At 41.4% G+C, this 557375-nt stretch overlaps 2 protein-coding genes, 1 non-coding gene and 1 pseudogene across 19 annotated transcripts; 1 reads left to right on the top strand and 3 right to left on the bottom strand.

Moving 5' to 3' along the window:
- Nucleotides 1-47697: 47697 nt before the first annotated feature.
- LOC118662382 lies at nt 47698-47886 on the bottom strand. Its single transcript, XR_004969740.1, has one exon. It is a non-coding gene; the product is annotated as a U2 spliceosomal RNA (small nuclear RNA).
- Nucleotides 47887-77609: 29723 nt separating this feature from the next.
- Nucleotides 77610-323764, top strand: TANC1 (tetratricopeptide repeat, ankyrin repeat and coiled-coil containing 1). Of its 13 annotated transcripts, none has more exons than XM_036318720.1 (29): nt 77621-77787; nt 113420-113505; nt 119826-120010; nt 140974-141112; nt 159280-159359; nt 185413-185613; nt 232551-232655; nt 246744-246871; nt 247904-248090; nt 261541-261804; nt 268662-268763; nt 269599-269880; nt 271588-271745; nt 272695-272926; nt 274436-274602; nt 276855-277462; nt 282257-282365; nt 283469-283591; nt 291662-291898; nt 293964-294149; nt 296625-296703; nt 310878-311011; nt 312688-312811; nt 313089-313264; nt 316201-316333; nt 316964-317055; nt 318924-319070; nt 319955-320055; nt 320724-323764. In XM_036318720.1, the coding sequence occupies exons 5-29, from the start codon at nt 159299-159301 to the stop codon at nt 322144-322146; spliced, it is 5559 nt and encodes a 1852-aa protein (XP_036174613.1). In that variant the 5' UTR covers nt 77621-77787; nt 113420-113505; nt 119826-120010; nt 140974-141112; nt 159280-159298; the 3' UTR covers nt 322147-323764. The 13 variants fall into 13 exon arrangements, with proteins under 13 accessions (XP_036174610.1, XP_036174613.1, XP_036174611.1 ...); XM_036318718.1 differs by having other exon boundaries at nt 268662-268784; XM_036318719.1 differs by having other exon boundaries at nt 246741-246871.
- LOC118661124 lies at nt 183368-183765 on the bottom strand (annotated as a pseudogene).
- Nucleotides 323765-329125: 5361 nt separating the features above from the next.
- On the bottom strand, nt 329126-509973 carry BAZ2B (bromodomain adjacent to zinc finger domain 2B). 5 transcript variants are annotated; one of them, XM_036318584.1, is made up of 47 exons: nt 509891-509909; nt 507213-507359; nt 493868-494056; nt 489271-489438; nt 488187-488380; nt 474521-474724; nt 473648-474043; nt 468653-469259; nt 466754-467047; nt 465410-465470; nt 464510-464618; nt 464143-464244; nt 455810-456020; nt 448430-448522; nt 448253-448314; nt 443696-443761; nt 442016-442081; nt 440613-440657; nt 440336-440368; nt 439025-439090; nt 429692-429832; nt 424168-424422; nt 422999-423213; nt 422133-422207; nt 421059-421302; nt 413878-413940; nt 412591-412735; nt 407731-408386; nt 406788-407061; nt 406457-406612; nt 405928-406088; nt 400182-400492; nt 399636-399771; nt 395990-396136; nt 390342-390610; nt 389942-390085; nt 387187-387331; nt 371580-372001; nt 369460-369644; nt 368339-368431; nt 363518-363611; nt 361450-361483; nt 360378-360418; nt 360191-360297; nt 359297-359476; nt 347119-347259; nt 329126-329313 (listed from the first exon to the last, which is right to left on the bottom strand). In XM_036318584.1, exons 1-47 carry the CDS (start codon nt 509901-509903, stop codon nt 329156-329158), a joined length of 8118 nt encoding a protein of 2705 aa, XP_036174477.1. In that variant the 5' UTR covers nt 509904-509909; the 3' UTR covers nt 329126-329155. The 5 variants fall into 5 exon arrangements, with proteins under 5 accessions (XP_036174477.1, XP_036174479.1, XP_036174480.1 ...); XM_036318585.1 differs by lacking the exons at nt 329126-329313; nt 347119-347259; nt 359297-359476; ... (6 more) ...; nt 371580-372001; nt 493868-494056 and having other exon boundaries at nt 385872-387331; nt 440342-440368; nt 509891-509973; XM_036318586.1 differs by lacking the exons at nt 387187-387331; nt 389942-390085; nt 390342-390610; ... (32 more) ...; nt 507213-507359; nt 509891-509909 and adding an exon at nt 374921-375076.
- Between the last annotated feature and the right edge of the window lie 47402 nt (nt 509974-557375).

The raw sequence follows: 557375 nt of genomic DNA, 5'->3' as shown, positions 1-557375 counted from the left end.
CAGGAGGTCATGGTTCAATTCCTGATCAGAGCACATGCCTGGGTGACAGGCTGGATCCCCAGTAGGGGGCATGCAGGAGGCAGCCGATCAATGATTCTCTCTCATCAATGATACTTCACACACTCTCTCTCCCCATTTTCCTTCTTCTCTGAAATCAATAAAAAATATACATATATTTTTAAAAAATGATAAAAATGGTACACCTGTATAGGGCACTTGCCATGAATGGAACCTACAGGACTAGAAATTGATCTGGGTGAGTCAGTGAGTGGTGAGTGAATGTGAAGGCCTAGGGCAGCGATTTCCAACTAGCGTGCTGCAAGAATTGCTAAAACATGCAATACATGACTGTTTAGTTAAGGGCACCAAACTCTTTTCCTTAGATCAGCGGTTCTCAACCTGTGGGTCGCGACCCCTTTAGGGGTCGAACGACCCTTTCTCAGGGGTCACCTAAGACCATCGGAAAACACATATATAATTACATATTGTTTTTGTGATTGATCACTATGCTTTAATTATGTTGGTATACTAGTAAAAGATAAAAATTTGTAACAATGAAAATACATCCTGCATATCAGATATTTACATTACGATTCATAACAGTAGCAAAATTACAGTTATGAAGTAGCAACGAAAATAATTTTATGATTGGGGGTCACCACAACATGAGGAACTGTATTAAAGGGTCGCGGCATTAGGAAGGTTGAGAACCACTGCTTTAGATTATCAAATAAAAAAATGGCAACAGCTGAACACAACAATAGCCATCCAGTGTGAATGAATCAAAATTATGCCTATTTTTTGTCAGATGGGAAAAATACATGTTTTTTGGTGTGCCCCAGAATTAGTATATGTGTGCCATGAGATGAAAAAGGTTGAATATTGCTGGCCTATGGAATTACTGTACACAACTATAGACTTTATAAGCAATGCACACTTAGGCTCAATAAATTTATAAACAATAAAGTCAAGCACAAGAGAAGACCATGCAATCAGGAGACATGGAGGTTGCCAGTTTGATTCCTGGTTAGAGCACATGCCCCGGTTGTGGGCTTGATCCCTGGTAGGGAGTGTGCAAGAGGCAGCTAATCGATGTTTTACTCTCACACCAATGTTTCGCTCTCTCTCCCTCTACCTTCCTCTCTCTCTAAAATAAAAAAAATCAATAGGCTATTGAAAGAAGGAAAGAGCCCACAGAGGGGAGAGGCTAAAAATTTGTGGAGGAGAGGGAATACCTAATAGAACTAGGTACCCAAATAGGCTGATGGATGTGAATTTCAGGAGCAAAGATAAACAAAATTTGAAATAGGCCCATCCTTTGATCCTGCTTCTAGGAACTTATCTTATATACTAGAGGCCGGTGCACAAAAATTTGTGCACTCGGGGGTAGAGGGTCCCTCAGCCCAGCCTGTGCCCTCTCGCAGTCTGGGACCCCTTGGGGGTGACCACTTGCTGGTTTAGGCCTGCTCCCTTGGGGGATGTCCACTTGCCAGTGGGGAGCAGACCTAAACTGCAGTCAGACATCCTTAGTGCTGCTGAGGAGGCAGGAGAGGCTCCCACCACCAATGCTGTACTGGCAGCCATCAGCCTGGCTTGTGGCTGAGCAGAGCTCCTCCATGTGGGAGCTCACTGACCACCAGGGGGCAGCTTCTGCATTGATCGTCTGCCCCCTGGTGGTCAGTGTGTGTCATAGTGACCAGTCATTCCCAGTCATTCTGCTGTTAGGGTCAGTTTGCATATTACCCTTTTACTATATAGGATAGAGACCTGGTGCACAGGTGGGGGCCGGCTGGTTTGTCCTGAATGGTGTCCCGGATCAGGGTGGGGATCCCGCTTGGGTGCCTGGCCAGCCTGGATGACAGGCTGATGGGTGTTTGCAGCTGGTCACACCCCCTTCAGGGTGGGGGTCCCCACTGGGGTGCCTGGCCAGTCTGGGTGAGGGGCTGAGGGCTGTTTTCAGGCTGGCGGGCGACTGAAGCTCCCAGCCTCTCCTTTTTTTCTGTTTTTTTTTGTTTTGTTTTGTTTTGTTTTTTAATTCTGGGATTTATTTACCTTCTATAGCTGTCACTGGAGCTGAGAGCCGGCTCCAGCTCTGAGGCCTGGTTCCAGCTCTGAGGCTGCGGCTGGCTGAAAGCAGGTATCTGGAGCTTGTTTAGCTTCTATAATTGCAACTTTGTTGCTTAGAGTGTAGCTTAGAGCAGGGCGAGGCAGGCGGGGTACGTTGGCTTCCTCCGTCACTGGAGCAAGCAAACCTCATGTTCGCTTCAGCTGCGTGGCTACCGGCCGCCATCTTTGTTGGCAGTTAATTTGCATATCCTGCTGATTAACCAATGGGAAGCATAGTGGAGGTATGGTTAATTACCATGTTTGTCTATTATTAGATAGGATATATATATAAAAAATCTTACTCCCCCCCCAATCTTTAAAAATGCTCACATAAGAGAAAAATGTACAAGATTCTTGAAAGGCAACGAGATATGTACAAGAATGTTCAAGGCAGTGTTGCTTATAATAGGGTAAATTTGAAACAGCTTACATGTATATCAGCAAAGAATTAATTAAACTCTGGAGTTGAGAAAGCTTTTAAATCTTGGAGTGGAAAGGTTTCCCTATATATATGATTTCCAGACATCATAAAAGAAGGTGTTACAGAATTGATAAAAAGCAGACAGCTTCTGAAGACCCCATAAACAAGTAAAGACTGAAAAACACATTTCGAGTATGATATATAAAGAATTACTTCAAATCTATTTTTAAATGACAATCAAACAGAAAAATGGACAAAATCTATAAAATCAAGCCATTCATAGGAGACAAAAATCATATACCATAGCTAATAAAAATATTTTAATGATCAATCTCATTAGGGATGAGAGATATGCAATAAAATACCATTATTTTACCTATAAAATCAACAAAAATTAGAAAGATTGATATCTGTTGGTAAGATTATGAAGAAAAAGATACTCTCAAACATGGTTGGTAGAATTTAAGTATATATAACAGTTTTAGAGAGCAATTTGAAAGTATCTATCAACATTTTAAATGTACCTGTCTTTTGACTCTGTAATTCCACTTCTAAGAATCTTTCTGTACATATACAAAAATATGAATAAATGTTACTTTTACCTGAATGTCCATTAAGAGAAGAATAGTTAGATACCTTATGTAGCAAGTATATAATGGAATGCTGGGGAGCTATTAAAAAGAATTAGATCTAGATATAATAAATTATATACTGTAGGTTTATAATATTTACGTAAACAAAAAACACATACAGTTAAATTCTGGGTATAGCATAATCCCATTTTGGGAAACAAAAACTATTTCTACGAACTAGACAAAAGAGGGAATCAGTAAAACACACATCAACGTGGATGAATGTCAGAGGCATTGTATTCAGTGAAAGGAGCCACACTCAATAGGCTGCATACTGTGTGGTTCCATTTATCTGACCCCCCGGAAAAAGCGAAGCTAGAGGAACAGAAAACAGGTGGCCAGGGCTGGGTCAGAAAAAGGTCACTATAATAAAAGCGCAAATGAGGTGTTTCGTGACAATAGAAATGTTACAAATCTCAATTGTGATGTTGGTTCCACTATATGCATTTGTGCATTACAAGGGGTGAGTTTGTGAATTTTACTTCAATATATCTGACTCTTTGAAAAGTTCATAACGATTCCTAGTTAACGGTTGATAATAGTTACCCTTGGAGAATGGGAGAGAGGGAGTATGGGAAGGGAAGAATGTTTCACTCTTTATACTTCTATATAATTTGGGTTCTTTTTAGTGAGCATATACTACTTTTGTAATTTTAAGAAGGTTTGATAAGTATGACATGCTCAAACAATGTTGGACGGTAGATAAAAGAGTCAGTTGTTGGGGCCTCAATTTTCTCAATAAAATAGGTCAACTGGTGAGAGTGCAGGGGAATGGGTGTTGGGGCGGCAGGGAGTTTAAGGAAGGGGCAGAAGTCTGGAATAACTTCTAAGAGGTATGACGAGGAAGGACACCGAGGTTCACTGGAAAGTGCTGTCAAGGACGGGGGTTACACATGCCCTCAGGAGCTGGGCCATGAGGCGAATGTGGGAAGGGGAGGAGGGGGCTTCAGCAAATTGGGGCAGGCAGTATTATCCATCGTGGGTCTGGTGACTACCACAGCCCAGTGTCAACATGATGCCCAGAGAAGGCAAAAGTACCGCTCTTTAGATGAAATCATCCCATTGGAAGTAGTGGCAACTAATTAAATGTTTCCAGTGCCGTCCAGGCCAAAACAAAACCTAACAGCCCATTGCTTAGCTGGGGTGCGGGGGTGGGGTGAGGAGTCAGGGTGGGTTGTCCATACGTTTTTCTAATATTACTCTAGGTATTTTTTAGTCCCCTGTTTACAGCCCAATACCTTTTGAAAAAGAATGTTTTTAATGTTGACATTATTGCTGGTGTCCACCTTTTTCCCCACTTTGCCCAACTCTATCCACCCTCACCTCCCTCTCCCTTGGCCTTAACCACACTATTGTCCGTGTCCATCGGATATGCATATATGTTCTTTAGCTAATCCCTTTAGCTCAACACCTTTTAACTCACTAAAGCTTGTTGTGCTTAGAGGGAGGTGAGATACATTTCAGAATAACAATCAAAATCATTGCTCAGTTATAATGTTCAAAACATACCTTTTTAAAACAATAGTTTTGAAATTAATGCTTTCAATGCCCAGAGTCAGGTCCTTGAGAGAGAAGGGGGCTCTTTGTGCTCTAAAAACCCTCTGAGATCTCTAGCACAGGAGCCTGGCTCCCTTTGAGACTTAGGGGAAGGAATTCTGCAAGATGGAGGAAAGAGAGTTTGACTACTTGGTGGATGGGGTGAGGAGGTGTAGCTTCAGACACTTAGGACCTGTTTTCCTCCTGAATCCTTGGGAGGAGGCTGCCTCTTCCAAGCCCCTTGCCAGCATTCGTGTAGCGACCTCAGTAAGACAAATGTAGACAGAAAGAGGGCCCGAGCTAGTCTCTCCTTTGATCAGCCTCTCTGACTCCCAGAGACCTGGGTGATACCAGCATTTCCCCAGGCCTCACAGCAGATGGAGAAGATGAGCCGAAAAGGTGGCCTGCAAGGCAGCGGGTCACCATGGTGAGCAATGAAACAACCCCGCAGGGCCTCAGAGTGTACCGTCCAGAGCCTGGTAGACCTCAGGTTGCCCATGTAACCTGTTAGCCAACTGTTTCCACAACTGGACGTTCATCTAACGCAGCCCCACAGGCATGTTATATTGAGTGATATGTTTACACGGAGTACTAACATAATTACACATTGATTAATAGCATTGGTTATTTTCTCATGTTTGTCAGATTTTAACAAAATTAGGATCCATGCCCAATATTAACTCTGTACGGTACTGCTTACTTTGTTTCCTATTAAACACGCATATAAACTTCTTCCCAATTTTTTAGTTGCTGAAAAGAAACATCTTATCTTTTTAAAAAATTTGTCTTTAAACAGTTAAAGATGGACCCAAGCTACCAGGGTAACCCATTCTGTGCATTTTTACTTGACATTCAAAATGAGGTCACAGAGAAAACTGTTTATTCAACATGAACACCTCTTTTCTTTTTTAAGTCTCCAGAGAAAATTACTACCCAGGAATGATTTTTTTACACTTGTTTTCATTTTCCCTGTGCCAGACTAAGTATTCCTGAGAGAAAGCAGACCTTGTCAGGGAATACAGACTCAGTGCTGTAATTTGCAATTCTGAGTAAATTCACATTTTTCCTACGGAGAGGAGTGGAAAACAGGCTACAAGAGAATCTGAGTTGACTCCTAGTTAATCTTTAGTTTTTACAACACATTAGCCGGCCTTTTCTCTTTAATGATTTAAGTGTATGATACCAAGCTTTCTTGTCAAATAAACTAAAAGTCTGGCTTAATTCTATCTTCAAGTTTGTAGCTAATATTTACCTGCGGCCTGGAGGAAGAGGTCACATGGGTCGTGGTGGGATGCATTTCTACACATACCATCTGACGCTGTGGGAAATGGTGATATGGTTACTGCCACTTTAAATGGTCAGGTCTGCCTACCAGAGGAGGTTCTTTGTGTTTTTCCAGCAATGTCCACTTCTTTTCTCTCATTTTTCTTTTCCTTTGCTGTTGGAGACTTCTGCAAGATCTGAGGCTGCATAGGGCCTAGTCTGGGAATTGACAGACTGAGGGAAATCCTGTGTAAATGACTTTGATATCCTTGATGCAATGGAGGAAGTGCTCAGTTATCCCTGTAGAGAGGGGAGAGATTTAGTGAGGGAAACCACAGGCGATATAGAAATCCTTCATGTTCTCCTTGGATTCCTGTCGTGATGTGCGTACATTTATGTCACACAGTAGGGTGCTGACTGCACACGCCCCGGGTCTGATAGGAGAGACAGCCAGGCTTGCTGTCCTAGCTCCTTGGAGCCTTCAAAACTGGGAAGGCTCTTCAGGAAAAATTCTGAGACCCACCAAGTCTCCTGACTAGGCAGGTTTGTATTATACTTTAAACCAGGGATATTACTTTTGTGTTTTTGTTGTATCCAATTACCACAAATTTCGTGTCTTTAAAAAACGCAATCAGCTATCTTTTTCAAAAAATATATTTTTATTGCCCTAGCTCAGTGATGGCGAACCTTTTGAGCTCGGCGTGTCAGCATTTTGAAAAACCCTAACTTAACTCTGATGCCGTGTCACATATAGAAATTTTTTTATATTTGCAACCATAGTAAAACAAAGATTCATATTTTTGGTATTTATTTTATATATTTAAATGCCGTTTAACAAAGAAAAATCAACCAAAAAAATAAATGAGTTCCCGTGTCACCTCTGACACGCGTGTCATAGGTTCGCCATCACTGGGGCCTAGCTAGTTTGGCTCGGTGGATAGCGTGTCGGCCTACAGACTGAAGGGTCCAGGGTTTGATTGCAGTCAAGGGCACATGCTCTGACTGGGAATCAAACTGTGACCTCCTGGTTCATAGATCAATGCTCAAACACCGGGCCACACCGGCCAGGCACAGCCGGCTGTCTGACAGCCTTGGAGAGCAGAGGTCCAAATGGGTCTCAGGCCAACAATCAAGGTGGCGCGGGGCTGTGCTTCTCTCTGGAGGCTCTCGAGGAGGATCCATCGTCTTGCGACTTCCAGCTTCTAGAGGTCACTTAAATCCTCCGTCTTGAAAGCGCGTCACTCCAACTTTTCCACTTCGGTCGTCACATCTCCTCTTTCTGACTTTGATCCAGTTGCCTCCCTTTTCTAGGAACTTTGTGAATGCATTGGCCCAATAATCCTAATTAACCTTTGCATCACACACTGTTAAATGAATCGCATCAGCAAGGTCCCCTTTCCCTTGGAAAGTGGCACAGTCACAGGATTCGGGGGTGAGGACATGGACATGGACACTGTTCAGCCTGCACACCAGGGCCGGCCATGCTGCCTCAAACCTGGGACTGACCTTGGCCTCCTGTCACCATAGCGGGTCTGCAGCAGCCCCTCAGTGCACCTTCCGCCTGACCCTTGACCCCCTCCACAGCTTGCTCCTGCTCTAATTCGTCCCAGCAGCCAGGACATAACTGAACAGCCACAGAGAAGAGCTGTCAGTCCCAGCGAAGAACCCACAGAATCGTTTTAACCCACATGAAATGATATGGTGAATAAGCATGAATTATGATACAACCAAAATATTATGTTTGTTTTCTACTGTCCTGGAAAACTGCGTTCAGAGAAGGGGCAATCCTGTCCTCGCCGTGTCCCAAAGGGGGCACTATTAGCATTTCAAGCAGGACAATTTTTAGGATATTTAGCATCCTCTAAAGGCCAGTAGCACCTTCCCCACTGATCACTGTGACAGTCGAAACCCTCCCACACATTTCCTGATGCTCCCTGGGGAGATGTCAGGCAGCCCCTGGCTTCTCTGTCCTCTCTCAGGCCCTCTGGGAATAGTTGTTTTCTGGTCCCTTTGGGTCACACACAGTCTCTGTCAGTAATCAGGAGGCCTGATACGATGCAAGAACCAGAACTCGATGGATTTCAAGCTGCTGCTGGGAAATCCTTCGATGCCGTCAACTCCCCCGGATCCCACTCAGGGCCCCAGCTTGCTCACTGCTTCAGCCTGTGGTGATGGCAGCCTTCTTTTGGGAGTGACACCCAGGGCACCGTGGTGCCTAGTTGAAGCTTCCACTTTAACACCTGATTGTGATCAGGAATTAAGAGGAAAATTTCAAAACAAACAATTTAGAGCTGCATTCTCCGTGGTGGAGCACCTCGGAGTGTTCACAGCATTGTAAAGTGCATACAATTCATTTTATAATCGAAACCTTTTCAGCTGAGTTTTGAAGACAGTACTTTTGTCTGGAAGAATGTTTAGGAAGGTGTTTTTTTTCCCCCCTCCCCCTCCCATTAAAACTCTTTTCTTGTATTTTCTTCTAATTATTAAAATTTTTAACCCTGCTGCTTTATATTCCAGTCCCTGTCAGGTGGAGGTGTAGGGACTCACAGATAACTACCTTCTCACCCATGTTCTTTAAGGAATATCTGGAACACAGAGGAATGGCTTTCTCAAATATGATGAAAATACAAAGACCTGCCCTAGCTGGTTTGGCTCAGTGGATAGAGCATCAACCTATGGACTGAAAGGTCCCGGGTTCAATTCCAGTCAAGGGCACATGCTCAGGTTGTGGGCTCGATCCCCAGTAGGGGCCGTGCAGGAGGCAGCCGGTCAATGATTCTCTCTCATCATTGATATTTCTCTCTCCCTCTCTGAAATCAATAAAAATATATATATTTTTAAAATCCAGTATAAATTTTAAAAAAAGTAAAGACCTATTTCACAATAACAACTACCACATGCAGCGCTTCCCAGCTTACGAAGTGTCTGCACACAGTTTTCTCCTTTGATCCTTATGAGATGAGGATAAAGCCAGTCCCATTTCACAGATGATGTAAATGAAGCCCACATGGAGAAGGAAGAGGCACTAACATGTAGTGAGTGCAGTTATGTGCTGGGTGGGTTTTTATACATTTATAATTTCATTTAATGTCCATAGGGAATATACAAGGTAGGTATTATTATCACCCCAGGAAACCTCAGAAAGGTGAAATAATTAACCCGAAGTCACACAGCCAGTATGTATGCCTTTTTGCTGTACCATTCAATTAGTCTCCTCTCTTGAATTCGAATTTGATCAGTTACCCATAAAATGCTTTGATCTTCACCTCATACCAGAAAAAAAGCGGGGGAGAGGTTTAGGCATGTTTTGTTGGATTTTAATGCCAGCAGAAAGCCAGATGGCCAGAAAGAGTAGACTTTAATTGTTCACAATTTTGGCATTTAAGAGTGAGTGAAAAGGAACATGGATTTGAGGAAACGGTGCAAGGCATCACACATCTTTGTGAAGTGATTACGTTGAGACCACAGTCAAGCCAAGATAAACACCGAATCATTTCAAGTGAGGCAAACACAACCCAGTCTCTATCTTGCTCATTAGGAGCCCAGAGCCCAGAGCCTAGAGCTCAGGGGGCTGGGGGCGGAGAGGGGGAGGTAGGGTAGATCCCCAGCACTCCTGTAAACATTTCCAGGACCTCCTTCACCCTTTGTCAGATGCACATTAAACAGCCTCCTCAGGGCAAGGGGCGCCTTCTTTTGCAGACCTCCCGCCTGGCAGGGCCTTCTACCCAGATTTCTCTCTTTACCTGTCATTTCAGAAAAGCCCTGTGCCTCCTTCATTGCAGAGTTCTGTTTGGCCCTGAGTACTCAGGTTTTCCTGAGCCCCTTGACCCTGAGGTGCTGTAGCTCTGGCCCACTCTTCCATCCGGTGTGACACTTCATCATGGACGGTATTCCTGGTTATCATTATACGCATCCAAGAATGCTACAATCAAGCCTTTATAAGTAATCGAATTGTAGCAGTGAGTTGTGGAATGCACCTCAGATGATGATGTTTTACTAGACACAAGAGATTCTTAAGAGAACAAAAAGCACAAACACTCAGCAGTGGTGACAGGGCTACCCTACAATAGCAAGCAGAGTGCGAGAGGCTGGTCAGCAGTGTGCAGAGGACCCTCTCCAATAAGATGATGTGGTTATTATACGTAATTAATGGGGGAGAATTAGGAAGAGGACAAGGCCAGTCTGAAATCTGAACAGCTCCCCAGAAGGAAACCTCGCTTTGCTGAACTCTGCAGCCTCACTTCAAAGCGTTTTATGGTGCCGATAAGTCTATACGCACATAGTGAACTTCTTGCCTTCAGAACAGTCAACGATGGAGTCGAACACTGAGAGTCATGGTAAGAACTCATGCCCAGCAGCTGTTTCCCATCAAAGTGGTTAAAGCACTGATCGGAGGTTTATGGCAGCAGTTCTGCACTGCCCAGGCGTGGAGTTCACTGTTACCTCACATGAGGCTCTTTGGGGTTGTCAGGAAAAAGGGCTCAGATGTCCCGCCTTCAATGGTGGGGGGTTATGATTAACACAGAAAAGTAAAATCCCAAAGTGTAGTATGTAGCTAAAACCTCAGGCTCTGAAGTCAGGCTAACTGATTCAATACTGACTCTCCCATCCCTATGTTGGTGTGTAAGTTATTTAACTTCACTCAGCCTTCATTTTCTCATCTGTAAAATGGGAAGATTAATATCTAACTTATTTAATTTTTGAAATTAAGTGAAATAATGCTAGTAAAGCACTAAAAAAGGTGTCTCATACTCAAAACAATGTTAGTTTTTTCTCAAAATTCACCATTAAGAAAATGAATCAGTAAGCCACAGACTAGGAAAAATATGTACAGCATATTTAGCTGGAAAACTATCCATATTTAGAATGTATAAAGAACTGTTACACATCAACAACAAACAGATAAACCACTCAATATTTTTTAATGGGCAAAAAACTTGAAAAGATATTTTACAAAAAAAAAGATACACAAAAGGGGTGTGGGGTGGAGGGGGTCCATGAGGGAAAAGGGGGACATCTGCAATACTTTCAACAATAAAGGTAAATTCAAAAGAAAGATACACAAGTGAATATTAGCACTAAAAAGGTGCTCAACCTCATTAATCCTCAGAAAAATGCATATTTGAGATACAATAAGCTGGCATTTCACACCCAATAGAATGGCTGAAATAAAAAAGACTGACCACTGAATGTTGGCAATGGTGTGGAGCAGCTAGAACTCTTGTGCACGGCTGGTAGGAGTGTAAAAAGTTAGTCACTGGGAAACAGCCTGCAATTTCTCAGACATTTAAGCATACATTACCCTGATGACCCAGAAATTATACTCCTTGGTATTTATCCAAGAAAAATCCAAACATATCCTCAGGAAGACTTAACATGAATGTTTTTAGCAGCCTTATTCTTAATAGCCCCAAAGTAGAAACAGTTCAAATGCCCATCATCAGGAGAAAAGATAAATTACAGAATATCCCCTGACAATGGAATGCTACTCAGCCAAAGAAAGGAAATAACAACAACATGGATGATTCTCTAAACCAGTGGTCGGCAACCCGCGGCTCGAGAGCCACATGCGGCTCTTTGGCCCCGTGGCATGGGCCACGAAGTTTCAATCGCACTGTACGTGTGTGCCTGCACGTGGTATTTTGTGGAAGAGCCACACTGCTCTAAACTATCACGCTAAGCAAAAGAAGCTAGACCCCAGAGGCACATTGCATACGAAGCACCAGAGCAGGCACATTTCACTATAGTGCTTATGGCACAAGAAGGATCGACTAGAAAGGAGCACAACAGGATTGTCTGGGGTCATGAAAATGTTCTATCCAGTTTTGGGTGGTGGTTACATGAGCATATGCATTTTTCAAAATTCATTGAACGGAACATTTAAGATCTTTGGATATTGTGTTAAATTGTCCATCAACCAAAAATAAAGGAATGCTATCTATTTCATCATTGTTACAACAAATCTTCTCCTCCTCAGCAGCACCACAGGACTTGTGGAGAACTGGAACGTGACTTGCAGATGTACAAAACTCCAACCTTTTGTGGTCCCATCAGAACCGAGCATCTGTGATTTCCTAGTGAATCCGCACTCTTAGGACTCGGATTCTCTCTCTGAGAGACTTCTACTGCTGCCTCTGTCTTTACTTACTCTTGGGAATAAGATTTGGAGAGTTAGTTAGCGCTCTGTTGTGTCCATATTGCTTTGATTTCTCATACCCAGCCACCTCGGAAGCCTCTGCTGTCCTTGCTGGTGACATATAAAGTTGCCTTTGTCAGAACTCTATTTCTTTCCAGCTTTATTGAGATATAATTGACAGTAAGTGTAGTTAACATCCATCATCTCATATAGATACAAAAAGGGGGGGGGGTTCTCCTTGTGATGAGCACTCTTAGGATCCACTCTCTTAACAGCTTTCAAATATACCATACAGCAATGCTGACTAGAGTCATCTTATTGTACATTACATCCCCAGTACTTATTTATCTCTTAACTAGAAGCTTATACCTTTTGACCACCTTCATCCAATTCCTCCACCCCCACCACCTGCTTCTAGGCCCCACAAATCTGATCTCTTTCCTGAGTTTGGTTTTTAAGTAGGTGTGTTTTTTTTTTAATTGATTTTTTTAGAGAGAGAGGAAGGGGAGCAAGATAGAAACATCGATGAGAAAGAAACATCAACATCAATTGGCTGCTTCCTGTATGCCTGCTACAGGGGATTGAGTGGCAACCCGGGCATGTGCCCTGACCAGGAATTGAAACGGTGACTTCTTGGTGCATGAGTCAACGCTCAATGACTGAGCCACAACAGCTGGGCAGTTTTATTTTGTTTTTTAATTCCATGTATAAGTGAGATCATACAGTATTTGTCTTTTTCTGTTTAACCTATTTCACTTCACATAATGTCCTCAAGTTCCACCCATATTGTTGCAAATGATAGGATTTCCTTCATTTTGCTGGCTGAATAATATTCCATGGTATGGGTGTGTGTGTGTGTGTGAGCTTTACTATTTTAAATAATGCAGCTATGAACATGGGGGTGCATATATACCTTCAACATAGTATTTTCATTGGTCAAAACCTATTTCAGGTCCAGTCTGAATGGCCAGGTTGGCAGGGTGTCATGACACACTTCATGGCTACTTGGTCAGAGGCAGGAACTCAAGAGGCTGTGGGTGGAGGGTAATGGGAGGTCCCTGAGCCAGTCCTTGCAATGACCATGCCTATCACAGGGAAGCAGAGCCCCTATGCCCCCAGTTTTTACATCTTGGGCTCTAGTTTTGGAACACATGTCACTGCAGCAGGAAATGACTGTGTTTTACACCCATCTGACTGCTCCAAGACCTGGTGGTCTAAGCAATAAAGTCACAATGTTACCAGAGCTATGTCACTAACTGTACGCTGCTGGCAAGTGTTAACTCCTCAGTGATGACCAGAAAAACCTGTTGTAGGGACAGGATATTTTCGGGTTTTTAGGACCTGAACTGAGTACTTTTTTAAAAATTTATTGTCTAAAGTTTTACATATGTCTCCTTTTTCTCCCAATTGACCCCTCCCCGCCCCCAAGCCATTCCCACCCCGGGCAAGCCCCCACCTCCCCAGTGTCTGTGTCCATTGGTTATGTTAATATGCATGCATACAAGTCCTTTGGTTGCTCTCTATGCCCCCCCCCCTTCCATTTGTCTCTGGATCTATTCTTGTTCATCATTATGTTGATCATTATATCCCACATATGGATGAGATTGTGTGATGTTTAGCTTTCTCCGACTGGCTTATTTCGCTTAGCATAATGTTCTCCAGCTTCATCCATGCTGTTGCAAATGGTAAAAGTTCCTTCTTTTTTATAACGGTGTAGTATTCCATTGTGTAGATGTGCCACAGTTTTTTAATCCACTCATCTGCTGATGGGCATTAAGGCTGTTTCCAAATCTTAGCTATGGTGAATTGTGCTGCTATGAACATAGGGGTGCATATATCCTTTCTGATTGGAGTTTCTGGTTTCTTGGGATATATGGACTGAGTACTATTTTTTAAAAATAGAACTTGCATGGTGAGGAATTGGTTGAAATTAAGCAGAGTTTATGATACAATGCCTTTGCATTTGTGGGCTCAGTGAGGTGAGGGTATTGAGGGGCATCTTGATGAGCAAGTTGTTGCTATTGATTGGAGAGCTGTTTAGTTGGTTCGTACTCATCTCTCAGGAGTAAGAGCTTCCTGGAGCAAGCAACTCTATCCCAGCATTGATTAACCCAGGACAGAGAACTGTTATTCAGTTCTCACTGATTTACCTATAAAAATTTTAAAAACAATTTCTCACCTATTCTACTGTAATCTCCTGCCTTCAAGTCCAGCAATTGCAAAACAAAGTTTTGGTGTGAGTCGCAGGTATGGGGAGCCCCTGGACCATGAGAGCAGGTTGTGATAAGTATCTATTGTTTCTTAAACTCCTATGAGACAGTCGACACTTTTGATATTATATCCGCTGTTTTCATTTTATTAAGTTTATGATCCAGTGCACTCTTGAATTTCCTCATTTGCAAAATAGGGATAACAAATGTATCTACCTTGTGGAATTGTTATGAGAATTAAAAGAGTTGCATAAGTGTGAAGAGCTTGGAGACAGCTATTATTACAGTACTAGAGGCCCAGTGCACAAAATTTATGCAGGGAGGGAGGCATCCGTCAGTCCAGCCTGCACCCTCTTGCAGTCCAGGACCCCTCAGGGGATGTCCACCTGCTGGCTTAGGCCCGATCCCCGGGACCTGCTCACTCCTTACCACTCATCTCGCTGCTCCTTAGCAACAGGCTCCTTACAGCTCAGCTGCTCCTTAGTGCTGCCGTGGAGGCTGGAGAGGCTCCTGCCTCCGCTGCTGTGCTCACCAGCCATGAGCCCGGCTTCTGGCTGAGTGGCACTCCCCCTGTAGGAGCACACTGACCACCAGGGGGCAGCTCCTGTTTGAGCATCTGCCCCCTCGTAGTCAGTGTGTGGCATAGCAACTGGTTGTTCTGCTGTTTGGTCAATTTGCATATTAGCCTTTTATTATATAGGATTATTGCTTCCTCTTTTCTCCAAGCCTGGACTCCAAAGCAATCTTTTAGGCCAAGAACAAACATGTCTTGACAAGTTTTGCTGTGACACTCACACCTTACTTCTCACCCTCATAACCAGAAACACCAGTATGGCCAGAGTAGTAATTTGAATGACTGAGAAACTTCCATCCAGTTGTTCCAAGTTCCTCAAGTGTCTTCCCCCACCACCACCACCACCACCGCCAGGACCTCTGTTTTCTCTCTTGGGCAACCCCTTTCCTGGGCTTCCAGAAAGGGCTCCAAGGCCCTGCTCACCTCAGGTCTGGCTCCACTCTCCACCTCTGCTCCTGGTTCTAGCCCCCAGCACCCTTTTGCTCCTTCCTCTCCTGATACTAACCTGTCCAGATATAATGTGCAGGTTTTTTAATGTTGCTGCGAGCCCAGGGCTATATTCAGGTGCACACAATTATAAGTAAAGGGTCTCCGGAGGTTAATCACCTCAGTTTAATTTCATTTAAGAATTACTTACTGGCCAAGACCGGTTTGGCTCAGTGGATAGAGCGTCGGCCTGCGGACTGAAAGGTCCCAGGTTCGATTCCGGTCAAGGGCATGTACCTGGGTTGCGGGCGCATCCCCAGTGGGAGATGTGCAGGAGGCAGCTGATCGATGTTTCTCTCTCATCGATGTTTCTAACTCTCTATCTCTCTCCCTTCCTCTCTGTAAAAAATCAATAAAAAATATATTTAAAAAAAAAAAAAAAAAAGAATTACTTACTGAATTGGGCATTATGTTGAGCTGAGGGTTATCAAACAAGGAACTCTTCTCAAATCCTCAGCTGGAGAGTGTCCTGGGCTGGTAAGTCTATGCTACAGGGCTCACCTCAGCCTCGGGGCTCAGCCAACTCCCTTGTCCCTGCCTATTCCTGGCGACAGCCATGGGACTCAGGCTAACATGTTCTCCTCGTGTCCAGCCACTTCCAGATTTAAGCCTTGTCTACTAGCAACCTTCCCTGCTGCACCCAGATGGCCGGTTTCTCCTGCTTTTGTCAGAATTAGATGCAGTTTATCTCCCCGAAAGGGATAAACACACATTCCTGTTTCCCTACTTACTGCTCGGCACATGTCCTGAATGCAGAAGCCGTAATCACATCATATTATCAGACCCATCCACAAGGTGGGAGTTGGTGGGGGACGGACATTCACCACAGGCCTCCCTTTCCTCAGCCTCCCCACTGTCTCAATGTCAGCAGCAGCAGTGCTGTTGGCTCAGGAGTGGGAGGAGGCACAGCCTGTGTGAAGGAGCAGATGGCTGCAGAGGGGTGGAGGCTGGGCCGCTCCCCACCCCCTGCCTGGCTGGTCCTGGCAAGTTCACTGACACAGCACAGCCAGGGCATGGCAGCAGCCGCCTCCCTGGTCTCCCACCTCCCCTCACACCCACTGCCATTTGTCTTCCACTGAGCCTGCCTCTCCTTGTCAGCAAGGAGCCCTGTCACACTCTGTGCAGCAGCCTTTGTTGACTCTGTAGCTACAGGAGAAAATGCCAGCTCCTTGGCTTGGCCCAGGCCACTTCCCACACTCTACAGAGTGCTCCTGTCACACGACCCTCCAATCATTCCTAAAGTCATTCTACCTATAGCTACTCTCTAGCTCTGCCCCAGGGCACAGGCTATTCCTTCCACCCAGAATTCCTGGGACCTCCCCTCACATCCTTCCCACCTGCCAAACTCCTATTCGCCCTTCAAGACCCACTCCAATAGCCCTTCCTCTGGAAAGCTTTCCCAAAGGCCTTTGTGGGAAGATAGCTGTTCCCTCCTAGAGGTCCCCTTAGCACTGGACTCATACATCTAATAACACACATTTCCAGGTTTCTTATAATTTATCTGTTTACATATTTCTCTCCTCCACTAGATGGTATGATCCTCGGGTACATAATTCTTGTCATAAGTTGATGTTCAATATATTTAGTGGATGTATATATCTAAAAGCCTAAGCAACCGAACAACCGGTCGCTATGATGCGCACTGACCGCCAGGGGAGACACTCAATGCAGGAGCTGTCCCCTGGTGGTCAGTGTGCTCCCACAGCCAACCTCCCCTGGCCAGCTGGCCCCAATTGGCCCTGATCAGGACTGGGTGAGACGACCCCTGATCTGGCCCGATCGCCAGCCAGGCCAAGGGACCCAACCCATGCATGAATTTGTGCACTGGGCCTCTAGTAAGTTAATAAAAAGTCTAATACACACCACTTACAGTTTCTTCTTAAATTTTCTTATGCTTCTCAGTACTATCAATATTTTCACACTTCTCCTTTTTCTTCCCCATTCACTCTTCCTGGGGCTTAGGGTTTTGAGGAAAAGGGAATTGTAATGACTGTGAAGTGAGGCACCCAGGTCTCTAGAATCTTCTACCTGCCCTTTTCTGATGCTCTTTCCCCACTTTGAAGTCCAGAGGGAGAACACAGCCAAACCCCAACTGCCAGTGGGTGACCGTGGGTGAGTCACTTAACATTCCAGGCTCATCTGAGAAATGAGAGATTTGCACACAGTGGTGTCTAAGGTTATTTGTAGTTCTGTTCATCTATCAGTTATAAAGAAAGCCGCTAGAATTCTAGGCAGTCCCAACTCACTGGAAAATCACTTCTACGCAGAGGCCTCTTCAATATCTACCTGTGAGTAAGAGCCACCTGGGGACAACGCCCTCCTGTCCTGGCACAACCCTCCCACCTGCTGACCCGAAGCTGCCTCCTAGCTTCCGGCTCAGCACCTGGAGGACTTCACTTTGACTCACTGTGACACAGCAGCCTTTCAACCACTGCAACTGGAATAGTCCAGATTTCTCCATTCACAGATGTCTGTGTGTCCTCATCTCCTGGGGTTTTAAACACCACCACTTACACCTGGACTATTTGCAGAGCCTCTCAGAGATGAAGCTCTCCATCGGGGCCTGGGAACGTCAGGCAGGTAGCACATTACACAACTCTAGGGGCATCCTCCATGCTGACATCACCTGGAGCTGTACATGCATGGGAATAATTTTCCAGCCAATAGCAGCAAGGTATCTGGGGAAAAGGTGCCTTTTCTAACTCACACAAAGATGCATTGAGGTTTGCTGCCATGGTGCCCTTCCCTTTTTTAAACTATACTAAAATGGGATTGTGCAAATTGTGGTGAACTATTAATGTTTCCACATAAAAAATAATATATATTTTAAATTATGCTAAAATACGCATCACATAAAATTTACCATCTTAATCATTTTTAAATGTAGAGCTCAATAATTTCAAATATGTTAATGTACAACAAATCTCCGGAACTCTTTTCATCTGGCAAAGCTGAAATTCCATACCCATGAAATAAGTCCCACTTCTCTCTCCCCCTGGCCTTGAGCAACATCCTTCTGCTTTCTGTCTCTATGGATGTGACTACCCTGGGCTCATCTCAGTGGAGTCATACAGGACTTGTCTTTTTGTGACGGACTTGTTTCCCTTAGTATACTGTCCTCTAGGGTCATGCCTGTTGCAGCATGTGACAGAGTCTTCTTCCTTCTTACGGCTGAATCATATTCCGTTGTATGGATATACCACGTTTTGTTTATCCATTCATGTCATTGGATATTTGGGTTGCTTCTACCTGTTGGCCATTGCGAACAAAGCTATGAGCGTGGCTGTACAAATTAATAATTTTAACACACCCAAGAAGTTGGATGATGAATAGCTCCTCTGGGATTACTTGTTTAACCTCATTTCCTTTTGTGGCTATGAAGCCAGGACTCCATTGCCCCCAGCCCACACCACTGTACGCTCCTTGATACGGTCCTTTCAGCAGACCTCCCTTGCATAATTGGCAACCACGGTCAATAATTTTTAACATCCCTCCCCGATACAATGAAATTATTTTCAGAAATAATCATGAATGAAATGAGTAATGAGATAGCCAGAAAAGAAATGCAGACAGTATTAATTTTATTTCATTGAACTTTGCAGATATTGAGACCTGAAACTGTCTACAGCCATACAGTTTACTGTCTGCACTAACATGATTTTACTCTTCAAGAAAATGCTTGATCAGGAAGATAAAGTTGAAGTTCCCGAAAAATTGATCTATCCAAACAATAGACTATCAGTTTGCCCTTAGCGAGTATCTTAGTTCAGGCTGCTATAACAAAATACTACAGACTGGGTGGCTTAAACAACAGGCATTCCTTTTCTCAGTTCCAGAGTCTGGGAAAGTCCAAGGTAAAATGCCAACAGGTTAGGTTCTTGGTGAGGGCCCTCTTCCTGGCTTGTAGACAGCCACCTTCTCGCTGTGTCCTTATGTGGCCTTCCCTCATTGTGTGCCTGGAAGCTCTGGCCTGTGTTCCTCTTATAAGGACACTAATCTCATTCATGAGGGCTCCACTCTCATGGCCACTTTTAAACCTAATTACTTCCTGAAGGCCCTGCCTCCAAATACCATCACATTGGGGGTTAGGACTTTAACATATGAACTGGGCAGGGCGGGGGACACAAACATTCATTCCACAACACTGGATAAACAGCTCCTTCTCAAAGCAATCGTTAGCTCAGCTGAGCTTGTCAAATAATTGTTTACTTTTTGAAGACTCACTCCAAAGTCCTAACTTCACTATTAACCAATACTAAGCTATTATATCATGAAGTTTGTCCAATCCCAATTCCGCCTGACATTGAAAGACCCACCTTAAACTATACCCCAGAAACCTCAGAAATAGCCCACCTCTGAACACCTAACACAAGATCCCAAGCCCTCTTCTTACTCTATGCCCAAATCATGTCCGTTATCCTGAGATGGGGGTGAGTGGACGCTGGATGCACAGTGGGGCTCTGAGGGGCCTCCGCCTGCCCAGGGCCTCACCTTGGGGAACCTAGCCCTCACTGGCATGCCCAGGTCACCAGCAGTAGCAGTGGCACCTGCCTCTGGCCCTGGCCCTGGGTGAGGGGAGAAGTGAGCAGCCCTACACCAAGGCCCCTCACGCTTACTTTGTTGAAGAAACAAAGCCCTCAAGATTCATGTACTGTATGACGTAGAGAAAAACGTACCTAATGTTCCCCCCAAAAAGACAGTATATTTTGTACTTTGTAAAGTGTTAATCCACATGGAGACAACAACGAAAAAAATATCCCACCCCTGACCTTCTTCTGAGATGCTACTGAGACTTCACCAAGGTAGTGATCTCCACACAGATCAGCGGTCATCAACATAATTCAGTAAAAATTTTAATAAAAATGTAAAATAAATATTTTAGGACACAAAAGGAAACATGTAATGGGTTGGTACTTTTAAAAACATTAATTTTATTGAAAAGAAGCAGAGCCTTATACCTACAGATGGTGTGTTGTGGTAATGAAAGGCAGGCACTGCAGTTTCTGTTTTCAAGCCTTCACTTCTGCACCTTTGTCAAGGGCTGTCAAAATCAACATTCGTTACCTGTTTATAGAGAACATAGCTGTCTCCACCCATATGAAACAAGGCACACTTTAAATACTTTAATTTTGAAAATCTTCCAAAAGAAACAACATATACACAAATAGTTAAAAAGGATGGGATTGGCAGAGATTCATAATAATCCCACTTCACAGTAAATCCCACAGCTTAGAATTATAGCAGTTTTCAAATGTCTCTGCAGTTAAAAAAAAAAAAAAAAATCCCCTAAATTTTCTTCACCAAAAAGTCATCACATTTCCACTGTGTTTGGTTAAAAACTTCCCCAATTTTTCTTTTGCAAAAATCAGAGAACGCAGCTGAGTGACAATAAACATTGATTGTATTTGACCCTTTTTGCCTTAGAAAGAGGATTCAGTTCTTGGTGAAAATGATTGAGGCATTCAAACATTGTCCTTTTGTTTTCTCCTGCAATGTAAGACCAGCATCTTCTGAGGTTTCTCCTGACAGTCTTCTTTAAAATGTCCATTTCCTCATGCTTTGGTGTTGCAGGGTTCATGGTATTCTCCACCACTTCTGTGGGCCAGTCTTTGGTGAACAATCCTAAAGCTTAGCATTTCACTGGGTGTTGTTCTAGGTTGATTCTGGCTATTTCCAAGTGTGTGTGTAGGGTCACAGAGAATGACAGAATTAAAGTTACTGTTGGTTTTTATAATCGCTGTTACTGATCATTTCAGATCTACAGTTTAGACTCAGGAATATATGACTCAGCTGTTCCCAAGTTGAGGTCTAATGGTTCCAGTTTATCATGAACCTCCCCCTGAGACAAATGCTTCCCGCTGAGTCTGCATGTGCCCTAGGCCAGCTGTATACTGGAAGTTCTCCAAATCAACGCCCATGACATTGAACACAATGCTTACGAAAGGATAAGAAATAAAATAGTGTTAAATGGAGACATGCATATTACTTACCTAAGCAGAAACCAAAGTAGTTGTTTAGAATTTAGACCAGAAAAAGATTTTCATGAAGAACTATTTTATCACTGTCATTGTTTAGACTTGCGGGCTGATGGTGCTTGTAAAAAGCAGGCCACTTTTTAGATGGCTTTATTGTTGTTTTTAAATTCCTGGTAGACAATGCGCCCCTTACCGCCTGCAAGAACAGGGCTGTTCCCATTGCCCTGCCATCTGCAGCCACTGCCCCCTGAGTCAGCCAGGGATGGAGACTGGGGGACAGGAGAGACGCCGGTGAGACTGCTCTGCACAGCAGTGGGACTTCTTCCTTGTAAACAGAATTTTCTTCAGGTCTCTGCCCCTCGGGGAAGAGGGCCCATTCAGGAGAATATACTGATTCATCTAAGACTTTGTGTGAATTCTGTTCCCTTGCCTGTGATTGGTTTAGGTGTGGGTATTTATTGAAGTTCTAGCCAAGGAGCCTAGAAGAAAAATCTGTTGTAAGGGCTTTCAAACCCATCAATGTGCCCCAAGCATTGCTTATAGCTAAGACTTATAAATAAATTACATACACACATGTGTATGTATGTATATGTACATGTACATGTACGTATATATTGGAGGCAAGATGATACATACTTATATAAATATGCATATTAGAAAAATGTAATACATAGATATCATCTTGTTTTCGATGTATCTGTATGTTTCGAGATTAATAAAAATACATTCACATAAAAGAGGTACTAAGTTCACGGTAGCTCTTTGTCTTTAAGTATTTTTCAATCAAAGGATACTAAAAGTATAAATACTACCAATACAGGTTCATGACTTATCTTTATGTTTAAAAGGTGTCCTCTTAAGGGACACCATTCTCTTCCTCAGCTAGCCATAGCATCAGAATTTTCTACCAACCACTAGAGGGCAATGTAAACCAGCAAAAGGCCCAACCGGCCAGTTCGCTGCCACAGCCCTAAGAACACCTACGCCTGGTAACAACCACTTCATCACAAGGGCCCATTTAGGCAAAACAATTCAGGTCCCTTTTTCTTTTTTCTTTTTTTAAAATACCTTTACTAATTCCCAAGAAAAATGTGTGTAGTCTCAAACTTAGACATTGAGTGCTCAGAGTCTAAGGTCAGAGTGACTGGGTTTAAATCTCGCCTCCATCTGTGATAGCAGTGTGACTTCGGGACAGTGTTTCTACCTCTGTTGCTTTATTTGTAAAATAATAGTAATAATGTAGTTAGAACAGTACCCACCTAGCACAGAGTGAGTATGCTCCATTAAGTGTCAGCTCTCATTACAGGTTAAGCATTCAGGCTCTGGAGTTACACTGCCCAGATTCAAATACTGTCTCTACCAAACTACTTTCTTTTTAAAAAAAAAAAAAAATATATATATATATATATATATATATATATATATTTCAAAGAAGGGGAGAGAGAAACATCAGTGATGAGGTGATGAGAAAGAATCATTGATTAGCTGCCTCCTGCATGCCCTGGGCATGTGCCCTTACCAGGAATTGAACCGTGACCTCCTGGTTCATTGACCTCCTGGTTCGTTGGTCGATGCTCAACCGTAGAGCCACACCGGCTGGGCTTGATACTTTCTACCTCAGTGTCCTCACCTATTAAATGAGGCCAATAACATCAACCCTGTGGCAATGGCTTCAAGATGAAATGTCCTTAGCAGAGTCCCTGGCACATAGTGAAATGTAATTTATGTTTATTGTTACTATTAATTTTAATATTCTTTTTATAACTACTAATGGTATCATTAGACGTGTAACAAAAAACTTGGCACTGATATCTGTGCCATTTCTTTTCTACCTTGAGGCCACGTGAGCAATAGCAACAGGGAGTGTGTTTTCTGCTCAGCGCTGTCAGATCGGGAGCTTTGCCTCTGCCAGAAAACCAAAGGGAAAGCCCGTGCTTCCATGGAGCATTGCGCCTTTGTCAACAAGACATACGATGCGTGCCCCCGTAGGACTTCCTTTCTCTTCCGAAGGGGATACTTTATTTGGATCCTTCTGAGTTTCTGCTCTAAGACTGTGCAGAGGTGTTTTCCTTTGTTTATTTCTGGATGGTTTAGGGATCAACGTGTCTGCTTTCTCCTCAAGCTGGTGCCTGCCTGGGTCTTCCTTGTCATTGAGCATGGATGGCTTGGCGTTGGCAGCCCAGTCTACGCCCTCCTATTGCCACAGAGAAGCTGTCTTTAAAAAAAAAAATAATTGAACTGCAAAATGATTTTTTAAAAATCACCAGTTATTTTAAGTGTCTTATTATATCTTTCAGATGAGCTTGATGGGACTGGGCTGTTGCTTAGCATGTAATCTCTTTTAGGAAACACGCACACCCCAATTTTTTATTTTATTTTAATGCTGGCAACAAAAAAATGAATTGGTTTCATGAGTTTACCAATCGTATTGGAGGACACATAGTTTGCCAAAATGAACCGAGAGGGCTACCTGCTTTGGCCGGCCTATACATCCCACAGTTGCCAGCCAGACTGGTCCATTCTGAGCAGTGGATTGACTTGCCTGTTAGTTTTGCTCATTTCGCCTCTAACTTCCTCTTCCTCGGACACCACCGCTGCTCAAATCAACCCCAGAGTGGCCAGAGCTCCCATGGTGGCGTCAGGAAAAGACAGAGAAAGGGGCTGGGTCAGACGGCCACAAGGCCTGGATTCCTTCCAGGAGACAACGTCCCCGCGTTAGCCCAGTGGATCTATTTTTACCAGGTTAAGAGTTCAAAAGACTTGTCCAACACGTCAGAGCTTCTGGAACTGGACAGTCGGTGTTCCGGTGTGGTCATGTCTGCCCTTTCAATGTGACAACTGAAGTACTTTGTAAAACCTGAAAACAGTTTAAGACATTAAAAAGACACATACATCCCCTCAACAAAAGAGGAATTTTCATGCACTGTAGAAACCATTCAGAGGCAGAACATCACATCCCGGTGAATATAATAGGGTCTTGCATCCCCCTCTCATTTGAACACATCTCTCATTGACTTAAAAGTGACATTTTCCAAACGGGCTGCAGGAATGATTTGTCCTCTGAACAAAGCCAGCCCCGTTTGTTCTGGTGGAATGGCTTCTCTTCTTTGTCTCCGGATAATTTGATACAGCATTCATTCATTCAAGTGCGACTCTCATTTGGAAAATTTCTCAATGAGACCATTTAAGAAATATTTTTTAATCTGGAGCTTTTATGACTTTCTCTAAGGCTTCTTTCAGCCTTCAGCCTTGCCCCTGGTAGCTAAATAGGATGGGCAAAAATTTATCTTTTGCAATAAATTTTTTTTCCACAATAAATTTCAACTGAAAAGGGATCCTCCCCCCGCCCCCCCTTCCCCCCCCCCACCCGGCACCGGAAACTTTGTTTGGTTTATGCATGTGCAGTTTGTGTCTACCATATAGAGAGTAGGGACTTCCTAAATGCTTCAAGATCTTTTTTCCAGGTAAAATGATAGCTTATCCGCCTTAAGACTTGGAAAGGAAAGGGAAGTCGCTTAAATGAATTCTGTGTCTTCCACATGCCTTAGGCTATTTCTGGAGGAGTAAATCTCTCAAGTATTTAGAAACGGTGCTGTGGAAACCAGAGCTGCAGGTAACATTATTTTCTCTGCTGGGAAATGTGCCTTATCGCCCTAACCGGCAAGGGCGGTCTCCTTGCTACCCACCTCCTCCGGTTTCCTGTGCTTCTTGGGCCCCCGAGGTCAGAATTCCCATAAATTTCAGTCCTTGCCATGTTCTCAGGGCAGAGGTGAGACGGCGAGAGGAGACCCCAAAGTCACATCTTCATTAACTCAAACAAAGTAGACTTGCAGGGTTTACATTTTAAGCCTGTGCGTCTTCTTGATGGTTCCCATGGCTCTTGAAATAAACAATGTGAGGAGAGAAATATTATTGCCTCTGTTTGCAGCATTTCATTCTGAAAAATCACTTGTGCAGGAGAAGCGAGCCTAGTGGCGCATGCCCGGGCGAAGCTCCTGAAGCTTTCGCCATCCCCTCTTCCTAACAAACCACCGGCTCACCGGTTACCACGATACCTGCATGCACGTAGGAAAGCCAAAATTAAAAGGTCTCTTTAACACGAAAGCTAAAATGAGACTAATCAGAAGGCAGTCTGGGTAGCTGTACAGTGTTTTGCCTTCAACTTCTGTTTTTAGCATATGAATAGGGTTTAAAAGAATTATCAGTATTTATAGTCCAAGTAGTTCTTTAACATATAAACGACTGAGACAATCAATGAGATTGTTAAATATCAAAGAGGTTATATTACTACATCCTAAACATCCTAAATTCCCCCTTGAGTGAGAAGTGAATGATCACATTCAGAAACACCTCATTTGATAAAGCTAAATGGGATCCTTGTCGTTGCTAATCTCCTCCCGAGATTTTGCTCTTCGTTTGAGCAAATTAACTGAGGATGAACGATGATCAAAAGGAAAACTTAAGAAGCGCAAACTCCATAAATTGCTGGTGAGACTGAAACACAGATCAGAAAAAAAGTCTCCCTTTAGTCAGATTGAGATCAGAAGCAAAAGATGTAAATATAAGCAGGAAATAGCCATTACAAAATAAATCGAGAGGAACAGAAGCTGGAAGGTTTGGAGTGGGGTGAGGCCGCCCTCCTCCTGCACCTTCCTTGGCAGGTAGAGCCTGGATTACGAGGAGCTGCCGATGTGTAGCCTCCCACGCTGACCCCATTCACACACACACACACACACACACACACACACACACACGCACACACACACACACACGCCCACCAACTTTCTTTTTTATGAACAAGGTTTACACAAGGTCCTCGAGCTGAGTTGAAATGAAGAAAGGAAATATGCATAGAAGTTAAGAAAGGCTATGCTTTAAAAAAAATAGTAATGTGAAAAATCACTTCTGGGATGCGTCCTACAGCTGAATACTACCTGCATATAAGGTTGTTCATTGTAGTATTGCTTGTAGAGAAATAATTGGAAACAACTCAAACATCCTTTACTAGGGGACTGGCTAAACAAGCCTCCTCCCCGCAATGGAATTACATGTAACTGAAAAAATTCTAAGTCTGAGGATACTCTCAGGAGAGACTGTTGCTGAGCAATGTACAAAGTGTGTCATTTCTGGTGTAAGGATGGAAAGGAGGTGGGAATTTATATTCGTATTTACAGAAAGCAGCTCTGGAGGCAAACCTCAATTAATGAGCTTGTTCTCTGAGGCAGGGCTTCATAGGGACAGAGATGGGTACGTCTCAACAAATCAATTTATAAAATAACTTTTGTTTGTTCAATCATGTAAATGTCTTATCTATTCAGAATTTTTTATTTAAAATAATAATACAACTCAATAATAAAACAACCCAATTTTTTAAATGGGTAACAAATTGGGACGCATCACCAAAGAAAAGATACGGGTAGTAACTAAGCACATGTGCTCAATACCATTCGCATTGCAGAAATGCAGAATGGCTCAGATTTAAAAATCCGGTCAGAGCCAGTTCTCAGGAGGATGTGGAGCAACTGGAATTCAAAATGATGCAGCCACTTTGGAAGACAGAGGATCCGTTTCCTACATACTTTTACCATATTATCCAGCTATCCCACTCCTACATATTGAACCAAGAGAAATGGATACATATATTCCCCCCACTCCCAAGTAAAATTCCAACAGACTCATACACAAATATTTATGATAGTTTAATGATAGTCACCAAAAACTAGAAACAAGAAAAATGTCTGCCAACTGGTGGATAGATAAACCGTTCTATTGTGGAATAACTATTTCTCAGTAAAAGGAACGAACTACGGATACATGCAACAACCTGAATACTTTTCCAGTGCATTCTGAAAGAAACCAGACTCAAAAGGCTGCATAATGTATGATTCCATTTATGTGACCTTGTGGAAAAGGTAATACAATAGAGACAGAAAACAGATCAGTGGCCAGGGGCTGTAGGTGGAGAAAGATTGTCTACAAAGAGACGCAAGTAAATTTTGGGGGGTAGTGAAACTGTTCTATATCTTGATTGTGGTGGGGGTTAACACAGTATGTATTTGTTAAAATTCATGGAATCGTATAACTTTTTAAAAGGGTGACTTTCACTGTATGTAAATCATATCTCAACAAACCTGACATTTAAAAAATTATAATAGTAATAGGAAGGAGATAGGTTCACACTTCTGTTTTGGAAAGACCACTCTGGTTGCTATGTGGTAGGAAGACTGGGTTGAGCAAGAGTGAAAACCAGTGTTCAGCTATTACAATGGTCCAGGTCAGACATCTCCCCTGACCTCCAGGACCTGGTGGTGGCAGGAGGATCAGAGACATTTTGGAGTGAGAATTGGAAGACTTGCTAATGGACTGGACATGGGTCAGGAGAGACCTAAAGTTATCAAAGCAGATTTTTGTATCCTATGTGTCTTAGTCCATCCAGGTGCTATAACAAGAATACTGCTGACTGGGTGGCTTAAACAACACACATTTATTCCTCATGATTCTGGAAGAGAGGAAGCCCAAGATCAAGGCACTGGGAGATTCAGTGTCTGGTGGGGGCCCACTTTCTTCTTCATGGGCAGTCATTTTCTTGCTCCGTCTTCACAGGGGAGAAGGGGCGAGGAGCTCTTTGGGGTCTCTTTTCAAAGGGGACAAGTCCAAATCTTGAGGGCTCTACCCTCATGACCTAATCATCTCCCAAAGGCCCCACCTCTAACACTACCACATTGGGGATAAGGTTTCAACATATGTATTGTGTGTATGTGTTGGGGGGTGGGGGGAGGCTCAAATATTTTGCCTATAGCACTATGCCATTTGAAGCAGGTATAAAGCAAAGACTATCCAACAGTTCTGTAGCTAATTCTACCATGAATTACCTGCAGAATCTCCAGCAGAGTCTCTCAATGTATGTTAAGACTGGAATTATAATACACAAACTGGAGAACTGGAGATCAGGCATCGTTTTGTTGTCCTGTCTGGTGTGGCTCCATTGGTTGGGTGTTGTCCCATGCACCTGAAGGTTGCCGGTTTAATTCCTAGTCGGGGCACATACCCAGGTTGACAGGAAAAATAAAGAATCACTTTGTCGTTTGTCCAAGAAATTAGAGAAACAATCCAATCGTCAAGGTCTTCTCATGTAAGAAGGGCCTGTCTAGAGGAAGATGCTTCCCACCCCAGAGAGGCACCAGCAAAAAGATGAAATTCTGTTACCTGTATTTTCTGGTCAGCAAAAAATTGCCTAACAAAGAAAGAGGAGGGAAATGACTGAAAAGAATTCCATTTATTATTAATACTAACCATTATCACTTATTTGTATTATGTTTTTCTCTACAAAGTTTATTTCCTTTGCTTGTATGTATATTTACTTTGGCTACTTTTCTTCCCACCATCTAAGTTCTTCTAGATGGGCTAATAATGAACAGAGACAGAGTAACAGGAGAAAATCAAGTGTTTAATACATGCGCATGGGGAATTCACATAAACATGATTTTCAAAAGACAGTGAGGCAACATTGGGAAATATGACATTTTGAACAAAGGAGAAAAGGCGGGGTACAAGATATTAGATTTCAGAAGTAAGAATGGGCTGTGTACAGGTAGTTGAGAGAGAGTGTGGAACATATGTCGCAGGAAGAGTGTTGCTAGGTGACTCAGAAACAATGGGACTCAGGATATGTAGCTCACAGGCCCCTGCATGAAGCCCTCTTAGTTACCAGACTTAATTCAAATGCGGCTAAGGTGAATCTCCTTCCTAAAGCAGGTTTTTCTCTCTGAATCTTGGGCAGAAAAGGGAGGAGAGTCAAAGATTCTTTCGGAGTCTTCTGTTCCTAAATAAATTGCTTAAAATCAGTATCCCCCAAAGGCAGCTTCGGGGTGGCAAAACTTCGGTTCCCCTCAGGATGGACTGACAAGTGACTGCCTGTTAACCTAGCTTCCCATTAACATGCCAACTCCAACTGGATCTCACAGTCCAGAGCAGGGTGATTGCCTTTGGGAACCTCAGTTCAGACTCATTTGGACAAAGTGGGTAAACCAGATGTTTTTTTATTTTTTGTCAATTACAGTTTACATTCAATATTATTTTATACTAGAGGTCTGGTGCACGAATTCGTGCACCAGTGGAGTCCCTCAGCCTGGCCTGAGGGATTGGGCCGAAATCGATATTCTGACATCCCCTGAGGGATCCTAGATTGTGAGAGGGCACAGGCCAGGCCGAGGGACCCCACTGGTACACTATCGGGGCCAGGGAGGGACGCGAGAGGTTGGCTAGCCAGGGAGAGATCGCGGGAGGGCTCCAGGGCATATCCAGCCCATCTTGCTCAGTCCTGATCAGCCAAACCCCCACAGCAAGCTAATCTACCAATTGGAGCATCTGCCCCCTGTGGTCAGTGCATGTCATAGCGAGTGGTTGAGCGGCCTTAGCATATCATTAGCATATTATGCTTTGATTGGTTGAACGGCCGACTGGTCGACCAGACACTTAGCATATTAGGCTTTTATTATATAGTATTAGCTTCAGGTGTACAACATAGTGGTAAGACATTTATATAATTTACAAAGTAATCCCCCTGAGAAGTCCAGTACCCACCTAGCATCATACATACCGATTACATTATTATATACTACTAGAGGCCCGGTGCAAAAATTCATGCACTGATAGGGTCCAGCCAGCCCGCCCCGATAGGGGCCATCGGGGTGGGCCAGCTGGAGTGGGGGGCTGATCGGGGGAAGAGCTGGCCGGGGTGAGGGGCCATGGGCAGTTTGCCAGCTGGCTCTGCCCCTGATCATGGGGGGTCCACTGGGGGATGGGGCCAGGCAAGGCAAGGGGTCACAGGCATTCTGGTCATTCTGCTGTTTGGCCTATTTGCATATTACCCTTTTATTGTATAGGACTAGAGGTCCGGTGCACAAATTCGTGCACTGGTGGTCCCTCGGCCTGGCCTGCAGGGATTAGGCCGAAACCAGCTCTCCAACATTCCCTGAGGGTCCCAGATTGTGAGAGGGTGCAGGCCAGGCCAAGGGACCTCACTGGTGCGCAATCGGGGCTGGGGAGGGACTGAGGGAGAGCTCCAAGGCATGTCCGGCCCATCTCGTCCAGTCCTGATTGGCCGGACCCCAGCAGCAAGCTAACCTGCCAATTGGAGCGTCTTCCCCTGGTGGTCAGTACACATCTTACCTACCGGTCGAACAGTTGAATGGTCACTTAGGCTTTTATATATAGAGATGCTCCATATGCTGTACTTGACATCCCTATGACTATATTGTAACTACCAATTAGTACTTCTTAATCCCTTCACCTTTTTCACTCAGCCCCTACCACCTTCCCATCTGGCAACCATCAGTTCGTTCTCTGTATCTATTAGTCTGTTTCTGTTTTGTTTGTTTATTTTGTTCTTTAGATTCCACATATAAGTGAAGTCATATGGTATCTGTCCTTCTCTAACTTACTTCATTTAGCATAATACCCCCAAAGACCATGCATGTTGTTACAAATGGTAAGATTTTATTCTTTTTTATGCCTGAGTAATATTCCATTGTGCCACTTCTTCTTTACCCAATTGTCAATTGATGAGCACTTAGGTTGCTTCCATATCTTGGCTATTGTAAATAATGCTGCAATGAATATAGGGGTGCATATATATTTTTGAATTAATGTTTTGGGTTTTTTCAGATATATTCCCAGAAGTGGAATTGCTGGGTCATATGGTAGTTCCATTTTTATGTTTTTGAAGAACTTCCACATTATTTTCTATACTGGCTGCACCAATTTGTAGTCCCACCTACAATACATGAGAGTTCCCTTTTCTCCACATTCTTTACAACACTTGTTTGTTGATTTATTAATAATAGCCACTCTGACAGGTGAGAGATGATATCTCCTTGTGGTTTTGATTTGCATTTCTCTGATGATTAGTGACATTGAGCATCTTTTCTTATGTCTATTGGCCATCTGCATGTCCTCTTTGGATAAATGTCTACTTAGGTCCTCTGCCCATTTTTCAATTGGATTGTTTGTTTTTTTGGTGTTGTGTTATATAAGTTCTTTATAAATTTTTAATATTAATCCTTTATTGGGTGTATTATTGGCAAATATCTTCTCCCAATTAGTAAGTAGCCTTTGCATTTTGTTAATGATTTCCTTTGCTGTGCAAAACTTTTCAGTTTGATGAAGTCTCATTTATTTTTCTTTTGTTTCCCTTTCCCCAGGAGATACATCAGAAAAAATATTACTAAGAGCAATGTCAGAGAGTTTACTGCCTATGTTTTCTTCTGGGAGTTTTATAGTTTTGTGTCTTACATTTAAGTCTTTAATCAAGTTTGGATTTATTCTTGTATATGGTATAAGTAGGTGGTTTAATTTCATTTATTTGCATGTATCTTGTCCAATGTTCCCAACACCATTTATTAAATAGACTGTTTTACCCCATTATATGGTCTTCCCTCTTTTGTCATGTAGATTGATTCACCATGTAGGCATGGGTTTAATTCTAGGCTCTCTATTCTGTTCTATTGATCTATATGTCAGCTGCTTATATGCCAGTGCCATTCCATTTTTATTACAATGGCCTTATAGTTTAATATTAGGTAATACGATATCTCCAACTTTGTTCTTCTTTCTCAAATTGCTGTGGCTATTTTAGAATTATTTGTTCTAGTTCTGTGAAAAATGTCATTGGTGTTTTGATAAGCATTGCAACAAATGTATAGATTGCTTTGGGTTGTGTGGAAAAACAGATTTTGAAATGTCATGTGAATTTCAACAGAAAATCCTTTCAGGTTTGTGCTAGTGAAAAAACTTCACAATGAAAGGTGAAGACCGTAACAAACTGTAGTAATAGATCTCAAACTTACAATGTAAAACCTCATATGTTATTTTTCATATGCACATACATATGCATATATATATATATATACACAAATATATTCTGATTATACAAATAATACTCAAAGGTTCCCTCAACTCACTTCCCAGATATCTACTGTTAGCTTTGGTTATTTATTCCTCTAGATTGTTTTCTACACAATACGTGTTTGAGAGCATTACTTATGTGAAGATAATTTAAAGTCAAGCCAAGATATAGACACTGGACATTAATACTTCTGTGCTGATTAGGAGGAGGAAATTATGTAAGGGATATATCTATATTTCTCTAAAGGATATGTCTAAATAATTTACTGACTTTTAAAGTATTAGAGTTGTTTCCTTTGATGGTTATAGACAATTCATGTAAAAGAGTAAAATAAAATACAGAATCATCTGATTCTATATAAAGATTCTTAGCAACAATATTTCAAAAAGAGCTAGTACATGTAATTTATGATCATGACAGAGTTCAGAATATGCTACTTCAAATTATGGCCCCTTAGCATACTGAATATTTTAAGCTGACAGGATTTGAGAAACAGCAGCTGCAGGAAGGACTCTCTGATCTTTCCTTCTCTCTGAAAGGTCATAAGACCCTTAGGTAAGAAATGCTCTCCCTACACCCAGAGAAAAGGAGCATTCTTGTCTTCAAAGATAGAGAGATACTAAGAGGAATCTGCACAAGCAGGTCTTGCTAAGTTGCCCCCAGTTTGCTACCCTTAGCTTATACACTTTTGTCAGATGACATTTGTCCATTACTTTTCACTCTTAATCAAACCTAGTATAAAAAACACTCAGGTTTAACCATTTCTTGGGGTGTTCACTTTCTCATGAAGGCTCATAGAAAACTTATGTTAAATACATTTGTATATTTTTCTTTCCCTAATATGTCTTTTGTTATGAGCTCTAACCAAGAACCTAGAAGTGTAGGAGGAAAAGATTTTTTCCCCCTCAATATTAGAAAATATTTTATTTTTATAGAAACACTTTCTAAATAATATAATAAATTATATGCCATCATGTATTTCACCATTCGAATTAAGTATTGGAATTTTTAAAATCATGATTAATATCTAGTAGGTAAATAATATCAAGATATCTTGTTTGTCTAGACCCAAACTTATTCCAGAAAGATTTAAAAAATGTTTAGCCCTGGCTGGTGTGGCTCAGTTGGTTGGGTGTCATCCCATAACACTGAAAGGTTGCTGGTTCAATTCCCTGCCAGGGCATACGCTTGGGTTGCAGGCTCAATTCCCAGTAGGGGTTGTGCTGGAGGCAGCCAATCAATGTCACCTTCTCACATTGATGTTTCTTTCTTTTTCTCTCTCTTTCTTTTCCTATCCCTCTCTCTCTAAAAATCAATAAGAATCTTTTTTTAAAAACCCACAACCTTTAACACAAATGTGTTTCATATCACCTTATGCACAATTTCTTTTAGTTATAAAATTTTGGGGGCAATAAAAAAATACCCAGATATGGTTTAAAAAGTCAGCTAATATTACAAACTTTACCATTACAAATAGCATTGAAAACAACCACAAAACAGCCCAGAATTAGATTCTCTAAAAGCAACTTCAATGCCAGTTAGCTGTTTCTTCCCTTATATTTAACTCCTTGTTTTCACTAATAGCTTTATTCTGCCTTACATTGAGTAAACAGTGTTAGTCATCATCTACTCACTTCCTACTATGCAAGATAACGACTTAATACCCTTTCACCACACACACACACACACACACACACACACACACACACACACACACACGTATATATCCTAAAATAAAAGGCCAAAGTGAGAGGCAACAAGTGTTTATTTGAAATCCAAAAGAAGTTATTCTGGAAGCACTGATTCAGGCAGAAACCCAAACTGTATGCAGATAAGGAGGTTAAGGCAAGTGGTATTTTTGAAAAAGAGAAGGGAAATAATTAAATGAATGGGAGGAAGGATTTGTGTGTTAATACCCAAAGAAGGAATGTCTGTAGGTGCAGACAAGCTAACATAGTGATCCTAATTCTAAAGAATGCCTTTAATTTTCAAACTGGTAGTCATAACAAACAGTTGCTTGGAATACAATGCTGTTTCAGGCCCAGTCCAATGGTTATTTTGTCCAATTTTAACATTCCATAGGTTTGAGGAATTAGACGTGCAAGGCAATTCCTCTGGAATGTCAGCTCTGACTACATTTTAAAGTGGCTGTGTTTATGGTATTTATGTATTGACTTTAAAAATGATATCGCGAGGTCTTTAGGTAGCCAAAACGAGATTATTTGAAAATAACACAAGAATTGCAATTCAGGACCAGCAACTATTTTGAACCATTGGAAAGCCTGGGGAGACAAAGGGAAGGTCAGCTTTTATGAGGCTTAAGGAGGAAATTGGGAAGGGCTGTGGTGGGGTATTTTATTGGCTGTAAGCAGTGGGCAGCTTGTTGTTGGGTCAGAAGGAAATCTGCTTTCCTCCCACTGGGGTCTTCACGCCACAATGAGTGATATGTGTGAGAGCCCTCCCTTCATGGCTACCCATCTCCATTTTTTTACTTAAGTTTCCTACGTTCATTTTCACAATATATACATCTCCTATTGCTCCATTTCTCTGGAGAACCCAGACTAATACAGTGTATTTGACAATTTCTGCCTCTCTCTTTTGTTTCCTCTCTGAAATCCCTATTAATCAGATATTGAACCTCTTGAATTTGCCCTCATTGTATCTTTTCTCTCTTTTTCTAGCTTTTTGGTTTCACTTTTAAGGGATTCTTCACTTTTACTTTTCAACCCTTCTCTTGAATTTTATTTTTTTACTTAAATCAACATATTTTAATTTCTAAATCTCTTTCTTGTCCTTTGGTTTTTCCACTGCCTCAGTATCCTGTTTTTATTTCACAAATGCAATATCATCACTGTCTTTCTGAGGATATTAATAGTTTGTTCAAAGTTTTCTTGTGCTCTGGGCGCTGCCTTTGATTCTTCTGAGTTCCTTTTTTTGTTTGTTTGTTTTCTTGCTATTTTTTCATGTCAGAGGCTTCCTCAAAAGTCTGCCCCATCCTATTAAAAGGAAGGTGCTAAAAGGCTGATTAGAAGCTCTGAATACATGAATAGGGCTTGTTGACTGGTGAGTTCACTGAGGAGTAATCAACTGGAACATGGACAGTTTACTGGACAGCCCTAAATGTCAATAGGTCTTTTTTCTTGGAACTTCTCCAAGGAATTGTCCAGTCTGCTGAGCGAAGGGTACAATACGCCTTCCTGCCAGCATTCTGGGGGCTGAGGGTGGGAAAGGCCAGGGCTGCCTTTGGTTCAATCCCACCTTCAGCTGTGCTTGTCATGGTCCTTCAGCCCAGCGTCTCCTGGGCATCCTTTCCCCATGGACCAAACCTCCCATCTCCTGCTGGGTTTGGAGGCATGTAATCCCTGGACTTCAGGAAGTGAGGCCGAAGTTCAAGGGGTCTAATTCCTTCTTATACAAACTCTCAACTAACTTTCCTGCGAGTATCTCACATATTATCCCTCCTTGAAAGGTACGTGTAAAAGGAGTAATCTGAATGTCCAAGGGAAAATTGGGTGCTAAAAAGAATCAAAAGAAAATTCCAAGTGAGGAAACAAAGAAGAAATGAAAAATTAGTTCTAATTGGGCAAAATATTTTTCAAAAAGCAGTTCGATGTGCCTAGCAAAGTGACTACGTGATTACCCACCGTAGGGGGGTAGGGGGGCTGCAGCCGCCGCCGATTTTTGTGTACTGTGCTGTGAAGACAGAATGATTATGCCTTGGCCCAGTTCTAAAACAGGAAGAATGAAGGTTTTAAATCACTGTTTTATTGAAGGGGAAACGCAGGCTGCACCAGAGGACTCAAAAAGCCCAGGAAGTGAAGCGTAGCCAACTGCTGCCTGGGGCGGTGGGGGGCACCAGTCTGTACCTGGATCCAGACCAAGTCTGTTTCAAGTTTATTTGATTGACAACTTCACTCTGAAAGGAGTGTTTCACAGGACCTTTGGGAGCTGTCAAACTCTGCCCCGGGGCAGAAGATTAACTGCTCTGCGGACCAGGACCAGCGGGGAGAAGCCTAGTAAATCAGAGGCCCCTTGTGTGTGGGGCTGTGGGCTTACAGGTGGCAATGTAGCAGGCTGTGCCTCTCTGCAGGCGCCTCGGGGACTTCACAGTTTATGGGTCAGAACTAGTCATGTGGATGGGGAGGAGCATCTTAATTCATTCTCCAAACTGCTGACTGAAAGATGGTCTTGAATGAGCCTACAAAAGAAACATTTTCTTGAATTATCTATCTTCTGGAAGGAGCCCCAAGAAGCTGGTAACAGTGGTGGCTTCTGGGGAGGGGAACAGACCTTTTGTGTCTTTTCACAAGGGGTGGTCAAGTGTAGCAGTTAAGAGCATGACCCTGGAAGCTTTAGTCTGTCCTGCACTGGATTTCAACCTTCAATGGTCTCAGCTTTGGAACAGAGATTATAATGAGGATTAAATTAGTTAATTATAAGGAAGCAGAACAGTGAATGTAGCAAGTGCTATATAACTATTGGCTTTTATTATTACACTAGAGGCCCAGTGCACAAATTCATGCACAGGTGGGGTCTGGCCAACCTGCCCTGATTGGGGGGGAGGGGGCTGATTGGGGGCGGGGCTGGCCAGGGGGAGGGGCCAAGGCGGTTGGCTGGCAAGCCCCTTGCCCTGGTTGAACTCCCAGTGGAACTCCCGGTTGAGGGGACAATTTGCATTTTATTATATAGGATGTATTTGCATGCATTACTTATTGAAAATTTAATTTTAAGTTTTTGTAAATCAAAAATATTTTTATAAAGCAAATAATTATCTCATAATCTTTTTTTGGATTTTATTTTTATAAATAAAATGTTTTACAGTTAGACATATGGGGAAGTGTCAAACTTCCCTCTACCCTCAATGTTCTTTTGGCTGCTCTGATAATGAAATAGACATAAGACAGATTAGCAAGAGAAAGAAACCAAATTTAGTACATACATATGTGTGGGAACCCCACATACAAGGGAGAGTCAGAGACTCCATATACATGAGAGGTTCCAAGATAGAAAGTGGGATGGAGGAATATAAGACTTTCTGAGCTAGGGATGATCTAATGCATCTAGGGGGCTTCAAAGAGTCATTGTAGGATGAGAAGTAAACAGAAGTCTGTCCTGCCCTAGAATATAAGTCAGAAGAAGTTCTCTCTGATAATCTCTTATTATGGGCAAGGCCCCTAATTCAAGTTCTTCTAGGTAGTTAATGGAGAGGCAGAAGTTTCACATGAGCCTGAAATTAAAGCTGTGTTTAGCTCAGAGTAACCTGCATACCACTGAGGCACATCTTGGGGGGCTTGTTTTAAACCCCCACAGACACAACTGTAATGCTTTTTCTTCCCTTCCACTATCTGCCTTCTTTGCATTTTTTTCCCTTATGATGCTGCCCTTCAGCTATAGTGGCCTGGATGGGTGAGGGTCCTTTTCATTAGTGGCTCCCACTGCCCACTCTCCAGTTAATAGCTGACTGCTCCCCAGTAGCAGAGGACATGAAGTAATATCTGCTACCTTTCAGACAGTCCCCTATATTATAGGCACCCTCAAAAGCGAAGAGGGTGCTCTCTATTTCCTTTTAGTTTGCAGTTAGTAAGAGCAAGGGAATACCTTTCAAATTTAAGCATGCAGGCATAGATGTTAAACTAGAACCACCACCCTGCTTTTTTTATTTAAAAATAATTTAAATATACAAAGAGGTAGAGAAAATAGTATAACAAACCCCACATATCCATCACCTAGATTTAATAATATTAACTTATCTATATTTGCTTCTTTTTTCTTAATCGTTTCAAACAAAATTACAGAGCATGACTTTTTTTTACTCTTTTTAAAAACATCTTTATTGAGGTATAATTCACACACCATACAATCTACCTATTTAAAGCATACAATTCAGTGTTTTTTAGTATATTCACAGGTATATGCAACCATCACCACAATTTTAAAACATTTTCATCACCCTCAACAGAACCTTGAACCCTTTAGCTGTTGACCTCACTTCCCCTCACATGCCCAGCCCTAGGCAATCACTAATCTAGTTTATGTCTTTATTATACATTTGCCTATTTTAGACATTTCATATAAGTGGAATCATACAATATGGCCTTTGTGACTGGTTTCTTTCATTTAGCATAATATTTTCAAGGTTCATCCACGTTGTGGCAAGAGTTAACACTTTATGTTTAAATAATATCTCATTGTTTATATATACCATATTTTTATTTTTCCTTCATCAGTTGATGGATATTTGGGTTGTTTCCATTTTTTTTACTACTATGAATAAGGCTGTTATGAACATATTTTACCCCTAATTTTTTCTATTCACCTCTGAAAGATAAGGATACTTCCCCACAAATTAGCAATTCATCCAAATTAGCAATCCATCTAATAACCCAACCAAAATACAAATTTCTCCAATTTCCTCAAAATATCTTTTGTGTTTTATTTTTTCAAATTAGAATCCAATCAATGGTTTTTACGTCTCTTGGGTTTCTTTTAGGTAGAAGCGAGCCATTCCTTCCCCCTTTTTTCTGACATCAAATGGCAGCCTCTGAGAAAACAGCAGATGGGGCTTACAATAGCCTCAATTCTAGTCACGTTCACTCATTCTTTTTGTTGTGAGTTTGAATCTCAATCCACAAAATAAGTGTAATTGTCTTTTTCTATACAGAACACTTTGAGCCCTGCCCTTATCTACTAAATGGTGGAAACTTCATCATGATCAGTTGCCGGAAGCCAGTTCCAGCATGTCATAATTGCAAGAGTTTCATCAAAAGGTTGATGGAACTTGGGGACTCAACAAGGGCTGAGTCACATATGTTGGCACCTGTTGGGAATGGCTGATGGCATTTCCCCAAACCTGAATAGGATACATTAAATTGATTGTTTGCTGCCAGACAGCTCAGGGCATCTTAATCTATGTTATTGCCTCCTATTGGCCAAACACCTGAACAGCCATAGGCTAATTCCCCCATTCTGACAATGCCTCTGTATATGAAACCCTGACCCTTTGATGTGTATATCTCTGCCTCGCCTCAGGAAAATTTGTGTTAATAAAAAGCAGGAGGTCCTGAGACAGGAGATCTTAGTTTCCTTTAAACTAGGCTCCTCTGACCCCCCAAATGCCTTTCAAAATTATCTTTCGTCTCTGGACCCCTATTTAATCTACGCACAGCCTTCTCCAGATTTCCTGAACCCTTCTTAATGCTGGAACAAGAACCTCAGCAATCAGCTTCATCTTCCCCCAGGGAGGTGTCCAAGTTCCCGCGTGTTTACAGAGTGTGGACTTGTGTAGAAGGGTGGGTCTCCATGGCATCCACTGAGACATCCTGATTGCCTGCCCCCTGTCTACTCAGCCCATACAGGCCAAGTGCTATTGATCAGTTTCCCTTGAGCCTGGAACAAGATCTCCTTCAGTCATCTGTATGTTTGGCCTTGTCCGTGATATTCTTGAGCACACAAGAGACATTCTGTGGCTCCAGTTCTCAGCAGTGCAGTTAGGCATTTCATGAGTCTGTTTTAGGTCTGACTATGTAGACCTGTGCGGGCCTCCAGCCATAGGTGGCTTCTGAACACTTAATTAAAATATGGCTAATCCAAATTGGGACGTGCTGTACATACCAGGTTTCAAAAACAGTATAAAGAAGTCAAAAAATCTCATTAATAATGCTTATATTGATTACATCTTGAAATGCTAATATTTGGATATATTAGGTTAAATAAAATATTTTCATAAAATTTATTTCACCTGTTTCTTTTTATTTTCTTTAATGTGGCTACTTACTAGAATATGGAAAATTACATATGTGGCTCAAATTCTATTTCTGTTGGACAGTGTGCTGGTCTAGATTTTCCACATGGCCATTTCTTCCCTGCTCTTCCATGCCACATTGACACGGGGGGGGGGGGGGGGGCGGGGCAGGGGGGAATTCTGGTGTTGCTTCAACTCCACAAGCTCTGCTCTGGAATGGGGTTCAGTAGGGTGGGAGGTAGCACCTAGGTTCCTGTCTCAGGAACACACACCTGTGTCTCGCTGGTTTTCTTTTCCTCAATTACCCTTTCTCCTCCCAATTAGACTATATTTAGTCAGGATGTAGATAAAATAGCTTTTCAGCCGGTCTTCTCAATCTGTTGTTCATATCTCACCTGAGCTTTTGAAAGTCCAAAGCTAAGAATTGCCCTAGCCGGTTTGACTCAGTGGATAGAGCATCGGCCTGCGGACTGAAGGGTCCCAGGTTCAATTCCAAGGGCACATGCCCAGGTTTCGGGCTATATTCCCAGTAGGGGGCATGCAGGAGGCAGCGAATCAATGATTCTCTCTCATCATTGATGTTTCTCTCTCTCCTTCTCCCTCTCCCTCTCCCTTCCTTCTGAAATCATATATATATATTTTAAAGACTTAGACTCTGGGTCTACTGTGTTAATCTTATCGTGAGGCAGTCTGTGCATAGAACCCCCTACCTGCTTCTGGAATGAAGAAGATATGACGAAAAAGTGGGAAATACTGACAATGAATACTGCATCAGTTACTATAGCAAAACATCATTCCAGAAACATGTGCTATGCAATGATTTTGTGACAAATGCTGTGTTAGAAGCTGGGAATGCCATAGTGAATGGGACCCACATCCTACCATCAAAGAGTACAGGTCTAATGGGTGGTTTAAGTATGTAAATCCATAGGTGCAATGAAATGTCAGAGCTGCTGCAGGTGAAATCTGTTCAGGACACATTGGAGCACAAGGAAAGGGCTAGCTAGACTGTTGTGGACAGAGCAACCAGAAAATGCAAGTCAAAGTGCTTCCGAAACTGCAAAGAACTATGGAAACCAAATACTTCATTGTGGACTGTTTTAGTGCCTCAGGGAAGTCACTTTCTCAGCCTTAATTTCCTCAACTGAGAATAATATGGATGGTTTTGTCTGGTTCTCTCTACTGTTGTGAAGAAACAATTCATTCAACAAATATACCAAACTGTTCGCCTGGGTGGCATTGACTGGTGGGATTATGAGTGACTACTATTTTGTTCTCTATTGCCCAATTTTTATATAATGAATAAGTATTACTTTTATAATCAGTTAAAAATGAGAGGACAATTTTATTTTAAATTATGCCTTTGCTGCCAAACTCCTTGAACTAGTGGTCTATACTGGCTCCCTCCACTTCCTCCCCATGCACTGAATCCAACCATTGTAATCTGGTTTCCACCCCCTCATCCAAAGGTCTCCCGTGGCCTCCCACTTTCCGAGCCAATGACCTCTTTCAACCCTCATCCAACTTGACTTCTCCATAGCATTGACACAGCTCCTTAAACTTTCTGAAAAGCACTGTTTAAGTTAATGTACTTATATTACAAAAATAAAAAACCATCAGCTACAATGTCACTATCATAATACAACCAAGGCCATTTTGGACTATATCCTGCAATTTTTTCCCCTCCTGCTATTTTTTTCTTAACTTAAGCGTATTTTTACATTATCACAGTTTGCATGTATACCCAATTTTGAAGTCACACCTCCTTATTGAAACTCTCCTTATTTCCACAAAACAATCCTTTCCTGGCTTTGCCACAATTCACCCATCTCTCAACCTTGCACACAAATGTGCAAATGGTTGAGCGTCGACTTATGAACCAAGAGGTCATAGTTCAATTCCTGGTCAGGGCACATGCCTGGGCTGTGGGCTCAATCCCCAGTGTGGGGCATGCAGAAGGCAGCCCATCAATGATTCTTTCTCATCATTGATGTTTCTATCTCTCTCTCCCTCTCCTTCCCTCTCTGAAATCAATAGAAATATATATTTTTAAAAATTCAGATGCCCAGACCCTACTCTGCTCCATCACAAAGATCCTGTTGCATTAGAGTTGGTTTCCACTTGAGAGCCTATGTTTTCTGATTTCTGTAGCATGCAGTCCAAAGACACTCCTGAGAAACACTGTTGTAGACATATCCTTCCATTGCACCCAGCTAGCCAACCAACTAAAAGCCAAAAGCAACTTAGGAAACCTATACTAATGTTTCCTACTCACCAGATTCTCTAGGAGTGAGGTCTGAGTATCTGTATTGAGATATTTTTAATCTCTCCGAATGATCTAATGAATCACTGCCTCAATGATGAACACACTTTTCTACCTGCATTCCCTGTACACATGGCTCACTTTCAAGTTTCAGAGCCTTTGTGCTGTTCATTGGCCTGGACTTTCATTCCTCCTCACGTTCCTTCCTGAAGCCCAGCACACAGGTGGCCTCCTCCATTAAACTTCACAGACGCTTCTCCTTTAGCTCCTCCACCTTCCTTTCGAACTCACCAATTAGAACCAGTCTATTAAATGTTTTTGTCCTTAGGTTGGGCAGTGAGCTACTAGACAGCAAGTGCAGTGGATGTATTAGTTATTTATTCCTGAGTAACAAATTATCCCAACATGTATTGGCTTAAAACAAACAATAAACTCATTTATTTCATAGCTTCTTTAGTTCAGGAATTTAGAAGCAGCTTAGCTGGGTAGTTTAGGCTCGAGTCTCTCATGAAGTTGCAGTCAAGTTGTAGGTGAGGGCGGCAGTCAACTGAAGGCTTGACTGGGGCTGGAATATTCACTTTAAACATGGCACACTCAAGTGGCTAGCAAGCTGGGACCCACTGGCAGAAGGCCTTAGTTCCTTTTCAGGTGGACATTTCATAGGCTGCTTGAGCATCCTCACTGTATGGTGGCTGGCTTCCTTCAGCAAAGGTAATTCAAGAGAGAGCAAGAGGAAGGCTGCAGTATCTCTTATGACTTAGCCTTGCAGCTCTCACATCATCACTTCTACAGGATTCTATTGGTCATACAGGCCAGCTGTGATACAGTGTAAGAGCAGATTATGCAAAGATGTAAATACCAGAAGCAAGGTTCATTTGGGGTCATCTTTGAGGCTGGCAACCACAGTGAATATCTGCTTTGTTTTTTGTCTATTCACTGACCCTTTCTTTGTGTGGGGAATACCTTCTTCATCTGAGGGGGAGGTGCGTAACCTAGGCCTGGCAAATTGGAATATTCCACACCCATGGGTAAAGTGGCCAAAGGGATATGTGATCAACTAGGGCCAATTAGAATCTTCTTTGATTTTTGATATATGAAGTCTGAGGGAGAGAGGGGCTCTATTCCTTGCTATTTTGAGCTCTGAGAATGATCTAAGTGCATCTTCTTACAGCCATTTTTCAGGTCATATTGGAGGAAGCTATCTTTAGTAAGAGGAAATGAGGCCGGCATACCAAGAGAGGCAACGAAGAGCAGAAATGAAAAAAGAAAAGGGGATCTTGATGAAGTAATTTGAGTGCACATGATGCAGCCATGCCTGAAACCTACATCAGACTTTTCAGTTACATGAGTCAATAACTTTCCTTTTTCGTTTGAGCTGCATTCCTATCACCTGCAACCAAAACAGCTCCAGCAAATCAACAGTCTTATTCATCTTGAATTTCCAACACTGGGTCCAATTCCTAGTCCTAGTACTCAATTCAGGTTTGATGAATACATTAATTAATCCTTATGTTTTTACATAAAAGCATGCGATATATGCACACATTGGAGTTTTTGTTTTGTTTTTTAAAGAATTGGCGATTTGCCAAGTAGTAACAGTCATAAGAACAATCCTTGCCGAAGCCGGTTTGGCTCGGTGGATAGAGCGTCGGCCTGCGGACTGAAGGGTCCCAGGTTCGATTCCGGTCAGGGGCATGTGCCTGAGTTGCGGGCACGTCCCCGGTGGGAGATGTGCAGGAGGCAGCTGATCGATGTTTCTCTCTCATCGATGTTTCTGGCTTTCTATCTCTCTCCCTTCCTCTCTGTGAAAAATCAATAAAATATATTTAAAAAAAAAAAAAAAAAAAAAAAGAACAATCCTTCAACCTTGTAAAGTCTGGTGATCCCACAGCCCGTGGAGTCACTGTATTAGTCTGCTGCTAATGTAGCTGCTCAAGGTCAGTTTCCAGCAGTCCTGTGTGATGTGGTTGAGTGAATGGGTCGCCAGAAACCTGAGTGCACACAGAGCTATGTGGAGAAAGGAGGACTGCTGGAGATGTGCGCCGCGTTGCCTGGGTGACAGGGAGACGGGAAGGGCCCTGGGTGGACCTCTGAGCACTGGCTTATACAATATGTGGGTGACATTATGTTGCAGGGATGAAAGTGAGGAAATGGGTAAAGGACATCCATAGAATGTCGGCTGTGGGTTGGTGGATTCTTGCCCCTCTAAGAACCATGCCCAGAGAGGAACATGCCAAAGAAAGACACAAGATCAGATGTATAGCAACAGATAGAGTTTACTGTGCTAGTAATCAGATTCTCCCACTCTTGCCCCGGCTGAAGGATTAAAGGAACAGAGGAAAATATGGTTTCATGAAGGCATGTTTTGCTGTGGCTTAGATCAGTCAGTCGCCTCACACATGTGAACAATTGTTCTCACATAGGAAGATAGAGGGAGATATAAGAGGAAGGAAGTCAAGTATGGAAAAGAGAGAAGCAGCTTGGCTGCCGCCTGCGTTTCTCTTTAAAGTCTTCTGATGCTCGGCAGCTTTGTTGTGTCTAGGAAAACTGCTATACACACCATCAACCAAGTGACAGGTCTTTATATTTTTAATTCATCACAGAAGCCCTAATGCCCAAATGATGCCTGACAGAAAAAAAAAAAATCTCTGGTTGGTAAGGGCCTTTTCTCAAGCCAAGGAAAACCTCAGAATTCCTTAGTGTTCCCCTGGGCTCTTATAGCACATTCAGTTTTCTTTAACTCTATAAACTCCTGTGGCTCCTGCCACATATCGACTTTACAGAGAGGAGACAGTGGCGTCTGTGACAGTCAGAGCCTGGATTCTGGAGTCAGGCCGCCTGGTTTCAAGTCACTGCTTCCCCACTTACTCGATCCAGATGATCTAGGACAAGTCACACTTTGTGCCTCGTTTCCTCATCAGTAAATAGGCAATAGCATCTCTTTATACAGTTGTGGCAAGTATTAAATGGAGAGAGAGAGAGAGAGAGAGAGAGAGAGAGAGAGAGAGAGAGATCGCTTAGAGCAGTTCCTAACACACAGTAAGCCCTATTTAATTTGGATAATGGCATTACATAGACAAAACCCCATTTCACTATGAGTCTTCCTCGACTCTTTGTCATTGTATGTAGATGTGTGTTTTTTTTCTATTTCTATGTGGCCCTCAATTATTCTTTTCATTTAATACATCTCATCGTAACTATTTGTGGGCCAAATGTTGTTAATAGGCTTAAACCAGTTTGATAGTGCACGACTGTCCGTGTCTGGGGGCCTCTGCCAATTTGTGTCCTTAGAGCCTGGGCCTCTTCAAGTGCAAACACAGATTAGCACATAAGCATGAGTCAGGCCAGTCATCCATGACTTCCAGGCTCCCAACTAGAACCTTCGTGAAATGTTCGCATGAGCTGGGCACCATGCTTTTCAGCCAAGCTCCCCACTGAACCAGGTTACAGAATCCTGCAGTGAGTGGAGGGCACAGGACTAAACCAACACCCAGGCCTAGATCACTGTTCTGGGCTCCCCCAACTGTATGGTACCCATTCCTCAAAAAACACATGTTTCACCAATAAGAAGTTATTTCTAACACCTTGTATGCCCCAAAATAAACCCTCTGGTGGAGCTGCAGAAACAAGTGGTTGATGAAGCTGTAGGAGGCACAGATTCCAAGTCCAAGGTCCCAATTAGGCCCCTTCAGTTCTCATCAACCAGCCCCTGGAGTATGTACTTCCCATTAGAGCTTCAGAGTTGATTAACAACTCCTAGGATGAATGTTAAAGCTAACTTCTAAAGCACACACATATATCTTGCTCTCTAAGCTGAACTATTTAAGTTACAACAGTGATCACCCACGGTGGGTGGAATCCTCAGCCCATAACTTGATGTTGTTTAGGTGACAGCCTCCTATTGACTCCAGTTTGTGGAGATATTCATAGATTCCTCATCAAAAATGAATAATTAAAATAGCATCAACTGATAAAATGCTTCCTCTGCAAGGAAGCTCTTGATTTTACAGCCGCCATAAAAGGTGATTTCGGATGTGGGTGGGTTGGAAGTGCTTCTGCAAGTGACTCGGCATATCAGAGCGCTTTAACACCAGGATTATCAGGGGGAGACAGCCCTTAGAGAAATAGATTTTTGATGGGGCAAGTGGAAATTCGGAACCTATTGTCAATGTATGTACACAAATCTTTTTCACTTTCGCTGTCTGTAGAGAATAACTTTGGTTTATGGTATAACAGCCGTGCAGCAGACACGGTAGGACAGAGTTCACTGGTGTGTTTCTTTAGAACACACATCATCCCCTTGTTTTTGAAATTAAATGCAAAGTAGGTCACAGTAGGCAAAACATTAAAAGGAAATATAGACATTTATTTTTAGTGTCCTTGATGGTACAAAAGTGTGGCTCCAGTTAATTGCATACAGGGCAGCAAGATAAAGGAGAGGAGGCAGAAAGAAAGAAAGATGATGACAGGCAATTGCCAAAGATGGGCTTTGTCTAGTTTGAAACCTGAAGTTTTTTTGGGTTTTTGTTGTGCTGTTAGGGGAAATGAAGGAACCCTATGATTATTGAGGTGTAGCAGTTCACTGGAGTGTAAGCATGAAATTGCTTAACTGCTCCCAGCCTCCGAGGGTGAAAACCCTGGTCGTTGGGCTCCCTTAATATCTTTTTTTAAAAAATATATTTTTATTAATTTCAGAGAAGAAGAGAGGAGAGATAGAAACATCAATGATGAGAGAGAATCATTGATCCACTGCCTCTTGCATGCCCCACGTAGTGGGTCAAACCCACAACTCGGGCACCTGGTAGGGAATCGAACCATGACCTCCTGGTTCATAGGTCAACGCTCAACCACTGGGCCATAAGGGCTCCCTTAATATCTTAATGATGTCTCCATCCAGTTCCATAACTTTCCAATCCCATAATGCTCAGTCCTATTTTTAAATTTCAATCTCAAAAACAAAACAACACTGAACTTTGATGTCTATCTGGTGGGAGTGTGAGATGTGTCTGCTCTCACACGCCCATCTTCTCCCTGTTTCCCAGGGAGGACTACCCTAGGTTTGGAGGATGGAATGAGAAAGAGCATCTCCTTACTTGACTCCTGCAGATAGGGGGGCAGTGGGTGCTGCCACCAAAGTTGCTGCCGCCTCTCTAACACCATGACTCTGGGTCATATGTCCTGAGGCACACAGTCTCTTGCCTCTGGCTCAGGCTCAGGCTCAGTCTCTTCTCTCTCTCAGCCCAGGCCTCCCCCAACTCAAGTGGTCCGCTTGTCCAACACCCTGCTGGGTGTGGTACCAGCAAGATCTAGCTCAGCCACTGCTCCCTGCCACTGACAGGAAATTCTGTCCTTGCAGTGGGAATGCAGCCTGGAGCCTCATTAAGAGTGAGTCAGAGCACTTTGTAGGAGACCAGGGGAACAATAGAAAACAATCCGTCATTAACTCAAAAGGAATTCACCAGTCCTCAAGTAAAGCTGTTGCAGGCTGAGGCAGGGAGTAGACAGAGCAAGCTTCCGATTCATCTCCTAATTGCAATCATTAATTTAATGCCCAGTGCACAAATGGAGAATACAACAGATGCTTTCACTGGTAAGGAGATACCCCATTTGAGTTTAGCCAACAGGCAGAGAAGGGATCATGATCCCACTTATGCCACACAGCTTCCCTTTCACACTTGATGTGGAGATTGACACCCCCATGCTCCCTACACCCACCTCTCCAGTGCCCACAATCTCTCCCTGATACTGCCCTGGCCTGAGGTCATATTCCTGAGGAAACATCTTTCTCACTGGAAGTAATCAGTTTTGATGCATTCTTTTTTGTTAATCCTCATTAGAGGATATTTTCCCATTGATTTTTAAGGAGAGTGGAAGAGAGAGGGAAAGACAGAGAGAAACATCAATGTGAGAGAAACACATAGATTTGTTGCCTCCTGCATGAGCCCTGACCAGGGCCCAACCTGAGGAGGAGCCTGTAACCAAGGTACATGCCCTTGACCGGAACCAAACCTGGGACCCTTTGGTCCATAGGCCAATGCTCTATCCACTGAGCCAAACAGGCTAGGACTTGATGCGTTCTTTTTGAGGCCTGACCCAAACACCTCTTTTGTGTACTCATGCTTACTAAACTTAATCGGTCAGCTCCTTTCTCCCAGCTCCCATATTTCCTGTACCCTTTTGGGAGTCAGAAACAACTCTAGGACTCATGTCAGCATACTATTTTAAAAAATTTTTCAAATCTAAGCAAAAGTGGAAAGAATAGTATGATAACCTGGCATCTATTCATCACCCAACTCAATAATTATCAACTCATGACCAATTTTTATCCTCACCTAGTCTCCCCCCTGGACCATGTATCTAAAATATTTGAACTCTTTTTGTTGTTTTAAACATAACTGCGATATCATTAACACACCTAAAAATAAAGAACAATTCTTAACTATTATTAAATATCCAGTCTGTATTCAGATTTCTACAATGGCTTCATAAATTGGGATCCTAACAAGATTTATCTGCTGTATTTGATTGGAACATTTCTTGCATGAATCCGATTACACTAGGTGATACTGTAGCAGCAGGCAACTCTAAAATCACAGTGGCTTACAACAGCTGGGGTTTAATTTCTGCTCATGTGAATTTCCATTGTGAGTCAGCCCCCCAGCCTCTTCACTCCTGGCCATGGACTGAAGCAGCAGTCCCTGTTTGGGATGCACCCACTTCCTGGCAGATGGCAATAAGGAATGGTTGAAACGTACAATGACTTTTAAAACTTCTGCTCAGAAGTAGCAATCATCACATATGCTCACATTTCATTGGTCAAAGCAAATCACATGGCTAAAGCTGATGTTAGTGGGGAAAAGGGAAGTATAATTTTCCCACAGGAGAGGGCATCAAATATTGGGAATCTATTATACCTTTTGATCTATAGATTCCTCACCTCATCTTCACCCATCTTCCCTAATTTTGTTGAAGAAATTGGGCAATTTGAGCTGTAGAACTGTCTGTATTCTGAATTTTGCTAATTGCATCCCTGTGGTGCACTTATTTAACATGTTCCTCTGTCACCTCTATTTCTTCTAAACCTGTAGTTAAATATAGAGGCATTATCAGATTCGGGTTCAAATTTTTGGCAAGGATACTTCCTAGGTGGTCATATTATATTATTTTAGCTATCTTCTGCTCTATAACAAATCATCCCAAACCTTGGTGGCTTAAAACAATAGTAATCACGTATTATCTTATGGTGTCTCTGGGCCAGGAATTCAGACAGGGGCACAGAGGGATGGTTTGTCTGTACTTTATGATTTCTGGGGTCTTAGAAGGAAAACCTAGAGGCTGGAGAACTGAAATCATCTGAAGGCTTGACTGAAGCTGAAGGTTCCTTGGTTAGCAAGTTGGTGTTGGTAAGTTGCCTCTTTTCTAAGTAGGCCTGTCCACAGGGCTGCTTGAGCATCCTCACACCATGGTGGCTGACTTCCCCCAGAGTGATTGATCCAAAAGACCAGTGTTGGAGTAGCAATCTCTGCTATGACCTAGCTTGTGAACTCAGACATTGACACTTCTATTGGTCACAAAATCAGCCTTTATTCAGTGTGGGAAGTCTCCACAAAGGCCTAAATACCAAGAGAGGAGTTTCATTGGGGGCCATCTTGGAGGCTGGCTACCATATTATCAAGTAGCTTTTGAAGTTAAAAAAGGCAAGTAGAGATTATCTATACCATGTAGTGTGGGATAATAGTTGTAAGCATTTGAGATGTCATAGTCCAGTAAAATTTCAGTGGGAAAAAAATAAGAACTAACTGGAACTACTAGATCTTTATTTTGTCATGCAAAGTCATTTTTATAAAAAGCCACCTGTTGCCCTAGCCAGTTTGGCTCACTGGATAGAGCATCAGCCTGCAGACTGAAGGGTCCTGGGTTTGATTCTGGTCAAGGGCACATGCTCAGGTTGTGGGCTTGATCCCCAGTAGGGAGTGTGCAGAAGGCAGGCGATCAATGATTCTCACTCATCATTGATGTTTCTATATCTCTCTCCCTCTCCCTTCCTCTCTGAAATCAGTAAATATATATTTTTTTAAAAAACACCTGTTAATTCTACTACTATTATTGTTTCACTTCTTTTTTTTATTTTATTTTTTGAGAGAGAAACATCAGTTGGCTGCCTCTCATATGTTCCCCAACCAGGGATCAAACCCGAAACCTAGATATGTGTCCTGACTGGGAATTGAACCATCAATCTTTTGGTACATGGAACAACACTCCAACCAACTGAAAAACAACCTGTTAAATCTACTATCATTATTTTTTCTTCTTCTTTTTTAAAGACCTTTTTCATTCAGAATACATGATCTCTGAATGAAGACATCATTCTAGATGAGGAGCAATGAGAACTCTCCTCAACTGCTGGTGGGGATGTACATTGGGAATCCACTTGGAAAACATTCTGTAGTCAAGTTGAGGAGTCACATGTTCTATCACCCAACAATTCCACTCCTAGGTATGCACCCTAAAGAAATGTGTACACACACACACACCAGGAATCATGTCCATAGCAGCATGTTAGTAGTAGCCCTGAACTAGAAACAAACCAAATGCCCGTTAATAGTAGAATAGACAGACAAATTGATGCCTTTTCATACTGTATGATTCCATATAGATAAAATCCCCAAACAAGCAATGCTAATGTATAGTGTTTGGGGATTTATGCTTAGATGAAAAACTTTCTTTAAACAAAAGAGCAAGAATGTGATTATTATAAAGGTCTGGTGTGGTTACCTTTGGAGAGAGGGAGGTTTTCTGACAATAAAGAGACACAAGGTGGAGATGGTTGGGATGATGGCAATGTTTCATTTATTGACCTTAACGGTAGTTACACAGATATTGCTTAAAAACTCATTAAGCTTCACATTTTATGTTTTTTTTCCTACCTGTTCACTATGTTTTACCATAAAAAGGAATTTTTGAAAAGGAAAAAAAAAATCAGTCCTTTTAATAAAAAATTTTAGCTTTAGGGAAACTTAAAAAAAAAAAAAAAGGCCATCTGTTGTTTTTCAGCTCCGTCATCCCTCTCCCGCCCCTTTCTCTATACGGGGTGTCAGCAGGATCTCTGGTAGTTCCAGCACTGGCAGCTTTACACTTAGACTCTCGCATGCCCCTGACTCAGAGCAGGAGGGGATGTGGCACACACAAATGCCACCCCCCCCCGCACCCCAACACACACACACACTCACTCACTCACTCTCATGGGGCTTTCCTCTTTGTGCTTCAGAAGGAAGAACCTTTGTTCCTCTGCCCAGGTTGGTCAGAAGATGGAATAGTCTCTCCCTGACAAAATGTCCCCCCACTTCTTGCTCCCAGGCAAGAATGACAGTAAAGTTGATGGCTCTTCTGAAAGGTATTGTCAGGAGGCCCTGCTGGCAGCCCCAGCTCCTGGCAGTGCCCGGGACGGAGGCTGTGGTGCTTACTGTGGCAGCTCTCAGCACTGGGCCTGAATCGCCCATTTTGGTACTGAGCACCTTATCCATCCTGTTATACCACTGCTGATGGCACAGCTATTCTATGCCAGGAATTGCGCTATTGTTTTACATCGTGGAATGCTTTATAATTTACAACGTTTTATTTCATTTTCCTAACAAGCCTATGAAATTGAAGATATCTAATTATTTCCACTTTTTATAGAGGCCAATGAAGCTCCTGAGGTTTGTGTCTAAAGTCACGGTGAAGGGCTACCCATCCCTCTGAAAACTTGCCATACCCACAGCCTTTCGGCAGAAAAGTACCTCCTGGTGTTTCCTCAGACAGGTTTGCTTAATGGTGTCTCCTGACCCATCACCCACAGCTGGTTTGTCAGGGTGGTCATCTGACCCCAGGGCAGCCAAGTGACAGAGCAAAGATATATATGGGGTGGCTTGGGGAACATACCTGCCTAAACAGGAATGATAGTGATTAGGTATATGATTTAATTATCTTGGGAACATCGTGTGAAAAATACCAGGAAACTGTCGTTATAACAGGAAAAGCTAAAAGACACCAGAAATGAGAAAGTTGTACAAAGATACCCTAAGGCAGTCCGGGTCATCAATAAACAGGGAGTAAGAGTAAGGTAACTGTGAACAGAAGACACATCTCTGATATAAATAGAAGGTGAGTTATCTAAATGGCATTGGCAGGAGCACTGAAAGCAAAGACCCAGAGACTAAGGTCCCATAATGACAGCGAAGCAACACTCCTGGCTTAATCCAGCCTCTGCAGTTCAGTTCCCTCTCCCCGTCCCTCTCCCCCCCTCCCCCTCTCCCCGTCCCCCTCGCCCTCTCCCTCCCCGTGCCCCTCCCCCTCTCCCTACCCATCCCCTTCTCCCTCCAGTGTTCTCCCCCTTCCCTTCTCCCTCTCCCCTCCCCTCCCCCCTCCCCCTCCTCCTCCTCCTCCTCCTCGCCTAAATTTGAGCAGATGACCAGATTATAAAAATATTGATCAAGAAAGACTGAGCCTACAGACAATGAATATTATATCTTATCTGATGACAACCACTGACAGAAAAGTGGTAGAGAGAAAATAAAGAAATGAGATAATCAATCTAGGAAGTTTGTCATCTGATTAACAGGCCAGAGAGATTAAAAAGAAAAAAAATGAAAGGAAGAAATTATCAGAGAAATCATAGAAGAAAAGTCCTGACAACTAGCTGATGTGACTCTTCATAGGGTCAGGTCCCACTGAGTGCCCAGTGAACCAAATGACACCAACATACAAAAAGCCGTGGCATATCTTCGCATAATCTCAGAACACCAGGGAGAGAGAGACGAGTCCAAAAGCTGCAAGAAAGAGAAAACAAGTGATATACCTAGAGAAATGGATAGAAAAATGACACTAGACTTCTTCACAGCAACACTGGATGCCAGAAGACAGTTTTTTTTTGGGGGGGGGGGGGGGATGGGCAGGAAGTTTATCGATTAATACCCAGCTAAATTGTCAATCAAGCTCGAAGGAGGAATAAAAATATCTTTAGTCATGCAAGACCTCAAAATATTTACCTTCCAGGTACCCTTTCTCAGAAAGCCACTAAAGGTTGGGCTCCAGCAAAATGATTGAATAAACCAAGAAATAAGATAAGAACAACAACAAAATAGGAAAGCACCCTGGCTGGTGCAGTTCAGTTGGATGCCCTTCATCCTGTGCACTGAAAGGTCACTAGTTAATCAGGACACGTACCAGGTTGTGGGTTTGATCCCCAGTCGAGATGAGTGTGGGAGGCAACTGATCAATGTTTCTCTTACATCAATGTCTCTCTCTCTCTCTCTCTCTCTCTCCTCCTCCTCCTCCTCCTCCTCCTCCTCCTCCTCCTCACTCTCCCTCTGTCTCTAAAATCAATAAAACATATTTTTTTAAAAAATAAGAAAGCCACAAAGGGAAACCTTAGGCAGTACAGAAAGCCTAGAGAGCAACCACTCCCCATTGAAACAGCACGATGATGGGCTTGGAGAGGGTGGTCTCCAAGAAAAAATGATGGTTACATTTGAGAGTCTGGCAGAATTTCTGTTTTTATGATAATGTCTCATTGATTTATTCCTTTTGAAAAGAAATCATCTTTCTTTTCAAAATTTGATCATTTGGATAAGTTAAAAACAACTTAAGTTGCAAAACAAAAATCTATTTTGAGTCCATGAAAAATATTATTGGGATTTTGATTCTAAATTTTTCATGCAAGTATAGTAGGATTAATATTTAGTTGGTATAGCCCTAGCCGGTTTGGCTCAGTGGATAGAGTGTTGGCCTGTGGACCAAAGCGTCCTGGGTTCGATTCTAGTCAGGAGAACGTACCTTGGCCCAGACCCTGGTCGGGGCTCATGCAGGAGGCAACCAATGGATGTGTTTCTTTAACATCTATGTTTCTCTCTGTCTTTCCCTCTCTCCTCTACTCTTCCTAAAAATCAATGGAAAAATATCCTTGGGTAAGGATTAACAAAAAAACAAACAAACAAAAAATCAGTAAGTATATATTGCTTAGCTCTTCCAGTTGTCTGCAATTAGCATCTATTTTGATTGCGTGATATCCATGATGTAGCAATTTTAAATATTCTTAAATCCCTGTGGCAGAAAAAGCTAGCTGGACATATAGTTACCTAACTTTATCATGTTTCCCAGCATCCTTTGCAATTCTATCAATGAAATGAGTGGAGCAATGAATAACACTTCCAGGCCTAGACCAATAAAAATTCCCAAGCTTGTCCCTTCATGCCCTTTCCTCCTTCTCCATTGCTTAGAATGGTGAAGGTAACATCCAGAGTCATAACGATGGCATGAAGACGGCAGAGACACTACAATCCGGGATCCCTGAAGGACTGTGTAGATAAGAGCTGCGTGTACAAACACCTCCCATACTCCAGGCCCACTGCTACTGTTGGGGAAATTTGCTTTGAACTATTACAGAAGAGAAAAATAAACTTATCTTTAAGCCATGGAAAAAAATTATCTCTCTTTAATACTGCAGCTTAGTCTAACTCTAACCAATACAATGACTAAATGAATATTGTTACACTTTTGGAGGGAAACTGGATAGTAACTACCAAACCAGTAAAAGCAGAAATGTTTTGATACAGCAATTCCATTTATAAGAATGTATCATACAGAAATACCTAGACAAGCAGGTAAGGTTTTATGTACCAGGATGTCCACTGCAATATCATCATAGTTAACAAAAGACTGTAGACAACCAGAATGTACATCTTTAGGGAAATGATTAAATACATTTTAAGTTCTAATGAAATGCTATGCAGCTATTAAAAAGAACAAGGCATGTATTATGAGGAGAAATTATGTCCTTAAATTATCTAATGAATAAAAATTTGCATGTTTGTAAGTTTTATAAAACAACCATATATGTATATAAAGCATGTAACAATATATGAATACATATGAACATAACTATATTTGTATGTGCATAGAAAAAAGCCTGGGAAGACTTTTTGGTATAATTTACATACCAATATATTAATAATAGTAACTGCTGAAGAATAGGAGCACTGTTGTGACTTTAAAGATGTTCATAGTCATGCTCCTTCCTCCAAAGGTAGGGTCCATTTTCCCTTCCCTTGAGCGTGGGCTGGAGTGTGCATGTGTGTGGTGTGTGTGAGTGAGTGTGAGTGACATTCCCGAGATTAGGTTATAAAAGACATTTGACCTTGCTCTGTATGTTGTACCATGCACCCTGGGCACAGCCAGCTTCCATCTTGTGAAAACAGTGTTATGGTGAGGTCCATTGGGCAAAGAACCGAGGCCTGCTCCCAACAACCAGCACTGGTTTGCCAGGTGTGTGAGCGTATCTCCTTGGTCGTGGATCCTTCAGCCCCAGCCAAGCTTTCAGATGCTACGGTCCTGCTGGCACCATGGCTGCCACGTGTGGGAGACTCTGAGCCGAGAACCACCCGCTAATCCACTCTGGATTTCTCACCCACAGAAAGCATGTGGACAATAACACTGCGGGGGAAATTAACAGTCCCCCCCCCTTTTTTTAGTTAATCCTCGCCTGAAGATATTTTTTCCATTGATTTTTAGAAAGTGTGGAAGGGAAGGAGAGAGATAGAGAGAGGGAGAGAAACATCGATGTGAGAGAGACCCTTCAATTGGTTGCCTCCTGCTCATGCCTCCACTGTGGCCAGGTATGAAACCTGAAACCCAGGTACCTGCCCTTGACGAGGAATAGAACTTGTGACCTTTCAGTACACAGGCCAACTCTCTAACCACTGAGCACACCGGCCAGGGAAACAGTCCCCTTTAAAGAAAAAGAAAAGAAAAAAAAAGAAACCGTGTGAGATCATATATTGTTTTAAGCCAGTAAGTTCGGAGGGTACTTTGTTCTGCAGCAATAGGTAACTAAAATGAGTATGAATAGAAGAGTAGGAGAGAACATTTTACTTTAAAAACTTTTAATATTCCTCTTCATTGTTTATATTTTTACAATTAGCATTCATAATTTTTACAAAAACATTTTAAGTTAAAATGAAAAGGGAATCTTTAAGGAAAAGCACTAGTTCATCATTAGCTGGACCTAGAAAGAACAATACATATTTCAAGAACCATGTAAGAAACTCTCTTTCAATGACTGGTAGTGATGACTGCATATTCTACAGAGAAACAGGCCAAAATCATATAAAATATCTCCTCCTAGTGACATAAAACACAAGACATAGCCAGTCATCAATCATAATTGTTTTTCTGAATGGATATTACCCAGCCATCCCTGCCTTGCAAAGGAGAAAAACCCCAGAGGGCCTTTCTTTCTGTTGTACAAATGTTTATGTTTGTGTTAACAAAGGACAAAGAACCCTTTTCTGATTTTTTCCCTTAAGCGAACCAGCACTTACACGTGCGGTATTGATGAATGGTAGTGCCACCAGTCAAGACACAGTTAAAAAGTGTAGCTTTAACATCTGCATCTTTCCCTTCACCTCCATAACCTTCCTCTGAGATGCACCCATTAAAACTTCAGCATTTGTCTCTTGCTCACATCATTTCTTCTCTTCTACCCAACAAATCAGTCTAGCGGTTTGTTCTCAACCTGTGGGTGGCGACCCCTTTGGTGGTCAAATGACCCTTTCACAGGGGTCGCCTAAGACCATCCTGCATATCAGATATTTACATTACGATTCATAACAGTAGCAACATTACAGTTATGAAGTAGCAACGAAAATAATTTTATGGTTGGGGGTCACAACATGAGGAACTGTATTTAAAGGGCCAGAAGGTTGAGAACCACTGGTCTAGCAGTTTGCAGAGTAAGGACTTCTAAAAAAACACCACTGACTTCATGACCTCCCCTGTTCATAGTCACATTTAATTCCTGTTGAGCTCATGGCACCAGGGGACTGACGTCCGCATCCTGTAGCAAATATTCCCATTATTTCTTGCTCTCCACTTTAAAACATTCTTTAGCTCTTACTAAAGCTAAGGGCCCCAGAGTTCTTTGTGTGAGTATTGAATGTGCTGGTATATGGGTTTTACCCATGTACTAGATTTTTTAAAAAGTGAATATTAATCTTGCCTGTTATATAAACTAAACATCTGCGATTTCCCATATGAATGATACCATCAAGGGAGGAAAGAGTGTAAGAGAAGAAGGGGAAAGCCATTAAAAAGAGAGTGTTAGGCTAAGACAAAGGAAGCTAGACCTAGACCGGCTGTCTGAAAAGTTAAAGTAACCGTTCAGCTTGAATTACATCATCACCCACATGGGGGGTGTTCAGAGGCATTCCAGTCATGGCCATTCCAGCCCACCACCCAAGCAGTATAAAACCTGCTCTCGACCTGTGCCTGTGCTTTTTAGTGTCCAGATTTAACTGTGTTCAGACAGGAATTTCACACTTCTTCGACACCTATATGTCAGTAAAACCACTGTCCCCACCTCTGCCCTCAGTCCCCTCTGCTAACAGAGTTAAAGCATCTACAATAACAATCCCAGAAGAGAGCCAGGATCTACGCTGTTTTGACTATGGAAAGCAGGTCTTTCGGGTCCTGACTGCTTTACGTCTCATTTGGATTGTGGTGGGCAAATGAGAGTGAGATAAAGTCTAAATAAACTGGCTCTGAAATTCCCATGCTTGTGTAGATTTATTTGGTCCTTTGATGTCTTCTCCCCCAACCCCCCGTTGGAATGTTTCAAATGTGCACTTAAGTCACCCATAGAAAGGCTGCTAACATAAATGAACATGTGTTTAGAATAGGCCGTCATCTTAACCCTCCCAGAGATGCAAAGCCCGTGAGACACACAGGGTCAATTGGTGTTACCTCTGCTGTTTCTTCTTTTAGATATGAGGGGCTGCAGAGTTCAGGCTGCCCCTTTCTTCCCGTCTCTCTGTTTATTCAGGTGACTTACATTTGGGCTGTTATAAGGAGGGGTGACCCTCAAGTCTAGGACATTCCTCTTAAAATTGAGTTTTGACTTCCATGCCATACTGATTATTTTAAGAGTACTGTTTGAGTCTCTGATACTCTATCTTCACTGTGATTTCTATTTTTTTAAAATCTGTGGAAATATAGAAGTGTGTAATGTGAAGTGCTTGACCTCATACAGTAAATGCTCTTCAAGTTTAAAAGCGATTTTTATCATAAAAGTAATGCTAAGGAAACATTGAGAAACAGGGAAGAAAATCCTCTGTAATCTATAACTCAAATATCAGAGGGGGGGGGCATCGACCCTTCAAAGCATATCCAGGTTGGTATATACATATATATTTTATACATTTTATTTATTAAATATGTTTTTATTGATTTCAGAGATGGAGGGAGATAGAGGGGGAGAGAGAGATAGAAACATCAATGATGAGAGAGAATCATTGACCAGATGCCTCCTGCACAACCCCCACAACCCGGGCATGTGTCCTTGACTGGAGTCAAACCTGGGACCCTTGAGACCGCAGACCATGGTCTATCCACTGAGCCAAACCAGGTAGGGCTATTTATACCTTTTAATTGATGTCAGAGAGGAAGCAAGAGAGAGAGAGACAGAAACATCAACGATGAGGGAGACTCATAGATCGGCTGCCTCCTGTATGCCCCACACTGAGGATTGAGCCTGCAACCCAGGCGTATGCCCTGACCGGGAATCGAATTGGTTCGTAAGTCGACGCTCAACCACTGAGCCACGCCGGTTGGGCCGGGTTGTATATGAAGGCCGGTGAGTACTGCTGCCTAGCAGGTCCGGAACTGAGGGTGCTGTAAAAGTATGCAGACTGCCTTTTACATGTAACATTGTATGACAAGCATTTTTCGGCAGCCTTCATAAGAGAAGGAATTCTATTTCTCCAGATTTACATATTTTTTAAGAGTGTACTTAGAGAAATCGAAATCTAGCTGTATTAATCAACATCTTCAACTGTGGTTGGATACGTAAGGTCGTACTGTTACCTTTGTAGTAGACATGAGACACAATGTAAAAGCCATGTTAAAAGCTTAAAGGACCAGCCTTTCCTTACGGAACATTTGCATCCCCGGTGCAAGCAGGGCCCGGGTGCGCTGCCACATTCTGCCTGAGACGTCCAGGTAGAAGCAGGCTCTCCGGCATTCTTGAGTGTGCACTTCACTTCGAAATGTAAACCCCGCTCAGAATTAGTATATTCAGAGCAGTAATAAAAAATACCGACATCATGCTTTTAGGGAACTTTTCAAAATCTCAAACACTCTTTAGGGATTAAAGGGGAGAATTACATAATAGCAAGAGAGCTCCTTAAAGCCACTGGGGTCACCCTAGGTAATAGGAGACCTTCCGAAGTGACCACTTGAAGGTTTTGAGGAACAGAAATAGCACGTTGCTGCCTCTCGATTTGAGGGCCCTGCCTGTCTGACCCACTTGGCATCCTCAGCGTCTCCTTCTCCACATCACGTTTTAATCACTTTTGTTCCTGGTCTTATAGGGTTCTGTTTCAGCTCCTTGGTTAGGTTAGTTCAGTTGGTCACCTCATTATACTAATGAGGCCAAGGAAGTATGGGCTGTTAGGCTTTCTGGAGAGAAATAACAATAAGCTCTTTTCTCCCCCTTTTTATCCCTCCACCCCTATCCCCCTGGCGCCTCAAGGTTGTGAGCAGTTAAGCATGTTATACTAGGAGGCTTGGGGAGGGACTTAGGAATCAGATGAAATTAAAATAAAATCTATATATTAGCCCTAGCCTGTTTGGCTCAGTGGATAGAGCACCAGCCTGTGGACTGAAGGGTCCCAGGTTTGATTCTGGTCAAGGGCATGTCTCTTGGTTGCAGGCTCCTCCCTGGCCCAGGCCCTGGTCAGGGCTCCTGCAGGAGGCAACCAATCGATGTGTTTCTCTCACATTGATGTTTCTCTCTGTCTTTCCCTCTCTCTTCCACTCTCCCTAAAAAACAATGGAAAAATATCCTCAGGTGAGGATTAAAATAAATAAATTAATATATATATATATATATTGGTGGGGGGTCCCTCAGCCTGACCTGCACTCTCTCCAATCTGGGAGCCCACAAGAGAACCCTCTCCAATCCGGGAGCCCTGACGGCTTAGGCCCACTCCCCGTGGTCCTCTGCTCTCTGTGGGGCTGGCCGCTCTGTGCCTGCTGTCCAGAGGCTCTCCATGGCCTGGGTGGGATGCTTGCCTCGTCACCACGGCGATGAAGGAAGCATTCCGCCAGGCCACTCACGCTGCCCGCTCTCAACGGCCACCCCCCCAGGACTGGATGCTACCATCTTGTGGCTATGGGCACTGCCGTCTTTGTGATGGAGTTATGGTTAATTTGCATATTACCCTTTTATTAGATAGACTATTAGGTGGGATTCTTAAAAAAATTACTTGACCTACCTAAATCTCAGATTTCTTGTCTGAAAATTAAAGTTAAACTATCAAAATTAGTTACAGTGGGGCCTTGACTTACGAGTTTAATTCATTCCGAGACCAAGCTCGTTAAGGAGCTCGTTAACTCAAATTACTCTATCAACTCAATGCAAAAAATCGGCCAAGAGACAGCTGGTATCTCAAAAAACTCAGTCAGGACACTCGTAAGTCAAGGCCCCAGTGTCTAAGAATTAGCTAATGTGATATGACCCACAGCTGGGATAGATAGAACAGGCACTCGCTGATGCTATCTTTCTAATGTCTTTAGAGCGATTGGCTAGCTCCTTCTGGTGCTCCCTTTCCCCGAACATGGTAGGCTTGCACTTCTTGGCCCGCGTGTGGTTGGGTGGGGCTGTGGGACTGGTCCTAGCTGAAGAATCGTAAGCAAACATATTTGAAACGGCCAGTGCAAGGTCTTTTCGTTTGACATGTGACTGGCCACATTCAGGATGGTGGCTGCTCTCTCTGCTTGGGGTCAATGGCTGTAATGAGGAGATTCTCCCTGCTGACCCAGGAAGGGTGAATGGAATGAGTAAGAAACAATTTTTATATTTTCAGCCACTGAGATTTTATTTACTACAAGTGGCCCGGTGCACAGATTTGTGCACATTGAAAGGAAATTAATTAGAAGAAATATTTTAATATCGCTATTTGCCCTTTCTCTATAGTAGAAGTGTCAACCAAATTCACGATCAACAATGACAGATTGAAACATACGCGTGCGATTGGCGTCAGCAAGAGCTTTATATGTATTGTGTATGCGAGAGTCAACTTAGCCTTTTATCTATAACTAGAGGCCTGGTGCATGAAATTTGTGTATGGGGGGGGGGTTGTCCCTCAGCCTGACCTGCACCCTCTCACAATCTAGGACCCCTCAGGTAGGGTCCCTAGGCCTGGTTGGTGATTAAGGCCTATTGGGGCTTTCCTTCCCCTGGCTGCCAGCAGCTGGCCCAGCCCCTGCTGCTGCCACTGCTTGCCATCTGTGTGGTGCTATCCCCCCTCCCTCGCCACTGGTCACTTCCCTCTGTGGGCAACAGGCATGGGGTGCAATCGGTTGGCTGGCCTGGGCCTCCCTCTGTGGGGTGATCACTAGCCGGCCCTGCACACCCACCGCACCATCACTGGCTGGTGGCCTGGGCCTCCCTCTTTGAGGCGATCGATCAAGGGGCTCCACAATTGATCACCCAGCAGAGGGAAGCCCCGCCCACCCACTGCAGTGCTGCCGGCTGGTTAGCCTGGGCCTCCCTCTTTGGGGCAATCGCAGAACCCCCCTCCCCAATCGATCACTCTGCTGGCTGGTGGCTTGGGCCTCCCTCTTTGGAGAGATCAATTGTGGAGCCTCCCCATTGATCACCCTGCAGAGGGTGGCCTGGGCCTCCCTCTGCGGGGCGATTGTGGGGCAATGGCAGGGCCCCCTGACCATCGCATTGCACCCGCCTTGGCTGGCCTGGTGCCAGTGCATATCATAGCATGGTCGTCCAGAAGGTCATCCAGACGGTCATTCTGTTGTTCGGTCATTTGGCTTATTTGCATATTATGCTTTTATTATTATAGATAATAATATACTCCAGTACATATAGAATAAACTTGCTTAATTGGACTTGCTTTCTGATGTAGCTAAACTTTTTCCAGCCCAGTGAAGCACCCCTACTTCTCTTTCAGGTAATTGTCAGCAACACAGCAGTAAACATCAACACGAAGCAGATTATTATTGTAGATCATGCAGGGAGAACAAAGGGTAAAATATTTAACTGTAGCAGTGTTTGACTATATTCTGAACAGTGAGAAAACCTGAAGTCATTTTCAAGGTCCACCATTTCTTCTTTTCAGTCAGGTCAAATTTCTAAACTTTCTAAATCTCCATTTTCTAGCTAATAAAAAGTGAATAGGATTTTACCGAGTCTCCTATCTACCTAACTCCAAGACTTCTGTGAGGATCAAATGAGATGAGGCATGGGAAAATGCTTCACAAACATTTGGTTAAAGTGTAAAATGTTTGCACCTGGCTATAAAGCAAGTCATGTTCTTGGGCAGAAGAAACTCCAAGGAGGCTAGTTGCTAGGGAGAGGAAGCCAGACGTTGCTATGTGACGTCATTACCTGGTGCCCATAGCCACTGTTTCCAGGCTGGGCTAGGCTGTGGGGGGCTGCATTTTGTGCCATGGGGTCTTGGCAGCATTGGCTGCAATTTGGTGGGCTGTCGCTCTGGGGTGGTGGCGGGGTCTATGTCCCACTTGGGGGAAGCCAAGTGTTGATTTGTTGGCACCAGGTCTGTGGTGCTGTTTCTTTTTAAATGGCCAATGCACGTTATGGCAGCTCCTCTGTTAAGTGTTTGCCCCCTGGTGGTCAGTGCACATCATTGCTACTGGCCAGATGATCAAACAGACACTTAGGCTTTTATACACATAGATTACTGCAGCCTAATCCAACCTATCCTGTTGCTTCCTTCAACAACACAGTATAAAGACTGAGAGAAGAGGAACACTTTAATTAGTGGACTGGGAGGCATCAGATAGGTTTTCTGATAATCTGGTCCCATAGTAAAGTTATATTTCCAGAATGAAGCTTTTCTGGTGTTGGGGATGGATCCATATTTCAATCCAAGGAGAGGAACTTGGAGAAACAAAGAGGTGAGGGCAGGCTATTCATGGTGTCATATACTAACCCTTGGGAAAATCTTGAGACATCTCCTAGGGCCTTTTAAGTATTTCAGATTTACTCTTGTGTGAATCAACAACATTCTGTTTCCCTACTTCCCCATCCCCCTTCTTACTTAGAAAGCATTACAATAGTCTTGAATTCCAATGAAACTAATCTATTATGTTTATAATTAAAAATAAAGAAAGCATTCCTTGGAAATGAACATTCTGTTCACCAAATGAAATTTGATTTTGGAAAAAAAAAACTTAAAATATTTAAATGTCCTATTCCTTTCCCTCTAAAAAAATGTATTAGATTTAGCAATAAAATCATCTCCTTTGATAGAGAGCTGGTCGAATATAACCTAGCAGCAGCAACAAAACAACAAAACTACAATAGAATATAAAATTCTATTTTTGAAAGTGTTATTACAGCCAGGTCTCTGAATAATGAGAATGCTTACCAGCCCTAGTTGGTAATGGAGAACTGTATGCATTATTTTCCATAACAAAATTTCAGAACAATAATTGTGAACCTCTCTTAATGCTCAGTGCAGTGAATCTGACTTATCATCATGTTACTTTGTAGAAGCATAAAAGGTAACCTTATTAAGGTATCACTATAGGCAGGCAGTATGCTGAGTGCTTAAATCAGGATTGTATTCAGCCCCATATGACAGAACCCTGACCACAGTGGCTGAACCAAATGGAGTTAATTTTTCTCATGCCACAAGAAGCCTGGGGGTAGGTAGTCCTCTCCTGGCACAGCGGCTTGAGAGAGACATCGAGCACCCAGGTTATTCCGAGCTTCCTGACCCACCATCCTTAGCATGCAGCTTCTGTTCTTAGTTGCAAGATGGCTGTTTTTCTTCCAGGTATCCCCATTCTCTTCAGACTGAAAAAGGGTGAAGGGCAAGATACACATCCAGAATCTGTCTCTTTCCCGGAAGCCCCTCCTTATAGAACAAAATTCTATGGTCCCCATAGCTACAAGGCAGTCTGGGGGGGGGGGGGGAGTATTTTAGCGGAGCACATTGCCATCCCAAACAAAATCGTGTTTCGGTCCAACAAAAAGAAACATAGACTAGATCTTGGGTAGACAACTAACGATATTCTCAGGCTTTCCGAGCGTTATCCCAGATCTTTGCAGCAAAACTAAGAAGCAGTTACTGTTATTTCCCCACTTTATGCTGTAGGAAACCAAGGCATTCTATTCTATGTATTTTAGACATTTTATACATTAGGAACCCTAAGGTTACACAGTTGGTAGGTGGTTTAGCTGGACTAGGAAGCTAGGCATCCTTTGGAAGATGATTCTCAAGTAATCACAAAAGGCAAACATAGAAAGTTGATCAAGTTGGAAACTTGCTTCTGTAAGTCCTCTAACTGCTCATCAGTCACACAGAGAGCCAGCCCAGGAAGGTCTCTTGGGCAATCTGCCAGCAGGTCCCTGTGGGAGGCAGTTATGCTGTCATACTTTCCCTGCTGTGACCACATAGGAATAGTCCCCAGGCAGCTGTGACAAACATCTGCATGAGCCTGCTAATGAGGCAGAGATCATGAGTCCGAAAAACTTGGCAGGTCATGATTTGGGGAAGCACCAGGGGTTGCGGGAGGGGTGAATCAAAGGCGTGGCCTTTCTGCCCCCTGGGTTTAGGGAGTTTTGTTTCAGGCAAGCTGTAAGGCACTTTGGGGGCAGGGAAAGAAGAAATTGTTTCGAAACAACAGATATTTACAAAAATTCAGATACTCATTAAAATACTGTAGGTTTTTGTTTTGTTTTGTTTTTTTGTATTCACCCTGTTATCTTCATTCATTGCTGTAGTTAACTTTAACAGCCCCTGGCCTAGAGTAAGATACATGAAGTATAGCAACAAGAAGAAAGGCTGAGCTCACTTGTAGTGCTGGAGAGCAGAGGCTGGGGAGCCAGCCAGTGTTCTCAGGTTGTAAAATAAAATCTCTAGGCCAATGGGACACTGGCCTCGGGCCATGGCAGTGATTAATGCCAGAGCTGTAAAAAGTGCTATGGTGGGAATGGTTAGAGGGTTGTAGTGTGTGAGTGTGTGTGGGGGGGGGGTGTTTTTTTTTTCCCTTTAAAGCAGCTTAACATGAAACACATACTTTTTAGTTGGTGTGGAATCTAAAAATAAAATTAAAGACTCCTTTACTTTTCTTTTCTATTTAAGGACTTAGGCAAATGTAAAGATGAAAAAAGCCTAAAAGGTTTTAAGTTCTAAACTAGTTACATCACTCCAAGTCTCCCCGATCTTTGTTCATATACTTTCATACATTTTTACACAATTGTAATTATTGTAGTAGACACCCTGGGTTCTACATGTTTCACGTAAATTTATTTCACGTGAACATTTCCATACTTATTTGAAATATGTATTTATTTTTTTAAGCTTTTGAGTATTTTACTACATTAATTTGCCATAATTTGCTTAACCATCTCCCTACTGTGGAGCAAAGGGGCTGTTTTCATGGTTTTGTTATTATACATGATGCCCCTTCCAACATCTTTGTATAAATTCTGTATTTCTTCGTTGCCTTTACGTCACTTCTTTCACTATGTTCCCCAAGTGACATTATTTGGTCAGTGGGGATGAAGAGTTACTTATCTCGGTGTTCCAACTTACAGTGTCATCAACAATAAAAATATAGCTGCTTTTTTACGTCACTGGGCGTGTTGATGATTTACCTGCTGTCTCTTAGCTCCACATCAACCTTCTATAATCTGCTTAGAAATGCTGGCTGGGGCTAGGAGCCTGCAACCACCGTTCCCAGGCTTCATCCTCGCTGCTTCCTGTTGGATTCTGCCAATAGAAGGTGCCAGCAGGAAATTTGAAGGCATTTGAAGGAAAGATGGGAGAAGTCATAATTTGCTTTCTTTCTGTTTCCTGGCAGTATCTCTAGCACTGACTTCATTTCCGGATGCCCTCTTCCCCACGTTCCCGGCATCCTGCTTAGCACTCCCAGCAACACAGTAAGAAGTGCAGGTCTGTCCTATTCCAGGGTTTCCTCCCCCTTTATCTTCCCTCAGCTGCTTTCTGTCCTTCTGTCTACTAACCTCGGGGTACCTACCTTTCCCTTTTGGACCTTTCAGCTCTCCCAACAATATAGTTTCCTGTAGTAAAGACTCTCTCTTTGAAATACCTAGTTTGGTTTCTATTTTCTCGACGAGACTCTGACTTATAAGCTGGGTCTTATCATTCTAATATAATATTTTACCAGGACAATATGTGTAAAATGTCTCCCCAAAGTCCAGTTTTGCATTTTTAGAAATTACTAGTGGAAACAGATTTTCTTAAACTGTAAACATTTTGTCCATTTCTCACTTAATTGCATGTGTTTTAAGGGTAACGATAAAAAATCTCTAGAGGACTATGTTTAAGTGCATTATTTCAGTACATCAAATTACTTGTATTAAACAGAAAAAATAAAAATAGAACTGTAAAGGTTTCATTAGCAAATATAATTGATTTGTAAACTTAGAGTTAAGATCTTTGTTCAATTTTGTTAGCTTATTTTTCTGTTTTAACAAATACTGTAGTGGTTGAGTGGTGGCCCCCCAAAAGATATGCCCATGTCTAAATACTTTGAATTGTGAATGTTAAGTTGCTTAGAAAAAGGGTCTCTGTAGATGTAATTAAACTAAGAGTGTTGGGATTAGACTATCTTAAATTATTTGGGTAGGGGTCCTAAATCCAACATTGAATGTCCTTATAAGCGACAGGCAGAGAGAGATTGGAGACAGAAGAGGGAAAGATGCAGACACAGGGGCAGAGAAAACCGCGTGAAGATGGAGCCAGAATCAGGAAATCTGCAGCCAGGAACCAGGAAGTGCTTAGAGCCATCTGAAGCTGAAAGAGGTGAGGAAGGTTCTCGCTCTGAGCCAGTGATGGCGAACCTTTTGAGCTCGGCGTGTCAGCATTTTGAAAAACCCTAACTTAACTCTGGTGCCGTGTCACATATAGAAACTTTCTGATATTTGCAACCATAGTAAAACAAAGATTTATATTTTTGATATTTACTTTATATATTTAAATGCCATTTAACAGAAAAATCAACCAAAAAAATGAGTTCCTGTGTCACCTCTGACACGCGTGTCATAGGTTCGCCATCACTCAGAGTCTGAGCCTTCAGAGGAAGCAGAGAGCGCCGCCCTGCTGGCACCTTGCCTCCACAATTGTGAGAAAATAGATTTCTGTGGCTGTAAGCCAGCAAGTTTGGGCCACGGGCGGCAGCAGTCATGAAAAACTAATACAAATACTATGTAATTTCAATATGTACTTATAAACACTATTTTTTCTTTATTTCATTTGTAAAAATTGAAGTATTTATACATTAAGAGGAAAAAGAATCACATAAATATTGCCACTAGATAGTTGGGTTTCAGCTACTTCTTTATTTGTATCCATCTCTTATTTAGGATTTGTTCCCACCTTTTTTAGGTGAGATTTATTACACGTTGTTTTTGTTCTGTTCTTTTCCATTTTGCTGATGATTCTAATAAGCCTTATAATTAGGCCTCTGTGTCATTTATGTTCAAGGGGGAAAAAAGCCCATTAGTTTCTTATTGAGCCAGAACTCTTGCAATTAATTTATCTTTGCCTATCGTTGTTTTTCTCCCTTCCAATCCTTCTTATTTCATTTTCAACCTATTATCCTGTCCTCTTCCCTTTATTTTGCTTTTATTATATCTGTGATTTCCAACCTGTTTTTTTTTTTTCTATTTGCGGTAAAACTCACCAAAGATGCCCTAAATTATTCCTATAATACTTGTAACCATTTATTATCTACTATGCCATTGTATTGAAAGGTTGTTACAGCCTTAGCTGGTGTGGCTCAGTTGGTTGGGCATTGTCTCCTGCACTGAAAGGTTGCTGATTTGATTTCCTGTCAGGGCACATACCCAGGTTTCCACTTGATCGTTGGTGAGGGCATGCAGGAGGCAGCCAATTGATGTTTCGTGCACACATCAATGTTTCTCCCTCTCTCCCTCTCCCTTTTTCTCTCTCTAAAAAAACCAATTTAAAAAAAACGTAGTTATAATCATCTAGTTCAGTGGTTCTCAGCCTTCTGGCTCTTTAAATACAGTTCCTCATGTTGTGACCTCCAACCATAAAATTATTTTTATTGCTACTTCATAACTGTAATTTTGCTACTGTTATGAATCGTAATGTAAATATCTGATATGCAGGATGGTCTCAGGCGACCCCTGTGAAAGGGTTGTTCGACCCCCAATGCCCCCCCCCCCCCATTGTCTCAACCTGTGGTTTGGTTCCCACAGGTTGAGAACCGCTGAACTAGATACATAAAAGCCAAACAACTGGAACGACTGAATGACTGGAACGACCAGAACGACTAGTTGCTATGATGCCAACCAGCCTGACTGGGGCCCTGATCGGCCCCTCCCAGCCTCCCACAGCCCCTCCCCATGGCCAGCCCCACTCCCAATGGCCCTCTCCCAACCCAATCAGGGGCGGAGTCGGCTGGCCAACCACCTGCAACCCCTCCCTCTAGCCCTCCCAGCCTGATCAGCCCCCATTGGGACGGGCTGGCCAGACCCCACCTGTGCACGAATTCGTGCACCGGGCCTCCAGTTGTCACTAAAAGTATAATTCATGTGTCAACTACAGAGGGAGGGAGAATGGCACAGAATCAACACATTACTTACAAACAACTTTAAATTTAATAAAAGGCACACTCCCTCATTCTTAAAATGTCTTTTAGCCACCCATTGCAGGGAATTTCTGGGGTAGGGATGGTCCCTCAAAAACATTGCTCTGTGACTTTTGCTGTCTTACAGTTTCCTCCTACCCCCTCCTCAGAAGCAAACACAAATTCCTCTCCTGTCTCACTCAGAGGCATCTGGCACTTGTCTGTCATGCCTTGACCCCTAACTCACACTCAGGACCAAGTTCTCACCTCTGACTCAATGGATAGTTTCCCCGTAAAGAACTTCTAAAGGGAAATTCTGATGCCAGTTATTAAGATAACAGTTTCACCTTGGGTTGCAAAGAGTTTAGATCACTTTGCTCAGGGATCATAGCTAAGAACTGGGCTATGGATGCGGGTCTGCCTGCCTCTAATGCCCAAGGTCTTTTTATTACAACATAGAAACTCCCAATAAGCACATTAAAGGTTGCTGTGTGACTTCTGAGTCTAGGTTAGACAAGGCCGCACAGCTTCTGCCGTTGCCCTTGGAAACTCACTTGGGGAACCCTCAGCTGCCGTGTGAGAGGAATTGGCTATGCTGGGGCTGCCATGTGGAGAAACCACCTGGAGACAGAGAGATAGATGCCTAAGGAGCCCCAGGTTTTCTGTGTCTCCCCAGTCCGGGTGCCAGACCCCACCAGAGCTGCAGTCTGACTGCACCTGCACAAGGGTTCCTGAGTGAGAATTGCCCAGCTGAGCCCAGTCAAACCCTAGATCATTTTTCTATAAAGAGATTGAGTGTGGGTGGTTTGGTGCACAGCAATAGATAACTGGGGAAAACTGCACAATTTGTATTCATCCAGTCATGCAGCATGTTCCTTGTCCTTATGGAGCTCCATTCTAGCAGAACAACCTGTCAGACTCACTCCACCAGCTTTTAAGCCGCTCTGCCATTTGGTATCAGCATTACTTATTGAACAGAGCACTCATCTCAAGGGCCTCTGGATGTTATGTTTTAATATCTGGAGACGGTTTTTTGCTTTTGATTCATTTGGAAGGGATGATACACAGGGCCTTTTTTTTTTTTTAAATGGCAGTTTTATCTATTATTATTTTGGTTTTCAGGTTCCTGATTTTTAAATATTAAACTTTTTGTTTTGAGATCATTGTTAATAACACATGCAGTTGTAAAAAAATAATAATACAGAGCTCTCTTATGCTCTTTACCTACTGATCAGCAAGTGGTAATATCTTGCAAAACCTGAGTACACCACAAGGTGTGTACATTGACACGGGAAAGAAACAAAACATTTCAATCGTGATAAGGACCTCTTCCATTGTCCTTTTATAGCCACACTACCCTCTCCCCAACACACACACCATCCCTGACCCCTGGCAAATACTAACCTGTCCTCCATTTCTATAATTTTGTCATTTCAAGGCTATATATATAAAAGCCTAAGTGACCATTACGACCAGACAACCGGATGACCAGCCAGTAGCTATGATGCATACTGACCACCAAAGTGTAGACTCTCAATGCAGGAGCTGCCCCCTGGTGGTCAGTGTGCTCCCACAGCCAACCTCCCACAGCTGGCCAACCTCCTGTTGTTCCTCCCCGTGGCCGGCAGGCCCCAATCAGCCCCGATCAGGACTGGGTGAGATGACCCTGTTCGGCCCTGATCACCGGCCAGGCCAAGGGACCCCACTCGTGCACGAATTCGTGCACCGTGCCTCTAGTAGTATATTAATATGTTAATGAGTATGTAACATTTCAGAACTGGCTTTTTTCATTTCGCATAATTCCCTGGAGATTCTACCAAGTCCTCTGCAACAACAGTTCATTCCCTTTTTTTTGCTGACTAGTATTCCATGACATGGCTGACCTGTGGTTTGTTTGACCATCCATCTATTGAAGGACCATGTGGGTTGTTTCCTCTTTTTGGCCATTACCAATGAAGCTGCTATAAATATTTGTGTATAAGGTTCTGTGTGAACACAAGTCTTCATTCCTCTGGGATAAATGTCCAGGAGTGCAAATGTTGGGACCTCTGGGAGTTGTGTACTTTGTTGTTGTTTTTCAAACTGCCCAGCCATTTTCCAGAACGGCTGTATCATTTTGTATTTCCACCAGAAATGTGTGAGTGATCCAGTTTCTCTGACTGTCAACTGATTCTGAATAAGATAATGTAGCTTCTCAGATAAATATTAGGACTTCCCTCCCCACCCCCCAATTGCATATACCAATTCTTTGTCCTCAGATTTAGACCTCTAACATTCTAGTTGGCTCCTAGGGGTAGGATGAGGGCCTGGGGAATTAGAAACCAAGAGGACAGCATCTAATTTAAACCTCAGTGATTGCTGTTTTATTTTGGGTTCCTGACATCTTGTTTTAACCTGTTTCTATTGTAATTGTATCTGTAATCTCTTTCCCTTCAGGTGGTCTTTTCAAAGGCACTGAAAACCTTGAAGAGTGAGAAGCAATAGATTAGCTGTAAAAGCAAAAGGAGGTTTAGGAAGAGCTTTGCATTCACTGAAAGGTAACAGGGCTTTCGCTACAGCTCACTAGGTAGTCAAATCAATCTTGACTAAGTAGCTGGTTTTTAGAGCAAATGCTCTAGATAAGGAGTGACTTCTCTAATGAAGCCAGTACTTTAATTTCTCCTGATGATTACATAGTGCCCTATTTTCTCTTAGGCAGACATGGCTCCTGTTAAAACCATTAGAACATTTAGACATGACATCCATGAAAGAGAGAACAAAAGTTTATATTTAAACATTTCTGCCCCAAATCTAAAATGTGCAGATCTTTAATAGATTTAGATAAGACTTGTATTTAATTATTGTATTAAAATCCCAAAACTAGTTTTAAAATGTAGTCTTCTAGATGCCGGAATCTTGCTTTATACACATTTTGGCTTGAAAGTTGCTTCTATCTATTCTCCATTGTTCTTTAGTGGGGAAACCTCTCTCCCTTCTAGGAAATGATTATTATCATCAGCATCCATGATCTCAGTATTCTTCAGACTTTTCTGGATTGGGTGGATCATTAAAGGGGGAACAGCAAACTGACTTTTAAATGAAACCAGTTTCTGTTTGGCTAGGCTCTCCATATTTATGCCCCCTCACCCTCTTAAACCAAAACACTTGGTAGGTGCTGTTCTCTGACATATAGTTCTTCAAATAAGTATGCAGCTGCAAAAGAGTTTTGACTAGTGCTTGATCTTACAGAAAATATCTGTATGAATTCAAGCTTGTTCATTTTTATCAGTAGTACTTCACAGAATTGAAAGGATGGTTAGTAATTAAACATGTGAATAAGTTGTAGTGGCAATTGCAAAGAATCTCAGCAAGAATTTTTAAAAGATTTCCTTTAAATTAGTATGCCATGTAATTGTTTTTGTATGTCTATTTGCATAAAATGAGGCACACCTGCATTGTTTATATACTACCAAGTTGCCTCTTTAACACTAACACAGGAGAAAAATATAACTCTGTAAATGACTCCTGACTGCTATTGTTTGAATAAGAGTTGCCAATTCACCCCCAGATGAGCCTCTGAGAGCTTAAATGGAGTTATTATCTACTACTAAGTCATCTCTAAGGCTCTTCCTTTCACATTTAGCAAACGTGGCATTCTGGACTGCTCCAACCAAGCTTTCAGGTTGTTATTGTAAAGGGCTCCCGGGTAACAGGGAGGGAAAACATAGCTTATTATCTATTGAATAAAAGTTAGCTCCTGTAGAGTATTTTCTAATTTATTAAGTGCTTTCCACCTTACTGTATTTAATCTTCCCCACAAACTTGCAAGGCAGATATTCTATGCTCTCCTCCTTATTTCATAGATGAGGGACCGGAGGCTCAAGATATCTAAATGAATTGCCAGGAATTGCAAGCAACTGCCAAAGTCAGAACTGGAGTCTAGTTATTATGACTCCTATGTCAGTGCCTTGTTGTACAATTTGCCGAGAATAGGGAAAGAGCCACTCCCAGGAGGAGATATTAAAACGCATTTGTAATACTCAAAGTTAAACAGCATATTTCTTTAAAAAAAACCCCACATATTTTTTATTGATTTCAGAGGTGAAGGGAGAGGGAGAGAGAGATAGAAACATCAATGATGAGAGAGAATCATTGACTGGCTGCCTCCTGCACACCCCACACTGGGGATTGAGCCTGCATCCTGGGTAGGTGCCCTGACAGGGGAATCAAACTGTGACCTCCTGGTTCATAGGTCGATGTTCAACCACTGAGCCACACCAGCTGGGCAAATGGCACATTTCTTTGTAAGCCACCTTAGCCAAACTCAACATTTATTGGAGGGATTAGCACCTGATTGAATTTTCTCACCCTTCCTGAACATTAGAAATTTCTATTTCCCCTTATAAACCATTTCACCATCAGAAGATTGGATTAAATCTATATTTAAATTGCTAGTCAGACGGTATGCCATCTTTGATTGGTTGCCTCCCACATGTGCTGAGGATCAAGGTATGTGCCCTTGCCAAAACCGGTTTGGCTCAGTGGATAGAGCGACGGCCTGCGGACTGAAAGGTCCCAGGTTCGATTCCGGTCCGGGGGCGTGTACCTTGGTTGCGGGCACATCTCCAGTGGGGAGTGTGTGGGAGGCAGCTGATCGATGTTTCTCTCTCATCGATGTTTCTGACTCTCTCTCTCCCTTCCTCTCTGTAAAAAATCTATTAAAAAAAAAAAAAAAGGTATGTGCCTTTGACTAGGATCAAACCCGGGACCCTTTAGTCCACGAGCGGATGCTCTATCCACTAAGCCAAACCAGCTAGAGCTACTCTTCCATTCTTATAAGGAAATACGAACTCCTGAATCTATCTCCCTGCTTGCTTCCCTCAGTGGAGTCCTTATCGGTTTAAATAATTCACTACCCAACCCCTATTGGATGAGTTCTACAATATTGGCAGGCCATATGCTAGGCCTGCAGAGAGGGGTTTAGATGTCTCATTAGATGACTCTTTTAATTTAACTTCCTGGCTAACAATGCACAATGGTGGCTTTCAATATTTCTGGAGGAATGTCTGCCATTAGTACACTTTTGACCATGGCATTGGTATACATGTGTGACCATGGATCGTTACACATGCAGGAACTGTGTAGTGGTACGTAATTTCATTGCCTTTCCCAACTGATTTCTGACTATAATCCCGTGTCTTTAAAACTTCTTTTCCTCTCCAAAATGTTAAAAGGGAAAGGGAGATTGAATAGACCAAAACAGAATGGATTCTGTAAACATTAAAAGATGCTCTGAAGTAGGTGAGAAGTGTTTGTGGGCTGGATTATTTTGAGTCTGGATTTCCTACCTTGCCTGGATTTTTTTTTTTAAGTCCCGTCTCAGGTTTTGTATTTAGTTACTACACTGTTTAAAACATTTCACTTCTCACTATGTATTCTATACTACATATTCCATAATAAACACTGGCTCTGATCCTAACTTAGGCTTGATTTAAAATAGAAGTACTTGGGAATCTGAGCAAGGGAAAAAGCATTTTAACACTCACAAGCCACATTCTTTTCTCACGCCTTCCTCAGCCTATTGCCCGGGGCAGTAAATTGTAAGTAAAATAACAGTTTATTATTTGTAGTTTTCTTTCACTGTGCTAAGAAACGGTACATTGTTGGCAAACTGACAGAAAATTAAAAATAGAATCCAGTATATTGTATGTATGTTTGGTGAATGTGTTCAACATGTAATATTATGTGCTCTCTAATTTATTTATTTATATTTATTTTTTCAGATGGAATCAACAGGAATGTAATGAGTGAACTTTTTAAACTGAATGACATGAGCAGAAACACCCTAAGAAAAGAGGTAACTCTTGCTTTCCCCTCTCCCTAAAAATACAAACAAAGCATCACCTAATAACTAACTAAAAGCATCTTATATTTTTAAAGGGAAAAGCAGATTTTTGAAAAGCATTAAAATTCTTTTTAAAAAATATTTTGATTGATTTCAGAGAGGAAGGGAGAGGGAGAGATAGAAACATCAATGATGAGAGAGAATCATTGATCAGCTGCCTCCTGCACGCCTCCTACTGGGGATCGAACCTGCAACCTGGCATGTGCCCTTGACCGGAATCAAACCTGGGACCCTTCAGTCCGCTGGCCGATACTCTATCCACTGAGTCAAACCAGGTAGGGCTAAAATTCATTTTTTGAACCTGTGCTTAGCTAATACTTTCACACGCAGGGTGGGGCAAAAGTAGGTTTACAGTTGTGAGGATTCAAAACAAAGTTTATTCTTGTATTATTATTTTGCAATCATTGTATTATTTCCCATATGAACAACTGTAAGCCTACTTTTGCCCCATCCTGTGTGTAGATGCTTAGAAAATATTCAAATATTTTCTTACAGACTTGATTTTAATGTATCCCCCTTTTTCCCTTACCCATGAATTTTTATTCCTCGTTTTTGGCCTTGTTTCCTATTAAAATGTACCATTTTCACTTAGAGCTTCAGACAGCTTTGATGTTCTGAGTATGACATACTGTATGTAATGTTAGCCGCTTAAAGCTGGGAATCAGATTGTGCATACCAACATATGTAGTTTGGATTATATAAGCACTACAGGAAGAAAGGGAGACAGGACCCTCCTGTGTACAAATTTCATATTGCTAGCTGCACGCCTGTTTTGAATGTTAAACACTCCTAACTACGCAGTGATGAAGTTACTTCTTTAGTGACTGTGACTTCTGAAACTATAAAGACAACATTTTTTTCAACTAATCTAAAGATGATGCCAGTAATTAACATAATTACTTTATGTATTTTTCTACTTGCTACTTAGGGAGTTCTGAGGATGGGGGTGGGGGTGGGGGATGAATTTCATTGTCTTCAAAGCCCAATTCAACTAAGCAATTTCAAAAAACACTTGGAGAATATAGCTTAGAAGAGCCAAAGACAGAACATGATACAAATTATAAATTTCATCCACTATACATTTCACCCATTATAAAGAATGCTGAGGTAGAGAATTATAGTAGTTTATTTCTCTAGGGTTGTTTCTTTTATATCTTAATATTTCAGATTAAACAAAGGGGAGTTTTTTTGTTGTTGTGTCATTCTTTTACCATGAAGGTTGCTCTCAAGCGTTTTCATCTGTTGTTGAAAGATCGGTAACTTTTATGCATTTCATTTCAAGAGAAATTAGATAAAACCTATTACCATGTTTTTCAGCAGCGAGACATTTCAGAATGAAGGAATAAGTCAATAGCTGTTCTGGTTTAATAAGTTTATATTTTATTTTAAATATTCATATTCTGCTCTGCTGTAGGAAGAGTTTGAGGCTGCTGATAATGTCCTGCTCAAATATCAGCCCAGCAATCATCAGGCCTTTGAAACTCCGGGTGAAAAATCCAGCAAATTTTAATCATCTTTTATTTATGCAGAGCAATTGTGTGGCATTTTGCTTTCTTTCCCTTTTCCTAAGAATTTTAAATTTGGACACTCCCCTCCCCGGATATCTTTATACTGGAAAGCTCTGCGTGATGTTGAAGTTTTTATGGGTGAACTTGTTTAAAACAGTTGTCTTTAAAGGCAGTTTTGCCACAGCAGGGTTAGAGGTTGCCAATATATCCATTTACAGCAACTTCTGTATTCCTTGCTCCAGACACACCATTGGGGTGACCCGTGCACCATTCCCGCAGGCCACACCGGGAGCAGGAGTCCCGGTTGATCTTCCTGGCCAAGGCCGGCCTAAAGGGTTTGGGGTATAGAGTGGGCTGAGCATACACCCTTTCCTGGCCTGAAATGGCTGCTGGAGACTCCCGAATCCGTAGGCTCCATCCCAGCTCTCGCTGTGCTGGGGAATAACAAAACAGTTTGGGAATTTAATTTGCTGCTCCCAACTGAAACAATAATAGCATCTTTGTGTTGCTCCTGCTGCATACCTCCTCCCGCCCATGGAAGCCCTCCGGGGATGGAGCCCAGACAGCACAGGGCCGGCCTGGAGCGGTCAGAGGAGGCTGCAGGCACCGGGCCCCCTGGACGCCCAGGCAATCTCCGCTCCTTGAGCATCACTAATGCGCTTTCAGGAAAGAAAAAGACACAGCAGGAGAGATGTCCCCTTTCACCGTCCACCTCCAGAAGCTCTATCTTGCCCCAGAAAGTGTGGAGAGGGAGGGAAAGGGAGAGGGAAAGAGAGAGGGAAAAGGAGAGGAGAGGAGAAGGGAGAGAGAGAGAGAGAGAGAGAGAGAGAGAGAGAGAGAGAGAGAGAGAGAGAGAGAGAGAGAAGAATGAATTCAGGACAGCCACACAAGTCACCTACAGCATTCAAGAAAACTTCAGCTTGGCTAATTGCTCCCATATGTCCTCCTCGGTTGTTTTCAAAAAGCAGCAAGGAGGGGAGGCCATGTCACTTCACTGATTTTAGAGAGATGGGGGAAAATAAACAAAACAAGACTATCGCTCATTTTCACCCAGTCCCAGAGGGGCCCAGGCTCAGCCCTTAGGGACCGGCCCCCTGGGGAAAGCTAGGGACCCGGCCCGGAGAAGTGGGCGGGGAGCGCTGCGCCCGCGTCCGGCAGAAAGTTCTCGCGCCGCGTCCCGGCGGGTCCTGGGAGCCGCCGCAGCGCCGGGCGGGGAGGGGCGGGGAGGCGCGGCCGGGCGGGCGGGCGGGCGGGCGCGCGAGAGGAAGGTGCCTTCGGGAACACGCGCGGGGGCGGGGACTCGGGCTGCCAATGAGGCCCCGGAGTGGGCCGTGCGAGGCGGGGGGACGGGCCGGAGCGCAGCCTTCGCAGTGGCAGCTGCGGGAGCAGCGGTAGCCTCGGAAGCCGGAGGAGAGGCAGCCGCCGAGCGCCGAGCCGACCGCGCCCCGAGGCCCGGCCCTGGGGGTGGGGAATCGCGCCGAAGGCTGGAAACTTTCCCGGCAGGTAACTCCCGCCGCCCGGCCGCCGCCGCGGGCCTCCGGGCGCCCCGGGCTGGGCCACATGCCGCGGTGCCGAGGAGGGAGAGGGTCCCGGGAGGGAGAGAGGGTGATGGGGAGAGTGGAAAGGCATGTGGGAAAGTTTCTGGAGCCTGCCCGCCCCCCCTTCCCTGGGCACACCGGGAGCTTTCCGGGGATAGGCACGGACATGTTGTGCACCCCCGGCCTCGGCGCTGGCGGCTCTGGAGAGTCTGCGCCTCCCCTTCGCCATCCCCTCCGCGCCGGACACAAGTGCCTCCGGCGGAGCTGGGGTTCGGGGGGCTCCGGAAACGCGAGGCGGCACGCTCGGCTTTCGGGACCACCCCTGCTCCTCGACCCCTTTCTCGCCTCCTCTGTAGCCCTCGGGCTGGGCAAAGGCCTGGGCTGCGCCTGGTACCTGGGGCGGAGGCGGCGGCGGGGAGGCGCGCCGGGCACCGCGGGGTCCAGGGTGCCCCCAGAGTGTAGGGGAGCGCGGGTCGCGAAGTTGCCGGGCGAACTTAAACCGGAGGGGAGGGTCGTAACGCCCCAGACTGGGCTGAAAGTCTATTGCTCAGCTTCCAAGAACACAGCGAATAGCATATCCACGGTGTTGGGGGGGTGGGGGGGGAGTAGCTAGGTAGGATTAAACATTGAGGAGCTGAGAAGGACGAGAATTATGTCAAGATTGTGAATACCCATGTTCTTTGGAGAGTGGCAAGTGGTCACTTTGGGGGTACCTATGTCAGGGCGCACCTTCTTCCTGAAGGACTTTGGGGTGCAGGCACACCATGCTGGGGGTGTGCGGAGCTGCCCGCTTTGGCGCGGCGGCTTTCCGGAACGGCGGGCTGGGAAGGAAGCCCTAGCATTGTGTGTTGTGTTTGCGGATTGAGCGTCTGTAACATGTACCGGACTCATTGTACAAGGCTCCGGGGGGAAATGCGGCGGTGCCCAGGTAGGAATGCGGCGCCGCGGCCAGGGGGCCTGAAGTTGCGGGGTTCAGGCACAGTCTTCCCCTCCAGCTCACTCCTGGCAGCCCAGCTCCCCGTGCCGCAGCGATGGGAGTCTTTTCGGTGAGAGGCAGGAAGGTTAGGAGGGCACCTTCATCTTGAACTTGACCCGAGTCGCAAGAGCTGTCTGGGCGGATTACAAGGTAAAGAGAAGCCGAATCTTCCCGTGGGATGGGCCTCGAGCTCGGTCGCAGAACGGAAGTGCCTGGTTCAGAACCCTCGAGGTCGGGGCTCAGGACTGCTGGGGTCGCTGACTCTGGAAATACCAGCCCACCAGGCTGCAGAAGTTACTCATGTGTTTGCAGGAAGGATACAGAAAGTTGGTGTTTCTCTGTAGAGGAAATGAAGCGAGTCTGCATCTCTGCTTTCACCAGATCGACTGCTCTCTCTCTTTCCTTCCTGGGTCGTCTTTATTCCTGCCAGGCTGGCACTCCCGTGATTTGGCACGGGGAGGGGGTAGGGGGGAGTGTAGCAGAAGAAAGAAGTTGTGAAGCCTCTCTGGCCAGCTTGGAGGCATTTCAGATCTGCTACTAGGAAAATTCCTGGATTTTAACAGCTGCTTCTTGATTGCTGGGAATGAAAGAATTTATGAGCCACCGAGACATGCTCATTATAGTAGTCGTCTGAATGTTTTACTCATCTAAGCAGCTTAAGGCTCTCACAGGGACCTCCGCTAGAGCCAGCCAGTTTCTGCAAAGTTTGTGTCAGTCAGAACACACGGTAAATATATCCCGGCGGTATGAAGATGAAAAGTGTGCGGGAGAAAAGGAAATATGGTATCTGACATCCTTCAGGACTTCCTCCTAGGGTTGTTCCTGTTACCTGCCAAGTGAACTCCGTCCAGGCTTCCGGACTGTTGGGATTTGACAATAAGGGATGGGAAATAGTGTCATTGATGTTAGTGGAGTCAGGAAGGTCCAGAAATAAGTTTAAGGTCACTTTCTATGGCCCTGCCTTTCAGTTGAGTTGCCACAAACTTAACTTTTGCAGGGACTTGGAAACGATGGTTTTCCTGCTGTTTTGGTTTAACCGCCAGAATGTCCAAATTATCATAATTTATGTCCACCGTGGAACTAAAACATTAACTGATTCATAGTCAGCCTTTTTCTGCTTCCCATAACAGCTTGTAGAAAAAAAAGAACATTTTGCCTCTTAACCACACAAAATTTCTTTGTTGCCATACTGGGTTTTTGATACTGGGTTATTGAGGGCACAATTTTAAAAACAATGGAATTGTCTCCATTAAATTTTCCACTTTTAGGCAACATCCCCTTCTAAGTTGCTGATTAATTCTTGATCTCCCAGGGAACATTAAAACCAGTATCCCTGGGCTGATAGCACTGTAATCCATATTATAATGATGCCTGCCAGTGTAGCTGGAGGTTAATGTTATGTTGATATTTCCATTTGATGTTTCTAACCCAATTGTAAAGGTTTTGTCTGGGTTGGATTGAAAATAGGCTGTGAATCTCATAGCCTGAGAACTGGCTTTATTTTTATCTTTCTGATGAAAAGTTTAGTTTAACTTTTAAGTTATAGGAGTAAAGTTTACAAAAGCAAAAAGCAGAGGATTTATACAGATAAATAGATGCTTCCAGGCTTATGATAGGTTATATACTGATAAATCTATCATAAGCTGAAAATATCAAAAGTCTAAAATGTATTTAATACTCCTAACCTACTGAACCATGAGTATCATAGCTTAGCCTGGCCTGCCTTAAACACACTCAGAACACTTACGTTGGCCCACAATTGGGTAAAATCATCTAACATAAAGCCTATTATATAATAAAGTGCTGAATAACTCATGTTATTTATTTTGTGTATCACTTTCACACTGTCCTAAAGTAAAAAAAAAAAAAAGGTGAACCATCATAAGGTGGGGATTGTGTGTGTGTGTGTGTACGTGTGTGTGTGTCTGTGTACACGTATACTATATTGGGGGGGGGGGTACCTTTAGTCCTCAGGTAGTTTTGTCTTGAGCTGTCTAAATTTGTATTTTAGTGGTATAAAACTAGACCTTCCCCCCAACACCCACCAGTTTACAAAAGTGTTTTCTGTACAAGACTTTTTTTAAAAAATCCTCACCTGATGATATGTCTTTATTGGTTTTAGAGAGAGAGGAAGGGGAGAGAGAGAGAGAGAGAAGGGAACATCAATATGAGAAACACTGATGGATTGTCTCCCATATGACTCTGACTGGGGGATCGAACCCAAAACCTGGGTATGTGCCCTGACCAAGGCTGTATAAGTAAGATTTAAACTTTTCTGGGCTGGAAGTTCAATGACCTTTCAGCATAAAGTTCTGTGACTCTCCAAGAGTTTGAGAAATGCAGGCATTCTGGAATTAGTGCTGTAATATTAGAACATTGCTTTTGGGTTTATCAAGGGATTAATTTACATGTTTTATCCCTGAACCCTGTTAAGTAAACTGAGATGGGCAAGTTAGATCAGTTTGTTCAATCCTCCTATATAATAAAAGGCTAATTTGCAAATCAACCCAATGGCAGAACGACCGGTCGCTATGACATGCACTGACCACCAGGGGGCAGACGCTCAATGCAGGAGCTGCCCCATGGTGGTCAGTGCGCTCCCACAGGAGGAGCGCCACTCAGCCAGAAGCTAGGCTCACGGCTGGCAAGCGCCAGTGGCAGTGGTTGGAGCCTCTTCCGCCTCCGCAGCAGTGCTAAGGACCCCCTGGGGGATGTCCACCTGTCTCCCAGGGAGGTCTTGGACTGCAAGAGGGTGCAGGCCGGGCTGAGGGGACCCCCCCCACACCCCACAGTGCACGAATGTCATGCTGGGGCCTCTAGTATTATTTATAGGTGGTGAAATTAAACTTGAACCTTGGTCTTCTGATTCTCCCCTTTTCCTCTCCCATACCTCTCTTTATTCATGGAGTCACCTGTGAATTGGCTAAAAACTGACAAACAGACTAAAGTTAATCTGTGGCAGTTTCTCACAGTATTTTATTTATGGGTTATTCTGGTTTCAGAACCCCAGGGTTAACATCTATGCTTTGATGTCAGAGATTAAAAACAGTTCCTTAATAATGGTAATAAAACTTTCTCCCTTAAGAGAGTTCAGAAATTCACATGCCTCAAACTAATCATTTGTTTATTCTCAACTTCTTTTTTATTAAGTAGGCTTCAGGGTATAGTGTGATTTATTATCTGGACTAGTAACCCAGACAGCATTCTTAAGGAAATCACTTCTCAAATTTGTACGTCTTTTTAAAAATAAGAAATGAATATGTCATTTGCCTTTTATCTCGGTATCTCTCAGCTTAATTTACAAAGCCTGGATGAATGTCCCTTTAAAAAAATTTTTAAAATTTTTTTTATTGATTTCAGAGAAAGAGGAAAAGGAAGAGAGAAACATCAATGATGAGAGAGAATCATTGATTGGCTGCCTCCTGCACGCCCCCCACTGGGGATCGAGCTCACAACTCAGGCATATGTCCTTGACTGGAATTGAACCCGGGACCCTTACCTCGCAGGCCAATCCTCTATCCACTGAGCCAAACGTGCTAGGTCTGAATGTCCCTTTTTTGGTGTCATCCTTCTTGGGCTCTTTTACTGATGTCTGGGTAAATCTAGTTGTGCAGTCCTTCTGTTCTAAATAAATTCTTCCCTTACAATGCTATTGATTTAATGGTAAAGAAGTAGAAGGTTGCAGGTGACCCATTTCACTGTGACTCCAAATGTTTGTCCTGTCTACTTAAGAGCACTGAGTGCAACTTGACACTCACCTGAAAGCTGGTACAGATTTTCTTTAAAAGGTTCCAAAATAAAATTATGCGCTGAACTATAGGCTCTTTTATGTCTGAGCAGACCATCCATCTTCAGCTTTTTAAACTTACTCTAAGAAGAATATCTCTTCAAGATATTAAGCATTGGTGTTTCAACCACAAAAAAGAGGATGTATCCATCAGTACCGACTGACTGACTGTAAAGGCTGCCATTTATTTCCTTGTGTGTGAGGAAAGAGAGTACATATTATGAAGCAGGATTTGCTAATGAAGTTGGGAGACATTGTAACCTGTGTACTGGAAGGGGTGAGAGCAGCAAAGCCAAAGATAGGCTTCTGGTTGTTATTATCAGGAGAATGGATTTTGAATGACGGGAGGACTATTGATAAAGGTTATCGAGGAAACATTATGTTAGGGAGAATGACAGAGATTCTGGTTGGTTTGTCTAGGTCACTGCTGAGGGTTGCCCTTCTGGGGTAGATACTGTATTTAAGGGCTCCTGCAGGAGTGTGTGATCAAGGAGAATATCCTGGATGAAGAGTCCATAGGCAAGAATGTCAAAGACAAGAAAAGTCTTGCAGGGAGATGGCAAGTCCCTGGATTTTAGCACAGATTTTGCCACTACTATGGGGGAATTTTAGTAAAAGTCTTCCAGCCACAGTTATATGTACTAGTAGATGTGAACCCAAGATATTCAGCCATATAGCCCAGAGCCACAGTGACTCACCGCCGCCCCTGTCCCGCCCCAGCATACCTAGGGTTACTTGTCCATCATGAACAGTCCATTATTATCTCTGAGAGTCGGGGTGTGGTGGGGCAGTCTCTAAGAAACATTTGGCTATGACCTTTCCATGCATATATAATCTTGCAAAAACAGGATCCTATATTTTGTGTGCTTCTGAAGAAATGTGAAAAAAATTCAATATACAAGGGTTCAAATAATGATTTGCATAGTTTAGACACAAGTATATAACTGTGTCTTGTGTAATGTGCTTTCCCCCCTGTCATATCAGTGCATTCTTCTTTAGCACTGTTTTAATGGCTAGTGTAGTAAATCTATTACATACCACAATTTATATAACCAGTCCTTTAAAAAAATGTTTTTATTGATTTTAGTGAGAGGGATAGAAACACCAATGATGAGAGAGAATCATTGGTCGACTGCCTCCTGCACACCCCCTACTGGGGATTGAGCCAACAACCCAAGCATGTGACCTGACCTGGAATTGGACTGTGGTTCATGGGTCGGCGCTCTGAGCCACACTGGCCAGGCTTAACCAGTCCTTTCTTGACATTTAGGTATGTTAGAAAGAAATATCTCTTAGGCTATCAGAACCCTTTGGCTCAGATGTGATTCACTCATTAAATCTCAGGGCCTAACGCAGTGCCCAGCACATAGAGGTACCTGGCTGTTGGTGGCTTCATAACCTCACAGCATCAAGAAACTGTTTTCTCTTAGTTTCAATTTGGGAAAACCCTGAAGAGAACCTGATTGGCCTGATGCCAGCCAAAGGAGAGTTATGGTTGGCTGTTCCCATTCGACCCACAAGATGGGACTGTGGGGAGGCAAAGTGTCCCACAAAGGAGGGGGCTATTGTTAATGGAAGAGGGAGGGAGCTGGGTAAACAAAAAGAGCTAGCTGTCCTAATTCAGGATATGTTTCCAAAAGTGGTATTGCTGGTCATAACAACATACCAATATGCCAAAGGGTGCTCCTGTGATGTATACCCTATGGCAGTGGTTCTCAACCTTCCTAATGCCGCGACCCTTTAATACAGTTCCTCATGTTGTGGTGACCCCCAATTTCATTGTTACAAATTGAACATAATTAAAGCATAGTGATTAATCACAAAAACAATATGGAATTATATATGTGTTTTCCGATGGTCTTAGGCGACCCCTGTGAAAAAGCTGTTCCGATCCCCAAAGGGGTCGCGACCCACAGGTTGAGAACCGCTGCCCTATGGTCTTGAGAGTAGTAGACTTTTCCACATTCTGTGGGGGTTTAAATTGATGCATACACTGAGTGGCCAGATTATTATGACCACTTGACCTTTGTAGGCAAATTAGCTATCATTTCGTGCTTCTCTATTTATAATGGTCTGGCCCTCTAGCAACTTCAGCACGAAATGATAGCTAATTTGCCTACAAACATCAGGTGGTCATAATAATCTGGCCACTCAGTGTATATTGGAACTTGTGCATTGAATTACTGCAAAAAAAACTTGGGGGTTCATCATTATTCTCATGTAACCCATTATATGCCTCTCTCTCTGCCATGTTTTATTCTGAATCACTTGGGATTAGTAACATCAATTATTAATGTTTTTTGAGTGCTTGCTGACTCTGAACTGAATTTAAAAACAAACATCTGAGGAAATTAAATGTTATAGTGTTTTTTCCTTCCCCCATTGTCCTACATACATAGAGTGCTATGGCAGGGTGGTTTGTTGCCCATACCACAGTGTTCCTTCTTGTGGCTTAAACCATCAGCCATTTATTTGTGTGAGATCAGAAATTGGAGCGGGGCTCAGCTGGATGGTTCTTCTACCTGTGCTTAGGCTCACTCATGCACTGGTGGTTACATGATTCATTGCAGGGGCCATTGCTGTAATAATTTACCACACTCCTTGACAACATAACCCTGCTTTCGATTAGTTTTCCATTGGCCATGACTTCAGGGTAAATTGTGTGTGTCTCTTGCCCCAGGCAGTGTATCTTGATTAATCCAAGTCAACTTGAGTAATATCATACCTGTTGCCAGTGACTGGTTAATGAATAGGGATGTGGCACCCATTAGGTCCTACCATATTGGGAACCTAAGGTTGTCAGCAAAACAAGAGGTTGTCATTCTGACGCTCACAGAGTACAAAGATGGAAGGTGCCTAAGACCAGTGACTTTTTTAGCTGCCGAATTAACCAACTCTAGAACCACTGTGACTTAGAACTTCTTTTGTGAGAAAAAATGTATTTTTTGAGATAGCAACCTCCAAAGAGGAGTGTGCTAGGTAATTCAGTAGAGGAGAAAAGGTTAAAGTCTTATCTAGAAAAAATAATTAAGTTTTTCAAATATTTAATATGTGGTTAACACCAGTTGGTATATATGAAAGTCTCCTGTCACTTAGGTGATCTGAGGTCACCCGAGGGAAGAGTGGGCATTGTACAACCTGGTGAAACTGATGATGGTACCCTCATTCTTATTCTTGGCCTCTGGTGAATGCTATCCATGTAATTCTATCTGTATAATGGATTTATGGATTATATTACCTAGTATTACACCAAACGGGCAAGTGGCTTAAGAGTCTTGCAAAGAAAGTGTAATGATATTGATGTAAGTATACAGGAACAAGAAAATGTCTAATTAGGAGATTAGGAAATGGCTTAAGTTAAATTTACTATGCAGTTGGCCCAAAATTATGTATGGATTTGTATTAATAAATAAAAAAAACACATAAGACTACCATTTGAGTCATTCTCGTCCTTTAAAAAGTGTTTATGTTTTATGTGCATACTGCATTAGTATATACATGTAATTCATAACTATAGTGTTTTAATTATGTATAAATTACAGAATATACACCTTAAAACATATTGGGGGTACATGTTTAATTTTTTTACTGTTAGGGCTGAATGATCAAAAAATTTGAGACCACAGTTGACATGTCTGATAACCACTCATTTTTTGTTGCTTGCAGCCGCAAGTAGCAGAGCTGATATAAGGACAAGCAAGAACTGTGGCTGTTCCCCTTACAGTCGTAGCTTCCAACGCTCTCTGTGATCTGGGTCATAGCCTTCTTCTCCAGACCCCTTTGTCCTCTCTATGTCTCTGCAGATGCACTGAGCTCCTGCCCATTCTATGCCTGTCTCATACTGGGTCTCGTACTGGGTCAATTTTGCCGTTGAGGAGGCTGTTCTCTCCCCCACCAATGAAATTTTCATTGTCCTTCAAGGCCTTGCTCAAATAAACTTTGCTTTCTCGTTAACATTTTTCTGTGATTTCCCCCTTGTGCATTTAAATGGTTCTTGCTATTTAAACCCCCTAATGCATTGCTGGTACATTCTTTATGGTATTTTTCCTGTTTTGCCTTTTATTATTAAGTTGTTCCCCTGTTTGCTTTGCCTATGGGTTGTAGGCTTCTTGATGGTAGGGGCCTGCCTTGCCTGAGTCATATTTTTTTAATTGCTTGTTTTCCCTTCTCAGAGAAATGGAGGCAGACAGGAAACCCACAGTTGTTAATTACACACAGCTCATGCCAGTTACTGTGGGGAGGTGCTCTGGCCTCCAGCCCTCAACAACCTTAGGAGGTGGAGTGCTTCATGTAGATATGAGGGCAGGGAGTGCACGTGGCCAAGACAGGAGGATTCAGGAAGCAAACCTGGGTCATGTTTTGTCTGCCTTCATACCTGTTGCCTGTAGTGACACCTTGTCCTTCTTTCACCTTGGATCACTGACATGGGTGAAAGTGGGAAATGCCCTGGGATGATGGTGCAAGAACCTCACTGGGCAATCTAGGCAGATGCAGGGAGTTCAAAGCAGATTTCTCTCCTTGTGAAGTGACCGGAAAGTTCTGGCGGATGAGATGTATGAAGACCTAAATGCCTGTGGACGGCCGTCTGCAAGGACCACCAAGCGAAATCCTGGGAGATGGGCCCTGTGGTGGGATCAGCTGGAGCCCTTGGACTCTACACCGCTCAGCTGAATCGAATATTTATGCCGATACTCTCTCCATAGTAAGGATAATTGAGGGTTGACAAGTTGTCGGCTTTCAAGTTGAGCCATGTTAAATATATGTTATCATGATGGAAAACAGACATCTCTCCAGGGTTTTGAGGGTCAAATGACAGAATGTATATGAAAGGGTTTTGAACGTTGTAAATTGCTTCCCAGATGCAAAGGAGACATCAAATTTGATAGTTTCCTTGTAGCAGTGACTTTTAGCTCAGATTTCTTAGTTATTTTGTTTTCTTTTAAGAGTGTTTCCAAAGTTTTAAAGTTCTGAGGCTCTTAAATGGAATAGGATGCAGTTTTTCTCAAAAGAAAAAAAAAATGCAAAGAAAACCCAAAGACAAAAAACCCACAAAAAAATCCCCAACCAGATATTAATTGAAATCTTGCCATAGAACTTTTAACCATGAAGCTCTGGCAGTTTTGAATACTCAGTGGCTAGAGCATTGGCCTGTGGACCTAAGGGTTGTGGGATTGATTCCTGGTCAAGGCATGTACCTGAGTTGCAGGTTTGATCCCAGCCCTGTGGCAGGTACTGGAGGCAACCAATCGATGTGTCTCTCTCACATTCATGTTTCTCTCTCTCCCTCACTCCCTCCCTTCCTCCTTCCCTTCCAGTCTCTCTAAAAATTAATGGGAAAAATATCCTTGGGTGAGGATAAAAAAAAAAGTAAATAAAAATAAAACTATAAAAAACAAAACAAAACTTTTAGCCAGGAAGTAAGTAGAATTTGTGGTAAGGTGAATCTGTCTTGGGATCTAGTTCAACTACCCAAAGGATGTGTTTATAACAATGAGACCACTTCTCGTGCATAAAGAGGGAAATCTGGCGGACTTTGAGGTAAATTACTGGAAACCCTTAAGTACCACCTGAAAGACCGTCTGAAGAGTTTTGATTTTAGGTTTTGTGGTATGTTTTGTTACTGTGAAGCCAGTAACTTATTTCCAGGAGTCATTGGAGAGAGTTGGGGAAACCTTTGAAAAATCTTAAGGTAGTTTTGAAAGTGAAAACTATATGTGGTTTGACAGCTTGGGTAAACTTGAAATCTATTCCATTAGAGATTTCCAAGTAAAATTTAACTGCATTTGAGGGAAATTTTACAGTGGTAATTTCATATTATAGAGCAAGCATGTCAAACTCAAAGGCTAGCACGGGCCAAATAAACAAGGTTTAAGTTTATGTGGGCTGCAAAAAACACAAAAGCTTCAATTTTCATAGAAATGTAGGTTTATTTCAATAGAGATATACTGAATACAAAGGGCTTAAATAAATGAGTAATTGTTAACATGAAATAATAGAACATTTTAATAAAAATTAATATTTTTTCTTGAACATTAACTTACCAGACACAGAATAACTGCGTAAATTAATAAGCATAACCCAAATAAACCTATTTTTCTTATTCTCCAAAAGCAAAATATTTCCTGTTGCACACACCAAACAAGTCAGTTCAAGACTAATGATGTGGCGATCAGCTGCTAAAATATTCGCTGCTGGTATTAGTGGGGAGCAATGGTGCTCCTGCGCGTAAGGCACTCGAGTGAGGGAAATGACGAACGTTGTAGTTTGTTATTAATGATTATGTATGACAGGATATTGTAAAAATTAAGTTCTGAAATTTTTATTGAAATGTTTTGTACATACCGTTATATTGGCTGGGCTACAAAAATATTTGTTGTGGGCCTCATGTGGCCTACGGGCTGCGAGTTTGACATGCTTGTTATAGAGAGTGAATTAAAATGAAAACGTGTTAACTTACAGAGTAGACATCTACTTATTTTTATAGATGCAAAAGACAGAAAAAGTGAGTGGCACCTAAGTTGCAAATAGATGAAATAGTGAATTTTTTATTATTCAGAGTTCTTGAAACATGTGTGTGATTTAGAGAGCTTACCTTTGGGAATTCCCAAATTGGATTCCATAGGAAACTGATTCTCAAGAAATTCTCAAGAAATGAATAGATGTTATGTAGGGAAAAAAGTTTCTGTGTTCAAATAACTGGGAATATCTGGGCTAACCGAAGTAAAACAGGTATTTCTGTTTTTAACTGCAGGGATTTTGAGCACCTTTACAAATAATGTTCACTCTGAAGCTCCTTGAAAGGGAACAGAGTACAGTAGGTCCTCGGTTACGTTGGAGCTCTGTTCCTACGGCGCCAGTAGCCACGTAGCGCTTTGCCGTAGTCGGAACCCACTCACATAAGCGCCTACGTCACTCACAGGGAGCACATACACAGCAGTGAAGTGAAACAGTAAAAAAAATATAAAAGAAAGATAACAATTCCTGACCTGTACTTGTGGTAAATAAATAATAAAAAACAGAAAGCACATATGTACATACATTGAAATGACGGAACTGTTTTTTTTAATAAATGGGAGATGGCAACGTAACCATGACGTTATGTTGAGTCCGATGCAACCCGAGGACTGCCTGTATTTAGTGCTTCCCAAATGCGATGAGCTGTAGAAACTTTTGTGCAAAGCATCTTTTGGCCAGAGAACAGTGTTGGGTTGTTTATTTTGCGGAAATATTATAAAGGTAATTTCAGACATTATATAATTTCACCTGACAAACTTTCATATGTATTTGTAAAAAATACCACCACCTATTATCACTTTTAATAAAATTCACAGTAATTTCTTAATGTCATTTAATTGTCCCCCATATGTCACCATTTGGTTTTTTGAAACCAGGATTCAGCCAAAGTTCACATATTGCATTGTGTGTGTTATTATTTTTGTTTCTTCAGTCTTTTTATTTTTAAAATATATTTTATTGATTTTTTACAGAGAGGAAGGGAGAGGGATAGAGAGTTAGAAACATCGATGATGAGAGAGAAACATCAATCAGCTGCCTCCTGCACGCCCCCAACTGGGGATGTGCCCGCAACCAAGGTACATGCCCTTGACCAGAATCAAACCTGGGACCCTTCAGTCCAGATGCTCCATCCACTAAGCCAAACTGGTCAGGGCCATTCAGTCTTTTTAAATGTAGATGAATACTACCTCACTCCCCTCCCTCTCCCTCCTGACTTTTAGAAGAGACTGGTGGGTTGTCTCATCTTCTGCAATTGTTTCCTGTGGTGGTGTTTGCCTTGTCCCTTTGTCTCCTGTATTTTTTATAAAGCAGAGGTTAGATCTAAAGGCATATTTAGATTCAGGTTAAATTTTTTGACAAGAATAGTTCCTAGACTATGCTTTTTACTCCTATGACTTGTGAATAGACATTAATTTAGCAATACATAAGTAGTCTTTTTTTTAACTATAAAGAAGTAAAGGCTGTGTTAGCCAATTTGGCTCAGTGGATAGAGCAGTAGCCTGTGGACGAAAGGGTCCCGGGTTTGATTCCAGTCCAGGGCACATACCTCGTTTGCAGGCTCCTCCCTGGCCCGGACCCTGGTTGGGCTTGTGCAGGAGGCAACCAATTGATGTGTTTCTCTCACATCAATGTTTCTCTCTTTCCCTCTCTCTTCCACTCTCCCTAAAAATCAATGGAAAAATATCCTTGGGTGAGGATTAACAACAACAACAACAAAAAAGTAAAGGCTTAGAGTATGTTGGAAATTAATTTTATTAATATATCAAAGAGGTTCTAGTTTAATTTATTCCAGTATTCCAGTTGTGGTTGGAACATGATGGTATTCTGAATAGTTGGCCTGGTTAAATGGGTATAAGTTTTCAGTATATTTTAAGACAAGAAACCATGTGCCTCTTGGGTAAAATGGCTTGGGTGTTAAACTTTTTTTGGTGGTTAAATTTGATTCAGAATGACAGGGTATCTGAATTGCAGTGTTAAAACACTATTCCATAAAGATTTATTTCTAAGCCCATTGATTTAGGAATATGCATGAATTCTTCTACTTGATAAATTTTAACACAATGTTTTTTTTTTTATAAATGCTTTTGCAATTTGAAGCATAGCTATAAATCTAAGTATACCCTCAGGGTGATAATTTTGCTTTTTAAAAACAATTTCTTTATTTTTTAATTATATCTGACGTATGGATGATGTTTATAATTAGTTTCAGGTGTACAGCATAGTGATCCGACCTTTTTGTAACAAAGTGACTCAGAGTGATAATTTCATGTGTACATTGTCTTGGAAACACAAGACATGTAAATAAAAGTTCTTATCGTAGCTGACTTTGCTAACTTAATTTGCTGTTTAAGGTTTTTTTCCCTTTGATATCCTTCCAAGTGCTTGTTGTATGTCTGGGAAAAATTAAACATAAAGGAATTTTGTGAGTCTTAATAAAGAATAGCGTAGTATACATAAAGTTGCTTTGTGTGATAAATGGTAGCTATCACAGGCAGTTCCCAGCACATTCTTATGTTTAATCCCTTAGCAAGCAAGAATACTGTTTTATACATTAAAATGTGCCTCTTTTGAATAATAAGGTGCCTTGGATAGAACAGGTACTTTGCAACTAGAACAATACATTAAACTCACTCTTTCTCTCTCTCTCTCTCTCTCTCTCTCTCTCTCTCTCTCTCTCTCTCCCTCTCTCTCCCTCTCTCCCCCTCTTTCTCGCCCCCTCCCTCTCTCTCTTCCCCTTTTAAAAATGCAAATATATAGGGTATAGTGGAAATTTATGATCTTTGAAGCCAGATGCACCATGGTTTTGTGTGTAGCTCCAGGCAGCTTACTTGACCTCTGTTTCTTTGTCTGTAAAATGGGGTAGAAATTCCTGTTCCATAGGGTTCATGCCAAAACTAAAGTTGGAAACCTACATAAAACACGTAGCATGAGGCTTGGCTCATAGGTGCCCAAAACAGGTTCTTTTCTTTTCCTTCTCTTCACCATATTTTAAAATTCAGCTTTCTGGATCAGCAGTTGAATGGAAGTTTTTGTTTGTTCTGAGTGTTGTTGAAGCTGCTAATTTTAAGGTGCTTGTTACGGAAGTCCAGGTAAGACCTTGGTTTCAAGATGATTTGTATAGTTAGTTGGTTGCTTATGTTAAAAGTTAGATGTTTATATGAAATGTTTTCAACAAACAAGTGGGACAGTTTCAGATGGAAATTTATAGAGAAAGAGGAATCAAAGAAAAAAAAGGGTATTTTATTATTGGCATAAGGATATTGTTAGCAAGCTGTCTGGTTTTAATGAAAATCAGTATTTTCAAAATCCACTTATTTAATAAGACTGAGAGAACATGAGCTGCTCCTTGACTTCAGTAGAGTTTTTTTTTAGTGTGGTTTAGAGCATTAGCCTTTGTTTTATTTCTGTGGAGTCTGTAGCACCACACTTAAGTCCTAGGTGTGTGTTTCTGAAGAGGGCAATCGCCAACCAGGAGAGGGTCAGTGTGTCCCTAAAAGGGCCAGGTCCTCACGGGGCGGGGGGGGGGGGGGGGTTGGGGTGGGGGTGGAGGTGGTGGAGGGGAGAACACGCCTCACTGTCCTTGTGCCCTGTTAAAGACTCATGTAAAGGGAGAATTAAGTTTTGAACAGAAGTCAAGGAATACTTTGGAGGCTGCTTAAATAGACATTTATGGACCTGGCCTTCTTGGCATTTATGGGTAAACCAAGAAGTGTTCCCCCTGCCAGCTGCCTCCATGTGTGGGGCATTTGGTCTGGTTGTGGCTACAAGAAAAGGCCTCAGGGACAAGGGCTCCTAGGCTTCCTGCGAATGCGGTGTCACTTCTCTGAGAATGAACTTGGTGCCCTAAGGACATGCAAGTCCAGCTGCTTGAGAGCTTCTTACACCTTTCCCATACCATTAGCAACCGTTTATTTATCCCTTCCTTTTGGAAATGTTTTGTTTAAGCAAGAGGGACTCTTTAAGCTGTCCAGCTCCACATACCAAAAGTCAAGTTAGGAGGAATCAAAGAGCGTGATTTCCCTCTCCCATCATGGAAAAAGTGAGGAGATGCCATTTCTAGAGGGGTAGTGATTGCCTTCTAAGCCAAGGGAATTTTTAAGACATTTCACCTTCACAGGGCTTTTTTTTTTTTTTTTGCTTCCTTCATAAAGAGCAGCCTTTGCTTGCTCAACAAATATAATATCCTTATGAGTTTCAGAAGTAAAAAGTTACCATGAAGGTGTTAACTGTTTGACAAATTAGAAACTGTTTTCATTTGTGGAAGGAAGGGTGGTGGAAGTCTTGCATTCATTTCCCCAACAAATACTTCCTGAGGGCTGTCACTGTGCCCTTCTGAGTGTGAGGCCCAGCTCTGTGTCAGAGGAGACAAGTGCATGCATAGGTCACATACGAGATGTGTGCAGCAGGAGAGTACAGAGGAAGGGAGGAAGAAGAGGAGGAGGAGGAGGAGGAAGTGAAGGACGAGTGGGTGACTGGGGGAGCTTCAGGGAGGAGGTGAGGGATGCTAGGTGGGGAGAGGTGAGGGGCTTTCCATGAAGGAAGCTCCATGAGCAGAGGCCGGAGGCATGAAAATACAAGTCATGTTTGGGGTGTTGTTACTAGAGCAGATGGTGCTTGGCATTTGGGGTACAGTGGAAGGGAGGAGAGAGCCAGATTGCAAAAGGCCCTGCCTGCCAGACTAAGAAGTACGGACTTGATCCTGTAAAGTAAGCGATAGCTGTCGAAGGTTTGGAAGCAGAGAGATGATGTAATCAGAGCGGGTTGGAGGAGAGCTTTGGCAGCAGTGGTGTGGAGGAGACCCGCGTGGGGACAGATGGGCGGCAGGGCTCTGTGATGAGGCTTTTGAAGTAGGTCAGGTGAGAGATGATGTTTGAGCCAGAGTTAATGGGAGGAAGAGAGCTCCTGTCAGTCGAATACCTTTTATTGTGCATTTAGGGAGCATTAGCTCATGTCATCTAAGCAAGAAAACTTTTCATGGAGTGCTGTTGTCATCCTCCTCATTTTGCAGAGAAGGAAACGGGCTCTAAGTCACCTGGCTCAGCCGAGATTTGAACTCAGATGGACAGTCCTGTGCTTTTACAACAGAGGGAGTGAGAACACAAAGAAGGCTGTGCATGGGAGGTGATTTTCGGGGTGGCAGGGAAGCTGCTTCCAGAACAGAAAAGGAATACAAGCAGGTCCTTGAATGACATTGTGTGGTTCAAGGTCATTTCTCTATCACGCTGCTCTGATGCAAGGAGATGCTGTAGGAACTTAACCTCTTGTTTATAGCAGTCTATGGTAACATTGATTTCCTGACTCGTTTCACTTAAAGTCACAGAACCTGTGGATGATAAGTGAGGGCTTACACTACTTGGCAGCTGACTGAAGGTAGAGAGGAGAAAGCTGTTTCCAGGCAGGACAGCAAGGTTGGACAGTGAATGAACAAGTAACTGAGAACTCTCTCAGGAGGGGAGAGGCAGGGTTTGGGCCCCTCTGGGATACCCACTTGGAAATGCCAGTAGGCAGGTGGAAATTTGGTTCTTAGAGTGGCATCCCAGCCTCCCTGTAGACACTCCTTGCAGTCCTCTGGGTAGAGTTGGGATAGAACTTCTGTAGGAGGGTTAGGTAAGTAGCCCTACTCCTGCAGCCCCTAGCCCTAACCAGCATTGCACATGGGAATCACCTGGGGCACTTACTGTGAACACACGTTTCCCGGGCCTGCCCACAGGTGTTGGTTCCGGGGGTCTGCAGTGGGGTTTAGCGATCTGCATTTATATCAAGACCCTGGGTTGAGGGAGGCAGGTTGTGACAGGATCATACTTTTAAGAATGGTTCCGTTCACTTCTTTCAGGGAGCTTTTGATGGCTCCTTAAACAATATGATGTTGATCTCTGATAAAAAGCAACATGTAGGGAAATTGCTTGTTTTTAGGAACTTAGGTACATTAATATTTAATTCTGCCAAGGATGCTTTTTAGTTATTTGGATTAATACTCAAAAGTACCAAGCCCCAAGAATTAGGTTTGTTTTTGCCTTTTAAGTGGACCTTTGGCAAGAGATTCTAGTGAAATTAGATTCTGAGTGTTTTTCTTGCTTCTGGGAAAGAGGTTGGAGGAGGGAGCCTGGCACATGGAGGGTGAGGAGCCTGGGTTCTTGGTTTGCTTGGGATTGGCCTATGTTGTCACAGGTTAAAGGTCACTGAACAGGCATCTACATGGTGACTGTATTTAGCAAAACTGTATTATATATTTGTAAGTTGTTAAGACAATAGATCTTAAGAGTTGTCAACACACACACACGGTGATTATGTGATGTGGTGGTGGTAAGTAATCTAATTGTGGTAATCCTTTTGTGAAATGTGTATTAAATCATCACATAGACCTTAAACTTACATATGTTCTATGTCAATAATCCTATATAATAAAGAGATAATATGCAAATTAACCCTTACACCCTTACAAGATGGCTACCTACGACCAGGCTGGCAGCAGGGTTAGTGAGGGACGACCAAATGACTGAACAGCAGGCTGCGTGGGGCGACCAGGCAGGCGGGGGGAGGGGGGCAGTTAGGGGCGACCAGGCCGGCAGAGGGGGGCAGTTGAGGGCAACCAGGCCGGCAGGGGGGGCAGTAAGAGACAACCAGGCTGGTGGCGGGGGGGCAGTTAGGGGTGACCAGGCCAGCAGGGGGCGCAGTAAGAGGTGACCAGGCCGGCAGTGGGGGGCAGTTAGGGGTGACCAGGCCGGCAGGGGGGGCAGTTAGTGGCAGTCAGGCCGGCACACAGACACAGTGAGAGATGATCAGGCTGGCAGGGGGGCAGTTAGGGGCAGACAGGTGAGCGATTAGGAGCCAGTGGTCCAGGATTGTGAGAGGGATGTCCGACTGCCAGTTTAGGCCGGATCCTGGCAGTCAGACATCCCTCAAGGGATCCTGGATTGGAGAGGGTGCAGGCTGGGCTGAGGAAACACCCCCCCCAGCCCCCCGTGCATGAATTTTGTGTACTAGGCCTCTAGTCTATCCTATATAATAAAAGGCTAATATGCAAATCGACCAAACAGTGGAACAACCAGTCGCTATGATGCACACTGACCACTGGGGGGGGCAGATGCTTAATTCAGGAGCTGCCCCCTGGTGTCAGTGCACTCCCACAGGAGAGTGCCACTCAGCCAGAAGCCCTTAGCTGGGCTCATGGCTGGTGAGTGCAGCAGAGGTGGTGGAGCCTCTCTTGCCTCTGCAGCAGCACTAAGGATGCCTGACTGCCGGCTTAGGCCTGCTTCCCCCGAAGAGCAGGCCTAAGCTGGCAGTTGGACATCCCCCAAGGGCTCTTGGAGTGCAAGAGGGCACAGGCTGGGCTGAGGGACCCTGTGAGTGCACAAATTTTGTGCACTGGGCCTCTAGTCCTATCTAATAAAAGAGAAACATGATAATTAGCTGTAACTTCGCTACCCTTCCCATTGGCTAATCAGTGAGATATGCAAATTAACTGCCAACCAAGATGGCGGCCGGCAGCCAGGCAGCTGACGTGAACATGGAGGCTTGCTTGCTAATTAGACCAGGCATCCTTCTGGATGTCCTTCTGGACGACCTTCCTGATGAAGCTGGGGCTGTGAGGGAAGCCTGGGTCTCAGGTGCCTGCCAGCGGCTGGAGGGAAGCCCGGGTCCTGGGTGCTGGAGGGAAGCAGGTGCCCGCAGTCAGGGGAAGGAAGGCCTACTCTTGCATGAATTTCATGCATCGGGCCTCAAGTTTATTTTATAACTGGAAATTTGTGCCATCTGCCCCCCTTCACCCATTTTGTCACAAGTGGTGCTTTTTTGGATGAGTGGAGGCTTTGAAGCCAGATAAACTGGGTTCAGGTCCCAATTTAGCCCCTTAGTCTCAACGTGACCTGGGCAGGTAACCCAGTCTCTCTGAGCTTGTTTTCTGTGACTTTGGAAGGTGGTGGTTATTTTTTTAAATATATTTTTATTGATTTCGGAGAGAAAGGGAGAGGGAGAGAGAGACAGAAACATCAATGATGAGAGAGAACCATTGATCTCCTGCACACCCGTACTGGGGATCGAGCCTGCAACCCGGGCATGTGCCCTTGACTGGAATCAAACCCGGGACCCCCCAGTCCACAGGCCAGCGCTCCATCCACTGAGCCAAACCAGCCAGGGTGGTGATGGGTATTTTTGAAGGTTGTTTTGGGAATTGAGTGACATAAAGTCAAACCATGTAGACCTGAACCCAGCCATACTCCCTTCATCTTAGGGAGGGAGGCTGAGCCTGGAAGGCTGCCTCACTCAGCCACCTGAGCGCCTCCTCACGCCAGTTGGCAGTGCATTTCTTCATAAGCATTACCTGCCTTATTCTACCTTCCTTCTAGAATTAAGAGGCATTCTTATTTGGCTGAAAATAGGAAAGAAAGTTTTGTTGTTGTTGTTCTGTTTTGGTGTTCAGTCTGTCTTTTTTGTTGGTGCGTGGTTACCTTTGGAATAATTTTCGTTTCTTTGTCTCCCCTAATGAACAAGGTTTGGGTTCATTAACTGCTTGCTGCTGATTAGTTTATTTTTTCTCATGTGTGGGAAGGAGGATCAGCTTCCTCTGTTTTCCCACCTTTGCTGAATGTCATCTCTGCTTCCTGTGTCAATCACAGGGCTTCCTAGCGCGCTGCCCTGTTGGAGGGGACAGGAGGCGGTCGGCTTGCTCTCTGGTTGATTTGTTCAGTCACTGAAGAAAAGCCAACGAGCCCCCAACGTGGCGCCTGCCTTTGTGCTAGTTCTTTTCCTTAAATCATCTAATTTCATTCCCTTAAAGGCTACGAGAGAAAGCAGGCACTCTTACTGAACCCGGTTTTCAGGTGAGGGTCCGTGCCCGCCCCCGCCCTCACAGCCGGGAAACAGGATCCGGCCACCTGCGCCAGCAGGGCGGCCGTTTTGTCCAACCCCTTGCCCACTGTAGGCATTCTGGGTGTAGAATTGGTCAAATTTGAAGTCTTTTAAGGGTGTTTTCTGCCATTTTAGTCCTATATTGTAAATTGTTTATGTCTGAATATTTTGGGGACCACAGTGCTCTTAGATCATCCAAAAATAATTTTGAAGAAGTTTTGTCTTTCAGGACTGTGTATGTGACCTCTTCCCTTGACTTTTAGCATCAAAACATGTAAGCGAGCCCTTGCCGGTGTGGCTCCCTATGTCCTTGGACAAGTTTCTTAATTTCAGGGCCTCGGTTTCCTCATCTGTAAAATGGGTATCCATTGCACTCAGTGGTTAGAACATCAGCCTGCATACCAAAAGGTCTTGGGTTTGATTCCCAGTCAAGGACATGTACCTATGTACCTAAGGGTTACAGGTTCGATCCCCAACCCAGTTGGGTTGCATATGGTAGGCACCTGATCAATGTGTTTCACATTGATATTTCTCTCTCTCTCTCTTCCCTCTCTCCTCCCCCCCCTTTCACTCTCTTAAAAAAAAAATCAATGGAAAAAATATATTTGGGTGAGGATTAACAACAACAACAACAAAAACATGTAGGCAAGACCCTGGCCAGGTAGCTCAATTGGTTAGTGTTGTCCCAATATGCCAAGATTGTGGATTCAATCTCCAGTTAGGGAATATGCAAGAATCAACCAATGAATGCAAAAATAGGCAGAACAGCAAATAAATATTTCTCAAATCAATAAATAAAATTTTAAAAAGAAACACATAAGCAAACAGCAAATGGAAATAGCAATGAATGATTCTGGAATACACTTGGTTTCAGATTTCAGCGCTCCCTATGTCTGTGGACAAGTTTCTTCAGGGCCTTGGTTTCTTCATCTGTAAAATGGGGATCATTGTACTCAGTGAGAAATAATGTTTGTACAGTACACCTAGAATAGGGCTTGGCACCTAATAGGTGTTTAGAAGTTTCCTTATTCATTTCATCTTAATTCAATGGGTGTTAACTATATTTAGTGTGCCCGACTTGGTACCAAACTCTGGCCCTCCAAAAGATAAGATGAGGTCGGAGGAACTTGAAATTTGGTGGTCAGGGCTGACATACACTTTCACGATGAGGAGGTTAGGTGCCGAGACCTAGGGTGTAACTGGAGCTGATACTGGAGCAGTTCCTGTGCCCCAAGGGTTGGGAGATCTCAGCTTCCAGGAGGAGGTTATACCTGAACCCTTTCTGGAAATACTGAGTAAGAATTAACCAAGCAAAGGAAGGTGGGGTGGGTTTCAGCCAAAGCAACAGCATGAGCAGTGGATGGAGTATTTCGGAGCACTGTACTCGGCTTGGGTTTGGCTGGGAGCAGGGAGTACTGGGAAGTGAGCCCAGAGAGCCTGGTGTCTGTGAAGGTTCTGGTGTCTGGCTAGGTTGGAAAATCAAAATGTAAGGAAAAATAATTATATAGATAGTGTTTAATGGCATTGTCAGACATTTTTGTAGTGCATAGTCTGATTAAATAAATGGTGTGTCCATACAATAAAGTGATCTGCAGATGTTAAAAGAATGGTTTATATGTGACCTTAAGAAGGAACTTCCAAGAATATTATTGTATTCTTGCCTTTGGGAGGGAGATGACAGTCTGGGATAGACGACAGTCTCGGATTTTGTACTGTTTGGCTGTTTTTCCCATGCATGAGTTTCTTTTAAAAAGGAAAATACTGTAAAGAAATGACTAATGTTGTGCATTATCAGGTGAGCCAGAAACCAAGCAGCAGGGTGTAAAAATAACTTGTGCGACTGCACTGCAATGCTATTATTCAGAATGCTAGATTAGTTCATGCTCTGACGATAATGCCATTCATGGGGGGTTTTAGAGTTTCCCACTTTCACATAGATTATTTCAGTCAGAATTAATCACTTCCATCTGTGCTCTCATAGCAATTAAAATATTTTAGGAATTATAAATGCTGAATGATATCCTGTATAGTTTGGAAAAGGAGAATGATATTATTTGTTTGGTACAATATCCATGTTCTTATTCCCTTCCATTCCTTGCATATGCCTTTGTAAAAAATACGACTGTAACTAAAATATACATTTGCTTATATGGACTTTTCTGTTTCATGTGGTTTTATGCGTTTCCCCCAGTGTTGTGTGGTGGTTCTCCTTACCTTTTTGAATAGCTGCTGTTTTGTAGAACACCGTGGTTCCTTTATCATTGGCCCCGGAGGCACTCTCCCTCAGAACTCTCCATTATAGCTGTCTGGTTTTCTGGGTTGAGGTTTATTTCTTCCTAGATTCTTGGGGCAGGGTAGCCTCTTTGTCACCACAGTGCAGGGCACAGGAAAACGGCTCAGCAAGTATTTTTGAAGGAGTGGATGTTCCTTTTGGACTTTACAAGAGCACTTTATGGTAAAGATGGTAGATATGGTTGTTTTGAGCCAAGGGAAGAAATTTAGGCTAAGAAATCTTCCCAAAGTCACACGCAGCTACCTGTAAGGGGCTGAACTCAACCACAAGTTCAGTTCTCCTAAGACCCTGTTCCTCTTTTCTTTTTTTAAACCCTCGCCCCAACAAGGGTTAGAACCTGAAACCTAGTTATGTACCCTGACCAGGAATCGGAACCTTTTGATGTACGTGACAACACTCCAACCAACTAAGCCACCCACCAGCCAGGGCTTCCCCTGTTCTTAAAATCAGAATTTTCAGTTGGTTTTGCTGGGAGAAGAGACGACTAGGTTTCATTTAGAATGAGTGAAGAGGACTTTGACTTTTTCATAGAATTTAATTGCTCTGGTGTGTAGGATCTGGTGGTAAATGAACTGGGGTCAAACCCAAGCAACATCTTTAGCGAGCTGTATGACCTTGGGCAAACCACTTAACATATCTGGGTGTTAGTTTCCCATCGGTTGAACAGGTCTAAAGTGCAGGTGGACACCTGCTGACCTCCACAGAGCTGTCATAATACATACGAGGTTTTAGGATGGCACCATGATAAGTGTTCACTGAATATAACTTTTTTCCTGATGGTTTGATGAAAAGAATAATGCCAGTGTGGGTAAGGATGATGGGTGGGTGAGTACTGTCACATAGTGTTGGGGTGATAAATGGGGACAGCTGTTATGGAGGGCAACCGTCAATGTGCTCATTTAAAACATGCCAACTCATTGACCCAGAAATTCCAGCTCTAGAAATTTATGCTCAGGTAACAATTATACAAACACATAAAGTTATATACATGGATATTCACTGCAGGATTGCTTAATAACACGCAAAAGTGGGGAAATCAAATGTTTACCTCAAAAGGAGCTTAGGGGAAAACCTTGCCACCCATACAGTGGAAAATAAGGAACTTTGTACAAGGCAAGGGGAGCTGAGTGGAGTGATATGGAAAGATGTCTTCTAATTACTGTTGTTGAAAATAACAGCAGGTTACAGAATAGTACGCACGCTGTAATCACATTTATGCCCTTCCCCCCCTTCAAAGCATGTATTAAGTAATTATTTGACACATTTAAGGGTCTGCCATGTGCAGGTTCTAGGCTAGGCCCCTTTAAATGTATTTGTGTACATAGAAAAAAACTCTGCAAGCTATTTGGATGGTAAGATTGGACATTTTTTCCTAGTTAAAAGTTACTTGTATACTATTTTTTCATTACTTACATATTTTGTTAATGTAAGAAAACATTCAAACTTGTGAGGAATTTTTGTGGGTTTGAGCCAAACTGTCGATAGTTACCAGGATAGTTACCAGGAAGCAGAATCTCAATGTATTGGGATGATGCTCCAGAAAGGGCGGTTTTTCACCTTGTTTTATACATTACAATCAAAGAGGAGACGTTAAGTGGGTTACATGAAATCCATTGGTGATAGATTAGGGAGGCAGGAAAAAGCAAAATGGGGAAACCTCTGGGATTGGATAAAAAGTAAAATGATAGACACATACTTCTTTTACACAGGTAGGTACAGGATAATTGACAGTCAACAATGAACAAGATAACTAACAATGAGGGAGTTTGTGGTTTGTACCCATTTGTAGTCCCTGAGGGGTCCAGAAAAGTTGCCCTGACATCCCACAGATACATTATCTTAGATGCAAAAAGACAATAGGCTTAGTAAAGATCCACGTTGATCTTTGTCCAGGAAGATACTGGCCTAGGACATGACTACCCATTATAAACTGCTTTTTAATTAAAAGGTTTTAATTTCAGACCATCCTGTGTGGTTGCTTTAGGTTTCTTAAGTTTGCAAGGCCATCACGCAGGCCTTCCCTGAGTTAGTCAGGTTAGCATGTGGTCCTTTTCTGTCCACACTTTTATAATCCACATTAAAACACACACACACACACATTTTCCTCTCCTCTTAACAATATAGGTATTTCCTTTCTCCCCACCTCCAAATTTCAACCCTCAAACTTTCTTCTTAAAATTTTAAAAGGTTAATTACTAAAGTTCTCTAGTGTTTTTTTTTCCCCTCTACATATAATCTGTTGTCTTTTATCCTGAGTTGTTTTTACTCCATAGCAAGTAGCACTTGAGTGCCTCCTGTGTGAATGAATATGCTGAGGTTTGGCGTTAATACTGCAGACATCTGTGGAGTGGATTTGACAGTATCACTAACTCGCCTACAGAGTGCTGGAGAAGTTAGCTCATTTTAATAAGAGAAACTCTTCAGGCGGTTTAGACAGTGTAACTGGTGTCCTTGACATATCTAGTTTTAACTTTCCAGGGGGGGTTCTACCTCAGGACAATGGAGATTAAACTATCAGTGAGTCCTAACCTTTTTTTTCTTTCATGGTTTATACATCACAGAATAGAACTGTTGCGTTGTTTTGCAATTAATGGTAGAAGGAGAACCTCTTTTGGGGGAAGGGTGGAATGAGTGGAAGAGGAGGAAAAAAATAGAGAGAGGAAGAGGATAATACAGTTTAGAATACAAACTAAATTAGTTCTCATTGAGAATGAAAAAAATCAATCTTGATGTTTATGTCTCAATTTGAGATCTTCATATAGCCCAAAAGTTTTTATTATTTTAGATTTGCAATCTTTTATTTTTTTTTAACTTACAAATTATAATTTAGTTTATTTATTTGTGGGCTTTTATAATATTACTAGAGGCCCGGTGCACAAAAATTTGTGCACTCTGGGGGGAACGGGGGGTCCCTCAGCCTGGCCTGTGCCCTCTCGCAGTCTGGGACACCTCGGGAGATAACGCCCTGCTGGCTTAGGCCTGCTCCCGGGTGGCAGAGGGCAGGCCCAATCCCTAGGTGCAGCCCCTGGTTGGGCTCAGAGCAGGGCCGATTGGGGAGTTGGGGCGCCGCCCCCTGTCATGCACAGAGTAGGGCAGATTGGGAGGTTGCCATGCCACCCTCAGTCACGCTCAGGGTAGGGCCGATTGGGGGGTTGGGGCACCGTCCCCTGTCACACTCAAGGCAGGGTCGATGGGAGGTTGCGGCGCCACCCCCTGTCACGCACAGAGCAGGGCCAATCAGGGGGTTGGGGCGCTGCCCCCTGTCACGCACAGAGCAGGACCCATCAGGGGGTTGAGGAGCTCCCCCCTGTCACTCACAGAGTAGGGCCGATAGGAGAGTTGGGGCACCGCCCCCTGTCACCCACAGAGCAGGGCCGATCAGGGGGTTGGGGTGCTGCCACTCTCACACTCAGGGCAGGGCCGATGGGGAGGTTATGGCTCTACCCTGTCACACACAGAGCAGGGCCCGTGGGGCGGGGGGGGGGGGGGTTGGGGCGCCGCACCCTGTCACACAGAGCAGGGCCGATCAGGGGGTTGGGGCGCCGCACCCTGTCACACACAGAGCCGCAGGGCAATCGGGATTGGGTAGCTCCCCCGTATCAGGCACAGAGCAGGGCTGATCAGGAGGTTGGGGCGTCTTCCCCTGTCACAAACAGAGCAGGGTGGATAGGGAGGTTGTGGCCCCGCCCCCTGTCACACACAGAGCCACAGGGCAATCAGTTGTGGGCACTGCCCCCATCACGCTGATCCCGGTGCCAGGAGGCATATTACCCTTTTACTATATAGGATAGAGGCCTGGTGCATGGGTGGGGCTGGCTGGTTTGCCCTGAAGGGTGTCCTGGATCAGGGTGGGGGTCCCCACTGGGGTGCCTGGCCAGTCTGGGTGAGGGGCTGAGGGCTATTTTCAGTTTGGCAGGTGACTGAAGCTCCCAACTGCTCCTTTTTTTCCTTTTTTTTTTTTTTATTCTGGGCCAGCTTTAGCTCTGGCTCCAGCTCTGAGGCCTCCGCTGCTGAAAGCAGGTATCTGGTTTGTTTCGGTTCTATAATTGAAACAATGTATAACTCCAGCTCTGAGATCCCGGCTCCCTGAAAGCAGGTTTCTGGGGTTTTGTTTAGCTTCTATATTTATTACAATGTTTCAAACTGCAGGCTCAGAGGCCGGCAAGGCAGGTGGGAACGTTGGTTTCCTCCATCACTGAAGCAAGCAAGCCTCATGTTAGTTTCAAGCTGCTTGGCTGCCAGCCGCCATCTTGGCTGGCAGTTAATTTGCATATCGCCCTGATTAGCCAATGGGAAGGGTAGCGGATGTACGGCTAATTACCATGTTTCTTTTTTATTAGATAGGATTTTACTAAATTGAAAGGGGTTAAACTGTTGCATAGGGCCTTGAATATGCTTTTAGATTTTTTTTTTTTTATATTTTTTATTGATTTTTTACAGAGAGGAAAGGAGAGAGATAGAGAGTTAGAAACATCGATGAGAGAGAAACATCGATCAGCTGCCTCCTGCACATCTCACACTGGGGATGTGCCCGCAACCCAGGTACATACCCTTGACCGGAATCGAACCCGGGACCTTTCAGTCCGCAGGCCAACGCTCTATCCACTGAGCCAAACCGGCTTCGGCTGCTTTTAGATTTTTAACTTGAATTCTTGGCATCATATCAATTATATTGTAAAAGAACTATTTTGAGAAAACTGATTAGATTTTTTAGAAGAGATACTGAAGGTATATTTAAGTCTGCTTTTGAGTTTGTTGACACATAGGGCACCACTCTGAGTGGAAAAATACATGCTTGGAGCTCGACAGAGCTGAGCACGTATACATTTTGCTAGTTTAGAATTGAGTGGCCATTTATGGGGCTAATCCTCCCTTCTCTTGCTGGCTGTGAAGACTAAGAGAGAATGTGCGTAAATCACCTGATGCCTCCTATAGTTAAATGTTCAGCAAATACTAGTTCCTCCTAAACTTTCACTGTTGGTATGGAGGTTCCCAGGGCGTGTTGCCAGTGTGTTTGTATAAGGTTGTCCTGTAGCTCTCTCTGTGTTTGCACCTGTATGGGATCTTTTCTGGAGGTGGCTAGCTGGTGGGCACAGGGCTGTACATGAGAAGCTGGGAGTTGGTCATTATTGCCGTTGAACTGTTTCAGTGTAATGGATGGTTACCATCTCTCTTATGAAGCACTTTTTAAAATAGGGATGGGAGTGTAAATTCCAATGTAAAATGTTAAACTTTGAAAGCCCAGAGTTAGGCTCCTGTTATCAGCCACTTGAGTGTTTTTCAAATCTGCTAGAGGCTAACCACATCCTATTAGGTAATCCACCCCATCCTTACCCCCTGAGCCCCTTGCCAGAGGGCGGATTGCCAGAGGGCAGGGCACTTTCAATTGAAGCTGACTTGTGGCTGTCATTGCTTAAGGTCTTCCTTGGATTTTTATAGAAAGGGATAATGAGAAGACTTCTAAGTGAATGTGTGTGGGGGAGGGCTTTCATACCGGCTCCATTGACACTGCTTCCCTCCCCGAATTTACATCTTCCTGCCCTTTATCCATCCATGACCTACATTTCTCAGGATGCTTCCTGGACAGCTCTCAGTTCCACTCTTACACTTCTGTCTGTATAAGCGTATTAGACAGGAACCACGCTGTCTTTGCCTTTTATATGTTAGTTTCAGGTTATAGCTGACCCAAGACATCCACCAGCCATGCTTTTTGATCACATTTCTGTGCATCTTCTACCTGGATGTGATGTGGAACTTGGTACATAGCCGCTGACGTTGTTTCTTCCTGTTTGTCTGGTCCAACACCTGTCTTAGGAGAATCCTCTGTAAAGTTACCCACACAACAGTCAGTCCGTCTTCTTTCCTTTAATTTTAATTAAAAAGCAAGGCAAAAAGGAATGCAGAAAATAATTTTTTGGCATGTGTTCTTCCTTCAGTGCTTTCTTTTTATAGACATACACATATATTACATATGTTCAGTGATAAGCTGTACTTTTTTTTAAATATATTTTTTATTGATTAAGATATTACATATGTGTCCTTGTCCCCACGTTACCCTCTACCCCCCCCCCCCCCCCCCGTTGTCCGTGTCCATTGGTTAAGCCTATATGCCTGCATGTAAGTCCTTTGGTTGATCTTTCCCCCTTACCCCCACCCTCCCCTACCCTCCCTCCAAAGCCCGACAGTCCAATCAATGCCTCTCCTTCTCTGGATCAGTCCTTGTTCATCAGTTTATGTTGTTCATTATATTCCACAAATGAGTGAGATCATGTGGTATTTATCCGCTCTCCAGTTCCATCCATGCTGTGGATGGAACTTTTTCTTTTTTTCTTCCTCTTCTTAAAGAATACCTTTCAGGATTTCATATAATGCTGGTTTGGTGGTGATGACCTCCTTTAGCTTTTTCTTATCCGTGAAGCTCTTTCTCTGACCTTCTATTCTGAATGATAGCTTTGCTGGATAAAGTAATCTTGGTTGCAGGTTCATGCTATTCATCACTTTGAATATTTCTTGCCACTCTCTTCTGGCCTGCATGGTTTCTGTTGAGAAATCAGCTGACAGTTGTATGGGTACTCCCTTGTAGGTAACTGAGTTTCTTTCTCTTGCTGCTTTTAAGATTCTCTCTTTGTCTTTTGCTCTTGGCATTTTAATTATGATGTGTCTTGGTGTGGTCCTCTTTGGATTCCTTTTGTTTGGGGTTCTCTGCGCTTCCTGGACTTGTAAGTCTATTTCTTTCACCAGGTGTAGGGGAAGTTTTCTGTCATTATTTCTTCAAATAAATTTTCAATATCTTGCCCTCTCTCTTCTTCTGGTACCCATATAATTCTGATGTTGGTATGCTTGAAGTTGTCCTAGAGGCTCCTTACACTATCTTCATATTTTTGGAATCTCTTTTCTTTTTTCTTTTTCGGTTGGGTATTTTTTGTTTCTTTGTATTTCAAATCTTTGACTTGATTCTTGGGATCCTCTTGTCTGCTGTTGGATCTCTGTAAATTATTCTTTATTTCAGTCAGTGTATGCTTAATTTCTAGTTGGTCCTTTTTCATGTCCTCCATGGTCTCACTATACTTATTGAGGGACTCATTAAATTTATCGGCGGTTTCCATAAAATTCTTGAAAAACCTTATAAACGTGGCCTTGAACTCTATATCCAGTCGTTTGCTTTCCTCCATTTCTGCCATTTGTGACCTGTTTCTTTGTCTCCACATTTTGGCTGCTTCCCTATGTTTATAGAGTGGCTTTGTGTGGTAGGTATCCTGTAGGGCCCAGTGGCTCAGCCTCCCCAGTTACCTGAGGTAGCTATGCCTTGGTTGTCGTAGGATCACTGGGAGGAATTGACCTCCAGGCCAATTGGCAGTGAGAATCAGCTGTGTCTGCAGTGGGAGAACTTCTGTGCTGGAGACACCCTTCTGGGGCAAGACTTGCTTCAGTGGGGCTTTGGTGCTCACTGAGACTGCGCCCTGAGTGTGTCCTTTACGGATCTGAGGAGTTGTGATCTGGATGGTCCCCCTCTGACCACTGGGTACAGTGGCTCTTGGATCTAAGGAGGTGCTAATTTAGCCTCTGCCTGAGGTTACACAGCAGGAGCTATGAAGAGAACTGCAGAGTCCCCTTCCTTTTTTTGGCCCTGATGAGGCTCAGCTGTGAAGCAATGCAAGCCGCTGTGGGGCCTTGGGCCTTCTCTTGGAAGTTCTGGGTCTGTCTGGCCAGGCTGCAGTTAGGTATTTACAGTTTACAAAGGGCCGGGACATTCATATTCAAAAGCCTCTGCCGCAGCCTGGGTGGGGTGGGGGCTCAAGGAATCAAAGGGCAGAGCAAGCAGCTATGGCGGAGCCTCAGCCTTGCCCTAAGGAGTCGCGAGTCTCAGTGTCCCGGTAACGGCTGCAAGCACCTCTGACAGAAAGCCGCCCTCAAGTTCGCCCGCTGCCAAACAGTCCAGTTTCTCCCCGTATGAGTCCTGGGTCCCCAGAGACTTCCCGGAACCAGAGTTCAGAGCCGTCGGGAGCTTGTGACTCCCTCCGGATTCAAAAAGACAGCCGCGTCCTCAGGTGCCAGCCCTTTTCCGTGTGCGCGAGCCCCCTACCTCTGCACTTTACTTCCGCAGCTCCTCTGGCTCTCAGTGTGCTTTTCTTTCCTTCTAGTTGTAGAATTTACACTCAGCCAGCCTTCCTGTAGTTCTGGATGATGTCCGTTTTGTGTTTTTGACATGTTTTTCAATTGTTGTGGGAGGCAGCAATTTCCCGGTGTTTATCTATGCCGCCATCTTAGTTTTTCCCCTGCTGTACTTTTTATTGTATAGTTTGCTATTTTTACATACACACACCTATGATGCATATTAACTCATATGTATTTTATAAATGATTTCTAATGATTGCATGTATTTCATATTCCAGCCTATAGGTGTAACATAGTTTTTTTTTAACTATTATTGAATATTATTTTTTAAAATAAAATAAAAAATTTTATTGATTTCAGAGAGGAAGGGAGAGGGAGAGAGAGATAGAAACAGCGATGATGAGAGAGAATCATTGATCGGCTGCCTCCTGCATGCCCCCGACTGGGGATGGAGCCTGTAACCTAGGCATGTGCCCTGACCGGGAATTGAACCATGACCTCTTGTTTCGTAGGTAGATGCTTAACCACTGAGCCAAGCCGGCCTGGGGGGTTAAATTTTAAATAACACTGGAATGAGCATTCACTTTCCACAGTTATATTGAAAGAACTCTAGCAATTAGACTGTGTTAAAATCAACTTACCATAGTAATTTAAAAAAATGAGTTTGGAGCCCTATCCGGTTTGGCTCAGAGCATCAGCCTGTGGACTGAAGGGTCTCAGGTTCGATTCCGGTCAAGGGCACATGCCTGGATTGTGGGCTTGGTCCCCAGTAGGGGGCCTGCAGGAGGCAGCTGATCAATAATTCTCTCTCATCACTGATGTTTCTATCTCTCTCTCCCTCTCTGTTCCTCTCTGAAATCAATAAAAACATATTTAAAAAATTAAATAAATAAATTTGGAGAATCTGTCCATTTTATTAGTATCTGAGTTATCACGTTGTGGGGTACACTCAGAAATAAGTTTTAAAGTACGAAGGATAAAATAAAACATGTAGACCATTTGAGAGCAATGCCAGGTATTTAAATAGACTACTTCTTTAGATAAAACAGGCACTAGAGAACTTAAGCAGACAAACTACACATCCATCAGCACATGAATGAGTAAAGAAACTGTGGTATATATAAACAATGGAATAACATTTAGCCTTAATAAAGAAGGAAATCCTGTCATTTGTGACAACATGGATGAAACTAAAGGGCATTATGCTAAATGAAAAGAGTCAGACAAAGACGAACACTGCGTGTTATCATTTATATGTGGAATCATTAAAAAAAAAGTCGAATTCATAGAGACAGTGGAAAAGTGGTTGCCAGGGGCTGTGGGAAGGGGAGATAGTTTGGTAGAAGGTTACAATTATAAGATGAATAAGGTCTGAGGATCTAATGCATAACATGGTGACTATAGTTCATAACACTGTATTGTATAACTTAGAAGTGCGAGGAGAGTGAAATTTAAATGTTCTCACCAAAAAAGTAAATATATGAGCTGGATTTGTTCATTAACTCGGTAGGAATCCTTCTATAATGTCTACATATTATCAAAACATCACATTGTTCGCTGTAAATATCTTCCAATTTTAATTCTCAGTTATATCCCAGTAAAGCTAGAAGAGAACTTTATGCGTGAACTGTATACAAATTAAAAACAAAAAGCCAGAGAGGGGTGTGTATGTGGGGGTGTGTCCCAGGGTGAATGCAGACTGTGACAAAAGAGTCTACCTGATTGACAGGTACGACGTAACCTCAGCCCTGGGGGTGAGGACAAAAGGCATGAGCCTGAGTCACTGGAAAATGGTGTTTTGACCAGACACTGGGAGGCGGAAGACAACAGGAACTGTACTTTTACACTGCACCCTAGTTGGTAAGGTTGTTTCTCGTGGATGTAAAGGTTAACGATTCTGAAACCACTTTACATGTATTCAGGAGTCGAACATTATAAATAAGTAAATGGATGGTGGATGGTGAGCTGGATTTCCACTGTCGGAGAGGGAAGTTACAGATAAGCAAGGGCAAAGGCCGCAGTGAGTCAGGTGGTGCTAGGTTAGAGTGGAGACATCAGTATGCGATTATGTTTACTGGTAGCTTAGGATAGATACAGAAACCATTATAGATGTGTGGTGCAGACATGGGTTAGTATACATCTGCATTTCCTGGGTCTGTCCGCTGAGAGGGCTTGGAAGCAATGACACCTAGAAGCAACAACATACCCAGATTGTGGTTTCTAAATACCATTCTCCAGTAAGAGTAACCAGGGCTCCTTGGAGAAATGGGTAATTATAGGCCTAGAGCATCTTGTATTGCCAGAATATAAGGAGGTGCTCAAAAAACAAACACAAAAACAAAGGATGTGGGCATGTGAAGAGGAATAGGAGCCAACCTCAGAGAGCTCCTAATAGCCAAAGCAAGAGTGATTTCAACAACAAAATAAACAGTGTAGTCCTGCATTATAACCCAAAAGTGTGAAATCAATATATATAAGTTTATGTAGAGAGGAGAGCCATCTTCCTTGTAGAAGAATCCCCTTGCCCCTAAAAAACAAAAAGACAAAAGCCTGTTTCAAATGGAACTTCTGCCTCAGCTGCCGTCCAGCGCCTACCAGGCGCTCAGAGTTGACACTGTCCGCCCTGCCCTGCTGATCACAGAGGAGGAAGAAAAGTCGGAGAAGATGTAGGCTTTGGAGGCACTTTCAGAGGTGACCACAGATGTGTGTGATTAGGGGACCATGCTTGACTGACGTGGATCTGTGCTTGGGGGCATGGGGCCATGGTGGAGTCCCAGGAGATAGCAGCTGTTTTCCTGCCACGTGTTTCCAATACCTGCTTTGGCATTAACCTAGGTGGGCAGCTTTCAAGACAGCGGGAAGGAATGGTGGGTCTGGACAGGGATGGTGCTGAGCGCTCGTGCTGTCAGGTATAACGCCCAAGCCTCCCTCCCCACACCATTCTTCCCTCACCCCTGCTCCTCTGGGAAGATAAATAGAGCCGGAAGGGAGAGGCTTTAGCTCCTGATGGGGGTAGGAGGACTGATCAGCTCATCAATCAGGAGAGTGTAATTATACGGGAAGGACAGAAATCACTCCCCGAAGGCCACAGACTTGGGGATCTGCCCAGAAGAGGACCTTACAGCTGCGAACAGTAGCCCTATTCAGCTTGGGCGCATAATGATTTTAAAACTAATCAGGAACCAAAGCCGGAGGCCGGGGACAAACACAAATATCTTGTTGACAGAGCACACATCTAGATTTTGTCGGATAGGAAGTTGCTGAGGAAGGCCAGAGTGATGTCATGGTGTACACCAAGCTTTCATCCTTAAACCGATGGGCCCCCGGGGTGCCATCTGCAGTTCCCCGGGGCCCTTCGAAATGACTTCCTATAAAATAAATCGTAAGTTAGTTTCGAGATATCAGTATGGAAGCCATACATGAAGTAAAACTAAACAAAGCAAGGAAATTTCCACCGGAGTTACCCACTTCCTCTTCCTCCCTTGCCTTATAAATAGACCTGAGACTTATAATGATGGTCAGTTTTCTTATTTAGGACTTGAGTATCGTTGCCTCCCTCAGTAGCCGTCCAAAGTAAACTTCCCTTTGTGCTCTTCAGCTTGGACAACAGCGCTTATTCCTACCTAAGCCAGTGTCAGCTGGATATTTTTCATAAACTGCTATTTTAGGTTTTCTGTTTTGGTTGAGGAGGAAGGAGTGTTGTGTTTTGTTTTTTTCTTTCATCAAAGGAATACTTGTTCTGGGAAGGCAGGGGGAGGGATGTTTCTCAATCTAGATCAGAGGAAGAAAATGTATGTCATCATGTGCAAGTGGCTGATTCTGAATCTTAATCGGTCATGCTTTTAATAAAACATTCTAATAAAACACTGCAGGGCTGCTGTGCTCACCCCTTTGATTTATTCAATAGTTACTACCTCTACTGTGCTGGGCCCTGAGGGTTCACAGTGGACCCTGAAGCCTCTGTTTTCAGGGAGAGACACAATCAGAGGAAGTGGCACAGTGAGGTTTGCAGAAGTTAAAGGAATCTGAGGAGGCGTGAGGGGAGACTTCCTGGAGGAGGTGGTTCTTGAGCTTCATCTCAAGGGCGTAGCTAGGTGAGGCCATGTGGGTGGGGCAGAGAGGACAGCTGAAGCATGGAGGGTAAGCAGTGTGTGTGTGTGTGTGTGTGTGTGTGTGTGTGTGTATGTATGTATAAGGTGGGTGAGTGTGGAGGCAGCGTGGAGGCAGGAGGGAGCTGCGGGAGGAGCCCATGGGAAGGTTGATGGGAAGAGCAGTGGACGGGAGAGGTTGGGCTGTGCATGTGGATGCGTGGTGGGTCAGGAACAGGGGCCGGAAGTTAGTGTTGGCATGCCACGCTGGCTGGGCTGGTTTTCTGGTTAAAGGGAGGAGAGGGCCTTTGTACAGCAGGGTTGAGGGGAATGATGGTGGCAGTTTGAGATGGTTGCTGAGGGGGATGGAAAGGGCCTTTTTTTAAGGATACGGAGGGCCTTTCTGGGTCAGAGACATTCAAATGTAGTGAGTGGTGTGACTTCCCTGTGGGAACTTCGGGTCCAGGGTTCAGTGTGGGGACGCTGAGGTGTGGTGTTGATTCCAACGGGTGAGAGAGAAGAAGAGGGTTGAAGAGAATGGAGGGTGTGACAAAGGCCCGAGTCAGATGATCAGTGATGGGGTCCACACTGCTAGGGAATGAAGACGGGGACACACTCCAGGGAGTGGGGGGCTGAGAGCACTACACGGACAGGAGGTTAAGAGTGTGTGGCCCTGGGAATGGCAGACTAGAATCAGGAGCAAGGGTTAGAGGCTCGCAGCAGTGAGGGTGACAGGAGCTGGGGTCCCTCTATGCTGTGTGCTGCGCTCTGCTCTCAGTGCTTCGAATTGTTCATTCAACAGCAACTCTGTGAATAGGTGCTGTCATTACCCCCATTTCTAGGTGAGGAAACTTAACCTCCCAAGAGCCTAAGTTATTGCCCAAGTCACACAGTTAATAAATAACAGGATTCTAATCCGGGTGTCCAGGCCCCTCCGACCACCCCCTTCTCACCCCTGTGCTCTTGTGGCTTTAGGAGCTGACCTCTGGCTGAAGAGAAAATTGAGAACGAAGTCTCTCCCCATTTCTTTCCCAGTGAACGGGAGAAGCTACCAAAAATAGGTAGGTGCCAGTGAGAGCTCTGAGAGCCGCCAAAGAGGCTGAATTTTTACATGAGGTTGGAAGAGAAATGGGCTCAGCCAGCACCTCCCGTGGAGAGAGGCCCTGTCAGGGTAGAGAGGGGATGGCAATTTAGTAGGTAAAGGGCACAGTTTCCGTTTAGGAAGCTAAGAAAGTGCTAGAGGCAGATGGTGGTGATGGTTGCACAACAGTGTGAATGTTCTTAATGCCCCTGGAGTGTGCACTTGCTAAAGTGGATACATTTAATGTTGTGTGTATTTTACCACAATAAAAAATTAAAAGGTGAAGGAGGGAGACAATGATAATTGCTACCATTTATGAAACCTTTTTCTGTTCCGAAATGGGAACTTATTAAATATATGCATGTCTGTTGGGGGTTTTGCTAAATGCTTTATGTGTATTTTTCATTTAAAACCCTGCTGGATAGATGTGGGCGGCATCTCAGGTTTGAAGAGATTTGTCTACTGGCCCAAGGTCGTGCATCCAGAAAATGGTAGAGACTGGTGCTGCCAGATCCCTCTGACTCCAAAGCCTTTAGTAGTAGCCCCAGGAATTTAGCAATAAAAAGAAGGTTCCAGAGTCTGTAGTGGAGAAGGGAGAGGGAGGAATTGTTGGCACAGGGCTGGATGAGGAGGGGAAGGGGAGGGCGAGGGAGCAGCAGGACCACAGGGTTGAGAGGTCGGATGCAAGGACAGTCCTCTGGTGTCCAGGCTGTGTGTGGGCTGTGAGGGGGCTGGTGGGAAGTCCAGGTAACACTAACCTGGTCTTAGAAAGAGGTTGGGGTTCCAGAGAAGCATAAGGCCTGGTATTGGAGGGATATGTCTGCTGTCTTCACAGTCTTGTTGGTAGAAGATTCTTCCCAGTTTGGGACCCGTAGTGGGAGGTGTGGACAGCTCAGAGAAAGGGCTAGCTAGCCTGTACCTACTTTCTCCTTCCTTCCCCCCTCCCACCTTCCCTCCCTTCCTTCTTTCCTTCCTTCCTCCCATTACATCTGAAATCAGCAACCTGAAGCTGAATTTAGGGGCATGAATGTGGGGAGGAGGCAGTGGTGCGGAGGACTGGCTGTTTTTCTAACGCCGACAGCAGATTCCAAGGGTGAGGTCAGACCATGGCCAACTCCCTGGCTTCGTAGCCGATCAGCAAACTGCTGCAGATTTTCTTTCTTTTTAGCAGAACGGTATAAAACACATATATTAGGAAATAGACTTGACCTGGCTCCTTCGGAAGTTTTTGAAGTTGTAACCTAAAACTCCTAAGGTGTATCCTGTCTTCAGGGGTGGCCAACGGCATTTGTGACCCCTGGCTGGAAGATGCGGGCCTGTTGAGATATTTGAGTTTGGTGAGGTGTTTGTGAAGTGATCTTAGCTGTTTATGAGGGAAGTGCTCCTTTGAGAGTTCCTGTTATCATTTTACTTCTCGTGTTTACTTTGGATCCGGCAGAATCCCTTCAGTCTCCTGCTGGTGGTTTTAGATTCTCCACTGAAAGGCAGGCTGCTTGAGCAATGCTTGCTGTGTCAGTGGTGGCCGTGGAGAGCGAGGCCTGTGATCGTGATTACATAATGAGGTTGAATAAATAAAGAGATGTTCTCCTGGCCGGTCCTGGAAGGTCAGCCTGGGAGCCAGCATCACTAGGGATTCGGTTGCTCTGCAGTTAAATTTTGCAGCTGTCAGATGCGCAGCAGCAGCTCAGCCGTAACCTCCAGGTGTAAATGGACCTTCATCAGCATCATCAGAAAGTGAGTCCTGGGAGGATCCAGTGCAGCAGGATGCTGCTGTCTACCAAAAGTCGTTTGCAGAAACTTGTTCCTGGATGTAATATGTTTTACCCCAGTAGCTGGCTGGATCTATAGAGATTTGCAACAGTTCTTTTCAAGAAAAGGTGGAGAGTCAATAGGCTTGCTGGCCCTAATTCTGATGAGTCATTTAACTGTCCCCTTCTCTGCCCTTTTTCTCCAGGGCCTAGGTAGAATAAGGCAAATTGGATTTCCCTTGAAATGAAACTAGGACTAAGATAATGATGACGAAGGTAGCCCTTAGTTTAGTGAAATAATAATGGCTAACATCATAATGAGAGGTCATCTTCTGGGCCAATGCCTTCCTGGTGTTATCTCAGGCTCCTTGAGAACAGGATCTTGTCTTTTGTTCACTGCTGTAGGCCAGTGAACAAGGTAGGGACCCAATGGACGGCCTGAATGCCGATAAGGCTTCTGAAGCACAGAGGGGTTAAATTGCCAGCCCAAGGCCACACAGTAATAACAGATTCCTGGACAGTAGGTAGAAGGAGAAAGTGGAAGGCGCAGAGCATCATGTCCTCAGAAACCGCTTCTTGAAAACATTACTTACTGTGATTTTAAAGTTGTCTTAAGTTTCACAAAGTAAATTTCTCCACTGACTAAAAACATGAATTTTTAAAAACTTTATTGTTGAAAGTATTACAAATGCCCCCCCCCCCCCATTTTTTCCCCTTTGATCCTCTCCACCCTGCTCCCCAGGCCTTCCCCACACTAATGTTTGTCCATGGGCTATGTGTATATGCATATAAGTTCTTTGTTTAATCTCTCCCCAAGTTTTTATAATTAATTTTATTAAAATGAATATTATATGATACAGTGTTATAATTATACTGTTATGAGGACTCAATGAGAAACAAGTTAGAATAGTGCCTGTACTTTGTAGGTGCTATATTTGTTTGAACATTTTCCTTGAGTGCCATTTATTTTTAAAAGGATGTTTGTTTCCTTGGTTTTCTTTTTGAAGTAAAGACTAAAACTTTTTTAAGCTATGAAGACTATCTGTAAGAACAGACTTCAGTGAGAAAGTATAAGTCAAAGATATAGGAAAGCTAAGAGTGAGGTCTGATTTTAGTAATAAGAATATTATGTTACCATCTTAACATTGCATGAATACAAAATATTTTATTAGCCAACAACTAGAATAAATATTTTAGAAAGAGTTGTCTATAGAACACCAAAATTACGTATTATAAGAGGGTATTAGTGTTTACCCCAGTAGCCTAAACATTTAAAAAAATTTTTTTTAATTAATTAAGTTATTACATATGTGTCCTTATCCCCACATTACCCCCCATCTGCCCCAATCATGCCTTCACCCCCGTGTTGCCTGTGTCCATTGGTTAGGCCTATATGCTTGCATATAAGTCCTTTGGTTGATCTCTCCCCCTTACCCCCACCCTCGCCTACCTTCCCTCTGAGGTTTGACGGTCTGATTGATGCTTCTCTGTCTCTGGATCTGTTTTTGTTCATCAGTTTATGTTGTTCATTATATTCCACAAATGAGTGAGATCATGTGATATTTATCTTTCTATGACTTAGCCTAAACATTTTTGACATAGCAATCCTATCACTAAAATACTTTTTGCTTATACCTGCAACATTTACATATTTATGAATTATAATCACAAATTGTTTACAATTAAGCTATTTGCACTATAAAATACACAAAAATAGAAATAAAAGAATTAAGTAACCACGATTAGACATTCTAATATTTCTTTCTTATCCAGGAGATCACCTGTGCCTTCCTCTTTTTATCTGTTTTAGAAGGACTGAAAGTAATCTAGAGAAGAAAGCACATGGCAATTTTTGAGGAAGGGTTTGCTAGTTTTTTGGACTGATTTGTGGATGAGAAGTTGACAGAGAGGTAGACCATCAGGCAGACTGAGGGTAGGATGTTTTGGGGCGTAAACTAGAAGGCTCTTCCTAGCCATCTGCTTGAAAATGTTGGTGAAGTGGTCACACTCCTACAGATTAAAGTGTCCCTGTTAGAATGGTCTAAATCAGTGATTCTCAACCTTCCTAATGCCGCGACCCTCATGTTGTGGTGACCCCCAACCATAAAATTATTTTCGTTGCTACTTCATAACTGTAATTTTGCTACTGTTATGAATCGTAATGTAAATATCTGATATGCAGGATGTATTTTTATTGTTACAAATTGAACATAATTAAAGCATAGTGATTAATCACAAAAACAATATGTAATTATATATGTGTTTTCCAATGGTCTTAGGTGACCCCTGTGAAAGAGTCATTCGACCCTCAAAGGGGTTGAGACCCACAGGTTGGCAACCCACAGGTTGAGAACCGCTGGTCTAAACGCTTTCTCCTAACTATGCTGGACATGCTGGTGGGAAAAAATATAGTTCCTATGTGAAGTATGCAAAATTGCTTTTAAATTTGAAAGGTATTCCAGCTATTTGAAAGGAATAGACCTGAATGGAGTGGCAGGGAAGTCAGGTTAATCATTTGGAAGCGAGAAAATGGAAATAGGGTGAAGTCACTGGACTTGACTTTGGCAAGAGCTGTGGGTGGGTAGAGGGGCAGGGAGGCGGCCACTCTGATTGCAGCCCCAGGAGAGATTGGGGTAAAGGCTGCTGAAGTCCCGGAAGGGCAGGAGCAGAGGGGCTGGAGTGGGGCACTTACTGTCGTTACTTTGGGATATTTGGCGGGAAACTAGTCTTAGTTTCTCCCCAAATTAACGTTTTCTGAGATTGTCAGATAGTTTACCTGCTTGTGGATTAAAAGCTCACACAAAGGGATCAAGTTAACAAACCATTGTTTGGGTACCTGGGAGAGTCCTGTGGCAGCACCCAAAGTCGAGGCCATCAGCCTGGCGGCCTCGGTGCCCACCTCAGGCCAGCGGGTGGTAATGAATATGAATGGATTTGGGAGGATGGTTGGGGTAGACCGTCATCTCCAGTTTTCTGTTCTCTCTGTGACTGGGTTGAACTGCTATGAAAAGTTGGGAATTCCAGACGGATTTAGAATCCAAATGATAGTTTCTGGAGGAACTAAGAGCAGACTGGAGAGAGAAATGATAGATTGGGCAAAGTTTCATTTGAAATTGCGCAAAACTGTGTACTTAGTACTGAACAGAAAGTGGAATCTGACAGCATCTCAACAGTAATGGCAATTTATTGATTATCCATAAATTAAATACTTAAGTGCTATTGGAGTATATTCTGCAGAGCATTTCACAATAAGAGAGGAAAAAAAACCTTTCCTGAAACTAGGCGGGCTGGATAGTAAAGAACCAGTAGAAATAGCAAATAAGGACCTTTATGGGTACCTTTCATTCCCTTAGGAACCTCCTTAAAAGATGGGATACGTTTTCTTAAATGACAGTTATAATATCATTCAGAGAACACCCGTAGTAAATATTTCTGTCCTTAATTCTGTGTAAAAGAGGCTTAGTCACCCTCATAACCGGTTGATGAGTTTGTGGCTTTCATGGTCGACCTGAGAAACTGGGATAGCTGGCAAATACTTAGATGTGACTGGGATAGAATTAGAAACTGATAAAAAGAAAGATTTGGGGTTGCCAGGAGTCCTTGAGAAAAGTGACCTCACTAAGAGTGACTCAAGGAAAAGTTATGCTGACTTCAGAAACATGACTCATTAGGGGAATGTCGCTGCCCTCCCTCACCCTTTGAATGAGAAGCCGTGGGAGCGAGAGTGGAGGGCCTGGCCTAAGGCGGGCGTGCCCGTAAACCCTGCAAGTCCTCCTCCCCATTGTTGGTACTCGCGGCTCCAGTGTACAGATTATAACCTGTCAGTTCTATTTCAAGGATGTGAGGAGGAAACAACATTCAGAAGTATGTGTTAGTAGAAGTGAATGAAAGCTTTAAAATGTTTTCTCCTGTGTGACCTTTGGCAGGTCACTGACTCACATTGGGTCTCAATTTCCTTATCTCAAGGTAAAAGAAAGGTTTACTGGAATAATCTCCTAGAGCTCCTTTGGGTTCTAAATGAGTGTCCACTTGGAATAGATGAAGGTGGGAGGTGGCATTATATAGCACTACCTATGTGTGTGTTCCAGGTACATTATGTGCAATAGTTAATCCACATTATTTCATTCACTGTAAGCCATACATACGAGGTAGGGATATCACTATTTCCATTTTACAAACGAGGATGAAGAGCATAGACAGGCTCATTCAGTGGCCACTAGTTGAGTAGCAGAGCTGGAATACCCTGAGAAAGGTCATAACAACAGCAGTGATCATCTGTGCTTTGAATGAAATGAAAAAAAGTCAGCGTTTTGGGTATTATTGTTCTATTTTCCCAGAGTTTACTTAGAAATAAAACTTTTAAAGATACCAAGATATCAATTATACCTCTCAAAGAGGAAAACTTCATTTTGGGGGGATTCCTGGGATTTGAGGGGGGCAATAAATGACACGCCCAGGTTATCCTGCCAGTCTGAGTTCTGAACTGGTTCTGATAGAGACAGAAAAAAGAAGACATCAGGAATTTAAATTGTATTTTTTTTTTAAATGACAGAACTAATATTGGAGAATATGACTTAAATACGTGTCAACAGTGGGCTTCCTAATACTGAATTCCATGATCGTCGGGCTTGCTGGGCTGCTCACAGGTAGTGCTGGGCATGGAGGCCTGCGTCCGTGTAGCCTGGCTGTAGAAGACTGAAATGTGTGCATCCAGGCTAGCCTGGCACCCAAAAAGTGGTGAGTGGCTGGGCCCCTGTCCCCAGTTTCAGTTCCCAAGCAGCAAGGGCTTCTAGGAAAGGGTGAGTGAGGGACCCGGAGAGAGACCCAGAGGTAAACCAGAGGCCTGCCCTCCACACAAAAGGAAACAGGAGCCAGGCAGACCCCCCTCCCTCCCCTCTGCCTCCCCACCAGGAATAAATGCTGTTTTGCTCCCCAAAGCCAACAACCTTTTGGATGCATTGATTTTCTTCTATTTGAGATCCTGGTTTTGTAAGAGTGAGGTTGGATTTAAAAACAAAAACAAAACACAAAACCCACTAACCATATTGTTGCTGAGGCTGGTGTGGCTGTTGTGTCCATTTTAGTGGAAGGCAAATGTCCCGGCCTTGGAGTAGATTCCTCACTCCAAGTTCTAAGAAAGGCACTGTAATTGAGTGTGCTGATAGCAATGTCTTTCAGAAACTGAATTCAAACACGTTTGGAACTTTAAAATACCTTGGTATGTCTAGGTTTTTTTAAATCCTCACTCGATATTTTTTCATTTGAGTTTTAGAGAGAGTGGAAGGGAGAGGGAGAGACAGAGATAAACACCCATGTGAGAGAGGCACATCAATTGGTTGCCTCCCAAATGCCCTGGGCCAGGGCTGGGAGCCTGCAACCGAAGTACATGCCTTGACCAGAGTCGAACCCGGGACCCTTCTGTCCGCAGGCCAATGCTCTATCCACTGAGCCAAATTGGCTGGGGCTAGGTTTTTATTGTTGAGAGATGGTGAGTAGATGGGAAATTTCAGGTAAACAACACTGCCCCTTCCCATCTGGCTGTTGAACCTCTCCCCTGCAGGAGACCCAGTTTTTAAAGATGTTTTCTCCCCTCATGCGCCATTTTCCCCCGAAGAGTAATGGAATCTATTCAGACTGAACATTATTCTGGGCAACTGGCTTGTCATTTTCTAAAGGAACATTTTTATTCAACAAGTAGAACAAATTTGCCCAACTAAATTATTCATAGGAATTGCAAGACTCGTCATTTAGAGTGGATGTTGGGATATTCAGGTCATTTAGAAGGCTGTGGTTAAAAATAAAATGACCTAAATATATAGCTCTACTTTTTTTTTTTTTTTTTTTTTTTGGGGAAATTTAAGCTTTTAATTTTTGTTTGACGTTGGTCCTAATTCTGTTTCTACTGGGAGTGCGAGTAGCTATGCTTTCAGCGTTCTGAAGAAAGACATTTTTTTTTTCCTTTGTGGTCATTTCTCATCCTATACGTGGCACTGTTCCCAGCCAGGCTGGTTAGGTTCTGTGTCTTCTCTCCTACATGACGGGTATATATGTGAGCGACAGAGAAACTGGAGAAGGTGGTAAGCAAACAACTCCTCCAAGAAAAAGGTGAAGACAGATTGTTACTTGTTCTCATCATTGCTTTTATACTTTAGAGGAAAGAGCATTTGAAATGTGAACTTGTCCCAGTCGGCTTTGGGGCAGTAACTGGAGCATAAAATGTTGAAAATCAATTATGTATTGAGGGAGATGAAACAGGCTGACATATTGAAGGTGTACGTACTGTATTCTGTTTGGTGGACAAAGCGGGGCAGCTAGGCCATATCGCTGCAGTAACATTGTGTCCCAAGGGGGTGAGGCACGGAGGATAACACATTCCGATGTACCCAAACTTCACCGAACCCGAGACCATTTATGATGTACTTGCCATTTGTCCTGGGAAAAAGTCCTATCTTAAAAGTTGGCTCTGCTCTTTTGCTGGTTGGATGATAAGTAAGGAATCTGATTTAAAATAAAATACATTCTTGGCCCTGGTTTATGGCCGCGTGGCCAATCTGCAATGCACTATACAGCCTCTGTGCCAGCCAGGTGGGAAGATCCTTCGGGAGAGGTTAGAGAGGGTTTTAGATTTCTTCTGTCACCCGCGGTGCCTGGCACCGTGCTGGCAGGCTATGCGAACTGTATCGGTTTGGGTGTTGCCTTATATCCGCTGGATTGGAGAGGCCCTTGAGGTCTGGGTTGTGTCGAGTCTGAGGCCTCAAGGCTGGTGAATTGCTGTATTAGTCTGCTAAGGCGGCCATAGCAAAGTACCACAGACGGGGGGCCTAAGCAGCAGAAGTGTGCTGTCTCCCAGTTCCAGCGGCTGGAAGTCCCAGACCAAGTTGTTGAGGGAAGGAAGGATGTGTTCTCGGCCTCCCTCCTTGGCTTGTAGATGACTGACTTCTCCCTTGTCACATCACCTTTCCTCTGGCCACATCTGTCCCTGTGTTCAAATTTCCCTTTTTAAAAAATTATTATTTTTTTTTTACTGATTTCAGAGAAGAAGGGAGAGGGAGAGAGGGATAGAAACATCTATGATGAGAGAGAGTCATTGATCGGCTGCCTCCTGCTCGCCCTGAACTGGGGATTGAGCCCACAACCCGGCCATGTGCCCTGACGGAGAATTGAATGGTGACCTCCTGGTTCATATAGGTCAATGCTCAACCATTGAGCCACATTGGCCGGGCACATTTTCCCTTTTTATAAGGACACCAGTCATACTGTGTTAGGGCCCACCCTGATGACCTCATTTTAACATGATTACTCTGTTTAAAGACCCTATCTGCAAATAAAATCGCATCCTGAGTCCTGGGAGATAGGATTTCAACATGAATTTGAGGGGTAGGGGAAGCGCACACAATTCAGCCTTAACAGCAGCAGATCCGGGGTTATCCTCTCTTCTCAGTCTCCTAATGCAGTAACTGTCCCAGCCCTGTTGAGTATTTGCTGTCTGGTTTGTATGCAGCTTGGACCTGGAAGCCCAGTTTCCTGCTCACAACAGAAGCAGCCATGCTCCCCAGGCCTGCCATGCTGGCTGGTGGACTGAAGCCATTTCTCAGATGGGGAGAGTTTTGCCCCAGGCTGTTTTTCCAGGTTTAAAAACATTTATCTTCTCCCGCTTTGATCCCTGGAGTATAAAAATACTTGCCGTTTGATGTACACGTTGGTTTTAAAGAGATGTAAACTGTGCGCTTTGCCTGTGGTCTTTTCCCTGTCAGCCTTTTGGAGTCCTTTTTTTTTGGTCCTAGCAGGGGAAAAGGATCCCCAGAGTTTGAGGGTTTAAATATAGGCCGCACAGCCACCGGGGCAGCTGGTCGGTCTCTTAATTATCTGGCAGCGGTGGAAATCAAGGCACCAGGTAGTTCTCCCACTCAGCAAGTGTGGGTTGGTACTCAGAAGGTAATTATTTAAAGGATAAAACATATTGCTATATGTTGGATTTTGAATTTTCAGTAATACTTAAAGGGATCTTTCCTGCCCCCAAATCATCAGTTTATTTAAGAAATTTCCAAGTGTAGTGCAGTTTCCTCTGAGAGAGAACTAGGTGCAGTTTGTCTGACTCAAGGTTGTAAACTCATAGGGGAGGGTCCTGTACATGTTCAGAAAGAAATACTGACAGTGGTTCTGGGTTGGAAGACTGCAAACATATACTGGTCATACCTTTGGGTTGTGTGTGTTTCTCAGGTTAAATGCAGTTTTCAAAATCGCTTTAAAACTGCTTGTATTTTACATACAGAAATATACAATTTAATGAAGGACAGGTACCATAGAAAGTCGCAGTATGCAGAAATTTAAAAACAAGACCCTGGTTGAAATGGTTTGGGGCATGCTCTTGTGCGTGGTCATTTATAGCCTGGCAGGACTCGGTGTGTGTGGGATGCTGTTCTAGAACAGGCGTGGAGATCCACATCTCTTGTCATGGCTCCCAGCATCCCACCGTTCACAGGTAGCCATTTATACAGAGCTTGGCAGGAAGCCTCCCATTCTGTATATTTGTTGAGAGAAAAGAGAGAACGAGGTGTGTGTGTGTGGAGCATTTCATCGTGAAGGAAGGACAGCCCGACTGCTGGAGGCAGGTATGAAAGTCCATCCCACCGTCCTCACAGTGTGTTTGCTACAGATGCATTCCCACGAGGCCCAGGTTGAGAAGAAAGCCCACTGTTGTGCTGCACAGCTGTTAAGATCATTAATATTGTTTTTTCCTAAACTGTTATGGGAAATGCAGTACATAGTTGGCTTTTGAGCACATGAACTTATAGTGCATTTGGGGTCTTTGCGATAATTAACGACTTAATTCTAGCAAATAGCAGCAGGCCAAATTATGTTGGCGCTAGTACTTCATTAAAAAAAAATTGTGCTAAAAGATACATAGCAAATAAAAATGTTTATTATTATAAAAATCTGTCTGAAACTTCAGTTATTAACCAGTCCACCCCAGTCCATTGAATTAATAAAGAGAAACAACAGGCATGTCATGCACTCAAACATTAAAAGGATAAAATATACATAACCAAATTTACATTTTAACCATTTTTTAAAATCCTTACCTGAGGATATAGTTCTGTTGATTTTTAGAGGGAGAGAAAGAGAAACATTGACGTGAGAGAGAGAAACATTGATCGGTTACCTCCTTTTGTATGCACCCCCACTGGGGATTGAACCCACAATCCCGGCATGTGCCCTGACTTGGAATTGAACCAGCAACCTTTCAGTGTGTGGGACGACACACACCGGCCAGAGCTATTTTAACCATTTTTAAGTGACTAATTCAATGGTATTAAGTACATTTAAATTATTGCACAGTCATCACCATCATCCATCTATCTGCACACCTTCTTCATCATCCCCAGGAGAGACTCTGTACCATTAAACACTGACTCCCCTCCCCCTCTTCCCCTGCCCTTCTAACCTCTGTTCTACATTCTATCTCTATGACTTTGCCTCTTCTAAGTACCTCATGTAAGTGAAATCTGTAGTATTTGACCTTTGTGCCCAGTGGGTCTAGTAATTCTCAAGTTGTATTTGAATAGCTTTTGCCATATGCCATTTTCTTTTTGATCATAACAAATTTCAGTACATCATGTTAGAGTGTCGAAGTTCTAGGACAGAAGCTCCAAATGCATGTGCCTTTAGGGACCAGAAAGTCGTCACATCTAATATTTATAGAGCAGTTGCCGTGCATCAGGCCCAGCTCTAAGCACAGTTCCCCTCCCACAAGCCCTAGGAGGTAAATGCTGTTACTACCCCAGTTTTACAGATGGGAAACTGAGAGGGGAATTACTTGCTGAAGACAATAACATGACTAGTATGTGGCAGAGCAGAGATGCTCGTCTGCTCCAGAGCCCGAGCCTGAGCAGCTCCTTGATTATGTGCAGGAGGAGTGGGCAAAGGAACATGGTCAGAGCAGCCCACTGAGCCCCAGGGTCGGGTTTAAATAAGGGAGCACTGGAGGTAAAGGTGCCACTCAGCTCCTGTAGGCTGCTGCTGAGTGGGAATGCGGGCTCAATACCGCTGGCACTTCCACATTTCCAAGAGAAGTTAGAGCTCCTTGTTTATGTATGACCTGTCGATTTCTAAGTGCTGGCAACCTAACTCCATCACAAACACCCAGCCTGTGAGCCACTAGTTGGAGACCTTTGCTCCGGAGGTTTCAAGATAACCTTTCACGTATCCAGGCCGCTCCACAGTTTGTGCCCTGGGGACACTCTTCACTTAGATTGTTTGGACCTGGAGGCAGGGCCTTGCAGATCTTTGCTTCCCCAGCTGCAGCTTCCATCTAGCAGTTTTGTGTAACGTGTACTGAGCGTGCGCTGAGCGTGCTGGGCAGGCGAGTCTTCCCAGCACTCCTGCTTTCTTCCACCTGTTGCCAAGAGTTCACTGAGAGCCAATTTGAAACAAAACAAAGCCAGTCGATTTTGAGAGGCTTATATCCTTTCATGTAGAGCTTCATAATTTATTGTTTCATTTTGGGCTCCTTCGACTTAACAGTGCTGATTAAAATAGGACTTTAAAGTGTGTGTGTTTTTTTCCTTTTGAAAATCCCACAAAGAAATGCAAATATATGCTCTGTATAACACACACAGACCTGAATCTCCGTGTTTTAATAATGGCTGCTGGCATTTATGACATGCTTACGGCATGCTGGCCACTGTGCTAAGGATTTTACATACCTTATTTCTTTTAATTCATATTCAATCAATTAAGAATATGTGGACTTAGATGGAATTTTAGAATTGGAAGAGCTTGAACACATCTCAACCAATTTGCTGCCTTTGCTTATGAAGCTGGTCAGGGACAATGAATTTAAGAGACTAGTCCAAGGTCATACATCTGTTTTATGGTACAGCCAGAGCCCTTTGGACACACACATCTGTTGAGCGGTATAGAAAAAACCCTCTTGCATTCACACATCTGTTGCGTGGTGTAGCCATTGTCTCCTTTTTCTCTGGCTTCCTGTCTAAGAGTCTTTTTCCAGACACCATAGTGCTTCTACTTTTATCTTTCCGTCATCTGTGGGAAAACAGGCTTGTTAAGTTAACATGTAGTAATGTGTTATCACTCACATGTACCGCGTCTGACCAGTGGATCATTTCCAGGTACTGGAAATGGTTAGGTAGCACTGATGTGGTTTTGGACCGTCTGCTGTGCTTCGTGAGATGCTACCAGAGGCTAAGGAAAGAGACTCAAGTTCTTACCCATTAGCAGAGGACCCTAAATGAAACGATCTGATCATCTTACAGATAATACTGTCTCTGAGGGTGTTAGGAGAAAGTTTGACAGGTTGTTTATATATTGAGCGATGTGGTGGTCATCACATTTGTTTGGTATTTGATCCCTTGCCCACAGTTCTGTAGGTGTCAGTGGTTCAAATCCATGTTTGAAGCTGGAGGGCAGGGTTTGGACCCTTTTCTCATTCAACTGAAAATTATTAAGGCTTTCCTTTTTACAAGTTATTTTTCCAAGGACAAAAGTAACCTATGCTTCTGGTTCAAAAATTTTTCAAAATACATGGAAATGTAATTTTGCCATTCAGAAATTTACTGCAGGTGTTTAAAATAAAATAGTAGATTTAATTTTATTTAAATTGAACAGAGTACAACTGAACTTAAAACAGAAGGAATTGCTGAACTTAAGATATGTGGCTTTTTTTTTTTTTTTCAAATTTAATGTCTCCCACACACACTCAAGAAAGATGGCTCTAAAGTTTAAAAAAAGGTATATGAAAAATACTGACAAGCCAGCCCAAGAATCCAGCTTATCGTGACTTCAGAGTTCCTGTCTTTTCTACTTTACCATATTGTCCACATGCAAGAGAAGGATAAACAGTAGAGTGGGGTATAATTAAAGGCTAGAGTGTGTGATACAGACCATCAAGTCACATTTGGAAGACTGGTGAGGGGACTTGTAAACTCCCATTAATAAAATTTAAAACTGAAGATAGTTGAAAATTTTCCCTAGGGAAATTAATAGAGAGATCAACATCTTTTCATCATTTCAAAATTGTACCAGAAAAGAATTCTACTTAAAAATAGGTTTAAAAACCCTGGATTTGCTACATTATTTTACTTGTTTTACAACAGCCTTTGGAGGCACTCTTACTCTGATCATTGAGGACTTGAAGGCCAATCCATGTTTCTCACATCGATTCTTCCTCCCTCCCTCCCTCCTCTCCTTCTTTCCTCCCTCCCTAGAAGAAGAAGAAGAAAAAAAAAAGACTTGAAGGCAGTGGAGGGGAAGTGCTGTCACGCCCTGGAGGTGGCACTACTTGTCAGGGGAGTGGCCAGAATGCCACTCTTTTTCCATTGGAGCTCTCAGTGGTCTGTTATCAGGAAGGAGATGGAGATAATGCACAGGTATAGCTATCACCCAGCAATCTTGTCATTTCCAGCACAGTCGCGGTTTGGGCATTAAGCAGAAATGCCTGTGTCCAGAATAGCTCATTCATGTGTCTTATATGCACCTTTCTCCTCAGTGTGTTCCCCGTGGTCTCTTCTTTTATCTGGAGGCCACTGGAACTGTGAACATGGATGTGTGTTGAGGTTCTGCCCATAAGAAATGACAGCCTGGAAATGAGAAGTGGAGGCAGGCTGCAGAGTCGGTAGACTTGACTGTGTCAGGACACATGCTGTGCAGCCTGGCAGGCCTTCCTAAGACCCCGGGGCGGCACGGTGACTGGGTTTTTGTGATCATCCCAGATGAGGCCTTGTTTAATTTTCAAATATTTATCTGGCGCATACCATGTCCTGGGTCTCAGGCATATTTCTTACAGAATAGGGGGAGTACATGGATTCATATGCAGATAAACGGTCATGTAATATGGGGTACATCATAGAGAAGAATGGGGTACAGTGAGAGCCCAGGGGAAATTGAGAGTTCTGCTCTGGAGTGAACAGAGGAAGCTGGTAGGGTCTTGGGAGTGAATAGGAGTTGTCTGGATGGAGTAAAGGACATTCCAGGTAGAGAGATATTTTTGTATGCTAATAAGATAGCTGGAATCTGGGTAGTAAATGTTAGGGACAGATTTACTCCAAATGGCTCACTGGGGGCTTTTAAAAGTCATCATAGAAATCCTCAAAAACATTCAACTTGTGAGGCACATATGACCTACCAGCTTCACAAATACTAAGTTTGACAATCTTGTTTTGCTGACCCTGTGTTGTTTTTTCACTACTATAGAGTTCGGTTTGCATCTCTAATTGATAAGGGAAGATGCCCACCTCCTCCATGCCATTATCACACAATAAAATGAAGATAATTTCCTAATACCCAGCCGATATTAGTCATTATGCAGGTATCCCCTATTACAGCAGTTCTCAACCTGTGGGTCGTGACCCCTTTGGGGGTCGAATGACCCTTTCGCAGGGGTTGCCTAAAACCATTGGAAAACACATATATCTACACTAATATATGTGATGCAGACCATCAAGTCACATTTGGAAGACTGGTGCGGGGACTTGTAAACTCTGTATCTTTGCCTTTACAAAGATGCTAATTGACCGTACCTTCGCTACGCCCAAGCCATGCCCACCAGCCAATCAGAGTGACTATATGCAAATTAACCCAACCAAGATGGTGGCCGGCAGCCATGGAGCTGGAGCAAGCAGGAGGCTTGGTTGCCCTGGCGATGGAGGAAGCCAAGCTTCCCACCTGCTCTGGCCGGCTGTGGCCTCCACAAAAGGCAACAAAGTTTCAATTATAGAAGCTAAATAAATCCCAGATACCTGCTTCCAGCCAGCCTCCACTGGGAGCTTGGGTGGCTGGGAGCTGTGGCCAGCCTGCAAACAGCCATTAGCCCCTCACCCAGGATGACCACGCCCTCATGGGGTGAGGGTCCCTGCTGGGGGACTTGGCCAGCCTACAAACAGCCATCAGCCCCTCACCCAGGCTGGCCAGGCACCCCAGGGGTGACCCCACTCTGAAGGGGCTGTAGCCAACCTGAAAACAGCCATCAGCTCCTCACCCAGGCTGGCCAGGCACCCCAGGGGTGACCCCACTCTGAAGGAGCTGTAGCCAACCTGCAAACAGCCATCAGCCCCTCACCCAGGCTGGCCAGGCACCCCAGCGGGGACCCCCACCCTGAAGGGGCTGTGGCCAGCCTGCAAACAGCCATCAGCCCCTCACCCAGGCTGGCCAGGCACCCCAGTGGGGACCCCCACCCTAAAGGGGCTGCAGCCAGCCTGCAAACAGCCATCAGCCCCTCACCCAGGCTGGCCAGGCACCCCAGCAGGATCCCCCCTCCCTGAAGGGGGTGTGGCCAGCCTGAAAACAGCCATCAGCCCCTCATCCAGGCTGGCCAGGCACCCCAGCGGGACCCCCACCCTGATCTGGGAAACCCTTCAGGGCAAACCAGCCGGCCCCCACCCATGCACCAGGCCTCTATCCTATATAATAAAAGGGTAATATGCAAATTGACCCTAACAGCAGAGCGACTGGGAATCACTGGTCACTATGACACACACTGACCACCAGGGGGCAGACGCTCAATGCAGGAGCTGCCCCCTGGTGGTCAGTGTGCTCCCACAGGGGGAGCTCTGCTCAGCCACAAGCCAGGTTGACGGCTGCTAGTACAGTGGTGGTGGTGGGAGCCTCTCCCGCCTCCTCAGCAGCGCTAAGGATGTTTGACTGTAGCTAGGCCTGCTCCCCACTGGCAAGTGGACATCCCCCAAGGGCTCCCGGGCTGCCAGGGGGATGTCTGACTGCCAGCTTAGGCCCAATCCCCTGGGAAGCGGGCCTAAGCCAGCACGTGGTCATTCCCTGAGGGGTCCCAGACTGTGAGAGGGCACAGGCTGGGCTGAGGGACCCTCCCAAGTGCACAAATTTTTGTGCACTGGGCCTCTAGTAATTACATATTGTTTTTGTGATTAATCACTATGCTTTAATTATGTTCAATTTGTAACAATGAAATTGGGGGTCACCACAACATGAGGAACTGTATTAAAGGGTTGCAGCATTAGGAAGGTTGAGAACCACTGCCCTATTAACACAGGTTTTACTTAAAGCGAACAGTTTCATTATCTAAAAGATTCACTTATTTAGCATTCCTAATGATTCAGGAATGTTAGGTAAGTGGGGCATCACTCTATTATTTTTATTCCTTTCTTTAGAAATGGTTTATAGTTTCTCTGGTCTTATTTCTGATCATTTAGGTCAGACTCCCCCTGAGGGAGGGCTGTGCCTTAGGACTTTTTATATTACTTATTTGTCTGATAGCAAGGCCATTTCTGGGGTTCGGAAAACACTCACCTCTGAAGACTAGTTATAAGTGGCGTAGGGGACTCTGAGCAGTTCCTTTGGTTTTGCTTCAGTTTTTAGTTGTCAGTGTTTTACCTGTGGCCTTTGAAAGCTCTTTCCTCGCAGGCCTTTTTGGCTTGTGTCTGCACTCAGTCAGGTGCCAGGCTTGTTGCAGTCCCCACAGGCTCAGCTTGACCCTGCAGGGATCAGCCTCCCTTCTGGAGCTTCCCCAGCCACTCCATCCTTCTTTGGTTTCCTGTCCCCTCTCCATTCCCCCCACCCCCCCTCCCCAGCACTCTAGCCCTTAATCATATGCTAATCTGCATTGCTTGTGTTTCTTTGGCATGGAGGCAGTGTTAAGTGGTTGAAGGGATCGGAGCTTGGAAACTAGCATAATCTCAAATCCTGAGCCTGTTTCCTCCTTTTAAAAATAATTGTGGTAGCTGAACCGGTTTGGCTCAGTGGATAGAGCGTCGGCCTGTGGACTCAAGGGTCCCTGGTTCGATTCCAGTCAAGGGCATGTACCTTGGTTGCAGGCACATCCCCACTGGGGGGCATGCAGGAGGCAGCTGATCGATCTCTCTCATCGATGTTTCTGACTTTCTGTCCCTCTCCCTTCTTCTCTATAAATAATCAATAAAATATATTATTTAAAAAACAATAATTGTGGTAAAAGAAACACACGCCATGAGATCTGCCCTCTTCACAAAATTTTAAGAGTACAGTATTATTAACTATAAGCATAATGTTGTCTTGCAGATCTCTAGAACTTTTGCATTTTGGCATCACTTTATAGCCATTGAACAACCTTTCCCACTCGCCCCCTCCCCTCAACCCCTGGCAGCTGCCGTTCTACTCTCTGCTTCTATGAGTTTGACTGCCTTTGATATCTCATCTGAGTTGGGATTATCTAGTATTTGACCTTCATGATCCATCTGTGTTGTAGCATGGGATAGGGTTTCCTTCCTTTTAAAGGAATAATATCCCATTGTATTTGTATATGACATATTCTTTACCCATTCACCTGCCAATGGACATTTAGGTTGCGTCTACATCTTGGCTACTATGAATGGTGCTGCAGTGAGCATGGGTGTGCTGATATCTCTTTGGGATCCCGATTTCAGTTCTTTCAGGTAAATACCCAGAAGTGGGATTGCTGACTCATATGCCTAATTTTTCTTTTCTTTTTTTAGGTTTGTAATAGGCAATGTGTGTTCCATGTAACGCACGGCATACAGACTGGGTCTCCTTCTGTCTGGAGTCACAGGGCAACCCCTCTTGTGCATGTGTATTTGCTGTGTTTGGTCATAGGTAGCTAGTGCCTCCTTCTTCACGAAGGCCTTACTGTCGTTGACCATGTTCAGTAACTTTGAGAATTATTTTAAAGAGATGTCCTCATTTTCCAAGGAAAGAAAAACAAACTTTTATTCACTGGTCACTCAGAGCAGCTGTGTCATTGAGGAAGTGTTGACACTGCTTTTGGTTTTAAAATGACTGGTATTATTCCTTCCCAGGACTGAAAAAGATTGCAAGGTTGGGTTTTTCAGGATTGTTCAGATCAAAAAGCAAAGATACAAAGCCAAGGGGGGAGTGTCTTTCTGTAAAATAGTGGTAGAAAGTAGAAAAGGCTAGAATTCTGTAGAAAATTATGGGTACTACAAAAATGTGCTTTGACCAGAAAATGAAGGTTTCTGCTTTGCATGTTATTTTGAAGTGGCAGACAGTGTTGCCAGCTAGTTTTTAATGTCTGATTTTTAAGGATCTTGATAAAAATGTACATATAAATCTAGCTTTGTTAACAGGGCTTTAGAAGATGACTTGATTTCCTTGGGGAGGAGTATCTATATGGTTATTTTCATATTTGTAGTTTCAGGAGTCATAGGTGTTAGCTTGGAAATGGTTTATAAGAATCCTTGTGATTCCCCTCCACCCAGGGAAGACACAGTTGTAGTCATTTATCTGATAGTCCTCAGGTTTTACCTTAGAGCCTGTGAATGAGGCTGCCATGGCTTCAGCATACCCTGTCAATATGGGGGTGTTGTTCTTAGGGAGAAGATATATCCTATTTTCTCTTGCTTTGTCAATGTTTTGTTGCTGGAGTTTAAATTTTCGATAGCGTAGGATCCAGATCTTGTGACTTACTTGTTCTGGCCAGGGGATCCCCAGCTTCTTGTGATCTGAGTCATTTCCTAGTGAGGCCCAATTTGGACCTGGAACTCCCTGCCCAGGGGTGAGAGACATATGGTAGGGGCAGCAGACCTGGTATTTGCGGCTGGGAGGAAGTCCAGTGTGCCAGGAGGAAAGAGCGGGGGTTTAGTGCTAGTGCACTGGCACATGGGACTCTGGGGTGACCCAGGGCATTGGAGTGGTCTGGCATGGGCACCCATGTGCCCTGACCTTTGGTGGCCATGTGGGTGCAGGCTAGACCTCCAGTCCCCTGCAGGATTGCCAAGAGAAGGCAGCACCTCAGCCCACAGGGACTTGCAGATTATCAAGAGAGGGACTCAGGCACAGTTATCATAACTGAGTAAGAGGGTGAGTTAGCCTGTGGAATGCAGGAGAAAGAAATCAAGTTATTAGACAGAAGGTCAGGGCCTGTTAAGCAACCAGAGCAACTTGGCCCGAGTTGTTAAGTCTCTCTTCTAGAATTTCTCGCTGGCTTGAGCCAGTGAGGGGAAGGTGGGGGCAAGGGTCAAGAGGCTTCAGCTGTAGGAGAGGAAGGGCTGCAGAGGCAGAACACAGCAGGCCAGGCAGTCCTGGACAGCCTGCTCCTAACTGTAGAGAGCTTTCCAGCGCCCGAGTGGGTCACTGCACCTGTTTGTAAATGACTGGATCTTGGAGTGTAAGTGGCATAGTCACCAATGAGCTTAAAACAAGACAGAATTTCCTTTGGGAATCAGGAAATAGATTTCGTTTTTAGTTCAGTTTAGATTTTAAAAATCCAAGTATAAATCATAACCTCATATTATAGAACCACGAATTAAATTCATTAAAGTACTGTCTTTACTAAACCCAGAGCAAATCAAAACTTTTGCATGCTATTACTTATCAAGACATAAATATGAAGTTACCCAATATCATTTCTGAAGGATTGAAGTTATTTGAGGTTAGGTTGCTTTAGATCAGGGGTCCTCAAACTTTTTAAACAGGGGGCCAGTTCACTGTCCCTCAGACCATTGGAGGGCCGGACTATAGTTTAAAAAAAAAACTATGAACAAATTCCTATGCACACTGCACATATCTTATTTTGAAGTAAAAAAACAAAATGGGAACAAATACAATATTTGTATTTGCATGTGGCCCGCGGGCCGTAGTTTGAGGACCCTGCTTTAGATCAAGGAAAAACTCATCCTAAACTTTGAGATTCAGATAGGCACACACAGAATTCATTCCTTAGTTCTATAACCCATAGAGATTAGATTTTAAGATAAACAGAAGCTTGCCCTATTAATCACAGTATCTAACATTTAAACTGTTTTTTTAGAAGTGGGTCTCTCGTTTTTAAATTTTATTGATATATTTTGAGAGAGAGAGAAAGAAATATTGATTTGTTGTTCCACTTATTTATGCATTCATTAATGATTCTTGTATGTGCCCTGCCCGGGGATTGAACCTCTGCAACCTTGGTGTATCAGGATGATGCTCTAACCATCTGAGCTACTGGTTCTGGGCTGAAACCTATTTAAAAATAATTTTTGAGTTTATAATAAAAGGGTAATATGCAAATCGACCAAACAGTGGAACGACCGGTTGCTATGATGCACACTGACTGCCAGGGGGAAGATGCTCAATGCAGGAGCTGCCCCCTGGTGGTCAGTGCACTCCCACGGGGGAGTGCCACTCAGCCACAAGCTGGCCTGACAGGTGACAAGCACAGCAGCCCGCCTCCACGGCAGTGCTAAGGATGTCCCCTGAGGACTCCCTAAATGCAAAAGGGCGCAGGCTGGGCTGAGGGACACCGCCCCCCGCCCCCCCCCCCCCCCAGTGCATGAGTGTCGTGCACCAGGCCTCTAGTTGGTTAATAAAATGATACAGTTTTTAAGGGCATAGTTCTATAATACATCACCTGCACATGGTATTGTGTGTTTACCACCCCAAGTCAAGTCTCCCTCCGTCACCATTTATCCCCCTTTACTCTCCACTTACTCCCTCCACCCCCGCTCTGGTAATCACCATACTGTTGTCTGGTTCACACAGCCCCCTTATCCTCTCCCCTCTGACAGCTGTCAGTCTTTGTATCTATGAGTCTGTTTCTGTTTTGTTTGTTAGCTTATTTTGTTCCTATATAATAAAATGGAATTTTATTTAGATCCCACATATAAGTGAAATTATATATATGGTACTTATCTTTCTCTGACTGGCTTATTTCACTTAGCATTGTTGCAAAGGGTGAGATTCCCCCTCCCTTTTTTTTGCAGCCAAGTTGTATTCCCTTGTGTAAATGTACTCCACCTTTTTTATCCACTCATCTACTGATGGGCACTTGCTGCTTCCATATCTTGGCCATTGCAAATAACGCTGCAAGAACACAGGGATTCGTATATTCTTTTGAATCAGTGTTTCGGGTTTCTTTGGATATATTCTCAGAAGTGGAATTGCTGGGTCATAAGGCAGTTCCATTTTTAATGTTTTGAGGTAATTCTATGCTGCTTTCCACAGTGGCTTTCCAATCTGCATTCCCACCAACAGTGCACATTGAGGGCTCTCCACATTCTCACCAACACTTGGTGTTTGTTTAAACCTTTTTTTTTTTAACTCCGTAAGAAAGCAGGAAAACCAATACCTTTGGAGATTACAGAAATGCTCGGACTATTTTAAAACACAGTCATTTAAATACCTCCCTCCCTAGGATCATCTGGCCTTAGGGGTTCTGGACAGATTGCACTGGCCCAGGGACAAGCCCATCAGTTGTGAGGTGCGGCAATGGGGGCGTGGTGTCCATACAAAGCTGCAGTCCCTCTGCTCAAGGAAGTTTCTAATCTGGTGAGGAGTTTTACTCACAAATCCCACAAGAAAGGGTGGATGAGAAGTGAGGAGTGTGTGTGAGGTTGGGAGTAGCTAGATGGTAGGTTCCAGATCAAAATGGCAGTGTTGAGGGTTCTGTGACTCCTTTTGAAAGTCTGTCCCTGTGTTCAGGGCTACTTGAGACCACATAGAGATAGTGCATTGCAGTGCCCCCCCCCCCCCCCCGCCTTTTTTTAGAACACTTGGGTCTTAGGGACTGAGGTTGGCCTTGTGGGCATATTCTCCCCATGGATATAGTGGCTGGGGACCCAGTAAAAGTGAAATAACCTTTCTTCGTGCCTGGGGTAATCTCAGAGCCACTAATTGTACTGTTTCGAAATGCTTTGTTTTTGGTGTCCCTGGACACTTTTGGGGATTGAAAGGCTATTTCAGCTCTAACAGCCTGTAATCTATGGTTTCGGATTTATAAATTGCCTCCTGTCAGTCATAGCTTCTCAGGGCTGTCATTGTGTCTTGATCTAGCACTTGCTCTCCACCCTCTTAATTTACGGTGACCTGGGAAACCAAATATTTCGCTCCTGCTAGAATTGTGTCTAAAGGCGGAGTGAAATAGCTCTGGGGAGAGTCTGGGAAAGAGCTGTTGGATGAAGCTTGCAAGAGATTGGGAAGCTCTCTTCTGAACGGTGCGTGCGTTTTGTCGCAGATTTTGGCAGCTGGAAAGACTAACTCTTGGTTCCCAGCTGTTTTCTGGATAGCTGAGGTTGCTAGCTTATGACTGCTTTCTTCTCTCCTCCACTGATAGGCAGATCTTCTCTCCCACCCTTGCCAATTTTGGAATCGAAAGGAGAGGATGAAAGTTTTCTCAGGGAAAGTGAGAAGAAGGTGAATGAAAGAAAAAGCTGTGACTGAGGCAGGGGCTTCAATGATCTGTCAACCACTGTTCTTGAAACCTAAGATGTACCTGAGCCCTGTGGAAGATACGGGAGGGGGGAGGGGAAGGGGATGATGATGGCGATCCTGCCTTCATGAAGCTTCATGTTCTGTTGGGAGAGAGAACTAATAGACCTGAAACCCTCAGTTGAAAGTGGTAGAGACTTTCTGCGTTGGGCTTGAGTTCAGAGAAAGTGACTTGAGTCAGGAACGTGGAGCCAGCAGTGTGGGGCTCCAAGTGGTAGGTGGCCGTGCAGTCCAGTGTACATGGGAGAGACCAGATACATTGGGAGGCCAAGGGGGACGGTGAGTTGATGAGACCCCAGTTAAGAAGTGGCAGCGGCGATGGAGAGATTTAGCAGGACATCTGGTAAGTCCGTTTCGAAGGCAGAATTGACGAGGGGCCCAGACTGTGTATCGTGTCTGTGTGCTTGGTTAAAATGCAGACTCTTGGGCTTTTCCTTAGTTTGGGGTGGTGTCCGGGAATAGTCCAGGCCTTTCTGGTACAGGTGGCAAAGGATGAGTAAGGCAAAGCTGATTAATTCCCCCAGGAAAGACAGAAATCGGAAGGAGGCATCCAAGGTGGACAGCCTGGTTTTTGTCACTGTATTACAGAGCAAATAGAGAGCAGGTGACTAAGAATTACGGAACATGGAAGCGAGAGCGAACGTAGCTCCTCAGCTGGAGATAGTGTTCCTGCAGGCAGTCTTCACCCTTCACCCAGGGACGCAGGCTCTCTTTCTAACCCGGTCACTGTCACATCGGAGAACATCATGATGCTAATAGAAATCAGGTTCCGGTTCAACCCTCCGATGAGCCAGCGGTTTTATACCTAGGAGAGCTCTGTGCGTTGGGCATTGTAACACCAGGCAGAAAGCCTATAATGAGTGTGTACTTTGTCACATTTGGTGAACAAGAAAATACGGATTGCCAGTAAAGAACACACAGAAGCTGCTAGTGCTGTTATTAGACGAACCAAGAGAAATCATAGTGGTAAATAGCTTAGTAGTTTCTTTGCATGTGAAAGCCATCATGTTACATCACTTCTCACGTAGTAAACACTCGACAAAGGAATGTTCCTTACAGATGAGTTTTGATACCTCTTGCCAACTCCGTGATAGGAGCCAGCCAGCGCTTACTTAGGTAACGAACAAGCCTGTCTGTCCCCACTCCTGTCTTCTCCCTCAGCGGCGTGGGGGGGGGGGGGGTGCACCTCCAGGCCTCACTTTGCCCCAGAGATCTCACCGGCAGGTTGTTTCTTCAGTTTCTTCCAGCTCTTCTCTCAATCCATTTGTGTTTCTCCCATCCTCCCAAGAGAAAAAGGAAACCCCCTAGGAATAGGTCAGGGGCTATGCATCAGAATCAGCGGGTCAGCCTTAAAAAGTACCAGCACCTGGGCCCCATGCCCAGAGATTCTGTTTCATCTCTTCTGGGCATCAGAATTCTTAAAGCTCCCCAGGAGATTCTGATGGGTGGTGAGGACCGAAGAAACACCTCAGATAGTTGACAGAGGTAACAGTACAAGGTACTAGCAGTACACCCGTCTCAAGGAAAGTGAAAGCCTCAGGATTTGAAATGGACGTTGATATTTTTAAATAATGCCTTTGGCCACTCTTGCCTCAAGTGTGAGCCAGATCCCCACAGAGTTCTCCTTCGCGCTACCTTCCTTCTCTATTGGAGCCTGCTTCCTGTATACAAGCACCAGCATTCCAGTAAAACAAAACAAAAACAAGAGGGTTCTTTTATTTGCTCTAGGATTTCTGGGATATTGTTTTCCACCCTGTCTGCACAGTTGAGGGTGACGGGAGCCCCCTGACGAACTCGGAGATGCAGCAGGTTGTGGCGGAGTGCCTCCTGCACGCCAGTCTAACCTCTCCAGGCCTCACTTTCTGGCACAGCAGCATCAGTGCTGGGGAGCCCTGTCCACCGGAGGACAGACGGTCACAGGGAATCGGTCACATGCTGCGGACCATGAATGCCTAGTCTTTGTTTTGTGGTCTGAGGAGGCTCAGCGTTACATTTTTAGGAGGATACTTGAGAGAGAAAAAAAATTTTACTTCTATTGGATAAACAACTTTGAAGTCTCTCTGTTCGTCCTTGAAAGAGAGGGATGACCAGGAGGTAAACCCTAATAATTCTTCTCAAAAACATTTTAAGGTTGGTTTTTTTTTTTTTTCTTCTTGAGCTAGTTGGAAATTAGATCTGAAAACAAAAAGCCCTTGAAGGTCTTCATTCAGTTAGTCTCTAAACTATTGTGTTTAGTTCCATAAAAATTCCTTCAGCAAGTGTATTTTGTCATCTTTTGCGTTTTACCTGAGACTGTTCTGTGGCTTAATGCTTCTTTGTCAGAACTTTCTTGGGCCCACGCTTTGGATTGTGTACTGAAAAGGCCTTGAACAGAGACATGTCAAAACCAAACGAGTAAAAAGTTCCATCTTTTTGCTAATTTAAAATAGATTCTGAAGGACAAAAAAAGGAAAACGCAAGGCAGTTTCTCCCCTGCGTCCGGTCAGTGAGTGATGTCACCGTAGTTATAAGTAACTTCTCAAACACCACCCAGAGTTCCTCCGTCCCGTTGACCTCCCTTTCTCCTTTCTGTAATTGCCGAATACAGCCCTTAAAACCCATGTAGGACCAAACACAGAATGTAAGCTCTGTGATCTCATCCCCACAAAAACAGGCTGCAGGGACCGTCCTTGCAGGAAGCCGCCTCGCCTTGGGACCTCTGCAAGCCCGTAATTTACAGTGGTGCCTTTGCGGTCTTAAAATCAGAAAGCACGCATCCCCTGCCCTACATGCGCTGCTGTAGGTGGAGAAGGGGCCAGAGAGAAAGGATGTGTGAACATGACCTGTGTCACCTGCTGTGAAGGGCACCCTCGTCTGTGGGTCCTCTGGGCAGAGGGTCTGTCTGGCAGCGGGCATGTTGCTGCTGCGATGGATACCTTTTCCTAGTCTGCCCCTTGTGCTGGAACAAATGAGGAGCCCGCCTTCTCTGCTGAGGTGTGCTTTGTGGAAGGAGCTTGGCTGAGTGCTGGCAGCAGCTGGGAGACGATGATTCCCTCCCTGGCTGCCAGGGCCCTCAGCACAGCGGCAGGTGATCCTTTTTATCAGCATAAGAGGACGCCTGGGATATCTGAGCTGCTATTCAGCAGGTGGTGCTGTCCTGCAGTGAAAGCTTCCACGCTGCCCGCGAGGTCAGCAAGCTGGCGAGGAAGGAGCCCGGGTGTGTGGAAGCCTAGGCAGCATGAGATGAGGCCTCTCGGAGGAAACTTCACACCTTGGACTCGGGGGACCACCTGGTTCGTGGCGGGGTCTCCTCTGCATCCTGCTTGAATGAGAGCTCCGCTGACTCTGAACTGGGGGGGAGACGGAACCCATCCCAGGCATCACCTGGTCTCCTCCCAGAGCAAAGTGCCCCGCGTTCCTTCTCATCTTTGAAACCCTGGTGGGTAAGGGGGCGTGGCATTGGGAGCTCCTCATTAAACAGACTTAAAAGGGAGGAAAGGCCTCAGCCAGCCTCTGCATGCCAGAAACCTGTTAGTGCTCAGGTGCCCTGCCAAGGGGGTTTGGTTGGCCCAAACCTGACCGCCCACTTTTTTTTGTCCTTTTTGGCAACGGAGCCCAGCCACGGACTTGGGTGAGGGCTGGGTTGTCCGTGTGTCTGAGCATGGACAGCTCCCTTGCAAAGGGGCTTTTCCCAGGCTTGGTGTGGCAGTATGTTTCTCAGGGAAAGACTGAGTCAGTCATGGGAAACCTCTGGTTGGAATTCTTTAGTCAACACACGCGATGGGGCATCCGCCTCTCCCTGGGATCAGAGCAGGAGGAAGGTGTAGGGGACGGCAGGTGAGACCAGCGCTTGAGAAACGGGTAGGAGGGGAGGTCAAGGCAGAAGGAAGCAAACGATGGAACACAGGCCCCAGCCAGGTGCTCTGAGTGCAGGGGAGGGACTGGTGACACCTGAGCTGAGTGTGGGGGAGGATAGTCTCCAGGGTGGGAGGGAGGTGTTCAGGATGAGGGGCAGGGAGAGCTAAAGCGTGAAATTGGCGGGGGAGGTGGGGGACGGTGCTCGGAAGTGGCCAGTGTAGAGAGCTGGGACCTGTGAGGAGGGAGGCAGGAGGTATGGGAAGGAGGCATTCTGGAGAACCTCAGAAACCCAAGAGTCAGAGGGGTTCTTGGCTCTATCTTGAACCTGAAACATCTCATTGTGTGCTGGGCTGTGAACCCACCGGCACGGCACCCCTTAAGGAGGAAAACCTGAGATGGTGGCGGAGGTGAGTGGGACCCTTCGGTGCCTTGCTCCAGGCCAGGGGCTTTCAGTGAAGGCCCCAGGCCACCTTGAACAGAAGGTTTCAGGAGTTTTCTCGGGTTTGCCGGCCCGTCACCCTGCTCTTCCCTTGGTGAGCAGTCCGTGGATAAGCGGCTGTCTCTCCTCTCCACCGCGGCTTCGTGGGGACCGTCAGGAGGTTGTAGCTGGTGTTGCACACTCTGTGCCCTGTGTCTCACAGTGTGAGTGTGCTGACAGGCTTTCTGTTTCCCAGTTTCCCAGCTCTCCGTGGCCGGCTTGTCCGGAGCAACTTGGCCGGTGCCCCAAGGAGACAGCGCCTCTCTGTTTCGAGCCAGCGGAGCCTGGGGTGAGGTGAGGTGAGGGGCCTGTACCGACAGACCAGCCTTTCCCAGGTACGCTATTTTCTGAAAACTTTGAGGGCTTTGAAGGTAAACCTGGTTTTTATTCATACGAATTGAAGGATAATTTAAACACTGTCTGAGTTACTATGTTAAAGTCCTCTTGATAATACGGGTGCTTCATTCTTTTAAGACCTTTTTAGTTGTACTTAGCTGTGCCCACTTCAGGGCTTTTTGGTCTCTGTAGAGTGTCTAGCACAGCCCTTTCCCACTGAAAACATTTAATGTGTGTTGAGTGAATGATTTACTATCTTTGGCTTACAGTTGGCATACATAGAAACACAACTGATCAGCGCTGTTCAGATTTTTAATACCGTCAGACTGGCTGTCCTTTTTTAATCATTATCGTTCCCCCTTCCCCATGAGGAACTCTGTGAAGTTTAATTACAAGCCCCTCTTTGGCTACCTGGACTCAAACAAGGGGACATTGACAACCCACCTTACCTCCCTGCGCTTCCCTGGTTGGCTTTTCAGGGTCACACCAGTTACAACGGGCACAGGTTCTGCCTCCCTCCTGTTTTGCAGGCCGTCCGGTAACTCATTCCGAGCTGTGTGGTCCCCTTCCCCCAGGTTTCAGGGAGGATTTCTGTTTGTGTGGCATTAGAAATGTCAGGGCAGTTGCTGGCCTTCTGGCCTGTGGTTTTCCTGTACTGCAGCCCTACCTGTATGTTGCGAAACAGAAGTGCCTACTTCAAGGGATCTGGTCAGACTGGAGGTTCCTGGTGGGTCATTTTTGTTGTATTCATCTTTTATTTCCCTGTCTCCAATGTGTAGCATGTAGTGGAGCTCAAATATTTCCTCCTTCCCCTAAGCCAGTGGTTCTCAACCTTGGCTGCACATTAGAATCACCTGGGAATCTTTTTAAAATCCTGATTTCTGGGCCTCATCCTCCGGAAATTCTGTTTCTTTGTTACTAATGTTGTGGCCCCCACCCCATAACAAAGAAACAGAATTTCCGGAGGATGAGGCCCAGAAATCAGGATTTTAAAAAGATTCCCAGGTGATTCTAATGTGCAGCCAAGGTTGAGAACCACTCGGCCTAAGCAGAGAGAGAATTGGCTGAGAGCAGTCTCCAGCCCCATCTTAAGTGAGCACAGCTTGGAGGACCGTCCGCCTGTATGCGCAGCTGCTTGCAGTCCAGGCAATGGTGTAGGAATCCGAGGACAGAATGGGGGGGTGGGCGGCACTGAAAACCTCACCGGTCCTTCCTCTGTGCGTGTTGGAAATGCTCCTCCACAGGATGTGGGGGTCAAGGTTAAAGCTGCTTCCAAACCTCTGAATTCTTGAGATGCCCATGTGATACGCAGGTGCACTCTGCCATATGTCTGGTGTGGCTTGCTAGCAGGATTTCCTATTCTGCACTCACCCCTCCTGCCATGCCCTCTTCATCCATGAAGAACAGAGCAGCCACATTGCTCCCCAAAACTTTGGGGGTGGTCCTTCTAAAGGCAAAGCTTCTCCACAGGAGCCTGGCAAGGGCGTACATACCAGAATCTCCCCTGAAGCTTTAGAACGGGGGATACTGAGACGCGCCCAGGTGTGCCAAGTTGGAGTTTCAGGCGTGGAGAGGGAGTCCTTGCTGGGTAGGTTTGTTTCTTTTTAAAGCTCCTCAGAAGACGATGTGTGTAACTACTTGAAAAATATTTGTATGTGGAATAGACTTAAAAACAAAAACCCCTTTCTTAGCCTGAGCAGATGTTTGGGGGGGAATTATTTTTGAACTCTCCTAACTAGTTTCACCAGTTTAGACTGCCAACCCAAACATTCCCTTGTTGTGCCATAATTTGCATCGCAGAACCATTTTATAACTTTAATTTAAAATTGCCTGTGACAACACTTTCTACGGTTGTAAGTATACAAGGACATTGAAGAACAATTTACTATATTTAACAAGAGCTTAGGTTTATTTAGAAATCCAGGTGGGAATCTGCTCTCATGGAATTTTACCAAAGTATGCATTGATTTGCATATTGAAGCCAAAGCCTTTTGACCGGTGGTAACACAGTTCTGAAAGTAACATTGAAATAGCAATTTAAGTGTATTGCCCTTAGAGATTTTTTTGGACTTATTTAGTAAGTTATACTTTTTTTTTTTTCCTTCTCCAGTTTTTTGGGTGGCAGAGAATTACCTAATTTTTCTTTTCTCCTTCCCTGAGACCAACTTTAAGTAGGTAGGAGCTTACTAGGAAAGATAACTTTAAATGTTTTTTGTGGTTTTTAACTAGGTCCCTTTCTATGAAAGAAAATCTTACAACACATTCTTGGGTGAGGTTTTAACAATATGATGGGTTTAATGGAAAATGGGAAGTTTGTATTTTGAAATCACAGAATTTTGCCATTGAGGAGGCACCTTACAGAAGACCTATCATCTGGTTTCTATGGCCGAACGTCATGGAAACTGCTCTTGTGAAGGTCACAGTTGGCCTCTGATAGAACTTTTAACATGCCTTTCCTGCAGTACTCCTCATTTGCAACTTTCTCCTCTGGGTTCCTGTGCACCATTCTTGACTACTTTTCTTTTCCTTTCATTTCTTCCTAGGTTCTGCTGTGTCTGCCTTTATATATTCCCGTTGCCTGGGCTTTCATCCTTGGTGGTTTTCTTTAGTCTGCTCAGCCTCTTTGGGGGACCTCAGGGCTCCCATGACTTCAACTACCACCCACATGTTAATGGCCCTCAAGTCTCTCTCTAATTCACCCTCATCTCAAGCAGTCTTTTAGGCATTTCTACTTGGATGACTCATATGTTCTCTTAACTTGTGATATCCAAGCTGAATAATTTATCGTATAATTATTGCCTGTCTCCTGACCTATAACCCCCACCCCTCCGCCCCCAATCCCCTCATCCCCATGCTTCTGTCTGCTTTCCCACTTGGGTCATTGGCACTATTCAAGCCAGAAGTGTGACTCATCCTTCACCCTCCCCAAGTCAGCCCCATATTTTAATTGGCGATTCAGGCCTATCATTTTAATGTCCCAAATAAGAGAGGGAAAGGCCATTCCACTGACATTTTATTATTATGGGCTTTAGAGGTTGTACTTGGGCCTATAGCAGCAGCTCTAACAACATGAGACAATTTTGACTATGTAGTTTATATTTCATGCTAAGCATAGTCCCAGGCACTTCTCACGAGTTTATCTCTAATATTCACAATGATTCTGTGGTATATTATCTCTGTTATAAATGAAGAATCGAAGCTTCACAGAGATTAAGTTATAGCCCAGGATCGAAGGGCATGTAAAGCACAGTGGAGGATTTGTGATTTTAAACCTATGGGCTGGTCTGCCTGACTCCAAAGCCTTCGCCATCAGGAACTGCACTGTTTTAGACTGGTGAGTAGGTTGACTTTGTTGAGGGCAGGAGCTGAGTCTTATTCATATTGGTAGCGTGTCACTATATTTTTTTTTATCACATAGGAGGTGCTAACGACAAGACTCTTAATGGCAAAGCCATGATCCATGTCTTCATCCCGGTTCCATCTCTGGCTCTTAGCTGAGTGTTAGCTGTGCTGCTTGAGATCAGGGTGGTGGGATCATGCTCCTCAGAGGGGTTTTTATGAGAATCAGAAGGGATGGCATAAGGCAGTGGTCGGCAAACTGCGGCTCGCGAGCCACATGCGGCTCTTTGGCCCCTTGAGTGTGGCTCTTCCACAAAATACCACGTGCGGGTGCGCACGTACAGTGCGATTGAAACTTCGTGGTCCATGTGCAGAAGTCGGTTTTTGGAAAGGAGATAGACGAAACAAGTATACAAGACGAGTGTGGGTGAGAGAGTTGGAAGGGGTCGACCTCAGCGAACGTACCTCAATCAGATTGAGGACGTTTTTAGCAAAGGCCAGCTTAGGAGCACCCTAACTAAGTTAATAACAATGTAACTACCTATATAGCTTAAGTTTAAAAAATGTGGTTCTCAAAAGAAATTTCAATCATTGTACTGTTGATATTTGGCTCTGTTGACTAATGAGTTTGCTGACCACTGGCATAAGGGAAAGTGCTTTAAAATTCAGGGATATCTTTGGGAAGTTCTTTTTCGTTGTGGAAGTCAGTCATTGGCCCAGTCAGGTGCGCCTCTCTGAAAGGTGGCCCAGAGTATTCGTGTTTTGTTTTCTCATAGATCTCTTCTTGTGTCCCATCCTGAGAAGAAAACGCTGTTTGCTTTCCTTCATAGCTCTCCCCTTCCATCATATTGTGGTAACAAAGTTTGTCTGAGGAGAGGGTCCCCTTTAATGAATACATAAAACCAATTTGTCATTGTGGAATTTAGAAATCATTTAACCATTCTGCATCTTGATTTTTATTTTATTTTATTTTTTTACAGAATTGCCCTATAAAATTTGGGGTAATGTGTATTTTATAGGGTTGTTTTAACTGCAAAGTGACAGAGATAACGTACCTGATGATGGCAGGTCCTTAGTGAGGAGTAGCTTTTACTGCCCACATTTAGTTATCGCAGGCCTACACTTTCAGATCTGAAAAGGCTTAAGCCAGCCTCTGAAGACAGGATTCAGGAAGAACTCCTGTGTGATGCGAAGGGAGGGAGGAGGGTCTCAAGCAGGAGCGGCATCATCATCAGCTGGGATTTGTGGGAAATATAAAGTCTCCGTCTCACACCTGAAACTCAGAGACTCTTTAAAAGCCCCACAGAAGGCTCTGATGCACTGTATCTGGGCTGACGTTAGAGAAACCAGGCTGCGGGCTTTAGAGCAGTCCTATGGGATAGTGAGGGCCTCCCCAGGATGTGGGAGGGGGTGGAGAGGAGATGGATTTGGTGGGACTTAGTAATTCGATTGATGTTTACCAGACAAGGATGGAGGCCGTGAGGATATAGAGAGAGGCCTTGAGTCTGGTGGGGCACAGGCTGGTGAGTGGTTTTGGAGGTTGGGGGACGAGGAAGATGAGCTGAGTTTTGGATGTTGAGTTTGTTGCTGGGGCTGATGCCAGCAAGCCGGGAGTAAGTGCTGTCACGGTAGCACAGGTGAAACAATGGGGAAGCAGATCTTGGAGCGGCCTCATAGAGCTGGCAGTTGAAAACATGGTGTTAAGATCTTTTTTTGTTTTGTTTGTTTGTTTTTTCAAGGAAAGTGGTAGAGAGAAGAGAGCCAAGATCAGTTGGTTTGGAATTGGGTATTTGAGCTTATGGCATCCAGTTTCTCTTTCAGAAGGCTAGGAATAAATGTTAGGAATATATGGTGATACAGTTTTAAATAAAACCAAATGATCGCAATAACGTTGGAGTTTTGTCATAATGCTGTCCGTAGGCCCCATGCTTGCGCAGTAGAAACTGGTCTTACGCATCGTTTCATCTTGGGAGCCAAGGTCTGTGTGCCAAGGTTGGAGTTCTAGTGTCTTTCTCCAAGAGAGGAAGTGGAGTGCAGTGGTCAGGGTACAGGTGGCCAGGGCAGGCTGCTGGGTTTCTCTAAGTCTCAATTTCTTGACCTCTGTCCGTGAGAACAACTATAGTTCCTACCCCCTTCTTGTTGTGAGGACTAAACAAGCTACTTCGTAGGGAAAAACTTGGCAGTGCCTGCCACAGGATCATTTGTCTCCACCTCTATTGGTACTTTCGTGATGGTTTGTTGGACTGGTGGGGTAAATTTAGGCCTTCAATTTGTAGCAGATTTACAGTATTAAGAGGAGGTAATTTTCAGAAGTCATAATATAACTCTGAGTTGGAGATGCAATGTCTTTGTGGTTTTCAGTGAATTATCAGTCCGTTGCACTATGGGCTTCATTCGGTGTGTGAGAAGGCAGAAAGGAGTTGGCTTGGGAAGTTTGAGTGCATAAAAACAAGGACCAGATCTTTAAAAACTTTTATTTTATATCCAGCTTTGTTACAAACTCACATATCCTGTTGTACTAGAAAGACGTTTCACTGAGACCATGAAAACAGTACATCTGTGCGACATCTTCATTAGACCTCGAACAACTTTGCATCCATTGTTTCTGATTCAAAGCCATTCAAGAAACATGTGTTCCTATTTTCCACTGGGTTTTAATTGGGTCCCCCCCTCCCCCCCCCCCCGCCTTTAAACGGAGGCATTTGGACCACACACTCATATTTAGGAAATAACTTGGTAACTGTGCTACATGTATGTGTACTAGGACCCTTCTCCGTTTGGAGACTGTAGCTTCTGAAACTCGCCACCCCACCACCCCACCCCCGACCTGGAAGAAAAGTGGCCTGTGTGCACTTGTCCGTGCACGTGAGGTTGCTGTGCCGTTTCACAATGCCCATGCTGTTCCTCAGGGCTGAGCCCTGTCTCATGCCGTCTGTGTGTGTGAAGAGAAGTGGTGACAGAGTCCATGATCAAAGGTTTCACTGCAGACTTACCAAGGACTTTAATTGAGCCTTTCACTGGGTTTTACGGAACAGACATCTGATGTTCATACGTGGCCTGTCACATAACTTCTGGTGTAAAGCTTGAATGTCATAGGTTTGATTAAAATTCTATGGGACTCCTAAAAAAAAAAATCTGTAACCCCAATACCTAGGAATTAGCCTGTAATGTAACATTTAGCACAAGTGCTTTTTGCTGTTGGGCCGGGCTTGGATGCCTTCAGGTGAGTACAGAGCGGTCTTCCTGGCTTTTCTAGACCCACACAAGGCTCACATCTTTCTGGGAAGTTTGGCTGCTGCCACAGCTGAGACAATGAGCCAGACTTAGGTCATTTTATGAGTCTAGAAAAAGTCTTACGCTCTTGCAGCTGTTGTTGTAGGCCCTAACCATGAAAACAAAACCCGTCTTGGTTACCCAGGATCCATGGGAAATTGGCAGTGGCCCAATGTAAGTTCATGTATTTTGGACTCTGAATTATATTTATAAATCAGGGCATCCCCGGATTTAGGGCAGGCAGCTGGGAAACGGCCTGACTGTACGAGAGGCCGTGGGGGTGGGAGAGGCCAAGCCTTGGGTACCACCCTCGTTAGGGAAGTCCGATCCAAGTAATTGCTCGATCTTAAATGTTTTTAAAATAGATAAGGAGAGCATCCCAGAAAGCAGAAAAACCAACATAAAATATACCTGTCCCAAATATTCAGCCTGGCTATCCTGTTTTTATATATTGTCTCCCTGTAAATTTCCACAGGTCTTTCTCCTTCAAAACCAGGCTCATTACTGTCGGTGAGTTTGTAATTGGCGGTGATGGACTTTCTGGTTAAATAGAGCTTTTACAGACTATTCTGAAAACTAATCATAGGGCTTGGCATGGGCTTGCTAGGAGTGGTGCATATGTGGAATACTCAATCCTGCTAATGTTTGCCAATCAGTAGATTACTGTTTAGTGCTCTGAATGTCAGTGGTTCCGTGAAGGGGATAAAACTGAGCTACTGTTTCTTTAAAAGCACGAATTATTAGCCGAGCTCTTGGCAGGTCTGAGTAATTGTTCCAGTGAGTCTGACTCTGATTCTCTGGGTCAGGGACCCTCCCCCTGGAGACCATTGATGGACCTCATTGGATGGATGTGAATTTGGATGGGTGGAAAAGATTTTACATCTTCCTTTTCACGAACCTCTCACCAAAATTTGGCCTTTCCTTCAGTCCTGAAAGTGGGCAGCAAACCATGTACTATCAGTAGCACTCGGGGCTTTGGCACACAGAAATGAGATTTATGTATCACATTATTGGAAGTAGTTCAAACTATCACTTATGCCTATCAAAGCCTAGAAAACTACAGTAGCTATTAGACCTGCAGCTGCATCTTGTATTTTGTGCATTAAGAAGCACACATTACTATTATCACAGATTTGCTTTTTAAGTAGTATTTTGATATCTGTGTTTCAATGTAATTGATTTTTTTTTTTTGGTATTCATATTTTTAATGTCAAAATCATTTCTAAGCATTCTGACTAGAGGGTCTAGGTTGCTGAAGCAGTTAAAAGGCTGCAAACTCTTGCCTTGAATGGCACTCTTGTATCTTTGTCATCATGCTCTGAGACTGGATTTGTTAACTTAAAAAATAAGTAAAGTCTTAGCATACTTAGCTTTTGTTTCCTGGCATAACTTGTCTTTGACTTTTATCATCTGGAGCTCTGGTATTCCCCACTTTGGGGATTAGAGCGAATGAAAAAATAAAGCCATTGTCCATTTCCATGCAACCTTTCTCACAGGCCCTGGTGGCAGTCCCCTTTAACTCTGCTTACTGCCACCAAATGTGTCTGCCCGGGAATTGTTTCCCTTACAAACTTCAGATAAAGACACAGTGAGGTGTGCGTTATTTGCTGTAGCCATGTGAAGAGAGGATGTGTGTGGCATGTATAAATTTGATTCAGCTCTTCACAGCAGGCATACCCTAATTTAGATGTAAAATTCGATGTCTAAGGTTAAAACGTTATTACATCTATTGATTGTGTGAAACTGCCCAGGGAAAGAAAGTTTGGGCACCAGGCCATTCCTTGCCCCATCCCATCACCTTTTAACAAGCTTCATGCAACTCATTCAGTAAGAAACGGGCAGAAGAGGGCAGTTCTTTTGAGCTCCTCTTGAATAACAGAGTTCCTACCTTCTGGGTAAATGTTAGGATTAGGGGAAGCATTGCTCATTCGAGACAAAGGTCTCTGCCCCAAATGATCTTCCCCATGGGCACACCTCCCAGTGTTCTGGCGGTGAGCTCAGGAAGGGCTTGCTCATTCTAGAATGCATTTTGTTGCATGGTGCCTTCAGGCCACACACTGACAACTGTGTAGTTTGAAAGCACTCTGATGAGTTGTATGCTAGGAGAACTTAAGAAACTGAACAGCAGGTGTCTCTCAATAGAGGTAAATTCTCTTTTTAAGGATAGATTTGAGGCGTGGGATGCTGTTCAGGGATAGTGTCTGTGTGTCCAAAGATGATTTTTTCCCCTACATGGAGGTTTTGTCTGTGATCACCTCACCAGGCCCCTGGGAGTTAGTCTCTTTCATGTTTATCCAAAAGAAAGGAGGCATGGGATAGGGATTGCATGGTTAGGCTCTGGAGCCAGACTGCCTTGATGGGCACCCCGGGCTCTGCCCCTATGAGCTGTGCTGTGTGACCCTGGGCATGTCACTAGCCTCTCTGTGACTTTGTAGAATGGAGATATTTATAGTACTGTACCTTCTGCAGAGGATTACATGACTGTATATACATATAATGCTTAGAGTAGAGCCTGGAATATAGTTAGTAAGTAGTAAGTTAAGTGATGGTGGCCACACATTAGAATCACCTGGGGAGTTAAGAAACAAAACAAAAAGCCTGCATGGGTATGGAGAACTCCCATCCTAATGAAATTAGCGCCCGGGAGGCTGTAACCTGTTCAGAGCATTGTGGGGAGTCGCTGACAGCAGTGGAGGAGGGGTTTGATGTCTTGTATTCGGGCTTTAAGTGAAAGATCCGTCTGTCAGCTACAGAAGCAGGAGATCTCTCAGTAATGAATAGCTGCCTTTCACCGGGCATCTTTGAAGTTGTCTGACCTTTTTCACTTTGAGGCCAGATGCAGTGCAATTTTAAAAATTTAATTTCTTTAGATTTATAATACCAGACGTCATTCGGCTGGCATTGATTGACCGAGGGCCTTTTAATGCTTTGTGAAAAATGGACTTTCTGACATGTCCTCAAGGTCTCTTCTCCTCTCAGTCGAAAGGCGTCTCGCCTGGCCATAGATTCCTCCAGGGGCTCTTTTTTTCCAACTGTGGCGATGGTTTACCTGCTCCTGTAATTACAGTGGTTTTATGAGCAAGAAATAGTTTCTTCCTTAAAATATAACACCTACAGGGGGAAGAGATCTGAAATTGTCCAGTCAAGTAGCAAAGGGAGCAGTGTTCCCATTAGAAGTGTCTGTGGAAGGCAAAGCCACTTACCCAAAGCCTTTTTTTTTTTTTTTTTTTTTAGTAAAGCCTCCTCCTACCTCCATTCGGGGAGTTATAATTGATACACAGCAAGAAAGTGGTCAGTGTGAGTTAGAAATCAGAGCTCTATTGTATGATACAATCGGAAAATTCAGCAGGAAGGAGAAGGGAAAAGAGAAGAGCATATCAAGTGTGGTGGTTATGGAGCTCAGAGCCATAATGAAGGTTGGGACTTGGGTCTCCAGTTGTTGTGAACTTGACGCTGAGGAGCACCCTGTGGCCCTAGTCATGCCCTCCACAGAGCTATGTGGGAGAGGATGGGACGACATTCAGAGATGGTGGTTCATCTTCAAACCGGAGGTGGCTCTCCATGAGCTTTTGGCCTTACGGCCCCCAGGGCCCAGAGTTGATGTTGGCTTTCAGCTTTCCTGGACTGGATCCATAACAACTACACTGTCACCCCCAAGCAAAAGCCACCTTGTCTTTGAGGCTAGTATTCTGTGCTCTCCTGATCATCTCTCTGTTCCCCTCTCCCCAGGTTCATCAAGGGCTTTCAAGCCAGCCTGGGGTTCAAGTCCCAGCTCCTCCTCTGTTCATTGTGTGACCTTGGGAGAGTTGTCAATCTTTCTAAACTTTTCTTATTTATGAAAAGAAAAGAGTTTTTATAGGTGACATTTTGAGGATAAAATGAGATTATATATGTATGTAAAACTCTTCATCTTACCTGACACTAGTAAACAAACACTAGTTAAGAGGATAGTGGTTGATATCCCAAATCCTGCCTCCTGCATTAGCATCTGAACGATCCCTCCCCAATCAAGAATAAAGTTTCTTGACTTCTTTGCTTCCAACAACCCTCACTTGAGGACGTTCTACTTTACCAAACCATGGTATTAGCTATCGTGTGGACTTTGTCATTTTCCGGAATTGTTCCACATCCAAAATTCTAAAGTTCATTAAAAAGGACCAGAGTTTTCCATCCACTACCCGGACTGTGTTTGCTCTTTGATGTCTTTAGGATACCATCTCTGTTCTCTCTGACTGTCATACCTCTGAAGGGCCCCGCTCTCTTCCTGTTCAGCTTTGATTCCTTGTGCTGTTCATCATGTATAAGCCACGTAATTTTGACCATAAACTTGAAAATTAGTACTTGGTACCAGAAGAATTCTTAAACTATTAGCCCAACCCATTGTAGGAGAGAATTGCCGTTGGTTTTGATTTACCCTTCATAACAACCCTGCTACTCATTCATTTAAAGTTTGTTTGTTTATTTATTTACTTATTTCTTTCTTTTAGTGTTTGTTGTATCTTATAAGGTGCTTTGCTAGGTGCTATAGGGATTTACAGAGTTCAGCATTTTTCTCTGTGATTCTAATTGGTAACCATGTATCAGTACGAAGTGGAATGTGGTGTTAAAGACATCTTTTGACCACCATGGCCTGTGAAGGCTTTATGGAGAAGGCAGTATTAGAGGTTGGTTTGCCAAATTCCTTCACAATATACAAAAAGGGCTATTGTAGCCAGAAGGAAGTATATTCTTCATATTTTCCTCCAAAAGTGAAATTTCTTTTTTGCCAGGTAGTATTTCAAAATGAGAACGTCTCTATACAAACTTGGGTATAGTCATTTTCCAGGAACTTGAAAGACCAGCTTAGGGGAGTCAGATATTTCTTTTAACCCTAATCTGAGGATATGTTTTAATTGACTTTTAGAGAGAGAGTGAGAGAGGAAGGAAGAGAGAAAGAGTGAGAAACATTGATGTGAGAGAGAAACATCAGTTATCTCCCATACGTGCTTCGACCGGGGGATTGAACCTGGAATGTAGGTATATGCCCTGACTGGGAATCAAACCCTCGACATTTGGTGTACAGGGCGATGTTCCAACAAACTGAACTACCTGGCCAGGGCACGAGTCGGATATTTTAAAACACTTTTCCTAAAAGAATTTGTGTATCTTCCTAGAGAATATCTTAAATATAGGTTGAAAGTGGTTTTAATCTAACAGGAAGTTTCCACTTAATTTTGTACATCAGAACTTAAACATTTAAGTTCAGTCTTCCTGCCCCAAATAGTGTTAAATTTACATCACTTGTGACTGTCAATTGACTATGCTTTTAATAACTCACATTCACATCTGAAGTCGTTTTGCCTAAGGCAAACCTAACTATAAAGAAAAGAACAGTAGAATGAGAGGTACAATTTGTAGAATGGGTTTGGATAAAGACCAAATGGTTGGGCCTATGTGTCTTAGGGAATAAATTATAGCCTAATGATACCATACTTCCCAGCTACACAAATTAAGCAAAACTAAAGGCTGATTCTTTACTTATTATCACGATTGCTTGATCAATAGTCCACTCTCCTCTCCCACAGCTTTTCGAGACAAAGCAGCTGAATCCTAGAGAATTTCAATGACCAGTTCCCAGTCACAGTGCTAAGGCCAGGACTATTGGACTAGGTTTGTTGATTCCTAGACTTTTTCCACCATAGGGGAAAAAATGTGAGCAAGACCTCCTGGAATTTCAAGTATTCATCAAGAGTTGGTTTTTCCCAGCCTCTTGGGATCTCTAAAAGAATGTTGAGATATGGCTCTTGCTTTCAGGAAGCTTCTAGAATGCAGTTTCCCGTGAATTTCCACCCACCAGCCAGTGCCCCCTTTGACAGCCTCCCTCCTCCACTTTCCAATGTGATCTCTATTCTGCTTTGTTTTCTATTATTTGCTCTTTTCTGTATTATTTATCTTGTAGGTTGTTTCAACCCCCACTGCCACAACCTATTTCCTTTCTTTTGAGAAACACTAAAGGTTGCTAATGCAAAGAATAGTTCTGAAGGTAGATACAGAAGACAAGACTATTTAGATGTCTCATACTTTACTTACTGTGTTGAGAAAAAGAAGTCAAGTCCCTAAAATTGAGGATGTTTTTGATGCCTCTTCCTTCTCTGGAAAAAAAAAATTCTTTAAAATTATGTACATCTTGCCCTAGCCAGTTTGGCTCAGTGGATAGAGTGTCAACCCGTGGACTGAGGGGTCCCAGGTTTGATCCCGGTCAAGGGCACGTACCTGGTCTGTAGGTTCAATCCCCTGTCCTGGTAGAGCTGACTTCAGGAGATAACCAATTGATGTGTCTCTCTCACATAGATGTCTGCTTCTCTCTCTCTCTCTCTCTCTCTCTCTCTCTCTCTCTCTCTCTCTCTCTCTCTCTCTCTCTTTCTCTCCCTCTCTCCCTCTCCTCCTCCTCCCTTTCCACTCTCTCTAAAAAGAAGAAAAATATTTGGATGATGAATAACAACAAAAAAACTATGTACATCTTAGTTCCCAATGTTTTCACTTGTAAATATTGCTACTCTGGCTTTGATTTATGTAGACAAAACAAGAGAGACCCTTCAGAGACAGCTTTGCTCTGAGGTCAGATGGATAGTTTGGTGGGAGAAGCTCTTTCAACTGGAGTGTGCATAAGGGAAGTGTTTATTCAGGATAACTGGGTAAGAAGATCTAATCTTACCGTGAGATATTAAGGTTGATTCAGGTGTGGACATGAAGGGATTTTACAAAAGGCAGCATGTTCCTCCTTCATATCCCACTGCCTGATGTCACAAGGATTTAACTGAGGTTCCTTACATTCCTTGTGAATGAGAATATATAGGAATGTTCTTCATAACTTATAAACTCCGATAAGTGTTGCTTAATTGCTTGATTTGGAAGAAATCTCTCATCTGTGTTCATTGCAGCCTCATTAAATCTGTCAACAAATATTGAGAACAGAGTGGGTGCAAAGCCTGTGTTCTGCCTTCCGTTTATATCTATTAACCAATAAACATAGTCCCTACCCTCAGCTCAGAGGTTCAACTTGGAATTGTATAAACAGGCAGGATGGCAGTCCAGAGGAGGAAAATTGTTAATGCTTTTGCTAGTCTGTGATTTCAGACAAGTTGGTCATGGTAACACTAACTGCCATTATGATTACTTATAGAATAGAGTTTGGCTTGCATTGAATTCATCCCACTGATTTATTGAGGCTAATTTTTATTATATTTTATAGTAGAGGCCTGATGCATGAAAAATCGTGCAAGAGTAGGCCTTCCTTCCCCCGGCTGCCGGCACCGGCTTCCCTCTGACACCCGGGACCCGAGCTTCCCTCCTCTGGCTATCGGCAGGCACCCGGGGCCTGAGCTGGCTTCCCTCGGGCCACCCGCAGGCACCTGGGACCTGGGCTGGCTTCCCTCCTGCCCTGGTTTCGTCAGGAAGGATGTCTGGAAGATGTCTGGTCTAATTAGCATGTTATCCTTTTATTATTATAGATATCATGGTAATCACTGTGTAGAATGCTAACACATAGGCACATGGGACATTGTGCCTATCCCCAAAGACTTTATGCGTTAAAGAAGAAATCTAAGAAGGGAAAGTAAGCTTGATAGTAGATTTAACTTCTGGGGCTTTTAAAAGGAAGACTGTGGCATTTGGGAAAGTTAGATGTTGCATGATAGTAGAGAAATAAGGAAATAGGGTGACTTCAGATCATTGGTCTTCAAAGGGTAATGGCATGTCCTCACATTTTACTTTATTTTAAATGAATATTATAGGAAATTCTCTCCCATTGGTTAATTTCAGTTGTTGGGACCTAGAGGCTGGCCGTTCCTGTCTTTATCAAAAGTGTATAACTTACAGAAATGATAGCTGAAGTTCTGTTTTTTTCAAATATTTTAAGTATTCAAATCCAATCATATATTTATATTACTTGCTGTCCTAGAAACTAAGGTTTTATGGGGAGAAACGGAGGGATTCTATTTGGCCAGCATTTATTTGAGGTAAGCCTGTGTATTTTGGTCCATACTGTAGTTAAAGTGAAAAAGGACACTATTTTTTATGTTTTATCCTATAATGCTTGTCTGTAAGTACTTTCTGACCCCATGTATTGTCCTCAAGCAGCAACTCGATAGCTTCTGGCCACTCCTTTTCAATGTGTTGGGCTTGTCATTTAATCAGTTGGGTCTGAATTACTGTGGCAGGAAGGCTGGTTTGCATCATTTCTATTTGACTGACTTCTATGGCAGGACATCGTTCTCCCTTTTTAGGGGAAAATGATAGTAGTTGACGCTGCTGTGGAAGGGATGTGTGTGATGATGCAGAAGATGTCATTCAGGGAGAGCCTGCCGGTTGCCTTCATGACTGCTTCATGGTGGCATTTCCATTCAAGAATCTACCACTGCCTTCCTGTTGGTATTCATACTGGGGCCAGAAACTCAATATTCTCCAATAGTTGGTACTTTGCAAAGCGACTTGCTTTAACAGAACTCATGAGAGCTTTTGTTTAAAGTCAGGATATCCATTTAGTTATTCCCAGAATGTCTGTCATCAGGCCAGGCAGTTGTATGGGGTTGACTGGACCAGCACACTCCCCACTGTTGTTAGGCTGACAAAGGAGCCAAATTATGAGGCGCTTCTCAGTGAACAGTATCAGGACAAGGGAAAGTAGCTGTGTGATGCCAGTGTTTAATAGCACTGGGCTCTGCAAGCCTGATGGGTCCCCTTCCAGAATCTGATGTGGGGTGTGAGTTTGTAAGTACATAGTGTGTGTTTATAAGTGTCAGAGGGGCTTCTCTGGACTCTATACCGCCATTGTTGGCCCTTCCAGCCCATTACTATAGTTGCTCTCTCTGACCCCACACCCCCTTCAGGTGGGCACAGTCTTTAGGTAAGTTGATGGAATCAAGTTTCAGTTATGTCATTGGGACTCCTAGTGACTTTGCATAGCTCCACTCTGATCTGTGTCAATTTTAGAATTTAACTGACTGGGAATAGTCTTATTTTTCCCCTTCCAGGCGTGTGTGTGTGTGTGTGTGTGTGTGTGTGTGTGTGTAGGAGTTGCTTACTTTTGTACTCAAGTTTAATCAATTGGTGTCTCCAGGTCATAGTTTGAATAGCTTTTGAGTATACATTTAAGTTCTTTTCCTTGACTTGATATTTATGGAGGAAAGCAGAAAAAAAATTGTAGCAAATATTTGATAGCCTCGTTCACTTTACTCAACTTAAGACCACTGATATGGAAGATGATTATGCTAAAAACAGCTGAGCTCCCCCACAATAGGCATACATGGTGTCTAGGATGAGCTGCCCAAGCCAGTGTCTACCAGTCATTGTCCTGTGGGATCTATTTCCAAGTGGCACGATGGATGGGCTGTGGATTGGTGCCAACTGGGTGATTAATCAGGATTATTCTGGAAGAGTTCAAAAGGGGACTTGGATGAGCTCTTCAAGATTTTTCTTTGTTTTATTTGTAAAGTGTATAGTCTTTGCTAAATGGCAAACCCTGAATGTTGATTGACTTATTTGGAGAAAAAAAATGTCTGTGCTTACTAGGCATCTCTTTACTTGATTTTGCCTACTCTTCTTTTACACCACATGTTGCACTGTTTCTTTTAAGTGTGACCGTCAGGAGAAATCTGCGTCTCCACAGTGTCCCTGTGGAACACACTCAGTCCTCTTCCAGATTCAGTGTTGGCCCTTTAGGTGGAATCTTTTTTCCTCTGGGTTCATTCAAAGTAGCATTAAAAAAACAAACATTTTTTATTGATTTCAGAGAGGAAGAGAGAAGGAGAGAAAGATAGAAACATCAATGATGAGAGAGAATCATTGATTGGGTGCCTCCTGCACGCCCCCTACTAGGGGTTGAGCCCCCAACCTGAGCATGTGACCTGGCCAGGAATTGAACTGTGACCTTCTTGGCTCATAGGTCAAAGCTCAACCACTGAGCCATGCCTGGCTGGGCTCAAAGTAGCATTTTTAAAAAGAATTAGGCTCTAAGCCATGCCCCCTTTATGTGTCAAGACTTGTTGGGAAGATGATATAACTCCAATACATTTTAGTATCGCTTTCTCCAAATTCTGCTGATTATCTCCCTAGTATTTCTGAGGTTTGTTTGTTTGTTTGATTGCTGTTGCCCAAAGCTTTCATTGCTCGGAGGAGAGAAGTGGGGTCCACAGGAAGAATGGAGGACCCTTGCTCTCTGGGAGTCTGCAGTTTGGATTCTGGCCCTGTGCTCATTAGCTGCCTGACCCCTGGGCAAGTCAGCCTCCCAGGTTCTGTGTCTTCATCAGGAAAACAAAGGGCTTGGAAAAATAAATACCGGCCTGGACCCAAATGATAAGGACGGTCACCCCGCACACTCGCTGTGGTGGGATTCTGTGAATGGCGGGCAGCACACCCTCCAAGCCCCTCAGCGATCCCCTCAGCACCTGTGCTCGACTCGGGGGCTGAGAGGTCATGAGGGTGTTCCCAGAGGCCGCTTGAACCACTCAGCAAACCAGGCAGGTTTGCAACTGTGCTCTACCTATGTCGACTCTGCTCTACCTATGTTGGAGTTTCTCCCCCCCTTCCCTGCTCTCTCCTCTTTCTTCCTTCGTTTTCATTCAGCAGCAGCCTGCTTGCCTTCTACCTTCTTCTCTTTAGCGGTGATGTGCTGGGTAACACAAGCCACTCAGGTTTGTCCCTGTTTGGAGTTGTCCAGCCATCTCATCTCCGTAGTGGAGGGAAGAGAGCTAAAGGAGACGATGGGTGAAAGAATGAAATAATGGTCCTTTTGTCTGTCTCTTTGCTGTCGGATGGTTTCATGTTTCATCTTAGGCCTGGGCCATTGTGCTGTTTTTTTAAACATGCTCAGTACAACCCTGTTTAAAACTACAGCTGTTTTATTGAAAGGATTCAGCCCTAATGCTACTGGCCCGTGCTGCTTTCCTTCCCACCCCCCAAGAGACTCATAACTGCTTGTGGTAAAAGCCCATGCTGGCGTGTGCTGTTTGATCACATCCCCTGACATCAGTTTTAAAATGTGTTCCCACTGTATTTATTTTGCAATTGCTTATAAGGTATGTTTCATTCTGATAGCCTTCCCAAATGTTTTCCTTGTGGTTATATAATCAGTAGCATCTGTAAAACATGCCTTGGACCATGTAACTTCCTTCTTAATCATTATCTTTTTGATTCTGTTTTAATGTTTTCTTTTGATGAACTAGGGTTGGGAGGACCCGCATGCCTGTGCCAGACACCAGACTGTGATGTGCCCAGATCTACCCTCAGAACCTTAATTAGCTGTGGAATGCTGAGAATGCACTGTTGTGGGTTTTGTTTGTTTTTACTTTTATAGTAAGACAGTGAACTTCATTAAGAGTGATGAAACACGTCTTGTGTCTTTAGCATTTAGTTCCCCATCTTTATTCATAGAAAGCTAATGTAAAACTCAAGGTACCTTTATCTTATCCTGCATGATCTGTTTATTTGAACTCAAGTTACCGCTAGTGTCAATATGCAGGTTATATTCTAACTTACAGCCGTTAATTCCTCTTCCCAACCCCTCCTTTTCCCTTAGAAACAAAGGAGTGTCGAAAATGTTAAAGGCGGTGCTGAAGAAGAGCCGAGAGGGAGGAAAGGGAAGCAAGAAGGAACCAGGTATGTGTTCAGGAAGGAACTGGGGTGAGCAAGCCTGGTGGGTGTGGCAGCAGGACCCCAGCTCAGGCTGGGCCTATGTCCCTGTCTTGGGCACGGGTCAGAGAAGTGATATGTGTTAGAACAGACAGCATATTGGAGCTGTGAGAAACTAAATACATGGCTAGGTTTTTTATGAGAAGTGACTTTGAAATGAGTTTGGGTTATGAACTGAATCCTTCCCTAGAAGACTTGTTCCTAATTTTAAAAGGTCATTCAGATCCAGAGTTCCAGTTTGAGACATTGTGGGACAGCCGGTGTGTCCAGGAATTTGGTTTCTAGGAAGTTTTTACCCTTTTCCCACAAGTGATTGCATTTTCTGTTTGACCAACTGCTGGCTGCCTAGTCGTCCTCTTTTGAGTATCATATTATCCCCTTAACAAGTGTAGCCCACTCAGTGCCCATTTTATTTTGATGGGAGCTACTTAATTTGGGTTGGATTTCATTTCTGTGTGTAGAGTCTGTACATTTGTGGTCATTGTGACTCCATTCTAGTCCACGTGAGGAACTGTTCTAAGGTCATTTTAGTGAGCACTCAGTATTACACCCTCTTTCTCTTGCTAGAAAAACTACACATTGTCTACCTGTATTGTGCAATAAAATTTTGTTAGCATGGATTAATTTCCCTGAAATGGTGTCAATTCACTGTAAATTCATGTTAACCCAGCGTTGGAGAAATACTGGTTTTCCAAGTTATTGAGTGATTAATATTTTAGTTCTAATTTCTCTTAAAATATAAAAAAAATTCACTTATTTCCAAAACACCACTGAATTATAGTTAATTCCTTCGTTCAAAAGATCTTGTAATACCATGTGATAATGTTAATATCTGTTGTTTCTGTACTTACAGATAAAGTAGACTTTAAAACTTTTTTGATTCTGGAACCAAGACACGTTTTCTATTAGTTATCCCTTAAATAAAGCCTGCAAAATGGCACACTTAACCTTGAAAGTGGGGTCTTTGTGATAAAGTTGCTTTTAAGATCCCATGAGAAGCTTCTCATTGATGCCTAAGTAAGCAGATATAAAGAAGAAACCAGTTTTTAATGATAGAAACAGGAGACCATAGTTAGCTCTTAACCTTAGAAAATCAAACCCTAGCTTTGAATAATTAATTAGATTGGTTACTATGGAGAATTTTCAGTTCACGTAATTTCTGTCCAGAGGGACATTCATCCCCTGTTGGATCATGGCCAAAACATCCTTCTCTTTATTTCTCTGAAAGCAATTAAAAAATAATTAATTCTTTTTTTTTTAGTTTTGGCTCTTCTGACACTCATCCTAAGACCTAGGACCTTTGTTGTTTGATTCTTTGTAATTTTCAGCATAAAGTTAGGTCCTAAGCTATCTGGCTAGAGCTGCCAACCAGTGGCCAGGGTCTCCAAGCCAGAACTACCCCCTTAGTAACAGAGTCTTTCACAGCAGTCCCAATGCATCTATATATATAAAAGCCTAATACAGTGGTTCTCAACCTTCCTAATGCCACGACCCTTTAATATAGTTCCTCATGTTGTGGTGACCCCCAACCATAAAATTATTTTCGTTGCTACTTCATAACTGTAATTTTGCTACTGTTATGAATCATAATGTAAATATCTGATATGCAGGATGTATTTTCATTGTTACAGATTGAACATAATTAAAGCATAGTGATTAATCACAAAAACAATTTGTAATTATATATGTGTTTTCCGATGGTCTTAGGTGACCCCTGTGAAAGGGTCTTTCAACCCCCAAAGGGGTCGCGACCCACAGGTTGAGAAACGCTGGCCTAATATGTAAATTGTCCCCTTGGGAGTTCAACCAGGAGACTGGGAGTTCCATCTCCAGCTATGACATACGCTGACCACCAGGGGGCGGCGCAGAACTAAGGAAGGCCCTGGCTGGCAGCCAGAAGGAAGGCCTGGGCCAGCAGCTGGAAGGCCCTGATCGGCCCTGATTGCCGGCTGGGCCTAGGTACTTTACCCATGCACGAATTTTGTGCACTGGACCTCTAGTGTGAAATAACAGTATATGAATGATTTTGACAACCTGCCTTTCAGTTGGACCAGATAATGAACATAGTTTACATTTGAAACTTTTTTATTTGTAGACCATGTGATTTTGGGTTTAATTCGTCTGAGCAACTACTATTGTGTTTTTTGTTGTTGTTGTTTTCTGAATAATTTTTTAATAAGTCCCACACTATGGCTTTTCACTAATGCAAACCAACTTGAAAAAAGCAATGAGAACATTCCTCATAAAACATCTGCATGGTATGTGCCTTTTTCCTCGTAACTAGAACCTGGTTATATTAGTTGGGGAACAAAGCAGATGGAATTTTAAATCTTGAAGATATGTCACAGATGATTGGGGAAAATACTTGGAATGTGACCATTTATATGCTCAGCTCTGTGCCAACTCTCATTATGTACGTAAATCAGATCTAAGTTTCTCTGTAAATTGAAGCTGGCTAATCTACTGAGACGGCTCTGAAACTTGGGTAATAATATCTCCTGCATATGGAAAAATTTTGCTCTACTGTTTCCAATTAACCAATCTTTGTTGTAAACACAAAGGGAAATTCATTTTTATATACTTGAACTTACAATCATAGAAATTTAGGAAATATTTGTCTAAAATACTGAGCTCTGCTTTTCCTATCCTTTGTAGATTGTTTTTTACAGACAACCATGAAGTACACTTTTATGTTGAACCTATTTTAGGAATTTGGAAAATAATCACTGAGTTAAATTTATTCTTCAAATGAAAATAAGTATTAGTAAGATGTATTGAAAAGTTGTTTTATCGTCAGCTCCTATCCCTAGAAGAAGATATCACATGTATCTACTCTAAACTATTGGTAAATGTTAGCAGGGAGTGAAATTCAAGTTATATATATATATCAGCCTGGGCCCGTGGTCAGCAAACCATGGCTCGCGAGCCACATGCGGCTCTTTGGCCCCTTGAGTGTGGCTCTTCCACAAAATACCACATGCGGGTGCACACGGACAGTGTGATTGAAACTTCGTAACCCATGTGCAGAAGTTGGTATTTTATGGAAGAGTCAGTATTTTGTGGAAGAGCCACACTCAAGGGGCCAGAGAGCCGCATGTGGCTTGTGAGTCGTGGTTTGCTGAGCCGCAGTTTGCCAACCACTGGCCTAGGCAACTAGTTACGACGGAATGACTGGTTTCAATGACACGCACTGACCACCAGGGGGCAGACGCTCAACGCAGGAGCTGCCCCCAGCCTGCAGGAGAACTGGGGGTGGGTGGTAGTGGACGCAGCCCCTTTCCCATGGGGGCCAAGGGCCAGCTCCCTCCTCGGGGCAAGCGGCCAACCTCCTGGGGCCCATCCCCTGTCCCTCCCCTGGCCATCAGGCCCCGATTGGCCTGCTGTCTGCCCGCCGTGGTGGCGGTTGGCCCCTCCTCCCAGCCAGCAGGCCCCAATTGCCTGATAGGGGACTGCCGGCCAATCTCCCGGTCCCTCCCCCTGGCCATAGGTCCTGATTGGGCTGGGCCCCAGGCTGGGCTGGGACAGGGTACTGGGGGTGGTGGCAGCGCGCAGGGAAGGAGGAGGCGGGGAACCACGTGGTGGTGGTGTGTGGGTGGTGAGGGAAGGAGGAGGCAGGAAACCTGATCAGCTCTGATCACTGGTCAGGCCTAGGGACCCCACCTGTGCACAAATTTCATGCACTGGGCCTCTAGTTTGTATATAAAGTTCTTTGAAATATTATGTGCAGTGAGATTAAACTATTGAATGCCGTTGCATGAACTCTAAAAATAGCAAAAGTCTTTTTTATGATTATGCTTTTTTACCGAGGAAGTGCCTATAGCTGAGTAAAAAATGTTTTCTGGAGGTTATAGAATCAAATCAGAGAATGCAATATTAAAAACTTCAGTATGTATTTTGGGAAAGTAAATTTACTTTGTCTCCACCACTCTATCAGGGCAAATGAGCACTGTCTTTCTCTTGACCTTGAGTTAGGCCCAAGGGAACAAAAATTGATATTAAACCATAATGTGGTGAGCGCCAGACGAGGGCATCTATTTTTTTTCTTCTGTGCTTTTATATTAGGACATTGATGTCAAAAAATAAGGTCTTACTCTTTTTTAAGCTCTCCAGAGAAGTCTACAACCTTCTACCATGCCTCTTTATTTGAAATGACTTTTATTATCAGAAAACTTTCATGTTACTATTATTAAAGTTATTTAAATTTGAAAATGAAATAATTACTGCATTCTACGAGTGGGCATATTCTGACATCAAATCTGGACCCAATAAGAGTTTAGAGTGACTATAAGAGTAACATAAGACATTAATATATTTTCTGTACAGCAGCACTGTTTAGAAAATGAATAGGAAAAATAGTCCCATTTGATAATAAACAGAAATTTAAATACCGACCCAAGAAGAAATGTACAAGCCTTATATTGAAGAAAATACTAAAACATTACTGAAGGACTTGAAGGAAGACATGGATAAATGGAGAGAAATATCATATTCCTGAATGGACAGATTTTTTTTAAAAAACCACTAGATCTTACAAAATTATCTGTACATTCCATTTAATGATATCCCTCTTTCTTTAGGCTTTATTTTCTCAGAGCAGTTGTAGGTTCATAGCAACATTGAGAAGGAAGCTACAGAGATTTTCTGTATACTCCCTGACTGCACTCATGCTTAGCCTTCCCCCTTGTCAATGTTCCCCATGAGAATAGTACATTTGTTACCACTGATGAACCTGCGTGGACACATCATTATCGCCCCAGTCCAGGGTTTACAGTAAGGTTCACTCTTGGTGTGGTATATTCTGTTGGTTTGGACAAATGTATAATGACATCTACTGACTGTTATAGCAAGATACATATTTTTGCTGCTTCTAAAATCCTGTCCCTTAACACAGCATAACCATTGGGTTAAGAGTTATCTGAAAGAGAAAATGCTCAAGAATAGCCAAGGGGAAATTGAATGTGTGGGGCAAATGCATCTAAATGGCTGAGCCTGGGTCCTATGCCTGGGTTCTAGCTGCAAGAGAGGCTGGACAAGTGTGTATTTGGACTTCTTAGCTCCTATAGGGCAAGGTGGACTTTACCTCCCAGCAAGACTTGCATTGCAGAGGATTCTTCCCTTATACACATTGGCTAGATCCCTTGTACTTCAAAAAGAGACCAAGCATAGAGATCTAGTGTCGCTCGTTCTAATAACGGCTTCCAAGTAGTAGGTATATGGCTTAGCTGGTGTTTTGGACCTTTCTCCTTACTGGTCTCCAAGAAATGAAATGTAATTTTGCCCAGCCAGTGTGGCTCAGTGGTTGAGCATTGACCTATGAACCAGGAGGTCACGATTCCATTCCCTGTTAGGGCACCTGCCAGGGGTTGTGGGCTCAAGCCCCAGTAGGGGCGTGCAGGAGGCAGCTGATCAGTGTTTCTCTCCATCATTGATGTTTCTCTCTCTCTCTCTCTCTCTCCCTTCCTCTCTGAAATCAATAAAAATACATTTTAAAAAATGTAATTTTTATCTAACATCTATGTTATAATCTAAGCTCACAGTTGATAGTGGTTTTGTTTTTGTTTTAATCCGGGAGATAGTGACAGCATTTTGAAAGCATTTGACAGGCAAGGCCTCTTGCACTCCTAGAGAGAGTTGGTCCCTCCCCCTCTGTACAGCCCTTCTCCTGCCCTCTGTCAGGCTTGGATCCATAGTCCTGTGCCCTAGCCAACGTTCCCAGTTATTCCGTATTGGTGTGGAAGTAGCTTCAAGTTGAGGCAGAAGAGCAAAGTTCAGTGAAATTTTAATTGCGGTCCTTGCCTTAATTAAAATACAGACTGATTAAGGAGAGGTTGCTTAATATACCAAAATAATTGTTTATTAGTCTTTTCCTCTCAGTTTAATTATCTCTGTGTGTTTTTTTCAGCAGGGGGGCTTAGTTTGCAGCAATTTATTTTTTTAAAATAAAATTGACCTTCACCTTTTTGTTGTTAAAACCCAGCTGGTTGGCTAAATACACTTGTAATGGTGTTAATTAAGGCATTGGATAGTCTCTAAGCTTGAGTATGAACTGAATTAATCTGTTAGTTTTGCATCTGATCCTTCACTTTGAATCTGTAGTAAAAGGAAGCTGTTTGCCTCTAAAGTTTAAAAGCCATTGATGTGACTTTTGAATGTGGTATTTTAAGCCATTCCAGGCTGCAGTCTGGTTTTCGGTGGTACCTTCTAAAAATGCCTCAACACAAACGATGCTTTGTTTTATCTGGAAAATATGAGGCTGCTTTTGATTATTCTGTGATGCATTGCCCATTTTCTGTGGTTGTGGTCTATTATTTAGGAATTTAGTGCAGGGGCTGTCTTGCTGAGCTCTGGATATTTGGTTAACTGACCCCAAAAATGTTTCCCAAGCAACGGAACAAGCAGAAGTAATTCAATGAAAAGCTATTGTGTTTCTCTTTACCAGGGCATTTGAACAGATTCTGTAAAATATTTGGATATGCTTTAAACATAGAATGGAACCTGGCTGGATTTTACGAGGAGCAGTAGTAATACTGCTTCCTTTGGTTTGATTGTTTCCTCGATCAGTTTTCTCTTTGTTGTCCCTCATACATGCCACAAACTCTAGGTAAAGCACAGCTTTTAGAATTAGAAGGTACAGATTCTAATCCCGGCTTGACAACGTCCCAGTGTATTTGAACGTACACAAATCTCTTAATTTAGCCAAGCTATTTTACAGGGATGCTGTTGGGTTAAATAAGAGAACATCTTTGTAACATTGTCTCCCTTGACGTCTGGCTTCCTCTATACTCAGTACAGCTTAGCTTTCTTGAGGAAATACCATGGCTCCTTAAAGAACAAACAAAACCCTCCTAAAACTTTTTGTTCCTTCTCTGTTGAAGAGAAAGTGGGAGTTATGCAGGCAAAAGAGTGATGTTCTAGAAGCTTCTTTCCATGACTTCCCACTTCATAATACCGATTCTGCCGTCAACTTTGGATACTAAAGGCTCTTCTGCTATAGGTACCCTTTCCCTCAAAACAAAAGTGGGAAATCGCTGAACTGTTTGTTGTATGGAGGTTTATACTTTGAAAACCATTCATTTTACCTTTTAGTCTATATCAGGTACTTACTTGTATTTTGTCCTTTTTCTTTGTGAAGTTAAATGAAAAGCCCTGTTTTTCCCTTGCTCAAGGGATTTCAGGAGCCAGAGAGCAGCTTTAACAATAGATTTCAACGACAGTTTATAAAGTTTCTGGGGTGTTTCATCTCAACACATTTTTAGTTAATAAAGGTCTTTATATGTGGAAGCACCTGTCCCCCATTCTCTTTGTAGCTTCCCCACAGGCTTGAGGGAAATCGAAAGGATGAAAGAGAGAAGGAAGGGAGCCAATACTTCCTGAGCATTTATAGAGTATCAGACACCTACATATAATGGCCCAAACTGCTCCTTCCTGCGCTGCCTGTCTCCTAGGAGAGACATAATTAGAGAAAGTTCTGGACCGAGAAGAAGGTGAAACCAAGGCTCACCCTGGATCTTCCACCTTTATGGCCAAGAAGACCTCAAGCAAGTCGCAGCCTATCCGAATCTTCATAGAGGATGTGGCAAAACTCTGAAACAACCCTTACTTACTTGGATATGGTTTTGTATGTATATTTGTAAATGCAATAGGAAATGCAACTTAACAGGGAAATATAAACAAACAATTCAGAGTTCATTTTTCAGTCAAATCTAATTTTCACCAATAATTTTTTTCATTAAAGCTGTTTTTCTGTAAAACAAACCAACAAAAAACAATGGTCGTATTTTGTATAGATCTAGTTTTCAAAAAGCTTTGTCATGGGTAGCTTCTTAATTCCCATAAAAAAAAACCAAACACCTCGCAATTTGAATTTTCATGTGACCTATTTTCATTTCCTTAAAGGAGAATTCCATGGTTTTATTTCTATTTTACAGAAATGTAAAGAAACTTGATTTTATAGAATCCACAGGCAAGTATAGTTTCTGTGAGGGGAGGTGGTCTACTGAAGATTTTTACCTGGATTGACTTCTTTTCTCCATGGAGAATGTTCTGTATTTATTATTCCTCTGAAGGGTCATTGATGAGGGCATTAGCCTTGCTTGTCCGGTAGGATGGCCATTGTGGGTAACGAGTTGGGTTGCCCTACCATTAGGTTGAGCATTAAATTGAGAGACCCTTTTCCACATCTGAAACCATGGAGTTAGAATGTGGGATCTGCGTCTCTCTGCTCTCTTTACCCCACATTCTCTCCCCTTTGGTGGCAGGCCAGTTATGACACATCCGCCATCAAAGCTACCAACGTGGACTCAGATTCTTGTCCTATGTTCTGGGACCACAGCACTATCTTAGGAGTAAAAATAAAACAGGGCCCGAGTAGCCGGTTTTTAATTCTTTACTCCCTTATAGTTTATTTGTGTCAGAGAGTTGACCATTTTTCAGAAAGTTTGGGGACATCAAACTGCTAGATTTGGTACATGATGAGACTCTTTGTGCCCTGAGACAGTCCCAAAGCACCGGTGATGGAGCGAGTATGGTTCTGATACAGGACGTGCATGTAGGTGGCTGCAATGGTTTGGGCACTTGTCTAGAGTTTTTATAGACCGTGGACTGGCTTGTAGCAGAGGCTGAGAGCCCGGATGCAAACTCCAGGTTAAGGATGGGAGGGAGCCACCTGAACACTGCCGGCATGCTGAGGATTGCGTTTTTACTCCAGATCTTAACACTTAAAGTTGATATGTTTTTTAATGCTTTATGTTTTTGTAAGGGTTGGTGTGTTCCCACCCAACTGTAAGCAAACTTTCTAAGTAACTTCAGAGTTAATGTTGAAAATGTTTTTTTTCAAATACCAGATATTAAAAGTATTTTTATTTTTGTTTTAGTTCATGCTGCCATGAAAAGTACCATAGAGTGAGTGCCTTACACACAGGGATTTATTTTCTCGCAGTCGTGGAGCATGCAGGTTTGAAAAGGCGTCAGCACGGTTAGCTTCTGATGAAGGTCCTTTCTGGCTTGCAGAAAGCTTCCTTCTCCCTGTGTCCTCACGGGCAGAGAGAGACAGCAAGCTCTCTGGTGTTTCTCATAATCTCACCCTCATGACTTCATTCCACCTATTCCCTCCCAAAGGCCCTATGCCTAATACCATCGCATTGAGGGGTAGGGCTTCAGTATAGGATTTGGGCGTTGGGGGGGGGGGGGGAGACACACAATTCAGCCCATAGCACTTGTCTTTATTATTCTGATTATAAATGTAATACCTTATTTCATTGATTATAAAACACACTATTTTATGTACTACTAAGGAAGATATAACTGTCAAACTGACAATACTTGATTACTTAAAATGTTTTGTATACTATTGAAGATTTCCTTTTTTAGACTTATTCTTACATATTTCAATTTTTTTCATAAAACAGAGGGCAAATGTAAATGAAATAAGTTGGTTGAGATATTTTAAATTTATATGCAGAAACCTATTCTTCTAAACCCTTTTTATATCAATATCCATCCATTCCCCACACTGCACCATCTGCCGGTGAGCGCACTGGCGCTGCCGTGTTTCCTGAGGTCTTCCCTGTTTTCTGCTGGATGCTATTCTAAGCTGCAGACATCCATTCTGCCAGTTTGATGCCATCCTTTGATGATTTCAAAAGGAGGCTTTAATGGAAGGCTTTCAGATAACATCCAGGTTCTTATTCTTTCCGAGTGGACCTTAAGTGGTTTGTTGACTGAAACCTGAAAGGGGTTACAGTTGTCTAGTTATTCTACCAGAGGTAATACCCGGCTTCGCACAGTCAGTGACCGCCCCATGCAGCTGCTGCCTGGCCGATAGCGATTCTCACCTGCCATCAACTATTAGATACATTTTGGTTTGGGAAAAGTTAAAGTGAGAATATATATGGATCTTTGAATCAATGCCCGATGTAGTCCGTGCACACTGGAGAAAATTTGGGAAATACTGCTACGAGTAAAACAAAAACAAAACAGAAACCCAAGATAGTTTTTTACTTTTGCTTATCCTTTTTAATGTCTTTGAAAAATACCTAATACGTTATTGTACCAATATACCGTGATTTTGTTTGGGTGCACTTTAATTGTTTCCATGTTTTTCTCATTCATTAAAAAATATGTAACATAAATATCTTTGTGCAAATCTGATTATTTTAGTACAATATTTCTAGGCAAGGAATTAATAGTGAAAGGAAACAAACTTTTCAAAAGCTCATCATACCTCTTGCCAAATTGTTTCCTGGGATTGTATTGGTCGCCGCCTGTGTAAGCAGTGTGTGAGCATGCCTACTTGCATGGCTCTTGCTTGCATGGCTCCTGCTAGTACTGGGCGTTTGTGGATTGTAATCTTGCTAATTTTATAGATTAAAACGTGTTTGTTGCCGAAACCGGTTTGGCTCAGTGGATAGAGCATCGGCCTGGGGACTGGAAGGTCCCAGGTTCGATTCCGGTTAAGGGCATGTACCTGGGTTGCAGGCACATCCCCAGTAGGAGATGTGCAGGAGGCAGCTGATCGATGTTTCTCTCTCATCGATGTTTCTAACTCTCTATCTCTCTCCCTTCCTCTCTGTAAAAAATCAATAAAATATGTTTCAAAGAAACAAAAACAAAAAAAAAGTGTTTGTTTTCAGTTCACATTGTATTTGTTTTTCATTCACATTTCTTTGAGATGGATAGACCTCTTTTCTTTGATTATCGAATGCCCATTTACATGTTCTCTTCAATGATTGTCTTATGTCTTTGTATGTTTTTTCCTGACGGGAACCTATGAGGCTCTTGCCTTTTCCTAGTGTTGCTCCTGGTGTTGTGTGGTCATGGGGTTTTCTTATAAAGTCACACACGCAGGAATTTTCGTTAAGTTGTTCAGAGTGAAACTGCCTGGCTTCAATGGGTAGAAGTGTGTCCTGCATTTTTGAAATTGTGCTTGTGCTGAGAGTTGAGATCTCCTAGTCTGCCTGCTTATATTGAGACATTTATTTTTATAGAGAAACCAGGATAAAAGCGTAAAACACATCCAAACGAGTTGTCTGGTTCTCCACAGCATTTGAGAGCATCCTGCCTCTGAGCACCGCCAGAAGGACTCAGTGCTCCCTGCTCCCTGGCTGTGCTGGAAGTAGCTCCTGGCAAGTTCCTGACTGAAGGCAGGGCTAGTTCCAGACAGTGAAGCATCTCAATTACATGTATTTCTTAAAAAGAGAAAATTTTTTAAAAGATGTTTTTATTGACTTAGAGAGAGAGAGAGAGAGAGAAGGAAAACATTGATCAGCTGTCTCGGCACAACCCCTACTGGGGAAGGAGCCCATCATCTGGGCATGTGCCCTAACTAGGACTCGAACTGGCAACCTTTTGGTGCATAGGATGACCGCCAACCAACTGAGCCACACCAGCCAAGGCCTTAGTTACTGTATTTTTCAGTGTACAGATTTTTTTATCCACAGCTTATATTTTCATATTATTATGGGTAGAAATTATTTTAAACTAAGATAAAGTAATAAGGTTTTATATTTAGAAGGATTTTAGAAATTGAGTTCAGTATCTTCATCTTTTTGAGGAATATTTGGAAAAGAGACATTGAGCCACTGCCTCAGGTCATGTAGCTCAAGCAAAGATGGGATCGAAGCGTAGTTTTTGATTCTAGACTAGTTCAGTTTCTGCTGTGTCTCTGGTTGGCTTCCTGATTTTTATCTCTCGCACTGAGTGAATATAAAGGAAAACATCCTTGGAATAGGAGACACTAGATTTCCTTTATATTTATAATTTCTCTCTCCAGGGATATTTATTTTGATGCTTTGTTGTTGTTGTTCTCCCCCCCCCCCCCCCCCCCAGCCCCCAAGAATTATTTCGGAAATGCTTACAAGGAAGGTCTTAATCTAGATTCAGCCACTTTGAGTAATAGCTCTAGTTCCATTTCTGTATCTTAAAGCCCATTTTTGTTGGGTGTCCTTGACACCATTATAAATTCATCCTATTTTTTGGTAGAGCCATTCAAACACTGTACCTGTAATAGTTAAATTAAAAAGAGCAATGCAGCTGTGGCCGGTTTGGCTTAGTGGATAGAGCATCAGCCTGTGGACTGAAGGGACCTAGATTTGATTCTGGTGAAGGGCACATGCCTGGGATGTGGGTCGATCCCCAGTTGGGGGCATGCAGGAAGCAGCCGATCAGTGATTCTCTCTCATTATTGATGTTTCTATCTCTCCCTCTCCCTTCCTTTCTGAAATCAATATATATATTGATTTCTATATATATATATATAGATATATATATATATATATATAGAGAGAGAGAGAGAGAGAGAGAGAGAGAGAGAGAGCGCGATGCAGTAGTATTAAAAGTAAAGACACCATCCCCATTTCTTTTCTGCTTTCCCTTTCACTTCCCAAAGGCAATTCATGTTAATGTTTTCTTATTTGATCTTTCAGGGTGGGGCAAAAGCAGGTTCACAGTTGTATCCACTTTCAAATACAGTAATTAATAAATAAAACAAGAATAAATGGTTTTGTAAGTAGGTTTACACTTGTGAGTACGTGAAACAGTTTATTCTTGAATTTTTACTTACTAGAGGCCCGATGCACGAAATTTGCACAAGGGGCTCGGCCCCTGCCACTGCGGCTTTGTCCAGAAGGTCGTCTGGAAGGACGTCTGGTCTAATTAGCATATTACATTTTTATTACTATAGATTATTGTATTTGAAACTGGATACTACTATGAACCTACTTTTGCCCCACCCTGTATGTGTACACAGACACACATATACACAAGTATAGATCCTTAAGAAAACCCACATAGACCATACAGTGTGTTTTATTTTGCAAATTACTGTGTTGATTGAATGCATGTTTATACATTTTTTTATGTTAGCACATACTAATATATAGGTTTTTAAAAAGTTGCTCAGTATTATATTGGACAAATATTTTATAATTTATTATCTCCCTGTTGATGATTGTATCATTTTTGTTGTCATCATTGCAATCAATACTACAGTGAATCCCTTTGTATATACACTGCCTTTGCTTTCATGAGAATAGTTGTAAGAGGAACTGTTGGTTAACACATGTGTTCATTTATAATTTTCCTAGATTTTTTCCAATTGCCCTTTAAAAAGGGGGCATTAAATTTACAATTCCATCTTTTGCATGTGAGAATGTTTGTTTATTCACATGTTTACCATAGTTATAATCAAACTATTTCATCGTTGCCAGTGTGATAGGGGAAAATTCTATCTTATTGTTTTAATTAAGCAGTTCTTTAGAATGAATTCAAACACATTTTTTTAATGTTTATTGGTCATTTGAAACCATCCTGCCTGGACCTGTAGATGGGCTCCACAGCTCACCAGCTGTGTCAACCTGAGTAAATTACTCATGGGTCACTTCTGAGGATTAGATGAGTTAATATTTATCAAGTTCTCCAATCCATGCTTGGCAGCAGTGTTTGATATATAAGTATTTGTCAAAAGTAAAGATTTGAATTTCTCTGTCCTGCCTGTTCATTTAACCTATTTTTCTCTCAGGTTTGACAGCTGTTTTAATATTTTGGTAAGGTTAACCTTTGATCGTCTACTAGCTAGAGTTCTAAGCAAGTCAAGCATGTCATGTTTAATTTTGAGTTATCAAACCTTAAAAAAGTCATTGAAGGGATCCTTGATTTTTGACAGAATTAGTGAAGGATTCTGTTTTTATTCTGTAAGTTTAATGTTGAAAACTGACTGAGGGGTTACAGATCATTATTTCAGGGGGGTCAGCTTTCTGTCCCTGCTGTGTGAGAGTTTCTGTGCTGCTAATCTGATTAAACCTCTTAGAGCTCCGAGTCCTTAGCTCTAAGATTCTGAAGATTAGGAATTCTGGAGTTTCTCTCCCTCCATCCATGAAATTGTTACCATGGTTACTGGACTCCCCAAGTCATACCCCAAATCCCTCTGGTTTATGGAAACAGCATCTTAAACATGAATAAGCACTCTGCTGGTTTGCCTTCAGAAAACTTAGTAAAAGTCCAGTTTGAACATACCCACTTGCTCTCTTTAAACAAGCTGTTTCATTTTCTGAACTTCAGTTTTCTTGCCTTATAAAATGACGGTAATAATCTCTGTGTAAGTTAGTAATCATATAGGTCAAATGAAATGAAGGCTTTTGTTTTTTAGGCTTCAGGCATGATAATGTAGGGAATTTGTTTGTTTTGCCTTTACCACATGGTATCCTTGGTTTTGGGAAATGCCCATTAATCAAGGAAATAAAATATACAAATATTTCAATTTCTTTTGGGAGTTTTTTTATAGTTAAAAGTTGGATTCACCGGGAAGTGGATCCCCTGGGAGAAAATATGGCAGTACTAGTAAAAGGTTGCTCTTGGAGTGTATACTGTACATCAAATATCATGCTAAATGCTTATGAACAGTTACCTCACACAATCAATAGCTTATCAGTAGAGGTTAAAGAACTAGCTTAAGACTACACAGTTACCAAGTGGCAGAGCCAGGATTTCACCCGTTTGTCTCTCTGTCTCCAAAGCCTGTGTGCAGGACAGTACAGCAGCCAGGTTGCTTAGGTTCAAGTCCTAGGTCAGGTTGCTTCATCTCACTGTTTCAGTTTTTGCATCTGTAAAATGGGGATGCTAACAGTACCGACTTCCTAGGATTGTTGGCTGTCTTGAGGATTCAGTGGGACACAAAGTACTTAGAACAGTACCCGGATTATAGTAAACGTTTTATAAATGTTTGCTATTATTATAATTTATGGCAATTTCTGTACCATTTTGGCTTCTTTGCTTTTCTACCCCTTGACCCTCCTTCCTAGGCGTTAGTAAATGGTGGCGTCTTAACTTTGTTTCGTTGGCCACTTCAGCTGCTGTAGATGGCGCAGAGGCTGCGGGACAGCCAGCGGGTCTTAGCGGAGTGCTGAGGGACAGTGGCTGTACACAGTCCAGGAGGGCACGTGTGTACTGGGTGGGGAGGGGGCGGGGGGCGGGGTGCGAGAGGAGGAATGTGAGCCCTGAGTGCAGGACTCCTTAGCAGAGTTCTGCACAGAGTGTGTGTGCATGACAGGTGTGGTGTTCTTTGCCTCGGCTTTGCGAGCACTGGCTCTAGTAGTTTCTGGTGATTCCGAAACCTGGCTGGTTTACTGGAGGTACTGTGACTCAGATTCCCATCAGGCCTCCTGACTCACTCACCAGCAGTGGGGCCCACTCTTCTGTATTGTTTAAAATGGTTTTTGAGAGAAACATCGATCAGGCTGTCAATCCCCAGAAGGAAAGTAGGGGAGGGAGGGGGTAAGGGGAAGAGATCAACCGAAGGACTTGCATACATGTATATAAGCCAAACCAATGGTCATGGACAACAGGAGGATGGGAGCATGAGTGTGCGGGGGTGGGGGTGGGGGGGAGGTTGGGGTTAATGGGGGGGATGAGGACACATTTGTAATACCTTAACTAATAAAAAAAAATGGTTTTTGAACGAGTAGCCAGTATTGGGAGCCTCTGGCGTGCTCTTTGTTCCTGTGTGCATGCAGGGCCAGCCCCAGCCAGCCATGGCAGAGGAGTGTGTATGTGTGACTTTGAAAACACTCAGGGAAAAGAGCTCCCCGCTTTACCCAGTAAACCCTGTTCTTGGCAGCCCGGAAAGATGAATTTTAAATATAGATGTCCAAGCAGATGAGTGAAAGGATTCCATTACCGCAATGACAAGGGACGCTATTTGATCTAAGTCGTTTGTCAGTCTGTTTTATTCGGTTCTTGTGTTTGTGCCGGTTCCTCGTCAACATTTGCTGATTGTCACACTCGCAAGTTAGACACACAAAAACTAATAGCTATTGGATACAATTCTGATGTTTGCTTTCCATGCAACTGCATGGAAAATGTTAGAGGGCGATTTTCCCAGAGTGAAACTCAGAGAATGAATGAAGTGAGTAGCTCGCATTCCGCTTTATATTTGAGAAATCACAATTAGAGTGGAATGTTAATACGGTCAGCTGTGGTGAGACAATATTGACATTGTTGCTAAGATATCTTACCCGGCATGTCATTGAGGCTGCTGTTTCAGCAACTGAGCAGTGGTTTATTTTTATTTTTATTTGTGGTGGTGATGCTGGAGGAGAAATACAGCAAATAAAATGACAGAGGCAGAAAGTGTAGTCATCTCATTCTCTCCCCACTCCCTGCCTCCGCAATGCAGGCCTGAAAAGGATCTTGTGAAATAGCCACATGTACACAATGGATTTAGGCTGCTTCTTTCTGGAATTGGTTGTATTGCATTTTTAATGTGTTTTTCTGGGGAAGAAACTTTAAATGCTGCCTAGAAGCTTTGAGGCGTTTTCCCCCAAATGTTTATAGATCCCATTTTCCTTGTAAGGAGTTGAAATACGATAAATGGCAGCAGCTCCCTTTTATTCTCTCTTTCTCTTGTAAGGAGGCCTGTTGGCAGCCAGCTTTGCTGACGGGACTGCCAGAGTGTGGATTTGAGTAGTTAGTGAGGGGGTGGTGTACTGGTTACGGTATTGTTCTAAAAGCCATTTCCCTCCACTTATTTTTCCACCCCCAAAATGTCAGCGTGTCCAATATGACAGAATGTTCCTGATGAGTATCATTCAGAGAAACATGACTTGCTAAATTATCTGTAGATGATAGTCAAAAATTCTTAAGCACCAAGCAGTACTCTGTGCTTGGTCTACACCGTGGTTAAGGGATCCACATGGCATGGGGAGGCAGACCAATGTGATTCCATGATGAGAAATTCTGACGGCCTGGGTTCAAACATGGATTTTTCACTTAAAGGCTGTGAAAAACCTTAGCCATTGTTAAAACAAGTTCTGGCACTGGGCGCTATTGTTTGAAGAGGTCACCAGATAAAGTAAGAGGCCCTTTCTGCGCTGTGGGGTGAAGGCTATTGTTCGGAAAACACACTTCCCGCAGGAGGAGGGAGTGGAGGCCGAAGGGGACAGTTGAGTGAAGCATTTGAAGGCTGGGCTTGGGTTATAGTTTACTCGTCTTTTTAAAATCATAATGTCCCCACTGTTGAGTAATTAAATTAGCTTCTTAGGTAACATTTTTCTCCAGAAGGATTAAATAGAGCATGTATTTTCTGAGCCTTTGAGCATCTGAGAATGTTTTTCAGTTGATATTGCAGTTAATAGAAAGCTTGGTTCGGTTTTACCTGGCTGGATCATGCTGTTTGCCCCCTCAAGTTTCGTAGGTGTTGTTTTTTTGACTTGTGACTTTTGGTGTTGGAGAAATGTTGTGGGTGGAACTGTGTCCTCCAAAAACAGATAACTTTGAGGTCCCAACCCTCAGCACCTGTGAAAGTGACCTTATTTGGAAGTGGGGTCTTTGTAGATGTAGATGAGCTCCTGCCTGGTGAGGGTGAGCCCTAATCCATTATGACTGACACCCTTAGCAGAGAAGAATTCCCGTGATGGTGGAGGCAGAGACTGACCACCAGAAACTAAGATAAAGGCATGGGCCAGATTCTCCCCCAGAGCCTTCACAGAGAGCATGAACCCTGCCAACAACTTGGTTTTGGACATCGAGTCTTCAGAAGTGTGAGGGTACATTCCTGTCATTTCAGACACCCAGTTTATGGTTACATCAGCCCTGGGAACTAATACAAGAAGTCTGAGGGTGGTTAGGTGGGTGATTCCTTTGGGAGTGTCTGTGGTTTCGTAGCCCATTAATTTTTTAAAAACGATATACTTACCTGGATGCTGGTGATAATTTTTTCTTAAGCCATCAGGTTTTGCCAGGGTGAGTCCAGGTGTGGGTCTCCTTCAGGGAAACTGCCTAGAGCTGTGGTCGGCAAACTGCGGCTAGTGAGCCACATGCGGCTCTTTGGCCCCTTGAGTGTGGCTCTTCCTAAGCCTTAGAAGTACCCTAATTAAGTTAATAACAATGTACCTACCTATATCGTTTAAGTTTAAAAAATTTGGCTCTCAAAAGAAATTTCAATCGTTGTACTGTTGATATTTGGCTCTGTTGACTAATGAGTTTGCCAACCACTGGCCTAGAGCATGGTGGGTCCTTTTACATCTGCAAAACCCAATTCAAAAAAGATTTCTTTGAGTTTTAAAAATTAACTTATATCCTTATTTCTTCTCAGAAACACCTTGTGTTTTCCATATTTATAATAGTTTCTCACATTATAAAACTGTTTGACCCCTTTTCTGCATCCTGGGGAGACTGCCTCAAGCTTGAAGACATATATATATGTATATGTATATGTATATGTATATGTATATGTATATGTATATGTATATGTATATATGTATGTATATATGTAATGTATATATTTATTTCTTTATTGAGTTCAGAGAGGAAGGGAGAGGGAAATAGAAACATCAACAATGAGAGAGAATCATTGATTGGCTGCCTCCTGCACACCCCCTACTGGGGATCGAGCCTGCAATCCAGGCATGTGCCCTTGACCAGAAACTATAACCGGGGACCCTTCAGTCCGCTGATGCTCTTTCCACTGAGCCAAACCAGCTAGGGCACTGAGGACTTTTTGTAGTGTTAATTCTACTCTTTATGTCTGAAATGTGGATCCTAATTTAGCTATTGCCTTTTCTTTGCTTCTCTTTAATTGTAGTGTAACCTCTAGATCAGTGGTTCTCAACCTTCTGGCCCTTTAAATACAGTTCCTCATGTTGTGACCCAACCATAAAATTATTTTCATTGCTACTTCATAACTGTAATGTTGCTACTGTTATGAATCGTAATGTAAATATCTGATATGCAGGATGGTTTTAGGCGACCCCTGTGAAAGGGTCGTTCGACCGCCAAAGGGGTCGCGACCCACAGGTTGAGAACCGCTGCTCTAGATAAAGTAATCCAAAAGGAAACACCGTAGGGAAGATATGGAGGCCATGTTGCCCTACAAGCTACTGCGGGTGCCACGCAGTCTACCGAGTTTTTCTCTCAATCTTCTTTCTTTGAGTTTTGAAGAAGACATTTCCGTTCCCTTCGCTAATAAGCTAAGTTGCCTCAGTCTCCCACCACTTACTGTTTTTGGGGAGGGGTTTTGGCTTTTCATTGAAAGAGCATAGGTCTCATCAGATCACAGTCTGTGTGGAATAGAACTTCATTTACCCACTTGCCAAGTCAGGCCATAGCAGGTGGCCCGTTTAGGCTTAACATCTTCACATCTACACATGGCTCAGTCCCATGTAAATCTAAAATATTCATAGGCAGTGTGTGCACATAGAAAAGATGTCAACCACAGAAAAGCACATACCTTCATGCACACTCCTGTTCCCAGAGGCAGCCCCTGGTTCCCCTGTGTGCCCTTCTAGAACCCTTCCTGCATGTGCCTGTGTGAATGTTTACGTATATTTATATATAAACACAGCATGTGTGCTTGTGCATGCATACATGTACCCACAGGAATACTTCCATACACTCAAGGAATGTGCCGTTCGAATAATGGAAGCTTTTATTTTAATTGTCGGATGGTTGAGGATTCCCTCAAGTTCCTTTCCTTGTGCACCTCTCCCACCTCTTTGTGTTGTGATAGGAGCACACACCTTTCTGACCACCTTCTTGAGTCCATGGTTATCACCCCAGCTGCACATGAGAATCCCCCGGGGAGCTTTGAGGACCAGGCCTGAGCCGTACCCCAGACCAGTCGGGACAGCCTCCCTGGAAGGGCACGGGCTTCCTTCTGTGCCCTCGGGGAGCCCCTCATGTGTGGGAGCAGCGGGCCTGGCAGGTCTCAGAATCTGAGTGTGGTGGGTCCCACAGGACCCGGGTATCGAACACCTCTGATGAGGAAACAGAATAATGAGTTCCACGCCCGTTCAGGATGAACCCTGCAGGTTGCTGCCTCACTGCTTCCTTCACCCGGGCCGGGCAGAGTGGCAGGATGCTTTGTTCTGTGTGTCTGGAGTGGCATTCGCTGCCTTCACCCGGGCAGAGGGGGCAGGCCCCAAAGATGGCAAGAGTTAAGGAATTACAGTACACAGTGAAAAGAGAAGAAACTATTTAGGGTGCCCGATGACTAAACATCTATCTCGGATCCACTTCGCTTGTATGGTAACAGCATAAGGTGTGACTGAAAGGAAATTAACGATCGCGGGGCCTGGGCGCCTCCCAAATGGAGTGTTCCAGGAGCGCCGTGGGGCTAATTAACCAGCCAGCACGAGAAGTGAGAACAGATGAGGGAACAGCTTCTTCCCTGCGTGGCCCAGTACTGCGTGTAGACAGACCTACATATACTATTTTTGGTTTTCCCTATTAAATACACAAACGGCGTCACGGTGAAAGGCCTATGTCAGTAGCCTTTTCGCAGGGCAGCGTTACCGAGAGAGAGAATGGACTCCGGATGGGACTGCCTGGGTTCAAGTTCAACTCTGCCATGCGCCAGGGTCCTCGGGCAAGGTACTGGATGCTTTCTGGGCCTCAGTGTCCTTACTGAAGGAGGGGCATAAGGTTAGCACCTACTGCATGGGGTGGTTGGGAGGATAGGAGAGCATAGATATGAAGAGCCTGAAACCCTGTCCCAACACATAGTATGTCTAAAGAAACCATGTTTTTTATTTTTAAGGGTACCCCTCCAGGGCTTGGGAGTGGGGGTTTTTCTGCGTTCCTGTATTCTTAAAACTCAGCAACTCTAAATGATGACACGCCTTCAGGGGAAAACTTCGGCAATCAGAGGAAAGAAAAGCCAGTCTGTTTCCTCATCCTCTGTTTCAGGATAATATAAAGTACATTTGGTTCTGTAACATTGAGTATTAAGAATGAACGGTGAAGAAAGTGTGTACTAATTTCTATTTAGAACCCACTTGGTCAAGTTTTGAAGACAAAAGGCTAAATTTGTCCTATTGACCAGGTCTTTCTGTGTTCTGGGGGGTTTCTGCTTTGTTGCCTGTTAGCAGTATTGTTTGGGAATTAGTCACAACTGTGTGAATAATATTTTGGAAAATTGCTTTCTCAGAAACATTAATCGTTCTTTTTTGAAAATGCGCATGAACAAAATCAGTCTGGCTGGATACTTGGGGAGATCCTATAAGATGTAAAATGGTTTAAAGTGCTTTCCGTCTCAGAGAGTGCCTTCCGAAGTCTCTGAAAATGATATTGGATCTTGTGGGAGGAAATCTTTTCCAATTTTCTGGGTTTCTGTAAATAAATGTGAGTTATATGGTTATAAAACCTTATGTTGGAAAATATGTTTTTTTTTTTTTTTTTTTTTTTTTTTTTTTTTTTTTTTTTTTTTTTTTTTTTTTTAAATATATTTCATTGATTTTTCACAGAGAGGAAGGGAAAGAGACAGAGAGTCAGAAACATCGATGAGAGAGAAACATCGACCAGCCGCCTCCTGCACATTCCCCCACCGGGGACGTGCCCGCAACCCAGGTACATGCCCTTGACCGGAATCGAACCTGGGACCCTTCAGTCCGCAGGCCGACGCTCTATCCACTGAGCCAAACCGGCCTCGGCGGAAAATATGTTTAAGAAACATTAGTGCACTCCCGGGCAGAGACGGTGTAAGAGATGCCTAACACATTTAATGCCCCAGTTAAGCGTATCGCCCAAGCCCCGATTTCTGGAACTGGCGACACAGACATCTTTTCTCTTTCTATTCAGAGCCTCCATTTCCCCTCCTCCACCTGGCCACTTCAACAGCACAATAAATGGAAACCTTATTTCCTGCATCTGCAGACCTATTTACCTGAACGTCTGAGCTCACCCTTGGCTTTCTTGGGTCTTTCTGAAATGTGCTTTTGCTTTCATCTCTCTGGCTCCATTGCTCTCGTTCTTTAAAGCCTCCTCTAATCCCGCACTCCGTGTACTTTAATCTGTAGGGCTGGACACGGCATTCTGCATAGCCGCCTTTAAGCATGCATTATCTCCCAGATTCCCATTCCTTCTCATTGTGCATTTAAATCCCTTTTCACAGTCTGTAAAAGTGTGTGTGTGTTGGGGGGGGGGGGGGAAGGGGTAAAATGAACTATTATCAAAACCCACTTTTGCCAATTTAAAACGCCTAATTGGATGGCTTTCTCCCCTTTGATAGTTCCATTATCTTTGCAAACTGTGACTTGGATTTGCAGGTCTTTGTGTGTATGTTTGTGAGTATTTACTTATGTTTATTACAAATAGGAAGAACCTAATGCCCTGTGCCCTTTCTAGCCTTTTATTTTTGGAAATCAGAGAATTTTGATGATTTTAAAATAAGAAAAGGGGTGTGTGTGTGTAAATGACAGACTGTATGTGACCTGTATAGCAAAAATGTGCCGACCCCTTATAGCAGGGGTGGGGAATGTCCGGTCTGCAGGCCCTAAAAATCATTTGGTCTGGCCCTGCCAAGGCATTAGGGGTGAGTTAATTAAATGTTTGACCAAATATAGCAGGCTAATTTTTAAGTTGATAATTGTGAATGGCCCACGAATGATGTTATAAATATCCAGATGGCCCTTGGCAGAAAAAAGGTTCCCCACCCCTGCCTTACAGCTTTAACTCACTTAAAAGCATATCTGTTTAGGAGAATTTCCTGTCCCCCCCGCCCCCCGCCCCCCAAGTAAAGTTCTTAATCGTGTAGGGTAGTGAGTACATCACAGCCTGAGCTGGCTGGTTGGGGAAACTGGGGGGGAAGCCCTAACCTTCTCGTCATGGTTAACCCCCATGCTCCAGCTTCCTGCCTGTGAAACAATGACTGGACCAGTGCTCTCTGGGATTACCAGCATCTCGGGCCGAGGGTGTAAATGTTCCACGGGAAACACCTGCCGGTGGAACGGGAGGAGGCCTGGCACATCCTCTGTGGTGGACATCGTGGTTTTCATACGCGGGAGAGGATGCACCATCCTCCCTGGCTGGGCCTTTCTGCAGCAGCGACATGAAGTGTGCTTCCCATCACTTTATTTAGGAGGGAATGACACAGATCACAGCTACAACAAAAACATGGATGCCAGCCTCAAAGAAATGTGCCAGCCCTGCTGGTCGTTGCCGTGACATGCTTTTAATTTCTCCTAAACTGCTTTAATAAGCATCTGCTGAGGAATGTTAAATCAGCAGAGAAATGCTGGTTTCTATTGCGCAGACCATATCGTATAGTTCTCACGGATGCCCCTGAGAGAGCCTCGCCATCTGCCTGGCGTCGGCTGCCTCCTTGCGATGCGCTTGCCAGGCTGACTTTGACCTGAACCCCTTTGCTCTCGTGCAGTTAAAGCACCAGGCTCAACAGCTTCTGTCTTTAGCTTCTCAGCCACTGGATCACCCCGCATGCTTTGTGCCACCTGTTCATACGTAAAACGTCTCTCCCTTTCTTATAAAAGGAAGCTGGAAGCTAGGGATCTCTCATTGTGTCTGCAAAACAGACCAACTGAACAACATATTTGGGACTGATCTTACAGTGCGATTTCAAACTAAACTTGAAATGAAAACCCGTCCTTCCCAAACGTCATCTCTGAGTCACGTGTTATTGCCGACCGCATGAAACCAAAGTGCCCGAGCGCAGCTGTGCGAAGGCTGAAGGGCCTGGTGGCTGCAGCATGCCTTGGAAACTCCCCACCAGACTTGCAGTTAATGAAAATATTTGTACTGCTTGATACAAACAGGGTTCTAGGGCAGTTTTTCTAATTAGGAAACGCCAATTCTCTTTTAGCCTCGAATCCCCAATTTTTCTTGTAGCCCCTTAGAGCAGCGGTTCTCAACCTGTGGGTCGCAACCCCTTTGGCGGTCAAACGACCCTTTCACAGGGGTCACCTAAGACCATCCTGCATATCAGATATTTACATTACGATTCATAACAGTAGCAACATTACAGTTAGGAAGTAGCAACGAAAATAATTTTATGGTTGGGTTACAACATGAGGAACTGTATTTAAAGGGCCAGAAGGTTGAGAACTACTACCTTAGAGAATACTAAGTATTTAAGAAAATAAACCCTGTCTCAGCAGTGAGCTTTCCTTTTGATTTCTGGTATTGTCATAGTAGATGCATTTCTCCCTACTTTTGTGTTCCCATTCAAATTCAGGGAGTTGAAATCTGGGCTGTTTTTTTTTTTGAAGTGAACATACCATGATTTTATTGTCATATAATCAAACAAAATATGAAGCTTAGAACTGGATCACTTGACCCTTTCTCTTCTTATCTCCTCCCAATTCAAAATGCTTGCATCTCTTAATAGCCAGCATTCTCTTAGATCTGCAGTTAGGCTCAACGCATTCAAGCCTCAGCACAATCTTCTTTGTAGTTTTAGCTTTTTTCGGAAAATCGGCTTAGTCTGCCCACCATAGCCACTTTGCTTCCTGTCATAACGCCGCTTTCCCTGTGCACACAGAGAATCCTTGCCCTTCTTGTACTGTGTTACTTTGTGGGTTTGATGCTTGCCACACTTCTTACAGAAAGTTTGGCGGGTTTTAGGAACGTTCACCATGTCCGCGAGAGCTATCAGCAGGGAAAGGAAGCTCTGGGCTGTTTTTATAAATACATATATTTTTACTGATTTGGGAGAGGGGGGGGGAGAGAGAGAGAAACATTGATGAGAGAGAATCATTGATGGGCTGCCTCCTTCACGCCCCACTCTGGGGATCAAGCCCACAACCCAGGCATGTGCCCTGACCGGGAATGGAACTGTGACCTCCAGGTCGACACACAACTGCTGAGCTACTGGGCTGTTGTTTTTATAGGTCAGAAATACTCGTGTGTGAGTGGGAAAGACAGTGCCTGTCACCATGCCTGCTCCTGTCAGGCACCCCCCAGCCATTGACTGCCCAGAACGGGGCTATAGGGGCATAAGGGCAGCCACGGGCAGGGTGGTTCTCTTCTCACCACATGGAGACCCAGGGCCACCACTTCAGGGCCCCACCTCACATCCTTTGTGTGTAAACCCCCTGGGGTTGTGGGCTGTGGCCTCAGTGCTTTCCAAGTTCTCTGTCTCCCGGAGTTTCTTGCTAAACATCCAGGAATCAGGTGACCAGGCGCCATTCTTGCAGGCACAGCACCTGTTTGCATTCCTGAGATGACACCCATGAGCTGGCAGGGACTGGTCATGAGAGCCACTTGGATAGCATTTGTTAGCCTAGTTTGCTTGTGGAAAACTGTCTAAAGCTTTCCAGTTCTCTGTATATTATTTAAAGATTGAAGATGTTTTTAATCATCAGGATAATGACTTACCTCCTCCTCTGCCTGCATTTCCTCAGTTGCTTCTCAGCGGGGGACAGGGAGGAGTTGATGGGGCAAGAGGGACAGTAGGAGAAGCATCTGTGTCTGAGTGCTGGAGGCCTGGATTGGGGCGGGGGTGGGGACGGTTTCTGGTGAGGCTGGTCCCGGCCTATATATTCTCTTCTCAGTTACATATGCAGTCCCTTCACTGTCATTGCATCCTCAGTATTTTTTCTTTGCATCTCCTTACTCTAGAATGTTTAATGTCATAACAGTAAGCTTGTTTGTCCTTAAGTTCATTTAGGGACTGAATGCCAAGGAGAACCTGCTTTAATAAGTGAGCCATGGTTCTGGTCTCGGGACGAAGGGTTTGGGCTGGTTGAGTTATAGGAGGGTCCACCCTATGCCATGGGGCGTGTGACCTGGGTCAGATGAGAGAACTGGGGAGGAATGTTGAAGTAGGCCAGACTCTCTTGGACTTCTTTTTTTTTTTTTTTTTAGAGAACTGGTAGGAGGCCAGAGAATTGTGGAGTGGATCTTGTTTGAATCTATTCTATTGATACCTATCTACCCCCCTCCCTTTCTTTAGGCTGAAATTAAATCTTCTTGTGGGTCATTCATACTTGACCTTGATCTAATCTGAGATCAGTGGCTTTCTGAACCCATCGTTATGAATGAAACCAGACCAGTTGGTATGGTGCAGAAAAGGGTATGGGGCAGTTTATTGATGCTTGAGGGGTGAAATCTGAAGTTTCTCTCACCGTGTTAAAAGTCCTTAAGAGTGGTAGAGAGGGGAAAAAAGTTGTTAAAAAAAATTCAGTGCACACACATATGCTCTATGGGAATTACATTCTAAGAATGTAGTTCCTAGGAATTAAATTTGCTTCCACCTGTGATGGCTGGTCTAACCTAAGGTTTTCTTTCTCCACTCCAGGAGGTGACTTTGGTCCAGAGACCTCCCCTCCAGGCCTGCCCTCTGGCCTTGGTGGCGACTTTTCTGTGAGCAGCCTTCCTATGGCTGAGGACACCTATAGGGTGAGCTTGGCCAAGGGTGTCTCCATGTCACTGCCTTCATCACCTCTGCTGCCGAGACAGTCTCACTCGGTGCAATCAAGATCAAACAAAAAATCCCCAGGTAAGCAAGCAACAGAACAGCACCCAGACCAAGGTCTTGGTTATATACGCAATACACACATTGAAATTAAGCAAAACTAGTGCCTATAAGAAATCTGGGAGCAGGTTTTTTCTTTGTACAATGACTTCTGAAAAAAAGGAAATCTTAAGAATTATGAATAGATTCATTTTCTTAGTTCAACTTGTATATAAAATATATTGATTACCCAGGCTAGACTTTTATAAAGATTCCAGATCTTGTTATCAATATTAATGTTAGCCATCGATTTTGTTGCTTTCTTGCTCATGAATTAGGGAACACTTTAATATAAACACACTGGTACATTTAAAGGTTTTGGACTTGGGCAAGTGTAATCTGATAACAGCTATTACTACCGAGTGTCATACACCGATGTATTTTCTTTGATTACATCATCTGGCATTTGAACAGCTATAAAATTTAATTGTTTGTGAAAATTCAGACTTGTAAAGTGGCAGGGACGGGATGGATGGATTATTTGGTTAAAGTCTTTTTCGCTTTCCTCACACTTACCAACTTTTTATAGTTAACATTGCCAATACAAACCCAACGTTACTTAGCTTGGATTGGTTATGAATCAGATGTGAGGAAAGCCTTTCCAAAATGCTGATACCTGGGGTCATAAAAGTCCGTTGACCTTCTTTCAGGCTCGCTGAGTACTTGTTTGCTGAGGGTGGGACGGTTGGGCCTTCCTGATTATGGGGCCAGTGCAGAATGCTCTCATCTACACGTCACGTGTTTGGAGTTAGTCTAAAATGTGCCCGGGACTGTAAAAATTGTGTTTGTTTTTCTGGCTTCCTCAATATTTGTGTTTCTTGATTTCCTATGCATTATTTCAGAATTCTTTAGTGGCTATTTGCAGTTTGTGGGGAGGTAAAATTAAGAAGGCAGCTTTTAAGGCTTTGACTGTTAGAAATGGCGCTATGAGTTGGTGAGTGTCCCAAATAGTTGATGATTCTAGAACTTTCTTATTTTGGACAACATTGTTTACAACCCAGTCATTCGCTGGAACTTGGAGACCTTTTTGGTATGAAGCGATTTCCTGTGCCAAGGAATTTGACCTGTTTATCAGTATTTGGGGAAATTCCCGGAATGTCTTTTCTTCCTTCTCTTTGTCCTCCCCCAACCGCTGTATCTCTGGCAGATTTCTTTTAATCACAGTTTCCATCCTGCCTTTCTATAAACTCTGCACAGTGCTTTACTTTTCCTCTTATCAGCCGCATCGCTTGTCCTTTGCCCCTGAAGTCGTGTGCTTATGCACTTCCCACGTCTGATGGTTAGGGACCGGGCAGGTGTCTTCTGTAAGCATCCCTCATCTGTATAAAATAGATAATAGAATCCGAGCCCATCTGGACTCTTGAGGGACCTTGGTGGAGGGTAACGGCGAGTGCGGAGAGTGGATTGTTAGGACAGTTTCCCCGTGGTCTGTGCTACTGCAGATGACTTGTTGCTTGAGTCTTGGGACAAGCACACACTTGAGAGACAGGGAATACTGCATTTCAGATATAATTTCATTATTTTTTTTTTAAATATATTTTATTGATTTTTTACAGAGAGGAAGGGAGAGAGATAGAGAGTTAGAAACATAGATGGGAGAGAAACATCGATCAGCCGCCTCCTGCACATCTCCCACTGGGGATGTGCCTGCAACCCAGGTACACGCCCTTGACCGGAATCGAACCCGGGACCCCTCAGTCCGCAGGCCGACGCTCTATCCACTGAGCCAAACCGGTTTCGGCTATAATTTCATTATTAATAACAAATTCACTCTTTGTTTTAGTAGGACTTCAACCTGCTTTTAAAATATATTTTTATTGATTTTAGAGAGAGGAAGGGAGAGGGTGCCTCCGGCACACCCCCCACCGGAGATTAAACCTGCAGCCCTGGTGAGTGCCCTGACTGGGAATCGACACTTCTGGTTTATGGGCGACACTCAATCACTGAACCACACTGGCGAGGCTTAAATCTTCTTTTTAACTGCATTTGTTTTTTCCAGCTTCATTGAGATACAACTGACACATATCCATACAACTTTATATCTGTATGTATTGGAAAATGATTACATACAGGTTAGTGAATGCATCCATCACCTCACACAGTTACAATTTATTTTTTTGGTTAGTTAGTGGCACTTCAATGGGACATTAGGTAGCAGCAGAAGTCCCTGACAGGCCTTGGTCCTGTGTCCTGACCACATGACATGTCTTTGGTTTTGAGAAAATATTCAAGAGTTTGTTTTTCTCCGTAGGGACAACATTTACTTCTGCTAAAATCTTTGCAAGGCCTTATGAATAGAAGGAAGTAGTTCTGCAACATTCAGCCTTTTCATGGAGTGAAGGAAATATTCTCCATATTAGAAAAAGTGGGCCCAAATGCTAACTAAACACCCTCAGCAGGTTCTTCTCCAGCGGAGCCGTGCGTGTGTCGTGCCCAGACCTGTCTCCCAGTGGTACCTCGGCTTTATTTTCTTCACCATTTTTATTCGAAAAGGAAAGGTAAGGGCAGAGAAGCTTGCTTAACAATGGCAGTGACTCAGACTCCATCAGACAAAGAAACAGCATTTTCCCCACAGCGCCTTACACACAGATTTCTGTCTAAGCCATATTGTTGGAAAGCTATCCAGAGCCCTGATGGTCTACCTGCCTGTAAAAATAGCTGGCATATGGTCGTGCACGTGCACTGGATGTAAAAACGGCCATCTATTTAAAAAGGTAGCCCGTGGTTGCTAACCCTACAGCAATCAGGTGTGGAGCCCTCCACCTGAGCGGGATCCTGTCATCTTTCAGATCCAGCTCTGAAACTACCTTGATGACTGTTGTTCTTATTTTTAAGACAAAACCCCTTTCTTTCTCTTTTAAGAAGGTGCCTAAACACACACACACACCACCAAACCTGTTTTACTTGTTTGGATAGAAACTCTTCACTAATTGATGCTAATCAAGAAACTGTCAAGGACCAAAACTATTTATTCTGGCAAAGGTCAAATTCCATAAACCCCTGTAATAGGCACTCACACGGCCCGTATTAATGAAAGTTTGTGTACGGGTACAGTTGGTGGTTAGCTCCTGGGCCATGGGAACTCTGGGCCAGACACAGTTTCATTAACCTTGCAGTACTGTGACCCTGCATTTTACGTGACTGAGCTTCTTACATTCCACTTAGATTCCTAATTATTATTTTTATTTCCTGTCCTCCTATCTTGCTCCATTTGTTTATATATTTTTTACTGCTAGTTGGAAGATGCAGTTTTCTGAGTATTTCAAATTCGGGTTGTTGTTTTTTTTTTCTAAATGGAAAAATACATTTTCTGGTCATGAAAACAAGGACCAGGGTCCATTAAAGTAATTCTGTGGCTAGTGCAAGCCTTTCTGGATTAAGAATTCATTAATGTTTGTAATGTATCCTTTTGTCTTCCAGAGAAGAGCAAAGCCCATTTCCTGTGGTTTGTTTATTAGTACCATCATTAGTTACTTTCTATCTGGATTACATTTCCCAGGTCACTTCAGGCCCATTATGAAACAATCCAAAGGTACTGCATGAAGGAGAAGCAGCCTTTTAAAACGCTGGTGGTGGGGACAGCAGATGGTGACAAGTGGGTGCTGCTGCTTTTCTCTCGTCATTGCCTGTACGGGGGGACTGGGGCCTGCCGGCTGTTTGCACCTTTGCTGCTTCCAGTTCCAGGTCTGTCTCTGTTGACAGAGCTAATGTGTAGCAGTTTTGAAAACCCCTCTGGCTGTCTGTTTCTTTAAGGCGGAAAACCTCAAAGTGGACAGGCTGTAAAGTGGAAGTCATTCTGCCCTTTGATTCTTGGACCTTGAGTTCATGTCTGCCAGGCCCCGCCCTCCCTCACCCGCTAGAGCAGCGGTTCTCAACCTGTGGGTTGCGACCCCTTTGGGGGTCGAACAACCCTTTCACAGGGGTCGCCTAAGACCATCGGAAAACACATATATAATTACATATTGTTTTTGTGATTAATCACTGTGCTTTAATTATGTTCAGTTTGTAACAATGAAAATACATCCTGAAATCAGATATTTACATTACGATTCATAACAGTAGCAAAATTACAGTTATGAAGTAGCAAGGAAAATAATTTTATGGTTGGGGGTCACCACAACATGAGGAACTGTATTAAAGGGTCGCGGCATTAGGGAGGTTGAGAACCACTGCGCTAGACGGTTTCTTGTAGAAAACTGGAGATCCCAGCTTAGAGGCAGAACTACTCTTAGTGTTTTGATTTTTCTAGTTTTTTTATTTTTTGATCGACTCCACCTAAACCTGAGACCACATGTGCTCTGCCTTTTTTCATTTAATAGTATATCGTGAGTAGTTTGCAATTTGCTTGAAGAACTTGATATTTAATGTCCATTGTTTCCATTTCCCATTCCTGATTTTTAACGAATTTTAATGTACGGGTCAGTAGTGTTCATTACATTCACAGAGTTGTGCAGCCAGTCTCCAGAACTCCCGATGTGAATGTTTTTGTCCAGTCATCTCAGTAATTTGTAATACACAGCTGGTATCTCAACAGTGGCGGTTCCCAGCAGTGGAATTATTGAACTAAGTGGACTGCGTATTTAAAGATTCTGGATACATACTGTCCAGCCACTTTCCAGAAAAGCCGCATTGATTTCGCATGCCCTCTGGCATTCTCAAAGACGCTTCTTTTGGAGCGAACCTCTTCCGGGAACAGTGTTAAGTGGATGGTGCTGGTAGGTGCTTTGTCCGGCTGAGTTGAGAACTCCCAAGAATTAGAATGAGGAGGCTGAGGAAGTCATTCTGGAACCTTCCTGGTTTGAACTTCTTTTGTCTACACCTCTCCGACAATTTCCATTTTCTTTCTTTCTACGATACTGTCGGGAATTATCACAGCTGAGTCAGGTCAAGTTCAAGGTCAGAACAACACTCAGCTGGCTTCCACTTTTAGCTGCCACCCCAGATGTGTGCTTTGTGGTGAGGATCCTGGAGGATCATAGACAAGTTAGCGTTGGCAAGGCCTCTATCGCACATCCATCAGGCCTATTTGCAGATACGGAACCAAAGACGGCTCATCTGTACGGAACTTGCCCCAATGTCCAAGTATTGGCGGATCTTGGCCTAAGCCCAGGTACCCCCCTCTGTCTCCAGCACATTCTCCTATGCCGTCTGCACTTTTCTGTCTGTCCATTGTTGGCCCATTGGCTGTTCATGACGTGGCTTTGTGTTCTGGCTGCATGTACATGGGGAGGTCATAGGCTTACAGTTGTCCACACGTGTGTCTGTGAGGCTCCTTCTCGGGGCGGTGGAGCATAACACAGAGAGCGCGCAGCCCAGCAAGCTAGTTCTGGGCTCTGCCTTCACCTCTGAGTGGTCAGGGATCTGGCCTGCAGGAAGGACAGTTTTGCCTGCTGTGGTCAACAGGACAACATTCTGTTTTTCTCCTGGAGGCTCGTTAGAGCAGCGGTTCTCAACCTGTGGGTCGCGACATCTTTAGCGGTCGAACGACCCTTTCACAGGGGTTGCCTAAGACCATCCTGCATATCAGATATTTACATTACGATTCATAACAGTAGCAACATTACAGTTATGAAGTAGCAACGAAAATAATTTTATGGTTTGGTCACAACATGAGGAACCATATTTAAAGGGCCAGAAGGTTGAGAACCACTGCGTTAGAGGGTAGCCTTCTCCGAGGAGTTGATGGCCCTGCCTGTGCGTACTGCCATGTTGTAACCATGACAGGACACACACACTTTCTGTTCTGTGTTCACACCTAGAACCGGGTGCCTGCGTTTGCCCCACTGTGAAGCTAGGACCTCTGCGTGTCATGTATTCCCCTGCCCCTGAGTCCTGGTTCACCCAAATAGGATTTGGCTGTTCCCTGAAACCACCCCAGAGTTTTAAAGAGTCCTGATGCCTGGGTTGTACCTTCAGAGATTCTGATTGGATGCATATGAGGCATGGCCTGAGCAAGGGGGTTTCTTAAAAGCTTCCCAGGCGATTCACACATGTACCACTGATGAAGAATGTGATTATCTCATTTCTTTTCAGGTAAATACATAGGTATTTGTTATCTTTATTTTCTAAATTTTAGAAGTGATATTGGAGTAGGAAAATACATTACAAAAATATACAGAATAAAGATACAGTAAATCTTGGTTCCCTTCATACCCCAGAAAACAACTACTTCTGACGCTTGGTTGAATGTCTTTCCTGCCCTGTTTCTGTAGTGACGTATTTGCCCATTCCCCCAACCACTGGACAAGTAAGAGGTTCCCAGTTTTCCACTAAATAAAGAACAGCAGAACATTCTTGAATATTAATTTAAAGGCATCTTTCATTAAGCAGACCAACAATTTTCAACCTTTTTCGTCTCATGTCACACATAAACTAATTACTACAATTCTGCAGCACACCAGAAAATATATTTTTTGCCGATCTGACAAAAAAATAAGTATCATTTTGATTCATTCACACCAGATGGCTATTGTTGTGTTGGCTGTTGTCATTTTTTAAATTTGATAGACTAAGTAAAAAGAGGTCAGTGCCCCTGACTAAATCGTCAGGTATTGCAAGTTTTAAAAATTCTTATGGCACACCAGCTGAAAATCACTGGAATAGACTATAAAAGTGGGATTATTGGGTAAAAACTTATTAATGTCCAGAATGAGTTTTTGTATACTTGCCAGAGGCCTGATACACAAAATTCGTGCAAGAGTAGGCCTTCCTTCCCACGGCTGCCGGCACCGGCACCGGCTTCCTTCTGGCACCCGGGACCCAGGCTTCCCTAGCAGCCCCAGCTTTGTCCAGAAGGTCATCCGGAAGGATGTCCGGTCTAATTAGCATATTAGACTTTTATTATTATAGATTGGTTATGTGTGCTTTTTTCTTTGGGGAATGTTTGTAATAGTTGGCCTCTGTTCTGGGGTAATATCTGTGTCTTACTGAATTATCACAGCTTTCTTGTTTGTTTTAAGGCTATCAGTCATGTAGGTTATTAAAAATTTTTTCCCAGTTCATCATTTTCCTCTTAATTAGGTTTACAGTGTTTTATGACTCACAGAAGTTTTTTATTTTCTCAAATTAAATTTTTTTCACTGTGATTTATCCCATTGTATTTTTTAAAAAACAGCTTTATTGAGATATTTTACATAACATATAATTCATTCATTTAAAGTTTACAGTTCAGTGAGTTGTGTTTTTTTTTTTTTTTTTTTGAGTATTCTTACAGGGTTACGAAACCATCGTTACAATCTAATTATAGAACATTTTTATCTCTTTAAAAAATTCTCATCAGCACTCACTCCACATCCCTTCCAACCCACCTCCCATCTCAAACCCCTATCCCCTGCTTTAAGCAACCACTAATCTGCTTCCTGCTTCTACATGTGGCCTATTCTGGGCATTTCCTATAAATAGAATCATATTATATGTAGTCTCTTGTGACTTGGCTTTTTGCAGGTAACTGTGTCTTCTAGGTTCATCCATGTTGTAGCATGTGTCACTACTTCATTCTCTTTCATTGCCAAATATTTTCGTCTATGTGCGTACCACACTTTAAAAATCCATTCTTCAGTTTATGACATATGGGTTGTTTCCTCTTTTGTATAATGAACCATGCTGCTGTGAGCATGTATGTATGTATGTATTGTTTTTGTGTGGATGTATCCTCGGGTAGTACCTGGCAGTGGGATTGTGCCATCATATGGCAGCTCTGTTGGGGATCGAGCCTGCAACCCTGACCTGGAATTGAACCGGCAACCTCCTGGTACATGGGATGACCCTCAACCAACTTAGACATACCAGCCAGGTTCTTTTTCATACTTTTGATACTATGTTTCAGTCACAGAATTTTTCATTTTGATGTAGTCCAATTTATTTTTTGTTGCTGTCCTTTGATGTCATATATCTAAGACACCGTTGCCTAATCCATGGTCACAGAGACGTGCCCCTTCGTTTTCTCCTAAGGGGCTTTCTGGTTTTAACTCTTACATGTAGGCCCGCCATCCCTTTGGTGAGTCCATACTTTTGTGTATGGTGTGAGGTCGGAGCCAACTTCACTCTTTTCCATGTGGATATCCAGTTGTCCCAGCAGCATTTATGGAAAAGATCATTCTTTGCCCACTGAGTGGTCTTAGATTGATCCAGGCATTGCTGTGCCCTGAACCAGCCTTGTTGTTCCATGTACCCCTTTGCGAATTCTCTTCCCTGTGCCTAGGCCAGAACTTTCCCTGTCAGAGTTGGCATGGCTTGCATCTCTGCTTCATCCAGCCTTCCTTTGTGTCTCTCCTTTTCCCTATGTGAGAAATCACTTCTTACTGTACACCTTCCGTAGCATGGTACGCCAACTCCGTGTGCCCTGGTGCGCTGGGAGCTCCTGGTCTTTGTTTGTTACCCTTGGAGCCTGGAACACAGGGTCTGAGCCCCTCCTTCAGTCACCCTTGTGAGGGGCACAGGTATGCACCTGTTAAGTGAATGAGATTTCAGTAGTGGGTATTCGTCAACGGCGTATGGTTGGTTGAAATACTAATGGACACGGCAATGTAAGCATAATGCTCCGTTACATTTATAAAGCTAGGAACACACCTTCCCTCATCTAGAGAGAGCTGACACTTTAATTAAGGTCCTAGCTCTCTCTCAGGGCCTTGCTCTCATCAGGCAGTGAGCAAAGGGGAGTATGTTTTAAATATATTTTTATTGATTTCAGAGAGGGAGAGGGAGGGAGAGAGAGATGAATGATGAGAGAATCATCAATCGGTTGCCTCCTGCAGGCCCCACACTGGGGACTGAGCCTGCAACCTGGGCATGTGCCCTTGACCGGGAATTGAACCGTGACCTCTTGGTTCATAGGTCGATGCTCAACCACTGAGCCACGCCGGCAGAGCAAGAGGAGTATGTGTTAAACAGGGTTTGCTGGCAGCCTTCTATGCCCTCCTTCTCTGTGTTCCTGCCCCTCTCCGTGTTCTCAGGCTTGGGCATGTTTGCTGCATGCCCCCCCGCCCCCCAAGGTGAATGGTGACTGCAGGTTTTATCCCTCACACTATACAGCAGTGTCAGCTGCACCTGTGGTGGTGTCAGATGGCTCCGATGGCGGCTGGAATCAGCCCAACCCCATGCTTAGAAACGAGCCTTTTTATCTCAAGAAAATTGATGGGGGCAGGGGCAAGTGGCGGGGGAATCTTCTTTCTGGTCGTATCTGACTCACGGAGAAGCAGAAGCCCAGGGAAGCCATGGCATCTCCGTCGCACAGGAATGAACGTTAGTGTCGAGTAGGAAGAGGCAGAAGGGGAGACCGATGTTGCAGCTTGAAGCCTCCCGTTGGCTGGGGAACAAGTCTGTGTGGACGCGGTGGCTGGCTGTGCTCCGGGCGAGGGGCAGGGTGTGCAGAGGCCGAGTGGGGAAGTAAAGTGAGCGCCGGGTGGTGGTGTAGGAGAGAGGCCGGGAGGATAAGGTGCCTCACCCAAGGGAACATGGGACCAGCGGGAAAGTCTCAGTAGTGGGGCCTAGAGCCTTGTAACCTGCGAGCTTTGCCTTGCTCAGAGATACATAGAGTAATAGCTAACTGTGCTCCACAGGGAACCCTTTCTCTGCACTAAGGTTCTGAGAAATACAACTGAGGAAACTCTTCCGAGGAGATGTAGCTTTCTTGTTACTTCCATTACCAACGAAATCCTCTTTTATTGGTCATGGGTCCTAATTGGCCGATGATGAGTTCACTTAAAAAAAAAAAAAAAAGATTTTGTCCTAACCGGTTTGGCTCAGTGGATAGAGTGTCGGCCTGTGGACTCAAGGGTCCCGGGTTCAATTCCGGTCAAGGGCATGTACCTTGGTTGTGGGCATATACCCAGTAGGGAGTGTGCAGGAGGCAGCTGATTGATGTTTCTCTCTCATCGATGTTTCTAACTCTCTATCCCTCTCCCTTCCTCTCTGTAAAAATTCAATAAAATATGTTTTTAAAAAAGATTTTATTTATTTTTATTTATTATTTTTTAATCCTCACCCGAGGATATTTTTCCATTGATTTTTAGAGAGTGGAAGAGAGAGGGAAAGACAGAAATATCAATGTGAGATAAATACATCGATTGGTTGCCTCCTGTATGCGCTCTGGCCAGGGCCTGGGCTGGGGAGAGCCTACAACCAAGGTACGTGCCCTTGACCAGAATCGAACCCGGGACCCTTCAGTCCGCAGGCCAATGCTCTATCCACTGAGCCAAACTGGCTAGGGCAGATTTTAGTTTTTAGAGCAGTTTTGGGTTCACAGCGAAATGGAGTGGAAGGTACAGAGATTCTTATAGGCTCTCAGCCCCCACACAGGCACAGCCTCCACCATTATCAACATACCCCACCAGCAAGGTGCATTTGTTAAATCAGTGCACCTACCCTGATAACATCATTATCACCTAGAGCGCCCATAACTTACCTTAGGGTTCACTGTGCAGATTGGACATTCTGTGAATTTGGACAAAGGTGTAATGACATGTATCCATCATTAGGTGTCACACTGAATATTGTCACTGCCCTGTTTATCTCTCGCTCTCTCTCCACCCCACCTTGAACCTCCGGCAACCGCTGATCTTTTTGCTGTTTCCACAGTTTTGCCTTTTCCAGAATATTGCATCGTTGGTTTCTTTCACTTAGTAATAGGCATTAAAAGCTCCTCCATGTCATTTCATGGCTTGTTAGCTCATTCTTTGTAGCACTGGATAATATTCAGTTGTCTGAATGTAGTACAGTGTTTTTATTCATTGACTTACCTAAGGGACATCTTGGTTGCTTCCAAGTTTTGAACAAAGCTGCTGTCAACACCTGGTGCAACGTTTTGTGTGGACATAAACCCTTGTACACCCCAAGGAGCACGGCGACTGGATTGTGTGCAAGGAAACTGCCAAACTGTCCTCCGAAGTGGCTGTGCCATTTTGCATGCCCTCCAGCCACGAGTGAGAACCCCTGTTGCTCCGCATGCTCACCCGTGTTCGGTGGTGTCAGTGTTCTGAGAGATCCCCCATCTGGGAGCCGGGGGTAATGGCAACAGTGCTGCTCTCACAGGGGAGGTGAGATTGAAAAGGAATGTGGCCTGTGAAGCCCAGGGCTGGCCCACCGGTTCCCCTGTGGGGCTGCTGTTTCAGGGGGACCATCTGCCTCAGAGCCCAGCTTCAGCTCCCTTCATCTGCCTCGGTGGCCCAGCATGGACTCCCACAGTCTCCATCCTCTGAGCTCCTTATCCTCAGCCAGATGCCCTCCGGCGGGAGCTCATCCTCAGCTCTGTGTGTTTTCTGGCCAGCACGTGTCTCCTGGTGTGCGCAGGCTTTCTTCCCTGTGAGCGGGACGTGCGAGCAGCAGTAACGCCCGGCTGCCTGCCGTCTGGGTTCTCGCTCCTGCTCTGCCACCGACTACGCGTGTTACCCGTCTTCCTTCGGTTTGCACGGGATTTGCGATGAGCATGTTATGTCTATAAAATTGCCCTGTGAGGGAAGCCAGCTCTTAGAACTGGTGTCATAAGTGCAGAAATTTAAGAAAGCAGTAGTGCTCAGCAGAAATAAGAAATGAGGCGGAAAGCCCCTGGTGGGGCCCCGCCTCAATAATTTGTGATGCTCCCATGAGCTCTCTATGAAATGAGAGACAGTGACTCCTGAAGCTGATGGAGGGAGGACGTGCTCCAAATGGTCCAGATTTGCTCACCAGGCAGGGTGAGCAGCACTCCCGTGGGAGTCGAGCAGTTATTGCCTGAAACTGTGCATGAGGGCCGTTACAGGGTGGTTCCTTATGCAGGGAAGTGAGGAAGCCAGCAGGTCAGGCAGAGACCTGTGGGTCGGGGTTCCCTGGAACATCCCTTACATGGCTCATAAGTGCCATGTGCAGACACACTGTCTCCAGATGGCACAGCTGCTTTTCTTCTGCCTTGAACACAGACTAGACTGCGCCTGTTATTTGGACAAGCCCCAGACAAAGGAGATGGCATGTGCTTAGGCCTGCATTGTACCGGAAATACGTACCTCAGGCACCAGAAGCCCATTATGTGAGGGACCAGTGGGGGCCAAGACTGGCGGAGGGAGCAACAGGTGCGTCTCATCCTCCAGAACCGGCCCCGCCTTGTGGAGCAGATGCAGTTGAATGCATGTCAGGTCACTGTGCCCAGGCCATCACTCCATGCTGGGCCACCGAGGCAGATGAAGGGAGCTGAAGCTGGGCTCTGAGGCAGATGGTCCCCCTGAAACAGCAGCCCCACAGGGGAACCGGTGGGCCAGCCCTGGGCTTCACAGGCCACGCCGCACAGAAGTGTCATTCCAGAATGCAGGCACGTTACTGACCCTTCGGTCTCGGACATTCGGGTGTTTCACAAGCCCTCTGGATGTGGAGGGTCTTCAGGAATCACAAGAGAATATGTGCCAGTTGAACACATCCTGGAGTCTAGTGTTAATATTTGATTGGGAAATGTTTGCCATGGAAAGTAGAGATACTGGACTGAGCATCATGGGCTGTTGTGTCAATCAAAAAAATGATTGTGGACTTCAAGTTCTTTAGCAAAAATTCAATAGAGAGAGCCTTTATTTAAAATATTTCACTTTTACAAAACAGTTTAGGTTTCTTTCAGTTACATAGTTCTTATTAGAAGAAATGTGTGTACTCTAAAATTTGAATGAGCCCTGGCCGGTGTGGCTCAGTTGGTTGAAACGTTGTCCCATGCAACTAAGGGTCGATGGTTTGATTCCCGGTCAGAGCACATACTCTGTTAATCCCTGGTTGGGCGCAGGTGAGAGGCAGCCTTCCGGGGTTCTCTCTCCCTCTCCCCCTTCCTCTCTCTCTAGAATCAATGAAAAATATATCCTTGGGTAAAGAAGGTATACACGCACTCATATATATGCATTGAAGTTGTGTGTGTGTATATATATATATATATATATATATATATATATATATATATATATATACAGATTCTCAGAGTGTGATCTTTTTTATTTTTAGAAATTGTGATGTTTAAGCAGATCTTATCTCTATTAGATAAACTTGAATTCTCTTCCCTCTCTACCTTCTAAATAGAGAAAGTCTACCCAAGCTTTGCAGTGTCATGGGAAGTTTCTGGCCCCAAAAGATTAGCACAGACCTGGTTTCAAACCCCCAGTCCTTGTTCTCAGTAGCCCTGTGTCCTTGGAAGTTACTTGGCAACCTCTCTGATTCTTGCTTTCCTCACCTGGAGATGAGAAGAAATGCTTTACTATTGAGGTCTCTGAGAGCTAGAGGGAATGTTTGTAAAGGGCCTGGCCCCTAAAACACTGGAGAAATGCTGCTACCGCCCCCACTGGTAAGGTTAGGTGGTTTGCCTTCTCCTCCTTTGCCTCCTTTGCCTCTCTTACACTTCATCCTCTTTTATTTTTATTGAATTTATTGGGGTGACATTGGTAGTTATATACTTTTCAGGTGTACAATTCTATAATGCATCATCTGTATATTGTATTGTGAGAGAGTTCACCACCCCAAGTCAAGTCTCCTTCCATCACCATTTATCCCCCCGTTACCACCCCCCCGCCCCCATCCACCTATCCCCCTTCCCCTCTGGTAAGCACCATACTGTTGCCTGCATCTATGAGTTGTTGTTTTCTTTTCTTTTCTTTTTTAATATATTTTTTTAATTGATTTTTTACAGAGAGGAAAGGAGAGGGATAGAGAGTTAGAAACATCGATGAGAGAGAAACATCGATCAGCTGCCTCCTGCACACTCCCTACTGGGTATGTGCCCGCAACCAAGGTACATGCCCTTGACTGGAATCGAACCCAGGACCCTTGAGTCCGCAGGCCGATGCTCTAGCCACTGAGCCAAACCGGTTAGGGAGAGTTGTTGTTTTCTTAATCCCTTCACCTTTTTTACCCAACCCCTCCCCTCAGACAGCTGTCAGTGTGTTCTCTGTATCTATGAGTCTGTTTCTATTTTGTTTGTGTATTTTGTTCATCAGATTCTACATATGAGTGAGATTATATGATACTTGTCTTTCTCTAACTGGCTTGTTTCACTTAGTGTAATGCCCTCCATGCTGTCACAAAGGGTAAGATTTCCTTCATGCTCCCGACTTCAGTCTTCAATCTGTTTCTCTGACGTGAGGCAGGGAAGCCACCACCATGCAGAGACCCTTCAAGTCTGATTGTTGCTATTTGGATTTGGGTTAGTAAATGTCGAGGAAACTGTTCAAACTAAATTATTATTTGCATTTGTATTGTTAAGTTCTGGGCATGGTTTTGTGGACTAGCTGACCCATTCACAGCTTCTGTGGCAGCATCGTGTTCGCCATCTCATCGGTTTTCATTTCCCGTCGTGTGTGCTGCTCCAGCCAATGTCTTATTTTTTTATTCTTGGTCCTATTGTAGTGGTTGTTGAAAGTGAGGAAGATCCACCAGTGAGAAACACAAGTAACTGAGTTTTGAAGGAGCGTGAGAAGCAATCCGCCGGGAAGCAAGCCCAGCATCTATGCGTTGTCCTGTGGTGCGGGTTGAATCTGTGGGGCTGAGAAAGGTGCCCCGGAGTTACCACCTGAGCCCTCTTAAGTCAGGAGAAAATGATGCCAGCCCACCAGGTCAGGAAGTACACACTCAGCAGTTTCTGAGGAATTGATAGTGACTCAGTATTAGCTTTGACTGTATATTTTTCTGAAGTTTGTGATGTTTTAATGAACATTCGAGGAATTCTGGCTCCTTTTAAGGCAGGAAAAATCTTACCATAGCTTGATACCTGAGGCACCTTGATTTATTCTCACTGTGTTGCAGGTAGATTTCATCAGGATACACAGAAGGGGTAAAATAAAGACTGTTGAGTCTAACATGTTTAACCTGAAACGAGAAAGGAACATCCTAGCAGACCGCTTAAGAAAATCACGTTTTTATTTGGATTTTGACCTCCTTTCAGTATTTTTGTCGCTTACATCCCGTTTCTTCCTTTCAAAGTGGAAATTCTTAGTTTGTGTGCCCTTGGCCTTTAAAAACAGTCCCTTTTTATGGACTCGTGCCCTCTGGGCTCGTTCTCACCCCCCCCACCCGCACCCCCAGGTCTCCTGGACTTGCTGGAGGCTAGGTTGGCACAATATTTTTCCAGAGCCCCTTTCATCGTAAGAGGATACTGTGTAAGTGGATGGGACATTTTTTGGGTGGTGTCCTTTAATTTTCCAAATGGCCTCAGAGACACTCTGAAGAGCTTCAATCTTTTTTCACCGAGTTTCCATAAACATTTGCTTTATGCAGGTTTATTGAGCATCAGCTGAGTGTTAGAGACTGGGCTAGAGATGAGGTAGATGTAAAGGTAAGTAAATACTTGGCCCAAAGCTTCAGGAACCTCTCGGTTTAATGAGACAGATAATGACAGTTAAAGCTTGAGGTGTCTACAAAGTTGTGACATCACAGAGAAGGGACAAACCTCTTTTCGGGGGAGCTGATAAGGTTCCAGCTATATGTGATTTTGGAGTGGGTTCTTGAAGGTTGAGTTAGGGGTTACATGGCAAATAGGTGCTCCCTGGGGTTTGGTTGGGTTGGGCAGGGCAGGAAGGCTGTCCCATAGGGAAAGAACAGTCCACATGAAGTCTGGAGGGCGTGCAGGCATGTGGCTGGAGCTCTCAGGACATGGCGGGCAGGTGGCATTAGACGAGGATGGAAATACAGGGGGAGCCAGCAAGCATTTTGTTCTTTTGGCAGTGGTGGTGTTTGACCATATTTTAGGTAGAGGGATGAAATAAATAGATTTGAATTTTCAGACAGAAACTACCAGTATTCACTTCATACAGGCCCTCTTGGAGTTGAGGAGACTGGTTGGGACTCTTTGCAATGATTCGAATGAAGTAAAGTTGTTTAAACCCCTGCAGTGACCAAGGAGAATGGAGGGAGGTGGAGGTCAATTTGAGACAGTTTTAGGAAAAAAGAATCTATAGGTTGTAGTGACCTGTTGGATATGAAAATTAGGGAAGGAAGAAAAGTGCAGAAGGGCTCAGGGCCAGGGCCTGCTAGGCCTTTTCCTGTAATGTCACACAGGAAATACTGGCCCAGCAGTTGGGAGAAGTGGACTATCCCTGGGACACTGCCCTAGACTGCTCAGCGGACCAGAGAGATGAGGGATCCACCTCTTTCACACCCTTACCTCACTCTTTGCACCTAGTAGGGAAGCTTGCTAGAAGCTTGGTTTTCTAGATGGGTCCAGATTCTAAAAATTGTTGTGCTAGTGCAGTGATGGCGAACCTTTTGAGCTCGGCGTGTCAGCATTTTGAAAACCCTAACTTAACTCTGGTGCCGTGTCACATACAGAAATTTTTTGATATTTGCAACCATAGTAAAAGATTTATATTTTTGATATTTATTTTATATATTTAAATACCATTTAACAAAGAAAAATCAACCAAAAAAATGAGTTCGCGTGTCATCTCTGACACACGTGTCATAGGTTTGCCATCACTGTGCTAGTGGCTTTACATTTCCCCCTATGTAGTTACCAGGTGTCGCTACAGTGGCCATTATTCTTGTATTTTAGGTGAGGACCGTAAGGCTCTGACAGGTGTAATGCAACCCCAGTTCTGGGACTCCTGTCCCTGCAGGTGTAGATGCTGGTGTGTTGACCACACTGCGGAATACAGAAACGGTTGGTCAGGTAGGGGCAGCAAGTTTGACCTTGAATATCTTGAATCAAGATATTCATTGGTTGTTTCACATGTACTGCCCTCAACGGGTTCTCAAGGGAGGAGGAAGGATTTCAAGACAGGACATCTGTGCCAAATGCTGTGAAGGTCAAGTACGATAAGGAATGGAAAGCGTTTGTTAGCTTTTGAAAATAGGGTAATTGATGACCTTGGAGTAGAATCAACAAACATTCCTGTCACTGACCAGGTTTAAATAGTTTAGGCTTCGAAGGCCACAGGCCTGTGTTTTAACTACTCAGCTCTGCCACTGTAGTGCAGACCAGCCGCAGAATGTGCATGAACGACCACTCACGGCTGCCTTCTGCTTACCCTTTATTTATAAAACCTGCAGTGGGACAGGTTTGGCCTCTAGTCCTTCCTTGGCCAGCCTGACTTAGAGGAAAGGAAATGGGGAGTGGAAACTTAGTATTTATTCAGTGCTTACCATGCCCTAGACTCTTTAGATAAACATTTTTAACCCTGAGGTGTAGGTACCAGCCTCACTTACAGTCGATGGAGAAACCCAAGAGTGTAGATGACTTGCCTGAAGGTTACACAGCCAGTTAGTGACTGGATGGGATTTGAACTTCAGTCTGCCTGACCCAAAGCCCCCGGGTCATTTCCACTCCCTCCACTGTCACCCAGAACAGCAGCCTTAGGGTCAGATCCCTCCCAAAAGCCACAGATGGGACAGCGGCCAGCAAGGTCTGCTTTCCTGCCGTTGCTCTGTGACTCCAGTGACGCTGTGTTTTTTGCTTCACCCTTGTATTTGTCAGCTCGGGCTGCCATGGCCAAGTACCACAGCCCACGGTGCAACAATAGACATTTATTGTCCACAGTTAGGAGGCTCGAAGGCATGACAAGGTGTCGGCAGATTTAGTTTCTCCTACGGCCTGTCTCCTTGCTTGCAGAAGACAATCTTCTCGCTGTGTCCTCACATGGTCTTTCATCCCTGGTGTCTGGGTGTCCAAATTTCCTCTTTAAGAAAGAAAAAAGAGAAAGAACTCATAGACCCGGATAACAGTGTGGTGATTGTTGGGAGGAGGGGGTAGTGGGAGAAGTGGCAGAGGGTACAGGGGGTAAGTAGTGACGGAAAAAATAATAAAATAAAGGGAAAAAATTTCCTTTTTTAAGGATTTATATTTTTGATATTTATTTTACCTATTTAAATACCATTTAACAAAGAAAAATCAACCAAAAAAATGAGTTCGCGTGTCATACCACTCAGATCGAATTAGGGTTCATCCCAGTGGCCTCATTTTAACTTACTCAACTTCTTTTAAAGGCTTATTCTCCAAATACAATCACATTCTGAGATACTGGGAGTTAGGGAGTCAACATCTGAATTTGGGGGAACACAGTTCAGCCTGTCACAGCCTCCCTCCTCTGTGATGAATGTCAAGGCACTGTGAGCCTGCATTCCTCATGCAGAAGATAGAAGGAATCTTCTATACGTGAAGGCGTCTCTTAATTATCATTTGCACCTTGAGTGAGCTTTTTAAAATAAACTTTTTGTTTTAGAAGTTTTAATTTTATAGGGAAGCTCTAGAGATAGTTGAGTTCCCAGAAACCACATACCTAGTTTCCCCCTGTTATTACCTAGTACATTAGTATGACACATTGTTACAGCTAATGAACATTATTAGCTAAAGCCCATACTTCCGTGGTATTCCTTTAGTTTATACCTAATCTTATCCATTACATTGACTTGTCGTGTCCCTGGGGCTCCTCTGGGCTGATCCAGTTTCTCAGACTTGCCTTGGTTTTGATGACCTTGGCCGTTCTGAGGCATAGCGTACCGTTCAGGTGTTTTGTAGGATGCCCACTTTGCTGGGATTCGTCTGTTTTCCTCATGATTAGACTGGAGCTGTGGGCTTTGGGGGAGGAGGACCCCAGCGAAAAGTGCCCTTCTCATCACATCGTGCTGATGGTGCACACTGGCAATGTGACCCATCCCAGCTTATAGTCACCTGGGGTACCTGGCCGAGGTGGTGGTCCTCAGGTTTCCCAGGATAAAGTTACTCTTTTTCCTTATGTCCCTCTCCATGCTGTGCTCTTGGGAGGGAAGTCACTGTGCGTAGCCCACCATGAGGGGTGGGAGTGATGCTCCCCTCCCTGAGAGTGGACTATCTGCACACATTATTTAGTTTTTCTGCATGGGAGGTTTCTCTCTTCTTCCCCATTTACTTACTTATATATCAGTATAGATTCATAGGTAGATGAAATGGCAGTGTTGTTCTGTGAGGCGATGAGCACTGAGGTCGTTTTGCGGCACCCACCTGCCCCCCCCCCCCCCCCCCCCAATGTTGCCTTCTTGGCTGCAAGTGAGGCTGATCAGCCTTTGCAGGGGCCAAATAAGTTGGAATTCTGTTAGGTCAAGCCTAAAATGGGGGCGGAGTTGCTGCCTCAGCAGTTTAATTCTGCCATGTGTACTGTTGACCATATGTGTGTTACCTGAAACCTTAAAGAAAAAGCATTTCTGGACTTCGCAATGCTGATGGGCGCAAGCATTGTTGTCTTGATGGTAAAGAAACACACTTAGGGATTTATGTCTGGAATTAGCATTGAAGCAGCGCCACCGTGTGGTCACGGCTGGAGGGTCAGTGTGTTCTAGGGACAGTTTTTGTGGAATTCCATGACTTGGCTGACCTGCATGCTGTCTAGTAAAAAAGTACTTTTAAGAAAAAAAACAACAACATTGCAAAGTCTTAAAGAAGAGAGAAGCTACTCTGACTTTGCGTGTATACATGCCTGGGTTCACATAAAAAGTAAACACTTTAAAGTTAAAATTTCCAATTTATTATTTCTTTGGGCATATTAACTGTTAACTTTTAATATGTGTCGTAAGGAAAGCTTTTCCCCCTGATTATTCAAAATTGTTTAATAGCTGAGGTGTAAGAGGGCAACAGGTTGAAATCCTGACCTTCTGGAACTATTTTTCTTTGGCTATAGGCAGGTTGCAGGCTTAATTTAATAGTTTCACTCTTCTTTGCCCAAATGTTTGAAGATGTTTTTGCACTCAGGCCTATGATGTTTAAGCTTCCGTGGAAAGCAGCCAGGGAGCCCGCTAAAGCTCACTGTGATGTGTGGGAATGTGTGTGTGCAGGGAGCGGGGGCAGTTAGGAGATTAGTCGCTCTCTGCCTTGGGGAATGTTTATATCCACAGGAGGAGTCCTCAGATCCCAGAGTTGGGTGAGTTGCTGGGATCTTTTAATGTGGCCTGTGGTTGACCAAGGTGACTAAAGTGGAGATTCGTGTGACAGCCTGTTAGAGTTGGTTTGAAATAAAGCAGGTACTCTTTTTGTTGTAATCCATCAGTGTAGCCAGGAGTTCTAAACTTAATGTCTACTTTTGATCAGCTGTTGAGAGGGAGGTGAGGTGAAGTTGTAGTTTCTTGGGCAGAGGAAAATAACTCTAAAAGACGCCGAACTGCCCCTCAGTCCTGTGGAAAGCCTTCTCTCTGCTGTGTCCTGCACCCAGGACGCTGAGGAGGGGAAGCCGTGCAGCTGAGAGGGTTGTGGCGGTCGGGGTCGCTCACGGTGGTTCTGCGGTGGGAGATGGCTCTGCCTGTGGCTCCTCACCTGGCCCCTTATCAGTGATGTCATGGTCACCTCTGCCATCTGCCAGGGCAGGCTGTCCTGTTTGTACTTGAAAGAGATCATGGCTGAGCCCCCAAATACCACTTTGCTGCTGCTCTCGTAGGTTCCTGATGTTTTTCAGATCATGGAAATCACGTGCTTTCCAGTGTGACCTCCTCACCAAAGGGCTCGGAGAAGGGCATTGGCCTCAGGCTCACAAGCCTAACCTCTGTGGTGCCCTGACTCCCCATCTCCGCGGAGCCTGTCGTGGGGGCTCTGGGGCGGGTAGAGGCCACTGCGTGTGGCCTGAAACACCGGCCTTCTGACCACACTCAGCGGGTGCCGCTGCTCCTGACCTCAGGATGGTGACTCGGGCAGAGTGCCTCCTCTGGGCAGGCACTGGAACCGCAGAGAGTCTGCTGGGGATGCTGGCAGGCATACAGCGCTGGCCGTGAGCCAGAGGATGTGAAGGCTCTAGAGTTCAGCTGAGGGACCAGAGCTGTGGGGGGTGGTGAGAAGGGGGACAGGTGGTAGACAGTGATGGACTTGAGCTTTTTCCCCCCTTCTTTCTTTCTCTTTCTCTCTCTCTCTCTCTCTCTCTCTCTCTCTCTCTCTCTCTCTCTCTCTCTCTCTCTCTCTTTCTCGGATGAGAGGGTCTTGAGCTCCTGCGTAGTTTGGAAGGGAGAGACTGACTGTACACAGTGGAGCCACTGTTGTTAAAATGAGCATTTGACGTCTGAGAGCAGCAGCAGTTCGTGTACAGATGATAAGATTTTCAAATTACTGCTCAATGTATTACAAGTAAAAATTTAAACCATGGCTTTCCATAAGCCTTTAAATTCAATTTGGAAGTCTTCTGTTTATAATTTAATTAAAATTAAACATTTAAAATGAATTTCATGTGAAGCTAAAAATTACATATTTCAAATAGGAATCAAGGCTAAGCAGTCCGATACTCTGTGTTACATTTTTAAAACACTAAAAATTCTCTCCTGGATGTATTCCCTGATGATGCCCAGTGATGTAAACTTATTCCTAAATATAACACCATTAGCCAGTGGTTTGGGTTTGACTCGTCATTTAACTTTCAGTCTTGCTGAGGTTGCAAGACCACCAGTATTCTAGATCAGCTCCAGTGAGGTGAGGTCAGGGCCAGTAATTCATGACCCCAGGATGTTACCATACTGGGATGGCTTGGCTTCAAGTAAAAGACAGTCAAATACAACATAACAGCTTAAACAAGATAAAAATTTATTTCTCTCTTTTGTTAACAGTCCGGGGTAGGTGGACTTCAAGGTGTCATTGGGGAGCCAGGCTTCTGTCTTGCTGCTTACCTCTGTCTTAATCTCCTGGGACCGCCATAACAAACCTGCATAAACGGGGTGGCTTTAAAAAGCAGAGGTTTGTTCTCTCCCCTTCCTGGAGGCCAGAGTTGGAAGTCAAGGTGTGAGCAGAGCTGTACTCCTTCAGGAGGCTCTGGGGAGAACCTGTTCCCTGTCTCTTCTAGCTCCTGGGGGTTCCAGGCGACCCTTGGCTTGTGGCTGCCTCCCTCCATTCCTTCTGTCTTCGCACGGCCCTCTGGCTGTCTGATGTCTTGTCTCCCTCTGCCTTTTGGTTAGAAAGTTCCTAGTGATGGCATTCCAGGCCCAACCGGCCAGTATTCCAGGGTACAGCTTTTATCTCAAGATCCTCAATTACATGCACATAGATCACTTTTCTAAGTAAAGTAACAGTTACAGGTTCTAGGGTTTTGGTCCAGCACATATCCTGGGGAGCCATTATAAGCTACCACACCCTCCTACCACAAGGTCACCTTGTGGTCCAGGATGATTGTTAGAGCACCAGCTAGTAGGCCACCGTTTCCTGCCAGAGGAGGAAAGAGAACGGTGGAAAGGGACCTCTCCCAGCTGGGTCGGCTCCCCTCATGCAGCCTTCCTTGGAATGCCCCCTAACGCCCACTGTCCTCTCGGTGGCCGCATTTACCTAGCTGTCAAGGAGGCTGGGAAATGCAGTCTTTTACTCACGTAATGCACTGAGCTTCTAAAGCATAATTTCTCAAAAAGGCAAAAATATGACATGCAAATAGAAGAAGGTCATATGTCAACCATTTTATTTAGCTCATTAATTAAGGAGGGAATGAGGGAGAGGTTAAGACCAGTTTAAATGAGAATTTGGAGTGCAGAGATTTGTATTCTCTGTCAGGCAGAGTTCATTTGCATGGCTGTGGACAGGAATCGTTTGCATTGCTATCAGCTTTTTGCAGTTTGCCGAGCTATGAAGCAATCCAGTTGATAGGCAGGTCTACACACCTATGCAAGGAGACCAGCCTGGAGAGTCCACGTCACACACACCACCCAGCAGCACCCACTGAAGAGACACCCTGTAATTTTTTTTTGGTCTCTTTCGAAATGTTGGGTATTTTCAAAAACAGTGACCAGTTAAAAATTACCAAGATGGAGGGGATGGTCGATGCTGGGCTGGCCTCTAGCTATTCTGCCTCTCGTGGGTCAGAGACCTTTGCCCAGGATGGAGGCTTCATACAGCGAGAGCGGTGCTCCCTTGCACAGATGGACCCCCTACGTTAGACCCCCCCCCTTCTTTTTAATTAAAATTTTTTCACTAAATTCTTTTTGATTAACAGAGCTGTGAGCTTTGACAGATGCATAAGAGTTATGTAACCACCACCGCAGTGAAGTACAGAGTAGTTCCTCATCCTGCCTCTGTGCACTCAACCCCTACCCCCTGGAGAACAGTGCCCTGCTGTCCCTGCCTGTAGTTAGTTTGCCTTTTCCAGAATGTCAGACACAGGGAATCATACAGTGTACAGCCTTTTGAGTGTGGCTTCTTTCACTACGAATAATACATTTGAAATTCACCATGTTGTAGTAGGTATAGTACCTCTTTGCTTTATTCCATGGCATGGATATGCCATGGTGTATCCATTCACCAGTTGAAGGACATTTGAGTAGCTTTGAGTTTTTGGTGATTATGAATAGAATTGCTATAAATATGTGCCTACAGGTCTTTTGGGTAAATATACAATTTCATTTCTCTTGGGTCAATCCCCAGTTGTGGAATTGCTTGGTCATAGGGTGTTTTAATTTTATATGAAAATACCAGTTGTTTTCCAAAGTGGTTGTACGATTTTGCTTCCTGCCAGCAATGTAGGGGAGTTCCGGTTGATCTGCATCCTCACCAGCAGTTTCTAATCATCAAAAATATTTCTCCTCCATTTCAGCCATTCCGCTAAGTCAGTGGTCAGCAAACTCATTAGTCAACAGAGCCATATATCAACAGTACAATGATTGAAATTTCTTTTGAGAGCCAAATTTTTAAACTTAATCTATATAGGTAGGTACATTGTTATTAACTTAATTAGGGTACTCCTAAGGCTTAGGAAGAGCCACACTCAAGGGGCCAAAGAGTTGCACGTGGCTCGCGAGCTGCAATTGCCGACCACTGCGCTAGGTGTATAGTGGTAGCTCGTTGTCTAACTGGACCCTCTGAATGGTCTCAATGCAACCAGGTTGTAACCAACACCCATGGCTAATCTTTTGATTAAATGGGCAAATCCTCCTACTCAGAGCAATAATTTTTATAGCTATTTCTCCATAGAAACTTTTGACACCTGAGCACAGGTGCAGCGCTAGCCTTCACGGAGGGACAGGATGAGTATCGTTGCACGTGAGCGCGCGGAGGGAGTGGAGGAACATTTCAGGTGTTTCCTCCTGGTGGCCGTTCTCTCTGCGGTGTGGGAGCTGAGGGTTCCTGTGTGGGGCGAGCGTGGGGTGTGCATGTGTGTGTGTAGCCGGAGTTTGTTTGAGGAGGATGGAGAAGTCTTGGCCACTGTGGAGAATGGAGGGAGAGCTGATGAGTGAGACACAGTACTGCTCCTCTTCTGCCCTCTCCAGGATGGTTAGGGAGGACTCACGGAGCACCAGCCAACAGGTGGGAACCTCTGGGACCCATGCCTTTCTCTCTCACTCCTTCCCTTTCCTTCCCCCCGAATCTCCTGCCCTTGACAGAAAGAAGGAATGAGGTTAGAACAGGATTCCATGGTAGCCACTGTGCTGCATGAATACTTGAAAAATATTCCCAAATCAGGAAATCCCTTAGACGTTATTCATTCACAGCAAGTAAGTTAAATGCATTAAAAAAGCAGAAGGAAGCCTTTTCTTGTCAAAATTAATAACTATCTGTGTGACTGCTGAGTACCCAGCACTGTGGTGAGCACTGTGACGGAGCCAACAAGAGGCCGGCTTCTCTTCCCCACGCTGCCCTTCTTCGTGGGAATGGGAAGGGGTAACACTCTCTCCCCACCCCTGCGCACGCCCCCTGGGAGCAGGTGACCCCCACCTCATCCTCAGCCCAGCACAGGTCCTGCCTCTCCCCTTCACTACCGCTGTCCTTCCCCAGTCATGCCTCACTGGTGACTCTTCCTGTCTGATCTTCATACTTGCGTGTAAGCGGCTGCAGAGAATGGGCTGGGTGTGGTATCGCTAACACCAGACAGGCCGAGCCGAATGTGCACCTGAATCCCTCAGTGCCTGGGCCTCAGGCTGAGAACTTCACTTCTAACGAGAGCTCAGCTGCTGCTGTTGCTGCTGGCCTTGAGACCCCGCTCTGAGCACAACCGCTCTGAACTCCCAGGGAAAGAAAGTGCTCAAGGACCCCGCCTCCCTCTTTTTGGAGTCAGTTAACTTCATCATGCAGCTTAGGGCTCCTTTCCTGCTAGTGTGAAAAGCAGGAGACCCCTGCCCTAGCTCCTGAGAGACTGAAATTTCCATGTCCGGGAGGACTTCGATCTTCCGGAGACATTTTAAACCAAAGTTTGTGGTTATTCATTTATGTCACAGTTTGGTTAATGATTCATACCCGCGTAACGAAACCAACTTCAGGTATTAAATTCTTTATGGTAAGTTATAATTATTACCAGAGTGAGAGGAGGTGAGGGCTAGAGATTTCTCTCCTATAAACTCACTCAGGTCTGAATGAAAACAAGACTCGGACTGAATTCTGCCCATATGTAGATTTATTACCAGGTTGGCATGACACAGCCATGTAACTAGTTCTGTATGTCTAGTAGCATCCCAGCTCTGTCCCTTGCAGGGATCGATGCCCTGAGAGCACCTTGCATTCAGTGTTCACCTATAGCATGTATGACAGTATTTCATAGACAATGTACTAGTTTCCTATTGTTGCCCTAAGACATTGCTATGAATGTATCAGCTCAACACAAACTTATCTCACAGTTCCGAGGTGAGAAGCCAGGCACAGCATGGCATAGCCGGATTGGGTCTTGGCTCTGGGTTTCACGGGCTGAGCTGAAGATTGCAGCAGGGCTGTTTTCCGTTATGGAGGCTCATTCAGGTTGGCAGAATTCAGTGCCAAGCGGCTGTCGGATTGAGGTCCCCATTTCCTTGCAGGCTCTCGGCTGGGGATTGTTCTTGACTTCTGTAAGCTGGCTTCATGCCTGTTCTGGGGCCTTATTGCTCCGTCTTCCAGGCCAGCAATCTGTCAGGTCCACAAGGTCTGAGTCCCTCGTCCAGGACCGCCTGCCCCCCTCTGCCTCATCTCATGCTCCTTGGGTGTGGATGAGGTCACAGTAGGGAATAATAACTCAGACCACACTGACTTGCTACCTTCCTCTCCTTACACAAGGCACTTGTAAATGGGTTTTTGGAAGTTTCTGGAATCCCCTCCCCAGGTGTGTGTCACGTGTGCTCATGAGATGAAGACTGACCTTCATTCTTGCTCTTTCTGTTTTTTGAGGGTTCCTGTGATTACTTTGGGCCACCTAGTAATGCAGGGTACTCTCTGTAGTTTAAGGTCAGCTGAATAGAAACTTGCATCTTATCCATCTACAGAGCCCCTCACAGCAGTCCCCAGAGTGTGTTTGATTCAGTAACCAGGAGACGGGCGCTTTGGAGTGACACCTTTGGAGTTCTGCCTGCCACACACGGAATTCCTGCATCCTGCTGTTCTGCATCTGGGGCCTAGCAATTCTCTGGAATCAGTAGCTGGGCCTGGCGCCATTTACTTATCAACTCTAGGGTACCTTTCCGCGGGCCTGCTACTTCTTCATACCTGTGTCAACAAGGGCCAGAGCGCTTCTGTGGTATTTCTAGTCAGTCCTCTTACCGCAAGTGTCATAAATTTCACTACTGAAAATAGACTTCCAACGAGCATTACATTCATGAACAAAGTCAGAAATTCAGCCAGTGTGCAAGTCCACTTCTAGCCCCACGTGTGCCCATTAGCGTATCCTTGGTGTTGGCTGGTGACAAGGATGGTTCACTGACAGACTTACTGTGGACTCTTGATTAAAAGCTAGTTAACTACTCCTGGAGCCTGTATTCCAGATGAAGACAATGAATTGCCTTTAGGTGATAGGGTAAAGCCATCTGACACACATGTAGGTCACACTGTGTATGTTGAAGTGTTTTGAAATAAAATTCAAACGAGGTAGTAAAGACTCTTGTCCCCTCAGCTGAGGTCCTCAGGATCTCACCCCTGTTCTCACCCCTTGCCTGGCACGCAGTGGACTTGCAACAGATACCTGAGTACATGAAGTGAATGAACGAATGTCTGTGCTTTACTATATACAGCAATTGCATACAGTCTATAACAGTAGCCCGATCAAGCTGCACTGGAAGGAAGTAGAAACATCACTGGGATTATTGTTGAGCTAGGACAGTGGTCGGCAAACTGCGTCTCGCAAGCTACATGCGGCTCTTTGGCCCCTTGAGTGTGGCTCTTCCACAAAATACCGGCTCTTCCACAAAATACCGACTTCTGCACATGGGCCACGAAGTTTCAATCGCACTGTACGTGCGCGCACACACGTGGTATTTTGTGGAAGAGCCACACTCAAGGGCCCAAAGAGTCGCATGTGGCTTGCAAGCCGTGGTTTGCGGACCACAGAGCTAGGAGTTTATTGCACTCACAGTGCTGCAGACACGCACACATACTTGAAAACCTTTGTCAACGTCTATCTTAATGGCACCTGCTAGAAGGAGCGTGGCTGCATTTTGATACACTGTTTTCCCACTAGATTTAAGCACCTTTTGATAATGGATGTTGAATTACATCCACCCATCAGCGGATGACCAGTTTTTCCCCTCTCACCGCCTTGTTTTCATTTCTCCTTCCCTAGAATTGCCGTCTGAATTTCCCAGACCCACCCGTCTTTGCATGTGGATGAGGTCACATTAGCAGTAATAACGCAGGTTGCGGGACACAAGGCCCCAGGCCCTTGTTAAAGAAGTTTCTGGCCGTCCCCGGGGTTATGTCACCTGTGCTCATGACCAGGGCGGCTGCTGCGACCGCTGGTGCACATCTATCCTGGAGCCCTGCCCGCATCAGCTCCCAGTGCCCAGGCATGTGTGTCGGGAGCCTCCTGCGGCCCTTTGCCACTCCCTGGAGTAGAGCCGGCTCAAGCAGCGTTTTAGGTTTTACTTACAGCCCCTCCCCTGTTCCCCTAGGACCGTGGTCGGCAAACTGCGGCTCTCGAGCCACATGCGGCTCTTTGGCCCCTTGAGTGTGGCTCTTCCTAAGCCTTAGGAGTACCCTAATTAAGTTAATAACAATGTCTCTACCTATATAGTTTAAGTTTAAAAAATTTGGCTCTCAAAAGAAATTGCATCATTTACTGTTGATATTTGGCTCTGTTGACTAATGAGTTTGCCGACCACTGTCCTAGGAGAAATCCAAGTGATGGACAGGCAACACACTGTGCTTGGAATTGTCCTCTTCTTGAGTTGAGAAGTTTTGACTGGGTCAGGTCATCGTCTGGCTCCTTCCCTCAAAGAGAAACCTCTCAAAAGGCTCTCACCCCTCATGTAAATCCAGGGTTGTGGGCAGCCCCACCTGGTCACCCACCTGCTTCCACTCGGCAAGGGACACGGCTGCAGGGTGGGGGTTGTCAGCCCAGGTCTCTCTTATAGAGCATTAAGTTTTCCCCCTTCTGTCTCCTCCTTTCTCCCCCAATACTTTCTTTATGGGGTATATGAGGGAGAGGGGTCCAATTTAGAAGCCCAGGTATCATGCTCTTTAAAAATCCAAGTCTGGGATCTGGCAGTTTACCGGATTTACCATTTGGAAATGGCTATTGAATGACATTTGCATTGGTGATAAAGGTCCCCCCAACTCCCCCAAGGGCCTCTTACTCATCTCCTTTTCCTTTTTCTCTCCTTGTTGTGAACATTTCCCAGTGTGAAATGAAAACCTAGACCAGATAAAATTGACAGGAACCTTTACTGTGAAAGTTCAAGATGCTAAAAAACTCTAAAATGATTGATACCACACAGTATCGTTTTTCAGTCTCCAGATGTTGTGAGAAATGTAAGATCTGTTTTAAATGCAATAAACAGCCTCAGGTGTGCTCGTCCCAAATACTGCTTTCGTGTATATATAATTATTTTTAACTAAAACACTCAGGAATGAAAAGGAACCCCTGCCCTTCTCTCTCTCACTGCCTGGAGATAAAGCCCAGTTTGGTTTATTTCTGCCATCCCTTTAAAAAAAAAATTCCTTATATGGCAGTTTCTAAGCAGCAAGATAGTCAGCTGTGTGATTAAAATGTCAAAAAGCGTAGGAAAGCTGGCCACTCGGTAAGCTTGTTTACACAAAGGCTGGAGACTGAATGGGGAGAATGCGGTGCCTCCCAGGTCCTGCATGAAGTGATTAAGGGGGGAAGGCCGCGCCCCTTGCAGACTGACAGGCCCTCCTGCACAATGGGAGGAGCTGGCAGGAGCTCTTGGCATGCAAGCTGCACAAATGGGTACTTGTTTAAGCTATTTAGCACATTTTGTGTTTCTCTTCATCTTATGAGCGCTTTAACTTTGAGAGCCTCCTTCCGCAGAATCACATAGTAGAGAATTGGGGGTGGGGGTGAGGGGGGGGTGGAGAATGAGGGGAACTGGGGTGAAGAAAGGGATCCAAAGGTGCAATGAGGTGGATTTAATTTATGCTCAAGAATGGTTCCCGTTTACCTCAAACCTTGTAAACTGGTTAAGTTGGTGCTCCAGCCACAGCCCTAGACCCTGCTTAGACCCTGATGGGGGAAGGAGGGTCTTCCTTAGAGGCCCCGCCCAGTCCGCTGCCCAGGAGTGATGGGAGGTGCTGCAGTGTGGCAGGGCAGCCTGCTCGCTGCTAGGTGAGCTGATTTTCAAGCTAATACCTGACAGTCTTGCCTGGTTTTTAAGAGCCTCTTGCCTTAAAACATAGTCGTAACCTGAACACCATGCTTTTGGGGTAATGATTATGTGGATTTGCATTCTGATCAACTTGGGGAGATTAACCTGACAGCACCTGGTTTATGTAAAGGGGGCAGTTATTTTACTTTAAGGTAGCTCATGCTGGGGAATGTTGAGCATTTCATTTTAAACAGGAAGCTGTGTGAGGAAAGACACTGGCAGTGGTTCCCCCTGAGTCAGCGGGTGTTGGGGAGATGCGTTTTTCAGTTTTGATCACTGTTGAGTGAACCACACTCAGCATGGCCAGTGGTGAACCTGAGGAGGGGTGGTGAAGGATTAAAGAAAACAGACAAGAGCATATAGGTGGGGCCAGGTGGGACACTGTTCTCGGATGGAGAGGCAGTGCCACAGCCTGTAAGCTGAGTCTTTATTTTATAGTCAGATCCCATGAGGCAAAGCAAGAGCATGGTCAAGATGTTTACAATGTCCTCGCCAGTTTCTAATCTACTTAATTTCATGCACCTGAGGACTCTATCAGGTGCTTTGTTTTGGCAACACTTGCTTCACCTCCCGCAGCCCACATCACTCAGCCACCTGGGACCACAGGTTCGGACCATAAGGTCAAGCTTACAACCATAGCCTTTGGCTATAATTGTGCTGGGAGGTCTTCGCCCTCCAAGCTGGGACTTGCACGTGGTTTTGCCATGAGAGGACTGTGCCCTCTCATTAGTCCGAGGCTTGAACCTGTCCAAACGCTGTAGCCACTCTCCACATCTCCCCCTTTTTTTTGTTTTTAATCACTTCTATTTACATTATTCATCACAATCACTTGGACTTATAAGGATTATTCCAAAGTTAGGAATTGTCCAAAACTTTAAGCTATTACAATAAACATAAAAGTAAAAACTTGCTCCAGTTTACTTGGCATCAAAAGCTTTTGGCAAATTATGGAGCATAACCAAAACATCAAGAACAAAACTCTGGTTATTAACAAAACAACAACAAAATAATGTCAATGCAACCCAGCAACACGAGAGAAACCAAACCACAGATATATTAACATTCTCAGGACTATTTCCACAAAATGTAAGTTTCTTTTGCTGCTGGTGTATACCTACTCAGAGTCCTCAGCTTTGGCTGCGCAAGACTTTACAGAAGACTGGTAGCTAACCAACGCTAGCATAGCCAGAAACATGGCTGAAGGAGTAGCTTCCACTCCCTGCTTTTCTACCATCTGCTGGGGACTCAGTTATTAACTTATTCAGCTGACCCATGTTGGCACCTCAGCCCCTTGCGTAGCCTTCATTATCTTCTTCGGCATTGCGATCATCAGGGCAACTCTCAGTCTTTTGAACAGAGGGACAAGGAGCTTCTCTGGGTCCATCATGGTGGTGCACCCAAATATTTTGGGTGCAATACTCTGGCACCCAAATTGGCTGCACTGCTCCCTCTGGAAAGATACAAACATAACCTCTGCCCCACATCATTACCAGATCTGGTCTAAACCATTGTCCAAAAAAATATTTCTTTTAGAGAGAGTAGATCTTTGTGTCACCTCAGGTCTTGAGATGTCACAAAGCTGTCAGTTAACTTATTTTCTATCTTCTACTTTTCTTTCTTTCTTTTTTTTTTTTTTATTGCTTAAAGTATTACAAAGGGTATTACATATGTGTCCATTTTATCCCCCCGCCCTAGACAGTCCCCTAGCCTCCCCTATCCCCCAATGTCTTATGTCCACTGGTTATGCTTATATGCATGCATACAAGTCCTTTAGTTGATCTCTTACCCCCCTACCTCCTGCCCCCAACCCTCCCCGGCCTTCCTGCTGCAGTTTGACAATCTGTTTGAGGCAGCTCTGCCTCTGTATCTATTATTGTTCAAAAGTTTATAATGGTCTCTATTATCCATGAATGAGTGAGATCATGTGGTATTTTTCCTTCATTGACTGGCTTATTTCACTTAGCATAATGTTCTCCAGTTCCATCCATGATGTTGCAAATGGTAAGAGTTCCTTCCTTTTTAGAGCAGCATAGTATTCCATAGTGTAGATGTACCACAGTTTTCTAATCCATTCATCTACTGATGGACACTTAGGCTGTTTCCAGATCTTAGCTATGGTGAATTGTGCTGCTATGAACATGGGGGTGCATATATCCTTTCTGATTGGTGTTTCTGGTTTCTTGGGATATATTCCTAGAAGTGGGATCACAGGGTCAAATGGGAGTTCCATTTTCAGTTTTTTAAGGAAACTCCATACTGTCTTCCATAGTGGCTGCACCAGTCTGCATTCCCACCAGCAGTGCACAAGTGTTCCTTTTTCTCCACATCCTCTCCAGCACTTATCGTTTGTTGATTTGTTGATGATAGCCAGTCTGACAGGTGTGAGATGGTACCTCATTGTTGTTTTGATTTGCATCTCTCGGATGATTAGTGACTTTGAGCATGTTTTCATATGTCTCTTGGCTTTCTGAATGTCCTCTTTTGAAAGGTGTCTATTTAGGTCCTTTGCCCATTTTTTGATTGGATTGTTTATCTTCCTTTTGTTAAGTTGTATGAGTTCCCTATAAATTTTGGAGATTAGGCCCTTATCAGATATGACATTGGCAAATATGTTTTCCCACACAGTGGGTTTTCTCGTTGTTTTGTTGATGGTTTCTTTTGCTGTGCAGAAGCTTTTTATTTTGATGTAGTCCCATTTGTTCATTTTCTCTTTAGTTTCAAGTGCCCTAGGAGCTGTATCAGTGAAGAAATTGCTTCGGCATATGTCTGAGATTTTGTTGCCTTTGGATTCTTCTAAAATTTTTATGGTTTCCTGTCGTACGTTTAAGTCCTTTATCCATTTTGAGTTTATTTTTGTGTATGGTGTAAGTTGGTGGTCTAGTTTCATTTTCTTGCATATATCTGTCCAATTTTCCCAACACCATTTATTGAAGAGACTATCTTGGCTCCATTGTATGTTCTTGCCTCCTTTGTCAAATATTAATTGAGTATATTGGTTCGGGCCGATTTCTGGGCTCTCTATTCTATTCCATTGATCTATATGCCTATTCTTGTGCCAGTACCAGGCAGTTTTGAGAACAGTGGCTTTGTAATACAACTTGATATCTGGTATTGAGATCCCACCTACTTTGGTCTTTTTCAGGATTGCTGCAGCTATTCGGGGTCTTTTTTTATTCCAGATGAATTTTTGGAGAGTTCGTTCTAGATCTCTGAAGTATGCCGTTGGTATTTTAATGGGAAGTGCGTTGAATTTATAGATTGCTTTGGGTAGTATGGACATTTTAATGATGTTGATTCTACCAATCCATGAACACGGTATGTTCTTCCATCTGTTTATGTCTTCCTCTATCTCTTTTTTCAATGTCCTGTAGTTTTCTGAGTAGAGGTCTTTTACCTCTTTAGTTAAGTTTATTCCTAGGTAGCTTAATTTTTTTGGTGCGATGGTAAACGGGATTGTTTTTATAATCTCTCTTTCTGAAAGTTCACTATTGGTGTATAGAAATGCCTCGGATTTCTTGGGGTTAATTTTGTATCCTGCTACATTGCCAAATTCATGTATTAAGTCCAGTAGCTTTTTGATGGAGTCTCTAGGGTTTTGTATGTATAATATCATGTCGTCTGCAAATAAGGACAGTTTTACTTCCTCTTTTCCAATTTGGATGCCTTTTATTTCTTCTTCTTGCCGAATTGCAATGGCTAACACTTCCAGTACTATGTTGAACAGGAGTGGTGAGAGGGGGCATCCCTGTCTTGTTCCTGTTCTTAGGGGAAATGGTGTTAGTTTTTGTCCATTGAGTATGATGTTGGCTGTGGGCCTGTCATATATGGCTTTTATTATGTTGAGGTATGATCCTTCTACTCCCACCTTGCTGAGAGCTTTTATCAAAAATGGGTGTTGAATTTTGTCAAATGCTTTTTCTGCATCAATTGATATGACCATGTGTTTTTTTTCTTTCAATTTATTTATGTGATGTATCACGTTTATTGATTTGCGGATATTGTACCATCCTTGCATCCCTGGGATAAATCCTACTTGGTCATGGTGTATGATCTTTCTGATGTACTGCTGGATCCGATTTGCTAAGATTTTGTTGAGGATTTTGGCATCTATGTTCATGAGGGATATTGGCCTGTAATTCTCTTTCATTGTGTTGTCTTTACCTGGTTTTGGTATTAGGGTGATGCTGGCTTCATAGAATGAGCTTGGAAGTGTTCCTTCCTCTTGAATTTTTTGTAGTAGTCTGAGGAGGATAGGTTTTAGTTCTTCCTTGAATGTTTGGTAAAACTCCCCTGTGAAGCCGTCTGGTCCTGGGCTTTTGTTTGCTGGAAGCTTTTTGATGACTGCTTCAATTTCTTCCATAGTTATTGGCCTGTTGAGATTTTTAGATTCTTCCTGATTGAGTTTTGGAATGTTGTATTTTTCTAGGAATTTGTCCATTTCCTCCAGGTTGTCTAGTTTGTTGGAGTAGAGCTGTCCATAGTATTTTTTAACAATCATTTGTATTTCTGTGGGGTCTGTTGTTATTTCGCCTCTATCGTTTCTGATTTTGTTTATTTGGGTCCTCTCTCTTTGCTTCTTGGTGAGTCTGGCTAGAGGTTTGTCAATCTTGTTTATCCTTTCAAAGAACCAGCTCTTGGTTTCATTGATTTTCTGTATTGTTTTTTTGGTCTCTATGTCATTTATTTCTGCTCTAATCTTTATTATCTCCTTCCTTCTGCTCACTCTGGGGTTTTCTTGTTGCTCTCTTTCTAATTCTTTGAGTTGTAGAGTTAGATGATTTACTACCATTTTTTCTTGTTTTTTGAGATAGGCCTGTAGAGCTATAAACTTCCCTCTCAGGACTGCTTTCATTGTGTCCCATAGGTTTTGGATTGTTGTGTTTTCATTGTCATTAGTTTCCAGGATGTTTCGAATTTCTTCTTTGATTTCATTGGTAACCCAATCAATATTTAATAGCATGCTATTCAGCTTCCAGGTGTTTGAGTATTTTGGGTTGTTTTTATTGTAGTTTATTTCTAATATTATGCCATCGTGGTCTGCGAAGACGCTTTTTATGATTTCAGTTTTCTTGAATTTGGGGATACTTTGCTTGTGACCCAATATATGGTCTATTTTTGAATATGTCCCATGAGCACTTGAGAAGAACGTATATTCCCTGGCTTTGGGGTGAAGTGTTCTGAAGATGTCTATTAAGTCCATCTGATCTAGTGAGTCATTTAGGATTGCAGTATCTTTGCTGATTGTTTGTCTATAGGACTTATCCAGTGCTGTTAGTGGTGTATTAAAATCCCCTACTATGATTGTATTGTTGTCGATCTCTCCTTTGATATCTTCCAGGAGTTTTTTTATGAATTTGGGTGCTCCTGCATTGGGTGCATATATGTTTACCAGGGTTATATCTTCTTGTTGTATTGATCCCTTTAGTATTATGAAGTGGCCTTCCTTGTCTCTTGTTATGGCCTTCACTTTGAGGTCTATTTTGTCCGATATAAGTATTGCTACCCCAGCTTTCTTTTCCTTTCCATTTGCCTGAAAGATATTTTTCCATCCTTTCACTTTCAGTCTGTGTGAGTCCCTTCTAATGAGATGGGTTTCTTGTAGACAGCAGATGTATGGGTCATGTTTTTTTATCCATTCAGCCACTTGATGTCTTTTGTTTGGAGCATTTAGTCCGTTTACGTTTAAAGTTATTATTGAAAGGTACTTGTTTGTAGGCATTTCTGTTTTTGTGTGGCTGTTTTCTTTCTGAGCTTTTTATTTCTTATTTTTATACCAGTCCCTTTAGCATTCCTTGCATTGCTGGCTTGGTGGTGATAAACTCCCTTAGCCTTTTTTTGGCTGTGAAGCTTCTTATTTCCCCTTCAAGTTTGAATGATAGCCTTGCTGGATAGAGTATTCTTGGATTCAGTCCTTTGCTTTGCATCACTTTGTAAATTTCCGTCCATTCTTTTCTGGCCTGATGTGTTTCTGTTGAGAAATCATTTGACAATCTAATGGGAGATCCCTTGTATGTAACTTTCCGTCTCTCTCTTGCAGCCTGTAAGATTCTCTCTTTGTCCTGAACATTTGCCATGGTAATTATGATGTGTCTTGGTGTGGGTCTTTTTGGGGTCACCTTGTTTGGGACTCTCTGGGCTTGTGTGACTTTTTTCTTCCCCACCTCAGGGAAGTTTTCTGATATTATTTCTTCTAATAGGTTTTCTAATCCTTGTTCATCCTTCTGTTGATCTGGTACCCCTATTATTCGTATGTTGTTTCGTTTCATGTTGTCCCAAAGCTCCCTTAGGCTCTCCTCCTGTCTTTTCATTTTTTTCTCCAGTTGCAGTACAATTTGGGTGTGTTTTGCTTCCTTGTCTTCTAATTCACTAATTCGGTCCTCCGCTTCACCCAGTCTACTGTTGATGCTTTCAATGGAGTTTTTCATTGCAGCTATATCACTCTTCATTTCTTCTTGGGTCTTACTTAAGTTGTTGATTTTTTCATCTGTTTCTTCTAGCTTCTTCCATATATTATCGATTTTTTCATCTGTTTCGTCTTGCTTCTTGCAGAGGTTGTCAATTTTTTCCTCCATCCGGTTTATGCACTCTAGGACCCTTATTCTGAATTCTTTATCTGTCATGTTGCATGCCTCTGTATTACTTAGCTGCTTTTCTGGAGAGTCCTCCTTCTCTTTCCTTTGGGGGTTTCTTTGTCTACCCATGTTTGATCTCACTGACATATCTAGACGTTGAGTCGTTCAGTGGCTGCTCCCTTGGTGGCAGTGACTCCTTGGTCTGTGGTTGCTCTTCGGGTGGTTGCGGTAGCAGCTGCTCTTCAGTTGGCAGCAGCTCCTCTGGTGGGTGCTGTTCACAGCTGTGGTGGCTCTTCTGGCTGGTGGGGCGAGGTTTCACGTACAGCTGCTGTTCCTCAGCAGAGGGTGTGGTGCTCAGGAGGTTGCTGTTGCTTGGATCTGCTGCGTTGATTTAAAGGCACAAAATACAACACAACAAGGCACCACGTACCAGGCACTATACACAAATATATTCACGATATTAATAACCCCAAATAAAGGTGACCACCTGAATTAAGAGAATTAGGGGATAAGGAAGAAGGAAGAGAAAAAGATAAAAGAGAAAAAAGAAAAGAAAAGTAGGGACCAAAAAAAGGAGTGCAAAAATGAAATTGGGAAAAAGGAGGGGGGAAAATAAAAGCGAGATAAGAAAAGAAAAGAAAAAAAAAGAGCGAAAAGAGAGAATGAAGTGGAAGAGGGGAAGAGACTTTTTTATATGAGGAGAATACGCCTATAGAACAGCCATTAATCCTAACAAATTCCAGCAACAGCTCCCTGGAGATGAATGCAAACTAGAAACAACCAATAATATAACGATGAAAATAGAATGGAGAACACTAATCCCAAAATAAAATAAAGAGAAAATAAAATGGCACTTTAAAAAAAAAATGGTAAAATGGTAGCAGTAATAATACTGGTTAAAAATAAGAAGGTAGTAATTAAAAGGGTAAAATCAGGTGATGGAAAAAAGAAGAGAAAATAAAAAAGAAGAAAAGAAAAAAAAATAAAAAAAATAAAAAAAAAATAAAAAAAAATTAAAAAAAATTGGTTTCTTAGTTAAAAGGTGAAAAAAGAAAAAAAAAATATTGCAGTAGTGAAGGTCCTTCGGTTCTTCTATTCTTCAGTGTGGCTCGCCTTAGACCTGCCAGGTATTCAGGAGGGTGTTGAGTTTCCCTGCGATACACTGTTCCTCTGTGTTGTAAACCACAGTCCTTATTTTAAAGCAAGCCGCATTTGTTTCCCAGACTGCCTTATTTTGTGTTTAGCAAAGAGTCAGTTTGTGGGTCAGCCTCTGGGTGGCAGTGCTCTGGGGTTGGCCTCTGAGGCTATAGGGCCTCTCTGTCCAGTGGGAGTTCACTGCCCAGAGCTTGCTGCGTAAGAGTTACCAGTGCTGTGTTATTGCTGGGATTCTATCTTCTACTTTTCTACTTAATCTATATCTTCCTTGGACAAAACTTAAGAAATTTAAGAATTTGACTACGCTTCTTTGAGCATTGTTTTAGAGATCCCTTTCCTGAGATCCTGAATTTCCCATGTTTTACACCCAGCTGCTATCAAACCTACCTTACTTTTGCTCTCTGCATGTACTTCACTGGAGCGTCCTTTCACCTTACAATTATAATTCCCCCATACTCAGGCCCCACATTGGGTGCCATATGAACTGCCCTCAGCACAGCCAGTGGTGAACCTGAGAAGGGGCGGTGAAGGATTAAAGAAAACAGGCAAGAGAATATAGGTGGGGCTAGGTGGGTCACTGTTCTTGGATGGAGAGACAGTGTCATAGCCTGTAAGCTGAGTCTTTATTTTATAGTCAGATCCCACGAGGCAAAGCAAGGGTGTGGTCAAGATGTTTACAATGTTCTTGCGAGTTTCGAATCTACTTAATTTCATGCACCTGAGAACTCTATCAAGCTTTAGTTTGGCAGCACTTGCCCTCTTATTAGTCCGAGGCTTGAACATGTCCAAACTCTGTAGCTGCTCTCCACAGTTGAGCACTTCACCAGGAATGTGGCCACTTCATTTAGGGGGAGTTTTTCATCTCAGTGGTATAGGAAGTAATTGTCATTGTGGTTTAATAGATGACAGTTAAAGTGTAAGATCAGTGCCTCCTGATTACAGTGGCCTCCACTTGTCCCAATTCTGAGGTCAGTCTGCTCATCTGACCACCCCAGGGACTCTTTGTCAGTAGCCCTTCATGGAGTGGATGCAGTTGCTTGTCTCATTCTGGGGAACATTCCTCCTGTTTTCTGTGATTCCTCAGAGTTCCTTTTCTAAACCTGTTCTGTTGGCTGTCTTTAAGGGTAGGGTCTTTCCTGGACTGTCTGGTGATCCTAGTCTCTATGTACTAGTAAGTGTGAGGTGCTAAAATGCTGATTGAAAAGGGCAGGTGTATATTGAGTGCAGGCTATAGGTAGAGTAATTGACTGGTCAGGGACCTGCCATTTTTTTTTTTTTTTAATTTATGGGGGGCGGGGGGGCACAAGTTGTTTTCCATTTATTTATGCATTCGTTGGTTGATTCTTTTTTTAAGTTCATTTTTATTGTCTGTGTCCATGGGCTATGCCTATATGCATATAAATTATTTGGTTTATCTCTGTCCATCCCTGCCTGTCCCCTCCTCCTCCCCTTCCCCCTGAGATCTGTCAGTCTGTTCCCTGCTTCCATGTCTCTGGACCTATTTGTTCATCAGTTTATTTTGTTCATTTGATTCCACATATAAGTACAGTCATGTGATATTTTTCTTTCTCTGACTGGCTTATTTCGTTTAGCATAATAATCTCCAGGTTCATCCATGCTGTCTCAAAGGATAAGAGATCCTTCTTTTTTACTGCTGCATAGTATTCCATTATGTAAATGTACCACAGCTTTTTCATCCACTCATCTACGGATTGTTTCCAGATCTTAGCTATTGTAGATAACACTGCTATGAACATAGGGGTGCATATGTTTTTTTCTGATCGGTGATTCAGGATTCTTAGGATATTTTCCCAGAAGTTGGATCACTGCAGTTCCATTTTTTATTTTTTTAGGAATCTCCATACTGTTTTTCACAGTGGCTGCAGCAGTCTGCATTCCCATATCCCAGCAGTGTACTAGGGTTCCCTTTACCCCACATCCTCGCCAAAACTTGCTGTTTGTTGGATTGTTGCTGGTAGACATTCTGAAAGATGTGAGGTGATATTTTATTGTGGTTTTATTTGCATCTCTCTGATGATTAGTGACATTGAGCATTTTTTTCATGGCTCTTGGCCATCTGCATGTTTTATTTGGAGAAGTGTCTATTAAGGTCTCTTGCCCAGCTTTTAATTGGATTGTTTGTCTTCCTTTTGTTGAGTTCTATGAGTTCTTTATATATTTTGAAAATTAACCCCTTATTAGATGTATCACTAGCAAATACATTTTCCCATACAGTGAGTTCCCTTTTAATTTTGAGGATGGTTTCTTTTGCTGTGCAGAAGCTTTTTAGTTTGATGTAGTCTTAATTGTTTATTTTTTCCTGTGTTTCTTTTGCCCTAGAAGATGTATTGGTGAAAATTCTCCTACATGAGATGTCTGAGATTTTACTGCTGATGTTTTCTAAGATTTTTATGTTTTCACGGCTTACATTTAAGTCTTTTATCTATTTTAAGTTTATTCTTGTGTATTGTGTAAGTAGATGGCATAGTTTCATTTTTTGCATGTACCTGTACAGATTTCCCAGCACCATGTATTGAAGAGACTGTCTTTACTCCATTATATGCTTTTGCCTCCTTTGTCAAATATTAATTGACCATATTGGCGTGGATCAATTTCTGGGGTCCCTGTTCTATTCCATTGACTTATATGCCTGCTTTTGTGCTTGTACCAGGCTGTTTTGGTTACAATGGCTTTGATATACGATATTGTGATCCCTCCAACTTTGTTCTTCTTTCTCAAGATTGCTGCTACTGTTCGGTGTCCTTTTAGGTTCCATATAAATTCTTGGAATATTTGTTCTAGATCTGCGAAGTATGCTGATACATGTTTCTTTGGGTAGTATGAACATCTTAATGATGTTAATTCTTCCAATCCGTGAACACAGTATTTTCTTCCACTTGTTTGTATCTTCCTTTGTTGTTTCTCCTCCTCCTCCTCCTCCCCTCCCCCCCTCCCCCTCTCTCCCTCCCCCTCCCCCTCCCCCTCCTCCTTCTTCTTCTTTTTAACGTCTTATAGTTTTCTGAGTATAGGTCTTTTACCTTCTTGGTTAAATTTATTCCTAGTTCCTTATATTTTTCATTGCAATGGTAAATGGGACTGTTTTCTTAGTTTCTTTCTGAGAGTTCATTATTGGTATATAAAAATGCCACTGATTTCTGGATATTAATTTTGTTCCTGCTACTTTGCCAAATTCATTTATTAAATCTAGTAGTTTTTTGGTGGAGTCTTTAGGGTTTTCTATGTATAATATCATGCTATATGCAAATAATGACAGTTTTAATTCCTTCTTTCCAATTTGGGTGCCTTTTATTTTTTCTTCTTTTGTGATTGCTATTGCTAGGACTTCTAGTACTAGGTTGAATAAGAGTGGTGAAAGTGGACATCCTTGTCTTGTTCCTGTTTTTTAAGGGAAACTCTTTCAGTTTTTGCCCATTGAGTATGATGTTGGCTGTAGGTTTGTCATATATGGCCATTACTATGTTGAGGTATGTTCCCACTATTCCCACTTTCCTGAGAGTTTTTATTAAGAATGGGTGCTGGATTTTGTCAAATGCTTTTTCTGTATCAATTAATATGATAATGTGATTCTTAAAATTATGTTTCTGTTAATTTTAGAAAGGAAGGGGGAGTGAGGGAGAGAAGGAGGGAGGGAGGGGGAAAGAGAGAGAGAGGGAGAAAGAAAGGGAGAGAGAGAGAGAGAGAGAGAGAGAGAGAGAGAGAGAGAGAGAGAGAGAGAGAAACATCGATGTGAGAGAGAAACATCATCGATTACCTTGTATATGTGTCCCAACCGGGGATTGAACCTGCAACCTGGGCATGTGCCCTGACTGGGAATTGTACCAGTGACCTTTTGGTGCATGGGACAGTGCTCAACCAATTGAACCACAGCATCCAGGATTGATCATGTGATTTTTATCCTTCATTGTATTTATGTGCTAGATAACATGTATTGATTTGCGAATATTGTACCAACCTTGCATCCTAGAATAAACCCCACTTGGTCATGGTGTATTGTTGGATCCGATTTGCTGATATTTTGTTGAGAATTTTAGCATCTATGTTCATCATGCTATTCGCCTGTAATTTCTTTCTTTATAGTGTCTTTATCTGATTTTGGATTTAGGATAATGCTGGCCTTGTAAAAAAATTTGGAACTCTTCCATCTTCTTGAGGTTTTTAGAATAATTTGAGGAGGATAGTTGTTAGTTCTTCTTTGAATGTTTGGTAAATCTCACCCGTAAATCTATCTGGTCCAGGACTTTTGTTTGTTGGGAGTTTTTTTTAATTTTTTTATTACTTCTTCAATTTCATTAGTTGTTATTGGCCTATTCAGATTTTCTGAGTCTTCCTGAGTCAGTCTTGGAATTCTATGTTTCTAGGAATTTGTTCATTTCACCCAGGTTGTCCAGTTTGTTGGCATATAGTTGCTCATAGTATTTTCTCACAATCCTTTATATTTCCGTACTGTCAGTTATTACTTCATCTCTTTCACTTCTGATTTTATTTATTTGGGTCCTCTCTCTTTATTTCTTGATGAGTCTGGCTAAAGGTTCATCAATCTTTATTTTTTTAAAGAACCAGCTCTTGGTTTCATTGATCTTTTCTATTTTATTTATTTTATTTTTTTTTTAGTCTCTATGTTATTTATTTTTGCTTTGATCTTTAGGCCTGTAACACTGTGAACTTCTCTCTCAGGACTATTTTTGCTGTGTCCCATAAACTTTGTGTTGTTGTGTGTTCATTTTCATTTGTTTTCAGGAAGCTTTTTATTTCAACCTTGATCTCATTGGTAACTCATTCATTGTTTAATAACACACTATTTAGCTTCTATGTGTTTGCATGCCTTTGAGTGTTTTCATTGTACCTGATTTCTAGCTTCATGCTGATGTGATCTAAGAAGATACCTGATATGATTTCAGTCTTCTTAAACTCTACATAGTGTAGAGACTTGTTCTGTGTCCTAACATGTGGTCTGTCTTTGAGAATGTTCCATGTGCACTTGAGAAGAATGTATATTCTGCAGCTTTGGGATGAAATGTTCTGCAAATATCAAATCCATCTTATCTAGTGTATTGTTTAAGGGTGCTGTTTCCTTGTTGATTCATGGGTGATTCTTCTATGTGCCCTGTCCAGAGATCAAACCGGAAACCTTGGTGTATCCGGGCAATGCTGTAATCAACTGAGCTACCTCACCAGGATAGGACCTGTCATTTCCTGGCATGTCCCCAACTGTGATTATTTATAGGTCTTTTCTCTTGTTGAGTTTCCCCAGAGAGGAATCCTTTAGTTTCTTCTTGCTGTGGTGGGCTAGCTTGTTGTTGGTGTTTTTATAACTAAGAGGGAGCATGCGTCCACATTGGACCCACCAATCTGCATTTAGAATTTTTCCTTAATCTGTTATTTAGTGTAGCACTCAAGAGTTCAGCTCTTGAGTCTCCATTGTCTTAGTTTTCAACCTTTTCAGAGAAAAACTCAGTCTCCAGGATGATGGAAGGGATGCTCCTGGTTTGGAGTGTGTGTGTGTGTTGTGGGGGGGGGGGGTGAGGGCGTAAATAGATTTTCAACGCATTGTTGTGTGTTTGACCCCACCTGTGCCCCTGCCTTCAGAGGTGTCTCCTGTCTGAAACTGATTTCTCCTGTCTCCCTCCCAGCACTCACCTTTTCTAGTCGGCTCCATCCACTGCTCCTTGGCAATCTGTTTCCATCTTTCAGAAGTTTGGTTTCTGGCCTGTGGTTGTCTCCTTTCCCCATTGGTCTCTCTCAAATCCCTTTACTGCAACTTTAATGATATTTTAAAAGGCAGAGAAGGCAAACAAGGGTTCATCTGCTATGTTTAATGGAAAGTGCACACAAATTCTCTAATGAGCAATCTAGAGGGGGATGAATAAACCCCTGTGGTTATAAACTTACCTTGTTTTATAGTGTTTGAGGCCCTGCTTTTTGTAAAAAGCTTCTTAAATAAAAGGACCATGTTGGAGAGCCGTTGTTTATATTCACCTCATAATACTTCAAATCCTAGTAAAAGTTAGAGGGGATCAGAGACAAGTAAGCATGACTGTTAAGCCAAGGTCCATGGACGATTGGATGGTGGGAGGTTCCACCTCCTTGGCCTTTTCTATAAATGCAGATTTAATCTGGATTTCCTACTTTTATAAGTGCTAAGGGAGGGTTAATATGTGGGCTTCACACCTGCACAGACCCCAGAACCGTTGGTATTTCTGCTTTGCCATGTCTGGGCCATGAGCAGATTAACTGGTTGGAGCCTCAATTTCCTGAACTAAAAATGGGGGAAATAGTGCTTTTCTCCCTAAGTTATTAGGTTTGAATGAATTAATGTTTGCAAGTGCTTAGTCTTGTGTGACCACGTAGGACACATCTTATTTAGTATATTCTAGGTCTCCTTTTGTATCTTGCATCGCTGCTCACTGTGGTCAGCCTAGAGGCTCTTGATACCCTCACTCCTCCTCAGTGTTGAGTAATTATTATAGTTAGCGGTTGGTCCCTGAACAGAACACAGTTCAGACAATTAAATGGGTGGGCGTGAATGCTTTCTGAAGGCACTGCGTGACATTGGGGTTCAGTGTTCCAGCCGTTCATAATGACCATTGTATGCTCATTGCACATAACCCACATTTTAAGAAAGTACTTACTATTAGAGAATATTTTTGAAGACGTATGGGGTAGGTAGATTGGAGCCAGGAAGTAGATCTTTTTAGATCTGCTGTTACTATACCCTGAAGAGTTAAAGTGAGCAGAAACTTACAGGTAACTCTTGTGTAAGTGGCATGGTTGCTCACGGGGGCAATTCGAATAATCAGGCAATAATAATAAAGTTCATTATCTCTCCTAAGTACTTTAAATAGAAAAGAGCAGATGACCAGAGAGAAATACATCTGTGATCTCTTTACCGTAGGGAATAAGTCCCAAACCAAACATGAAGAAAGATTCTCATATTTGTCCTGGTTCCGTTTTCTACCTGCCCTGTTTGGGCCCTTCCCAGTTTCTGGGCTCTCCACAGCAAATATCTTAGTTTCTTAGTTTCCTAGTTTGCCCTTTCCCCTGTCTTTCCCTCCACACATATTCCTATATAGATATGTGTATGTCTTAGATAAAATCTGAATTGTGCTTTGTATTCTGTTATGAAGCCTGTATCATCCACCTATATTGTGAGCATATTCTCCCTCTTCCCCCATAACCATTCCATTTTAACCTTTCAGCAATCCCTTTCTGACATGGACAGATATTCCTTAGAGAAGAATTCCAAGTAATACATGTAAAGAAATGAAGAAAGGATAAAATCACCATTGGAGCACCTCAGGAATAAATGCTGCAGGCGGCACCACAAATGAGTGCTGAAGTTAGCTCAGAGTACCTCCCCCAAAACACTTACTAATTACTGTGGTTTTTTTAAAACAAATATCCAAAAATTCCTTGACATTCTTTCCTCTGGGAGGTGGACCTTAATTCTCCTCTCCTCTGAGTGTGGCCTGAACTTAGTGACTCACTTAGAAGGAGCAGAGGAAAGAAAAAGACAACTGAAAACCTTAGAGTGAGAGACCTGATAGACCTCCCTAAGTGATCGTGGTTATTTCACCAGTAAAAGTCATGTTGAAATCATGAGGTATCACAATAAGATGTGATGCGGGGGGCATGCCGCCCCTGTGGTGTTCTTCCAAAAGCCTATCGCCCAAGTCTAAGCACAAGAAAACATCAGACAAATCCAAATTGAGGGAAATAGTGTAAAATACCAACCAGTAGGCTTCAAAATAGTCAAGGTCATGAGAAACAAGGAAAGACTGAGGAATTGCCAGGAAGAGAAAGGAGGGAGACAGGATGACTAAGCACCACGGAATGCAGTGGAATCTCAGATTGGATCCTGGAGGAGAAAAAGGTTTCAGAAACCACGGTGTCCAAAGTTGGAAATAATATCCCTATTTGCTAGTACCATGCATTTCTTTGATAACGTAGTTTTTTTGTTTGTTTGTTTTGTTTTTTAAGAGGTGGTACATTATATAGCTGTCGGGGCATTGGATTATTTTTATGGTGGTAGAGATGCTTTTGCAGGAAACCTTTAGATGGCAGCATATCTCACCATAAACCTCATTCGGAACAGAATTTCTCAGATGTGTAAGATGTTTGACACGGGAGGATGCTCAGAATTGGGCTGACTCATCCCTTCAGTGTGTGGTGATGGAGCTGAGGCCCCCAGGGGGTCAGGACCTTGGCTCAGGGCTGAGCCGCTGGGAGAGCTGTGGACCCCTGTCTGGCCCTCTTCCCACCACCCTTCCTCTTGACCTGTGTGAAATGTTTCCTGGCTCTGTGGCCTTGTTAAAAGCCCATGTTCAGCATCAGACAATCAAGGAAAATGAGAGTCCAGTGAGATTTGGGACCAAAATGTAATATGATGTTTCAAAGCAGCAGACAAAATAGGTAATCTTTTTGGGGGGTAAGCAGATTTATTTAGATACAATTCTCATAGCATACAATTCACTCATTAAAGTGTATACTACAGCAATTTCTAGCATAGTCACAGGTTGTGCAACCATCAGCACACCCTAATTTTAGAACATTTTTATCACCCTAGAAAGAAGTCCCATACCCGTAAGCCAACACTCCATAAGTCTGCATATCTCCCAGCCTCTGGCAACCATTCATATTTTGTCTCTTATTAATTTGTCTCTTCCAGACATTCATATGAATGTAATCATATAGTATGTGGTCTTTGGCGACTGGCTTTTTTCAGTTAGCATAATGTTTTCAGGTTTCACCCATGTTATGGCATGCCTGAATCAGAACTCCATTCCTTTTTATTGCCCAATAATATTCCAGTGTGTGGATATATAACATCTTGTCATCAGTTGATGGACATTTGGCTGTTATGAATAATGCAACTAGGAACATTCACGCACAAATTTTTGTGGGAATGTACATGCACATAGAAGTGGAATTGTTGGGTCAATTGATAACTCTTTGTTTAACCCTTTTGAGGAACTCCCAAACTATTTTCCAGAGTGGCTGCTGTGCATGGCCCTAGCAACGTGGGAGGGTTCCATTTAGTCTTAGAAGAATTCCAGATTTCCCGATAAGTTGGGGTTGCGGGAGAAGGGAGAGATTTGACTCTGAAGCTCTCTTGTATCTCTGACTCACACACCAGACTGGCTGCTGCGCCTGTGTGCAGGCAGCCGTGTCAGCTGCCAAGAAAGCAGTCGTCTTCTCTGCCCCACACAGTTGCCATGCGTCACAGCCTGATAAAATGCCTGCATTCTGAGGCTGCTCGGAGTGTGTTGATATTACAGGCTGGCTTTGCAATCCTTGCCTCCTGACTTCGGAGCGACCAAGCCACCCAATCATCTTTGTCCCAGTTGGAGAAAAATTCCAAAGATAAAACCCTTCGCCACGAGCTGTCCAGGTTTGAACATGTCAAAATCACTTGCTTGACACACACCGAGGACAGCTGTAGGGACGTCACCGCAGAAGAGCAGCTTGGTTTCTGTCCAAGTTTACATTCTCAAAACTGACCTTACCCACTTCTTCTTTGGCAGCCCAGGCTGGACATTCCCGTGTCTGTACTGAGATGACTGTGTGTGCGTGTGTGTGTGTGTGTGCGCGCGCGCGCGCGTGTGTGTGTGTGTGTGTGTGTGTGTGTGTGTGCGCGCGCGCGCGCGCGCGCTCAAGGGAGGGGAGAGGGCTGGCTCTTCCTTTAGGCATGTTTGGGTCCTGGTGAGGACACACACTGCACATGCTGAGCTTTGCATCTGGAAAAAATTAGCCACACTCAGATCTTTCCCACTACAGGTCCCGTCAGGAAGCCCAAGTATGTGGAAAGCCCCAGAGTGCCTGGAGATGCAGTTATAATCCCGTTCAGAGACGTGTCCCAGCCAACAGAGCCTAATGAGAATGGTAAGAATCTGTTTTCAATGATCCCTCCCCCTCCAGCCCCCCAAAGATTGTATGTAAGGACATTTCATTTCTGAGTGAAACTTGAGTGCCTCTTGCAGGAATGCTTTTACTAAACTGAATGTGTTTAGGAGAGTTTTTTTTCCCCCTCAGCTAGTTACAGAGGTCTGTTCCACTAATGTGCATTCTTGGAATTACTAGTGTGTGCATAGTGTAGGGATAGCTGAGTGGGTACATATGCAGTGTTTAAGGGTTCACTCTTATTTCCTCTCAAGTTTGACCTCCCGGCAAGGGGGGATATGGAAAAGCAGCCATGAGAATGCTTCCAAGACGTTGTTTTGTTTTTTAGTACTCCATCGTTTTAGAATATTCAACAATAGGCTTTCACTGGACAGCTGAAACTTTAGCTGCATGAAGCTTCTAATAATTAGCTTACTTAAAACCATTTGGTAGCTTTTGAAAGCTTATTTCTTAACATCTAAAGTTTTTCTTTAGGGGAATATAGAAGTGGGCCAAAAAAACTCCACACACCCAAAAAACCCAAACTAATTGAAACCTTTTCAAGAAGACATTTTATATTTTGCTTTCCCCCCCATATCTGGAAATATGTGTAACAGGCATTAAAAACTTAGAGCACTTCATACATGTATTAATAATTTTTTTATTTTTTTAAATCAATTTAAGAATTTACCCCTTTGTTCCTTTCTTGGGGTAGGGGGTTGCCCAACTGACAGCTCTTTGGTATTTAATTTGTGTTTTGAATTTACATCCTATTTTCCTAAATAAACATGTTAAGGAACCCTGGCCTACGTAGATAACCTGTTTTATCCTCAATGTGAGCACAAGCTCATGTAGTAATGCTGAAAGAGACAGGAAAACACGTCCATATTTGCACTTAGAAATATCTGGCACCCTGCTCTCCTAAGTTGTGGGGTGTGGGCATACAGCCTCTTTATGTTCTAACCACCAGGTGTGTGTTCTCTGTTTCTGCATTTTGTGTGATGGGTAGTGGGTGGGAACATGGAGTGGGGTGGTGGTGCTGAAAATAAAGCTAAAAATGAATTGAGAGAGGAGGGATTGGCAAAAAAATGAAAATTGGGAAGAGGAGTTTGGGATGGTGGATGAGATGGGGCCAGGAGCTGGGCACGTGGGACAGGGAAGAGGAGGTAGAGTGTGTGGTTTGGCATGAGAAATTCCACCCTTTTTCCTCTGGCCAGGCACCTAGTCATTAGGCGTAGGTAGGAGGTTCACACTCGGATTTGTGCTGAGGGACAGGCAGGGTAGTGCGGTGATGAAGACAGGAGAGTCCATGGTGGTATCTGGTTAGGATGGCCATCCTACATACATGAGGACCCTCTTCGTTGTGAATTCATATGTTCAGCGTGTCCGTGTGTTGATCTGATCTCATTTATGTTCTGAGTGTTGAATGGAAAAATAAAACACTGTTTCTTTAAAGTAAGTATCAGTCATCTTCCCATTTCAGAATAAGCCTGCCACCTTTTGCCCTCATTCCCACCCCAAAAGTCTTTGTAATCCTGGGTGGTTATGTCCCTTGCATTTTGGCTGGCCTAGCCTCCATTATATAACCTCTTCCTCCCTGATGGAGAGTATTGTTGAGTTCCTGTCTAGGGTTTATTACTTCTGCTAGAGTGAGAATGGGGGAGAAATTTAGGATTTTTATTGGGCAAAGAAAAGAGTTTATAAATAGCTTCTATTGTCAACTTCCCTCCTCTTGCTCAAGGCAGAATTGGCTGTCTTTCTGGGGGTGAGGAGGCATTCTTATGCTTGGCGCCAGCTGAGCTGAATTCAAGTGTAGTGATTGATATTGCTGGAGTTGCCTGTAGTTTTCATGAGCACTCACTGCTAAGACTTAAGCTCTTGGATTTGACATCATTCTCCAGGGGATCTGAAATTATGACATACCTGGGCTGTGAATAAGGATAAGAAGTTTCCAGAAGTTTTGCATAGAATTAAAAAACAAGGATACGTTTTCTCTATTTTAGGTGTTTGGAAAAGGGGTATTGTTCGTGTTTGTGGGCACATGGTCGTTTTGTGGTTAGTCATGGTGTTGGTGGAAGACCAAGCAGAGTTAACTGTTAGGTGAGGAGGAGGTGGTTGCCTAACAGAATCCAAGTTGACAGAGAGTCAAGGATGGTGTGTTTTGTAATTCCCATGGAATCCTTTAAATTTCAATGGGATTAAGTTTGACATATTAACATGTACATTTTATGTCCAGGTCATTGAACCTGCCGGAGAGGCTGGGCTGAATTAAAGCTAATTGAGTTTGAGTTTGACCCAAGCATGTACAGATCCACTTCTAGGGATTCATTTCATCACTTAAGTTTTCGTTTAAATCTTGGGCTTATGCTTTCCATATTTCCTTGGGGCATTTTTTTTTTTTTTTAAATCTCTAAGACATTTTTCCAGGTGCTGTCAATAATAGCATCTCAGTCTTCACCAGACTAACAAACTCTATGAAAATAGCTCCTAGCAAAGTGCTTTCAAAATTTCACATAGACTCATGAAATATCTTCCTAAATGTGCTTCCTAAATGTTTGCCATACCCTCTCCAGGCTAGCTGCCTTGCTTTATGGTCATGTAGCTCCATAAATTCTTGATTCTTGGCTTTCTGTGTAAAATTTAAATCAAAGTAAAATAAAATCAATGAGTACTTTGAAATTATTAATTTATAAGTAATTACAGTTACATATAAGTTGCATATTTTAGCCACCTGGGAAGTGGTTATATGGACAGATGAACATTTTTTTTAATGCAAGCAAAGAACCTGTTAAAAGTTTGAATTCATCTGGAGACATCTTTAGGGAAAGACATTCTACTTTATTCAATGTTTTAAAATATTTTTGAAGAACAGCATTTTCTACTCGGCAAAAAAGAGTGAGTTAATGAGGTCCTAAAACAAAATACAATCCCTCTTTTCCTATCAAATGGCTCTGTCACACAGAATGAGTTCTTCACAAATAAGCCTTCTATCGTAAAGCAACATATTGTTTAGGGGGAAAATGTCATTTACCCACAAAATAATACCATTGCCTTAAGGGCAAGTAAAAAACCAGATAAGTTAGAGAGGATTACTAAGTTACAATAGGATTCACAGCTGTGTTTCTTTAAATTAAGGGCAACCATAATCCATTTAGGTCGGCTTCAATCTGTCATTAGCTACTTGAGCAAGCTTTGATGGGGAGGGGTGAGAAAGTTTTAGTCTTATGAGTCATTGCTCGGTGAAGATCAATCTCAAAATATGATTAAACATTTTTTTCTGGCATTCTGGTTAGCAAGTAAAACTGACACATACAAAACAGCAGAATCATTAAATGCCAAACTCTCTTATTGGGAGGTGTGGGTCTTTTTTAGATCTATGTTTAAGTTAATATCGATGCCTTATGTTTTTGGTTATTTTTTTCAGGCATTTAAAAAGATGTAGAGAATGAAAAGGGTGTAAAAACTAATGGCATTTGTCTACCCACTCCTCAGGTAAACAAATAAAACATAACTGTTTTCTCCAGATCTTATTCTTCCTTTCCCAAGCGATAACCTAGCTCCTGCTATTGATTTTCAGCTTCTTCTTAGAATGGTAATGGACTATTTGATGAATAATCAAGTAAAGTTTTATTAAACTAAAGTACAGAGAGGGGACACACCTGGTATGTGTGTGGTGAAGAGAGACTAGAGGTAGAATATCCATTCATTCTCTACTTCCTTAAATAAATATTAATTACATTCCTATGCTGTGAAAAGCTCTATGTTGGATGCTATTTGAGACGGGTTATCAAGCATAGGTCTTTTCTTCACAGAGGCTTAGAGTCTGATTGCGGATTAAAGGCCCTGTGTTCAGAGTGATTATCATGCGAGGGGGGAAGTAGTGTTGACTGATTCCAGCTGTGTGATGAATCGGATGCACATGAAGGCACCAGGAAACACTTAATTGGTTGGACCTATGCCTTAAGATTTACCTGGCATCGGATAGAATGAGGCAGGAAGCAGACTAGGATCAGAGAAAGGCTGTAAAGTGAGAAAATAAGATCTCAAATTGGAACAGGATCAGGGAAGAAGAGGTGATGAATAGGAAGATTCATGAGAAATTGCAAGGGCCAGGAGCTCTTAGAGGCAAAGATGATGACTTCCAGGCTTTTTATTTACTTATTTTAAATCTTTATTGTTGAAAGTATTACATATGCCCCCCCCCCTTGTCCTCCCATTGACCTCTTCTCGCTCACCCCTGCCCACTTGCAGGCTTTGAGAGTACGTTTAGAGCAGTGGAGGAGAGGAAACGATCCATTTCAGTTTGAGTTCAGTTCCAGGCATGTTCAGTTGGAGGTGCTGGTGGAGCATTTAGGTAAAAGTGTCCAATGAACAGTTGGAAAACCAAACTGGTGCTCAAGAAAGAGCTCAGGATGTCAACTGGGCAGCCATTGTTTAGAGGAGATCAGATATGTTAGACTAAGGACAAGGTCATTGAGAGAAGAGGACTGAGGAGCACCAGCGAAGGGGCAGGAGGAGAACCCGTGAAACCACACATATCCTGGAACCATGGATTTTCCCTCTGTGTGTCTTTCGTGGTGGCCGCTGCTTGCCCCTTGCAGGACAGTATTTGTAAGGTCAAAATATACAGGAATAACAAAAGAGGAGGTGGACTGTTCTAAAAACCTATTACTGTGCTTAACAGGGATGTTTGAGGAGAGTTGTGAAAGTGAATGAGTTTGAGTTGTAGGTAGGTGATAAGGAAGTGGAATTGGTGGGGCACGACCCCTGTTTCTATCCCAAGGAGTTGAGAAGGTAAGGGAAGATGAGAGATCAGTGATTAGGGTGAGGAGTGTGTGAGACTATGGCTTATTCATTTTTTAATATATTTTTATTGATTTTAGAGAGGAAAGGAGAGGGAGAGGGAGAGAGAAACATCAATGATGAGAGAGAATCATTGACTGACTGCCTCCAGCATGCCCCCCACACTGGGGATCGAGCCTGAAATCTGGGTATATGCCCCGAGGGGGAATAGAACTGTGACCTCCTGATTCATAGGTTGACCCACATCGGCTGGGACAGCTTATTCATTTATTTTTAAGAAAAGAGAGAATTTAATACAGTTGGACACTTAAGTCAGAGGTTCTCAAAGTGTGTGTAGGCTGCGGACTTCTAGGTGTTCCTTGTAGGGATCCATAAGGTCAAAACTCATTTCATAATAACACTAAGGAGGAGGAGATTTCTTTTGTGAGGAGATTTGCAGTGCTGGTGTAAAGAATCATTGGTAAAACTCCTGATGCCTTAGTTCATGCCAAGGTAGGGACACCTGCTATTTTAGGGCCACACAGGATCTTTTCCACCACCACTCACTTGGATCAAAAATAATTCACCGAAGAATGTCTTGGTGAAAGACTAAAAATAACGAATGTTATTAAATCTTGACCCTTGAGTACTCATCAGTTTAATATTCTGTGCGGATGAAATGAGGTTTGCCTGCTAGAAGAGGCTGGTTGTCCCCAGGAAAAGTACTGGTGTGACTGTTTGCATTGCAAGCTGAACAGCCTGCCTGCCTTCCCTCCTTCCTTCCTTCCTTCCTTCCTTCCTTCCTTCCTTCCTTCCTTCCTTCCTTCCTTCCTTCCTTCCATCCATCCATCCATCCATCCATCCATCCATCCATCCATCAGTTTTACTTGAAAGAATGACCAACAAACCATGCTTATTCAGAATTTGGTATTTGACACACATTTTCTCTAAAAGGCACAAAATGAATATGTTGCTTCAATTAAAAAAAAAAAAAAAACATGACAGGATTAGTTGCCAATGGTAAAATTTGACCTTTCACGTGAAAATTATATTTTGGGGCATTTACATCTGTCACATTGAGATTGACGGCTTTCTAAGACTTTTTTTAAAGTTTATTTTTAATAAAAATCGTATGTATTTAAGGTCTACAGCATGGTTAGTGTATATATATATATATATATATATATATATATATACACACACACACACATAGTGAAATGATTACTGTAGTCAAATTATCATATATTCTGACACAGTTACCATTTTTTATTATGTGGAGAGCAGCTAAAATCTACTCCATTAACAAATTTTCATGATTCAATACATTATTATTAACTGTAGTCACCATGCCATACATTAGATCTCTAGACTTACTCATCCTGCATAAATTTTTAGACTTTAACTAACATCTCTCACCTGATTTCTCTTCCCTGCCCCTAGTAATCACTGCTCTGCTTCTATGTGTTTGACGTTTTTCAGATTCCACATAAGAGATCATGCAGTTTTATCTTTATGTATCTGACTTATTTCACTTAGCAGAATCCCCTCTAGTTCCATTCATGTTGTCACAGGTGGCAGGCCTTCCTTCTTTTTTATGGCCATATACTATTACATTATATACAGGGGTGGGCAAAATTAGGTTAAATTACCACCCGTCATTACCTAAAGGATAAATCATAAGAGTGTGCGATAATGAAAATAATAATAATAAGACAAAAGTACAAATAAACAATACAAAAGTTCAATAATACAAAAATAAACTGTTTTGCATACTCACAATTGTAAACCTACTTTTGCCTACCCTGTATATGTGCCACAATTTATTTAGTCATCCATCCTTAGACAGCTAGTTACATTGTTTTCTTCCTTTTTTTATTGTTTAAAATATTACATCTGTCTCCTTCCCCCGCCACCCCCCCATTGACCACCAACCACTCCCACCCCAAAGGGCAAGCCCCCACTGCCCCAGTGTCTGTGTCCATTGGTTATGCTTATATGCATGCATACAAGTCCTTTGGTTGATCTCTGACCCCCACCCCCTTCCCTGCCCCTTGTCTCTGGATCTATTTTTGTTCATCAGTTTATGTTGATCATTATATCCCACATATGAGTGAGATCATGTGATATTTATCTTTCTCTGACTGGCTTATTTCACTTAGCATAATGCTCTCTTCTTCCATCCATGCCGTTGCAAATGGTAAAAGTTTACTCTTTTTTTAACCACAGCATAGTATTCCATTGTGTAGATGTACGACAGTTTTTTAATCCACTCATCTGCTGATGGCACTTAGGCTGTTTCCAAGTCTTAGCTAAGGTGGATTGTGCTGCTATGAACATAGGGGTGCATATATCCTTTCTGATTGGTGTTTCTGATTTCTTGGGATATATTCCTAGAAGTGGGATCACTGGGTCAAATGGGAGTTCCATTTTTAATATTTTGAGGAAACTCCATGCTGTTCTCCACAATGGCTGCATCAGTCTGCATTTCCATCAGCAGTGCAGAAGGGTTCCTTTTTCTCCACATCCTCTCCAGCACTTGTCGTTTATTGATTTGTTGATGCTAGCCGTTCTGACAGATGTGAGGTGGTACCTCATTGTTGTTTTGATTTGCATCTCTCAGATGATTAGTGCCTTTGAGCATGTTTTCATATGTCTCTCGGCCTTCTGTATGTCCTCTTTCAACAAATGTCTATTTAGGTCCTTTGCCCATTTTTTGATTGGATTGTTTACCTTCCTTTTGTTAAGTTGTATGAGTTCTCTGTAAATTTTGGAGATTAAACCCTTATCTGAAATAGCATTGGCAAATATGTTCTCCCATGCAGTGGGCTTTCTTGTTGTTTTGTTGATGGTTTCTCTTGCTGTGCAGAAGCTTTTTATTTTGATGTAGTCCCATTTGTTTATTTTCTCCTTAGTTTCCATTGCCCTAGGAGCTGTGTTGGTGAAGATATTGCTACAACATGTCTGATATTTTGCTGCCTATGGAGTCTTCTAATATTTTTATGGTTTCCAGTCTCACATTTAAGTCCTTTAACCATTTTAAGTTTATTTTTGTGTATGGTGTAAGCTGGTGATCTAGTTTCATTTCTTTGCATGTATCTGACCAATTTTCCCAGCACCATTTATTGAAGAGATTGTCTTGACTCTATTTATGCTCTTGACTCCTTTGTCAAATATTTATTGAGCATAATGGCTTGGGTCAATTTCTGGGTTCTCTGTTCAGTTCCATTGGTCTATATATCTGTTCTTGTGCCAGTACCAGGCAGTTTTGAGAACCGTGGCTTTGTAATATAGCTTGATATCTGGTATTGTGATCCCTCCAACTTTGGTCTTCTTTCTCAGATTGCTGTGGCTATTTGGGGTCTTTTTTTTATTCCAGATGAATTTTTGGAGAGTTTGTTCTAGGTCTGTGAAATATGCCATTGGTATTTTAATGGGGATTGCAATGAATCTATAAATTGCTTTGGGTAGTATGGACATTTTAATGATGTTGATTGTACCAATCCATGAACGCGGTATGTTCTTCCATTTGTTTATGTCTTCCTCCATCTCTTTTTTCAATGTCCTGTAGTTTTCAGAGTACAGGTCTTTTACCTCCTTAGTTAAGTTTATTCCTAGGTATCTTAATTTTTTTGGTGTAATGGTAAACAGGATTGTTTTTTGTTGTGGTTTTTTTTGTTTTTTAGTTTCTCTTTCTGTTAGTTCATTATTGGTATATTAAAAAAGCCATGGATTTCTGGATGTTAATTTTTGTATCCTGCTACATTGCCCAATTCATTTATTAAGTCTATCAGTTGTTTTGATGGAGTCTGTGGGGTTTTCTATGTACAGTATCATGTCATCTGCAAATAATGACAGTTTCACTTCTTTTCCAATTTGGATGCCTTTTATTTCTTCTTCTTGTCTGATTGCTATGGCTAGCACTTCCAGTATTATATAGAATAGGAGTGGTGAAAGTGGGCATCCCTGTCTTGTTTCCTGTTCTTAGAGGAAATGAATTTATTTTTTGCCCATTGAGTACGATGTTGGCTGTAGGTTTGTCATATAAGGCTTTTATTATGTTGACGTATGATCCCTCTGTTCTCACTTTGCTGAGAGTTTTTATCAAGAAAGGGTGTTGGATTTTGTCAAATGCTTTTTGGCATTGATTGATATGATTATGTGATTTTTGTCTCTCAATTTGTTTATTGTGACTTTTTAATTGAGGTCTGTGATGATATTAATGAATGTAATATTTTTGGTATTGTGTAATAAAATGCATCAACATTTGTAAAACCAGATCTACAAAACCAGTATTTTTGAAATGACCCAAAGCATGATGTTACTAAATTTTGCATGGGTAAAAATTCATTTGAAGCATAAAACAGACTGTTGGATTTTACTGTAACAGAATACAAAAAGTTCATTGATATGGATTCCGAATCAACATTGGAACTAACCTTTAAGAAATAGCTACTTGTCAAGTTTTGATGAGATATCAAAGAATATGTATAATTAACTAAAAAGCTTTCTCCCTTTCCCAACTACATATCTGTCTGAGGCCACAATTATTCACATATTTCAACTAAAAGAATATATCATAGTAGATTGAATGTAGAAGCAGACATTAAAATCCAGCTGTCTTCTATTAAATGAGACATTAAAAAGATTTGCACAAATGTAAAATAATACCCTTATTAATTAACTTTTAAAATGGAAAATAGTTATTTTTTAAGTTTTAGTAGTGTTTAGTAACTTAAAATGCATTAGCATGCATTTTAAAATTATTATTATCATTCTTTAAATATATTTTTATTGATTTCAGAGAGGCAGAGAGATAGAAACATCAGTGATGAGAGGGAATCATTGATAGGTTGTTTCCTGCACGCCCCCCACTGTGGATCAAGCCCAAAACCCAGGCATGTGCCCTGACCAAGAATAGAACCTTGACCTCCTGGTTCACAGGTTGACACTCAACCACTGAGCCATGCTGGCCGGGCTTAAATTATTATTATTTTTTATTTTTAATGTGTGAAACATCAATATATATATATATAATCCACATAAGCCAAAACTCTTTGGAGTCCTCAATTTTTAAGGATGAGCACTGACAACAAAATGTTTGGTTATCTAGACTTGAGGAGTTGAGTTGAGGACTTTAGAAATAAGAGGCAGGGTGAATGAAGAGAAAAAGTCTAATTCAGGACACATTTTGAATGAACAATGTTAAGATTTGGTGATAATTCAATAGGGGGTGGATGAGATAAAAAGCTTAATAGTAACTTGTATGTTAACTATGTTTTTTTAATTACAGTCTAGAAACCAACAAAACCAGTGCAGGTTCATGGGTGGATACTCCTCTATAAATACTGTTTTGGGAGACCCAAGGAGGCGGGGGGGGGGGGGGTGGTTGATGGCTTAGGAGAAGGAACAGCTAGAAAGAACAGGCAAATGCTGGTAAGTAAAGGGCAAGGAAGACCAGATGTTGGGCAAGGAGCAGGTCATGGATAGGTAGAAGCAGAGGAAGGGATTTAACATCAATCAAGACCATATTTCCATTTATCAGACTTGATTCAGAAATACTGTCTTGGAAGCTGATATTAAAGGTCCTGCAGCTAGTGAGTGGCTGGACATTGTCTGTAATGCCCAGAGTTCGGTAGAATTTTAGTAGGATGGGAGTGGAGAGGAGGCTTCTCTTGATGGGATGATCTTTGGTAATCTCCAGGGATCTTCACGGTTCTAACAGTCTGACTTTAAGAAGATGGGAAATGAGTGCACTAAGTGTGGGCCAAGTTGGAACAGTTTGATAATCAGACAAAAGGAGGGAATTTATTCTTCTGAGGGAATAGTGAGTTCAGAAATAGTTATTTAAGACAGAAAAAAATATAAACAGAATTGTTTTTTAGGTAAGAGAAATGTAGGCACATTAAATATAGATATGAGTCCATGGAACCTGAAAATTATATGTTAGTAAAAAAAGGGGGTTCTTGGTGTTAAAATTGGTAAGACAAATGACCAACTTCGATATAGCAGCTTATCTCAAAGATGTTTGGTTTATAAGGTGTTGCTCACATTTTTTTTTTTATTTTTTTGAGCCTTACCAGCCTATAAGAAGTAGGTTTGGCTACTTCCCTGGTGAGGAAATTCGAGAGGTTAACACTGTAAAGGGTCCAGAATAGCTTTAGCGTGGAAAAGACCTTTTCTCTGAGACTGTGGGGGCGGGTGAAGGAATGGCTAATAGGTTTGGAGTTATAGTGGCAGTAACTGGGGAGCCAGTCAGTTCATGGACTACAGACCTGAATGTCCCTGCCCCGGACACGGTCCAACAGGTGTGACTAGCTAAAAACTGGCAGACAGGAAGTGATACAGGAAATTCCCTTTGCCCTTCTCCACATGATATTCCACAATGGTATGATATTTGAGGATTCTTTGAAAGCATTGGGAGTAATATCACTCTCCACTTGCCTAATGGATTCCTAAGGAGTAAAGCAAATTATTCTCTCAACTCCAAATACAGCCATTGTAAATTTTTTGGATATTTAAATCTGTGAGATGTAAAGCACTGCTAAGAGATGAGGTCTTCCTCTCATCCCTTAATCCCACTGGTATTGGGTCCATTACAGCCATTATTGATCAGTGATTTAATATTAACTGCACAGATGAAAAAAAACTTTAGAGTATCCCAGTGGATTTTGGTTTGGAGGGTCATTTTGAAGTAAGAATTCGCTTAAAGAAAATCCTCTCTGGCTGTTCAGATCTCAGGATTTGGTGATCAACTATGGAGGTAGAAATGCTTTTCCATTTCATAGTCAAGTGGATCCGAGCGAGTTCCCAAGCAACTCATCTCTTCCAAAATGTCATTGTCACATTTTACCCGGGTGTCCTTCTTTCAGAATGAAAACTTCAGTGAGAGAAGGCAAGATGGCTTGATGTGGATTAAGGAATTCAGACTGAAGGGGACGTCTGAGGTGGGGGGAGGTCACTGGGATGACATTGCAGAAGAGAGAGTGATTTGAAGGGATAGTTGGGAAGCTTTCAGAAGAAAAATAATCACAGTTTCCTAATGAATGCAAAAACTGAGATAATCCTCAGTAGGTTTTGGAAATTAGGTAGAAGCAAAGTCCAGGTTGAACAGTTTTGAGAACAAGTTAATCGTGCATTTGAGTGTCTTGTCAATTCAGACAGTAAACCTGGAATTGCCACTGCTCCCCAGCTTGTAAGAGGGAGGTGACTACTTGTCTTTGATAGTCTGGGCTGTGTGTCTGCAGATGCAGTGTGGAGGCAGCAGTGACTGGGCCAGGGGCACCCCCGTTCCCTGCAGGACCGACACAGGGTGCAGGGTCTTGGAGCGAGCCCCACGTGAGCCATAGGCTCTTTGTCTTCAGGGTGAATTTTGTGGCGGCCAAGCCTGTGCAGCTGCTCTCCCTGTCTCCACAGCAGCTGCCAACTGGGAGTAGTTTCTGGCTCCTTCCCCAGAGTGTTCCAGGTTGAACTGGAAGCTAGACCGTTCTGGGGCACAGTCACAACTGGGTAGCAACATAGAGATTGTTTCGAAAGGAAAGGGGGGGCGTGGAGCAGAGAAACTGCCGAGTTCTGCCCCTTGACCCACTTCTTCTTCTTTTCATAGGCATCCTGTTTTTTTCCTCTGGTCCAGCTGCCACCTAAGATAAAGCAGCCGCCCTGCCAGAGCCTTGGGCAACGAGGGTGGGACTGATCTGTTCTGAAGTGGTTCAGCCCTTGGGTGTGCCTGGGTTGTGCGGATTTGGTTTGGTTCCTGCCTTCCTCACCCAGATGCCTGTGTACCTTGAGAATCAAAATGTGGTTGAGATGTCTGATGGGAAAGGGCCTCTCTAGAGTGGCTGAGGGTGTGGCTGACTGCCCCTGGGGTGGCTCTCTTAACTCTGTTGGCTTAGGCCCACTGCCCCTTCGTGATACGAGTTTGACTCAAATGATCCGGGGCTCTCTTAGCCCAGGCAATGAAGCCTGGGTTATTTTGCCCCTAGTTTTCTAGTGCAACTACTAGTAAAAACCATCCACGTTGGTGAAGGGCTCTTCTTCCCACCCCTAGCATTGGAAGCCTTTGAGAGTAAGCAGAGGGTGGGGTGCTTGTCCTTCATGCGAGTGAGGATAATACAGATGGTCCTCTCAGCTCTGCTTATTATGATTTTCAAGATTCCTAAAAAGGCACTGAACTTTGGTGCCAATATTACAACTCAAAGGTAATGTTGCTATTTTGTTCCTCCTTTATTGTATTTTTCTAAGACCTATTATCTCTTATCTGGAGATTTCCACATCTAGGGAAAATTGGTTCATGAATGTACAGCTCTAGACAATTTAACAGAATGAACAAAACATGAGGATGAGAGACTGTCACAAGTTGCATATTGTTCTTAAGTTCTAACTTCAGTAAGCAGTTTGCTTTCTACATTATTTCATTCCCTGATGGGTGCTGATTTTAAAATGCGAGAGAGGTGTGAGAATAATGTGACCATCATGTTGTCAACCAGAATTAAGTACGTACCCTTAGGCTTTTGCACACAAGCTTAACCTACAGCTCAGCATTTACATCAAATCTAAAAATTTCTTAAGTGCAAAAAACAAGACGACCAGCCTGAGAGAGGTCAGATAAGAAAGGAAGTGTTCCGAGCATACCCTGCGGCGTTCAGGTAAAAGGTGCTTCTAACTGTACTGTGGAGTATGTTGAGAACACAGCCTGATTTTTCTACATTTGGATGGACAGTGAGGTGTATTATTGGATCCTGTCTCTTGGGACACATTTCACTGGGATTTAAAAATCTTTGTTTCAACTTGGACTTTTGGTGATTAGCCCTTGAGTTGGAATCCTGGATGTCTGTCACTGCTGCAGGGTTAGGGTTAGGGTTCTGCAGAGCAAGTTTCCACCAAAGTGGTCCTGCCCCCACCTTGCCAGCATGCCTCTGTTGCGTGTTGCTTTATTTCAGTCTTCTGTGGGCATTGGCCACACTGCTCTTAAAGAGGAAGATGAAGGCCTTTTTCTGCTTTTGGTGTCTGACGTACCCGTTTTTCACATGACATGGAACTAAGAATAGCTTTCAGATAATAACACTGGGTTCTTCTGATTCAGGTCAAGTACTTCACCCTTTGCCCTTGGAGTTTCTCTTTTCCTCTTTTCCTGACGTGTCACAGCCTCTTAATGAGCATGTATTGCCAGAGGACAGGCAGCAGTGTCAAACTTAGTGCATTTTATAAAAATACACAAGAGCACCAGACAGGAGCTGTGGTGCCAACTCCCCAGATGTGATACTGAAGCTCTCCAGGGGGCATCTTCATTGTTTTCTTTCTTTGTTCCAGAAGCAAAGGCCGATAATGAACCGAGCTGTTCGCCGGCAGCTCAAGAACTGTTGACAAGGCTGGGATTTTTACTGGGAGAAGGGATCCCAAGTGCCACACACATAACCATTGAAGAAAAAAATGAAACCATGGTAATGCCCGAGGAGGCCACTGCACCCCATACCTGCCCAGAGGATGAATGAAGGGACAGCCATCTTCTCCCACCTGGAGTGGGGAAGTCATTGTTTAGTCAAATGAGTTTGGGCTGTTTTGTATTGAAATGTATTGCAACTCCTTGTGGATTTTTGCAAGGGGCGGGCGGGAGAGGGGGAAGTGGGGAGATGCAGGAGGGTGCAGAACTTAAGAAAATGTCCACATTAACCTTCCACAGTCACCACCTGGAGAAGAGTGGCTAAATGAATTGAAGTGGCTGAGAGAATTCCTCAGTAATGATGCTCCTTTTATCTTTATAGCCCCATTTTTCTCATGTGGCTGCTTTGGTATATGCTTTCCTGTGCTTTTTTTTTAAGCACTTGAGATTTTGGAGGGTCAGCGGGGTGAGGAAAAGATTTATAGGAGATGAGGCAGAGACAAAATGAGATGAAACCAAATGGTTCATCTACCAGAGAACACTCCCTATCCTGGGGCATGGCAGCCTGCCACTTCTGAGAGGAGATATGTCCGCTGAATAGCAATGAGGGGCCGGAGCTGCTGCCCCCTGCCAGGGGCTCTGCATGGGCGTCCTGCCTCGAATGCGATTGCACTGACCACCAGTCTCCCTTCCCCTGCCTCCGGAACCCGTAAATCTCCAGGAATTGAATCAGGTTGCAGCGCCCGTGAAACATTACAAAAACAGAGTTCCCAGATTTTCCGTACAGAGGTCAGAGGACCCATTTGTCTTCTGCAGACTTGAAATGAGAGGAAGTCGGCCTGTTTGCTATTTCTGTTTTCCAAACGTGCGTTCCCACTCAATTATTTCTGAGAGTGCCCTTGCCATAAAAGAGAAAAATCAGCAGGGAGGGGATCAGAGCAAGGATGTTTTCCTTAAACTTTCGGAGACCGTATAGATAGTAAGCTCCCAAGATTTTAAAAACTGTTAATCGTTTTAGCATCAAAAGCAAAAGCATGTGTAGAAGCGTCCTGTGTGAGCCCTGCTAACTTACCTCCTTCCGTTCGTCTTACAGTGCACAGCTCTGAGCCAAGGCATCAGTCCTTGCTCCACACTAACAAGCAGCACCGCATCTCCTAGCACCGATAGCCCCTGCTCAACCTTGAATAGCTGTGTCAGCAAGACGGCAGCCAACAAAAGTCCCTGTGAGACCATTAGCAGCCCTAGTTCCACCCTGGAGAGCAAGGACAGTGGAATTATAGGTAAGAAGCACACTGCTCGGTAATGTAATGGCTCAATGCACGTCAGCCAGAGCATTCATACACCAGGCTCTTTTTAAGAGGGTTTAGCACGCTCTGTGAAGGTCGGTCTATCAGGGCCCACCCTCTTCTTCGCAGACAGCACTGGCTCTGTGCACAGCCGACAGAATGAAGCATCGGCTTTTACATTCCTTGGCGTTTCTTTTCTAACACTGGACTCATTTGGTAAAAAATTTTCCCGATCGGATCTCGCCTGTGGAGTTACAAGAATCTGCCGTCCTCACCAATGAGTTGCATTTGTTGGGGGTTGGGTTCCATCCGGACGCAGCAGGGCAGTGAAATCCAGGCATATCTTGAAGTCTCCCCAGTCCAATCTCAAGGTCACTCACATCCCTATGTATTTCCAGGCGTTTGTCCTTTAGTTTCTTATAATGGGATCGGACCAGTTTTGAGGCCAGGGTTTTCAATTTTCTGAGCGTGGCCCCCCTATCCATTCCCCCCACACTTACACAGTAGGCGTGCTTGTCCTGACATGAGGGTCAGGAGACATGAATTGTAGTCCTGACTCGTGCTGCTCAGCTGCCTGACTTGAGCAACATTGAACTGAGCTCTTTGCACATCTCTTTCCTCTCTAAAATGAAGCATTCTGCCCTAACCGGTTTGGCTCATTGGATAGAGCGTCGGCCTGCGGACTCAAGGGTCCCAGGATCGATTCCAGTCAAGGGCATGTACCTTGGTTGCGGGCACATCCCCAGTGGGGAGTGTGCAGGAGGCAGCTGATCGATGTTTCTAACTATCCCTCTCCCTTCCTCTCTGTAAAACATCAATAAAATATATTTTAAAAAATAAAAATAAAATGAAGCATTCTGATTAGTTTAGTAGTGTCTGGTCCCAGGTGCGTAGTGGCATCATCCAGGGAATTTAAGAGCCCTTGTTTTCACATCTCATCCCGGACAGACTGCACTTAAGTTTCTGCAGGCGGGCCCAGGCGTCTGTGTGTCTCAGGTCTCCAGCTTGGCGCCCTTCAGGTAACAAATGTGTGGGACCACTGGAGGGTTGTTCAGGTCCTCCTCTGCTCTAAGACCGTGCTGCTGTTTAACATCTGTGCTCTACCCAACAATTCAGCTCCTTCCCTTTGGCTCCCATATTAATATGTAATTAAATGGAATGGCATGTGAGTTCCTATTTTTCTTCAGTGACCTGCCATCTCTTTTCCAGCGCAGTTTGAAAATCCAAGTTGCAGGTTCACCCAGTCTGTATTTTGGAGGTGGCCCCAGAGGGTCTGTGAGATTCCCGGGTCTGGTTTGTGGGCAGCCTGGTGTCACCCTCACCGTGGCTGTGTGTGGGGCCTCTCAGCATGAGGAAGGCAGTGTCTTCCCTCAGTTTTCACGTGGATTAGGCTCTTTGCTGGGGTTTTGTTTCGTTAATTGCTTTATTGAGATATAATTCACGTACTGTAGTATTCACCCATTTAAGCCATTGAATGGTTTTCGTTATATTCAAAGTTATACAACCGTTACCACAATCTGATTTCAGATCATTTTCATCACCCCAGGAAGAAAACCTATGCCCATTAGAAGTCACACCTCATTTCCCCTCTCACCTCCAGCCCTACTCAGGTTACTTTCTGTCTGTATAGATTAGCTGATTCTGGACATTTCATATAAATGGTGGGTTGAGGTTTTTGTAGCAAATTTAAATTCTCACCTCACTCTGTTTCCCCACCTGCTGTGTAGTCTAGTTCAGCTAACTTTCCCCTGTTTTACTTCTGTTCTCATGCCTCTCTCTCTCTGAGCTGCTCACCACTGCTAGATCTCTAGTATTAATCTGTGATAGGCAGGTAACTTCCTTTACACCATTCTTAGCTCTTCTGAAATTCCCTCTCCTTACAGTTGATTTTCATTCAAGGAGTTAGCCAGTGCTGCCATTTTTGGGGGGGACAAAAAACTTTTCCTTTTCATTGTATGTTCTGGCATTGGCATTGTGTGCCTCTTACTATAACCAAGCCAGTTTCTTGTTTTGACTTTTCAAAACAAAAAGTTTCAAAAGTTTAGAAACTTTTTCAGTCACAAAAATATGACATTCATTCATTCATTCTTCTCTCTCGCTGTCTCTTATTCTCCCTCTCATGGTGATACAGTGCTGCAATTTATAGAGCGCTAATGAGAGGAAAGAAAAGTTGCTGGTGGGTTTTCTGTGTTAGCCATGAAAGACCGAGCTGCTGGAATATTGAAGTCCTTAATGGGTGCTTGATTTAACACAGGTCCACTCAGTCCCAGACTGCTCAATCCCCTTATTACATGCTCTCCACAGCACCTCAGTATTTCCTTCAGTTGCCCTTCTCTTGTTTTATTATTTACTTCACGTGGAAAGGGGTCTCATCCGTAGTATCCCAGCTCTCTACTGAGCTCCTGGCTCAGTGTTGGGAATGAGAAATTAAAGAAGCAATGCAGGATTCCCATCCAAGTTGTCACTGTCGCATCTTTTAATGTCATCTGTATTTTAAGCTCTCTTGTCCTTATAGTTAAATGACACATTTTATGGCATTGAAGCTGTCCTTCGCTTTTTGGCTCAAGTCAACGTGTTCCCTTAACTCAGCAGATGAGTGGGAGGCATTGAGAAGGGTTTTACGGAAAACTCCAGATTGGAGACTGTGCGTCTTGTTGCTCTAGCTGGTCTGCAGGCAGCAAGGGTATAGGTAGCCAGGATGGAAGCACTGAGCTGGTGGAAATGCTCCTCTGTGCTCTCTCCTTCCCTGGCCTGCAGAGTGACAGGCTGTTGCCAAGGGACACATGGAGGTGTGGTAGGGAGCAGGAAGAAAAGCAAGGGTTTCCTCTCCAGACAGACCGTAGCCACAGCTCTTTGAAGGGGCAGGAGTGGTGGGGCCGAGGAGGGAAGGCGGTTCCTCCTGAGTCAGGACAGGGTGTGCGGGCTCTGTTGCCCCTCAGCAAGCGGGCATCCGTGACTCCGCTGTGGGTCTGTGGTTGCTGGGGCTGCGTGTGTGCTTTTTCTCCCTGAAGAACAGTGTTTGTTTTGATAAGGTGTAGCCTGGGAATGGCAACTGTGGGCCTCGTCAGTGTTTCACAGAATGAAATATTCAGGAACACAGTGATCCTAGTGGGCAGAGATGAAAGGGAGATAGCTTGGCTTTCTGTTTCAAAAGGCCTGGCAGCTGCTGCTAACAGAGGCTGATTCGGATCCATGTTCCAACTTAAAGCCTGCAGATGAGAGGAAGAGGCTTTCCACTTACTTTTCCATCTTAAGTTGTATAAGATTTGTCAGTCCGTAGAGGTCAGGTCCAAGTGGCAAAGGTACGGGGGACGGCCAGTGTAAAGCCCCCACAGCTTATGGCACTGCAAGCTTTGAGGAACTAGGCAGTGATGGCAAACCTATGACACGCGTGTCAGAGGTGACACGCGAACTCATTTTTTTGGTTGATTTTTCTTTGTTAAATGGCATTTAAATATATAAAATAAATATCAAAAATATAAGCCTTTGTTTTACTATGGTTGCAAATATCAAAAAATTTCTGTATGTGACACGGCACCAGAGTTAAGTTAGGCTTTTTCAAAATGCTGACACGCCGAGCTCAAAAGGTTCGCCATCACTGAACTAGAGGCTCCCGTACTATAGGGCTCAGATCAGACTTCCATGGCACAGCATTCACACAAGTTATTTGGGACTTTTAGGGAAATTTCAACCCAACCTTCAACATTCCTGGGCCTCCCCTTCCATTTAAGCTGATTTCCATCAGGCTGCTTATATTTGATCGAAACTTTTTGCCCAGCAACGCCAGAGGGGAGCTTGTTCCCACACGCCCAGACAGCCTCCTCGGGGCAGCCACAGGGTGCCTGGCCTGGGCTCTGTTTCCATTGGCTTTGACATATTGCAGGGGAAGAGAATTTTCTTTTTAGGAACTGCTCAGGAGGAGAAAAGGCGGGCTAATAACCATTAGAAGAATTTATTGGACCCCTTCCAGCCTTTCTCTGTGGAAGCCAGAGCTTAGCAGAGCCCTCCCCCAGCCCCTGTTCCCACTTTATTGTGTTATACAGAGGGGAGTCCCACTTTATCCTATTTCAGGAGGCCCAGGTACTGCCAACATAAATGCCTTTAGAAGTATAATAATTCTGTCATGTAGAAATACTGTCTAAGCTGAATGGGATTAACTGAATTCCCTATGAATATCTTCTTTCTTTTTTTCCTTTTTTTTAAAAAAAGCGAAATTCCTTACTCTAAACGTATTGAAATCATTGGCATGACCTAGAAGTTAGTGTCTGATTTTTCAAATTGGCCGTGTGAAAACCTTCTAAATGTGAGACCCAGCTGTACCCAATCATCGTAAACTGGTTTCTCAATTACTTGCTTTGAAAAGGGAAAAACTTTATAAAGAAGTGGCTTTTAAAGGTGTTTCCTCCATGCCTGAGAAAACATTTTTTTCTTAGTGATACTCCCTTGATGTAACTTGCTTCCAGCTGTTACAAATGGAAATTGGAATGAAGAATGTTCTCTTTGGGATCTGTGTGAAAACCAATCTGATTTTTTTTTAATTTATTGATGAGACAGAGAGAAACCTTGATTTGTTGTTCCTCTTATTTGTGCATTCATTGGTTGATATGTGCCCTGACCGGGGACTGAGCCTGAAACCTTGGTGTATCGGGACAACTTTAACCAACTGGGCTCCCCAGCCAGGGCACAATCTGTTTTTTTTTTTTTTTTTTTTTTTTTTAAAAAAAAGCATTACTGCAAATAGTGGGTTTTGAAACTTTTTTTATATAAACATGTTGTTTAATAATTTGTTTATGTCCATAGCATGATCAACGTAAGTGTGTTTGTGTATCTATTTTAAGAAAATGGGCTTTTCTCTATTAAGAAAGAAGGAAATTGGCTATCAGATGAGGAAAAACCAACAATACCCAGCTTTCCATATCAAGATTTTTTAAAATAATAAATCTTTCCGATCCATCAATACATGTGGCCAGGACAAGGACTTACAGGCAGCAGTTAGAACAGTTCTGGCTGAGAAAAGAGGTTGTTGAAAGTCAGTCATCCCCTCTATTTCCTCCTTCCACTACCTGCATGTACCTGCTGACATTTATAATCCCCCAGGTGGCTTTTGTGGATGTGTTTCCTTTTGCGAGCTGGTGTGTGTTAGGACAGCTACGGGGAAGGGAGGGTGGGGGGGTCCCGGTGACAGTGGCCCTGTCTCCCCACTGGGCGTATCTCCTGCACAGAGCAGGTGTGTTCACCTGCCGGGCTCCCCGACATCTGAGCCACTGCATTCCACCAGGCCAGGAAGATTAAGTGCCCAGAATTTGAAAAGGAGAAAGCAAGAACTTGGGTCCTTCCTGCTGCCTTTCCCCCTTGCATTTGCTTTTGTCCTTCTCAGGGTAAAGCCGGGAGGCAGGTATAAATTTAGGCAGGGCAAAACCTTCACAGAAACATTTTTCCTGCAGGAGTGATTTCCAGTGAAATGATGACACTTGAATTAGTATCCTGCTGGTGCTTACTAGCTTTTGGTAATACTTGTCTTTCTGCTCAGTCGCTTAAGCTATTTTAAGAAAAGTTATGGTGGGCTGGCTTTTATCTTTCTTGTCTCTCTTCTATGCCCTCCTAAGCTTGTAAAATGAAAGTGAATCCAGAGGTAGCTTTAGCCCTTTTATTTCCTGGACTGTGTGTCCCAGGGAGAAGATCAGATGCAGAGAGAGGCATACAGAGAGGAATGAATTGTACTGTATTTTCATTTTTAACTTGTAAATCCTGCCCTTTGGATTTCATGCTTATGTTCTTTGTTGCCACCTGTATTGCCCTGTTTGCCACTAAATTGAAATGCTTCGGAACTGATTTGGTAATAACTGTTGTTTCAAATCTGTGATAATATTCATTTTACTACATTGCCTGCAATTTAAAAAATCATCCTTAATTATAGACACTTTCTTTTAATTTCCTAGGTGAAGGAGGAAAATTTGCCTTTACATATGTAATTCTGTAATATATTTAATGTGGGAGAGAAATCCTTGGCGATGATTCGAGTCAGCAGAGTGCCTGCCATGCTTTTATTCAGACTGGTTGTCCTGTCAGTGGAGCAAGTATTATTTGGCACCTACTGTGTACCAAGAGCAAGTTTGTCCAGTACTGGAACGAGGGACAATACAGATAAGGCAGAGTATCTAGGTCAAAACTTATCCACCTGTGGGACCAGAAAACGGTCTGTTGTCCTGTGGAGGGTCTGGGCAAGTTGTCAGTGCCGAAAAGGGTTTAAAACGTGGCGGAGATTGGCACCTGCGATGGAAGGTGTATGTTGTAGGTGCATAATAATACCAACCACTGATAATGCCTTGTGCTCTTTTCTGGAAGATTCAAGGACTGTGGGGAGTCTTTGAATTGTGTAAGGAGCTCCTCTGTCTGTGCCTTCAGTGTACAGGTTCTGTGATGCCTTAAACACCGTGCTGCGTGCTCTCGTTAGGAAAAGTCACATTTCAGTCCAAAGGCTTTTCTCTGGAGACTGCTCCTGCCGTGTCCGGCTGAATGAGGGCCGTGTGGCTGAGTGAGGCAGGCCTGCCCTCCCCCCACCCTTCTCCTCACCTCCCTACCGCCCTGCTCCAGCTGATCCTTGAGGTGTTTCCACAATCAAAAGCCTGAAGAATGCGGCTATGAATGCATGGCTCAGGTCCCCGGCCTTGCTGCATGTCATAGCAGAGCACGCCTTGCGCAATGCGGGGAGCACTGAGCTAGAGATTTGGTACAGAGATCTGTGTGTCACAGGCCAAAGCCCAGGGCATCTGCAAGGCCAGGAGAGGAGGAGGGCTCAGCTGCATGTTACACGGGGCTGGGCAGGAGGGCCGAGCGGTTGTCCATACAGAGTTGCAGAAGGAGAAGCCAGAAAGTTCCCCGGAGCCAAAGGTAATTCAGGCCGCCACCCTCCTTGTGGCATTCCAGGGAAGGGCGAGTTAGCCTGCTGCCTGCACCGGAGCCCTTTCCTTGCCGGCGCTGGGGGAGATCAAAGGCAGCCACAAAGGGAAGGTGAGCCTCAGAGGTCCCTGTGTGGCTGTCAGCTTGTGGGTGGGGCAGAGGGAGAAGCACAGGCTGGCATTTGTGGTCAGAAGGCCTCATGCACGCTGATTTCATCCATGCCACCTTTCCCTTTGTCACTCTGGGAAATCCAAGTATGGGTGGCAGCTGGAACCGTGTGCAGTATGAGTGCCAAGGAGAGGACTCAGGAGGCCAGGGTGTTCATATGCCGCTTCCTGGACTTGTCTCTCTGATCTTTTCCCATCAGTTATTCTTTCTTTGCTTAACCTTTCAAAAGTTATTCATGAACTTTATTGGGTCATGTGAGGAGGTGGTGTCTGCAGTAGCTGTGTTTTTCCTTCTTATTCATGTCTTCCCTGCTCTCACTTTCCTAAGCAGCCATTATGTTAGTTTCTTGTTTGATCTTTAGTTCACTGGTCCAGTGGTTTCGCTCTTAAACTCTTCCTGTCAACCATGAAGTTGAATATAAAAGTTTTAAAAATATTTGTGTTCTTTAGTGCTACTTTATTTTCCTTTAGTTGTATGGGGAGGAGGACGTTCTTGGGTACCGATGATATAGGAGGCCCTTTACATGTGCCCTTGTATCTGAGTTTTCTCCCCAGTCCAGGGAAGGACAGAGGGTTCTCTTCATCGAGCCTTTGAAAATGGAGAATGCAAGACAGTCATGGCGTGCACAGAGAAAATGCCAGCTTCATACTATTTTCATCTTTTCAAAATGTATATTTGTGTGTGTGGTGTATGCTAACCAATCAGGATAGTGCATGCACTTAATTTATAAATACAGGTATTTGGGGTGCAGTCTCCAGTATTTATACTAACACTGTGGCATGGTCAGAACGGTGAAGAGCCCCACTCTGGAGCACAGTGAGGCCGAGGGCCTTGTGGGGCTGTCCTGCCCATAGGGCTCCTGTGAGTACTCAGTGAGTTGAGATATGACAAGGGTTTAGGGCAGAGCCCATACGTAGTAGACATCATTACAGCATTCATTTAGCCACTTGTTGCTATTTCCTAAGGGTACTCATTTATTTATACTTACTCTCTCCCCAGTGAATGTGAAATGCTCACACATAGACATTTAGTAAAACAAGATTTTTCTTTCTCAGTGAAGGTCTGAGTTGGGGAAGGGAAATAAGAAGAGCAGGAGAAAAGGTAAAGTCAGTGGTCAGGCTCATAGGATTTTATTTATTGTATTTATGCGTGGGAAGAATGTTTTACTGTTAAGTTTCCACATGGTCAATATACAGGGAGAAATACAACCAAATACATATGACAATGTTTGTAAGATAAAGATAAGAAGTGTACCAGTTCTTAGCATTGGGCCCAGAGATACACACCCTGAGATCCTACCCACACCCTGGGCCCTCAGGAGAGAAGCCAAGGTTGGAACCCAAGCTCCTTGCATTATTTTACCTCTTTTCTGCAACTTGGAAAGAATTCAGCTCTATCTGTGTGTATATATTTGATATCAATGACCCTTAGTTCCTAAACAATTGTGGGCTAATGGTGTAGTCAGTTTAATTTTCTTCTTGATGTTCTTTTGAACCTATAACTGATTTATATCTCATCGAAGCGCTTGTTGGGCTCTGGACTGAAACTGATTATTTTCCCTGGTTCTATGTTAAGTGTACATTAAACATAGAACCTTCAAAAAGCAGAGGGGGGCGAAGGAAGATTGGGAAGGAGAAGGCATATAGCTTTATAGCGGAGGCTTATGTACCAAAACATTTGATGACTGAGTGGATCTCTCTCTCTGCTTCCCCCACCTCCCCACCTGTGGCTCCTTCCTGGCTGCTGTTAGCCCATGACTGGCCCCTGTCCAAAGCCCCCTGCCTAGGGGCTACTGTTTTTAACAAGGCAAACTTCATGAACTGCAAAATATTCCTTAGCCACGGATAATTCAGAGCAACTTGTACATGGTGAGCACTGTGCATGGTAAAGGGAGTGTGCAGTCAGAGAACTGGTATCGGACATACCATTAACTCTGTGTGTGTGTGTGTGTGTGTGTGTGATCATATTCTCCCGAGAAAGTATAAGTGTGGGGTTGATGGTTCTCAGCCCTCCACCTCTTTTCAAGGTTGTGGTCGTGTGTATGTCCTAATAAATTTTGAACTTTTTTTTTTTTTTAAATAGTATAGCCCTGTGCACTAGTATAGTCAGTCTAGTTAAATTGTGCTTTACTACAGAGGAAGATAACACATTGTTTGTGGTTAAAAATAATTTTCAAACTATACAGAGTCAGAAGTAACACATGCAAATCAGCGAGCAGTATCCAACCTAAGTTAATACTACATTGGGGACTCCATGTAACCTCATAGCTTGCTAACACGAGGCCTGATAAATCACTCATTTACAGAACCTTGCCTGTTGGAAACGTGCTTGAGACCCAGTGTGAGTGATGATAGCACGTATTTTGTGGTTGAGAGTATTACACATGTCCCCATGTCCCCCACTTTACCCCCCTCCACCCAGCCCCTGCCCCACCCCAGGCCTCCACCACACTATTGTCTGTGTCCATGGGCTATTCAGATAGGGTGTCCCCCAAAAATGTATGCCCACTTTGAATGATTATACAGTCAGTGTTTATTAACATATGATTCATTTTCAAAATTTAAAAGAATCTACAGAAATGAATAATTTGTTTTGTCAATGGCCTGCTTTCAAACTGATGACTGTTCTGGTCCAGGCACTGCTGATAACACAAAGCAATGGAATCACAAACATCAAGAATCATTTCATTCGGTATTTGTGCTCTCTCAATTCGTCAACTGTTGCGGGTTTTGTACCATAAAGTTTATCTTTTATGTATCCCCATAAAAAATTCTAGTGGATAAATTTTCTTTGTTCAAAGCTTAGTCTGACTTCACCCATTATTTCAAATCAGTTAAACCTGAAAAGGAGTGAAAATTAAATGAGTTATTAGCTGTCAAAGTGTGTTTACATTTTGGGAGATACCCTGTGTGCCCCCAAAATGTGTACATACTTTGAATAATTATAAAGGCAGTGTTTGCATTTCAACTGTGTTTTCAAACTTCCAGTAGCATTTTAGGAAGAATTTCCTTTGTTCAAAGCTTAGTCTGTCTGAAAAGAAAGAAACACCAATTGAGTTATCAGTTATTAAAGTGTGTACACATGTTTTTGGGACACCCTGCATATGCATATAAGTTCTTTGGTTAATCTCTTCATACTGTCTTAATTGACAAAAGCTGGATCTGTACTGGCTGAAGGAATAAAATGTTAAAATTTTCAAGTTGTTAGGGAACTTTAAAGATTATCCAGTCTCCAAAAAATGTAAAATAGTTTATTTTTTAATGCTTTTTAAAATAAAGTCATAGTTAAAATGGTATGTGTGTGTGTGTGTGAGAGAGAGAGAGGGAGAGAGTGAGAGGGAGAGAGAGTCAGAGAGATCGAGTGAGAGAGAGAGAGAGAGAGAGAGGGAACTTGAAGGCAACTGGGTTAATTTAAGTAGGAGTTTGGATTTTGTTAGCTGGAAAGAAACACAGAAGTTTTGCTTAGCCTGTCATCTGTTGTCAGACTAGCTTTCCTTTGCTGGAGACTGTGGGGCCGCCCTCCCTGGTGTGCTCCTGAGGTCACACAGGGAAACTGGACGGGGGGGCCTTTATCGACCCCATTGCATCTGCTGTGGGACTTGATGGTGCCTGAGCCAAGGTGCAAGTACACTGCCGGGCTTCGAGCCACGTAGGTGGACCCGGTATTGGATCCCAGGGGGAGAATCTTGCGAAGTGGGGCAATCTTAGTAGAGTGTGTTTGTTGGAGGGCCCGTGGCCTCAGAGCTTCTGGCTTCAGGGCCCTGGTGAGTGTGGAATGCTAAGCGCTTCACAGGAATACACTAATTTATTAATGAGGTTATTGCTGATTAATGGCAATTAATTATTGCTGATTAATGGGAAATAATATCATTAAAAATTGATAATGTGAGCAATGGTGAACTTTATGAGGGCAGTGGAGAGTCTCCGACTTACCAACATATCATCAGCTTATAATACCGTGCTTTTGAAGTGGTGCCCCTGTCTGGGACTTCTCATCTCAGCTACTGTTTCTGCAGCTGGGCCTTCCTCCCCGCCCACTCTCCTGCTCACTGCCAAGACCTGGACGGTGCCAGGCGTCAGGTCCTGGGCGCTGTGGCTGTCTGGTGAGAACTGGGCCTTCAGCCTGTTCCTTCAGTCCGGGAACCCTGCCAGGCTGGCTCTGCTTCTGGGGCTGTCACTTGCCACAGGAAGTAGGGGAGTCCCTTGTCTGTGTTCCCACTGCTCGAGGTCTGGGTGAGGACTCAGATCCTTGGGAGTTTGATTCTGAAGTGAATGATACTTAGGGGAAACACATCACTTTGACTTTATTTTCACCTTAAGGATATGCACCCCAAAATAAAACAGACAACTCTGAAACCGAATAAATCACCCCACCCCAGCCTATAACTTAGATATTGGCACAGCCTGGGAACCTAATTAACTATAGCATATCTGTGGGAAATGCATCTGAGTCCTAAATACTGGCATTATAAATGAAGGTTTGTAACACATGCACAACTTATTAACAGGGTTTTGATGAGTCATTAATTGCCATTGAGTGAGGAATCAGCCCATTAATAAATTAGTGTATTCCTGTGAAGCACTTAGCACAGTCCATGACATATAGTGCCCTTCAGGAAATGCTGGTTGCTGCTATTACCACCAGCAGTAGTAGCATTTTTAGGATAGAAAGTTATACTTGCTATACTTATGCTCCTACGAATGGGGGTCTTTTTTTAATGGATCACACAGTGAAGGCTGCGATTGATTCCAAACAGATGGGAGATGAGTATTAAAGTCCGGATAGAATACTTGGAAATGCTGGGAATAATGATAGACACCCAGAAGGTATGACGGGCCTGTCACAAATAAATTTACACTTTGGTTGGAGACATAATACCAACCATCCTGAACCAATAACAGTGAGATGACCGGCGGTGTCTCTGACCCCAACTGGAATAGAAGTGTGTTCATTTGCTCACCCATCGAATTAGCAAACGTGTATCGAGCACTTAGCATGTGCCAGGCGTGGTGCTGTTCAGAAAAGAGATCCTGGTAGTAGATACTCGTGCAGAGAGAGGCTGCAGAGTGCAGGGGGCATTTTTACATAGAAAGACAAGAAGTGAATGCTAAGTCCTGACTGGAGCAGCAGGAGCAAGACAGTTTTAGAATGGGGCAGACTGCCCTGCAGTCACAGCGAGGAAATTGTTCTGTCTTTACTTCTTAGCCTTAAGGAGCATTGTAAAAATAAGTGAAACCCCTTCGGACCTTTTGATCCCCGATAGCAGGCTCTGTGGAGCTAATTCACCAGCCTGCTGATAAGAGTGTGTGTCCTCCTGGTCTGTGGATGAAACAGCTTAAACCAGGCGCTGGGTTCCGAATGCACTCTGACCCCACGCAACAGGGACACAGAGGAATCAGAAGACCTGGCCCTTGTTCTCAAGGACACAAGCCAGTGCCCTTGGTGAACATCTCATATGGCTCAGGGCCTTGAAATTGGAAGTGGCTATTTATAGAAGCGACGTAAGGTGCCTACAGGGTGGGGCAAAAGTAGGTTTACAGTTGTTCGTATGGAAAAGAACACAGTGCTTAATAAAAAATATAAGAGTAAACTGTTTCACATGCTCATAACTGTAAACCTACTTTTGCCCTGCCCTATATTGTTGTTTTTCTTCATCATTTTCCTCCTCTTCTGCCTGGACGTTCTTTTGTGCCAGTTTTCTTCCTTAGAGATTAAATTTTAATTCTGCAATCACGTGATCCTTCCCACACTAGTGTTTTCCTTGCGTTGTTTACACAGTGGCTTTCCAGTCTACGCCACTAAAGGAATAAAGCCCAGCCAGCCTCTGGGGATGGTCTTGAACAAATGTTACAAAGTTTAATGCTAACGACCAAATTCTCTGCTTGACTCTATCACTGCATTTTTGTTTTTATAGATTTTTCTCCTGCATCTTTTCTGCATGAACCATGGTGCTGCCCTGTCCTCTCCCCCGTACACAGATGTTAATTTGGAAAAATTATTTAAAGGGCCAAAGGAATTTAATGAGTTCTTTTGTGAGCAATTCATCTGTTACAAAAGAGAGGCAACATCATCTCCAAATCACACAGATACACATTAACGCTAGATATGTTTAGACAGCTTTTTCATTATCTTCTTATCAGCGTTCTTTTTCCTCCCCTGTAGAATAATTTAGCAGTTTATATCCCCTATTAAGCAACATTCTTCTAATTTACCAAAATACATTGTATGAAGCAGACTTTGATAAAAATCTGTGTGGACCGGAAAACGTTCCCTTGATGGTGGGGAGGGCTGTGTGTGTGTGTGTGTGTGTGTGTGAATTCTCAACAGCCCCAGTGATGCCTGGCAGCCTTCAAAGTCTTTTGGTCTCTCATTTCAGCCACAATTACAAGTTCATCCGAAAATGATGACCGGAGTGGCTCCAGTTTGGAATGGAATAAGGACGGAAGCCTAAGGTTAGGGGTGCAGAAGGGCGTGCTTCATGATCGGAGGGCAGATAATTGTTCCCCAGTGGCGGAAGAGGAGCCCGCTGGGTCCGCGGAGAGCGTGCTGCCCACAGCCGAAGCCCCCGGTGGAGATGGTCCAGTCCCTTACTCTCAGAGCTCCAGCTCGCTAATAATGCCACGGCCCAACTCAGTTGCAGGTAAGGCCACGCTTCTCCTTAGAAGGGTTATCTTCTGGGCCTGAGGTGCCCGTGTTCACTCTCTCCACTTGGGAATCTAATCCAGACGCCAGCCGGCTTTGTGATCCGGGGTCAGGCACCTAACCTTTTCTAGACCTCAGTTGACCCCTGCGGAAACATGGTCAGGCTGTACCGGATGGTCTTTAAGGGATCCTACTGCTCTGGACGTCCCCAGAAAAGTATGCTCACTTTAACAGCTGGTAGTTCAATTTTGAAAATGAGATGTGTTTTTAATAAACACTGCCTTTATAATTATTCAAAGTGTGCATGTACATTTTTGGGAGGAAACCCTGTATTTAGACTCTCTTCCCTCTTAAAGAGCCATAAAGTACCAAAAATTCTGTCCTTGTTTTTGTTATTTTAAGCCTGAGTATAAATTCATGACTTTGTATTACATCTTGGTAAACAGGAATCATACTTCAGAGTGAGTTTGTTAATATCAGCGCAAGGAATTTCCAATCCAACTTTCAAACTTAGCCTTTACCATTGAGGCCCACCATACAGATGGAAGGTCAACTTCTGTGTAATTGTTATAAGGGATCTCACAGCTTAAAACATGAGCAGTGGAAGTGAGAGCTCTCGGTCAGGAAATGAAAGCAGGCACCATGGGGCAGCCGGAGCTAAGAAGCCCATACAAGTGTGGTGACTTGCTACATGACTGGCCAGTGGGTGGTTGCAAGCGAGGAGAGAAGGTTGGGGGTTGGGGTGGGGAGAGGAACTCTGCAGCTAAGCTGTGACATGCCTGCTTTCATGTCCTGAGTTTCTAAACTCAGTGCCCTTGGCTTGAACTTAGAAGAGGAACTTGTTTCAGTCATTCTTTGTTACCAACACAATGCTTAAAATTTTTCCTCTGCTAATGTGTAGACCCAGGTCCTCCCTTCCCACATCAAAGGCTTTTCCTGTGATTTTTACTGCTCCTTCAGGATGTGGCAGGTCACTCTGGTTGTTGTTGATGCTTTGTTGTGCGTTTTTGTGTTTGTTTTTTTTTACAATGAAACTCTGAAACAGCTTGATAAATAAATTGCCCTAATGGAAAAGTTCCGAGACACAACTCTAATTCGCTTTCAAAGGACTTAAAATGGCCTTATTCCAGGAGAGAGGCTTGGCGTGTCTGCCAGAGAGTGGTACTGAGGGTTTATGCGTATTTGAGTGATGGTTCTTCCAAAAGCTTTCGTGTCCTCCCACCACCATCCTGCTACCTACGGTGTAACATGTTGTCCCCCAGGCATTTTAGACTGGATTTACTTAGTTATGATAAATGCTTCATTTGTGTTATCCCAGAACTTGATGGTTTTATTGACTTCAACAAAATAGCAAACTTGTGTTCAGTTTCATGGAGCTATTTTAAAATTAAGGGAAACATTAATAAATTAAGTCGACAGTGTTAAAAGCCCCCGTTTGGGGTGATGTGCCTGCTTGATGTTCTTTTATGGGCTCTCCCGCCCTGTGAAGTGACAGTGGGTGTGAGCTGAGCTTTTCCAGGCGTCGGCAGTGATTACAGAGCAGGGCTGTCTGGTTGCTGCTGTGTTCATTCATTAGCCTCTACGTATGCACTTGAGCAAGACCTCCTGTGGACCTGGGAGGGTTTTGCACTCTGGGTTTGAGCAGTGACTGCCTGGCCTAATGGGTCTGCTCGTTCTGCATTGTACATTTTATAAACTGAAAGCATATTTTTTAAAGGAAATAGGCAAGTGCCTTCCAGCATAGTATCTGTTGACAAGCTGGACATATGGTAGATTTTTTTCATTGCCCACCTTCCTACCCCTAAAGCTGAACCTCAGTTAAGAGGGAATGGCAGGATCTTTTGGGTATTGTTGAAAAGAACAGAAGATTCCGGTGGTCTGTACTATATGCACCACTGTTTGTCTAGTGATGAGAAGGCAAGCTGCTACAATTAAACAGGGACTAGGCAATACTCTGTGTTTGAAGGGTGACAGTAATACATAAGGGACCCTATACTGCAATCTTGAGGAAGTATTTGCATGTAAGATCCATATAAACATAAATTCCATTTGTTAGAAACATCCAGTGATTGAATGTGATGTATGCAGAGTAAGGACCGGCGGGTGGAGGAAGGGGGATGCTGACCTCAAGGCACCCGGTCCCCCCGGGGAACGCGGGTATGGAAACAGGATGCCAGCTCTTCTTGTCATTGGGCCTGTTGCAAAGCACTGTGGTGGTCTGTTCACCGTTAACCACCCAGCACAGTAAAATTTTTATGTCCAGGGTTATAAAAACAAGTTGGCTAGGTTTGGAGATGGTTTCACTACACAGAGATTGTCTTTGTAAACGGTTTGTTGGCGTGGAATTGGTTTGCAATCCTGCAGTCAGGTTATTACTGTATATCACATCAAATGTATGGCACGGACACCTTACTCCTTTATTAAAACACAGAATGAGAAGCCTTTAAGATGCTTTCTTAGATCATTTAGAAGTTGGGTAATTAGGGGCTACTATTTTTTTACTACTTTTTTACCCCCCTTTTGAAATACTTCCTAGGTGGATCAGAGAACACTGTTTAGTTTTCAAGGAAACCAACAAACATCATTACCAGACAATTTTCTTAAAACTCGAACTGATAATGGCCTGGATTTAATGGCATTTACCTTTGATAGGTTAGTCCAGTGGTCGGCAAACTGCGGCTCGTGAGCCACATGCAGCTCTTTGGCCCCTTGAGTGTGGTTCTTCTATAAAATACCGACTTCTGCGCATGGGCCACGAAGTTTCAATCGCACTGTACATGCGCGCCCGCATGTGGTATTTTGTGGAAGAGCCACACTCAAGGGGCCAGAGAGCCGCATGTGGCTCGCAAGCCGAGTTTGCCGACCACTGGGGTTAGTCCATGATGTTTCAACAGATGCTTCTCCTTGCTCAGCTTAGATGAGCCTTCCTCTGCTTCTCCTTCCACTCCACCCACCTCACCTCTCTCCACCCCCAGCCCAATAAAACCTCTTTCCTGCAGCATATGCCAGTGTTCTCCTCACCCAGATGTTGGGTGCAGTGTGTGTGCAGTGAGCGTGTAATTAGTTTAATTGTAGAGATATTAGCAGTGGGTTTAGTGCAGCATGAAGTTACTGCTTTACCTCTGATTTTTCTCAGCCCCGAACACTGTTTAGGCTTTTGAAAGCATGTAGTGTTAAGTACCAGGAAACGAGTCTGAATCCTGTACTGTTAATGCCCGGGAATCTGTAGGCATGAGTGAGAAGGCAGAGTGGGATCCGCTGGGAGGCCGAGGCGTCCCTGCCTCCACCCTCCACCCTCTCTCTCTCTATGCCTTTGACAACACCTCAGAAAGCAGAGGCAGCCAGCAGCTGGTGGCTTGTAGCCCTGCTGAGGGGTGGTCCATTTCAACACAGCTTACTCGTGTTTGAAATAGAGGCCGACAGCGCTGTGGAGTTACGGGGGCCACTTGTTGTGTACTTTGGAGCTGAAACTGTGGCAACTGGAAATCTGAAAACCATTTGAAACTTCATCTCCTGCATGTGTGTCAAACAAGGGCTTCTTTTACAATGCTTTATAGTCCCATATTCGTAATCCTCTAGGTCAGTGATGGCGAACCTATGACACATGTGTCAGAGGTGACACGCGAACTCATTTTTTTGGTTGATTTTTCTTTGTTAAATGGCATTTAAATATATAAAATAAATATCAGAAATATAAATCTTTTACTATGGTTGCAAATACCAAAAAATTTCTATATGTGACATAGCACCAGAGTTAAGTTAGGGTTTTTCAAAATGCTGACACACCGAGCTCAAAAGGTTTGCCATCACTGCTCTAGGTTGTCACAGAACTATAAACTGAATGTCTTTTTAAAAAATATATATTTTAATTGATTTCAGAGAGGAAGGGAGAGGGAGAGAAAGATGGAAACATCAGTGATGAGAGAGAATCATCAATCGGCTGCCTCCTACACGCCACCCACTGAGGATTGAGCCCACAACCCAGGCATGTGCTCTGAAGGGGAATCAAACTTTGATCTCCTGGTTCATAGGTTGATTCTCATCCATTGAGCCACACTGGCCCGGCCGAATGTCATGTTTTAAGGGGTCAGGAAGAAGGGAAATGGGGCCCTGGCGAGGCCCCCAGCATCTTTGAGCTCGCCAGAGCTGCGGCAACAGGTCCGACATTCATGGCTGTTCCCATTCGTGAGCTGGCTCATGGGTTACACTGTTGGCTGTCCCTTCGGCCTCAGCCTGGAACGCGTGGGGGGTCCTCAGGTGAGGCATGCTGAGGAGAGTGCCATTTGCAGAGGCCCAGGCCCCAGGCGGGAGCCTACAAATATGTTCCAAGCTGGATCATCATAGGAAGCCAGGGTGATGGGTGTGGTCCTGATGGCCCACCACAGCCTGGTCAAGAAACTAGAAGTTGCCATTGGACTCCCGTAACTTAGGTCCCTTTGGAGGTTCTGATGAGGAGTTAGCGGCCTCGAACAGGAAGGACTGTGTGAAGCCCTGATGCGAATGTGCTCACGGTGTGTGAACAGTGCAGATACGCACTGAGACGGTGCAGAAGCACAAGTGTCTGCTCTTGTAAAGTGAGTGTCAGGTGTTTCTCCACAGACTGGGAAGGGGAGCAGGGCACACAGGGGCACACTGTCACAGAGCCCAGCCACGGATCCAGCTTGGGTGGCTGTCGAGTGAAGGAGAGAGGGTGGGGCTGACGCTGAGGAAGGAGAGGACTGAGGCCTCAGAAGGGAAAATCGGAAGGGCCCACATCAGGTAGGTGATGCCAGGGGCATCAGAGCCAGAGGGTACAGCAGAGGGTGGCTCTACCTGACTTCTGTCCCTTGAAGCTTGGCCCTTAGGAGCCTTAGCCCTTGGAATGTAACTCCCCCTTTCTCCTCATTAGCCCTCAGATGACATCTGTGTTCTGTTGTCCTGGATGATGATCATATGTCTAAAAACAGCAGGACTTTGTATTGGGCCACTTATTCGACGAACCAAATTAGGTTAATTTTATTTAGATTTCCTTATTGTGACCTAGATATGCAATTAAGAGCTGTTGTTATTTTTTAAAGACAAAAACAACCACACTGTATATTTGCTTCTAAGGTTTGCTAAGGGTTAGTAAAATTATTTGCATTAATTGTTTTTATAATCCAACTGTGTCTTTGCTGGAATAGACCCTAAATCCTTTTTAAAGGTACCTATGTGCTACGAATCTTACAGAGGGAAATGTGATTAGTTCTGTTTAGAATTTTAAAAAGTACATATGTATGTAATGTGTCCTATATAATAAAAACCTAATATGCTAAGCGTCCGGTCGTCCGGTCAGCCATTCAACCGTTCAACCAATCAAAGCATAATATGCTAATGATATGCTAAACCTGCTCAACCGCTCACTATGACGTGCAATGACCACCAGGGAGCAGACAGTTGACCAGTCGCTATGATGTGCACTGACCACCAGGAGGCAGACGCTCCAACTGGTAGGTGAGCTTGCTGCTGGGGTCTGGCCGATCAGGACTGAGCGAGATGGGCCAGACATGCTCTGGAGCCCTCCCACGGTCCCTCCCTGGCTGGCCAATCTCCCACATCTCTCCCAGGCCCTAGTAGTGCACCAGTGGGGTCCCTCGGCCTGGCCTGTGCCCTCTTGCAATCTGGGAACCCTTGGGGATGTCGGAGAGCTGGTTTCAGCCCAATCCCACAGGCCAAGCTGAGGGACCCCACTGGTGCACCAATTCATGCAACAGGCCTCTAGTCTATATATATAAAAGCCTAAACGACGGGATGACCGGCCGGTTGCTATGACATGCACTGACCACCATGGGGCAGACGCTCAATGCAGGAGTTGCCCCTGGTGATAGTGTACTCCCACAGTGGGAACGCCGCTCAGCTGACTGATGGGCACCAAACTCCTGGGCTCACTGCTGGCGAGCGCAGTTGCAGTGGCGCGAGCCTCTCCCACAGACACTCCCCCTGCATGCCCGAGCAGTGGCGGCAGCAGCAGGCGTGCAGCGGGAACGGGATGAGCAGGAGCCGCACGGTGCCCAGCCCAGGCTCAGGCTCCTCCCTGGCCACCTGCCACTTCACGCTCTACTTTGTGCTGTGCGGGATCGAGGTGGACAGTGGGCTGGAGCCCAATGAGCTGGCGTGTAAGGCTGGGCTGCGGCAGCGCGGAGATCCGCTGATCCCCACAGGCCAGGCTGAGGACCCCACTGGTGCACAAATCTGTGCACTGGGCCTCTAGTATTATATAATGTTATATATATATATATATATATATATATATATATATATATATATATATATATATATATATATATATTTGTGTGTGTATGTGTATATATACACACTTTTGAAGCTTAGAAATATGTTTATTTCCAATGAAAGGTTACTTTTACTGCCAGGAGCTGACTTTCGGGTTGCGAGCACTGTGGAATAGTATGGGTAGTCTGCTTGGTTAATGAGGCTGGAATTCTAGCAGCGGTGGAGGTTCTCTGGGCTGCGCTGTGTGTTTGCAGCAAGGACTGGAATTTTGCAGAGTGATACTTGATTGTCAGATGTCTTCATAAAACTTTATGGTGAAATTAGTCACTTTCCAGGAATCATGGAGACTTTTAGCAACTGTATCAACATGACTTTCATTTAAGAATGAGGAGCACTTGTTTTTTTTGCTTTGTTTTTGTTTTTACCATTTTTTGGGTAAACATCACTGGAAAAATAAATTGAGTTGGGTGAACAAAATCAAAATCACCTTGAAGTAAATGTTGTTGAATGCCTGAGCGGAATTGTTTAGTAATTTATAATTCTAGTAGCTTGGGTATGATATGAAACTTAACTTTGAAGAGACTAAACTTCCATTTCATGTTACAGCGACGAGCTCAACCAAATTGGAAGATCTGAGCTATTTAGATGGGCAGAGAAATGCTCCTCTTCGGACGTCCATTAGATTACCGTGGCACAGCACGGCCGGAGGTAGGGCACAGGAAGTCAAAGGTATTTATCCTTACCTCGCTGTCCCTGTGAGTAGGAGCTCATCGATGAAACATGGAAAACCCATGATAGCCAGCAGTTAAACCACCTGTTTTTAAACATGCGGGGGGCGGGGGGCGCTGTTAAAAGTTTATCTGGAAGGTGTGCTAGGGAGCCTTCCTTAATAATTTTGTACTTTTTAAAATATGATGAACTTCCTTCTGGAGTTGAAAAATAATTCTGCAGCATGTTATTTTGAAGTGAGGGGTAGTTTAACTCCCTCAACTCCCCCCCCCCCATCAACCAAAAATCAACTTTGTTTCACTTTTTGGGGGTGGTATTGGCCACCTCCTACATCTACCCATAATGCACAGGTGTGTGGTCAATAGCATGGCCAAAGGGGGCAAAGCACCATGACACCAGGTGAGAGCTGGGGCCCTATCTCTGGGGAAAACACATTTTCATTTTACTCACACAGCATTGGGAGAAATGTGTCTTAAATATAGTTTGAGCTAAACTGATGAGCCATGGTGTGGCCCTTGGAATCACTTTCTCTAATTCTCTGTGTATCGGCCTTGAGTCATGAGAATACTTGAGAGGCATAAAAGGACCAGAAAGTCGTTTTAATAGGATACGCTGTAGTGACAGTGGTGCATGATAAAGGAAGTATTTCAGGAGTATTCATAGGATCAGATTGGAAACACAGATCCCTTTTGAGGTAAAACTGTAGGCTATATGTACTAAGTGTAACACACATGCAATGATAAAGTGAGGTTTTTTTTTAGTGTATAAAATGATGGCATTCTTCTGAAATAATGGTCTTTCTTCTTTTTTTCAGCACGATTTGCTCCCTACAAGCCACAAGACATTTTGCTGAAGCCCCTGCTGTTTGAAGTACCAAGCATAACAACGGACTCTGTGTTTGTGGGAAGGGAGTGGCTCTTCCAGCAGATAGAGCAGAACCTGCGGAACACGGAGCTGCCCGAGAACAGAGGGGCGGTGGTGGTGGGAAACGTGGGCTTTGGGAAGACGGCCATCATTTCTAAGTTGGTGGCACTGAGCTGCCATGGAAGCCGCATGAGGCAGATTGCTTCCAACAGCCCCGGGTCGTCACCTAAAAGTATGTCTGTGTTTAACCACTTGTCTAGCTTATTATATTAACATCAGATAGATGGAGGAAGTTGCTGCTGGGATAGACATAAATTCCCAGTTTCCTCAAGTTTTTCCAGCTGTTCTATCAGGTTTGCGATCGTGTTGTTGGACTGTTTGGGTGTCCGTCTGTCTATCACAGAGCTTGTGTTGCTGTGACCTCTGCAGTGAGGCAGGTCCTCCCTGATGCCTCCCAACTACAAAGCATGTCTCCCTCTTTATATGAGCAGAGATGAGGCCCCACCAAGTGCCTGGGGAATTTTGGGTCCTAAAACCAAGGTGGGTAGGCTCCTGGTAGGAGGCAGAAGGAGTTCGTGCAGAGTTCTCTTGTACCCTGTGCTCTGCAGCCTTTGTCTTCCATGCTGGATTTACAAAAAATGTAAAAGTCAACTTAGAAATGGGATGGAGTAGCCAAAAATATGACTATGGCTTATTTTGTGTGTAATAAACACATGAAAAGAAAATATCTGTAATATAGTGAACCAGGAATCAAGTGAGCAATGCAATATTTTTTTGTGTTTTGTTTTTTTATTTTGTTTATATTGTTTCCCTTTATTGAATAAGATATTACAAATGTGTCCTTATCCTCCCAATGTCCCCTCATCCCCCCAATCCTGCCCTCACCCTCACCCCCTGTTGTCCACATCCATCACTTATGCTTATATGCATGCATACAAGTCCTTCGGTTGACCTTTCCCCCTCCCCCCCACCCTCCCCTGCCTTCCCTTGAGTTTTGAGCATCTGATCAATGCTTCTCTGTCTCTACATCTGTTTTTGTTCATAGGTTTATGTTGTTCATTATAATCCACAAATGAGTGAGAGCATGTGATATTTATCTTTCTCTGACTGACTTATTTCACTTAGCATAATGCTCTCCAGCTCCATCCATGCTGTTGCAAATGGTAGGAGTTCCTTCCTTCTTACAACAGCATAGTATTCCATTGTGTAGATGTGCCAAAGTTTTTTAATCCATTCATCTGCTGATGGGCACTTAGGCTGATTCCAAATCTTAGCTATTGTAAATTGTGCTGCTATGAACATAGGGGGGCATATATCATTTCTGATTGGTGTTTCTGGTTTCTTGGGATATATTCCTAGAAGTAGGATCACTGGGTCAAATGGAAGTTCCATTTTTAGGTTTTTTTTTTTTTGTTTGTTTGTTTGTTTTAAATACATCCCACTGATCTCTTACAGAGAGGAAGGGAGAGGGATAGAGAGTCAGAAACATCGATGAGAGAGAAACATCGATCAGCTGCCTCCTGCACACCCCCCACTGGGGATGTGCCCACAACCAAGGTACATGCCCTTGACCGGAATCGAACCCGGAACCCTTCAGTCCACAGGCCGATGCTCCATCCACTGAGCCAAACCGGTCAGGGCCCATTTTTAGTTTTTTGAGGAAACTCCATACTGTTCTCCACTGTGGCTGCACCAGTTTGCATTCCACCAGCAGTGAGCAAGATTTTTTAAAAAACCAAAAATAATATAATAAAAGAAATGAGAAACCAGTTCTCCAATGAGGACAACTGGTGGATGGGAGACAGGGCTGAGAGGGGACAGGTGTTCTCATGTGCACCTTTGTTCACTCATCACCTATTGAAGGCCCTCTGTCTCTAATCAAGAAATAAGTTCAATATCTGATGTTGTAAACGATGGAATTGGTCTCTCTTCTCTGTAGCTTCAGATTCCTCCCCGGATCTTCCATTCACTCCATTGCTTTCACCGAGTACTTCTCCTGGTGGTACCACCACGGCCAAAACGCCTGCTGGGTTGGGCTCTGACACTCCTGAAAACCAGAGACCGAGAGAGGATGCAGCAAAATATCTCGCATCCAAGGTAATGTGCTCCTGGTCTACAAGAACTTCCAGAGAGAGAGAGAGAGAGAGAGTTGGGCTTCTGAAAAATGAATTATAAAAGGGATCTTGAAACGGAGACAGTAATGGCTTAATGCAAAAGTATAGCTTTGGATAAAATTGTGATGGAATACTGCAAGTGAAAGGTATTAATGAAAATAAATAGCTTCAGACATTGGCAGTGGGCTTGTATTCATCTTAAATGATGGACTGAAAACTCCTCGATCAGCAGGCGATATTCCTGCACTTCCACAAACGCACCCTTACAGCTGGAAGGAGAGTAGGAGGTTGGGAGCCTGTAATGCAACCCCCGAGCCACCGGAGCCACCTCTGCCTACGCTCTGTTGCCTGGGGCCTTTGTTCCCGTCTTTCTGTCAGAGATTCCTTGTGATGTTGTAAGAGAGACTTGGCTGACCTTTTCTTCCTACATTCATGGTCGTCAATATCCTTCTGAAATTTTCCATCTGCTCAGTTTCCATCACGGGCTCCTAAGCCACCCTCCTGCGTTAAATCTGTTACATCTTGCTCCTAGTGAGCCATGTGGGTCTCCCCAGCAGCAGTGGTGTGAGACAGTGGAGCTGGAGAACCACCAGGGGTGGGCGGTGATGAGGGGCTTCTAGTGAGGAAACCAATCCGGGCTGTGCCGGGAGGTAGGTACAGGGGCTGAAACGAGTGCTTCTCTACCCCAGATCCCTGCTCCTCACTTCTGCATGTCTGGCATGGGCAGCCAAGAGGATTTTGTCCCTGTGTGTGTGAGGGTGAAAGGGACCACTCCTTCTCCTCTTAGTGCTCAGGCGGGAACCCATCTCTGTCCTTTCACGGGATAGGCAGGAATTGGGTGATTTCTGGTTTTGTCCCTGTTGAACTTCTCCACGGTGTCACTTGTGGTGTGGATGTGAGGTCATGCTGACGGCCTGCTTCTTCCCCCCCAGGTGGTGGCCTACCACTACTGCCAGGCGGACAACACGTACACATGCCTGGTGCCCGAGTTCGTGCACAGCATCGCAGCTCTGCTCTGCCGGTCCCATCAGCTGGCTGCCTACAGAGACCTGCTGATCAGGGAGCCCCAGCTGCAGAGCATGCTGAGCCTCCGGTCCTGTGTGCAGGACCCCGTGGCTGCCTTCAAGAGGGGAGTGCTGGAGCCGCTCACAAGCCTGAGAAACGGTACCTCCAGCAGCACCCCCCCCCCCCCGAACCCCTGCAGTAGTGACTCAGAGTCCCCAGGGCTATTGTCAGAAGGAGGGGTTAGTGTGGTCCTGGGGTGGGAGTGAGGTGGCACAGGGAGAGGGTATGGGTGGATCTACATCCCCTTCCTCAGAGCCTTCTCCCCAAAGCCCCTCCCAAACAGTGTAGTTTTATTTAAATCTTTATTGTTGAAGGTATTACATATGTCCCCCCCCTTTTCCCCATTGACCCCTTCTAGCCTGCCCCCACCCCCCGCCCCAGGCCTTCACCACCCTATTCTGTGTCCATGGGTTATGCATATATGCATGCAGGTTCTTTGGTGGATCTCTTCCCACCCACCCTCAGCCCCGCCTGCTGCAGTCTGTTCTATGCTGCTATGTCTCTAGATCTGTTTTTGTTCATCAATTAATTTTGTTCATTAGATTCCACATCTGAGTGAGATTACATGATACTCGTCTTCCTCTGACTGGCTTATTTTGCTTAGCATAATATTCTCCAAATGGTGTCATTTTAAATGAAGCATCTCTAACAAGTACTTCCCAATGGACACATTTCCAAAGCAGCTAATTTGTACCTGTAGCTCATATAGACGCTCCAGGAACTGTGACCTGCCTGGTTTGCACTTTCGCGTAGCAGGGGATAAGGTCATTGTTTAGGGAGATTGCCAGCATGTTTTGTTCAGGGCCTCCCTCTGCTCAGGTGAGTTGAACCTGAAGCATTTCTGGAAGTCTGACCTTGTTGCCCTTGAATATTTTACAAGGTCAGGGGCATTAGTGCTGTTACGGGCCCTTCATTTTTTCATCCTTCCTCCTCCTCATCTTTTGAGCTAGTTTACCTGCCTTCATAGCATTTCTTCCAAAAGGTGCTGGAGAGAGGGAATTGAAGCCGATGTCATCATTTTTCCTCAGTTCCCTGGGCAGAAAGTTGGTGCTGATCAATGGGAAACTAGATGTAGGTTTGTATGAGCATGCTCCGTTCTAGGAGTCTATAAAGCAGAGCTCTCCACACACACCCCCCACCCCACACCCCCACCCCCGCGAGTTGTGTGCCTTGGGCTGGATGCTTCGCCCTTTGGGGGTCAATCCTTTCCCAGAAATCCACTGAGGGTGTCCTGTTCGTGGGGGAGGGGGCCTGAGGGTCTTTTCCAGATTTCCTCTGTGTGTGTGTCATCTTCACTGTGCTCACCCAGAGACAGCAGTTTATGAAGAGCGAACTGTATCATATACATGGGTGAAATTCTGCTAAGTGTGTGTAATGCAATATGTTTCTGGAAACTGTTCTGTGAGAAGTGGTTTTCTTTTTGGCTCGGTGCTCCAGTCTTCATTATAAGTTTAATAGAAAATATGTTTCCATGTAAACCATTTCTTCTGCCATATGGAGACCTTTTTAGTTTTTCCTAACACTTTAAATGGTGCCTTAAAATACACTGGGTGGTGCCATCGTATAGAAATGTATAATTTCTTAATTAAACAATATTTTATCTTTCAGAGCAGAAAATTCCTGAAGAAGAATACATTATTTTGATCGATGGCTTAAATGAAGCTGAGTTTCATAAACCTGATTATGGAGACACGCTTTCTTCATTTATTGCCAAAATTATCTCTAAATTTCCTGCCTGGTTGAAGTTGATTGTGACTGTAAGAGCAAATTTTCAGGTGAAAAAAGAATTTTCGACTCTTTTTCTAAGTCCTTATTCTCAAGTTTTAAAGTGATGAATGCTAACAATTTGAACTATTGTAAACCATTTAGCTGCTGAACTGAAAACTATATTAAGACTTTATGAAATACTAGAGGCCCAGTGCATGAAATTCATGCACTGGGGGTGGGGGGAGGGGAGTGTCCCTCAGCCCAGCCTGCACCCTCTCCAATCTGGGACCCCTCAGGGGATGTCCAACTGCCAGTTAGAACCTTTGGGATCAGGCCTAAACCGGCAGTCAGACATCTCTCTCACAATCTGGGACTGCTGGCTCCCAACTGCTCGCCTGCCTGCCTGCCTGCCTGCCTGATTGCCCCTAACTGCTTCTGCCTGCCAGCCTGATCGATGCCTAACTGCTCCCCTGCCGGCCCGATCACCCCCAACTGTCCTCCCCTGCTGGCCTGGTCATCCCCAACTGCCCTCCACTGCTGGTCATCTTGTGGTAGCCATCTTTTGACCACGTGGGAGTGGCCATCTTGTGTGAGGGCGTGATGGTCATTTTGCATATTACCTATTTATTATATAGGATTAATCACAGAGCCCCAAGTGGGCACAACTCTGACCTCCCCCCCCCCCCCCCAAGGCACATTTATCATGATGCCAGGTAAGTTTTCCATTAGCAATGAGCTGCACTTATCCTTGTACATGGAGGGCCTAGCCCTGGTTCGCCACTGCTTTGGGGAGCAGTGTGAGGTGTCTGGCAAACAGGTCTCACCTGTCAAACACACCTGGTCCAGTAGCTCAGAGGTAAAGTTATTCCTCCTGGTGGAGGTTTGCCCTGCTCTGCAGTGAGACTTTGGTGTGTGTGTGTGTGTGTGTGTGTATGAAGAAAAAAAGGGAGGGATGAGGAAGGGGATTTTTAAGACCTATTCTGAGGGAATGTCTGTCCCCTCCCCACCCCGCCCCCAAAAACGTAAGCATGAGGTAACATTTGCAGGGTGGGGAAGAGTGATTTTTTAGAATTCTCTTCCTCATGTTTTCCCTCACTTGAACCCTACAAGTGTATCTCAACAACCATTGACTCCTTCCTTATATCTTATTCAATTTTAGTAAAGACATTAGATGTTTGCCTTTTTGTGATGCTATTTATTTTAAAATAGCATTTGGTTTCTTCCTTTTCTCATCAAAAGTGGCATTAGGCCTTGGTCGAACTTGACGTAGTGTTCATGGGAATTGGGTCCATACCCTTTGCAGTCATGCTCCACACTGTCAGCAGAATCTGGCCGTCGGTGGGCACAGGAGAGGAGTCCAGTGTTCTGTGCACTGGCTGTGTGCGTTGCCAGAGGTTCTGTTAGCATGCACGTGACATGGGAGCACGTGACATGGGAGTGATGGTGCTCCTCCTGCCTCCTGGAATCACTGCATTCCCTGAGGACATGCACTTACATACTTCAGAAACGATAGTGGGAAGAAGTTAAAGAAAACCCACCAAACTCACCTGTGTTGTGAAGGGTCAGGATGTGCTTACCTCAGGGCTGGGAGAGATGGTCGGGGACCAGGGGCTTCCAGGGAACTGGTGCTCTGAGCTACTGGACCAGGTGTGTTGGACTTGGTGAAAATTAGTGACACCGGGCAACTATGATTTGTGCACTTCTGTATGTACTGCTTCCATTTAAAAGTTTGCTAAAAACCAGCAACTTGAGACAGCGACCGGGGACTGTACTAGGGCAGGGCCCCTGCGTGCGGACAGGCTTCACTGGGCACGGCCGGGAGGCAGTTTCGGGTTTCCTGGTTCAGTCTCACAGCCCTGGCATCTGCAGGAGAGAGAGGGATGCCTCTTATCTCGGGGTCTGGCCGTGCCTTAGAAGTACAGTGGTGGCTGTGTTTGTCCCTGTTATGTAACCAGTTACACAATGTAGGGATGATGGGCGTCAGGTCCACTCAGGGCCTCACGGCTTCTTTGTGGGTCCGGCCAGGTGGCCTCGTCGCCGGGCCTCCTGCCTCCCGCTGGGCTCTGAGGTTTCGGATCAGGGCCTCGGAAAAGCCTTTACTGATTCGATCTCGCATCAGGATTTCTTTCACATAAGCTTTTTATCTTCAACCTATCCTATTACACGTTTTAATACAAAATAATGAGTCCCTGTAATCCATGAAAATCCTTCTTGAAAGAAAACCAGTGAATCTGGTTTGAAATGCGACTGACATAAAAAGAAATCTCGTGCAGTGACACTGTGCGTTTTCTTACAACCCCCCTCCTTCCCGCCCCTTCAGGAAATCGTCAGTGAGCTGCCATTCGTCAAGCTCTCCCTGGATGACTTCCCCGACAACAAGGACATTCACAGCGACCTGCACGCCTACGTCCAGCACAGGGTCCACAGCAGCCAGGACATCCTCAGCAACATCTCCCTGAACGGCAAGGCCGATGCCGCCCTCATCGGGAAAGTGAGCAGCCACCTGGTGCTGCGGAGCCTCGGCTCCTACCTGTACCTCAAGCTCACCTTGGACCTCTTCCAGAGGGGACACTTGGTCATCAAAAGTGCCAGCTACAAGGTGGTGCCCGTGTCCCTGTCAGAGCTCTACCTGCTGCAGTGCAACATGAAGTTCATGACCCAGTCCGCCTTCGAGAGGGCGCTCCCCATTCTGAACGTGGCCCTCGCGTCCCTCCACCCCATGACGGACGAGCAGATCTTCCAGGCCATCAACGCTGGCCACATCCAGGGGGAGCAGGGCCGGGAGGACTTCCAGCAGAGGATGGAGGCCCTCTCCTGCTTCCTCATCAAGAGGCGAGACAAGACCCGCATGTTCTGCCACCCGTCCTTCCGGGAGTGGCTTGTCTGGAGAGCAGATGGTGAGAACACGGCCTTCCTGTGTGAGCCCAGGTACAACCGGACGCTTTCCGTCAGCTCTTTGCAGGGAGTCTGATGGGCCCTTGGGGAAGGAATTTCAAATACAGTTCACGTTTTTTTTAGTGGAAAGGCAACACAGAATGAAAACTTCCGGAGGGGCATTGACACATTCTCTCTGCTACTAACCCACAGCCGCCTCCCTTTCATTGCCAGGAGGTCAGGACTCCTGGGTACATTTGGGTGAAAGAGACGCCAGGCAATGCTTTGGTGTGATTTCTTTGCCATCCATTCTCTTCTAGACCCCGCCCCCTCTCCCAAGAGTCATCCGTGGTGGGAAAGTGTGGCATTACCTCCAGGAAACAGTGGGCTTCCTGAGAAGCTGTTCCCAGTCACTGTCTTCCCCTGGGGGTTGTGTGCTGACTTGGGCCCCCAGCACCTTCCCCCACCCACCAGGGATCAGATGTGATTGCTGGCCCAGAGGGGAGCACAGCGACCACAGCTGGCCACTTTGATTTGCCTTTGTGGTTTAGCTCGGAGTGACACACTGGGATTTGTGGTCAAGGGGATTGAGGTTCAGGTCTCAGATGCCCCACCTATGAGATGGTGGTTGGGCAGCTGCAATCCTGAGTTGTAGGTTCCACTGAGGATTTGCCCCAGGGCGGGGCCCAGATGCAGTTCTTCTTCCTGCCCAGGGGAGGAGTCAGCGGTGAGCTATTGTGGGCCTGATGCTGGTCAGCGTGAGATCAGGAATTTGAAGATGCAGGTACTTTTAGATGAGGGTGTGTTCATGTCTACCACCTATGCCCGGCCCTGGCCCACATCATCGCTATCTTAAAGGGCTCCTGCTCTCTGTGAGTCAGAATTGCTCCTGACTTCTGCAGCACATCTGGCCAGCTGCTAAATTGTCCCCTTTGGGCTAGACTGGGCATTCAACCAGACGCTGGGGTCCAGAAATGAGTAAGAACTTGTGTCCAGCACAACACCTTCCTCCCCACGAATGTTGACAACGCTGATCAATAGGCCTGGTTGCTGTTTCATGTTGTGATGGTGTTATTTCTTAGGTGACACTGGGCTAAGAATTGTCCTTTTGAACCTGGTTTGGGGTAATAAACTGTAACTCCCAGGTTATTGAGCCAGACCATAATAACTAGGTAAATTGTATGTCATGACATATTTAGGTGAGGGATTTTCTTGGAGAAATCAGATCATTGACTGGAAAAAGATAGGCTGTTGTTGAATCTGTAGAGACATAAAAACAAGTTGAGCCCTGCCTGGGTGGCTCAGTTAGTTGTAGCGACCTCCCATACACCTAAAGGTTGTGGGTGCAATTCTGGTCAGGGTATATATCTAGGTTTCGAGTTCAATCCCCGGTCAGGGCACATACGAGACACAATGGATCGATGTTCTCTTACATTGATGTTTCCCTTTCTCTCTCCCTTTTGGTCTCCCTCTCCCCCTTACTCTCTCTCTAAAAATTAATAAACATATCCTTGGGTGAGGATTTAAGAAAAACACAAAAACAACAGCAGGTGTAGGTTTGTTATGGAGGTTTGGACTGTAGTCAGTTAAGCTTTACTCCCTTTTGGGTGGTAGGTGGCGTTGAGGTCATGTAACGTAGGGTAGAGCTGAGAGCAGGGTGCCTGATGGGTTGTCACCTTTGGTTGTGGACTGCTGAGTGCTGATGTGCTTCTGTATGCAGACATGGGGACCCACAGGGGCAGGGCCAGGACTAGGCTATAGCAAGAGAGGCACACAGGGTGCAAAGGAATTGTTACCTTTCAGAATTGCGCAAGTCAGCATTTACCCAAGACCCCTGTAGTTCTCTAACTTCCCTCAGCAGACGGGCAGTGTATAGAACCATGTTGGAAGGTAGCTACTGGATTTAGTTCAGCAAAAGTTTTTGTGGACCCGCTACATGCAGGGTCATGTGGCGGATACAGAAATTCCCGGGGTGGGGGCCCAGTTCTCATGGGCTTTGCACCCAGGAGGGTTTCCCACACAGGGGGGCTTCCCACACAGGAGGGCTTCGCACCCAGGAGGGTTTCCCACACAGGAGGGCCAGTGAGGTGACAGGGATGGTGCTGGGTGGAGCCACACTGCACGTGGGCCTCAGGAAAGAGGAGCAGCTCCCTCTGGGATGGCCATGTCTGCAAAATGTTCCACATACATGTTAATGTTTGAGTTGGGCTTTGAAGGATGGGCAACATTTCTCTTGCCACCCCAGTTAGTTGTAATATTCCCCAATTGCAGAGAAGAAAGAATCCAACACCCAGAGGCAATGGCACTTCATTTTTCACTTCTGCCCCTTTCTGTGCATTTTAAATATTCTCCGAATTATTTTTTCTGTAATAAAATTCCCATTCTGCTTGCTTTGCTTAATCTATTGTGGACATTTTATAAAGCTGCTTGACTATCTTAGTGTCATTTTGCATGGCTGTGCAAACCTCCTAGGAGGCAAATGATACCCTTGTTGTGGGGCTTCTACATTGTTTCTGGGTGAGTTATAAACACATAAATCTATTGTGAATATCTAGGTGCTTTACAGGAGAGCAGGAGCATTTGAGGGAGGTCCAGATTAAATCCTGTTTCCAGACTAACCAGAGTGGCTCAGTTGGTTGAGCATCGTCCAATGCACTGAAAGGTTGCTTGTCCAATTCCCAATCGGGGCACATACCTGGGTTGTGGATTCAATCCCTGGTCAGGGCACACATGGCAGGCAACGATCGATGTTTCTCTCTAAGCATGTCCTCAGGAGGGGATTACAAAAATCCTGTTTTATTATTATGTTGTGTGATTCTTGTGCACAGTTTATTTTAATTCTCCAAGCCTGAGTCTCCTCACATGTAAAAAGAGTAAGAGCACCATCACCTCCTTGTGTAACGGTGGCTGTTACAGAGAGAAGTACTTTTTTTTTTTTTTAATCCTCACCCAAGGATATTTTTCCATTGAGTTTTAGAGAGAGTGGAAGAGAGAGTGAAAGACAGAAAGAAATATCAAAGTGAGAGAAACACATCAATTGGTTGCCTCCTACACGCATCTCAACCAGGGCCCTCGCTGGGGAAGAGCCTGCAACTGAAGTACATGCCCTTGACCTGAATCGAACCTGAGACCCTACAATCCGCAGACTGACCCTCTATCCACTGAGCCAAACCGGCCAGGGCCAGAGGGAAGTACTTCAGAGCATCTGCTTCTCCCCTTTATACTCCCCATCTTCCTCCCTGCCTCCCTCCCCCCCCCCCCACCTTCTTTCCTTTCTGTTTTTGATTATCCCTTAGGTTTGAATCCAGGAACAGAATTATCAAGTTCAAGAGTAAAGTTACTCAAAGCCTCATTCACATCACCTAGGCTTAAACATGACTCACATTTTACAATATTTTCTCCATCTGTTATTTTTTGTTGAAATAAATTATAGACTTCATGATATTTTACCTGAAATAGTCAGCTATAAACTTCAAAAAAAAAGAAAAAAGATTTTCATACTTAGCCACAACACCTAAAATATTAACATTAATGCACCAGTATCAACACATTTAGCTATGCTCAGATTTCCCCACTTTCTTCATATTTTTCAGTATGTATGAGTCAGAATCCAGATGAGGACCCTAAGAGGCATTTTATTGTGTCTCTTTTAATGTACAGATTCCCACCTTTTTGTTTTTTCTTTGCAATTTATTTGTTTAAAAAGATCAACTGGGTAGTTTGTCCTATTTCCCATAATGTGGATTTTGCTGATTGTGTTCTCAGGGTAGTTTTTAATGTGTTTTTTCACCTTTATTTCCTATGAATTGGTAGTTAAATCTGCAGGCTTGATCAGATTTTATTTTACTTAATTTTTTTTTTTGCAAAGATGTTTAGTAGGTGGTAGTGAGTAAAGTAAGTACTTCCACAAGGAGACATTTAACATCTTATGTCTCTCAGAGCCATTCGTGATCATTTCCTGGGTCCTTCGATTCTTTGGGGTTGCACAGGACTTTTAATCTAGGGCAGTCTCCCATCTACTTTTCCCCACGTCATTGACTTGAGGAGTGAACGTGTAGCATTTCAGTAGGTGGAACAAGGCTATTGCTTGGGGCGTTGGGGGGAGCAAGGCAACACATCAGAAATGCAGGCTGTGTTCTACAAGAACAAACCGCGTTTGACTGGAGCTCTTGTCACAGAACTGAGTGGGAAGGGTTGACACCAAGGACGTGTCTGGGGATTGTGGCCTTTCGCAGCCAACTCTGAAGAACCTGTGAAGATTGGAGTGAAGATCATCAACATGGACAGGAGTGTGGTGGGCGGAGCATGGGGACCCCTGTGGCAGCCAAAAGTGGGTAGAACTTGGCTTTAGGATGCAGTGGGGGTGGAGACAGGCCTTGTTGACATGAGATAGATGGGCATGGCTTGGTCTTGTGGGCAGAGTCGAGGAAGAGAAGGTGCCATATCAAGGCATGTAGTGACCTTGCTCTCAGAAAGGGTAAGAAAGGCAGAAGTGTGAGACTATACCTGCGGGTGGTGACTGTACCTGTGATGTAAACAAGACCCTTAGTTTCATGGAGTTTACATTTGGTGACAGACATAAGGTGATGACAGAATGAGAGGTGGGGGACAGGGAGTGGGTGGTTCCAGAGAGAAAGCCCTGCCCTGTCACAGGGCTTCCCTCTGGCTCGCTCCAGAGATGGGAAATCCAGAGGACGCCCCTAAAACGACTTGACAAACACAGCATCCCACCGTTTTGTGCGGAGGTGGCAGGGTTTCGGGGTTTGTGCAGCGATGTTCTCACCGGAGGGCCCAGGGTGGGGTTGGGGGGTGGTGGTGTTTGTTACAAGTCTGTGATTCTGGGCCTAGGAACGGGCACGCTCTCCTGGCGTTCATGTTCTCTCGACAAGAGGGCAAGCTGAACCGGCAGCAGACCATGGAGCTCGGCCACCACATCCTGAAGGCACACATTTTCAAGGTGAGACACACACCACCGTGACGACGGCTCTCACTGTTGTCGTCCTTGTGTTGTTCAGTTTTTGGTTTTAGAGAATTTCATCAGCTTTATCAGCCCTCTCAGCCCTCCATGAGCCCCATTCCAAACACAGCCCCTTCCTTCTCCCTAAAAGTAACCACTGTTCTGAGTTATAGTCACTCACGTGTGTATCTAGATGCTAGGGTCACATTTTTACTGCCGTCCCCCCGCCCCCTGCCCATTTAAGCCCCTTTTAAGTTTCTTTCCACCTGAAGTTGCCATTTTATTCATTCCCTTTGGTTTCCTGGTTCTTTAGTTGTCAAAGAACATGAGTTACTTGACACTTGACCTCTGTTTGTTTGTTTGTTTCTATAGTCGGACAATTTATTTTGCTGAATTTAGAATCAAGTTCAGCTGGACCTCTAGTTTTGCACCACCTAGATTTTCTGGTAGTTTTTATTTCTCATGATCTAGTTCGTGATCCTCTGGATTTCTTATTTGGTAGTTGTACCTAGAGGCTTAATCAGATTCAGGTTTGATTTTTTCCCAGGGTATCATGATTACTTCCTAGTTATTCCATGTAACTCTGTGGGGCTCTTCCGTCGGGAGGCACAGTGTCTGTGTTGCCTCTCTTGGTGGGATGCCATCAGCTGCAGGTCTCTGCCTGGACCATGCACTCGGTGTGGGTTCCAGAATGGTGGTGCTTTCTCATTGATTCTTCCTTTACTGACTGGAGAACTTCTATGAAGAGAAGAAACTTTCTCGTCACCTGCCATCTCTCTTCCCAGGCCTACGGGCTGAGCGGCAGAGGCAGGCTAGGTGCTCGCCCCTTGGTTTTCAGGAGAGAAGGCTCGCAGGTCCGGGCATTTTTTCCACAGCTCTCATGTGTCTGCTTGCACCCGCACCCTGGGGGTCCCACCTGCTTCAGCCCAGCATTGCAGGTGGAGAAGGAGACCCTGGGGCACCCTGGGGGTCACACCCACTTGAGCCCAGCGCTGCAAGGGGGGAAGGAGACACTGAGGCACCCTAGGGGTCCCACCTGCTTCAGCCCAGCGCTGCAGCGGGGGAAGGAGACACTGAGGCCGCTTGTCTCCGATTCCTTCCAGGGCCTGAGTAAGAAGACGGGGATCTCCTCGAGCCATCTCCAAGCCCTGTGGATCGGGTACAGCACGGAGGGGCTGTCTGCTGCCCTCGCCTCACTCAGGAACCTCTACACGCCCAATGTGAAGGTGAGCGAGCCCTGTACCCTGGGCCCGTGCCCAGGCCTATGCCTGCTGCCCTTTCCCCAACAGTTCTGCCGTCCCCCTCCCTGGGCTGTGGCCAGAGGCCATGGAGGAGCTTCTGATGATGCTCTTCTCTGAAGTCAAAGTCGGTCCCTTTCTCTTCTACCTGCTGGGCTAGCTTTCCCCGGGCAGGAAGCTGTGGGGGGGGGAGGGGGGGGGCTGCGCTGTGGGCCTGTGGTGAAGGTTTAGAGGGATGTGATAAGGAAGCAATTCACACAGAAAACCGAAGGTCAGAGGGAGAGTCCAGGAAAGAGTGATTGTTAAAATGCCCTGAGTTTCTAATCTGGACTACCTCTTTATGGCTCATAGGAAATTGCACGTCGGTGAGAGACACAAAGTGATAGGGACACAGAGGAAACTGCTGCCTAGGTTTCGTGTACACGTGTGTTTACGACCATGGAAAGCGGTTCAGGGTCGGCCCGCTGCTGAGCCAGTGGCTTCCTCAGTCTTGGTCCGTGGCTGTCATGTCACCATCTTCTTTTTAGAGTAGATCTCACCCCTCATTGTAATGAAGTCTAAGAATCTAAAGCACACAGAGGCCAAGTACCTGGTTAAATCAACAGAGAAGGGGTAGCCGCCCCCAAGTGTGGGAATGACTGCTTTACATGATGGCGGCTTGCAATCGTCTTTTCCAGTGTAAAGTGAAATGAGATCATAAATATTTTCACCTTTTGGATTGCTCACCCACCTGACACATCTGCTGGACTCCAGGCCTTTCGGCCGCAAGCCCTGGCATGCCCGGCTGCCTGCACAGGCTCTGAGGCAGTTCCCAGGGGGCCGGGCCCTTCCTGTGAGCCACCTCCATGAAAACAGTCATACCTGCCCCCCCCTTTTAGCAGGAGGGTGACCGATGTGGTCATGCAGCAAAGGACAGACGGAGCCCTGTATGCTCCAGGCATGCCTTCCATGTCTCACTTTGGGTTCATCAGACTCACCTGGGAAGGGCGCCACATGCCCCAGAGATGACACTCCCGGGAGACTTCTGCACCTCTTTCTCCCCACCCCCCTCTCCCCCCCAGCACCTCGCACCTTGGATGTGTGACTGGGGACTTGGGCTTGCAGAGGGCTTCCCATGCCCCGTGGGGCTTAGCTCTGCCCCTTTTCTCCTTTCCCTGCCTTCCTGGTGGATTCTTTTCCTTCTCCTCCCCTACAGAGGGGAGGGGTGGCAATGCTGATGGAGAAGCCTAGGGTCAGAGGGGCCTAGCAGTGCTCTGTCCCGGGAGCCCTGCTGCCCAGTACAGGGCCCTGGGTGGGTTAGAGAAAGGCCACCACCTCCAGGTGAACGCAGACAGGGCCTTTGCAGAGATAAAGTGCTGCCTCGTGCTGGTGGACTTGCCCCCTCTAGGGTTCGAGACTTGATGGGCAGGGGGCTCATTGGGTTTCATTCTGACTTGTCCCTCCACCAGGCGCCTGGGAGCAGAGCACCCCTGGAGGACTGCTCACGGGGCCCTGAGCTCTGCTCGCCCCTTTGCATGTTTGCACCTCTGTCCAGACCTGAGGTTTGAGTGCCTGTGTCTCAGCTGAACCCCCACACAAGCTTAAGGGGGATGGACAGGGAAGCTGTTTTTGTAGTTATGGGAATTAGCTTCAGGCTGCTTCTACCGATCAAAGGAAGCTCTTCCTGTCTAAATGGAGTTACTGTCACAGAAAGGTGGCGAACACAGCTGAATTTAGACCTCACGTAATAAAATATTTGTATTAAGAATTTTTGTTCTACTTAGATTTTATAGAAATTGGGTTGAATTTACTATAATAATGACATTGTTTCATCTTTTGTCTCAGCAAAAGTATACCTTTTGGCTTGTCCATAATTAAGAAAATTCTATAACAATGGCCAGGAAGAAAGAAATAAAGAATAACAATGGCAATACCTGTTTTTACTGTTTTAATGAATTGCGGGCACAGTCATTATTCTTCCAATACAGAGAAAATTAAATGGGAAACGTCATACTCTGTTGAATATGAGCTTTTAAGACAGAAAATTGAAGGTACAGCATAACGATATAATGACCTTGACCCTCCTGAGATAATAAACTTTCCTGTCTAACATACTTACACTTTTACGAGTCTTTCATCTTCACTTTGTTTTAGAGAACTCCTGTGTCACCTGCATTTACACTGTCCCTGAAATTCTACAACTTGCTTATAGAATTTTGAGGCTTTCCATTATCCTTCTGTTTCCTTTTATCTTTCAAGAAAAAAATAAAAGGGTTTTCACAGAATCTTGAACAAATTACAGTAATTTAAAATTATGCATGCAATTAAGGAACTTTTTTTAGAGAGTATTAAATGTTGTCATACAGGCACGGATGTCATTTTGAGCAATAATTGCAGTTTTCCACTTTGGTAAATTAAAGTGACTTTGCTCTGGAATGATTGCTTGGTAGATGAATTTTAATTTTAATGGCATGCCAGTGACTTCTAACAATGGAGGCTCCTGTTACCAGGCCAGCGTCGTGCCAGCCCAGCCCTGGCGGCCCACTGGGGTCCTTGCCACCCGGCCTCCAGGCTCCCATCCAGCTGGCTGTCTGGCTCACACTGTCCCATCGGACTGGCTGCCAGCCACGGGCTTCCCAAGGCTATGGACGTGGGAGAATTTGCGTTGCGATTCTTCCCTCAGCTGAAGGCAGGGAGGAGAGGGGACAGAGTGAGGCATGGACCTGGCCTTACTTCCCTTGGCAGAGAGGGTCCAGGAGGATTCTGCACGACAGTTAGGCAGCACAGCACGCCGTGTAAACCTGCTGTCGTGGCTGTGACCCTCCATAACTATTGAGGAAACTGATACTTGCACCTGCCGACCATGCTGGCCAGCACCTCGCCAGTGCCTCAGGATCACATCGCTTTGCCTACCTCCAGCCCCTTTTTTGCTTTCTTGCATTCATTAAACCCAGAAGTTTATAGATAATATTGCCATTTCTAAGTGTTATCCAAGGAGACCGTCTGTGATGGTGGTGGTTGGAAAATTTCCGTGTTGATAGGAAAATGTAGAGGACAAGCCACTTAAACTCTGACCTTGAATGCAGAGTGATCTTAGCTGGAGCTGCTGCTTACGCCACTGGACTGCTCTATGGCAGTGGTTAGCTTTGCGCCCAGGAATAATCTGTGCTTTGTCCCCTCTGAGCCTCAGTTCTCTAGCCTATAAACTGGAGGTAACAAAAGAGCCTTTCTCATAAGGATGGGAAACCTCACTGAGGTGTTAAAGCTCTTGGAAAATACTGGGCATTTATTACATGGGCAGGTGACTTATTCTCATTTGTGCCTTGCCTCCTTCCTGGATACCGAGACTCGGCTGTAGGCACCTGAGAACTTCTGGGTGTGTCTGTGGCTGGTGGTGAGAGGAGCTGCCCACCGTGAGTTTTTGTTGGGTCCAGGTGACTCCTGTCTGCTCTCAAATAAGTCAAATAAGCGTGAGGTCTCCTGCGCTCACTCAGGGCTGGTGAACAGCTGGGGGAGAAGAGACCTCGGTGGCCAGGTGCCTGGGGCAGAGCGCCCTCCTGTGCCTTCCAGCATCAGGGACCTGGGTTCCGGTCCCTTCTGAAGATTCTGTGAAAAGTGATTGCAGTGATAGCAGTTGAACTTACTTAGCACTTGCAGGATGCCGAGGAGTGTGCTAAGTGCTTTCTGTGTGTCTGTGTGTGTCACGTTCATTTTTAATCTTCACAGCAACCCAGTGAGGTGAAGCTGTTTTTACCTCCACTTTTCCGATGAGGATGAGAGCAGTTAGTAGCTGCCCCAAATCACACAGCTGGAAGGTACCTGGCTAAGAGCAAGCCCATGTCCCACAGGTGCATTGATCACCGCATGTGTTTGCAGCCCTGGCTGCCAACCAGAATCACTGGGGAGCTCGGTGCCTGAACCAAGGCAGAGCCTCCACAGGGGCTCGGGCATTGGAAACTTTCAGGCTCCCAGATGGTTTCAGCGTCCAGCAGGTGAAGAACCATGGGTTAGCCCTGGCCGAGGTTTCTCAGTGATTAGAGTGTTGGCCCTCGCACCAAAGGGTTTTGGGTTTGACTCCCTGTCTAGGGCCTATGCCTGGGTTGCAGGTTCAATCCCTGGCCCAGTTGGGATGTGTGCTGGAGGCAACCAATCAATGTGCTTCTCTCACATTGATGTTTCTTTCTCCTGTCCCCTCCCCATCCCCTTCCCCCCCCCAAAAAAAAAATCAATGGAAAAATGTCCTCGGATGAGGATTAAAAAAAAAAAAGAAGAAGAACCATGGTTTAGGGAAAGATCCACAAACCAATTGGGGTTAAGCAGTAAAAATACCCACAGCATTGCACCATCAAAGGAAATGTTTTTCCCAATAAGCAGATGAAGTGTGAATTGTTAACGAACATTGGTACCACCCAGGTAATGTCTTACAAGGTGTCAGCAAGACAGTACTGAGAGTACACCTTCTGACATTATTGACAGAGAGTACCTGTTGGGTAGAATGGGGTGATCTACTGGCTATTTTCTCAGGAGGCACCTGGAGAACAGAGAAGTTGAGTGATTTTTTGAAAATCACAAAGGTTGTTAAAGGAGCTGATTGTGAACTTAGACTATTTAATCCATCAACTTTTTCTCTTAGGCTTATGGATCTCAAGAGGGGCTGGGATTGGTGGAGAGCAGAGAGGGTAACTGGCTGTCAGGGAACTTACCAACTATTATTGCCATTCCCGGGGTGACCAGAGTGTGGTGGTCTCTCAGTGATATGACGTTACGTGTTTTGAAAAAACTGCCAGGGTTCTCCTGTATTCCTCTTGGTGTGAGTCGATTTCCTTGGCTTTATAAGATCCTCAAGCATTTTCACCAGCATTATCCATTCTTTCCGTACTAAATGGTAGCTGCTGAATGGGAAATCGTTTTCTAAAAAAACCCTTCCTTTTGTTTAGCACTTACCACTTTAAGTACTTTGGAATCCTACTTGAGTCTGGCGCTGCTTTTAAGAGCAAACCCATGTGGGTTTGTGGAGCAGGCCTGGCAGAAGTGCAGCCTTGTGTTAAATGTCAGTGTTAGCTCAGGGACACCTTTTCTGGTCTCTCTTCCGACAGTTCTCTGCCTCTCCGCCCACAGTGCTGGCTGGAGTGGGAGGCCGGAGGCTGAGCTGGCGCTGACCTGGGTGGGGCTGAAAGATGTTTCCCTCTGATGGGTGTAAGCTGTGGGGTGGGTGCTGTGGGTCATGGGGTCTCCTCAGCACGTGTATGCGGTCTGTCCTTCCTTCACTGTAACTGGTGTCCTCAGGTGGGGGTATCTGATGGGGTCATCCTGTCCTGGAGGGCCTTTATTTGCCACTCTTCTCTGTGAACTTTGGAATCTGCCAGCCAGCACCTGGTGCAGGGGGCTGAGCCGGAAAGTGGGGTGTGAGGAGGGGATGCACAGGGCCTGGGTTGATGCATGCATGGGGGGGTGGTTCTTGTGGACAAGTGTGTGCACACAAGTGCGTGCACGTGGGCAGAGTGGTGGGAGTGTGTTTTGTAGGGGAGGGGGCGGGGAACTTTTCTCTGGTGTCCTGGCATCAGAGCAGAGACCTTTAGGAAGCAATCCTTTGTCAGTTGAATCTATAGGAAGGGCGATCCTGACAGAGGTAAAGGCCCTGAGGCTGAGGCCTGCTTGCCTTTGGACGCAGCAGTAGCCAAAGTGGGGAAGTAAAGGGAAAAGTGCTGGGAGAGAGGGAGCTGGAGGGCTGGGTCACCTGGGGGTGGAGCCCCAGGACAACCAGGACTCTTCAGAGCTTACACTTTGGGTTCTAACCTGTCCGTATGCTGCGCACGATTCCAAGTCGTGGTCTCACCACCTAGTAATATTAATTTCTATCAGTTTGTAAAAATTCTGTCAGCTACTCACATGGACACATATCATTGAGAGAACTTGAATTTTATATGACTTCCCATCTTTCTGCATCTTTTAATGATCCCTTGAGACTCTAGTCAAATGAACGACACAGTGTCTGTGGTTTTCACACCTCGTGGGCAGCCTGGAGGCCTGCCAGAGCCTGTCAGGGGATTGATTGATGCTGGCCCGGGCCACTGAAGGGAACTGTTTGAAGAAATGCAGTGGGCATTTTAATAGGTGTTAAAGGGCTGTCGTGTTTTTTTTTTCAGTGATCTGGAGATATGCAGAAGACATTAGTAGAGCTACAATGTGCATACGGTATTCTGTGATTTTATTTTTAAATCTCTAGATAAACTTCCCCTTGGATCATATCTGGATCCAGGTAACTTCAGTGGGTAGGGGGTGGGGCAATTAGAAAAAGACCATTTTTTTAGGAGCCCTGTGCTGCTGACAATCCCAGGGGCACACACATTTTCATGTGTCTGCTTTTTCTGCACTTCCTGGTGAAGAAAAGACAGTGTTTGCCTTTACTTTTGGCCCTGTTATCTCACTGTTAATTATGTAAGCCCGTGATGATCATTTCGTTGCCAGGAAAAGGAGTTTTGTTTTTATTAGATTAAGCAGTGGTTTTTCAAACTGTGGACCCCAGACGAGCAGCATCAGTAGAAGCTGGGAACTTGTGGAAAGGGCACCTTCTCGGGCCTGACCCCAGCACCCCAGGTCCAGAAGGTGGGGCCTGAGACTGTGCTTTTAAATTTTTTTAATTTTAGTTTAGAAAAATAACACACAAGCCCAGCTGGTGTGGCTCAGGGGTTGAGTGTCGACCTGTGAACCTGTTATGGTACTATTCCTGGTCAGGGCATATGCCTCGGTTGCGGGCTCGATCCCTGGTTGGGTGGGGGGTGGGGGGGCGTGCAAGAGGCAGCCGATTAATGATTCTCTCTTATCATTGATGTTTCTATCTATCTCTCTCCCTCTCCCTTCCTCTCTGAAATCAATAAAAATATACTTTAAAAAAAACCCCATATACAACAATATAAAATTTACTATCTTAACCATATATTTAAAAAATTTTTATTTAAGTAGATTAGTGATATTGGTATATATTAGTGATATTGGGTTCAGGTGTACAGTGATTTGGCATTTTTATACCTTACAGTGTGATCACCCCACTAATTCTTGTAATCACCTGTCACCATGCAAACTTATCACAATATTATTGGCTAGATTCCCCTTCACCTTATTCATCATTCCCCCCACCCCATAATCATTCCTATGGTCTCTATTTTATCTTAATTATCTTTAAGTGTAGACTTCAGCAAAGTATATTCACATTATTGCACAATAGCTCTCCAGAAGTTCTTCATCATGTAAAACTAAATCACTGTACTCATTAAACAGCTCTCATTACACCTTCCCCCCAGCCCTGGGCAACCACCATTCTGCTTTCTGTCTCTATGATATGACTACTATAGGTACCTCATATAAGTGGAATCACATAGTATTTATCTCTCTGTGACTGGCTTGTTTCACTTGTCCATAAGGTTCATCCATGTTGTAGCATGTGTCAGAATTTCCTTCCTTTTACTTTTTTAAAATTTCTTTTTATTCATTGATATGAGAGAGAGAGAGAGAGAGAGAGAGAGAGAGAGAGAGAGGTTGATTTGTTGTTCACTTATTTATGCATTCATTGGTTTCTTATATGTGTCCTGCCCGGGGATCAAACCCTCTACCTTGGCCTATCAGGATGACTGACACTCAGCCAGGGTGAGAACTTCTTTTTCAAGGCTGGATAATACTCCATTGTACACACAGGCATATACCACATTTTGTTTATTCATTCAACCATCGAGGGACATTCGGTTTGCTTCCATCTCTTGGCTGTTGTGACTAATGCTGCAGTGAACATGGTAGTGCAGGCACCTCTTTGAGACCCTGATTTCATTGCCTTTGGGATATTCCCAGAAGTGGGACTGCCGGATCTTGGGGAACCTGCACACTGTTTTCCGTGGCTGCTGCACCATTTGCATTCCCACCACGGAGAATGTGCACTTGCAGCACATTCGCAGGTAACACGGTGCACACTCGAGTTTGAGAACCACCTGATCAGCATGAGGCTACTGCCCCTCTCCACGGAAGTTGTTACAAATGTTGTGACATTTACGTGAGAAATTAATCTTGTTGGGGGACATTATCCAACAGGTGAGCCGGCTCCTGATTTTGGGAGGGGCCAACGTGAACTACAGGACCGAAGTGCTGAATAACGCCCCGATCCTGTGTGTCCAGTCTCACCTTGGCCATGAGGAGGTGGTCACTCTGCTCCTGGAGTTTGGTGCCTGCTTGGACGGCATGTCTGAGAACGGCATGACCGCCCTCTGCTACGCGGCCGCTGCTGGCCACATGAAGCTGGTGTGCCTGCTGGTCAAGAAGGGGGCGAGGGTAAGCAGCAGCCTTTCCCTGGGGCGGGGGGCGGGAAATGTCTTCATGTCCTTGTTAGAATTATCCCCTGGGCCAGCCTTCCATTTGTCTCTACCTGGTTGAATTGCAATGAACAGAAATTGCCAGGTAAACAGAAAGGGTGAGCTCAGCACTGCCATGGGATGCCACCTGAGTGGGTGCGCTGAGTGGGTGCTCCAGTGCGCAGCCTTGGAGAGCACGGGGCCGGGTGTTTGGCTCCTAAACTCTTACTCTGCTTACTGTTGCCCCAGGGGAGGCAGGCTACCAGGGGTTCCTGGCACCAGTGGCCCAGTAGGGCCATCCTTTCAAAAGCCTGCAAGTGTGGACCTAGATAGAACTTACCAGAATTTAACAGCACCAATTGCATGAAGAGATTCACATGTTTCATTTTTTTCTCTCTCTCCTTGTCCCATTTCATTTCATGCCTTTTTTAAAAACAATAAAATGAGTTCTGTGGGCCTTAGCAGCCATGTGCCTGAGTATGTGGATCCAGAAGCCAGACAGCCCAGAATCCTTATTTCTCCAGCTGCCAGCTGGGACATTGGGCAAGTAGTTGAGGCTGCGTGCCTCAGGCTTCCCACCTGTAAGATGGGCATGGCAACAGTGTCTGCCACAGGGCTGTTGTGTGAGCATTAAATAAGTCAATATATTAACATTATTATTAGATAAGTTACTCTAGGACTATCGATGTTAATAAATTGAATGAGAGCAGTACCGAGCTCACAGTAAACTCTATTTAGGTTTACTGTAAGCATTTCATTTGGGGGCGGGGGGGGGGGGGGTGCGCTTTTGAATAACAATTGAAAGAAATCGGTGATGTCTTTATGCTAATTAGGATACCGAAGGTTTAACAAAAAGACATTAGGCTTCTAGTAACTGTGGGAGCCCTTTTGGTTTTTCTCTCAAAAACACATTTGGGATGGATGAACTTTAATTTAGTACGAGGAAGAAGAGAAATATGGCTGTTACGCCATACTTCCCAGTGGGCGCATTAGTGCACATCAGCACACCTCCATTCCCACATCCAGACTGGGACTTAGCTTTATTCGGAGGCCAGCCGCCCCCTTCCACCCCAGCTGAAAGATCTGTAGGAGGGCAAGGGTCAGGGTCTTGCAAAGCCTCTGGGTGGGGGTGCAGGGCATTCCCAGAATTCGGAAGCAAGGAGAGGCTGTATTCCTGAGTGTAGACAGAATGACACGTTATCTGCTGCCTTTGGGCCTGTAGGAGGTATGCAGCACTCAGACACTCTGTGACGAGCTGGCCTTCCCGGCTCGGTAGCCACGCTTGACATGCTGACAGGTCCCAGGTCGCCTGCCTGCACACAGCCTCCTTCCCCAATCTGACGCCATTCAGAGTCCCTTCCTTTTTCAGAGCTGGGTCTTCCAAATCCCTCCCTTTTGCTGGCTCTCCTGGCTTAGTGACTAAAGAACTGCTCTGCGCCCCCAGAATGTAGCCTGTCACAGCCCGTTAGAATGTCCCCCTCCAGGAACTGGAGTCGGTGAGCACAGGGCTTTGGCTGAGGTTTCGATCTGTGTCCTAACACGTGCTCCCCAGAGAACTCAGAGCTCCCAGTTGTTTGCTGGAGGGACACAGGGAGTGAGCAGGGTGTGCTGTGACAGCCAGTCTACAAAGGGAACCCGAGACCTGGCAGAGTGTGTTCATTCCGTCGAAGTAATGCCAACAGGACTCTGTTCTCCAGAAAGTCGCACTGGGACATGGACCCAGTACCTGTGTTTGCACACAGACAGCATTTGTGTTGGACCCATGTTCTCAGAGCAAAGGTGATGCTAAACCAGAGGTTCTCAACCTGTGGGTCGCGACCCCTTTGGGGGTCAAACGACCCTTTCACAGGGGTCGCCTGAGACCATTGGAAAACACATATAATTACATATTGTTTTTGTGATTATTCACTATGCTTTAATTATGTTCAATTTGTAACAATGAAATTGGGGGTCACCACAACATGAGGAACTGTATTAAAGGGTCACGGCGTTAGGAAGGTTGAGAACCACTGTGCTTAACGGTGACCTTTGCTCCTGCCTTCCAGTTGGACCATTTGGATAAGAAAGGCCAGTGTGCGCTGGTCCACAGCGCACTGAGGGGCCACAGCGACGTTCTCCAGTACCTGCTGGCCTGCGAGTGGTCGGCAGGTGCACCCCAGCCAGGTGCACTGAAGAAGAGCCACGCCCTGCAGCAGGCATTGACGGCGGCCGCCAGCATGGGCCATGGCTCGGTGAGTGGGGCTGCGGGGTTCCCTCTTCGAAAACTGGCAGCTGTGGTGCACTGGGGTGGGTGCTTGTGCAGGTCACCTTCTTTGGAGTTGCTAGCCTGTGATGCATGGAAGAAAAGAAGGTAAAGGAGGGTTTTGAGAAACAACATTTGGTTTGACCATGTGTGACCATGATGCAGGGTCTTGGCATCACACCCTTCCTATGAGTGAAAGCCTCAGGCCCACAGTGTCAAGTGCATATGTGTGCTCACGCGACGGGGAGGCCTCTCCCACACGGAGTCCTTCATAATAGTCATAACGTTCATTCTCTGCTCTTCCTTGTCCCTTTTTAAAAATTGATTGTTAAGAGAGGAAGGGAGAGAGAGAGGGAGAGAGAGAAAGAGAAACATCGATCCCCATCTGAGATGGAACCCGTAACCTGGGTATGTGCCCTGACAGGGAATCGAACCTGCCACCTTTTGGTGTCCTGGACAGTGCTCCAACCAACTGAGCCACCAGCCAGGGCTTCCTTGTCTATGTCTGTCTTCCTTCCCTCTTCTATTTTGATCCTCTTGCCCTGCTGCCTTACTTTTTATCCCCACTTTGATTCATTCTTTTGTCCTTTTGGTCTTTTAAAAATAATCAGATGGAATCCTAATTCTAAAATTGTCCTTTTGAGTATTTGAAAGATTTTAAAAATAGAAACTCAATGCTCTCATAGCCTGTAAAAACACTTGCCATTCACAGTTCCTGCACTGAAGGAAAACTCCACCAGCAGTTCAATAGAGCACTTATTTCTGGTAGACATTGGCATTTCTCAGTTTCAGGTGTAATTGTCACGTCCTCACCAGTGTGTCTGTGAATTTAATATTTTACTTGCTTTCTTCTATGCATTTCTCTCTGTATGATCCTCAAACGATCAGAGTTGCCAGTATTTGGTAAGAGTTGTCCCCATTGTCCCTACAATAACTTAGAATAAATTTGGGTGCAAAGCTGGTTGGCTGGCTAACTTTTCATATTTAAAACACAAGAGCAAACATACACACACATTAAAAATACACATACATAATACTTCAACACAATATATTGCATTAAGTTGAATGCAGAAGCATATAAGAGGATGCAGCTCTCTTAAGAGAGACATGAGAGATTTACAAAAATATGAAACAATACCAGTCAACTTACATGTTTTAGTTCTGGAAAAAATACTTGTTTTATTTTAAAAAAAAACATATTTCATAAAAATATGTTAAATGTTATATATAATGGGTTTATGATAAGCTCAGCGTGTTTTAAAGCTGGCTGAGAAGAATACTGTGCAAAAGCAACCTCAGCCTCACTAGTAACAACTTTGTAGCAAAGGGCAGGATTCATTCACCACCTCAAAGGGTGTATGAGCTTCCTCATGCTGCTGTAACAAGTGACCACAGACTTGAGTGGCTTAAAACAGCAGACACCCATTCTCTTTCGGACTGGAAGTCAGAAAGCTAAAGGTAAGGTGTCAGGAAGCCAGTGTTGTTTCTGGAGGCTCTAGAGAGGAATAGTGTTTAGCTTTCTTCTAGTTTCTAGAAGCCAGCTGTATTCCTTAGTTTATGGCCCTTTCCTTTGTCTGCAAAGTGCATCACTTTAACCTATGCTTCTTCCCATCTCCTCCTTCCTCTGAACTGTTGTTCCTGTCCCTCTTCGAGGGCCGCTGTGATTATGTCAGGTGTATGAGGTATGCACCTGCGTAATTCAAGGTCATCGTTCCTTTCAAGATTCTTAGTCACATCTGCACATTCCCGCTTGCCATGCATGGTAACATTCCCTCCCAGTTTTGGGGACAAAGATGTAGATATATTTGGGGGCTATTGTTCAGCCTACCACATTGGTGCAGATTGGGGGACGGGAAAATGGCTCTGCCCTCGCCTGCTGCTGCTGCTGTGCAGAGTGAAGGGTTCGGGGCTCACATCCTTCCGATTCCCCTCGAGCCAGCATCCTGCCTCCACACCTGTGACCCCGCCTGCTCTTTGATGGGGTCGGTGCCCGCACAGGAGAGAATAATAACGCTGTCAGTATGCAAGTCATTTGGACAATGCTATTTATTTTATTGTATTGAAAAGATACACACCGCCTTGTTTTCTTTCCTTGTGAAAATGGATTCACCATCTTCGGGCAATTTATGCAGAAGCTGCACTTTGTGTGATATCCTGTGTCCTTTGATGATTAGGCTGGCATATTTGGGTCATGTTGGAATTCATTAAAATTCCGAGTACTTGGTAATCCTGAGCAACGTTGCTGAAATTCACTGCGCCTTTTTTTTTTTTTTAGTTCTCCTCAAAGTGAACGTGTGGATAGCATATGAATTATGCTTGAAAACGGTTTTCATTATATTTTCTCTCCTTGTGCAGCATGAGATAATCATGGTTAAAAAACAACAGACTCGCTCCTTTGGTACATGGGTACAATAAGCACATATGGCGATGAGAACTCATTAAGTCACCTTGCCACTTCTGACAGGTGGTCGAGTGCTTGCTGGGACTGGAAAAGGAACATGAAATAGACGTCAATGGCACCGACACGCTGTGGGGAGAAACAGGTAATTATGGCTCCATGGCTTACAGTCTGGGCCAGCCCGGATGCCAGATGTCTTAGCCCCCGTTTGGGCCTAATTGTCCTAAGGATGACTTGGGATGCATATCGCCCTGTTGTTATTTTATCCTGAGGTATTTGAAGCTTAGCAGATGAGTCGTAAAACTTTCCTAAAATTCAAATCATTTTGAATTAGACCAGCAGTGCCTATGAATCTGATGACTGTCAGCTAGAAATACTGCGTCTGATGAATGTCAGCCGGAAAGACCTGAATAAGGTGTTCCCTTATCCTAAGCAGCCTGGTCTACTGTGAGCAGAGCAGGGCTGCTGCCCCGGGTTCAGATGAATCCAAGGTGTTCAGTGAGTAGGGCTGCGGCTGCCTGTGGAGTGAGAGCGGCCTGGGGCCTCGGGGGCTGCTTAAAGCACTGAGGCCAGGCTGCCAAGCCCATTTCCTTCACTGTGGGGGGAGGGGTGTGTGTTTAACTGCAGCATGGGAAGGGAGCCCATGAAGATCTGAGTTGGTTACCTGTCAGGTTAATATGGATAATGCTGCTTTGAAATTTTCCATTGCACTGAATTGGTATCAGCTTCATAGGACTCTAAGTTATGAGTTGTTGTTGAGTGGATGTAGCCAAGGGTGTTTACTGTGTGTGTCCAGGCTGTGTGCTGAGTGTAGACACAGTGTACATGGCTTCCATTTCTCCTGTGCAGATTTATTCCCAAATGCTCCTGAATTATTTCCTAACCAGCCAAACAGCAGTGTGTCGAGTTTATCAGCGAACTCATACTTAAGAAAAGCCTCAGGTGTTTGGAGGGTAAGGGTGGGGTGCAGGCCTGCACTTAAAAGTCTCTGGCGCCTTCCCTCGGGGCTGCCACCGTGTGAGTGTGTGTGTGTGTGTGTGTGGCGTTAATGCCAGTCTGTCCTGGTGTCTATGGAGGAGGTGGCCTGGCCCCTGTTCCAGGAAGAGCGCAGAACCCTGAACAGAATTGGATTATGCTTGGGGCTAAATGTGGGTAGATTTAAATATTGCCCTTAATTCTTTATGGAGTCTTTCCCCACCCCATTTAGATAGTATGGGCTGCTCTGTAAGCTCATGAAAGAAAAGCTTCCGTCCACTTCCCTATAGTGTTGTGGGCGGCAAAGTAGGACTTTGCATGGTGCTTAGTCAGAGGGTCCCATTCCTGCCTTTCCAGTGCCTGGTGTCGCAGGTTTGGGCAAGTTCCTCTGCCTCCTTGTCAAATGAGGTAAATAGTACCTACTTTCCAGGATCGTGGTGAAGATAAGGAATCTCGTCCAAATGTACCCAATGATAAGAACCCCGGGAACACTGCCTCAACATCCTGATTCGTTATGTCTAGGGCAGTGGTCGGCAAACTGCGGCTCGGCAAACCGCGGCTCACGAGCCACATGTGGCTCTTTGGCCCCATGAGTGTGGCTCTTCCACAAAATACCGGCTCTTCCACAAAATACCGACTTCTGCTCATGGGCCACGAAGTTTCAGTCGCACTGTACATGCACACCCGCACGTGATATTTTGTGGAAGAGCCACACTGAAGGGGCCAAAGAGCCGCTTGTGGCTCACGACCCGCGGTTTACCGACCACGGGTCTAGGGGAGCCCCACACTCACTCAGTTTTCTTAGCAGGCATCCCAGGTCGTGCCAGGTGATTGTGGCTTCGGGACAGAGAGAGAACCACTGGGGGGCTATGTGCAGTGACTCAGAATGAGAGGTGCCCGTGGTGGCGATGGGGGCCAGGTCTAGTAGTAGTTAACAGGCACACTGAGCCCAAAGGGGAATCCCCAGCCTTTAATACTGAAGATTTTTCTTTCTGGAAGAAAAATCCAGAGAAGGGCTGCATGTGAGGGCTTTGTGTGAGCAGTCTGTTATGTCTCTTGCTGATCCGTCTTGAATTTTAGGATCCCCGACCCCCTTGAGAATCTGCTAGGCTGATAGCTAAAGAGACAGGTAAGAGAAACCACTATTCCCATCAACCTTACTGAAAAGATGAATCACAGCTCAGCCCCAGCCTTCGGAAGCGCGCCCTTCAGACCACTTTGCAGCCTGGGAAGTACTCATGCCCTTCCTCAGCAGGCGCAGGGTGAACATCATCAGCCCAGAGTTTGAAGGATTTTTTTTAAGTTAATCACTGTTTCTTGGGTGTAAAGGTACCCAGTGGGCTCTCTGTGGACTGTGTCAATAAAGTCAGTCTTGCCCTAACTGGTTTGGCTCAGTGTATAGAGCATCAGCCTTCAGACTGAGGGGTCCTGGGTTCCATTCCAGTCAAGGGCATGTACCTTGGTTGTGGGCACATCCCCAGTAGGGGATGTGCAGGAGGCAGCTGATTGATGATGTTTCTCTCTCATCGATGTTTCTAACTTTCTATCCCTCTCCCTCTCTTTAAAAAAAAAATCAATAATATAATATACAATGGGGCCTTGACTTACGAGTGTCCCGACTAACGAGTTTTTTGATACCAGCTGTCTCTCAGCCGATTTTTTGCATTGAGTTGACAGAGTAATTTGAGTTAATGAGCTCCTTAACGAGCTCCTTAATGAGCTCGGTCTCGGAACAAATGAAACTCGTAAGTCAAGGCCCCACTGTGTGTGTGTGTGTGTGTGTATGTGTATATATATACATGTATAAATATATATATATATATTTACATATGTATAATAAAGTCAGCCTTCCCGTCTCTGCATTTCCTATCTGGTACCTTTCTCCTGTGTTCCTTCAAAAATGACTGTCATTGTCTGCTACCCCAAATCCTCCTCATTTCCAGATCTGTGGTTGTTAAAGACAGTTGCACACTGAAATCTGGCAGAGGAAGTCTTAAATGAGAGCGCATCTACAAATTTGGGGTACTGCCCAGATCGTGAGGCCTGTGTTTGGGATTTGGCCACGGAAGGTCCACATTACCTGAGCCCAAATGTCTCCTGGAGAGCGTGAGCGTGAGTGGGTAGGCCAGCTCACAGTCCTCATTCTCACCGGGCAGCTACCTGTGGCTCCCCCACCTGCACCGGCCGCACTGCTCTGTGTACTGCTTCTAGTTGCTGGGGACCCTTGGAAGTGAAAGCGGTTGTTTCACTTCCTGGTTTTGTTTGGTCCTCATCCCTGGGTGTGGTCAGTGGTGATTTGTGACTGAGACACTTAGCCTGGGGCTTGTCTGTCTCCAGCAGCAGCTTGAGGGGAGCATCTTGCGTCTGATTCTGCCTGGAGAGTGGGAAGAGGAGGGAACAACTGGACGGTCTGTATTGATAATGCATTCATTATTTGTCTCCCAACCTGTGGTGAGCCGGCACGGCCATGGCATACTCAGTCCTAGGGCGCCTTATGTGCCACGCTAGCTCAGCCAGGTTCAGTGACCCTGAGAGGGGGCGGTGAAGGATTGAGAAAAGACAGGAGAAGAAAGCTGGGTCTGGGTGGGACGCTGCTCCCGAATGGAGAGACAGCGCCAGCACCCACAAGCCGTGTGTTTATTTTATAGCCAGATTCCACTAGGCAAAATAAGGGCATGGTCAAGATGTTTACAACATTCTGGTGGGTTTCGATCCTACTCAATTACATGCACCTGAACTCTATCAAGCCCACATCACTCAGGCACGTGGGGCCACGTGTTCGGACCATAGGTTCAAGCTTACAATAATAGCCTCTGGCTATAATTGTGCTGGGAGGTCTCTCCCTCCAAGCTGAGACTTGTAGGTGGCCATGAGAGGACTGTGCCCTCTCATCAGTCCAAGGCTTGAACCTGTCCAAACCCTGTAGCCGCTCTCCACACCAACTGTGTGTAAGTTTCTACAAGTCTGTCAGTATTGCTTCAGCTGTGAGTAGCTGGTCTTTAAAATGCCAGCTGCTGGGGTTGCAAGGCAGGGCCTCCTGGGTCTGTTTTTGGCTCACCTGCCTGCTGTTGAAGGGTCCCTTGTTTTCCGCGCGATGACGCCATGTCCCAGAAATGGGGGCGCTAAATCTGTGCAGAGTCCTTCCCCACTTTTCTGCCAGAAGAGACGCTTGCAATCCCAGGGTATCTACCGTGTGTTGCCAACGTGTGGTTTTCATGCCTGGTGCTGACTGGAGGTAGCAGGTCATCTGTGAGAATGACAGCTGACAGTCAGAGGGAGGGGCCACAGGGAACGGCAGACCTGTGTGAGGTCCCTCGTCACTCGGGCCAATCCAGGTGGGGATGGTGGGGGTAGAGACAGCCGTGCACCTTTAGTACCCCAGGTGTCTCCCTGCTGATGACCTAGTCACCAAATGTCATCACAGAGGGGGGATGGTTCCTATCTTAGGTTTAAAGAGACAAGAAAATATATAGTAGATTTCATCTAAAATGGTAACAGTGCTTAGTGTAGGGTTTGTGGCAGTAAATCTATGGCTTTTAGACAACTTAGGCTATCTCTGCCTGAGTTCTAGAGCAGAGCTTAACGTAAGTTTCCCTTTTCGCCAGCTTCTGGGGCCATTTGCTCCTTATGTCTGTTTGATGTTGAGGATTCAGCCCGTCAAAACCAGTGCTGTAGTCCAGTAGCTCCTCGTGCTCACTTGGTGGCTTAGAGGGACCCGGCGGAGAAATCTTGTTGGAGGGGAGGGGTAAGGGGCCCTTCAACACCAGACAGGTGAGCCCCAAACGGCCCCAGGAGCTACGGAGGACTGGGCTTGCTGGAGTGTCTCCCGCCCAGCGCTCCGCCCTGCAGCCCCAGGCCCCTTGCTCAGGGTCGCTTGCAGACCTAGTAGGACAGACGGCCTCGGTCTCCTGGCTTCCGGGCAGCCTGGAACATGACAGGAGCCCATCCGATGCTTGTGCGATCTCTGTCTCAGGCATTCCACAGCCCTGACAGGTAAGTCTGGCTCCCACGAAATCCCGACCAAACAGAGTTGCTGTTTCCGTGTGGGTGCTGGATGTGAATTAGCCCAGCCGGATATGGTCAGAGATGCACGGTGCTCACCTGGTGACCTCATGCCGTGGTGAATTGTCAGAGGAACTGTGTTTCCACACTCCAGGCAACTCTCACGCCTGGGAGCCTGCTGTCTGTGTTTCTGGCCAGAACTTCCAGCTCTTTGCAGGGTATAGAGGCCCTTCTGGTTCAGCATTTGCCAGTTTATGTGCAAATAAAGCAAAGTCTGACCACCCCTGGAACCTGAGTCTGAGGCCTGGCAGCTGGGGTGGGGCCTTTCCAGGCCAGTCTCCGGGGAGAGGGTTCTCACACCGCTTTCCTTACTGGGCCATGAAATATAGTTGTACTTCATCCTTGATGTTTTTAAACGTTCACTCTTGTCTCCACGGAACTATTTTAGTTTCCCACTCTGTGGCCCTACGCATCCCCCTGGAGAGGGGTGTCCTTTAGTTCTGAATGGCAGGTGGGCCCAGGTGTGAGCTTACCACACCCAAGCCTTCCCCAGAGCCAGTGCATGGCCCCCGGGGAAGAGGATGCCTTATGGTTGAGTGAGAGGTAACCCTTTGCTCACTAGAACTCGACCTTACTTTTTATGAAGAGAGGCTTCTGGCATTCACCTATGTATGCACACCCGGGGCAGAATTTCCGGGGAAAGCCTGGAAGGAAGAGCGTTTGTCCACTGCTTGTCGGGGCCCGTGGAGAGTCTGTGCTCAGGAATTGCTGAAAGCATCCCGGGGAGAAGCTGAGGGACTGGCATTCGGTGTTTTTGAGGTCCTGAGCATCTCGCCCGCACTGCTGTTGGGAAATACTTGTCCAGGCGTTCCTTCCTCTGCTCGGGTTTGTCCTAGGAAAGTGCAGAAAGGTCCCTGGAAACCCAGGTTTCTGTCAGTCAAGTCAGAAATAGAGGTTCTTGGTTGTCCTTGGTGTAAAAGCACGAATGAGGGACAACCAGGACCCCAGAGGGTGTGAGGAAACACAGGTAACCCAGGACCCCCAGGGTGTGAGGAAAGAGGGTAACCCAGGGCCCCGAGGGTATGAGGGAGGGGATAGCCTATGACGGGTGAGGGAAATCCAGGATCCTAGATGGTTGGGAAAGGGGTAACCCAGGACTTTGGAAGTAGAGGGGGGGGAGGGGAACATTAGGGAACACAGGACCCTGGAGAGGATGGGAGAGGGGTAGCTCAGGAACCTGAGAGGAAGGGCTGGGGTGGGGTCACCCACAGCCCTGTAAGAGGGAGGACAAACTGGGGGGCTCGGGGACATGGGAAACAAGTAACCCAAGCTCTGGAAGAAGGGTGATGGGCGTGGGGGTCCCCCTAACAGTGGGGGGCTTGGGGGTAAGAACTGAGGAGACGGGTTTGTCCACATCTGTCCCCTTCCTGCTCAGTAGACCCCTGGGGTTGGCCCTGGCCTGGGTGTGCCCTGCCCTGCAGGCAGGAGAGGGGTGAGGAGCGAGGCCTGTTGAAAGCACAGAGCGCATCTCAGGGCACATGACTGGTCGCTGGATCCCCAGTGCTCACATCTTGTTGCTGTTTTTGTACATAGTCACCATTCTGGTGAGTGGTTCCTCAGATCCACCTTTATTATTATTTTTTAAATATATTTTTATTCAGAGAGGAAGGGAGAGGAAGAGGGAGATAGAAACATCAATGGTGAGAGAGAATCACTGATCGGCTGCCTCCTGCACACCGCCTACTGGGGATCGAGTGCAACCCAGGCATGTGCCCTGAGCGGGAATCCAACCGTGACCTCCTGTCGATGCTCAACCACAAGCCACACCCCGGTCGGGTTCGTATCCATCTTTAAAAAACAGACTTCTGCTCTCAACGTAAGAACTTGTACTCTCACATGGTGACAGCTGAGAGCCTCCTACCTGCAGACTGTTGCTTGTCTTTCCGTCAGTCACTCCTAGGACTGCGGGTGGCTCATCAGCACCACTACAGATCCATATAAATTCTTTCAGGTTCTTATGGAAATGATATGTGGATGCTTTCTTGCTTTCTTTTGCTTTTCTGAGACCAGAGGTGAGCGTGTAAAAAACGGTTCTGTGATCACACGGGCGCCCTGCGTGCTGGCCTGCCCGTCACCGTCCTCAGCACACAGGCCCTGCCCTTTAGGAGAGCAGGGAGAGCAGCCCATTGCACGGGCCTGAAATAATTCAGTGTAAGAGGATCTCTCAGAAATAGCCCTCTCAGCACAGTTCGGAAGTGACAGCTGCTCAGAGCTGCGATCTTCTGAGAGATTTTTAGAACAACGTCTGTATGAAATGTGACTTATGTCACCCACATTATAGGAAATAGTTTTTAAGTGGAGTTCACGTTATTTATAGCACACATGGTTCCACAAGGGGTGTGAAGAGGCTCATTTGAAGGGGGAAACGTCAGGGACAGGGCCCGAGGAGCAGCACACATCTTCCTGCCCCAGGTCTCAGTGTCCACGAGGCTGCGCTGCGGTGTGGGCCTCAGGAAGCCACGTGTCCACGGTGAGGAGGGAGCACGGCCATTGTGGACTATCCTGACTGTCCCTGGGAGAAAGCGTCATCGTTCTTCAGAGAGGAAATGTTTTCCTACACTCTGGGTCTAAAACAACATTCGTAGGCAGCTTGATTAGTCGGACAGTTTGAAAGGAGACTTCCTGGAGGCAGCAGCGTAGGAATGAAGACCTCAGACTCCCGTCAGACACCCTGCCTCCCAGGCCTGACCCTGCCTCCCATGAGCTGTGTGACCTTAGGCAAGTTGTTTAACATCTCTGGGCATTATTTTCATCATCGGTTAAAATGGAGGAGTGGTACTTACCTCACGGAAGTTGGCTGTGTATTACATGAGTGTGTGATTAATTCCATGAATCATTGCACAGGAAGCACCTCACAGTGTCATAGTACATTGTTAAACTGTGGCAGATCGTCCTGTTTTTGATAACCTGGCTCCAGGTTTACCAGCTGCTGGGGGTAATTCCTGACTGACACTGATTGGCTTCATGATTTCGGGCAAATAATGCAACTCTTCCTTTCCCTGCTAAAATGCACATAATCATCCAACTCCAAGGGTCCTTGTTGAGGGGAAAGGAGAATTCACCCATAGCATTGTGCCCGGAGCTCAGCGGAGTAAGTGTTCAGCAGAGGGGCTATGCTGCCAGGGTTGTGATAAAGTGATTATCAATATTAATTAATTATCATTGTCATATATTATTAGTTTATGCTATGCATTTGGACTTGATATAGTATTGAAATGTTTAAGTGCTAGGATCTTAGTTATTTTGCAATGCTTTAGAGATAGGAAGAATAGAGGAGAATGTTGGTCACACATGAAGTCCTGTTTAGTGGCAATTGCACATTTTATTTCTTTAAAGAATTCCCTGGCAGCTGGAGGCTCATGTTTTATCTTTCATCTATGTATGCACGGAGACTGACAGTGTTTTGTTTTGTTTGTTTGTTTAATAATTTTTATTGATTTCAGAGAGAAAGGGAGAGGGAGAGAGAGAGAGAGAAGCATCAATGATGAGAATCATTGATTAGCTGCCTCCTGCATGCCCCCTACTGGGAACTGAGCCTGCAACCTGGGCATATGCCCTTGACCGGAATCAAACCTGGGACCCTTCAGTTCACAGGCCAGTGCTCTATCCACTGGGCCAAACAAGCCAGGGTTGACAGTGTGTTTTGACACTGGAACTGGTCACGTGTCCGAGTGTCCTGGTTCCTCAGGCTAGACCCTTGCCTGTGTTCCCCTCTCATAGGGGCTCCATGGGAAGTGGGTGGATGAGGTGGGGGAGGCAACGTGTTTTTTATGTGCTGCTTGGTTGCTGCCTGTTGCTTTGTAACACAGAGTTCCTCTCCTTGACCCCGCCCGGCCTACCACCTGCCCCTGCAGGCCCTCCTGGGAGCCTTCTTCCAAACGGAGAACAACAAGGAAGGGTCAGAACAATCAGGAAGGTATTTCAAACAAGCACCTGTGAGGTTCAGAGAGCTTGTGGGCAGTGCCGGCTTCCTATTCATGAGGTCCTGGGCCGCCCCTCCCGGCACGGGCTCCATCCAGGCTGAATGTGTCTCAGGAAGGGCAGTCTGCCCTGTGTTTCACTGGGGCCGCACATTGCTGAGCTGAGGATTCGATCAAACGCCGGCCCTGTCTGTGTGGCGACGAGGAATGGATCGCTGCTGGGAAGCGTGTGCTTCTGCCTCCCTCCCTCAGCGATGGAAGGAAAGGCCTAACAAAGTCAGGCTGTGAGGTTGGCTGTTGATAAGTCTCAGCCCTGTTCCTAGGAGGTGCGGGAGGGGGTGTTGCCTGGCTTTTGGGGTGGCAGAAGTGGGGGACCCACCTTCATCCAGGAATTCCTCTGGGGCCAGCCTCTCTGAGGCCTCCGTGTGACAGCCCAGCCCCAAATGGCGGCAAAGCCAGGCACAGGCCGCGCTCCCCCTCTGCTGTAACCATTCGAGGGTCAGTTGTTAGAAAGTGGAGGGGAGAGGCTGCCATTCCCAAATGTTTATGTTTTGTTTTTTTAAATCATGAAATCCCTAATTATATTTTACCTCTTAGATAAAATCGCTGAGAATTTTCCAGTGTTTTGCAAACACTTTTTTTACTTCTGTTTTCCTCCTTTACAGTTGAGTGTGGTTCGCCCGTTGAGCCTTCAGCGGAGGTTCAAACCTCACTCCCTGCCTTCGTCACATCCAGCGGTTTCCATCTTAGTTGCAACTAGGTGACTTTTAAGAGAACCCCGCTGCTTACTACTAATATTGGCACTTTCGGTTTTTCCCATTTTCCACTTGTTTTTATAAATGATGGGGAAAGCCAATATATTAGTAGATAAATTGCACAAATAAAAGCAAGCATGCAGGGAGCACCAGCCAGCAGGGAGTGCCCTCTTAGGGCGTGCACCTTTGCGGCTAACCTGCTAGCCCCAGCCTCGGCGGGTGGTTTGAGTCATCAGTGTGTGATGTGTGACGAGGTTGCTCCCTGCCTCTGTGGGTACTGACCTGTCCCCCTTCTCTCAGCCTCCAGAGTGGAGACAGAAGCCTGTAGGAGAGAGGGTTAGCAGGTATTTGACAACAGACCTGCCATAGACTGTTACAGGTAGCCCTGCTTATGGAATGCCTGTGTCCCTGGCAAGGTGAGAGTTGCATTTTTGTAAGTCACTTCTCTAGAACGTAAGAGATCCCTGGAAACAATCCATTTTACAAAGAACCGTATCTCACTGATGTCAGTAACTTCATACTGTCGCGTATCAGTTCGGTTTTCTTAAAGTGAGTATCTGCCGAGACAAAGCTACTCATGCTCTGGAGACAGAGGGGACAGTATTGCTGGGGTAAAATCGCTCAGAATCGTCAGGAAAAGATAGGCGCTTGCAGGGGCATTTAATTACAATAGTGCCATCAGTTAAGGATTTTGCAGGTGAAAGAAATTGTGTCCAGTTTGGATCCTAAAACATGGCATGTGGTCGTTTTGGTTTGGGTTTCCTTGGCCAGCAGACAAGGCCTCGCCCATGGCCAGGGCACACTGTCCTGCCGGGTCCCCTCTCCTGTGTTCTGACTGGACCGTGTGCAGTGACCCTCGCTGGAGCCTGGTGGCCAGCTCAGAGGTCAGCCTGTTGAGCGGAATGGTTGGGATTCCTGAGCAGAGCTGTGCCTTGATTTTGTTTGTTTAAGCATGCGTTGTCGAGTCTTCAGGCTGGCTTATTCCCGAATATGGTATCCTTCCATCCTGTGGCTGCTGACACCCAGACGCAGCCCAGCCTCGGGGGTCCTGCGGGACGCGGCCCAGAATACTCAGTCTCGGCAGGAAAAGGACAACATGGGTCCTGTTGTTCACTGGCGTCGCCGGACAGTGAGCGCTGCTAAGACTGTGTGTGCAGAGGGATCCCCGCAGGCCTGCGGAAGCGCTGAGCTGCTCACAGCCGGGCTTCAGCCCCTCGGAAGGAAGTTCATGGCTAAATGCACAGAAGACAGCCTGTGTGGGAAGAGAACGGGACCCAGCCCCGTCGCCGGGCCTGGGGGCGCTGTCGTGTCAGCTGCTCCAGCTTCTGGCTTCTCTGGCGCCTCCGGAAAGCACTGAGCCCTATTTTTAGAGCCGGCCTGTCTTGGGGGGATGTGCTGCTGCTGCAGAAATTCAGTAGCAGCTGCAGCAGACATTCTGATTTAAAGGACCCATTTATAATGCGGACGAAGCTTGGTTACCAAATGAGAGAGGATGGAGTGTTCCGGTGGATCAGCTGCTTCAGACCTCATCTCCTGGAAGCCCTGAGTTTATTCCTTCTCCTGGTGGCTGCGTACATGCCGCCCTGTCCCTGCCCATAGCGTGTGTGTGCGTGTGTGTGTGTGTGTTTGCTCCTGTGTTGCTTGTCACGCTCAGCTGCCGGTGGAGGAGAGGGAAGAGGAGGGCCTCCCTAACTGGAGGAAGGGTGCAAAGAGCAGCAGGTCCAGGAAGTGTGGCTCACGGCCTGGATCTTCATCCTACTCGCCACTTGCAGGGGTTATGTGCAGATCCGTCCAGATAATGTTTATAAAGGTGCCCCGGGGTTAAGGAATCATTAACGTTAGCATGATGGCGGGGCGCCATGTGCTGGGCATGCCCTGGACAGCAGGCCACGACCCTCTAGTGTGGACTCTCAGTGCAGACAGGATCGCTTTGGCCACCGGTTTTCAAACATTTTGGATATGGGAACCTCCCACCTCCAGCCCAATGCAGGAGTCTATACAACTGATACAAATTCTGTTCTGTTCATGGCATTTATCATTTCTTTTCAAGTTAGATGTAAAGTCAGCGACAACGAGCCTGTGTACACACAGGTAGGAACGGCCCCCCCGCGGGAGCAGCAGTGGCTCACGCTTTGTGTCCACGTTGCATTCTGGTGGCACCGTCCAGAGAAAATCCGTCGTAACGCGGCAGCTGTTGTTGAGAGGGACCCTCCTGTAGCCGTAAGAAATCCTGAGGGCAGACAGGTGGCAGCATGGCTGATGACAAGCCCCTCCTGGTGCACATCCCCCGTGTGGGGCTCTGGGATGGAAACAGCTCGGGGGTCTGTGGGGCAGGTGCGGGCGCCTCTCTGTGACACGTGAAGAGGTGGCGTCACAGGCCCAGTGCCCTGCGACCTGCAGGAAGGTCTGTGGGGACATCTTTGTTCCTTGGAGGAACTGCTCTCTGTCATGGATCAGGCCCAGACGTCCGGTTTATATCCTGTGTGTGTGGCTCCCGGGGCTTCACGCTGCCGGGCTGATGGGAAGTTGGAGTAGGTAAGTCCGCCTGTGCTGAGAGGGGTTCTGAGGAGGATGTCGGGCCGAGCCGTGCGTGTGGAAGGCTGCGGTCCTCAGTACTTGGCTGCCCGGGTCTTAGGTGCAAGAGAGCAGGACACCAGGAGAGCCGGACGCTCTCCCAGGACCGCTGCAGCCATGCCCAGTGTCACCCCAGGTGTGAACAGTCACCCTGTGTCTGTGCTGCTGTGTTTTGTTTCTTGGAGTCGATGTTTAGTTTGTGAAACGGACCCCTTGTGTTGCATTTAGCGGCATAGTGTTTATGGTCCTTGCTTGGCCATTCCACTAGTTAGGATGCCTCCTACGGTTGACGGCTCGCTGGGTTGCTTCCAGCGGGGGCTGCGCGAGCCCGTTGCATGGTGTCTCAGTGCACTCCGCGGGCACCCACCCCCGGCACCTGTCTACAAGGTGCAGGGTTGCTGGGTGGTAGCGTGTGTGCACCTTCAGCTTCACAGTGGTGTCGGTGGGTCCCCCAGTCCTCAGTCCCGCAGCGGCATGTGAGCGTCCCCACTGTCCCACATGCGTGTCTCACGATTACGAATAAGGTGGGCACTTTCCCCGTAAGCTCATTGGCATTCGGATGGACCTCACCTCTGCGAGCGCCTGTTCCTGTATCGCCCCGTCTTCACACTGAGAGGCCATACTGGTTAGTCGGAGCGCGCAATCTGTTCTGAAAGCTGGAATTTGTTAGCATGAGGCTGTGTCTAAACACAAAGCGTCCCAGCAGCAGCAGGAATAGACCGGGCATCACTTGCAACCTCTCCTTCCTCCTCTGCGTCATAGAGGTTCCCTCCCGAGGCGTCTCTGCCCTTCGTCCTCAGTCCCTTCCTGTCCCCTTTTCCACGAAAAGCTTCTCGTCTGGCCTGGCACTGTCCCCAGAACCTACGTCTTTTCCTCTAGGACAGTGGTTCTCAACCTTCCTAATGCCGCGACCCTTTAATACAGGTCCTCATGGTGTGGTGACCCCCAATTTCACTGCTACAAATTGAACATAACTAAAGCATGGTGATTAATCACAAAAACAATATGTAATTATATATGTGTTTTCCGATGGTCTTAGGCAACCCCTGTGAAAGGGTGGTTCGACCCCCAAAGGGGTCATGACCCACAGGTTGAGAACCACTGCTCTAGACAGTGATTCACATGACATAGCAGAGCCCCCCCCCTTTCGCTAAGCCCCTCTTTTTGGCACCCCTCCCATTAAGAATCAGGACTTGGGGTGGGAGCACAGTCACTGGCGTGAGGGTGTTGGTGAACCTTTGCTCCGTTGTCTCTTTCCATTCAGGCCATACTTATCCTGCCTGCTCCCACAGCACCCCGCTACCAGCTGGCCGCTCACTGCCTCCGGATTGCCCTGGGCTCCTTGCCGAGCCCCGGGGCCTCTGTAATCTGACTTCCCTTTCGGGATGTTCTTCATCTCCAGTTGTGACTTGCTACGGAGGTTCTCCGCTCTGCAAAGGCAGGAATGAGAGGATACGCTCTTGGCCGCCTCAGTCATTCTTGTTGGATGAAATGCATGCCGTTAGGGTAAAAGGCCAGATTGGACAGAAATACTGATCTCTGTGCTTGTGAGGCACTATTGCCTGGTTATTTCTTGCTGTAAGAAATCAACAATGTAGCAAAAACTTAGTGACTCCTGAGTCTGCAGATGGTGGCTGGGCCCTGCTCACAGGTGTAGGAAGCCTCGGCCTGGGGATCCATTTCCAGGATGGCCCACACGGTCGGCTGTGTGCTGAGAGCTCCCCCAGGGCGGCCGGCCAGACCTGGGCTGCGGTTCTCCCTGGGGGCCTCCCCGCGGGCAGCATGGGCTTCCCCACTGCTGGCATCTGGGTCCCGAGAATGAGTGTTCCGAGGACGCAGAAGTCACTCGTCTCCAGGACCTGGGCCCAGACGCAGCCTCATTCTCGCTATGCTGTTGGTCTCAGAGCTCACCCAGGTTCAGGGGCCGGGGGCACGGATACACAGCCCCCTTCCTCTCCGTGGCAGGAGAGTCAGAGAATGGGTGGCACCGTTGACCACCACGTCCTAACAGTGTCCCCTGTGACTTCCCTCAGCCCTGACGGCCGCTGCAGGACGCGGGAAGCTGGAGGTCTGCGAGCTGCTGCTGGAGCGCGGAGCGGCCGTGTCCCAGACCAACAGGAGAGGCGTCCCGCCGCTGTTCTGTGCAGCACGCCAAGGGCAGTGGCAGGTACCCCGTGGGCCCCGAATGCTTCGGGAACGATGGATGGGGACAGAGCTCCCTCTCGCCCGTCGCTCCCCAGCCCCATGTGGCCAGTGCCCTTGCTTCTGCTGGTGCTGTCTATACCACCTGCCAATAAAGGTGTGCATTTGACAGGCAGCCGGGTGGGCAGCGGCCAGGAGCAAGGCTGATCACCAGGTCGGAGACCACAGCGGCTTCCTGGTACCTGGGCCGGGCAATGGAGTGGGTGGCCCCATTATAACAGAAGACTTGCTGGGATGGGTCTGTTGTTGGTGTGATTGTTCGCCCGTTTGTCCAACATCCCGGAGGAAGAATGGTTCTCATGTGCTCTCTGGAAGAGCACACGCTCCCTTTGGCCAGCACTGCGGGTCAGCCTGGTTTCTGTCACTGTGTGTGAGTGGCTCACTGTCCTTCAGTCACGGAACATGGGGCCCTTGAGAGCAGCGTTCGGTCATCTGTTCCTTCATTTTGTCAACAGTGGCCACGTACCTACCCCATGCCTGGCACCAGGTTACACACAAGCAACAAACAGATAAATGCACCTTGCCATGTTCATTAGAGGGAGAATTTTCTAGACCCAAGTTTGCATCATGGTATTGCATCTCTCCCGATTCCTGCCAGTTCTGTTGGTAGGAGCTGTGAATGCCCCCCACCAATATTTCGGCTTTTCTCCTTTTATTTCCCGGGGCTTGGTGTCCCTGTAACCCCTGCATGATGCCCTGGCTAATCCTCTCTCCTGGTCTGTTTCCTACGTCATGGGGAAGTTTGGGAAACATTTGTTGGTGTATCAAGAACAGGAGAGCATGGGAGTGTGCCCCCTTCTCCCGTGGTGACCAAATGGATACGCAGAGAGAGACTGGACTGCCCTGTGTAAAGCCATTCCCTCCGGGGTGGTAGTTGTATGAGACCCTTCTCTGGTTTCCTGGTTTTGCTCCCCAGCCTCATCATGTGCGCTGAAAGGCATGGTCCCAGCCCTAGCCGGTTTGGCTCAGTGGATAGAGCATCGGCCTATGGACTGAAGGGTCCCGGGTTTGATTCGGGTCAAGGGCACATGCCCAGGTGGCAGGCTCGATCCCCAGTTGGAGACGATTCTCTCATCATTGATGTTTCTGTCTCTCTCTCCCTCTCCCTTCCTCTCTGAAATCAATAAAAAGATATATTTTAAAAATATATTTAAAAACATTTTTAAAGGCATGGTCCCAAGCGAGACTCTCCTGCAGGCAGCTCTGCTGAAAATGGCCCACCCACCAAGCTGAGTCTCAGAAGAGCAGATTGCATGGGTGTGGTGGGTGGAGGTTTCCCTGCACCCCACCTCTCTGCCTGCCCCCTCCTCCCCTGCGCCCTTTACTGCAGCAGTGTCGCTTCAGCCCTTTTAGTTCTGCTCAGTTATCCCACTAGCCCCGCTGGCTGTGTGGTCACTGCTTGATTGTGATTGGCACCAGGTCCTGTGCTTGCATGGTTTTAAATGTCTACATCTGGAAGGAGATTTTGTTCAAAGGAAGACAATAGAAAATTGCTACAGGCCACAGGGGTGACACAATTTAGTGGGGCTTTAAAGGAAGAGAGTCCTTTTGGGACTTTGAAAGGTGGACAATCCTGCCTGGGGATAGAGGACAGGGTATAAAATAGAGCAGGGAGGTCGTAACTTGGTGTGTGTATTTCAGATCGTGAGATTGCTGTTGGAACGCGGCTGCGACGTGAACCTAAGCGACAAGCAGGGCCGGACACCCCTCATGGTGGCCGCATGCGAAGGGCACTTGAGCACCGTGGAATTTCTCCTTTCAAAAGGTAGCGGCACTGTCTGCCCCTCTTGGGTGTCTATTGGATGGACAAAGAAAAGAGCTTTGGCGGACTCGTTCAGTATTTCCTGATTCTAAGTTTAAGTCTTTCTGTTACCAAAATGTTCTAAGTGAACAAGTGGAGAGAATAGGTAATGAAGCTGCATACCCATCACTCAGCTTCAGCGTGATAGTCGGGTCCCCGAGTCAGCTTCTGGCCTCACAGCACCTGCATCTGGGCTTTGTCTCAGGAGTTCACGGTCTATGTTTGGGCTTTTTTCTTTCAGGTGCCGCCCTTTCTTCTCTGGACAAAGAGGGTTTGTCAGCATTAAGCTGGGCTTGTCTGAAAGGTCACAGGACCGTGGTCCAGTTCCTGGTTGAGGAAGGAGCTGAGATAGACCAGATGGACAAGAATGGCCGCACCCCCCTGGACCTGGCAGCCTTCTACGGCGACGCAGAGACCGTAGGTACCGCCGGTGGTCACATTGCTCGCCTGCCCTGCGTGCAGGGCCAGTGCCACAGAGAAACCAGGACCTGAACCACATCCAGAGAGCGCGCGCCTGAGTGTGGTTAGTGTGTGTGTGTGTGTGTGTGTGTGTGTGTGTGTACACGCGCGCCTGAGTGTGGTTAGTGTGTGTGTGTGTGTGTGTGTGTGTGTGTACACGCGCGCCTGAGTGTGGTTAGTGTGTGTGTGTGTGTGTGTGTGTGTGTGTGTGTACACGCGCGCCTGAGTGTGGTTAGTGTGTGTGTGTGTGTGTGTGTGAGTGTGTGAGCATGTGTGTGTGTGTGTGTGTGTACACGCGCGCCTGAGTGTGTGTGTGTGTGTGTGTGTGTGTGCGCGCGCATGTGCGCCTGAGTGTGGTTTGTGTATGTGTGTGAGTGTGTGAGCATGTGTGTGTGAGTGTGTGTGTGTTGTATTATAGGATATTTTTGTTTTTATTTAATTGTGTGACAATCTATTTCAGAATGTAGTAAAGATTTGAATAGACTCTGAAAGGCTTAAAAATACATGGTGACAAGCTGTATGTACAATGGATACACATACACACACACGCATGTGTAGTTTAATTTTCTTATAGTAACCCATATAAATAGAATTCTTATATAGATCATTTAAAAATCACTTCTATGTATATGAGAAATTGCTAATCAAATAATTAGCTGGTTTGTTTTTAAAGCCAGTATGGCATTGCCTAGAATGCTTTGGGCGCTATCTTTATCTCTTGACTGATGCTTAAGCCTAATTGAGATCCAGGGAATAAAACCTTAATAAACTAAGAGCTGAAAACTGTTTTTCAGGGTAGAAACCATGTCTTTGTCAAGATTCACATCTCTGGTCCCAGCAGGCACTAGAGAACTTCTCTGTTCTCTGTCAACTTTATTTCCATCCTAGGATCCCTAAGGGCCAGAGGCACCGACAGTCAGCTCCTCTAGAGTTATCACTTTTGAGTATTTATTATGCCCGGTGTCAGGGTTACCTGGAGAGACAGGGTTACGTTGCTAGAAGCTGTGGACCTTGGGACAAACGCTATTGTCGCCTGCACATCTGGGCCTGATGCTTTAAAAGGCAGTGACATCAGCGTTAAATGGTCTCTGTGTCCCGAGCACTATAAACTGTACTTAATGCTGATTTTCAGAAATAGCTCTTTCACTGAGCCTCACCTTTTACACGTTCACTTTTTATCTCGTACTGCCTTACCATATCCTGCAGCTTACCAACAACAGGGAACAGTGAAGGAGTGTAGCATTCTAGTACCTTTTTTAAAACTGATGGGCAAAATAACGTAAAATGTGCCACCGGAGCCATTTCTAAGAGAAGAGTTCTGTGTGTGAACTATACTCACCCTGTTGTGCAGCCGAAGTCTAGACATTCTTACCTTGCAAAACTGAAACTCCCTCCCCATTAAACAGCTCTCACCCCTCCCTGCCCTGGAAACCCCATTCCACATCCTGTCTCCCTGCATGGGGCTGCCCGAGGTACCTTGTGAGTGGAATCTACAGCATTTGTCCTTTCCTGCCAGGCTTATTCCACTTCGCATAATGGCATAATGTCTTTGAGGTTTATCCATGTGGTAGCACGTGACAGGATTTTCTTCCTTTTTTAGGCTGAATAAACAGTCCATTGTGTATATGTACATTTTCTTTACCCATTCATCTACCTATGGGCGCTTAGGTTTTCTCCACCTCTTGGCTGTTGTGAATAGTGCTGTTATGAACATGGACATGCAAGTATGTCTTTGAGATCCTACAAATTCTTTGAGATCTACGCATATTCTTTTGGGTATAGACCCAGACGTGGGATTGCTGGATCTAATGGTGATTCTATTTTCAATTTTTTGAAGAACCTCCCTACTGTGTCCAGAGTGGGTGCACCATTTTCCATTCCCACCCACAAAGCACAGGGTTCCTATTTCTCCACATCCTCACCCACACTTGCTGTTCTCTGTTTTATTCATTGTTTTTATGGTAGCCATGCTAACAATGTGAGGCTCATTGTGGTTTTGAATATTTGCATTTCCGTAATGATTAGTGATGTTGAACATCTTTTCATATGCATATTGGCCATTTGTATATCATCTTTGGTAAAATATCTGTTCAGACCCTTTGCCCATTTTTAAGTTGGGTTATTTGGGATTTTGTTGTTGACTTGTAGGTGTTCTTTATATATTCTGGATGTATATCCCTCTGTTGTCATTTAGAACAGCAGGTGGACACATAGGGTGTATCTATCAGATCGACATGAAACTGGCTACCGTCTTCTTATTCAGTAAGTGGAGCCATTTGAGTGGCCAAAGTGGTTTCTCCTGTTGTTCTATGTTTAGTCCAAGTGACAACTATTTTATCACATCAAACTGGTTGTTGTACCAGGGTCACCAGCTTGCCATCTTTATAGTCCCAATATTCAGGTCTCACTCCTAAGCCTTGAAGTGAGTTATAATCGGGTCCCTCTGATCCCAAGCTGCTCATCCATCCAGCCTGTTCCCCGCTATGTGGGTCTGAGTGTCTCTGAGGTGCCCATGGCCGGAGCCTCCAGCATGCTGGAGCTGCTGCACAGGGCCTCCTAAGTGATTGGGGCCTTGTCTCATCTCTGACCCGGGACGGGGTGAGACAGACAGATGGTGACGTGTGCATGTACCGGCCTATGGTATGTGAGTGTGTGTACACACATGTCCCTCCCGGGGAGCCTCACTGCTGATTTCAAATTCACTTTAACAGAGCGGGTTCTAGGTATGGCTGCCACTGCTCTTCTCTGTTCTCTGTCAACTTTATTTCCATCCTAGGATCCCTAAGGGCCAGAGGCACCGACAATCAGGAGAAGCTCCTAAGCCAGGCGCTGCAGGTGGCCCAGGGACAGCGCCCTTGCCAGGAGCCGCCCCTCATGCCTCTGTCCTCCTGCAGGTGCTGTACCTGGTGGACAAGGGCGCTGTGATCGAGCACGTGGACCACAGCGGGATGCGTCCCTTGGACAGAGCCATTGGTTGTCGAAACACATCGGTAGTGGTCACGCTGCTGAGAAAAGGAGCCAAATTAGGTCAGTAAATGCCTCCATTCAGCCATGAGAGGAAGGGTGGCCTGCTCCCAGGGTAAGCTGTCAGGTGTTTGGCCCTGGCCAGCGTGGGTCAGTGGTTAGAGCATCAGCCTGAGTACCGAAGCGTCCCAGGTTCGATTCCCAGTCGAGACTGGGCCAAGAGCATGGGTGGTGGGAAGAGGGCAGAGGGACACAGGTCTAGAGTGGAGGCTGCAGAGGAGCGCACGTGGAAGCTAGAGCACACACCTTCACCGCCAGTGGTCACAGGCACGGCTGGGAATGAAGGCGATTACCATGCAGCCTTGTTTAATTTTACCCCGATGCCCATCAGAAGGGAGGGATGGGTCGTGGCTGCTCTGCTGCACTAGTTTCCCAGTGCTTTCTCGCCAGAATAACAATAGTTTGTGCCCAGGACAGTTCCCCTCCCAACGGCTTATGTAGTTCAGCGGCAGGTCAGCAGGGGTCCTGTCCCTGTCCCGGGGTGTGCTGCCGTCTGGAGGCCGCGGGACACCAGCAGTGGTCCCTGCGCGGGTTCCCGCCATGTGTGGGCGCAGCTGGGCTGGGCCCCGGAAGATCTGCACTCCTTTCCTCCAAGGCCGCGGAGGCGCCTCTCACTGCATGTTTATTTTGCAGGAAATGCTGCTTGGGCGATGGCTACCTCCAAACCTGATATTTTGATTATACTTTTACAGAAATTGATGGAGGAAGGAAACGTGTTGTACAAAGTAAGTGGTGTTGCCCTTTTCTGCGGTGCGAGCAGCCTCTTAGTTTGGTGCATAACCGACGTGGCTGTGTGGCTGCACAGGGTCCACGTAGCGTGGCTCCAATAGACGTTCCGAGAGAGGCCACTGGCCTCCTGCCCAGGCTGTCATATCCTGACGGCAGAGGCTTCAAGGTAGAAAGCACTTCTGTGTGAGAGCCGTCATCTCTGAATGAGTCCCCGTGGCTGTAACCGTGGCCCGGAGCCTTGGTGTGAAGGCAGCGTGGCTCCTGATTTAACTGGCACGTCCTACAGGAGACTCCTCAGGGCACGGAGCTGGGAGATGCCGGAGAGGAGCACCCAGGAGACATTTTCAGAAAAGAGAAAGCCTTGCTTCTCTTATTTTAGTGTCTTTAAGCTTCTAGAGCAGCGGTTCTCAACCTGTGGGTCGCGACCCCTTTGGCAGTCGAACGACCCTTTCACAGGGGTCACCTAAGACCATTCTGCATATCAGATATTTACATTACAATTCATAACAGTAGCAACATTATAGTTATGAAGTAGCAACGAAAATAATTTTATGGTTGGGTCACATGAGGAACTGTATTTAAAGGGCCAGAAGGTTGAGAACCACTGTTCTAGAGTATGAAACTGTTTCTAGAGATGTTTTCACTTAAGATATTAATATATAACACTGAACCACGTGTTTCCCATTTCCCCTTAGAAATGGAAATATGACTTACACATGAATAAATTTGATGTTAAAGTGAGTTTTCTAAAGTAAGACACCAGATTAGATCAAAAGCAAACTGGGAAGGGCCAGATAGTAACGATGGGAGGCTTTGCTGTTCGGTCGGTGTCACACCCAGCTTCGGTGCTGTGTGGCCGAGGCAGCCACGGATGATACGGAATCCAAGTAGCGTGGCTGCATCCCAGTCAAACTGTGTTGGTGAAAATCGGCAGCGAGCCACCTTTGACCCGCAAGCTGTGTTTTGTCAACCCCTGGGTTAGTTAGATGCTTAGGCCACTTACATAGATCACTCTTCTTTCCTCGTCTGTGATTAGATAGAATTAAAAGATTCTAAAAACAAAAACCTAGATTATGACCATTTTAATCCTTTTTACCAGGAGACGACAGCACTTGCAACGTTTTTAGTTTTTCCACTTTCAGAATAATGACAAATAAATAGGCATGTCGCATGACCCAGCAGGGTTCCTGTCCTGGAATCAGTTTGAAATTGAGTTCAGAGTGTGTACTGTTGCGGCTCTGAAGTGGTTTTAATGTGAATTTTGGTCGGCAATTATGTTAGAAATACCAACCGTTTTCAGCAGGCCGCACACCTGCTGCGCGGAACCGGCTGAGCATAGGAGATGGATTTCTTGAGCCTTGAAAATGACGCCTGGTGCTGTTCTGATTTTTAAAATCCATGCTTTCGTTCCTCTCAAAAGAAAAGATGATTATTCTACAGCAAGACTCTACTTGCCTTAGGAACCGCATTGTGTTTTCACTTGATTTCTGTTATGCTTAGCGTTAAAATATCTCTATGAGATGTGAAACGAGAGACATTCATAAAAAGGTTCTCAAAAATATATAGCAGAAGATAATGTGCTGCGTTAAGATTGTTAGTTATCAGTTTGGCAGTTTACAGACGCCTTCCTGTGAAACCGGCTTCTGTCTCGCCCTGTGAAGCGCAGAGCCCAGCGGGCGGCGAAGCCACGTGTGTCCACGCTGGTTAGCGTCCGCCTCTGGTTGTGGCGCTTTCTCTTCAGGACCCTTTCAGCGTGCCGGCGTGGTTTCGGCAGTGGGGGGAGAGTAACCGTTGTAGGGTGTGGGAGCTTACCCATCTTGGAGCCTCTGGTACAGGATGACTATCTGTGATGCTTGGATCCTAGAAAGGGAAGATGAAGGAGGCAGCCCAGCGGTACCAGTATGCCTTACGGAAGTTCCCCCGAGAAGGATTCGGAGAGGACATGAGGCCATTCAATGAACTAAGAGTTTCTCTCTATCTCAATTTGTCTCGCTGCCGAAGAAAAACAAATGTAAGCTGTGCCCCTCATTCCAATCCTTTCGCAATAGCCTGTTGTTGTAATGGGGAAGGCCAGCCCTTCCATAGACCCGGTCATGGGACCCCTGTCAGAGCTGCGTGCACGGTGCTGCGAGCCTAGCATATGGCCCGCTGCTCCTCTTGGATGACTGTCCTTTGATCGGTCTCACTGCCCACCTCACGGTGCTGACCGTGCACCTGGGTGTAATTTCCTCTGCTTCAATGCGAACTGCCCCTCCCCGCCACCCCTCCCACCGCATGGGGCCAGCATAGCCAGAGTGGCCCATCCCCAGATTCAAATGGTAAAGTTCAACTCACCTGGATTGCAACCTGCCTGGAGCTTACCATGCTTGCTAAGAAGTTATGCCAGTAACTGCTTACATCCTAACAGATAGTAGCTAACTCAGTTAATTTGTAACTCATAGCTAGTAGATTTGTGTTAGCACTTCTCTCTTCTACTTCCTTTTTAACTTCACCCTCCCACCACCAAATCTGTTGACCTGTCTGCTTCTGGGCCCGCTGTTCTGCCTTCCATCCTGTTAGCATGGATGATGCGCCCAGGCCCCCTCTGGGCTGACCCTCCCGTGTGTGCTGGGTCCATCTGCTCCCGCCTTCTGGTGCACTGCTTCTACCGGTTCTCTCTCCCAAATCATCTATTTTCGCTTCTCTACGGGATCCTCCTCTTAAGAATATTATTACACTTTAACTATCTCCTAACTTTAAAAAATAAACAGAAAAACAAACGTGCCTTGCTCTTCATCTCTCTCCAGTTAAGTCCCAATTCTCTGTTAACCTTTAGAGCAAAACTCCTGTTAAACAGTTGCCTGTAATCATGTTTCAATGCTTCTTTTGACTCGTCTATTTAAATATCGACACCAGGACTTTGGCATGGCAGAAGAATTTGCTTCCAAGGCGCTCGAACTGAAACCAAAGTCCTATGAAGCCTTTTATGCCAGAGCGAGAGCAAAGAGAAACAGCAGGTACTGTCTGGGGTTAGATGCGTGACTAATGAAGCCTTCTTGTGCTTCTGGTGTCAGAACTGCTGTTGACTTGGGGGACTACTGGCTCATAAGCCGTCCTGTGGGTCCTCTCATCCCTTTTCATACTGAAGGGGTAGCTTCCAAGAGGCACCAGAGTAGATATTAGCAATGGCTAAACTTTTCTTTTCTCCTGATGCCTGAAGGACTATTCCTTCCCGCCACCCCAGCTGACACTCACTGCAACATGAAGGTCCTAGGTGCGTTGTATTATCACAAGTAAAACTGCCCACTAGAGACATTAAATGTGTGTGTGTGGGGGGGGGGGCGTGGAGAAGGGGGTAGGAGTCCTAGGACTTTTGAGTAAGAGGTGGTGTGGTGAGAGGTTGGGGGGTGGGGGGGAGATCACTTTAAGAGGATTCTGACGGCCACTGACTTACGCCTGTTCTCATTCCCAGCCCAGTGGTTTTTATAGAGGCAGCCAGGCCCGAGCCACACGGATCTGGCTTGCAATTAGCAGCCCCGCTGAGCTGAGTGACTCTAAACTAGTTACATGGGTCCTGTCTACCAGTGAGGGTTCACACCTCTCATAGCCGAGCTGGGTTAGGAGCAGCTGCATTCAGAGCATGTGTTTGCACGGCGTGTGATGGTACCTTCTCTTTCACATGAAGGCAGTTCACGGCTGCTCTGGCGGACCTGCGGGAGGCTGTGAAGCTCTGCCCCACCAACCAGGAGATCAGGAGGCTCCTGGCCCGCGTGGAGGAGGAGTGCAAGCAGCTCCAGAGGAGCCAGCAGCAAAAGCAGCAGTGCCCACCGCCCGCCCCTCCCACGGACTCGGATAACGAAGAGGAGGCCCCGGCCCCGGCAACCGGCGACCACCTTCACCTTGAGGAGGCTGCAGAGGACACTTCTCCGCAGGAAGGCTCCGTTTCTCTGACTCCCCGGCCCCACCCCTCTGCCCCGTCCCCCTACATCCGGAACCTTCAAGAAGGGTTGCAGGCCAAGATGAGGCCCGCCTCGCCGCAGAACCGGCCAGGAGCCGCCCAGCCCCCGAGGGAGCCCGTGGCGCAGCCGGGGCTGGTCATGCAGCCCACCAAGCAGGCGCAGATCGTGAAGACCAGCCAGCACCTGGGCTCCGGGCAGGCTGGCGTGAGGAGCGGGAGCATGAGACTGCAGGGCTCCTCCGCGCACCCTCCGCCGAGCCCCATGCCGGGCCGGATCTCCTTGGCCACCACTGGCGGCCGAGGCCCGCACGCGGAGGGCGCGGGCACGTTCACCGCAGGGGCGGCTCCGGGGCGGTTCGGGGAGCGGCCGGGCCCCGGCCACGGCGTCCTGGTGCAGCCCAGCGAGAGTGGCGCTGCATACCCGCTGCCCAGCAAGATCAGAAGTGCAGAGCGGCTGCTGTCTCAGGCCGCCGTGGCCGTGGACGTGGCCCCGCTGAGCCAGGGCGGGCCAGTGAGCGGCAGCGACATGCGGCACCCCGCTTCCCTCGCCAGCTCGGGCTCCTCCGGGTCTCCCTCCAGCAGCATCAAGATGTCCAGTTCAACCAGCAGCTTGACGTCCAGCAGCAGTTTTTCCGACGGCTTCAAGGGCCCGGGGCCAGAGGCTCGAGTCAAAGACAAGGCCGTTCACCAGGTCCCGAGCGGCACCGCCGAGCACAGACCGCGCAACACTCCGTTCATGGGCATCATGGATAAGACGGCCCGGTTCCAGCAGCAGAGCAACCCTCCGGGCCGCACCTGGCACGCGGCCGTGCCGGAGGGGCTGCTGACGCACACGCCTGCAGCCGGCCCGCAGGGCTCGAACCCGGAGAAGCCCTCTCTCAAGCAGGCAGCGGGGTATCACAGCCAAGCCAAAGCCTGTGCCGTGGCCACCCTGGGGGGCAGCATCCACAACGGGGCCCCCGTGAAGGAGCTGGAAGAAAGGAAGTGCCCGGTGCCCGCCCACTGTCAAGATACCAGGATAAGCAAGACTGTTGCTCATCTGTACCAGGAAAGCATCGCTAAACAGCAGCCTCACCTCAGCAACGAAGCCCACAGGAGTCACCTTCCCGCAGCCAAGCCAAAGCGCTCATTCATAGAGTCAAATGTGTGAGCCTGAAGAGAGGCCCGCTGGGAACTGGAAAAGCTGTGTGTTGGCTCTTGGTGGTCATTAAAGTGGTTTTGTTTTTGTTTTGTTTTTAATGAGAAAAATTACTTTTCAGCCATATTTTTTTTCTTTTTTTCCCTTGGGGGTGGATCAGATTTATTTAAAATGTGGGATAAAATTTCTTTGATAAATACCAGAAGTCACCTTCAGTAAGAATGCTAACCAGAATTGAAAACTGCAATTAGTTATGCCTATTAAAATTAAACACTTAAGGCAGCCAAATAACTTGTGCTTTTCTCTTATGAAATTGTTTGGTTTTTATCACTTTTCTCCTAGCCTTAGCTGTGCGATAAGATCATAATATTTCTTAGAGAATATAAATGTCTAGTGATAGTTTTAACTCATGACTAAATTGCCAGATGATGTATTCTGGAAAAGATGGAATTTTCTAGTTACAGTTCCATTGAGTCAAATCCCAGTTTATGTATCTATATATAAAATTAAGACCCCAGTGATTTCTAGCTGAATGTGTGTGACTATAAATGTTATATATCTGGTTTTCTTAAGCAAAATACAGGAACAGCCAAGTATTGTTCCCTTCATAGCTGTTCTCTGAAAAGTATTAAGCACTTATTTCTTTTATGGTTTTCATTAAACATATTTTTATAGCACCTTTTTTGAGCTATATTCCCATTTCAAGGTGTTTTAATATTTGGAAACAGTGTAAGCTATTTGGAATCCTGATTGGTGGTCAAATTGGATTGGGGCTAGAATACTAAGAATATAGCATTCTCGGTGACATAAATTAGCCTTCAACAGGGATAGCACTCCTGCAACAAGCCTTCGAGGTCCTTTAAGGACAATATTTAATTTGGATCCTTAAAGTCTGGTTCGTTGGTTGCTTGTTTTATTATACAATCATTTTATAGTCACATGTTGCATAAATAGCCAAGTGTATCCAGACATGTATATACTATTTCAAGTAGCTAATCTTTAAAAAAAAATAAGTCATATATTTGCATGTTCTTTGTAAACATCATCCATGCTGGTTATTGCACTGAACACTATATTATTATGGCATGTTAACAGTGTACCAGTAACGGCACTTTATTTCATTTATATGAACACCTTTGAGGTGCTACTTAAGTTCAAGCTGATGTATTATTCATTTGTAAAGATAAGGTACAGGAATGAACCTTGGATTAAAGGTATTTTTATATGAAAATGGTGTGCTATTGAAGGATGTTAAAATGCTAGTTTGAGAGAGGCGGGAGTGTGTTTGTTTTATACATTGGGATGTGAAATTTATTTTCTAGCATTGGGGAGAAGGAAGTTCTATATTTACAGAATGTTTTAAAAATGAATCGTCGTAATGAAGTTCCTGTGAGCATCCTTATGGTTTCGTACGAATAGGAATCTTCTGGTGTTATTCTTCAACATTTGTTCCTGTTGTATTTTGTACAGCTTTGTTGTTGTTTTATAGGCTTTTCATGAGTTCTGCTATAACTTCTATGGCTTATTTATTGTTTTCTTTAATATTTGTGAGTCTTACTCTTTTGTTATGTAGTTTTGTTTCTGCACAACTACTGTACTTTTCCACATGGAATAAAGAGTATTAATAGAATTTGTTTTGCATTACTTTAAAGCAACCATGGGTAAGTAGAAAATGTCCTGGTGACAACTATCTGCCTTGCTTTAATCCAGGGTGATCTTGTTACCCTAGAGCAGTGGTGGGCAAACCGTGGCTGGCGAGCCACGTGCAGCTCTTTGGCCCCTTGAGTGTGGCTCTTCCACAAAATACCACGTACGGGTGTACGGGCACGCAGGTACAGTGCGATTGAAACTTTGTGGCCCATGCGCAGAAGTCAGTTTTTGGCCTGGGCGAGTCTATTTTGAAGAAGTGGCATTAGAAGAAGTGGGGGGTGTCAGTCGGTTGGTCGGCGACGGGAGACGCGGCACAGGGGGCCGCGGGATACGCAGCGCGGGGGAGGCACACAAGATTCAGGCACGAGTTGAAATGGTGAGTGAGTACGCAGATCTGCTCCTGCATAACAAGGTACGTTGGTTATCAAGAGGAAACATTTTGAAACGTTTTGCTTCCTTATTAACAGAAATTAAAGCATTTCTCCTTGAGAAGGGTGTTCACTGTCCAGAACTAAGGAATGATCAGTGAATCCAAAAATTTTATTTCATGGTAGACGTTACGTCTCATCTAAATCAGCTTAATTGTAAGCTACAGGGGAAACACAATTTTTTCGATGTTAGAAGAAATTATTTAATTCGAAAACAAATGATCTCCTTTTGCTCAAGATTTTGAAAGAGAAACTTCGATTCACTTTCCAAGCCTGTTGAAACATTGCCAAGAAAATAATTCTGATATTGACATTTGCTATTTCAAAACAACACTTTCAAATATGAGGGAAGCTTTTCTCAACAGGTTTCAGGAATTCAGAAACAGCAAAGCGACGTTAGCCTTTGTTAAAAAACCTCTCAATGCTACTGTAACAAGTTTTTCTCCCTTTATTGACATTGGCAACTTTGAAATGCAATTGCTGGATTTAAAAAAACGGAACTGTGGAGCTTGAAATTTGAACGTCTTTGTGCTGATATAGAAATATTGGAGAAAAACAAATGTGAACTTAGTTCACAGCACAAGTGGTCTGCTTTGAAAGACCTGGAGAAGGAAGATATGTTGATTTTTAACACCTGGAATAGTATTCCTGACTCATAATCAACTGAAAAAAAAACTAGCGTTTGCTGTTCTTTCCTTATTCGGATTTACATATTTATGGGAACAATCATTTTCAAGCATGAACCTCATCAAGAGTAAATTGAGAAGTCATCTTATTGATGAGAACCTGGAATCGTGCCTAAAATTAAAAACAACATACAAACCTGACTTACCCAAACTTTCCAAGGAGATGCAAGGCCATTGTTCACATTAGTGTTTGTCAGTCATTGCCATTATTTAATTTTATGGATATTGTAAGGTAAATTGTAAGGAATTTAATTTTATCAATAAATAATATCGTTATTAAGTATGATGTCAAGTTTTATTCAACGTACCTATAGTTTAAGACTTAAAACTTTAAAGTTTATTAAGTTAATTCTAGGGAACTTTGTGGAGTGAAAGAAGATGTAGTGTTGAGGATTGAGAAAGGTATGTTGAGATGGTGTGGACATATAGAGAGGATGAACAAAAGGAGATAGACAAAACAAGTATACAAGACCAGTGAGGATGGGAGAGTTGGAAGGGGTCGACCTCAGCGAACGTACCTCAATCAGATTGAGGACATTTTTAGCAAAGGCCAGCTTAGGAGTACCCTAATTAAGTTAATAACAATGTACCTGCCTATATAGTTTAAGTTTAAAAAATTTGGCTCTCAAATTTCAATCGTTGTACTGTTGATATTTGGCTCTGTTGACTAATGAGTTTGCCGACCACTGCCCTAGAGAAATAGTGAAAACCCTATTTTCATAGCAATACTACTGAATGCATATTTAATTTCATTTGGTCATAATTTTAAAATAAAGGTGTGATAGCTTCTGGAAATCCCCAAATATTCAAGGGTCAAAATTAGTCTTTTTGCCTAAAACAGGGAAGAAAGCATGAGGAAGAGCATTCTGGAATTTTCTTACCTGTTCTTGGTGTTTTTACTGCCAACAGGATATCTTTAGTACCGTAACTCTCACACATCTTGGCAAGATGAACACTATTAATATGAAAGTTTGTTCTTCAGCACATTGTATTCTTTGTCAGTTATAAGTGTGTATTTGTCTATACACACATATTTCCGTTTCAAACTAATATGAGAGTGAACATTAAACTGCGTGGTTCTGTAACAAAATCCTGACATAAGCCTAAGTATTCCCTAATAGTAATGCACGTTATTGTCTGGTTACAGCTATTAGAAAAAGGCTAAATATAGTATTTTAAGTCCCTCTTTCAAGGTATATATTTAAACTAAAGGTTAAAAACTGGGTGGGAGGAAAAAGTGTTGATTAATAGATAATTCTTGTTGATGACTTGTGTGAAGCTGCTAGTGTGACTATTAGAATTTATTACATATGACATCATGATTTTGATATATTCTTAGGAAAACTAAGACATTGGGTTCAGTCACACCAGAAGAGGCAAAGTCTCCTTGGGAAGCTACAGGTCAGTCCTGAGGCCTGGGCAGCGGGCAGGTGAGTGCTGCTCCATGATCCTGAGCGAAGAGCGGGGCCTGCCTGGAGAGGGCAGCAGAGGGTTCATGTGGTGTCCGTTCCTGTGGGCGGTGTGGATTTGGTTTGTTTAGTTGTTTGTATGTTTGTGGGGAGGGGTGCCGGGAGCCGGTCCATGCTTGCTGTTTCAAGGGACCTGGCACATATGGCATACTGTTCTTAATATGTTTGCTCACCTTCTTGGCACTATGTGTTTTAACCAAGGTCTCCTCTCTGAGAAAGGTTGTTTCCCCAGGTAGGGATTTTCCCCTGAAGTTAAGGTGGGAATAAAACCTCTTAACTAGTGCCAGGTGGGTAATTAATCACTTTAACTAGGAACAATCATGCTTAAGCTACATAATCTTTACTCCCTGGAATGAAGATAAGAAACGCCCTAACCTTTGTAATAGAGATTGATAGGACTGAATCAACTGGTATAAATACAGATGCAATAAGACAGCAAGACACAGAACTAGAGACAGAAGAACTTCGCTGGAGAGAACATGGCAAAAGATCCTGGACTGAACCTGACTACAGAAATGGGCAAGAGAACCTGACTAGAACCTGGTGACTGAACCTGGCTGGAGAACCTGGACTGAACCTGGCTGGAGAACCTAGCAAGAGAACATGGACACAGAACCTGGCTGGAGATCTGAAGCAGAACCTCTCTGGAGATCCAGACCAGAACTTGGCTGGAGATCCTGGCTGGAGATCCTGGCTAGGCTGCTGATCAACCGAACGCTGCCTCCATGTCATTCCTTCTTTGCCGACTCCGTCCACACCTTTGGGGACCCCTGGACCCGCTGGGGTTGGACCCCGGCAGAGGGGGAGTTGTTTGGCTTTGGTTTATGTGTAAGTACTTCATTTGGGAAATTATTGGCATCCTGGGTTTTTTTAGCCAGTTTGTTTAACAAGAAACTATACTGATGAAATGTAGAAAAGACAGTCATCTCTAACATCTAAAAAATAACCAAACTTTTATTTTTCTATAAATGACTTTGATGATTTTTAGTAATTTTTATATAAAAACCAGATTGCCTCCTTTGGAAAATAATATCAAAACAAAAGATATCTGGTCCAATGGTAGGCTCTCCCAATTAAAAAAAAAATCATTAAAATCATGTTAGCATTGTTTCTCTTTTAGAACATGTTCCCATCCTTTTTTATCCTCTTAAGAATGTGAGAAGCATGTGTAATATGAAAAAAAGCCCCACAAACACTTGTAGCTATGACACACACAAAAATTCAACAATACATTATTAGGATGACAGAAATTGTACAAAGCAGCAATTATAGAGAAAAGGCATTTGGAGATTTCTGTGGTAGCTAGGCTTTCTACCTTTTTTAAAAAAATGTTTTTACTGATTTCAGAGAAAGGGAGAGGATCAAGATATAGAAACATGATGAGAATCACTGACCAGCTGCCCCCTACTGGGGACCGAGCCCACAACCCAGGCATGTGCCCTAATCACAGAATCAAACTGTGACCTCCAGGTTCATGGGCAGATGCTCAACCACTGAGCCATACTGGTTGGGCAGCTTTCCATCTTTTTGTGAACACACAGCTTATTAACTACAAGTTTTTAAGATGTAGGAAAAGACTAAAATATATACGGTAATTACATTGCTTGTCCCCTTTTATTTCCAAGTTTTGAACAATTACAAGGATTTTGGGGGTAAACATAGATTCTGGGTTCCTGTTTGCCCTTATAGTTTAGTTCTAACAAGCTTTGCCATTAGGTGTGTAAAGGCAATACAACCCCAACATCCTGAACTTGAAGTTTTCTTCTAAGTGAACACCTACCAGGGCATTGTATTAAATATCAGTCTACTGTGTAAAAACAAAGTCAAAGTAAAACTTTATTCTTTAGAGCAGCGGTTCTCAACCTGTGGGTCGTGACCCCTTTGGCAGTCGAACGACCCTTTCACAGGGGTCGCCTAAGATCATCCTGCATATTAGATATTTACATTATGATTCATAAGAGTAATAACATTACAGTTATGAAGTAGCAATGAAAATAATTTTATGGTTGGGTCACATGAGGAACTGTATTTAAAGGGCCAGAAGGTTGAGAACCAATGCTCTTGAGGTTAAGATTTTTTTCACTGTATAAAAAGGCTTTTATAGTAAAAACTGGAGGCCCAGTGCATGAAAATTCATGCACTGGAGGAGGGGTCCCTCAGCCTGGCCTTCCCCCTCTCACAGTCCGGGAGCCCTCAGGGGCGGGAGGCAACCTGGCGATCAGGTGAAGGCAACGCCCCTATCATATCTCTACTGCTGCCACTGCCAGCAGTGCAAGCCTCGGCCGGCCCTGGGCAGCTGGGCAGCTGCCATCCAAAGCTTGCCTGTGCCTTGGCCGGCCCTGGGCGGCTGGGCAGCTGCCATCCAAGGCTTGCCTGCGCCTCGGGCCAGCTCTGGGTGGCTGAGGGTGGGACTGGCTGTACTGTGCGCCTCCCACCCCCCCATCCCCCGCCAGTGGGGTTGAAAGGACTGGGGGACTCCGGTGAAGCTGAGGGATGGGCACTGCCATCTTGTGGCTATGGGCACCGCCAACTTTTGTGATGGTGTGGTGGTCAATTTACATATTTCTTCTTTATTAGATAGGATAGAATAGAAAAGAGGTTAGATGTGTTATTTAGCCCATATATTTTAAAGAATTAAGATACTAAATAATTTTTGTAGGTAACTAAATTTAAGATGTTTACCTTTTTCCCATCTTGCTTTTAATAATGTCCAATTAGTATTTACCTTTAAATCATTCAAATGAGATCACTGATAAAATGTAAATAATACAATATAATATAAATAATTTTATTTTTGGTGTGTCTCTAGCCATCGATTGATGGCCATTTTCAGAGTCCTATTTGGTGTAAGTACTGCCGAAGAAAGAACAAGATTTGTCATGGGACTTGTACGTTTCTTTTTGCTGATCCAGTTTTCCATTGCTTTCTTTTCATATGAATAGCCATCTAAAACAAAACAAAACACATACACAAATTATTTGCAATGTAGAAAAAGGAAGTTAGGATCACTAAAATGAGTTGGATATAAAAAAACTCCATTGCCAAGGTCTTTGTTGGGATATATCACTACTGCCAAATATTTCTGCCACAGTACACTAATTTCTACCATTTAAGATGCATTAAGATTGCACAAATCACCCTGAACAGTGTCAGTATTTTACTTGATTCATTTTGAACACTACAACTGTCAAATTCAGATGTAGCGGAAAGGAAGAAAAGAGCCAGGCAGAGTATAGTGGTACTGAAGATACATAAGAACAGATACTGAGAGATTCTAAAACTCATCCCACTAAGTACTTGACAGTAAAGGTATGTATGATGCAAAAAATATTTCAGATCCACTGGCCATTTGAGTTGATTTTTGTGTATAGGGTACAGTAGTGGTCCAGGTTCAGTTTATGACATGTGGCTGTTTAGTTTTCCCAACACCATTTATTGAAGAGACTATCCTTTTCCTATTGTATATTCCTGGTTCCTCTGTTATAAATTAATTGATTTTACATGTATGTTTTTATATCTTGGCTTTCCATTCAGTTCTGTTGATTTATGTCTTTATGCCAATACCATACTGTTTTACTATAGCTCTGCAATATAGTTTGAGATCAGGAATTGTAATACCTCCAGCTGTGTTTTTTTTTGTTTGTTTTTTTTAAAAAATATATTTTATTGATTTTTTACAGAGAGGAAGGGAGAGGGATAGAGAGTTAGAAACATCGATGAGAGAGAAGCATCGCTCAGCTGCCTCCTGCACACCCCCTACTGGGGATGTGCCTGCAACCAAGGTACATGCCCTTGACCGGAATCGAACTCGGGACTCTTCAGTCCCCAGGCCGATGCTCTATCCAGTGAGCCAAACCAGCTAGGGCCAGCTGTGTTCTTCTTTCTCAAGATTACTTCAGGTATTTGGGGTCTTTCATAGTTCTCAAATTGTAGGATTGTTTGATTTCATTGAAAAATACCATTGGAATTTTGATAGGGATTGCACTAAATTTATATATTGCTTTGGGCAGTATGGGCATTTTAATATTAATTCTTATCCATGAGCACAGAAAATCTTTCCATTTATTTTGTGTTTTCTTCAGTTTCTTTCATCAATGTCTTATAATTTTAGTATACAGGTTTTTCACCTCCCTGGTTAAATGAATTTTTAGGTATTTTATTCACTTAAATATGATTGTAAATGGGATTGCTTTAATTTTTTTGGTAGCCTGTAACTAGTATACAGAAATACAACTAAATTTTGTGTAGTTATTTTGTATTCTGGCCACTTTACTGAAATTGTTGATTAGTTGTTAACAGTTTTTTAGTGGAGTTTTTAGAGGTTTCTGTGTATAATGTCATGACATCTACAAACAGAGGTACTTTTACTTTTTCCTTTCCAATTTGGATGTCTTTTCTTTCTTGCCTACGTGCTCTAGATGAGACTTCCAATACTATCTATCTATACATATATAAAGGCTAATATGCTGTGTCCGACTGGTAGCTATGATGTGCACTGACCACCAGGGGGCAGACACTGAACGCAGGAGCTGCTGTAACACACACTGGCCATTTACAAAGAAACAGCACCGCGGACCTGGTGCCAACAAAGCAACATTCGGCTTCCTGCAAGTGAGACACAGGCCCCACCACCACCCTGGAGTGACAGCCCACCAAATTGCAGCCAAGACCCTATGGCACAAAATGCAACCTGCAGCCCACAGCCCAGCCCAAAAATGGTGGCTGTGGGCACCGAGTAATGATGTCACATAGCAATGCCCAGCTTCCTCTCCCTAGTGAGTAGCCCCTCTTGCAGTTTCTTCAGCCCAGAAACATGACTTGCTTTTAGCCAGGTGCAAATATTTTACACTTTAACCAAATGTCTGTGAAGCGTTTTCCAGTGCCTCATCTCATTTGATCCTCACAGAAGTCCTGGAATAGGTAGGTAGGAGACTCGGTGGAATCCTATTTTCTTTTCATTAGCCAGAAAACGGAGATGTAAAAAGTTTAGAAACTTGACCCGACTGAAAAGAAGAAAGAAATGGTGGACCTTGAAAATGACTTCAGGTTTTTCTCACAGCACAGCATATAGTCAAAAACTGCTGCAATTAAGTATTTTACCCTTTGTTCTCCCTGCATGATCTACAATAATAATCTGCTTGGTGTTGATATTTACTGCTACGTTGCTGACAAATTACCTGAAAGAGAAGTTGGGATGCTTCACTGGGCTGGAAAAACTTTAAATCAGAAAGCAGGTCTAATTAAGCAAGTTTATTCTATATATACATAAAAGGCTAAGTTGACTCAAACATATGCAACACACATAAAGCTCTCGCTGATGCCAATTACACGCATGTGCTTCGATCTGTCATTGTTGATCGTGAATTTGGTTGACACTTCTATTACTGAGAAAGGGCGAATAGCAATATTAAAATATTTCTTCTAATTTCCTTTCACTGTGCACGAATCCATGCACCAGGACACTCGTGTTAAATAAAAGTTGCAGGAGTGATATTTTTATTCACTCTCGTTCCTGAACTGAAGGAAAAGCTTTTCACCGTTGATTATGATATTGGTTGTGGGCTTATCCTACATGATAGATATATATATATAAAATTTTTATTGATTTTAGAGATGGAGGAGAGATGGAAACATCAATGATGAGAGAGAATCATTGACTGGCTGCCTCCTTCATGACTGAGGATCAAGCCTGCAACCTGGGCATGTGCCCTGACCAGAAATAGAATCATGACCTCCTGGTTCATAGGTCAACACTCAGCCACAGCTGGGCCTAATGGTCTTTATTATGTTGAGGTATGTTCCCTCTCCTACCAACTTTGTTGAGAGTTTCAATCATAAATGGATATTATATTTTGGCAAGTGCTTTTTCTACATCTATTGAGATAACTGCACAATATTTATCCTTAATTTTGTTAATGTATATCACACTGATTTATGAGTGTTGAAATATCCTGGCGTCCCTGGAACAAATTTCACTTGATCGTGGTGTATTATCTTTTTAATGCATTGAATTTGGTTTGCTAATATTTTGAGAATTTTTCCATCTATGTTCATCAGAAATATTGGCATATTTTCTTTTCTTGTAGTGTCTTTGTCTGGGTCATGCTGGTGATGCAAAATAAATTTGGATAAGTCCCTTCCCTCTTCTGTTTTATGAAAGTTTGAGAACGATTAGTATTAACTCTTCTTTAAGTGATTTTTTAAATATCTATGGAATATTAACACTCCATCTATTTTTCACTTATTTCTTTTAAATTTTGAGTTCAGGTTATCAAGGAATTTACCTGCATATTCATCTGGACATTGTACAGTTTCATTTTTATGTTGATATATTCAGATCCATTTGGAACTAATTTTAGATGTACAATATAGGGAGGTAAAGCTAGTTTTATCCTTTTCCATATGACTTCAGTGGTAAAAATACCACTTGTTTAAATTATTTTTCCCACTGATTTAAAATGCCATTTTTATCATTCACTGAGTTTCCAAATGCACTTGGATCAATTTCTGGATTCTTAAAAATTATTTTCCATCGGTCTGTCTATTCATGTGCCAGTTGCACAGTGTGTTATTAGAGCGGTTTTATAACATTTCCTCACATCTGGGAGTGCCAGTGACCGTCCTCTTTGCTGTGTGTTCTTTCCAATGGAACCTCATACTCACCTTCTGAATCTCCAGAGAGAAACCAAATAGTCTTCTTGTCTATCACCATGTTTTATAGTTTTGTTGTGTCTGGTAAATTCTGCATATTTATGTGTAGAGTTTTGCTTTTGTTATTGTAAATTAAGAACTTTGTTATACCTTTGTGTTTACACACATTAAAGTTATTTATTCCTCTTTCATTTAACTTCTTAAATGCTGATTAGCCCTATTAACCTATTGTCTCTCAGCTCCAAACCCATTTCTGTTTTGCCAGCTGGCTCCTTGTTAGATCCTAGACAGGACTCTCTAAAGCAGTAGTTCTCAACCTTAGCTGCACATTAGAATCACCTAGGAATCTTTTTAAAATCCTGATTTCTGGGCCTCATCCTCCGGAAATTCTGTTTGTTACTAATGTTGTGCCCCCACCCCCACCCCATAACAAAAAAACAGAATTTCCGGAGGATGAGGCCCAGAAATCAGGATTTTAAAAAGATTCCCAGGTGATTCTAATGTGCAGCCAAGGTTGAGAACCACTGCTCTAAAGGAAGACAGACACAGAGTGAAGGCACCTCTCAGCACTGTGCCTGGCCATGACACTTCACCTGGCAGGAGTAGTCAGTTACTCTCCAGATTTCTTTGCTTGCTTCATTGTTGGCACTGCCCAAATTTGTCTTATCCTTCCCCTTTTAGAGAAACTAGTGTCAGTTAGGTAGCTCCCCCTTCTTAGAGGCCTTGATAACCTCAACTTCTCTTTGTTCCCTAAGTCCTAGAGATGGTAGATGCTTTCTGCAGATACTGTTACTGCCTTTTGCTTTCGTTTAAGATATAATTTACAGACTTGTGCAACCATCACCACTATATAATTTCTGAATATTTTCATTACTCTGTAAAGAAACCTGCAGCCATTAGCAGTCACTCTCCCTTACCTTGGCAACCACTATTTTGTCTTTGTAGATATAAACAGAATCACACAATATGTGGTCTTTGGCATCTTTCACTTAGCATAATAATGTTTCTAAGGTTCATCCATGGCTGATTAATATTCCACTGAATGAATATACCACATTTTATTTATTCATCCAATAATTGGGACATTTGAGTTCTTTCCACTTTTTGGCTATTACCAATGAAGCTACTATGAACGTTCATGTACAACCTTTTATGGCGACATATATTTTTAATTCTCTTGGATATACAGCTAGGAATACAATTGGTGGATCACAGGGTAAATGTGTTTGAGGAACTGTGAACTGTTTGCAACAGCAGCTCCGCCATTTTAAAACTTCTCACCAGCATTATTTCTTCATATCCTTAATACATTATTTTCCTTTTTTAAATTCTAGTCATCCTAGTGGATATAAAGTGGTATCTCACTGTGGTTTTGACTTTCATTTCTGTAATGATATTGTCTTTTCTAGTGCTTATTGGCCATTCATATACCTCCTGGGGAGAAAGGTCTTCTAATCTTTTGCCCATTTTTAATTGGGTTATTTGTCTTACTGTTGAGTTGTAAGATCAATTTAATAAGGCAAATAAATAGCAGATTCTTGAATAATGTCATTCTGTTTAAAATCCTTTAGTTATAATGTTGATGAGATGATGTAGGAACTTAATTCTTGTTAATATCAATTAGCCTATGGTAAAATTGGATTTGTTATGTCATTTTGTTTAAAGACAGAACATATTGGCAACATTAAGTGTGAGGACTTATATGGACTTATGTTTTTAAAGATTTCAGGGAGAGAGAGAGAAACATCAATGATGAAAGAGAATCATTGATTGGCTGCCTCCTGCACACCCCACACTGAAGATCAAGCACGCAACCTGGGCATATGCTCTGAACAGGAATCAAACTGTGACCTCCTGGTTCATAGGTCGATGCTCAATCATTGAGCCACACCCCGGCTGGGCTGGACTTAATTTTTATTTATAAAAAAATGTATGATAAATGAGCTAATTCACTTGCCACTAGGCTAGATAAATCTGATAATAGCATGTTTTTAACCTAATGAAAAGGGCACAGGTTTATTGTTAATCTTAGTTATATTCTATCATGATGACATAATATTGTTTCTGATGGTGGTGCTTGTTCCTTAAATATGGTTTTGAATGTCAGGGTTTGAGATAGATATTACTTATATTACTTTGATCTATTTTGGATGGAGAGGTATGATCAAGTCTATCACTGTGTTTTCTCTGGATGCCATCTGCAGTTTTTAAGTCTGGGACTGCATAGCTAGTAATGGTTGCCTTCACTGAGAATCGTGGTCTTTAGCATTATATAGTATCCTTCTGTATCTTTGTAAATTTGGGGCATGTCTTAATTCTGCTTTTGCAGACAAGTATGTAACCCCCTCTTTAGTTGTCTCATTTTTGCCTACCCTCTTATTTCTAACCTTTCTGAATCCTTGTTTTAGTTTGGGTTTAGCTTTGTTAGCAGAAGTACCAGTATGTTTGGTAATAGTCCTATCATTCTTTTTTTATATTTCACCATAGTAAGGAGCTGATTTTATCTATGTTGATGCTTAGGGAGGTTTGTATCTTTTATTTACTGATTATGTTTACACTAATATCTATTCAAAAGAAGACAACAAGAACATTATTAGTGTATACTGGTTTCTTACTATAATATTCAAATTAGTAATCTTTTTCTCTCCCTCAGCAACTAAATTTCAAATAGGCTTTTACTTAGTTAGCTTTTAGTTTTTCATAGGTATATTATATCTACAGTGTGAGAGCATATTATCGTCATATAGTATTTTATTGCCTTTGTCAGGTAGCAATGAATAAAATGTCAACTCCTTCACTCTAGGAAGGTACAGGTTATGTAGTACAGGAAAGGCAGTTACACTAGCTATAGTTTACCCTAACATTTAATATCAACTTTCCACTGTATCAGAAAATAGTAATACCCTGAAATAACAGTTTTTACTGGTGGATCTACATTCTAGTTTTTATATATTGTAAATTTTGAAACAGTTCTACCAAAGTTCATCTCAAAGCAGCAAGAGGGGTTATCAGAGATACAGAGAGCTTTTCATCTATAAATGAAAAAGCAATGAGACATTATTATAATTAAAAATAAATAATTGGTACTCTTGGTTTCTTTTAAAAATCATACCTGAAATTTACTGCAACTAGAGTTAGCTTATTTGAAAAGAAATACATAGTGTACATTACATTCAGTTTTAACTAGGTTTATCTTCACTACCTTTTAAAGTTTTCATCCAAACAGTAACATCTGATTCTTACTATAAACCAACATCTTTAACAGGCAGTTCTAACACAAGATCTAGTAAGCTCCATTCACAAAATCTTATTTCAAAAATCAGTTTGATATACTCAGATGAATGGGTTCTGGCAAAATACCATTATTTATAAGATACTTTCATTCTAGATTTCCATTTTTGGCTATATTATACTTAGAAATGGTAACTAAAAGAAGCATCTTTTTACATGGATTTGAAGCATCCAGGTTCAAAGGGCTTCACCCTAATGAAAGGTCAAGTGAAAAATTAGCTCACTGGCCTGGGCTCTGAATACTATCTCTATTCAAGAAAAAAAGCTTTGTCAGCCTACATGTGGTCCTGGGAAATGGACAAAGCAAGTTCTATACCCTCTTCCCATGCTGGAATTCCACAGGTACTACTCCACTGAAGTCAAAGAAACACAGGCAGACAGAGACCAGGATCCTACAAACATCAAAAAATGAATATAACCTGTGAGTATTTCTAAACTAATGAAACAGTACACTATGAAAAAGGAATATTTAATACTCATACAGCCACTGTTTCTCTAAGTTAGACTGCCCCAGAACACTGTTACCTACATTTAATCTGCAAACAACCTTATGAATAACTTTCCAAGGTCACACAAATAGGGAATGACAGAGCTGGGGTGTAAACTCAAGCAGTCTGTGCCCTTAGTCTACATGCCAAGCCAGATTTCCTGAAATAATAAGCAGTCAATGAGAATGTTAAATAGCATTAAAACAGACAATCAGAATAAATGGCTTATAGGTAGGTCTGAGAACTTTATAAAGTCTAAAGAAATGAGGTATAGAGAATGCAAGTGGCTGAAAGTTTTCCAGAACTGATAAAAAGGCATGAAATTGCATTGAAGAAGAACAAGAGAAAAATATGTATCCAAGAAAACTAAACTGGTATTGTGCTTGCACTGCAAAACCAAGCAAGAGAATGTGTTCTCTACACATACATCATTGAAATAAAACTTTAGAGAAAAAGCAAAGTGGTTAGACAGGTTTTTAACAAGGTGAACACTGATTTTTCTATTCCTCAGTTCACCCCCAAATTAATAAAAATGTCAAGATTTCCTTAATGACTTAAAATGTATCTGAAGTCTAAATGGGCAAAGCCAATTTTTAAAATAATGAAAGGTGAGAAAATTTATCCAACAGCAATATTTAAGTAAGTGTACCTATACTTACTATGAAGAGTTTTTGTATAGAATTACTTGGAGAATGATGTCTATCAACAGAGTAAAGGTTAATTTGTAGCACATTCATACCATAAAATACTGTCCTGCAGTTGAGAATTAAGTAGTTCTGAACATATACTGACAAGGAATATTATCTGATTCATTAAATAAGGGGACTTTTTAAAAAGTATGTATCATATCCCATATGTTATAGATCAAATTATAAATGTATAGAAGGATAAAGCAGAGTATAGAAGGGTCTCCCCCATTTCTAAAATATATATTTCTGTATGATTCTTCAATGCTATTTTCATAATTTAAAAGGATGAATGAATACAAATACTGTGTAAATATGTTGAAATATAGGCAGAAATAGGTCTTGGAAATTTTTCTGAGGCAATTTAATAAAGTGCATGCCTTCCAAAAAAGGACACATGCTAATTCAGGAAAGGAAAAGTAGAGGGGAACTAGAAGAAAGCAAAGTAAACTGGAAACATGTTGGAAGGAATTATTCCAAATGTATCAATCACTTCAATTCCATTAGAAATGAGTATTTTTTAAATTAACTAATTCAGCTTATGTTTCCCACAGAAAGCCTAAAAAGACTCTTTCAGGATTATGCAAGGTGAAAAAAGATTGTCCCAAATGGTTATTTACTGTATGATTTCGATTCCATTCATACAGCTCTTTAAAATGGAGGCTAGATTATTGGTGGAGGTGAGAAGAGAACAGGCAGGTAATGAATGTAGATAGAAAAAGGCAACAGCAGGGGTCGGGTCCTTGTGGGTTTGGAACTGTTCTGACAGATGGTTAATGCTCAAACCCCCAATTGGACAACATTGTGTAGAACTTGACACACACACGTAAAACTAGGCAAAGTGTACAAGATACCTCTCTCTGTTAGATCTTAGATCTGCATGTAAATCTATAATTGCTTCAATAAAAATAATAAAAATAAATGGTAGCACCACAAAAGGTGAAAGACACACAGCTTTGGAGCAACTTAAAATTCTGGTGAAAGTGTAAAAGATTTAACCACTCTGAATAACTGAATGTTATATCTGTTCCTATGAATATACCCAATAGAAATATATATGTATGTACACCAAACTATGAATAAAGGTTCAGGGCAACAGTGACCATCAGTAGTAGAATGGACAAATAAATTAGTATATTCACACATAAGAATTAACAAATTATTGTTTTGTGCAACAGGGACAAATCACCCAAACATGATGCTTAATAAAAGAAGTTAGACCCAGAAGAGATATACTTTGATTCAATTTAGATGAAGTTTAATAAAAAATGTTCTGATTAACCTATAATGTTAAAATAGAAAGAGACAAACGCGGGTACTGGTTACCCTTGGTGAAAGATTGTTCATGATGTATACTTACGTTTACTTTAGAAATATACCACGTAGGTATAAAGAGCCAAGCTTAAGATGAATGAGACAAAATACATTAAATGATGCCAACGAGAATATTTTAAGTTGATTAAAAAAATGTAGACCTCCAAGAAGAGAGAATATTCACAAGTCTAATTTGATGAGCCAGCCTTTTAAAAGCTAGATTTGAATTCATAACAATCTGTGGTTTAAAACTCTCCTACAAAGAAGAAACTCTATATCATGATTTCACTGATAAGTTTTATCAAACATTTAAGGGGAAAATAATAGTAATACCATACAAACACTTATCAACTCACTTTACAAAGCCAGAATTACCTTAATACCAAATCAGACAGACATTACAAGAAAACTACAGCGATTACATCAAATCCAGCATATCTAAAGAGGATAGTACCTAAAGGGTATACATACACAAACACACACCAAAAAAATTCTACAAACAGATCCAGAGACATAGAAGGATGGAACAGACTGAAGAATTTCAGAGGGAAGATGGGGAGTGATTAACTGGAGAACTTATATGCATAGCCCATGGACACAGACAATAGAGCAGTGTAGACCTGGGCGGGTGTGGGGTAGAGGTAGTCAATGGGAAACAAAGGAGACATCTGTAATACTTTCAACAAAAATCGCTTGTGGTTCTATACACTAATAAAAAACTATAGAGGAAATCCCATTTAAAGATAAAATTAAAAGCACAAATAAAAGTAAAAATGTCCCATGTTCGTGGATTTGAAGACTTAACAGTTAAAATTCCCATGCTGCCCAAAGCAATCACAATCCTAATGACTTCTTTACAGAAATAGAAAAATACATCCTAAAAATCATATAGATTTGCAAGGGACCCTGAATAGTCAAAATAAATAATCTTGGGAAAGGAAAACAAAGTTGGACACTCACATTTCCAAAGTTACTACAAATTGACAGTAATGGTGTGGTATGGCATAAAGACAGACACGTATACCAATAGAATAGACAGTCCAGAAATAAGCCTTCACATAGTCTAATGTTTCCAACAAGGGTGTTCACGCACTCTTGAGCATGCCTGGCCTTTTTTCCTCTTTTCTCTCCTCCCCTACCCAACTCTCTCTCTGGAGCATGTACACACCTTTCCTTCTGTTCCTCCCTCAGGGGTGTTATCTTTGCTTTCTTTTGCCTTTGTAACTTGTTTCCTGCATCCACACAGCCCAGCTAGCTCACTTCTACCTCTGTGACTTTCTAACCAATTGCATTAGAGTTCTTGACTCTGAATTCTTTCTTAGCCAAACTCAAGGATAGAGGTCTAATTCCACAATTAACAATTCTATACATAGAAAACCCTAAAGATTCCATCAAAAGACTAGAGTAAAACTGCAGAATATAAAATCAGTGTATAAAAAATCTGTTGCATTTCTACATACTAACAATAAAATAATGGTAAAAGAAGTGAAGAAAATCCCATTTGCAACTGCAAACAAAAGGATAAAATACCTAAGTTTATTTGTTAAAGAAAGTAAAGGACCTATCAGAGAAAACTACAGGACACTGTTGAAAGAAAGTGAAGATACAAAGATATTCTAGGTTCATGGATTGGAAGAATTAACATAGTTAAAATGTCCATATTACTTAAAGCAATATACAGACATAATGCAATTCCCATCAAAATCCCAATGACATTTTTCAAAGAAATAGAAAAATAAAAAAAGAACACTCCATGACATTTGTATGGAACCCCAAATAGCCAAAGCAATACTGAGAAAAAGAAAAAGCTGGAGGAATCACATTCCCGAACTTCAAATTACACTACAAAGCTATAATAATCAAAACAGCATGGTACTGGCAGAAAAATAGACACATAGATGAATAAAATAGGATAGAGAGCCCAGAAATAAATCCATACATATATGAGCAACAAATTTTCAATAAAGGAGACAAAAACATACAGTGGAGAAAGGAAAGCCTCTTCAATAAATGGTGGTGGAAAAATTGGAAAACCACATACAATAGAATGAAACTAGAATGCTATCTGACACCATACACAAAAATTAACTCAAAATTGACTAAAGATTTAAAACATAGGCACTAAACTTACGGACCTTGGTCTCACAGGGGTTTTTGTGAACTTAACCTTAAATGCAAGGAAAGTAAAAGCAAAAATAAATGAATGGACTACCTCAAAATAAAGGCTGCTAAGAAAACTTTTTTTAAATAAAAGCTTCTACACAGCAAAAAAATTAACAGAAGGGCAACCAACAAAATGGGAGAATATGTTTGCAAATATATTTCCAAAATATATAAAGAACCCATACAAGTCAACAACAAAAAATCCAATTGAAAAATGAGCAGAGGACCAGAACAGGTACTTTTCCCAAGAAGTCATACAAATGGCCAACAGAAATATGAAAAGATGCTCACCCTCACTAGCTATTACGATAAATGCAAACCAAACCACAATGATATACCATCGAACACCTGTTAGAATGGTTATTATCATAAGACAAGAAACAACAAGTGTTGGAAAGGATGTGGAGAAAAGAGGACCCTTGTACAGTCTGATGGGAATATAAATTGGTACAGCCTCTATGGGAAACAGTATGAAGGCTCCTCAAAAAAAAAAAAAAAAAACAACAAAAACTAAGAATAGAACAACCATATGACCCCAACAATACCTCTTCTAAGTACCCCAAAATTTTGAAAACACTTATTCATAAAAGATATACATACCACTATGTTCACTGCAGCATTCTTCACAATAGCCACGTCATAAAAAAAAAAAATTTAAGTGTCTTTTGACAGATGATTGGATAAAAAAGACATCACATACACACACTACTCAACCATAAGTAATAAATGGATATTGAGAGTATCCTGCTAAGTGAAACATGTCGGATGGAAAAGGACAAGAATCCTTCATCCCTCTGCAAAGACTGCATCCATATGATTTCACTCCTATGTGGGATAAAAGACAGAAAGCAATGAACAAACAGAACAAAAACTTACAAAGGTAACAGTGGCAGGTACCAGAGGAAATGGGTGGAGGGAAGATGAATATGGTAAAGGGAGCCAAATATATGGTGATGGAAGGAGATTAGACTCTGGGCGGTGAACACACAGTGCAATATGCAGATGTTGTATTATAGAACTGTACACCTGAAACTTATTATTAACAAATGTTACCCAAATAAATTCAATTTTTTAAAAAATGATGAGGTAAAGATACTAGGTAAAAAGAAAAATTTATTGCCTAACAATATAAGCAATGTATTTCCAAACAATCATTACACTCACCAAAATGGAGTTATAAAATTCAATGATAGGGTTTAATCTCCAACATTTATAGGGAACTCATACAACTTAACAAAAAGGAAGGTAAACAATCCAATCAAAAAATGGGCAAAGGACCTAAATAGACACTTTTCAAAAGAGGACATTCAGAAAGCCAAGAGACATATGAAAACATGCTCAAAGTGACTAATCATCCGAGAGATGCAAATCAAAACAACAATGAGGTATCATCTCACACCTGTCAGAATGGCTATCATCAACAAATCAACAAATGACAAGTGCTGGAGAGGATGTGGAGAAAAGGGAACACTCATGCACTGCTGGTGGGAATGCAGACTGGTGCAGCCACTGTGGAAGGCAGTATGGAGTTTCCTCAAAAAGTTAAAAATGGAACTCCCATTTGACCCAGTGATCCCACTTCTAGGAATATATCCCAAGAAACCAGAAACACCAATCAGAAAGGATATATGCATCCCTATGTTCATAGCAGCACAATTTACCATAGCTAAGATTTGGAGATAGCCTAAGTGCCCATCAGCAGATGAGTAGATTAAAAAATGGTGGTACATCTACACAATGGAATACTATACTGCTGTAAAAAAAGAAGGAATTCTTACCATTTGCAACAGCATGGATGGAACTGGAGAGCATTATGCTAAGTGAAATAAGCCAGTCAACGAAAGAGAAATACCACATGATCTCACTCATTTATGGATAATAAAGACCATTATAAACTGATAAACAAAAATAGATACAGAGGCAGAGTAGGATCGAACAGACTGACAAACTACAGTGGGAAGACTGGGGAGTGTTGGAGGGGGTTGGAGTAAGAGATCAACCAAAGGACTTATATGCATGCATATAAGCATAACCAATGGACACAAGACACTGGGGATAGGGGAGGCCAGGGTGAGGTCAAGGGTGGGGGGGAGGGGACATATATAATACTCTTTGTAATACTTTAAGCAATGAAACTAAATTTAAAAAATAAAATAAATAATTGCCAAAAAAAAAGAAAAGAAATACTTCAGTTATTTTTAATGGGGAAAAATATTCAATGCTAACAAAACGAAAAACAGGTACACTTAAATATATTGCTATTAGAACTGTAAACTTTTTATGGATAGAAAAATCTAATGACAAAGTTAACAAAAACTATCAAGACTGTTCTTTTTCATGTTCAAGTATTCTTTGATTGGCTAATTCTGCTTTGGGGCACACATGTCATGAAAATAACCCTAAATAATGGTAACAGCAGAAAGAAAGGAGTACCAAGATGTGCAGCACTATTTACAATATACAGATTTGTGGACTCATACATACACCAAATAGAAGAGTCAAACAAAATCTAGCACAGAGTCACAATGGAATAAAGTTATTAAAACTGAAAATTATGTAGACTAAGTCAATACTCAAATATAGTGTATATATATTACATATATAATGTTTTACACAAATTTAAAACAATATGGACTCATTGATTACAACTATGTCATGTATGTATGTCTGTATATTGATAAAGATTAGAAATTAACATGGAATGATGCAGCTTTATAATCTTTAAATTCTTATTTTGTAAGGTTTTTTAAATCATGATAGACAAACTAAACATAATAGCTCTGAACAGTCAATCCTAAAAAACCCCACAAAATTTTAACTTTACATTCTAGTAACTACACATTTCACAAGTTTAAGTAAAGCTTGTAAAACTTACTCCCTTTGTCTCTCATCTTATCCAAATCTACAATATCTAACTTTATTTATTAAGAAATATACGTTTTTCCTAGAAATATATAACCTTCCAAGACTAAATCATAAAGAATTGGAAAATCTAAACAGACTGATCAGCAGTGAAGGAATTGAAACAACCATCAAAAACCTCCCCCCCCCCAAAAAAAACAACAAAAGAAACAAAAAAAAAACCTCCCCAAAACACAAAAGTCTAGGACCAAATGGCTTTATCAATGAATTTTACCAAAAAAATTGAAGAAGAGGCAATACTTTCTAATACATTTTATGAGGCCAAAACCTGGCAAGGATAACACACACATAAAAAGAAAACTCCAGACTAATATCTCTGATGAATACAAATGCAAAAATCCTAAACAAAATACTAGTAAATTGAGTACAATACACAAAAAAATAAATAAATAAATAATACATTACGACCAAGTGGGGTTCATTCTAGGGGCACAAATTTGGTTCAACATACACAAATCAGTCAATATACTAGTACATTAACAAAAGAAAGGATAAAAATCATATGATCTTATCAATAGACACAGAAAGAGTATTTGATAAGATACAACATACATTTATGATTATAACACTCAATAAAATAGGAACAGAAGGAAAGTACCTCACCATAGTAAAGGCCATATATGATAAACCCTCAGCTAATATCATACTCAATGGTGAAAAACTGAAAGCTTTTCCTCTAAGATCAGAAACTAGACAAAGATGTCCACTCTCACCACTCTTATTCAACATAACTCTGGAAGCTCTAGCCAGAGCTAGAAGGCAAGAGAAAGAAATAAAAGGCATCAAAAGGAAGGAAGAAGTGTCACTTTTGGTGGATGACATGACTCCATATATAGAAAATCCTAAAGACGCCACCAAAAAACTATTAGAAACAATAAACAAAGACAATCAAGTTGCAGGATACAAAAATCCATTGCTATCCTATATACTAACAACAAAACTTAAGAAAAAAAATTATTTTTGCAATTGCAACCAAAAGAATAAAATACCTAGGAATAAACTTAAAGAATGTGAAAGACCTATATACTAAAAATTACAAAACATTATTAAAACAGATTGAAAAAGATACAACAAAATGGAAAAATATCCCATGTTCATGCATTGGAAGAATCATCATAGTTAAAATGGCTAAAGCAATATATAGATTTAATGCAATCCCCATCAAAATCCCAATGTCATTTTTAAAAGAACTAGGACAAGAAATCATCAGATTTGTATGGAACCACAAAAGACCCCATATAGCCAAAGCAATCCTGAGAAAAACAGAATGAAGCTGGAGGTATCACATTACCTGACTTAAAATTATACTACAGAGCTATGATAATCAAAACAGCATGGTACTGGCAGAGAAACAGACATACAGAATAGAGCCCAGATATAAAAACCACATGTATATGGGCAGAAAATTTTCGACAAAGGAGCCAGAAGCACACATTGGAGTAAAGAGTCTCTTCAATAAATGATGCTGGGAAAATTGGGAAGCCACATGGAAAAGAATGAAACTGGATTACAGTTTGTCCCCATGTACAGAAATTAATTCAAAATGGATCAAAATATAAAACCTGAAACAATAAGTTACATAGGCCCAGGCTGGTTTTGCTCAGCGGATAGAAGGGTAGTCCCTGGTTTGATTCTGGTCAAGGGCACATGCACAGGTTGTGGACTCGAGCCCCAGTGGGGGTGTGCAGGAGTTAGCCTATCAATGATTCTCTCTCATCATTGATGTTTCTCTCTCTCTCTCTCTCTCCCTCTCCCTTCCTCTCTGAAATCAATAAAAATATTTTAAAAAATAAATAAGTTACATAGAAAATACAGGTACCAAACTTATGGACCTTGGTTGTAGAGAACATTTTATGAACTTAACCCCAAAGGTAAGGGAAGTAAAGGCAAAAATAAATGAATGGGACTATATCAAACTAAAAAGCTTCTGCACAGCATAAGAAACTGACAACAAAACAAAGAGGCAGCCAACCAAATGGGAGATATTTGCAAACAGTGGCTCTGACAAAAGTTTAATTTCCAAAATATACAATGAACCCATAAAACTCAACACCAACCACACAAACAACCCAATCAAAAAATAAGCAAAAGACCTGAACAGACACCTCTCCCAAGAAGACATACAAACAGCCAACAGATATATGAAAAGATGTTCAACCTACTAGCAATTAGCAGAGGTGGGGAACCTTTTTTCTGCCAAGGCCATCTGGGTATTTATAACATCATTCTTGGGCCATATGAAATTATCAACTTGAAAATTAGCCTGCTATATTTGGTCAAACATTTCATTAGCTCACCCTTAATGCCTTGGCAGAGCCAGACCAAATGATTTTGTACTATTCGGCCCCAGACATTTCCCACCCTGAATTAGGGAAATGCAAATCAAAACTACAGTAAGGTACCACCTCATGCCTGTTAGAATGGCTATTATCAACAAGACAAATAGTAACAAGTGTTGGAGCGGCTGTGGAGAAAGGAAACCCTCATTCACTGCTGGTGGGAATGTAAACTGATACAGCCACTACAGAAAAACAGTCTGGTGATTCCTCAAAAAATTAAGAACAGGACTACCATAGGATCCAGCAATGCCTCTTCTGGGTATCTACCTGAAAACCTTGAAATCATGTATTTGCAAAGATATATGCACCCCATGCTCATTGCAGCATTATGCATGGAGGCCAAGACATGGAAACAACTAAAGTGTCCTGCGATAGAGGATTAGAATACTACTCAGGCATAAGAAAGGATGGACCTTGAGAATATTATGCTAAGTGAAATAGGTGAGTCAGAAAAAGCTAAGAACCATGATTTCACTCATATGTGGGATATAAAACTGAAATTCCTGGACACAAACAGCAGTGTGGTAGTTGCCAGAAGGAAGGGGGTGAAGGGTGAAGAATGCTTAATATATGGTGATGGGAGAAGATTTGACTTGGGTGGTGGGCACACAATGCAATATACAGATCTTGTAACACAGAAACCCACACCTGAAACCTCTATGATCATATTAACCAATGTCACCCTAATAAATTTTAAAAAAAGAAATATACAATATTCACCAATAATTTACCTCCGATATAATGAGTTTAAAAAAAAACACAAAAAAAACTACTTCCAAGAAACAGAAGAGGAATTTTGAAATTTATCCACATTTATAAAACTTATGTGAACTGTCTACATTATTTATTCACTTAGCACACAGTATGCTTTGAAACTTAGAAGAGTATCACACATACCTGAAGCGATGACAGGATCCTGCATAAGCTCCCTAGTGATTGGACATATAAATTCATCAGGAATTTCAGAAGAAAGGGTTTTCACCTTTGTCCTGAGCTCTTCGATTTTCCTCAGAACTTTGCTGCGCAGCCCTAGAGATTCTAAAAAGAAATTTACTCTGTTAGGACTGGAGAACTCCTGGTAACTTTTATGCAAATCTAACAAATAGAGGAAGATTTTATCTGTTACAAGTAAAAACCTTCAGACACTGTTTACCACATTGAACTGTTTTCTTTATAAATCCTTTCATGAATTTTTATAGTATGAAACAGTGGTCGGCAAACCGCGGCTCGAGACACATGCAGCTCTTTGGCCCCTTGAGTGTGGCTCTTCTACAAAATACCACGTGCGGGCGCGCACGTACAGTGCGATTGAAACTTCATGGCCCATGCGCAGAAGTCGGTTTTCGGAAAGGAGAGAGACGAAACAAGTACACAAGACAAGTGTGGATGGGAGAGTTGGAAGGGGTCGACCTCAGTGAACGTAACTCAATCAGATTGAGGACGTTTTTAGCAAAGGCCAGCTTAGGAGTACCCTAATTAAGTTAATAACAATGTAACTACCTATATAGTTTAAGTTTTAAAAATTTGGCTCTCAAAAGAAATTTCAATCGTTGTACTGTTGATATTTGGCTCTGTTGACTAATGAGTTTGCCAACCACTGGTATAGAATATTGTGTGGTTAATATAAATCAGCAACTAATAGACTATTCTAAACAATCTTAGATTCTGAAAGTTCCTCAAGAATTTTAGATTGCTGAACACTAATATACTACATAAAATCAGAAAAGGCTTATTATTATTGATTAGACGAAAGAATTCCTAAAAATAAACTTTAAAGATGATCAGCATAATAATGTAAACAACAGTATGATGATTGCCAGAGGAAAGGGTGACATGGTGAGGTAGAAGGGGTAAAGGGAATAAATAGAGATGGAAAGAGGATTGAGCCCGGCTGGTGTGGCTCAGTGTTTGAGCACTGACCCATGAATCAGCAGGTCGATTCCAGGTCAGAGCAGATGCCCAAGTTTCGGGCTCCATCCCCAGTAGGGGGCTTGCAGGAGGCAGATCAATGATCTCTCTCATCATTGATGTTTCTATCTCTCTCTCCCTTCCTCTCTGAAATCAATAAAAACATATTTTTCTAAAAAGAGAGACTTGACTTGAGGTGGTAAACACACAATACAATATACAGATGATGTGTTGTGGAACTACATAACCTAAAACCTCTATATTATTATTAAATGGTCACCCCAATAAATTCAATAAAATATCCCATCTTATGTTTTCAAACTTTATGAAATTGGATATATTATTTGCTAATTCTCGTATGAAACGCAATCACAAATAAAGTTCATCTGTTTGTCTAAGACTGTACACACGTTTCATTCATTTGTATTTTTTTATCTTAAGTTTTAAAATTCTTAATTTTTAATTTCAGGAAGTTTAGTGTTACTAGCTGTTTACATGTTTAGAACAAGGTAATAGCACTACTTTAGGTGGAGGTGTTTGGGGTGCTGTGGATAGAAGAAAAGAATTACATTTCAGAATGCCCCATAGTTCCCATGAAAAGCGCATCAACTTTCTTTCTATTGGTGTCTATACACACCTCGGAAGAGATAGCAGAGACACCTTTTCAAGGACATTTGCAAACATACTTGGAAGCTAGAGAGAAAGTGTCTCCCTTCCAATGGGAAGGCAGATCTGTTTCCAGATAAGTAAAAAGATAATGTCTTCCTCTTGGGCTGGTTTGTTAGCAATCCCCTTATAAGATTGGCAGGGGTGGGTGGGTAAGGGCTTAAGGCAGCGGTTCTCAACCTGTGGGTTGTGACCCTTTTGGGGGTCGAACAACCCTTTCACGGTGGTCGCCTAAGACCATCGGAAAACACATATATAATTACATATTGTTTTTGTGATTAATCACTATGCTTTAATTATGTTCAATTTATAACAATGAAAATACATCCTGCATATCAGATATTTACATTATGATTCATAACAGTAGCAAAATTACAGTTATGAAGTAGCAATGAAAATAATTTTATGGTTGGGGGTCACCACAACATGAGGAACTGTATTAAAGGGTCGTGGCATTAGGAAGGTTGAGAACCACTGGCTTAAGGTTTCTCAGTTGTGACATAAACATACATTGGCCCCACAAGGCTTAGGGAGAAAGGGGAACCAATCTGAACATGAGGCTCATGCTGCCTGCTGTGCCGTAAGCTGTTTAAATCTATTTGGACTCCCTGACCATATCAAAGGAAGTATGGCAAGCCAACTTAGCAGCTGCCTGCCTCTTAGGGACTGCTCACTGCATACTGAGATTCCTATGTAATTCATGGAACCAAACTGAGGATTTGTTAAACATTTTTTAAAAGCACCACAGCAGGTATATAATTAGACAGTAGTCATCTCATTTAAAGGGATAATTATACAACATTTAATAAGAAGATATAAAAACATTTAATATTCTGAAAAATATATTTCCCATTCTGTCAAAAATATTATACATTGGCTAATATTTAGAATCTTATGTAATATTTGTAATAGAGAATATAGAAAACCTCTTCAAAATATCCCACATAAGAAAAAGTTAAATTGTGTGTAATCCTTGTCCAATTTAATGTCATTTTTAAAAAGGAAACAGTTACCAAGTCAAATCCAAAGAACTTAACCAGAAAATAATCCCCTTTTGTGACTGGGAGTTGGGAGTAAGTGTTGTTAAACTTAAGTGCTCAGGAAGAAAGGACCCTTACCAGCTAAGATGGGCAATATCTGGCTATACAGGCATACCTTCGAGATATTGTGGGTTCAGTTCCAGACAAACGCATAATCTTTTTGCTGGCAGAGGGTCTTGCCTTCAATTTATAAAAAAAACACACACACACACACACACACAACGCGACAATCTGTGAAGCGCAATAAAGCAAGGTGCAACAAAACAAAGCACAATAAAATGAGGTATGCCTGCATATACATAACCCTGAAAAGGCACCTAGTTCTGAATAAGATGACAAGTTAGAAGGCCACCAGCTCCTGTACCCTCATCCCCAACCCTTACTTACCCCTGGAAATGCTACATAATAAAGAATGATACAGACACAACCATCAAACGTAGAACACAAAACTTAGAAAACCCGCAAGGAAACAGAGGTAACTGGATTCCAAAGTTGGGGGATGGGAATGACAGTTTACAGCAGGGATTTGTATCCATGAGGGGGAAGAGTGACCTTTCCACTTGTACCCTTCACTCTCCCCAACTTTGTCCTATAAGATCGGTAATGAAGCAGCAATGCGTTTTAGCTAGAGGCGCTACAGCCTGGAGCCAACAAACTCAGCCCAGCAGGCTGGTCAAGAATCACCCCTTCACCCTCCACCCCCACCCAGAGAGAACCAGAGAACCAAAGCTCAGTTCTCAGAAATAAAATTTTAAACTACTTAGGATTTAAAAAAAATTAATAATAATAATAAACCTTCTTACTGATCAAGAGAAGTCAGGTAAATCTATAATCAGGAAAAAAACAACCTGAGGCTGTAGTTACAGTAGGGATTTTCAAAAGGATTTAGAGGAGATGAGGACAATGTAGCTTCTTAATTTAATTCCTCTGAATCCCCACATAAAGACAGACAACTAGATAGCAAAATCAAATCCCAACGATATTTCCAACGAAACAAGGTATCCTTATGAACCCCACAATAGTATAAGTAGATGATGACAAGCCATCAACATCCATAAGACCAGAGGTTGACATCTGTGTGGACGGAAGCCACAGGACATCTGATGGGCCTGAGGAAAGGCGACTCTAAAATGCCCAACAAGCACTCACTGGCAAGCGGGGAGGGCTATCTAAGAGCAGCAACTGAACTGGGATGTTCAGCCCACTCCAATAGGAAGTCAGCCCACAGTAACTAGATGTGAAGGGCCCATTTCACCTTTATCATGTGTAAAGAAAAAAAAATGCTAAATGTTCTATTCCTTAACAACATAGGCAGTTAGGCAACAAGTAAAAATCTACCTAAGGAAGTACTGTATTATTAGGAACTGAAATTTGAAACTTTCAAAATCTGATGATGTTAAGGCAGTGGATGTATTAAGTTTGAAAAAGCATTTGATGTAATTTAATTTTAAGTTAGAAAACAAAAATCTCTCATTTGCTTTTTATGGTTTTTTGGAAACACAAGATGAAAAAGTAAAGGTACCTTTTGAAAAAAAACAAACCTTGTTCCCAATTAGGAATCTATGATTGATAATTATTTGAATATTAAGTGTATGGGCTGACAAGTTATACCATAGTTCCTTGGCATTTGTCATTCCAAGTTTCTATATTATATCATCTACAGCAATTCCAAACTCCAAGATAGGTAGCATTTTGCAATATTCCTGAGACCAATATAAACGAAGGCAGATGAAAGTTATGTGGCTAGTGACTATGTGCCTAGCCCTAGCATCACACCTCAGAGAGACTTTCTTGCACTTCACTTTTCATACTTTATGCTTTTTGAATGAGATATTAAATACTACAGTAGAGTTCACAAATTCGTAGACTCAAACATCTTAAGACATATCTTTCTCAATGCCAAGGATCTTTTGTACCTATAATCTCTGCCTGGACATTCCTTTTGCAAATGTATTACTAGATAAAAGGAGTTATTTCCTACCTAAAACTGTATGTCAATTATACCCTTAGTTTTCATCAACACAATCCTAGAAAATGACTATTATCCTAGGTTAAAGCACCAGATTCCAACAGATATTCAAATCTACAAAAAGTTCCTTAATTGTTTATTTAAAAAGGCTTATTGAAAAAATATTTGATGGACTGCTTGATCCCCTAAAAATAATTTTTTTAAGTGTCAAACATAATAGATATACTACTTTGGCCTCTAACACTCCAATACACTTTATTGCACAATTAATCAACTTCCTCCATATGATGAATGTTAAACAAATTCATATTTATTCATGTTGACATAGGAACCACTTTAACAGTTGTAACACAAAGGCAAATAAAATTCACTGTCATATACTCATCAGTTTGCCTCTTAACACATTTTTTTCCCTAGATCCATTTTCAATTCTCTATTATTCCAATTTAGTGTTTTGAGGAAAAGTCTGCTTAAAATTCAAAACAAAGAAATTCACTGTAGCTTAAAGTAGCACTTGTAGAAAATTAAAGTTAGCCTCTTGATCCTTTACAATTTTGCAAAAACATTAAAATCTTTAATTTGAATGTAAAAAAGTAAATGTCCCCATTTTTTTTTACGAATTTATTTACTACTTCATTCTGTGTTGAATTTGTTGAATTTGCTAACTTTCCAAATCTTAAAACAGATTCCTTATTTACTAGAGAATATGCAAATTACTCTCTCCATTCATAATGATTTTCCTAATTAGCTATTAAACCACCACAGAACTTACTTAAATTGTATTCAATTTTGGCTTGAGCCCGACACTTTCAAAATTTATTTCATACTTTAAAATGATTGTAACTACTAATCAAAAACTATTTCCTGTCATTGAATCTTGTAAGAATTTCTTCTTTATTTATCTGGCTAGCAGAATAAAATTCTATTACTATTAATAATTTTTACTATGCTGTTGTTGTGTTTTCAAACATCATTTGTTAAAACCTATAACTATTATTTTACATTGTCAAGTGTTTCTGGGAGAAAGGTACTGTTAAGATTACTAATGATGTTAAATTCACCAGAACTTAAAAAACAAAAAAAACACAACACTACACAATACTACCTACTTTCAGAGTAAATTATAAAGCAAATAACTTATTAAAGATACAAAAATAACTTTTGTATGGCCTGAGTACAAAACCATTTAACCCTAAGTATTTTCACAAAATCAGCATTCTGCTAACTTCTTAAAAGGCCTAAGTCTCCAAGAAATTTAAATAGGTTCACATACTGTCTTTACTATATAAGGAAAGTATAATACTATAAAGTGGGGCCTTGACTTACGAGTTTAATCCATCCCAAGACCAAACTCCTTAAGGAGCTCGTTAAGGAGCTCGTTAACTCAAATTACTCTGTCAACTCAATGCAAAAAAATCGGCAGAGAGACAGCTGGTATCTCAAAAAACTCATTAGTCGGGACACTGGTAAGTCAAGGCCCCACTGTACTTTAAAATGATCCTTGATAATAAACATTGTTAATTGACTATTCATTAAAAATAAATCTCATTATATTCTATTTCCTAAACTTTCTTGTTAATTAAGATTTTACTATAGCATATTGAGAATAGTGTCTGTTTCTTATGTTTATTAGAGCATAACATTAAGACTTCAAACTGTTTTTGATAAGGATCTAGTATCCAGAATAAAACAACTCCTACAACTCAACAATAAAAAGGCAAATAAACCAATTTTAAAAGGGCAAAGGATCCAAATAGACATTTCTCCCGAAAGATTCCAAATGGCCAATAAGCACTTGAAAACATGCTCCATGTCATTAGGTAAATGCAAATCAAAACCACAATAAAATACCATTTCACATCTGCTAGAATGGCTATAATCAAGAAGACAGGAAACAACAGGTGCTAACAAAGATGAAGGAATTGGATCCTCACATATTGCTGGCGGGAATGAAAAATGGTACAGCTGCTTTGGAAGACAGTCTGGCAGTTCCTCAAAATGTAAAATGTAGAGTTATTCTATTCCTAACTATACCCAAGACAAATGAAAACATATATTCACATAAAAACACAGACATGTATGTTCATAGCAGCATAGCTGATGATAGCCAAGAAACGGAAGCAACCCAAATGTCCATCAAGTGGTAAACGGATAAACAAAACGTGGTACAGCCATAGCCATACAATGGAATATTATTCAGCCATAAAAAGGAATGAATACTTATACACACAAAAACATGACTGAACCCTGAAAGTATTATGTTAAATAAAAGAAGTCAGATACAAAGGCCACATATTGTATGGGAGTTTGTACAAAAAATGTCAAAAATAGGCAAATTCATAGAGAGAGAAAAATAGATTAGTGGTTGCCAGAGGCTTGGAAAAGACTGGGGTTCTTTGGGAGGGTAAACAATGTTCTGAAATTAGGTAGTGATGTATTTACTAAAAACCACGGAATTTTACACTTAAGAAAAAAATGACTTGAACACTGGAAATTGAAAAAACTTGTTGAGAGACATTTTTAAAAGACCTGAAAAAATAGAAAAATATCCTGTGCTTATGGATTAAAAAGATTAACATTGTTAAAATGACTAATCCTGAGATTAGTCTACAAATTCAATATAATCCTTGTGAATATCAGGTGGCTCTTTTGCAGAAATTAAAATTTTGCATAAAATTCATATGGAAATGCTAAGGACCCAGAGTAGCAAAACCAATCTTGAAAAAAAAAACAAAAAAAAAAACCCACGCACACTTTTCAATTTCAAAATTTACTATAAATCTACAGTAATTAAAACAGTGTGGTACTAGCATAACAGACAAACAGATCCATGAAATAGAATTAAGAGTCTAGAAATAAACCCTCGAATATATGGTCAATTGATTTTTCAACAAGGTGCCAAGATAATTCAAAGGGGAAAGAACAGTTTTTTTCAACAAATGGTGCTAAGACAACTAGATATCCACATTTAAAAAAAAAAAAAAATGAAGCTGGATCTCTACTTTATATCACTTATAAATAAAGTAAAAATTGATCACACACCTAAATCTAAGAGCTAAATCTATAAAAGTCATAGAAGAAAACATAGGTGTAAATCTTTGAGATTTGAGATTAGGCAATGGTTTCTTAGATATTACACCCTACGGTATATGCAACAAAAGAAAAAAACACACAGATGAAGTGGACTTCAGCCGAGACCGGTTTGGCTCAGTGGATAGAGCGTCGGCCTGCGGACTGAAAGGTCCCAGGTTCGATTCCGGTCAAGGGCATGTGCCTGGATTGCGGGCCTATCCCCAGTAGGAGATGCGCAGGAGGCAGCTGATCGATGTTTCTCTCTCATCGATGTTTCTAACTCTCTATCTCTCTCCCTTCCTCTCTGTAAAAAATCAATAAAATATATTAAAAAAAAAAAGTGGACTTCATCAAAATGTAATACTTTTGTGTAGTAAAGGGAAAAAATATTTATATTTGATAAGGGTCTAGTACAGTGATGGCAAACCTTTTGAGCTCGGCGTGTCAGCATTTTGAAAAACCCTAACATAACTCTGGTGCTGTGTCACATACAGAAATTTTTTGATATTTGCAACCATAGTAAAACAAAGATTTATATATTTTTTCGTTTTTTAATAAATCTTTATTGTTCAGATTATTATAGTTGTTCCTCTTTTTTCCCCCCATAACTCCCCTCCTCCCAGTTCCCCCCCCCACCCTCCGCCCTCACTCCCCACCCACTGTCCTCATCCATAGGTGCACGATTTTTGTCCAGTCTCTTCCCGCATCTCCCACACCCCTTTCCCCCCCAAGAATAGTCAGTCCATTCCCTTTCTATGTCCCTGATTCTATTATAATCACCAGTTCATTCTGTTCATGAGATTATTTATTCACTTGATTCTTAGATTCACTTGTTGATAGATGCATATTTGTTGTTCATAATTTGTATCTTTACCTTTTTCTTCCTCTTCCTCTTCTTAAAGGATACCTTTCAGCATTTCATATAATACTGGTTTGGTGGTGATGAACTCCTTTAGCTTTTCCTTATCTGTGAAGCTCTTTATCTGACCTTCAATTCTGAATGATAGCTTTGCTGGATAAAGTAATCTTGGTTGTAGGTTCTTGGTATTCATCACTTTGAATATTTCTTGCCACTCCCTTCTGGCCTGCAAAGTTTCTGTTGAGAAATCAGCTGACAGTCGCATGGGTACTCCCTTGTAGGTAACTGACTTTCTTTCTCTTGCTGCTTTTAAGATTCTCTCTTTATCTTTTGCTCTTGGCATTTTAATTATGATGTGTCTTGGTGTGGTCCTCTTTGGATTCCTTTTGTTTGGGGTTCTCTGCGCTTCTTGGACCTGTAAGTCTATTTCTTTCACCAGGTGGGGGAAGTTTTCTGTCATTATTTCTTCACATAGGTTTTCAATATCTTGCTCTCTCTCATCTTCTGGCACCCCTATAATTCTGATGTTGGTACGCTTGAAGCTGTCCCAGAGGCTCCTTACACTATCTTCGTATTTTCGGATTCTTTTTTCATTTTGCTTTTCTGGTTGGGTGTTTTTTGCTTCTTCACATTTCAATTCTTTGACTTGATTCTTGCGCTCCTCTGGTCTGCTGTTGGGTGTCTGTATAATATTCTTTATTTCAGTCAGTGTATGCTTAATTTCTAGTTGGTTCTTTATCACAACCTCGAGGGTCTCATTAGATTTCTTGAGGATCTCACTACATTTATAGGCAGTTTTTAGAAAACTATTTAAAGACCTTAAAAGTGGGTTTTGAGCTCTATATCTTCCATTTCTGACATCTGCATCCTGTTTCTTTGTCTCCGCATTTTTTATGCTTTCTTGGTGCAACTCCTAGTGGTCTTTATGTGCAGTCTTGTTGTAGTTAAGCCTAAATTGTTGTAGGCAATACTGGCGGGGATTTGACCTCCAGGCCAACTGGCTGTGAGAATCAGCTGTGTCTGCAGTGAGAGAACTTCTGTCCTCTAGGGAGGTGCTAATCTAGCCTTTGCCTGAGGCTATCCGGCAAATGCCCCTGTGCAGGGCTTGGGCCGGGAGGGTAGCACGGGATCAACAGGGTGGGCCTGAGCGAGCAGTTATGGCTGCTCTCAGTCCCGTCCCCAGGGGCTCTGCCTCTCTGAGTCCCAGCAACTGCTGCAAACCTCGGAGAGAAAGCTGCCTTCGAGTTCCGACCGAAGCCAGACAGTCCCGCTTCTCCCGTTTGAGTCTGGGTCCCTAAAGACTCGCCCGGATCTGGGGCTCAGAGTCTGCGACTCCCTCCCGATTGAAAACGCCAACCGCGCCCTCAGCCACCAGCCCGCTCTGCATGCAATCCGCACCTTAGTATTTGACTTCAGCACTGCGCCTTCTCTGAGTCTCGGTATGCGATTCTCTTTCCTCCTAGTCGTAGGACTTCCACTCAGCCAGCGTTCCTGTGGTTCTGGATGATGTCCGTTCTGTCTTTTAGTTGTTTTTTTTTGAAGTGGTCGTTCGAGGCAGCAAACTCCGGCGTTAACCTATGCTGCCATCTTGGTTCTCCCCAGATTTATATTTTTGATATTTATTTTATATATTTAAATGCCATTTAACAAAGAAAATCAACCAAAAAAATGAGTTCACATGTCACCTCTGACACGCGTGTCATAGGTTCGCCATCACTGGTCTAGCATCTAAATTTATATATAAACAACTCAACAATACAATAAAAAGAAAACCTACTTTTTGGTTTGTTTGTTTTAATATATTTTTATTGATTTCAGAGTAGAAGGGAGAGGGATAGAAACATCAATGATGAGAAAGAATCATTGACTGGCTGCCTCATGCATGCCCCCTACTGGGGATTGAGCCCGAAACCCAGGCATATGCCCTCACCGGGAATCAAACCGGTGATCTCTTGGTTCCTGGGTTGATGCTCAACTGTGAGCCACACCTAGCCAGGCACCTGATTTTTAATATGGGCAAAGGATCTGAATAGACATTTCTCCAAAGATGATATAAAATGGCCAATAAGCACACTAATCACCAGAAAAATGCATATCAAAACCACAATGAGAAACCACAAGGATGGCATAATTTAGAAAGCAAACAAGTGTTAATGATATGGAGAAATTGTAATCCCTATACATTGCTAGTGAGAATGTAAAATAGCACAGCTGCTTTGGAAAATAGTCTGGCAGTTCCTCAAATGTAAGCACAGAGTTACCATCTGACCTACCAATTCCATTCCTAATTATATAGCCAAGAAAACAACAGATGCTCACTCAACTTGTGCATGAATTTCCTAGCCTCATTATTATAACAGCTAAAAAACTGAAACAATCTAAATTCAATCAACTGAAGAGTGGGTAAGCAAAAAGTGATAAATTTATACAATGGAATATTATTCAGTCATGAAAAGTCATGAAGTACTAATATATGCTACAACATGGATAAACCTTGAAAATCTGCTAATAAGTAAAAGAGGCCAGACACAAAAGGCCATATGAAATGTCAAGAATAGGCAAATCTTTAAAGAATTTTCAAAAAATGGAAGAAACCAAATAAATAAATAAAGATGTAGAGATGAAAGAAATGTTTAAATTGTCTGAATAAAATACAAGTAAAACAACAACAAAAAATAGGCAAATCTTTAGTGACAGAAAATCGATTAGTAGCTGCCAGGGACTAGAGAGAAAGGGAATAAGGAGTGACTGCCAATAGGCATGGGGTTTCTTTTGAAGTGATGAAAATGTTCAAAATTAGATAGTGGTGGTAGTTGTACAACCCCATAAATATACTAAAAACCACTGCATTGTTTGCTTATAAAAGGGTGAGTTTTATCATGTAATTACATCTCAAATTTAAAAAATATTTTTTAAATTTAGTTTTTTATTGAATTTATTGGGGTGACTAGTTAATAAAATTATATAGATTTCAGGGGTACAATTCTACAACACATCATTTACATTCTATTGTGTTTACCAAACCAAATCAAGTCTCCTTCCATCACCATTTATGCTCCCTTTACTCTCTATCTTACCCCTCTCTCCTTTCTCCCCTCTGTAATCACTATACTGTTGTCTATGTATTTGTCTATGAGGCTGTGTGTGTTTTTTCTGCTTAATCCCTTCACTTTTTCACCCAGCCTCCCTAAAATTACAGTTACATGGTGGCTTAAGTTACCTAAACATTTATTTTCCATAATCCAGCAATTTTCAACCAGTGTGCTGCAAGAATTTTTAGAACATGCAATATCTTAACTATTTAGTCAGGGGCATTGACCTCTTTCCCTCAGATTGGCAAATGACAACAGCCAACTAATAATAGCCATCTGGTGTGAGTGAATCAAAATTATACCTATTTTTTATCAAATCGGCAAAAAATAATATATTTTTTGGTGTGCCATAGAGTTTTAGTAATTAGTTTATGTGTTCCATGAGATGAAAAAGGTTGAAAATCGCTGCCATAAGCTAGTGAAAATATATTGTCCTATACAAAGACATACAATCTTTCACTAATCTTACCAATTTTCAAATCATCAGCCAGGCTTTCTTTTGTAAGATTCAACAATTCTCTCCCATCGATGTTATTCATTTTGAAAACACCAACAAGGTCTTTTAAATCTTGTGCACAAAGCCATGCTGAGACATCATCTTCGGACCAATCTTCAGTGAACTGCTTCAGTTGCCCTTCTGTGCTCCTTGCTTAAAAAGCAAACAAAACAATCCCACAAACAAATAGGCAAGTGAAATAACAACAAAAGAAAAATGGTTTCCTTTATATATTAAAAAGTAAATAAAATGTCCTTAAATCTGTGTTTTACTACTTTAACATCCCTTTAAAATTTTTCAGAACATCAAATAGCATGTATAAATAAAGTGCTATTTAATACATTAAATACTAGTCTTTTGGAACTTTTTTTGCTGAATAAAAACAATTTTTCTTTATTATATAAAATACTTATCAGGAAAAGAATTCTATTGGCTCTCTCATCTGCATATTAGCTCCACTATTTGGTTAAGTTTGGCAGTGATAAAAATAAATAAAACTCTTAAATTATGTGTCAGCATTGCTTGATGAGGCCAAAAATAAAACCAGCAAAATAAAACTATAATTTCTATTTTGTTTACAGGCTATATTTATTTGGAAAAAATGAGTATGGAGTATAAATAGCTTACAAAACTATGGGACATGTGATATACACGAGTGTGCACCCAAAGTATTTATTGAGAGTTTTAACATAGGTAACTACTTTAACACGGTCTTCTCTAAAACTATTTTTAAAATTATATTTTAAATAAAGACGTATACTTTATACTGAGGAAAGCAATGTTAATAATTGGTTAAAAAAAATACTGAATTTCTGATTTTAGAGGTGAAAGGGGTTGAACTGGGTTAAATATAAAGTCTTTACTAACCTTGGCCAAGTGTTTCCGGGTCAAACTGCCAGATGTTCACTGTTTTGTCCATTGAACCAGTAGCAAGCAAAAGGATATTGGGGGCAAAGGCACAAGTTGTGACATACCTAATTAATAAAAACAACTATTATGTATCCTCATACTAATTTTTTAATTATATTAATACAAAATAAGGTTAAGTTCAGACCTGGTATGCTGAGTCAATGTGTGAAATATATTTTCAGTATTCTGAAAAACAAAACAACAAAATAATAGCTTTACATTAACTCAGGCAAAAGTTACTAATAAAAAAATTGTTTGACATAAATGGTTTATATACACTATGTGTTTTAATATTATTAGTTACTAATATAGGTTGAAACTTTACCTAATGAATAAAAAAATAGTATCTACACCTAATAAAATTATCAGGTACCTATTTCACTCTTTCTTAATTATCAGCACTGTTGTCTACTGCCCACTTTCCTAGAAATTTTTAGTATAATGTATTCTTGACTTTTGCTGATGTGTTTGAACTTAATAATAACCTAAACATCTATTATGTGAAATAATTTATATTTTTGCTATGGCATTTGACTTGCACCTACTGCAAGACCAATGAGTAGGAATTAGTCACTTAATAAATTCTGAATACACTTAGCTGGCCCTCCACTATTAGACTCATAATAAGTCCTCAACACTGACTCCTCCTGGAGAATATTTTAATTAACTACATCTTCACTATATGTGAATGTTGATTTTTCTTCATACTCGTGCAACCTGGTCTTTATTCATATGGTTCTACCCAAAACTCCCATTCTCCCCAAAACGATTATAACCTACTCTTTCTCATAATGGTCTCTAAATCTAGCCAGAACTCGAACAGTGGTTGGCCACTCTCAGCTATACCCTCACATACTCTGGGGTAAACATTCACCCTTTGTTATTATGAAAACCTGATGTAAAACTTTAAGAATAATTGATATAAAGCAGTATTTTGGATATTGATACTCTTTACATCTGTATTTTCTTTGCTCAGATTAAACATCTGTCCATTTTAAAATCATTATTGAAATATTCAAGGACTTGTCCCAGAACCAGTACCTTACTTGCATAACTATTTCAGCATCTCTGAAAATATTTATATTATATTATTGGGCACACTAAACGGGAAAAAAGTATATATTTTTTTCATCTTGCCTAACTAAACTTGAAGTTCAGTAGCCTAATAAATAAACATACTTTACACAGATCACACACCAAGATTTTTAAATACTTACAATATCATACACTATAACAGACTTATCCACTGATCTTTAAAAGAAAAAAAAGTATGAGTGAAAAATTCTATAAAAACAGTATAGTATCTATTTAATTAGTATTTTAAAATCATTTAAATAACTTTTTCAGAAAAGGCTAAAATATTGATACACATTTAGAATGCACTTTTTTATATGATGAACTTTTATTTAAACAACTACATGCCATATATGAAATTTATCAGAAAATTATAATCTTTATTAAACACTAGCATATGCAACTTATACTATATAAGCCATAAAGGAATAAGAATTGGTTATGTATAAATAAGACACAACCCTATGTCAAGTTAGTAACTCAAAGGGAAAAACCACTACAAGGAAAAGGTATTACTTGCTACTTGGTTTTTGTTTCAGATAGCATTGTTCTTTATCATTGATATGGCTGTGCCTTAATTACTAATCAATATATATATGTCTTGATTGTGACCCATTTTTGAAAATTATAATTTTAAACTTGGTATGAACTCTACATGGCTTCGGTTAATAGTATAAAAATTAAAAGCAGCCGAAACTGGTTTGGCTCAGTGGATAGAGCGTCGGCTTGCAGACTGAAAGGTCCCAGGTTCGATTCCGGTTAGGGGCATGTACCTGGGTTGCGGGCACATCCCCAGTAGGAGATGTGCAGGAGGCAGCTGATCGATGTTTCTCTCTCATCAACGTTTCTAACTCTCTATCTCTCTCCCTTCCTCTCTGTAAAAAATCAATAAAATATATTTTAAAAAAAAATTAAAAGCAACTATCAGGGCCAGTGTTCTCAGTGGTTAGAGCATAGGCCTACACATCGAAGGGTCTTGGGTTCAATTCCTGGTCAAGGGCACATAACTGGTTTTCAGGTTTGATCCCCAGCCCTAGTCTGGGCACGTGTGGGAGGCAAACAACTGATGTGCATCTCTCACATCGACAATCACCAGGGATTATTCCAGTGGTGGAAAAAAATCATCAAACAAAAAAAAGGCAATACTATACAAAGTACATAATTAAAAACAACAGCTAAATATGCCCTATATGGTATTTTTTCCCCTTTGGAAATGATGTTTATAACTCATAATATATGTTGCAAGGCAAGAAAACATAGTAATACAAGTGTTACCACCCTCTGTACAACTTTAATAATATTTGTACTTATTATTAAAAGGTAGCTGATTATAGCCTGACCACAGGAATCATACCTATGGAAGCCTTAAAATTCCTTTCAATAAGAGTTAAAATTCCTTAATATAGGCTACTGAGTGTTGATAATGCATCTTGAATGCAGCATCTGTGTCATACACTCAAAATAAGAATTATACTTTAAATGTTCAAATGTAAAATAAAATACAAGAAAATGGGAATCATATAAATGCATTTGGATGCCAAAAAACAACAACACATAGTTATAGCATTATGTACTAAATTTCAGCCAAAAAACTTTAAGAAATCATACTCATACCTAATGTTAGTTGAGTATGTATATGCTAGACATAATTTATAGACATTCTTATTTAGCCTTAAATCCCTTACAGTACAAGGTATTGTTTTTGGAATATCAAATTCTTAGGGAAAACTCCATTACTTCTGAGCATCCCCAAAAAAGGAAACTAAAAGAAAATTCCAATTTCTGAGACTACCACTGGTACAATTAAAATTAATTCACCCTAATGATATATAAATGAGAAGCTGGATCATGATTAGCAATCTTAAAAGCACTGTATTGGGAAAACAGAAATTAGGACAACAAACAAGAGTGCACATATGGGAATAGCAAACAGTAAGACTGAACAAATACCATGCTCATGGACAGGAAGAATTAACATCATTAAAACGTCCATACTACCCAAAGCAATCTACAGATCCAATGCAATCCCTATCAGAGTTACCGATATGAAACTATGTTACAAGACTATATAGTACATGGTACTGGTATAAAAACAGACACAAAGATCAATGGAACAGAACAGAGCCCAGACATAAACCCATATCTATATGGTAAATGTCTGTTCTAATTTATATCAAAATGGTTTAAGAAAATTACAACTAAATAGCTTACCCTGAGACTAGCATCTGCCCATTGTGAGAAAAAGCACAAGTCAGAACAGGAGCACTGTGCCCACTCAGTGCACTTTTATATTTTAATTTAAAACCTGCAAATAATAAGGTGAGAAAATTAGCAAGCTGACCCTTAGAATTCACTCTTATGTCAAAGCTATTACACAATTATTTATTTAATTAATCTTTCAGTGCCTATAGGACACAAATGAAAAAAATTCCCATGCAACTCAGATACTGGAATGTAGTGTGATTAAATGGTTTCCAAAGTTCAGAAATAGGTAAAGAAAATGGTATGCGCAGCAAACATTAGACAGGGGATTGCTATAATTATCAAATTTTAAAAATATATAAAAATTTAAAGTATATTATAATCTTTGTATTTGATTTTAAAATATATTTAATAATATTAAATATACTAGATGCCCAGTGCACAAAATTCGTACACTGGGGGGGGAAGGGTTTCCTCAGCCCAGCCTGTGCCCTCTCACAGTCCGGGACCCCTTGCTCCTTACCGCCCACCTGCTTACTGCTCCTTACTGCCCAGCTCGCTGATTCTTAGTGCCCAGCTCGCTGCTCCTTAGCACTGCCACGGAGGCAGGAGAGGCTCCTGCCACTGCCACTACACTCACCAGCTGCGAGCCCTGCTTCTGGCTGAGCAGCACTCCCCCTGTGAGAGTGCACTTAGCACCAGGGGGCGGCTCCTGCATTGAGTGTCTGCCCCCTGGTGATCAGTGTGCATCATAGCAACTGGTCATTCTGTCATAACAGTCGCTTAGGCTTTTATTATATAGACTAGAGGCCCGGTGCACGAATTAGTGCGCCAGCGGGGTCCCTCGGCCTGGCCTGCAGGATTGGGCCAAAAACTGTCTCTCCAAGGAATCCCGGATAGTGAGAGGGTGCAGGCCAGGCCAAGGGACCCCACCCGGTGCACGATTGGGGCCAAGGAAGGACATAGGAGGTTGGCCAGCTGGGAAGGGCCGTGGGAGGGTTCCAGGGCATGTCCGGCCTGTCTCGCTCAGTCCTGATCGGCCAGACCCCAGCAGAAAGCTAACCTACCATTTGGAGCGTCTGCCCCCTGGTGGTCAGTGCATGTCATAGCAAGCAGTTGAGCAGCCTTAGCATATCATTAGCATATTACGCTTTGGTTGGTTGAACAGACAACTGGACGACTGGGCACTTAGCATATCAGGCTTTTATTATATAGGATTAGTTAATAATATACGTATATCAATTTCCCAAAAGCCTAAAAAGAATCAAATAGCAGTAGTTTTTAAAATCTGATATTAAGTATTTTCTCATTTCATATATGAAAAATAATCAATGGTAATTTACACATCTTATAATTCCAATATATCTTATAACATGCCCACCAAGTATGGTAACACTAAAATCTTTTACTTCCTATAAGCTCTTGAAAAGAAATATCACAACTATTTTAAAGGAACTCAATATATTTTAGTAACAGCCTATAAAAATAATTATTAAGAAGAAATTGCCCTGGGGGTTGGAGAGGACAAGGAACTAAGTGAAATCTATAATTTTCTCAGACCTAATGAAAACTTTTTTGAAGTGTTATGGCTCTTAAGATGGCAAGTATTTAACTAAACAAAAAGATCATTAGAGCAAGTTTCAACAAGTATATATATACACACACATATATATATTTGTTTTTATTTATTATTAAATATGCATTTTCTGTTCAAAATAGGAAAAAATACATTTTTATCTGGGAGAACAGACATGGGCATTAAAAGCACTGTTTAGAAGATGCAGATCAGTAAATAGGCATAATCAATCAAACAAAGCGAAAATGTTAAGCTACCAACCAAATGAAGACCAAAAAACTTGCAATATGACCATAAGAAAAGGTTACATTCTCAAAGATAAGATACATATGTCTATCTACTCTCCCCCACAGAAAAGCAATTAAAATAGGGTACAAATGACATAAATGCTTTATAAAAATGTTTTAAGTGAACATTAATAAACTGTTATGTTTATCTTTTTAAGATTTTTTATTGATTTTTAGAAAGAGAAAGGAAAAAAGAGAACATCCATGTGAGAGGAAAACATTGGTTATCTGCCTCCTGCACACCCCCCTATCAGGGACTGAGCCCACAACCCGGGCCTGTGCTCTGACTGGGAATCGAACATGGACGACACCCAACCAATTGAGCCACACGAGCCAGGGCTGCTATGTATATTTTTAAAAGAATCAGTGTAAAGATACATTTTCCAGACAATGTATAAGAAGCTTTACTTTGAAACAATTTTATTTATTTTATTTAAAATATATTGTGTTTAGAACATCTACAAATATAGAACATCTATATATATATATGACTATGTTCATGGCTTCTTATAAGAATTTTACTTTGATAGGAACAGAAGGCAGAGGTAGGATAGATGAGAAAAATAAAGAAACTCTTATCCTCCTCAGCAAGTAACTGAATACATTACTAAGTGTAACCTAATAAGCAATGAAATAACTAAATTTCCACAAAAAGAAATGCATCTCTTTCCTGATAATAGGCCCTTCTTTATACACTAGTTAGTATAATGACAAAGAGTCTCTCTTTGACCAAACTCTGCCAGATTCTTCTGAGTTGTCTTCTCAACTAGTCCTTGATCTTGGCCTATAAAGACTAACATAGTGTCTAAGAGCCAAAGGTTGCATCCCCAGCATGACTCTAGCCTCCTTAAAGTGCCTGCATGAGAAAACTCAAGACTGTCAAAAAATTTTTACTAAGTATTTATTTCATCCAACACCTGAAGATAGGGTTCCTGATTCCCAGGCCCTGTAGGAAGTTAGTAGTTTAACTTCCTTAAGTTCCAATTAGCAAACCAAGATGGGTTTCACATGAATCAACACCCACATCTTCCTTCTTCCTTTAAAATGCCCAGTCACCTCTGTATAACCTGAGGTTGAGTTCAGTTCATGGTGGACTCTTTTCCCTATTGCAACAGTGTATTACTGGTTAAAATCTGTGCTTACCACTTCAACTACTGTCCCACTTTGCTTATCTTTCATAATAATTATTAACAAAATGTAGTCTGTGATATAACTGAAGCTTATTAGATAATAAAATAAGAATATTTTTAGGCGTCTGAAGCAAATGGCCAATTGCCCATATATTTCAGAGCTCCCATTAATGGTAATAAAGGGCCCAGCCGGCATGGCTCAGTGGTTGAGCGTCAACCTATGAACAAGGAGGTCATGGTTCAATTCCAGGTCAGGGCACATGCCCAGGTTGTGGGATCGCTCCCCAGTGTGGGCGGGCAGGAGGCAGCCAATCAATGATTCTCTCTCATCATTGATGTTGCTATCTATCTCTCCCTCTCTCTTCCTCTCTGAAATCAATAAAAATATATTAAAAAAATAAAATGTTAATAAAGGAATAAAGATAAATTCACATGAATGAAGAGAACAGGAATGGGGCATCAGCAAACCAGAAACTGAAACCAATTTTGGAAAGGCAGAAAGGAAATTAACTGAATAGATAGTTCAGAGGAGTAATAGCCCAGAATGCCTAGAGAAAACTAATCTGCCCTAGGAAACTCCAAAGGATTTGGGATTATCAACAGTTGGGGGAAAAGAAAGTCTGAATGACACAAATATAGACCTGGAAATAGAAAAGGTAACTAAAGTCTGTTTATGAAACACTCAGTGTCTTCCTCCCTGACCTGCCACAGCATGTTGCTCCACAGCCAGGTGCTCTTCCCCAGGCAAACATTTCTAAGGAAAATAACTGCCAGGGGAGCTCCAGGGCAGTTCCAGAGGTCAGAATCCCCAAATTCTCTAAGCTCCCAACCTCTCCCCAATAAGGGTCAACTACCCACCTCCTTATACTAAAGGAAAGTCAGCAAAACAAACCACCATGTGCACAGAGCTTCTAAACATCCTATTGTCTAATTTTTAAATGTCAATGGAATACAAGACCACCAGACATTCGCTTTAAGTAACTACAAGAAAGAGAAAGATCAGGGTAAACAAAAAACAAACAAACAACAACAAAAAAAACAGCCCAAGAGCAAACAAAGATGATCAGGACCCAAGGGAACTTAAAAACAAAACAGAAATCCTCTCACTGATATCCTAAAAGCTTTAAAGAGATCTTGCATTCATAAAATAAATGGAGGACACTATGAAAAAGAAATAGAGAAGATGAGCTTTTAGAAATTAAAAAATGTGATCGATGAGTTGAAAAAACTCAAAGAAGGTTAAAGATAAAGCTGAGGAATTTTTCAGTGAAGTAGAAAAAAAGATAAACAGATAAATGTGGGAGGTGGTGGTGGTGGGGGCAAACAATCATAGAAAATCATGTCAGAAGGTCCAACACAATTAATGGGAGTTATACAAAGAGAGGAAGGAGAGAAGAAATTAATAAAGAAATAACATAAAGGGACACTGTGTTCCAAAATTGAATGACTTCAGTTTCTTCACTAAAGGGTCACCTGAAGGAATAGTACAGTGCATGAGGAAAAGACTCAAGAAAAACAATAAACGATAACTACAGTGAATAAATTTGAAATCTGGTAGTAAAAACCATATTTAGAGACTGTGTGAAAACCACCTAGAGTTGAAAACAGATAAAGTGCAAAATGTAGTTACCTCTCTGTGTGCTGGCAGTGAGGTCACAATCAGCAGTCAGCACAAACTTTTTAAAACATTTGTATGTCTTACTTTGGTTAAAAGTTCTTAAAACATTTCAATAATCACTCTTAGATATCGAGAGGACCTTAGGCAAGAAGATCAATTAAAATAGAAATTTTATCTGGATCACAAACAATTTTAGAGAACTACTAGTTGAATACATACCTAAGATATGGCTAAAAGAAACAACCCAAATTTTGGTCTGGCAATCCTGACCACATGATGCCAATCGAAAAGACTGAAGACCTTGTTGTCCATCTAAAAATGTAAATTTATTAAAAATAAGTACACAATAATCGATAAAAACATTTAAACCAAAAATATTTCACTTTCTTATACTGATACTAGAGGCCCAGTGCATGAATTCGTGCACAGGTGGGGTCCGGCTAGCCCGCCCCAATAGGACTGATTGGGGGTGGGGCCAGCGCCGGCCCAGGGGAGGGGCTGCCCCCTGTTCAAATTCCTAGGTTGAACTCCCAGTCAAACTCCTGGTCAAGGGGACAATTTGCATATTAGCCTTTTATTATATAGGATAATTCTATTCAATTAATTCAGGGGTGGGGAATCTTCAGCCCAAGGACCGTATAAGGTCCACGAAATCATTTGGTCTGGCCCTGCCAAGGAATTAGGGGTGAGTTAATTAAATTGAGTCCAGGAGGTAAGAGCAGGGGAGGCTCATCTAGAGTGACTTCTTTCCAGCTGAAATCTAAAGGAGGATTAAGAGTGAACTAGGTGAAGGGTCCACATGGAAAACCCTTGGAAAAATCTTAGAAACACTGAAGAAATGGAAGAAGGCCAGTGTGGCTAGAAAATGCATGAGGCCACATGTGATTTGAGATGAGGCAGGGAAACGGAACATGTACTTATAGGGCTTGTGTTTTGGGATATGATAGTTTATCTTACTTTAACATTATTTTAACAAGCCATGATGGGTTCGAAATAGGGGAATGCCAACACCATCCTGATACTGTCTCGACCTGAGCTAGCCAACAGGGTCATGCCTGGCCACGTGTGGCTGCAGAACACTTGAAATGTGGCTAGTCCAAACTGAGACTTAATATACACACCAGATTTCAAAGACCTGGTACCAAAAATATACACATACTAAAGAGTCTGATTTCACATATAATATCTCTTTGTAATTTCAATGTGATTAGAAAACATAATGGAAAAGGATGATTCCTTAAAATGAATAAAAGGGCTCCTTTTTTGATGAAGAAGATCCAAAAGTCATATACAAATTACAAACAGGACTCACTAGTGCTTAAAGGAATAAAATAACTAACCAGAAACTGGCTGTGAAGAAAAATCGCAGCAGGTCGTTCCAAGATCATGTGCTTTTTCACTATGCAAACATCTCATTTTATCATCCCACACGGTTAAGTCTCCACATGAGGAGCCAGTGACAAAGAGGTTTCCGTCGGGAGAAAATGCACAGGCCACCAAGGAGCCCTCCTCAACACTACCACATCTGGAATAAAGGCAAAAAAGGAGGTTTTCATTTCCTAGCACCTTTCACTTATAGCACAACTTCTTGGCTATTACAGAACCAGAAAGAAAGGGTTATAGATGCCTATAAAAATAAAATAGTTTTTACGCTATAAACTAAAACCTGCTTTCTAAAAATAAGAGGATTTAAATATAATCTTAACATGCTCAAGCCAAACCAAAGTTCACATACCTTCATATTATTTTCCTGAGCAGCAAGTCGGTATGTATGGACACATTAAGATATACAAAACTTAACAAAAATGATGACACCCAACAATATAAATTAGTCACATATTTTTTTAAAAGATGAAACTATTTTTTTTTTAATATATTTCTTTGTTGATTTCAGAGAGGAAGGAATAGGGAGAGAAACATCAGTGATGAAAGAGAACCAGCAATTGGCTTCCTCCTGCACACCCCCAACCGGGGATAGAGCCTGGAACCCAGGCATGCGCCCCTGGCCGGAATCAAACCTGGGACCCTTCAGTCCACAGGCTGATGCTCTATCCACTGAGCCAAACAGGCCAGGGCGATGAAACTATTTTTATTGAATAACATGCTATTGGGGTTAAAGGTACTTTCAACTTTTGTATTAAAATCACCCAAAAGCAATAGTAAGGCCTTTCACCTCATCTTCAAATGCAAATTCTTTATGAAAAGAAAGTGCCGTTAACGAGTTAAAATGATGTTGGGAAGACGAAGAAGCACTGTGCTAGTGTGCTAACAATATCATTTTCTCATTTAGGAAAAATAAACTAGTAAAAAAACAGTGATTGGTGCAGAGTCCCATCCAGTGCTCAAATCTATAGCAGTATCATTTTATGTCGTTAATCACATACATTGGTGAACTAATGTATTGGTGAACTAATTCTGCTATAGAGGCAGAATTCAAAAAGACTCCTCAGCTGACAGCTCTATTTCATTTCTAGAATATGACTTAAAGACATTCCATTCTTTCTGTGCTTTCTCTTTAAACGGTTTACTAACATCACTTGAAACACATCAGCTTCTTCAACCCAAAGACCTAAACCTAAATGAGCAACACTTGTTTACCAGCTGGCATTTGTGCTCTGAGCGATGTTGAGGGGTAGGGAGAGGGGAAGGTACATTAGGCTATTTTAATTGGTAACAATTAAATGTTTATGGTTTCTAAAGTACTTAATGTCACTGAACTGTACACTTAAAGATGGTAAATTTTGTGCTATAAACATTTCACCACAATGTAAGTACACAAAAGTACACAGTTTTAATGTTGGTAAGTTGAACATTACTCATGTAAATTAACTGATGTATTTTTATCCAACAGGAGTTTTCAGGTGTTGGGGTTTTTTCTTTTGTTTTTCTTAAGAAATGATAATACAATACCACTCTTATCACAAGCTTCTTCCTTCTGGGCTTAGGTCTCTCACCCAACAAGAATCTTGTAAGGAAATAGTTGTGTCTCTTAAAGTGAGACATACCAACCATTATTATTATTATTATTAGTTAATCCTCACCCGAGGATATTTTTTCCATCGACTTTTAGAGAGAGTAGAAGGGAGGGGGAGAGACACAGAGAAAGAACCATCGATGTGAGAGAGACACACTGATTGGTTGCCTCCTGAATGCACCCCAACCAGAGCCAGGGATGGAGCCTGCAACTGAGGTACCTGCGACCCTTCAGTCCCAGGTGACGCTCCAACCAGTGATCAAACCGGCCAGGGCCATTACTTTATTAGGAACACTTGAGCCAACGAGCTACAAAAATCAAGAATCACAGTAAACATCTGTTCTTATGGCCGTCAGAAGACAGGTCAAAATATTTTTCCTTGTGATGTCTGAAATTTATCTGAATCTTAAAGTCATGAAAATATATTTTTTTTTTCCGTAGGCCTGTTAAAAGGACTGAAAATGGAAAGGGTTTAAATATCCATACCTATGTAACTTGTATGACTGCGCATTCCACAAAATAACAGTTCCATCAGCTGCCCCTGATACCAAGCAAGTGGAGTCTGGGGAAAAGCGGCAAACCCTCACAGGGCTCCCACTGGGCTGCACCATCACTGCCAATGTCTGTCCATTCTGAGTATTCCATAGGACAGTGGTACCATCTGTTGAACATGATGCCAAAATATGTCCTGAAGGGGAGAAACAGCAGCAGTGGACAGCATAGGTGTGAAACTTCAATGGAGAGTGTGCCAATTCAGTAAAGTCACTTAGGGAGTAGAGGCGAATTGTTTTGTCCAAGGAGCAAGTAGCCAAGAGGGAAGAGGAGAAGGCACAACAGTTGACATCATCGCCATGATCAGCTAATGTGTGAATTAGTTTCACCATGTTCTTCAGTTGAAGTAAAATATCCTGCAATTTTTAAATAGATAAAGGTTACTTGATCCTCGAAAGCAAATAAATGCAACTTGAATCCATATACAGGGGCCAGAATCAATTTAAAAATTTGTTCAATGAAAGCTCCTACATTCATATATTTTTTTAATATATATTTTATTGATTTTTTACAGAGAGGAAGGGAGAGAGATAGAGAGTTAGAACAGCGATAGGAGAGAAACATCGATCAGCCGCCTCCTGCACATCTCCCACTGGGGATGTGCCCGCAACCCAGGTACATGCCCTTGAGGGGAATCGAACCTGGGACCTTTCAGTCCTCAGGCCGACGCTCTATCCACTGAGCCAAACCGGTTTCGGCTACATTCATATTTTTTAAAGGACAATATATTATACCAGGGATAAGGGTAATTTGGCAGGAAAAAAAAAAAATATATAAGACTATAACCTCTGATGATGACCACAGTCACCATTGCCATACCAATTAAGTTCCAAAACTCCTAAAACAGAACCTCCTCAAATAACTTCAAATTGATTTGACATTGAATATCTAAAATGTCAGGTATTCATTTCACCTTTGAAGACTTTCCCTTGCTTCTCCTCACTGTCTCATTCCAGAGCTGCTCACCTCAACTCAAAGAGATTTTCACTATTTTAACAGTCTCAGCTGCTCCTTCTATAGGATGGAGCCAAGGCCATGCTCTGCCTTTAAGATGCAGAACTGTAGGGTTCACTCATAAAGACTAACGAAAGGTTTCATTCAAAATGTAAATGGCAGCATAGTAAACTATCATGTCATGCTTTGTCATCTTGTGTGATAAAGAATAAATTGAGGTGAAGAACTAAATTAGTAAATCAGGAAACCAAGAGAAGAAAATTGACAAATCCTAGATAGTAAAGAGGTAATATGCAAATTGACCCTCATGCCCTTGCATCATAAGATGGCTGCCCTCACGTTGTCACAAGATGGTCAGCAGAGGAGGGCAGATGGGGGGGACCAGGCCTGCAGGGGAGGGCAACTGGGGGCCATTGGGCCTGCAGGGGAGGGCAATTGGGGACCATCGGGCCTGCAGGGGAGGGCAGTTGGGGGCAATTGGGCCGGCAAGGGAACAGTTAGGTGTCAATCAGGCCGGCAGGGGAGCAGTTAGGACAGTGATGGCGAACCGATGACACGCAAACTCATTTTTTTGGTTGATTTTTCTTTGTTAAATGGCATTTAAATAAATAAAATAAATATCAATATAAATCTTTGTTTTACTAGGTTGCAAATATCAAATATTTCTGTATGTGACACGGCACCAGAGTTAAGTTAGAGTTTTTCAAAATGCTGACAAGCCGAGTTCAAAAGGTTCGCCATCACTGGGTTAGGAAGTGATCAGGCTGGCAGGTAGAAGCGGTTAGGGGCAATCAGGCAGGCAAGTGGTTAGAAGCCAGTAGTCCCAGATTGTGAGCGGAATGTCTAACTGCAGGTTTAGGCCCAATCCTGCAGTCAGACATCCGCCGAGGGGTCCCAGATTGGAGAGGGTGCAGGCCAGGCTGAGGGATAACCCCCCCACCAAGTGCACAAATTTCATGCACCGGGCCTCTAGTTTAGAATAAAATCCAAACTTCTCACCAGGGCTTACAAAACCCTATATGAGTTAGCTCTTGCCTGCCACACTTCCTCTCCCTCATTTTTTTTCGGTCTCCCCGGCCAGATTCCTGATCTTCAGTCATCTAACTAGTAAAGCGGTTGAAATTCTCTTCCCTTGTCTTTTGGGATCTTATTTTTTTCATTTAAATCTCAATTTCTGTGTCCCTTTTCAGAGAGGATTTCCCAACCTAAAGCAGCCACTCTCTAGCCTAGCATATCCATCCTCAGACTAGCAATTACCATCTGGTGTACTTGTTATCTGTCTCCCCACTAGAATGTAAGCTCTAAAGGAGGAGAGATCTTGCCCGGCTCATTTCTATATCCAGAGTGTAAAAGTGTTCAGGCACATACTGTGCTCAAGTAAATATTTGTTGAATATTTATTCTTTTCCAAACCTAACTGAGTTCTAGCTTTTAAATATTATGTGGACATAAATGCAAAAATGAGAAAATTTAAAATAAAGTTACCAATAGTTAAAAAAAAAAAATCTCACAGTGGAAAAAAATGGTGTAGAAGGAGGTAGTAATTAATAATCAGCTCTGAAGGGATAGATATAACTTTGGATTGTAAAATTCATAATCTTTTGTTCTAATCTTATTTACAGAAACCTCTACAAAAAGGTGGAGCACGCCTTTTCCCATTTTCATCTTAGCCCAAAAGTTCAGCCTCTTTTTTTCAAACATAAACTCCAATAAAACCTAAAACACAAACAACAAAACACACACACGGGTAAAACCCGGGCAGATGACCCCGCGTTATTATACTGAAACAAGACCAGCGGTCCTTTCCCTGGAAGTCCGACCCCAGTGTGCAGTGCACACAGGTATGTCCCCGACAAGGGGCTGCCGCTCCCTTCGCAGCTCCAGGCCACAGTCACGGGCAGAGACCACTCACCCCGTTCGCCTGGAGGAGCAGCCCGAGCCTCAGAGTGGGCGGTGAGGCCTCGGCAGTCACGCCAGACGCTACACCCCCGGGCAACCGTGTCAACAAACACCCCCCACCTAGTCCAAAGCAACCCCGAAAGCGCCCAGAATCCCACCAATAAAGCCCGCGACTTCCTCCCCCGCACGCAGGGACCACGCTTTGGCCAGCCGGACCGCCGCGGACGCAGCAGCCAGCGGGAGCCCGGCTTTCCCGGGCGCGGGGCCGGGCGCTCACGCGGGTCCCAGTGGCCCCGCCCGCACAGCCGCGCCTCCCCTACGTCACGGTCCGGGCCTGTGGCCGCCGCGCACTTAGATCCAGACGCCGAGAACAGAGGGTTCAGGCACCCCGAGCATGTGGTTGACCCCAGGGCTCTCCCGCACCTGCCGCTGCCGCTGTTCCGCTGGCCCACGGGTGCGGCCGCTTTCACCTGGAAGACCAACACCGCCGGGGACCCGCGCTCAGGTGCTCCGCTAGCGGCGCGGGCCACGTGACCCGCAGGTGAGGCGCGCGCGGGCCGAGCGCAGGTGAGGCGGGCGGGGCTGGCGCCCGCTGGAACCCTAAAGCTCAAGGCAGGCCCCGCCCCCAGGAGCCGGCCGCGTCCCCGCGCATGCGTGCTCCGCGCTCTGCAGTGGGGCGGTCTCTGATATCTGATTCGAGGAGAAACAGGAGGTTGGATCAAGGGAGAAGCTTTAGCTGCGTTTTTCATTTTTTCCCCAGTTGAGGAAGCTGAGGTCCCAAGGTCTAGCGAGTGCCTGAAAGGTACTTTTAAAGGAGACACTATCATATGTCCGGTTATCCCAGCTCAAAGTGTATGCATTTCCTTCCTCTCCGCAGCCCTCCCCACTCATGAACATTTACTAAGAAAATTGTTAAATAGAAGTGACATCCCTGGGCATAAGGATCTGAAGATTCTTGTTATAAATATTGCCATATACACTTGCAGCAACATATTGTGTGCCTGCCCACATTTTTGACAGACTAGAGTAATATTTTTTATCTTCACGAATTTGATGAGTAAAATTGGTTATAATATTATTTAAGTAAAATATGTTAAAGAACCCCCTGCCTACACAGAAACCCCTGCCAGTAGTTTAGCATGGAGACCTCAGCTTTGCCTGTCCTGCAGAGAAAGGCAGTTGCAAAAAGGGAAGCCTTATTATATAGCTACTCTCTGGTCTACAGTTTGCAATCTGGGAGATTAATTAAAATATATTGTAAATATCCTATAGAAGACTTTATAAAGACCTTTGATCACAGGAGTTAACTAGTTATCTTCTCTCACAGGACAGTGTCAAAATAATTGAACTTTGAAATGGAATGTTAAAGATTTGATGCATTCTTTTATTTTATGCACTTTAATTATGTAACTGTGGTCAGTAATTAATCTCATTTTATCATTAATTTCTGGTTGTGTTCCTTGTAATAATTCTACTTGAGTATAGAAAACAAATTTAAACTAACTGCTCAATTAAATAGTAAGCAATACATGCTTTCGAACTACAATTGCAATGGGAACAGAGGAGGTGTGAAGCAATTAATCACTGATTACCAAAATGCATGGTCCAGAGCTCAAAGGACGGAGAGAGAGGCGCTGGAGTAATCAGAAAAGGTGAGTGTAAGAATGAGTCTTAAATATGGTTGAAGAGTGAGCCAGCTGAGGAAAAAGTGTTTTCACAGTAAATACTCACATGCGTCTGGGTTGTTTTGCTCTGCAGGCAAATCCAAGGCCACAGTTTTCAGAAAAGTTGAGCAGTGTAGAGTACAAGATGTAAAAACTCTCTTGCATGTCCAATTTCCAAAACTGTATCAAGCTCAACACATATATGTGCATTTGTGTCTGTGTGTGTGTGTATTATACTCCAAAAAAACAGTTAAAAAAAAATAATCCCTGAGTAGCGTGAAGGGATTCTCTCAAGCTGATGCAGTCATTCACCCTCCACACCTGGTACCAGCCCCAGTGCCTTTGTGGAGAACTTGGAGGATCTGAGACCCTGAAACCCTGGGAGCATGCTGTGTTATCTTCTGCATTATGGAACACTTTCTGAATTCTCCTTATCCTTTGCCATTAAAAAACTTTACACCATCTAACTGGCCATCTTTCCATAACCAGGTAATGGGAGTTGAACAGAGTTCTATGAGTTGGTGTTCTATATACAGGCTGGGGCAAAAGTAGGTTTATGGGAGAAACCAAGATGGCGGCATAGGTAAACACCGGAGTTTGCTGCCTTGAACAACCACTTCAAAAATACAACTAAAAGATGGAACGGACATCATCCAGAACCACAGGAAGGCTGGCTGAGTGGAAATTCTACAGCTAGAAGGAAAGAGAAAAGCATACCGACACTCAAAGGAGGCGCAGTGCGGAAGTAAAATACTAAGGTACAGAGGCACACACGGAGCGGGCTGGTGGCTGAGGGCACAGTTGTCGTTTTCAATCGGGAGGGAGTCTCAGGCTCTGAGCTCCAGTTCCAGGCGAGTCTCTAGGGACCCAGACTCATATGGGAGAAGCGGGACTGTCTGGCATTGGTCGGATCTCGAGGGCAGCTTTCTCTCCAAGGGGCTTGCAGCAATTACCTGGACACTGAGAAGTGGAGCCTCTGAGGGCAAGACTGAGAGCAGCCATAACTGCTAGCCTCGCCCTGTTGATCCCGTGGGACCTGCCCCGCCCAAGCCCTGCAGAGAGGCTTTTGCTGGATAGCCTCAGGCAAAGGCTAGATTAGCACCTCCCTAGAGATCCAAGAGCCAGGAAACCCAGAGGTCAGAGTGGGACCATCCAGTTTGCAGCCCTGTGGAACCATAAAGGACACACTCAGGGGGCAGACTCAGTGAGCATCAAAGCCCCAATGAAGTAAGTCTTGCCCCAGAGGGGTGTCTCCAGCACAGTTCTCCCACTGCAGACACAGCTGACTCTCACAGCCAATTGGCCTGGAGGTCAATTCCTCCCAGTGATAACTACAACAATCAAGGCTTAACTACAACAAGACTGTGCACAAAGCCCACAAGGGGGTGCACCAAGAGTGCCTTCTCCTGTTAATTGGGGAGGCTGAACCACTGGGCCCTAGAGGACACTCAGCACAGAAAACTACTTTATCAACACAGGGAAGCATAAAAAATGTGGAGACAAAGAAAAAGCACACAAATGACAGAAATGGAGGAAAGCAAACTACTGGATATAGAGTTCAAAACCACACTTTTAAGGTTTTTCAAGAATTTTCTAGAAACTCTGATAAACTTAATGAGATCTACAAGAAATCTAATGAGACCCTCGAGGTTGTGATAAAGGACCAACTAGAAATTAAGCATACACTGACTGAAATAAAGATATTATACAGAGTTCCAACAGCAGACTAGAGGATTGCAAGTATCATGTCAAAGATTTGAAATACAAAGAAGCAAAAAACACCCAACCAGAAAAGCAAAATGAAAAAAAGAATCCAAAAATACGAAGATAGTGTAAGGAGCCTCTGGGACAGCTTCAAGTGTACCAACATCAGAATTATAGGAATGCCAGAAGAAGAGAGAGAGCAAGATATTGGAAACCTATTTGAAGAAATAATGACAGAAAACTTCCCCTACCTGGTGGAAGAAATAGACTTACAAGTCCAGGAAGCACAGAGAACGCCAAACAAAAGGAATCCAAAGAGGACCACACAATGACACATCATAATTAAAATGCCAAGAGCAAACGATAAAGAGAGAATCTTAAAAGCAGCAAGGGAAAGAAACTCAGTTACCTACAAGGGAATACCCATACGACTGTCAGCTGATTTCTCAACAGAAACTTTGCAGGCCAGAAGGGAGTGGCAAGAAATATTCAAAGTGATGAATGCCAAGAACCTACAACCAAGATTACTTTATCCAGCAAAGCTATCATTCAGAATTGAAGGTCAGATAAAGATCTTCACAGATAAGAACAAGCTAAAGGAGTTCATCACCACCAAACCAGTATTATATGAAATGCTGAAAGGTATCCTTTAAGAAGAGGAAGAAGAAGAAAAAGGTAAAGATACAAATTATGAACAACAAATACACATCAATCAACAAGAGAATCTGAAAATCAAGTGAATAATCTGATGAACAGAATGAACTGGTGATTATAATAGAATCAGGGGCATAGAAAGGGAATGGACGGGCTATTTTTGAGGGAAAAAGGGGCGAGGGGGATGCGGGAAGAGACTGGATAAAAATCGTGCACCTATGGATGAGGACAGTGGATGGGGAGTGAGGGAGGCGGGTGGGGTGGGAACTGGGTGGAGGGGAGTTATGGGGGGAAAAAATGTAATAATCTGAACAATAAAGATTTAATTAATTTTAAAAAAGTAGGTTTATGGTTTTATGTGAAACACAGAATTTATTATTGCATTATTATTTATTAATTATTGTATTATTTTCCATACAAACAACCCCAAACATTCGGCAGCTTTTTCTTCTCTTCACTTAATCCATTGAGCAAAGCTAGCCAGGAGTGTGGCTATCTCTTGAAGGTACTGCAGGAAGTCTGAAGTTTCTGGACTGTCTTGCCACTAACCTGCATAAAGTCACTACCCTAAGGCCAACTATTGTTCTTCTGTGAGCCGATTTTAATCTATAGAGGTCAGTGTTGATTTTGCTCCCGAAAGCTCTGATTTGGACCAGAACAATGTATTAATTAGATTCTGAGGCCATGCTGTGCTCAAACCTTACCATTTACTCCCTAATCTAGTTCTGATTCTAAATTATGTGAAGCCATATTGTCCAAATTTGCTTATGAGAGATTATACAATGAGAGTAAATTAAGATACTGCAATAACAAAAGGACCAACATAAAATGAACATAAACCACTTCTCAATATGAAATTCACAGGGTGAAATTAGATCCAAAGGTTACATTTCCTTGAAAATTGAAGTCTAAAGTTATAAAAATTAAAAGGAATCTGTTATATCAAATTCTCTTGTCCAAAGAAAACTACCCAGACATTTGTTTTTCTGTCTTATCTTGTGACATTTTCTATGGAAATGTTTCCAGCACTGACACAAGCATTCACAGTTTAAACAATCTTATTCACCTTTATCTGTGTAGAATTATACCCAAGAGATAGTTTTCTGTCAGACCAATAGGTACCAGGCCTGGACTCTCATTGTTCTGCCTGGAAAATATTTAATATGACTCACCTTTCCTGTGACTTCCTAATTCCTCAGGCATATTCCCTTAGGAAACAGGAAACATCTTTGTCCACACCTACAATGATTGTATCACCTTGAAACTCAAGTGAGCCAATGAGTCTTTTGTATTTGATGCTTTTCAGTATATTTACAAAGATGTGCAATAATCATCACAATCTCATTTTAGAATATTATTGTTGTCTTCCCACTTTCTTGAAGGTATTATTTGCAGCACAAACTTTTAATTTAGATGAAGTTCAATTTATTTATTTATTTATTTTTTTGTCACTTGTGGTTTTGGTATAGTATATGAGAAGGTTTTGTCTAACTCAAGGTCACAAAGATTTTACACCTATATGCATTATTTTGCAAGTACATTCATTTTTATTTTGAATTTAAAAAATTTATTTTTCAATTACAGTTTACATTCAATATTATTTTGTATTGGTTTCAGGGGTACAGCATAGTGATTAGGCAATAATGCACTTTATAGTGTTCTAAAGCATTCTCCTGGGTTTTATTGTTTTTGCTTTGATATTTAGGTCTGTGATCCATTTAGTTAATTTTTGTATGAGTTGTAAAGGAGCGGTCCAACTTTATTCTTTTGCATGTGAGTATCCAGTTATTCCAGCACCACTTGTTGAAAAGACTGTTTTCCCCTTGAATTGTCTTGGCATCCTTGTCAAAATCAATTTGATATAACGATTCAGTCTGGTTTCTGGATTCTCAATTTTTTTCACTGATTATATGAGTCTCCTTATACCAGCATCACACTTTCTTGATTACTGACACCTGTAGTGCTTTTTGAAATTGGCCAAGTGTTAAGTCCTCTGATTTTGCTCTTTTTCAAGATTGTTTTGGCTATTTTTGGTCTCTTGAATTTCTATATAAATTTTAAGAATAGATTGTCAATTTCTGCCAAAAAGCCATCTGGGACTTTGATAGGCATTGTGAATTTGTAGACCAATTTGAAGATTATTGCCTTCTTAACAATATTGTCTTCCAATCTATAAACATGGTATGTCTTTTCATTTATTTAGGTTTTGTTTCCACAGTGTTTTAGTCAATAGGACACACATTTGCACTTTTGTTAAAATTTATTCCCAAGTATTTTATTCTTTTGATGCTATTATAAATGAAATTGTTCTCTTAATTTTATTTTCAGAATTTTTTCATTGTTGGCATTCATTGTTCATAGTATTCACTTATAATTGTTTTTATTTCCATAAGGTCAGTAGCAATGTTCCCTCATTCCTGACTTTAGTAATTTGAGTCTTCTTTTTCTCAGCCAGTTTAGGGAAAGCTTTGTCAATTTTGTTGCTCTTTCCAATTTTTGGCTTAATTGCTTTTCTCTATTCTTTTTTGTAATGTTCCATTAATTTCTGCTCTAACCACTATGTCTTTCCTTCTGCTTGCTTTAGGTTGTTTGCTTATCTTTTTCTGTTGGAAGTTTAGGTTATGAATTTGAAATCCCTCTAAGCACTGCTTTGACTGAAGCCCAGAGCTTCTTTGCACTAATAAAATCCTATTATGCTCCTGTAGGTGGATTACAATTTGAGTCTCCAAATATCATAAGGCATCTTCCACACAAATTCACAGCATCCCAGTTTTAGAAGGCCCTCCAGCACCTCCATTTTTCTCAGTGTCTGTTTTTCATTATTACATTTTTCAAAAGCAGTGTTTCCCCTTTTGAACCTAGGGTGATATACATTAGTAGTCTTTTCTGACAATAGTAGAGTACTCCAGTTCAATCTACTTGCTTTCCCAAGATCCTTTTAATCTTTTATCGCACTTTCCTCTATTGTGCATTCTAGTTCTTTTCTACGACCCCTTTTTAGGTGTAGGATACAGAAATGGGATAAGTCTTACGAAGCCTACTTTCTCCCTCCCCACTTCTAGTCCAGTGGTTTGATAGCCATTCTGTGAACATCAGGATAGGCTGGAATATGGTGCAATAACAATGAATCCCAATATCTCAAAGACTTAAAGCAAGAAAGTTATTTCTTGAATATGCTGTATGTCCATTGTGAATTGGTAGGGAATTCTGTTCATCATAGTTATTTGAGAACTAGGCTAACAGAGCATGAATCATTTTGAACATTACCAGTTGCTGTACCAGGGGGAAAAAAGAAAAATTAAATGGTTGGCTTGCAAGAGATGCGTATTTGCATTCAAATATCTTTGGCCAGAACTACAAGTCAAATGGCCCCATTCAACCACACGGAGTATAGGAAATACAATTTTGCCACGTGCCCAGGAAGATGGAAAGCTAGAAGTCTCTGATTTTATGGTATTAATGATTTTACCATAATGGCAGATGTTGACCCCTTTGAAAGGAAATGAGATCAAAGTTAGAGTCCTTCTTGGAAGGGGCTGAGGTCAAAGACAAAGACCAGAGAGAAGGAATCTGGAAAGTTACAAAGAAATTCCACTTGTATTAGATGACCCATTCTTTTTCAGCTATTGAATTTAACTGGGACCTGTTAGTTAGGTCCCTTTATTATTGACACTAGAGGCCCGGTACATGAAATTCATGCATGGTTAGGGTCCCTAAGCCTGGCCCATGATCAAGGCCGATCGGGACCTTCCTTCCCCGGCTGCTGGCCAGGGCCTTTCTGCGTTCCGCACTGCCCCTTGGTAGTCAGCACACATCATAGCGAGTGATCAAACTCCTGGTTGGTCAAACTCCGGAGGGGACAGTTTGCATATTAGCCTTTTATTATATAGGATGAGCCTTTTCAACATGTCCCAAAAAAGAGGTATACTCTATCAGAACATGACTAAGCTTCAAGATATTATAAAGTAATATGATTGCATACTCATGAATTATAGTCCAAATATACATACAATAAGAACTGTTCTTTTGAAAACAATTTTGGATAAACTTTTATTCTGGCATAGTTGTTACCTAAAATATACTTAGAACCCGAATTTTAGTATTGCTTTCAGATGTGGCACATACTTTTGAATATTCTCCTTGATTAGAAGGCTTTATTGGCAAAGTTTTATTAGGTACCTTTAATAAGTCAGATATTATACTAGATGCTGGGTGTTTAAAAATGTGTACATCACAATCTCTTGAGGAACTATGTTAGGTGAGAATGGAAGATACACAGCCCATAATAGTAATACTCTTAGTAAAGGGGGAATATGAATTCTAGCTGCTCACAGAAATTTGGAAAGGAGAAGAAAATAAATTATATCCATACATAATGCACAAGAATTTCTATGTAAACAACAAGAGGATGTCGATAAACATCTGACTCATGATGAACTTGGAAAATACCCAGAATTCCGATCAGATGGCTAGTTATAACTTTAAATAGGCAGAACGAGAAAATGTGATAATAAAGAAATCTGAGATATTTCAATTTCTCAGGAACAAAAAATGAGGATAGACATCATGACACAGAGCAAAAGGAGGCGATGAGGGGCAGGACGTGCTGTTTATGTGCATTGTTCAGCAGTTTATGTGCATTGTCCAGCAGGCCCAGGAGTTGTCAGGTACAGGGATTCCACTGTGCTTTGCAGTGTTATGGAAAAGGGCTGGTTCCCCTGCCCCAACCAATACCTGGATAAAACACTCCTAAGAACAACTTTCTCACTGTGTTGACTCTGTGCTCACCTGGCATCTTTCAGGTGATTCCGTCTCTTTTCCTAGATATCATGACACTGGAAACCTTAGTTGCTGGAAAGCAGATAGGGTTAGATACAATCCTATCTAATAAAAGAGTAATATGCAAGTTGACCATCACTCCAACACACAAGATGGCCACGCCATGTGGACACATGATGGCCGCCACAAGATGGCTGGCAGGGGAGGGCAGTTGGGGGCGACCAGGCCAGCAGGGGAGGGCAGTTGCGGGGGGACCAGGCCTGCAGGGGAGGGCAGTTGGGGGCAACCGGGCCTGCAGGGGAGCACAGTTGTGGGGGACCAGCCCTGCAGGGGAGGGCAGTTGCAGGGGGACCAGGCCTGCAGGGGAGGGCAGTTGGGGGGGACCAGCCCTGCAGGGGAGCACAGTTGGGGGCGACCAGGCCAGCAGGGGAGGGCAGTTAGGGGCAATTGTGCTGGCAGGGGAGCAGTTAGGTGTCGATCAGGCTGGCAGGGGAGTGGTTAGGGCAGTGGTTGGCAAACTGTGGCTCGTAAGCCACATGCGGCTCTTTGGCCCCTTGAGTGTGGCCACGAAGTTTCAATCGCACTGTACGTGCACGCCCACACGTGGTGTTTTGTGGAAGAGCCACACTGAAGGGGCTGCAGTTTGCTGACCACTGGATTAGGGGCAATCAGGCAGGCAGGCGAGCGGTTGGGAGCCAGCAGTCCTGGATTGTGAGAGGGATCCCAGATTGGAGAGGGTGCAGGCTGGGCTGAGGGAAACACACCCTGCCCCCTGCACGAATTTTGTGCACCGGGCCTCTAGTATCTACATAAAACAAAAATTTCAAAAGGCAAATCAAAGTTGAAGCTGCTAATATGACTAGAGAAACTGCTTGATAGTTTTTGAAACACATTACTCAAATTCAAACTCTGTAATTAATTATTAGGGAAAAATAATCCAAACAAACAGTGAACATCAGTTGGGAGGTGGGGAAAACGAATCCTCCTCCACTGCTTGTTGGAGTGTAAAGTGGTTGCCTGGAGAGCACAGAGCCTCCTTACATAACATCCTAGAGAAAGTGGCCACAGCAACAAATTACGCAAAACTGAGTGGCTTAAAACAATAACAAACCTTTATTACCTCATCTTTTTTTGTGGGTCAGGAATTCAGGAGTGTCCTAGCTGGGTAGTTTTGGCTAAGGGTCTCTTGTGAAGTTGCAGTCAAGATGTCGGTGGGGGGCTCCAGTCATCTGAATGTTTGCCTTGGGCTGAAGGGTCTACTTCTAAGATGCCACAGTTACATTGTTGGTGAGTTGGTGCTAGGTATTGGCTATCCCTTAGGGGTGCTACAACATCCTCATAATATAGTAATTGGCTTTACCCAAGGATATCTTATTTTTTAAATTTTTTAAAAATGTTTTTATTGATTTCAGAAAGAGGAAGGGAGAGAGAGAGATAGAAACATAAATGATGAGAGAATCATCAATCAGCTGCCTCCTGCATGCCCCCTACTGGGGATTGAGCTAGTAATCCAGAGCATGTGCCCTGACTGGGAATCAAACTGTAACCTCCTGGTCCATAGGTTGACATTCAAACACTGAGCCACACTTGCTGGGCAGGATATCTTATTTTTAAAAGAAAATGATCACTCTTGAAAAATTGTTCTTTTGTGTGTGTGTGTATGTTTTATTTCTCAGTATAAGCCTCTCAAACAACAGACGTTATCATCAAATAAGCCACTTATGTACCATCGAATATAAATTACCATAAGCATGTATCATCCCTAAGGCAAAAAGCCCTCCTGAAGAAGACGTCACAGGAAGCATCTGGTGGTTCTATAAACACAAAACCAAAGACTTTTTTCATAGCACCACGTTGTGTCCTGCTCCACATGGTATTTTTTGATTAAGCACCGGCCCCTTAAGGCATCACCACAATATTTGGTTAACAGAAACTGACATATTTACATAATAACAGCTGATTTTTATGTAAGTCTTCACAAACAGTCTAGGGATTTTAGAAAATACTCTGTGGCTTTGAAGCATTTTCAATTTAAGAATATTTTCTTCAAAACTTTTTTATTCTCCCTTCACCATTAAAAGCCATTTTCTAAGAACTTTATCTAAGGGCCACTTCTGCACTAGGCAACAGGCTCCATAAGGCCGTTCCTGAGTCTGTCGTGTTCGCCGGTGATTCCAGAGCCCAGCAAGGTGTCACGTCACTTCTCATGAGTGCTGCACTTCGTGTCTCATGACTTATTAGACTAATTTATATGATCGAAATTTCTTAGGGATCATGGGGTTATGTGTCTACCAATAGAGACATTTCTTATCAGAACAACACCTTAAAATTTATTTTAATATTTTCATATTGAAAATGTAGAAAACCAACAACCAAACAATAAAACGTGGTCCAGAGAGTTTCAGAGACTCATGAAAGTTCTATCACGTGACTTAATACCACCCCACCTTCCCCCAGCTCAATATTCTTTGAACCACATTCTGCTGCTCCTCCCTTATGATTCTATAAAAATCAAATTTAAATTAATTGATTTTTGGAAAAACTATATTTTCAGATTAAGAAAAACTAAAAGCTAGTTTGTAAAAGTCTTTTATTGTATCCGTGCCACACATAGTAGTGAAAAATAACACTCCTAAAAAAAAGAATGCTACCTTTTCCACAACATTTTATTTTAAATAAAACTTCAAGTACTCTTACATAGATACAAAAAAAAGTCTGATCTATTTGCCTCCAACAGGCCACCACAACACACAGTAGATAAAACACAGTGGTTACAAATGTCTTTTAAATTTATTTCTGAGGCAAGGCAAATGGGAGGGAAATGTTTCTATGAAAAAATACTGTGTGTGTAGGAAATTGTCACAATTTTATTCCACATGGATACAAATGATTATACTTTAATTTGGGCCCTGGTGGCTTAAAATTATATAACAAAATAGAAAAATGAAAAACTAATATCCCCTACACCCTGTTTCAAAGGCAGGCACTACCAAGATCAAGGAGACGCCACAGTGTTGGTAGAGGATAATTACTGTACAAGCTGTAGAGCTGTAATTACCTTCAGACTAAAATAAAATGCTACAGTCCTTCTAAGGCATAAACAATAATGTCTGCAAACAATATATACACATAATACATATTTAAAGCAAGACTTAATATAAACAATAATGAACAGTATATACATGTCAACTTTTCTTCACTGTCTTGAAATACAATTTAACTACACAAGTGATGCAGCAACATATATATATATATATAAATGTACTTGTAACTCTACAGTAAAGTTTATTTTTGGTGCTTTTATAGCACATCAGTGTAAACAGTTTAACTTGGCTTTGTTTTATATTTTAAAACATTCCTTGTTGTATTTTCAAGATTTAAAGCAATTTACTAGTTCTTCCTTTTCACAGAAAACGAAGATTCTGGATGTGGTTTAATCATAAATAATTCATAAAATTAAATACATTCACTAAAAAATAAACTACAAAGTAAAAAAATGAAAAATAGATATTTATTGAGAGGGAAAGGAGAACCATTTCCCACGTTAGAGCTCTGGTGTTGAATATTCAGTGCGATTTGATATATTTTAATTGCTATTGCACTATAACACCCTTTCCTTTGAAAATTCTTTGGGTGTGCTTCCCTGTTCTACCTAAATTAGCTGATAAATCACACAAACCAATAACCAAGGGCCTTGGTTGTTGTAGGAGTGAAGCCTTTAAAAATGGTATCATTCTTCTGATACTTTTTTTTTTGTGATACTTATTTTAAGGAAAAAAAGTCATTATATATGTGCCTTGCACATTTATGTAAATTCAGTTCACATTGCTGGTCTCATTTGTCCTTGTTTAAAAGGAAAAAAAAAGAGAGATTATAACTTCAGCTCACTTTGAAAGTATCTGTCCACTTTTTTTCAAAATACTTCCTCATACTGTGGCCAGCTCTGCCTATGTCAGAATCATCTTCATTAAATGTTTCACAGTTGTCAAACACAAGCCTGACATCCAGAGCAAAGTACTCAGGGCTCGGATACCTGAAAGAAAACACATGACTTAGAGGTTGCTTTTGTAGGGAGGTTTTGTTTTGTAACCAAATAAAGAGGTAATAAAAGGTAAAATAAAAAGGAAAACTGAAAGGGAAAAGAAAAAGATTAGGATACCTGCATTTAAAGTGATAGAAAGCATATTATACCCTCTTATACATGGAATATGTAAAATAATTGCATGTGGTCTGAACCACATAGGATTTAAAGACAGATGAAATGGAAAAACAGATTTCTCTGAAAAACAAGATAAATTTCAACTTACTAGCATTTCCCTCACATCCAATTTCCTGGTTTACCTATATCACAATTCTGTTACAGGACTCTTCCCATTTGATTCATTTATTAACACCTCTGACCAACTGTATCGCTCACAGTACCCCTATTGTTCACATTCAAAATATTTGCACTAGATATAAGTGCTTCCTATGCACTGTCAACATGGTACTTGCTCTGTGCCTTCTACATACATCCCATTTCTCTTCTTCTCTCTTTAATATACTATTGTGCTCAAGTATTGGGAGTATGATGATCCAAAAAAAAGCACGTGCTGCCCCTTCACCCAAGATAGCGTCATGAGGAACTGGCTTTCAGTAAGCAACACTGTGGCTCAGTGCTTTTTTAGTGGGATAGCCCACTTCTCTTTTTCTGTACGAACATGAGAAAGAGAAGACAAGAGTGAATGAATCTGCCTGAACTTATTGGTAAGAAAGAAGTGGTTTGTTTCAGGGCTTATGGAAATTCAAATTTAAATGAATTCCAACTTATGATAAGCTAGTACTAAGATAACTTTCCCATTATAAATACCTTAGCAACACACACTAAAGCTCTGAGCAACCTGATTAAAGTGGAGGTATTTTTTTGATGAAATAACTTGTACAGTTTCCACTCCCTCCTTCTTTTTTTATGTGCGATAATAAAAGAAATAGAATTTCTTTTTCTGTAATGAGCTCACAGAGTTAATTCAGGCCTTATTTATAACCTTATCCATTTCCTGTTCTTCTTGAAATTATTTTTTTGTTGAGTTGAAATTCACATAACACAAAATTAACTACTTTAAGGTACACAATTCAGTGGCATTTAGTACATTCACAACACTGTCCTATCACCACCTCTATCTAGTTCCAAAGCACATTGTCCATTAAGCAGTCTCTCCCCATTCCTCCCTATTCCTACCTCCAGGCAAGCACCCATCTGTGCTCTGGAAATTTCTCATAAATGGAATCATATAACATGTGTATACAACAGTTTAAAGCTGTAGGCTGTTCCTTATCATAGGAAAGGTTAATGATTAATGTTAAGGAGACTGGAATCCCGGAGAGAATTCTAGGCAATGTTCGGGGTGAGATAAAGCAGCCCCACTCTATGCCCTTCTTTTATAGAAGAATGGGCACTGATGAAACCCAGCAGTTTTCATTAAAGTAGGCCCTTCCAGGAACCCTCACTGTTCTATCCACTTCTAGTTTAAAAATATGAAATACTATTTGTGGGTTTTGGTTCCAACTCATTGGGTTGGGTTTAACTGAACAATTCACGCTAGAGGAGACTGAATCCACTGAATCTTGCCTCTCACACAGCTGGCATCACAAACAGGATTGGAACAGACAGTTTCTCTGCCTGTCTCCGTGTGATCTCCTCCATTCACCAGGATTCATTCTCAAAAAGGGAACTTTGATTATATAGCTCTTTTGGTAACTCTGTCTTAATGCATAAGTCTGTTTGTTTTGGGGGTTTGGAGGTTGAGGTTCATCTTCTCCAGGAATTCAAAGAATCATGGAAGTTAGAGTCATGAGTTACTTTAAACATGGTCAAGTCTCTCTGTGTACATCTTATCCTGGCATGGGGATTTAAAGTCCATTGTACTACCCCATAAACACCCAATTATTTGGACAGACAGAAAAAGCAAGAGAACTAGTCCATATCTATACATTTTGCTGTTTGGTTCACATTAGAGCCAATAGTTTAAGGATTATAAATGTTTTCTGATTTTATAATGTTTTCTGGGCAGGTCCTTTCTATAATTAAAAAAACAACCACAATCTTTTGAAAGACTGACATTTCAATCTTCAAAGAAATAAAGTAGTCATTTGGTCAATCTAGTAAATCATTTTATAAGAGAGGGACACTCATTACCTGTTAAGTTCTACTCAACTCTTCTAAATTGAATGTAAATTATGGAGCATGGTGATTTTCACCAAAGGAATGCCAGGAAGAACTAAATAATATCCTATATAATAAAGAGGTAATATGCAAATTGACCATCACACCCTTGTACATGATGGCCACCCCCATGTCATACTTTTCTTCTCCTCCATACTTTTCTTCTCCTCCCAGGTGGAGTTCAGTGCCCTTCCAATGTCAAAAGCAGCTTTTTAATTATTTAAATAATTGTGATTGACTTGTCATCCATACCATATCACTCTAACCAAACAACACCACCAACACACACACACACACACACACACACACACACCCTCCAAAGTCAGGGCTTCTGTCTTTGCTGTAAGTTAATGTATTTTTGGCTCAGTAGAAAATTACCTAGAAAATTATCTAGCACATATCAAGCATTCAATAAATATTGAACTGTAATGGTTTACTTACTGTCCACTACTTAATTTCTCTCTAATTGTGGAAAAATCCATAGGCTTCTTAATAACTTTCTTATAACCAGGAACAAGTTTCAAGTTTACAGGAAGTAGAAAAGGCCATGCATCCTCATGAGTTTCCATTTCAGTGAGGATCATACTAAAGAGAACAATGTTTGAAATCAATATCTATGCTGTAGAATTATCTATTTTTATTAAAAATGTAACTTTTGTAATCTTTCAAGAAAACCAATGCAAATTAATTTATTAAAAGAGGAGGGTATAATGTTTTCTATAATACATTTACTTGTACTACAGACTTTTATATTTTCCTATTTATACAAATTGTGAGAAGGTCACTAAACAAATAAAATGAGATATCATGAATATGTAGTGCATAGCAACTGAAATAATACCTGCAAAGAGCTAGGTCCTTGGAATCATCTTGTTTAGGTTTTTTAATAGAAGAAGCAAAGCTTTCTTGCTTTGACAAGTTCATGGAAGTGCTTTCCTCCATTTTCCTCTTTTTCAGGTCTTTGTTTCCTCTTTTCAGTGAACTGCTTGCAGATGCAGAGTCTTCATCTTCAGTATCGCCTGTCAAAGGTCCTTTCTTTACTTTCTTTGAATCACTAGTCTTTTTTCCTTTGACATGAAGTTTTTTGAATTTTAGAGTTTGACCACTTGCCTTTAATAAAAAAAAAAAAGTAAATGAGGTAGGAAGTTAATAATATTATTATTTTCAAAAGAGATCTACAAATTTGTTCTCTTATAATAAGGCTGAAAAATCTATCCTAAGAAATTTTAAAACGTGAAGACACTGATTTCAGGGTAACCCACCTTTACTACAGAACTTATCAGCAGTGTTCCTTTAATCTAGATCACTCAGTCACTTGTTTAAAGATACAAAAAGACTATCTTTTTATTTATTTATTTAGTTAGTTAGTTCGTTAGTTATTGATTTCAGAGAGGGAGGGAGAGGGGGAGAAAAACACCAGTGATGAGAATCATTGATGGGCTGCCTCCTGCATGCCCTCCACGGGGATCAAGCCTGCAACCCAGGCATGTGCCCCAACCTGGAACCAAACTGTGACCTCCTGGTTCATAGGTCAACGCTCAACCACTGAGCCCCATCAGCCAGGCCAAAAGTACTATCTTTTAAAGCACAATATAATTAAGAACAAGGATGAATAGAAATAAAAATATAAAGCTTATTAATAAGAAAGTTTGAAAAGGTAATTAGAAAGCTAGGCCAAGACATAAAAAATAGCTCATGAATTACCCAATAGAGAAAAAGTCCTGTGTAAGATCAAATCTACTGGAAATTGATTTTTTTTTTCTGGATAAAGAAAAAAAATGCATTCGCTATAAAAAGAGAATTCCACAAACTTGTGTTCTGAGGTATGAACCAAGAAGTGGTGAAGGCTAAGGAAGAAAAAGAAAAGACGTCTGTTTTGAGGAAAACAATAAAGAAATATTAAATAGATTATATTTGGAATCAAAGCATGTAAAATTTCAGTTAGGACTCTGTCAGTAACTAGCTATGGGACTTTATACAAAAATATGTACAAGGCCCTGTTTTCCTCATCTATAAAATAAGGTAAACAACACAATTGGTAAGGTCATTCAAACTCTCAAATTACATGAAAGAAAATCTCAATGTGGCCTTATGCAATCTAACTGAAAATGCAGGCAGTGCATTGATGTAACAATGAACACACCAACCCAATTTAGAAACAGGAAAATAAGATGGAATTTTGAGTTGAGTATCATAATAAATATAATATATAAGAGAAAAGTGATATGCAAAATCACTGGTAATGTATGGGTTTTGTTTTGATTTTCCAGAATAGTGTTTACCCTCTTTTAAAAAATTATTTCATCTTTTACCCATACTATTAAGAAGTCTTAGAATGCAGAGTCAATATTTAATCTAGCCATAATTTAAAGTTGGCTGTATTTTTGCAATAAATTTGGCCAGAAACATTTCTTTGTAGTTCATACCAATTTCTTTGAGAATTTCATGATCTCTTCTAGCAGCACTTTTTAAAAAATTGCTCTTAATCAAGCAATTAAAAATATTTGGTTCTAGGGAACACTTTATAAATTATATGATTCTCTAACTGCTGTGCTGTACACCTGAAACGAATACAAAATAGTGTTGAATGCAATCTGTAATTGAAGAATAAAATTTTAAAAAATATTTAGTTCCTTATTGGTGGCTAAAAGTATGGTTGAGATATTTTAAATGACTAAAATAATAAAGCAAACCATGCCCTAGCCAGTTTTGCTCAATGGATAGAGCGTCGGCCTGCAGAGTAAGGGGTCCCAGGTTCAATTCCGACCAAGGGCACATGCCTGAGTTGCGGGCTTGATCCCCAGTGGGGTGCGTGCAGGAGGCAGCCAATCAGTGATTCTCTCTCATCATTGATGTTTCTCTCTCCCCCTCTCCTTTCCTCTCTAAAATCAATAAAATGTATTAAAAAAAATAATAAAGCAAACCATAAAACTAACATCTTCTTGATACCATATCAAAGAATCACTAACCCCTGTCACTAGCTGAAATAATTAAAATGTTTTACTAAGTCTCTTCTCCACTTAACTTATTAATTTTTATTCACAAAAATCTTATAGTTTTCATATAACACTGAGTTTAGCGCTCTGAAATAAAAAGAGAATATTTACTAGAATGAGAAAAGAACATTTAATAAAAATTAAATTGTTACACTGAATAACTAAGTTAGATTACATTAAGTTGGATTGAATAAAAACCAAGAAAATTCCAAAAATTATGGGCTAAAACTTCTAGTTCCTATTTGAACTAAAATATTATTTGGGATAATTTTCTAAGAAATTAATATAGTTTAAAAAAAAAACCCATATTAAATTTAAACCAAAGAAGCAAAAGACTTTTTTGCTGTGTTTTTTTTTTAAATGAAGTCTGTGTATTTCTTTAATAAATTATGTTTATCAGCTTACTGCTATAGACCATGCATATACACATACTTTCAAAAGTAAGCTTTTATATTACTACTCTGTTACCTGATTACTTTGTTCTGAGAGAGATGCCCCCTAGCCACCCATTCTCTCTATCTTGTTAAGAACCCAAATTCAAAAAGGAACTTAAGTATGTCTTAAGCAGAACCTATTGAATTACACACTCAAGAGCACATTTCTATTATGTTTGTCTATTTATACATCAGAAGTTGTGAACTGTTGGCTCACAGGCTGTAAACAGCCCATGTGTTGTTGTTTGGTTCATATAATGCTTGTGGAAATTCTGAATTTGTAGCCAACAGTTAACATTTGGGAAAACATGCATAAAAATCCCTAGTCCTGAAATACTGGTAGATTCTGCACACAGGTCTATATGATAACAATTGGCTGGGGTTGAATGGTGACTGTCCTATTTAAATGAGGGCATGGCCTTCCTGTTTGCCACCGTCCCAGCTCTTTCGTGTCATTTGCCTGGCTTTTGTAGGCAATGCAATTTGAAACTTTTGTGTCTGTGTTCATGAGTGTATATCAATATGTATATGTTTACATACATCGATTTGATTCTGTGGTTCTGTGATTATAAGTACAATAAAGCATCTGTGTATATATTGGCATATACACACATACACATGGAGTAAAAATACTTAATCACAATGATGCATGCAGAAATAGCCATTTGAGAGTATAGTATAAATATTTGTAAGTGACAATGAATTACTGGAAAGATATTTTAAAATCTCAATTTAAAATCCTTATATCAAAATCAAATGCTCTAATATTTTTTATTGGTGTAAAAACAAAATCTAATTCACTATATTTAAAAAACAAAAAAAGCAGTGGCTTAGAAAGCTGCATTTACTTAGAAGGGCTTGTATGAGATCATAAAACTTCTGTCTCCTAGTCTACTCCTTTGGTTATAGATAACCAAAATTCTAATGTACACATTTACTGAAAACAAAACCTCCTATAGCTTATCAGATGATATCTCTAACACTTAAACAGTGACTTGTTAATAATTCATACAGTATAGAGAAACTATCTACAACTTGACAGTTATAAAATGAAAAAATAGTTTATGTACAACCAGTGAAGAGAATCATTGGATTACATTTAATTATATATATAAAAGCCTAAGCGACTGTTAAGACTGGTTGACTGAACAACTGGTCAACTGAACAACCGGTCAACCGGTTGCTATGACCCGCACTGACTACCAGGGGCATATGCTCAACACAGGAGCTGCCCTCTGGTGGTCAGTGCGCTCCCACAGCCAACCTCCTGTGGTCCCTCCTCCCGCCAGCTGGCCCCGAGCAGCCCCGGTCGCTGCCCAAGCCGAGGAACTCTACCCATGCATGAATTCATGCACCAGGCCTCTAGTATATAATAAAAATGATCAAGTAATAAGAAATTAAAAAATGCCATTTCTGCCCTAACCAGTTTGGCTCAGTGGATAGAGCGTCGGCCTGTGGAATCAAGGTTCCCAGGTTCGATTCCGGTCAAGGGCATGTACCTTGGTTGCGGACACATACCCAGTAGGAGATGTGCAGGAGGCAGCTGATTGATGTTACTCTCTCATCGATGTTTCTAACTCTCTATCTCTCTCCCTTCCTCTCTGTAAAAAATCAATAAAATTTATTTTTTTAAAAATGCCATTTCCATTAGTAGTGAAAATGAGGCCATGTGTATTTTGTAAAATACAGTTTAACATAAACATGTTGCAGACTTTTTAAGTTATTAAAATTTTCACACCCCTGACCGTATTTGGTCCTCACAAATTTCCATAAAGCAGATACTGTCCCTTTTTACAAATGATAACCTGAAGCTAAGAATGGCCAACCTCCTGGTCCCTCCCCTGGGCTGGCAGGTGCTGATCGCCTGACAGGGAACACGTAACCAGGGGTGGGTGGCAGTGGACACTGGTGGTGACAGGCCAATGCGGGTATGGTTGGATGGGGCGGGGGGTTGGAACGGCTGCCAGCAGCCGGAGTAAGGAAGGCCCTGGCCGGCCAACCTCCAGGTCCCTGAAGGCTTTTGACAAACCTCTTTCTGGGGAGGCTCCCCCCCTCCCCCCACCCAGTGGTGCGCAATTCAAAGGCGCTAGCCATGGAGCCACTTGCCGCAGAGCCGCCCAAGCTCTCCGTGCACCCAGTCAGATTGAGTCTGGTGCGCAGCGGGACGGAACATCCCGAGCCGCTGCCTGTAGGCGGGAAGCTGGAGTGGGTGGGGCGTGGACACAGGGACCTCAGAGCTGGCCCACCTGGCCCCCAGACCTCTGACCCCATTAACTGGGTCAGTGCTGGGTTGGAAAGTGACCCAGGAGGGTGAGGAAATGAAACTTGGGGCGAATACCACGGGTGCAGTCCCCATGACCTTCCCCTCCCAGAATAATGAAGGCTCCCTAACCTCCCACACGCCAAGAGATACATGTGGATTCACAGAGGCAGGCGCCCGTGGAGTTCAGCTGGGGGGAGGAGAGGAGTTCCTCACTTCTGACACCCCCACCCTTTGCTTTAAGGCTGCCTTCTCCTTCCCTAACGCATGTTGCTTGAAGTACACTATGATTTGTGTTTTAGACATACGATAAACGTGGGGAAAGCAAAGTTTTGTGCATTAGAACAAAAGAGCCTGGAGTCTTTGGGGAGTGGGGGGGGGGCTCTCTCTCTCTCTCTCTCTCTCTCTCTCTCTCTCTCTCTCTCTCTCACACACACACACACACACACGCACACACACGAACAGACACGCACACACACTCACTCCTTCCTCCCCTCTTCCCTGGCCTGGCAAATCTTCATGCAGAAAGTGAACCCTAGCTCCTCACTGGAATGGCCTCTGTTTTGTTTTTTTTCTCTCACAAGGTTTTCTTCTAACCTCTAAACCGGCAGTCAGACATCCCCCGTGGGGTCCAGGATTGTGAGAGGGCGCAGGCTGGGCTGAGGGACCCCATCCCCCCATGCACTATTTTGTTCACTGGGCCTCTAGTTGAATCATAATGTTACACACTTGAAACTTACAGAACATTATTAACCAGTTACCTCAATTTAAAAAAAGGTTTCATTTTCATTGGTCTTACCTTAGCAATGCAAGCTGGGCAAAACCAGTCCCCATCTGGTATAGTTGTAATCTTGGGTCTATGGCAGTAGGTGTGACAGCCTTTGTCACAGCCATCACAAAGGAGGAGCAGTTCTTCATTATCTCCCTTTCGACAGATTTGACAGTACTATAATACATGGAAAAGCATTTGAAATTAGCACTCTGCTATGAATAATGCTTACTGGGATATTAAACAAACCGTCATTCCTAGTTTACATTAGTAATGAACATTCCGCTTGCTAACAAATATATAGTAGCCATACACATCTATGTATCTCTCGTTACACAGATATGGACCACATGACGGGTGAGCAGTTCAATTGGGGTAAATGCACATTTCAGGTACACTGCAAAGAACAAAGCTAGAGGTCGAGTGCCTGCACACATTTCAGAAGCATGTACACATTAACATATGAAATAATTAACATGACATCAGAGCACATAAAGCAATGAATAGCTTTTAATACATGATGTTTTAATATTTTAATATATTTCATCTTTTGCTTATCTTAGCATCCTCATGATATCCTGAGAAAGAAATAAGAGTTAATTTTTAAGAACAAAATTAGGTTAGCATTAGTATCAGAATTATACATAATATATATAATAAAAAATAGGTTCTTATATTTCGACTAAAGTATCCATCTATTTTTTTATGATTGATTAAAATATGTGTCCAAACTAGGAAACTTTGGACATCAATCCAAATCAAACATGTGTCACAAATGTAGAAAATGGATCCTACAAAATAATTTCTTAGGGGAAAAAATCATACAATAAATTAAAGAATTTAAGAGGTCATGATTTTTTTATAGAACTAAAAATAAATTATTTCTTCTGTTAAAAAAGTTTCTAATACCATCAAGAACTTTAACATATATAAAAAGACTGTCCCCCATGCATACATATTCTGTATAACAAGTTTCACAAAGGAAAAGAAGGGAAGTTAAACGAGTAAAACTTTTAAGACAACTTTAAAAAATGTAAGTACTAACATTATATTTTGACATTTAGTTTATATCCCATCATAGTAGAAAAAGTCCTGCAACCAATATATTTAAAATGAAAACATTTAAACTGTAAATCATTTATACCTGATGTATAATTATGTATTTATATACTCTTAAAAACAAAGAAGCTTAACTGTTCAAACTTCATTTTTTATTCTCAATACAATTAATCAATTTGGGAAAGACTAAAATAGTCTTATATAGCTCAAATATACATCAATGACAGCTTAAGAGTCTTATCAAAATGGCAGATATAGATTATTCAACTTAACAAATATCAAATATAGTGTGTCCCCCAAAAAATACATGCACACTTTGAATAATTATTAATTCCAATGGGTTAAATCTGAAAAGAAAGAAACATCAATTGAGCTATCGGCTGTTAAAGTGTGTATACAATTTTTTTTGGTACACCCTATATATGTAGTATTTCTAATACTAAAATTGCATGTGTACTAAGAGCAAAAGCAGTACTTTAATGCTACAACAGTGTTTATTTTATGACCTTACCTAATACCACATTGTTTAATACCTAAAGAGGGTGCTATTTTTCCAAGTTTGAGTTACATTTTTAAAACTTCTATTGTAAAAATATTCATTGAGAAATAACATTTGGAAGGTTATATTTAAATTACTATAACTAAAACTTAAAAATCAGAATAATGAACATTAAGTAAATTCTCACTATTTTCTACAATAGATAACTAAAAATACCATAAAGTCTGTTTCACGTCTCACATTTATGATTTAAAAATAATTTTTTTTCTGGCAATTATTAAGAAATAGTGGCAGATATTAAGCTCCCAACACTTTCAAAAAATCACAGTAATAGCTCACAATATATTAGAACAAGTGTATTAATATTTGGTTTTAACTCCTTTGCTCCTAAAGTAAAATAGAGTAGACATTGCCTTTTGTTTAACATTAACAATAACTGTGGGCAGAATTATCTGGAGATAAATTACAATAGCTTCTTCCATTCTGGTAAGCCTTGTCTCTGGCAAAGAAGGTATATCTAAAGCACTTTAACATTTTGTTATAACTTATTATGAAGATTATTATAGGTACTGTTACATTTCTAATTAAAGGTTACCAAGTGCTCATTAATCTTTGAATATGAGATTCTGCCTTCAATTTAAGGTAATTTCATAGCAAATAATGTATTGTTAAGCATTAAAAAAAATGAAGATTATTAGAGATGGAGTTATATAATGATAAATGTATGTTAATATATGGTAAAGGTTTATGAATTTGCAAAAGCTGAAATAAAGCTTTAGACAGCAGAAAGTAAGTATACTAACATAAAGGCAGATTTTGGTACAAGTTTTGGGTTTCTGTGTATAGGTTATAACAAAACTGACCACATCAGGGTGACAGTTTTGGAACAGATTGGAAATATAACTATACGAAATTCATTTTGATGTAGCAATTCAATCTTTTCGATTCATTATAGCCTAGATTTCACCAAATATATTTGAGTATGTGACTTTAAAACTGATTTTAATGCTAATTTTAAGAAGAAAAAATTTTACCTAGCGAAAATGCTAGCAGATGAACTGAACAATGCATTAAAATTTATGGGTAATTATAATCTGGTTGGGAAAGACCTAAATTTGAGAATATTGTGAAAAACTACAGATTTATTATTCCATAGACATTTTAGGAAGAAGTGGAAAACCACAGAAGAAACCAAATGTATTTGTAAAGAATGAATAAGGCCTTAAGTAGTCTAAGCATAGAGGTAAAAATGAAGAATGGTAAATTATTTAAGGATCATTTCTTTTCTTTGAGAAATAATTATTTTAAGTAAATACTTAGTCATTCTTGACACCAAATCTCATATATTTGAATTTTAAAGCAAACCTGTCATTCAGAAGCAAATGATAAGGTAATTACTAAAAGTCTACATATAATAGATATTTCTATATATGATATATAAGAGGCAAAAGGGACATGTACATGATTTAAAATGATACCTTTCTGGAAAATATATGAAATATAGCTTTTATTTTGAACGCATAGCATTTGGTGCCTGGTACAAAACAGAGGCCACTATCTCTCTCTCCCTCTCTCCCTCTCTGAAATCAATAAAAATATACATATTTTTTAAAAAAGATCTATTCTTCAGGTCATCTATATCAGAGGCCAAATACATATCAGTGCACGAAGGAAGACTTCTCTGCTTATATTTACTTCTCTAAGTATTTCTTAGGATTAAAAAATGAAAACTGATAGAAATACCAAGGCATTTTAGAATGCAGTGAATGTAGGTAGCAGGTAATGTTACCAACTGGAATGTTTACAAGAGTGGAAGGATCTTCAAATATTCAGATTAACAACTATTATGTTGACAGAATGTAGAAGACAACTTCAGCCAGAGTTATAAACAACATTCAGCAGAGGGATAATCAAAATCAGAAGAATACATTTGGTAGGTTCCTTCGGAAAGCTCAAAATAAGGAAGAGTGAAACTATGCAGAATAAGAATAAGCAAACTCTCAAATACAGCATACATTATTTTGACAATAAGTAATATATAATTAAGAAAGATCTGAAGATTGGAAAAAATAGGACAAAGTGAATGAGTTATAGTATTTCTTAAATGGAAACACTTACAACTTTCATAATTGATTTTTCCCATGCTATTGATTTCTGTAACTGCTGAACGCACAGAGCTACCTGTGCGGCACTGCGAGCGTCTGTCAGTGCCCTTCTCCAAACCCTGAGCCCTGGAGCAATATCCTCTTCAATTCTGCATTGAAATATAGAAAAATTAAGTGGGTCATGTCCACATTTATGGTTACTGAATGTGAAACAATCATCACACTGAAAGCCAAGCAATGACAAAAACATGGAACAGCCAATAAGTATAAGGTTTAAGCAACTAAATTCGATGTAGTGCACAGACTGTGGCTACGTGCCTCAAAGCTTAGTCACAACCAGGTAAAAATGTAAGATTACTTTGCAGGATTATCAATGCACATAACAAAAAAAAAAATTTTTACAAAGCACCATGCAAATAGCATGATCCATATGGATCAAATAGCATGATCCATATGGATCACAGACATACAAGAAGATACATAGATAACAGGCAATAGAAAATAGGCTCCAATTAGCAAAGAAGCACAATAATTTTTCAAGTTAATCTCAATAACCTACCCGTCACCATCACCACTAATGGATGGTGCAGGAGCAGGGACAGTAACTGTGCCCACATTATCCACTTTGATCTGAATGGTGGTACTTAAGGGGCTCTTCAGATACCTTCTTTCAATGTTCCGCTCCAAATCAGCCAGCCTGGTTACAGCTATATCTAGGGGGTTGTCACTCTTCCGTTCTAGTGCATGCGCACTGCTTTCTTCTTCGCCAGTAAATTCTCCATCATGCTCCTTGCACAATTTAGAGAATGACTTATGTTCAAAATATACCAAGTCCTCCCTTTCTGATGCAGGCTCTGGACACATCCAACCCTATATATCGAAAGAATAACGTTATTATGGTTTTCTTTTAAAATGCCCAGGAGGTGAATTACCTTTACTTAAAATTCAGCGACAAACACCAGCAGATCTCAAGGATCTTTATTAAGTTTTTACCTTGTCTTTCCTAATGTTGATGGGTAGAAACAAGAACAGAACATTAAAATAAGCATTTGTAAGAAAAATAAAAAACTTTAGATAATGCAAAAGGTATAATGAAAACCAGCAAAGTATTCTGGAGACTAAATGCTTATTAATTTCACAGGACCACGTACACAGAAAGCCTTCAGCAGTCTCTGAACTTTGCTCTTCCTTTCCACTTGCATTCCTGCACCACTCGTTTATACAGGTCCTTGTACTCACCATTTTCCCTCTGGCTGCAGGAGCTTTGCATAGCTGTTACGTTTGTCTTTATAGCTTTCCCTGTTCCTCCTCACCTAGTTAACTCCACTTTTCCTGCAACTTCCAGCATCCTCAGGGAATCCTTCCTTGAGCTCCTGCAGTGGGTAAATCTCCCCATACAGGCTTCTCATAGGACCATATAATACTCCATAGCCTGGTGGCAGTTCAATTTTATACTACTGTGCTTATTTAGCACTTTCCTACCTCTAAATCCCATGCAGGCAGGGAACATTCTGTTTTTACTCATTTTATCTAAAACTCAGTGAAGGCAAATAGTAGGCATATATATAATAGTTATTATAGCTCAGCGTGCTAATATTGATCCTCTAGCCTCAAGGATTCCGTTTAACAAATCCAAACTTTTGCTATGACATTCAGTTCATCGATCTACCTTTCTGTCTCATGCTCCAATTCATGCATCCTACCCTGCAGGAAGATCCATGTCTTGTGACTCTAGACACGTCCTGAGCTTGCCAATCCTGGTGCTTTGCTCATCCTGATCTCATCCCACCCTGGAATTCGTGTTCTCTGTCAGAGGATTACTCATTTTCTCAAGTGCCATCTCGGCTCCTACACGAAATCTGCCTTATCTCTTCCATTTCTCCACCAGAAACCGTGTATTCTTTTTCTAAACTCATGTGAGATTCTGTATTTCTCTGCAGTCAGTTACCAGATTCTGCAGAGATGTATACATGTCCTATTACATGGCAAGCTTTCTGAAGGCAGAAACCATTTATATTTTAAAATTCTGTGGTGTCTACTGTCTGATGTGGAATAGGTATGTACTAAATGCATATTAAAGGAAAATCAGAATGAACATTATCCTTTTTATTAAAAAATTTAAGATAATTATTTTATCTTTATATTGGGATCAATTCTTCCTCTTTAACCCAGTAGAACATTTAGAAAGTAAGAATGGAGTTCTGAATAGTACACATTAGGGCATTAGGTACAAATCATGTCACATGAACCTCATTCCCATATTTTGAGAGAAATATGAAATAAGTAAATAAAGGGAAGGAATCCTGTAAATACAGTATATCTTGATTTCTATAAGGCAAGTGATAAGACAAAAGAAAAAGGGATGACTATATTAGAGTAAGAGAAGTCTAGATGGTAACAGACACTACATCCAAAAACTGGTGATTGGTAAAGTCTTCACCTCAGAAAAGGTATAAAGAAGGCAGTGTAATGTGTAACATAAATGCCACTATCCAAAGGCTCTATATTTGGCCAATACACTTATGAATAACTCGGTTGATGGCTATTAAATCTCCAGGTAACTTAAAGTTTCGAAGAAAGTTAATATTCTTTATGAAAGGACTAAGATTAAAAGTTTCATATGCTGAAAATGGTACCTAAATGAAATTAATAAAAATAGAACAATCTATATATACTAGAGGCCCGATGCACAAATATTCATGCAAGAGTAGGCCTTCTTTTCCCCAGCTGCCGGCATAGGCTTCCATCCGGCACCTGGGACTGGGGTGCTTCCCTCTGGCCACTGGCAGGCACCCAGGACCTAGGCTTCTCTCCAGCTCTGGCTTCATCCATAAGGACGTCTGGTCTAATTAGCACGTTACCCTTTTATTAGCTATATATATAAAAGCCCAGCGACTGGACTGGCAGAATGACCAGAACGACCGGTGGCCATGACATGCACTGTGGCAGCCAACTAGTCTGATCCAGTCCCCAATCGGCCCCCAACACCCTGATTGGGGGTGGGGCCAGCTGGCCAATCACCTGTAGCCCCATTCCTCCCACTGGTCTGGCCAGATGGGCCCCCATCGGGGCGGGCCAGCCAGACCCCACCTGTGCACAAATTTGTGCACCAGGCCTCTAGTTATAGATAAAAGGCTAAGTGATTGGCCTGCCAGCTGACTGGCTAGTAGGTATGATGCACACTGACCACCGGGGGCAGATGTTCAATGCAGGAGCCCTCTCGCACTCTGGAACCCCGCGGGCGATGTCGAACTGCCAGATTCCCGCAGGCCAGGCTGAGGGTACCCACCTGCTGGAAGGACCCTGCTCACTACGCAGATGGCCTTTGAGGCCTAGGGCTGCCCCACGTGCAGCTGGATGGGGAGGAACCACAGGAGGTTGGCTCCAGGGCATGTCTGGCCTGTCTTGCCCAGTCCCGCCCCACCGGCCACCTTCTAATTAATTTCTTTTCAATGTGCACGAATCTGTGCACTGGGATTCTAGTGATAACTATAAATTTTAAGCTCTGCAGTTTAAGCAATTAATCACAGAAATACTGCATGTGATAGAACTCACTTAAAAGCACTCTGAAAGAGGCTCAGGGATTTTTTTTTTTTTAAGCATATACTCAGTGAAGCAATAGTATGTATGATGTGGATGCTAAAAAGGTAGAGAATTCAAGTAGCCTTAAGAGAAGTTTGGCGCTGGATTAAGCAAAGTCTCGTGAACACATTCAGACATCTCTATGTACAATTATGGGCATGATATTTTAAAAAGGGTATTGACACTGGCATTTATTCAGAAGAGAACCATGGGCCTGGAAACCATTTCACAGGACTCATGGTTGAAAGAATTAATTAGCTTGTAAAAGAGAAACTTAAAAAGAGACACAGGATTTGTCTTTGGAGCAGCTGGGAGAGTAATTAGGCTTTTTATGTACTCAGCAAAAGAATTAGGATTAGAGACTTGCAGATTTTCCTATAATATAAAAATGTCCATATTATTAAAAAAATAATTTCTATTTTCTTTACTAAACATAAAAATGAATGTTCCACCTGCTTAAGGTGTCTTCACAATAGCTAGTTCCCAAGCTAAACATATAACTCTATTTTTCTTTTAAAAAAGAAAAAGTGATTAAATCTTTATAGGCGTTAAAATAATGTTTTGTGGTTATTTTCATCACTTGCATTTTCAGACTCAAGACTAATATAATTAATTTCTTAGAATAATTCAGCAATGCCTTATTAACAGGATGTTAAAACACCCCACTTAAAAACAAATTGCAGCCCTAACCGGTTTGGCTCAGTGGATAGAGCGTCGGCCTGCGGACTGAAGGGTCCCAGGTTCGATACCGTCAAGGGCATGTACCTTGGCTGCAGGCACATCCCCAGTAGGGGGTGTGCAGGAGGCAGCTGATCTATGTTTCTCTCTCATCGATGTTTCTAACTCTCTATCCTTCTCCCTTCCTCTCTGTAAAAAATCAATAAAATATATTTAAAAACAAAACAAAAAACCAAATTCCACTTAGTTACTGAAAACACAGTTCCAAAACATTTAAGCAGCCAGTAACGTGATAAGGTCAATGCACCAAAAACTGAGGATGTTTCCAGAAAACTGTTTCAGGCCCAAAGAGCTTAATGATATACTTCCCCAACCAATAGCCAATTTGAATTGGAAAACTAGGTGGGGGGATGTTGCAGAAAAATAGGTTGAGAGAACCAATAAAATTAAAACTAGCACAAAGCAACAACTAACCTCGAGAGAGGACAAAGACCGACTATAGAAAACAGATGAAGTAGTTGAAAAAGCAAAGCACACTAGGATCATTTAATTTCGGGGCAAAACCTCTTTGCATTTCCTGAGGGAATCATTATCTATTAATTGCTCTTTATACTGATGGTCCTGTGTCACCATGATAATTTAAATCAAACTCATTATTCTCAATTTAAGAAGTCAGTGTAATGCATAACATAAGCCATCCAACAAACATGTTAAAAATTATGGCACTAAGTGGAATAATTTTTATTTCTCCAGAAAATTAACTTGTGTGGAAGAGTTCATTTGTGGAAAATGCCAGATAAATGAGGCATTTTTATACTGGATTATAGTACCAGGAAGAGGATACATATAGTCTGCTAGCAAAATAGTTTCAGCAAATGATAGATTTTTGCTTCCCAACGTTAGTAATTATGTTTGTTTCAAAAAAGGGATATTTTATTGCTCTGGAAAATGACATTTTTTTGGAGATGCTCAAAAGTTTCCAACTGCCAGCATTAATTAGGAAGCAAAATTTTAATCACTGAATAGAATAAGTATTATGGCATATAATTTGAAAATACACTAAATCAAATTACATGGTGACTACATTTTCTAAACCTTCCCAGGTGTCTGTTTCACCCTTAGTCATCATTAATCCGTTTATTGTTAGAGACATCCCCACATTATCAATTGAGAAGAAAAACCTCTACACTTCTCTTTCCAGAGCTAAAAATTCTTGCACAAAGATAAAGTCCATTCAAAGCCAGTCTGAGCATTGCTTTGTGACCTGGTAATGCTCATTAGGTAAATAAATTATTTAAAAGTTGACATATATATGTAGGGTGTGTGTATATCATAATATAACCCACATTTGGATGTAGCTATACCATATATTCCAGTTTTAAATTACATAGAATGAAAGTGTGACATATAACATGGCTTGTATACAAGGGGGTTCCTGGTTCTATATGCAACACTATAATAGGAGTTTGATCAAGTATTACACTATTCATGGGGAAAACTGTGGTATTCTGTTTGTGGTAAACAACTGCATACTGGAAATGGTATTTTTTTAATACCATAAAGGAGGCAGCAAGATTTAGTAAAAAGAACCTGAGCTTGCCCTAGCTGGTTTGGCTCAATGGATAGAGCATCAGCCTGTGAACTGAAGGGTCCCGGGTTTGATTCCAGTCAAGGGTACATGCCTGGGTTTTGGGTTCGATCCCCAGTAGGGGGCGTGCAGGAGGCAGCTGATCAATGATCTCTCTCATCACTGATGTTTCTACTCTCTCCCTCTCCCTTCCTCTGTGAAATCAATAATTTTTTTTTTTTTTTAAGAAAAAGAACATGGGCTTTGGAGTTAGACAGACTTAGTCTGAATCCACATTTAGCACACACTACACCTTGTTTCTTACCTGTATGGTGGGGGAAATTTATTCAGAATTGTTTTGAGAATTAAATGAGATAAAGTGAAAACATTTAGCACAGTAATTGGCACATATCAAGCATATGTAAATATTAGTTACCTTCCGTTATCCTAAAGAGATTTTATTCTAAGTCAATTTTACCTTCACTTGCAAACTTGCTGATGCAACTCTCCTTTCTAGATCTTCTACCTGCTGAAGAATACTCAAATCCATTTCCATTGCTTGCTCTTCTACTGACCAGTTCTCCACAATATCTCGAGTTACCTGGTTTTCTTCATTTTCATTTAGCTCAATAATAGCAACTACATTTGAAAAGAAATTTATTTTAAAATCCACTTTATGCTTCAATGCTTTCTTCCAGAATATGATAAATTCCAGGGACAACATGTACATGCTACTTAATACATGAATGCTACCTCCGCATATGCATGCATTTTACTCTTAAAGGTAGGAATATTCTTTTTTAAGAAACAAAACAATGTCTGCAAGTTGTAAAAAATGTTAAGATAGTAATACCAACTTAATAAATGTAATTACTGTTTGTTGAGCAAGATAGAAAAAATGCCATTTAGTAATGAATTAAAAATCAAAACATACAAAATATGGCTTAAAAAAGAATCAATTCTCAAAACTAAGCAAGACATCGCGGAAATCTCTTTTAGGCACGTACCATCCTTATTCTTGATGCAGGCTTGAGTAATATAATCCAGGTGCTTCTGAATTTGTTTTTGTAATGCCTTTTCCCTTATTCCTCTGAGATGGAGCACTTTGAGCAAAGCTTTTAGGTCTTCTGGGTCAATAATTCTCCACCAACCAAACTGCATTTCTGAGTCAAAATAAATATGCAGATCTTTTACAAATATTTTGAATGTGAATTAATGGCACAATGCAAATATAAAGATTTATAACTATATATAAAATCATCAAAGAAAGATTCAGCTATAACATAAGAAATCTATAATGAGATAAAGTCAACGTACCTACTATCTCAATGTACCTACCTTCTGGAATAGGTTTTGGACTAGGAAAATCTACTGGTTTTGCTACTTCAACAGCTGCAGGTTGAGTTGAAGAGGCTTTTTCATTCTGTGGTACTGGAGATTCACTTTTACTTGAAGCAATGTTGGGAGTCAAGAATGAATTACCATTTCCTTCAGATAATGCCAACCCTGATCCCAGACTAGGTAAAGGTGATGTAAATGGAATATTGGAAGTAAGCATGCCAGTGGGCCACCCACAAAATTGGAGTCCCATCATAGATACTCCACTTTTTGTCTGCAAAAAAACAAAACAACAAAAGAAAAAACACACAACAAAATAATTTAAAAGTAGAACGATCTCAGAAGTTTGAAAAAATGTTTGGAATCTGAAATTTTTTTAAAATTTTGAAAAATATTCTTTCACTTATCACAATTACAGGAAAACTAAATATAGTAACAATGTTAAAATCCATGTTCTTGCCGAAACCGGTTGGGCTCAGTGGATAGAGCGTCGGCTTGTGGATTGAAAGGTCCCAGGTTTGATTCTGGTCAAGGGCATGTACCTGGGTTGCGGGCACATCCCCAGTAGGAGATGTGCAGGAGGCAGCTGATCAATGTTTCTCTCTCATTGATGTTTCTAACTCTCTATCTCTCTCCCTTCCTCTCTGTAAAAAATCAATAAAATATATTTTTAAAAAATCCATGTTCTTATTTGCTCTGCAAAGTATTTTCCTTTATGATAGACTGTAATAGTAATAATTATAAAGTAATTAAGAAGCTTTTGTCTTAGACTTAGACTAGAAATCAGTAGTTCTGACGAAGCTTGGTGATACCAATTCTGACTCTCTTAGTTTTCAAATTGTAGCAGGGATATATTCAACTGATTTCCCTTGAGGGAAAATCTTCATGTGGTCAAAGATCAAATAAAGCAACATGAAAATGAGTTACACTTAGCAGTACCAACCTGAAGAGGTGATAAAGCAAATGGATTTAGGCCAACAGGATTCTGGGCAGAAGATGATCCAAGAAGAGGAGCTGGGGCAGGTGAAGGTGACTTAGACGGTGGCTGAGACTGAGGAGTTGCTGCAGAAGCAGCTGGCAGATCGACGTGGGTAAGCGAAGTGTCATCACAAGGGGTTCTGGGCAAAAGGCTAAACCACTGTCTGTTCTTCTCAGTCAGTGTTTTTAACAGCTGGTCGTTGGGGAGAGGGCTGTAGAACTTCCCTGGGCCGCCGGAACCAGCACTGAACAGATTGCTAGAGTCTGCCTTTTCCAAGCTGCTTTGTGTAGCTGTTGACTGAACGCTGCCTACTGGGTGCTTCCCGCTGTTTTGGTAAGACACTGTGCACCCACTGGCACTATTATTTGGTTTGGGGGTTGTTACATCTGACTCAGGAGGCATCTTGGCTACTTCTAAAAGTTTGCTTAATTTTGAAAAAGAGCCAGGTTTCTGAAGAAATAGGTTTGTGTTGTCTTTCTCTTTAGGGTCTTCCTTTTGCTCACAATGATCTGGATTTGAACAATTTAATGTGTCCTCAGAAGTCTCAAATATTTCTTCTTTGATCTGAATACTCTCTGCCTTTTTCAGTTTTTCTCTTTCCTTTGCAATTTCTTCTAGTCCTATAAAAATTGAAAAGTATTATGAATATCAGTTATTCCAGATCAAACAATACTATAATTATATTTTAATAAAGTTTATCAAGTTATATATATAAATATTTAACAAACTTTTCTAGGTACTTAATACTTTTTAAATTTTCCTTTTTTATAGACTAGATTTTTTGAATATTGGAATATTAATGTAATTATATAATTAATTATAACAAAAAAATTAAAATATAAAAAATATTAAAAGCTCTAATACATAGCAAAAAATACTATTAATTTTTTGTATATATCCTTCCAGCATTTCTCTATGCACACACATACATACTTAAACCTATACATTTTAAAAAGGCACTCCTATTATATGCATGACATTTTAATATGCATGTTTTACTCTGTAAAGATCCTGATGTATCAATAAATATATAACTATACTATAAATGTTAATGGCTACAGAATATATCATAATTTAAATAATAAATCATCTACTGATGCCTCTTAGTTGGTCCCAGGTATTCATTAATATAAGTAATGCTTTGAATGATAAATGATCTTGTATCTGTATCTTTGGACTTTTAATTTATTCCTGGTTTACTTACTTAGGATAAATTTATAGAAAAAACCTTACTGATTCTTAAGATCTGTACTTTTCAGAGTTTTTGCAATATATTGTCCACCTGCTCAGTGTCGAGATCAACACCCATTCATACCAGAAATACATACATAAGAGCATGTTTGCCTACGCCCTCAATGAAAATGAACACTACACATAATGTAATGTTCAGTAATGTTCAGGAATGTTGTAAAAAAATACAGTTTAGATTTTCACCTCTCAGGTGTTGACATATTTTCTGTTTTTGTCAATACCTGAGAGGTGAAAATCTAAACTGTATTTTTTCTGATCATTAGTAAGGCTGACTATCTTTTTATAGTTTTTATTGATATTTCTCCGTTGTCAACTTCTGTTTCATATTTTTGATCAATGTTTTAAAAGTAATTTATGCAAACTCTCTTAAAAATACAAATCCACCACTTTATTCAGTTTGAAAAGTAACATACATTCAAGGTAAAATATTTGGTAATGGGAGGTATAAATTAGACCCATTCTGCTCTACTTCCTCAGTCCCTATTTCTAGTCATTATAGGTAGCCACGGTTCACCAATCACGTGTATATATCCTTCCAAAAATCTTATATGCATATGAGACTGTCATTTTACACTAATGCATTATTGGGCACCACTATTTACATTCTGCAATTTAGAAGTGCAACAGTGTTGCATACTCGCAGGAGAAAGAGACTGCATTTCCTAAGCAAGAATAAATTCAGGTAAGGGTACTGAACAACACCATTTCACTTCAGTAAAGTTCCTTGGCATCCTGGAGTTAAAGAGGAAAAATGAAGAATACTCCGTATGCTGGGCCCCTCAATATTCATCTCCTTCTTTGATATCTGTCATGATTACAACAGGTGGTTAGGAGGTTCCTGTTGTTCATATTACAGATGAATGCATGACACAAATGTCCAGATTCTCCTGCTTTCCAGATGACACTTGCTAGCTACACCTACAAGAGGAGCAATTTTGATTCTCTCTTTTCTGCAAAGAGTTCTAAATGTTTGATGTACACTCACACTATAAGTGGGCCTTGTGTACTAGGTAACATAGAGATTTATTACATCATCTTACAGGCAAGAGGGAGTCATTCAAGGTTTTAGAATAGAGACATAATAGAAAGAGGGAACTTTATAGAAAGAAGTCAAGGACAGCTGCAATAATCCAGGTACATTGATAAAGCACTTGATTTCAGTAGTGTTGCAAAAAGACTGACTACAGACATTGTGAAGGAAAAGTTGATGTCCTAGATAACTTCGACATTACATGCCCAAGTGACTGACAATGATGTGGCTCTTAGCCAAATTGAAGAATATTTCATTGGTCTGGGGTATAACTTAGTTTGATTTTGTTCCATTGTTAGCATTTCGAATGATTTTTTTTACAGCTAAGGTAACGCCACTCACCTGGACATTGCTTTATTGGCTCTTAAGCTTTACCAAGGCTCTCCACCCTCAAGTGACTCACAGTTTTGCCATTTTAAATTAGAGTTCTACACTAAAACCTTTTGCTTTACCTCTAAGTGTTATTCTACTTCCCCCATAGACTAAAACTTTAATTTCATTCCAAACAAACTGTTCCTCTTGATTCCTCTGAGTCAGTTTAAAACATTACAATTTTTCCACTGAGGATTAATTCATCAATCCTGCTCTGATGCTATTTTTCTTACATCATGTTCAATAATTTCTTACAGCAATTCTACCTTCAGGATATCTGTCTTCCCATTCTCCTTGTTTGTGCCTGAGTTCAGGGCCTCCGTCCTTTTACATAGGCTACTGGAATGGTCTCACAACTCATTTCTCCATCCCCCTTTACTCTATTCCAATGTCTACTTTGCTCCTGATTCTTTTCATGTAGTTCACCTGCCTAAATTAGTCTCTGCCCTCAGGAGCTCACAGTCTAGTGGTAGAGATTACCATGTATGCCAAACATTATGATAAAATACTGAGTAGGCTATATGACATTTCCCTATTTTTGAGCCCTTCAGGCACTTTGTGCTTACACCTTTGATGGCTCTGACCTTAATCTCTGATTTGCGAAGTCCTAACATTTCTTAGAGGTGCCTCTAGAGCAGGGGTGGGCAAACTTTTTGAATGGAGGGCCACAATGGGTTCTTAAACTGGACTGGAGGGCTGGAACAAAAGCATGGATGGAGTGTTTGTGTGAACTAATATAAATTCAAAGTAAACATCATTACATAAAAGGGTACGGTCTTTTTTTTTTTTTTAGTTTTATTCACTTCAAACTGGCTGGCCCGCCTGCGAGCCGTAGTTTGCCCACGGCTGCTCTAGGGGAGATTGGAAAGTATATAGGATAGAGGTATATCAGGAAAGGCTAGGAGCTCTATAAATACATCCACAAGAACCATGCTATTTTTGTTAGATATTGGGGTTCTGCATAAGATTGTTTTATTTAAACTAAACACACACACACACACACACCAGAACAATTTACCCATTCCTGCCCCTTCCCAAGCAATCACCAATCTAGTCTCTTATCTATGACTTTTTTTTTGTTTTGGGGGGTGGTTAGTTTGCTTTCTAAAAAAGATTCCACATATAAGGCAGATCATTTGCTATTTGTCTTTCTCCAATTTATTCTATTTAACATAATGCCCTCGAGGTCCATACACATTGTTGCAAATGGCAAGTTTTATTCTTTCTTATGGCTGAATAGTACTCCATTGTGCAATATGTATAATAATTTCTTTACCCATTCACCCATAGATAAACACTTGTCTATTATAAATAATGCTACAATGAACATGAAGGTGCAAATATCTTTTCAAATTAGTGTTTTGGATTACTTGGGATAAATGCCCAGAAGTGGAATCTCTAGGTCATAGGGCAGTTCAATTTTTTATTTTTTGAGTTAACTCCGTATTGTTCTTCAAAGTGGCTGCACCAGTTTACTTTCTCACCAACAGTGCACAAGGGTTCCCTTTTCTCCATAACCTCCCAACACTTGGTATTTCATTGTCTTCCTGATGATTGCCATTCTGACAAGTGTGAGATGATACCTCATTGGTGAGGGCGTGTACTGGAGGCAACCAATTGATTTTCTCTCTCACATTGATGATTCTCTCCCTCCCTTTCCCTTCCTCTCTCTCTAAAGCCAATTTAAAAAGGAAGAAGTTTAATGGAAAAGGAGGTAATCACAAATTTCAAACATGAACAAGGTCTCAAGATGAATGAGAATTATGATTAGATGTGGGTAAGTTACCTCCAGAGATACTGTCAGATGGATGCTTGCTGCAAAGGTTAAAGAATAAACCACAAGTAAGAAAATTAGCCAATGGGAAGGAAGAGAAATGGGCAGCAGCTATAAAGGACAATACAGGTGAACATCTTTGTCCACTAAATAAGAAAAAGAATAGTTTATGTTTGATGTCAGAAAGAGCAGCATAAGAAAAATCATGAACAGAGAAGGAATATTTGTGAATAAAAGGGGCATTACAAGTTCAAAAGGAATATGAATAAAAGTTTTACAACATTTATTCACAACACAAATTGGATTCTGGAAGCACAAAATATGTCGAAGGTGTATTGATTTCTTACGTTATTTTGATTTCTTTTATTATTTTTGTAATAGATTTAACCGTTCCTACCTTCACCACTCTCCATGCCCTCTACAAAAATCCCCCCACACTGGGGAAGAATCCAGTACCGGCGTCTGTATCGATCCTGGCCAAACATCATGGAGCGTAAAGAGTGAGAAGCGTCAAAGAGCTTCCTTCTGTACTGACTTTGTTGCTGTTAAAAAATGATACATGTAATTAAGCTTATGGGTGTTAAGTGCTTCAAAAATTATATATAAGTAACTTTACACTTATTATGCCTTAGAGCAGATAAATTTCACTATTGGAAAAAGATAGCAAAAGAACTAAATATTACTTGTCTGACTTCAATTTCAGTAACACTTATAAAGATCAATATTATTTGGAGGGTAATTGGAATATCTTTGATGCCACGGATTAAAAGGTAAGTTTTATTTTATCACATATCTTATAGTAGTATGTGTTATACTTGATGATAATGTTATCAAGTATTTTATTGAGCCAAAGCAAACTGGCTGAATTCTGTTGATTACAGTGTATAACAACTAATACTCATGTATGTAACCAACCATATCTGTATTTGCCTATTTTTATACTCATGTTGTAAAGCTAAGCAGCATATGACAAAATTTTGAGATAAATTTGTGATGAAGTTAACAATAATATACAGGTATCTCATAATATTTTCAAAAACTCATTTTTTAGCCCTGACCGGTTTGGCTCAGTGGATAGAGCGTCGGCCTGCGGACTGAAGGGTCCCGGGTTCCATTCCAGTCAGGGGCATGTACCTTGATTGTGGGCACATCCCCAGTATTCTCTCTCATCGTTTCTAACTCTCTATCCCGCTCCTTTCCCCTCTGTGAAAAATCAATGAAATATATTTAAAAAAACAACAACTCATTTTTTACAAGAAGTTGATCTAAAACTTCACTGATGCTACTGAAATTCAAGTTTTAATAAGAGTACAAAATATATACAGTATATAAATTCAATTCAAATATATTAATATAAAATAAAACATAAGATGCTGAAACTATCATCATAAAATTTGACTGAATTTTAAAAGTAATTAATTCCAAGAAATAAAACCAGGCATTTGTAGATTCTGTATTTAAATGAAGAATATAAACCCTGATTAAGGTTAGTGCCGCATCTTAAGAAGCATGCTTTTAACCTTGGCATTTAACTTTTAAGGTATAGCTGAGAATGTTTCTAGACCTCCTCATTTGAATTACTTATAAAAAGTTTGTTAGCAGCCAGAAAACTAATCTCATACAAGGCAGATTTTTTTTTAAAACACTGCAAAAAAGATAAAAACTATAATCTAAAAGTACTTACTTTACTCAGTTTTTCAATCTGTTTTTCTAGCTCTTCAACACTTGCTGCTTGGTCACCTTCATCCTATACATAACAAAATACAGTATCATTTACCTGATCTTAAGATTTACTTATTCAGTCAATCAGCAAATATTTAATGAAAGCCTCCAATTGCAAAGTAATAGAATAGGTGCTATGGGAATGAATAGGAATCAGTTATTGCTTTCCATAAACTAATAATCTGGTGAGAGACATAAAACATTACACTAAAAGGAAAAAACACCCACCATTAGGAAGCTATAAGAACCTTAGAGAGGTAGAGATTAGGAATCAAAGTTCAAGAGAGGGTGAGACAACTTTTACTGGGAATCTATACCAAAAGAGGCTATGTGGAAGTTGTGTTTTAATTAGCTACTGAGGAATGGTTAGGAATAATCAATCAGAGAAAAGACGGCAGGGCATACCAGAAAAAGTTTGACATATCTTGACATGAAAGGTACATGCAAAGATAGGGTGGGAGATATGGCAAAGATGAGTTTAGGAGTGAATTGTCTAGTGCTGTAAATGCTTGGCAATGAACAATGATCTGATCTTTTGAGGGATGTTGAACACCAGAACTATGCTTTTCAAAGATTAATATGGAAATAGTTGTAAGATGGCCTAGAGCAGGAAAGGACTAGAATGGGCAAGTCTAGTTAGTAGACTGCTGCAATGACTAAAGAGGATGTGGGCCTTACTAAGGAAAAAGAAATAAAGAAAACAGATGTAAGAGATATTACATAGTTAGAACTGTTAAGTCCTGGCAACGGATAGATATGAAGCAGAGAGGGGTGAGGGAGATGAAGGAAGGAGCAAAGTATGATGCTAAGGGTTTAAATCTGGGAGGCTACAAAAATACTGATACCATAAACTGAGTCATTTTTAGAGCAAAGAAGGTTAAGTTATATTATCAACATTTAAAAGAAAAAAATAATCCCTACTATATATAGTACTGATTTAATAAATGGAAAGTTTACATGTGATTAAATGAAATTTTCATTCTAGAATATGAATACAAGAAAACTACCACCAAGTTATATGTTTTAGAGGAAAAGCACGAACAGAGGTATATGTGCTTCTTTGGATTTAAGCCGCATTATTTCATATAGACAAATTATGTGAGACTTCTAAGACTGTTTCCTTCACTGTAAATTGGTGATAACATTATCTGTAACATGGTATTTTTGTGAGGATTAATAAGAACAGATCTGAAATCAATAAGCAGAGTTGCTGACACATAATGTGTAAAAATTTTTTTCTCAAAATTATGCTTGGCCGAGACCAGTTTGGCTCAGTGGATAGAGCGTCGGCCTGCGGACTGAAGGGTCCCAGGTTCGATTCCGGTCAGGGGCATGTACCTGGGTTGCGGGCACATCCCCAGTGGGAGATGTGCAGGAGGCAGCTGATCGATGTTTCTCTCTCATCGATGTTTCTGGCTCTCTATCTCTCTCCCTTTCTCTCTGTAAAAAATCAATAAAATATATTTAAAAAAAAAATTATGCTTGAATGAGAAGATGCAGAAACTTCTTAGGTTTAAAAAAAATAAGAACTTGTTTTTGATATTCAATTTCTATAAGCATTTTACAAAAGCCACACAGCCACCAACTTATAATGAACAGATATTTCTAAATCAATAGGATTAGCTCCTCAACAAAAGGAAGTGAAAGGAAAACCTCAATAGTATCAGCATTACCTATCACTTACCCATTCCTTATCCAGATTTAGGGAGCCAAGTTACAAAGGCATTTAGGCATATTATTTGTGCTAATAGTAACATAATATCTATTGGAGATTAAAAAAAAGCTGAAAAGATAATAAGGTCAATGACTCTTGAATCTCAAATATATATTTTTATATCTATATGATTCTAAAGTGATAAATATTTAATAATTTGCTTATGTAAAAATATAAGTCAATCTACAAATAATATGAAATAGTACATCGACGTTGCTAGGTATCAGTCAAATTAACTAACTGCCATTTCTAAGACTCTTCCTATGATGCAAAAGAAGCAAAATGTCTACAAAATGTCTATAAAATTTTATTTAATGAAGTTTGGCTAACAGTCCTTACAATTTTAAGAGATATGAAGGAATTTGAAAGATCAGAGAGAAAAAACAACAAACTAAGAACACAGAATCAATTCTAGCTGTTGTTCTCCATCGTTTCCCAAACATTATATGCCCCAATGTGTTAGAATTTAATTGTCTGCATAAACTCTTACTTGCCCACTTGTGAGCTTAAAGCTCACATAGGTTTCAACACAAATCTAAGTATAAGGGAAAGAGTCAATGTGTTGAAGGAATAAAGAGTGAGGAGAAGAGGGACTCATCTTTGAGCCAAGGGGTATGACTTGGTCAAGGGCAGTATCTTTTAATTGAAAGGGATCACATGACTCTCAGTGGAAAGCTTACCTGCAATTAGTTTTTTAAGAAGTATAACAACAAACACTCTACCCATACTTTAATCAAGAGGCCAAACATACTTTTGGAGGAATAATGTGCCTCTCTTATCAATCAAGTTTATTAAACAGTTAAACTTTTATTTTTGTTTTGTTAATCCTCACCCAAGGATATTTTTCCATTGATTTTTAGAGTCAAAGGGCGGGGGAAAGACAGAGAGAGAGAGAAAAACATTGATGTGAGAGAGACACATTGATTGGCTGGGACTGGGGATGGAGCCTGCAACCAAAGTATGTGCCCTTGACCAGAACTGAACCCAGAACCCTTCAGTCCAAGGGCTAAAGCTCTATCCACTGAGCCAAACTGGCTAGGGCTAAAATTTTATTTTATTAGGAAATTAATAAGGGGCTACCAGTTTTTCATTATAAAGATTAACTCTCAATTCATTTAACTGAGCTAATTTGGCTTCTTACATCCTAAAATATTTGTTAATTTTTAGTTTTTAAACTGTTTTCTCAAATTAGTAAAAATATATAGATTTGCTAAGATGTCATCAATGAAATCCTACAATTGAACTCTATAATTAAACACATAAAAAAAACAAAATACTGTATTAAGTGACATGTCTGGTCTAAGAAAAATTAATAATTTTTAAATAATTAATAACAATTTTTAATAGTCTTTAGCTCCCTTAAAGAAAAAGATGTGTGGTTTGTTAATTCTCCATGTGGAAAAAAGAAGCCAGGCAAAACAGATAATTTCTGTAAATGAATTCTAGTTTAGTGGGATAATTACCCAGTAAAATACACTGAAATCTCAATACAGGTTTGTCAATTTATGAGTCAACACTTTAAAATAATTTGTAATAGTAAGAGCTGTAAAGGGATGCCAATTCTGTGAAAAGCTGATTAATACTGATCAGAAATGTTTAATGCCTGCTATGGAAACAACTCCCCCTGCCAAATGAAGCAGATTGGTTATAAATGGCATCTTTTGTTTGGGTAATTACAATTCTAATACCCAAATTATATACACTTCACATTATTTTCCACAGCATAAAATTATATGATCAAGTAGTTTCAAAAGTACAACATTATGAAATAATTTTGGCACGAAATCTCAATGTAGTCTCCTTTTCAGATTGTGTAAGGCTCACTCAAGTGATTTTTATCATTCTGGTTTAAAATATAACATTAGAGAGGAATTTCTGAAAACATTTTACATGTATGCTATTTTTACTTAAGAGAAGTGAGTAGCACATGATCTTATTTATAAGTACCTCTACATTATTATCCGGATTAAGTAAAAAATTTGATTCAGTAATTTATCAGTGGTCTTGGTTAGATATTTTCAAATATTCTATCAATAAAGTTATCCCTCTAGGCCTTCTTTCTTTATAACAGTACTGAGTTGATGCAAGAAAGCACAGGAGTTGTTTCTGGAATTCCTTAGCTGAATACTCCTGGCATTGAGTGCAGAAGGAATGGTTGGCTGTATAGTTTTTTGAGTATCATTCTGTAGTCCTAGAATTCTTTTAGGGTAAAAGGTGAACTTCAGCTTTTATCTCTCTATTTTACCCATGTCCATTTCTGTGGTTAATGGTAGCTTCCCTTAAAACTCACACAGACACACAAACACCTACCTCTATAGACTTGTCTTCTTCCCTTTAGCCTACTCTTCATAGCTAGCCCCTTCACCATGATTGAACTAGAGGCCTGGTGCACAAAATTCATGTGGGGGGTGGGAGAGTCCCTCAGCCCAGCCTGTGCACTCTTGCAATCTGGGACCCCTTGGAGGATGTTCAAGGCCTAAAGGGCAGTCAGACATCCCTCTCACAATCCAGGACCGCTGGCTCCTAACCACTCGCCTGCCTGATCAACCCTAACTGTTCACCTGCCTGCCTGCCTGATTGGCCCTAACTGCTCGCCTGCCTGCCTGTTCAGTGCAGGTCATAGCGAACAGTCGTACTGCAGTTTGGCTGATTTGCATATTACCCTTTTATTATATAGGATACCTTCCAATGTCATTAGGGACCTTATGCCATTAATTATTCTCTTCATATCTTAATCTTCAACCCCACTGTCATTTTATTGACTCTTTCCCTTCAACTAAAATTCATCTCAAGTCTTTCTACATCTGAAAAATCCTTGGTCTTTGTCTCCCTCTAGGACAGTGGTTCTCAACCTTCCTAATGCTGCAACCCAACAGTTCCTCATGTTGTGGTGACCCCCAACCATAAAATTATTTTCGTTGCTACTTCATAACTGTAATATTGCTACTGTTATGAATCGTAATGTAAATATCTGATATGCAGGATGTATTTTTCATTGTTACAAATTGAACATAATTAAAGCATAGTGATTAATCACAAAAACAATATGTAATTATATATGTGTTTTCCGATGGTCTTAGGCAACCCCTGTGAAAGGGTCGTTCGACCCCCAAAGGGGTCACGACCCACAGGTTGAGAACCGCTACTCTAGGAACTACCCTTTCCTCTGAAGCACAATGCTTGAAATAGTTGCCTTTGCTTTCTCACTTTCTAGTTATTGTTCTCAATCAATCCTAGCCTGGCTTCTGCTCTCACCCCTCTAATGAAACTGTGCTGACCTCTCCCAGTATGTTGCCAAATACAGCAAAAATTTACATCTCCTGATGCCTTATTGTCTGTTTATTGCACCCTCATATTTAAATGTTCAATTTTCTTGATTTTTGTTATTACTACAAGTATAGACAAAAGTCAACACTGCAGATCTGACTACTACCCTTTGAAAGGCCTGCTTACAAGGTTGGCACTTAGCTGGTGTCTGGGAACTTGGATTTGAGGGTTCCCTGACCCTAACTTATAAAATCGGCTTACTAGACCTAAACTGTGCTAATAATGTGATTTACACTGCTTTTCTACTGGGAGCATGGAATTTTGGCACAGGCTACTTGGAGGGTACCTTTGTGGCCAGTCCCCAGCAAAAAACTCTGGGCACTGAGCCTCTGATGAGCTACACCAGTACACAACACATCACACGTGTCACAGGTCACGCCTGGGAAAACTGCTGTGTGATTTTACTGGGAAAAGACTTGTGGCAGCTTAGGCCTGGCTTCTTCTGAACTTTGACTCACATGCCTTTTCTCTCTGCTGGTTTTGCTTTATTTCCTTTTGCTCTAATAATTCATAGCCAGAGCATGACTAGAAGCTGAGTTCTGTGAATCACTAACTCTGGAAGTGGACTTGGGGCCCCTGACCCCCTATAGAAATCTCCCATTTTCAACAGTAAGCCTTTTGGGCTCTTCTTAAATAGTGATGTTCCTGGGGTTCCAACTTCACTCCACTACTCTATTCACTAAAGCAATTCCCTTGTGCAAACTTATCCACCTCATGATTTTAACCTATTGTCTGTGTGCTAATAATTTCCAGAACCATATTTTCAAGACTGGATTCTTCAGCCTTCAGGTTCTTAAATTCAACTGACGCTGAACTTCTGCATAGGCATCTCAAACTCAACATGTCTAAGATAAACCTACCATCACTTCCAGTCTTCAATGATCTGTCTTCCCCTTATTCCCAATCATCTATTTACTCTGCTCCTCCTGACCTCTCTCTCTCCCCCTCTCTCTCTCAAAGGCAATCATAGCATGCAGTCTCCCATGCCACATAGTTGGGAATCAATCCTGCCTCTCCTTCAATCTACACTGTCCATCCTGAAATACTACTCATCCATCCTCCTAAATATTTATTGAGTCCTTTTCTCCTCCTTCATCCCAACTACCATTGGTCTAGTTTCAGACCCCTCACAACTCAACTAAACTACTGTAATGTCTATCGACTGATCTTCTCATCTCTGATCTTGCCCTACCCAAATCTATTTCTATCATCCACAGAACTACACCGTGAGCCACTTAAAAATCAAAACTGACTTAAAACCCTCCATTAGCTTCCTGTCACCAAAAATTAACAAGTCCTAGTTGTAGTTGGTGCATATGAGGCTCTTTAGTAACCCTGAAGCACCTGTAAGTAAGTCCCTTAAAGGACTATAGTTTCAGGCTTCTGTGCCCTGCTCATGCTATTCTCTCTGCTTGGAAAACTTTTCCCTGTATTCCTTCCAGGTTAACATTCAGCCCAGCTTGTAGCCTCAGCTAATGGGTCCAGAAATCCTTTGTGAGGATTTATTCCTCAGAAAGGTTAAATGCCTTTCCTTTGTATCTGCCTAGCACACTGTAAATATCACTATCAAAGTAGTTAACACATTACAGTTTCATATTGCAAATCTTTCTCAGTGAGACTGTAAATTGAGAGGGGACTTTTAGTGCCTTATGCATCTTTAATCAAAAGTGCCTAAAGCTAGGCAATGCATAATAAACTGGTGTTTGAGACATAGCAGTTTCACAAAATCTGACAACACTTTTAAGACACGAAACATTGTATAAATATAAGATAGCATGTCAACAAAATGAAAGAGAGAACCTAAAATTAAGAATCAGCACAGTTCTTTGAAGAACTGTGAAGTCATTGTATAAATAGAAAAACTTAACTTCTTTTATTCAATGTACGTGCCTGCTATCTGCAGGAATTCTATCCAATATTTACTTACCCATCACAAAAAAACTTTATGGTGAATATTGTAATACTCAGTTTTCAGATGAAGAAACTGAGGTAAATAAATGTCAAAATGGAATTAAAATGCAAATCTACTTGACCCCAAATTCTGTTATTTTTCAGTGTTATGCAGTCTTAGTTAAATATTAGAATCAACTTAATTTGATTACCTCATCTTCACAGGTATCAGTCTTCTTTCCTTTTTTGTCTTCTTTATCTTCTTCATCCTCCTCATCTTCATCGGCTTGGTCATCACTATCATCGTCATCATCATCGTCATAGTCACTGTCTCCTCCCTTCCTTCTTCGCTTTCTTCCTGGAGTGGGTGTCCCTAATGGATGCTGTTCTTCTCCAAGATCAATCCCACCTGCAGTGTCTCTTTTGCCTGTTTTTTTAGCATGAATGATTCTGAGCCTTTTAATATTAAAAAAAAAAGATGATATGAAAGAAAAGCCTTCTTTCTATACGTTTAAAAGAGCATAATGTGAGTTTTAAGCAAAAATATCTAATGGTATTTTTCTCACAGCGAGCAATAAATCAATGACAATAAAAATTAGAATTAAAGAAATTTAAAAATATGTTTCCAGAAATTATAAAATATATTAACTTTCAAGAATTATTCTAGATATTTCTTTGGAATTAGACACATTTAAAAAAATAAAAGTTAGAAAGCTGAAAAGACTAATTCCAGCAATGGCCAAGTGACAATTCCCCATTCCATACTATCAGACTGAATAAATTTCAATTCAAATTACCACAAAAAAACTACCCTTTTAACATAGAGGTTGAATAATTTCAGCATATTTCCTGGAATGAAGCTAATTAAGTCTCAATTCTGAATATATTTGGATATGTTAGACTCTCTATAAGAGCAAATTTAAGTAGAAAGCAATGAAGAAAAAGGTGGTAGCTCCAAACAGATTCTATTTGTGACAAAAGTAACCTGATAGCAACAACAACCTTAGAAAATGTGGTGGCTTGACTTCTTTGAAAGAAAAAAGACAAATGGACTTTCTTCTAAGTTTGAAGTATCTGAACTCAATAAATCTGATTATGTCTTTTGTCCATTGCAAATTCTGGCTCTGATTTTTATTAATTTCATAACTCATCATAATTTTAAGCTTTACCTTTTCTAATTCTTAGACAAAATAAAGTTTATATGCTATTTTTGCAATTCATATGTTTTTCTGGGAAGCTTGTACAAAGGGAAAGAAGTATATTAATTTTAATAAAAAATAACTTACTTGCGGAGTTTACCTTCTACCATCCATTTATCTCTCCTCAGGTTTGACATATAATCAATGTTCTTGTCAATTTCACTGTCAATGTAAAAATTTATTATAAAACATAAAATAATCCATTATGTAACACATTAATATGGCAAGCAAATTGTAATGATTACCAATAAATAACCATAAGTGAAAAACCACATTAATTCAGTATCATAGCTAAGAGATGTATAGTAAACTTTAACTGTCTACCAATAATAGAAATGCATGACTCTGAAATATTTGGATTGATCCTTTTCCTAAAAAGGTAAAGAACTGAAAGTAACATAGTTAAAATCTGTAAAATAATGAATAGCAAGAACGAGATTAACATGGATTTGGTCACCAAATCTTGAAATACTAGACTGGAGGACTTACGTTGATGAAGTTAAGTACTTTTTAAAGTACAAATTAATACACCAATAAACTAATACTGTTATGTATGCATAGAACATAATAAAATAATAAGTAGCTGAATAATTCTCTGAATGGATACTAAGAAATCTTGTCATCTAGCATCACAAGATGTGAAGAAAATGAAAATCCTGGATTCTTCCAATAGTGCTGGATTTTGGGACCACAGCAAAAGAGAATATTTTTGCATTTCAGTATATAAATAACAATTATTAAATGAACAAATTTTTTCAATAGACTACAAAGGAATGCATTAAAATTTATTATTAGTTACCTCTGCATGGGGGGAGGGGTTCAGTGTAATTTTAATTTTTTTGTTTGTGCTAGTCTATAACTTTGAAATTTTCTCTAAGCAACCTGCATTACTTTGTGATAAGACAAATTCAAAACAGCACAGAATCACCTGAAAAGCCTGGGCACATGCTTACCTCACTACACTCTTGCTGCACGCCAGCTCATTGATCAGGAAAGCCAGGGCTGAGGCTTTCTGTGCTGGCGTGTGAGCCTGGAAGGCTTTGGTCTTCAGGCTCTCCGTGAGCTCAGTCTGTCCACAGTGGGCTTCCATAAAAATCTGCAAAATCTCGGAAACATTGTCTCGATTCACACCAACATTCAGCAAATGTTCTCCGAGAGCTGTTTTGGCCTATAAAATGTTGACATTTTTATCAGTATTGGTCATAACCATTCATCACATAAAACAATATAATTTTTAAATGTTGGTACTAAATAATAGACATTAATGACAACAGCTTTATTCATATTTTTGATGAAGTAAAGATAAAAAATATGCAAGAAATGATTCAAGTACTTGTAATATTTCTATTCCTCCTTTAAACTCATGGTTAAAAGTCAGGTGGGGAGAAGAGTATATAAACTCATGGGTAGAAATTGCCTATCACAACTTCTTTGAACCACAGGAACTATTCCAAACTTTTCCAGGCTTTATGTAGATATTCAGGGGATGGAGGGATTGGAGGTTCAAAAGCACTATTATTATGTTGGCTGGCTCTATGGAATCATGGGTTTTATTGCCTGGTATATTTAGTGATTGGGACATGAAGGAAAATATAACAGATGCATCTGGAAGTTTCTCTCTCTACAATATTACCTATTGGGAACTTGGATTTGAGGGTTCCCTGACTGAAATTTGTGTCTTAATTGGAATTAAGATAACTGAATTTAATTGAGTATCATCCACCGAGCAGTACATAGTCTTAATATGCTGGACTGTAGGTGCCTTGATTAGCCTCAGTTACTCACAGTGATTCAGAGAGAAAACACAGTATAACTTCAGTAGGTGCACATGAGTCCTAATTGCTTTATGAATTATGAGTTCTGTTTTGCTGAATATTACTTTCCTTAAGTCAATTTGTTTTTTGTGGAAAGTTAGAGGAAAAAAGAGTAATTTGGGAATGATCTCCATTTCTTAGGCTTTAGGAAACCAATTGTAAGCTGAAGCAATTCTACATTTAACGATATGTAAAAAAATAATTGGATCAGTCTTTACAATCATCTGCTAATATTTTACAGGCAGCTATAAATGCACTGATAGTACAAATTTTTAAAAAAAAACTTATATTTTGTTTTATTTTTTTACCTTGTATCCCGTAATTAGACCTGGATCACATACAGCGGCTGAGAGGAGCCTCACAAGCAAGTCTTGTACTTCACCCATGCTGTCCCCTATATTTAGCAATCCCTCTTGAAGAACACTCAGGTTTGGAACATCGATATTCACATCAAAGCCCAAAACTTTACCAAAGTTTCGTAAGAACTGCACCACCATGAGGCAGTCTGAAAATGTACTTCCAGAGAGAACAAGTCCTGGAATACGAGGCAACTCTGGCAAAGGCTGAAAAGAAAGTAAAAGAAAACAGATTTTAACAGCCATGATTTGCTATCTTCTGAAATAAATACGGTGCTCTCTCTCTCTCTCTCTTGCATTGCTCCAGTGGTTTTCCCTCTGGACTGTCAGTTCCCTGGGTGCATTGCTGCAACCCCAGGGGACTGAGCCTGGGATGCTGAATTCAAGTAACCATCAATACATTTCAGCTGAATACAATATGAATTTACATCTCTGCAAAAGGGAACACGAATTTTTAATTAACTTACGTACTGACAAAACATGGGTTATATAACTGGATCAAAATTTAGACAACATTAAGAAATGAACATTTCCATATACATAGAAAACATCATGGTGATTAAGAGAGGGGAGGGGGGCCTTAGCCAGTTTGGCTCAGTGGATAGAGCCTTGGCCCCAGGACTGAAGTATCCCAGGTTTGATTCTGGTCAAGGGCACGTACCCGGCCCTGGCTCTGGCATGTGTGGGAGGCAACCAATCAACATGTCTCCCTCACATCTATGTTTCTCTCTCTCTGTCTCTCCCCCTCCCTTCCACTCTCTTAAAAAAAAATCAATGGGAAAATATCCTTAGGTGAGAATTAACATAAAAAGAGAGAGGGAGGGGAAAAGGGTGGAGAAAAGTCAAAAAGGGTATAGGGGAGATAAATGGTGCTGGGAGGAGATGAATTGGGTGGTAAACATATAATCCTATCTAATAAAAGAGAAACATGGTAATTGGCGTACGACCGCTACCCTTCCCATTGGCTAATCAGGGCAATATGCAAATTAACTGCCAGCCAAGATGGCGGCCGGCAGCCAGGCAGATTCAAACTAACATGAGGCCTGCTTGCTTCAGTGACGGAGGACTCCAACGTTCCCTGCCTGCCGCTGCAGGCCTCTGAGCTGCAACTCTAAGCAACTATGTAACAAATATAGAAACTAAACAAAACCCCAGAAACCTGCTTTAGTTCGCCCGGGCTTCAGCCAGCAGGATCGCAACATTCTAAGCAAAGGCCAGAAACCTACTTTCAGCAGCGGAGGCCTAAGAGCTGGAGCCAAGCCTCAAAGCTAAAGCTGGCCCAGAATAAAAAAAGAAAGAAAAAAAAAAAAGGAGCGGTTGGGAGCTTCAGTCACGTCCAGCCTGAAAACAGCCCTCAGCCCCTCACCCAGACTGGCCAGGTACCCCAGTGGGGACCCCCACCCTGAAGGGTGTGTGACCAGCTGCAAACAGCCATCATCCCCTCACCCAGGCTGTCCAGGCACCCCAGTGGGGACCCCCACCCTGAAGGATGTGTGACCAGCTGCAAACAGCCATCATCCCCTCACCCAGGCTGGCCGGCACCCCAGTGGGGACCCCCACCCTGATCCAGGACACCCTTCAGGGCAAACCAGCCAGCCCCCCCCGTGCACCAGGCCTCTACCCTATATAGTAAAAGGGTAATATGCCTCCCAGCACCGGGATGAGTGGAGCCGCGAGGCCTCCCGGCACCAGGATCAGCGTGATAGGGGTCAGCGCCCAAACCCCCTGACCACCCTGCGGCTCTGTGTGTGACGGGGCGGGGCCACAACCTCCCTATCTACCCTGCTCTGTTCGTGACAGGGTGTGGCGCCCCAACCCCCAGATCAGCCCTGCTCTGTGCCTGATAGGGGGGAGCTCCCCAACCCCCTGATCGCCCTGCAGCTCTGTGTGTGACAGGGTGTGGTGCCGCCCCAACCCCCTGATCGGCCCTGCTCTGTGTGTGACAGGGTGCGGCGCCCAAACCCGCCCCCCCCCCCCCACGGGCCCTGCGGCCCTGCTCTGTGTGTGACGGGGTAGAGCCATAACCTCCCCATCGGCCCTGCCCTGAAAGAGTGGCGGCGCCCCAACCCCCTGATCAGCCCTGCTCTGTGGGCGATAGAGGGTGGCGCCCCAACCCCCTGATGGGCCCTGCTCTGTGCATGACAGGGGGCAGCGCCCCAACCCCCTGATCGGCCCTGCTCTGTGGGTGATAGAGGGTGGCGCCCCAACCCCCTGATGGGCCCTGCTCTGTGCATGACAGGGGGCAGCGCCCCAACCCCCTGATTGGCCCTGCTCTGTGCGTGACAGGGGGTGGCGCCACAACCTCCCCATCGACCCTTCCTTGAGTGTGACAGGGGACGGTGCCCCAACCCCCCAATCGGCCCTACCCTGAGCGTGACTGAGGGTGGCATCACAACCTTCCAATCCCCCTGCTCTGTGCATGACAGGAGGCGGCGCCCCAACTCCCCAATTGGCCCTGCTCTGAGCCCGACCAGGGGCTGCACCTAGGGATTGGGCCTGCCCTCTGTCACCCGGGAGCAGGCCTAAACCAGCAGGTCGTTATCTCCCCAGGGGTCCCAGACTGCGAGAGGGCACAGGCCAGGCTCAGGGACCCCCCCTCCCCCCCGAGTGCACAAATTTTTGTGCACCAGGCCTCTAGTACAATATATTTATGAGGTATTATAGAATTGTACACCTGAAACCCATGTCACCTAAATAAACTTAATATAAAAAAATAAATATTTCAAAAATACCAAGGACATACTCAGTAGGGCACATGCATTTTTTTATTCTAATGATGGCAACTGATTTAAAAGTCACATGAACAGTGTGTATCTGTGGGTTGTATAGGTGGAAAGACTGGTAACATCTTTGGCTAATAAGTGGTGATAAATTATTATGTCTACATGACCAAAGCCCATGACCCTATCAAGAACTGCTTTATACTGCAACCAAGTCTTTAGGTTTCCTGTATGTAGTGAAATATTAATACTGTATCAAGTTTCAGTACTAAAATTGGAAACCTGCCCCTTCTGCTACTTCCCTAGTATGCTCACATATTAACATTTTAACGACTAAATATGGTACCAGTCGTCATGCACATTTAAAAATGTATAGGTAGTCTAAATTAAAAACATTTTTGCCCATGAATTGGATATAATAACAATACTTTAAAATTTGATTGGGGAAAAAAGTGACTTGTGTTTCTACTTATCTACGTTGGTGCTTGTTCAAAAGTGTTCCTCCGCCCTGCACGTACTTAAATAACTATCTAAAGACTTTTTCTACTAATATTGTGTGAAAACACAGAATTGACTGATACTATACATATCTTTTATTCAATCTGAAGACCATTCAATTCCGAGTTTTCTTTTATCCTAAACTATCTCAGATATACACATATCTATATGGTTCTAAAAATGTATATAACAAAGCTAATAAAGTTAAGTTTAAAGTGGACTTATATATTTGATATTGTGCATATGGATTTAAGTAAAAAGGTGCAAGAAAATAAAACCCATTTAGGATCAAAACAATTGCTCACTCTGAGCCTATTAAATGTGTTAACAAACCTATATATTCACTTTGTGCTTAGGAAGTTTTATACATTCAATGGACTAAAATTAGTATGTTTACTTTCATTTTTATTTAAAACTATTTATTCTAAGTAAATAAATAGAATATTAATAAAGTTAAATTACCCAGTATTAAACATTTGCTTTAAGCATTTCAGAGACGATCATTATTTGTATATCAGATAAATAAGGCATATAATATAGATGCTATTGATCAAATATCTATAATAATAAAAGAGTAATATGCTAATTAGACCGGACAGCCAAATGACCTTCTGGATGTCCTTCTGGATGACACTGGGGCTGGGAGGGCTGAGGCAAGCCGCTGCAGCTGCAAGGGCTAACGCAAGCCATGGTGGCTGCGAGGGCTGAGTCCCTTGCATGAATTTCATGCATCGGGCCTCTAGTAATAATATATTAGTGAGACAGTGTTAAAAGAGATGATATGCAGTATTGATATAATTATCTAGAAATGCCATCTTTTTCTCTGTAGTCAAACATAATTGATTTCTACTCTTAAGTGTGTATAATCATGCCAGTAACCAAGATTATTTTGCTCTTTCTAAATTTCTCCTTTTGTGTACTTTAGCAACATTACAAGATGGGCGAGAAGACACACATGAGGTTCTTTGGTTGGATGTCTTTCTGGGCTTTCAAGATGATAAATAATATGGACTCTGGAGCTGAACAAACTGGGGCTTGAATTCAAGTTGCCATCTATTAGCTGTATAATCTTGGGAAAGTTCCTTAAACTCTTTGTATCTAACTTTTCTCATCTATAAATGGGCATAAATAGCAGCTCCATAGGATTGTGGTGTGAATTCATATACAGCACTTAGCACAGTGCCCAGCATGTAGTAAACATACTCACTATAAGTTAGCTATCATAACTAAAGCATTGAAGGAAGTTATTTATATATATAAAAGGCTAAGCGACCAGCCAACTGGCTGACCGGCCGGTAGGTATGACGTGCACTAACCACGAGGGGGGCAGATGCTCAACGCAGGAGCTGCCAAGCGACATAACTTTTCAGAGTGCCTCTCGCACTCCAGGACCCCTCAGGGGATGTCGGACTGCTGGTTTGGGCCCGATCCCTGCAGGCCAGGCTGAGGGACCCCACCTGCTAGAGGGACCCCTGCTCACTCTGCAGACACCCTTTGAGCCCTGGCGCCACCCCAGCTGTGGCCAGCCAGGGAGGGACTGCGGGAGGTTGGCTCCAGGGTGTGTCCAGCCCATCTCGCCCAGTCCTGCCCCACCGGCCACCTTCTAATTAATTTCCTTTCAATGTGCATGAATCCATGCACCAGGCCTCTAGTAGATTATAAATCCTAATTTAAGGATCTACGGGATGTGGGGAGAAGTTAGATCTTTCTTACCTAAATTCCTGAATACCAAATAGAAACATAGAAATCCTATCAACTCTTACAATCCCTCTTTGTAGATTTCTGCAGCATTTCTACTTAAATTTAAAAGGTTTGCAGTACTTTACTTATACATTAAGAACTGCCATAATCAGCACACAGCTCCAGAGAGGTTTACTGGTGCTCATCCAGGAGAGGCAGATTGACTTATACTTGAAATCCCACGGCTCTAGTTAAAAACGAAAGGCTCAGTAGTTGAGCATTGACCTATGAACCAGGTGGTCACAGTTTGATTCCTGGTCAGGGCGCATGCATGGGGTTGTAGACTCAGTCCCCAGTAGGGTGTGTGCAGGAGGCAGCCAATCAATGATTCTCATCATTGATGTTTCTCTTTCCCTTCCCTTCCTCTCTGAGATCAATTAAAATAAATAAATAAATAAATAAATAAACAAACAAACAAATTTTATATATATATATATATATATATATATATATATATATCTGGTAAGAACACGGGGAAAATTAAATTTATTAATAAAATGGTTTACATAATAAATTACCTTTTGATCTGCTAAGCACATGTCTTCATTAGGTTTCTTTAGTTCCTTTGCAATTTCTAATTCTAATCTTCGTTGCTCTAGTTTACGCTCTTTATTTAATCTTTTCTCATCACGTTTTTCTTGCTTCAACCGTTCTTTTTCCTTAAAAAGAAAATCATGTCCATATATTCTCTTTAATCATTGTATGTGTTTGAAAACCTCTAGTTAAAATTTAAAAAGTGATCAAAGTTATTATTCCCATGAACAGAATCTTCTTAGGAGATTTAGGAATAAATAGACTTGGAAATGCACAGAAATAATTACATTGTTTTTCAGTGTACTCACCCACTGAATTCCAAAATAACCATATGACTGTATAAATATAAATACTAGATTCAACCCAGATTACTCCATTATGCAAAATTTATTCAATCTTTTCTTAGGTTATAATATGAGAATAAATTACATATTAATAAACACAGATATATAAAATATACATGGGCAACTAAAAATTTATAGCATAAAGTTAACTAGCATTCACACAAATTTCTGTGTAGCTCCAGGAAGCAAGGAGGATTTACAGCAGGAAAGTGGAAGCAACATGTTTGAATTTGCAAAAGCAGTTCTTTCAAAGTGAACTAGCTAGTTTTAAGATAGCACCTGTGATGAAATAAAATGTTATTTTCCACTATAAACAACACGCTGAGAATGCAAAATGGGTTCTGAAGGCAATTCTAAAAACTTTCAAAAAATGTTTTATGTAATGGCAACAACATAGAAATAATCATCCTTTCTCCCTTGTTGCAGGGATGACATTTTATGGGGAAAAGTCAAGAGAGTTAATATAATAATATCTGTGTCATTCCTTTATTGTCACACCTCCAATACTATTCATATTTAGAGGAGAAGCATCAGGCAATTAACAGAAGAATCATTAGGCAATTCTAACCTACCTCACACATCTGACATATTAATGATGAGCTTACATTCATAAGGCTGATAATGTCTCTTCTTGATTTAAAAATCTTTCCATTTTCTTTATGTTTATCAAAATAAAGTCCAACTCCTTACTTTGAAATTCACTACTCTATTCTTTTAGAAATTATCTTTTATAGTCTGTCAATTTCATGAAACTGTTTGCTATTCCTGATGAACACCTCTTGTTCCCTTGCCTCCTTATACTGGTGCACTCCAATCAGAAAGGTCATTATTCCCATCTTGCATACATAAACCTTAATTAAACTCTACCACCTCATTCCTATTACCAATTTCTTCTTAATTCTCATAATTCTTCCCTATAATGTTAATGTCTTATTGTTTTTAATATTTAAAAATTTTCATTGCTTCCTGTACTATATTAGCATTTTTGTCCATATCTTAAACAACTCCATTTCGACCACTGGAAAGAGCACACTGACTGCTGGGGGAGCCACAGTAAGGGGAACTCAGAGAGGAGCAGAGAGAATATTCCAGGCGGAGGGCTGCGAAAACACAGTGTGTTTGAGAATTTGCTCCCAGTTTCAAGACTGCAGCATGGGCTGCAGACTGAACAGTTGCTGAATATTATGATACAGAGCCAGGGCCAGGTAATGAGAGCCTTTTTCTACAATATGCTCAGGTTAAAATGTGCAATTTTATACTGCCTCTAAATTTCTGGGTTACTCATTCGTGCAGACACTTGGGAGGGACAAACATAATGGATATCTTCTATTTTCAGTTATACACAAACTTTGCATCAAAAAATGGAGTTCTATACATTTAATAATAATATTCAGGCAATATTTAGGAATTAGATATTTATAAATTTGACTCTTGGCTTCATCTACATTACTGTAAATTACTCTTTATTTCAGTTAGTGTAAACTTCATTTCTGACTGTTTTTTTTTATGGTTGCCATGCCCCCTCCCTTTTTTTTTATGCTGTTGAAGTTCTTACTAAGTTCATCTACTCTTCCCCTAAGCTCATTGGGCATCCTTATAACCAGTGTTTTGAACTTTGCATCTAGTAGCTTGGGTGTCACCATTTTGTTTAGTTCTTTTTTTCTGTTGTCTTGTTGTGTTCTTTCATTTGGGACATGTTTCTTTGTCTCCTATTCTGGCAGCCTCCCTGTTTCTATGTATTAAGTAGAGCTGCTAAGTTTCCAGGGCTTGGTACAGGGGCCTAATGTAAAAGATGCCTTATAGTGTCCAATGGCTTAGCCTCCCTGTCAGCTGAGCTGGGCATATCAGGTGTGCCCTACCCACCTCTTGACTAGATAAGAGTGAATCAGGTACAATATTTACAATAAAACTTGGAAAGGGATATGAGAAACCAGGTACAGCTCTCCCTTTCCTAGCTACCTCTGTCCTCAGAAAAAAACACACAAACATGAATAGCATATAGAATATGTACCCTTGAATCTGAAATACTTAGCAGTATAAAAAGAAGTATCAGATAAAGAAAGAAGGAATTACATGAAAATTAACCTGCCTATATTGGAGCAATACAAGTTCTTGACAGGGCTGCCATACAAAGTATAAGTATTAGAAAAGAAATGTCAGGCAACCATACCAAAATATGAAACATAAAACATAAATATTACATAAAGAAATAACTTAAAGCAAAATAACCTAAAGAAGCTGGCTCCCTGCTTTCATTTTTGCTTTCCTCAGCATTCCTGTGCATTCTCCACAGAATACCCAGAGTCATCATTTCAGAAAGTAAACCAGATTACATTTTAACACTATCCAATGGCTTATTGAAATCATAATAAAGTCCAAAGTCCTCACTCCCATATGCTCTGATTTCTGTCTACCATGGCAACTTCAACTTATATAATTTATCCCTTATGTACTATATTCCAGTCATTTTTGTCTTTTTATTATTTCTAAACAAATGGTCTTTGTGTTTCTTATTTGTTGTTCATTGATAGATCAAATGTTAACTTGTCAAAGAGGCCTTCCCAGAACAACTAATTTTGCCTTTTTTTATGCCCCACTGGCACTCCATTTTATCATCTCATTTATTTTATACTTGCTATGGTCTTTCTCTACCCACATAGTAAGATCTATGAGGACAGGAATCTTGTCTACCTTTTTTACCTTTATATTGCCAGTGCCTTGATTAGAGCCAAGTATATAGTGGGTGATAAGAAAAATTTAGTTGAATGAATAACTTAAATTGAAAGTGGCAGCTAAAAGTGCTAAGAAAACAAAGTGAGGATAAACAAAGTCATTAAAGAATGAGTACATCATTATGTTTTCTGTATATAATTCTCTTTTATGAGCAAAAAAGAGAAAGAACTCATAGACACAGAAAACGTGTGGTGATTGCAGGGGGGAGGTTGGTGGGTGGAGGTGGAAGAGGTATAGGGGAGATAATTAAAATAGAATAGAGTAGAATCGGATAGAATAGAATAGAATAGAATAGAATAGAATAGAATAGAATAGAATAGAATAGAATAGAATAGAATAGGATAGGATAGAATAGAATAGAGAAGAAGAAAAGAAAATATTTTATTTTACTCTAGGTGTTTTTCTTTAAAGTTTAACTTTCAAGGAACTATAAAAACACACTATAACAACATATCGTAAATAATCTTTTATCAGAATGTTTGAGAAAATACCATAAGTAAAATTTAGTTCTCAAGAACTTGTTATACCTGGTAACTATAAACTTGTGAATAGGATTAGATAATTTTACCAGTTACTTTCTCAATTTAGATTGTGTTCCTCTGTTAAATGGAACTTACAGATCTGTCATCAACTAAGTATTTAAAATAATTTTTAAACTACTGTTGTGTGTTCAGCACTAAATTAGATACTGTGGGAAAAACAAAAGAATATTGATGCTTTTTATCATATCAGAGAGAGAAAACTTTACAGTATAAATATTTAAGCAATAACTAGACATATGTTCTTACTGACAATCCAAACTTTCACCAAATCTTTTACATAAACTTGTATCTAAGTGAATACTAGCAAAACATTCCTATATGTACTTGTCTATTTCCTCATTATTACTTACCATGCACAAGATGTAACTAGTGTAAAGTCTATCATAGGTATATCTTGGTTTCATATTCTGCCTCCTATTATTTCCTAATAGCACTAGCTATATATTATTCTGTTAGCAACTATTACAATGACAAACTTCACTATAAAGTTAAGGCCATATGATACTTAGGCAGAGCCAACTCAAAATTCTGAATTGGCCAATGGATAAGCCTTGATTCTATACCTTAATACATTTAGACATTTAATTATTAGATTGTAAAGAAAAATAGGACAAAATGCGTAAAGAATTATGAGATTAAAAAATAATCTGCTTTCACCTTGTTAAAGATCTCCTATAACATCTGAAATTGTTCTAAGAAACTTCCCCATATCCATCAAAGATAATACAAACACTGCTTTTATGTTTCTTTGTGTACATTACACTGATCTCTCTTTTTTTTAGTATTAACTCAATATATTTTTCACTAAAAATAATTCCAAATTTTATTGGTTCTCTAATTTAGAAATCTAACTTCTACAGTTTTCCTTTATATAAATCCACAAGTAATAAGACTATTTAGACATGTAAATTATCTTCACCCTGGCCTGTGTGTCTCCGTAGGTTGGAACATTGTCCCATACACCAAAAAGTTGTGGGTTTAATCCCCGGTGAGAGAGTGTACCAGAAGGCAGCCAACTAACTGATGGATGTTTCTCTCTCACATTGATGTTTCTTTCTCCCTCTGCTACACTCCCCTCCCATCTCTCTAAAATCAAAAGGCATGTCCTTGATTGAGGATTAAAATTAAAATCTACAAATTGTAATTTTAAAAATTTTAAAGTATATCTTAAAAAATAATTATCTTGTAACTATTGTATTAATTTTAAATGTCATTAGCATATCATAACAGTTTATAAATATTTCCATAACATAATATGAGAACGAATAATCTTTAGCCTCATAAATAAAACAGGTTTACTTCCAAGTATAATTCAAATTATATAAAATAAACCTGCTTCTATTATTACTAATAACCAGAAACTTAGGTTGGTTTAAACAACATGACAAAGTAGCTCAAAACCTCCTGTTTCCTTTATAAAACTTAAAACTGTACCAGTCACATATTTATAATCACTTTACACATATTAACTGAATAAACAACCATAGTGATTGTATCAGAGTCTTCTGTATGTCTCTTCAAGGATTAATAAACTACAAAAGGTTGTTAAAACATGCATCTATCACAGGATGAGTGTCAGCACTTTAGGAGACAAAACCATAAAACAGAAGAGAGTAGTTGAAGTTTTAGAAGTCATGTAATAAACAATTTGAAAGCAAAAATATGTAACACCTCCCTCCACAATGATTCAATCATGAGAATACTTTATAATCCAATATTTATATTAATCATTACTCAGGGAAAACCAAAATATAAAGTACAATTGCACATGTAGACAGTTTTTAGTAAACACACTTTTCAGTTAAAAACATAGTAAATGTACTTATATGAAATACTTGTATATTGTACTTTTACTTGTATATTTTTTAAAACAAATGTAAAAATATTTTATATGAAGTATACAATAAAAAGTTAAATGGTATATAAGAAAGTAGGTTTTTGAAAGAACTGTTAACAATTTAAGTATAATTATCTTACTCAAGAATTACAGATAATTTTAATTTTAATTTAGGAGACATTTGTATGACAGTAACTATTCTACCAGTATTTGAAGATGTTTAAACAAAATAAGTACAGACTTTTGTGTAATACTTTGGTGTATATTTTAAAAATGTGATGATAATTGGTAGGTTTTATTATTTTAAAATATTATTATATAACTATAAATTATAATATAAATAATTTATAATATAAATAAAACAAAATATATTTATGAATCATATGATTCATAACTTTTCATGTTTAAACTTAATTTTCATAATATACTATTTTAGATATAAAAATAGGCTCTTTTTAAAGAAAAACTGCCCTGATCTACTCATACTCAATATGTGACCATAAAAGGATATCATTTTTATTCTTTATATTTGCCTTCTGTAAATGGGTTTTATTAGCAATCTTATTTATACTTTTATTCTTCCAGGACCCTGAGGTAAACCTGTATCTCTTAAATTATATTTATGTGTTTGAAATTTTAAGTACAAGTTGCTGTCAAAAGAAATGTATTCTCCTTATTATGCCCAGAATAAACACCTAAGAGACCCAGGAGAATCGTAAAATGCAAAAGACATAGGCATCTTTGCAACATGGTCTCTTAGAAATGGCTTGTTTTGCAATCTGATGAGTTGTAAAATAACAGGTCATTCTACCACATTCATTGTTCGGGTTTTAAACTTCTATAATTCTAACACAGAGTAAATGTTATTATGCTATAGCCTTCTAGAAATACTTTCATTTATGCTTTCAGAGTCCCAAATAATATTTTTATGTGAGTAAAAAACTGATTCCAAAATGTTTACCCTATATATTTAGGGCTGTTTAGGATATTCTAAACTTAATACATTTGCTACCAGTGTTTCAACACTGAAATGAAATTTAAATGACTTCCTAACTAAGACATTAGTAATATTTTGGTACAGAGAATTAGGTTATTATGATTAAGATGATAAAAAAATGTTTATTATAAATGACTTATATTCCAAGAATCCATATTTACTTCAAGAATTTCTACATCTAGAAAACTGGGCATGGGGGTGTAGAGGAATGAAGGCCAAAATAAAATTGGTAGGAGGCATACTGGGAGGAACTGAATTGTCTGGCATTGAGGCAAGAGCTGAGGGGGCAGTTTTCTTCCAGACGAAGTGCTGACAGAGAACATTGATGAGCCCTCACCTCACAGAGCTGGCTGGCAGGCGGGCACGATTTCTGAGACTCCATCAACCTGGCCCACACTGTTTTCCCTATCCTGGTGATTCCCTGAGACCCCACCCCACCCCACCCAAATTTCAGAGCCACCCGAGTTATTTCCAGTGGCTTTTCCATACCAATGGCATGCTACATCTCCCAGGCTTGGTAGAGTAGCCTAATGTAGTAGGCGTTCTGTAGGGGCCAGTGGCATAGCCTCCCCAATCCCCCGAGCTGGGCATCCAGGTGTGTCCCACTTGTGGGCTGTGTACACCCTCCTGTTGTAGTTGAGCCTTGATTGTTGTTGGCAAGTCAATGGGAGGGATTTACTCCTAGGCCTATAGGCTGCAGGGATTAGCTATGACCACAATGGAGGATCAGCTGTGCAGGGCCCCATGCCATGAAGCAAGACTTGCTTCAGTGGGGCTCTGGTGACCACTGAGGCATCTTTTGAGTGGGTCCACTGTGGAGGAGGTTGAAGCTATCCACCAGTTGTACTGGCTCTAAGGGCTCCCAGGAAGTGCAGGCCAAAGTCAGTTGCTCATGTTCTGCCATGGGCCACTGACATGAGCTACAGAGAGATCTGTAGATGGCTGCTACTCATGTTTGGAGGTGCCCAACTGCAAACCAAGGCCGGCTGCCACTAGTGCCTGGTCTGGGGCTACTAAGCAACAGGTATGGAGCAAGGGCATGCCAAGGCCAGTTGCTACTTGTTTAACAGACTTCAGGAAAATCTGAAGATTGAGCTAAGACAGGCCATTCATATGGAAATGCCACTAGAAACAGCTTGGATGGGCCTGCAAGTTGGTGGGGTGGGGTCTCAAGGAATTACCAGGGCAGCCCCAGATTTATGGAGACTCAGCTATGGCTCCTGCCTATTGGCTCTGTAGGGGAAGAGCTCAGAAAAGGACAATGGGCTTTTCCAGCACTTCTGTCTGAGAGAAGCTGCCCCTCCAGCTCTTGCCCTGATGCCAGAAAGTTCAGTTCCTCCCATAAGTCCCTGAAGCCTGCCGAGCTCTGCCCTAGTGCTGAAACTCAGAATAAGTGTCTGTAGGCCCTTTAAGAGGAATACCTAGGACTCCAGAAGCCCTCTGTCTCATTGAGCCACTATCCCTGCTTTTTACAGCCAGAAGTTATAGGGACTTCTCTTCCCTGCACTAGAACCCTGGGCTGGGGCTGGGTGTGGTGCTGGGATCTCTTGCTTCTCAGTGTGACCTCTGCAGCTGAGGTATGCCTCCTGATTTTTATCTGCCACATGTAGGAGGGACCAGCCCATTTAGCATCTCTGCCCCTCTAAGCAGTATCAATGTGGCTTCCTTATATTTTTAGTTGTAGGAATTCCAGTTGGCCAGATTTCACACAGTTCTGAATGATGGTCACTCTGTAGTTCAGTTATAATTTTGATGTGGTTGTGGGAAGATGGGAGTATTGCGTTTAACTATGCCACCATCTTGAAAGGAAGACCCCATTAATTCTAACTTGCTAATGCTTATAGCACTTGATAATCTTACAATCCTAGGAAGCAGCTATCATCATCTCAATTTTAAAAAAGAAATAGCCTGGCCTGAATGATTTGGCTCAGTGGAGGAGTGTCCATCCATGAACCAGGAGGTCATGGTTTGATTCTCGATCAGGGCACATACCCAGGTTGAGGGTTTGATACCCAGTATGGGCTGTGCATGAGGCAGCCGATCAATGATTCTCTCTCATCACTGATGTTTCTCTCTCTCTCTCTCTCTCTCCCCCCCCACACACACACACACTTCAAACCTTTCTGAAATCAATAAAAACATATTTAAAAAGAAAAAAAGAAGGAAAGAGAGAGAGGAAGGAAGGAAGGGAGAAAGGGAGAAAGAAAGAAAAGAAAAGCCTGAAAAGGTAAAGCAAGTTATTTCAGAACCAGGATGGGAATCTGGGTCCCTCACACTCCAAAGCTCTAGTTATAATGTCCAACTGTTTAAATGCAGAATGTATTCCTTTGTAACATATATTATAACCTTTCACTGATTTCTATTAAATTCAAAATAAGCTCATTTTGACTTATTTTAATAGTTTTCTTATTCTGAAGTATCTGTTAAAAAAAAAGTCTATTTTAATTTTACCCGTAGGATGTTAACAATAATTTGGAGAGCAGAAGTCCATAGTTGGAATGACTAGTGTTTGAATTAGGACACACAGAACTTGTCTAGGCATGCCGTAATATTAATTTTGTGAAACTCTGATTATAGTAAAAAATAGCTACTTTTATCTGAAGGAATGCCATTCTCTACATTAAAAAAAGATACTTAAAATCTCAGTACAAAACTCAGTATTAACACATACATTGGAATCTTCTTTTCACTCTTTTAATGTTCTAACACTTAGTTACTATCCCTAATCTTTGGTTTGCTTATCAAAACCAGTTAATCATGGCAAACCCATACTCTGAAAAATTTATATTTAAAAGAGCCAATGCTTTTGGAAAAAAAACACTAATTTATAACAAGGTACTATTTTTCTAGAAACATATACTTACTTCTGCTTTCTTACGAGCTTCCATAGCTTTCATAAGCATCATATGTTGTCGCCTTCTCTCTCGTTCCTATTAGGCCAGATAAAATTAGGAAAATAACTCAATGATTGCTAATTTTCACAGGTGGATTTTCAAATGGAAAACAAAACAGAACAACAACAACAAAAAAAACTCAGTATAGCATGTTTAGCATTTATAGACAAGTCACAGTAAATACTAAATATAAGACAAGAATGGCCAGTCTGTGCATGTTTTAGTTCAGGTTTAGAAAGCAAATACAAGAACAATCAAAAGCAAAAAGGTAAAGCAATGAACATGGAGACAGTGTAAACAGAAGCATACAAGATTTACTTATGGTCAGTTGTGATGCTCCTTCAAAAGCTGGCAGAACAAAAAGCATAATGGTTGGCTGGAACAGGTCAGTTACCTTACATCTGCTATTAGAAAAACCACAAATATGTACTATAGCCAATTAAACTAGAGCTTGTGTTGTTCTTAAATTTTTAGATCAGGCAGAAAGTGATTTGTAATCACTTTAACGTCATGATTTCAGAATTATTTTTATTTCAAGTATACTATCATTTTGTACGTCCAATAAACCACCAACAAATTAAAGGTTTTTTTTAAAGCCTTTATACCAATTTAAACTAGTCGTGGTTCATACACTGACACCAATGAAATGGGATAATCCTATTTACTGATGTCTGCCACTTGATGCGCTATTTAAAGCCACAAAAGCTGCACCAGGGGCTAGTCAGTGGAATCTAAAATGCACAATATAAAAATAAGGTAAGCACTGGCTTACTTTGACAATCTCATTTTCTTTAGAATAAAAAAAAATCAGAGTTATAATATTTAATCTTCTTTTTTGTTCAAATCTATCTGGTCCCATTAAAGGGATATTTCTAAAATTAATTCTAAAATTTGTCTATAAAACCAGATTATATTTCATATTCTCTCATCAACCTAACTCAAAATTCCCATGTATTCAATGGCAGTTTTGTGTCTAGAATGATGGGAGAATATGGGTCATAATTGTCTCAAATTGTATAGTGACCTTTCACCGTGACATCAGTAAGTAAATTTATAGACAGCAACCTTATAAAAGGCTTGCACAATTCAATTAAAAATCTTGGAGATGGATCACACTTCTTGATAGACAGACAAGCAGATGTATGCAATGCACTGTGCTGTAAAGCCATGCAGCAGTATGTAATATGACAGCAGCCAGTGCTACACTTTATGCATTGCTATGACAACCATATATCACAACCAAATCACAATGCGGTGTTAGATGTACAAAAATAAACATACCCATACCATATCTAGTCTATGCCTCTCCAACTCCTGGTAGAAAGAGTTGGCACAACATTATGAAACAGAAATCACAGAGTCACGAAACCAATTTTTTAACCCCCCAAAAGACACCAATACCAAAGCAAGGCAATAAACTGTAAGATGAAGGAAAAACTTAAGCAGAAATTATATTGGAAATATTTAAGAAAATATTTTGAAGATTTTTTTCAAAATAGATTTAAGAAAAATGATAAAATGTTCATTTCAACAAGTATATAAAAATATGTATACAGACCTGATGCTTCAGAAGAACAGCTTGTTGTCTTCTCATTTCTTTTTCCTTAAAGATAAGAAACTTTTAATATATAATTTTGAGGGAAGATTTAGAACATGCTACAAGTGTTAAAAATTCCTTTTCTGGGATTCTAGTCTTCCATTAGATTAAAACATAAAATTGCAAATATTCTATCATTTTAAAATTATAAAAAAGAAATTTTATGTAGTTCTACCTAATACATAAAAGCTATGTATGACAGTAGCAAGGATCTTTATTCAGTATCCAAATAAACTTAAAATGCAGTGACCTAACAGCACACTTCAGTCGCAAGTTCATTGGTGTGACTAGATGGTCAGCGCATGTCAGATACAAATGGCACATGTATTTTTTTTATGATTTTAATACATTATGTCACAATCTTCAAATCTAGCTGATAACATCTCTCTACACTCTGATTATAGATTCCCAAATATACTCTATAATTAACAGCAGCAATAACATTTCTATATGCTGTATGTAAATGAGAGTGAGAAGAGACAATGCGATCAGTTTGAGATTTTCATGCAACATCCCTAAGGGATGTTGCTTAAAATAAACAATTCTATGAATGTCACCAATTTAAATATTTTATATAAGTTAAGATATGGATAAAATTAATATTAAGGACAGCCATGAAAGGAGATAGAGTCTAAAGAACAAAGTAGGAGAGTAGAGTCTATGTGGGAAAGGTAGCAAATAGTTCCCTGGCTTGATAAGATACATTGTGGTGGCTGTTACCAGAGCCATAGGATCACTCAGCCGTCCTGTATTTCAGTAATCAATTATCAGAACATTGGAAGGTAAGGAGTGGAATGTGTAATGTACAGGTGTCCAAGTCTCTTACACGTCATGCCAGAAAAATCAAAACCAAAACACCCCCAAACAACACTTGAAATTACAATAATTAACAATGGCTAATTTTATGATGGTAAATATCAGTTGATAAAGGTTTGGTTTTTGTTTCCTTAGCCTTTTCACTTTTTAACAGTTAAAACAGGACATTAATAAAGAGAAAGTTATAATTTAAGGAGAGAATAAGATTTGGGACACAATTTGAAACATAAATGACACATAATGGCTTGGGGAGATCATTCTTATCCAGCAAAACCATACACAGGTATTACACAATAGTTTGCATTTCTGATTTGATGTCTGCTATTTAAAGAACTCAAAGTGTCACATAAAACCTGTATAATAAAATAAAAATATATAAACATACACTACACATACAATAAAAGCACACATTATACACAGGTATCTCTGCTAAACATTGTCTTGGTCATTTTGAGGACAGCTACTTTTTTCATATAACTGATACTGGAATAACATCATATAGTTTTTATTTTTGAAAAACAGAAACTCTGATTCTCATCTAAACTAACCTTTATTCGTTTCTCGGCCTCCAATAATTTGGCATTTGCCGCTTCTTCCTTCTTTTTCTTTTTCGCCTGTGCATGCAAAACAGGTCTCAAAGTCATGCAACAGCACCACAACTTCAAAATAATCTCAGACTTGAAAACAGAACTACATGCCTCACAAGGTACAAAACAATATGGAACATACAGACAGTAACAGATTTCACACAGTAAACAACATTATATTTAACATACTAATTTTTATTTCTAATAAATAAACATTACGATGTATAGAAAATTCTTAAATTTGTAAGAGTATGTCAGCTTTTCTTATCTCCCTACTCTATTAAAAGTCTGAAACAATTGAGTGTTTGTTACTTTAAAATTTAATTTCTGGTTTTTAAAAGTAAAACATGATCACAATACAAATTAAGGAAATAGGATAAATTTTAACGGATAAATACAAGTTATTTAAAGAATAAATCAGTAACATTTAAAAAGCTGCACATATCCACTTTATTTGAAATAAAAAAAAATACTTGAAATCTGAGATAAAGAAAGCCATTACTCAGTAACATTTAAATGAAAGATGGTAAATTTGATTTTCCCTACCTGTATATTGTGGTTAAATTCAAGGTGGTTTTTTTTTTAATAGAATGGAAACATAATTTTTCATGAAGCACATTTTGAATATCAAGATCATGCTATCAAATCTGAGCTTCATAATCTTAAGTCGTTACCTATCTAATAGCTTCATAACTACCTCGTAGTTATTCTCAATTTAGTTTAAGATAGGAATATTTTCTATTGGAGGGTTTTAAGTTAACTTATAATGTGAAAAGAAATATGTATATATTTTTAGAAGAAAAAAAGCCTGTAACATAGAAAACTTCAGCTACCTGGAGTCCTCAGGGAATAAATTATTCTATATAGCAAGAGTTTCCTGAATAGGTGAGAGATTATAATGAATAACTTTAACATTAAAAGTTTATTTTCACTATTTTGGATGGAAGTAATTTTGAGATACATGCCTGCTTAGACATAGTACACTAAAAATTTGGTTTTTTCTTGATTACTTGGAAAAATTATTCTAAACATCAGTTATTATATGTACAATTTGATAGAGTAATGTCTTCCAACTATTAAACTGTTGAAAATTGCTTGCTATTCAACTAAAAGATTAGACTGTTACTAGGCCTTTAGATATGCTGTTTGGAGTTTTTCTTTGTTTTCCCTTGCTATCTTTTGGCTATTGCTTTTGCTGATGCCAAACAGGTCCTCTATTCCTATCAGCTTGTGGGAAAGAGGGATATATTAGAAACCAGAAAACTAAGCTGGTTAAACATTTAAAATTTATTTTTACTTTTCTAATGTTTTATTTCTAAATTAAAAGAAAACATCTGACTATAAGTCTTGATGATTTTTTTCAAAAGTAAAGAACATGAGTTTTCACCCATGATCTTCATGACTATGATATTAGCTGTCCAGAGGTTTTCTCTTTTTATGTTTTCTCAGTTTTCATTGCTAGGATAAAATGAGCTTGCTACATAAGGTTCAGATAAAGTTTTACTATTACATTATGTTTAAAGAGAATTTCTGATGAATATATTAATATGAGTAAGAGAACTTATATGTAAAATTTTTGTTTTTGCAGACTTTAAACTATATGACTATTTACTTTAATTATATCAAATTTAAGAATACTACCTCTAAAATTTGCTGGGCTCGGAGTTCTTTTTCCATTCTGATTTGTTGTATTCTCTTAATTTTTTCCTGTAGGAAAAAATATGATAATTAAAGATAATAAAGTGAACTAAATATCTAGTTGAAATACTTTAAAGTAGAATGAAATAATTTAAGATATAAGTACAGAATTACCAAAGGCTACCATGGTAGCTATAACATTTAATTATTTAGTTTAACATTATATATATTATGTTCATGAAAAATTAATGTGATGCTATAAAATTTCTCAAAACAATTTATAAAATACAAGTGCTAAGTAAGTATATAGAAACAAGGTAAAGCAAGCTAATTAGACTCATTTAACCTGTGGATCTCCTTAATAAATATTTTCAATTACAAATAATACTTACTTTGAAATAAATACAGGAGAGAATGGTAGAAAAAAAAGTGTATCAGGAATCAGAAAGCCTAGGCTAGTTCTGCTACTGTCATTCATTGCATGATCTTGAGCAAATAACTACTCTCATCTACAATAAGGAGAGTCGCTTGTACCTTCTCTGTGTGTCATCATTAAAATGCTTTTAAAAAAAGAGACAGTGCCACACAATTGCAATAGATTATTATTAACAACAATTTTCACAGTATAATTTCTTATTTCACATGGTAAATACCACGATGACATTGTTTTTAACTATCACAATAAGCCAAATTCAGAAATAATCTGTAACATTACTTAAAAATGGATTAATTACAATTTTATATTCTAAGGAAAGATTCATATGAATAATTGGTAGTCACAGTGTCTAAATTTACGGTTTAGAATTTAGTGTTCACTGAAATTCTCAGAAGAACTTTACAGTTTGAATTGAAAAAAATATCTCATACTCTTAAAGCACATCATTAACAATTTCATGTTCACAAACTCCTTTAAACTCAAATTGGCAATGATGAGAATACATAGTTGCTTTTTTAAAAAAAAATCCACATTTTCCTACTTGCCAATTTCATCTGTCCTAGGATTTCCAGAACCAATACATTTTATACTGCTGTATATTACAGTACCTATTCCAATATTCAGATGCTAATTTACCTACTGAAGCTGTACTTTAATATGTTTTTAAACATTTTCTTTTTGCAAACTGATGCTATTGATTCCCTATAGGAGTCTACCACAGGATAATGAGACTTCTGAAATTACTATTCTGATATAAGAAGACTTAATCACATTCTATGATTTTGCTGTTGGAGGTCCTATCATAGTTTTGAATATTAATTATAGCTTGCCAAAAATAAAAACTCAAGTGTATCTTTTGTTTCATTTCCAAGTTGTAGATAAGGTTGGACTTAATCCATATTTGAAGTATTTATTTAAATTAGAACTTGAGACCTAAGTAAAGCATATGCTTGATTTAATTGTTCTGCTTTTGTCAATCATTAGGTTATAAAGGTGGTATCTTCTCATGACAGCAAAAGTCACTAATTGTTCTCTTATGAACAGAGATAGGTATGGCATCTTGGGGTGAGTTCATTTAGTCTAGAGCTTTATCTTAATTGTCCTAGTGATTTATTTACAGGTACATATATTTGGCATTGCTGTTATTAGCATTAGAAGAGAGAAACATTATTTTCATTATTATAACTAGTAGCCCTGCGCATGAATCCGTGCGCCAGCTCGCTGCCGCCCTCCAGTAGCTCCCCTTGCCCCTTCCCCACCCTCATGGCTTGCTGTCCCGCCCTCCTGTAGCTTCCCCAACCCGCTCATAGCTTGCTGCCCTTTCCCCTCCTGTAGCTCTCTGCCACCCGCTTGTAGCTCACTGCCCCACCGTCCTGCTGATCTGTGATCTGGTCATTACGCGGTCAGTCATTACACTTCACTGCATAACGACCATTTGCATATTACATCTTTATTATATAGGATAATTGAGTACCCAATTAGTAAGCTGAGCACTTTACATAAAATATCATACTGATCATAAAAAAACAACATAGAAGTTGAAATTATCTTCTTTTTACCTAAGGAAAAAATAGAAGTTCTTAGAGAGTAAATATTTTGCCCTCACCCAAATAATAGATACAGAGCCCTGGTCAGATTCCAGTGACTTTGGCCCTCTGCTTCATAATACTGCTTCGGACTTGAAGACTGTCTGGTGATACCTCTGGCCTACTAGGTCAGTGGTTCTCAACCTTCCTAATGCCATGACCCTTTAATACAGTTCCTCATGTTGTGGTGACCCCCAACCATAAAATTATTTTCGTTGCTACTTCATATCTGTCATTTTGCTACTGTTATGAATCATAATGTAAATATCTGATATGCAGGATGTATTTTCATTGTTACAAATTGAACATAATTAAAGCATAGTGATTAATCTCAAAAACAATTTGTAATTATATATGTGTTTTCCAATGGTCTTAGGCGACCCCTGGAAAGCGTCGTTCGACCCCAAAGGGGTCACGACCCACAGGTTGAGAACCGCTGTACTAGATAGAAAAAATAATCCAGAGGATAAGAAGCACATGGCACTATTTATTCTAGATCAAATGCTGACTTTAAAATAAGCAATATGGCCCTGCTGGTGTGGCTCTGGGGTTGAGTGTCGACCTATGAACCAGGAGGTCATTGTTTGATTCCTGGACAGGTACATGCTTGGGTTACAGGCTCAATTCCAAGTAGGGGGAGATGCAGGAGGCAGCTGATTGATGGTTCTCTCTCATCATTGATGTTTCTGTCTCTCTCCCTCTGCCTTCCTTTCTGAAATCAATAAAAAAAGTTTTCTTTAAATAAAATAGGCAATAGATAACTGACTAAGCTATAGTTTGATTCATTTTGTTGGCAATAAGGAGTAGTCAGATGGTATTCTGAAACTGGCCTCAGATAAATATCTTGATGAATATCTAAGACCAGCTCATTTATATTAATGTTTCTGGAAACTTGGAACTCAATGCCTTTTTGATAAGCAGGAAAAGCTATGTATTTGTTGGTTGTAGCCACTTCAAGACTTTAGGATTACAAAGCTGAATTTAAGTGCTGATGAGATTTGATGGGTCTCTAGCCATTAGGATATAGGATAAGCTATTAAAATGTGTAACAGAAACAAGCGTATTTCACTTTAAAATGAGATGTAAACTTAATTATATATGTGTAATAGACAGTAAATATTAAAACTTATAGTCTCTTTGGCAGAAACAATTAACAAACAAAGGAAGGAATTTGAGTTGACAACGGGCTACTTTTAATTACAGTAAAAGAATGAATGTACCATACAATTTGGGTTTTATACCTATCTTTTAAAAAGTGACCATTTGCTTTGTGCCAGGTACTGTGGTAGGCACTTTTCACTCATTATCTCATTTGATCTTTAGATAATGCAGTTATTTTTTGTCATAATGGAGGAGATAGACTTAGAGGTTTATTAATTCACTTAAGGGTCACAAAACCCTTTTTTATTTTTAAATATTTTTTTATTGATTTCTCCCCCCTATTGGGGATGGAGTCCACAACCTGGGCATGTGCCCTGACCAGGAATCAAACCAATGACCTCCTGTTTCAAAGGTAGATGCTAAACCACTGAGCTACACTAGCCTGGAGCAATATTCTTAAGTAGCAGAGCCCATATTCAACTCTAGGCTGCCTAAATACAAACTCTTAATTCTGAATCCCAATTCTAGATCAACTCTCTCTAATCATACTGCTTAACTCAATCTTGGAAGGAAACTTAAAAGATAACCACATCAAATCCAACCCAAGACATTTATTTTGCAGCTACTTATACAATACAATTGACTTCATTTCATACTCAAAAATAACTACTTGCTGTTTAAAAATTTTGAAGGAATAGGAGTCTCTCCCAATTTCCTTTCTGCTTTAGTGGTTAGGTGAATATGTAAGAGATGGAAGAGTAGTTCACATATTCCCATCTTAAATGAAGTTGAATGTCTTATCAAGGCAATACTTTTCCTATATGAATTTAAAAATTACTTCGTCTATTGATACTTAATTTTGAAAACTAGATAAGGGAAGGATATTATAATGTACAAAAGAATGCTACATATGGTGAATTAATGCTCTCTTCATTTTTTTTGCAATAGTAATTTATATTTTAATTTTTAACATTAAGAAGCAATGAGGCAAATCTTATTCTATATAACTTGAATTTAATTTTTTACTAGTACTTTACATATTTCAGAACAAGCTTTTGTTATGAAAATTTGAACATTTAAGCACTACCCTTCATTATTGATACACTAATTTTAAAAGTTTGATAGTTGTTCTAGATGCCAACTTACATTCAAGTTCTATCAGGATATTAAAAGTACTTACAAAAATTTTTGTTTGGTGATCACTTTTTAGACAACTTGGAAGTAGGAGACATGGTTTAAAAATGAGGTGAATTTTAAATAATGAAAAGGAAAGCTTTCTAAATAAGATATATAGCATTAATAAGAAATACTAGTGAATACTTATAGAAATACTTATACTATTTTTATATGAAATACTTATGGTAAGTATTACATATACAAATAGATCCCTAAAATAACACCTGGGTTTTAAAAATCAGTTCCAATGTGTAAACTTACCTGTTGTTTCATAATCTTTATCTGTTCTTTTTGCTTTCGCTTCTCCTCAGCAGCCATTATTGCTATGATGAAAAACCAAAGCACAGATACCATCAGAAAAGGAATGAAGAAGAGATGTCTTTCATGAATTATCCAATATTTATGCTTAAAGTTTATGCTATCATCTAAATCACCCACCTTGCTGTTTTTTAGCTTCTTTGGCAACCCGAGCCTGTTCCTGCTTTTGAAGTTTTCTCAAAAGCTTTATTTGTGCTGCTTGCCTGGCTATTTCTGAAAAACACAAAATTTTAAAGAGTATCATTAACAACTTTACATAACTGCCATCTAAAAACAACCTAAAAACTTTGTGAAACTGGTATCATCAGGAAGAACACACTTTTTAAAGAAAACTGCCTAAGATTAGAAATGAAGTAGGAGAATGGTGTGGCAGAAAATGTCATGTTCATTTCCCTTAGAAATTGCCAGTCTATTTCATCAAATATGATCCCGTATATGAAACTACCCAAAAATGATGCTTCTCTTCATTCTCATCACAGAGAATAATCTAAGCACATTTCTTTTCACATTTCATCTAATTGCCACTTAGTAGAAAAGTAACTGCAAAAAAACTTGATTTAGCTTCAGTCTTAAAAATAACAAAATGTATAAAAATGAAAAAGAACCCAAAAAAACCCAAACATAATGTCACCCCAAACTTAACACTTCAGCTATATAAATGGTAAAGTTTCTGAATCCAATGAAATTTTCATTAATGAAGGAGAGAGACTAAATCTCCTAAAAAAAAAAAAAAATAGAGTAATGGACAACTAACTTAGTTCTTATAATTTTTAAGGATAAATGTACTAGTATGACTAGAATCAACAGGGCATAACAGTGTTCCCAGTTCTTCATTCCTCCCTCTATCCATGTCATTTGCAATGTGACTCTGCAGCTGCTCTCATCAAGACGTGCAATGTATTTTCTTGTCCCTTGAATCTGAGTTCAGTCATGTGATCTTCTTTGGCCAACAGGATGTTAGCAGTTGTGATGAAAGAGAAGTTTGAAAAGTGTACTTGTACTTGTACTCTTTCTACTCTTACTCTGTGCCTTGTCCTTTAGAGTGAGGATATGTTCGGGCTAGTCTGCTGGGGGTTGAGATACATGGAGCCAGCTGACTGCCAACATCTGAACAAGAACAGCCAAGATCAGCAGTGCCTCCTTATGTACCTCAAGCTGATTTCATCTGCACATGTCATGCTCAGTGGTATACACCACTGATGTGTTGTGGTTGGTTCTTTCCCAGAATTATTGTGGCAATAGGTAACTGATACAGAAAACATGTAATGTCATGCTTTCTTTGCCAGGAAACTTGGTTGGAATACTTCTAACTATAAAAGTGGTTTACCATAACACCAAAAATCATTTCAGAAAATACTTTACATTAGACATTGTTTTAAACTATGTCACAGATGAAGTTTTAAGAAACCTATATATTTTTCCAACATCATCTATTTTTTTCATTGATTTTTAGGGAAAGTGGAAGGGAGGGAAGAAAGGGGAGGGAGAGAGAGAGAGAGAGAGAGAGAGAGAGAGAGAGAGAGAGAGAGAGAGAGAGAGAGAGAAAGAAAGAGAGAGAGAGAGAGAGAGAGAGAGAGAGAGAGAGAGAGAGAGAGAGACATCGATTTGTTGCCTTCTGCACATGCCCTGACTGAGGCTAGGGATCAAACCTGTAACTGAGGTATGTGCCCTTGACTGGGAATCAAATCCATGACCCTTTGGTCCATGGGCTGATGCTCTAACCACTGGGAAACACTGGCAGGGGCCCAACACCATTTATTGAATAGACTACCTTTAGCCATTGTATGTTTTCGTCTTTGTCAAATATTAATTAACTATAAAAGGTGTGCATTTATTTTTAGGCTATTTTGTTCCATTGATCTATATGTCTGCTTTTATGCTAGTAGCATGTTGTTTTAATTAGTATGTCCTTGTAGTATAGTTTGGTATCAAGTAGCTTGATTTTCTTTTTTTTGTTTAATTACTCCAACTTTGTTCTTCTTTCTCAAGATCACTGTTGTATTTGGGCACTGTTGGTGGGAAAGCAATTGGTGCAGCCACTGTGTAAAGCAGTATGTTACCTCAAAAAATTAAAAATGGAACTGCCTTATGACCCAGCAATTCCACTTTTGAGAATATATCAGAAAAAACTCAAAACACTAATTTGAAAGATTTGCACCCCTATGTTCATTGCAGCAGTATTTACAATAGCCAAAATTTGGAAATAATCCAAGTGTCCATCAGTAGATGAGTGGATAAAACAGCTATGGTAAATTTACACTCTGGAACAAAAACTTCTAAAATCCCCTCAGCTTAACTACCCCAAACAGTTACTATAGAAGCCTTTTAGAAATAAATGATAAAGTGATTTGTTCCTACTTTCTTTTTCTTCCCCCACAAAACATGCATATTATACCCCATTCAATTGTAAATATTAGTAATAATTACTCATATACTGTTTATATACATGTTGAGAAAGGATATACACACACACACACTAAGGTCAAAAGTGATGAAATTGGAAAAATGCTACTATAATGCAATAACGCAGAACTATGCAACAATACAAACTAATTTGAAATTTACAGGGAGAAAAATCATTGGGTAAAAGATGAATAATTAACTTCTATTATAAAATAAAATTTAATTAAGTGGGCAAATATAAAGGTGTCATTTGGGGACTATTGATATTTGTATTAGATATAAAAAACATGCAAGAAGAACCCATGTTTTGGGTATCAGTTAATACTAAGCTTTCTTATTTTATGCAAACAATGCATACTCCCTACTGTTATACATTCTTCAGAAGAATCAGTGGTTTATTGACAATACTGATGATAAAAACTCATCATGTACTGCTATATATTAACTTTAAAAAATATCTTCACTTGTCGAAACCGGTTTGGCTCAGTGGATAGAGCATCAGCCTGCGGACTGAAAGGTCCCAGGTTCGATTCCGGTCAAGGGCATGTACCTGGGTTGCGGGCACATCCCCAGTAGGAGATGTGCAGGAGGCAGCTGATCGATGTTTCTCTCTCATCGATGTTTCTAGCTCTCTATCTCTCTCCCTTCCTCTCTGTAAAAAATCAATAAAATATATTTAAAAAAGAAATATCTTCACTAGTAATACAGGGGAGATGAAAGCCTTAATAGAAACCACATAGAATAATATACTAAAGCAGAGAAAAATTTATAGGACATGAAGTTATATGCCAAGCAGTTAATTGCATGCCATTGGTAGAAGTATGAAGTGGAGCAATCTCTTTGGAGATAGTATTTGCCTATTATTTATCAAAACTTGAAATGCACATATTCTTTGATTCAGATATTTTATCTCTAGTATTTTACACTATAGATAGCCATACCTATAGAAGATATGTATAATACTTATGTATTGCAGCCTTGGTTATGATAGCAAAGATCAGAAAACAGCTTAAACAGTCATCAAAGAGAGACTGATCAAATGAGTATAGTAAAGCAATATGTGGCATCGCTTACTATTTACTATTCAGCCATTAAAGGCATAAGGTGGATTTAAAAGCTTTGATACAGAAAGATGTTCAAGAAAATTATGTGGGGGAAAAAGCAAGCTAATAGTATATATACACTATAAGTCCATTTATTTTAGAAATCTAAAGGATATATGTATTACAACATGTTATATTGCATACTTACATCTACATTATAAATATGAGTATGTATGTGCACATTTCTGGATAGATTAACAAACTTAACAATTTTACTCATAAGTGTCTTTTATTGTAAAGTGAGTGTGAATAAGTGTCTTTTATTTTGTAACACTCTGTTCTATGAGCTTTTGTTGTGGATATCTGTTTTATAATAAAAACAAAGCAGCTAAAAAGAAGTCAATATTTGATGGTGTTTACAATAAATAGAAATAAATCAGGCTTTTTCTCCAGAAATAAACAAAACAAAAAAACATAGAAGTAGTAAAATCCTGTTAGTCTTTTTTGTCAATTTTATAATTAAACCTTTATTTTACATTGACATATATATATATATATATATACATATATATATATATATATATACACACACACACTAGAGGCCTGGTGCATGAAATTCGTGCACTCAGCGGGGGGGTCCCTCACCCCAGCCTGTGCCCTCTCACACTCCAGGAGCTCTTGGGGGAGCCCATAGGAAGCAGGCCAAAGCCATCAGTTGGATATCCTTAGCGCTACCACAAAAGCGGGAGCGGCTCCCGCCACCACCACTGCCCTCACCAGTCGTCAGCCTGGCTTCTGGCTGAGCGGCACTCCCCCTGTGGGAGTGCACTGACCACCAAGGGGCAGCTCCTGTGTTGAGTGTCTGCCTCTTGGTGGTCAGTGCACGTCATAATGACTGGTCGTTCTGCTTTTCGGTTGATTTGCATATTAGCCTTTTATTATATAGGACTAGAGGCCCGGTGCACAAAAATTTGTGCACTCGGGTGGGTTCCTCAGCCCGGCCTGTGCCCTCTCACAATCTGGGGCCCCTTGGGGGCCCCTTCCCCTGGCTGCTGGCACCAGTTTTCCTCCAGCGCCTGGAACCCAGACCTTCGCTCTTTGCCGGGAGGGGCCCGCGCAGTGGGTGAGGGGCTTAGCTCTTTTAAAAATACTTCTGAATGTTTGATAAATAACCCTGTGGGAATCTACTTTCTGAAACATGTTGGTTGTTAAGGGCTGATTTGGGTAATCAACAAAATGTATGTTAAAATCCTAATCCCCAGAACCTCAGAATGTACCTGTATATGGAGATAAGATCTTTAAAGAGGGGATTACATTAAATTGAGGCAGTTCCAGTGGGACCCTTAGCCCATCTCACTGAAGTCCTTATAAGAAGAGGAATGTTGGGGTCCTGCCTCAGCAGGTCCAGGGGTTCTCAAAGGTGTGGATGGAGTCGACGAAGAAGGAATGACGCAGAGGCAGCGTTCAGGTGATCATCATAGCCAGGTTCTCTTTTTATTGTCCTGTTACATCTATATTTATACTATTTGATCCTATAAGCATGCCTCTATAAGCTTTTTTTTTGCCGAGGAGAGCATGGGGTCCGTTTATTGGGGGGTCAGTCAAAGGGGGAGCTGGCTAGGGTGGGGTAGGGCAGCTACTTGTCTGGCCCCCGAGAAACCCAACTTGAGTCCAGAGCCTCAACCACTTTGAAGCCAAAGTCTTCCTCCACCTTTATCTGCACCGGGGCCAGCTCCAGAGTCAGCGGGACTCCCGCCCAGACCCCTTCCGGTGGCACTCGACGACTCTTCCAAACGCTGGGCCCCTCGCCAGTGGCTGGGCTGCTGGCTTCTGTGGGCGCTGGCGTCCTCCTGGGCGGGGACAGCCCCTCTTCCTCTGGAGGCTCGTTCTCAGCGTTGCCTGGGGTGGGGGCGTCTGTGCCCTGGCTGCCCTCGTCCTCCAGTAAGATGGAACTGGCTGGCCCGGTAGTTGTTGCCGTAGGAGTCCAGCACCTTCATGAGGAACCTCCGCTCCTGCTGGAGTCTCTGTGTTATTCTCTATACCTGATGGAGCCTGTTCAGGACCTGCTCCTTCGCCTGCTCGATCTCCCTGCAGTGCCGATCCAGCGCCTGGTATTTCCTGCGATTGAGTTCCTGTTGGCGCCACCGTTGCCGGCCTCAGGCTGCCTCCTCCTCTTCGTCTCACTCCTGGAGGCTGGAGCTGCCCAGACCCCCAGACATGAACTCCACTTCGGTCTCAAGCTCACTCTCCAGGATGTGACCACCTTCAGTGGAGGCAGCGCCAGCTCCCAGCAGAACTTCCAACCTTGCAAGCCTCTAGTTTAAAGTGGCTTGCAAAACTACAGCCCATCCAACTTCACAGCCAGGCACCCAGGCCTGGCTGCTAAGCCTCCTGGGAGTTGTAGTTCTCTATTTCCAGCTTGCCTCCCTCGCCCCACCCCCACCCCAGTCCCAACTGAAAGGCCCTGCTGGCTGGTCTAACCCTGTGGCCAGGCATCTGAGTCACCTCAAGTCTTTATTCCTGTCCCGACACCACGTCATCTGACCATGGAGACTCTCCTCTTGGGAGGCCCCTGGGTCTCCTCAGCCCAGTCACTGGATCGCGTGCCCCAGCTGCGACGCAGCCCCGGGCCCTGGGTCTCCCCAGCCTGGGCACCAGATCGTGTGCCGCAGCTGCGACGCAGCCCGGGCGCCTGGGTCTCCTGCTGGGGCCTGGCTGCGTCACCCGGATCGCGTGCCCCAGAAGCAACGCAGCCCCAGCGCCTGGGTCACCTTCTGGGTCTCCTGCTGAGGCCTGGCTGCATTGCCCCTGGTGTCCAGATGGTGTCCCCAGGCAGCTATGCAGCCTGGCCTCTGGCCCCGCCTCTGGGTGTTCTCCCATCACTGGTGATCAGTGATCTGAGAAGCCAGGCAGGGCAGGGAAGAGGCAGACATCTGCCTCTTCCCTGCCCCACCCAGCTTCTCCGATTACTGGCCCAGGGCCAGCAAAGGCGGCCAGGTTCTCCTATCACAGAAGCTGGCAAAGGCAGCCTGGCTTCTCCGAGCAAAGGCAGGTGGGTTCTCTGGCTCTTGGCTGCCACCTGGTTTCCGATTGCAGTCAGCGGCAGGCAGCTTCTTCCCTCCTTCCCCTTTCGCCTCACAGCATTGTGCCTACGTATGCAAATTAACCGCCATCTTTGCTGGTGGTTAACCGCCATCTTGGCTGGCAGTTAATTTGCATATCAACCTGATTAGCCAATGGGAAGGGTAGCGGATGTACGGCTAATTACCATGTTTCTCTTTTATTAGATAGGATGCTTGTGAACACAAGATACCAACACATATATTGATATACATTCAAACAGTCTTAAGAGGCTTCATATTTGTAACCTGTAACTCAAACTCATAGCAGAATTACTTTAGTCAGCATTCTCTGTGTCAGATATAACAGGAGATGTTCATGTTGATAATTTATGTATAATTTAAAATCATAAATACATTTGAGATTATTATGAGCACTTTGTGCTCAATTAATGATCATTTTCGTTTATCTTAAAATGAATAAATTCTGATTTAAATATATTAGATGGGCATTTTGAAATTATGTAATATATCCAAACTAAGGGAACCCAAACTAAAAGCCTGGGGTTATTCACCAGCAATTGGAGTTCTCTGATTGAAAATTTACTGCACAGATCCACACATTTTGGTTATTCCCTCGTACCACCTCAAGGAATCGGGAGCTGTTAACATGAGAATTCCAGAAGGTTGGCACAACCCTGAGGTGTGTGCCAAGTGCTGGTTGATTCCCTTTCTGTGTGAACCTTAAAAGTTTATCACCCACCTTTGTAATTCTAAACACATAGGGTAGGATGAGTTTATGAGTGTGGCTCTTGAAAGGAGCTTACCTAATCAAAGAACTCCAGTTACCAGTGGGACTCCTAATTTTCCCTTTATTTTAACACAAATATCTATATTTTAGAAATTGAGAGCAACGTCAAATCATTAAGTCAAAAACGGATGAAACATACTTTTCAGTATGAGAATTGCAGTGTCAGATACATTATGCCTTTTACCTTGAGCTTGCAGTTTTCTTAGCAATTTGGCATCTGTGTTATCTAGAAATTCAGCACCGCCAACATTTGGAGGCCGGCCCTTCCGACGTCTCATCCTGGACTCCTCTCTTGCCCTCTGTCTCTCTGGATTTGGCGGTCTTCCTCTACGGCCCTCCATTGCTCTGATGCGAGGAATGACATCCTCTTCTTTTAAAAGACACCACTGCATTCCCTTTTAATGAACATTTTAGAGAAATAGTGTTAAAAAATAGACACAAGTGTTCAATAAGTCAGAAAATTCTAGGTAAATTTACAGGCATTTTGAAATGTATAAAGGAGGTACAATCCTTAAGAATTGTATCTTTAAAATTAAATTTATGTTTATATTTGTTCTTTGGCATATCCTTTGTATGCTAACTTTAAATACCTAAAGAGAACTATATCTATATAAACAAAAATTATATAAATAGAGATATATACCTTAATCACCATTTCTGAATTATAATGACCATAACGTTGGCAGATAATTAAAAATACCAGTTGTGCGATGACATCTTATGGATTGTTCTCATGGGTTATTAGTACAGCCAAACACTAGGCTATTTCAACAATAGATAAAAGTATCTCTTTAGAGAAATCTTATAGCTAATAAACCAAGAAGAAATACAAGAGATAAAATATCAGCATTTTACAATGTCTGATGAATTAATGGATCTAAGCATCGAACTTGCATGTCTGCCAATCACCCAAAAGAGACAACCAGATAGACATCAGCTTCCTGATAGAGGTTCACACCATCACCCCTCTATATTAGTCTTACCAAAAAATCAAAACTAGAGTTGATTAAGCCTCTAGATTTAATGACTATAATTTCACAGGAAAACAGGGTGAGAAGTGTATATTAAATTACATAGCAAAATCCAGTCTATAGGAAATTACAAATTACCCATTTTCTTCAATAAATTTTAAGAAGTAAACAGACTATAAGGAGCCTCACAATATGTATTAAAAAATCCCAAAGATAAGTGTGGACCTTATCTAGAACCTGATTCAAACAGACAAAGTGGTCAGAAAATTATAACAGTTATGGGACAACTGAAAATTTGAATAAGGACTGATATTTGAAGATATTAAGAAATTATTATTTTAAAATGTGATAATGGTACTGCGGTACTCTTGTAGGTTACTCTTATAAGTTACAAGAGTCCCTATCTTTTATATAAATAAATTGAAATATTTACAGATGAAATAAGACATATAAGATTTGTTCAACAAATTATGGAAGAGGAGAAGCAGATGGGGATATATGTTAAACAATATTAGCCATGTGATAGTTTCTAAAGCTGATGATGGGTACATGGTATAGATTATTCTGTCTACTTTTGTGTCTATTTGAGATTTCTAATTATAAGTTTCCTGACAGAAATACATACAACAGCATCATGCTAGTGTATTATAGAAATATTCCTGCTCAGTGTATAGATACAATCTGAGTCTAGTTTCCATTATCCTCCGAATGTCAATCAAAACAAGTACAATGTTATGTTTTCTAACTCATAGCAATATGTCCAAAGTAATATGCTCATATATTGAAAAGGCATCCTTTAAAAATAATCCTTTGAAGAAATTGTTTTAGTATTCTGTTTCTTACAGAAATGCGTTTAGAGATGACGCATTTAGTGTGAAAATTAAGGAAATTTTATAAATGTTCTTTTTTCTTAAAAGAATCTAGCTTAAAACAATTTAACTTGAACCTCTGTGGGTAATTCTGCAACTACAACCAACCAAAAGTTCTCAGGTTCTATTTTATTCTATGATTCCTAACCTAGGGCAAGGTGTCTATGCCTATCTCATTAAATGGGTACTAAAGACACAAATAATACTCCTGCTGCCATAGCCGAAGTCAGCTACACCTACATTCCAAGCAGGGTGCTTTATTTCATTCATTGTGAATACATAATATACTTTCATCTTCACACCAGCTCTACCTAACAAAGTGGTTTTGGTTGTTCCTACAGTACAACTGAAGGAATTCAGGCCCAGTGAGGTTAAATAATTTCCTGAGGAATAGAGGCAATAAGGAACAGAACTGTGATCCAAACCCAAGACTGTCTCACTCTAAAACCTTGTTCCTGACCACTACATGTACCGCACTGATGTTACAAACATGTTCTTATACTTAGTATCTGATCACGATATTCAGACATGAAAGCACAGCCAAGATTATGTCAAGATAGAATTGTGTCAGAAAAAACCTTTCAGGCATATAGTCCATATCTACAGGTTAAAAGTAATAACTATACTAATTCTTTTCAGTAATTCCCATGTCAAAAATAATTTTTAAAATTAATACTGAGGAAAATAAGTGGTTTTTGCTGAGATTTCAAAGGAAGTCAATAGGAACAATAGTTAAACTAACTGTATATTTAGGCCATAAACCACTAAGAAGGAAGCCATCAAGACAATTTTATGTTCATCAATATGGGAAGCTTTTGATTAGTTTAGGTTTTCATTTTTCTATTCTGCTCTCAGGCACCAACACAGCATGCATCACATAAACTGAGAAATATAAAAGTGACATCTGTGGCACTGGGAGTAGCAGAGAGAGAGTCTGTCGTGGAATCACATTCAGTTTTTAAAGTATCTTATTAATAATAAAACCAACTTTTAGCCAAGATTTAATGGGTTCAATCAACCTATCTTTTTTTATCCAGTTACAATTTTTAGTTATGTTTTTGTTCATCAAGGAAAACATACCTGTGTCAAAACAGGAATAGAATATTTTGGGCCCAAAACTTACCAGAGAAATATAGTAACATTATCATTTACATTTTGCCCTTGGCATTTAGAAAGTAATTATTTTCTAAGAGTATTGCATATGTTGGGCTACATGTAATATCATCTGACTCCCAGATTTTAGAAAATGAGAAATGGATTGTTAGAAAAATCAGAAGTTATCTTAGCTTTAATTCACTGAGTAGCCAAAATAGTTGTGGGTATTTTTTAAAAAGTATTTTTCTCAATAAAATTTCCCTGAGAAAGGCAAATACAATTTACATCATTTGATTAATTTGCTATAAGCATTTTGTCAATCAAAAATTATGCATGAAAATAGTCAATTTTTTCTTAATTTCTAAGAATAAGATAGCAAATGGTTCTTGAAAATAATCTTTCTTGACTAATATTTAAAAGATATGAATAAAAAGAAAATAGATGATGAACATTATGGACATGGTGACAGATTAACTCTATTACACCATTATAATTCTGCTTTCAAGAGTTAGTAATTTAACTTTAGCAATAACATGCTCAGTTCTATAAATATTACAAAGTAAGAGAAGGAAAAAGAGGGTTTACATTTTATTTCATAAGATTAAAAATAATTAAAGTAAATAATTATATAAGTACACTATATACTGTACACAGTAATGCATTCCAAAAGTATACTAAAAGACTATATTATAGAAATAGTTTCCATTACGTAAACATTTGCTGAGGCACCTACTCTGTACAAGGCATAACATTTTTTAAAAGTAAACTAAAGCAAGTCCTCCCCCCAGAAGACTGAAATTCTTAACGAGGACCTTTGGCTCAAGCTGTTCTAATGCAGGTGATTCAAGGTCCACACCCTGAGTTGTAATGAATTTAAAGAGGAGTTGAGAGGCTGGAACAGAAAGGTGTCTCAATTGACCACTTACACAATAATGATGGTCTGGATTAGGGCCTGAGACTTAGAGCTAGAAAGGAAGGGGAATACATCAGTCTTTTGAGAGAGAGAGAGAGAGAGAGAGAGAGAGAGAGAGAGAGAGAGAGAGAGAGAGAGAGAGAGAGGACTGCCAGGGTGTGAAGGAGGAAAGCCTAAAGGGAGACCAAAAGAGTTTGGAGCGGTGTCAAGGCAATGTGGGAAAAGACATGATAGTGAGGTTTCCTGGCTGAACAAAGTTAAGATCCAACATGGAGAAATACCTGAGAAAACTGGTAGATACATTTATTGCTCTTCGTCTTTCATGCTTTAAAAACTAAATAAGCTTTAAAGAATTTATTTTTGGGAGAATGCAGTAAGTAAATGAAGTAAACCAGTCCACCAAAAGCCAGTTCACTGAATGATGTATTTGCTAAATTACCCAAGATTTTTATTTGTTTAAGTTTTAGTATCACCAAGATTTTGCTGCAGCTATTTTCCTTGGATTTGTAGTCCTGGGCCACTAAGTATCAGTTTCTCATGTTAACATTTGAGATGCCTACTGCTTCTCATATGCTCAATGTTATATAAGTGAATGGATGAACTTTATTCATATTTTCCTGGATTGGGCCCCATACATATCCCAGTGAAACAGATCTGACGAGTGCATTTACTCTGGACTAAGGTTTTTGGTCTGATAATTCTAGGTTTGTTAGTCATTTAGTGAATTGATGGTTTTCATCAACTAGTTTTTGGCTAAATATTTTTCAGTACATTTAACTGTGGCTCAAGAAAATAAAGTTAATATTTTTTACTACTTTTCTCTTTGAAAGTATGCTTTAAGAATCCTTTACTTCCTAATAATCACTTTATTAAAAAAAAAAACTTTTATAATGTTATGCCTAAAGGGAAATTGATCTTAAAGACCTCCTATAATATATATACTTCACATCATAGAGGAGGGAATTAAGATTTAGAAGAGTAAGTACTTCAGTTTTTCAAAGTGATACAGGATACAAAAGTACCCTGCTAGGACTCTAAGAAAAATCTTAGGGTTTAAGTAAAGTAAGGGTATCAGATATTTTTTACAGAACTTAACAATTCATATTTTCAGATAAACATTAGTATCATGAGAAAAATAAAAATTTAGTTGGATTTCCTTACATCTATTTCACAGTTTAGTTTATTTTTAATTTCTTCTTTTTTAAAAAAAAATATATTTTTTATTGATTTTTTACAGAGAGGAAGGGAGAGAGATAGAGAGTTAGAAACATTGATGAGAGAGAAACATCGATCAGCTGCCTCCTGCACATCTCCTACTGGGGATGTGCCTGCAACCCAGGTACAAGCCCTTGACTGGAATTGAACCTGGGACCTTTCAGTCCGCAGGCCGACGCTCTATCCACTGAGCCAAACCGGTTTCGGCTATTTTTAACTTCTTTATGGTGCCCAAGACAAGTAGTGAGTTTTAAATAGCATAAACTTTATAGCACTAAGGATTCTTAATTTACTCTAACCATATAGTTTATTAATGTCATATACTGAAAGCACTTTAAAGATGTGAAACAGTAAGAACAGCTAGGTATGCTGAAAGATGGGTGTCAACTCTAAAAAACAGTGGAGAAATTACTTTCACAATGCTGGCTGTGCTTTCCAGTTACTTGCAGTAGGTTACCATCTTATAGTCATGACTTTCAAAAATAGTTCCTTAGCACCACACTTGGATTCATACATGTGGCCTTCTACTATGGGCCTGTGCTTAGCCATAAAAATCCTACCTGGTAGATTAGTGACATGAATTTCCAGACTTTTAGATTTCTGGTAGTGACCTCTCATGTTCTCAGAGCCACACTGTGCACACGGCTATGTTGTATTAGGTGTGACAGTTAACAGCAGAGCTGAATTAGAACCCTGGTTGTTGACTTCCAATCTTTCATTCTTTATTTATTGAAATAATTGCCAGCATTACAACCTTGCCCAGAATCATGTGCTGCCTGCATTATTGTGAAATCTTCCTTTATTCCCCATTAACAAAACTCTGATTTTATCTGGACAGCATTGTGTTTAGTGCATTATTTCTGCAAACAATGAGCTCCTCTAAGTCAGTGATCATGATTTCTCTTGCTTTTGTACTCTTCAGTTTCTGTATGAAGACTAATTTTCCCATAAAGCAGGCTTTCAAGTTCATTTCTGTAGTGAAATGTGTTTACAATTTTCTTTATGGAAAATGCCTTTATGGAAAATTTATTTGGAAAAAAATATGCCCGGCATATTAAGTATTTGCCACAAACATTTACTGATGTAGTGACAAAGAAAAGGGGCTCTTTCAGTAAGACTTATAGATATTTTTCTATTCTCATGGCCTTATGCCATTAAAAAGAAATACCTTTTTTAAAAAAACAAAAACAAAAAAACTTCTCTACATTTGTATGCATCTCTAATTAAATCAACATTTTTTAAATTACTTACCTTTATTGTTGTTCTCTAAAAGTATCCTAAAATGAATCCAACTATTTTTTTATTGATTGACTTGAGAGAGAAAGAGAGAGAGAGAGAGAGAGAGAGAGAGAGAGAGAGAGAGAGAGAGAAGGTGGAAGGTAGGGAGAGAGAGAGAAAGGAAAAAGAGCGAAACATCGATTTGTTGTTCCACTTAATTATGCATTCACTGGTTGATTCTTGTATGGACCCTGATGGGGATCAACCCCACAACCTTGGTGTATGGGGATGTTGCTCTGAATAACTGAACTACCCAGCTAGGGCTCCAACTATTTTTTTTTTTTTTAGCTGCGATAAGTACTCTCAAAATTGCTATTATTTTCCCTCTGCAGTCTGCTGAAATGTTGGCAGCTTAACATATTCTGGATTTAGTAATTCATCATATTTTCTTGATTGGAATGATCGCTCAGCAAGACAATATGCATTTGGAAAATATTGATTATGTTTAATAAAAAGTGAATGGATGTCAAAGAACAGTCTGCTCTGCCTAATGAGGCTTTAGAGATTAAGTCTAATTATCACTGATACAAAACTAAAAATCCATTATGTATTATTGAACAACAATTAGCTTTGTTCTCAGAACAAAAATCTATTGATCTGAAAACCATAAAGCTATCTTTGGCATAAACAGCCAAGGATTTGATAACACAAACCAAAAGATTACAAATGTAAAGAATTTAAAAGTAAAGTTATTACTACCTTCTAAAATGCTTTGTGACTAAAAAACGATTCATTATACATGTAGTATGCAAAATACCACTGTGGTTCTAAAATTCTGAGACTCTGGTGACAGAGTAAGTCTGAAATGTAAATTCTTTAAAATTTAAAACAGAAAAATATAGAATATATTTTCATAAAGAAGACAAACCTCAGATAAATAGATTTTGGCATTTTAAAATTACCAGCAAAGAGATGTCAATTTCAACATAATTTGTTCCTTAAAAAGTACTGAACAATAAAAAATAGGTTGTAAAATGAATGCAAAAGAACATTGTTAGGAACCTTGAGTTCTAGTTATGTCCGGCCTGTTTGAGGCTGTGTGATCTTGGAAAATTTCCTTAATCTTTGAGCTCTCAAAATACACCTCTTGCAGAATGAGTAAGGTCTTTTTTATTTCTATCACTAGAAAACTAGAGGATAAGGTAGAAAGGAGAAGTCTGCCTATCCACAATAGAAAAAAATCCTGTATGTGCACTATAATGGGCCAAAAGGAAAAAAATACCAACTTCAGTTGGCTGAGCATTTTAACCTTTTGAAACATTTTTATGCATATAATATCAGTTTAACCTCACATAATCCTATGAAGCAGAAGTAAAATTATTAGTCTCTATTTTGCAGATAAAAAAAAATAGAAGGAAAGGGGGACACTGTTGTTTGAAATCACAAAACCATTTCATAGATTAACAAGAATCTAGGTCTTCTCACTCCTTAATCAAGATTTGTTTCAATGGAACGGATAAAGTTAAAGGGAAAAATAAGCATATGCAGCTGAATCCAAGTATGAAAAAAGGCAAAACATTAAAGAGAAAATAAAGGAAATGAAGTCTCTGTAGTAGGTTCTTCATTCTGATTAATGAGGTTGTATATTTAACCCTCAAGCTCAAAGGGAGCTGTCACTACAAAACTGTGTTAAATTAATTTAAAAATTCAATTTTTGCATAAGCAGAGATTTTACTTACCTAATATTAAGCAAATCTGCACCCCCTAATCCCCAAAATTACCCAACTTGTGAAAATGGATCACGTAGCATGTCATAAGCAAATGGTAAGATCCTTCCAAAAACTAAGACATATTTGTCCTCTTTTGATGTGACTTATAACATGTTTTTCCTATTCAAATTAATTTTTAGAAAATGTTTACCTTCCAGGGAACTAATGCTTTCCTATATTTCACATGAACATGCAGATACTTTTATACCTGTATAAACTGTAAAATTACTGACAGAATTAACAAACAGGAAAAAGTTTATATAAGAAGTTTTGAAAAAGACATCTATTATGTCAAAGCTCCTTGCTACTGAAACAGTAAACTGAGTAGTTTGAGTGTTGAGTGTTTACCACAAAGAAGTATGTACATCTATACCAATGAACTAACAGAGTGTAGTGAAATTTAATTCATTAAGGTTATGGTACTACTTTTTTTGGTTCAAAGACTATACTTTTTAAAAAGTGGATACCTGCGGTCCATCTCTGGCTTCATAGAAGTCACCCACTCTTATTTTTGCACTGAAGCTGAAATTGTCCCTTGAGATATCCATTATTCCATTTCTGCTGAGATACTGAAAAAATCACATATTTTTCCACTTCAGGTTTTAATAATGACAACCCAGCTTTGATGTATAGCTATCTTCAGAACACTAATGTTTTGCATATTCTATCAAGGGGCTATGGATTTATAGGAGTTCAATTTAGGTTAAGTACATTAGTCCCAAACACAGAACATTTTGCATCAAGGAACTTATCTGAGAGAGGAGTGTACTATTTTTTTTCCATAAGCATGCATAATAGGCACCAAATGTGTGTTATTTGGTGAAAAGTATGTACCTTTATTACTTCAGGGTACTGCCTAAGTTTCTTTCCACATGGAGCATAATATGCTACTTCTCCTTGAAGGCGCCCTCCAAAGTTTCTTATTCTTGTCTCCCTCTGCCAGCTATGCATAACAGAAATGAGAATTATAGCATACTTAATTTAAAAAACTTTTAAAAATTAAAAAAAATTTAAGAATACATGCTTTAAAAAACGTGAAAAATGCAAAAGAAAACAAATATTAAACCCCCTGATTATACAACTGAGATATATTTACTATTAAAATTATTTTAATTTTTAGCTATGTAATTCAATTGAAATTAATCAAAGACTTGAGTTATAAATATGAAACTCCATTAAAATTTTTAGAAATCTTAACTAGAATTACTTTGAGGCATATTCAATAGCACGTGTCAATGAGTACTGACTTTTTACATCTGAAAAGCTTTAATTGAGAGGAGGACAGTAAACCTGGTTGTCTGCTTTTAGAGAGTCATGTACTGGAAGCTGTTCAGTTTCATGTAAAACTGCTCAGTTCCAATTAAACCATTTTAGGAAAACTCTGGCCAAGTCCCTCAGCCTTACAATGGCTTTCCCTGCCCTTAAATTCTATCTTCACAAAATCTCTGACATTCTTAATTGCACCCCTTCCCTTTGCCAAATGATTTGCTCTTGCTTCTTTTTCAGTCATATTCCCACCTGGATGCATGACCCCATCACAATTCTGTCATATCTAAACATAGCAGTTACCCTTAATTTCAGTTTTCTGATATATCATCTTACTTGCTTTTCATTCTACCTCTTTTCTAATAAATACTTTGCAGTATATTCACTTTATTAATAGTATAGAATATGAAATCAAACATGCATAAATATGTGTGGGAAAAGCAAAAAGGGAAATCTCATTTTCCATACCCATATTCCAAAGGAATACGCAGTTCGCGTTCATCTGTTACTCTTCTTCTTTTGGAAGTGCCTTCAAGAAAATTCATCCAGTTAACATAAAAGACTAGTTTACACAGATGACAATTTTTTGATAGTTTTGAAGCTCCTCTTTAAATAAAAGATCTTAATGGCTTGGATTATCAGTGTTGTTCTGCAACTTATACATTATTTTTAGATAGTTCAACAAAACACATTGTATAAAGTAGAGGGTTTCTTTGGTCTGCAGGACAAAAACTAGTCTTTCTCTCCAAAGAGAATACAAGGCAAGGTAAAAATATATAGCGTTCCTCTGATTTCGTTGTTTAAACATGGCTAAAGTAGTAGTAAAGTTTCAGGAAACTATATACTGTTGATTTCTTTGAAAATTAGTTTTAAGATGCTGATAAATTCCAACTCCTGGCCCACACATTTAAAAGTAATATAATGTCTATGTTCATATAAATCCATATTTCAGTCATATTCCCACCGGCATGCATGACCCCAACACAGCAGTTACCCTTAATTTCAGTTTTCTGATATATATTATCTTACTTGCCTTTCATTCTAGCTCTTCAGTGGGAACATGACTGAAACATTAAAAAACACTAGTAGGTCTTTTAATTGAAGTAGAAAGAAATCAGATTATGATTACATGTAAAATGTTTCATAGATGACGACCAAGTTTCACAAATACAAATACATACATTTTAATTGGTTGGATATCATATTGGCATGTGGCAAATGGGAGCAAAACTAGAAATTTCTAAGAAAAGAGTGAAATAAGTAAAACGTAGTATTTCACTATATGCCTCTATATCTTCTTAGCTATTGAAATGAGAATAGAGAATAGTTTTGGAATGTTAATGTAAAAACTTTTAATGAAGACCTCTAGAAGTTTATAAAAGGTCAAATAGAAAAATATAGATGTGGTGTGTTAATGGAATATTAATGCTACTCACTAATACAAATGACTGGTGATGTGTTGGGCAGATATGCAATTGAATCTTAAGTAACCAAGTGAGCTCATTTTTATAAAGTACAAAAAAGTCCACTGTCAATCAAATACTAAGTTGTAGAAGCATAAACTAAACACAGAAGCAGGAAAGTATTCAAAATTAAGAGCTGTCATTAAGCAGGTTCTAAAACTGTAAGCACAAAGAATAAAAATGGAAATGGGTCATATCCTTTGAAAATACATGCTGACCTTTCTTAGCCAACCTAACTCTAAGCTGAACACTCGATTCCAATGAGATCATCCTCAGACCACTGTATAAATAAAAATTCTTGCTATGGTTTGCCTTCTACTTTACAATAATAAAAATAAAGTGTAGGTACCAGAGTGTGGACTTGAAGTAAGTGTGGAAGAAGGTGTGCCAAGAAAAGCAGGTGACTGGGATTCAGAACATAAGGCAGCAGGAGCAGAGCCTGGGGCTTTTGCTATGTGGAGGTTACGAGGTGTTGAGTGAGCTGTGAGACTGATGGAAGGGCTTTTGACAGAGGAAGCTGTTTTATTCAGTTTCATTGAAGTTTTCTCTCCTTCAGTATCACTATCTGATTCATCTTGGTCTTTATCATCATCATCATCATCTTCTGATCCTTCTGTATCTGATTCTGAATTACTATCTGATTCTGGGAAGTAAAAGAAGCATTTGTATATTATAACTAGATAATCACCAACAATTTTCAGTTTGTACCTAAATGGAATAGTTCAGGAACCAGCATCTGTGAATAAGAACTCAAATGAGCATCTTCCTGAAGCTTAAATGTAAAAATTACTACCTGGCAAGCTATATAAGTACAATGTTCGCAGGCTATAAATCCTCAATATTCTTCATTAAAGTATCCATTTTACTCTCAAAACTTTACTCATAAAATAGGTCTCCTCATATGACCCTATTCACGGGATGAGTTTTGCTTAGTGGCTTTAAATCACTTTTAACTTAATGGAGAAACAAAAGTGTAGAGGGAATCAAATTGATTATTTAAATTAATAGATCTCAATAGCTTAAGAATCGTAGTTCACTATGAGAAAGAGCAGATTGGGACTACCATCACCTTTTCACCTGCACTTTGAGATGAAAGAAAACAATTTTCTGAAGGAGATTCCTGGCTTTTTTGGCTGCAGTTATTCTATGTAGGTGTTAGGACTCCATCATGCTTCTCAGGCTTCACAAAAGACTGGGATTACTAACACAACTGTGTGGGGGGGGTAATTTAATATTTAATAATTAAAGTTTGTTCTAGCAATGTCGTCCTATAAATGCATCCATTCCTACAGGTATGTAAAATCTATTCCTGGATTAAACTTGATAAACATAGGACTGATATTTGTACTGTATCTTAATGGCTTCCAGAACAACAGCTTTTGTGGAATTGTGTTTTGTGTAGTATTATTTGTCTACATTAAAGTTCATTATGAAGCTGTCTTTGAAAGATGTTAATACTGGCATTCATTATCTACCATGCAAAGTTGTGTTTATGGGAACACCAGAAAAAATATTACAGGAAAAGATGTTCTTACCCTGAGCAAGTAGCTGTTTTTACCTCATAAATACTTTACCTTGTATAACTGACTATATTTCCCTATTCATATTGGTGACTAGCAAATTTACAACTGGATTTGTGACTGACCAGTAACAAATCCAAAAACTTTGATAATATATATTTCATCTTTAAATTTAAATTTTAAGCTATCTTATATTTTCAATCTTCTGTGGAATAGGAAGGAAAGTTAAGGATAGAAAAATAAAAAGAAGCTAACAAATAACAAAACAAAACCAGAAAGTGAATAAAAATAAAATCAGGAAGAATACTAAATGTTATTAAATTGCATTCTGATTGCTAACAGACATGCGTAGGGATTTAGGTTTTTGCTACTTTCTGAATGACTGTGACACATTTTAACAAGTAGCAGAGGATATGCAAAAAGGGATAAATTAGATGCGCGGAATTAAGTGAAAATTAAGCAACTTCATGATTTTCATGCGTCACTTATATTTGCTTTACAGTATTATTTGTTTATTGCTAAATGAATAACAAAGCTGAGAATTTTACTTTGGATTTCCAAATTCAGTTACGACTATATTTTACCAGCTCTCTACATAAATATACATAGCTGTGTGAAACATAGTGAATGACATAATCATAAGCTTGTGACTTAAGAATCTCTTTTAAAATGTTTTGGTTCACATAGCATTTACTGAAATACTTTAAATTTTTAAAATGGAAAATAACCTGATTGGCTGTCATCAGATTCATCATCTTCCTCATCTTCTTCATCTTCTTCCTCATCATCTTCCTCTTCGTCTTCATTTGAATCTTCAGAATCTTTACTACTGGGAATGTCTGAATCTGTTCCTCTAAACTGTTCCACTAAAGATTTTGCAGGATGAGAGTGATGTTGTGTTTTTACTGGGTTTGCATTATTGCTAACTGCTTTTTCCTTCCCTTGACTATGGAGTATGGGAGAGGCAGATGGCATTGCAGCGGTTTGATTGCCAGGGGTCCTTCTTCCACTTGTACTCAAATTTACAGGTGAGGAAAAAGGGGTACTACTGGCAGTTGCAATGTTCTCATTGATCTTACTCTGCATTTTAGTTTTGGTAGTAAGTGCTAGAGGAGCTTCTTGAATGACACTTTGAATAACTCCATTTGGTTGGTGATTACCTAAAAGTGCATTTGTCAAGAATGGATTAGGGTGGTTGTTTTCTAGTGTTTGTTTTGGATGTGCTGGTGAACTAGAGGTTCCTTTAGGATTTGACAAAGCTGCAATAACCTTCTTCAGGCTCTTGGAGGACTCCTGTTTCTTTAACTGTGCTGGAAATGTCTGTTTATATTGTTCCTGTTGAAACATAAGTTAAAAGAAGAATTCAACAATAAGAACAACAACTGCCTGCAGTATCTGACAACTGCTTATCCCCAAATTTAAATCATGATTACAAGTGCTGTAAAAGTAGTGGCTGTGAAGACTGCTAGTTGCCGAACCTTGGCTAGACATAATATACGAAAATGCAATTAGTCTTACCCTCTTACATATGTTTACTGACTGTCCCCCTCTCTTTACTATTGCTCCCATTTTTTCAATAATCCAAGCTTGAAACTCTAAAATTGTTAGAGTTCACTTTTCTCCAACTCATTCATATTACTATGTCTTTGGATTCTTTCATTAAAATATTGCTCAAACTTAAGCCATACCATTTCTTCCCATCCAATTCAATATATGCTTTACACAAATGTCAATTAAATCTTAATATTATATATTAGTCCCTCAATCAGTCCCTCCTCCACCATTGCCAACTTTAGAAAGTAAATACTTTTCATATAAAGTGCATACCTTTCTAGTCTAACCTGTCACGCCCTGTGCATGTTATACTTTCACTACCTCCACATTTTGTTATAACTATTTTCTCTGCATGAAGCATCCTCCTTTTAAAAATTTTAAGCTGATGAAATGCTGTTCATTCTTCAAAATTCAACCAAGCAGCTTTCCATGCTTGTCCCAGCCAGAGCACGTATGCCTCTATCCTTTGAGAACCTTGACCTCCTTATAGTCTGTCCTGTACAACCTATAGTCAATGTGATATGAAGCTGATGGAAATGCTGGCTCAACATTCTGTGGGGCCAATTTTAGGGTGCCTTCAGCATATTAGCATTGGAAAGAATATAATAAAAGTTCAGAAAAATTATCCTTAGGAAAAGTTAATTTGTAAACCACTAAGCCTTAAAATTTACATCTGTAAAAAAGGAACAAAAAATTATTTGGCTAACAGAATTGTCTTGAACAGAGTAAAATCATGGATTTTATTTATTAAAATGATATGCAAATATAAACTGAAGTAGGATGATTAAAGCATTTTAAGTTATAGATCAGAAGATAAAATTCTGTAATGAAAATGGTTGCCTTGAAATTAAAATGAGCAGTGCTCTCAGCATTGACCTGGGCTCTTAAAATCAAGACAGCAAAGATTTGTGGTGGGCATTTTACAGGGATAAATGCAGATGGAATGCCATACAAAATGACTTATGGAAATATTTTAAAGCACCAGTACTAATTAGCAGCACACAATTCCTACATGAACTTCTTTAGCTTATTAACATCTTCACTGTATTAATTTAGAAAATTAAATTATTAATTCTTTGTAAACAAAGACTATCACATAATATCTGCACCCAAGGCATTGCCCCATAATTAGTCAATATTTAATTAGTGAATAAAATATGGAAAATTACAGCAAATAATTGCAGTTGCCTTTTGAAAATAATTTTATAGCAAAATTTTAATATTAATATACTTTAACATACTTAATTTTAGTTAATACTTATATGATACTAGAGGGCCAGTGCATGAAATCTTTCACTGAAAATAATTTTATAGCAAAATTTTAATATTAATATACTTTAACATACTTAATTTTAGTTAATACTTATATGATACTAGAGGGCCAGTGCATGAAATCTTTCACAGGTAGGGTCCCTAGCAGATGCCGGCTGCCAGCCGGGGCCTCCCTTCCCCCAGCTGCCTGCCACTGCCGCCGGCTGGGGCCTCCCTTTCCACGGTTGGCCAGCCGACGCCACCCCTTGGTCGAACTCCTGGTCAAACTCCAGGTCAAGGGGACAATTTGCATATTAGACTTTTAATATATAGGATAACTATGCATACCACAGTATATTGTATAAGTATATGTATAATGTATTTAAACTTCATATTTACATATACTGATTTAAATTTTCAGCAGAAAAACTTGTATTTTCATTTCCTAGAGCACAATTATGTCACATAGTCATTTTGTGCTTTTTTACAGGTAGTAAATTTTCCCTCTAAATATATAGGATCAAAACAGTCATTAAAACAAAAACTTTCCCTTTAGTTTTATATTTTGTATTTTAATTTTCTGAAATTGATCCTCTCCTGTTCTGAAGAATCTCTTCCCATATATTGACTCTGAAGGTTTTAAAAAATAACCAAAGATATCCATTTTTATATCCAAGAATAATATCAGTTACTCTTTCACAGAAAACATGCTCTCATTTTTTATTTGAGGGGTGGAACATAAAAAGTAGGGGAGAAAATTGAAACCTATATAGTAGCAAATGTCTTTCTGCTTAAGATATCCACTTTGATGATAGGAATATAGGAAGAGATAGGTATGAAGAAGCTCTCATCTATCTCCAAGCTCTTGCTCCCAGGACTCAACCAGAGTCTCTGAAGACTACAAAAAAACCCTCTAGGCAAAACTGATCAAGAAAATTGATTCCTGGTCTATATATCCAATTAATGTATATTGATTTGAATTAAATGTCTACAGTGAAACAATTGAGACTATCATAGGACATAAAACAAAATTATTTATATTAGATTGCATGTAAAGAAAAAGAGTTGGTATAAGGGAAGTATTTATAAAATGCCCTAAATACTAGGTACCAAGAACAAGTAGATAAAGTCATTTAGAATTAAGTCTAATGTGAATATCCATTCACATAAAATACTTCCCATTAACCACCATTATTTCAAAAACAATAAATTATTTGATCTTAATCATGTGCTTTGAAATCAGAATGATCTTTGTTTAAGACATTTCTGCTCTTAAATTGTTATGTGATGTTGACAAGTGGCTTAATCTCTCTGAGCCTTAATATCTTTATCTCACACGGTTTTGTAAGGATTACATGAGATCATATGTGTCGAAAGCCTAGCTTGGCTACATCTATTAAGCAAATACTTAATAAGTGCTTTTCTAATAGGCAATCATATAAAGTTCTTTAAATAAGAAACTCTTTGAAAAACATTAAGAAACCTTTCATAATGCAAATACTTCTTGATAATTATTTGGTAAATTTATTTATCTTAAAGTGGAATATACATTAATGAGAATTAAAATAGCCTCCAAAATGTAATTTTTAATTTGCTTAATTTACTCATGGAAAGTCAATAATGTGATGACAAAAATAATATGTTGTTATGATTGAATGGTGCATTATAAATTATCACGTGCATAGTATTATGATACCATTGTCATTCCCTTTAATCAATGGTTCTCAAATCTGGCAATTTGAATCACCTGGGAAATATTTTGGACATGTAATACCTTAATCTCAAGACAAGAGAACCGGATTTAATTGTTCTGGGTGGTATTTCCTTTTTAAAGCTTCCTAGGTGATTCTAATGTACACCTGAGAATTACTTGTTTACATTCTCAAAGCTGCCTGATTTGTTCAAGTCATTTATGTTTGACCCTGTTCTTGATGTAAAACAAGAGTCAATGGACTAGAACATTGTGACTTTTTAAAGAAAGGCAGAATATCATAGTGGTTAAGAAAATAACTCTAGTGCCATACTCCTAGGTTTGAATTCTAACTCCATCACTAACTAGCAGTGTGATTTTGGGAAAGATCTATGTGTCTCAATTTGATCATCTTTTACTGGTCATAACAACATCAGCAGCACTAATAGATATTAGTATTCAATGAATAAGTGCAAGTTCAGCACTGAAAACAATGGCTGGCAAACAGTACATGCTCTGTGATTGCTAGCAAATATTTAGGATGTGTAATGATAATTTTTATAATCAAACCAGTGTTTAAACAAAATAGTATTTTTCTTCCACTCTGAGCTCATTCTAAAATGTAAAGTATTGATCATTTAATTACTAGAATTTTACTGAACATATGGATGTAGACATATCGTAAATAAAATCAAAGGAAGAAAATCAAGTTGAAAAAATTTCTCTGATGAGTGGTTCTGGTGTTTGGATAAAAAGAATTACTCAAAATATTTTGTATTTGATGTAATTCACTAAGAATGGCAAAGGAAAATGAGTCTTTATAAAGAATTTTAACACTTAAAATTGCTAAATTATAGAATTATAAAGGTAAATGACTCAAGAATTCATTTCTTTAAAAATATATTGATATTAGAAGAAAAGGACATTATATTTTAAACAAAAGTGATCATGAAGTATATCTTATTCAAGCATATTTCTCTCCTTAATGTTAAATCATTAACCCAGGGGGAAAATGATTTGATTGTGTTGCCAAAAATATATTAAGCAGATGTACATACAAATATAAAATCAGAGAAATTTAGTTTGCTGATGTGCATATTTGATTCCTGGTGACTAGAAAAAGTATAAAAATAAGAGAAGAATTTAATTTAAAACCTGCATATTATAAGGTTATATAAAAGCTCTTTTCCTAATAATAAAATCATTCTATAAGTAATTTTTAACTCACCCGTTTAGATCGCAATTCACTGGTCAAAAGACTAGATTCTTCAGAGGTATTTTTATTCCCTGCTTTAAGTACATCAGGAGAAGGAACTATGAGTTTCATATAAGTTTCCTTTTTGGCTTGATTTACCAAAGATAGAGGTTTCACATTGGACACCAATCCCGTAGACTGTATTACACTTGTGTGTTTGGTCACAGATTCCTCCTTTGCCTGAGAGCTTTGGAAAATAAATGGAAGCTGCTGTGACAAAACCTGAGGCTGCTTCTGCTGGGATTGGAATGATGAGTGGGTCTGGGATTCAGACACAAGAGGTAATGGCTGGTGTATTCTTTTTTCCTGGGCTTTTTCAGTTGCTTTCTGTCCATCCGCTTTTGGGTCTGAAATACCATGTAATAGCACCTGTAAATTAAAGTTAAAAGGCAGAGCTTAACATTTATTAAAAGAAAACACCAAGCAGGGAAAAAAGGAACTTTAAAAACTGTTCCTAGTGACCTGTGATAGATATCTACAGCGCAGGAGAAATACAGTTAATGTCTCTTTAAAATATTTCTCCATCTCCTATTCTGTCTTTTGCAAAACTAAGAATTTGCCCTGGCTGGTATCTCAGTTGGTTAGAGTATCGTCCCGATACACCAAGGTTGCAGGTTCAATCCCCAGTCAGGGCACATATAAGAAATCAACCAATGAATGCTAAGTGAAACAATAAATCAATGTTTCTCTCTGTGTGTGTTTCTCTCTCTTCTCTCTGTCCCTCCTTTCTCTCTTGCTAAAATCAATTTTTTATAAAAGTAAGAACTAAAGGCAATGAATCAGGATAAATAAGTTAATCCCTAAATATAAATACTGTGTAGATGAGGCCAAGGGAACTATTTATACCTGGTTGTTATTTTTATGTTGTGCTTCACTCTCTGAATCAGAATCATCATCTTCAGTTTCTTCAATACTTTGATCTTCTTCTTCTTCATCTTCCTCTAGATCATCTGAATCACTACTACTAATGCCTTCAGTTGAGGTGTCTGATGATGTGCCTGAATCACTATCACTGTTGCTAGAACTTTCCATAGCTTTCTTCCTTGGTTTCTGGATAAAAACAAGATTTTTAGAAAAATTAAAGTTTCAGTAAGAGGTAAGCTCTTTTAATTTTCAAATGATATTTTCAATCTCAAAATGTCACTTTAGGAAATAAGGAAAACTCACATGTTGTAAGGGTAATTATTCAACAAACTAATCAAATTAACTTATGTGACAGGAATTCTCCAATAAAATATACAAGCTCTGACATGTACAGGGTATGGGAAATCTCAATATAGTATATTATAAAATACAAGAATACTTTACAAAATAATAATTCCAATTATAAGGTTTATATACATGGAAGTTCTATAATTAGCTTTAGTCTTCTTTCTTTATGCAGATAGTGAGTTAGTAGCCAAATACTTACATATAATATGCCAAATACACCTTTCTAGGTGTTGGGCTACAATGATGCTTAAGATAAGAGTAACTGTCTTTGATAAATTTAAATTAAAATTTAAAATTAAAATTCTAGTGGTAATGGTGGTGGTGGTAGGCAGATGATTAATATAAAAGCAAATAATTCCATACAGTAATAAGTTCTATAGAGAAGATAAGACAGGTAGCAAAGGACTTACAAGCTGCTTTAATTAAGGTCAAAATTTTAATTTTTCATATTTCACATAAAAAAGAAAAATATGATAAAGAAAGATTAATTTCTGGAACACTTAAGATTCTATAGGAAAAAGGAAATCTAAAGTTAGAAGAAAGGAACATTAGGTCATAGAAAAGGAAAGTTTGGGGTTTAGAGAATAGACAATAGTAGTGGATAAAAAGAGGAAAAATCATAGTATAAATTATAACTAAATAACTATATAACTTTGGAAAAGTTAAAATTCTGCCAACAGGAAGACTGAAAGGAGAAATACTGAAATGATAGAGCAATAAGATTGAGTATAATCCAAAATTACTCAGGAATATTTCAATAGTGTTTGCTGATAAAGAACAAAATATAGAAAAGGTAATCAACCAATTACAAAAGCTATGGCCTTACAAATATGAAAGCTATGGTCTTAATAGAAATAGGGCCTTTCATGACTACTGGGCCTAGTGAAGGAAAGATAATCATATATCTCTTTACCAGGAAGTCTAATTTAAGCCATAGTTACAGATTGTAAATCTATACTCTTCCTTCGTGCCTTTTGAAATTTGATTCAAATCTAGTAAAATACATAGAAGTGAGGAGGTTCACTCCTGCTGTTTTATTTCGCTTTCAATGGTACTGTAACTGCTCCAAACTAGCAACTGCAATGCTTCCCCCAGAGACACACCTTTAATAAGCCAACTAACAGTTACCACCATTCCCTGAGCTATCTTCTCTCACACTAAAGCAGAAAGTGATGAGGAACCAAAGTAGAGACAAAAGGGAAACAATAGTAATATTAAGCCTGCCATTTGTTGGAGAAACGCTTCATTGCAAACAAACTGTTGTGTGTTTCTAAGCACCTATAGTAAGACTATGAAAATCATAAGAAATCTAAATTGAAGTTATCACTTTTGGTTTCAGTAAAGGCTAGATACGAAAGGAAAGAAATAAGGGAGCTATAGTGATCTAGCAGGAAGAAATAAACTCCTATTCCATGCCCAAGTCATCTGTGTGGTTTTTTTATTTAAAGACTAGAGGCCCAATGCACGAAATTCATGCAAGAGTAGGCCTTCCTTCCCCTGGCTGCCAGCACTGGCTTCCCTCTGGCACCCAGGACCTGGGCTTCCCTCCAGTCGTCAGCAGGCACCTGGGACCCAGGCTTCCCTCGCAGCCCTGGATTCATGCGGAAGGTCATCAGGAAGGTCGTTTGGCTGCCCGGTCTAATTAGCATATTGCGCTTTTATTATTATAGATGGCATGAGAAATGGGGCCTACACTTCTCAAGAGTGAAGTCTAGAGATGCAGACCCTAAATCTTTATGGTGTGATGTTCACTGGCAAAGTTTGCTGCAACCCACAGATTCCTAGATCCCAATTCCAAACAGCACACAGGGATTTGCATTAACATGCCCATAATGTGATTCTGATGCAGGTGGTTTTGCATAGCATACTCTGACCATGTGCAAAGAGTCTATGCTTTTTTTTATAAGGTAACCAATTTAGACCCTACTTAAAAAACAAAGGAGATATGAGCTGCAAGTCCAGATATTAGAAAAATGAGTGTCAATATCACCAATTTCATCTCCTTAATTGCTATTAGTGTGTGTGTGTGTAGTTAGTTCTTTTTCATTCACACATAATTAGATAGTATGTCTGTTATGCCATTTAAACATTTAAAAAATGAGTCTTCTTAGGTTCATCAAAAAATGATCAAAGAAGAGCTTATTAACCCCCCCAGGAACCCACCCCCCATTCAATCTGGAAAAGGATTTCAGAACCCTCTCCTTGAACTTTCGTTTCACTATATATACTTATTTCTTCCAATAAAATCTAGCACATATTCAAGGCTCTTATGTACTGGGGATAGAGGGGTGTGACAAAGAGACAGCAACTCTGCCCTAGTGGGATCTGGTGGCAGAGAATCAACAAACAATATAAATAAGGGGTTTTAGAGATAAATACCATGACTAAAAAACAGGATAACTGGATAGATAGTGTGTTTTGGGGGTGGGGTGGGGTAAAGATTTAGATACAGATAGAACCTTTCTGAGCTGAGACCTAAATGGAGAACAAGTGAAGAATGCTTCAATATGGGAAGCAGCAAAGGAAACAAGTTTAATATGTTCACAGAATGGGGAAGCCAACTAGACTAGCTATGGCACACACAGGGAACCAGGGACATAAGAGATATGGCAGGATAGATTGGCAGGGATCTTACCTCACAGGGTCTTGTAGGCCATGACAAGGATTAATTCTAAGTGGGATAAGAAACTATTAGAGGGAGTGATAACATATGACGTTGTAAAATCATCAAACCATTTATGTTTTGGCTGCTGTGTAGGGCAGCAGGAGCGGAACTTATTCAAACTTGAATTATTATTATTAGTTTTTTTGCCAACAGGCTGTGTGTATATTTTAGTTTGTAACTTAATTTGTTTAATTTAAAATATCTTTATTCTAAATAAACATGCAGACTACATGAGGGACTTGGACTTAAGGATATTAAGTGAGCAGTACAAAATGATGTAAACGTATAACCCAGGAAAGATTATCAAAATTAACTGAAGAATATCTTTTCAAACTACATAAGAAGAGGGCTAGGGAAGAAACTTTTTTAAAGCTTCTTAAAATTGAAAATTACTGGGTAAAAACTATAGGATCTTCTTCTTTAGCGACAATGCCCTTCATGTCCATTTTACTTCAACAACCTACTACTACAATTCATGCCAGACCACGTATGAGCCAAAGGTGCCCTTCTTCTGAAATCTTAAGTTCTAGTTTCCCTCATTTGATAACCCATGTCTTTCTAGTGTTATTTCTATGTAGATGTCTATGAACACCACTATGCTATCTCAGAATCGATCCCTTTTTATCTTTAGAGAGGTGCCTCTGTAAGTTTTTAGTTACTGGAAACACCTTTTACTCTAACAACACTGATTTTGTTTAGGGATGTCAATGTAGACTCCTTATAAGAACTAAAGAAAAGGATCTATTTCATATCCATGCCTCCAAAGTCTTGTTCAATGCCTTGTACATTGTTAAGGTACTGAAGATTTTAGCACTATTTCTAAGAGGTAGAATAGTGTAAGTTTTAAAAATATGGACTTTCGAGAACCAAGATGGCGGCATAGGTTAACGCCGGAGTTTGCTGCCTTGAACAACTACTTCAAAAGTGAAACTAAAAAACAGAACAGACATCACCCAGAACCACAGGAACGCTGGCTGAGTGGAAGTCCTACAACTAGGAGGAAAGAGAAACGCATACGGACACTCAGAGGAGGCGCAGGAGAGGGCTGGCGGCGGAGGGCGCGGTTGGCGTTTTCAATCGGGAGGGAGTCGCAGACTCTGAGCTCCAGATACAGGCGAGTCTTTAGGGACCCAGACTCAAACGGGAGAAGCGGGACTGTCTGGCTTCGGTCAGAGCGAGTGCAGCTTTCTCTCCGAGCTTTGCAGCGGGTGCTGGGACTCAGAGAGGCAGAGCCCCTGGGGACAGGACTGAGAGCCGCCATAACTGCTCTCTCCGGCCCACCCTGTTGATCCTGTGCGACCCGCCCTGCCCAAGCCCTGCACAGAGGCATTTGCCGGATAGCTTCAGGCAAAGGCTAGATTAGCACCTCCCTAGAGGACAGAAGTTCTCTCACTGCAGACACAGCTGATTCTCATAGCCACTTCGCCTGGAGGTCAAACCCTCCCTGGTATTAGCTACAACAATCAAGGTTTAACTATAAGACTGTGCACAAAGACCACTAGGGGGTGCACCAAGGAAGCATAACAAAATGCGGAGACAAAGAAACAGGACAAAATTGTCAATGGAAGATATAGAGTTCAGAACCACACTTTTAAGGTCTCTCAAGAACTGTTTAGAAGCCACCGATAAACTTAATGAGATCTACAAGAAAACTAATGAGACCCTCGATATTATATTGGGGAACCAACTAGAAATTAAGCATACACGGACTGAAATAACGAATATTATACAGACTCCCGACAGCAGACCAGAGGAGCGCAAGAATCAAGTCAATGATTTGAAATGCGAGGAAGCAAAAAACACCCAACCGGAAAAGCAAAATGAAAAAAGAATCCAAAAATGCGAGGATAGTGTAAGGAGCCTCTGGGACAGCTTCAAGCGTACCAACATCAGAATTATAGGGGTGCCAGAAGATGAGAGAGAGCAAGATATTGAAAACCTATTTGAAAAAATAATGACAGAAAACTTCCCCCACCTGATGAAAGAAATGGACTTACAGGTCCAAGAAGCGCGGAGAACCCCAAACAAAAGGAATCCAAAGAGGACCACACCAAGACACATCATAATTAAAATGCCAAGAGCAAAAGATAAAGAGAGAATCTTAAAAACAGCAAGAGAAAGAAACTCAGTTACCTACAAGGGAATACCCATACGACTGTCAGCTGATTTCTCAACAGAAACTTTGCAGGCCAGAAGGGAGTGGCAAGAAATATTCAAAGTGATGAATGCCAAGAACCTACAACCAAGATTACTTTATCCAGCAAAGCTATCATTCAGAATTGAAGGTCAGATAAAGAGCTTCACAGATAAGGAAAAGCTAAAGGAGTTCATCACCACCAAACCAGGATTATATGAAATGCTGAAAGGTATCCTTTAAGAAGAGGAAGAGGAAGAAAAAGGTAAAGATACAAATTATGAACAACAAATATGCATCTATCAACAAGTGAATCTAAGAATCAAGTGAATAAATAATCTGATGAACAGAATAAACTGGTGATTATAATAGAATCAGGGACATAGAAAGGGAATGGACTGACTATTCTTGGGGGGGAAAGGGGTGTGGGAGATGCGGGAAGAGACTGGACAAAAATCGTGCACCTATGGATGAGGACAGTGGGTGGGGAGTGAGGGCGGAGGGTGGGGCGGGAACTGGGAGGAGAGGAGTTATGGGGGGGAAAAAAGAGGAACAAATGTAATAATCTGAACAATAAAGATTTAATTAAAAAAAAATATGGACTTTCACCTTGTAGAAATATATGTAAAAATATATTCAGGGCACGATGTGTGGGATTTGTTTCAAAATGCTATGAGAATAAGGAATGGATGGTGTTTCAGTCACTGTCTGGCATTCAAAGAAGCTGGCAGCAGCACAGATAGACCCCGGGAGCTCACTCTATTGGGAATGCCCTTGAAAGAAATGATAAGGGAGGAGAGTAAAGAGCACTTGAAGAGCAACAGGTACAGAACTTCTGATCAAGAAGGTGGTGTAGGAAAAGTGGTACTCGAATTCTCCTACAACCACATCAAAATGACAACTGAACTAGAGAATGACAGTCACTCAGAATCTCCTGAAATCTAGCCAAACAAAAGTCCTACAACTAGGGATTTAAAGAAGAAGCGACATCAAACTGCTAGGAGGGAACAGGCTGGTCCCACACCCATGTGTAGCCACCCTGGTGATACCCTCAGGAGGGGTATCTCGGCTGCAGAGGTCCCCACTGAGGAGCAAGGGGTCCCAGACCCACACCAGGCCCTCCACCCCAGGGTTCCAATGCCAGGAAGAGAAGTCCCCATAACTTCTGGTGTAAAAGTCAGCAGGAAGTATGGCTAAGTGAGATGGAGGGCTGCTGGAGCGCTAGGCAGTTCAACTTAAAGGTCCTGCACACAAACTTACTCAGGCTCACTCCCTCTAAGTTCCAGCACTGAGGCAGCAGCGTTAAAGGCACCAGGGACATACGGGGAGGAACTGAATTATCTGGCATCAGGGAGAGAGCTGGAGGGTAGCTTTCTGCCAGACAGGAGTGCTGGCAGAGGCCATTTTTCCTTTGATGAGACCCCCCCTCCACACACACACACACACACACACAGACTTACAGGCAGATACCATATTTGAGATTCCATTAACCTGGCTGTCCCTCTTCGCCCCACCCTGCAATAACCTCAGACCATGCCCAACACAACTTTTGGTCCCACCCATGTTTTTCCAGTGTCTTTTCCACAGGAATGGCCTGTCTTGGCTCATGCTTCAGACTTTCCTAAAATCTCTCAAATAAGCAGCGTCTGGCCTTAGCATGCCCTGTACCACTTGCTAAGTTGCCCCAGGCCCAGCACTAGTGACAGAAGTCCTACAACTAGGGAACCAACTAGCATACTTGGTTCACAGATTGGCCTCTCTCGAGTGCATCAAAGCCTAGCACAAATAGCAGCCATTGACAGATCATTTTGTAACTTTTGCCATGTGGCCCCAGAATACAGGCAAAAGATGGCCTTGGCCTTCACCTCCTGAGAGGCCCCAAGAGTCAGGGTAGCTGATGGACAGCTTCAGACCGTGTCAAAGCACCACCCAACCACCTCCACAACAGACTCAGCAGACACCAGGGCCCCACTGAAGTAAGTCCTGCTCTGTGGGGTGGGCCCAGGCATAGCTGATCCTCCACAGTGGAAGCAGCCAGTCTTTGCAGCCGATCAGTCTGGGCGTAAATCACTCTCACTGATGTGCCAACAGCAATCAAGACTCAACTACAATAGGAAGGCGTACAATGGCCACACTGGGGGAGGGGTATGCACATATGCACATGCACCTGGAGTACCCAGCTCAGATGAATGGAGAGGCTGTGTCACTGAATCCTACAGGATACCTGCCTCATTTAGGCCACTCTACCAGGCCCCTAGAGACTAATTACCTAATACACAGACACAAACACAAAGAGGCTGCCAAAATGAGGAGACAAAGAAACATGTCCCAAATGAAACAACAGAATAAAACTCTAGAAAAGAACTAAACAAAATGGAGACAAGCAATCTACTAGATGCACTACTTATAACACTGGTTATAAGGATGCTCAAAGAACTTAGCAGGAAAATAGATGAAATGGGAGAAAACTTCAACAGCATAAAACAGGACATGGAAACCATAAAAAGGAAACAGTCAGAAATGAAGCATACACTAACTGAAATGAAAAATAATTAACAGGGAATCAATAGTAGACTAGACAGATGAAGCTAAGAATCAAAAGAGTGATTTGGAATATAAAGAAGCAAAAAAACACCCAATCGTAACAGCAAAATGAAAAAAGAATACAAAACAATGAGGATAGTGTAAGGAACTTCTGAGAAACTTCAAGCATACCAACATCTCGATCTTGGGGGTGCCAGAAGAAGAATGGAGAGAGCAAGAAATTGAAAAACTATTTGAAAAAATAATGACAGAAAACTTCTTCAAGCTGGTGAAGGAAACAGACATACAAGTCCAGGAAGCTCAGACATGCAAGTCCCAAACACGATGAACCCAAAAAGGCCCACACCAAGACATATAATTAAAATGCAAAAGGTTAAAAACAAACAACAAATTTTAAAGAAGAAAAAAAGTTACCTACAAAGGAGCTCCCATAAGACTGTCAGCTGATTTCTCAACAGAAAATTTGCAGGACAGAAGGAAATGGAAAGAAATAATAAAAGCAATGAAAAGTAAAGACCTACAACCAAGATTACTACACTACCCAGAAAAACTATTATTTAGAATCAAAGTTAACAGCTTCCCAGACAAGAAAATGCTAAAGGAGTTAATCACCACCAAACCAGTATTACATGAAATATTAAAGCAGTGGTTCTCAACCTTTCTAATGCCGCGACCCTTTAATACAGTTTCGCATGTTGTGGTGACCCCCAATCATAAAATTATTTTCGTTGCTACTTCATAACTGTAATTTTGCTACTGTTATGAATCATAATGTAAATATCTGATATGCAGGATATATTTTCATTATTACAAATTGAACATAATTAAAGCATAGTGATTAATCACAAAAACAATATGTAATTATATGTGTGTTTTCCGATGGTCTTAGGCGACCCCTGTGAAACGGTCGTTTGACCCCCAAAGGGGTCGCGACCCACAGGTTGAGAACCGCTGTATTAAAGGGTCTTCTTCAAGAATAATTTTTAATATTAAAAATATAAACTATAAAATGGCAATAAACACATACCATCAACAATTAAATCTAAAACCCAAGTAAAGAAACAAACAGAACAGACTCATAGATACAGAGAACATTTTGATGGGAGGGGATTTGAAGGGATGGGTGAAAAAAGTGAAGGAATTAAGAAGTTCAAATTGGTTCTTAAAGGACAGTCATGGATGTAAAGTACAGCTTAGGGAATATAGTAAATGATATTCTAATAACTATGCATGGTGTCATATGAATAAGAAATTTATCAGGATAATCACTTAGTAAGTTATATAATTTCTAATCACTGGGGTGTACACCCGAACCTACTATAATATTATATGATAACCGTAATTAAAAAGTAAAACTTGAAAACATGTATTCGCAAAGTTATATGCACCCCTATGTTCACTGCAGAATTATTCATGGAGGCAAGATAATGTGAACAACCAAAATGTCCTGCAATAGAAGACTGGATAGCCCTAACCGGTTTGGCTCAGCAGATAGAGCGTCGGTGGGGAGTGTGCAGGAGGCAGCTGATCGATGTTTCTCTCTCACCGATGTTTCCAACTCTCTATCCCTCTCCCTTCCTCTCTCTAAAAATCAATTAAAAAAAAAATATATATATATATATATATATTAAAAAAAAAGAAGACTGGATAAAGAAGATGTGGTACATACACACAATGGAATACTACTCAGTCATAAGAAAGGATGAAATACTACAATTTGCAACAACATGGATGGACCTTGAGAATATTATGCTAAGTGAAATAATTCAGTCAGCAAAAGCTAAGAACCATATGACTTCACTCATATCTGAGATATAAAACTGAAACTTGTGAACACAAATAGCAGTGTGGTGGTTGCCAGAGAGGACGAGGTAGGGATGAAGGGGGTCCTAATATATGGTAACAAGAGAAAATCTGACTTTGTGTAGTGGGCACACAGTGCAATATACAGGTCTTGTAAGATAAAAACTCACACCTGAAACTTGGATGATCATATTAACCAATGTCACCCCAATAAATGTAATTTAAAAATTTTTTTAAATAAAAATATAAATGCAGGGAAACAAGAGGGAAAAAAAAAATAACAGGTAGAGAGTGTGATCCTGAAACCTGTGTTCCTGGAAGGAAATAAGCAAGAGTCTTTTATCACTTTTGTTTCAGGGGTAACTGAATGTTTGTCTTGGAGCCCAAGTATAGTCCTATTGAGTTTTTGTGATTGGGTACCATGAGGCTTCTTGACTTTAGCAGACGACCTTCCCCAGACCCTCAAATGTCTTCTAGAAAGCACTTATCTTCTGTTGAAAAGGGAACTGAAATATCTAGGAGCTTGTACTGTCTTGAAGGGCAAGTAAAATTTGATAAAGTAGTTCCTTAGGATTAAAAATTAGAACCTAAGATGCATGTTTTTCGTATTTAAAGTTCAGATGAATGCTACTTGTAGTCAGTGGCTACCCATATCTTGTTCTTTTGCTATGGTGTGCCAAAAGCTTCCCGGCCCCTTAATATTTCAGCTGAGATGGCAGAGAAAGTGATCTGTGCAGGATCACAAACTCTGGATGCTCTTTTCCCAGAAAATCAGCCCCTAAAAGTGGTTTTCATAAAATGTAGATGAGAAGACATTGCTCTATTGATTATCTATTCCCAGAATGTTTGCAGTTGGTGCTTGGGATTTAACTCAGAATAAACCAAGAGTTCTCAATCCAGAAGACATTACAAATGGGACCAAATTCACTGATAAGGGTGCACGTACTGACAATTCTGGACATAATGTGTTAGTTCATGTAGATGGAGTTATCTCAGCTTACTTGGTTGAATGAAAGAAACCAACACTTAGTGGTGACCTTCATTTAATAAAGTTGAAATGTCACAGCATCCCTGGCATGATGTGGAAGAGGAAATCTAAAGGCTTATTTAGACTGACAAAAATATTGGAGTGGATTTACCACATTTGATCTGCACACCCACTACAATCCTCATAAGCTTTTTAAAAATATATATTTTATTGATTTTTTTTTTTTAGAGAGGAAGGGAGAGGGATGGACAGACAGAAACAGTGATCAACTGCCTCCTGCACACTCCCTACTGGGTATGTGCTGGCAACCAAGGTACATGCCCTTGACCAGAATTGAACCTGGGACCCTTGAGTCCGCAGGCCGATGCTCTAGCCACTGAGCCAAACCTGTTAGGGCCTCATGCTTTTATATAACAAATGAGGTCTAGTCAGGAGGCAGAACCACACTAGCAACTTGAACAGGGAAATTTTATCATAAAGAATTTGTAACAGAAGATGAACTACTAAGAGGGGGAAAAAGAATACTAGAATAGGCCCTGGCTGGGTAGCTCAGTTGGTTAGAGCATTGTCCTGATATTCTCAGGTTGGGGTTCGATCTCTGGTAAGGGCACATACAAGAAGCAACTAATCAATGCATAAACAAATGGAACAACAAATCAATGTTTCTCTATCTAAAATCAATAAATAAAAATAAAAAAAGAATACTGGGATAGAAAATGAATGAAATTGCCACTTCCTGCAGAGCTATGGTGAACTACTCTAAGATAAACTTGGAAGAGGGCCGGTGTCCTCCAAGCCCTCGTTACCTAAGACTTAGCTTCAAACTCTGTTGGAGAGGATGTGGCTGTTGCCCATTGGATGGCAGAGGAGCTCACTGAGGTATCACAGGTGAAAGTGAATGCCAGAAAAAATTGCTGGGAACCCGCTAGCTGGGGCACCAGTAAAATGAGTTGGAGAGCCACCCAGTGGCATTCCCAGGCACTGAGGGAGCCAGACATGGGGGAGAGGGAGGGGGCGCGGGGGGGTGGGGGGGGGCTCGGCCCTAATCGATTGCTCTGCAGGCGGGATGGTGGAGCAGGTGAGGGGGCAGCGCCAGGCCAAGGAGGGGTGCCAGGCAGGGCTGTGGGGCTGTGAGCGCGAGCTGGGGTGTGAGGCTGGGGGCATGAGCTGGGGCCCAATCTCCATAGGCCACCCCGAGGGCCCACCCTTGCATGAATTGGTGCACTAGGCCTCTAGTAACTAATAATAAAGTAGAACAATTATAATATGCAAATGTGCGCGCGCTCTCTCTCTCTCTCTCTCTCTCTCTCTCTCTCTCTCTCTCTCTCTCCAATCATTTTCCATTTTTCAGTCCAAACCTATTCTTGAATCTGTGTAACCATCCCTTACTTGCACTATATGGCTTGGTGTCACTCATTTCAGGGGATCCCTTGCTGAAGTCTCTGTATAGGTTCGATATCTGGTACAACACACTGCTGTCAATTGGACCACATTTTCTGTTTAGGTCTTCCACCGAGTAATTTAATGTCTTTTCTATATTAACTAAGCACTTATCACACGCTATGGCCATAACTTTTACAGTTAAAGTACAAGAGCAAAACTAGCACAAATTTCTTTGTCCTGCTTCACAATTTCACTAATAAAAAATTCATTTTACTGTATATCTTAGCAACCTCAGGATACTTTTTTTTTTTCATTTCTAATGTCAAGACCGTTCACCTTTTCACTTAAAGAAAGCACTTTACAGCTTCTCTTTGGTATACCCAAATTGTCAGCATCAGTACTCTTGCACTTTGGGATCATTATAAAGTAACATAAAGATTACTTGAGCACAGGCACTGCAATACCATAGCGGTCAATTTGATAACCGAGATGGACACCCAGTGACTAACAGGTAGGTAGCGTATACAGCCTGGATACACTGGGAAAGGCGTAATTCACATCCCAGGTGGGATGAAGTGAGATGGTGCGAGATTTCATCATACAACTCAGAACAGCACACAATTTAAAACTTATGGTGTATTTCTATGATTTTCCATTTAATATTTTCAAATGGCGGCTGACTAAAAGTAAATGGAACCACAGAAAATGAAACCACAGGCTTACAATGGGGGTCTACTGGAATGAGCTGTCTGCTGGGATGCCAGTGAAACTCACTATATGATGTGCACTGCTGAGTCTCCTACATACAACCAGCAGCCATAGCATAAGAACAAGAAGAAAACACTGGAACCAGGAACAGAAAACCCTTCCATTCCAGTGTTTCTCTGGGACCCCCTTCTAACATGATTTAACATTGTGCCAACTGTCAAAACAACAGAAAGCAGCCTAGTCGGTGTGGATCTGTGGTTGAGCTTTGACCTGTGAACCAGTTAGTCACGGTTCGATATCCGGTCAGAGCATGTGCCCAGGTTGCGGCTTGATCCCCAGTAGGGGGCGTGTAGGAGAAAGTCAATCAATGATTCTCTCTCATCATTGATGTTTCTATCTCTCTCCCCTTTCCTCTATAAAATCAATCAAGTCAATACACACACACACACACACACACACACACACACACACACACATTTTAAGAGGAGGGTGAATTTAGAACTGAGAGGCATTAAATTGATTATTTGTACAGTTGGGAACATAGCAAAATAAAGTTGGCCTCAAGGTGATAATTACTGAGCCTGGATAATGGGTACATAAGATTATTATTCTATTCTATCTACTCTGTCTGTATATGTGAAAATTTCCATTAAAAAAGTTTTTCTTGCTTGCTTTTGGTTTCGTAAAGCATGGGCTCTGGAGTCAACCTGCCAGACTTCAAATCCTGACCACTAACTGAAGCACTATTTTAGGGCTGTGTTTCCCTGTTTTAATAATAGTACCTACCTCATTAGAGGTATGGGGAGGATTGAAATAGATATTACATGCCAAGCAATTCGTGCAGAGCTGGTATGTTCTCAATAAATCTTATCTACTATTATTATTTTCATTATTTACTAGTGCTGACAGTTTTAATTTTTAAAATACATGATATTAGTACCACACCATAAAAATAAACATCCACAAAATAGAACTTGGTAACTCATAATAAATTATTCCATAGACACAGGTGGTTTGACTTCTGGAATGCTACATATAGATTTGTTATAAATTTGTCCTTCAAAGAATAACTTACTTTATCCTTGATTTTGTCAGCTCTAGCATCCAAAGGCTGGTTTTTGTTTTGATCCTGATTACATTTTCGATTTCCTCCACCTGAGCTTATACTTTTAGTTTGTCCAACAGAACTGGAAGCAGTAGTGGATAGTACAGATGTGTTGATACCAGACACAGATGAAGTACTGTTTCCATTTATTGACCCATTTACACCTTGAAAAAATAAATAAAGATGTTTATACAATAGAATTCATTTGACCACATAAAAGAATGAAGTAATGCTATATGCTATAATGTGATGATTCTCGAAAACATAATGCAAAGTGAAAGCACAGACACAAAAGGTCACAAATTGTATGATAAGAGCTATGAGATATTCACAACACATAAATCCTTTTGGGGTGATGAAAATGTTTTGAAACTACATGGAGGTGACGCTTACACAATGATGTGAATGTATTAAGTGCCACTGAATTATTCACTTTAAAATGGTTAATTTTACACTTATGTGATTTACACTTTAATTTTTTAAAACATCAAGAAAGATAATTAAATGAAAACACTCATCCTTTCAGAGCAAACTCCCCCAAATACTACCTCAAGCAAAAAGAAAGATAATAATAAACCATCTAAATTGTTACTATAATTTGCAAATGATAGTCTGACAACCATGAACAACAGAAATGTTAATAATCATTAAAAACAAAGAATACTAGGATATTAGTTTTAATCAACTTAAAGCTTAATTACAGAAGAAGTAAATATTATAGTGGGTTACATAAAAAAGCTAGTGAGATAGAGAGGCAAAAGCAGCAGAGTTTGGAGTTAGAAGACCTGGGTTCAAATCCTGCGATGCTAAATCAATCTGTAAGCAACATTTCCTTAAATAATTTATTTAACCTTGGTTGCAAAAAACCCACTAAATGGTATTTAATGTTGGTGGCAAAATGAGGATATTTTCAATCCCAAAGAGTTATTATAAGGATTAAGCAATGCAATGTGAAAGTGTCCAGCACAATACTTTATAAATGTTATTAAACTTGAACTCTACTGATAATACGTATTGAAGCAGAGGATTTTAAATACTTCATTTAAGTTAATACCTTTTTCAGGACCATTTCGATTACTTTTTCCTGTAGTCCTTGAATGGAATGAAGAAGAATCATGATTCTGGGCTGGAGGAGCAAACAGTGGTGGAATTCCCAGTAACGGTGGAAAGAAGGCTGCCCCTGTACGAGTATGAACATCTGCTGTTCGCCACCATTCTGCACCTCAAAACCAAACACCAAACAGACAAGCAAAAATATCTGGATTAACTTTCTAGTTGATGTAACAATGCTTTTTATATTTTATTCCTAAAAAAAAAATGGTTACGTTTTAATTTGGAACAGAAATGCTGTATCTTTCTAATTGTAAGGTTGCTATTTAGAAGTTATACACTCATTATTCTTCTCATTAAGATAGTATCCAGTGGTTGAGCATTGACCTGTGAACCAGGAAGTCATTGGTCAATTCCCGATCAGGGCACATGCCCGGTTGTGGGCTCAATCCCCAGTATGGAATGTGCAGGAGGCAGCTGATCAATGATTCTCTATCATTGATGTTTCTCTCTCTCTCTCCTCTTCCTTCCTCTCTGAAATCAATAAAAATATATTAAGAAAAAAACAAAAAGATAGTATCCAGGAATCTTTGTTCAGCAGCCTCCTTGAATTCAACTTTATAAAGAACAAAGGTTTTAAAAATAAAATGGAAAACGTGGAATATTAAAGATTTATTTGACTCTGGTGACTTTTACCATAGTAAAAGAAAAAAAAATATTTAACACTATACCAACCTATTTTAATACCTTAGGATTTTAGATTAGTGTTAAAAATTTCCTCAAATTATATATATCATAGATATGGCTCTAATAAATCAGGTTGTTTAAATAGTAATACAAAGAATACTGTTATCCAGTATACTTCACATGTATTTATGAAAGAAAAAGTTCATACTCAAACAGAAACGTAAAGATGGTAAAATCAGTGAGCCTTATTCTTTCTTTCTTTTTCTTTTTCTTTTTTGGGCGGGGAGGATCTCAAAACAAGTAAGTCATATTAAAATATAAAATATTTGTAAAGTTTCTCCTTAAAGTTAATGAAAAAAATCATAAACTTTGGCCATACTTCCTCTTATAAGTTACAAATAATAATGATTGTTTTATCACTGCAAAATGACTGAATGTAGAAAGTCATCAAAAATGTAATTTAAATGTTCAAATTGTGGCTCTCAGTTAAAACTTCTAAAAACAGAGAGAAGCCAAATTTTATAGAATACATTTTTTTCAAGGAAGGGTAAAGATTAAGAAAAGATTTCAAAATAATCCAAAGGAAAGTCTTGTATTGCCCCTTCTAAAATCTCAGAAACGATCTTTTCCAACTGACTAATCTGCTAGATTACCAAATTAGTTATAACCTTTGAGGCTAATCTTCCAAGATATATGTAAATATTTTTCATCGATTATAACATCCATAAGGAAATTACAGGGAAAAACCTCAACAATACAGCATGGGAAATTTTCCAAATTGTCAGTATACTATATTACATGGTCTTTAAAGCTTTTCTAGGAATATCATTCTCCATTAAAAATAGGATGTAAAGTGATGTGCACCTTCATTATCTAATGGCAAACCTGCTTTTTTTGTGTTTTGTTTTGTTTTTAAGTGACATGTTCATGGCGGCTACCATTCTGAAAGATCTAAAAAAAACAGTATAAGCAAAAAACTGCAAAAGCTATTCTTCTGCACTGCGGGAAGGCGCTGCTGGTGAAATGACACCAATGTATATTCAGCACGGCCTGAATGATGGGAACTCAACCAAGAATAACTACACAAAGGCATTAATCATTTATCCACTGTTTAGATGAAAGAAGTGTATTTAGATAGGAAGAAAAACTGTGTATTTAGGGCTTATATCAGCACAGTTGGAATCTATTGTTATTTGAAAACTAGGTTCCACATAGCTGACAAAAAGTGACTGAGGTTTTCCAAAGATATTTATATTATTTAATATAGAGTCTATAATGAAAACATTACAGTTGAATGTATAGACTTTGTAAACAACCAGAAAATTGGTAAGGCATTCAAAGTGTAGTAAGATTTGAATATTTTAGACATAAACTGAGGAAAAACACAAAAATGTACTTTAGAATGTCAATTGTACACAATAGGGACTAGAAAAAAAGACAACTGGAAAATGTGTGTAATAAATAAGCTGATATCGCAAGTAAAAAAAAACAAGTAAATAAGGTCAATCGAATAAAAAGATAAAAATTGTAGGGCTGCTGATTACAAACTGTACAAATGTCTAATATTTCATAGAAAATAACAATTTTTATTAAGTAACAGCTATTTATCTTTCAAATTGAAGAAAATAAAAAAATTTAGTCACTCACAAACTAGCTTGTTTATAACGTGCTATGTAAAAAATAAGGATTACATAAACCAGCACATGATTTCTAAATGTATTCAAAGGAGGTAACAGCACAGAGCAACATTCATTAATCATATTCAACTGAAAGATTCCAGTATTTCAGAGACTATACTAAATCTCAATTAGAACCTAGAAGATATAGTAGAATTTTAAAATCTTTCATACTTGAGAGCCAGGTACTTCACAAAATTCATGGCAATATAATATAAAAATATAATAACCAAAAATTGTATTTTTTAAAGAAATTATGATGAAATACAATTTCAACATTAAATAAAAACAATTTTATTATACTAATGTCCATTAAATATTGCACCTGTTGATTTAATCATTTGAAATGTGGAATAATCTACATGTCCATAAAAATTTTTTTTTCCTTTTTTTTTTTCCATAAAAATTTAAAAATAAATTCTTACTCATTTAAAATTCCTAGTAATTCCTTCCCTGTGTGTCTTCATTTATTAGGTCATTTCAAAAATTTGGCATTTTGATTATCCTTTTGAATAAAGCCAACAATACAGAATTTAAATTTGTTATTATAGCAAACCTGCAACTTAAACATGTCTTCTATAAATAGGCATAGTCTCTGTTCATTTGACAAAATAGTATTCTTCTACAGTCATACTTTTATCACTAAAGACTGTGTCTTATAACTATTTCTTAATCCATCTCCTGAAAACTATAAACAACATAATATATACTATGGTAGTGTATTTCAAACTGTTTGGCTTAGTGCACATAACATACTAAATTAATGAAAAGTTTATGTAGGTTAGGGGAATCAATTTTTTTTCTGTCCAGTGGGAAGTATTGGCATTGTTGAAGTCCAGAGAAGTAGTTCTTTATACTTGTTAACCATCATTCCAGTGCAGAAGGTATTGGATTTTAATAATAGAGTAATTACATTGTTCTTTTAGAAATGCTCAAAAGCAATACTCCAATAAACCATGAAACAAACAAATTTAAGGTATCAGTAACTATCTATATTAATATCACCTATTTTGGTTTTTATTCAGCAATCCTATGTTTCAGAAAATATCTGTTGAATGCTTATCTTGCTAAACAACCATTCTAGAAACTGACTGAATTAAATTTCTATTAGTGTTTTTTAAACAAATGTTAAGACTTAATTTAAGACTTTATTTTAACTTTCTACTCACACTACCCCTCCCCACAATTCCTTCTTCCAGACAACTGAATGAAAGGAATAATATGGTTCAAAAGACAGTACTTGAAATATATAGTTAACCATCTTTCCATCATATATATATATATATATATATATATATATATAGAAGCACTTCACAATTTATTACCCATTAAAATGGGCAAGAGAAAATACTAATGATAATTACTAATTATGTACGGACTATGTGTGCCAAATGCTTCACTCAGCACTAACATGGCTTATCTGCTTTCATCTTCATAGGTACTATAATGATGATGATAACCTCATGTCTCGGATGAGGAAACTGTGGCTGAGAGGTCAGATTACTTGTTCAAAGTCACACAGCAAAGCCAGATTTAAATTCAGGTTAATTTGTGTCTACGTTTATGCTGATTTTTAAACAACCCCAACTAACATTTATTAAAGTAAAATTAATCACTGGAAACACTTAAAGTTTAGTTTTCAAAATAATATAACAAGACAAATTATAGCATGTTTGTGTAAGTTAAACTTTATTTGATGTCTTATTGAATTCTCATAATATGTAGAATTTGGGATAATTCTGGTCTTGCTGCCACATATGTGGTGCAAATCTAGAGTTGTTTTGATTGATTATAAAAAAAATATGTAGAAATATTAGAGCCAAGCTCATCTTCCTGACAAAGTGCAGAGAAGTGAGAACTCAAAATAACATTTCAGAGATGTTTATTATAAGTACTAGACTTTAGTTTTCCAGTATAAGCTATTTTTCACATCAAACCTGAGGGGAAAAAATCATCAAAAACACGAAGAAAACTTAGCTTAATTATTCACTTTTGATGCAGATGCTGACTTCCCTAGCTAAACACTTAAGTATCTAACTGCATTGCCACCTAGCACACATAGTGTGGTGTTGGTTCTTTTTTTTTGCCCATGATAAATAGGATTGAGCAAATTCTTGCACAAGAGTTTTAATATACCAGGCATGAGACTATTTCTTTTTGTTCAATTTAATAAGTTACTGCTTGAACATTTTCAAGCTTTCCTTCTTTCCTTGAACACTGTTTGTAACAGATGTTTACCTGGAAAAGATGCTAGTTGGGGATGTGCGGCTAAGGCTGTGGGTGTACCAAGTGTCCCCAAACCACCAAATTCTGAATGCCCTGAGCTGGCTGAATGTAGACCAAAGACTGGGTGGCTGACCATTGGGAAGGCACTCGACACTGTGGACAGGTTAAACGGTTGATCCCCAGCTGCTCTGAATAAATGTCCTGGGAGGGAAAAGAACACACTTAAAGTTGGACTATAAAAACAGATGAGATCTGATTTCAGCATTCATAAATTAGATAAAATTTTATACTTTCTTATTTATTATATTTTTATCTTACATTTTCTTTTGCATTTCTATTCATCAAACCCTACAGAATAAGATGTTTCTACATGAAAGTACTCTGGTAAATGTAATGAAAATAAATGGTATAATCTTATTTACTTTGAATTTGAGAAATGATGCTTTCAGCAAATAATTTTCACTCGTTATTGTGTTTTGACCTGCAGAAGGGAGTGAACTTTCTGTTAATAAATGTACATTAATGTAGTATTAAAATGTTTTCACTCGTAAGGAAAATAAAACTATCTTATTAATATAAGGTTCAAAACCAAAGAAATAAGTCCAGAATCTGTCACCAAGTCCTTACTCAAATTATACAACTAGGCAAAGAGATTTTAGTTTCCATGTGCCAGAATTGAAGCCATGTTCTCTATGCAATACCTCTTTGATACCAAAAAGGGGATTATATTCTAGCCTGATAAAGCAATGTAGAATACAACATGAAGATTTAATGAATAAACTTCTTAAGATTATTTCTAAATGCACCCAAGGGCATCTATCAACTTTTTGATATAAATATCATATTCAATTCTAAGTGTGACTTTCAATCTCCACTTTTACCCTAAAGAGATTCTAGTAGTAAGTGTCACAATGCCAGTTTGGGTTGTTATACAATCAAATACACGACCTCTTTTTCATACTTTGCAGGGAGTTGGCAGAAAATCTGTTAATACTTGGAAATCTTCCTTTTACTTCCAGAAAATAATTAACTTTCCCTGGCTTGATACTAAGAAAACAATACCAAATGCCACACTCCAGGCTATTTTAAGAATTTACCGTGTGAAAGGTACTGTATTCTGTGTTAAAATAAGAATATGGGTTTCTTACTATCTCCTGTTTATATCAGACCTGGCTCTGCAGTTGAAGTAGTTTTAACACAATATGTTTGAAGTCAATTTGTTAAAAGTAATTACTTTTTTAATATTTAGCTATTAAAAATCTCTCTTCTCTTTGCTTTTTTATTCCTTGAAAACCAAGAGGAAGTCATCAGAAGGCAACGATATGCCCTGAAATAACACTGCACTGAAATAACATTATATTTTTTATTGAAGTAATAAGATTTAAATAAATTGTACCAAATCACAAGTATGTCTCATATCATCCTGTAAGATAAAAATTGTGATTGGAAGTCAAGGTTCCACTATAACAAAGCACTAAGCAGATCTCCCAGGGAAGACCCTCAAAGTATCTTTATGATAAAGGCCCATAGAGGAACTGTCAGAGGGGAGGACAAGGAAAGGACACAGACTTGGGTATCTTTTCTAAGTCAGCCAATCTTTGTTTTTGTTCATCAAAGCCTATACAGAAAATCTGTGAATTTGATACTTATGTGTTAGCAGAGTTCCAGAATGCCTTAGCATTGAAGTTGAGTTAAAACAAAACAGGGCACGCTACTGGGAAAAAAAGGTTACTCAAATATCACTACCTTCAAGACCAGTGATAAAGAAATAATCCTTGACTTCATGGACCTCATAATTTGACCATAATTTAAATAGTCTGACTACTTTTTATACAACAATGTATAAAACAAGTTAATATTTCAATATTATAAACTGGTACTGTCATATACAGGACTAAGTAATAGATCCCAAATACCTAAAGAAGTGTCTCATACATAATAAACATTCAATAAATATCTGATGAATGAATCAATTCACTACTCATTAAGAGCAGAGGAGGCATATCCCTGGGACTGATTCCAAAGGCCTTCGATCCAAACAGGAAGTTGTCATTTGTTATCACGAGAGCAAAGCTATATAATGGCCTAGAAAACTTACTAGAGTTCATTTATCATCTAATTTTCAAGTCTTAGTCCTGCAAATTCATCTCTCCTTCCTTTCCTTTCTTCAACAATTGTTTCCTGGGCATTTATTTTTGTGCCAGGCATTTATTGAAGACATAATGATAAAAGGAAATACATATGCCCTGCTCTTTAAATGTAGATGAATAGACAAACAAAACACCACCAACTACATAATTATAAATTGTGAAGAGTACAATGAATGAAATTACTAGGTACCAAAACAGATAATAGTGGAGACTTCTCTAATTAATGTCTGAAACTGAGCATAAGAAAGAATCAGCTTAGGAAGAACTTGCAGAGGGAGAACATGTTAGAGATCCTTAGTTGGGAAAGAATGTATCTAAAGAAGCTAAAGGTCAGGGAGACTAAAAGGTAACAGAACAAAGTGAGAACAGTTCCATATAAATTTGAAGTAGACAGTGATTAGATCATGGGGGTGTATTAGTTAGGTTGAAAAGTACAAAACACCAAATTCAAAATTAATAAAAAGATGAATGTACTGGCTTACATAATGCAAAAGCTTTTGGAAAAGACTGACTGAAAGTTTGCCAGAACCAAATTTCTCTTTCTTCTCTGGGCTCTACATCCTCAGATAGGCCTTCTCCCAGGTTTGTGGGAGTAAAAATTCCAGAATGGCATCTCTTAGTCTTTCATTAGTCTGATCTGCATCATGTGCCCATTCCTTAACCAATCACTATTGTCTGGGAGATGTGATGTTTAGACTGGGCAGATTGGATCACATGCTGCCCATGGACTCCTAGATGAAAATTTTTTAAAAGAAAGTTATTTGCTTTTTTTGTATTTGTTTTTGGTGTGTGTTTGTTTTTGTGGGAGGGGGGCGGGGGGAGACAACTTCAGATAATCGTAGAGTAGTAGGGAAGTTGGTCACTTGAATCACCCACAGAGGATAATGATAAAGTCAGAATTTAAAACAACAAGAAAACTAAAGATATGAGAAGACATCCAAACATAGAGAAAAGCCAGAGGAAAGTTTAATCTGGGAAAATGGTAATGAGAAGGGGTAAAAAGTATGACTTTGTGGTGTGTTGATCTGATAATGCTGCCTAAACCTCACAGCTATGACCACAAAAAACAGTGGAAGAAAAGGAGCAGCCTTATCCACTAAAGGTGCCAGTGGTCAGAATCCAGGACTGAAAAAAAAAAAACCACAAAAAAAACCCCAGAAAATTTAAAAGGGAAATCCTGGCAGTGAGCAAATCACAAAAAGAATGAGACCCAAATTCAGAGCTTCAACCACCCAAATAGCTAGCTTTAAGTACACTGTGCATGAATGAGGCAGGTCCCCAGGGGCATGGCAAAGAGCCAGCAGAGAACACAGAGAATCTGCTCTTGAAAGACAGGGCTACACACAGCAGATCTATTGAGTTTAATGTGTTTCTTAAATGAATGAATTCCTTCGTCATGACTGGCTTAGACAACAGAAAGCCTGAAGTGTCCAGGGCAGAGTCCAAAGCTGGCAGGGCAGCTGGAAATTAGAGGGTAATCTTAGAAGCAAGGAAACCACAGGGAGAAGGAGATTCATCTCTGCCTAAGTTCTTGGCTGTCCCAACAATTGTCACAGGCACAAAGGAGACCCACAGAGGGCCAGACTAAAAGAGCAGCAGTGAGGAGACAAAACAGAGCACAGATTATCATCAGTATGTTTTTTACCACAATGTAACTAAAATGGACATCAATAAAAAATTTAAATGCTAAATTACTGACTTCTACACAACCCATCAGTCAAAAAAATTCACAAAGGAAAATAAAAAACATTTTGACTATAATGATAATGAAATGAAAACATCAAAAATTGTGGGATACAGACATAACAGTACTTAAATGTATAGATTAAAGGGATATATGAGAAAAGGAGAAAGGTCTTAAATAAATGATTTAAGCTTTCCCTTAAATTGGGAAAAAAGAAGAGGAAATCACACTCACAGAAAAACAAAAGGAAATAATAAAGGGCTAATATCTATGAAACAGAAAACTGAAAATGCAATGAAACCCAAAGCTAGTTTGCCAAAAAGGTCAATAAAATTGATAAATCTCTAGTCACAAAGGAAAAAAGAGAAAAGACACAAGTTACTACTATCAACAATGAAAGAGAAGACATCACTACTAATCCTATATAGTTATTCAAAGAAGATACTATTTATAACAACTTCATGCCCATAAATTCAATTAAAGATAAGATGGATACATTCCTTGAAAGACATCAACTACCAAGGCTAACTCAAGAAGAAAAAGATAAACTGAATAGTTTCATATTGTTATTTTAAAAAATGAACTCATGGTTTACTATCTTCCAACAACAATAATTTAAAAACACCTTCCAAGCCCAGATGACTTCACTGGTGAAGTCTACCAAACATTTAGGGAAAAAATAATGCCAGTTCAATATAAACTTTTTTCAAAAATGGTTTTCAAGAGGAGGGAGTGGTCAACTGTGTCAATTCAGCTAAGAGGTTGAGTGAGATGAGGACAGGAGTGACTTTGGTGTGGGTTGAAATATACATGAAAGACAAGAAAACGGAGAAAACACATGAAGCTATACCTTTTGAGAAGTTTGGCTATAAAGCATGGCAGGAAATAGGGCAACAGCCAGAAAAGCATTTGAGGTGAAAAGAGGTTTTGGGTATATATTGTTTTTTAGGTTGGCAGATACTAAGAACATATTTTTATGCTGATGGATGTGATCCAGTAAATGGAGAAAAATTAATGGTACTATATAGAATGAATGAAGTCCTTGGAAAGTCATTTATAATCTTTCAAAGGAAAGAGTAGATATTTGCTATTATCTGTGATAATTAAGTGCTCTGTTATTTTGAGTTAAGCATTTATTCTCTTTGGTTTAATTTACATTGATACATAGAACAGTTATTAAACGGTATTTATAGTAAGCATACATAAGCTATTAGATGCAATAATGAAATACTATTTTTCTGAAGAAAAGAACTGTTGGCTCATATATACGTATCAGAAATTTATTACAATACATAGGTGGGGAGGTAAGTTGGGGGGCTATCATCAGATAAGTTCAAATAGGTAGATAACTGGCTCACTTAACATTTGTCCCAACCTCCTTTTAGGGTACTTTCTTGTGATGCAAAAGCTGGGCAGTTAAAAACTACACTTTCCAGTCCTTCTTGCAGCTAGGATTCTGAATGTAATTTAGATTATGCCAATCAGATGGATTTGGAAAAAATTAAAAACTAAGTTAAGCTGGCAGATTGGCAGCACATGAAGTATCCTTTTTGCTGGTGTAGATTAACAGGCAGCACAGAACAACCCTGGAGCCAGTTACATCACTGGACTGAAGTGGCACGAGCCATGGAACCATCAGTTGGAACAGTGGTATCCTGATTAAACCAGAGGAAGTTTCCTTAAGCAGGTTAATTCAGCAGTAATGCTCTGAATCATTCATGGAGCCAGCTCTTCAATCTATATATATAAAAGCCTAAGCGACCATTCCACCATTCGACTGGTAGCTATACACGCACTGTCCACCAGGGGGCAGACGCTCAACACACAGGCATGGAAACATGGAACAGACTGATGAATCTCAGAGGAAAGGGGGGCAGGGAAAGGGGGGGAAGAGATTAACCAAAGATCTTATATGCATACTAGAGGCTGGGTAAATGGATTAGTGCACAGGTGGGATCGCTCGGTCTGGCCTGCAGGGGTCGGGCTGAAACCAGCAGTCTGACATGCCCCGAGGGGTCCTGGATTGCGAGAGGGCACAGGCCAGGCTGAGGGACCCCACCAGTGCACGAATCTGTGCACCAGGCCTCTAGTAATTTTATAAGTATCTAATTCCCAGTATTAAATCACTTTCTTCTTAAAACAGCTTTACTGTTTTGTTATTTCTGCTTGATCTGACTGATACATTAACCAACAACTCGAACTGGTGATAGTTCCCAAAACAAGAGGATAATTAATTCTATCACAACTGGCCTGATACCTCATAACCATGTAATTTTTGAAGTAATACTAAATGAGAGATAAGTGAAAGCTTAAAAGTAATATGCACATTACCTTGGAGGTCAAGGAGGATTTCTTAAACAAGACAAAAAGCATAACCATAAATTTAAAAATGGATAAATCTGGGTCCTGGCTAATTTTATTCAGTGGTTAGAGTGTTAGCCCATGGACTGAAGGGTCACAGGTTCAATTCCTGGTCAAGGGCACATAACTTGGTTGCAGGTTTGATTCCCAGCCATGGTCAAGGCACGTGTAGGAGGCAACCAATTGAAACGTCTCCCTCACATCCGTTTCTCTCTCTCTATTCCTCCTTCCTCCCTCCTCTCCATTTCTCTCTAAAGATCAATGGACAAAATATCCTCTGGTAAGGATTTAAAAAATTGATAAATCTGACTATATTAAAATTGGAAGTTCTATTCATCAGAAGATAACGTAGAATAAAAGAGACACACCATAGACTGAAAAAAGATATCTTGCACAAGCATAACTGAAAAAATGATCAGCATCCAAAATATAAAAAGAACTCATAAATCCATTAAGAAAAAGATATACAACCCAATAGGTGTATGCATCAATGCCCTAAATAATCACTTCAGTAAAGAGATGAGATTCAAATGGCTAAAAACTTATAAAAGGGCACCTTAATGAAACTCTACTTCATATTCATCAATGACAATAATCAAAAAGTCTGACAATGACAAGTGTTTGCATGAATGATAGGCATCAAAATTCTAATACATAGCCGGTAGGAAATATAAACTGGTACTACTGGAAAAGTTGAAGACATCTCCAGAAAAGTATGCTTATAGGCATTAGGATCTATGTATAATAATAATCATAGCATTGTTTATAATTGGAAAAAGTTAGAAATAACTCAAATATCCATCAGCAACAGAGTGGATATTAAAATGGATGCATATTCCACACTTCTCATTACATCACTCCACACTCAGTTGCCCAAGTCATGTCAGGGCTTCAATCTCCCTCTCAACATTGACTTACCCAAATTCAGTTATTATATCCCATAAGAATCGACTCCCTAAATATTTCTGGGGCCTTGTTTCTTTCTCCACCTCTAATAACTCCTTAATCTGGGACCTTATCATTTATCACCCAGATAAATATAAGTACCTTCCCTAAAAGTCTTCTTTTTCTCTAGTCCCATCCCCATTGCAAACTTGTGCACTACATGGTGGTAGGGCTGTCAATTTCAAAGCCGTGTGGTCATATAAATCCCTCCTCCTGGATGACATACAAATAAAAGTAATGTTTACCATTTACTAGACACCAACTATGTGCCAGGCGTTATCTCATTTATCCTGAAATGTTGCAAGGTGGGTGTTATTATATCTGTTATAGATGAGGCAACCAAAGCTCAGAAAGGAGTAATTTACCCAAATTCACACAGCTAATAAATGAACAAGCCAAGACTCAATTTCAGGGCTTTGCAATGGAAAAGTCCTTGCTCTTAACACATTATTCTGCCTAAATTCCTAAACATGGCATATGAAGTTATACATGATATAACCTTAGGCTATTCCCCAGGGACCTCCTGCGCCTCTGACCCTCTGTCCACTTAGCCAGAGCAGGTATTACCACTCCATTCGCTCTTTTTCCTTACTAATAACTTCTATTTCATTCAGGATGGCAATATGTTTATCCAAAAACTATTTTTCCTGGCTCTTCCTTGAAGCACAGTTCTGACGAAAGAGATGTAAGTGGAAAACTCTGGATGGTATTTCTGGGAAAGCTCTTTAAAAGGGATTGTATGCATATATGCATAACCCATGGACACAGGTAATAGTGTGGAGAAGGCCTGGGGTGGGGGGCAAGGAAGGCTAGAAGGGGTGAATGGGGTAAAAGGGGGACATTGGTAAAACTTGCAACAATAAAGATTTTAAAATAAAATAAAATAAAATAATAAAATAAAATAAAATAAAATAAAATAAAATAAAATAAAATAAAATAGGTCAAAGTAAGCTGGCCCCTACCCCCTGCCTTCTTTCTTCCTAGAAAACTGTGCTGTAGGTGGATCAGCCCTCAAACAGCCATGACATACACATATGAGCATCGAAGTCCCTCACTTCAAAGAAAGAATTTAAAATTAGAAGAACTTCTGTCCTAGCCGGTTTGACTCAGTGGATAGAGTGTCAGCCTGGGGACTGAAGGGTTGCGGGTTTGATTCCAGTCAAGGGCATGCCTGGGTTGTGGGCTCGATCCCCAGTGGTGGGTGTGCAGGAAGCAGCCGATCAATGATTCTCTCTCATCATTGATGTTTCTATCTCTCTCTCCTTCTCCCTTCCTCTCTGAAATAAATAAAAAATAAAATGTTTGAAAAATAATAATAAAATTAGAAGAACTTCAGGTATATAATGGCATAACCCACCCAGCATTGCCTATCTATGGGCTGGTGTGTTTATGCTTTCCTACTCACAGTTAATCATTATCATAACCGACACATACCCTGAGTTGTGGCCTATTGATGAACTTATAATTTCCCCAATATACCATGATTTGGCACATTTGTATAGGGCCAGGTGGTCTACAATTATAAGATGCCTATGTATCTTTATTTTATTTTATTTTAAACTAGTAGCCATGCGCACGAATCCGTGCGCCAGTAGGTCACTGCTGCCCTTCTGTAGCTCCCCCCACCGCCTCTCATAGCTTGTTGCCCCCCCTCTCCTGAAGCTCTCCGCCTCCCTCTTGCTTGCTGCCCTGCCCCGTCCTGTGGCTCTGCTGCTGCCCGCTTGTAGCCAGTAGGTCGCTCCCACCCTCCTGTAGCTCTCCCCACCCCTCATAGCTTGCTGCCCTGCCTCCTCCTATAGCTCTCCACAGCCTGCTTGTACCTGGCTGGCCCACCCTCCTGCTGATCCGAGATCTGGTCATGATGTGCTTGGTCATTATGCCTCAGGGCATAATAGCTAATTAGCATATTCCTCTCTTATTATATAGGATTCTTTATTGTTGAAAGTATTATATATGTCTCCTTTTGCCCCATTGACCAATCCCCAGCACATGCCCTCACCCCCCTACTGTCTGTGTCCATTGGTTATGTTTATATGCATGCATACAAGTCCTTTGGTTGATCTCTTACCCAACCCCCACCCCCCACCCTGCCTGCCTTAACTTTAATAAGAAAAGCAGGCATATTCGAGCTTTAACTAGAGGAGTTTTAAAAAGTTTACCTGTTTTATACATTTGACATTATTATATGTTTTGTTTGAAGAGATCTACCTAAAAAAAAAATGGATTGAAAACCACTGGCCTACAGCACAGCTTAAGTATAACTGCAATTTCCCAAATTCTGTCTTTGTATTAGGTCAAATCAGCACAAATCTCAAGCAAATCCACTCTTTAAAGTTTAAGTATGCAACGAGTGGTTTAAATACCACTCTCTCGCCTTTCACCCAGAGCAATATTGCACCGTCTGAATATCTGTGAAACTGGCAAGCAGGATATTGTGCACCACTTGGCCTTTCACACCACAGTTCTGGTAGCATATTCCCTACACCACTCAGGGCCAGGAAAAAAGTCTACTTTTTCCTCAGGAACTGATACGCTTATTAGCACTAGTATGTGAGTCACGCATCCCATTGTTTTCCTTTTACTCTTAACAGCTAGTTTGTTTTTGTGCAATATTGGTGGCTTTCTTTACCTAACATCTTTTAAGACCCTATATTTTGATATTTTAGTTAATTGTTTTGTTTGCTATACCAACACATTTATTGAAAACTGTCCCAAATTATTTTTTAGAAGTAGGCAAGCTATTTTTTAATCATAATTTAAAGGGAAAAGATATATTGTATTTCTTGTATTCTAAAAGATCAATAAGACACATATATGCAGATGACCTCAGATTAATTAATCTTTTTTCCCTATATTTTCATTGTTTTTAGATAGAAAGGGAGAGGGGGAGAGAGAAACATCAATGTAAGAATGAAACATCGATCAGCTGCCTCCTGCACACTCCCTACTAGGGATCAAGCTCGAAACCTAGGCATGTACTTCCATTTGGAATTAGGTGCACAGGAAGACAGCTAACCAACTTAGCCAAATTGACCAGGACAGATTAATCTTTATTGCCGTGTTATTTTCTATCCAAATTACTGAAAGATGTTTTGTGAAAGGCAATCCTCAAAGGTCCCAACATGTTATTGGTGGGTATACCAAGAGTAAAATGCCTTGACCACTCTTTAACCAAACCATTTCTCAGGATTGCATTTGCAGTGGTAAATCTTGAAGGATGAGGTAACATCTCCTTCCAGACAAAGGGTTTGTTTTCATTAACTAAAAGCAAAAGTAGAGTCCCCAAGCTCAGTATTCCTAAGCTGTGACACAAACCCACTGCGCACAAAGAGCAAAGTGGGCTGCTCTGTATCGCCCTGTGGACTTGGGAGGCATGGGAAACCAATGCCAGCATGATGTTCATGTTATTTGCTGTGCTATCCTAAATAATAAAGAGCTAATATGTGAATTAGAACAGATGGCGGAACAACCTTCCGGAGTGACCAGTGGGCAGGGGGCAGGGCCAAGGGGCTGCGGCTGTGAGAGCCTACTCTTGCACGAATTTCGTGCATTGGGCTCTAGTAAGTAATAAAATCTCTGACTCAGGAGACTCATGTCTTCTGCCACATCCATAAAAGGAACAGGCTAACTAGTAGGTATAATCTCCAAACCTCATAAGGTATTGATTCAAAACAAATTTATCATTCAAAATTTGAAAGAGGGTTTGACTCACATCCTTTGTAACTCAGTGTAACTCCTCTAGACATACTATTAATGGAGATGACAAGAGATTGGTCAATTAAAATAATTTGAAAACAACAGAATGTCCTCCAAGGGGCCATTACAGAACTGTTGAATTTTTGACATTTTAAGGATGAAAATTCTGTTTGTTGTCTTTATACCTCAAAAAATTTTGAGGAAATTAAAAAATTGTTTAAGATAAAGAGTCCAGGTATATTATTACTCTATGATTTCATTTTAAAGTGGAGAGAATTATCAGACAATGCATAGGCCAAAAATATTTTATCAAACAAAACAGGAAAATGTGACAAATTAAATTAAGAAAATTAGGTGCGGGAACTTATAACTAGGCTTTACTTTAAACATAAATTACAACACTGTGAAAGTTAAAAACTAAGTATTCTCCTGGAAAGTGAAAAAGACTCATGATGTACTCAAAGTATTGTATTAATAAGTGATATATTTCTGAACATAGAAATAAACTATACTTTCAATGAAAGTATTAACACAAAACTCTACAACCTTTTAAATTGGGAAATAAATAATAAAATAATAAAAATGTATTCCTTTCACCCTAACCGTTTGGCTCAGTGGATAGAGCATTAGCCTGTGGACTGAAAGGTCCCAGGTTCGATTCTGTCCAAGGGCATGTACCTTGGTTGCGGGCACATCCCCAGTAGGAGGTGTGCAAGAGGCAGCTGATCGATGTTTCTCTCTCATCGATGTTTCTAACTCTCTATCCCTCTCTCTCTCCCTTTCTGTAAAATAATCAATAAAATATATGTTTTTAAAAAATATATTCCTTTCTACACAAAGAAATTTCTAGACAAAGAAATTTCTAATGTTACCCAGCAACTTAGTACCCCACCCCTTTCTGAAATTCCCAACTATCACTAACAGAAAAACAGTGCCCTAAATTAACTAATCAGAATCACAATCAATTCAAGTATCACTAATTCAGAAAATAAGTGAGAAATAGGTGACAGCAAAGTGTCCAGAAAACTCAAGGTTCTGTCTTCAAATATATTATGAAAACCATTGACATAAAAAAAGGACATTTCTATAGAAACACCATATATATTAAAGACTAATTCAGAAGAATAGTTATAAGAAGCAGAAAAGAAACATTATAAAAGTACAACTCTCAAATCATTTAGAGAAAGTAACCTGAGGTAAAATGCCAATTGTGGCATCACCTTTTGAACACAGCATATCATAAAGGAACTCATCATTTATATATAGCTATCATTTTGTATATAAGGGAAGTATGGACGAAATTGTTGAATGTTAACCAAGATTGTACAGGGTGCAGGAGAACAGGGATTTCATTTATTTACTTTTTTAATGCAATGCTATTTCATTTTAGTTATTTTCTAATTATGAAGAAAATTTTAGAAAATTACTTCATAAAACAATGACAAAATGATATCTTTCTTGTTATTGTTCCATTGATTTAAAAACAAGCAAATATTTATTTGGCAAATTGCTAGGGTATTTTGTTAGCAAACATTCCATATTTATGCATTTCACTTACCCAAAATTACAAATCTAATCTTGAAAAAGTGAAATACTATTTAGTTCTACTATGAAATAATCTATAAGATTAAAAATATTTAAGATTAAAATGGTTCCTATTGATAAAGAAGTGACTTAATCAAGCTTAGGTATTTTTTAAAAAGGATGTATTCTACCAAACATGTGCTTGGGCAAGAACTCATTTTGGGAGTTACTTAAAAGTACCTCCTATGGGGAAGGTGAGGGTGGGTGGGTGGGTGGGAAGAGATCAACCAAAGCACTTGTATGCATATATGCATAACCCATGAACACAGACAACAGGATGGTAAAGGCTAGGGGAAGGGAAGTGGGGGTGGAATAGAAGGGGTCAATAGGGGCGGGGGGGAGGGGAAGGGGACATATGTAATACTTTCAACAATAAAGATTTAAAAAATAAAAGTACCTCCTATGTAATTAATGAAAATTCAGGGTATTTTCACTTCTGAAATAAAGCTCTCTTTTTAGCAATACAAATTATGTTCATGTTTAATAGAAACTTGTCATGCTCTAAACTTTAAAAATATTTTCCATTCAGTAAATGATCTGCCTTTAGTGCACACCAGTGAACTGAGATACTTGGAGTTTGGTAAAGGTCATTTCAAATACCAGAAGCAAATTAGGGCAAAGTGTTCACAGCATTGGTACCTACCCTGATCACCAAGGACTCATTTGTATTTCTTCACTCCCTTAATGACCTATTGTTTTAAAAAAGACTTTGCCTGTACTAATTTATTCATTGAAATGGTGACAGCAACATGAAATTTACAAAGAGAGCTTCCAATAATCAAGAAATGCTTGTAATAAACAGTGCTATAGAATTTCAGAAAAAGCAGAGACTGGATGTTAAACCTTACAGGTCAATGGAGGCATTGAGAATAAAACACTAGGAACACAAGTTAATAAAAGGATGGCATTCTAATATTGAGTCAATAAGGATATTCACCACATGGGTTGATTGCAGAGCTAAGCGAAGCAGCTCCAGTGGAAAGGCCGCCTTTAGAAACCGATGAAGCCACAGAAGGTATAGAAGATGAAGTTGGTACAGTAGAGGAGGCTGTTGAGGATGGTAACCGTTCTCCAGACTCCATACCTATGAGGGGGAGAATTCTCAGTTTTAGATAGAATTAGTCAAAAGAGTTAAACATACTTAAAATAAGTCAAACATTTAGGCATAGTTTGTAAAGATATGAAATAAGTTTAGAACATGTTTCTTCAGAAAGATAAAATATGGAAATCTAAAATTATTTCAAAATAAAAAGTAAAGAAAACAAAAACACCAAGTCTGGCACATAAAAAAACTCTCAAAAAATACATATGCATTGGGATTGAAGAGTATAAACCTAATCATCAAAGAAATGGATATACAGATTACATTTGATAAGAGACATCATCTGGGTTCCAAGGCTGTGTCTGGAGCTTATTAGCTATAACAGTGTATAAATTATGTCACTTCAGTGAACCTTCCATTTCTGCATAAGGACTGAAGATGTAGTTGGAAGGATTAAATGAGAGAATGCAGATAAAGTGCTGAGTACCTAGTATTCAATAACTGTCAGCTTTTGTTTTTATTAAGTGAATGTGTATATAATGAGCCATGTGCATGTGAGGCAGTAAAAGAAACCTCAAGGCATTTTTAGATTATTGCTTTCAAGTAAGTATTTCAGTCATATCTATTTATAGATTAAGTATATGCTTGGAATGTTATCATATTTTTAAGCCAGATACATTTTGTGTTAAGAATTAAAAATAAATGCCTTACAATTGTATAAGAACCAATGGTAGCGTGTTTTTACTGTGAAATTTTCAAAATAAGCTGGAACACACATATAAATAAAACATCAGTACATTAATTTTTGGTTGAAAAATATAATTATGATCAACTGAGTTATTATTCATTATTGAAGCATACTACATAAAAATTGGTAAAACCCATTTATTCAGATTAAGAAAAACGTGTTCATTAAAATAAAAGCAGTTCAGGTATCCAAGAACCATTACTTCCCAGATTTCTGTTATGGCCAGAATATCCAGATCTGATACTTGCACTCCCGTAACAGCCTCTCATTCTGAGGCTGTGTGTTAAGAATACCACTTTCACCTAAGGTTCCAAATCACCACTGTGAGAAGAAGCAAGTCATCTTTTCTGTCAAAGAACAGTGTAGACAGCCGCCATTTTGGGCTGCGTAATTTGGCAACCGCCATGTTGGCCGCATGGTTTGCAGCTCCCCTGGGGGCCGCCATCTTGAAATGGCAAAGGCCAACCCCTCCCTTTGAATTAGCCAATCGCGAAAGGCTGTGCGCCTCAGCTCCAATCAAGAGCAAGGGACAGGTCACGTGGATCCATGATTATAAAGCCGAGCAGACAGCCTGCTCATCTGTGCGTGGGCTTCCAGACCATGTGTGCGCACCCTTCTATGTAGAAGTAAAGATACTTGCCTTGCTGCCTGGCTCATGAGTATGTTTTGTGTTCTACCAGGATCCCTGCATTGGGGGCTCGCCTTATTTCTAACACCACTAACCAACAGACTCTTTTTGGCCAAAAACAGCCCATATCACAAGATCAAAATGTAATAACATGATTCCCCCACCCACAACACAGTTATCTAAGGAATAATATAAACTAGTAGGTACATCTTTTAGTTTAGGACATTTATCCTATACTAGAGGCCCAGTGCACAAATCGTGCATGGGTGGGGTCCCTTGGCCAGGCCTCTGATCAAGGGAATGGGGTGGCTGGCCTGGGGAGGGGCCGCGGGAGATTGGCTGTGGGAGTGCACTGACCACCAGGGGGCAGCTCCGGTGTTGTGCGTCTGCCCCCTGGTGGTCAGTGTGTGTCATAGCAACAGGTCAAACAGTTTTTCAGTCGTTCGGTCACTAATATGCTAAGTGTCCAGTCATTCATTCAACCAATCAAAGCATAATATGCTAATGATAAGCTAAGGCTGCTCAACTGCTTGCTATGACATGCACTGACCACCAGGGGCAGACAGTCAACTGGTCGACCAGTCACTATAACATGCACTGACCACTAGGGGCAGATGCTCCGACTGGTAGGTTAGCTTGCTGCTGGCGTCTGGCCAATCGGGAATCAGTGAGACAGGCCAGACATTCCCTGGAACCCTCCTGCGGACCCTCCTCCTGGGCTGGCCAATCTCCCACATCCCTCCCTGTCCCCGATCATGCACCAGTGGGGTCCCATGGCCTGGCCTGCGCCCTCTCGCAATCCGGGACCCCTCAGAGGATGTTGGAGAGCCGGTTTCAGCCCAATCCCCCAGACGAGGCCGAGGGACCCACTGGTGCATGAATTTGTGCACTGGGCCTCTAGTCCAGGGGTGGGCAAACTTTTTGACTTGAGGGCCACAATGGGTTCTTAAACTGGACCGGAGGGCCGGAACAAAAGCATGGATAGAGTGTTTGTGTGAACTAATATAAATTCAAAGTAAACATCATTACATAAAAGGGTACGGTCTTTTTTTTTTTTTAGTTTTATTCATTTCAAACGGGCCGGATTCGGCCCTCGGGCCATAGTTTGCCCACGGCTGCTCTAGTCCAATTAATAAAAGCCTATGTGGTCGTCACACCCTCATGCCGTGAAGCCCTCATGCTGCAATGAGTGATCACCTGGAGGCTGCATGCGCAGTGGACGTGCGCGGGTGGGCAGGGCTGCGTGCACACGCGGGTGGGCTGGGGCTTGACGCTGCATGCCCGGGATGGAGGCGGGGCTCGTGGCTCCACGCAGCAAGGCCTAGGGATCCCACCTCCAGGCTGTGTTGCAGCCTGTGATCTGGAGCAAGTCTTAGACACCCCTAAATACTATTTTCTTCTCTGAAAAATGACAGAACTGAATTAAATTACCCTTCAAAAATCTGAGTTTTATCAAGTTGGTGATTTAAAAAACCTTCAGATTACATTAAAATATTTAACAACTTAATTCTATTTTTTCCTTTTCCTTCCTTCCATTGGCCTTACTTCTACCTCTAAATGTGTATCATGTTGAATGATAGATTTCTGTAAAATCTTTTAAAGTTTACTCTTGTCTTATTTATACCTCAAGAGACTTTATGATGAGACAATTATCCAACAGTAAAGAACTGATTTCATACTACTCAGTAAATATCTATTCAGGGAGACTACTTTTCCATCTAAAAGGATTAAGTATTCTCTTGCAAGGAGATATCTGTGAGGAAAAGATTATCTTAAAGATGTAAGATATCTCCTGGCCGGCTAGGCTCAGTGATTGAGTGTCAGGCCATGAACCAGGAGGTCATGATTCGATTCCTGGTCAGGGCACATGCCAGGGTTGTGGGCTCGATTCCCAGTGCGGGGGTGTGCAGGAGGCAGCCGATCAATGATTCTCTCTTATCATTGATGTTTCTATCTTTCTCTCCCTTTCCCTTCCTCTCTGAAATTAAAAATGTTTTTTTAAATATATAAGATATAAAAGAATATTAAAGGAAGATTTGAGGATTTAACATGTATGAATCAACTAAAGCATAGGTAGAATCTATGAATTTAAATATTGACTGGAATTAGAAATTTCTAATAAGGATACAACTATTACAAGGATAAAAAAAGAAAAAGAGACAATGTCTGGTTAATTGATCCTTTCATCTACAAATGCAAGTGGTCCCAAAGAACAAGCAAAGCTTTCCTTAAACTAAGAAACACAATGAAAATTCTGAGACATTTCTGGATAGTAACTCAGGCCAATGCATAATAGATTAAGAAAAAAAAAAAGCAGGGTAACAAAGAGAAATCATGTTACTCTGTGTAAGACACCACATTCACTCAGAAGCCAAGGGAAGATGCCTGGAACTACATATGTGCTCAACTAGAGTACAAACTCCCTTTCATTGGGGAAAAGGCAGAGCTTCCCTTAACAGGGAAAACAAGACACTTCTTAAAGAACAAAATGAGAGGAAGAGTTTTTGAAATATTTTTGTCCGGCCACCCTAACATTAGCTTTGTCTTTCTAATATCATCACTCTCCTGTTCAAAAGTCTTCAATTTATCCAATATATTCATATGTATGTGTAAAAATATATGTAAAGGATATTTATTAAACATATAAATTGCAAAAGACTTTTAAAAACAAAATATTCCATCATTAAGGAATTGTTAAATTGTGGTGCCTTTCTTTAATAGAATACTATGCAGTCATTATAAAAGCCATTCTACAGCTAATCAATTAAAAGTGTAGCGTGGGGAGGAATATAAATAGCAAGATCGAAGTGTGATAATCTTATGCTTGTGTGGTCAGAATATTTCTGGAAAAATATATAAGAAACTGGTAGCTGCGTTTACTTCTAAATAAAGTGACTAGGGAATTGAAATCTATGATAGGGAAATTTGTTTTAACTATATATCTTCTAGCGCTTGAATGATCTGCCATGTGCTAGTTACTAACAGTTAAGTAACTTATTTTAAAAAGAAAGACTTCTACTGTGTGTGTACTGGTACAATAGTAAAATCATACTTTTTGTCTATAGTTCATTAAACTGAGAGAGGCTGTACAAAATTCTTAGGAATTCTCTAGGACTCAGAGTTCTGCTGTTAATAGCTGGTCACTTGCTATGCCACCTCAATGCCAGAGTCTTCTACTCCGCATACTCAGCTAAATAAGGGTAGATCAAGTTCTTTCCCCCACATGCTATATAAGTGACACCAATTACACAAAGTTTAACCATTTATGGAAACATCACATGTTCAACCTTTCAGAAACCATTTATAAATCCTGAAGCACACTAGGTGTTCGGGATAGAATGAATAAGTCAATTAGGTTAAGTAGCCTACCCCAAAGATTATTTGTCTAGTGGGTTGGAGCAATGACGGAAACCTGATCAAAGCTGAGTTACACAGATTCTTGCTTGCAAGACGCTGAGCTAAGTGACACAGTGGTATAAGGTATTAGGAGGATGGTATAGATTTAGGAAATGAGGTGGCCTTTTGGGGGGCCATATATGTAGATGAGCAAACAGAGAAGCAGGAAAATATTTAGAAGTGCAATGGGAGGATATTTCAATTATTCTTTATTTTGTTAGTAATTAGGAATATCTATATTAAAAGTTAAACATTTTATCATACTCAGGAACCTATAAAAACATTTAATATAAAAAAGTAATATGCTTCTGAAAATAAATTGCCACCTTAGAATCAAATTCTAAGTACAAATTATAATTGTTTTACAATACTAAAGACATTATATAATTTTAGTTATTCTCTAATGATTACATTTGTGACTGATCTACACTTACAAATTTGAATTTCTATAGACAACACATGGTAGTATCTCCTATTGCAGTAAAATAGAAGAAACCAAAGGGGAGTATCCAAAACTACCTATAAATTTTAATTGAAGAACTATTTTTAAAAAATTAATACTGAAGTTAGACAATGAAAATTCTAGAATTCTGATAATTTCAAGAAAAAAAACCTTTTTTTTTCTTGAAATTACTTTCTCTTTGCCTCTTGTATTTAAAAGCTGGTCTAGTACTAATTTAATAACAAACTATTATTGATCATCTACTACAAAGTTATAGAATGGCTTAGTTGTTAGAATATAAAGATAAATAAATCACAGTCTTTGCCTTATAAAAGTTATAAAAGTTCATCTAATAATTTTCATCTTTAAATTTTCTCAACTTTCTTCATGTTATACAATACTCATCATAATTTAAGCCAAATTTAAATTATTTTCAAAATTTTATTTTTCTAGTAAATAGAAATGTTTGTGCTCTCTTCACCAATTCAGAAAGTACTTTTAAAAGAGGAGAAATTCTTTTTAAAATCCACCTCCTCACATACCATATATAATGTCTAAGTTTTGAACTTGTGTTGGGTACAAGGGCATGTATTGTTATTGTTGTTTTCTTTTAATTCTAAGAAAATTAAAGACTATTTTCCCCACTCTCCCCATCTTTAGGACCAGATGAGAGAAGTACCGGGGGGGAAAAGCTAGGGGATAGGAGTGGTGAGGTAGGGAGGTAAAGGAGGGCGTAAGGATTGGAGAGATACAGTATCATTGAGAGACTAGACTACCAAAGAAGAAAAAAGATCTTTGCTTTGAAGTAATTTTTAATGGTGACAGTTTGCATGAGAGTAAAATTCCGCCCTTCATCCCCATCCAGGAGATAGAAAGGTCTATGCTTACTGTGTTTTACTCAAGCTTCCTCTACATAGACCATCTAACTTGCCAGCTAGGACTTCTGGCTATTGAGGCAATTCTTGACCTTCAACAGTGGTCCACATGATCCTACTCCTGAGGTCAAAGCTGTCTGGACCAGACATGACCCAGGGAGACAACAGCTGGCCAGAAACCTAGGACATGTATTCACTGCCTCTAAAAGATGCTATGATCTAATAAAATTCTCTCTGACATAGACATTTTAACTAATAGAAACAGGGGAATTTGGTGCTGAGTGGGAAATGATAAAGTTTACGGTCCTAAGAATATGGAAACTAAGAAAAAGTGGGTTGGAAAAAAATGTTGGAAGAGAAAAGCTGGGTGGTCCTGACAGAGAAGATGAAAGCATGGCCAATCTCAGGTTCTTTTCCTTAGACATGCCTTTTTTTTTGTATATATATTATTGACTTCAGAGAGGAAGGGAGAAGAAGATAGAAATATCAATGATGAGAGAGAATCATTGATTGGCTGCCTCCTGCTCGCCCCACACTGGGGATCGAGTCTGCAACCCAGGCAAGTGCCCTGACCGGGAATTGAACCTGGGACCTCCTGGTTCATAGGTCAACACTCAACCACTGAGCCACACCAGCCAGGCGCCTTTTTTCTTTTCTCATTTGCCCTGAGACTTCTCTCTATCCTTTCAAATATCTATCCTTTTAGTTGAGTTTTAAGGGGTTATTATTACTTGCAACTGAAAGAGAATTGCCAACAAACTCCCTAACAAATGTCAAGTTTAATCTCATCTTTTCTCATCTTTGTTCATGTTATTTACACCACTGATCCATATTCTATTTTTCCTTTGCAGCAATGCAAATATATGCCCCAGAGTCACTGTATCCATAAAGCTGTATCTGACTAATATTAGGCTACAACTTCCCATCTTTGAACTATAGAGCACTTTAGCTTCTACCCAGAAAGCTGCTAGTTATATTGGCTTTTTACTGCTCTGTATTTGTTTTATGAATTCACTGTATTATTCAGCACATAGCCAACATGTCTGTTGAGTCTTAATTTATGAATCAGTAAAATGGGATTAATTACACGTACTTCAAAGAGCCATTGCAAAAGGAGTGCCTAGCACACTTCCTGCTAGGTCAGTGGTTCTCAACCTTCCTAATGCCGCGACCCTTTAATACAGTTCCTCACGTTGTGGTGACCCCCAATTTCATTGTTACAAATTGAACATAATTAAAACATAGTGATTAATCACAAAAACAATATGTAATTATATATGTGTTTTCCAATGGTCTTAGGCAACCCCTGTGAAAGGGTCGTTCGACCCCCGAAGGGGTTGCGACCCAGAAGTTGAGAACCACTGTGCTAGGTGTTTTGTGTTTATATGGTGGGCCAGAATTCTAAGAAAATATCTTTTATTTCTTCAAACTAAATATACAAGAGTGGGAAAACAGCTCATTGAAAGTCAACAAAGTTTCTTTCGTAAGGCAAATGTAAGCTAAGGTTAAGTTAAAAAGGTAAGTTAAAAATATCAAGGGTGCCCTGACTGGTTTGGCTCAGTGGATAGAGCATCGGGTCATGGACTGAAAGGTCCTAGGTTTGATTCCTGGTCAGAGGACATGCCTGGGTTGCAGGCTCAATCCCCAGTAAGTGGCATGCAGGAGGCAGCTGACTGATGTTTCTCTTTCATCAATGTTTCTAACTCTCTATCCCTCTCCCTTCTTCTCTGTAAAAAATCAATATATACACATATTTTAAATGTCAACAGCATTTTCACTTCCAAGCAGATTTCTTTCACAGGTAAAACCTCAACAGATATACAAGAAGTACAGCAGGCTATCCTGTCAACCTGCCTCTCATTGGTGTGATCGTTAGTTTCACTATAGATAACAGTATAATTTAAAGTTTTATTTTATGTAACAGTGACCATTTCAGCTTAGTTTTTAGAAAACCAAAATAGTGAAATTGTTTTTCCTGAGATAGTAACATAATTTTATACCTTCCATTACTCAAAAACTTAATTTTATTCAGGCTATACATTCTTTTTTGTTTTTTAAGGAATTAGGAACCAAGTTTTCTCCTTTATGACACTGACAAAAATTCTCAAATAGTTACGATAATGCCCTCTACCAGTATCTTCACTACAAAATTTAGTCAAGTTATTTATTAACTAGAGGCCTGGTGCACGAAATTCGTGCACTTGGGGGATGTCCCCAAGCCTGGCCTGTGCCCTCTCACAGTGCGGGAGCCCCGTGATCGATGGCCCTAAAGAGGTAGGCCCGGCCCACCCATCCGGGGTTCCTTAATGGATTGCCTCAAAGAGGTAGGAGCAGCCGCTGGGGCCCCGCCCCAGCGGTGTGCACGCAGGGCCGCAGGAACCCCGCCTCCGCTGTGCGCACAGCCATCTTGTGAAGGCATGAGAGCATCACAGTGTGACAGCATGAGGATAACCTAGGCTTTTATTAGTAAGATGTCCTTTCAAATATGCCTCTTCCACTTTCCTACTAATTTATTATTTTCTGAATTGCATATAATTTGTCCATGTCTTATTGTACTGAGAGGCTAAATATTAATATAATACTGCTATGTTTTACTGAATGATTCAAGGCCCTTCAGATAACTGCTCAGATAAAATTTAGCTGCCTAACTTCATAATACAAATCCCTAAGTACACATCCCAAATTTGTCTTAATATGACTTGGGCTAAATACATGAAAACAATTAAGAGTTAAATATAGTGATATAGCCCAGCTGGTGTGGCTCAGTGGTTGAGCATTGACGAATGAACCAGGAGGTCATAGTTTGATTCCCAGTCAGGGCACAAGCCCAGTTGCAGGCCTGATCCCCAGTAGGGGGCACGGAGGGAGCAGCTGATCAATGGTTCTCTCTCATCATTGTATTTCTAGCTCTCTCTCCCTCTCCCTTCCTCTTTGAAATCAATACAAATATATATATATATGTCAATATATATAATGATATAATGAATACAACTATGAGCCAGTTTTTTGGAATATTTTTGCAAAGTAAAGCAAAGTACCAACTCAATAGTAAAATCATTCTAAAAATGAGCATTGAGATGATAAAGAAAATTTTAATATTCTTTATAAATAGCTTACTGATTATTAAAATAATACATGTAGTCTAATGATAGAGCCATGTACACCCAATGGAACTATAAAACTGTCTACAATTAAATGCTCAACTAAATATTCTACTTCAAATATTCCGAAATTGAGAATATTTGGGTTCCTCAAAAGGCTAGACAAAGTATTACCATATGACCCAGCAAATCTCCTAAGCATGGAGAAATGAAAGCATATGTCCACAAAAAAAAACTTGTATACGAATGTGAAAATAATCCAAATGACTCTGAGCTAACAAATAGATAAATAGAAAGTGGTATATTCATACAATGAAATATTACTTGGCAATTAAAAGGAATGAAGTATTGATTAATGCTCCAACATTGAAGAATCTTGAAAACATTATGCCAAATGAAAGAAATCTGTCACAAATGATCACATATTGCATGATTCCATTTATATGAAAACTCCAGAAAAGGCAAATCTATAGAGACAGGCAGTAGATTAGTGGTTGCCTTTGGCTATAGGAAGGTAGGAGAAAAATGGGGAGTGACTGCTAATGGGTACTGGGGATTTGAGGGGAATTAGGAAAATATTTCATTGATTGTGATAATGGTTGCACAACTCTGAATACACTAAAAACTGAATTGTATACTTTAAATGGGCAAACTGCATGGTATGTGAATTATGTGTCTATAAAACTGTTATATGTAGCAAAAAGAATATTCAGATTTTGTGTTGATAAAATGTATTTGATTTAATCCATTCTCTATTGAAATTTTAAAGTCAGTATTCTCATTTCTAACCTTCAAATCCATGACTAAATGTAAAATGTCCCTAGTATCTTTCATGTGTACTTATCAAACTCTCTCTCTCAGGCACTCAGATATATATATATGTGTGTATATATATATACACACACACACACACACACATATCTTATCTAATAATAGACAAGCATGGTAATTGACCATACCTTCGCTATGCTTCCCCATAGGCTAATCAGGGTGATATGCAAATTAACCGCCAACAAAGATGGCAGTTAATTTGCATACGTAGGCGCAATGCTGGGAGGCGAAAGGGGAAGGACAGAAGAAGCCACCTGCTGCTGACGGTGATCAGAAACCCAGGCAGCAGGCAAGAGCCGGGTGGCAGGGCAAAGGCCGCCTTTGCCCTGCCCCCTGGGCCATGATCAGAGAACCGGGGCTGCCTTTGCCTGCCCCCCAGCCAGTGATCAGTGATCGGAGAAGCCAGGAGGGGCAGGGAAGAGGTGGCCGCCAGTAGCCGCCTCTTCCCTGTCTCCCCCCCTCCCCCCCCCCCCGCCGGCTGGTGTTCGGAGAAGTACCTGTATTTTTTTTTCAAAGTACCTGTATTTTTAATAATTTCTTGACATGATAAAAGAATTTTACATTACGCTCCAAGGGTGGTGGGATGAGGAGAAGGAGCAGCAGAAAAATCCAACAAAAAGGGAAACAGAAATGCATGGTAGTAGGGATTTGAAGGGTTGGTAGGGGCACTGCCCAACTAAAATGCAATTGGTTTGTCACTGAGTACTATTCATGGGAAGACAGCATCCTGACTCCTTCTCTATACAGCATATTGGGGGTAAAAATGATGCATCCAGGTGGAAATATGATTAGGGGTTGGAAGACAGACAGGGAAAGAAGAAGTCAGAAATAGACACTGAGAGAGTCACTGGCTGGCTGGCTGCAAATACTGACTCTCCAGTAGTGATAGAATAAAAAAGTGGGGGATATCTCTGGAAGATTCAAGAGATAGGGGGCAACTCTTCTGTGGTTTTGACTTGCCCAGCAGATTTCCATATACACATGTGTACACGCCTATGTTTGCATGCACACTCATATACACATAACTGACTGCCCTCCCTGGAAGCACAGAAGAAGAAGAAGCCACCAGACAAAGCCGCCCACCTTTGGTACAGGCGCCAGTGCCTGCGGCTGGCTGCAGCCCAGAAGACCGACAAGCCACCCACCCGAAGTCCCAGGCTGCAGCCACCCAGAGAAGCTGCCAGCCCTGTGGTCCAGGGCACCAGAGCCTGTGGCCAGGGAAATAGGTTCCCTCTTCTCTTACTGCAGTCATTACTTCAATATTCCCCTTCTGAATTTCTCTCCTGTGCTGCAACCCATCTCCACTTTTCATCAGAAGGATACAGAACAGAGAGAGCAGTGTTAAAAGCTTACATTTTTAAGCCAGTAAGGTTGGTACTTAAACATATAAATGGAAAACTAGAGTCCTTAAGGTAACAAAGGCTACAAAGGACAGAGACAGTGCATGACCTATTATATCCAGCAATCCATATGGGGACTGGAAACTTTGCAATGATGACAATTAGTGAAGATATGAATCAACTAAAATAGTTGACAGGGACAATTCTTCCATCTTTGAAAATATCTACATCAAATCTGTTTAAATAGATTTTCATCTGCATAATATAACACATTCTGACAAGACCACCACCACCACCAAAGTGGTCAGTGTTGTGCCAATAAATGTTTAATAATTGAGGGGACCCCCCCCTCTCCGAGTGCACAAATTTTTGTACACCGGGCTACTAATATATATACATATATATGTATACACACACACACACACACACACATACATACATGTTTATGTATACACACACACACATGTTAAACTTGCTAAAGCAATATTAATTCAGTTTGGAAACTAACAGGTTTATAGAACATTATAAATTCCTAAGTACTTATCAGACCTGTTCCACAACTCCATCCCAATTATAAAAGAGGAATTTAACAGAGATAAATAAGCCTGAGATTGTAAACCACACCAAGGATTCACTCTTTTCTGCTGGCTCTGCTTTTTAAATATCTTTTCTCTATTTGTACTATCATCTTAGTACAATCCTACATTAGTTCTTATTGCAAATACTGCAATGGCCTTTTAAGGGGTCTCTCTACTTCTCTTTTTCTCTGATCCTCCACAAAGCCACAGTAATCCTATTTTATAAAACAGTAATCCTCTTAGTATAAAAGTCTGACCCTGCCACTCTCCTACTTACGTAAATCTTTCAGAATCTCTACATCACATGTATGGCAAAATCCCAGGACCTCTGTTTGGCAAAGAAAGCACTTCTTCATGAGGCCTCTGACTTCATTTGTCTCACTCTCTTCTCATACATTAAGGTACTAAACTCTTGCCATTCCTCAAATATACTATGGTCTCCCCTGCATTCATGCCATGTATCTAGTTACCCTGCCAAATTTCCATACATATTCTAGGTCTCGTCTCATGCATTCCCTACTCTGGGGAATCATTCTGACTCCCCGAGGAAGTCTTAGGTACTCCTTTCTTGTTGCTCTTGTATATTTCCTAATTAAAGCACTTATAACATTATACTATATAGCAAGTTTCTGTTTTCATATCTGATGTTCTCCCACACTGTGAGGTCCTTAAAAAGCAGGGACAACTGCTTATCATCTTTAGAGGTTTATAACCTAGCTAAAAGGCTTTGAATGAAAATGCATGATAATCATAAAAATTTATATGGAACTTGATAATTTGCAAAAAAAGAAAAAAAAAGTTTACACATATGTTCTCATTTTACCCCAAGAACAAATCTTAAAGTAGGTAGGTCTGGTATTATTATTTTAATATCACAGATGAAGAATTCGGAGTTAATATCTATCTTCAATTGTCAGTTTTTTTAAATAAAAAAGAAAAGATTTAGGAAAATCTTTCCTTATATCTTACACATTTTTAATAAGAAATAAAAATAAGTAGGACTAGCTATTAAATTTTCATAAATGCACTTGTTAATAATTAAACAAACTGCTTATCAATTTTCAGTTTCTGAAGTGGAAAAATGTTGGCCAATGAGACCTACATATTTCCTTTAATCTATGACTCCAAACTCAAAAACAAGTATTTAAGGATCTGTAAGAGGGATATATATGTGTCAATCACAATCCTAATTTTGAAGCCACTCTTCTGTTTTATTTGATTCTACTCTGGGTCTGCCACTTCTTTCAACTTTTTATTCTTCCTCATTTTTCTGATTTGATGGTTGCATCTATTTTATTGTGTAAAACCTTAGCTTCCCATTATAACTATTTTGATACCCTATACTAACTCCAGTGTTTCTAGATGTCTTTTTGGACACCTCTGCGCCCCGCACCCCCACATCCTTGTTAAAGTTAGTGCAAAGTAGTCTTTATCCTGCATCCCAAATCTTTTATAAGTTAATCCAAACACACTACCATAATTGTAGAAAAAAGTTACTTTATCCTTCTACTAAAGCAGTCCCACTCTGTTGTGAGTATGAATATCAACTTACTCAAATGATCCTTTTGGTCTTCTGTAATTTTGTACTTAGAAGAACACGTTTTTATCATTACTTATGTTTTCTTATCCATCTAAAACACTGAATTTCTATTGGGTGATTGTAAGTATTCTAAATAAACAGCAGAAAAGTGTAATAATAACCAACCACATCTCATCTTCATTCCCCTAATAGAAGAGCCAAACAACAAGGAAGAAAAGAGCAACTGGTACTGAGGAGGCCTAGATTCCATTTCCAGGTGTGGTGCTAATTAATAGTATCTGGTGCTAATAGCATCTTTAAATTATGGTTTTCCCATATGCTTGGAATTCTACTTTTTATACCAGTAATATTCGTCTTTTAACCTTCTCTGCCAAGTTTAGTTCAGAATGCTCACATGTCATATCACATTGGCCTTTCCTGCCCATATTACTTAAAAAGCATCACCACATCACCAAAACAATTTCTCCTTTAGACCATCTAAATTACTATATATTTTATTTATTTTTCTTATTTATTATCTGACTCTCCCCCAAGACTGTTAAGTAATATATCTGTTTTGTTCACTACAGTATCTCCAGAACTCTAAAACAGTCCTGGCACAAAGAATATACTAAATGAATATTTGTGAATAAATGAATGAATACCCATCTGAGGGGATTAACAATTCCAAAAAATCATCAACCTAAGAAAGTAAATCAGAAAATCTCTTCAAAAACTGTCCACAAACTAGTCAAGTAAACCAAATAAAATGTCTCTACTTTTCTTTGACTTTTTCTAAATACACTATAAACTTGATAATTAAAGCAAAAGCATCACTCTTTATTAGTACATTTATCCTATCATGCAATAAGCCTGACTTATCAAGCACACAGTACAGACTCTTTTATTGGCATTAAAACCTCTCCTAATTTTAATAATCTGTTGAAATGTAAAGATTTAATTTGCCATTTAAGTCATCTATTTGTGCCATAAATTCTTTCCCATATTTATACCAAACTTCCCAAATTCATCACAGGTAAAGAGTTAAAGTCTACTAGTTCATTAGTGTTAGCTAATTTTATTGTACTTAAAACATAGCAATGCCTTGGGGTCAGTTGAATCACACTTGGTTTATGAATCTCATATTGAACACCTTTCTCAAAACTTTTATCTAAATGAGATTACACTTAGCTTATACAGCAAGATAATTTTTATCTAAATATGAAATACTATATAGAAATATATAAAAGCACAGGTACAAAAAATGCCTCTAACAACATTTCTTTTACATATATTTAGTTGGTTCTGCTGTTCGATCCATATATATGGGTTATATTTTAAACAAAGATACAGAGAGCAATTACATTTCAAAATCTGCCTTAGTAAATACAACCTGATTTACAAACACAATCAATTTATTTTACATCCTGATAGACAGGAGTAACATTACGAATATGACTTACACAATATCCTAAAATAAAAGGAATAAGCCCACAACAAATGGAGAGACTCATCCACTTAGAGAAAACTTGGCCAATAAAAAATCTTAATTTAGAATCTAGTGAAACAAAGGAGTGTCTGACTTATTTCACAATAGAAGAGAATTCCAGCATAGTGTCTTCACCTACTAGGTTTTCATATATTTACTGTTAAATGAATTCTTTACTACATAAAAAAGGTTTATCCTAGAGCTTCTTTAATGCTTTGATTCTCAATCCTGACTGTATATTAAGAGACACTAGGGGGATCTTACAAATACAGGGAGGGGGGCAAAAGGAGGTTTATGGTTGTGAGTATGCAAAACACAGTTTATTATTTATTTATGTATTTACTATTATATTATTTATTATCATTAAATTAACCTACTTTTGTCCATCCCTGCATTTATAACCATGCCAAGGCCCCAGAATAAACAAGTTAAATCAGAATCTCTGGGAGTGGGGGCTATGCACTAATAGTTCTGGGAAGCTCTCTAGGATATTTTAATGGGTAACCAGGGTTGAAAACCATTGCCAATAGTGCTTTAAAAATTTCAGTTCAACATTGCTATATTATATCAATTTTGAGGATCAAATAAGAATAATGATCAACAATGTTTATTACATTGTTGCCCTGTTGTATAATATTCAGAATGTTGTAAGACTGACTAAAATGAAAAAAAGAAAGAAAAAAAGAAAAAAAGGAAGAAAGAAAAGACCTGCTAAAATGAAGCAGTGGGAGATATTATGATAAATACAAAAAGAGTAAAATAGAGACAGCCTGGATAAGAAGATTCCCTGAGAAGAAGGGAAGAAAATAGGATCAATCCACATCTTAAGATCTAAAAGCCAGGTGTGAAATTAAAAATATAGAAAATAATTCATACAAGTAATAGATTTTATAAAGGGAGCTTCTAGAAACTAGAACTGACAACCAAATACTTAAAAAATAATTGTCTTTACTATTAATGAAGGCTCTGAATAAGTACACATGTGTAACTTAACTATATATTTAAGACTGTCTACCCTGTGTCCAGGTGAGCATTCAGGGTGGCTGGTAACAAGGGTAGGTGTGACAACTTCCAGCCACCTTCTGTCATAACAAGGGCATAGGAATCTGAACCAAGATCTCTCCTTTCCAAGAGTTTCCTGCCTTTTCCCAATGAACTTTTATAAGGGCTGATAAGTCAGCTATAAATAGAGCATTTAAACTGAGGTTTACATATGCATTAGACATACTGAGAAGAAGTAGGGAAAACAGGACTGCCACTCCTCCAAAACATTTCTCTATAAGTACATTAGACTACATGTGACTAGGTAAGGCTCTCCAGTCACCCATCAAACCCTTACCAGGTAACCCTTACCATGGTCTATCACTTTCTGAAACTCCATCTCACCCAGGCATAGAGAGATCCAGAGCTCTCTCTATGGGAAAAAAACTGGACCTAGCAATGAAACACACTATTCCAGTTATTCAGAAGATTTTAGTTGTAATATGCCATATTACAATTTTAGATACCTTATATAAATTAGACTCATTCAATATTTGTCTTTTTGTGACTGGCCTGTTTCACTTAACATAGTGTCTTCAAGGTTCACCCAAGTTGTTGCATATTGCAGAATTTCCTTTTTTTTTTTTTTAAATGCTGAATAATATTCCATTCCATTCATATAAGCAAATTTCTTAGTCATTCATCTGTTGATGGACATTTAGGTTGTATCCACACATCTTGATTATTGTGAATAGTGCTGTAATGAACATAGGAGTAGTAATATGTCTTTAAGATGATTATTTGAATTATTTTGGATAAATACCCAGAAGTGTGATTGCTGGAGCACATGGTAATTCTCTTTTTAGTTTCCTGAGCAATCTCTATACTATTTCCGATAGCGGCTGCATCATTTTACATTCCCACAGTGTGCTTGGGTTCCAATTTCTCCACATCCAAGCCAACAGTTACCTTTTGTTTTGTTTTTTATAAGAGCCATCTTGATAGGTGTGAGATGATATCTCACTGTGGATTTGATTTGCATTTTTCTGATAAGTAACATTGAGCATTTTTTTCAAATAGGTATTAGTCATTTGTATGTCTTCCTTGGGATAATGTCTGTTAAAATTCATATCCTATTTTTTATATCAGGTTACTAGTTGTTGTTTTTTACTATTGTAGAAGTTCCTATTCAGTATATGTCTTTTGGAGATTAACCTTGTATGAAATACTGCAAATATTTTCTCCCATTCCAGAAGTTGCCTTTTCGTTCTGCTTATTGTTTCCTTGGCTGTGGAGAAGGTTTTTAATTCAATGTAGCCTCACTCATGTATTTGTTTTTAGTTGCCAATGCTTTTGATGTCGTATCCATGATATCACTGCCAAGACCAAGGTCATGAAGCTTTTCCCTTAAGGTTTCTTCCAGAAGTTTTACTGTTTCAGGTCTTACATACACGTTTGTAACCCATTTTGAGTTGATTTTGTGTAGGGTAGAAAATAAGGGTCCAATTTCATTGTTTTGCATGTGGATATGCAGTTTTCTCAACAATGTTTGTTGAAAAAAATAGTCTTTTCTTATTGTGTATTCTTGGCATCCTTTCTGAAGATCAGCTGATTGCATACGTGTGGATTTATTTCTGGGCTCTCCATTCTGTTTCACTGGTCTCCAAGTCTGTCTTTATGCCAATACTCTACTATTTAGGTTACTATAGATTGACAATGTATAGAAAGTGTGGTACCTCAGACCTTGTTCATCTTTTTAAAAACTGATTTGACTATTTGTGATCTTTTGTGGTTTCATAAAAATATTAGAATGGTTTTTTCCTAGCTCTATAAAAAAAATGCCACTGGGACATTGATAGGGATTACACTGAATCTGCAGATCACTTTCAGTACTAAGCATCTTAAAAACATTGTCTTCTAGCCGAAACCGGTTTGGCTCGGTGGATGGAGCGTCAGCCTGCGGACTGAGGGGTCCCGGGTTCGATTCCGGTCGGGGGCATGTGCCTGGGTTGCGGGCACATCCCCAGTGGGGGATGTGCAGGAGGCAGCTGATCGATGTTTCTCTCTCATCGATGTTTCTGACTCTCTATCTCTCTCCCTTCCTCTCTGTAAAAAATCAATAAAATATATTTAAAAAAAACAAAAACAAAAACAAAAAAAACATTGCCTTCTAATCCCCCTCTTTAAATTTTCTATTTCACTTGGTTTTTGATACCTTTAAATTTTTACTTTTTTATCGGCTCATCAATGCTACATAAAAACACTTAAAATATTTTATTTTTCAGTATATTATTCAAAGTATTTAAGTCTATCATAATTCTGTATTCAAGTGATTATTGTTATTGTTGATTTTTATTTTATACTAGTGTCCCAGTACACAGTTTCATGAAAGGAAGTTACTTAAAAGAAATATTTTAATATCGCTATTCCCGTCTTGCTAATGAAAAGAAAGTAGGATTCTACCAAGTCTCCTATCTATCTACTCCAGGACTTCTGTGAGGGTCAAATGAGATGAGGCATGGGAAAACACTTCACAAACATTTAGGAAAACTGTGAAATGTTTACACCTGGCTATAAAACAAGTTGGGTTCCCAGGCTGAAGAAACTCCAAGGAGGCTAGTCACTAGAGAGAGGAAGCCGGGCTTTGCTACATGACATCATTACCCAGCACCCACAGCCACCATTTCCAGGCTGGGCTGGACTGGGCTTTGGGCCACATTTTGTGCCATGGGGTCTTGGAGCATTAGCTGCAATTTGGTGGGGTGTTGCTCTGGGATGGTGTCGGGGCCTATGTCCCATTTGGGGAAAGCCGAGTGTTGGTTTGTCAGCACCAGGTCCACAGTACCATTTATTTTTAAATGGCCAGTGCATGTCATGGCGGCTCCTGCATTGAGCATCTGTCCCCTGGTGGTCAGTGTGCGTCATAGCGACCGGTAGGACGGGCAGGCACTTAGCCTTTTATATATGGACTAGAGGCCCGGTGCACAAAAATTTGTGCACTGGTGGGGGAGGGGGTGTCCCTCGGCCCCACTTGTGCCCTCTCACATTCTGGGACCCCTAACAACCTGCTGGCTTAGGCCCGCTCCCGGGTGGCAGAGGGCAGGCCCAATCCCTAGGTGCAGCCCCAGGTCGGGCTCAGAGCAGGGCCGATTGGGGAGTTGGGGCGCTGCCCCCTGTCATGCACAGAGCTAGGCGGATCAGGAGGTTGCAATGCCACCCCCAGTCATGGTCAGGGTAGGGCCGATTGGGGGGCTGGGGCGCCGCCCCCTGTCACACTCAAGGCAGGGTCGATGTGGAGGTTGCGGCACCAACCCCTGTCACGCACAGAGCAGGGCCCATCGGGGAGTTGGGCCTCTGTACCCTGTCACACACAGAGCAGGGCCCATCAGGGGGTTGGGGAACTCCCCCTGTCATGCACAGAGCAGGGCCGATCAGGGGGTTAGGGAGCTCCCCCTGTCACACACAGAGCAGGGCCGATAAGGGGTTTGGGGCGCTGCCCCGTCACACACAGAGCAGGGCCCATCAGGGGTGTTGGGGCTCCGTACCCTGTCACACACAGAGCAGGGCGGATCAGGTGGCTGGGGCACCGCCCCCTGTCACCCACAGAGCAGGGCCGATCAGGGGGTTCGGGCAACTCCCCCCTGTCACACTCAGGGCAGGGCCGATGGAGAAGTTGCGGCTCCACCCCATCACACACAGAGCAGGGCTCATGGGAGGATTGGAGCGCCATACCGTGTCACACACAGAGCGGGGCCAATCAGGGGGTTGGGGCGCCTTCCCTATCAGGCAGAGAGCAGGGACGATCAGGGGGTTGGGGCGCCTTCCCCTGTCACGAACAGAGCAGGGCAGATAGGGAGGTTTTGGCCCCGCCCCCTGTCACACACACAGCCGCAGGGCGATCAGGGGGTTTGGGCACTGCCCTCTGTCCTGCTGCTCCAGGGGCCAGGAGGCCTCGTGGCTCCGCTGATCCCAGTGCTAGAAGGCCTCGCGGCTCCGCTTGACACCGGGGCAGTGAGGCCTTGCTGCTCAGCTGATCCCGGTGCTGGGAGGCCTCGCGGCTCTGCTTGACAGGAGCAGTGAGGCCTCGCTGCTCCGCTGATCCTGGTGCTAGGAGGCTCCGCTGACCCCGGTGCCAGGAGGCCTCGCGGCTCCGCTGATCCCAGTGCTGGGAGGCCTCGTGGCTCCGCTGATCCCAGTGCTGGGAGGCATATTACCCTTTTACTATATAGGATGGAGGCCTGGTGCATGGGTGTGGGCCGGCTGGTTTGCCCTGAAGGGTGTCCTGGATTAGGGTGGGGGTCCCGCTTGGGTGCCTGGCCAGCCTGGATGAGGGGATGATGGCTGTTTGCAGCTGGTCACACCCCCTTCAGGGTGGGGGTCCCCACTGGGGTGCCTGGCCAGCCTGGATGAGGGGATGATGGCTGTTTGCAGCTGGTCATACCCCCTTCAGGGTGGGGGTCTCCACTGGGGTGCCTGGCAGTCTGTGTGAGGGGCTGAGGGCCGTTTTCAGGATGGCGGGTGATTGAAGCTCCCAACCTCTCCTTTTTTTATTTTTCTTTTTTATTCTGGGATTTATTTACCTTCTATGGCTGTCACTGGAACTGAGAGCCAGCTTTAGGTCTGAGGCTCGGCTCCAGCTCTGAGACCTCGGCTGCTGAAAGCAGGTATCTGGTTTGTTTGGGTTCTATAATTGAAACACTGTTGCAACTCCAGCTCGGCTCGCTGGCTGAAAGCATGGGGCTTGTTTAGCTTCTATACTTGCAACATTGTTTCTTTGACTGCAGCTCAGAGGCCGGCAGCGGCAGGTGGGGAACCTTGGCTTCCACCATCACTGGAGCAAGCAAGCCTCCTGTTCGCTTCAGCTGCCTGGCTGCCGGCCGCCATCTTGGTTGGCAGTTAATTTGCGTATCACCCTGATTAGCCTATGGGAAGCGTGTCTGAGGTATGGTTAATTACCATGTTTGTCTATTATTAGATAGGATACTGCAATAAAAGTTATGTCAAACTGGTTTCTCTCATAGTAAAATAGCACTAATTTCTTCTTCCTTCTTCACAATTTCACAGATAGAAAATTCATTCTTACTATAGATCTTAGGAATCTCAGTATATGATTTCTTTCTGCATTAAGCCAAAAACTTTCACCTTTTCACTTAAAGGGAGCACTTTACGACTTCTCTTTGGCATATCAGAATTGCCAGCATCACTGCTCTTGTGCTTTGGGCCATTATTAAGTAACAAGGGTTCTTTGAGCACTGTGAGATGAGCACAAGCACTATGAGATCGTGACAGTCCATCTGATAACTGAGATGGTTACTAAGTGATTAACAGATGAGTAGCATATACAGCATGGACATGCTGGACAAAGGGGTGATTTAAGTCCTGAGCAGGATGGCAACAGATTTTAACACACACTCAGAACGGCACACAATTTAAAACTGTTCATTTCTAGAATTTTCCATTTAATATTTTCAGGCCATGGTTACCCATAGATAACCGAAACCATGAAAAGTGAAACTGAGGATAAGAGAGGACTACTATATAAATATTTTTATGCTTAAGAAGAAATGTCCAGGATATATACTTCTAAATCCTGAACAGAATTAACTAAAATATTTAGATAATTTAGTTATAATAAAAAAGGGTATTTGGGGGACAACCAGAACTTTTACTTAAAAAGTTAATTGAGGGAATTTAGGGGACTGGGTGAAAGAGGTGAAGGAATTAAGAAGTACAAGTTGGAAATTACTTTATTATGTAAAGTAGAGCATAGGGAATGCAGTCAATAATATTTGCCTTAACTATGTATGGAGCCAAGTGGGTACTGGAAATATCAGGGGGGAACACTTTATAAATAATATGATTATCAAATCATTATGCTGTACACCTGAAACCAACACAAAATAATATTGAAAGTAAAATGTAACTGGAAAAAGAAAAACAATGTAAGCTTATTTAATGATTACAGTGATCTTAAAATAAATTCTACATATGCATTTGGGATATAATAAAAATAGAAGCCTTTAGAGAAAGGAATAAAAAGGATAATACATATATATATATATATATATATATATATATATATACACACACACACACACACACACACACACACACACACACACACACTAGAGGCCCGATGCACGAAATTCATGCAAGAGTAGGCCTTCCTTCCCCCGGCTGCCAGCACCAGCTTCCCTCTGGCACCGGGACCTGGGCTGGCCTCCCTCCAGCTGCTGGCAGGCACCCAGGACCTGGGTTTCCCTCGTAGACCCAGCTTCCTCTGTAAGGACATCCAGTCTAATTAGCATATTATGCTTTTATTATTATAGAAGATATATATGTATATATATCATATATGTATTTGTTTCTTTGAAAAAACAGCATAAAATCTTGAGAAATAAATAAAACAGCACATTTGAAATAGTCACATATTTATAGAACAGAAATATAAATGCTAGGTAAATTTCTTACTTGTGTCATTAGTATATCTTTAAAATGATCTTTTAGGCTAATAGACTATTTTAATTCACAGCAGGTTGCTCTTTTTTAAAATTAGTAGTTTTTAAACTGTATAACATGTTTTTGCTAAAATATTTATTTTCTGCAGAATGTTTGAATGACTTGGTCTTAAAAGCATATCATAAATGTAAACAGTATTAACTCACATGAAATTTAAGAAATAACTTATATTTTGACCTAAAGGCAAACATTTTAAGTTTTTAGAAGATGGCATCATTACCTCAAAAGTAAATCTATTTCAATGAACAACTATATTTCTATTCCCTCCTGAAGTAGAATGATCTACATACAATGACCTACTAGTATGTCACTTTTTCAGTGAAAATGTCCACTGGCATCTCAGAGAATATTACTTTTCCAGCCAGAACTCACCTACTTATCAAATTCACTTTACCGGAAAACAGCTGATAAAGGAAGCAAACAAAAAATGGCTTCCATCAGCAAAATATGTACATGAGTTAAAACTCATTCTTCATTAAATCCTTATGTCCTTAATCTCTGAGGTTTTGTAATTATTATTATTCCAAAAAGCTTGGGTTGTGATTCCCCAAGTCACAGCACATTAGAAACAGAGATAAAGATGATGATAGTGGCTATAATTTTCTAAGCACGTATTAAGCACTACACTGGGAATGGGGGCTAGAAGTGGAGGGAGCATCAGTAATAGATAACTGTACTGAAAGTGACATAAGAAGTCAAGAAACCAACAAAAGTCTTACTCCATGACCAAGAATCTATAAACCGTATGTCCCAAGATTATCAGTATACAATACAGACTAATATTCTAAAGACAACTTCTTGAAACCTTAAACAAAAGTTGGAAATTTTGCCAAAACTTGTCTGGCTCGGTGGATATAGCATTGGCCTGTGGACTGAAGGGTCCCAGGTTCGATTCCGGTCAAGGGCATATACTTTGGTTGTGGGCACACCCCCAGTAGGAGGTGTGCAGGAGGCAGCTGGTCGATGTTTCTCTCTCATCGATGTTTCTAACTCTCTATCCCTCTCCCTTCCTCTCTGTAAAAAATCAATAAAAATATATTTTTTTTTAAAAAGTTGGAAATTTTACAAAGCAAAAATACACATTTTTAAAATAAGAAGCATGGGCAACAGAACCTAAAGACCTAGATTTGAATCCAAACCCATCACCTAATATATCAATGACCTTAAGCAATTTTTGTCTCCCTCAGACTCAGTTTCTCCAATTGTAAAATGAGATAATATTTACCTTATGGCACCATGTTTAGAATCAATGTATGTAAAAGTACCCAGTACAACTCATAAATACAATATCCACTGAAATACTCTGAAAATTTAACTACCCCAAATAATTTATTCTTTGAGTTAAACAATTTTGTTAATTTAAAAATTTATTACTTTTTAGATGTTACTCTGTAGTTCATAAATACATAAAGTAAAAAATGACAAGATTTCTTTAAGTGTATAAAGAATGCTCTCAAATCTCATTAAAACCACCTCTTTGACTGGATAAATCCAATTCATTCTTCAGCCTCATTATGAATGGTACCTTCTCTGGGAAGCCTTCTCAAAACCTCTACTTGCACCTGGCTGGTGTTGCTCAGTGGTTGAGCATCGACCTATGAAGCAGGAGGTCAGGGTTCAATTCCCAGTCAGGGCACATGCCCAGGTTTCAGGCTCGATCCCCAGTAGGGGGCATGCAGGAGGTAGCTGATCAATGATTCTCTTTCATCACTGATGTTTCTATCTCTCTCCCTCTCCTTTCCTTTCAATAAAAATATATTTTAAAAAAACACACCTCTACTTGAATATCTAAGAGACATTTAAAAAGGTATCTCATCTAAAATCAAACCCCCAATCCCCAATTATTATCGCAACCTCTTCATCTGAAGACCTTCCCTATCTCACAGCTGATTGAAAGATCATCTTTCTATAGTTGCTCAGCCAAAAACCTTGGTGTCATCTTATCTTCTCTTTTTCTGATATCCCACATCCAATCCATCAGAAAAAGCTTTTGATTGTACATTATAACATCCAGACTTTGAATGCTACCACCCTTCTCCAAGCCACCACCTTCAATAACTTAGCTTACTCTAACAGCTTCTGGCCAGTGGTCAAAGCCTTGTTACAATCTACAGTTGACCCTTGAACAACACAGGTTCGAACTGCATGGTCCACTTAGATGCAGATTTTTTTCAATAAATACATACAGAACTGTCAATGTATTTTCTTTTCCTTATGACTTTCTTAATGGAGTCTTATCTCTGGCTTACTTTATTGTAAACACAGTATATAATATATATATATAATATATAACATATGTTAATCGACATGTTATTGGTAAGGTTTCTGGTAAACAGGTTATTAGTAGTTAAGTTTTGGGGTATTCAATGCTATCATGAATTTTTGATTACACAAGGGGTTGGTGCCCCTAGCCCAGGGGTGGGCAAACTTTTTGACTCAAGGGCCACAATGGGTTCTTAAACTGGACCGGAGGGCCGGAACAAAAGCATGGATGGAGTGTTTGTGTGAACTAATATAAATTCAAAGTAAACATCATTACATAAAAGGGTACGGTCTTTTTTTTTTTTAGTTTTATTCATTTCAAACGGGCCGGATCCAGCCCACGGGCCGTAGTTTGCCCACAGCTGCCCTAGCCCCTACATGTTCAAAGGTCAACTACATCCTCAACTTGGCAACTAAAGTGATACTTTAAAAATATCAGCCAAATTTACTAAAAGCCCTGCAATGGTGCCTCTAAGTCCCACCTGCCCATTACCTCTATCAATACCTCCTTCTACTCCTCCCCTTCTCCAAACTCTGCTCCTGTCATATTGGCCTCTGTTCATTGCCCTGAACACTCCAGGTATGCTTCCTGCCTCAAGCCCTCTGCTTGGAAGGCTCTTCCCAAAAATATACACATAAGCAACCTTCCTTGTTCTTGCAACCTACCACACCACAGCCTCTTATCCTGTTTTACTTTTTCTTTCCTCCATAACACTAGTCACCTTCTAATACACCATATACTTTATTATGTACCAGGGGCCCAGTGCACGAATTTGTGCACCTTGAAAGGAACTGAGGGCCGCAAGACTGCGGTGGGCCTAGGGGCAGATGTCAGCCTATCCTCTGTGCTCCGCCTGGCCCCTCCCACCATGGCCCCCCCATCTCATCTTCCGGCAGCCCCACTCTAGTCGCCACAGCTCCCACGCGCTGACTGCACCGGCCCCGCTCGCACCCACTAACTGTGTGGAGCAATTGGGGCTGGTGCCAGCAGTGGGTGCGAGCAGGGCTGGTACTGTCAGCAGGTGCAAGCAGCAGCTGCTGCCCCTACCTCCCCTCAGGAGCAGGGGGAGGAGGATAAACCCTGAGAGGCGATCAGGGCTGGTAGCCACTGCTTGCACCTGCTGATTGCGCCGAGCGATTGGGGCCGGCACCGGGGACTGGCAGCGGGTACAAGCGGCGGCTCAGGCGCGGCAGTGGGTGCAAGCGGGGCTGGCACTGGCAGCAGGTGCAAATGCCGGTTGGGACCACAGCACATGTGAGCAAAGAATTTTTAGTAACCACGACAGGGTCCCCCCAATGACAGTGACTGGTGCCCCACCTTGATCTGGCACCCCCGCTCACCTGCTCCACCATCCCACAGCAGCCGATGCCTGCCATGTTCCGCGCTCTGCCACCTGCTGCGCACACCCCCTGGTGGTCAGCGCATGTCATTGCGACTGGTTGGTTGGTTGGTCCACCATTTGATCTATTTGCATATTAGCTTTTTATTATATAGGATTATGCTTACTGTTTATCCCCTATACCCCATGATCCACACAAGCAGAGACTTTTAAGAGTTTCTTTACTGATATATCCCATGTACCTAGAACAGCACTCAATAAATACAAATTAAATAAAATACATTAGCTACTTCTTTGTGCCTCTTTTAGCATCCTGTGCTTATCCCTATTATATCAGTTAACACACTATGGTAATAGCCTGTTAATTTTCTGCCTCTTCCACTAAAGTGTAAATTCTTTGAAACAAGGGATTTTCCTTCTCATCAACCAGTACTTCCTTACAGTGCCTGACACTTAGTAAGCACTCCATAATATTTGATAAATTGTTGGATGAAAAAATAAAACCACTGAAGTCAAATGTGTAAGCACCTTTATTATCTCCAAAATATAAACACAATGCTTAAAGCATGACACTGAAGACTGAGTTCTGGGTTCTAGATTCTGTTAGAATTGGTCTGGCTCTAGCACTGACTAGAAGACATTGATGAAATTATTTAAATTATCTACAACTATTTCCTTTTTAGTAAAACTGGGGGCAATGATGTTACCTGCCCCTCATGTGATTGTTATGAATATAAAAGGTGACAGTTCAGAATATGCCACTCCAAAACATGCTGCTCTAGCATATTGACTATTTCCAGTTAAGGGCATTCAAAAAGCAAACTAAGAAAAATACTCTGACCTTCCTTCTTTTTCGTAAAAGCAGGAAATGAAATTCCTATATGAAAGCTGTACTCCCTAAACCAAAAGGAAAGTAACATTGTGATCACCAAGGACAAAAAGTTGAAACCCAGCCCTAACCGGTTTGGCTCAGTGGATAGAGCGTCAGCCTGTGGACTGAAGGGTCCCAGGTTCGATTCCGGTCAAGGGCGTGTGCCTTGGTTGCGGGCACGTCCCCATTGGGGAGTGTGCATGAGGCAGCTGATCAATGTTTCTCTCTCATCGATGCTTCTGACTCTTTATCCCTCTCCCTTCCTCTCTGTAAAAAACCAATAAAATATTTTTTTTTTTTAAAAGTTGAAACCCAAAGAATTCTACACAAAAAGACTTTAGTCATGTATCTAATAGATATAACAACTTGGTAATGATATATAAGAGTTTAGCATAACTAACAGTTCTGTTCAAAGTAAAAGGTCAGTTATGTGATAATAGAAATAAATTTTCTGTTATTTCTTATTAAATAATTCTTATCTTCCTTTAGTCTCCCCACATAGTTTAGTCACTTTTCAACAATTGCCTCTTTGTTCAACCTAATATAAAACAAGTAGGTTTCACCATTTCTTTGGATCTTCATTCCTTATACAGACTCCAATGTCACATAAAACTTGTATTAAATAAGTTTGTATGTTTTTCTCCTATTGATCTGTGTAATGTCAATTTAATTTTCAGGCTCAGCCAAAAAGAATTCTAAGAGGGTAAAGGTAAAGGTAAAAATCTGTCTCTCCTACAATAGAATTGTATGAGTGGTTTGCACATATTAAGCATTTAGTAAATGACATATATTACTTGTTATTACAAATTAAATTGAGGACCTACTATAAATCCTACTTCAGTAACTAGGTTAGAATATTCATTAGCTGATCTGTAGAATCTCTTTAGAGATTCTATTATGTGCCAATAATTTTTATAAAAATTAATGAGTTACTTAAAATAACTGGTAAGCATTTGCAAAACAAACAAGCAAACAAACCAAAAAACAAGTACCTTAACTCTCAACAAAAATAAGATACATTATCCCAGAATATTTTTAAATATTTCTGGATGTTTGATTCTATAGCCATCTTTAGTAACTACCTTCAATGTTTAATAATTTCATGTTTCTTTTAATATGATCAAAATACCTAATACGAGAGTTTAAAAATTAAACATCCTACTATTTAGGTAAACTATAGTTACAGACCTATAATAAATATACACATTCTTTCCTCTACTCTGAATAATCTTATTTCCAGGAATAAGGCTTCTGAGAATAAGTTAAATAATTTAAGTATCTAGCTTTCCACCTCTGACTTTAGTCATGTATCCAACAATAGGTATAATCCTTTGGTAATGATATATTAAGAGTTGAGCATAACTAACAGTTCCGTTCAAAGTAAAAGATCAGTTATATAATATTTATTTTAAAAATTACTTTATATTATTTTATAATAGAAATAATTTTTCTGTTACTTTCCTGTCTACTATGATTCCTAAATGGTTTCCTAGTCTACACAGTCAGTTCTTCATTTTATAAAATACTTCTGAAAACTCACTTTTTGTAGTTTGCACCCTCATAAAGAAATAAACAAACATACATATTTTACTTAGGCCTCATATGGACAGGAGACAAGAAAACTTAGATAAGCAGTTTAAACGATTGTCCCAAGACAGATGGAGTGACTGCCAGCTTCAGGATTAAAACTAAGTAGCTTTTTATTTCCTTCTTAAATGCTGAGGACTTAATATTGTTTTTATATCACAAGGATCTCTGAACTAATTTAAGAACAATAACTTAATAACTAAAACAATTATCAACAATTATGACAACATATGTAAATCCATTTATGAAATTTATTAAATACAAATACAATTGCTTTATCCAAATATTCCCTGAATAAATAAATCTGATTTACTACTTAAGTTATTTTTTAAGATTTTGTTTAGAATGCCAAGAAACTGAAAGCTTAATATAATTTATCATTTCATTGTCTTCTTAAAAAGCAAATTTCTTTAACCAAAAATCTACAATAAGCATATGAGATGGTTGGATTTGATACTAAACAAAAATACTTTTTCATTCAGAAAAAAAATCCCACAAAGTTAAAACAGTAGTTCCTACTCTAATTGTAAACTTCAACTTCAGTTTGTATTTATAACAGATATATCTGTGAAAAGACAGTGATAAAAAGGAAACACCAAATACTATTATTGCATTTACAGGAATAAAAGACATACAGTATAACATTAAGAGCTTACTGTGGAGAGTGGGTTTAATCAGGAAGTAGCCATTATCCTTTCGATTCAGAGCAGTGACAGCACTCCCAAACAACAAGCCGTGAAATTTTTCAGTTAAAAGGCATGAAAGAATACCTACTATTGTGTCCTAGCTGTGCTGACCCCATAGGTCACCATATGTCTTTTATCAAAAGCTATCATGAAAACATAATCCAAGTAAGCATTTACAATGCTGTATTAGTTAAAACACCTAAAATCTACCTAACACAACCTCTCTCTCTGTTACTCACAAAACATGGCTGTCTTATTCAGAGATTAGCAATTATTGTAATGAGATACTGTCGGAGAGGGTCAAATAGTACTTCCTGCAGTTTACACATCTTGATTTCCTGGTAAACAAACTGAAAGGCAGGTGGAGCACTTAGATCACCAGTAACCGTAAATGCTCACATTCACGTGACAAAACTAAACCAGGTAAGGAGACGTCTTAAGAATTCATTCCTTTCTTAATTTTATTAATGTCAAAACAGACAATAAAGAGTTATGGCTTTCTTTTTTTTTTCTTTTTTTTTTTTAAGGAGGGTTTATTCCAGACATGCATTGGCACAGAGTTTAGAATAAGGAATGCATGAAAAAAATTATTTAATAAGCACATTTTAAAAATTACTTCTGGCATCTAAATTGTAAAATCAAGGAAATGCTAACAAGGTTTAAAAAAAACTAAGAATAATTGTTTAAAAACAAAAAAACCTGCTAGATATAAGGAAAAGTCTTTAAATTGAAACTGCTTCAGGAAAGTGGATAAAAAAAGTCTCTGAATTAAAGAGCAAATTAAATTTTATTCAAAGCATAAGCCTATTCTTATTAGAACAAGCTTCTGCAAAATAAGACTACTTTGTAACTTATGTGGCAGTTTTGAAAAAAATTTTCAATGATATATTTAAAAAGATTACATAACTTAAAGCTATTCCCATCATCATTTTAAATTCATATTTCAAAAAAAGCTACAAAATATTTACCTAAGAGCATTTTTAAAAATTACCTATATTTTTAGTTTGAAAATGAAGTTTCCTTATCCTTAGTTTTATTCCCCAAGTTGCTGTTTCTTCACTTTAAAATTTCTAGTAGAGTTGACTGAGGGTTGATTTAAATTAATTAAGGGTATAAAACAAACACTCTGTGAAAAGGATAAACGAATTCACTACTTTAAATATTTAGGAGATTCTTTTTAATCTACAATATTGTATTTCTCTTAAAATTTCTATGTATACTAAGTCCATGCATCTCTGTTCTATTATAACATACATGCTTTGATTTTAGAGCAAATAGCTCTTAACAACCCTTTTTACAATATAGCCATATCAAAACATTTAATTATACTACTTCAATAAAGTTTATATTTGCAAAATAAAATTCTAATATACTTAAATAGAAAACAAAACGAAGTGTCGATAAAATCGATAACAAAAAGAACACCCAAGTAGATAACTGCCAAGAGAACAGAATCTCAGAATAAGTCTCATTACAAATATTTGAAAGGAATACATATTCAATATGGAACAATATTAATGCAAGTCACTAATCACCACCTGTACTATGATGACATATGAAATAACAAATTTTCAGGAAACCATGATTAAGAAATTACTTCCAGTTGGGTTTCTTGGTCAAATTAAATAATTCAAATATCTATAGTTATGTGGAATGCAAAACATAGTCATTTATTTCCTTTATAGAAAATTTAAGATATAATTCCTATTAAAGATGTAGTTTTGACTATGTAATTCAAATATCAAAACAAAACAAAATTTTAAATTAGAAAATTTCAAATATTCATGACTATCTTAGTTTCCCATAATGGGTCAAATTTTGAAAATAATAAAATAAAAATATAGAGGTAAAGAAAATAAATTTGAAATTCTGTTTCATTCAAGGTAGCTCTTATCAAGAATCAGCAAGTTTGGTATTAAGAATTTACAATTCAAAGAGCAGGGGAAAAACCTAATAGGTAGGTTGCCCTGTGAGTTAGGGGAACCGACCCCTCTCCCCACTGAGCTGATAAATGAGAAAAAAGGCACCTTTTTCTCCATTAGGATAGATTTCAGCCTCACTTGTTCTCTCAGTCAGGCACTCTTGTAGGACACACTTAGCACTCTTGTAGGACACACTTAGCGCAACAAACTACACCAGATAGCTCTGTAAAGCCAAAAACTTCAGAAAGGGTTCCCCTTCCCCCTAACAAGTCTAAGAACTCACAGAAGAGATTAAGAAATTCTTACAAAGGCCCTGGCCAGGTAGCTCAGGTGGCTAGAGCATAGTCGGGGAAACACCTAAGTTGTGGATTAGCTCTCTGGTCAGGGCATATAGAATAAGGAAGGAATGAATGCATCAGTAAGTGGAACAACAAATCGGTGTTTCTCTCTCTCTTTCTCTCAAATCAATAATAAAAAAGGAAGGAAGGAAGGAAGGAAGGAAGGAAGGAAGGAAGGAAGAGAAATTTGTGCAAAATAAAGAGGGAGGCAGGGGAGGGTACACAAGAAGGAAGAAAATATCTTATTTGCTTGCCTTCTGTGGGCAATAAGTAGGCGTTCATGATTATTTATATCCCATATTATTCCAAAACAAAGATCAAATTAGAAAATACTCTCGATATGATGTATTTTACAAACAAGTATCAAAGCTCTCCCTAATACCCAGAACTGAGAGGAATTTCTTATATACTTTTTAATTCAATATTGGACAATACAATAACGTTCTCAATAGTATCTTTATAAAAATTAAATAATATTTCCTCAGCATAAGCCAGGGTCATAACAATGTAAAGTTACCCAGAAAATAAACCATTTTGCAAGGAAGCCTTATGCAATTTGTCCAATCTAGGTTTTTAAACAAACAAATAACAAGTCCAGAATCTTGTTAAATTCAGTTCATTTTCATATTCGAAATTCATATTTCATTTTCTAAATTGACGTTCTTCTGCTGGATGAGTAAGTAAAATAGGCATGTAAGTAATGACTGTGGTTCCAGACCAGATGAAGATAGAAGACTAGTAGGTAGGTCCAGACTTTTAAATAAGACCTCTCTTCTTCACTTAAAACAGTTCCTCTCTTCTTCATTGGTGACCTCCTATAATTCTGCTCAATTCAACAGCCTGAGAGCCCAATCCATAATGACTTTTATTCCTACTCAGTTTAGCATTTCTAACTAAGTAGAGAAATCTGACTTAGAGTTTCTAGATTCCTATATTCCCATTCACTCTGCTCCAATTTTGATTCATTTTAGAGTATGAATCTCTGCATACTTTTATAGGATTTACTTCTTATGTTATTGGTGGGGTGAAATACACAGCAATAGTAATATAAAGGGAACTTACTATTACCACTGTATTAAACAAGAAAAATCAAGGTCCACAATGATAGTATCTCAGTACACCATATATCTGGACTAACTACTACTAAAAATAACAATGCTACAATTTGATTTTCACATGAGGTAAACAGATAGAGGCAAATCATATCTTCCATTACAGCTGGGTTGGTCTTTCCTTTGCCTTCCAAAGATACCAAGTTTATGTTCTCCCACCTCCCAAACGATGTTTATGTTGTTTCTCACTGCTTCCCTACCTCATTATCAGTTTAGACCTCATCACTTTCTGGATGTTCCTCCACTTTCAGAGTGACTATCTGGGACCATTATAATTTCTCTATATGATTTAGCTATATAATTCAATCTAATTATTTAGGGATCTCTCTACTAGATTTTACAGTTCCTCATTTTCTATTAACCACTGCAAAGAATAAAATGCAAGTACCAATTATCTTTAAACTGCTGTACATATTTATAATAGCTCATGTTTTTCCAACATAACCAAGATATTTAATAGGATTGCATCAAGTGAGCCAGAGGGCAAATTATTACCAGATAGGTCATTTCTAAATGGTATATAATCAATTCATACCAAATAAAACCTTGAGCTTGTCAAAAGAACTTTAGTTGTGCTGGGCCAGAGTGGCTCAGTGGTTGAGCATCAATCTATAAACCAGGAGGTCACAGTTTGATTCCCAGTCAGGGCACATGACCAGGTTTCAGGCTCGATCCCCAATAGGAGGCATGCAGGAGGCAGCCATTCAGTGACTGTCTCTCATCAATGATGTTTCTATCTCTCTCTCCCTCTCCCTTCCTCTCTGAAATCAATAAAAATATTTTTTTTAAAAGAACTTTAGTTGTGAGGAAAACTTTTGAGAATACCACCAAATTATTGTCAGACCTCAAAATGACTAAAATTAAATGACAATTGCTTGATCCATATTTGAACTCATAAACATAACCTAAAGAATCATAGTGTTAAGTCTCTTATTACATAAACAAAGAATAATTGTAGCTGCTGAAACTTATTATTTCTGAATTTCCTATTTTAGGAACATTCAAATCTATGTACAGTAATCTTAACATACAATTTTTGCTCTTGCAAATGGTAACAGTATTTACATTTGGCATAATACACTTCCACAACATTTTTCTTGCAATAAGAAAATTCACTCCTAACATTTAAAAATATGTTAGAAAGTATATGCTTAAGAAGCTCATATTAATATCAGCTTAAATTAATTCAAGATTATATTTTGTTTGTTTTAAAAGTTATTGGATAATTTAAATGGTTACATTGTTAATCACACTATTGTTTACTTCATGGGACAAAAGTAGGAAATATATCTGTAATATAAATAGAAAAGCTTTTGGACAAACTTAACAATGAAAGAAAAAATACATAATTCAATTTTCTTTCTTTTCCTAAAAGGAAAATTGAAAACAGTAAACCAAAGAAAGCTACAAATATATATTTTTCATTTATTTCAACATAATAGATACACATAGAGCCTGTGAGAATACAGTATTCATTTTGCTGCAGAAGAACAGACATTGCATAACAATGAGATTTGCTAATGAAATCAGCCATCAGCCTGGAATACATATGTATTAAACCAAGGCCTCAGTGTCATTTTCTTTTTGCATCGTTTGTTCTTTCTTTCATTTTTTATTGACCTTGTCAGTATTATTGTCCGTTAGATTTTGGAACTTTGGTAAAACAAAACCATGACTATAATATTATAGTGTACTACTTTTTATTCATCACATTTATTTTTAATGTAAATTCCAACTGTTCTGCTTCTATAAGCACTATTAATGTACCTTTGGGGGTTAAAAATCAATGGCTGCTACCAGAAGAAACAAAGGAGGTTTATTTCTATACAAAATTTTTGGATCAGGTCTGAAAAAAACTTTGATAAACATTTGATATAAATTCCATATGAAAACTTTATAGCAAAGTTAGTGCTTACTTAATATATAATAAAAAAATAATATATTTTAATTATAATAAATTCCTCCAGCAATTTCAATTACTCGCAAGTGAAATAATGTGGAGTTGATATGAATATCAACATGAATACTTTCAGATAAAAATCATATTTTCCTGCTAAAAATGCTCTGCTGTCCTGGTCTACAAAGTTAATTAACAGTTTCCATTTATCAAAAAGTAAGGAATTCTAGAATTTTCTTAAAGATTTATGATTCAAATTTATGATTTTATCATTATTCTTTTCTATAAAAACCCAAAAGACAATGGAAGTATTTGATATTATATATCTTTCAAAAAGTATTAAAGTCCCTCAGAAATTATTTAAATTTTTGAGTATAAGCTACTAACTAAATGATTTTGTCTTGTTGGTTGCTTGTTTACACAAAATAGGCTTTCAATTCACGTGTGCTACAGATAAAATTTAAAGCTTAACCAGCTGTGGTGTATAATTGCTACTAAATCATGATAATAATAACAGCTTTTTTAAAAAAGCAATACTTATACCAAAAAAAAAACAGCATTAGCAAAACAAAATTGTTGCATATGTTCATTTTTATAATAACTTAATGTCTAACCTCAAACAATATCCTGTAAAATAACAAAAATCATTCAGTAGTACAGTTTTATTGGAGATAAACCCAATAGATATTTCTTAAGTTTAAAGTCTCTGAAAGTTGCCATTGACAGTCTAATAGTTCTCAAGGCCAATCACAGACCAATCATTAATCCACACACAAAGTATTTCCTTTAAAAAAGCTCATAAATTTTTATTGAAATAGCAAAATATAAATCAGACTGTAGAGTGTAGAGAGACAGTCTAAACAAATGCCTATGGCAATACCAAAAACCTATTTTCTCTAGGGCAAAAAACATAATACAAATGTAGTGAGACTTTGAAAAGTCATCTAGCTCCTTGCTATTCAAAGTGTGGTCCACAGACCGTTGATATTTAAATTGCTTGTCAGATATGAAGAATCTCAAGCCCCAACCCAGACCTACTGAATCAGAATCTTATGCACATTAAATTTTAAGAAGCCAGGAATTAGAAAACTCCTCAGCCACCTAATAATTCCTATACCAATTCCAGTAACTTCTGATATTCTAACTCCTCAAAAATCCATATTAAAATCCAGAATATTCAGAGTATAAACAAATAATTTGTCCCCACTCAAAGCCGAATGCCTACTATTTACTTAATTATTTGAAGTTTCATAATCATAAGTGCTACTAGTTTTAAATTTGTGTTAATACATTATGAATAAAAGGGCAGGAATAATATCTTTTTGTAAGATCTTGGCAAATATTTCAATAAATGGATAAAATTGAAGTATTTACACTCTCTTAACAATTCTTTCAAATCATATTAAGAGAAGAGTCCTTTCTTAAACAAAAGCATGTTTCCATTGGTTAGGCTTATATGAATGCATACAAGTCCTTTGGTTTATCTCTCTCCCTTCCCTCCACCATCCCCTACCTTCCCTCTGAGGTTTGACAGTCTGATCAATGTTTCTCTGTCTCTGGATTTGTCTTTGTTCATCAGTTTATGTTGTTCATTATATTCCACAAATGAGAAGATCATGTGATATTTATCATTCTCTGATTGGCTTATTTCACTTAGCATAATGCTCTCCAGTTCCATCCATGCTGTTGCAAGTGGTAAGAATTCCTTCTTTTTTACCGCAGCATAGTATTCCATTGTGTAGATGTACCACCATTTTTTAATCCACTCATCTGCTGATGGGCACTTAGGCTGTTTCCAAATCTTAGCTATGGTAAATTGTGCTGCTATGAACATAGGGGTGCATATATCCTTTCTGATTGGTGTTTCTAGTTTCTTGGGATATATTCCTAGAAGTGGGATCACTGGGTCAAATGGGAGTTCCATTTTTACTTTTTTGAGGAAACTCCACACTGTTCTCCACAGTGGCTGCACCATTCTGCATTCCCACCAGCAGTGCATGAGGGTTCTTTTTTCTCCACATCCTCTCCAGCACTTGTCATTTGTTGATTTGTTGATGATAGCCATTCTGACAGGTGTGAGATGGTACCACATTGTCATTTTGATTTGCATCTCTCAGATGATTAGTGACTTTGAGCATGTTTTCACATGGCTTTTGGCCTTCCTTATGTCCTCTTTGGAAAAGTATCTATTTAAGTCTGCTGCCCATTTTTTTATTGGGTTGTGAATCTTCCTTTTGTTAAGTTGTATGAGTTCCCTGTAAATGCTGGAGATTAAACCCTTATCAGAGATAACATTGGCAAATATGTTCTCCCATGCAGTGGGATTTCTTGTTTTGTTGATGGTTTCTTTTGCTGTACAGAAGCTTTTTATTTTGGTATAATCCCATTTGTTTATTTTCTCTTTAGTTTCCATTGCTCTAGGGCTTAGGGCCTAGGCCTAACCAATGGACACAGACACCAGGGGGGTGAGGGCATGAGTGAGGGGGTGAGGGATCAATTGAGGGAAGGGGGAGAAGGACACATAATGGTATGTAATACCTTAATCAATAAAGAGAGAGGAAAAAAAGCATGTGAAAAAGCCCAGTATAGTAAAAATAATAATAATAATAATGGGGGGGGAGGCAACCAGCAGTAGCCAAGTCATCTCAACAGAATCAATTCATATGATTCCTCAGAGTTCAGTTTGAAAGACTCTGACTTAAAGAAACTACTTAAAAGTCTAAAAACAAACTAAACAACTGTTATACTAATCACTGATAAAGTTTACTATTCATCAGAGCAAGTTTAATTTACCTATAGTGTTTTAAACAACACTAGATAAAATTACATAATTAAACATCTTTTTCTAATTCAAATTGATCTTTCCCCAAATAGGTCTAACTGATGAAGTTGGATTTTATTAATGTTACCTTTAAATAAATTATTTTAGTTCACAGTTTGTCTACTACACATAAGACATTATGTTATGTGCAACAAGGGCAATACAGATGAATTGACAAAGTACTTATCACCTTTGAAGGATAAGACAAGTATATGGAGCATAATAAGTGCCATTAGAGCAATATACAGTTGACCCTTGAACAACAAGGATTTGACCTACATGGGTCTGGGTTATACGTGGATTATTTTAATAAGATACTACTATAAATGTATTTTCCTTGTGATATTCTTATCAACATTTTCTTTCTCTACCTAACTTTATTGTAAGAATACACTATATAATATATATAACATACAAAATATTTGTTCAACTGTTTAAGTTATTGGTAAGGCTTCTAGTTAACAGTAAGCTATTAGTAGTTAAATTTTGGGAAGTCAAAATTTATTATGTGAATTTTTGACTAACCTCTGCATTGTTCAAGGGTCAACTGTAAATATTGTACTACTAGAGGCCTGGTGTACGAATCCATGCACCAGTGGGGTCCCTTGGCCTGGCCTGCGCCCTCTCACAATCTGGGACCCCTCAGGGGATGTCAGACTGCCGGTTTCAGCCCAATCCCCAGAGGCCAGGCCGAGGGACCCCACCGGTGCACAAATCTGGCTTTTATATATATAGGCTTTTATATATATAGACTAGAGGCCCGGTGCAAAAAAATTTGTGCACTCGGGGGGAAGGGAGGTCCCTCAGCCCGGCCTGTGCCCTCTAGCAGTCTGGGACCCCTCGGGAGATAACGACCTGCTGGCTTAGGCCTGCTCCCGGGTGGCAGAGGGCAGGCCCAATACCTAGGTGCAGCCCATAGTCGGGCTCAGAGCAGGGCCGATTGGGGGGTTGGGGCACCACCCCCTGTCACACTCAAGGCAGGGTCGATGGGGAGGTTGCGGCGCGACCCCCTGTCACGCACAGAGCAGGGCCAATCCAGGGGTTGGGGCACTGCCCCCTGTCACACACATAGCAGGGCCCATCAGGGGGGTTGGGGCTCCGTACCCTGTCATGCACAGAGCAGGGCCCATCAAGGGGTTGAGGAGCTCCCCCCTGTCACTCACAGAGTAAGTCCAATAGGGGAGTTGGGGCACCGTCCCCTGTCACACACAGAGCAGGGCAGATCAGTGGGTTGGGGCGCCGCACTCTATCATCCACAGAGCAGGGCCAATCAGGGGATTGGGGCACCGCCACTGTCACACTCAGGGCAGGGCCGATGGGGAGGTTATGGCTCTACCCCGTCACACACAGAGCAGGGCCCGGGGGGGGGGGGGGGGGGCCCCGCCCCCTGTCACACACTGAGCAGGGCCGATCAGGGTGTTTGGGCGCTGCCCCGTCATGCTGATCCCGGTGCCGGGAGGCCTCGTGGCTCCGCTGATCCCGGTGCCGGGAGGCATATTACCCTTTTACTATATAGGGTAGAGGCCTGGTGCACGGGTGGGGGCCAGCTCGTTTGCCCTGAAGGGTGTCCTGGATCAGGGTGGGGGTCCCCACTGGGGTGCCTGGCCAGCCTGAATGAGGGGATGATGGCTGTTTGCAGCTGGTCACACACCCTTCAGGGTGGGGGTCCCCACTGGGGTGCCTGGCAAGTCTGGGTGAGGGGCTGAGGGCTGTTTTCAGGCTGGGGGTGACTGAACTCCCAAATGCTCCTTTTTTCCTTTTTTTTTTTTTTTTTATTCTCGGCCAGCTTTAGCTTGAGGCTTGGCTCCAGCTCTTAGGCCTCCGCTCCTGAAAGTAGGTTTCTGGCCTTTGCTTACAATGTTGCGAATCTGCTGGCTGAAGTCCGGCGGTATTTGTTAAAATGTTTCCAACTGCAGGCTCAGAGGCCTGCAGCCGCAGGCGGGGAACGTTGGTTTCCTCCATCACTGAGGCAACCAAGCCTCATGTTAGTTTTAAACTGCCTGGCTGCCGGCTGCCATCTTGGCTGACAGTTAATTTGCATATCTCACTGATTAGCCAATGAAAAGGGTAGCGGTCGTACGCCAATTACCATGTTTCTCTTTTATTAGTGTAGATGGGAGCAAAATTTACTAAGGGTATCAGAAAAGGCTTCACAGAAAAGTGACATCTTAGGTGGGCCTTGAAAAATGTGTGGTATTTTGAAAGGCAAAGATAGCCAAGTGGAGGAACCAGGAAAAAAAGCATCCTAAGTGGAGGGAAAACATATGCTGAGGACCAAAGAATGAAAAGCCTTGGGTGTACTTAGAAAATAGCCTGAGGCAGCTTGCAATAACTATATACAGCAATTTCACTTTTAGAAATATAACCCAGAAAAGTTCTCATACATGTGGATAAGGTGTCATATACAAATATGTAAATTGAAGCACTATTTGCGTAGTGAAATATGGGGAAATGAATAAAATACTCTGGTATATTTATGTAATGAAATATATATGACTGTACACAACAGTTAAAATGAATAAACAAGAGCTACACATTGTCAACATGAATATACATCTTTAATATACAAAGATAACCACTTGAGGGAAGTAAAGGTTTTATTTGTTCATTTACTTCTAGTTATCATTTTGTTTAAGATAGGACAATCCTAAATAAACCAAGAAAGGAGATTTTTATGAATGATCAATGATCAATGAAACAAGTCTCTGGAGGATACAGAAGAGAATAAAAATCAAAAGGCATGGAAGGTTCATTGAGGAGGTAAAACAGTTTTGTTTGGTTTTACCAGGGCTTGTTTATTTTATAACTGGAAGTTTGTACCTTTTCCCCACCTTCCCCCATTTTGCCCGTCTTCCCCCCTCCTAGCTCTGAAAACCATCAATCTGTTCTTTGATTTATGAGTTCAGTTTTGTTTTTAAAGATTTCATGTAAGAGTGATATATTATGGTATTTGTCTTTCTTTGTCTAACTTATTTCACTCAGTAATATCCTTAAGGTCCATCCATGTTATTGCAAATAGCAAGGTTTCCTTTTTTATGGCTGAATAATATACATACATACATACATACATACATACACACTACATTTTCTTTACCCATTCACTTATCAATGGATACAGATTATTTCCATGTATTGGAGACAGAAGAAGGAAAAAACAAAATTTTAAACTTTTTAATTTGAAGTAACTATATATTTACAGAAAGTTGAAAAATAATATAGTGAAGCCCCATGTATTCATGCCCCACTTTCCTCCAATATTTACACCTGGCATAATTATAGCGCAATATAAAAACAAGGAAACAAACTACAAAGTGTATGGATAGTTCTAAGTCATTTTATCATCTGTGTAGATTCATGTAACCACAAAGGTCTCTCTGCTTCTCCTTTAGTCAAACCAAACTTCTCTCCTCCACTATCCCTAATCCCTGGCAATAACTAATTTGTTCTTGATCTCTATAATTTTGTCTTTACATAAACAGATTCATGGAGTGATAGTTTGAGATTAGCTTTTTTCACTCAGCCTCATGATCTTGAGATCTATCCAACTGTTATAGGGATCAATAGTTGAAACCTCTTTGTTGCTGAGTAGTATTGCATGGGATGGACACATCATACTGTTTGGCCATTTACCTGCTGTAAGGCATTTTGATTGTTCAATTTTGACTATTACAAACAAAGCTACTATGCACAAATACATATAGTCACTTTGTTGGGACAAATGCCCAGGAGTGTGATTATGGGGTCATGTAGTAAGTATATGTTGGTTTGTTTAAGAAACTGCCAAACTCTTTTCCAAAGAGGCTATACCATTTTGCATTTCCACTAGCAATGTGTAAGAGTTCAATATCTCCACATCCTTGCCAGCATTTGATACTGTCCCTATTTTTATTTTAGCTGTTCAGATAGTCCATTTTGGCATTTTCCTGATGGCTATTGACGTTGAACATCTTTTCTTATGCTCATTTGACATCCATATATCCTCTTTGGTAAATTTCTCTTCATGTCTTTTGCCCATTTTCTAATTGGACTGTTGGCATTTTTTTACTGTTGAGTTTGAGAGGTTTTATATATCCCAGATATGAGTCTTTGTCAGATATGTGGTTTTCGGATATTTTCTCCTAGTATGAAGCTTGTCTTTTCATTGTCTTAGTAGGGCCTTTGCAAAACAAAAGGTTTTAATTTTCATAAAGTCCAATTTACTAATTTTTTCTTTTATGGAACTGTGCTATTTGTGTCATGTATAAGAAGTCTTCACCACATAGGTCCAATAGATTTTCCCTTATATTTTCTTCTAAAAGTTTTATAGTTTAAAGTTTTATATCTAAATATATAATCCAAATAGATTTTGAACTGGAAAAGGGAGAATTGATAGGTCCGTTTATCATACGGTTTTCAACTACTTAGTAGAGTTAATTCCATCATTTAGTGGGTATCCACTTAAAGTATGAAATACTTAAGACAGGTACAAACTATAGGATGTAGACAGTAAACACAAATATATATTTTTATTTAATTGTTTTAAGTTTTCCAAAATTATTTGACCCTGGAACATTTTTTTTCATATATTCATCACATTATTCAATTAATGTTCAACTGAAAATACTCCGGAGACTGCTTGTTTAGCAACAGTATAGGCTATGGTTAAGTTTAGAGCATAATTTTTTTCAATCTATTCTTAAAAATAAGAAAACTTTAATCATTTTTTTAATTTAATTTTTTTTTTTATTTCTTAAAGTGTTACAAAGAGTATTACATATGTCTCCTTTTTTTGCCCTGCCCTTGACAATCCCCTGGCTTCCCCTACCCCCCAGTGTCTTATGTCCATTGGTTATGCTTATATGCATGCATACAAGTCCTTTGGTTGATCTCTTACCCACCCCCCTCCTGCCCTCCCACCCTCCCCGGCCTTCCTGCTGTAGTTTGACAGTCTGTTTGAGGCAGCTCTGCCTCTGTATCTATTTTTGTTCATAAGTTTATAATGGTCTTTATTGTCCAGAAATGAGTGAGATCATGTGGTATTTTTCCTTCATTGACTGGCTTATTTCACTTAGCATAATGCTCTCCAGATCCATCCAGGCTGTTGCAAATGGAAAGAACTCCTTCTTTTTTACAGCAGCATAGTATTCCATCGTGTAGATGTACCACAGTTTTCTAATCCATTCATCTACTGATGGGCACTTAGGCTGTTTCCAGATCTTAGCTATGGTGAATTGTGCTGCTATGAACATAGGGGTGCATATATCCTTTCTGACTGGTGTTTCTAGTTTCTTGGGATATATTCCTAGAAGTGGGATCACAGGGTCAAATGGGAGTTCCATTTGTAGTTTTTTGAGGAAACTCCATACTGTCTTCCATAGTGGCTGCACCAGTCTGCATTCCCACCAGCAGTGCACAAGTGTTCCTTTTTCTCCACATCCTCTCCAGCACTTGTCGTTTGTTGATTTGTTGATGATAGCCATTCTGACAGGTGTGAGATGGTACCTCATTGTTGTTTTGATTTGCATCTCTCAGATGATTAGTGACTTTGAGCATGTTTTCATATGTCTCTTGGCTTTCTGAATGTCCTCTTTTGAAAGGTGTCTATTTAGGTCCTTTGCCCATTTTTTGATTGGATTGTTTATCTTCCTTTTGTTAAGTTGTATGAGTTCCCTATAAATTTTGGAGATTAGGCCCTTATCAGATATGACATTGGCAAATATGTTTTCCCACGCAGTGGGTTTTCTTGTTGTTTTGTTGATGGTTTCTTTTGCTGTGCAGAAGCTTTTTATTTTGATGTAGTCCCATTTGTTTATTTTCTCTTTAGTTTCCAATGCCCTAGGAGCTGTATCGGTAAAGAAATTGCTTCGGCATATGTCTGAGATTTTGTTGCCTTTGGATTCTTCTAGTATTTGTATGGTTTCCCGTCGTATATTTAAGTCCTTTATCCATTTTGAGTTTATTTTTGTGTATGGTGTAAGTTGGTAGTCTAGTTTCATTTTCTTGCATGTATCTGTCCAATTTTCCCAACACCATTTATTGAAGAGACTATCTTGACTCCATTGTATGTTCTTGCCTCCTTTGTCAAATATTAATTGAGCGTATTGGTTGGGGCTGATTTCTGGGCGCTCTATTCTATTACATTGATCTATATGTCTGTTCTTGTGCCAGTACCAGGCAGTTTTGAGAACAGTGGCTTTGTAATACAACTTGATATCTGGTATTGAGATCCCACCTACTTTGTTCTTTCTCAGGATCGCTGCAGCTATTCGGGGTCGTTTTTTATTCCAGATGAATTTTTGGAGAGTACGTTCTAGGTCTGTGAAATATGCCATTGGTATTTTAATGGAAAGTGCGTTGAATTTATAGATTGCTTGGGGCAGTATGGACATTTTAATGATGTTGATTCTACCAATCCAAGAACATGGTATGTTCTTCCATCTCTTTATGTCTTCCTCTATCTCTTTTTTCAACGTCCTGTAGTTTTCTGAGAAGAGGTCTTTTACCTCTTTAGTTAAGTTTATTCCTAGGTAGCTTAATTTTTTTGGTGCGATGGTAAATGGGATTGCTTTTTTAGTCTCTCTTTCTGCACATTCACTATTGGTGTATAGAAATGCCATAGATTTCTTAGCATTAATTTTGTATCCTGCTACATTGCCAAATTCTTTTATTAAGTCTAATAGTTTATTGATGGAGTCTTTAGGGTTTTTTTAAGTATAATATCATGTCATCTGCAAATACGGAGAGTTTTACTTCTTCTTTTCCAATTTGGATGCCTTTTATTTCTTCTTCTTGTCTAATTGCAATGGCTAATACTTCCAGTACTATGTCGAACAGGAGTGGTGAGAGTGGGCATCCCTGTCTTGTTCCTGTTCTTAGGGCAAATGGTGTTAGTTTTTGTCCATTGAGTATGATGTTGGCTGTGGGTTTGTCATATATGGCTTTTATTATGTTGAGGTATGATCCTTCAATTCCCACCTTGCTGAGAGTTTTTATCAAAAATGGGTGTTGAATTTTGTCAAATGCTTTTTCTGCATCAATTGATATGTCTATGTGGTTTTTTCTTTCAATTTGTTTATGTGATGTATCACGTTTATTGATTTGCGGATATTGTACCATCCTTGCATCCCTGGGATAAATCCTACTTGGTCGTGGTGTATGATCTTTCTGATGTACTGCTGGATCCGATTTGCTAAGATTTTGTTGAGGATTTTGGCATCTATGTTCATGAGGGATATTGGCCTATAATTCTCTTTCATTGTGTTGTCTTTACCTGGTTTTGGTATTAGGGTGATGCTGGCTTCATAGAATGAGCTTGGAAGTGTTCCTTCCTCTTGGATTTTTTGTAGTAGTCTGAGGAGGATAGGTTTTAGTTCTTCCTTGAATGTTTGGTAAAACTCCCCTGTGAAGCCGTCTGGTCCTGGGCTTTTGTTTGCTGGAAACTTTTTGATGACTGCTTCAATTTCTTCCATAGTTATTGGCCTATTGAGATTTTTAGATTCTTCCTGACTAAGTTTTGGAATGTTGTATTTTTCTAGGAATTTGTCCATTTCCTCCAGGTTGTCTAGTTTGTTGGAGTAGAGTTGTCCATAGTATTTTTTAACAATCATTTGTATTTCTGTGGGGTCTGTTGTTATTTCACCTCTATCATTTCTGATTTTGTTGATTTGGGTCCTTTCTCTTGCTTCTTGGTGAGCCTGGCTAGAGGTTTGTCAATCTTGTTTATCCTTTCAAAGAACCAGCTCTTTGTTTCATTGATTTTCTGTATTGTTTTTTTGGTCTCTATGTCATTTATTTCTGCTCTAATCTTTATTATCTCTTTCCTTCTGCTCACTCTGGGCTTTTCTTGTTGCTCTCTTTCTAATTCTTTGAGCTGTAGATTTAGATGATTTACTACCATTTTTCCTTGTTTGTTGAGATAGGCCTGTAGAGCTATAAACTTCCCTCTCAGGACTGCTTTCATTGCGTCCCAAAGGTTTTGGATTGTTGTGTTTTCATTGTCATTAGTTTCCAGGATGTTTTTAATTTCTTCTTTGATCTCATTGGTAACCCAATCAATATTTAATAACGTGCTATTCAGCTTCCAAGTGTTTGAGTATTTTGAGTTGTTTTTATTGTAGTTTATTTCTAATATTATGGCCTTGTGGTCCGAGAAGATGCTTGGTATGATTTCAATCTTCTTGAATTTGGGGAGACTTTGTTTGTGACCCAATATGTGGTCTATTTTTGAAGATGTCCCATGAGCACTTGAGACGAACGTATATTTTGTGGCTTTGGGGTGAAGTGTTCTGAAGATGTCAATTAAGTCCATCTGATCTAGTGAGTCATTTAGGATTGCTGTTTCTTTGCTGAGTTTTTGTCTAGCGGATTTATCCAATGATGTCAGTGGTGTATTAAAGTCCCATACTATGATTGTATTGTTGTCAATCTCTCCCCTGATATCTTCCAAGAGTTTTCTTATGTATGTGGGTGCTCCTGCATTGGGTGCATATATGTTTATCAGGGTTATATCCTCTTGTTGTATTGATCCCTTTAGTATTATGAAGTGGCCTTCCTTATCTCTTGTTATGGCCTTCACTTTGAGGTCTATTTTGTCTGGTATAAGTATTGCTACCCCAGCTTTTTTTTCATTTCCATTTGCCTGAAAGATATTTTTCCATCCCTTCACTTTCAGTCTGTGTGTGTCCCTTCTAATGAGGTGGGTCTCTTGTAGACAGCAAATATATGGGTCATGTTTTTTTATCCATTCAGCCACTCGATGTCTTTTGATTGGACCATTTAGTCCATTTACGTTTAAAGTTATTATTGAAAGGTACTTGTTTGTAGCCATTTCTATTTTTTTTTTGTGTGTGTGGCTGTTTTCTTTCTGGGCTTTGTAGTTCTTCTTTTTACACCAGTCCCTTTAGCATTTCTTGCATTGCTGGCTTGGTGGTGATAAACTCCCTTAGCCATTTTTTGTCTGTGACGCTTATTTCCCCTTCAATTTTGAATGATAGCCTTACTGGATAGAGTATTCTTGGATTCAGTCCTTTGCTTTGCATCACTTTGTAAATTTCTGTCCATTCTTTTCTGGCCTGATGTGTTTCTGTTGAGAAATCATTTGATAATCTGATGGGGGATCCTTTGTAGGGAACTCTCTGTTTCTCTCTTGCAGCCTTTAAGATTCTGTCTTTGTCTTGTACATTTGCCATCGTTATTATGATGTGTCTTGGTGTGGGTCTTTTGGGGTTCATCTTGCCTGGGACTCTCTGTACTTGTGTAACTTTTTTCTTCCCCATATCTGGGAAGTTTTCTGACATTATTTCTTCAAATAGATTTTCTAATCCTTGCTGCTCTTCTTGTCCTTCTTGCAGCCCTATTATGCGTGTGTTACTTCGTTTCATGTTGTCCCGAAGCTCCCTTAGGCTCTCCTCCTGCTTTTTAATTTTTTTCTCCAGTTGCTGTTCAGATTGAGCTTGTTTCTCTGCCTTATCTTCTAATTCACTAATTCGGTCCTCTGCTTCTTCTAGTCTGCTGTTGAAACTTTCCATGGTGTTTTTGATTGTAGCTATATCACTTTTCATTTCTTCCTGATTCTTGCATAGGTTGTTGATTTTTCTCATCCATCCGGTGAATGAATTGTATAACCATTATTCTGAATTCTTTTTCTGTATGTTGCATGCTTCAACTTCATTAATGTCCTTTCTTGGTGACTCCTCATTGTCTTTCCTCTGGGTGTTGTTTCGTCTCTTCATTCTGATTATCTCCCGATGGTTCAAACGTGGAGTTGCGTGGGCCTGGGCCGTGTGCAGTGGGAGCCTCCCACCACCCTAGTGTCACTGAAGTCTCTGACACTAAGATGTGTGGTTGTTGTGGGTTGGTGGAAACCAGGCTTGCTCAGAGTCAGTGTTGTCAGCGCTCAATGTGGCCTCGTACGCACCCTTAGAATCAGGGACCCTGCCTGCACCGTGCTGAAACAGAGACCCCCCTGAAGCGTGTTGAAAACCAGAGTCCCCTAGTGTGCGCCAGGATTCAAGAGTTCCCCAGAATCCAGTATCAGAGTGTCTGTTGCTTCGCGCGACCTTGCCTTGAGAATCAGGGTCCCTGTGTGCCCTTGCACCAGGAATTGGAGTCACTGGCTCTTAGTATGAATGCACAGGAAATCAGGATCTCAGGCGCAGGTGAAAAGAAACACAGTCAAGTCACTGGTGCTTGGTGCTGCCTCCTGCCCAGAGAATCGGGGTCCCCGGGCCTGTGCTACGCGGGACAAATTCCCAGTGTTTGTGCGATTGCTCCCAGCCCAGGGCTCAGAAGCCGGCAGGGCGCGTAGGCTCAGTTCCTGGGGTTCGCGCGCTTGCTCCCAGCCCAGGACTCCTGAACCTGGCCCTACGCGGGATCAGTTCCAAGGTGCTCGCGCACTTCCAGGCTAAAGTTCCTGGAGCGCTGAGGCCCCGGCAAGGGGTGGGTCTATCAGTTAGTTACTCTGGCACTGCCCGAAAGCCTGCGGGAAGGGGGGATGGGCTCTGTTACTCATAGATCTGCCGCGGGGATTTCTGAACTTTTGGTGTCTGCAGGTCTGTAGCTGTGGTCACAGGTCTCTGTCCCCAGTGGCTGCAGGGTCCTGGTATGCTTCTGAGATCAGACTGGGTGGTGCTGAGGCCAGGATCCTAGTCTCAAGCAGCTCTGTTTCCCAAGATGGCGTGGTCGCCGTGCCTGTGCTGGCCACCCAGGAGTGTCCGGGCGGGGAGCGGGACTCCGCCGCCTAAGACTGCGTGGTTTAGAAGACCTGCAGAATCTAACTGTCCCAAGCTCATACACACACACCACACGCGTCCACACACTCCTCTATCACTTCCTTGCGCTCTCACACTCTCTCCCTCCCTACCTTCCTGCTGGTCACCATTTTGGAAGTCCTTCAAGACTTTAATCTTAAATGAAGGTGTATGTGAAATCTTTGTGGCTTCATTTATTCATAACCCTTCTTCATCATGACACCACTGCAGGCATGCAGGTTTCCTTATTGTTCTTGGAATAGACCAGACACAATCTCCTTCCGTGTTGGCATTTACTGTGTTCTTTGGAATAGTCCTCACCCAGATATATGCATGACTCCCTCGGTCACTTTCTTAAGATCTCTGTTAAACTGTCATTTTATTAAAGAGGACTTCACTGACCACAATATAACAATACTAATTCAACAACCCTGGCACTTGTGATCCTTAATTTGTTTTATCTTTTTTCAGTGTTGGTTACCATCCCACATACTGAATAATAGTTTATTAACTATTATCTCTCTGCCTCACAGACTGTAAGCCCCATGAGTCCAGAGTCTGTTTTGTGAACAGACTATCCACAGCACTTGCATGTAGTAGGCACCCAATTATTAGTTGTTGAATAGTTTAGTAATCATCATTTAACCTTTTATCTGAGTGTATTTTCTTCATATTAAAGTATACAGTAGGTGAAATAGCTACGTATCAACATATCCATTGATATAGTATTCCCCTTTATGATATTGTGGTTAATATTTTTCATGTCCATATTCTATCTAAAAAGTCTGGCCAGTTTTATCTTTTAAAAAAACAACAAAAAACTTACTTCAGGATTTTGGAAGCTTTCTTCTTCTAACCTTTCCTATTTTTCTCCTAATCCAAAACAACTGTGAAAATTGTTTTATAAGTTCTTCTTAAGAAAATGCGCAGACATTTTGTATAACTCTTGTTAAATACCTCTTTAATTGCATTTCTTTAGACACTGGCTTGTAAAAGGCTATAACCTGAGGCACTAAATATAGCAACCTTGACTATCGCAAAGGGTTGTTTTCTTCCATGATATATAGTGCCTCCTTTCTATAACTGGAGCGATTGCCAAACGCTTTAGTAGGTTTTAGGTGTGTACTGCTTCCATGTTTAATATTAGCCATGACTTATTTCATCAATGTAAGTCAATTGTCCAAGTGAACACACTCCTTGAGACTAAAAAGTTCTCACTGATATAGACAACAATTTTCAAAACATCAATATAAAACCTACAAAACCTTTAAATATTTTAATATAAAATACAGTATTTCTAAAAGAAAGCTTTTTAAAATACTCAAAATAAGTCAACACAAGAGTTATATTTGAAGTAGTCCTGATTTAAACAAAATATATTGTTTAAATATATTCTTATTAGGAAATCAGAACACAGCACATGCATATATATCTTTGCAACCCAGATATAAACACTCCGTTCAACAAGATTCTTTGTATACAGCAGTGAAGTATTATCAGACTAAAATGAAAAACTTGATTTTTTTCAATAAAAGTATGTGCAGTTGAATAGTAAATAGAAGTCTCTAAAATCATGTACTACCATTACGCAGCTGTCATGAATAAACAGTTGTATTCTGTGGTATTCTAAGTTTTGTTAAAAGAGAGTAGTTTCTTTTACCTTCATAGCTAAAAATATTTTATATGTATAACAAGTAATAATCTAGGAGTCACCTCAATAGTTCATTAACACCTAATGTTTTCCATGAACTATTTAAGTGACCTTGGTTAAATCACAGTCTCTGAGACTCAATCTCTTCATCTGTAAAATGAATGGGTTTGTCTAGAATTTTTAACACACTGTCTAGCTTTAATGATATGTGATTCTGAGAAAATATTTTTAATTAAACTCTATTGTTTTTACTCTCGCAAACTGAGAGATATTTTTGATATCAAGAAATGCATGTTCCCTTAAAAGCTTACTTGTTTAAAAACTAGATAATAAAACATATTTATGTTTCTCTTTAATGAAACACCTCAATTTGTACTGAAATATGATAAGTACTGTT

The sequence above is a fragment of the Myotis myotis genome, unplaced genomic scaffold, assembly GCF_014108235.1.
Source record: "Myotis myotis isolate mMyoMyo1 unplaced genomic scaffold, mMyoMyo1.p scaffold_m19_p_8, whole genome shotgun sequence".
Taxonomy (NCBI): domain Eukaryota; kingdom Metazoa; phylum Chordata; class Mammalia; order Chiroptera; family Vespertilionidae; genus Myotis; species Myotis myotis.
The sequence above is the reverse complement of the archived record's forward strand: the minus strand, read 5'-3'. Positions and strand labels throughout refer to the sequence as shown.

Bases quoted from the DNA above. Each gene is read 5' to 3' on its own strand.
- TANC1 (XM_036318717.1), top strand. From the start codon at position 159,299: ATGTTAAAGGCGGTGCTGAAGAAGAGCCGAGAGGGAGGAAAGGGAAGC. The intron at 282,366-283,468 runs GTGAGACACACA...GATTCCTTCCAG, and splicing joins TGAAGGCACACATTTTCAAG to GGCCTGAGTAAGAAGACGGG. The intron at 320,056-320,723 runs GTACTGTCTGGG...TTTCACATGAAG, and splicing joins AGAGCAAAGAGAAACAGCAG to GCAGTTCACGGCTGCTCTGG.
- BAZ2B (XM_036318584.1), bottom strand. The intron at 406,613-406,787 runs GTAGGTACATTG...ATTTTGACTCAG, and splicing joins TCCAAAACCTATTCCAGAAG to AAATGCAGTTTGGTTGGTGG. The intron at 387,332-389,941 runs GTAAGTAAACCA...GTTTTCTTTCAG, and splicing joins GAGAAATTAAGTAGTGGACA to GTATCCGAGCCCTGAGTACT.